The sequence below is a fragment of the Anolis sagrei genome, chromosome 4 (genome assembly GCF_037176765.1).
Source record: "Anolis sagrei isolate rAnoSag1 chromosome 4, rAnoSag1.mat, whole genome shotgun sequence".
Classification (NCBI taxonomy): domain Eukaryota; kingdom Metazoa; phylum Chordata; class Lepidosauria; order Squamata; family Dactyloidae; genus Anolis; species Anolis sagrei.
In genome coordinates this window covers 171,517,910-172,094,625 of record NC_090024.1, presented here as the reverse complement: position 1 = coordinate 172,094,625, position 576,716 = coordinate 171,517,910, and the positions used below count along the sequence as shown (strand labels likewise).

At 41.1% G+C, this 576,716-nt stretch overlaps 14 protein-coding genes across 20 annotated transcripts; 7 read left to right on the top strand and 7 right to left on the bottom strand.

Moving 5' to 3' along the window:
- The first annotated feature begins 56,719 nt into the window (after positions 1 to 56,719).
- Positions 56,720 to 149,735, top strand: ACOT11 (acyl-CoA thioesterase 11). Of its 3 annotated transcripts, XM_060772651.2 has the most exons (16): positions 56,720 to 56,727; positions 103,706 to 103,913; positions 110,947 to 111,016; positions 119,801 to 119,861; positions 122,087 to 122,188; positions 124,165 to 124,300; positions 125,407 to 125,563; positions 129,871 to 129,990; positions 131,316 to 131,460; positions 131,937 to 131,992; positions 138,625 to 138,691; positions 140,171 to 140,254; positions 141,628 to 141,761; positions 145,056 to 145,187; positions 145,472 to 145,598; positions 148,516 to 149,735. In XM_060772651.2, the coding sequence occupies exons 2-16, from the start codon at positions 103,784 to 103,786 to the stop codon at positions 148,669 to 148,671; spliced, it is 1,677 nt and encodes a 558-aa protein (XP_060628634.2). In that variant the 5' UTR covers positions 56,720 to 56,727; positions 103,706 to 103,783; the 3' UTR covers positions 148,672 to 149,735. The 3 variants fall into 3 exon arrangements, with proteins under 3 accessions (XP_060628634.2, XP_067323975.1, XP_067323974.1); XM_067467873.1 differs by lacking the exons at positions 56,720 to 56,727; positions 103,706 to 103,913; positions 110,947 to 111,016 and adding an exon at positions 115,606 to 115,654; XM_067467874.1 differs by lacking the exons at positions 141,628 to 141,761; positions 145,472 to 145,598; positions 148,516 to 149,735 and having other exon boundaries at positions 145,056 to 145,116.
- FAM151A (family with sequence similarity 151 member A) lies at positions 143,829 to 175,278 on the bottom strand. 3 transcript variants are annotated; one of them, XM_067467875.1, is made up of 7 exons: positions 167,929 to 175,278; positions 163,438 to 163,584; positions 159,443 to 159,595; positions 157,594 to 157,753; positions 155,418 to 155,642; positions 153,777 to 153,916; positions 143,829 to 144,061 (listed from the first exon to the last, which is right to left on the bottom strand). In XM_067467875.1, coding segments are annotated over exons 1-7 (981 nt in total). In that variant the 5' UTR covers positions 168,083 to 175,278; the 3' UTR covers positions 143,829 to 144,059. The 3 variants fall into 3 exon arrangements, 2 of the variants coding, with proteins under 2 accessions (XP_067323976.1, XP_060629543.2); XM_060773560.2 differs by lacking the exon at positions 143,829 to 144,061 and adding an exon at positions 151,671 to 152,424; XR_010909866.1 differs by lacking the exons at positions 143,829 to 144,061; positions 153,777 to 153,916 and adding an exon at positions 157,219 to 157,410 and having other exon boundaries at positions 155,556 to 155,642.
- An 88-nt stretch (positions 175,279 to 175,366) lies between these two features.
- On the bottom strand, positions 175,367 to 187,861 carry TTC4 (tetratricopeptide repeat domain 4). The gene is made up of 10 exons (XM_060773559.2): positions 187,706 to 187,861; positions 185,435 to 185,552; positions 183,490 to 183,651; positions 182,184 to 182,261; positions 180,653 to 180,777; positions 180,345 to 180,431; positions 180,027 to 180,241; positions 178,035 to 178,116; positions 176,433 to 176,515; positions 175,367 to 175,665 (listed from the first exon to the last, which is right to left on the bottom strand). The coding sequence occupies exons 1-10, from the start codon at positions 187,820 to 187,822 to the stop codon at positions 175,563 to 175,565; spliced, it is 1,170 nt and encodes a 389-aa protein (XP_060629542.2). The 5' UTR covers positions 187,823 to 187,861; the 3' UTR covers positions 175,367 to 175,562.
- Positions 187,862 to 191,743: 3,882 nt separating this feature from the next.
- On the bottom strand, positions 191,744 to 215,082 carry MROH7 (maestro heat like repeat family member 7). The gene is made up of 22 exons (XM_067467099.1): positions 214,981 to 215,082; positions 213,729 to 213,921; positions 213,071 to 213,177; positions 211,305 to 211,400; positions 209,880 to 209,968; positions 208,468 to 208,588; positions 207,745 to 207,840; positions 207,373 to 207,477; positions 206,280 to 206,415; positions 205,438 to 205,535; positions 203,786 to 203,938; positions 202,656 to 202,810; positions 200,809 to 200,941; positions 199,397 to 199,560; positions 198,291 to 198,428; positions 198,068 to 198,185; positions 197,201 to 197,341; positions 195,787 to 195,948; positions 194,072 to 194,227; positions 193,512 to 193,634; positions 192,552 to 192,717; positions 191,744 to 192,167 (listed from the first exon to the last, which is right to left on the bottom strand). Exons 1-22 carry the CDS (start codon positions 215,080 to 215,082, stop codon positions 191,923 to 191,925), a joined length of 2,997 nt encoding a protein of 998 aa, XP_067323200.1. The 3' UTR covers positions 191,744 to 191,922.
- A 3,514-nt stretch (positions 215,083 to 218,596) lies between these two features.
- Positions 218,597 to 222,308, bottom strand: PARS2 (prolyl-tRNA synthetase 2, mitochondrial). The gene is made up of 2 exons (XM_060773564.2): positions 222,224 to 222,308; positions 218,597 to 220,390 (listed from the first exon to the last, which is right to left on the bottom strand). The coding sequence occupies exon 2, from the start codon at positions 220,362 to 220,364 to the stop codon at positions 218,940 to 218,942; it is 1,425 nt and encodes a 474-aa protein (XP_060629547.2). The 5' UTR covers positions 220,365 to 220,390; positions 222,224 to 222,308; the 3' UTR covers positions 218,597 to 218,939.
- Positions 222,309 to 224,012: 1,704 nt separating this feature from the next.
- CETN3 (centrin 3) lies at positions 224,013 to 232,111 on the top strand. The gene is made up of 5 exons (XM_060773574.2): positions 224,013 to 224,294; positions 226,879 to 227,014; positions 229,331 to 229,445; positions 230,223 to 230,414; positions 231,698 to 232,111. The coding sequence occupies exons 1-5, from the start codon at positions 224,278 to 224,280 to the stop codon at positions 231,739 to 231,741; spliced, it is 504 nt and encodes a 167-aa protein (XP_060629557.1). The 5' UTR covers positions 224,013 to 224,277; the 3' UTR covers positions 231,742 to 232,111.
- A 1,656-nt stretch (positions 232,112 to 233,767) lies between these two features.
- TTC22 (tetratricopeptide repeat domain 22) lies at positions 233,768 to 255,265 on the bottom strand. Its single transcript, XM_060773570.2, has 7 exons — positions 254,585 to 255,265; positions 245,350 to 245,405; positions 243,362 to 243,477; positions 241,820 to 241,938; positions 238,803 to 238,964; positions 236,354 to 236,506; positions 233,768 to 234,492 (listed from the first exon to the last, which is right to left on the bottom strand). The coding sequence occupies exons 1-7, from the start codon at positions 255,140 to 255,142 to the stop codon at positions 233,962 to 233,964; spliced, it is 1,695 nt and encodes a 564-aa protein (XP_060629553.2). The 5' UTR covers positions 255,143 to 255,265; the 3' UTR covers positions 233,768 to 233,961.
- Positions 255,266 to 257,468: 2,203 nt separating this feature from the next.
- CIMAP2 (ciliary microtubule associated protein 2) lies at positions 257,469 to 280,988 on the top strand. Its single transcript, XM_060773565.2, has 10 exons — positions 257,469 to 257,592; positions 259,007 to 259,094; positions 260,861 to 261,034; positions 263,203 to 263,325; positions 265,914 to 266,036; positions 266,124 to 266,267; positions 268,589 to 268,753; positions 271,579 to 271,707; positions 277,919 to 278,049; positions 279,702 to 280,988. The coding sequence occupies exons 1-10, from the start codon at positions 257,543 to 257,545 to the stop codon at positions 279,748 to 279,750; spliced, it is 1,176 nt and encodes a 391-aa protein (XP_060629548.2). The 5' UTR covers positions 257,469 to 257,542; the 3' UTR covers positions 279,751 to 280,988.
- Positions 280,989 to 285,617: 4,629 nt separating this feature from the next.
- Positions 285,618 to 301,870, bottom strand: DHCR24 (24-dehydrocholesterol reductase). Its single transcript, XM_060773567.2, has 9 exons — positions 301,343 to 301,870; positions 297,711 to 297,866; positions 295,339 to 295,444; positions 295,002 to 295,120; positions 294,653 to 294,916; positions 292,248 to 292,391; positions 291,191 to 291,388; positions 290,850 to 291,028; positions 285,618 to 289,233 (listed from the first exon to the last, which is right to left on the bottom strand). The coding sequence occupies exons 1-9, from the start codon at positions 301,571 to 301,573 to the stop codon at positions 289,080 to 289,082; spliced, it is 1,551 nt and encodes a 516-aa protein (XP_060629550.2). The 5' UTR covers positions 301,574 to 301,870; the 3' UTR covers positions 285,618 to 289,079.
- A 30,692-nt stretch (positions 301,871 to 332,562) lies between these two features.
- TMEM61 (transmembrane protein 61) lies at positions 332,563 to 512,174 on the top strand. 3 transcript variants are annotated; one of them, XR_010909865.1, is made up of 4 exons: positions 332,563 to 332,698; positions 353,703 to 354,119; positions 358,706 to 359,323; positions 512,158 to 512,174. XR_010909865.1 is itself a non-coding variant. In XM_060773571.2 (3 exons), the coding sequence occupies exons 2-3, from the start codon at positions 353,770 to 353,772 to the stop codon at positions 358,995 to 358,997; spliced, it is 642 nt and encodes a 213-aa protein (XP_060629554.2). In that variant the 5' UTR covers positions 332,563 to 332,698; positions 353,703 to 353,769; the 3' UTR covers positions 358,998 to 363,192. The 3 variants fall into 3 exon arrangements, 2 of the variants coding, with proteins under 2 accessions (XP_060629554.2, XP_060629555.2); XM_060773571.2 differs by lacking the exon at positions 512,158 to 512,174 and having other exon boundaries at positions 358,706 to 363,192; XM_060773572.2 differs by lacking the exons at positions 332,563 to 332,698; positions 512,158 to 512,174 and adding an exon at positions 347,866 to 348,090 and having other exon boundaries at positions 358,706 to 363,192.
- Positions 374,334 to 384,108, top strand: BSND (barttin CLCNK type accessory subunit beta). Its single transcript, XM_060771562.2, has 4 exons — positions 374,334 to 375,546; positions 377,508 to 377,602; positions 380,383 to 380,640; positions 383,334 to 384,108. The coding sequence occupies exons 1-4, from the start codon at positions 375,370 to 375,372 to the stop codon at positions 383,764 to 383,766; spliced, it is 963 nt and encodes a 320-aa protein (XP_060627545.2). The 5' UTR covers positions 374,334 to 375,369; the 3' UTR covers positions 383,767 to 384,108.
- On the top strand, positions 410,507 to 446,360 carry PCSK9 (proprotein convertase subtilisin/kexin type 9). The gene is made up of 12 exons (XM_060773569.2): positions 410,507 to 410,992; positions 418,774 to 418,965; positions 422,313 to 422,436; positions 425,653 to 425,786; positions 426,941 to 427,082; positions 428,538 to 428,734; positions 431,695 to 431,878; positions 436,933 to 437,103; positions 439,378 to 439,526; positions 439,653 to 439,833; positions 441,830 to 442,011; positions 443,551 to 446,360. Exons 1-12 carry the CDS (start codon positions 410,786 to 410,788, stop codon positions 443,749 to 443,751), a joined length of 2,064 nt encoding a protein of 687 aa, XP_060629552.2. The 5' UTR covers positions 410,507 to 410,785; the 3' UTR covers positions 443,752 to 446,360.
- Positions 447,716 to 554,297, bottom strand: USP24 (ubiquitin specific peptidase 24). Its single transcript, XM_060773568.2, has 67 exons — positions 553,799 to 554,297; positions 531,822 to 531,987; positions 529,023 to 529,090; positions 528,222 to 528,365; positions 526,957 to 527,079; positions 526,095 to 526,130; positions 525,563 to 525,628; positions 525,138 to 525,203; positions 524,168 to 524,242; positions 520,190 to 520,348; positions 518,619 to 518,733; positions 517,611 to 517,714; positions 510,776 to 510,883; positions 509,740 to 509,835; positions 509,487 to 509,648; positions 505,161 to 505,268; positions 503,766 to 503,915; positions 503,476 to 503,607; positions 502,303 to 502,414; positions 501,220 to 501,296; positions 499,682 to 499,822; positions 498,932 to 498,985; positions 498,537 to 498,652; positions 496,308 to 496,374; positions 495,896 to 496,006; positions 495,575 to 495,673; positions 495,328 to 495,498; positions 490,452 to 490,537; positions 490,243 to 490,336; positions 489,225 to 489,380; positions 487,834 to 487,931; positions 485,997 to 486,092; positions 485,652 to 485,880; positions 484,920 to 485,079; positions 484,225 to 484,380; positions 483,393 to 483,463; positions 482,707 to 482,867; positions 481,187 to 481,248; positions 480,745 to 480,936; positions 479,439 to 479,556; positions 478,270 to 478,414; positions 477,974 to 478,093; positions 476,837 to 476,962; positions 476,383 to 476,481; positions 476,208 to 476,290; positions 474,821 to 474,962; positions 473,004 to 473,123; positions 472,688 to 472,908; positions 471,565 to 471,689; positions 470,372 to 470,513; positions 469,067 to 469,217; positions 468,393 to 468,488; positions 467,381 to 467,484; positions 467,183 to 467,296; positions 465,384 to 465,480; positions 463,986 to 464,102; positions 462,273 to 462,365; positions 461,432 to 461,534; positions 459,968 to 460,089; positions 459,719 to 459,832; positions 459,040 to 459,105; positions 457,225 to 457,291; positions 456,448 to 456,526; positions 452,237 to 452,312; positions 451,768 to 451,854; positions 450,540 to 450,650; positions 447,716 to 449,989 (listed from the first exon to the last, which is right to left on the bottom strand). Exons 1-67 carry the CDS (start codon positions 554,147 to 554,149, stop codon positions 449,927 to 449,929), a joined length of 7,839 nt encoding a protein of 2,612 aa, XP_060629551.2. The 5' UTR covers positions 554,150 to 554,297; the 3' UTR covers positions 447,716 to 449,926.
- On the top strand, positions 534,907 to 535,536 carry LOC132772654 (zinc finger MYM-type protein 5-like). The gene is given in 3 exon segments (XM_067466990.1): positions 534,907 to 535,158; positions 535,248 to 535,403; positions 535,405 to 535,536. Coding segments are annotated over 3 exon segments (540 nt in total).
- Positions 554,298 to 576,716: the final 22,419 nt, after the last annotated feature.

The following is a 576,716-nucleotide window of genomic DNA, read 5'->3' as shown; positions in this document are numbered from 1 at the left end:
GGACTTGACCACAGTGGTCCATGCTCTGGTTACATCCCGAATGGATTACTGCAACACACTCTACGTGGGGTTGCCTCTGAAGACTGCTCGGAAGAGCCAGCTAGTCCAACACTCGGCAGTCAGGTTTCTCATGAGAGTGGGGTACAGGGGGCATACAACCCCCTTGTTATGTCAGCTCCACTAGCTGACATATTAGTTTCCGAGCACAATTCAAAGTCCTAGCTTCAGCCTATAAAGCCCTAAATGGTTCTGACCCAGTTTACCTGTCCAAACGTATCTCCCTATACAAACCACTAAGGACCTTAAGATTATCTGGGGAGGCTCTGCTTTCAGTCCCACCACAATCACAGTCGCGTTTGGTGGGGATGAGAGACAGGGCCTTCTCCGTGGCAGCCCCTTGGCTGTGGAACTCTCTCCCTAACAAGAGCAGATCTGCCCCCTTACTACTGACCTTCTGGAAGAAAGTAAAATCATGGATGTGGGATCAGGCGTTTGCAAAATACACTGACTTGATGGGAAAGACAATGCTTTTATTGGAATACAATGGAATGAGGATGACGATTTAAACCAGAGTATTGTTTTAATGTATATTTATTGTTTTACTTGTGTTAATCATATTTTATGCTATGCTTTATTCTGTGTTGGCACTGAATAGTGCCGGTTGGTAGCCACCCTGAGTCCTTCTTCGGAGGTTGAGAAGGATACAAATGGCTCAAATAAATACATAAATATCTACCTCAGTAAAAGATTCAGGGATCAAAAGGTCATGATATTTTCCATACAGTTTAGCCTGCTATAGAATCTACTGCCTATTTGACTCTCAGTCAAGTAAGAGGGATCTTAAGTATGGTTGCTTGGTTACTATTAGTTTACTGGGAACTCAGGCTATGTACATCTGGCAAAAGACAGTCTAGCATTTGGGAAAGGGAAACTTCAACCCCAGGAGGTTTGCCACCCACAAGTAGAGCTGTATCTGCCCTTATCTCTCATCAGTGATCAGAGCTTAGGATTTATTTAAAGTCTGGGAAGATTTTACAGATAAAATGTGGTCTAGCCTGCAGCCCTGGTAAGTTCTGGCTGGCACATGAACTCTTATTCGAACCTGGTAAGGTTTTGAACAACATGGACACTCAGGTTGGCAAACTGGCAAGGTTTTGTATGTCTGATGTTGTGCTAGAGTAGCATATTGTCAAGATGTACGTCTGGCCTCAAGCCTTTTCACTTTGTCTCCGTACATGTTCTCTGCAACCCAGAAACCCTTTCGCTATTTGGGAAGTATTCACTACTTGTAGTCCAAAATGTAGAAAGCAGTCTTATACTGACAGGTTTCTACTTTGGGTAGATCCAACCATTGGGTCATCTCACTAAATCTTGTCCTGATAGACTGCAAGATCTTCCCAGCATTTAAAAAATGGTTCTGTCTTGCCCAGAGATGCTAGGGAGTGAATGTGGAGCTTCCTGCATACAGAATATATGATCTACCACTAAACTACAGCCTTTCTTATAGTCTACTAGTTGCTGACCGAGGACCACCGCTGTGCAGCAAATGCATGGTGTGAACCCTGACCAAATTGCCACTCAGTTCTGCAGGGCTAATAACGTTTCCAAGTGTTCATATTAGAGCCTGGGTGTGTGTCAGTGGGCTGTGTATTGCCCAGCTGTGGTGATAATCTCTCTGTTAAAAAGGAGTAAAGAGCTCTTGAGTTTGTTGTGAAGATAAATGTGGCAGAAGGATCCTTGAGACTGGAAGCCTGAGAGGCACTGGTGATGTATCGCTTCTGTTTTTAGCTTGAGGTGATGGAAAAGATCAGTGCGATCCTGCCAACCAGAGCCTCTCTGTGTATCTCTCCTTTCTGCCGCCCCCACCCCCTGGCTGGAGAAAAAGGAATGAGAAAAAGGATTCTAATAGATTAAATGTGCTGCTATGAGGCAAGCTTGTGTCTCTTGGTTCCAGAAACCTTGTGTTGCTGAGTAATAATGCAGCATCAAGCTGGAAAATGTTTAAATCCGGGAGAGACCATCTTTATGCATATCAGCCACTGCAGAATAGCATTCTTTTGCCTGATTAGATACCAGTGCCGTTGAGTTGGGTGCTCCATCTTGCATTAGTCAGATAGCAGTCAATCACTCCTCCTTACCACTTGCTTATGTGTGTGTTGTTTGTTTTTGTCATCTCCAAATTCCTACTTCCACTAACTTCTTTTTCATTAAATAAGCTTGTTAGGATTAATTCACAAATACAAGTTGTGTTGGAAGCTAGCTCCAAGTCAGGGTTTAAGAAGAAGGAGAATGAGGAGGAGGAGGAGGAGATGATGATGATGATGATGATAATGATGATTATTATTATTATTGGTTGTGATCATCCAGAATTCCCCAGGCAATAAACTCAGGATCATCATAGTCCATACAGTAACATTTCCAAACTTACAGGTTAAATTATATCATAGCTTGGTGGAGGAGACTAGCAACCTCCAGTAATTTGGACAAGTAAGCAGCAGACTCAGTCAGTGATCCTTGGCATGGGAAATACAGGTGATATTAAGTGCGCAAGTATGCCCCTCAAAAAATCAGTAGTAAAAATGTTATTGGGGATGCCCAACTCCTATTCCTTGGCTGAAAGTCCTTAAGAAAGCTTTTAATCTTGAATTGTGTGTATAAGGAGCAAAGACACACAAGGCATATTTTAGTGTTTTCTTATAAGACCAATACTTTGTCTTTTCACAGGGCAGGCAAAGCAGCTCACGATGAGCTGGTTCACATGTAACACAAAGCTATGGTTTCCCATCTGGTGAATAAACCACGTGTTTCGGCCTCTATATTTCCATCTGCTCTTTCACTTTTAAGCATGCAAAAAGCATGCTTGAAGGTTTTCCTCCAACCTATTAAAGAAAACATAACTCATTGTGATATCTGAATGGTGTTTTGTGCACCCCATGGTTAGTCAGAATAAGCTCTAGTTTCAGATCATGGCTTGTTCTGAAAACATTGTTTTTAAACTCCAATTTCCAGAGTTCAGATATCACTGGGATCAGTGATTAATTCAAAACTGATGTGCAAAAGTGGAGAAGAGATGAAATTCCTAAAACTGAAACAAGAGCTTCATTCTTATAGTGGGAAACCAAAGTGGGCATATGCAAATAGCATTACAAAAATACATTAAGATTAATAGCAAAGAAACATACCAGAGAAAGAACCAGTATAACCTGAACATGAAAATAATTAAACAGAAGGCAAGCAAGAAACTTATTAAACAGAAAGCTTAGAACTTGACATTGGACCATGTATAGAAGTGGGGCAAAGAAGGTCCATAGTTTGGATACTATCACAAAAGAGTGAAAATGGCCTTGCCACCAGAACAAGAAGGCGTTATCAGGTCTTTAATGAACAAGCCTGAATCAAAACATAAGGCTACACCTAACAGGACCTTAATGAGAAGCATCCTATATAATTTTGGATGGATTCATTAACAGTTTATGTTAATTGCTAGGTAGTCACACAAGTTCTCACTGCCCTTTTTACTGGGCTCTGTCTCAGCTTGAGAGCAAGGCATGATCTTGAACCCTGTCCCCGAGGAAGATTAGTCAAAATGCTGAGCATCACTGTATTACTGGTTATGCAAATATAAATTCATGGCAGTATTTCCTGTAGCTATTTTCTTCACGCCTTAGGAATGTAAGAAGAGTTCTTCTCTGAACAAAAGAATATCTAATAAATGAGCCTGCATTGGCCAAACAGATGTCTCGGGGACACCCATAACTTGGACATAGAGGCAGAAATGGGACAACTGATATTCAGGCCACTTCTGAACAAGAACTAGGAAATGCGGCCTCTTCTTACTATAGTTCCCAGAACTACAGTGGCATACTGTGGAGCCCTGCAAGTAGCTATGGAAGTATAGTTGATTTGAAGATACATCCAAAGTTGAAATAATTGTTAGGACAAAGTAGCAGCTCGGTAAATAATTAAGACATAATTATCTGTGGCCGGAATTGAGCACAACCTCCAGGATGCCAAAGTTGGAAAAAATGCTGATATATACTTCTATATATTGTCTGTCCTGTCTGTTTAAAATGGCATTGAATGTTTGCTGTGTATGTGTTCCATGATCTGCCCTTTGGGGTGAGAAGGGCAGAATATAAATGTTGTAAATAAACAAATAGCTATATAGAATAGAATTTCTATGGTGCAAAATGGCTGCCCCTTTGAAAAAGGTTTTGGAGTATAATCCAATGCCATAATCCAATGCCATAGTTTGGCACAATTATTTATTTATTTATTTATTTATTTATTATTTACTTTGCTTATATACCGCTGTTCTCAGCCCGGGGGCGACCCACAGTGGTGTACAACATAGAAAAAACAAGGTTCAAAATTCAAGACACAATCTAAAATATCAATCTAGCAATAACAATTATTGCTTTGGACTATAGCTCCCAGAATACCTCCAGGAAAGAATGGAAAGTTTTCGTCAATTTTTTTTCTCCAAGCTCTAACATTAAAGTATACTCCAGAAACATTTTCAACAGGTAGTTGAGTGATTCTCTTGAAATTCCACTTTATACAGCTAAATGAGGCCAACCACATGCATCCTAGACCCCTGCCCATCCTGGCTTCTAAAGGAGGCCAGAGGGGGGTTGGCTGAGTGTGTTAAGGTGGTGGTTAATGCTTCCCTTTGGGAAGGCAAGATTCCAGCGAGCTTAAAACAAGCTATAATAAAACCGCTGTTGAAAAAACCATCACTGGACCCCACTAAATTCGACAACTATCGGCCAGTTTCCAATCTCCCCTTTTTGGGCAAAGTCCTGGAACGTGTGGTGGCCTCACAACTCCAGGTATTCTTGGTAGACACGGATTATCTAGACCCGGCATAGTCTGGCTTTAGGCCGGGACATGGTACCGAGACAGCCTTGGTCGCGTTAGTGGATGATCTGCGTCGGGAGCTCGACAGGGGGAGTGTGTCCCTGTTGGTGCTGCTGGACCTCTCAGCGGCCTTCGATACCGTCGACCACGGTATCCTTCTGGGACGCCTCGCGGGGATGGGTTCTTGGAGGTACTGTTTTGCAGTGGCTCCGGTCATTCCTAGAGGGTCGATCTCAGAAGGTGTTACTGGGAGACGCCTGTTCAACACCACAACCTTTGTCTTGTGGGGTTCCTCAGGGCTCAATATTGTCTCCCATGTTGTTTAACATCTACATAAAGCCGGAGATCATCCGGAGTTTCGGGGTACGGTGTTATCTGTACGCGGATGATGTCCAACTCTGTCACTCCTTTCCACCTGCTACTAAGGAGGCTGTCCAGGTCCTGAACCGGTGCTTGGCCGCTGTGACGGTCTGGATGAGGGCGAACAAATTGAAATTGAATCCAGACAAGACAGAGGTATTCCTGGTCAGTCGCAAGGCCGAATAGGGCATAGGGTTACAGCCTGTATTGGATGGGGCCGCACTCCCCCTGAAGACGCAGGTTCGCAGCTTGGGTGTGATCCTGGACTCATCGCTGAGCCTGGAACCCCAGGTTTCGGTGGTGACCAGGGGAGCATTTGCACAGCTAAAGCTTGTGCGCCAGCTGCGCCCGTACCTTGGGAAGTCTGACTTGGCCACGGTAGTCCACGCTCTGGTTACATCCCGTTTAGACTACTGCAACGCTCTCTATGTGGGGTTGCCTATGAAGACTGCCCAAAAGCTTCAACTAGTCCAACGTTTGGCAGCCATGATTCTAACAGGAGCAGAATGCAGGGAGCATACAACCCCCCTGTTGCGCCAACTCCACTGACTACCGATTTGCTACCGGGCTCAATTCAAAGTGCTGGCGTTGACCTTTAAAGCCCTAAACAGTTCCGGCCCAAGCTACCTATCCAACCGCATCTCTGCCTATGAACCCACCAGGACTTTGAGATCTCCCGGGGAGGCCCTGCGCTCGATCCCGCCTGCCTCACAGGCACGGCTGGCGGGGACGAGAGATAGGGCCTTCTCGGTGGAGGCCCCTCGGCTGTGGAACGCCCTTCCCATGGATATTAGACTAGCTCCATCATTAATGGTATTCTGCAAAAAAGTGAAGACCTGGTTGTTTGAGCAGGCGTTCGAATAGTCAGTGCAATGAGTGTAATGAACATAGGAATGGAACAATGGATGACGGATCTGGATCATGTTTTTAGTGATGAGATGCTAGTGAATGGCTATTGTTGTTAATTGTATATTATTGTATAATGTGTTATGATGTTAACTGTTTTTATACCATGTTATTGTAGCATTGAATTTTTGCTGTTCTGTTGTTAACCACTGTGAGTGGCCTAAGGGCTGAGAACAGCGATATACAAATAAAGTAAATAAATAAATAAATAAATAAATAAATCTGGTGCCTTCCATTGTCTACTCAGAACCCTGTTAGCTGTCATGGTCAATGACAACAGTGGTTGGAGGATTCTGGAAGTTGTAGCTTTTGCTCTGAATATAGATGTGCCGTTTAACATATAAATATATAACCACTGTTAAATGGAACTAGCTTAAAGGTATCTAACTTAGTGATGTAAGTACATCTTGTAGTATTAGATTCCCTGTGTTTATAATGCACTTTGTGGAAAAAGTACTTGTGTTCAGAGTTTTCTACAAAGGGTTTTATTAAATTTCACTGAAAACTAACATTATATGAAAGGATAAATTATTTCCACTCTTCACTCCTGCACCCTATACATAGCAAAGGTAAAAGTTTCCCCTTGACATTTAGTCTAGTTGAGTCCAACTCTGGGGGGTAGTGCTCATCTGGCTGAAGAGCCAGCATTATCCGTATATGCCTCCCTAGGTCATGTGGCAGGCATGACTGCATGGAGCACTGTTATTTTCCCACGGAAACGGTACCTATTGATCTCAAATTTACATTTTTTCGAACTGCTATGTTGGCAGAAGCTGGTACTAACAGCGGGAGCTCATCCCATCCTGCAGATTCGAACCACTTAGCTTCTGGTCAGCAAATTCTGTAGCTTAGCGATTTAACCCACTGCGCCGCCACGGCCCCTACCCTATATATAGCAGATATAAATTCATGATTCTTAGAAACCAGTGAAATAACTCTGCTCATTTCCCCCTTCAAATCTCCAGATGTTTAAGCTTTTCTTCCAGTCTTATGAGTATGGTTGTCTTTTCTAGTTTCTTGGTATTTCTGTATCTATTTGATTTATCTTTTAAAGGATAGCATTGCCATACTGTACATGTTTTCTCAAGTGTGTCCAAGCATTGAGAGCATGATGATAATGGTACTCAGATTTTCTGTCCATTGACAATTGCATCTTTCCATGATGCTTCTTCAACTTGTTCTTGAACAATGTCTTACAATGATCTTAGCTCAATTCCTTGTTTTCGTGTTTCAGAATTGAAATGTTTTATGTGAATTAAATTCATGCAGTGGTAGGTGACATCCTACTTCCATCCCATTTTTCTCCATTTAGCTGTTCACATGGTAAGAGTAAATATTGAACAATACAGGTGAGGTCAATCTCTTGTTAAGTGATATGTATACATAAAATGCAGTATGATCAGATCTAACTCTGGAAGGCAACTAATGTGAATTAAAAAATCAATGAGTTTAGCACATGGTGAAGGCTATTGGAACTACATTGTCTATAGGCAAATAGACTGGTGTTCCATGATTTTGTATTAGAAGCAGTGCTTAATTTCTGAAAATTTCAGGGTTCAAGCTACTAAGTAGCCATATTATTTGGTCCACAAAGCCTCAATCTTTCCAAAGAGATAACCTTGTTGGCCTGTCCCAGTATAAAAAGGAAAATGATAGTGATGGAAAGGCAGCATCTAGTAGCACCTTTTAGACTAACTGGTTTATTTTGGCATGATATTGGGGATATAAACCACTTTGGTGCATCTAAAAGAGTTGATCAATATATATAAAAGCTCATGATGAAATGAAACATTTAGTTTCAAAGATTCTACTAGATTCCTCCTTTCTACCACCACCATTTTTAAAGTTTATTCCTTAACCTTTGTGAGGCTCTGTTTGTGTAACTGTCTTGGTCCTGGAAGACCGGTTATGGAACTAAGGCTTGACAAAGCCTCATACCAGGCTTCTCGAACCAGGTGTTTCCTAGCTGTGTCAGACTACACTTCCCACAATTGCATGCAACATGGCCCCAGGGTGGCACAGGGGTTTAAACCGCTGAGCTGCCGAATTTGCTGATTGAAAGGTTGGTGGTTTGAATCTGGGGAGTGGGGTGAGCTCCCACTTTTAGGCCCAGCTTCTGCCAACCTAGCTGTTCGAAAACATGCAAGTATGAGTAGATTAATACGTACTGCTTCTGCGGGAAGGTAACGGTGCTCCATGCAATCATACTAGCCACATGACCTTGGAGGCATTTACAGACAACGACGACTCTTTGGCTTCGAAATGGAGATGAGCAGCACCATGCAGAGTCCGACACGACTAGACTTAATGTCAAGGGGAAACCTTTACCTTTAGCTGGCAGTGCTGGCTGTGTGTAATAGGAACTGTAGTTCAATAGATTTGAAAGGTGTCTGGTTGGGGAAATCTGGCTTAAATAAATTAAGCCCCATATAAGGAGTACAACCATTGGTATTCTTCTTAATATTAAGTAGAATTATATACGATGTCATAAGTTTACATTTTAAAATAATCTTTCCCCCCCAACCCTCATGGAAATGCACTGGACTTTAAAAAAACCCCCACAAAACCTTTGTCTGTGTCATCTGTCAGTATTTCCACTGCTTTTTGGTAAGGATTTACTTGGAGCATTTACAAAGCGCATAACTCTCGCTTTCTGTGAGACTTCCACACCTCAGTGGCAGTGGGAAATGCTGAGCGCAGATTGCATTTAAATGAAGTCTTGCAAAGGAGTTGTTCCAGACGCTGTCTGGAGAGGCTAAAATCTTTACCTGATTCCCTAAATGTCTGCAACTATTCAAACAGGGGCTGTTCTTCATTTGGCCAGTCTGGATCTTTGTCAGGGCAAGAGGTGCAGGGGAGGAAAAGGGGGAGGGGAGAGGCTGGTGGCGTGTGATTTATGACTTTGGGGGAACTGCTCCCAAGAGGGCTGGATGAGTAGTGGAGGCAGCTCAGGAGAATAACATCCAGCATTAGCAGAATCCTCCCAGTGTGCAACCCCAGTGCCGCTTATGTTCCTAACACTGAAGCAAAGGGATTTCTTGCTTGGAGCTTCACTGAGAAACTCAGTTCATGTCCTGCAGACTAAGGACAGCACCCCATTTTCTATAGTCAGCTGGCAAATCAATCCTCCCTCCCCCCATTCCCCCGTGGGGTGCCTCTGTATCATTTTTTCTATTACGCCATCTTGCCACTTACAGGATAGCAGGCTTATTGGCATCAAAGCTATATTGTTTTTGGTCAAAACCCAATTTGGCATTAAAGTGCCCTTTGAAACACGAATGCATCGTGACTGACACATCAAGGGGTTCAACATCACCATGACTGTTAGAAATAAGTCTAGGACATGGGAAAACCTTTGGCAGATCTATCCAAGCCTGTATGACACATTTCCTTTTCGGGAGAGAGAGAAGGGGCTGCTGGGAAGCAGCATGGCAGCATTCCAGGACTGCTTTTATAAAGTGTATGGGGTTGGTGGGACTATAGAGAGAACAGCTCAATGTAGACTTTTGTTACACCACAATTTGACAATTTGTGACCACCAGTCCACACATCTTGGAAAAATATTCACTTATTTTGGGTCATTATTCATGACTGGCAGAGCTTGGAAGAAGTTTTCTATTCTGCAGGTTACCTAATTCTCCTGTGCTCTGCCCAAAATAAAGGTCCGTTTGGCATGGAAATAAGAATATTATTAAGTAGTTATAGTTATATGCTACAAGACTGGAGTTAAAATTGCTGGAAGAAACATTAACATCCTTAGATATGCAGATGATACCAATTTGATGGCTGAAAGTGAGGAGGAACTGAAGAACCTTCTAACCAAGGTGAAAGAAGAAAGTGCAAAAGCTGGGTTGCAGCTAAACATTAAAAAAAAACCCCAAAATTATGGTAACTAGACTGATTGATAACTGGCAAATAGAGGGAGAAAATGTGGAGGTGGTGACAGACTTTGTATTTCTAGGAGTGAAGATTACTTCAGATGCAGACTGCAGCCAGGAAATCAGAAGACATTTACTTCTTGGGAGGAGAGCAATGACCAATCTCAATATAATAGTGAAGAATACAGACATCACACTGGCAATGAAGATCCGCGTAGTTAAAGCAATGGTATTCTCCATAGTAAGAAAGAGCTGGACCATAAGGAAGACTGACCGAAGGAAGATAGATGCTTTTGAACTGTGATGCTGGAGGAAAATTCTGAGGGTGCCTTGGACTGCGAGAAGATCAAACCAGTCCATACCCAAGGAAATAAAGCCCGACTGCTCATTGGAGGGAAGGATATTAGAGGCAAAGATGAAGTACTTTGGTCACATGATGAGAAGACAGGAAAGCTTGGAGAAGACAATGATGCTGGGGAAAATGGAAGGAAAAAGGAAGAGGGGCCAACTAAGGGCCAGATGGATGAATTGTCCTTGAAGTGACTGGCTTGACCTTGAAGGAGCTGTGGGTGGCCATGGACAACAGGGAGCTCTGGCGTGGGCTGGTCATGAGGTCACGAACAGTCAGAAGCGACTGAACGAATAAATAACAACAAACACTTTGCCCAATAAGATAATGTACATGGCTCTCTTTTTCCCAACTTGGTCCTCACAATCACTAGAAACAATAGTGTGGGGTAGGTGGGCTACATGAGAGACCACCTGGCCTAGGGCCATCCAGTGAGTTTCTTGACTGAGTGGGAAATTAACCTGGATTTCCCAGCTACCAATCTGTCACTAGTCTGGAGAAGGATGGTGGATCAATGTGTTCTCTTTGGTGTACCCCTCTTAACAAAACCAGCTCTTAACCATAACTGTGAGTGGGTAGCTGCTCAGTAATCTGTGAGCCGCCACCATGATTGACTGGAAAAAAAATGGAAGAATACGGTGTCATACCTGAACAGCCCCCTGTAGTGCTTCCTGCTGGGTATGTTTGCCCAGCCCAGTGTGAGCTGCTGTCTTTGAAAATAGTATGTGTTACAGTGTGGGGGAAGGAAGGTCTGGATTCACTGCGCCAATGGTGCTTCCCTTCCCTTCCATGCCAAATAACACACTGAGCCTCCCCACTTCGCTCTCCCTTCCTTGCACTTTTTGTCCTGACAAAGATCCAGCCTGGCTCAATGAAGAACAGTCCCTCTTTGGCTTGGTTGAATGGTGGCAGACATCTGTTGGTACCATGGCACAGGAGGAAAGGGTTTGCTCACCCCCTCTCCTTCCACCCTTCCCTGTGCACAGTGGCTCTTATCTGGATTTGGTCCCTCAGCAGCCTGGCTGGGAGGTTTTTAAATTAAATGCATTTTGAAATAGAGTGCAATATATTTATTTATTTACCCTATTTATATCCCGCCTTTCTCTACTCCAAAGAGGACTTTACATATAGACAATTATTCAATACCTTTGTTCAACATGGCAGCCAGTGGAGCTGATGTAGCAGGAGAGTTGTATGCTCCATGTACGCCACTCTGGTGAGCAACCTGGCTGCTGTCCATTGGACCATTTGCAGCTTCCGAACAGTCTTCAAAGGCAACCCCACGTACAGCGCATTGCAGTAGTCTACTCGGAGTGTAACCAAAGTGTGGACTACCGTGGCCAAGTCTGACTTCCCAAAAGTTCAGGAAGTCAACATATGTGGTGTTGCATTTTAATGTCACATAACCTTGACGTTCTTGATGTGTCAGTAACGGATGCATAAACTGTGATTTTGATAAGCATCCCAATCTCTCATGCCGGGTATTCCCGGCATTTATCTCCAGTCACTGGACTTTACTACATAATTTGAGCATAATGTACTTTTCTAGCTGTTGAATATTTTAAATTTAAACATTGTCTTTCCTAATAAAAATACGATGTCTTTCTTTGCTTGTGCCTTCTGCCTACCTAGAAACCTATGGGTTTCACCCAAGTAGGAGACAGATGTGAGTTCTGGCTGGCCTTTATATGTTCAGAAATGGGAGTCAGCTATCGCTCCTTTGTCCAAGCATCCTGTGTGTGTAATCTGATACTTATAGCACTTTCTTGTTGCTGCATTCCTGCAAGTTGTTTCCGACTGAACACTATCCTATCACAGGGTTTTCTTGGCAAGATGTGTTCAGAGAAGGTTTGCCTTTGCCTCCTGAGCTTGAGAATATGACTTGCCCAAGGTCACCCAGTGAGTTCCCATGGCTGAGCCTTTTTTCCCTGTTTCTTTTTCTCATCCCACACACTTCATTTTTTTTAAATGACCTTGGCTGATGGAAATTTCTCCAGACTTGCACACTCATTTGTGACATTATGATCCTAACAAAAGGATTGGCCAACAGTGGGCTTTAGCATGTCATTTTTGTTCATGAAAGCAGTCCTCAGTGTTCTGGAGTATACATTCATATGGTTAGTGGTTTTTGCACTGGGAGTCTTTGCCAGTCCCTTTTATGATTCCACAGTCTATGCATGATGCCTGGCCATTTGCTTGGCCTAACAGGAACATAAGCGGGGCAAGGCTGGATCGGAACAAAGGTCTCTTTACTCCAACTTCTGTTACCATAGTGGCCAATGAGGTGCCTATGAAAATGCCTAGAAGCAGGACAAAAAAGTACAATAAAACCTTCTCATTTGTGTTTCTTAGCAACTGGTATACACAGGCATATTGCAGGTAATATGTAGTCACCCTGACAGGTAGCCAGTGAGAACCTTATATTTCATAAATTTGTCTGATCTTCTTTTGAAATTGTCCAGGCAGGGCTTGCTTGTTACTGTTAGAGAGCTGTGTGACTTACCACATGGCTTGTTAGCTGGTGGGATTGGCCAGCAGAGTGCTGGGATTTCTGCTATAAGGAAGTCCAGTCATGGAAGTCCTCACTCCAGTCTGACATATGGATAGTTAAGGGGAAGCTCACACGTTTCCTGGTGCTTGGTGTCTGAGCATCATCCCACCTACTTCAATTTCAATGTTTTAAACAGAGGCTGATTGGCCATCTGTCAGGGGTGCTTTGAATGCAATTTTCCTGTTTCTTGGCAGGGTGTTGGACTGGATGGCCCACAAAATCTCTTCCAACTCTATAATTCTGTGATTCATGATGAATGCTGAATTTGTCTTTTTATAGCAGCTTTGCTTTGGGTTATTATCTAGCACAATCCCAAATCTTTCTTTTCTGAAATCTCTTTAATCACTGTCATTTTGAAATGGAAAAGCATGTGTGAGGTGAAGGAACCCAGGAGCACCTTTGAGACTAACTGGTTTACTTTAGCAAGAGCTTTTGCTGGTATCAATCCACTTCTTCATATGCTCACTGCTTCTGAAGAAGTGGGTTGATATCTACGAAAGCTCATGTGAAAATAAATCAGTTAGTCCCAAAGGTGCTCCTGAATTCCTTCACATGCACCCTTTTCCATTTAAGCTGAAATAGACTAATATGGCTGTCATTTTGAAAACTACTACTTGTTTATGGAGACTTTCCAGAAATTTGGAATGGTTAGGGAATCAGGATTTTGCAGCTAGTACATCATTTTGTCCCAGCAGAATCAGTGAAGTTTTCTTGCATGTAGAAATTGCTGTGTGCTTTTTCTTCGTTTGGAAACCCTATTGGAGCGGTAGGGTTTTTGGCAAATTGGTTCAGGGGTTTGTTTTTTCTTCTGTGGGCCTTTCCACACAACCATATAACTCAGAATATCAAGGCAGGAAATCCCACAATATCTGCTTTGAACTGGGTTATCTGAGTCCACACTGCCATATATTCCAGTACAAAGCAGATAATGTGGGATTTTATTCAGCTATGTGGAAGGGGCTGAGAGAGAATGATTTGCCCAAAGGCCACCCAGTGAATACCCTACTTACTTACTTAGGCGAGCCCTCATTGTCCAAGTAAGATTGTCCTCCAAGTGCGGTGTCCTGGTAGTGGGTACGTAGGTGACGGTGGAGCCCTATTCTTGACCCGCATGTTCTCCTGCAGTGAGGGCATCGGTTTCCAGGTGGAAGGTGGCTTGACGCGCCTTCCTCTTGGCACGTTTCTCTCTTTCGCCCTCCATTTGTGCTCTTCAAATTCTACAGCAATGCTGGTCACAGCTGACCCCCAGCTAGAGCACTCAAGGGCCAGGGCTTCCCAGTTCTCAATGTCTATGCCACAGTTTTTGAGGTTGGCTTTGAGCCCATCTTTAAATCTATTTTCCTGTCCTCCAACATTCTGTTTTCCATTCTTGAGTTCAGAGTAGAGCAACTGGTTTGGGAGATGGTGATCGGGCATTCGGACAGTGTGGCCGGTCCAACGGAGTTGATGGCAGAGGACCATTGCTTCTATGCTGGTGGTCATTGCTTCTCCCAGCACGCTGACATTTGTTCTTCTGTCTTCCCAAGAGATTTGCAGGATTTTTCTGAGACAACGCTGATGGAATGGTTCCAGGAATTGCATGTGACTGCCCATGTGAATACCCATGGCATATTTGAAACTTGGTCTCCAAAGTACAAACCACCACCATGCTGGCTCTCTTAAACCATGAGAGAGATTTTCAAGTTCACAAAAAGCTAGTTGTTGCAAATCAGTATGCTTTACAGAAATGCAGCCAACTTTTATTGAGGTTGGGCCTTAATTATATACAGTATGACCCCCACAGCCATAGGATATATGTTCCCAGACATTGCATTTATACACAGAACTGTAATAGCAAACTCTATTGAAATGAAGGCCTTCTAGCCCATGAATACCATAAGATATACAACAGAGGACCTAGGAAATGCCTGTAGATGACATATTTTGTCAGATATGAAAAAGGTGAAACTATGAATACTGGTCCCATGGATAACAGGGGTCATACTGTCCTATCCTTCATCTATTGCCCATAAGCAAGCAGATAGGAGCAGATTGATTTGAATTAGCTTGAGGACTGCAGTCTTATGTAGTGACAGTGTTGACCCAGCCTTTCTCCTTTGCTGGGCAGCATGTGCTTGATGCAGCACGTAATGCACAAGACCACCCTGAGGAATGCATCTTGTTATCATGTTATGCAATAGAGCTGGCCTCAGTAAGAAACCTCAATGTTCATTTGAGACACTCTAACGTAAAGTGAACGTGAGATTACCTAAATAACAGATTAACTTTTCTGAACTGCTGGGTTCCAAAAGAAAACGCAGGAATTAACTCCAGCTGGACTTTGCAGTATTAAATATCAGTTGTTCGAATAAGCTGCTGGTTAGAAATAAGGGCTGATTTGCAAAACTGAGTCATTCTTTATGTTTTTACCAACCTACTTCTACCCATATTTACTATAAAAAAGAAAGAAAAGAAAGAGTGCTGTTGAGTTAGATGGGATTACTCGCCAAGTGGGCAAGTGTGCACAGAATTACATCCTTAATCTTGAGACTCGAGCTTGAAACATAGATCTGCACCCTGATTGCCTCACACGTAGCAATTACAAACTGAGTGGTAAAACAGGCTTTGTGTTGAACATCTCTCTAGCAATTCCTGAACATCATTACTGCACAGAACGTAATTACTGATGCACTTGTCTGAAGAAGATCTTGACGCCACTTAATACTACAGTACAAGCCCGACTTACTTTAAAGTCTTGGTCTGCCAGCAGTAACCCTAATGGGTGGGGAGCTGTAGATGTAGAGATACTTTAAACTATGCCTACACTTGCATATTTTGAGTAACTCCCTTCTGCTCAGTACAGTTGTTAGCAGGTACAGTGAAGTGGTATAATTGCCCATCTCAACTTTGTGGATCCTTTCCCAAGGAACCGAAGGAGCCAGGAGGAGAAAAGAGCATTGTGTAGCTCCTGAAGGCGGAGTGCACACCTATCTGGGTGTGATCCTATAGACAGTCTGATATGCAATTCCAAGGCATTTCTTCCCAGGATCTCATTTCAGCACTTTCACAATTAACCAGTGGGACTTGCAACAACCTACTGCAGTGATTTCTTACTTTTTAACGACGTTCTCTGCCCATATTGGTTTCTTCATTTCTAGAAGGCACACAACATTTTATGGTTCCTGAGCATGTTTGGCTTTGAGTGGGTTATACATAAAGAGCTCACTCTTGTTTCTCTATGGAGCACATTTTGGACCAAAATGTATTAGTATGCAACCACCTGAATAGGGATAGAAATGAAAATTTGTAATCTTTCATTCCCAAATTGAAAGATGGGTTTCTGGGTAGCTTGGAAACCCTGTTGAGTTACATGATAGACCAGTTCGAATTGGTATAATTTTCTTCTGATACTTAAATGTCTTGAGGTTTTTATGGATAGTACTTGTGAGAAGATTCCTCCCCGCCCAAGAAAAATCTGTTTTTGGCACAGAAAACACTGCTGCCTGTACAAGAAACTGTTTTGCATAAAACAGATAATTTATTCCTAAAAAGCACATGTCTTTTTCTCAGAGGAATAATACCACTAGAACCCTGAGATGCTTGAATTTGATGAGTATCCTGTGGAGGAATATTTATTTTCTCCTACAATGGATCATAATGATTTGTCCTTGCATGTGAAGATGAAATAGTTGAAGATTTACATCTGTACACTGTTGTTGTTAGTCCCTTCAAGTCTCTTTTGACTTATGGAGATGCTAAGATCCTATCATGAGGTTTCCTTGACAGGATTTGTTTGGAGGAGGTTTGACTTTGCTTTGCTGACAGCCTCATCATAAAGGCCAGGTGAAGCATCCAGGAGGAAAGAGGGAGCAGCGAGGCGAATCTGTCACCCCGCGCATTGCTCCATTTCCATGATGCCTTCCTCATCACATTGAGAAAGCGGTGTCCTCATGGAGAGGCCTTGTGCTGGCTCCATGGAAGCCAACACAACACAGGAAGCCTCCCATGTTGGGGAAAGTATCTGGTGATGCTTTCACCCCAGTTGCGGGGGAGACGGGACTCCATTGGAACTTACACAAGCTCATGTGATGTCTAGTATGTGATGTCTAGTATGGGGCTCCACCCTCTTGATGAGATGAAAGAATCCTAGGATGCTGAATTTACCCTGTCTGATGAGCTCCTGAGAGATGATGAGCTGCTCAGGTTATCCAGAAGATGTCTATGGTTGAGTGAGGGTTCCAACCCTGGTCTTCCAGAGTAGAGCTTACATTTAGGTATAAATGTGTGAGAATACTTGTGGAAACACTTGGTGTTCATTTCCAAATCAAATTCCACTTTTTTGCCAGGGGTAGGGTGAGGGTAGTGATTGCATGTACAGCATAGATAGGTAGGTGTGCTCTGATCACAATTGTTGTGTGTCTTGCTTATATCTCCTCTTGTCCCATTCTGGGCACCACAATTCAAGAAGGATATTGATAAGATGGAACATGTCCAGCGGAGGGCAACTAAATGATCAAAGGTCTGGAAGCCAAGCCCTGTGAGGACCAGCTTAAAGAGCTGGGTATGTTTAGCCTGCAGAAAGGAAGACTGAAAGAGGGCATGGTAGCCATGTTTAAATATTTGAGATGATGCCACATTGTGCTCTGGAGACAATGGAGAAAAGAATTCAAATGGCGGGGGGGGGGGGGGGGAATTCCACCTAAATATTAGGACAAACCTCCTGATGATCAAGGACTTCTTCAGCAATGGAATATCCTGGCTTGGAATGTGGTGGAATCTTCTTCTCTGGAGAGTTTCAAGCAGAGACTGGATGGTCATTTATTGGAAGTGCTTTGATTGGGTATTTCTGCATGGCAGGGGGTTGGGCTGGATGACTCTTGTGGTCTCTTCTAAATCTGATGCTAATCCCTTAAAAACCCAGACCATTGATGCCATTCGACAATACATAGATGCCATTCTTTATCTGCTGGCTCCCTGCAACAGCATTCCATCTCCTATAGTCATCCGTATGCCTCTTTGCCAAAAGAAGAATCAAGAAAAAGTCCATCCAAACCTACTCAGTGTCCTATACATGCTGTTTCTTCTTGGCTGATTCCGAAATTCCAGCTCTCTATGAAATTCCATTTTGTGTTGTCGTTTTCAAAAGAATATGCAAGTTGGACCATATTACTGTTATAACACACACTCACAAATGCAGATCTCTGCACAATGGAATTTTTGGTCATCTGGAAGGGCATGTGTGTGTGTGTTTGTACATGTGTATTTCAGTAAAAAATGGGATCATACAAAAAAGCCATAGTGTTGCTTGCTCCAGTTACTATTAGTTTCCTGTTTACTGGAGCAGCTGCATGGAGCATTTTATGAACCTGTATGTGTGAATGTGTAAGAAGAAGGCGGGAGGGAGGGACGGCGGGTGGAAGGAAGGAAGGAAGGAAGGAAGGAAGGAAGGAAGGAAGGAAGGAAGGAAGGAAGGAAGGAAGAGGGGAGCTAAGCCACTGAATAGTAAACACAAGGCAAGCACCTAGTAAGTTTTGATCTTTTCCCTCCCTCCTCCCTCCCTCCTCTTTCCGCCTGCAGCCCTCCTTTGCTTGAGCCATTTTCCAATGTGGGTGAAAAGATCCTATAAATGTTTGTTCCTTCCCTTTGGAAAATACCAGGCCCTTGAAGTTTTTTTGGTTGCTAGCAGGGGGAAAAAAAGAGAGAGTCTAAGCTCTTTAAGAGCATGAATGGTCTGTTTGCTCTTTTTTAAAAAAAATCAAGTACTTAGAGATGAAGAAAGTAGCAATCTGCTTGCAGCTACTGTATATGCATAATTAACGCAATCTTGTTATTCATAAAGAGTAGGAGAATTGGGATGTTCCTTTTAAAAATAATGAACTACTGGGTACCGACTGGAGAGTGGAGCTATTTTGATTTTAATATTTTGATTGGAAGGCATATGCTGTGGCAATTTGGAATCATAGCTCGAGAGGGAGATCCATTCTGGGTAGTTAGACCCACATTGATATATATACACTAGCTTGGGTACCTGGCATTGCCTGGGTTATTTGAAAAAGTCATTTTTTTTATTTTACAAAATGCATACATTGTGGCTAAACTACAACTGACACCATGCCAGGTTAACCCCCTGAAGCTCCATCAGTAGTGAACGTTTGTCATGTTGGGCAAGTTTGCCCTAGATTCATCATTGATAGAGTTCAGTGTGATCTCTGTCTGCAGGATAAACTACAGCTCTCGCCATGGTGACTCAGTCCCCTCAAATCCCTCCAGTAACTCCTGTTGGTCATAGGGGTTCTGTGTGCCAAGTTTGGTCCAGATCCATCATTGGTGGTGGTCACAGTGTCTCTGGATGTAAGTGAACGACAACTTCCAGAAACGAAAGTCACCCCCCCCCCCAAGCCCTCCAGTATTTTCAGTTGGTCATGGTGATTCTATGTGCCAACTTCCAAGTTAGGTCCAGGGCCATCGTTGGTGCGGTCCAGTGTGCTTTTTGATTGCAGGTGAACTATAAATCCCAGGACCTAGAATGGCTATAAATCAAGGTTAATTCCCCCTAAACCTCTCCACTATTTTTCCTTGGTCATGGGGGTTGTGTGTGCCAAATGTGGTCCAGATCCATTGTCAATGGGAGTCACAGTGCTCTGATTTGATGCAGGGTGAACTACAGCTTTTATTATGTGGAGTCAATCCCCAAACTCCTCCAGTATGTTTTGTTGCTGATATTTCCGCTCCATTTGTTGTGCAGACAGAGTTGAAAAGAGTAGGAAAGGGTTAAGGGAGAGGCAGTGGGTGGGATCATGCAAATTCCACACCAATGGAGAGAGAAAGTAACACTGGGATGTCTGTACAATTCTTCCCTTAATGAAAGCATTCCTTGGGTGGTGGGCAGTATGCTGTTTGGAAAGGGCATTGCCAAGGTTTGTGCTACATGTTCATGGCACTCGCTATAACCTGAAGTGCCATTGGAGGGAGGGCTTTTGATGGCTCCTCAGCACTGTGGGTTAAAGCTGTTTGTGGAAGTGGGAACCTGTCTGAGGAAGTGGGCATCCCAGCCACATACATACATATTTTTACTTTTATTATGTGCAGTAGAGTCTCGCTTATCCAACCTTCACTTATCCAACATTTTGTCTTATCCGATGCTCTTATCCGACACTCCCATTTCCCTCCAGCATTTCCTCTTCAATTAATGGAGCGTCCCCAAATCTGCCCGCAGGCCCCTTTTGCAGCTATTGGTTCAGAAAGTATCTCTTTGGGTTTAGAGACCACCCTTTTTCCTGGGTTGAGATCTCCATTTTGGAAATCTCCCCTGCCTCCTTCAGTAGGAAAGAAAGCTTTAGATGTGCTATTGGTCAGGCAGGTAACTCTGAAAAAAACATTATAAGAACGATTGAGAACTAGGTAGGAAGATTGAGATACTATAGATTGATTTATATAGATAAAGAAGCTAATTGAGATAGATAGATAGATAGAATAGCAATTGAGTAATTGAGCAATTGAGTTATAGATAGATATTGAGTCATTGGGTATTATTGAGCATTACTTCATCTCCAAAGCTAACCTTGAGCTATAGATAGGGAAAAAACCTGCTTTTTTCTAACCATAGCAGCTCAGGGTTAGGGTGAAAAGATCCCAGGATTTTCTTCTGCCATTTGGGGAAAAGTTACCTCAGTAACTGAAGAAAAGGAAAGAAAGATCATCTCTATTGTTTCACCAATTGTCTGTTTTGTTTGTAACTTTAACAAGCTGTGCCAAGTCTGCAAGGACTTTGAGAAATAAATACTCTGTTTTGATGTTCAAAGCCTGTAGTAGCCTCATTTGCTGGGAATGTCAAGCTTCTAAAGAAAGACCCCCGCGGTCCGCCCAGACAAAGAGAGAAGCACATCTTAGTTTATTTTTATAGGGTCTGGGTGTGACGGCACATTTTCCCACTACTATCTCATCCAGAATTTTATCATTTTTATCCTGTGCATTTGGCCCGCTCGTTGTATTCTATTTTTTCATTATGTTACTTTGTAACTGTGTATTTTATTTTGTTACTTCATGTATTTTATTTTGCTTCTTTGTATTTTATTTTGCTGTATTGTATTTTTGGGCTTGGCCTCATGTTAGCCGCCCCGAGTCCCCTTTGGGAGATGGTGGCGAGGTATAAATAAAGATTATTATTATTATTATTATTATTATTATTAAACTGTGTTAGTATGTTGGCTTCAGTGTATTGAGTGAACATAATTTCTCAGTCTATGTGAAATAAGCAATAAATCATGTTTGTCAAAATATAAATGGAAGCTTTTCATGAGATATGTTGCATCTGCACCTCCATACAATTCGTTATGACAATTTGTGTATGTGTCTGTATCTCTCACAAGGTACAAGGTACCTTTGGTTTGTGAATAAGTTGAGTGACTGTGTTGCAACATGATGCCTGTCCCCAACATGAAAGATTTGAAGAGCTCCGTCCCTGCTGTTTCCTGACACTCTGGATGTTTTTAATACTATAATTTCTCTCCAAAGAGTCAAGAGTATGATGCAGCAGCTCAAAAGGCCACTGTGGTTCTCCCAAGTTGGTGCCATTGCAGATTACACACTGTACATCAATGAACATCACTACGCAACACACATTGCTTGGCATTTTTTAAATTCATGCTTATTGAGGTATAATGCATATTTCATTTCACAATACACTGGAAGCTCGACTTAAGAGCGTTTTGAGTTAAGAGCTGTCACTCAGCCTTGGTTTCTCTTTGACATACAAGCAACATTTTGAGTTAAGAGTGAGTGCCAGAGAATAGGATTTTAGGGCTTCAAGGAAGCAGTCTCTGTGCCTCGTGCTTTTGTCCGCTTTGGGAAATTGCTGTCTGTCCACTTTGTTCTTGTCTACTTTGAGGAACTTTGGGTTAGTTGATTTTGTGTGGTTTTTCTTCCCGGTACATATGTCTTCATGAAGGGAGGGAGGGAGGGAGAGCAAGAGAGGGAGGCTGGAATGAGTACAGTATGAAGAAAAGGGGCTTCAAGGAAGCAGCCTCCGTGCCTCGTGCTTTTGTCCGCTTTGGGAGATTGCTGTCTGTCCACTTTGTTCTTGTTTACTTTGAGGAACATCGGGTTAGTTGATTTTGTGTAGTTTTTCTTCCTGGTACGTTTGTCTTAATGAAGGGAGAGAGGGAAAGAGAGCAAGAGAAGGAGACTGGAATGAGTACAGTATGAAGAAAAGGATGTTTCTGCCTCCTTGCTATCTGCTTCCTTTCCACAAATAAAAATGGGGGTGGGTGGGTTAATATTTATATCATTTTAATATAAATTAATATTTATATTGGTTGGTATGGTTTTTATATTATATGCTAAATGTTTTAAATTGTATGTTTGTTGGGGCATTGAATTGTTGCCGACTGTAAACCGCCTTGAGTCGCCTTCGGCCTGAGAAAGGTGGTATACAAATATGGTAAATAAATAAATAAATGCAAGGGGTTGTTGTAGGTTTTTTTGGGCTATATGGCCATGGTCTAGAGGCATTCTCTCCTGACATTTCGCCTGCATCTATGGCAAGCATCCTCAGAGGTAGTGAGGTTTGTTGGAAGTAGGAAAAAGGGTTTATATATCTGTGGAATGACCAGGGTGAGACAAAGGACTCTTGTCTGCTGGAGCTAGGTGTGAATGTTTCAACTGACCACCTTGATTAGCATATAATGGCCTGACAGTGCCTAGAGCAAACTTTTGTTGAGAGGTGATTAGATGTCCTTGTTTGTTTCCTCTCTGAGGAAACAAACCTCTGAGGATGCTTGCCATAGATGCAGGCGAAATGTCAGGAGAGAATGCCTCTAGACCATGGCCATATAGCCCGAAAAAACCTACAACAACCCAGTGATTCCGGCCACGAAAGCCTTCAACGATACAAATAAATGCAATTCAACCTTTTGCTCTGAAAGCATGCATCTCGCCATCTCTAAGCACAGAAGCTGAAGTAGTGGGATCTCCCTTTTTAAAAAAATACATTGCATCTTGTACTTTTTCCCTCCTCCCTTTTGTCCTTGGATTTAGCAAAGTCATCCACAAGAGTGGCACCTTGGCCAAGTCTGGACAATAGGAACAACAGGACTTTTTGTTCTATCCCTTAACCCTTAGGAAAGGAAGTTTCCCTTTGGGGAAAATTCCTTTTTTTGCTTTTAGAAGGAAAGCCAAATTGATTTTTATGATTTTTTAAAATATATATTTTTTATTTTGGTAATGATTCCTGCTGGTCCAGCTGGGGAATGTGGGGATTGTATATGTGTGTGTGTGTGTGTGTGTGTGTGTGTGTGATGCTCCTTCCTCGCTGCAGCACTGTGAGGGTTACAGAGACGTGTGTAGAGAAACGTCTCAGCAATTCTTCTCCTAGCGCGGAGCCCGGGAAAGGAGAAGAGAGAGAGAGAGAGAGAGAGAAATAAAATAAAAGGGAAAGGGAGGGCGAGGTGCGCGGAGGGAGGGGGAGACGGAGCGAGAAGAGCGCAGGGGCATTTTGAAACTGCTGCCTGCCGGGCGCTGATTGGCGGAGACGCGCGCCTCGGCGTTCCAGCCATGGCGCACCCCTCCCTCCACTCTGTCCATCCCGGAAGGAATTTCCTTGGCGGCTTGATCTATTGTTGTTGTCGCTGCTGCTGCTGCTGCGCTCGCGCTCTCCCTCTCTCTCTCTCTCTCTCCCTGCGCCGCGCGTTTGGGTCACAGCAAGTCACAGCCCTATCCCGGGGCCTAAAGGGGTTTAGGCCCGCTTTGCACACACACACACACACACACGCTCTCTCTCTCACAGAGCCTTCTTTCCTCTCCCCACATTGATTATGCTTTCATAGGGCTCAGGAGAGAAAAGGAGGAGGCTTCTCCCTCTCCCCCTCTCCCCACCCCCCTTTCCAACCATTGCAGAGATGGTTTCAATTAAAGGCGCCCCACTCTCTTCCTTTCTCTTGCTTTTCCTGATCAAGAGGGAAAAAGTTTCCTCCCGAGCTTCCTCTCTCCCCGGATTTCGATCTGTGTCCTCCTGGGGAATAAATATTTTGGAGGGAGGGGGGAGAAAAGAGAGACGGCGGCATTCCCTCCCGATGCTCTTCCCTCCTCCTCCTCCCTTCTTCCCGTTTCCCCCAAACCCAGGGGTGACTAAACACTGGGTGCCTCTGCTGCACCGTGGAGCAGAGGCACCCAATGAGTGGCTGCGGGACTCATTTGGCAAGGAGGAACCCCTCTGGTTGCCTCCCTCCTAGGTGTTTCTCACCCATTTCTTGCAAATGTGTCTCTTTTGGACAACCTGGGGCTCTTTTTGGACAAGGATGTGTGAGAAGCTGGGGGCAGCTCTCCGGCTGAGATTGCCTCCTTTACAGGAGATATTTGATCCTTTCACCTTCTCTTCCTCCTCCTCTCTCTTCTTCCTACTTTCCTCTTCTCTGTCTCCTCCTTTCCTCCTTCCCCCTCTTCTTTCTTGGCTTCTCCTTCCACCTTCTCTTCCTCCTCCCTTCTCTTCTTCTCCTTCCTACATTCCCCTTCTCCTCTTCTTCTCTGCATTCTGTCATTCTTCCCCCTCTTCTTTCTTTGCTTCTCCTTCTGCCTTCTCTTCCTCCTCTCTTCTTCCTACTTTCCTCTTTGCTGCCTCCTCCTCTCCTCTTTCCTCCTCTTCTTTCTTGGCTTCTCCTTCCACCTTCTCTTCCTCCTCCCTTCTCTTCTTCTTCTCCTTCCTACATTCCCCTTCTCCTCTTCGTCTCTGCATTCTGTCATTCTTTCCCCTCTTCTTTCTTTGCTTCTCCTTCTAACTTTTCTTTCTCCTCCTTCCCCCTTTTCTTCTTCTTTTGCTTCTCCTTCCACCTCCTCTTCCTCCTCCTCCCCACTCTTCTTACTTTCCCCTTCTCCTCCCCCTTCTTCTTTCTTTGCTTCTTCCACCTTCTCCCTCCTTCCCGTCCTTCTACTTCCTACTATCCCTTTCTCTTTTCTGCCTCCTCTCCTCCTTCCTCCTCTTCTTCCTTTGCTTCTCCTTCCCCCTTCTCTGCCTCTGCCTTCCCTCTCTTCTTCTCCTTTCTACTTTCCCGTTCACCTCTTCTTCCTTCACTTCTCTGCCTCCTCTTCTACTACCCCTCATCTTTCTTTGCTTCTCCTTCCATTTTCTCTTCCTCCTCCTTCCCTCTCTTCACCTTCCTTCTTCCTCTCCACCTTCTCTCCTCCTCCTCTTTCTCTTCTCCCTCCTCTGCCTCCTCCATCTCTCCTTCTCATCTTCTTCCTCTTTTTCTTCTCCTCCTCCTTCCTCCTTCCTCTTCTTCCCTTCCCCACTGCCTCAAGTTCTAGACACGAGGAGGAAAATATGCTGGGGAGGGAGGAGAAGCAGTCTTTCCCCTTCTTTCCGGCTGCCTTTCTTCTCCCTCTCTCTCCCCCACAAAGAGGGGGTGCTGCAGGTTTGCATCAGAGGTGGGGGTGTGTGTGTGATAAGACCCCTGGCCTCTTCTTCTGCTCTGGGCTGGGGCTTCCTTCTCCTCCCGAGGGCCTTGGCGAGGAGGGCTAATTCCTCCTGAGGCTGACATTTGGCACTGAGGGAAGGAGAGAGGGAGGGAAGGAGGATGCAGATCTGGGGAGAAAAGGCAGGAGGAGGAGGACATTTCTGAGAACAGGAATATTCACCCTGAGAGCAGGACTCTCCACACTGAAAAAGGAGCAGAAGGGGGAAAGAACAGCAGCTCAGCACAACATTGCCCCCTACAGACCTTTCCCTTTCCCTGCACTTCTGGCCCTTTGGTCTCTTCTCTATCCCCCCCCCCCCTAAATAAATCCTTTTCATTTCCCAATTTGGGGGAGCAGGGGAGATTAATTTGGGTGGCTGGAGGGGAGATAAAGCCAGCTAATCCTGCCCGTGGTGTGGCTTCCTCGTCCACGCAGGGCCACGCTCCTTTGGCTTTCTCAGTCCTCTTTCTCTCTCTGATCCCCAGAGATTTGGGGAGGGAGAAAGGAAGGCACTGTTCTGTGTGAGGGAGACACAGACACAAAACACATCTTTTGTAGCCAGGCTCCCTGGGAGCCCTCCTTTGTCTTGCGCCGACAGTGGCTGCGTGGGTCAGGCAACGGATCTGAGCTTACATCTGTCCTTTTGCAAAGGGGGAGGCGAAAGATTAGTCCATGCCATAATCGTCATAATTTTAAATCAACCTGGCAACAAAAGGCACTCGGAGTAGTCAAGGGACGGGGACCACAGTCGCTGGGAGATCTCTCCCCACAGATGCACAGAAGTTGGGCCTGGCAACACCAGGGTCTGAAACCAGAAAGGACGTGATTGGCCTTCGGGGATGCGAAATTTCCAAACATGTTGGGCTTTCTGAAATTGAGGCCTCGGCTCACTTGTTCTTTTTTAGGGAGCCAGACTTCACACATATATTGCTGTATGAGTGGGCTTAATAACAAAAGACCCTCCTCATAAAGATATAGCAGAGTAACTTAGCAGCAGCAGTGCGACCCAGGGCCAGTAGCTCAAAGTGAGAAAAAGAACAAAACACACAGACCAATGTGATCTCTTCCATAGGAGACTTTTCTTGGTAGTAAAATAATATAGTTGCACTATTTACAATAACAAGGTTTCCACAACATGAATACACAAATACAAAGTAGCTTTACATGCAGCAGTTTTATACTGGAGCTCCCTCACAGCCGTATGTGTGAAAAAGATCTTGAAGTCCTCGTGGACAACAAGTTAAACATGAGCCAACAATGCGATGCGGCAGCTTTAAAAGCCAATGGAATGTTGGCCTACATAAATAGGAGTCTAGCATCTAGATCCAGGGAAGTCATGCTACCCCTCTATTCTGCCTTGGTCAGACCACACCTGGGGCTGTAAACTCTGTGGTAAAGGTCATGTTTCAATTTCTTTCCAAGTCTTACAACCAGCATGAACTTGGAGGTGGGGGCCATAGTTTGAGAAAATCCTTTACTGATCAAATGTTTACTCCTCAGTATCTCCAGGTTGAGATAAGAAAAAAAAACATTACACCTGGCACTTCAAATCTCTGGATTTTGCATCTGCAGACTCAACTACCCACAATTTCAAAATACTCAAAAGTATTTCCAAAAGTAAACCTTAATTTTGCCATTTTATATATATGGGCCATCATTTGACTATATATATAATAGGACTTGAGCATCAATTATTTATTATTTATTTTATTTACAGCATTTCTCACTCGAAAGGGGACTCAGGGCGGATCACAGAACACATACACGAAAAACATAATCATAGAATCATAGAATCAAAGAATTGGAAGAGACCTCATGGGCCATCCAGTCCAACCCCCTGCCAAGAAGCAGGAATATTGCATTCAAATCACCCCTGACAAATGGCCATCCAGCCTCTGCTTAAAAGCTTCCAAAGAAGGAGCCTCCACCACACTCCGGGGCAGAGAGTTCCACTGCTGAACGGCTCTCACAGTCAGGAAGTTCTTCCTAATGTTCAGATGGAATCTCCTCTCTTGTAGTTTGAAGCCATTGTTCCGTGTCCTAGTCTCCAAGAAAGCAGAAAACAAGCTTGCTCCCTCCTCCCTGTGGCTTCCTCTCACATATTTATACATGGCTATCATATATTTCTGAAATTACTATACCACACTGCATCACAAGTTTTTGGGCTATAATTCCCAGATCTCTCAGGTGGTAGAGTTGCAGACCATGGTTGATGAGGAATTCTTGGAGCTGTGGTGTGTGCATAGGAGCATAGGTCTGTACTATTGCATATATACAGTGGAAAAACACCAAGCTCATTCTGCTTTGTGTTGTTGAAAGCTTTTTATGGCCAGAATCACTGGGTTGCTGTGAGTTTTCCAGACTATATGGCCATGTTCCAGAGGCATTCTCTCCTGACGTTTTGCCTGCATCTATGGCAGGCACCCTCAGAGATTGTGAGGTCTGTTGGAAACTAGGCAAGTGAGGTTTATATATTTGTGGAATGTCTAAGGTGGGAGAAAGAACTCTTGCCTATTTGAGACAAGTGTGAATGTTGCACCTTGATTAGTAAGCTAGTGGACAATTTCAACAGAAAGTAGGAAACCATAAAAATGAACAAGATCTAGCTACCAGTTTTTAAATAATTCTAAAATCAGGACAGTAAATAAAGAGAACAACTCAATAAGCAGGGGAATTCCAGACAAGCATCAATAAGAGCCAGTTAACACCTCTCAACAAAGTATTCCCCCGGGCAGCAACCAGCCAGGCTTTGAAGCTCCAAGGCCATGAAATGCTAATCAAGGTGGCCATTTGCAACATTCACAGTTGTAAAAGGCAAGAGTTCTTTCTCCCACCCTGGACATTCCACAGATATATAAACCTCACTTGCCTAGTTTCCAACAGACTCTTCCAACGTCCGAGGATGCCTGTCATAAATGTGGATGAAACATCAGGAGAGAATGCTTCTGGAACATGGCCAAACAGCCTGGAAAACAGCAGCCCAGTAATTCTGCTTTATTTGGTTGAATTGACTGAACATGTTGCTGCATTCAGACAATTATATTTTAGTGTACACCCACCTAGAAAATGGATAAAGGAAGCCAATGGGAACACTGGGTCTCGACATATAAATACCAGGGAAGAAAATATGCCCCATGGAATAGTGCAGATGCATCAGTAAATGCTTTCCTTGTGTCAGTCCTTTGTATATATATGTGTGTGTGTGGTGTGCATTCTGATATAGATTGAACTCACCAGAAGGGATTCCAAATAGAGACACAGGAGCTCGAAGGAACCAAAATGTGCATAATTTACCCAAGCAGTTTGTGGTGTAACTGGGTGTTCAGACTGGATTGATTATCTTCTAATCATATCCTGCCATTTTTGTTGGTTTTGTTGGTTGCAAATCTATTGCATCTTGTGCTATTAAAATTTTGTCACTTTTTTAAAAAGCACAATTTCCCAGATGAGCTAATTTTATTTGTGAATAAATAGGTAGACCATTACTAATCATGAGGACATTTTATTCTAACCTAAAGGATATTCCTTCCCCATCTTTCTTCCTTTTTGGTGGCTTGATGGATTAATCCTATCATTACCCTAATCGTTCACTTCCCCTTCCCTGCTGTGTGTTTTTGCACCTTAGTGAAGTAATACCTGTGAAAGGAATCTGATTTGCAAACCCGGGAGCACAAACTGAACTGCCCTTATCATTGTGGCCAGAAATTATAACCTTTTGCTCTTTCTGGGCTGTCACTACCTCCCTTCCCAGTCTGGGGAGGGGAAAATAAGTAGAAATAGTTGAGAAATGATAGGTCTTGGGGAAAACTTTTATTCCCAGGGAAATCTTTAAGGTTTACATTTTAAACATATCCAGCAGCCATATCTACACGTTTAACTTTGTCTCCATTAGAGTAGAGAACCTGCTTACTGCAAACAAGTTAAGCATCCAAGAATCTGTGCAATATTGGAATTCCAGACAAGAAACAATCAGGGCCAGCAAATCATCTCCCAACAAAGGATTCCCCCAGGCAGAAAGCAGCCAGACCTTGAAGCTGCAAGGGCATTAAATGCTAATCAAGGTGGATAAGTGCAACATTCACATGTGCCTCAAACAGACAAGAGTTCTTTCTCCCACCCTGGACATTCCACAGATATATAAACCTCGCTTGCCTGGTTTCCAACAGGCCTCACAACCTCTGAGGGTACCTGCCATAGAAGCAGGCAAAATGTCAGGAGAGAATGCTTCTGGAACATGACCAGAAAGTCCAGAATACTCACAGCAACCCAGTGATTCCTGCCACGAAAGCCTTTGACAATACACTGCAGGATAAATTGCAGCAAAGACCTTCAGGAGCCTCCTCTTTGAGATTGTTGCCTGTTCAGCTATCCAAGAGGGTATCCTAGCTTTGTTGCTCTTGTATGCCCACAACTCATTTCTGACTTATTGCAATCCTAGGGTGAACCTGTAATGGGGCTTGTTTACAGGACGGATGCTGTTGCCTACAACTGAGGCTCAGTATGTGTGACTTTCCCAAGGTCATTCAGTAAGGAGGAGGAAGAGTGTGTAAAAACTTACTATAGACCTAATTATAATATCGTGTTCAGAGTGCTCATTTCCATAAAACGTGAAATGGGCATTCAATGTATGTCTGAATTAGTGTGTCTAGGTTCCAGGGCACTGAGTGAAGTTTCAGAGGTACTTCCCTGTGTGTCTACGTAGGAAGAGAAATTGTGGGGTCAGCAGCCCTGTAGGGGGAGAATATTTATTTGTTATTTGTAAAAAGTGACCTCCATCTCCATGCATTCCCAGCTGGCATTCTGTTTTACCAACTCAGCATTGAAGTTGCTATATTTTCAGACAATCCTCTCTGTTGCTTTGCCAGCTCAGGATTGCTTGGTACATGATGTGAGGCAGGCCTGCATAAAAAAAATATTGAATCTTGCAATAGAAGAGCTTTTTGAAAGAGTTCAAGGTCTTGTGGAAGCCCTGAATTCTTATGAAAGACCCTCTTGTGAGATTTGAGCCAAGCTTTATATAGGCTTGCCTCACAAACTGCTGTTGTTGCGGGTAGAGATGACCGCAGAAACAGCAAGTGCTGTCTACTTTTTCATGGACCCTCATTTTAGGCCGTTTTGCTGTGTATCATATGTTCTGGGGTCAGTCTGTTGCAGCTGTGCCTTGTTCCCATTCTTCCAACTCCCTGTAGGTTAGAAGAGCACGCATCAGCCCTGCTCACAACAGAACTATCCTGGAGTATTTGGTGTGTCACAAATGGCTTCAGACAGGAATATGTCTGTTGTGAGTGCAGTTGAGGTCTGTTCTACCTGCTGTTAGTGTTTCGGATACTAGCTGACATGAGGCAAGTGGCACAGAGGCACAATTTGGGTTTACTCAACTTTGCTAGCCAAAGAAATGAAAAAAAAGAAACCAAAGAAGCTTTGATTCTAGACATACACCCAGCATTTGGTTCACAAGGCGTGCTTACTGAATACCAAATGCTCAGGTGCTGGACTTTTGGAACTACAACTGATGCTCATTCTCAAGAAGATAAAGAATATAGATTTTGAGGCATCCCTTCTAGCCCACATGCAGAGGGCACCTTTCAAGCTCCCAGTTGTGGTCATTGTGGACAAAGTGGGATGCCTGGGAAGCCTGCTCAGTATTAAAGTGGATGTTGTTTGGTTTGTGCAGTGTATATTCAGCCAAGGACCAAAAATGGGGACACAACCAGCGTGGACACATCACTTGAGCCATTATGCCATTTAGAACAAGGCAGAGAAAAAAGAGCCACATTCACAATGCAGGAGGTTTTTGTCGCAGATGTGGCAGAAATAGCATGGCACCTTGTGAGTAAAACCTCCCCGCAGACACACCTTTCCAATGAGTCATTTAAAGCAATGTAGGACCTCCGGGTACCTCCTTAATGTATGTTCTTCAGGCAAAGGAACAGCAGCATTAGCTGGGTGCATTTTCTTGTCTGCTTGGTAATCTTACCTGGTTAGCTGTATTTTACTTGGATTCTGGGCTTATTTGCCCACATCTCTTTTGTGTCTTTTTCTAGAAGCTGTCTTGCCCTACAATTCTTTGTCTGCTGTACTTCTATGACCTTACAGGGCTCAGGTTTCTGCCCTGAACTTTCCGAAAACAGGATTCTCATGATTCTCAAACAGGAGACTATCTATAAACATATCTGTGACTACCAGATTTTCAGCCAAGCTGTACAGGAAAGTGGTGGACACCTGTCTTAAGATTTGTGATCCAAACAGCAGAAAGAGGACACCATTTAGAATAAGGGAAATCTGATAACATTGGGCAAGCTGTTTGTATGTTATTCTTATTTAGGCTGAGTACCTAGCATGACGATATCACAGAAACATTACAAGATGGAGTCCCATTGTTTTAACACATGATCTTTAGGTTTTGACATAAATGCAAAAGAAAGAATCTTTGAAACTGTTTTCATGCAAATGATTGTAAAGAAAAACTATGCTTTTCTGGGATCTGTTCATTGAAATAACAAGGTGTATGAAATAAGTCACCCTGTCTAGATAACCACCGTTTTTCCTCTTTGTGAGTGTCTCATGCCATTGCTTGTTCTTCGGTAGTGCTAAACATGGTGGAAGCCTTCTTGGAATGAGGTGCTAGACATCCAATTCAGTACCTTTCAATTCTTTCCAGGAGAGGGCAGAGCTACATGCACAAGCTTGTAATTACACTGTTTTCATCAGTTTCTTTCCTTTTCCCTTTTGAGGTTTTTCCAACTCTCTGGAATCCTGCCCAGTACTTTAGATGATCAGTGCGGCATTTGGAGCAGTGACTTGAAAGCCCTAACACTATTTTTCCATAGCTGTTAGGTCTAAACTGTACTCCAAATCGCCAGAAGCATGGAAAAAAATATAGTAGTTCATTTCGTTCAAAGGTATGAAAAATACAGAAATTAAACCACAGGTGGCCCTGAAGGTCTGTAGGATCCTTGGACCTCCCTTTTTTGTTCAATAAGTATATGTCTGTCTGTAAATTTCTTCTCCTAGATCCTTCCAGGAGAAACAATTCAATTAAAATATATGTTATTTTCAGTTGTAGTAACAATGCGAACAGGTTATGTATGAAGGCTTATGAAGATCAGCTTTTGAAGAATTGTAAAATGTGTTGGCCTTTAATACATTTAGTTGTCCTCTTTTTCTTCTCTTTTATCCCATTATGTATTCACTATAGTTTGATGTATTTGGGTTGTCTCTAAAGTCAAAATCTGCATGGCCTGTAGAAAGGATTTGTCTAAAATTTCAGCTGATTTTGTTATAAACACCATGGAGATTTTAAACACGTGCTCCCTACACTTTTGAAACACCAAAAAGACATGTTTCCCAAAAGCAAAGTAGATTTCCAGCCATTTGTAGTGGTTCTTTTTCTCTTATTGCCCGGGAGGGAGTGGGGTTAGGGAAACCCTTGCATCCTTGGTAGGTCTTAACCAAAGACAGTTGGGCTGTGGACTATCTGTTAAATGTCCCTCCTGTTTTAGTTCTTTCTCCTTTGTCACAGTATAGATTTCTTTGCCTCCTGAAAGGACTGACTGTATGATGACCATTATACATTAGGAATTAGTGGATGCAAGGTCTACCCCAAAGCTGATATCTGAACAGGGTTCCAAAGCCAAGAGGGTAAGTGGAATGGACAAGAGAAAATATGACAGAAAAAGAATTGGTACAGAGTAGACACCATCTACTCTGTGAGGGTGTCATCAACATAGGGTGTGGTGCGTCCCATGAGGACTCTCACTGTTTACCTCTAGTTAAGTCCTTTTTAGTTAGAGGGATCAATATTTTAGTTTCAGTTTCTGGGGGTTGGGGGTCATTCTAGACAGCCTCTTTGCATTTGAAGCCTCTATTGTCCTGCCTCTTTAAAAATCCCCTCAGGGGCCAAGCCTCAGGCAAAGCACTTCTGGTTCTTAACTTCCAGTCTTTGACAAGAGAGGAAGTTGACAAGAGAGGATGGCTGGAGGGTCTATAAAATAACAAGTCCAGTTGGAGCTGTATGAGTTGTATTCAAATCCAGATGGAGCTGTATTCAAGTCCAGTCAGAGTTAAATATTGAGACTATCTTAGACACAGTTGAACACCATACAAGAAAGAGACAATAAGATGAAATAAAGATTCAAGAGCCTCAGTTCAGCCAGAACTGTGTCTATCTCTCAAAGATTATACCTCTCCCCATAAAGGAGATTTTACCTCTCCTTCAGCAGGAGAGAAAGTCTAAACTTCTTGATAGTGAATACATTCTTGTTTGATTCAATTATATAGTCTCCGATCTGTTCCCTCCGCAGCCAGTTCACCTTCCAAGTAGTTAAGATAGCATGGGGGCAGAACGGGGTGAGTTGCAAATTATATGTGTCCTGAATCATTCACAAGACTGACTTATTAGATTTGTTTCTGTTCTACTGTTTAATACTGTTGATTTTAGCAAATGAATGATCCTTACTCTTAAAATATCACTAGTAACCATATACTTATAAGATAATATAATATTATTTTGATTAGGTTCAAACATTGTTTCCTTCCTAAAGTGCCACCCTTAATCATAGAGTTAAAATTGGTTGCTACTGAAATATACTTGTAGTATAATTTATTGTATTCAAAGATATGTTAAAGGGACTTGGCTAATATTTGGAAGCAGGTTAGTTCTCTGTTCTGGCTTTAAGTTGGACCATTTTGATGTGACATATTCCTGACTTGTAGGTATATGTGTGTATATATGCTATACTCCACATCTCTCCTTCCAGTCTTTCCAGATTGCTCCTGTTGTTTCTGCTATCAATTGAATTCAAATGCCATATACTGATTTCTAGTAAGAACAGTGCTGCCCTTTCTTATTTGAAAGCTGGTTCTTGCAATTCGACTGAATTCTGAAATCACTACTATTTTTATTATTAACTTTTGACTAAATTGTCGAGTTATATAAAGTTCCAGATTTTAAAAGTGGTGATTTGGGGATTTTAATGTAATAATTCATGAATCCTCTGGTGGAAGAGGCTTAATCAGACCTCATTAAAATCGCTACCTCACTATCATATTGTGAATCCCTTTATCAGGAAAGTATGTGGTCTGCACTCAAATGGTGCAACATCTGAGCCAAGCAAATTGCAATCTGTGTAAATCCTGCAAATGAAGCACACTATGGTTTTGGGGTTTTTTTTTTTTTGCTTTGATTTACAATCTATTAATCACGGAAAGAGGCAAATATTGGGCATGACAATGAAGTATTGTCCTCTTCTGTGCTGAATACTGTGCTCAGATCCACTTTAGCTGATGAGGTTTTTAGACATCACATAGATAAACTTCAAATCATCCTCGGACATAAGAGATGCTTGTGGTTTGTTTGTTTTCAAATGCAAGCAAATATGCTACATTCAGTACTGACAACTCTGTAGTTATAAGTGCTAGATGCAGAATTTCCAGATCTATGGGAATCAGGATTGGCTGCAGTGGCTAAAGCATTGGACTATGACTCTGTGGACTAGGGTTCAAATCCTCCTCAATCATCGAATGGGCTGATGTCAACAACTTGGATAAGTCACACTCTTTCAGCCTTGAAGAAAGGCAAAAACAAACCTCTATGAATAAATCTTGCTCAGAAAACCTCCACGATAGGCATACTTTAGGCCCTAAGGCTTAGGTTCTCCATAAATTGGAAACGATTTGAAGGCACAGAACAAAAAAAAATTGAAGGAGACTGCAGGATATGCACTTTTGTCAAATATTAGAGTAATGGTTGTTTGCGCTAATTGTGATATGGGTCTCTGTTTTATAAAGAATGCAAACTGATAGGTATTTACTAGGCAAAGTATACGCTTCTTATGCATTTCCTTACTCTTATAGAATTCAGCATAACTGCAGGAATTCATTACACGGAGGCTGGGATCACTTATGAGCCAAGACAATGGAAGCATCCTCGTTTGGCTGTCCTTCCAAAACAAACTTTGGAAGCCTAGAATTAATTATAAAACCTGGAATGTTTAAATTCCACTCTGGATTTGATTTATTGCTTTCTTTGCAGCAAATGTATAGCTCAGCTAGTGATGGGTTCTCACGATAGATATATTTTTGGTTTTCATTTGGTGCAGTTGTTAAGTGTGTTCAGAATTCAGGACTGTAACTGTGGGAAAGGGAATGACCCAAATTGCTGACCCAAATAAGAATTCTTCCTCCTAAATTAAATTTGGGCTCAGATTTATAGAATTGTCAAAAGAGATATTGACCTTTTTGGCAAATCTGTGTTTCAGATTTCATCTAGATAGCCTTTCATAAGGCAATCTCACTCAACCTCAGTCTATCTGGTCTGCAATATGAGGGACAGTAATACTTAATTTCCTTGGTTGCAGGATTGTTGTAAAAATTAACAAACTGATAAGATAGAAGAAGTTGGAATTGCATAGTCTTCCAGTTGTGTTTGGATCACAACTGACTGGATTTTTAGGTTGAGTTTTGGACACATTTATGATTATGGCAGTGGCACCTCAATTGTAAATGTGAGCTCACAACTGCTGATCTGGATGCCATCGGTAAAGTACAACTTCTAGGCTAAATATGGTTCTATTTTTCTGAAAAATGGTCCTGGGCAACTCCACATAATTCAGAACATTCTAACATCTTCATTTGTAAAACATAGGATTTACTATTTCCCAATTGCTTCTGGAAACCTGTATGATATAGCTGAGGCATGGGCAAACTTCAGCCCTCCAGGTGTTTTGGGCTTCAACTCCCACAATTCCTAACAGCCTATCGGCAGTTAGGAATTGTGAGAGTTGAAGACCAATATACTTGGAGGGCCAAAGTTTGCCCATGTCTGATACAGCTAGAGTCTCACTTGAATAACCTTCTTTCATCATTCATATAAGGTATCGTGCAGACCCCATTTCTTCGGCCTCGTCCAGCACCCTTTTGTATAGCATCTTGGTTGCATAAGAGATTTGTATGCTTTTTATATGCTTTTGGTGGTTCTGATAAAGGTAGTGTGTTAATACAGCTGTTTTCTCCTCTCACCCAAAGATGGCCAATCTTTACTATTTATTTCCTTCTAAGCACAGTACAAGCAACAGAACAGACTGTGAAGTGGGGTATCTTTATTGAACAATAGAAAAGTGCCTGCATGACAGGCACTTTTGGGAAAAACACAACAGCATGTACATGAATCAACTAGTTAATGAAGTAGATGTGTTTTATTTTTACTTTAGCAGAAAATTTGGTAACAAAAGTATAAGTTACATAGAAAGAACAGGAGGAAGTACCTATACAACAGAAAAAGGAAGAGTGGATCAACATGTTTGGGCAATTTTTAATTTAAGATTAAAATTATGCTGATGTGAAATGAAGCAACTAGATAAGATGTAAAGAAAAACATTATGAACCTTCTAAAGGTTTAAAGTTCCCTCTTTTACTTATGATAATATTGAAAGCCCTTCTTTCTTGAGACTCCTTCACCATCTCTTAAAGGCAATATTTTGTTCGAGAACCAAAAGTGTGGGTCTGATTAGATGATTGCATGGTACCCCATCTATCATAAGGGTGCAAGAAATCCCCACTAGGAGTCCTGCCTATACCTCCTTCATCACAACAATAGCAGCCTTCTCATGTGGGGTGCCAGACATTCTAGATAAGACAATAGCCAAATTTCTGATTGGAAGTCAAGTATTTGGCAAGTGCCATAATCCCATTTTGGAGAGATTGGGAATCCCATCAACTAGGAGCAACTCTCCATTGTCCTGTTGAGAGGAGACAGGAAAATGCCATCACCTAAAGGGTGACCTACACTTCCTAATCCGGATGACCCATCATCACCCACCATCAACCATTGCCCACCCCCACCCCCCAAATCCTTTGACTTCTCTGGAAGTGGGATGGGACATGAGTGGCCAGCAACAACTTGATATCACCAATAAAACTTTATTAAATTTCCAACCAAACATGATCAGCCAATCCCAGTTATCAAAATTCCAGAATATATGTCCATAAAACCAAGGAGAAACAAATTGTATACTTTGAGCTAAGCTAATAAGATAAAGGGCCCCCTGGTGGTGCAGCGGGCTAAACCACTGAGCTGCTGAACTTGCTAACTGAAAAGTTAGTGGTTCGAATCTGGGGAGCAGGGTGAACTTCCGCTGTTAGCCACAGCTTCTTTAAAGCTAGCAGTTTAAAACATGCAAATTTGAGTAGATCAATTGGTACTGCCTTGGCAGGAATGTATCAACGCTCCATGCACTCATGCTGGACACATGACCTTGGAGGTGTCTATGTACAACACCAGCTCTTTGGCTTAGAAATGGAGATAAGCACCACCCTCAGAGTCGGACATGACTAGACTTAATGTCAGGGGAAACCTTTACTTTACCTAATAAGAGAAAACTACTTTTTGGTGACATGGGCAGGCTCTGCAATGAGGGCATGTCAGATTTGGGAAGCTTCCTCTGGCGTCCTTTTCTAATCATTGAAAAATCAAAATCTTTGACCTGGAATCCACCTCTCCATGTCTTCAATTTGGAACATCGGACCTCTCGTATACCTGACCTACCTGTTCTTGGGACAACAAATGCTACCATAAACAAACAAGCATACAGGCAAACTAAACAAGAGAAGAAGGGCTGGGCTCAGCTCCTGCAAAAAGACTGTGAAAAGTAACTTCTTTGTCAGAAACCTTATTGAGATATGCCTGTATATAGTTTATAGCTTTTCCAACCAGAGTCTGTGGAATTCTAGGGGTATTAGAAGAAAGATTGTAACTGAAAAAAGATTTGGACTGTAAATGTATTAACTTTTTATGCAGGGTTTCGCAGAGACCTGACATCTATTTCAAGGATTCCTCCAGGTTGAGAAAGGGTGCCTTATACTTTAGTGTGCTTTTTTGTGAGCTCTTGGAATGCATTCAGAATAAAGACAGAGCCTTTTAAACTTGCAGTCTCTGTGCCTAGGCGTGTCTGCTTCTTTTAAACAGTTAATTTACTGGCTGTGTCCCTGAATTTGCCAGGCAGTCTTGAGCTTCCAAGGATTTGAAAGGATGCTCAGTTGCAAAAGTTGTAGCTGAAAATGGATGGGGGTAGAGGGGTGGGGAGGGATGGTTTGCTAGCATAGCTGCAAAAGTTTAATACTGTGGTTAGGATTCCCATCTCGCTGCCAGAAACTCAAGCTGTCCCAAAGGCTAGGCTAGCTAATGCAAAAGAATCCACAAGGTTTTGATTTATTAGTCTAATGTGCCAGCTAGTGCCTCTTCTCCCTTTCATAATGAGCTTTTTCCACTAGAGATGTCTGCAAAACTGCGTTTATTATCCACTTTGCAGATGGAAGTACTAAGTTTCCAGGTTGTAGAACACTCTCTGCAGAGCGCTGTGTGTATGTGTGTGTGTACATGCACACACATCACATGCTTCTGTAAATGAGAATTTTCACATTCTGAGATGGTTTGGCTACCCTTTTTATGGTAAAAAAAAAAAGATAACCATTTATATCCAGGTTTTAGAGTCTGCAATAGCCAATATGATAGCCTTAAAGTGAGAACATACGGAATGGTCAGAGCTTGGAAATTTTACAATTTTGGACTAGAATTCCCAGAATTTTGCAAGTTGTCAAAAATAACTATCCCAAACTCCGTAAACAAGCAATGCGAATACCTTAAAATATTGATATGGAGCATCCCATCCTCATTGTTAACTTTTGGGCCCCATGGTGGCACAGAGGGTTAAACTCCTGAACTTGCTGACCGAAAGGTCAGAGGTTCGAATCCAGGGAGTGGGATGAGCTCCTGCTGTTAAGCCCAGCTTCTGCCAACTTAGCAGTTCAAAAACATGCAAATGTGAGTAGATCAATAGGTACTGCTCCAGCAGGAAGGTAACAGCATTCCATAAAGTCATGCTGACCACTTGACCTAGGAGATGTCTATGGACAATGCTGACTCTTCGGCTTAGAAATGGAGATGAGCACCACCCCCCCAGAGTCGGACACAACTAGACTCCATGCCGAGGGAAACTTTATCTTTACTATGGAACAGAAGTAATAAGCCGTTGAAGGGGGGGGGGGGAAGGAAAAGGAAAAAAAAGGCGGGGTTCTAGTTCCAGTATGCAGTCAGACTTAAACTTCATGGATGACCATGCAAACCCTTTCACACTGCACAATTATAACACCATAATTCCAATGCAACTGTCACGCTGACTCCAATGGAATCCTGACATTTTGTAGTTTGTTGAGGGATTTGTGCTCCCTGGTAAAGACTGTAAATGGTACTTCCTAAATTTTGTATTACAGGACTTAATAGGATGTTGTCATAGCAGTAAAAGTGGAACCAAGGCATTTAATTGTGTAGTGTGAAAGGGTCCCAGCACTCTTACTTTCTTTATTCCCTTCCTCCAAATAGAAAAACGGAGAGCAAAGCTAGATCCTGCTACTTGGAAGAAGCTTTCAAAGAGTCTCTAGAAAGTTCAAAATATTTTAATGCAAGGCTTACCTGACTTGCTTGTTATATTTTATATATATATGTTAAAAGTTTGTCCAAAGATCGTGAACTGCACTTCTTTTTTGTAATGTAAGAACCTGCTCCTATTTCTTTCAGTTTAATTCCACTACTGGTACTAAATTTAATACCCAAGAACACATTTTCTTAATTAACTGGTGTTTTAACTTTTCTTGTTAGTATCATTTTATTCTTTTTTGAGGAAGGAAAACCTGTTCACAGTGTTTTGAGCCCTAATTGCCTCATATGTTGGTTAGTCAAATACTGGTCTTCTTAAACATTTTCCATTCACAACCCCTTTCTGCCTGACTAATGTTTATGTGATCCCAAGTATATTATTATATAAAATAGGTATAGAATCAAATATCTACTGATAATAAATCAGCATTGGCAAGGCTGATGGAACAAGTTTATTTTCCCTTTTGTGGAGTATAGCTGAAGCATTTTCTGAATACTCCTCTGTAAACACTGCACATGATTGCTAACAGATTCATGTAAATGGGTGGCATTCAGAAACCTTGTTGCCAAATTTTTCATGACCCCAACATTGAGCTAAGGGGATTCTGTTTGGGATCGGGACCCACAGTTTAAGAAGCAGTGTTCTAATACGCTGTATATGTAGAAAATTGATTAAAAATTGCAGCTAGTACAAACTGTATCCAGTGTTTGTGTTGAATACCTTTTTCTCTCTCTAACTGTTGAAATTTATCACTCACTAGGTCATAAATAAAACTATGTTTTATGTTTTAAAAATGGCTGAATTGCGTACTCAATTGAAGTATTGCTTTTTTGACCCCTGTGTTAAATGGGACAGAACACAACCGAAGATGCATATGTACAGAGTAGCATATTGCAGAACTCTGATGAATTTATTCTGAATCAGTAGAAGAGCAGTAATAGTATTTTTGGAGCCATCAGCCTAAAATCACAAATGGCTTTTCTTCTGTTGCAGAGCGACAGTGCAAACATTCATTAACGTTCATCGGCTCACACTTGGAGTAAATGAAACTTGCAGTTACATGTCTGCTAAAGAGAACAAATGTGTTAAAATCAATTGTTTGATGATTCCCACTTTGGCAAGGATTGTACTTTCCTTATCTTGTGTTCCTCTCTTTGTCTTAGAACCAAATATAGTCAGCGCTCTTCCATTCAACACACAACATTTCTTGCGTGCATCCTTTAAAAATATTTGGTTTTCCTCATCATTAAATTTAGGAGAAGCTCTGATAATCTTTCTCTCGCACTGTTTACTTGTAGTGATTTCTCAAGAGGACTTGCTAAATTCGATGTAACGTGTGTTCATTCTTGAAAGGAGCAAGCTGCTTGGGACCTCTTGAATGTTTGCCCTAAGATGAAGCCTCCAAACCGAATTGTATTGTTGTTCCAGTATCCTTCCAGTGCTGTGATGTTTTGATATCGTTCAGTCACAATTAGCATAATGCTGTAATTATGGCTTATAAAGGCTGTATTCCCTAAGCTGACAGCATCTTTTCATCTTGGGTGTGCTGATGTGCTAACTTAATACACATGTGTGTCCCCTACAACCCTTCGTCTGCTGAATGAATCCACACCAACATGCTATATTCTGTTCCAATCTATTACCATATGCCTGTCTTTTTACAGTTCTTTGGTGCATGATGCTCATGGAGTGGATAATTAGCTAAGTGAATTAATTGACATTCATACGTGCAATTAGCAAATGGTTACAAGCAAGCTATTCTCTTTGGGATGACTAAAATTTCTAGGGAACTAGTGTAAAAATACTGTAAAATCATTAAGAGTAAATAATGAGGGTTGATTACTATGCATGATTATAGAGGCTGTTTTCTTTCCCCGGCCATAAAAAGTGTACACACTGTAAACAAGGCTGTGTGTGGGGAAGGAAAGCAATGCTATAAAATGTTCTGGAAAATGCCACCTCCAGGGAGATGCGCTGGATATGTATTCCAGATAAAAATCTGAGCCAGATGGATGGTATGCCATAAACTGTGTGATGATCGCTGCTTCAAGCTCTTCATCTTTAATGGGCAATGGCAGTTTTTCCTTAACAGGTTTTTTGTTCAATATTTACTACAGAACAATGGGAAACGTGCAGCTCTTTCTAAATAGAATGATGCTGAAACTGTAATTGGGTCTGTGCTTTGTAGTAAAGGATAGAATTGCATGGTGGCCAAAGAAATTAAGGATGTAATATAATCAGAGCATGAGCTGATGTGGTATTTTGTTTGGAGTGTTGAACTAGGACTCAGAGGGACTAAGTTTTGAACTCTACCATGCAATGATTTTGGGTGACCTTATCTACTCTCAGCCAAACTGTCTGAAATCCTCGGCCAAGATCAATGTCATACAAAGTTTTGATGGCACATAGCAACAACATCTTCAGCTAATGTCATCATATTTGAAAGGCATGGCATTGTAATGAGACCACCCACCTTAAGATACATAGATTACTCCTTTTAAAGTACATAATTTCATTTACAGTTCCAACCTTGTTTCCATAGTTATTGTTGGGAGATTGGACTTTTTAACAAAAGACTCTCCTCATAAATGCACAGCAGAGTAACTTATTAGCAGCAGTGTGACCCAGCACCAATAGCCAAAAGTGATAAAAAGAACAAAAACACACAGACCAATGTTATCTCTTCCTTAGGAGGCTTTTCTATAGAGCAAAATAATATGGTTGCACTATTTACAAGAATAAGGTTTCCATAACACAAATAAAGTTCTTTGTACTTCCTTCTTTCCTTCCACTCTGGACTTTCTCATGCAGCTTCACTCTCACAGAGTTTCTTCTCACACTAAACTTACACAGGAGCTTCACACAGTAGCCCTTTTCACTCAGTAGCCTTTTTCACACAGCAGCCTTCACACTGGAGCTTTACACACGAGGTCTTCAACCTTGGGCTTCTCTCACTGAAGCTTCTCACACCAGGCCTCTCATACACTGAGGCCTACTAACTCTGACTTTTCTACTAACTCTAACTTTTCTATTTAGAAAGAGCTGCACGTTTCCCATTGTTCTGTAGTAAATATTGAACAAAAAACCTGTTAAGGAAAAACTGCCATTGCCCATTGAAGACGAAGAGCTTGAAGCAGCGATCATCACACAGTTTATGGCATACCATCCATCTGGCTCAGATTTTTATCTAGAATACACTGAGGTTGACCTCACACTGAGGCTCTCTCAAACTGAGGCCTTCCTCCCACTGAGGTCTACTCATACACTGAGGCCTCTTTAACACTGAGGTGTTCTTATTCCAAGGCAAGCTAACACCAAGACCTACTAAGCTACAGGCATACCTGCTGCTTTTATTGAACTGCAGCTTTTTCTGAGTCATTGCATCCATTTAACCCTTTCAGTGCTTGACTCACATTTTTGTAAAAACACCGGGTTATTTTTAAAATATTTCTGGCAGTTATAACTGGAATTTTACATGATTAACATACAACTTTGTTATAATTTTTTTGGTTCTTTAAAACTCACCTGATTGCTACACGTGTTGTTATGGTCCAAAACATACACTTCTCCTGCCCACTCAATTTTCATATCAATATCCACAAGAGCACATAAAGGAGCAATAAAAGGCACAGCATAATCCAACACTGGGACCATGTGATTTTCATCCTCCACTATTTAATAAGGGCACAGCACCATAACTGTGAAGGAAACTAGGTATTTCTGGTTACGCTACCAAGGGAGTGAAAACGTCTCTCATTATACTGAGTTATAATTCAATAATTTTATGTACAGTTTGACTCCATCCCCTTATCTGTGAATTCAGTATCCATGGTTTCACTTACTCATGCTCCAAAAACTAAAAGTGTAATTGGGCCTCTCTAGATCTACGCAATGTGTGTGTGTGTGTGTGTGTGTGTCAGGAGCGACTTGAGAAACTGCAAGTCACTTCTGGTGTGAGAGAATTGGCCATCTGTAAGGACGTTGCCTAGGGGATGCCCGAATGTTTGAAGTTTTACCATCCTTGTGGGAGGTTTCGCTCATATCCCTGCATGGGGAGCTGGGGCTAACCCATTGCACCATCCTACAGTGTGAATCTATGATATAGAGTTCGCGGTGACCTATGGTTCCAAGTATCCATTGGGTTTTTGGAATGTATCTCCTGTGGATGTGGGGTGTAATATATTAGTACCTTCATTCTAAGAGAAATCTAATGAATTCCACACACCTTTTTTGTAATTAGGCAACTTCAGGCCCTGGCAGTATGAATCCTTAGTGCAGTAAGGAGGAACAGCTAGCCCTTTAGACATTGTTGAACTGCAACTCTTGCCATTCCTCAGCTTTGGCCATTCTAGCTGATTGGAGCAGCCATTCATCAGCACCCAAATTTCCACACATTACCAGGCCTTGCCAGGGAGTTACAAAGAGACAAGGCTCTGCTGTTAGAGTTTCAGAAAGTAAAAAAGGGTGGAAAGACTGCTCTGTACCTGGCAGCCCCATTCTTTCTTCCCCTTGCTCTACAATATGGTCTGAATTAGTGCTGCCTCCATTCCGCCTGAGTTCTGGATCTCCACTTGCATTAGAAAGAAAAATCCATCCTTGGCCTCTGTCCCATGATACAGCAATGTGTATTTTGAGATGTTGCCAGGAAGGCAAAGCCTGCACATTACAACCCTTGTTGGTCTCTGTTAAAGCTTTGCTATTTTTTCTAACCGCATGTGTTGTGCTGTTGCCAATGCTGCAGGCATGGTCTGTGTGTCATTGCAGCTGCATGGAAGCCACTTGAAACACTTCTCACATCTAAAGATTTATACATTGCTGGTGCAGTGGTGGCCCAAGCTCCCCTGCCATTGCTTCTTCATCTTGATAACTGTGTGCGTACAATCATCTGCCTCCTCTTCTTCCTCCCCCTCTTGTAGCACCAACCTGGTCTTGGTAATTCATATAAAGATTAGTTTGACAATCCTTCACATTGAGCAGCTGTGCACATGAGTGAAAAAGGAGCGCAAGGCAGAGAAAAGGTGTAATGGGATCAAGTGGCATTGAATCTCTTTGGGATAAGATGAAGCACATCCATACACAACTAGTTATATTTAACTGCCCGTATTTACTCAAGTCTACTGCGCCATTGAGTCTAATGCCCACATAAATTTTCATATAAGTATTTGTTGCCGAATGTAATGCACAGCAGCAAAAAGTGACAAAAAAGTGTGCATTACAGGGGCTACATGTTTATAATTCCTTATTAAAAATGAAAGTGTTAGAACGCCAAAGCTTTCAGCAATTGAAAAGAAAACCTTGGGGTGCATCAATGTTATAGAATGAATCCACTTTAGCTGCCCTGGCTCAATGCTATGAGGTCATGGGGCCTATAGTTTGGGATCATGGGGGCTGCTGCCAAAGAATGCTGTTGCCTCAACAAACTACAAATCACAGCATTGCATTGCATTTCCCTTTAATTGGAGGTGACATCCCTCAAAGAGGTGCAGTTTCTGAAGCACCTTCCCCTTTTGCTTTGGCTCAGCACTAAGGACCTCTTCACACAGGATGCCAGATTTGCCATGAATCAGGGCAAATCTGGCAGTGCCCGGCAGGGGGCATGGGGACCCCATCGACCCCATGCCCCGCATTGCCTGACTCAACCGCCCAACTTCCCCTCATTGTCTCAAAGGCAACATGGAAAGCCTCCCATGTTGTGGCGGTGGCATGCACTGGATCTTCTATAGTTTTACAATGGAGCTCTGCCAGAAGTAGTTCAATGTTGTCTGATGGGAGTTGGTGAGCTCTGGAACTCATTACCTGGAGAGATGAGGAAAGCCCCTTCACTAGAAACGTTAAAAAAGAACCTTAAAACCTGGCTCTTCCGCTGTGCCTTTGGCGAGTAGGTGCACAACATATTATTACACTATTGCTCAATGTTTCTGTCACTGGAGTACAGGCCCTCCAAATGGGAAGTTAAGTTTCACAACCTTGTGTCTTTTTATGAGCTCCCTGCAAATAACCTGCTCCTATTTTTATCTCATTAGAGTCTTTTAATCATATTATCCTGTACATGTGGCCTGCCCACTGTTATCGTGATTGTGTTTATTGGAATGTTATTTTGTTACTGTGTTTCTATTTTTTTCTATGTAATTTTGATTATGTTGCTTGTTGTTTATGTTTTGGTTTTATTTTGCTGTAACATGTTGTTCAGGCTTGGCCCCATGTAAGCTGCTCTGAGTCCCCATTGGGGAGATGGTGGTGGGGTATAAAAAAAGATTATTATTATTATTATTATTATTATTGTGAAATTATAGAAGATGTGGTGCATGCCACCAAAACATCTTCTATAATTTCTGATGAGGTCGCAACATTACTGTATGACACAAATGTAATGTACATCCCAATGTTGGTAAGGTAATTTAGCCAAAAAAGGTGAGCATTAAATTCGAGTAAATGCAGTAGTTTTCACTGTTGACTAACTGGTTTAGTGAGTTAATTACCGTAGATATTCCCAAGTTCTGCTAGTGAGTGCTTTCAACCAATAGATTACAATATTAAGTCTCATTGGGAAATTGGTATGCGTAACTAATGAGCACATTACTCGTTATTGCCAGAACAAGTGTAGTGCACTGAACTACAATCCTGGAGGCCAGGGTTCCATTTTCCCCTTGGCCATTGAAACTAACCAGATTATTTTGGGTGTGTCACACACTCTAGAAAACTCTCTGATAGTTTCACCTTTGACTTGCAGTAAGTCAGAAAGACTTGAAAGCACACAATAGCAACAATGTTATTTCCAATTTCCAGTCATATGTATTGTGTGCTAGCTAAGTTAGGATAAAATGTAATGTGGTTGGTGATCTACTAAATAATTTTTCTAGTCTTTAATCTGTCATATCTTTGGTTTCCAGAACTGTGTTTAGAACCCAGTTGCTTTGAGCAAGGCTATTGGAAATTGCATATAATAGGACCTGTGATTAATAAGGCTGACAGTGTTGAACCTGCATTACATTTTGTTTTTAGTCTTCTTGTTTTGAATCTTGTAAGAAAGCAGAAGTTTTAATGGCCAAACAATAGGGAATAAAACTAATCATTTGCAGATTTTTCAGATCTGGACATCGTTTTCTTTTGAATCTATATTCCTGATTATGTAACCCTCTGTTTTATTCTTCTTTAGAACCCAAGCCAAATATGTGCAGTCAGGCAACACCCAACAGAAATTCCCCAGGGCTTGAAAGTAAATATTCAAGTGTACCGGAAAGAGAAGCTCTAAAGATATGTAAGCACATTGATAATAAAAACAAGTGGGAAAGGTTTTGAAGTCAAGACCTTCCCCTCCTGTGGATTGCAACAAAGGGGTGTTACTGCCTTGTTCAATTCCTTTTAACCTTTCCAGTGTTTGAAATATGCATTAATAAAATTCCTCACAAGTATTTGGATTTCTAAGGGCAAAAGGGGCTATTCCGATTGGCTTTAGGGTGTCACCCAGGAATTACTGCCTCCAACAGTTACATCTGGTCTGAGCTAAATTATGACTTGATTCAAACAGATCCCTTGTCTGAGTTTCCAAATTCCTTAGGAATTGTGCATCTACCATATCTGTTCCTGATCTGTGCTGATGGTTGAACCTTCCATTTAGTTAAAAAGCCTCTAGTTTTGCTTCTAAAGTTTGGTTGTACAATGTAAAGGATGTGTGATTTATGTGTTTCTCTAGGAGTTTCATGCAGAGAAAGTACTGTATATACCCGAGTATAAGCTGACCTGAATATAAGCCAAGGCCCCTAATTTTACCACAAAACACTTGGAAAACATATTTGGATTTCTCAAGTATAAGCCAAGGGTGGGAAATGCAGCAGCTGCTGGTAAATTTCAAAAATAAAAATAGATACCAATAAAATTACATTAATTGAGGCATCAGTAGGTTAAATGTTTTTGAATATTTACATAAAACTGTAATTGAAGTTAAGACTGTCCAACTCTGATTAACTATTATTCTAACCTTCTTCAATGTAAATGTGCTTTTAAGTATCCTTCCAATAATCACCATAGTTTATTTTAACTATACATTTGGGGGAAATTCTGTGTGTATATGAATAGGGAAAAGTGGGAAAGACTAGTGCCGAGAGGAAGGCGTACACTGAACCGAGAGAGGAGGAGAGGAAGGTGCATGCTGTGTGAGAAAGGAGGAGAGGAAGGAGAGCTGGGTTGCTATGCGGAGAGGTGAGGCTTCTGGCAGGAAAGCGTGAGGCTGCCAATGTTCAGCTACTGCCAATGTTCAGCTTTTCATCATAATTAATTTGATGTGTTGAATTTTTATTGTAAATCTAATATTGCAGCACTTTCCACATAAGCGTTCCTATCTTTGTTGTGGAATAAGAACCAGGGTTGCTAAGTCCCATATGCCTTCTAGACTTCAGGCAGCCCTGTGGATATTTGGTGTCCTGTGTACAGACTATATCATGAGTTCTGAAGAACGTATCAGGGGTTTTCGTCTCCTTCTTGTCTGCTTGGAAAGCATGTTCTTTTGGTACCCTGACAACATAGCAACTTACTTTGTCATCTCTTGAAGGGGAGAGGCATTCCTAGCAGAATCACAAGCAGAACCGGAAAGGCACAATAGTAAAAAAAAAAAAAAAAAGTGGAAAAGCAAGATTGAACAGATACTTGCATTTATTTCCATGCTCCAATAGCATCCAGGGCTAACAATTTAGTTTGAATAGAAACCTCCATTTGGAAAAACATGACCAGCCATGTTCCATCACATACACAAAATGTCTGGCAGGACCAGATTATTATTATTATTATTTTTATTATTATTAATAATAATAATAATAATAATAATAATAATAATAATTTTTATTTATACCCCATCACCATCTCCTTGAAGGGGACTCGGGGCAGCTAACATGAGGCCAAGCCCAAAATACAATACAGCAAAATAAAGTGCAAAATACAACAACAAAAATTGCATCACAATAAAGTATATAAAGTAGCAAAATAAAATAAACAAAGCAAAATAGCATAATAGAAAATCGAACACAATGGGCAGGCCAAATGGACAAGATAAAACGATAAAACCCTGGATGAGGTAGGAGTAGAAAAAGTGTATTTGAGAGGAGCCCCAAAAGGATGAACAGTATGGTTAGGCCTTCAATTTAGCCTTTCTTCAATCACTTTCCACCTATTTAAGATAATTTTCGGCACCAATTGTTCTTTTCCTTGGGATTTATGTGCATGTGAGTCATTTCCAATTTTAAATTCGGTTTAGTTATTTGGGGATACTGATTCAGAAAATTGCTTTCGCTTGAGTTGCATCCAGATTGCAACTCAAGAGATCGGATCAGTACCATTCTTGTTCCTTTCAGGAAGAGGGTGCAAGGACATTTCTCTTCAGTCTGGTCTTTAAACCAAGGGAGTGCAAGCTGCTGTTGCTCTTTGAGCCTGGTTTGCATCAATTGAAGTATGCTGAGGACAAAGAAAGAGGTGGGAGGAGGAGAGAGAATCTGGGGCATTTTGAGAAGAGGGGTGGCAGAGGATTAATTGGAACTATCCTGGCCACATCATGACATTTGGAGGTATGTGATTGCAGTGAGTTTATTATTTAATTGTTCTTTGTGTAGGATATTTGCTAGCTATCTTTAGCACTGTTCGTGGAAAGACAGGTTTACATGCAATATGTAAAAGTGGCTTTTCACAAAGAGACATCTTGATGTTGCCAAGCTGATTAACATGTTTGTCCCTTTTCAAGTTAAAGGAGACAGAGCTGCACTGCTTGATTACTTCTTCTTCATTGATTTCTTGTTGAAATCTGTCCTTGAAGTTTCCTTGTTCAACAGTTCTTATGCTGAGGTCAATGACAGTGTTCAAGTGTATTTCATTGGGAACTGTAGATAGCAATAAATGGTATTCTGATGCTTTTCCTCCAATTTGTAGCAGGTACTAGTCTGGCCTTGTTGAGGTGTGTATGCGTGTTCACTTTATGGGTGGATATTGGTGTCAGATTTAAATCTTGAATAGGTCTGACTGATCTCAACAGAAGTGGTTATATTATAGGACTTGGCAACAGATGATGGATGTTGCCATATGTTCTAGGTGGAAACCAATAACACATAAGTACATGCACTGATCTGTTTGCTTCTGCTAGACTTACTTAGGCAATCCCTCATTGCCCGAGTATGATGGCTATCTAAGTGTAGTGTCTTGGATACGTAGGTGACTGTGAGGCCCTATTCTTGATCTGCATACTTTTCCACAGTGAGGGTACTGGTTTCCAGGTGAAAGGCAATCCTGATCAGGGTTGCTTGATGCATCTTCCTCTTGGCACATTGCTCCCTTTTACCCTCCATTCATGCCTCTTTGAATTCCACAGCACTGCTGGTCACAGCTGACCTCCAGTTAAAGTGCTCAAGGGCCAGGGCTTCCCAGTTCATGGTGTCTATGCAACGTTTTTTAAGGTTGGCTTTAAGCACATCTTTAAGTCTCTTTTCCTGTCCACCAACATTCTGTTTTTTATTCTTGAGTTGGGAGTATATTAACTGCTTTGGGAGAGGGTGATCGGGCATTCAGACAATGTGGCTAATCCAGCAGAGTTGATGGCATAGGAGTATGGCTTCAATGCTGGTGGTCTTTGCTTCTTCCAGCACGCTGATATTTGTCTGCCTGTCTTCCAAGGAGATTTGCAGGATCTTTCAGAGGCAACACTGATGGAATCATAGGATCATAGAATCATAGAGTTGGAAGAGACCTCAAGGGCCATCCAGTCCAACCCCTTGCCAAGAAGCAGGAAAATTACATTCAAAGCACCCCCAATAGATGGCCATTCAGCCTTTGTTTAAAAGCTTCCAAAGAAGGAGCCTCCACCACACTCCTGGGCAGAGAGTTCCACTGCTGAACGGCTCTCACAGTCAGGAAGTTCTTCCTAATGTTCAGATAGAATCTCCTTTCTTGTAGTTTGAAGCCATTGTTCCACGCCCTAGTCTCCAGGGCAGCAGAAAACAAGCTTGCACCCTAGTTCCTGGAGTTGAATGTGAGCTTCTGACAGAAAGAGGAGCTGAACAGTAGTTTCCAAAACGTTTTTTTGGCCAGTCTAGGATGGGATTAAAGTTAGTGAAGTCTTGAAAGAACTTCAACAGGGCACCTTATCTATAAGTCCAGATTTATACCTATGGCAGGGGATAAGGTTATTGCCCTCCCAAGAAGATTTTGCTTCTCAAATGACATTTTCATTCAGTCTCCAAATTTCTATCATCGTAGGAAACTGCAATATCAGTTGACTGTTCAGAAAAAGAGTTTAAATATCCAAAGAAAAGGAGGCAGGGAAAGTTACCAAGGGACTACGAATATTGTAAATAGAAGAATTTAATGTGTTGTCAAAGGCTTTCATGGCCAGGATCACTGGGTTGCTGTGAGTTTTCTGGGCTGTATGACCATGTTCCAGAAGAATTCTCTCCTGACGTTTTATTCACATCTATGGCAGGCATCCTCAGAGGTTATGAGGTCTGTTGGAAACTAGGCAAGTGGAGTTGAAATGCCCTGTGAAATGTCCAGGGTGGGAGAAAGAACTCTTGTCTGCTTGAGGCAAATGTGAATGTGGCAATTGAATTTTAGGTACAAGAGGTTACTTATAGAAATGCAGGGATTGAAGAAAAAAAAATATTTGAGGGGTCAGCATTCATCCTTGTGGGGAGCAAGTAATTTCACACAAACACTGTAGCTAGATCCTAACCCCGCTAAAGATGAGGCTTTTAAGGACAGAGGTTGAGATAGCATTCTTCTATATTGGTTGTGAAGATACTGACATATATACTCGTATATATATTTATCCCTCAGACTAGAATGAGGTTGTACTTATACACAAAGCACGTACATGTACGTCTTGTGATCTCTTTTTCTTTCTGGGACAGAGTGGAGACTATTCATCCCACATTATTTCCAAAAGCAGAAAGAGCAACCTCTTTTGGGGTTTTTTGAGGGGGGTGGGAAGTGATCCTCAAATAGAGGACACTTTTTCTTCCAGCAGCAGAAAGAGCATTCTGTATGAAACAAAAGGGAAATTGGCAGGGAATTCACTGCTGGTGGTGGATCAGAGCATTTATGGGGGATTGCACTTAACCTTAAATGTCCTATCCTTTCTATTCATAAGGTGAACCCAATTTTTTTCCCTGCCTGGAGTGATTCTGCTTTTTCTTCCTTCCAAGGCCAGCTGGGGACATCAGTGACTGATTGACAGTTGCATTCCCTTCTTTTCTTCCTCTACCCTCCTCCAAAACCCACGAGAGCCACTGCCAGTCAGTGCAGAGAATGTCCTGCACAATGGCGGAATAAAGGAGAGACAAGCAAATCCATGTTTGTGTTGACAGCACTGTCATGAATTCACAGTCCTTCTGTAGGCACCACAGCTGAGATCTCCAAGCCTCTCTTTGTCACTCACTGATGCTGTGAGCTTGTAATATGCTCCAGGGCTCATTCACGCGATATAATTATAGCACAAGGATTCCACTTTAACTGCTATGGTTCTGTCCTATGGAATCTTGGGGTTTGTACTTTGGTGAAACCAAAGTGCTCTTTCAGCAGGCACCAGCCAATCCCTCTGCAATGCCAGAAATAGAGTGCTTGAGGACATCCGTAGGGAGACCAAGGTGCTTCTTTATAAAGCTATTGTTTTCCCAACCCTGTTATACACCTGCAAAATGTGGACTGTCTACAGATGTCACACTCAACTCCTGGAACAATTCCATCAGCGTTGCCTCCGAAAAATCCTGCAAATCTCTTGGGAAAACAGGCGGACAAACGTCAGTATGCTGGAAGAAGCAAAGACCACCAGCATTGAAGCGATGATTCCCTGCCACCAACTCTGCTGGACTGGCCATGTTGTCTGAATGCCAGATCACCATCTCCCAAAGCAGTTACTATACTTCCAACTCAAGAATGGGAAACATAACATTAGTGGAAAGGAAAAGAGATTTAATGATGGGCTTAAAGGCAACCTTAAAAATGGTGGCATAGATACTGAAAACTGGGAAGCCCTAGCCCTTGAGCACTCTAACTGGATGTCAGCTGTGGCCAGCAGTACTGTGGAATTTGAAGAGGCACAAATGGAGGTCGAAAGGGAGAAATGTGCCAAGAGGAAGGCACATTAAGCCAAACCTGACCAGGACCACCTTCCACCCAGAAACTGATGCCCTCACTGTGAAAGAACATGAGGGCCAAGTATAGGGCTTCACAGTAACCTACAGACCCACTGCCAAGACACTACATTTGGAAGGCCATCATACTTGGATAAGGAGGGATTGCCTAAGTTAGTAAGTACTTAGATGAAGAAGTAGAACTCTTTGGCTGAGAATTCTATACTGCAAATCCCAAAATTCAATGGAATTAAAATGCTATACGTTCACTGGTCAGAGTGGTCCCTGATCAAAAAAAGGTTGGGAACCACTGGTCTAGACACTCCACTGGGTGACCTTGAGCAAATCACACTCTGAGCCTCACAGGAAGAAAAAGGCAAACCTCCTCTGACCAAACAGCCTGTGCTGGATGGGGTCGCACTCCCCTTGAAGGCGCAGGTTCGCAGCTTGGGTGTGATCCTGGATTCATCGTTGAGCCTGGGTCCCCAGGTTTCAGCGGTGACCAGGGGAGCATTTGCACAGCTTAGGCTCGTGCGCCAGCTGCGCCCGTACCTTGGGAAGTCTGACTTGGCTACGGTGGTACACGCTCTGGTCACATCCCGCCTTGACTACTGCAACGCTCTCTACGTGGGGCTGCCCTTGAAGACGGCCCGGAAGCTTCAGCTAGTCCAGCGCGCGGCAGCCATGTTACTAACAGGAGCAGGACGCAGGGAGCATACAACGCCCTTGTTGTTCCAGCTCCACTGGCTGCCGATCTGCTACCGGGCCCAATTTAAGGTGCTGGTGTGATCCTACAAAGCCCTAAACGGTTCCGGCCCAAAATACCTTTCGGACTGCATCTCGGCCTATGAGCCCACGAGGACCTTGAGATCTTCTGGGGAGGCCCTTCTCTCGATCCCGCCTGCTTCACAGGCACGTCTGGCGGGGACGAGGGATAGGGCCTTCTCGGTGGTGGGTGGCCCCCCGGCTGTGGAACGCCCTCCCTGTAGACATCAGACAGGCGCCCTCCCTTATGTCCTTCCGTAAAAGCCTGAAGACATGGCTGTTCGAGAGGGCATTTAACTGAATGCTACAGTAACTGGAAATGACAACTGGAACGGAATATGGACTACGAGCTTGGTTATGATTCTATGATAAGACAGAGCGGATTATTTTAGTGTAATTAGATGATTGTGTATTAGTGATATGTTGGTTTTTTGTTGTTGTAGTTTATTGTAAAATGTGGTTTTATATGTTGTACACCGCCTCGAGTCGCTCTAGGGCTGAGAGCGGCGGTTAACAAATGCAGCAAATAAATAAATAAATAAATAAACCTGGCCAAGGAATCTCCCTCATGGGCTCATTTTATGTTCACTATAACTTGGAAATGGCTTGAAGTCGGACGAGGAACAGTTTGTGGAGGCAGTGGAGATCTCCCTGTACTGCAAATCCCAGCATTCAGTAGAATATTACCAAGGTTGAATTTTGAGCAGGAATTTGAGCTGTACTTTAGGAACTCAGAAAGTAAAAGCTTCGGGTGTTTTTGCAGGTGGATTTATGGGAAGTCTTATAGGGAGAGGACTCCTGCCTCTAAAGTCCCAAAGCCCTGGATGAATGGTTTATTATACCAGCCATAGGACATGACATCCAATAATATACAAACTTTAAAAGTACAATAAGCACTTGCCAATATAAATATTTAAACTTATCCCATATAGTAAAGGTAAAACTTTTCCTCTGACATTAAGTCTAGTTGTGTCTGACTCTGCAGGGTGTTGCTCATCTCCATTTCTAAACTGAAGAGCTGGCACTGTCCGTAGACACCTCCAAGGTCATGTGGCTGGCATGACTGAATGGAGCGCTGCTATCTTCCTGCTGGAGCGGTACCTATTGATCTCCTCACATTTGCATGTTTTCAAACTGCTACGTTGGAAGAAGCTGGGCCTAGCAGTGGGAGCTCACTGCTATCAAACCGCCGATACGCCAACCTTTCAGTCAGAAAGTTCAGCAGCTCAGTGGTTTAACACGCTGCACCACCAGGGGCTACTCCTTATTCCATATACTGGCTCTTTAAAATCACAATGACATGATAACAATAACAAATGTCTGATTTGTATCATCCCAAAGAGCCAGTGGATGTGGCTCTTAATGAGACATGCCACATTATCCAGGGGTGTCTGCGACCTACACTACTGGAGAAATTACACTGTTTAGCTGGTATTGCACCACCTGACATCCGCTGGGAAGTAACAACCAAGGACCAAGGAAGTGACATCTCCGGCCCACCTCCTATTTGGATATCAGCCAGCACGCCAAGGACTTAAATCAAGAAATAGTCTTCTAAGATCTACATAGCCACTTGCTGGAACACCTCAGCAAATGAGAGTCCAAAAGTGGCAAGTTAAAACCTAGAAACTTAATCCATGGCTGATATCAAATGAGAGACTCCCCTCTGGGCACACAAAAGACAGGGCAACTTGGAAGGCGCTGAACAAATTGAAATACCAAGGTGCTTGTTTATAAAGCTATTGCCCTCCCAACCCTGCTATATGCTTGAAAAACGTGGACTGTCTACAGACGTCACATGCAACTTCTGGATCGATTCCATCAGTGCTGCCTCCAGAAAATCCTGCAAATCTCTTGGGAAGACAAGTGAACAAATGTCAGTGTGCTGGAATAAGCAAAGACTACCAGGATTAAAGCGATGGTCTTCTGCCATCAACTCTGCTGGACCGGCCACATTGTCCGAATGCCCGACCACCGTCTCCCAAAGCAGTTGCTCTACTCTGAACTCAAGAATGGAAAATAGAATGTTGGCAGTCAGGAAAAGAGATTTAAAGATGGGCTCAAACTCTGCTCCTCCAGATGTTTTGGGCTTCTGCTTAAGAACTCTGACATAGACACTGAGAAATGCCTTGGCCTGTGAGTTCTCCATCTGGAGATCAGCTGTGACCAGCAGTGCTTCAGAATTTGAAGAGACATGAATGGAGGACAAAAGAGAAACGTGCCAAGAGGGAGGCGTGTCAAGCCAACCCCAGCCAGGACGCCTTCCACCTGGAAACCAATACCCTCACTGCGGGACCCACAAGAATACTGATCCTGGAAGACTATCCTACTCGGACAATGAGGGATCACCTAAGTAAGTTAACAGACTGAGTTCAGGCACCAGGAGATGCAGAGCCAACCTTAAGCAATGGGGCTACAAAGTGGTGTCCATGGCATGTGAGTGTGGAGAAGAGCAAACCACACAGACCACCTGCTGCAATACAACTTGAGCCCTGCCACATGCACAATGGAGGACCTTCTTATAGCAACACCAGAGGCACTCCAAGTGGTCAGCTACTGGTCAAAGGACATTTAATAGAATGCCAAGTTTTCAAACTTAAAAATAAAATAAAATACAACTGTTTGGTTCGCTCCTGACACAATAAATAAATAAACCATCCCAAAGTATCTCCATTTCTATTTCTAGCCTTTGCTGTGGACTTTACTAATTTAGTTCGGATGTTGTGGGCTGAGGCTGCAAATGTGGCCACCTTTAATGTTATATTTTTTGGAAAGATCCGCTAAGAAGTCACCGATAACTGCTGCCTGTTGCCATGCTGCCCCTTCTTCCAAAAGGGCCCCCAGAACCACAGCCCTGGAGATTTGGCAATAGGATCCCCTTGAGCTGCTGCGGGAGTGCCTGGGCGCTGTCGGTTCCTGTGCAAGGACTGGGGAGCAGCTCAGGACGAGATCCGCTCAGTTCCACCTTAAGAAAAGTTTGCTGGACTGTTTCTTTTGGTACGGAAGTTGGAGCTCTACCACTCCCCAGGGATCCCCGGCACGGCGGGCGCTGACCACGGTGGATCTCCCCGGAGAGAGAGAGAGAGAAGAAAGGAGGGTATGGCAAAGAGGGGGGCTCTCATTTCCCTTCCTGGCCCCCCAGCCATGGCCTGAGCGGGGCGCCCCTTCCCAGCCAGCCCTTCCTTCCCTGCTTGCATAAGAGGAATCCCAGCCAGGGCTAGTCTGCATCTAGGTGGCAGGGTCCAGTTTCCTCTGGTGCAGAAAGTGAGGTGGCAGGGAGGAGAAGCAGCCTCCACCGGGTGCTTCTACACTGTGGAATGAATGCGGTTTCACACCACTTTAACAGCCATGGCTGAGTCCTGGGGTTTGTAGTTTGGTGAGGCACCAGAACTCTTAGACAGGAAAGCTAAAGAACATTCAAAGTATCACTACCAGGATTTAATGGCAGTTTGTCACACTAGAGAATAAATCCACTTAAAATCCGATTTCTGCTTCCTGCAGAATCCAGGAGTGTGTAGTTTAGGGAAGGGCCTTTAAGAACCACACTACAAGCTCCAGAATTGTGCAGGAGGCAGAAACCGGATTTTAAGTGGATTTTTTTCCCTTTAGTGTGAAGAAGAAATAAGTGGTGTCTAACTGTATTCATTCTATAATGTAGATCAGGCATGGGCAAACTTCTGCCTCCCAATTTGCTACCGGGCACAATTCAAAGTGCTGGCTTTAGCCTATAAAGCCCTAAACAGTTCTCATTTCCGTCTCAACTTAGCTATCTGAATGTATCTCCCCTTACGAACCTTCCAGGAATTTAAGATCATTTGGGGAGGCCGTCTCTCGATCCCGCCTTCCTCACAAGCATGCTTGGCGGGGACGAGGGTCAGGGCCTTTTCAGTGGTGGCCCCTTGGCTGTGGAACTCCCTTCCTGTGGATATTAGATTGGCACCCTTCCTCCTGACCTTTAGGAAAAGAGTAAAAACCTGGCTCTTCGAGCAAGCTTTTGGAACCTCATTGTAACCAGATAAACTCAGTATTGTGAAAGAAATATGGTTTAACGATGCAAATGCACATGAATTTAAACCCAGAAATCATTGATTTTTATAGTTTTAAATTGCTTTTATATGAATTTTATTATGTGATGTAACCTGTTTTAAACTATATATTTATGTGTTTTTGGCCTCTAATTGTTGCCAGTCTGTACACCACTCTGAGTTGCCTTTGGGCTGAAAAGGGCGGGATAAAAGTGTGGCTGGTAAATAAATAAATAAGTGTTTTGGACTTCAACTCCTACAATTCCTAACAGCCTCAGGCCCTTTCCTTAAGTGGGAGAAAAGAGGGAAAAGGAAGGACCCTGAGGCTGTTAGGAATTTTTGGAGTTGAAGTCCAAAACACCAGGAGGCCCAAGTTTGCCCATATCATGTAGATGCACTTTCATAGCATTGCTGGGTTGCAAGGAATCAGTGTTTGGGGGGAAAATTGCCCTGAAGTACAGCACACCTTGCTGGCTGGGAAAATTTAGAAGCTCTAGATCAGGAACTACCAAACTTTGCGCTTTCAGAGATTTTGGACTTCAGCCTCTTCCTGAATTCCTGATTATTGCTTCAGTTGGAGGGGGCTTTGGGGAGTTGAAGTCTGCAGGGCCATTGCTTTAGACCAGTGTTTCTCAAACTCTGCTCCTCCAGATGTTTTGGGCTTCTGCTTCTGGAAATCCCAGCCAGATTACCAGCTGTTAGGAATTGTGCGAGCTCAAGTCCAAAACGGCACCCCATGCAGTCATGCTGGCCACATGACCTTGGAGGTGTCTATGGACAACGGTAGCTCTTTGGCTTAGAAATGGAGGTGAGCACCAACCCCCAGAGTCGGACACGATTATTAGACTTAATGTAAGGGGAAAACATTTACCTTTACCTAAGTCCAAAACATCTGGAACATAGTTTGAGATCCACTACTTTAGACAGACTCAATCAGAGAAGCCACTGTTGATTTTGCAAGACCTGAGCAGAATGGTTGATAAGATCATAAGTCAAAGTCCGTTTAAAAGGAACCCTTTGTGATAAGGAAAGGTTTAGAATGAGATTGAATGCCATTTGGCACCAATAATTGTCACAACTCAGTGCTCTGAATCCCAAGAGCTATAGTTTTATAAAATCTGTAGCCTTCTTTATGCCATCGCAGTTAAAGTCATGGCAAATAGTGGTGTGAGGTTTGACAAAGCAGCTTATTTCAATGTAGTGACAATACTTTTGCACTGATGGGAGATGCCTTTCAGGCAGAACTTGAGAAAAGTTTGGGTTGTTTTAGGTTTTTCGGGCTATATGGCCATGTTCTAGAAGCATTCTCTCCTGACGTTTCACCTGCATCTATGGCAGGCATCCTCAGAGATTGTGAGGTCTGTTGGAAACTAGGAAAATGGGATTTATGTATCTGTGGAATATCCAGGGTGGGAGAAAGAACTCTTGTCTGTTGGAGCTAGGTGTGAATGTTGCAATTGGCCACCGTGATTAGCATTTGATGGCCTGGCAGTTTTTAGGTGTAGTAGCTTGTTCAGAGGTGGCCCTAGGAAATTTTCAACGGTAAGCAAGCAGTATCCCCCCCCCCCCCCCCCGCAACCAATCACTGATACATATTTTCTGTTCGTCGTGCCGTATTTGGTACAATTTCATCATTGGTCGAGTTCAGAATGCTCTTTGATTGTAGGTGAACTATACATCCCAGTAACTACAACTCGCATATGCCAAGGTCTATTTTCCCCCAAGAGCGCCCCTGGGCAAAATCAACTATACTGCAAATGCTTACTTTGCCTAATGGGTTGAGCCGTCCCTGAGCTTGTTACTGCCTGGGGGAATCCTTTGTTGAGGAGTAATTAGCCGTCCCTGATTGTTTCTTGTCTGGAGTTCCCCTGTGTTTGAGTGTTGTTCTTTATTTGCTGTTATAATTTTAGAGTTTTTTTTAAAAAATACTGGTAGCCAGATTTTGTTCATTTTCATGGTGTCTTCCTTTCTGTTGAAATTGTCCACATGCTTGTGGATTTCAATGGCTTTTCTGTGTGGTCTGACATGATAGTTGTTAGAGTGGTCCAGCATTTCTGTGTCCTCAGATAATACCACAACCCAGTGATTCCGGCCATGAAAGCCTTCGACAATACAATGAGAAAAGTTTTTTCCGTTGGCTTTCAATATTGGTGTTTTGTGTATGTGCGTATTTGGAAGTCCACTTCTGTAGTTAAGGAGGAAATGCACACTTCACATCCCAAAGCAAAGTTTCTGGTCGAGTGTGAATGAACCTGCTAGATTCTGTTCATTCCCATGCTCCCCTTTTTCTGACTGAAAGAAATTTAACCAAATTCCTACCTTTGTGAGAACCCCTCAAGTAGATAGTTATATTTCACTATCCCTTTGTGCTCCTGCTTTTGCAAATCTGCCACTCTTATTCTGAATTTTAGAATTCTAGAAGGATGGTTATTGGAGAGCTGGACTTAAAAATCATTTCAAAATACTTTTAGATAATTGTCTGTATGAACCATGCTAGGAGCCTTTTTGAAACTGGATTACCGTTGTTGTGTGATAAGAAGTGTTGCCAAGTTAATTCTGGAGCCCTGAACTCAAAAGGTTTGTCATTAATTTCAAAGATATCTGAGCATGTTTGAATAACAATACAAACCGTTGGTTGCTGGGAAAGGTCTGGTACCTGACCCTTGTCTTTGATAGATCCAACTCTGTCCCTGGTTAGTTTCTCATTCACTGGGATCAAGGTAATCCTGAGATAAATTTTCCTAGCATTCAAATAGTAGCATTTTTCCTCTAGTAGTCTATTGTGATTGCTGTCAATGTATTTTTCTGAGTTCAATGAATAGCGTTGCCAGCTTCTGTCCTGTTCTCTGCTGTAACTGGGTTTTAAAGCATCTGTCCGAAAAGGTTATGTATGGTCAAATGCTCTTCTTTGATGCTCCTTAAATTGGTAGAATCATAGAATCTTAGATTTATTTATTTATTTATTTAGTGGCAAAAACATTGAATAAATAAGTATAAAACTGATAAAATAAAGGGAGTACAAGCAGGTAAATAATGTTAGACCAAAAACAGGTAACAATTACTGCACTGTCTTTAGCTTTGAGTATGAAGCAGAGCATTGTGGGCAAGCATACAGAAGCAGAGTTGTTTGTTCTGGAGGCAGACCCTCATTTGGGGGGGGGGGGGGGCAGGGCATCCATTTGGTATTTCATGGTTTAGCTGCCTAGAAGGACACTTGCTGTTGCTGGGGGAACATTTAGAGGAGTGGGGGTTCTCATGAAGCTTTTCCTTGATTTAAGTCTTCTGGGAGGAGGCTGATAGCCATGCAGTGGGTGGCTTTCACCGTGTTCATCCTTATTTCTCTCACAGTTAACAGCAACTTCCTGTCAGAATCTCAGATTAGAAGGGATCAGAGGGGTCATTCAGTGCAAACCCGTGAATCAAAGCACTCCAGGCAGATGGCCATCCAATTTTGGTTTAAAGTTCTCTCCCCAAAAAGAGAGTTCAGCACTCTCTGAGACAGTTAATTTCAGTGAAATAACTCTTAGAATAATATGTTATTGGTTCTATTATTATTATTATACATGATAACATATAATATAATTATAATAAATGAATTATTATAATATTGATCCACTAGTGTGTGTTCTAATCTTCAGAGCAACAGAAAGCAAACTTGTTCCATTTTCTCCATTTAATTAATTAATTATTGATTTATTCAAGTTGTTGATATCTTTCTTGGAGTGTACTGACTTAACTGGACAAAGTAATCCAAGTGTGGTCTGACCAAAGCAGAATAGATTGGTGCTTCTGCTGGAGCTGGAACCTATTCTCCTGTTGATGCATTGGGTTTTTGTCTGCTGACTCACACTGTTGATTCATGGCTGTAGGGATATACCTGGTTTATTTGAATGCACAGTTTCAGTGATGTGATCTGCAGCTGCCAAACTGGCAGGTCGGAACGGAGGGCTATATAAAAGCTCTGTTTTCAATATAAATGTAAAGCTCCTGTGGTGAACATATTCAACGACATAAAACCTAATGCCATGCTACATTGTACCTTCTCTAGAAGGTTCTGGTTCCCATCTGTTTTACTATTCACTAAATACATTTTTTTCAGAGATTAACCTATCTTGGGATATTACACATCAGCCAAAGAAGATGTTGCAAATTTTTCCACTTTTTTTCTGCTCTTTTTTGGGCCATTTGTGTAAATTGAGGTTACAGAGATTGAAAGGAGCACCTGAAGGGGCAGAAATGTGGAAGGAGTCCATTGAAGCCAATTTACCTTTGAGTCCCCAAAATCTGACCATGGCATGGGATCCTTTCATCTCCATTCTTTACCGTTCAATCCACATGGTGTTTTGAGACTACAGACTCCTTCACATTACACAGTGCTATAATTCTGTTTTAACTGTCCTGTCAACATCCTGTGGAATCCTGGGATATTCAATATGCATTACAACAGAATTGCTTTGTGTTGCATTTAGAAAGCCTCACCATTTGAGGTCCTAAGCTGTGGCCCACTTAGTTTGTGCGTAAATCTGGCACTGGATGCGTGACAAAGTGACTCATTATGAGGGCAACAGTGGGATGCATTTCTCCCAGGCTTTGGCCAGAGAATAAACTTCCCCTTCCATCCTGCTGATGTCGCAAACTCTTTGATCTCTTAAGCAAGAATCTGTCCTGGATCTTGAGCCACACTTTTATATGCACAGTAGGGACTTTGAACCTCCTTGACAGAGATAACTTTTGTGTTTACTTTCTCAAGAACGCAATTGCCTGAGTCACTGAGGAACAGATACCCTGATATTATTTGGAAAAGCAAAAAGGAACTGGGGAAGCAGTGCAGGGAGGTGGACATAAGAGGATGAATACTGATGGCCTTTGAGTGATTTAGCAACAATGCTGTATAATATCAGCACAATGATTTCAAACCAGACAAGAAAACAATATAGGAAGGGATTTGTTATTAGAGAAAACAATAGGTGGCTACTATATAATATTTTTTGTTGTATTTTTTTTACAAATCCATATTTTGTAATAGTTCAGGGTGGCATAGAGCATGGAATTAAAAGTAAGGAGTTCCCTTAATCTTAATTATTTTGATAGATCATGGTTTTTTTTAATTCATTTGTAATTGGGAACAGAATGCCATACACAGGTTCACAGTCTGGGAGTTCTCTTAGACTCATCACTGAGCCTGGAATCCCAGGTTTCCAGGGGAGCTTTCGCACGATTAAAACTGGTGCACGAACCGAGCCTGTACCTTGGGAAGTCAGACATGGCCACGGTGGTCCATGCTCTTGTCACATCTCGAATAGACTACTGCAATACACTCTACATGCGGTTGCCTTTGAAGACTGCTCAGAAGCTTCAAGTTGTCCAATGGGCGGCAGCCAGGTTGCTTAACGGAGCAGCATAAGGGGAGCACACAACCACCCCTGTTATGTTTGTTCCATTGACTGCCAGTCTCCTACCAAGCACAATTCAAAGTTCTGGTTTTAGCCTATAAAACCCTAAACGGCTCCAGTCCAGCTTACCTATCTGAATGTATCTCCCTCTATGAACCAGTTCAAGTGCTAAGATCTGCCGGGGAGGTCCTGCTCTCGGTCCCACTGCTTTTGCAAGTACAATTGATGGGAACAAGAGACAAAGCCTTCTCAGTGGTGGCGCTTGGCTCTGGAGCTCCCTTTCTAGCAAGATCAGATTGCCCCCCCCTCCCCCTTGGCATTTAGGAAACAAGTTAAGACTTGGCTATTCAAACAGGCTTTTGGAGAATGACAGAAATACAATCTAACATCCTGTCACAGTATGGTCAGAAATGAAGCTTCTCAATGGGTGCTGGATGGGTGCAATGTGGTGTTTGTGTATTGGATTTATCATGCTTAATTTGTTACCGGTTTTAAATTGTATCTTATGTTTACTGTTTTAATGATTTTGTGTTATGTTTTAACAGTTTGTATAATTGACGCGTTGAATGTTTGCCTGAATATATGATATGCGCAGCTCTGAGTCCCCTGCGGGATGAGAAGAGCGGGATATAAATGAAGTAAATCAATAACACAAACTTGGTATATTGTTTGGGGTCTCTTCCACGGGGCCTCTGGTTCTATGTCTTTTACCACTTCTTAGTTGAAAAAAATCAACTGCACTGTCCTTGTTGTGCTTTCAAAGTGTGTGTGTGGGGGGACGGGGGGACGGGACTATGGCAGAGACTATGTCGTTGCCCAACAAGCTGATGGAATTTTTCAAAGTAGGTCAGGTTAGTACAGATTTGCTTGGTTACTATGGATATTGCTTAATTATACACCAATAATCCCCCATGAGAATGTCTTGATTGCTGCTCATTTTTTCCTGTTTTTAAACATTCCCAGAAAGTGCAAAATACGCTCCCGTGGTTTTAAAACTGGGAATAAATGAGCAAAGGAGAATATAGGTTACAATCCAAGGTGGGAACGTAACCATCTCCCAAGCGATGGGAAGGAGATGCACTGTTTTGAACCTGCTGCGGTCTCCACATTTCTGCTAGTTTTCTGTAATGATGGAAAGAAATGGCAGAAAGCAATCCAGGCTAATCGCATGCTGTGATGTATGGGACCATCAACCCAACTGCCTTCCATTCCTGCTAAACAACTCAGGTCCTTATGGCTCACAAGCAGAGATTGTTAGCTATGCCACAAAGGTGCTTAGAGTAAATAAAGATATTTTTATAAGGAAGATGAAACCCAGGCTGCATGGGAAGATTGTTTTGAAAGGGACTTTTACAACCTTGGATCAGGACTATGTACTCACCCACAAATTATTATTATTATTATTATTATTATTATTAACTTTATTTGTACCCCGCTAGCATCTCCCGAAGGACTCGATGCGGCTTACAAAGGCCAAGGCCACGAAACACAACACAAACAATGTAACACCAAAAGCAAATTAAAAACAGTTAAAGCAATATTAACGACATGCAATAGACAGTATATCAAGACAAATAAAAACTGGGCCGGGCCAGAGTAGTGGGTACAGGATTAAAAGTGCTCAAATCCCCTTTGAGTCCCCTTCGGGGTGAGAAGGGTGGCATATAAATGCCGTAAATAAATAAATAAATAAATAAATAAACCCCGCACAAAAGATTTCCATTCTTGGAATCTTCATCTCTTCTGGTGTAAGATAGATGAAGATGTGGACCTTTTCAGTACTGGGGTACTGTTCCAGGAATGCCTTCCTTAGATACTGTTGGATGGTGCATGCTTTCTTGTTCTGATGCTAGACAAAAACATTTGTTAATTCCACAAGCTTTCTATCTGTTGGGGTTTAGTTCCAAACCTCTACCAGCCATGGATACCAAAATCTGTGAGTACTCAAGTCCTATTATATACAACAGCATAGTAAAATGATACGGTAAGTAAAACAAACAAGTTCAGTAGAATCTCACTTATCCAACATTCACTCATTCAACGTTCTATATTATCCAACGCAGTCCACAGCTGGATCCACAGCTGTTTCAATACATTGTGAAGTTTTGGTGCTAAATTCGTAAATACAGTCATTACTACATAACATTAACATGTATTGAACTGCTTTTTCTGTCGATTTGTTGTAAAACATGATGTTTTGGTGCTTAACTGGTGAAATCATAACGTTATTTGACATTTAATAGACTTTCCCTTTATCCCTCCTTATTATCCAACATTTTCACTTATCCAACGTTCTGCCAGCCTGTTTATGTTTGATAAGTGAGACTCTACTGTACCTCTACACACACACACACACACACACACATAAATAAATAAGAGTATAACCCTTATTTATTTTCTAACTGGAATAAATGCAAAAATATTGTGCAGACTTTCTAATGGCTGTTTTACTCTGCTGTATTTATTCTGTCTCTACCTCCACTGAAATTCTCTGTTGCTTTGAGAGGGTATGAACTACTATATAACTGAGAAACTGAATGTCTTTGTCTAATGCCATGGTGGAAAATGGAGTAAATGTTTACATCTCTAGACTCCAGGTCTTTCTGAGTACTAAAGATTCAGCTTCTGCAAAGAAAACCTGTCTTGGAATGGTTAGGCTAATTAAGCTAATAGTTGCTGATTCTCTTTCTGCATTATTCTTCTCCTGCCCAGGTTTACTGATCATTCACAATATTTGAACATTTTCATGCATTTTTTCCAAGATGATTCATGCTTTAGGTGTCTTTATTTATATTTTTTTCTACATGCTTTTGTAGGATGATGAAATGCAATTGCTGTCCATAGCTAGTTGATTCCATTTATCTGCTTTTATTGTCTAGATAATCTAGTGATATGAACTAGTTTACTATGTGAATTCAAGTACAAGATAATTTTCTTCTGAGAACTGGCCGATTTAACCTTGAAGTTTGCTCCACTTATACAATAGTATTGGCGAATAGAATACTGTATTTCATAGCATAATAGTCGCAATCACTTAACTGTCACACTCCTATTTTGGGGAAGGCAAAAATATAAATGACTAGCTGTGCCCTGCCACGCGTTGCTGTGGTCTATAGTAAAACTTATCAAAGTTGAGGTAGATATCTGGACTATTATGAAAGAGAGGTACCTACCTATTCCTTCCCCCTTTTCCTCCCCCTTTCTCTCCTTTCTTCCTTCTCTACTTCTTTCTTTCTTTCCTTCTTTCGCTCCTTGGTTTCATCCTTCTCTCTTTCCTTCATTCCCTCCCCCTTTCTTCCCTCCCTGTTTGCTTCCTTCTTTCTCTTTTTATTTCCTTTTATTTCACCACCATCATAACAATAACAATAATGCAATGCATTGCCTCTGGGACCTGACACCTCTCCCATTCCCCCTAAAAGGGTCTCATAGGAATCATAGCATCATCATAATAATAGAAATAACAACCTTTACCCGCCACGTGTTGCTCTGGCCAACCTTGCCTCTTTCTCTCCTTCTTTCCCTCCTTCCTTCCTTCCCTCCCATCTTTCCTTCTCCTTTTCCTTCTCTATCTCTTTCCTTCCTTCCCCCTTTTTCTTTCTCTTCTGGTCTCTTTTCTTCCTTCTCTCTTTCCTTCTTTCCTTCCCTCCCTCTTTCTCTACATCTTCCCCCTTCCTTCACTCCCTCTTTCCTTCCTTTCCCCTTTTTCTTTCTCTTCTGGTCTCTTTTCTTCCTTCTCTCTTTCCTTCTTTCCTTCCCTCCCTCTTTCTCTACATCTTCCCCCTTCCTTCACTCCCTCTTTCTTTCTTTCATTCCCTTTTTTCTTTCCTTTTCTCCTTCTTTCCTTCCCACTTTTTCTTTCTCTTCTGGTCTCTTTTCTTCCTTCTCTTTCCTTCTTTCATTCCCTCCTTCTTTCTCTACATCTTCGCCCTTCCTTCACTCCCTCTTTCCTTCCTTTATTACCTTTTTCCTTTCCTTCTCTCCTTCCTTCCTTCCCCCTTTTTCTTTCCCTCCCTCTGTCTCTCATTTCCTTCCTTCTCTACCTCTTTCCTTCCTTCCCCCTTTTTCTTTCTCTTCTGCTGTCTCTCTTTCCTTTCCTTCCATCTTTCCTTTTCTTTCCTTTTCTTCCTCCTTCTTTCTCTAACTTTCCTTCCTCCCCCCTTTTCTTTATCTCCCTTTCTCTTTCTTCCTTCTTTCCTTCCTTCCTGTCTTTCCTGGATTTTGACAGGGCGGGAAGGGGCGGGGTGGGGTTTGGAGGTGGTGTGAAGTAAAAGGAGGTAAGATTGGGGCAGGGGAGTGATGGAGCGTGGGGTTGTGTGTGTGTGTGTGTGTGCGGCGGCGGGGGGAGTGATGGAGCGTGGGGTTGCGTGTGTGTGTGCGGCAGCGGGGGGAGTGGGGTTGCGCATGTGTGGCGGTGGGGGGAGTGATGGAGCGTGGGGTTGCGTGTGTGTGTGCGGCGGGGGGAGTGATGGAGCGTGGGGTTGTTGTGTGCGTGCGGCAGGGGGTGTGTGTGCGGGAAGCGGCGCGGTGGGGCTTGGAGTGGGCATGGCTTCCGCAGAGGGAACGTTGGCCGGAAGACTGTGTGCGCGCGCCAGGGAACCTGCGGCTGGGCAACAATGCGCATGCTCAGTTGTTTTGTCGTTTTGTGAGTGTGTTGTTGTGTTGTTTTTCATTTTGAGTAGATATGTTTGTACCTTGTGGGTTGTGTTATGGGCATGGGAATTTTGGTTAAGTTTCGTTGGTTTTTTTGAGTTTCGTTGTTTTGCCGTTTTGTGAGTGCATTGTTGTGTTGTTTTTCATTTTGATTAGATATGTTTGTACCTTGTGGGTTGTGTTATGGGCATGGGAATTTTGGTTAAGTTTCGTTGGTTTTTTTGAGTTTTGTTGTTTTGCCGTTTTGTGAGTGTGTTGTTGTGTTGTTTTTCATTTTGAGTAGATATGTTTGTACCTTGTGGGTTGTGTTATGGGCATGGCAATTTTGGTTAAGTTTCGTTGGGGTTTTTTGAGTTTTGTTGTTTTGCCGTTTTGTGAGTGTGTTGTTGTGTTGTTTTTCATTTTGAGTAGATATGTTTGTACCTTGTGGGTTGTGTTATGGGCATGGCAATTTTGGTACAGTTTCGTTGGGGGGTTGTGGAGTTTTGCTGTCCGGTTGAACCAACCTAACAGATTTATATATATAGATTTACTCTGATTTGTTAATCTTTGGAGGTCATTATCCAGACATCTTTACTGTGTAGAGATATTTTGAGAGAACTCAATTTTCCTGCTTCCCATGCCACAGTGGGCTTTTAAAAAAATTAAGTAAAATTATTTTAAGGCATCCAATGGAGCAGGAGCCCCTGGTGACACAGCGTGTTAAACTGCTGAGCTGGTGAATTTGCTGCCCAAAATCTGAGGAGCGGGGTGAGCTTCTACTGTTAACCCCAGCTTCTGCCAGTCCGAAAACATGCAAACGTGAGTAGATCAATAGGTACCGCCTTGATGGGAAGGTAACTGCACTCCATGCTGGCCACATGACCTTGGAGGTGTCTACGGACAACGCCAGCTCTTCGGCTTAGAAATGGAGATGAGCACCAAACCACATGACTAGACTTAATGTCAGAGGAAACCTTTATCTTTTTTAAAGCTGTAATAATACTGCCATTACAGTTTATTACAGTTTTAAAAAAAAGAAAGTGAAGAGAAACCTGGGTTGCTATGAGTTTTCTGGGCTGTATGGCCATGTTCCAGAAGCATTCTCTCCTGACGTTACTCCCACATCTATGGCAGGCATCCTCTGAGGTTGTGAGGTCTGCTGGAAACTGGGAAAGTGGGGTTTTATATATCATTCACACTTGCCTCAAACAGACAAGAGTTCTTTCTTCCACCCCAACATTCCACAGATATATAAACCCCACTTTCCCAGTTTCCAACAGACTTCACAACCTCTGAGGATGCCTGCCATAGATGTGGGAGTAACGTCAGGAGAGAATGCTTCTGGAACATGGCCATACAGCCTGGAAAACTCACAGCAACCCAGTGATTCTGGCCATGAAAGGCTTTGACAACACATCAAAGGGAAACCAATTATGATGCAGAAGGTAGAGCAAACATGGTGATCTGAATTGCACTATTGGCACTGAGCAACATATAGTGTAAAAAATGAATAAAAAATAGTGGCCATTAGGTTATTAAAATATAAATGTGATGAGTATATGATATTCAGCATTCAACTATCTTTGTGAATACGAGTGAAATTATTTTTGCACTGGACAACCCAAAATGTCTGAATGGTGTGATGTGTATGTAAATGGAAAACAAAAAAGTGCAAGAATGCCAGGTGGTCAAGATTTGGCAGCTTAATGACCTGTGTGGTGTCCACCTTCTCTTTCTACATATTTCCAGTAGTGTAAATATCTCCCAGCCAGTGTACTTTATATAAGCTTATGCTGCTAATGGGTCTTTTGGGAAAATGAGTTGCTGTTGGAGATGGAGAGCAAAGCTGGATGGACAATCAGTCTGAACAAGTGTGACCTGAAACAAAATATCATAATATATCCATCTTTACCTGTTAAAAGGCATTGCCAGATGTAGAGAGCATCAGTTATGCTTTCCTGTGGAAGATTTTAAAGTGTAAGGAATATAAGCAGGGTATCTACCCTTTCTCATTTTCATATCCTCCTGCAATATCCCATGGGGGTGTTTAAGCTATTTGTGGTGGCAGTGCTCCATTTATGCGGTCTCATTTAGGATATCTCAGACATCTGTGGACTTTAAGAAAGTCTTAGATATCTCAGCCATCTGCAGACTAATAAAACTGATTTCTGTAAGTTTAGAGAAATAACTGGGTGAGATCACGTGGTCAGAATGCTGAAAGAAAGGAGAGTTCACAATGTATGTGAGTTTTTTAAAAAAAAGATACAATATGGAAGACACAATATGGAAAAGTGAGATGTGTCCAAAGAGAGCAGGATAAGATGAACAAAGAGCTGTCCAATGTCCTGAGATTTAAAAGAAGCATATATAGGCAGTCCCCGAGTTATGAATGCCTCATAGTTAAGAACAGGGGTGAGACAACAGGAAGCAAGAGAAATCTTCCAGGAAGGGAAATTCACTATTGAAAGAGTCATCATGGGGAAAAGGTGTCTCTGCAGAAGTTTTCTCACCAATCCTTGTTTCTACAAGAAGCGAAATGTTTCAAAACCCAATGATCACAGGGACAGAAAGTGAGGTGGAATCTGCTGAATGGGGGCACAGGCAACAAAACAAACACCACCCTATCCAAAGCTTTAAAAACTATTTATTTTTGGCTGGAGGTACACTTAAAACAAGTGCCTGTTCCGACTTATATGCCTACAGAACCTATTTTGTTCATAACTTGGGGACTGTTTGTATAAGGAATGAAAAAAGGGGGAAATCACCAAAGAGGAATACAAATAAATAGCCAGTTTTTATAAAGAGGAAATCAGAAAAGGGAAAGCTCAAAATGAGCTCAGGTTTGCTAGAAAGGTTAGAAATAATTAACATGGGAATGGGTTGGGGACGCAGTGTTCAGTAAAAAGAATAAGGAAAAGTAAGGTCATTGCAAAGGAAAAATGGTGAAATGCTAAGAGGTGATAGAGAGGTGGAAGAACTGTTCAATGCCTTCTTTGCCTCAGTCTTCTAGCAAGAGGAAAACAATCCTATACCTGGTGAAGATATGCATGCAGTAGGTGGAGTATAGCACAGAATAGTAAAGAAATATCTAGTTGCAACAATGGATTAATGTCTCTGAATTGTATGAATTGCATCTGAGAGCACTAAAAACATTTAAGATACAATCTCAGAGACTGGTGAATATCTTTGAAAAATACTGGAAAACAGGATGCAATTTACAAGCAAAGAAACTCCACCTAAACAGCAGGAAGGACTTCTTGACTGTAAGATTTGTTTTTTGGAGGTTGTGAACATTTGGAAGTTTTTAAATAGAGGGAGCATGGCCATCTCATGTTCCAGCATAGCAGGAGGTTGGACTAGATGGCTCTGATAATCTCTTCGAACATTATGATTTAAACTACAAGTTTTGTAGGTTTACAACCTCAAGTTTCTTAGTGTATACAGATGCCTTCTGCTTGTTTTTCAGTGGCTCCATTGGATTCAGTTTGTGGCAGCATCCTGAGTCTTCTACTGATAGAAGCAAGTCTTCAACTTCTTGCTTTCAGTCATTGCATTTCAAAAAAGGCAGTGTTAAACCAATTGATGCAGTCTTGCTGACAACACTACCATGTGATAGCTGTATAAAAATGCAATTTCTGTTCTAGTCCATGTGACTGTTGGTTCACCCATTTCACGTCATATCCTTGTCATACTGATGTCAGGGGGCGGGACAGAAAGTGACTGATATTTCTTAGGAAATCTGGAGCATGACTTCATGATGCTTTTGCAACATTTTGTCCTCTATAGACTTCAAATTGTTTGTCAGTCATCAGATTCTTTTAAACTAAGAGTGGGCAACTTCTTTTCTGCGACGGGTTACTACATCCATCAGTCTTAGATCACAGGTGAGTTGGACAAAAGCTAACACAAGAGAAGGATCTGAGATGGAAAAAAGTATTTTTGGACTACAGCTCCCATATACTAGCCAAAGTAGGGATTGTAGGAGAGATAGTCCAAAATACCTTTCCTATGACTACCAGGTCTGAAGCCAGTGAATGGGTCACCCCTTTTGTCTTTATGCCACCATTCCTTCTCCATTTCCTTTCTATTTTCTGTTTGTGTTATCAAAGGCTTTCATGGCCAGAATCACTTGGTTGCTGTTTTCCGGGCCATACATCCTGGAAAACTCACAGCAACTCAGTATTTTCTATTTATTCCTTCCTTCCAGGTGAGCTACCAGAGAGGGAAGAATGTATCCCACTTTCAGCGGGTTTTTTTAAAAAATCGGACTCATGGTTTTGATAAGTTATGTTGAGAGTCACAGATTCTCCATCATTGTGTGAACAGTATATAGGATGAGTGATAGTAAATGGAATTTCATAGTTGTTTTGTAATACCATCCTCCGATTTTCAAGAAGCACTGCTTGACTATCAAGCAAAAAGTGGTGCCAGAAATAATATCATAAAAAAGCTGACTGGCACAACCTGGGGATCACAACCAGACACAGTGAAGACATCTGCCCTTGTGCTTTGCTACCCTGCTGCTGAATATGCATGCTCAGTGTGGAATACATTTCACCACGTTAAAATAGTGAATGTGGCTCTTAATGAGGCATGCCACATTATCACAGGATATCTACACCTCACACCACTAGAGAAATTACAGTGTTCCCTCACTTATCATGGGTGTTACATTCTAGGACCACCTGTGATCCACCTGTGAAAATCCGTGAAGTAGGAATACGCACAGTATTTACAATCCTATTTACTGTAAATTGTATTTTTTATGGTTTATAATATTCTTTTAGTGTTAGAATTAATATTTTAATATATTTTTATACATTTTGTGGTTTTAAAATCAGAAATGCCTTGCCCGACTAACCGGGCAAGGACTATTGTGGCGGTGGGCACCTTACTGCCCACCATTCTACTTACAGGGGGCTTCTTCTTCCCAGAAGCCCTTTTGCACGGCGGGAAGTTTCCTGCTGCTTGGCTGGCTGGCCAACCAGCAGCAGTATCCGCCAGGGCTGGCTTCCCCATCTTGCCCCAGCAGCCTTTGTAGGGCTGCCCTCAGCCTTTGCAGGCCCTGGGAAGAAGAAGCCACCTGCAAGCAGCATGGCCGGTGAGAGGGTTTAGAATTAATATTTTTATTTTTATACGTTTTGTAGCTTTAAAATCATAAATGTCTTGCCCGACTTACCGGCCCTTGTCCGGTAAGTCCGGCAAGACATTTCCGATTTTAAAACCACAAAATGTATAAAAAATTAATTCTAAACCCTAACCACAAAACAGCGAGTCCGTGGAAAGTGAATCGCGAAACAGCTAGGGAACACTATACTATTTAGTTGGTATTGCACCACCTGACATCCATCGGGAAGTAGCAGCCTGTAAAGAAAGGACCAAGGCATTGACATCTCCAGTCCATTCTCTGCTCAAATATCAGCTAGCATGCCAGAGCCTTAGATAAAGAAATAGCTTCCTAAGATCTAAATAGATATTTGCAAGAACACCTAAGCAACTGAGAATTGAAAAGTGGCAGGTGAAAACCCGGAATCTCAATCCGTGGCTGATACCAGATGAGAAACTCTCTCCTGGGCACACAAAAGACTGGGCAACTTGGAAGGAGTTGAACAGACTGTGCTCTGGCATCACGAGATGCAGAGCTCATCTTAAGAAATGGGGCCACAAAGTGGAGTCCATGACATGCAAGTGCGGAGAAGAGCAAACCACAGACCGCTTAATACAATGCAACCTGAGCCCTGCCACATGCACAATGGAGGACCTTCTCACAGCGACACCAGAGGCACTCCAAGTGGCCAGCTTCTGGTCAAAGGAAATCTAGTATAATGCTAAGTTTTTTACTTTGTGTTCTTTTAAATACATTATAACTGTACCCTTGATTTGCTTTTGTGATGCTGGGCTTTGGCTTGAAAAAGTATGACTTGAACAGGCGAGTCTCCCCCGCCCCTTCTTTCTTTTTAATCCTATTTCCATATACTTGCTTTTGAATACCTATAGAAAAAAATGAACATGACAGTGATGGGTGGATTGCGGGGAAAGACAGATCCTGCTTTTGAAGGCTGATATACAAAATAAAATGCAAACACCTTTTTGGGATAGAACTAGGTCACCCAAGGGGTGACAATATAAGAGCTCCATCACCTAGGTAATGTATCTGGTTGCCATGGTGACCTTAAAGGCTACATCAGTCAACAGCTTTCAAAATTTTGACAGCTGACTGAGACTTAAGGTTTTAATGAGTGTAGACACTTGGTTCGTTTTAATAGCCAAGTACTCTAAAAATATTCTTCCACCTTGTTAATGTTTCTAGAATGTGAGTTAATAATTTAGGTTCCCTCTATATGGTTTCTGACTCTCCAAAGCAAGATTGCTGAAGGGTAATCGTGTTGGGCTAGTTCTATATTTGATAAAGTCTCCACTGGTCATGAAGCCCCTGAGGTCATAATGTGTATTTGCTGGTCCCTTTGTCATATTCCTGGAGTAACTATTAGCTTCTGCAGGAAGGACTGGATCTACTTTCTGAAGTATATAATGTAGATATATACATGCTGTCCTCCAGGCAAGGCATGTCATTTCATTGTTCTCTGTCTGGTGTTGTTAATTTTTGTCATTTTTAGTCTTTTTTTTATACTCCCACCTTTTCTTCATATTAATATCTGTTGCTCAGGGCTGGGAAAACTGTAGTTTTCCAGATATTGTTGGATCTAATTTGCATCAACTTCAATTTTTATTAAGGAACTGTTGTAATATCCTAATATTAATCATTTTTGAGGCTATGTAATCACAGAAGCAGTATTTCTCTTTGCTAATCAGTTTGTTTTGCCTCTGTCTGCTTTCTCCAACCAGATGTTTTGGACTTCAGGGGTGCATCCACATGGTTGAAGTAACACAGATTGACATTTCTGAAATTGCCATGAATCAATGTTTTGTCAGCTAAGGCTAAACACCTTGTAAAACTACAACTCACAGTATTCTATAGCATTGAGCCATGGCAGTTAAAGTGGTGTCATACTGCATTAATTCTACAGTGCAGAGGCTCCCCAGGTTCCATCAAATACAGCTAGGATGACTAGCCAAAACTATTGGGAACTGTACTCCCAACATCTTAACGTACCAAATTGGAGAAGGTTTGTCTGAGTGAATCAGTGAGAAATTACAGTAATAACAATAACAAAATTGGCATTACTTTGTCATGAAGATCTGCTTGGGTTTAGAGTTGATTTAAAATCCACGATTGCATAAAACATTTAAAAAAATTAAAGGAACTTTTCAGTCCCAGTATTCACTTCTCAACTTTTTTGGTGTTTTCAAAAAATCACCACACGTTGTTTTTTGTCTGTACCAGAATCGGTTTGTGCTATTCTGAACCTATAGGTCTAGTACTCTTAACTGTAACAGTTGCCTTTGAGTATTTCTCAAGGATTATATTGCAGCAAGTCTGCATTGTTAACATTACCTTTGGCCTCTGTCAACCTCTTGTATGTCCTTGTGCATTTCGGCTGAACCTCAAACCGTTTCTGCTGGCCGGATTCCGGTAGACTCCTGTATTCGTTTTAGCTCTCCTCCCGAAAACAGGCGGGTAGCCGGATTGCCAGACATCTGAAAACCAGCCAGATCCCTCTTCTCTTACGCAAGCTAACTCAGGTTCCAGAGAAGAGGACAACGAACCCTCCAACCCTTGAGAAAGACATGAGCAGAAATGTCTGGTGAAACAGGCCCTTCCCATGTAATACAGATCTTCATGAGAATGGCCATTTTGGGAGCTGTATAAATAAATACAATTGTGAAAATGTGTGGGGCTGGGGGTCTGCAACCTTATAATTCACTGGAGAGCACATGCTGATGTTGGAAAAGAAAAAAAAACTTATCTGGCCAGTTTCAGATAACAGTCATCTGTTCTACTTTTGGGGCTCCTGATTTGGTTTGTGTTCATGTACCTTTATGTGACCATATGTATTTCAAATGGTTTTCTTAGGCAAGAAATTCTCAGAGGTTGTTTTGCCACTTCATTCCTCTGAAATATAGCTTACATCACCTGGTTTCTGTTGGCAGTCTCCCATCCAGGTACTAATCAGAACTACCTTGCTTAGTTTCCAAAATGAGACATCATTAAAATATAGACTGTGTTGAATTGGGTTAAAGGTCTTAAATTGTTTTACTGCTAGGTTTGCAATTAAATGTTGCCGATTAGCAAGCTAGATGTTGACCTAGGATCATTATCAGCTCATGCTATACTATCTTCTCCTGATCATCTAGTAATGAACTTTGTTACATGTCCACAGTTCATGCACTTCAGCTCACTGAGAGTCTGACCACCTAAATTCCATAATACATAACATAAAAGCAGGGTAGAGTGGTTATTAAGATAACCACTTCACCCCCTTGATCATCTTGAACATTCATTTGTTGTTGTTTATGCCTTCACTCGCTTCCGACTCTTTGTGACCTCCCTGACCACCCCCAGTTCCTACAAAGCCAAGCCAGTCACTTCAAGGATTCCACCCATCTATCTTGCCCTTGGTTGGCCCCTCTTCCTTTTTCCTTCCATTTTCCCCAGCATCATTATCTTCTCCAAGCTTTCCAGTCTTCTCATCATGTGGCCAAAGTACTTCAACTTTGCCGCTAATATTCTTCCCTCCAGTGAGCAGTCGGCCATTATTTCCTGGAGTACAGATTGGTTCTCAGGATCTTTCTCCAGCACCACAGTTCAAAAGCATCTATCTTTCTTTGCTCAGCCTTCCTTATGGTCCAGCTCTCGCATCCATGGGTTACTACGGGGAATACCATTGCTTTAACTACATGAAGACAATTGATACATACTTTTTCCTTTCCAAAAATTAGCAGATTATTAATTTTGTGTAAGAGCTTTTGTAATTCCTCAATCAGTCTAGGAAATCAACTTTGTAATATTTCTACATTTCTAAACATATTGAAATGAAAGAACATTAAACTTAATATTGCTTGGAATGTGATTACTAAGTTTTATGCAGCATGTAGTTGCATATAGAATGCTATCGAATGCTGTGCAACCTTTATATGTAAAGCTGTCTTTAACTAACATGCTTTCCATAGTACACAGATAAATATTATTCAGAGGGTGTATACCTAGCCAGTAATGTTGCTTCCATTATGTCCCAAGATTATACGCTGAGATCCCCCTCCTCCTTGGTGGAAAAGCAAAAGGGTTAGAAATGATAACTCTGGCTATCATTGTTATTTATTGTCTACTGTTGGCTTATGGGGAGAAAAGCTTAAAAGGCCCCGTGAAAAGCAGCACACAGAGCAGAGGATTTTAATGAGGCATGTTTAGTAAGAAATCTTTGAAAAGCACAGTGGGTGTAGCTTGAAATTGTGTTGTGCACATTTGCACACACATGCTCAGCATTTAGACTACCAGCAAGCTGCACACACAATGCAGGCTGTTCAACAAGTCCCTGAAATAGAAACACTCTCCTTTGTAGAATTACTTATATATGTTCCTTGGAGCACAACTTTGTTTATTTTGCAACCAGGGCAAAAAGCTGCCAGCCTAGAGCTAGGAATGGAGGAAAAGCAAACGTTTTTGGCAGCTGAGTATGACTGTGACTCCTGTTTCCCTTTCCTGTCTGATTTCTTCTGAATGTTGTTGTGAAACCTTGTATTTAGATTCTCCAAAATTGACAGCCATGAGGTTGTTTCTCTGATGGCTCAGTTACAAAAAAGAGTGAAATCTTAGTGCTTTCCCATATGGTAGATGTCTTTGGTATATATTTCTCATATTTTATTTTCAATCCATATATCCATTCTCGAGGCTATATGTTTATTGTGGATATGTTGTTTTTTTCTTCTTCTTAGCATTGAAAGTTTGTATTTTGGACTCAGGAAACATGCCATTCTTTACCTGAGTACACTGCTATTGTGATAGCTACAAACTCTGTGGCTGCCTGAATGTCAAGACCACCAACTGATAAAGCTATTTTTGCAACACAATTAGAGATGAATGACCCAAATCCACCAACAAGATACCTATTTTTATATTTCCAGTGCTCTCCCCCTGCAGCCTCAATGCTGAATGTCAACACAACAAATATTAAACTGGGAAACATCAATAGCATCTCCCCCTTTCCACCAACACTTGCTGTTTTATAAACATTTCTAGTTCGATTTTTAAATATCAGATTTATTGAAATTTAATGTCTGCAGACCCTAGCAGTGCCTGCCTCAGAATACTAGGAGATTACACAGTATACAACATTCTGATCATCTATATGAAAAGCTTGAGGAGGCAGCCCAATCAAATGAAGCCTTGTTGGTGTGGTTCCTGAGTTGCCCAATGTCGCAGGTACTCATGGCGGTCTGTTGTTGACTTTTCAGATCGGGTTGTCATTGACATTGCTGTACCTACTGCCTTCAAGATGTAGTGTAGCTTCCACATTTATTTAGTTATTTATTTCGAACATTTATATTCCGTCCTCTCTCGACCTCTGCATATGGATTTACGGCGGCTGACAACAAAGCATAAATATACATCTTAGATAAGAACAGTATAAAAAATTATAAAAACATCATAAAACAGTAAAACATTAGAACAATTGCCAGAGTCTGCTGGGCTTGCTGTGAAGGGGCAATAAAGATCTCCAGCCTGCTCCCAGGACTCCTTGTGAATAGCCAGCAGCCCAGGCCTCCTCCAGTGGGGTGTGACTCAGCAATCTTCAAGGAGGCCTCTACATCGCCCACTAGACCGCAGACATCGCCAGCAAGGCCGCACCTGCCACCAGGCCGGACCATTGCCGTCACCGCAGCTGCTGCGGCCGCTATCACCACCAGCTTGCTGCTTATCTGCGGCCGCCATCGCCCAGCCGAAACCACCACAGCCGCCATCGCTGGGAGCCGCATAGGCCACACCACCGCCTAGACCATCTGAACGGCCGTCCCACTCTTCCATCTGGACGCAGCGACGAGACTGCGGAGGGTCTGACTGTCCCTGTGCGGACCCCTGGGTAGACATTTTGTGCCGACCTTTTTGTGTAGACCTTATATTGTGTAGACCTTATATTGTGTTGGCCTTCTCTGTGTAGACCTCGGTGCAGACCTTTTGGGTAGACCTCTGTGTAGACCTTTAGCGCTGGCCTTGTGTAGACCTTGGGCCGGCCCTCTCTGTGTTAGTACAGAGTGTGTAATTACTGTAACTACTGTAATCGACCAACAGTGCTGTCCCACTGCCGAGTTGCCACCCCCGGAAGCCCCCATCCGCTTCATTCCAACCGTCTAGAGACTCCATCTGGGTCACAACAGCTTTGAGCTAACTTGCCATCTCTCAGCCCCATAGGAGGGTGATTATATACCATCAGCTTGCACATTCCTGGGCTTATATCGGTTGATAATGTGATATAAATACGAAATATAGCACTTTACGTAAGAAAGCACTTTAAGGCGCCTGCCTTGCCGCCAACTGCACTAGCACTTTCGCCCCTTCCCTGTCCCTCCGTGCCGCATTTTAGCTACTGTAGCTACCGTCCAATCAATATAGGGCACTTATTGCACTTTAGACCTAGCACTTTACTTGTGCACTTTATGAACTATTCGATTGGTGTGGCCAGAACATCGAACACCACCTGTATAGCTGTTATCCATGTGGTCCCCCATCCCCCTTTGTGTATTATCCTTGTTACTATTGTATAGTGTAAGGGACAAGAGAGGAGGTGGGTTGGACCCTGTAAATAAAAATGAGGTGGGGAGGGGGGTAGAGGGGAAGAAAGGATATGGCCAAGGACCGAAAAATCAAACAACGAACAAAGCAGAAAGCAAGATCTTGTCTTTAGATTGCGGCATGGAGGGGGGGAGGTGTTCCATTAGCCGAGGGGCCCCCATAGAGGTCGTGGTGGGAAGGAGGAGATGCGGGAAAAGGAGACCTCGAATTCGGCCTAATTGGGACCGCTTATCCACATTAACAACCCCCAACCGGTCTCCTAAGGTAAATTGGTGTAACCAGGTGAGCGGGCCCTCCGGTTTGAAGGTGGTGTTGTTGAACGCCAGATCTGTCAATGGAAAAACGACCTGGATCCAGGATTTAATCCTGGAGGAGCGGGCAGATCTGGCGTGCATCACGGAGACCTGGCTGGATGAAGCGGGGGGCGTAAATCTCTCCCAGCTTTGTCCTCCAGGTTTCTCCGTGCAACACCAACCAAGAGCCGGAGGACGGGGAGGCGGGGTCGCAGTGGTCTATAGAGATTCCATCCATCTGACCAGGAGTCCCATCCCGCAGACCACAAATTTCGAATGCGTCCACCTGAGGGTGGGTGACCGGGACAGAATAGGGATTCTTGTAGTGTACCGTCCACCTCGCTGCACTACAGTCTCCCTGCCTGAGCTAGCGGGGGTGGTCTCGAGCCTGGTGGTGGAGTCCCAACGGCTTCTTGTGCTGGGGGACTTCAACATCCATGCCGAGGCAACCCTCACAGGAGCGGCTCAGGACTTCATGTCTGCCATGGCAACCATGGGGCTGTCCCAACAAATAACTGGCCCCACCCACTGTGCTGGACACACATTGGACTTGGTCTTCTGCCAGGGATGGGAGCAAGGTGGCGGTGTGGAGGAGCTGTCTATCTCTCCGTTGCCATGGACCGACCACTTCCTGATCAGATTTAGGCTCACTGCGCCCCCTAACCTCCGCAAAGGTGGAGGACCCATTAAGATGGTCCGCCCCAGGAGGCTTATGGATCCGAACGGATTCCTGATGGCTCTTGGGGAGTTCCCCGCTACCTCGGTAGGTGACCATGTCGAGGCCTTGGTCGCTCTCTGGAATGGGGAGATGACCAGGGCAATTGACAGGATCGCTCCGGAACGTCCCCTCTCAAGTAACCGAGCTAAACCAGCTCCTTGGTTCACTGAGGAGCTGGCAGCGATGAAGCGAAGGAAGAGGGAACTAGAGAGCGTGTGGCGCTCGGACCCAAGCGAGCCAAATCGAGCACGGTTTGTGTCCTTTCTAAGGGCATATGCCGCGGCAATAAAAGCCGCAAAGAAAACTTTCTTTGCGGCCACTATTGCGTCTGCAAAAAACCGTCCGGCGGAGTTGTTTCGGATTGTCAGAGGTCTTTTAACTCCCCCTACCTCAGGTGGGAGCCCTGACAACTCGGCCACGCGCTGTGAAGCATTTGCTCGGTTCTTCGCAGACAAAGTCGCTTTGATCCGTTCTGGGCTGGACGCCACATTAAATGCAGTCTCGGTGGATGTGACACAAGCACCTGCTTGTCCTATTTTGATGGATTCTTTTCAGTTTGTGAAACCCGAGGATGTGGACAAGATACTTGGAGGAATGAGGCCTACCACGTCCATCCTAGACCCCTGCCCATCCTGGCTTCTGAAAGAGGCCAGAGGGGGATTGGCCGAGTGGGTAACGGTGGTGGTTAATGCCTCCCTTCGGGAAGGCACGATTCCAGCGAGCCTAAAACAGGCTATTATAAAGCCGCTGTTGAAGAAACCATCACTGGACCCCACCAAATTTGACAACTTTCGGCCTGTTTCCAATCTTCCCTTCTTGGGCAAAGTCATGGAAAGCGTGGTGGCCTCACAACTCCAGGTATTCTTGAGAGACACGGATTATCTGGATCCGGCACAGTCTGGCTTCAGACCGGGACATGGTACCGAGACGGTCTTGGTCGCCTTAGTGGATGATCTCCGCCGGGAGCTAGACAGGGGGAGTGTGTCCCTGTTGGTGCTCCTGGACCTCTCAGCGGCCTTCGATACCGTCGACCACGGTATTCTTCTGGGACGCCTTGCAGAGATGGGCCTTGGAGGCACCACTTTGCGGTGGCTCCAGTCATTTCTGGAGGGTCGTACCCAGAAGGTGTTATTGGGGGACTCCTGTTCAACACCACAGCCGTTGACCTGTGGTGTTCCTCAGGGCTCCATACTGTCCCCCATGCTGTTTAACATCTACATGAAGCCGCTGGGTGAGATCATCCGGAGTTTCGGGGTGCGGTGTCATCTGTACGCAGATGATGTCCAACTCTGTCACTCCTTTCCACCTGCTACTAAGGAGGCTGTCGAAGTCCTGAACCGGTGCCTGGCCGCTGTGACGGTCTGGATGAGGGCGAACAAACTGAAATTAAATCCAGACAAGACAGAGGTACTCCTGGTCAGTCGCAAGGCCGAACAGGGTATAGGGTTACAGCCCGTGCTGGACGGGGTCGCACTCCCCTTGAAGGCACAGGTTCGCAGCTTGGGTGTGACCCTGGACTCATCACTGAGCCTAGATCCCCAGGTTTCGGCGGTGACCAGGGGAGCATTTGCACAGCTTCGGCTCGTGCGCCAGCTGCGCCCGTATCTTGGGAAGTCTGACTTGGCCACGGTGGTACACGCTTTGGTCACATCCCGCCTCAACTACTGCAACGCTCTCTACGTGGGGCTGCCCTTGAAGACGGCCCGGAAGCTCCAGCTAGTCCAGCGTGCGGCAGCCATGTTGTTAACCGGAGCGGGACGCAGGGAGCACACAACGCCCTTGCTGTCCCAGCTCCACTGGCTGCCAATTAGCTACCGGGCCCAATTTAAGGTGCTGGTGTTATCCTACAAAGCCCTAAACGGTTCCGGCCCAAAATACCTTGAGAACCGCATCTCGGCCTACGAGCCCACGAGGACCTTAAGATCATCCGGGGAGGCCCTTCTCTCGGTCCCGCCTGCCTCACAGGCACGCCTGGCGGGGACAAGAGAGCGGGCCTTCTCGGTGGTGGCCCCCCGGCTGTGGAACTCCCTCCCTGCTGAAATCAGACAGGCGCCTTCCCTCATGGCCTTCCGCAAGGGCCTGAAAACCTGGCTCTTTGAGAAGGCCTTCAACTAAGTGCTATGTTTTTGGAATGACCACCGGAATGGACCATGACTACGAGATTGATTATGACCCTAAACAAGACGAAGCGGATTTTTAGTTAAGTAGCTGTGTATTAGTAAGATGTGTGTTGTGGTCCTGATTTATTGTAACCTGTTGTCCTTTGTGTTCTATGTTCTGTACACCGCCACGAGTCGCCTTCGGGCTTGAGAGTGGCGGTTAACAAGTGCAAATAATAAATAAATAAATAAATAAGAATTAAATCGTCATCCTACACACAGTCCATTCAAGTCTATCAGAGTCCATTAAACCATAGCTCTACCATTGCGTCAGTCTAGTCCGCAAAGGCCGGATCCCACAGCCAGGTTTTCACCTTTTTCTGGAAGGTCAGGAGGGAACGAGCAGATCTGATTTCACTTGGGAGGGAACTTACCTAACAGCAGTACTTTCTCCACTCTGTGCTATGATCAGCACTTCAGAATGGGAGCCAGACTGAGCTCATGGTTGCCTTGCTATGTACAAGTCATCTGCCATGGAAGATTCTTTGAAATGCAATGCCTAATATTAGATTGGGCATTGGATAATCTAACATGGCAGCAGAGAATAGTTACAGCATGGTGCTCTATTCAGATGAGTTTAAAAAAAACTTACAGAAGTATGGTGCAAAAGCTGAAATGCAGCTTCCCTGGGCATTGCAAGCAACAAACAACCCCTCCTCCCTCCCTGTCTCCCTTCCTCCTCTTGTCTCTCTCTGGCTTTTTTTGTGTTCTAAGCAGTATTAGCTATTCCAACAGCCAAGAATGTCTTAGTTTCTGTAGTTCTGAATTCATGTTAGTGATTCATGTCTGTGTCTCTGTATGTGTGGACCACCTCCACCACCTTGCTCAGTTTATATTGACAGGCAGTAATCCTTCAGGATTTCAGACCAAAGTCTTTCTGCAGGAGGCAGCAACCGGATTTAAAGTGGACTCATTCTCTAGTGCAGTGGTTCTTAACCTGTGGTCTGTGGACCACCAGTAGGCTGCGAGGATGAAAATATGTTCTATGAGCCTCCTTCCTTTTTATTTATTTTATATCCGCTACTTTCACGCCGCCCGCCACTCCTTCCCTGTCACTGTCCATGGCATATGTTTTGTATCAGAAACTAGAGCTGATGTGGTTTATCCGATATAATTTTCTGAATCAGCACATCAAACCAAATCTAAAGTTGACCAAAAACTGATTTGTAACCCTTTTGGTACTAATGTTGGAGAGTGATCCCTGGTCAAAGTGGTCCCTGGTCAAAGTGGTCCCTGGTCCATGGGGTCCCTAGTGAAAGGGGTCTGTGGTCAAGTGATCCCTGGTCAAAAAAAGGTTGGGAACTACTGCTCTAGAATGATGAGGTAGAGGGATTGAATGTGAGACGTTACATAGAAAACATATGTTCTACTGCTTGAATTACGTGAATATTATTTATATTCCAAATTTCATGAAAAAGAGTCTGTGGTGTCAGTCTGCTCATTCTCTGGCAAGTGGAACAGTGGTCGTGGCAGACACTGGCTACCCACTGCTTTCACTGTGGAGGTAGCTACTAATGCACTATTTTCAAAAGCTAGATCTATGTCAAGATGGCTATTTCTTCAAAGCCCAGCTCTGTGGGGTCTTTGGAACCAAGGTGTATGGAAGGCATGGCTTTGAAAACTGCCTATAACTTGGCATGTCATTCAAGAGCAAGTTTCACCCTACTTTGGTACACCGACAGATCATACACACAAAAGAACCTTCTATATAATGATTACATTAGAAGCTAATGCATGCTGAAGCTTTGTGTTCACATTGTTCATGTGCATCCCCTGGATGTGCAGATCTGCCTGTTTTTCACACATTGCTGCACCACCTTCCCTACCCTTTATAATTTTCTTTGTATGAATCAGCCCTCTAGAGCTTTTCATCTTGCCTGCTACTAGCTCAACTCAGTGTACTAGGATTTCTAATCCAGATAGGCTGGTTCTGCCAGGGTTGCTTTTCATGGTATTCTTTGCCTCCTGTCACTCCCTCCTCCCCCCTGCAAACATCTGCATGCTACCTCTGCTGGGCCTGGGAAGAATGGGAACTAGCTGAGAGCAAAGCAAGCCCACCCACCCTCCTTCACAACAATACTTAGGGGGCGATGCATAAATATCCAATCTCTGCAGTGACAAGGACGTGCTGTGACTTCATATGAATGTTGCAGCGTGAATATTAAGTTGCATTCCTGCACATTTACAAGCGGTAGCCCTGATCCTGCACATACTTGAAATCAAGAGATGGAAAAACGCCCATTCGGATGCCTAATTTCTGTCAGGAACATAAAGTTCTCCCCTGTAGTGTGTTCTCTGGCATTTTTGTCCATTGGTTTTTTATGCCTTCTTTGCAGAGACTTCAAAAATGACTGACTGACTCCTGCTTGGTTAGACCAGATTTCAATGGATTGTCGATCAAAGGCTTTCTGTCCTTTCTAATCACACCGGTGTTAACACCAGATCCCATTCTCTGAAGAGGATTTGTTAACTTCAGGGGAAGGTAACTGATGAATGGCAGAGATCCTGTCTAACACAACCTCTCTTTAAAAAGAAAAGAAGAGAAATTTCTTGTAAAAGACTGCAGCAATTAGAACCTGTCCCTTAATTCCTTTTTATGTCACTAAATGCAGTCAGGAGAGGGCAATTTCATATGACAACAAAGGTGATGTCAAGTTTTTTCTCTTCATTACCTTAAATGTTCCTTCATTTTAAAGCCTAATTTCCAGAAGACATTTTTTTTTGCGTGTAGCTCCAGATTCCTTGCTCTCTGAAGAGGGAAAATCAGCCGCCACCACCAGCTTGGCCTTAATTATACAGCTTGTCTAGTTAACAGCTTGTCACTTTCCCTTTCTCCCATTGTTCATATTGAAAAGTCATTTATTAGTGTCATTAGCTTTTTCTTTCCTGAAGGGCAAGTAAACAAAAGCCTATCTTCTGAGAACTGATCAAAACCTCTGTTAGAATTAATCTTCAGGCAGGGGGAAAATTAGTATCTTGTACCTCTTCCATTCTTATTCCTAGGTGTGCATTTCTTACATGTTTAGCTGGCATGATAGAAATGTCTAGTCAGTGGTTTGAGGATATTTGTCCAATAGGTTTTAGGGTCATCTTGTTGTCTGCTTAAATTTTACCTAGTTTCAGATTTGCAGGACTAATTAATGTCAAAGCATCTTAGGCACATTATCGCATGGAAATTTCATCTGTTGTCACTGCTGGTGCTATTTTGGTGTTTTGACCCTAAAACAAACATGGTATTGATAAACACTGTCTTGACAACATCTCTTTATTTGCCTTTGCTTATTTATGAAGACTTTCCAATTTGTAGAGGATGCTCAGATGCAAGTTCTTCGCAAGTTTTTGCAGAGTAATGGCTCCAAGATAAACATAAAAGTCCCTCAAGGGAACTTACAGGGAAGTGATTAATCAAAAATGTAGCAAAGTGTAAATAAATGGCTCCAAAATCACCTCAAATCACCCCAAATATGGTAATCCCCACCATATTTGAATGCCTCCTACATTCTAGATCAGTGTTCTCAACCTGTGTGTCCCCAGGTGTTCTGGTCTACAACTCCCAAAAATCCCAGCCAATTTACCAGCTGTTATTATTATTTCTGGGAGTTGAAGGTCAAAACATCTGGGAACCCATAGGTTGAGAACCACCGAGATAGTTGGCCAAAGCCACATTTTGCTTGGCTTCTTTGAGAGATTCTTTGAAGGAAAAGTGTAAACAGGAACTGAGAATTTTCTCCATAATGATATTTTCCAAAAGAAAGTGACAGTGGGATTTTAATTTCCTAGATATTGAAGTACAGTTGACCCCACCCCCACTCCAGTTTCATGGATTTCACACTCAATGTTTTGATTATTCATGAATTTGAAAACTGTTGCCTTCCAAAACTGGTGAGCAATTGAGCTATTTATGAGGCATGTATGCCATGGTCCTTCCCTGGGAGAATAGAGACCTGTGGCACACAGATAATTTGAGGCATGTACCTGGCAGATCCAGCTTCCCTTCCCCTCTTCCTGTGTGCCATTAATTTCTGTTCTGCCCAGACAAAGAAAGAGAAGTCCTGGAGGAACAGAGTCTTACACCCCTAAACTTTACAAAAGTGAAAGGCTGACTGTATTATCTTATATGAAGAAAAATGCTTTTTTTTTTCTTTTGATAGTTTCCAAAAAGACAGTATTTTAAAAAGCCAACCATGTGGCATGAATGAGATTATGTAACCAAAAATACACAAGTATTTATCTTATAAATAACAACAACAACACTTTATTTATATTTCACCCTATCTCCCCAAGGGGACTCAGGGTGGATCACAGTACAATACATGGCAAACATTCAATGCAGTTTTGGATAGACAGGGCAGAGACAAGACAGAACAGAAAGGAGGTCTGTTGTGTTGACAACCAGCTTTTTTCTTTCTTTTTTTGACGCCTTGGAGGTTTGCTTGAATCCACCCACAGGAGAGTGCTCCATCCTCTATGCCAAAAAGCCATCAGGACTTCCTCCTTCCTTTTGGTTGCCGGGCATTTTCTGATCTTTGTCTTTTATGGTGTTGCAAAATTCCTCTCCCACTTGTTCTAAGCTGTTTTTGAACTGCTTAGGTAAATACTGACAGTGAGCTGGGCTGACAGTTGGGAGCTCACACCAACCCAGGGCTTCGAACTGGCAACCTTTCGGTTGGTAGAGCTTATCATTGCTGGTGATTTATCAGCTATGCTAAAGCCTGGCCTTTTGTATTTTTAATTGTATTTAAATGGAAGAAACATTTAAATGTGTAAGGATAATGTGTAAAGACTACCTCCAAATGGACATGGTTAGGGAGAAGATGTGACTATGAGACATACAAAATGCGAATACCATGAATGTTCACTCTTCCAAATGGCATAAATAAATAAAATAGAAACCCAGGTTATCAAGGGAGCACATCCAAATCATCACGTCTACCATTGGGTTCAGTTACAAGAGAATGATGAATTGCAGAAGCATTTTGTAATGTATCATTGAGTTATAAACTAGTTTAGCATAGGCTTTTGGTAAGCAAGATTTGAAGACTACTTTAGAACCAACTGTCATGTTCTGAAGTCATGAAAACTTGACATAACTGAGTATGGTTTTTGCTGCTTGTGGTAAAGCTGCCACATGACTCCTTTGCAGACACGACTTGCAAGCCAGTCAGTGGTTACCAAGTCACTGTAAAACTGGCAAAAGTTGGTAAATGAATTATACTGCAATTTCTGTTAAAGCAGAAGTTTAGCTCTGCATTTGCTGAAGACGTGCCATAATCCTCTCTCACAATTAATATCTCTCTTTCTCTCTGTGCATAAAGGGAGGATCATTCACAGAAGTCCAGATCTACGACCAGTTTTAGGAGCTGCGTGTTATCCCCAGTCATCAGCAGTTACCTACAATCAGAGAATTTCAAATCTATTGTTAGTCCCTTCTCTGCCTTTTTAAGTAAGCCTAAGTGGCTCTACAGCTAGGAAATTGATTAAATAATTATGATTGCTCATGCACAAATGGAAATGTTCTTTCGACTGGCTGTTACCTTTTCTTAATGTGAGTGAGAGGTATTCAGTTCTTTGAAGTTACAACTTAAGCCACACAACTATTCCCTGTAGCTGACCTGGTTCCAGGAAGCTTGCCTTATGGGATAGGTTTAATTTGTACAGTAGTCCCTCCACTTTTGCAGTAGCCTTGTGGCCCTAATTCCTTGCCAAAGTAGAGACCCTTCTGTGAAAATTCAATTTATCCCACAATGAAATTATGCCATCACTATGCTGATACCTCTTATATTCAGGAATATTTACTGCTCATTGATTACAAAGTTCATATAGCTAATATCAAATGGTCTATACATTAAGTTCCACTGAAATCAAGTGTAACCTTCCAGTGAACGTGATGTGGAGCCCGTACCTAACACCTGAATGTACATTTCAGTTCTTCAGAAATGTTTCTCATGCTGAATGGTTTCAGGATGTGATGACCTTTTCTGGAAAAATATTTCCTAATAAAGTCTTGAGTTGGAAATACATTTAAAATTACTAATAGCCTTCATTATGAGGATGATCAGGTTCTGTTTTTCTGGCCAGTAGGTAATGGGAAGTGAAAAAAACTTGATGGTATCCGTTTTAATCCTGGGCTGCTGTGAGTTTTTTGGGCTGTATGGCCATGTTCCCGTAGCATTTTGTCCTGGCGTTTTGCCTGCATCTATGGCAGGCAGCCCCAGAGGTTTGTTCAGAGGTCTGAGGATGTCTGTCATAAGCACAGCGAAATGTCAGGAGTGGATTCTACTGGAGCATGGCCATATAGTCAAAAAACTCACAGCAACCTAGTTATTCCTGCCATGAAAGCCTTCAACAACACATGTAAATCCTATTTGTTGATGCTTTTCTTGAACTGTGTATAGAGCAGAGGATCACCTGATATATAGATCAGGAGATGATGAACTGCAAACCTGGAGGAACCTATTCTATCTCTATGTCAAGTGCAATTGTTCTGGCAGCACCATATGGAATCATACTGGTGCTACCAGTATGAATCCACATCCTTTAGGAGCTTTGATATGCTACTTTCATCTCACTCCACTTCTTATTGTTCTGAACCCGTAGCAGTGAAAGATGGGCACCATAAAATACATTTTGATTAAATGTTCTGGCTGTCCCAATATATGTCTGCATATTTCTCCATTTTCTTGTGTTGGTTTTGATTATGCTTTTATAAAAGTCAGTGGTTCTCAACCTGTGGGTCCCCCTGTGTTTTGGTCTACAACTCCCAGAAATCCCAGCCACTTTACCAGTTGTTAGGTTTCTGGGAGTTGAGGACAAAACATCTGGGGACCCATAGGTTGAGAACCACTGCTATAAGTCTTCACCAAGCTGATCCCTTCCAGAGATTATGAGCTATGATGCCAAATATTTCTGTTTGTTCCTATGCCACCTGGAGCAAATGGGAGCTGCAGTCTAGAATAGTGGTGGGCACCTGAGATTCAGTGTGGTCTGAGTATAGGATGATAATTCTAGATTACAGAGTTTGATTCCCTCTTGGCCATGGAAATCTGCTGGGTAACTTTGGGTGACAGCACTCCATGTAGACATGCCGGCCACATGACCTTGGAGGTGTCTACGGACAATGCAGGCACTTCGGATTAGAAATGGAGATGAGCACCAACCCCCAGAGTTGGACATGACTGGACTTAATGTCAGGGGACAACTTTTACCTACTAACTTGGGGTGAATCATATATTCTCAGCTTTAAAAAAAAACCTGTGATAGGTTTGCCTTAGGCCTGCCTTACGTTAAAAGTGCCTTGAAGGCACATTACAGCAACAACAAAACGGATTTGGAAAGGCTGCATTAGTGTACATCCAATTTGACCTAATGAAGTGCGAGTCCTTGTAATATAGGTCCTTGGATTTCATTCAGTGTTATGACTTTTGGATAGTTGTACCATTTTGAGGGTGGGGTTGTTTGTAGTAATTTAGTAGATTTGCACTAGAGTTATGTTCTTCCTATCAATCTCATACCATTAAATAGCAAGTAGTTGCTTTCTTATTATTATGTACTTTTTAAAATTCTTGGCTCTGTTTATACATTGCTACTCATAATTGACAAAAAAGTGGAAATGTTTGTTAGTATCTTACAAATCATATAGAAATATAAATGAAAGGATTTTGTGAGACATGTTGCATCCCCATACATTTCATTATTACAGTTTATCTTCTTAGGCGATCCCCCACTGTCCGAATATGATGGCCTTCCAAATTTAATGTCTTTAAGGTTGGCTTTAAACCCATCATTAAATCTCTTTTCCTTTCCACCAAAGTTATGTTTCCCGTTCTTGAGTTGGGAGTATAGCAACTTTGGGTGATCGGGCATTCAGACAACGTGGCCAGTCCAGCGGAGTTTATGGCAGAGAATCATCGCTTTAATGCTGGTGGTCTTTGCTTCTTCCAGCACGCTGACATTTGTCCGCCTGTCTTCCCAAGAGATTTGCAGGATTTTTCGGAGGCAACACTGATGGAATTATTGCAGGAGTTGAGTGTGACGTCTGTAGAAAGTCCATGTTTCCCAGGCGTATAGTAGGGTTGGGAGATCAATAGTTTTATAAACAAGCACCTTGGTCTCCCTACGGATGTCCTGATCCTCAAACTCTGCTTCATTCAGAAAAACATTGCACTTGCAGAGTTCAGGCAGTTTATGTATGCATCTGTATCTCTTCTAAGGGGTCAGTTTAACCTCTGGTTTGCAATAAGACTGAATTACTGTGTCACAAAATGATGCATGTCTGAAAAGTGTGTCACCAACATAAAATGTTTAGAATTTTCTGGTCTGGAACAACATAAATGTTGTTTAAATATTTAAAACAGACAGACAAATAGGATTTCAGTAACAAATACCACAGCCTTCCAACAGTTTTGCCCCATCTGGAAGAACTCTTAGACCTCTATCATTTTATTATAGGGCTGTTGTGAAATGAATGATAACTAGAAAATGTGTTTCACAGGCAGTTTACAAATAAAGGCAAAGGGAAAGCATACCTTTGTATAGCATTAATTTCTAGACTCTTTCCAGTTCTCTTCTTTACTTAATAGTTTTTCAGTCTTGCTTTTTAAAAACTAAATCTGCCATTTCTAAGAGTGTGAACAGCTGTGTTATCACTGGTAGACTAAATTCAGCAAAAATTCAGGTTACTTTGATACCCAGGAGGGTCAGATGAGAAATAAATTTGGCTTTTCTTCCTCTTGGGTGTGTTATTGCATCTTATGCCTCTGGCAATGGCTGGCCTGTTTCAAAAAGCCTGGTCTAAGGGAGGAAGGGAGGATAGTTGGTGGAAAATCTGATTGTGAATAATTTGGGCTAAAATATGGGCTTCGAGTTTCTGTTTTGGTCCAGATCGCTTTTTCTATTTTTAAATGCTTCCCGCATGTTTCATTTCAGAAGAACAATGCCCTTGATTATCGGCAGTTGCTGTTGCAAGGACATCCAGCTATCCCTTTTTCATTATGATTTATTTAGTGCTGTAAAATCTTGCTTTGATTCACTGCTTCCTTGAGCATCTTTGGTATAACCCAGCCTTCCACAACCTGGTGCCCTCCAGATGTTTTGAACTGCAAGCACCACCATCCCCAGACATTGATTGGATTAGCTAGGGTGATGAAACTTGTAGTCAGAGATGTATGGAAAGTGGAAATATTGAGATGGGCTCTATATATGTTATATAGAGGATACCTTTATTCCTATAAGGTGGTAATATATACAGTGAAGAAAACTTCCATCTCTGCATGTATTGGGTCTGTAGATTCATGCCCACCTGAGCTATTAAGATCTATCTTTAATGCCAAGTCTACCAAATCAATTATATACTTTGAATTTTAAATTTATGTTCTAGTAGCATTGTATTTTCAGCTTTGTACTATGTATTTACCGACCAGAAGGTTGGCGGTTCAAATCTGCGGGACAGGGTGAGCTCCCATTGTTAGCTCCAGCTTCTGTTAACCTAGCGGTTCGAAAACATGCAAATATGAGTAAATCAATAGGTACCACTTTGGTGGGAAGGTAACGGTGCTCCATGCAATCATGCCGACAACATGACCTTGGAGGCGTCTACGGACAACACAGGCTCTTCAGATTAGAAATTGAGATGAGCACAGTCAGACTTCATGTCAAGGGAAAACCTTTACCTTTACCTTAACTATGTATTTATATATAGATATAGATATAGTTTTTTTCTGGGTGTATTAGTTGTGTTGAACCCTGTCTTGCATCTTGAGGAGAGGCAGGTAATAAATAACATTTTTTCATTATTATCATTATTGTTATTATTATTAACAACTTAGCCCTTGGGTTATTGTAGGTTTTTCAGGCTGTATGGCCCTGTTCTAGAAGTATTTTCTCCTGACATTTCACCTGCATCTATGGCAAGCATCCTCAGAGGTAGTGAGACCTCACAACCTCTGAAGATGCTTGCCATAGATGCAGGTGAAACGCAGGCCTGTAGTGAGAGGTTCAGATTTTTTAAAAAACCTGGTTTACTCATGAATTTTAACTGGTTAACCAAATCCCCATGCTAAGTCTATGTTATGCAAAAAATTAAGAGTCCCTCCAGAACTGCAAGCACCATCTCAAGCAAATATTGACAATTTATTCACACTGTCATTACTTGCAGCAATAGCCAATGTAGTGAAGCAACCAAGTTGGGGCGGGGGTGTTGAATGCTCTCATTAAGGAGGCCAGACTTGGTGGAGGTGGTTGACAGGGGCGGAGCTGCAGGCTATTGAAGGCTGCTCTGCCCCCTGCTGTGCTCTTTGCTTCAGTGTGAGCTAGGAGGCAGGTTTCAACCCCCCCCCCCCCTGAAATTTTCAACCCCTCCCGAAAAATTTTTCTGGCTATGGCCCTGGTGAAACGTCAGGAGAGAATGCTTCTAGAACATGGCCATATAGTCTGAAAAACCTACAACAACTCAGTGATTCCAGCCATGAAATCCTTTGACAAAACTTAGCTGGTCTTTGCTGGGTTCAAGATGTTTGGTTCCTGCTGCTGTGTCCATGTGATGTTAGAGTCTTGCTGAAGAAAGCATGAAACAAATTTACTGGTATTTGTCACAGAAATCAGGTAGCCATTGATCCTTGCTCTATGTCTGCTTCTGCCTGTGGACCATTCTTCTGCAATTCAGGGTATTCCCACTATACACACAGCAGAGTCTCGCTTATCCAACATAAACAGGCCAGCTCACAAAAGCACTCCAGTACATATGCATAAAAACAGTACAAAAATTTACAACAGCAAACACAGCAAATGCACATAAAACATCACATAATAACTTTTTAAAATTCATGTTCCGAAAATGCATTGGATTTGTACTGGCCCCATTAATGTCGCATACATTGTGATGAGATTGCTATAACCAGCCACACAAGTCCTTCTGCCAAACTCATCTCACTATTAGGAGGTGGTCCACATTTCCAAACCTTCACATTATTTCTGGCCACATCGCCATGGATACACTGCTTTTTCGTATTTCCATCATGCATGTGAATATACTTATTTTTTGTAAAAATGATGTGTGCTACTAAAGTCAATATACTGATATCCAGGTATCTGCACACATTAACTTTCTTATTTTTTTCACTTGAAAATAAAATCAACCTGAGGACAAAAATCTCTTATCACCAGGAAAGCTCACCTCGTACCAGCCGGTTCTGCCTACAACTTATAGAATCATAGAATCATAGAGTTGGAAGAGACCTCATGGGCCATCCAGTCCAACCCTCTGCCAAGAAGCAGGACAATCACATTCAAAGCATTCCCAACAGATGGCCATCTGGCCTCTCCTTAAAAGCCTCCAAAGAAGGAACCTCCACCACACTCAGGAGCGGAGAGTCCCACTGCTGATCAGCTGTCACCGTTACAAAGTTCTTCCTAATGTTCAGGTGGAATCTCCTTTCCTGTAGTTTGAAGCCATTGTTCCACATCCTAGACTCCAGGGCAGCAGGAAAAAAAAAGCCTGCTCCCTCCTCCCTATGACTTCCCCTCACATATTTATACATGGCCCTCATCATGTCTCCTCTCAGCCGTCTCTTCTGCAGGCTAAACATGCCCAGCTCTTTAAGCCACTCCTCATGGGGCTTGTTCTCCAGACCCTTGATCATTTTAGTCACATTCCAGCTTGTCAATATCTCTCTTCAGCTGCGGTGCCCAGAATTGGACACAGTATTCCAGGTGTGGTCTAACCAAGGCAGAATAGAGAAGTAGCACGACTTCCCTAGGTCTAGACACTATACTCCAATTTATGCAGGCCAAAATCCTATTTGGCTTTTTTAGCTGCAGCATCACATTGGTGGCTCATGTTTAATTTGTTGTCCACAAGGACTCCAAGATCTTTTTCACATGTACTGCAGTTGAGCCATGCGTCTCCCATTCTGTATCTTTGCCTTTCATTTTTTCTGCCTAAGTGGAGTATCTTGCATTTGTCCCTCTTGAACTTCGTTTTGTTAGTTTTGGCCCATCTTCTCTCTAATCTGTTTAGATTGTTTTGAATTCTACTCCTGTCTTCTGGAGTATTGGCTATCCCTCCCAATTTGGTGTCGTCTGCAAACTTGATGATCATGCATTCTAACCTTTCATCTAAGCCATTAATAAAGATGTTGAACGTATTTATCTTCCCCCAATGACACAGGTATTTTTCCTCCTGTTTCCTGGTTTTAAGTGGCAAAGTCTGAGGAGTGATAACCCTTAGCCATATAGTCGGAAGCTATCTTTCTTTCCCCTCTAAGTAGAATCAATGGGGCGAGTGACTTTGTGGCTTGTAGTATCCACTCCATGATTCAGGAAGGTTAAGTAGAGGTTCTCTCGGTAGAAAGGTGCATCACTTGAATGTCTGACCCCCTTTTCTCTCCTAATAAAACCTCGCACCGTGCCTATTATATTTGTCCATACAGGAATACAGCAAAATTCATAAAAATCATATTGCTTATGTATGATAAAAATGTTGGAAGACGAAAGATAGCTGTCATGTATATGTAAGTGGTGAAGCAGCTGCTAAATATAAATCTACGGTGCTTGGCTTATCACTTGTACAAAGACCTAGGAAATGACTCAAAATTGGAGAGTGGGTTTGAGCAAAGAAAATGCCAGTTAGCAAGTAGTTGAAAGTGACAAGGTTCATTCAGCTCTCTGGAATTCCTCTGGCGTGTTTCTGTTGCTAAACAGCAGCTAAAGCATATTGACTTTCCTTCATTGATCAATGGCTGGCAGAGGGACTGGAAGTGATTTAGCTGCAGGATGGTGAGAGCTGTCTAACAGCGAAAACAAAACAAAGCCAACCAAACAGTGCAACATATTTCCAAATGCAGCCAAATACACAGACAAAGAAAATATGGAAGGGCTCAGTATTGTCCTCAATGTTATTTAACATCTACATGAAACCACTGGGAGAGATCATCCAGAGTTTTGGAATTCGGTGCCATTTGTATGCAGATGACACCCAACTCTACAACTCTTTTCTACCAAACGCCAAGGATTCTGTACTGACTCTGAACCAATCTCTGTAAGCTGCCTGGATGAGGATGAACAAATTGAAATTGAATGCTGACAAGACAGAGGTACTCCTGGTCAGTCATAGGACCGACTGACCAGAGGTACTTTTGGTTAGGCATAGAGGGGAGTGTGACCCTATCTTCTGCTAGATGGGGACACACTCCCCCTGAAGTCAGAGTTTCGCAGTTTGGAAGTCCTCATGAACTCAGCAGTGACCCTGGAGGCCCGGTGTCAGCGGTGGCTGGGAGGACCTTTGCACAGTTAAAACTGGTGCACCAACTGCATCTGTACTTTGAGAAACCTGATCTGGCCATGGTGATACATGCCTTAGTCACATCCAGATTAGACTACTGTAACACACTTTACGTGGGGCTGCTCTAGAAGAGCATTTGGAAACTTCAACTGGTTAAGGATCAGCTGCCAGATTGCTCACAGGAGCTGGGTACAGGGAAAGAACCACCCCTCTCCTAAAACAACTGCACTAGATACCAGTCTGTTTCCGGGCGCAATTCAGTGTGCTGGCTTTAGCATATAAAGCCCTAAATGGTTTGAGCCCAGCATACTTAGTGGGCCACATCTCCTCCTACGAGCCGACACAAGCCCTGAGATCATCAGGAGAAGCCCTATTCTCGGTCCCACGACCATCACAAGTGCAGCTGATGGGAATGAGAGACAGGACCTTTTCGGTGGTGGCCCTGCAGTTTTGGAACTCCCTCCCTAAAGGGAGTTAGAATGACCCTCTCCCTGCTCTCATTTTGGAATCAGGTTAAAACCTTCATTTGGAAACAGGCTCTCGCTGAAGAACAGCAGGGAAATAGCTACTGGCAATGTGGACCTTTGGCAGTGGCATTGTTTATGGTCTAAAGGAGTGGATTTTATTATGTTTTGTATTAGTTGTTTTGGGGTTTAATGGGTCTGGTTTTTTTTATAATATTATAAGCTGCTATTTTATAAATATCGTGGCTTATGGTTGTATTGTTATGTTATGTAACTGTTGCTGGTGGAGTCCCCGGTGGCGCAGTGGGTTAAACCGCTGAGCTGCTGAACTTGCTTATCGAAAGATCGCAGGTTCGAATCCGGGGAGCGGGGTGAGCTCCCGCTGTTAGCACCAGCTTCTGCCAACCTAGCAGTTCGAAAACATGCAGATGTGTGTTGATCAATAAGTACTGCTCCGGCTGGAAGGTAACAGTGCTCCATGTAGTAATGCCGGCCACATGACCTTGGAGGACACCGCCGGCTCTTTGGCTTAGAAATGGAAATGAGCACCAATTCCCAGAGTTGAACACAACTGGACTTAACCCATTGGACCACTGGGGGTTCCTAATCATGTGCTTATGCATCTCTTAAGAGTGCTCTGCAAACAAAAGTTTCACTTTAGTTCTCCTTCCATATCATGTAATATATACCAAATCAAATTTTCATTTGATGTAGCTTGTGTTTTTGATCTCTTGGGGTCTTGAAGGCTGTTCAACAACTCCAGAAAAAGTCATGCCATATGTCGGATAACTGTTCTAATACAATATTAGTGCACAATGACCTTGTTATTTGCTGTTTGGGGTCCCTATTTATAAGCAGTTACATTTTATGGTTCCTATCCAGATTTCTAGGTCAATCAAATCCAGGGCTTTGAGAGAGACTAGGAATGATAAATGAATCATCCCTATTGGAGTCTTTGCAGATTGGGAAATGATATAGAAATACTTCAAGCAAACAAATAAAGGATCCCTCCCCTTGATACTCTTCATTAGAAATACTTCATCCCTCTGAAAATCTTACCTTTCTGACTGTCAAAACTCAGTGAGATCTTCAGCTTACATCTATGAGGGACCTTTAGTTGCCACAGATAGTGTGGGATGGTCCATATATTATGGTTCTTCCTTAATCTTGGCACATTTCTCTGCTTGAGAGGAGAAAAGTGGAGCAGGAAGATACTTCAGTAAAGTTTCCGTCATGCTCCTAATTTGTTTACTGACAGTGAACCTCTTTTCTGAAGGAAAGTAAGTAATTATTCTGAAAAAAGTCTAAAGCAGATGTTATGCAGTGGCCTTAAGGGAAGACCTAATCAGGGAGCTCCCCTAAGCCAAGGTCCCCCCTTTTTTGTGTTTCTGGCTTAGGAGATTCATTGAACCTTAGTTGCTGTTGAGCGCTTAACCCTCCCAGCAAAGCCTAGCTTTTGTGTTTCAGCTAAGCAAATAATTGCTTCTCATGTCAAAGCTGACATCAAAGGGGAAACACTTTGTTTAAGAGAGGAGAGTAAGATAATAATAATAATAATAATAATAATAATAATAATATAACAGTAATGAAATTAGGACTGCTTATATTTAGGAGAGATGTAAAAGAGAAGAGTTATGTTTCACTGCCAAAAAGCCCCCCTCCCATCAATTTCTCCAGTGGCAAACCATAACTTGTCCTTGATATTAAAAATAGTTCTCAGCCTCTAATAAGGGTATGTATAGCAATACATCGCACAAGGTAAAATGCATTTTTTATCCTGAAATCACTGTATGTAGTGGACTTTCAGGAATATACAGGAAGCACAATGAGTGCCTGTACTAGTACCAAACATATTCCTTTTTTAATTTTGCTATTAATATTCACGTGGAGAAATAGTAACCCTATTAAGATACCTTCAGCCTTGCGCAAATCAGACCCTGACTGTTTGCCTTCATCTTCTCCAACTCTGGATAAATCAAGTGCAAGAGAGAAGAGTGTTAGTAGTTTTCCCCATTGTGTGGCTGGATGATATGGTTATATTGTTGTTGTTATTATTATTGTTGATGATGATGTTATTACTGTTGTTATTTGAAAGAGACTTAAAATGGCAAAAGAGGTAAATGTATTCTACAACATGCATGATTTAGTATGCATGTACTGGATACATGTATGTATGCTTGTGTGTGTGTGTGTGGGTCAGAGAAATAAATATTTACAGTCGAAAAATATGTTTCCCAACACTCAAGAAAATCTGTCAGGAAGATTGTTGGTAAGATGAGATTTTTGTAGAGTTTTCCCTGGTCTCTCTCATGTCCAAAGTGTTGCAGAGGAATTATTCTGCATTTATTCATTTATCATATTGGAAGCAAACTGAGGGTACAATTGTAATTATTTAAGAACACAAGCAAAGTTTAAAAACTTGGCGTTATATTAAATGTCCTTTGACCAGTAGCTGGCCATTTGGAGTGCCCCTGGTGTTGCTATGAAAAGGTCCTCCATTGTGCATGTTGTAGTAGAGCCTGTTAGCAACACTGCAAGTGGTAGTATGGGTGGCAGAAGAAGGAAAAGGAGTGCTCAAGAGTTAGATGAGGAACAACAAAGGAAAAGGATCCGGGATATATTTATGTCACCTACTGACGAAGATTCCTTCGAAGGGTTTTCTGACAGCGAAGGGTCAATGAGTGAGGAGGAGGAAGGAGATGTAATGGATGTGAATAGGGGAACTAAGAGGGTTACTCGGGAGCAGGAATCGGATGAGGAGCGACAGAGGAAGAAGATCACGGATATACTTACTGCTCCCACAGACGAAGAGTCTTTCATGGGTTTCTCTGGGAGTGATGGGTCTGGGAATGATGGGGAAGGGGTTGACACACAGGATTGGACCAAGGTGCAAAAGGTTCGAGATGCTTGTACTCAACCAACGTCTAGTGACACGTTTGTGGAGTTTTCTGGTGGTGGGGATTGGCAATCGGGAGATACTGTGGAGTCTTGGGGAGAGCTATGTCACTGACTCTCCACTTAGATATACCATGGGCAACTTCCACTTTTCCATAAAGTCATTACTTTTGTTCCTCCTGATATTAGTTAATCTGGTCATTAGCATATATTTCCGCATTCTTTCCCTCCAATCCTTTTTAGTTAAACTTTTTTCCCCTTTCCAGTCTTTGCCTATGATTAATCTTTCAGCAGCAAAACTATATTGGTATATTTTTTTGTCCTTTTGGACCTCCTAGCTGGCACATAAAGGGAGATATGCCTGAATCCTATCAGTTCTCCCAGTTGAGTAGATCCACTATATCACTGAGATTTACATATAGTGGAGTCACCATTTATTAATTGATTCATCTGTTTTAATTGGAATTATCAGTAAGATTTATGCCAGGATGTACAGTAAGGGAGAAAGAGAGGCATACGAAAACTCCTAGTTAAACCCAGACATATAACATCTGTTTGAATTATGATTAGACTTGGTGATGTTTATTTCACTTCACTGGAAGAGACGATTCTTAAAAGAAACAGAAAGTATTAATTAGAAGGGATAGTGCCAATCACTCATACTTTACCTTCTTTTTCCCTGACATACATACATCCAAAATTATTAAATAGCAATACCTTTACTGGGCAAACCAAAAATTCACAGACTACTCCTCCCAAGCTTTTGAAGCTCCACTGGCCACTCCATCAGTCAAAAGTGTTAAGAGTCATACAGAAGAAGAAGAAGAAAACAATGATGTTAGAGCAGTGGTCCTCAATCCTAACAGCTGGTAAACTGGCTGGGATTTCTGGGAGTTGTAGGCCAAAACATCTGGGGACCTACAGGTTGAGAACCACTGTGTTAGAGTAACAGATCTGCATTCAAAGTGCTGGCTTTAGCCTATAAAGCCCTAAACGGTTTTGGCCCAACTTACCTGTCTGAACGTATCTCTCCTTATGAACCATCTAGGAATCTAAGACCGTCTGGGGAGGCCCTGCTCTCGATCCCACTTTCCTTGCAAGTGCGTCTGGCAAGGACGAGAGACAGGACCTTATCAGTGGTGGCCCCTCGGCTGTGGAATTCCCTCCCTAGGGATATTAGATTGGCCCCTCCCTCCTGACCTCCAGAAAGCGAGTAAAATCTTGGCTCTTTGAACAAGCATTTGAAAACGCAGTAGAATAAATAATTATTAAATATGAAGAATGAACATGGAATGACTAGACGATGCTGTTGGACAATGTTTTTAATAAGACGACACTGGCAGTGATATGTTTTAACGATATGTTTTAATGGTTTATATGGTTTTTATAATATTGGGTTGAATGTTGTTAACTGTACTTTATGAATGTATGGCATCGAATTTTGCCAATTTCTGTAAGCCACCTTGAGTCTCTGTAAGGCTGAGGAAGACTTGCTACAAATGCCGCAAATAAATAAATAAATAAATAAATAAATAAATATGGTGGAGATGTTTTTATAGTCAGTTAAGATGGTCTGGAAGAATCTATCCATGTAGGTCAGGAGCATTCCTCTTTTGGGTCGGGTGGGCTCTGGAAGACAAAGATTCATAAGATCCAGGTAATAAATTTGTTTCCATTAGCGACCAGAAAAATTATCTTCCCTTTAGAACCAGGATGTTTTTGTTCTGGGTAGCTTTTCTTAGGCAGAGCCTTGAATTTCTCAAGAAGCCTGTGTAATAACAGCATCTGGAAAAACCTTTAGGTGCTGCATAGATAAAGCCTGCCAATTGTAGTCCCAATACAAAAAGCCCTTTTACCTCTGTTTGATGTAGAAATCTCAATGAACTAAGGCCCCGTTCTTTAGGATTCCCCTGTTGCACCTAAAATGCAGTATCTTCAGATTCATAAAAAATATATCCAAAGTTTGTTGGTCTATACAGCAAAAGAAAGTGATGCACCCAAATCCACAAAATAGCGATACTTTTATTGGGTCAACCAGAAATGCGCAATATACTTCATGTGAGCTTTTGAAGCTTCACTGCCTTTTGTCATCTGGTGAGATTTACTCATAGAGCACCAACAGGTTTTCACAACAGTTAAAATAAAATCACAGTGTTCTGAATTATGTAATGTGAATAGACCCAGCTGAGGCTTGCAGATTAATCTGTGGGGTGTGTGTGGTTTAGTTAGCAGTTCATTCAACCCTTGGATTTATCAGGGTTTAGATCACTTTCTGAGAGCCATGTAGCGCCATAGCTTGAATGTTGGGACTTCAGGGCCTGAATCTTAGCTCATCCTACTGGGTGACCTTGAGCAAAGCAAACACTTTTGGGCTCAAATGTAGCATTGGCAAATCTCCTCTGAATAAATCGCGGCAAGAGAATCCCAAAGACAAGGGCTAAGCATAAAGACACTTAAAGTGGTTCACTGTCATCCCAAAAATTGAATTTGAGGGGAGGTGGGAAGGAAGAGAAGCTGTGCATGGGATATTAATGCTTTTGATTGCTGCTAATGAAACTTTTCAGAAGGGAATCATTAAGTAAGTGTTTCCAAATTATTTTTGATAAGAAAAATATAGAGAGGGTGTTTGTATGCATATGCATGTTGTAGATGCATTTTTTAACTTGGAAGTGGGGGAATCCAAAATACAATTTTGATGGCAGGTGGTACCTCTCAACACTGTAGAATCAATGTGGTTTGACACCACTTTAACTGTCATGGCTCAATGTTGTGGAATCCCGGGAATTGTAGTTTGATGTATAAAACTACAACTTTCAGGATTACACTGCTTTGAGCCATGGCAGTTAAAGTTATGCCAAGCTGCATTAATTCTACCATGAAGGTGCACCCAGGTCCCATGAAATGCAGCTAGGATGGCTAATAGGCAAGGATACTGGCACCTGTAGTCCCAAACATCTTAATGGTCCCAAATTGGGGAAGGTTGGTCAGAATGCCTCAGAGAGAAAATGTAGAGATCAGTTGAAATTGCCACTGCTTTGGTTGTGCTTTTCCTGCATGGCAGGGGGTTGGACTAGATGGCCCATGTGGTCTCTTCCAACTCTGTTATTCTATGATGCTATGATTAAGAACTGCTTGGATTTAGAGTTGATTTTAAAATGCCACCACCCTGGTGGTGCAGCGGGTCAAACCGCTGAGCTGCTGAGCTGGCTGACCGAAAGGTTAGCGGTTTGAATCTGGGGAACGGGGTGAGCTCCCACTGTTAGAACCAATGCAGTTTGACACCACTCTTAACTGCCATGGGATCTGTGCTAGGGAATCCTAGGATGCTGTTTGGTGAGACATCACTACTGTCCAGAGAATGGATGGTTGCCTTCTTCCCCTTTCTGAAAGAACTATAGAATTCTCGCTGCCTTAAGAAAGCTCAAAATACTCTTAAGGATTCATCTCACCCTGGATATTATTATTTTAATTGTTACCATCTGGCAGACAGTAAAAGATGATAAAAACAAGGACAAATAGGTTGAGAGAGGGCTTTTCTCCTAGAGCTGTGGCTATATAGTACTTGGTTTGACACTGATGTGGCATGAGTGCAATAGTGATTGGAATGTGGAAGGATGGGTGTTTTGTTTTATCATTTGTACATATGGTGGCATTTAATTTCATTGTATGATGTACACAATGATCATAAAGTTATTCTATTCTATAGTATACCAGTCCTCTTTAGCAGATATAAATTAGCACTTTAGTGGAAATGAATTGGAAAAACAATTCACATGAGGATGCGATTCTATTTGGTAACAAATGTTTTTATATTGTTTAATTAATGGCTTATGTATTTCATGTATTTATGCATTTTATGTATTTTAATGGTTGGATGGTTTGTTTAATGGTTATTGCATTAATTGTTCTTGTAACGGCATCGAATTGCTGCCTATGTTAGCCGTCCTGAGTCCCCCTTTCAGGGTAGAGAAGAAACTGGATATAAATATCATATCATATCATATCATATATATATATATATATATATATATATATATATATATATATTGGGGTGGCATTTAATTTCATTGTACGATGTACAAAATGACCATAAAGTTATTCTATTCTATTGTATACCAGTCCCCTTTAGCAGAGAAGGCTCAAGACCAGGCATGGGCAAATTTCAGTCCTCCCTCCAGGTGTTTTGGACTTCAACTCCCACAATTCCTAACAGCCTACCGGCTGTTGGGAATTATGGGAGTTGAAGGTCAAAACACCTGGAGAGCCAAAGTTTTCCCATACCTGGTTAAGACCTTGTAAAACTACACAACTCCCAGGATCCCATAGCACTGGCCATGGCCATTGAGAAACTGTATTAATGCTACAGTGTAGTTTATGCATCCTTAGATAGCATTTGGGGAAGTGGGGATTCTGAAAACCAACATTTGAGCAGCAGGCAGAGAAGGCCGGATTTGCAGACAGGGGCTCCTGTTGCGCCCAGGCCTCCCATGGGAAGGCTTGACTGACTGCTTTGTTCCATTCTCTTCCTCAGGATCCCAGGGCTGCTGCATCCTCCAAGGGGGAGCTTAGCGAGGGGAGCTCCTTGCTGCGGCTCCTGCACTGGGGCACCATGCAGAGCCCCCGCAATGCCACCGAGGTCCAGATGAGCCAGATGGTCCAGCCCAGCCATGCCAACCACCGTGGAGAGCTCAGCATTGGACAGCTCCTCAAGTGGATCGACACTGCTGCCTGCCTCTCCGGTGAGCCCCTCACTTCTGCTGATGCTGATGCTGCTGTCTGCTCTGGGAAAGCAGAGAGAGGGCAGGGAGGCAGACGGGAGGGAGGCTGGTTTCTTGGCAACCTTCCCTTGGGGGATAAATCCAGTGGCAGGCTCCAGCATGTGGCCTCAGCCAGTGCAAGCCTTGCTCTTAAGGTGGATCCAGGCAGTTCCTTCCCAGGCAGAGAAGCACAGAGAGAGAGAAAGAGAAGAGAGCCCTTTTGCATCTCAATCACTGAGATAATACAAATTTTATTATATAAATATTTGTTTATATTTTTACATTTATATTATAAACTATATATTATATTTTTTTCCTTCATGGCAGGACATTGGACTAGATGTTATTTATTTATAATATAAATATTTATATTACAAATAACATAAATATTATTATTGTATATACAATAATATATATTGTATAAAGGAACTTTGTATTTTTTCTGCATGTCGGGGGTTGGACCAAATGTCCCATGTGGTCTATGCCAACTCTGTATAAATATGTGAGAGGAAGCCACAGGGAGGAGGGAGCAAGCTTGTTTTCTGCTTCCTTGGGGACTAGGACGTGGAACAATGGCTTCAAACTACAAGAGAGGAGATTCCATCTGAACATGAGGAAGAACTTCCTGACTGTGAGGGCCGTTCAGCAGTGGAACTCTCTGCCCCGGAGTGTGGTGGAGGCTCCTTCTTTGGAAGCTTTTAAACAGAGGCTGGATGGCCATCTGTCAGGGGTGATTTGAATGCAATATTCCTGTTTCTTGGCAGGGGGTTGGACTGGATGGCCCATGAGGTCTCTTCCAACTCTATGATTCTATGATTCTATGATTCTATGATTCTTATTCTATTATTATTCTTAATGCTTTTTTGTTATTAATGATGCATCTAGACCAGGGGTCCCCAAAGTAAGGCCCACGGGCCAGATGAGGCCCTCCATAATCATTTACGCTCCCCCTGAACTTTAGATCTAGGGTCACCCTAAATCTGAAATGACTTGAAGGCACACAAAAACAGCCATAATCCTAATTAACTTGACTCTCTCATCAGCCTAAAGCAGACAAACATTGAAATTCTTGTAAGTTTATGTGAGTTAAAGTTGTTGATCATTGTAAACATTGTATTGCATTGTCATCTCTCTCTCTCTCTCTCTCTCACACACACACACACACACGCACAATAATAATAATAATAATAATAATAATAATAATAATAATAACTTTATTTTTATACCCCGCCAACCATCTCCCCAAGGGGACTTGGAGCGGCTTACAAGGGACAAGCCCAAAAAATTACAGCTAGAAACACAAGCAATTAAAACATCAGATAAATAAAAACAATCACAATCATAAACAGCAACAAAACAACATGGCTGAGAAGGGAACATAACTGAGGATACAAGTGGTGTGCATAGGCATTCATGTTTTTTTAGTTCAAACTGTTGTCCCCAACAGTTTGTGGGACTGCAAACTGGCCCATGGTTTAAAATGTTTGAGGACCCCTGCTATAGAATGAATGCAGTTTGACCCCACTTGAATTGCCCTGGCTCAATGCTATGGAATCATTAGGGTTGTAGTTTGGTGAGGCGCCAGCGCTCTTTGGCAGAGAAGGCTAAAGACTAGGTAAAGCTACACAAATCCCAGCATACCATGACATTAAGCCACGGTATAGGAGCACCCTAAGTTTTCCCTGTCCTCAGTTCCTGGCCGATTTCTATGTAGAAGAGCAATCATGGGATCTGAACTTCTTTCTTATATGATCTGGCTGAACACAGTATACTATATTCTAAATACAGCTGTACCATAGACTATATAGAATATTAAGATACATGTGGCTTCTTCTTCCATCCTGTTGTTAATATTGTCAAATTGCACTTGGCATGTTCATTGCTACTGCACAATGACAATATATTTTACTTGAGTTACCTACCACGACAAGATTTCAGTTTTTCCGGGAGTCAGTTGGCTTAAATCCCAATGGCTTCTATACAGAATTGGGAGCTGTTGTCCCAAAGTGTTCTTTGTGCTTTCATTCTACCACATTTGCCATTTCCTTGCATGTTCAACCAAGTTTGGTGAGAGTAATGTGTAACCCTTCGAAGTTTGAACCCTTTGAGTTTTCACCATTCTGAAGTATTTAGTGTATAGATCATCATGCTTGTAGTAGGTTTTTTAAACTTGATTTCCCTCCTATATTTTTCTTACACAATAGCTCCACAATGGCTTTAGATTGATGAGCCATCCTCATAGCCATTGGCAAACGTAGAACTGCCCCACTCCTTTCTGATGACTCCAGATTGTTTTATGAACAAGTTGCATAGTATTAGTCACAAAATGAATCAACATTTATGAGGCTGTCGGTAGATGTTTTGTGAAATATCTTATTTCACTCTGAAATTATTTTTAGAAGCACTCTTTGTAGAGAGCCATAGTGATTCATCTTCAGCAAAGCTTTTGTTTTTCTCTTAGAGGTAGGAAAAATGAGGCCCTCCAGACACTGTTGAACTGCAGTTCCCTCAACACCTCTAGCTACCATAATATATGGTAAAAATGCTGGGAACTGTGTCACACTGGCCTGCCTGTGGTCCTCTGGTAAGGAGACTGTATTTCAGAATAATAATAGAATCATAGATATAGCATTGAAGAGACCACAACAGCCATGCAGATCTACGTCTTGCCATAGAAGAATACACAATCCAAGCACTCCAAACAGCTGGCCATTGAGCCTCTCTTTAAAGATAAAGGTAAAGGTTTTCCTCTAATGTTAAGTCAAGTTGTGTCCAACTCTGGGTTGGTGTTCGTCTCCATTTCTAGACCGAAGAGCTGGCATTATTGATAGACACCTCCAAGGTCATGTGGCCTGCATGACTGCATGGAGCGTCGGTACCTTCCTGCCGAGGTAGTACCTATTGATCTACTCACATTTACATGTTTTCGAACAGCTAGGTTGGCAGAAGCTGGGGCTAATAGTGGGAGCTCACCCCGCTCCCAGGATTCAAACCACCGACCTTTCGGTCAGCAAGTTCTGCAGCTCAGTGGTTTAACTCACTGCGCCACTGGGGCTCTATTTAAAAACTTCCCAAAAAAGAAGATCACCATGCACTGAGATAGTTTAGTCCACAGTCAAACAGTTCAAATATTACGGTCAGGAACTTCTTCTAATATTCAAGTGGAATTTCTTCTATAGTTTCATTCCCTTGCTCTGTGTCCTAGCCTCTGGAGAAGAAGAAAACAAGCCTGCTTCATTTTCAATAGGACATCCTTTTAGTAATTTAAACATAGCTGTTCTGTTATCTCTTGACCTTCTCTTCTCCAGGCTAAACACTACCAGCTCCCTAAGCTTCTCATCATCGGATTGGTTTCCATACATGAGATCACTTTCCTCATTTTGTCAACATTGTTCTTGAACTGAGGTGGCCAGAATTGGATAGGGTGTGAGGTCTAACTACTATGACTTTCCTTGATCTAGACATGATGTGTCTTTTAATGCAGTCTAAAATCACATTTGCTTTTCAGCTGTCACATCACACTGTTGACTCATGTTCAGCTTGTGATATCCTAAGACTTCTAGATCCATTTCACTTGTACTGTTTTCAAGCCAGTTGTCACTCACTTTCTGCTTAAGTGTAGTACTGTACATTTCTCCCTCTTAAAATTCATATTTCTAATTGGTAAGGTTTTTTGTGTCAGGAGCAACTTGGGAAACTGCAAGTCGCTTCTGTTGTGAGAGAATTGGCTGTCTGCAAGGACGTTGCACAGGACATGCCTGGATGTTTGATGTTTTATTATCCTATGGGAGGCTTCTCTCATGTCCTCACATGGGGAGCTAGAGCTCGACAGACGGGAGTTTACCCCGCTCCCTGGATTCGAACTGTCAACCTTTTGGTTGACCAGTTCAGCCGGCATAAGGGTTTAACCCATTGTGCCACCAGAAGTTTGTTAAGGTCATCTGGGGGCATTAACTAACTTTTCTAATTTGGTGTCATCTATGAATCTCATAACTGTGCCCTCTGTTCCAATATCGAGGAATTCACTTCTCTCCAGGATGAAGATGAGCCATTGGAGAGCTCCCTTTGAATTTAATTGATCAACCAACTACAAATCTGCCCGACAGTCACATTGTTTGCAAGAATACCATGTGGGACCTTGTCAAATCCTTTCCTGAAATCAAGAGATGCTCAAGATCTCAACATATTTAGTTAGAAATGTATTCCATTTCGCACTTGAAGGTTTTGTTTTTTAAAGAAAGGCTATCTCATATGGGTGCCATCTGTCTCGATTTCACCTAGCTCTTCAGATGCTCTCACAACAGTGCTTCAGTTATGGGTGCCTGTGGGTTTCTCTTAAACATCATTCATATCAAAGACAGGCACAACAAATTCAACCTGATTCTCTTCTTTCTCCCTGTATTCTTGTCATACCATTTGTCTTTCCAGGATCCTGTCAGCTTCTTGGCTGTGCTTTCCTATAAAGATGTCATTGTAGTTTTGTGTTTATACATTTAGCAACATGTTTCTTATATCTTTACTTTGTTCCCCATGCTAATGCTCATTTGTTTTTCTGGAACGTGTGTTTATTTTTATTCCTCAGATTTGAGCTTAGTTTGAGCCTCTTAAAAAATGATGCCTTGCCTGTTGTTTCCTCAACTCTGCTGTCAAGGGCAGTGTTTGCCCTTGACACCACTGTTCAACCACACCAGCACATTTTTGGACTTGTTAATATTCTTTCTGCTTTGAGCTATACTCTGAAATTCTGTCTCTCTGCTTTATTAATTAACCGTCAAACTTCTGGAAGGTATTTCCCACTGACATCCTCTGTTTCCTTCATTTTTCTCTAATCTTTCTAATTTCTTCTCCTCAAATTCAATTAGAATTTGTTTTGATTGTGTATTTCTGCATGGAAGTGGGTTAGACTGGATGGATCTGGTGGTATCTTCCAATTCTATAATACCATGGTTCTGTGATATTGAGAGTAGCAGGATGTCCCCAACTATTAAAAGTTCTCGTGCATTGGCAGCATTAACCAAAGTCCTGGTAAATTTAAAATGTTGCATTACTTTATTAAAATGGTAAAGGTTTCCCCTGACATTAAGTCTAGCCATGTCTGACTCTGCGGGATGGTGCTCATTTCCATGTCTAAGCCAAAGAGCTGGCGTTGTCCGTAGACGCCTTCAAGCTCATGTGGCCAGCATGGCTGCTTGGAGCAGCATTACCTTCCCACAGAAGTGGAACCTAGTGAGCTACTCACATTTGCATGTTTTTGAATTGCTACATTGGCAGAAGCTGGGCCTAACAGTGGGAGATCACCCTGCTCCCTGAATTCAAACCACGAACCTTTTGGTCAGCAAGTTCAGCAGCTCAGTGATGTAACCTGCTGTGCTACCGGAGAGCCTATTACTTTAACACATTTTAATTCCTAAATTGGTTGGATTTGGTAAATTAAAACAAAAAGTATATAAAAATTGAGGTACTCAAAGCAACTTGGGTGTGAAAGGGAATATTTGAGTTGTAGCAGAAGTTAAGAAGTAGTTCTTTTCCTATGTTATCTAAATTTTACTTACAGATTACTCTCATGAATAGAATAAATGTCTAAAAGTCAGTTTGGTCACACATTTAATTCCACCATTTTAATTTGCTTTGCCATTGTTGCATTCCTCATAGCATTTGCATTAGAGATGCTCCTCTATCTGTGGAAGATCCTCATAGTCCCACTGGTTTATGTTAGGAGTACAGTTAACATGGGCTTCCACTATTTGGCCAAGAACATTTTAGTTGATTGAATCTGTCACTTAAGATGATTATATTTTACTACCATGATGTAATCAATACCTGATTTGATGTAAAGTATTGACGGAAAGGAAAACTATTGATAAGGGCGGCGGCAGCACAGGGAGAGGAGTAGACATGTAATTTGTTGCAGCAACAAAGGATCTTGTGATTCATCAGTGGCCAACAATCTGATGAAGTGGCCTGGAGTCCTAAGATGCTTTATATTGTAATAAGGTCATATCCTTACCATGCCTCAATAACCTAAAGCTACCAGATTCTATGTCATTGTGGAAGCTAAGCAAGGTTGGCTTTGGCTAATTCTTGTATGGGAGGCCACCAACAAATGGTAGGTGCTGTAGATCAGGCATGGACAAACTTCAGCCCTGAGGATGTTTTGGACTTCAACTCCCACAGTTCCTAATAGCCTACTGTAGGTTTGTTGGGTTATATGACCATGTTCTAGAAGCATTCTCTCCTGACATTTTGCCTGCATCCCCAGACGTTGTGAGGTTGAAATGTCAGGAGAGAATTCTTCTAGAACATGGCAATATAACCCAAAAAACCTATAACAACCCAGTGATTCCGGCCATGGAAGCCTTTGACAACAGCCTACCAGCTGTTAGGAATTGTGGGAGTTGAAGTTCAAAACACATTGAGGGTCAAAGTTTGCCCATGCCTGCTGCAGACTGTATTTTGGAGGAGAGAACTCTAAAACTCCTTCTGAGTCTTCATTGCTTAGCAAAACCCAACCTGACATTACACGCAGTTATCCCCATGTGACGTTTTTCTGCTCTGTTATGACCCTGTTTGTACAGTTTCTATAATGAAAGATCAAATCATTGATAAAATGAGGATTAGCAAGTTAGGAAAAAATTAATAGAGGCAGACAAGTAATCACCATGTTGGAAGAGATGCCTAACCATTAGACCAAGGATAATATTTATTCGTAGGCTAAGGAGATAGCATCAATCATTAGGCGACAGCTTTGCAAAGAGTGGGAAAATATTTCTATTAATTCCTACCTTCTTGCATAATCACATGTCTGGGAATTTTTCCCAACCGTCCATACTGGGATAATTTTGATAGTACTGCTCCTGCTAGCAGGCTCATCTGTTAGATTCAGTATTGTATATACATTCTTCTGTGGTACAGATTTTGTTCCATTCTAAGCCTGTGATAGTAATTACTGCAAATAGAAAGAACCCTGTTTAGTGCATTGAAGTACACAACTAATGTGGTTTGTTTGCCTTTTCAGCCGAGAGGCATGCTGGCTGCCCCTGCGTCACAGCTTCAGTGGATGATATCTATTTTGAGCACACAATTAGGTAACTGCTTCCCATCCTTGCCTTTTGCAGTTTAACTGGATTTCTAACTGGATTTTCAAAAGGGAGCCTTTAGTAAATGCATGCAAGGAAAAAAAAAAAGAATCTGTGCTGTATTAATTAGATTTGGAATAAAGATCCCCAGTTCTCAGCCAGGATTGTTAGTGAAAAAATATCGGGGAGAGTCGATGGGTCTGACCTCTGTTTCAACTATGCAATGTCAACGCAAGTTCACAAACTGTGACAATTTGGGTTGGTGTTTTGTGTAGACACTTAACAAGGAAAGCAGAGTGAGTGGCTGGGGGGGGGGGGGGGGGACAGGAGTGTTTTTCCACTTTCCTTGCCATCGTGTTGCATGTGGATACAAGACTTAATAAGAGTTAATGACCCATCTCTGGAGGACCTTTGAGTCCCAAGAACCAGCTTTGAAGCAGGTTGCATGTACTTCCAGAATGAAAGTACCTGGGAGCATTTGCAGAATGCTGCCTTCGCTGCTCAGCACATCTGGTATTAAGGGAGGGTGGTTTCAGTTCATAGGATTATGGCTTCTAAATGGTATTCAGCCCTGCTGGTACATCTCTAATTTGAAATGAGCCTGCCCCTGAATATGTGGCTTTAATATCTCATCAAGCGACAGAGTAATGTGTGTGTCACTGCAAGACTAAATATCTCTTTCTATTAACTGCTCTTACTCTGCATGTAGGAAGCTGGTTTATGAAAGCTACTGATTTCAACTGTTTTCTACGCAGAACTGCTTTTTTAAAAATACAAAAAATGGTTGTCTTGCTCTTCTGCTCAGGGATGCTCTGAGAAATTAAATGAAATGCTCTAAAACAGCAAACCAGAATATAAACAGATAGATTATGTCAACATAAATCTGATATAAAACATTAGCCTAGAAGTCTCCAGTCTAGCCTCTTAGGGCAGGTTTTGGTGTGGTCACTGAAAAGACCCACCTCAACTTGACCCCCTCCAGATTTCCCTGGACACCAGTTCCCATGATCTGTCATCACTGACTATGCTGGGTAAGGCTGATGGAAGATGGTGCTATTGTGTCTTTTCTTGGCATTTCTGACTTACAGGTACTCTAAGGTGAAGCTATTTCGGGCTTTTCTTGGCAATATTTATAGGTGATGGTGGCCACAGTGGCCATTGCCTTTCTCTAAGGTTGAGAGAGTGTGACTTGCTCAAGGTCACACTCTCTCAACCTACTTGCTGTAGGTTTCCATGGCTGTAGGAATTTGAATCTTGGTGTCCAGAGTTTGCTACACTCAAATCACTATGACTTGCTGGTCTTCTGAAATGTAGTCTATCATAAATACAATATAATGATGGTGATGATGATGATGATGATTGGCACACAGGGTGCAATACCAAAAGACCTTGGTCTGCACTTAAAAACAATTGGCGCTGACTAAATTACCATCTGTCAACTGCAAAAGGCCACCCTACTGGGATCTGCATGCATTATTTGCCGATACATCATGCAGTCCCTAGACACCTGGGAGTGTCCAATGTGTGATCGAATACAAAAGCCAGCATAGGGATCTTATTTGCTGTATACTAATCTTATTGTGTATCAAATAATAATAAAATAATACAATATAATAATATAATAATAATAGTGTAATATAATAATATTAATACATTAAATATAATACTTCTGATAATATATAATAATACATAATGATATACTGTTTTATTGTTGTGTATTTGTGTATTTTAGGTTGTAAGCTTTTTGATTGTGAGCCGCTTTGAGTCTCCATATGGAGAGATGAAGCAGGATACAAATAAATCAATAAAGCAATAAAGCAATGTGTTGAGATGAAATTTTTCTATTTACCATATAAAAAGCTGCCTTAGAATCACAGAGTCATAGTTTTAGAAGAGATCATATGGACCATCTAGTCCAACCCCCTGCCATGCAGAAAAAGCACAATTAAATCACACCAAACAGATGGCCATCCAGTCTCTGTTTAAAAGCCTCCAAAGAAGAAGTTTCTACAATACAGACACTGAAATACAAAATTAGGGTCCAGTCCACACCTGCTATTGTTGGTGACCTGACAATAGTTAGGAAAATCATGATCAAGAACCTTGAGAAAATTTGTCATAGGCTTAAGAGCAGAATTAGATGACAGAATTCATCCAGGAGACATGACTAAGAAAATCCTATCCAAACCTGAAATCATGATATGGAATAGATTCACAACAATAATAATCAGATCAGTCTGGAGATTTTGTACCGAGGTTTGATCATTATCCAAGAAAATTCCAGATAATGTGACCTCTCAGCAATGTCATGTCATGAAATATGAAGGTGCTAAGATTCAGATATGCCAGGATCTCTCTCCAGAAATGTTTGCTTCCATGATGCTTGATATTTGATATCACTAAAACTTGCCCTTCAGCTTTTATCACACAGTAGCAAACTACTTCTAACAGCTTCCAAGATGCAGTTGTATGAGCTAGAAACATGTTTTCAGTGTCTTCAGAAATGAGGCACTTGATCTTCTTGTCCCCAAACTCTCAAAGGAAAAAAATGACAACTAACTTCTTCATTGGCATGATTTGAATGGGAAACAACTTCAGGGGAAAAAGAGCCCCTGCAAGTTGATACTTATTCAGATTAGCACAAATGAAGGCTCTTCAGTTAGGTTCTTCAGCTAGGATTGTTTATCACTGTTGCCCATTTTGATTCATAACAGAAGATACTAAATATATTCTCTGAGTTGGTTTCATGCATATTTCACTTGTACAACTCTATAAAGCTAGCTCTTTCTTGCTCTTAATTATTTATGAATAGGGCATAGAAGATTTTAATGTGTTTCTATCACTAGGTTTAGCCCTCGGATATTTTCCAGGGAGAGAAGGTAGATTTCTGAAGCCCTCCTGTGTTCAGAGAGTATGAAGTCATGCTGAAATCTTCCAGTAATACTTCTAGAATAACTGTATGCCTGTGTCCCTGAACATCAGTCTGGAGTCTGAAGGCAGTTTTCAACCACTGCTTAGTTTTTGTCCTAGAAAAAGTAATTCATCAGGGAGGGAAAGATTGTTTCACTATTAAACACATATACACTCAGACTGAGCTAGATCTAGGTAATCTAGTTTGTCCAAAAACAGAATTCAGTTCCTTCAACACTCCACTCATAAGGTTTCCAAAATATTACTAGAAGGACTAGATGGCCCATGTGGTCTTTTCCAACTCTATCATTGTATGATTCTGTGAAAAGATTTTAAAAAACCAAATGGATCCATAACCTTGGAACAATATCCCTCTTGAAGAGAGACTGAAATTCCTATGGTCTGAAGTTGACCAAAAACCGATTTGTAACCCTTTTGGTACTAATGTTGGAGAGTGATCCCTGGTCAAAGTTGTTCCTGTTCAAGTGGTCCCTGGTCAAAAATAAGTTGGGAACCACTGATCTAGAATATAGGAGGAAGCTACCTTAAGTCCCTGAAAGGTGATTTGAGGTAATTTTGGAACCATTTATTTACCCATTTGCTACATTTTAAAATGATTTAACCACTCTCCCCTGTAAGTTCCTTTGAGAGACTTTATAGAGTAGAATGGTGGAATTTGAGGAATTCCACCATTTGCTGCACATTGTTCCGGAGACACTTTGAATAATAGTTAGAATAGTGAAAGACAGTTCAGCACTGATGCTTATGTGGACGTTGTCGTTGTTGCTATTGCTGCTGCTGCTGATGCTGTAAACCTTGCCATCATTTCCAACCTATGGCCACCTTATTCTCTCATACCGAGGAGGAGCTGCTCAAACTGCAGTTAGATGTAATGTAGATGTGTATTTTCCATTGTCTAATGGTGGGTTATACAAAAGTCACTCTATTTCTTTTAAATTTGACAGTATTATTATGCTGACCAAGAGATTGGTAAATAAGTATTTACAGGGGGTCAATATCGGTAGGTTCCTGAAAGCTAGTGTGATAGCTAAAGTACTAAACTAGCCTTTGGATTATTTTGTTTCTGTCTGTCTACCGGTCAACAACACTTGCAAGTATTTTTTCTGTTTTGTCTTAACTTTGGTTCTTAACCCATTCCCCACAGATGTTAAATTTTGACTATTTCTGTAACTGTTAGGATATTACTCTATTGTGTCGCCCTGGGAAATAGGACAATGTAAATAATTGGGGAGGGGGATCCGAGGATAAGGAAGGATTTAATTGCACGGACTATAAAATAAAGTGCTTCTGAGGTCAATTTGTGCAAAGTTTGGTCAGGGAGTATCTTACATCCAATCATTGAAGGCACATTGGAATAACCAGGTTTTCAGATTCCTCCTGAAGAATCTCAGTGCTTAATAGACACTGGATGGATTGGGAGAGGGTTTCCATTGCAGAAGGGCCTCTGATAATAATTTCAGGGCTTGGGATAATAATATACCATATTTACTTCTTGGTAGCTTAGACACTGAGCCCTGAAGATCTCAACATATAATAATTGTTAGTATAACAGGATTTCTGTAGGATTCAAATGTATGTTTTGTATGTGATGGGTGATTCTTTCTGTTTTCACATCCTTTTTTTTTTTTTTTTTTGCTTTCTTTCCTTGCTATCCCTGTGTGTTAGAGAGATGCATATAGAGTCACCCTGGTACCAATGCAGGAAGAACAATGCCTGGTATGAGCCTTTGTAGTAGAAATATGTACTGCAGTAGAGTAGATTGCTGATCTCCTAACCCATTGATATCCTAAGATCCAAGTGTTAATTAACCTAGCTGACACATTGCTCATAATATACCTACTGTCTCTGCTTTTTTCCCCTATTCACATAGTCTAGTCTTAAAGCATTAGTAGTCTCACATACAGGAATGCTCTCTTGGTTCTAGATTCTGGGCTCTGAAATTAAAGGAAACTTCTGGGGAATGAAGATGTGACTGTGAAATTGCTGAGTGAAAAATGAGGAGCTTAGTCCACCTGCTGTCCTGGGCTGAATATGCAATTGCAAGATGAAGGGATCATTTTATAGGAAATTGAATGGAAAGAGAGCAGATTACATTTTGTAAGCTTGGGGCGAAAATATCGGGAGGATACATTAGTTGGACTGTATGCCCTGTTTCTGCAGTAGTGATTTAATTTTGTGTTCTAAGTGTGAAAAGGTTGGAGGACACAGTCTCTGCATTTGTGTAGCACTGGAATACAGAGTGGCTTTCCACACCATAGGAATTCAAATTAATGGCTACATTTAGATTTCCAGTTGCCAAGGTGGGCATTTAAGAAGTTATGTGTGGTCAGATCATCTGGAAAATGTGACTCAGCTTGACACAACTGGAGCTCCCTTGCTGGAAAGTTAAGTTTTCTGTTTAGTATCTGCTGTCATATGAATGCCTTCCCCAAGTGTCAGCTGATAGTAATGTAACCTTGTCCTGTTGCGTCATTCAAAGATATTAGTAGTGCTCTAATAATGTACAAGGAATCTAAAAATAGCATCCTCCAAATGATAAATAATAAAACTGTATTTGTATCCCGCCCCATCTCCTTGAGGGAACTCGGAGCGGCTTACAACAAAATAACAGTGCAAATCATAAACAATAATTATTAAGATATACAACAAATAATTTAAATTGACAAAATAGAACACAAGCTAATATAAAAATAAAACAACATGTTAAATTGACACAGACAACCATTGTCAAATGTGCAAGTAATAGAAGCGTGTCAAACTGTGAATTAAAAAGGAGTGTATGCTTACTGCAAAGTTTAGTAGAAGCATGTTTAGTGGAAACAAGGCCCAAGGTAAGAACACTAATCCCCTTTGGCCCTTCAAATGCTCTGGATGTCATCTGCCTCATTCAACAGCAAGCATGGACAATGATAGCTGAAGTTCAGAACATCTAGAGAGCCCAATCACTAGATTATATTATTTGTTAAATAAATTCCATCAATATTAGAGAGGAAAGTATCATCCTGAAATCGTTTTTTGCAATTTCTTGGGAGTGAGTCCTGCTAATCATGATGGGACTTCCATCTGAGTTAGCATGCACTTATGTGTCACATACAGACCTTACAGGAAAAATAATTTTGTGTTAGTTAAAGTGAAATTCTTGAGACTGGAAGATAGCTCTCCTCCATAGTTGGGAAAAGGACTGATACACACCCATAGTGTGTCATAATACATCTATCAGTCATACTCTTTAAGGATATATTGATTACCTTGGTCAGTGGTTCTCGACCTGTGGGTCCTCACAACTCCCAGAAATCCCAGCCAGTTTACCAGTTATTAGGATTTCTGGGAGTTGAAGGCCAAAACATCTGAGAATCCACAAGTTGAGAACCACTGGCCTAGGTAGTTTATTCTGCCACTGTTTGAGTCTAATTCCTAGCTATTAACCGTTTTGAGATTTCTCAAACCAGAAGGTAGCTGATCCAAGAAATTCTTCAAATGTTTTTTTTTAATATAGTAACACCTCACTTTGAAACAAGTTGATTTGGATTAAGACTAATAAATTGCTTGCTACATCATTAAAACAATGCATGTGTCTGACATGGATAGAAACTGACAAACCAGTGATAAAATATCATCTTATTTTTGCATGTCCACATGCAAATATGGAGTTTCTGGGCATCTATTTCATGAATTTCAGTCAATGAAAGGAGGATGATTGTTTTTAAAGTGAATGAGAATTGGTGAAGTTTTGATTACTGTATACTGTTATATAGAGTCACCCTGGTGCCAATGCAGGAAGAACAAGAAGGGCCATGGCTTCGCAGTCTGGGCCCTGTGGCCTCCACAAGACCCAGATCCTTTTTTTAATTTGGGGGGGGGGGGTCTCTCAAATCCTTCAGGGAACATCAGGCAAACTCTCCATCTTTGTTCCCAGGCTCCCTCCTCTTACTGATGGGCATTGAATCAAAACTAGAAGTAACTTTTGGGCACATCAGGTTTCGGTGAAAGAGAAAAATGTGGCACAGTTTTCCCCTTCATTATCCTTAGAAAGCCTAAGAGACCTTTAGTGGGGAGAGTATGTGGCCCTCCAAGGTCAAGAAGGATGCTTGTGTGCCTCTCACAAATCTCAAAAGTTGTTTAGTCTTCAGAACTGAATGTCGCTTTGTAAGTATTTGGACTATAAAACATTTATATAGTAACAGGTCATTTCCAGCTCAAAGTGTGTGATTCTAAATAGAATTATTTTGATGCATATCTGACCTTTTACTCTGAATGTTAAACTACAATTTAAAATCATCCCTTCGGGTTTAATTACCAGTTGTACTGGGGGTTTTTTTAACATATATTTTATCTTGCTCTTAATCCTAGTTAGGGTTTTGGGACAGTTGGTAATAAAAGGCTATGTAGCACAGGCAAAGTCCTAAATAAATGCCACACAAAGATCCTTCAGTTGTAATCCTTTGGACCATGCAAGGTTGGAGCTGCACTAATAGTGTCTCATATCTATCATGTGTATGGACATCCACAGCTTGAATCTGTGTTAATCTGCCAGTATCAGCTCATGGAAGATCTAATTTTTGTTCATGTCAGGAGCAACTTGAGAAACTGCAAGTTGCTTCTGGTGTGAGAGAATTGGCCGTCTGCAGAGACACTGCCCACGGGACGCCCAGATGTGTTACCATCCTGTGGGAAGCTTCTCTCATGTCCCTGCATGAGAAGCTGGAACTGACAGACGGGAACTCAACCTGCTTCCCAAATTTGAACCACCGGCCTTTCAGTCAGTAGTCCTGCCGGCACAAAGGTTTAACTCATTGCACCACTGGAGGCTCCTGTAGATCTAACGCAGAGACAGGTCCTGAGACTCCACTGTGGGCGACTTCCCATGAAAACCATGGCCAGAAGTTCACTTCGGGATTCACAAAAACTTTGGGGAGAGTAGTTAATACAGGAATATCATCTGCAAAGAGAACTCACAGCTTTTACAGGTTTTCAAGAACAGTTTTTACAATATTTCATTTTTTTTTTGTGGTGGTGAGATTCTGGAGGGATGCAAGAACAAATGTGTGTGTGTGGAAGGGTCAGTGGTTTCATGGGAAATCTATTTTGGCAATCTCACAGTTTCGATGCAGGTTTTGAATATCTTCCACAATCGCATTCATGATATGTGCCCCTACATTGGATTTCTGTGCTAGGAAATTGAACTGCAGGAGGGCTTCACCATTGTTCAGAAAACAAAGGACACTGTGGTAGTTCATGAGGAGTAAAACAAAACTCACAGTTGGAGCTTATCTTTTTAAAGGATCATTCCAGTAAGGAATACACACAGCTTTCAAATTTCCAAGGATTCTTAAGGTGGTACCAAAAATAAAATAGTACTGTCTGGATCATCTTGAACCCAAAGATATAATTGAAAATTCCTTTCTTTACTGAGGAGGAGATATAACTAAATGTGTATTTAGTCAAGGGTGAAATCTTATCTGTGTGCCCTATCTGACGAACCAGAAAACTACATGAGTTCTGGGCCCTCTAAATCTTCCACTCAGGACCTGGGGGACATAATAATGATGTGCATCCCATAAATCTCTGGGTCAATCCAGAGAAGCCTCCACCTTCCCTACAACCCAACCTTTCCATGAACTGTCCAGGTGACCTAGCAAACAGGGCGCAGGAATTAATCCGAGTGTGACTGTGTAGCTTTTCAGGGAGTCAGTGGGAGTGGTCTGAGCAGCAAGCTGTTCTGTCAAATGGACCATGACAGGACTCTTGTAGAGCAGGACCTACCAGAAAAGTAGTTCTCATACATATTGGAACCACAGGATTTTTTTGCCAATTGCATTTTAACATTTTTACCATCTCTGTTTTTCTCTCTCCCTTCCTTAGTGTTGGGCAGGTTGTCAACATCAAAGCCAAAGTGAACCGGGCATTTAACTCTAGCATGGAGGTTTGTATGCTTTATCTCGTTGCCTTGATAGACGTGGTGGTGATGGTAGTTGTAAGAGTAGTAATAAAACATTTAATGTCTTTTTCAGTGGCTGGAATAAAATACAGCTGGATTTCTCTATACAAAATGTATATGCTCTTAACAATGTATAATTCAAGTGTATCGCTTTTGGGGGATTCTTTGCCCAACTGGTTCTATACCTGCAGATCCTTGGATGCAGCATTAGAAATAATCCCGTTGTATGTTAATACTATGCTAAATATTGTATTGAATTGTAGTTTAGAGAGTGTCTGATAGTGGGGAGAAATAAACACGTAGAAGCTTATAAAAGCTTTTCCAAGATTTTTTTGAATCCAGGCAATCTCTGTGTTACAAACATCCAACTTACATCCAACTCATAGTTAAGAACGGGGTGGGAAAACAGGAAGAGAGGGAAATCTACCCCTATAAAAGGGGAAATTTACTCCTGAAAGAGTTATCATGGAAAAAAAGGTGTCTCTGCTGAAGCTTTATCACCAATCCTTGTTTTTGTTATAAGTTTACGGTTATTATTTTGCATTATTTTGAGATGTTTCTATTTGCTTATGGGCTTTGAATGTTTGCCTTTTGTGTGTAAACCACCCTGAGACCCCTTGGAGAGAGAGGGGAGTCTATAAATAAAGTATTATTATTATTATCCACAACAAACCAAATTTTTTCAAAATCCAATTCTCACAGGGACAGAAAGTGTGGTGAAATCTTCTGAACAGGGGCACAGACAGCATGACAAACACCATAGGGATGTTGACCCTTCCCTATGCTATCTGAAGCTTTTGTGTGTGTGTGTTTATATATAAATGTATGTGTGTGTATAAGTGTGTGTGTGTGTATACATACACACACTTATACACACACATACATTTATATATAAACACACACTCAAAAGCTTTGGATAGCATAGGGAAGAGTATACACACACACACATACACATACGTATATGGTCTTACACTTAAAAATGTACCTGTTCCCTATTAACTTACAAATTCCACTGAACCTTTATCACCAATCCTTGTTTTTGTTATAAGTTGCGGTTATTATTTTGCATTATTTTGAGATGTTTCTATTTGCTTGGAGAGAGAGAGCGGTCTATAAATAAAGATTATTATTATTATTATTATTATTATTATTATTATTATTATTCCATAAGCCGATTTTTTCAAAATCCAATTATCAAAGGGACAGAAAGTGTGGTGAAATCTTCTGAACAGGGGCACAGACAGCATGACAAACACCACAGGGATGTTGACCCTTTCCTATGCTATCCGAAGCTTTTGTGTGTGTGTTTATATATAAATGTGTGTGTGTGTGTATAAGTGTGTGTGTGCGTGCATGACAAACACCACAGGGATGTTGACCCTTCCCTATGCTATCCAAAGCTTGTGTGTGTGTGTGTGTGTGTGTATGTACCTGTTCCCTACTTACTTTCTAATTCCACTTAAGAACAAATCTACAGAATCTATCTTGTTCATAACCTGGGGACTGCCTATAATCGTTCCATCTGCATCATCCCGTGTCCTGCAGGTAACGTGGCTTCCAAGTTGTCAAACTATCCTCCACAGTCCTAAGGGCTAGAAACTTTGCTGCTGTTGTTTTTGAAAAGCAAAAGCATTAAAAGCAGCTGTTTGGAAAGCCGGGGCCCCATTATGCAGGGTGCAGAATATACATAGGCCTGGTTCAGGCAGTATTCAAGCACCCCCTGCCACTTTAATTGTGATTGCTTTTTTGTAATAACCCACAGAGCAAGAGTCTCTCCAGGCCTAAAGGCACCCTGATTCCCACTCCTTTTGTTTGTAACGTGGCTTCCTTTGTTAGAGGAGGGAACAGTTTGATTCAAGGGATGCCTGGTTCTTATTTTGCTGCCCCGGGGAACAAAGTTCCGTGATTCATTTGCTTAGGAAAGCAGCGGTACATAGAATGCAATAATTGCACCGCCTGTTCATCTTTAAATATTCAAAAGTATTGAATTGCCAGACCTCGGCTAAGAACTAGAATACAGACTTCTTGTACAATACAACTTCATCAGGTGCCGCAAAGTATTCTTTTGAGGAAGGGAACATATGCGGTTTTCTTTCTTTTTAAATTTTTTTTCCTGAATGATTTACTAATGATTTAAAAAAAATAAGAACACTTTTTTTCATTCAATATCTCTCCCCCCCCCCCCCTTTGCCTCTGGTTATTATTTCTAGGTTGGTGTACAGGTCAGCTATGAAGATCTGTGTAATGGGGAGCAATGGAATGTGTGCAAGGCATACGCAACGTTTGTGGCACAAGGCAAACCAGCTGCTAAGGTAGGTTTAGACCCCTGACATTTAAATACACGCAGTTTCCATTTGGGGACTGAGAACAAAAACCGTATTGTTGTCCATCCCTCCCTTCCTCCTAAGCAATTTTTTCTGGAGAATGTACAAAGGACTCTCGTTGATTGCTCTGACTATTCTATCATGGCTCTTAACTTCGGTGCATAAAAATAACCTCCACTGTTCATTCTTTCAGGTTTTTTACATGGCATACGCTTGGCGTAGTACTGCCAGTATTTAATCAGAAAAATTAAATCTAGTTTTAAAGTAAAATATCTTAACTCCTCTGTGGCTAGGGTAGGCTAAAGTTCTGCACTGATGAATGGGACATCATTTTCAATTTTTTGAAATGATAGTGCCACAGGCTAAGAGAAGTATTGTTTGAGCTTATTGGCTTTGCAGAATTTGGGCTTTTTGTACAGCAGCTGGGAGTCATAGAAAGATTACTATTTTTCACTTTGAAGAGGGACATGCTCAGGTTTAACATGCTGGGACTGGTTTTAAATAAGATGTATAAGGTTAGAGTCTAAATTAGAGGTAGTTGACCATACAGCTTTATTCTTCACAATGGGTGAGCTTCAATTAAACCATTGGTTCCCAACCTGTAGGTCCCCAGGTGTTTTGGCTGACAACTCCCAGAAATCCTAGCCGGTTTACCAGCTCTTAGGATTTCTGGGAGTTGAAAGCCAAAACATCTGGGGACCTACAGGTTGAGAACCATTGACTTAAACACTTGGCCAAAAACTAAGAGTTATGACATCAGACCCTTAGTCTTTGGCCTAGTGTTTAAGTGAAAGTAAGAGTTATATCATCAGATATAGAAGGCGCATTCTATATCTGGTGCAACAGGTTAAACTGCTAAGCTGCAGAACTTGTTGACCAGAAGGTCAGCGGTTCGAATCTGCGGGACAGGGTGAGCTCCCATCGTTAGCCCCAGCTTCTGCCAACCTAGCAGTTTGAAAACATGCAAATGTGAGTAGATCAATAGGTACTACTTCGGTAGGAAGGTAACAGCGCTCCATGCAGTCATGCTGGCCACATGACCTAGGAGACATCTACGGATAACGCCAGCTCTTCGGCTTAGAAATGGAGGTGAGCACCACCTCCCAGAGTTGGACATGACTAGACTTAATGTCAAGGGAAAACCTTTACCTTTTAGCTGGCCACACTAGGCTTATTTTCTTGCTTTCAGGGACCCCAGTTACTGTTTTTTTCTGAAATAGTAAGTGAACATAAAGTTACTTTGCTTTCCAGACATGGCATAACACTCAAATAGAGAATCACAGCCTCTGATGGCTGTGAAGTAAAGGTTTCCCCTCAACATTAAGTCTAGTCGAGTCTGACTCTGGGGGCTGGTGCTCATCTCCATTTCTAAACCGAAGAGCTAGCGCTATCCATAGACACCTTCAAGGTCATGTAGCCAGCATAACTGCATGGAGCGCTGTTACCTTCCCGTCTAAAGTGGTACCAATTGATCTACTCACATTTGCATGTTTTAAAACTGCTAAGTTGGCAGAACCTGGGACTAACAACGGGAGCTTACCCTATCCTGGGGATTCTAACCACCAACCTTCCGGTCAGCAAGTTCTGCAGCTTAGCGTTTTAACTTGCTGCACCACCACAACCCCTTCTTATGGCATAACTCTTAGTTTCACTTAAACACTTGGCCAAAAACTTAAGAGTCTGATGGCATAACTCTTAGTTTTTGGCCAAGTGTTTAAGTGAAGTTCCCCCATTGTGTGTAAATTGCCTCCCAAACTCTGCCCTATGTTTGGGCATGTAAAGTGGGCTTCACACAAACACACTGACACCCAAAGCACCGAATCTTTCATTTTCATACAGGTCTGCTGTTATAGTTTGATGTTTTGCCCATATACAAAGTTTTAATGTAGTGCATTAAAATTTGCCCTACGAATTGAAATGTATCTTGAATGTACTATTTATTCTTTTCTTCTTCTTCTACTTAGATAAAGTTGAAACCATTTGTTCCTCAAACAGAAGAAGAGAAGATGGAATACAGCATTGCTGCTGAACGCCGTCGTATGCGACTGGCACATGCAGATACAATCAAAGGCCTTGTCTCTAACAATCCTGTGCAGTCAGGTAGAATAACCCACAGAGTCCTCTATGGTGCTTTTGTTGAATGACAGCAGTTGTCTCCTATATCACTCTTGGCAGTGTTCATGAACAGTATAGCAATCTGTAGCTAAGAGCACTGGAAATAGTCACTTTCAGCTTAATAATAATAATAATAATAATAATAATAATAATAATAAACTTTATTTATATTCCACTCTCCCCAAGGTAACTCAGAGTGGATTCCTGTATACACACACATAGACAAACATTCAATGCCTTTTATGCAGTGAACATCAAATACGTGCAATACACAAACAAAGGCAAAGGTTTCCCTTTCCATCTTCAGTGTCTGGAGGCGATGCTCAACTCTGGCCATGGGGAGGTGCTCTTGTTCCATTTTCCATGCCAAGGAGTCTGTTGGTTGCTGTCACAGGATGTCCAACTCTCTGTTTGTTATTCAAGTCGGGTGTTCCCATCTCAACATCTTTAAACTTACTTGCCCAACAACGCATAGTACTCACATCAACACAATCATCATAAACAGCTTGCATTCTCTGATGAATCTCCTTTGGAGTGGCCCCTTCTGCTGTCAATAATTCAATGACTGCATGTTGCTTAAGTCTCATTGACTGACCATCTGTGCAGGGTTCCATACTTCACACTTTAACAACACAACCATTCAATGCTAAGGCTTCCTGCCAAAATGGAACTGTAGAGGAGAGTCTACTGAACAAGCCAGTACCTGCCGCATACCAGTACTGCCATCTGTTGAGGAGTTACGAAGGTGGAAGCATTACTTTTCATTCAACCCTCGCAAATGAGTATGTGCCATGAAGCTGCATGGTATGGGAAGGAGAAGCATTGCATTGGGGAGTACTGAATGCATATTTCCATAGTTAACTTAGAAACATATAGATCTACACAACTCCTTATTATGTGAATGTATTTCGTCAACAGGATTCTAACCTCAGTGTGTTTCTTATAAGCCTATATCAGTTCCTGTTCCCACCTCTGCCATGCCATGACTTCTGGAGACAAATAGTTTGGGTCAGATGTCAAATAGTCTGGTTTGAGGAATCTATTTCTCCATAGGTGACTCCCTTATAAAATCCATCCTTATTTCCTAACAGAGCTTGAGATCAGAGACTGCAACATGGCCGTACCTGCAGAAAAGACACGAGTGGAGAGTGTGGAACTCATTCTGCCCCCACATGGCAACCATCAAGGAAACACCTTTGGAGGGCAGATCATGGCTTGGATGGAGAATGTGGCCACAATAGCAGCGAGGTTGTATGCTTATTTATCTTCTTTATCTTTTGGAATAAAATTATTCATGATGATGGTGGTGGTTTGCTGCTGGATTTTCTGCTGTGATTCTCATTGTCTTATTGCAAAACTCCCAGCTGTTCTTTGAATGATATCGTATCTGCGACATCTATCATATGGCACAATGTGTGATCCTACTTCAAGACATGTTGAAAACACTATTTGTCTGCACTTATTCAATATTTACTTAACAGCAGAATTTAGGGATGTAAATCCATAGAGAAAGAGAGAGAGCAGCTAGCAAAGGACCATCAAAATTCAAGGCTTTTACATTGAATATTGAGCTATTGCTATTGTTTAATATTGCTTAGCTGTATTACTTAAGGCAATAACAAACTATTACTATTGTTCTAAATGTTGAACTATTGCTATTTCTTACTATAAAACAAATAGCAAAAAGCTGAAAGCACGTTGGCTTCTTCTGGCTGAGAATAAAGAAAAGGCTACCCTTCCAACTAGTTGTGTTCCATCTCTATGTGGATTGGGAGAGAAAATGATGGAACGATCTGAAGTGTTTCCATGCCTGTCCTTGGGTAGTTTTCATTTCATCCCAGGTATAGGAATTAAATCGAGGAGAACCTTTTAAACTCCATTAAACTTTGATAAGTTGAGCAGTAAGTGGCATTGTGAAGCCCATATATGCATGACCAATATAGCTCATTTCCCTTTGGGCTACAAGTTGTTTAAAACAGCCATGCTGATGAAGCTGTAGGTGGCTGCAGGAAAGGCTGTGTTGAGCCAGGCAAGTTGGACTGAACTCAGTCTGAATTGTAGTCATTCAGGGCTGTTTCATGTGGCTATATTTTGTGTGTATTCTATGTCCTCAGCATATTTAACAGTGGGTGTTGCTGGAGGTATATACCATAAAGTCAGCTGCCATTATAACTCTTATCCCTTTGAGTTACACCTTTAGTATTTTACTGAATTGAGACATAAATGCACATGGAAATGCTTGGATTTTTTTTTCACATCACAGCTACATTTTATCAAGAAGCACGGGAGTAGAAAAAGAAAAATTGGCTCATAGCAGGCCATTGACTGTGCTTTTTAACACTTACCTTGAAAGTAACCTACCCTCTGTACCCCAACAATAGTAAACTTCTTTCCTGAGGGTCCATTGTCCTTGAAATTCTGACACATGTTCATAATTCTTATTATTCCATATTTTGAGTTGCTGTGGGTTTTCTGGGTTCTATGGCCATGTTCCAGAACCATTCTCTCCTGATGTTTTGCCCACATCTTTTGGCAGAGATTGTGGGGTCTATTGGAAACTAGGCAAGTGGGATTTATATATCTGTGGAATGTCCAGGGTGGGAGAAAGAACTCTTGTCTGTTTGAGGCAGGTGTATTCAATTTTAAAGCAAAACAAAATATAGGATGTGTTGTCGAAGGCTTTCATGGCCAGAATGCTGCAATTGATCACCTTGATTAGCATTGAATAGCCTTGCAGCTTCGAGGTTTGGCTGCTTCCTGCCTTGGGGAATCCTTTGTTGGGAGGTGATTAGCTGATCCTGATTGTTTCTTTTCTGCAATTCCCCTGTGTTGTTCTTTCTTTACCATCCTGATTTCAGACAGATATATAAATTCACAGATCTATAAACCCCACATGCCTTGTTTCCAACAAACCTCACAACCTCTAAGGATGCCTGTGGGTGAAACGTCAGGAGAGAATGTTTCTGTAACATGGCCATACAGCCTGGAAAATCACAGCAACCCAGTGATTCTGGCCATGAAAGCCTTCGTCAACACATCCCATATTTTGTTTTGTTTTTAAATTGGCTTTACTCTTTCTTTCTTTCTTTCTTTCTTTCTTTCTTTCTTTCTTTCTTTCTTTCCCTTTCTGTTACTCGTGTATTTTATTGAACATCACTTTGGGGGACAGAAAAATTGGCCCAGATATCTCACTGCTTTGTTGCATAGGCTCTCTCTGATTGGCGCACCTCTCACATAATGCGGCTTTTGAACATGCCACTCAAGTCTCGGAAGCACAAAACCTAGGCAAAAAGATTAACTGGATGAAGTAGCATTAACACAAACACATATACATACATACATACATACATAATTGTGAGACTATCTATCTATCTACCCAGACATATAGATGATCCACAAGTATATAAGTACGAGTATTAAAGGGGGGGGGGGAGAGAGATGTAATGGGGGAGAACATTTTAGCAACAGTTCTAGCTGTGTGATACCTAATAGAAGTAGAATTAGGTTTGAGTGCTTCTACAACTTTTATATTAATCTTTCTCCAGGTTTTGCAGCTAGTTTTTTCTACTGTTTAACTAAATTTACATTTTAGGCCCGTCTTGCTGTGAAATGTCACATGGGTTTAGATTCAGGTATGGTTGGAACAAAGGGAGCCTCCGGCAACGCACTGGATTAAACCGTTGAGCTCCTGAACTTGCTAACCGAAAGGTCACAGGTTCGAATCCATGGAGCAGGGTGAGCCCCAACTTCTACCAACTTAGCATTTAACGGCGTTCCAAGCAGTCATGCCAGCCACATGACCTTGGAGGTGTCTACAGACAACACTGGCACTTCAGCTTAAAAATGGAGATGATCACCACTCCCCAGAGTCAGACATGACTGGACTTAATGTCAGGGGGAAACTGCCTTTACCTATGGTTGGAACTGATCAGACTTAACTCCTACTGCAGAACTTGGAGACTACAAGTTGTTACACATCTGCCTCCATAAGCGGTTCAAACTTAAATATGCTATGATTCTAGTATAGCATCTAATTAATTCACGTGCTTTACCTATCTTCATCTGGCTTGCAGACCTGGTCTCCTTTGGGCATGGTGCTTCTGTCTAGCCTCAGCCCTGTTTCCCTCACAGTTCTTGATATAATCAGTGGCAAATCAATGGTTTGGCCATCATTATTCCTTTGAAAGCAAAGCAGTGGTCCTTTTCACTGGTCATTACGTGAGCAGATATCTTCAATTTAAACAAGCTCCAGTTGCAAGAGATGGGTAGAAAAGTTGCTGACCTTTCGGTTGCCCAAAGCTTGAAAAAGTTACTCCAGGGCCAACAATTTCCAGAATTTCTTAGCCAACATATGGCAGAAACATGCCTCCCTTATACATGTTACCTCCTCTTTCTGGAAAGTTGATTGTGCATAATCCTCGCCTTCTAACTAGCAGGATTCCAGGATCTTGAAAGTATTAATCCAAAATTATTCACTTCAATTGGAGACAAGTTAGATGCGCTCCTTTAGGTGGCGCTGTGTCTTCATGAAATCTGGGAATGAAAAGAAAGAAAGGAGGAGAGAAAGATTGCCCCTCAATGATGAGAACTCCCAAGGTATTTGCCGATGGAGGCAGAGACATTCTCAGTCACAAGTGGTCTGAGGAAATCTAGCTGGTCTTATCATCTAGACTTGAGCCTTGCTGTTTCACACACACACAATTTGGGTTGCTTGGGGAAATGACAACTGAACTACATCTACAAGAGTATGACCTGTTACTAATGGTGTTTTCAGACAAAGCTTTCACTCTGTAGTTCCACTGCCTGGTTCAAGAAGTTCACCAGGGGTCAATTTGTATCTCCCCTGTGTCTTCCTGCTGGTTGTTCTGTCACTTTTCATAACCACATCCAACCTGATAAAGAAGGAGGACAAAATAGCTGCTTCAACTCTTTGTATTACTAACACTAGAAACTAATAAAATTACTGAAATTTCGAGAACCCCTCAGCCATTCTGGGTTTCATAGCCCCAAAAGTAATGTTTCCAAGCTCTGATAGAAGTCCTTCATGTAGAAACACCGTTATTCATGATAATATTTGAGCAATCTGGCTACCAATACTTAAAAAACTCTAACATTATAACAGTAAATAAAAAACAAAACTCAAACGCAGGGAAACTTCAGCCAGGAAACAATCAGGAACACCTGGTCACCACTCAACAAGGAAATTTCCCAGGTAGTAACAAGCTACACCTAAAAACTGTCAGGCCATCAAATGCTAATCAAGGTGGCCAATTGAAACATTCGCACCTAGCTGCAAAAGACAAGATTTCTTTCTCCCACCCTGGACCTTCCACAGATCTATAAACCCAATATTCCAGTTTCCAATAAACCTCACAACCTCTGAGGATGCTTGCCACAGATGCAGGCAAAATGTCAGGAGGGAATGCTTCTAGATTCCAGCCATGAAAGCCTTTGACAATACATATTCTATAAAAGTAGATGGATAATGTATACCAGTCTGGATTTAAAAAAAAATATTGGCATATTCTCAAATCTGTTTCTCTTTTCTCCTCTAGCCGATTGTGCCATTCACATCCTACCCTGAAGACAATAGAAATGTTCCATTTTCGGGGACCATCTCAAGTAGGGGACCGCCTTCTCTTCAAGGCTATAGTCAACAATACATTCAAGTACAGGTCTGTCTTTTCCTCCCCGACAACAGTCTTCCCAAATATGGTGGACTTCAGATGATGCTAAGGATGAACTCCTATCATCCTTAGCCATTGTAACACATGGTCAGGGAAGATGGGAATTGTAGTTTAAATCAACTGGTGGGCATCGTGCTGTGGAAGGGACCTTCAGAGTTCAGAAGTAATCTTACTTCATGAAATTATTCTATGATTCTCAGTAGAACAGATGCAAAATCATTTAAGCAGAAACTTGGGTTAACTTGGGATAACATTATTAAAATGGGACATGGAAATGATTTCATAAGTGAGAGACCTCTAAAAGTTATCACGGTTGCGAGTATTTTCAGAATTAGTCAAGAGATAGAACTCAAGTCTGTGAAGAAGCAAGTCAGCATATGTCCTTTCAAAATTATACACCAATGAATTCAGATAGTTCCACAAGAAGCAGAGATAACAAAATGGCCCTTGTATGTTAGTTATCATTTGTTACTGCTGTTCACAGAGTAATGTACTAAGATGTTTACCAGGTATTATCTGTGTTGGTGTTGTTGATTTCACTGTTATTGTGATACCATTGCAATTACTCTTAACACAAGATAGTCATTAAGGTAATATTTAACTAGTAGCATCTATAATCCATAAAATGTGTTTCACACCAAGTTGCATGCAAAATGGACCCCCAAAACACATCAGATTTGATCACAGTCGATTCATAGATTTTTAAATACACTTTAGAGTATAAAATATAAAAATTCCAAGTGTTTGTTTAGGAGGTACTCAAAGTAGCTATCTACTACTCTACCAAGTAGTCTTTGGTTTAGTACAGTGGTTCCCAACCTGTGGACGATGGACAACCAGTGGTCCACAAGAACTAAAATATGGTCTGTGGCCTCACTGTTGCTACACCATTGCAATGAGAGCGACTGGTCTTGTGAAACCCTCTTATAGTGCCGAGGTTTATTAAATATGGTTTTCTGTGGGCAAGCAGATTGTGACTACTGGATGGCATATGTTCTGCATCAGACCTGATGTGGTCTATCCAATGCAATTTTCTGAATCAGCACACTAAATAACCAAACAAAATTTAAAGTTGACCAAAAACTGATTCGTAACCCTTTTGGTACAAATGTTGGAGAGTGGTCCCTGGTCAAAAAAAGGTTGAGAACCACTGGTTTAGTACCATTCAGTAAAGCATCCACTTTGGCAACTCTGTGATCAAGCATGTGGATCTGTACAGCATAACAGGCAAGGCAAATAGTTTAAGCAATTATATAGATGTACATATTTCAAATTCTGTTACAGTAGTTTCAAAAAGTTGTTCTTCATTCCAGCATGGAGGTCGGAGTGTGTGTGGAGGCCTATGGACATGAAATGGAAGTCAGTCGAAGACACATAAACAGTGCTTTCATGACCTTTGTAGTTTTGAATGAAGAGGGCCAACCACGAACTCTCCCTTTGCTGAAACCAGAACCAGGGGTAAGAAGCAGGAAATGGTACTGGGTTGAGCCAAATGCAATTATCAGTGGTCTTGAATCAAATGTGTTTCTTCCCCTTGAAGAACAGAGGTATGCAAAATCTGGTTTCTTCTTGGGACCATCTTGAGAATTTGATTCATGTACTCTTGAAAGACAGAAAAATTGCTTTAAGAAGTTTCATAGACATATGAGAATCATGATTTAAAGGCCTGGCTTCATACTTGACAGATAATCACAGCTCAGCAAGTTTATTTCCTGCTACAGTGCATTGTACAGTGCACAAACATGAGTGTCATCCTTGTCAGATGAAAAACTTTTAAGGTTCAAATTAAATATGACCAGCAGTCACGGGCATTTCCTAGCTCCCTTTTTAAAGTTACTTCTGAACTCTGGCATGTCACCTAGGACTCTCTATACACTGTAAAAGGATGTCCTATGCATGTCTTATGAGCATTTTTTCTTATTTCTCTTTAACAGGATGGAGAAAGGCGGTTTAAAGAAGCTAGCGCTAGGCAAAAAATTAGACTTGACAGGTAGGTGGCAAAAAATTATTATTGTCCTGACACCTTACTTACAATTATTTCTCCCCCTTCCTGCAAAGTACCCTCTAGGCTTGAGCTTTTGTAAAGGTTTTGATGACTGTATAGTTTTTACTACATGATTTTTAATATGGTTTTACTACATTATTTTCCCCCATGGGGCATTCCTAGGATAGAATTATATTCATACATAGGTAATGGATTGTGTTTCCACTCTTTTGCCTGGCTCTGCAAAAGGACTAGAGCAACATTCTTGAATACAGTGAGCACATCCCAATGCGGTCAGAAGACTAGACATTCTTGAGAAATACTAAAGTCTCTGTCTACCTTTGGATCCAACCCAGGCAACAACACACATGGGACACAGAGGGAAAAGTTATGCTTATCCATAATTACTAAACACTGACTTTACACCACTAGTTACTCTCCTTGTATTATATATAACATATGTATGCATAACTGGGTGGTCCCCTGGGCAAGTCAGATTTTGTCAGCCTTGGAGGAAGGCAGTGGTAAACCTCTTTTGTATAAATCTTACTTTCTTGTTATAAAGTCTCTTCAAGTCAATTCTGGCAGAAGACGGAGTTGATTTAAAGGCACATGACAACAAGAAAGCTGCTATTGAGAGTGTTGAACAGCTTTGACTGACTGGGAGATCTTGTTGGCCATCAAAGTGCCTTATCATTAGAAGGCAGACATTTCCACATCTTGGGAAGAAGGGATTCTCAAGATCATGAAATACTGGAAGCTGCATGATTTATTAGCTGAAACATGAGGTCTATGTATGTGTGTGACTTTACTTATGCAATCCCATTTTATGCCCATTTTCTCTTGCCTATGTGCCAAATGTTCAAAATGTTGAAATCAGCAAAGATTAGGGGATAAACACTGAGATGTTTGGCTCAGGAAAATACATTTAATCAACCCCAAAGGATTTTGGGACTCAAACCTAGCTTGAAGCAGTGCTTTTAGACAATCCAGATCTAGTAGCAGATAATTTGAAGCAAGTACTAAATATTTATATTTATTTATTATTAATTACTGTACTTCTATCCCACCCTTCTCACCTCTGAAGGTGGACTCAGGGCAGCTTACAAGCTGTGGCAATATTTCAATGCCAGATTCAGACAATAACAATATCAGTAAAACACAATATTATACAGTAAAACTGTAAAAACCTATACATATCATAGCATTTCAAACAATTAAAACATATCAAACATATCAAAAGTTTAGCACCAACATTGAACCCATTATATATTACAGTTCTATATTATTCCATTCACGAGGAGCTTGATTAAAATAGCGTAAAGGATTCGTTCTTTCCTGCATACCTTGTTTGCTTAGTAATTGTGAATAGGTGCTTGGCACATCCTCCAAAAGACATTTTCTTTTCTTATTCACATTCTGAAGCTGATTTGTAACATTGCAAACTGACTAACTTTAAACTTTGGAATAGGAATGTGAAAAGAAGTATGAACAGACATCTTGAATGGACTCCTGACAGTCAGTATCTGAAAACTTTATGAGCTATATTAAGTTCAGTCTTTCAGTTCTGGAGATTTTTGTTTTGTGCAGATTTGTGACATGCTTGTCAACATTTCCTCAGTGAAGTGAAAGGGAAGCTCTCTCTCTCTTTTAAAAAGATTGCTAAGATATTAGAAAGACATATCCTACACTATAATCACAAAATAATATCATAAAATGTGTCAAGATTGTTGGAAGGAGGCAGGATGGAGCAAAGAGTATTACAGCAAAAAAAAAAAAATGATACTGTCTAATCTATAGTGTTTAATTTAGTTCAGCCAAATCAGTGGTTCTCAACCTTCGTAATGTCATGATCCCTTAATACAGTTTCTCGTGTTGTGGTGACTCCCAACCATAAAATTATTTTCATTGCTACTTCATAAATGTAATTTTGCTACTGTTATGAATCATAATGTAGATATCTGATATGCAGGATGTATTTTCATTCACTGGACCAAATTTGGCACAAATACACAATATGCCCAAATTTGAATACTGGTGGAGTTGGGGGGGGGGGTTGATTTTGTCATTTGGGACTTGTAGTTGCTGGGATTTATAGTCCTCCAATGATGGCATTGAACCAAACTTGTCACACAGAACTCCCATGACCAACAGAAAATACTGGAAGGGTTTGGTGGACATTGACCTTGAGTTTTGGAGTTGTAGTTCACCTGCATCCAGAGAGCACTGTGGACTCTGAACCAAACTTGGCATGAATCCTCAGTATGCCCAAATGTGGACACTGGTGGAGTTTGGGGGAAATAGACCTTGACATTGGGGAGTTGTAGTTGCTGGGATTTACAGTTCACCTATAACCAAAGAGCATTCTGAACCCCACCAATGATAGAATTTGGCCAAATTTCCCACATAGAACCCACATGACCAACAGAAAATACTGTGTTTTCTGATGGTCTTTGGCAACCCCTCTGACACCCTCCTTACAACCCGCTCAGGGGTCCCGACCCCCAGGTTGAGAAATGCTGAGCAAAATTATATTATACAGCTGCCAAATTTCTTAAGTCAGTTTGCCCAGTTACGGTGCTACCTAGGGGATTCTGGGAGCTAGAGTCCAAAAAGGTAACTTTTCCAAGTTCTTGTTTCTAATAGCAGGACTTATGAAAAAGGTAAAACTCAAGGGACGAAAACATTTTCATGGAAGAAATGAAAAGCAAAAGGCAAGCAAAGATGGTGTAAAAATGAAATAAGGTTTTCTCCTTTCCTGCTGTATGCCTCTCTGGTCTGTTTCTTTGTTCGTCTTTTTAAAGCCAGTCTTTTCAGCATGGTGCAACATTTTCCTTCCATTTCTGCCTTGCGGTGACATCAGAGCCCCCTTCAGTTTGCCTCCTGTTATGTCACTAAAACCTCATAGCGTATTTATAGCCTTGTTGTTCGGTTGTCTCTAATTCATAATTTATTATAGAACACAGACAGAGACCGCATGCATTATCCTTAAGGCCACGGTTCTCGGGGCATTAATGCCAGATCAATGCACTCTCTTGAGAGCAGGGAGAGAGGGCAGGCTTGGGGAGGAAAGAAGAACAATGAAACACGGTGAGATAGAGTATCATAAACATGGTAAAAAGAGTGCTCTGTCTTAGGAGTTCGTGGCACCTTCTTTTTAGGAGATTTCCCCCACTACTTTGACATCTATGTTGCTTTGCAGTTTCTCTGTTGCTATCATGTATCTGCTTGTAAACCACAGCTATATCATTCTATCTGAAGAATGTGGCAGATGGAGCAGTAAACTGAGCAGTTTAATTTATCCTAATGGTGTTGGGACTTCTGTAGTGAAGAGGAGAGTGAGACCAGACATCGGAGATCTGAACAAAAATGGGAAAAGTTACATTTTGGACTCTTAACTTCCAGAATCACACAGCCATTGTGTTTTCTGACACCACAAGGCTTTTTCATATTGGTCCAAAGCAGTGGTCCCCAGATTTTTTGGGTTCTCAAGCTATGGGTCCCAGAAATCCTAACAACTGTTAAACTGGCTGGGATTTCTGGGAGTTGTAGTCCAAAACACCTGGGGACCCACATGTTAAGAACCACCGGTCTAAAGAATACTTGCAATGTAGGTTTTGCCATTGTTGTCACATGTGTGTCCATTTGTTTCATTCTTCTAGGACTCAACTAAATGTTTTTAAAAATCAGGAAGCAGTTCACTGAAGTGATCTGTAGATTCAACAGACAATTTTTCTCCTCTGAATCCTTACCAAAACTTCTTTTAGAGTTGTAGTGCGAAAGTGCCATTTCACTGATGAACTCCAGCATTACATCACAATAGTTTTAAACAAAAGATTTTAAAGGGAAAGTGGAAAAGTGAATACTATCTTATTATGTCTTAGAATTGACTGCTATATTGGAATTGGGTGCTTGGGGTGATTTAAAAGAGGCTGTTAAAATGTGTGCCTTAAAGTTATTCTTTGAGTTTGTTTTGTGTTAGGACTGGTTTTGTAGGATGCAAATGCAAGAAACCTGTTCATATTTATTTCTGAAGTGCTTCAAAAATAAAATAGAAGTACTGCATTATACCCCATAAAACACAGAACAGAAATAGAATAGAGCTATGTTTGCTGACTTGCAATCTAAATAATACATGTAACTCAGCATTAATATCTGCCTGGGTGCACCATTTATAACTCTGGGACTCTATGATGTTCAGGCCTGTCTTAATACATGAGCACCTTCTGTTATGGAGAGGAATGCGGGGACATTCTGTTCCTGGAGAAAGAGATATGTGGGTGGATGTGTTATCTCTGAATCTTCTTGTTCAGCTTATTTGTGAACGTTGTCCTGCCTGATCATTGTGCTACCCAGATTCTCTGTTTCAAATAATTCTAGTCTTGTGGCTTGGGTGAGACCTACAATAAAAGAGCATATTAGTACTTTGGATCTTTCTTGGCCTTGTTATCTTGAAGATCTTAGATAGTTGCTATCATTGAAATCTCTATGCCTTTCCTTATCTTAAGCCATGAGAATGAGATTGTCAAGGAGTGAGAACAGCTGAACAAAGGCCAAGAGAGCTTTTGGTTCTCTGTGCAAGTTTGTGCCTCTTGGGTCTAAGACTAGTACTGGCCATGCATGTCACCCGGTTGAACGAGATACCAGGCCATTTCTTTGTTTTTGTTTCAGGACATTATATTGACCTATTTGGGGGACGAATGCATAAAGTTAACATTTGTAGTTTCTGAGAAGCAGTTTTCTTGATTTTCTTGATTCCTATGGACTGTAGATCAGGAGTCAAATTGAACTGAGCCTGATACCTGCTAGTCTTATTCATGGCACATGCAGACTGGCAAAAAACTAGAAGGAACAAGTGCATGCTGATGACATGTTAGCTGGCAAAAGACTCTACTTAAAGAAAAATAACAGCCATATCATGACACTTGATTTGTACATGTTGTGCTCCATGCTAAATTAAAAGGGTTTATGAGCTCTGGTATCCTAGGTCTTAAGCTAGCCCACTGCTGCTTCAAACTGGGATCTATGGACTCCCAGTTATTTTCAATTCAATGGCACTTTGACCCTTAGCTTTCTTAAAATGTAACTACCCTATATATTCGAGTATAAGCCAACCCGAATATAAGCCGAGGCACCTAATTTTACCACAAAAAAACTGGGGAAATGTATTGACTTGAGTATAAGCCAAGGGTGGGAAATTCAGCAGCTACTGGTAAACTTCAAAATAAAAATAGATACCAATAAAATTACATTAATTGAGGCATCAGTAGGTTAAATGTTTTTGAATATTTGCATAAAATTGTAATTTAAGATAAGACTGCCCAGCTATAATTAAACCATTATTCTAATTTTCTTCAATGTAAATGTGATGATTATGTATCCTTACAATAATAATAAAGAGAATAAAATAATAAATGTAATAATAACAATAAATAGAATAAAATGTAATAAAAATGTGGGGAGAAGGGTGGGATAGAAGCGTAAGAAATAATATAAATAAATAATAATAGAGTAAAATAAAGTAAATGTAATAATAATAAATAGAGTAAAATAATAAATGTAACAACACCAACAAAATAAAATAATAAGAGAAATCAATTATTTTATTGACTCAATTGACCCAATTGACTCAAGTATAAGCTGAGGACATAATTTTCAGCCTTAAAAAGGGGCTGAAAAACTTGGTTTATACTCGAGTATATAGGATAAGTTCTTTTTAGGCCCTTTGCTTCTTTACCCTTGGAATTTTTGTGAAAACAATTATTAAAGACCAAAGAGAAAGATCTTCCGTCCTCTTTCCCAGTTTGTAATTTGTCTCAGGGTTTTTGCACTCTACTCATACAACACATTATCCTGTCTTATAAAAACAGGCTGTTACTTTTTTAATCACTTCCTTGTTCAATTGAGTATGTGAATTTTCACTTTTTCCTTCCACATTGGCCATGTGAAATTTTACCTCCAAATAGGCTTGATTTGATTTCTTTTCACTAATGGCTCTTTGTTATTGTTATGTACCTTCAAACAGACTCTGATTTATGGCAACACTATCACAGAGTTTTGTCAGTAAAAGGATTTATTCAGAGGAGACTTGCCATTGCCACCCTCTTTGGTTGGGATGTGCTGAAAGTTACCAATTAGGTTTCCATGGCTAAGAAGAGATTAAAATTCAGACAATATTCAATTCTGCATATAAAAAGAAAAATTGAAGTGACTATCCAAGTTATCACACATGACTTAATTATGTTGACTTCACAATCTTAAACCAATATGTTTCTTGTGAAAATGGTGACTCTCATTATCAATGCATTGACTATGGAACCTAAACCTGTGTAGACTTCCCAAATCACATTTAAATGGTGGTGCTCATTGTACTATTGCCCTGTCTGATGTGCCATCACTGCTGATCTGAAATTTTTCCTGTGTTTTTATTGCTGATATTTGGTTCAAATCTACCCAGGTGGCTATTTCTAAAGTAAATCTAAAAATAAGACATGTTATTTCATGTAGTTTCTGGGGAAAGTCATGTTCAGAACACATCAGTGGTTTTCTTTTTCAAAGATATTTAAAAGAAGCCTTTTCAGAATTACCTCCTGTTGACAGTCAACTTTATGATGAATGCATTCTTTTGCTTTCTACAGAAAATATGTCATTTCCTGTAAGCACACAGAAGTACCTTTGTCTGTACCTTGGGATGAAAGTAACAAGGTAAAGTAAATTTTGAACTATCCTGTTGCCACATGAATTGCAAATGTTTGCCTGATGTGGTTTTAGATTTAGGTGGTCTGTGTTCTGGACAGGTCCCCCAAATGCAATTTACCTTCACGTGTCTTTTTCCAATGCTGTATTTCATAAGACTTCAAATCCTTTGCAGCAATATCTGGAAGAAGGTGCATGGCTATTCTGCTACCCATAGGGTGGGAATCCTGTGCCAAAGCTTTTTCATGTGGCAGGGTCTGAACCTGGGCTTATGGAAAGTAACTAGAAACACTATTGATGAATAGCCATCCATTGTGGATTCTGTGGCTGAAAATGTGCCCTCCCACTCAAACCAAATTTGCCCACCCTGGATCTAGTAGATGTATAGTGGCGCAATGGGTTAAACCTTCGTGCTGCTGAACTGCTGACCTGAAGGCTGGCAGTTTGAATCAGCTGGATGGGGTAAGCTCCTGCTGTTAGTCTTCACTCCTGCCAACCTAGCACTTCGAAAACATGCAAATGTGAGTAGATAAATAGGTACCGCTTCAGTGAGAAAGGCATAAGATGCTCTAAGCAGTCATGCCAGTTACACAACCAGGAGATAACAACACAGGCTCCTTGTCTTGGAAATGGAGAACAGCACCTCCCTCAGAGCCAGAGGAGAGCACCGACTCCAAAGCCAGAAATGAAAAGAGAAGCCTTTGCCTTTGTTTGTGTTTGTGTGTCTCACTGTATTGTAACAAGGCATTGAATGTTTGCTAGTATCTGTTTATACTGTAATCTGCTCTGAGTTCCCGTGAGGAGAAGGGCAGAATATAAATAAAGATTATTATTATTATTATTATTATTATTATTATTATTATTATATGTATTTAGTCAGTAAAATTTTGGCAGAAAGAGAAAGCACTGGAAGCAGGAATGGAAGAAGAGGGCCATTTATATCCTGCTTACTTTGCTTGTGAGTAGAGGTGGAAATTGTGCAAGCTTCTGTAGGTTGCTGAACTGTAGCTCCCATAAGCCCTAGCCAGGATGGTCTATGGCAAGGAATGATGGGAATGGCTGTTCAGTCACATTTACAGGGGTTTAGAAGTCTCATCCTCACTCCAAGTAGTTCTCACTAATCCCTTGCACTTGCCTGTCTGTAATATCTAGAGAAATGTGATGAAAACATTACATGTTCTGCTAAAATCCTCAAAGCTAAAAAAAATCTGACTCCACAAACATTCAATGAAATTCAACACCAATGCCAAATTTTAGGGGCCATTCATGCCCTCCCATCACCCACAATGGTTGTGTTTATCGACATGTCCTAGGTGTATTGATGAGTCTTTCTGCCCACAGACATGTAATTTAAAGAAGGTAAAGGTAAGAGGACAGGGTAGGGAATGGAATAAGAAAAACTCACATTGTTGCTGGATGCACTGATAAATTCAAAAAGGAATAATAAGTTGTCATTGTACACTGTATTTTCTTGTGTTTCTGATGCAGGTTTACCTGAGTTACAACAATGTTACTGCACTGAAGACATTAGTAGCTAAAGCCAACTGGGTGCTTGCATCTGAAAGAGACAAGGTAGCTACCAGTCCCATCTAAAAGCCTACCAAATTTATCCAAGTGCCAATGCCATCTCAGCTGCTTCAGTCATTGCATAAGGAGAAGACTTTTCACAATTTACAAATGCAAAGGGTATTTTGGCTGGGACATTCTGAGGGCTGTAGGTCAGAAAGGTTAAAATTTACAAGTTCTGCAGACATGGTTTCCAACACTCCATTGTGTCAAATTTGAGATGTTGGAATGCTGCATTTGTTTCCATATTTGAACAAAACAAAACACATCATACATAAAACATGGTAAACTCTGCATGAGATGTGTGCGTGTGCATATTAGCATTTGTGCTCATCTCCAAAGATGCTCTTATATAACATTATCGTGTATCTCACAAGTTCTTCTGTCTACCCCTAAATTTTGCAATGCTGTCCTAATCCAGAAATTTGCATCTTCCTCTCCACCAGCTGAGATTTGTTCTGCTTCTTTGCATATCACCCACAATATGAGGATAACCCTGTTATCTCTTGTATGTTATCTCTGCTGGTCTTACCTTTTCAGGGATATTGCTTGATATCTCTGCTGTATATAAAGGTATAAGTCTAGTTACTAGTTGTTGTGCTATAGTAGGCCCATTTATAGAACTATCCACTTAACCATTTAGCAGGGTTTTTTGTGTCAAGAGCAACTTGAGAAACTGCAAGTTGCTTCTGGTGTGAGAGTTGGCCCTCTGCAAGGACGTTGCCCAAGGGTTGCCCAGATGTTTTGATGTTTTATCATCCTTCTGGGAGGCTTCTCTCATGTCCCTGCATGGGGAGCTGGAGCTGATAAAGGGAACTCATCCACGCTCTCCCCAGATTCGAACCTGCGACCTATCGGGCTTCAGTCCTGCACAAGGGTTCAGTGGCACAAGGGTTTACCCCATTGCGCTACAAGGGGCTCAGTTTAGCAGTTGATTCAACAAGTCAACTCCAGTAGAGCCCAAGCACTGGAGTGCTGAGACAGAAGGTCTCTTCCTGTTGAGAGAAAGGTACCATCTTCAAAGATTCCAAAAAGAGTTCATTCAATTATTTAATTCCTATCAAAATCCAGTTGTATAGCCACCAGCAATCATCTAAACTCTGCAAACACTGCTGCATTTCTAAGGTTGACTGAATCTAAGTTGACTGGACATCAGATACTAGTTGGGGGGTAAAACTAGATTAGTTTTTTAGCCCATCCACCGCACTCTCTTGTTTACTTCCAGCAGACACTCCTTTTTCCCTTTGTCTCGTGCATGAACAGTGGTATGTTGCACTTTGAACGCATTTAGGTGGAACAGTGATCAAGAGCACCTCTGTGGGAAGTTCCTGCTTAGTTTTAACCAGCTCTTTCTTCCTTTCTGTCCTGGTTATCCTAAGGTCAAGATGTACACACTGGAGGAGGACAAATTCCTCTCAATCCGGATAGAGATGACCATCTCCATCAATGCTAAGCAGGCCTGCCTCTTGTTGTCAGACCTGCGACACAGACATGAATGGGATAAGCATTTTGCGTAAGTGCCTGGATCAGAGAGGGATTGCTACCAGTGTTGTTTACTTAAAAACAAAGATAATAATAATAATAATAATAATAATAATAATAATAAATACAGTGTTCCCTGGCTACTTCGCAACTTCACAGTTCGCTTTTCGCAGACTCGCTGTTTTGCAGGTTTTTGCCTCCTGGCAACGATGGAGTGTGGAAGGGGCAACGATGGCAACTATGGAGTGTATGGCCTTATAGCCCCATCTTATACCTATTTTTTAAAAGGTGCATAGTGCCTTTAAATCTCTCTTCACTTCTGCCTCACCCTTGGAATGAGACATATATTCGAGGGATTTTCATTTTTCGTGGGTGGTCCTGGAACGTAACACCCATGATAACTAAGGGAACACTGTAAACTTTATTTGGATCCCGCCTCCATTTCCCAAAAAGGGACTTGGGGCGACTAACAAGGCACTGCAAGTGCAGTATAAACATCAACAGTACATGAAAATAAAACAATATCACATAAAAGTTATAAACAACCACTATCAACATGTAAAATAAAATAAAACACACAACTTAAAAATATTTTCCATCAATGGTTAAAACTAGCTGTCATCAATACACAACTAAAGTGCCAAAGTGTTAACCTAATATAACCTCATTTCAGCCTACTTGAGGCCAAAGATCTGTTTAAAATTCTATGTTTTTAGGCTAGAATTGAAGGATTCAAGGATAGGGGCTAAACTAATCTCTTTTAGGAGGGCATTCCAGAGCTGGGGAGCCACTACAGAGAAGGCTCCTTCTCTCGTTCCGACCAACCACATTTGAGCTGGTGGTGGGACTGAGAGAAGGGCCCCCCTACCGATATCAAAGCCTGCGCCGATTCATAGAAAGAGATGTGATCTTATTTATTTATTTATTTATTTACTTTGCATATATACCACTGTATCTCAAGCCCGAAGGCGACTCACGGCGGTTCACAAACAGTAAAAACAGTAGAAACAGCAGTGGTTTCATACAACATATAACAATTGACTTAACACATTATCCATAAATTACCAATAAGCAATTACAATGCACAATTATTACAAAAAACAATGGTACCCAATCTTCTCATCATCCAAGCGTAGTCCAGGTTCGTCGTCCATTGTTCCATTCCTATGTTCCATTACCAGATTGCACTAAATTACTCAAACGCCTGCACAAACATCCAGGTCTTCACCTTTTTGTGGAATACCATTAGAGATGGTGCTAGTCTAATGTCCGTAGGAAGGGCGTTCCACAGCCGAGGAGCCACCACCGAGAAGGCCCTATCTCTTGTCCCCGCCAGCCGAGCTTGAGAAGCAGGCGGGATCGAGAGCAGGGTCTCCCCGGAAGATCTCAAACTCCTGGTGGGTTCATAGGCAGAGATGCGGTCGGATAGGTAGCTTGGGCCAGAACCGTTTAGGGCTTTAAAGGCCAACGCCAGCACTTTGAATTCAGCCCAGTAGCCAGGGGAGTTGGAGCAACAGGGGGGTTGTATGCTCCCTGCGCTCCGCTCCTGTTAAAATCATGGCTGCCGAGCGTTGGACTAGTTGGAGCTTCCGAGCCGTCTTCAAAGGCAACCCCACGTAGAGATCTTGAAGATAGGTTGGACCTGAAGCGTATAGGGATCCCCTGGTTCCCTGTCTTATGGCATGAAGAGTGTTTATGTCCCAAGAGTGAATATTCTGATCAAATTGGATTGTGTTTGCAACTTCATATTTGAGGCCTTTTCTGTGTTCCTACAGAGAGCATATCATAACACAGATGTGAAAAAGGGCAGGCAAATGGCAACACAGACCTAAGGCTGTCCTTTTTTCTTACTTGTATGTATGTATGTATTTTCTACCTTTCTCACAGCATGGGATACAAGGAGGCATAAGCTTTTTCTAAAAAAAAAAAATACATTTCAAAATTTGTAGTACAAAAGTTAAAACAGAATTAAACCAAAATTGTATTTAAAAAGCATAAGTTAAAAATCCAAGTTAAAAGCAAGTTAAAAGCAATTTTAAAAGTGTATGTAAAACATAATGGGAACAACATCTCCTATTAAAGACTCAAAAGGCTACAACACATTAAGAAGGAGCCCCTGGTGGTGCAGTGGGTTAAATCCTTGTGCTGACAGGACCGCTGACCGAATCTGGGGAATGGGGTGAGCTCCTGCCTGTCAGCTCCCACTTCTCATGCGGGGACATGAGAGAAGCCTCGCACAGGATGGTAAAACATCTGGGCATCCTGGGCAGTGTCCTTGCAGATGGCTGATTCTCTCAAACCAGAAGTGACTTGCAGTTTCTCAGGTCGCTCCTGATATACAGAAAGAAAACACATTAAGAATCAAATGCTTCCTTAAATAAAAAGGTTTTTCCTGCTCTAATATGAAGACAGCTGGGAGGGGACCAACCAGACCTCTAGAGCTTCTGAGCTTCAGTGCAGCTACCAATAAGGCTTTCTCCTGTCTGCTTGCCAAATGTGCCTGTGATAGCAATAGGAAGAAGAGAAAGATCTTTCTTCCTTGAAGGCCACCAGGCTCAGGCAGGCCTACACAGAAAGATACGGCTTACAATTTTAAACTCACATGATTTTAATAATTGTTTCTATTATAATAATTGACCTCACTACCTCTGAGGATGCTTGCCATAGGTGCAGGTGAAACGTCAGGAGAGAATGCCTCTAACACGTGGCCATATAGCCCTACAACAACCCATAATTGTTTCTGTGATGTATGTTTTAATTGATTTGTTTTAATGGGTTTTTATTTGTATGCGTTGTTTGGCATCGACTGAATGCCTGTTGTGAAGCCGCCCTGAGTCCCCCTTCTAGGGTGAGAAGGATGGGGTACAAATATGTGAAATAAATAAATAAAATTGTCTGGACCCAATCCATGTAGGGCTTTAAAGGTCACAGGAGACTCCTCCCTCCCCTTTCCCTCAAAAGAAGGCAGCTGTCCTTTATCTTTTGTCCATGGAAGTGCAGGTTACAGTCACATATGTCTTGATCACATACTGTTTGGATTATTATAATGTATCTACACAGGACTGCCTTTGGACAGTTCAAGGGGTCCAAAATGTTGCAGCTAGGTTACGAATTGGGGCAGGTTATAGAATACACATACCGTAGCTCCCTTGCTGAGATAGCTCCACTGGCTGAAAGTCCATCTCTGGGTAGAAATTCAAAGGGCTGGATATGATGGTTTGGGTCTACTTATGTGCCTATTTTTGTCAAGTGAGTGAACATCTTCATCGCCCCACTCTTACCCATTTCTCATTTTTGTCTTGCTAAAAATGCAATCCTTTTGCAGGAGTGCTGAACTTGTCCAGCAAGTAGACAAAGATGACATGATCTACTATGTAATTAGTCAAACTATGAGTGAAGAAAACAAGCCTCAAGACTTTGTCACCCTGGTCTCACGAAGGAAACCATGCAGCAAAGGGTAGGTCCCCATTCCAATGTTTAGCGTGTCAGTTCTTCACTGAATATGGTCCATCCATATCCATACAGGCCATGTTTATCTCAGTCAACCTTTTGAGGTTTCTCCTGGAGTTTTATTTTTGTAATGCCATAAAACAAATGTCAAGAAGGAAACTGAGTAGCTCACGGCATTTATATCATATTTTGGAAGTCAAACAAGGATGTGTTGTGAGTTGTAGTGAGTATGATGAGCTAAGATAGGACAGTTTGCTCTATTTGTCCTAAACAGGTTTCTTTCTTTTCCAGTGATCCATATGTTGTAGCATTCAGATCGGTCACATTGCCAACACTTCCAGCAAAGCCAAAGTACACTCGAGGAGAAACTCTTTGTTCTGGCTTCTGTATTTGGCAGGAAACGGATGAGCTCAGCAAAGTAAGCATTTATCTTTCTAAGAGGCTAGTAGAGCAATGTATAACAATGGTTCAGTTTGGACATATTTTGAAACCATGGTTTAGAAATGGCTTGTGCATTTCCTCCTTCCCAAATTTCTTTTCAATCATACCTTAGCTTTCATTTATTGTGATATCAACACAGGGGAAAAACACTTACCAACTTGGTTTCATATCATGGTTTGGAGAAAAAATGGTCATTGTAATGTGTCTAATCTGGACAAACTTGGAAATGGTGGAGAAATCGGAATGTAAGGGAAAGAAGAAAAAGGAAGGTGGTGTTGTCGAAGTTTTCATGACTGGGATCACCGGGTTGCTGTGAGTTTTCCAGGCTGTATGGCCATGTTCCAGAAGCCATGTTTCTGACTGCTCCCTGCCAGGGGGAGTTCTTTGTTGGGAGGTGTTAGCTGGCCCTGATTGTTTCATGTCTGGAATTCCCCAGTTTTCTGAGTGTTATTCTTTATATAGAACAACACTCAGAAAACTGGGGAATTCCAGCCAGGCTTTGAAGCTACAAGGCCATTAAATGTTAATCAAGGTGACCAATTGCAACATTCACACCTGCCTCAAACATACAAGAGTTCTTTCTCCCACCCTGGCCATTCCACAGATAAATAAACCCCACTTTCCTAGTTTCTAACAGACCTCACAACCTCTGAGGATACCTGCCATAGATGCAGGCGAAACATAAGGAGAGAATGCTTCTGGAACATGGCCATACAGCACGGAAAACTCAAAACAACCCAATACAGTGGATCCTTTTTGTTATTTGCTTTTGGAATCTGTGCTCTTCACAACCCTTTACAGGCCAGAGGTCACAGTAATGAAATACCGAGGTTCAGATCCCACCAGGATTTTCCTGGAACTCCCTTCTCCATTCCAGGAAGCTTTGCATGTGGAGAAAGTGTCACAATACAGCAATAAGTAGCAGCAGCAGCAGTCTCTGCCATTCTGGCAGAAACTCCCACAGCTACTGCAGATGTGAAAATTACTTGCTAAATGCATATGCAATAGCATTGATTAAGTTTGGAAAGTTACTTTTTAAAAAGTAATTAGTGGCATTTATAGTTCTGAGATGCTTATAATATGCACAGCTGACTTGAGATGTTTGGGTGCTTTAAAAAAAGATGGTAAAAATAAATGAACCCATGGATTTGTCGCCCTTTAATGAACAAAAAAGATGCCACTTATCTTCTTCATTTTGCTTATGAACAAATGAATGCTTGTTCAGACTAGGATTCCAAAACTAACTGCAGGCTTATCTGAAATGCTTGGGACCAGAAGTGTTTCATATTTTGGATTTTGGAATACTTGAATATATATAATCTTGGGAGATGGGACCCAAGCCTAAATACAACATTCATTTAGGCCTCATATGCATCTTATACATATAGCCTGAAGGTGATTTTATGTACACCATCTTCTAATAATATTATGCCTAAAACAACATTTGTGTCCATTCCACCACGAGAAAAAAAAAATCACTATCTCAGCAAACCATGTATCCAATTTTGGAATATTTCAGAATTTGGAAATCTGGACAAGGGAATTACTACCTGTATTATGAAACAAATGCTACTGCTATATTTGTTGACACCTATTTTGAAAAACAATGTTGATACTGTATTGTCGAAGGCTTTCATGGCTGGAATCACTGGGTTGCTGTGAGTTTTCAGGGCTGTATGGCCATGTTCCAGAAGCATTCTCTCCTGATGGTTCACCTGCATCTATGGCAGGCATCCTCAGAGGTTGTGAGATCTGTTAGAAACTAGGAAAATGAGTAGGTTCTTGTAGATTTTTTCGGGCTATAGGGCCATGTTCTAGAGGAATTTCTCCTGACGTCAGGAGAAATGCCTCTAGAACATGGCCCTATATCCCGAAAAAACCTACAAGAACCTAGTGATTCCAGCCATGAAAGCCTTCGACAATACATAGGAAAATGAGGTTTATATATCTGTGGAATGTCCAGTGTGGGAGAAAGAACTCTTGTCTGTCTGAGGTAGGTGTGAATGTTGCAATTGGCCACCTTGATTACCATTTAATGGCCTAGCTTTTTCAAGGTCTGGCTTCTTACTGTCTGGGAAATCCTTTGTTGGGAGGTGATTAGCTGGTCCTGATTATTTTCCCTGTTTTTGAGTGTTGTTCTTTATTTACTGTTATGATTTTAGAGTTTTTAATAGTGATAGCCAGATTTTGTTCATTTTCATGGTTTCTTCCTTTCTGTTGAAATTGTCCACTTGCTTGTGGATTTCAGTGGCTTCTCTGTGTGGTCTAACATGGTAGTTGATAGAGTGGTCCAGCTAATCACCTCCCAACAAAGGATTGTTTCATGTCTGGAATTCCCCAGTTTTCCGAGTGTTGTAAGAACAACACTCAGAAAATTGAGGAATTCCAGACATGAAACAACTAGGGCCAGCTAATGCCTCCCAACAAAGGATTCCCCCTGGCAAGAAGCAGCCAGGCTTTGAAGCTGCAAGGCCATTCAATGCTAATCAAGGAGGCCAGTTGCAACATTCACACCTACCCCAAATAGACACGAGTTCCACACCTACCCCAAATAGACACGAGTTCTTCCTCCCACCCTGGACATTTCACAGATATATAAACCTCATTTTCCTAGTTTCCAACAAACCTCACAACCTCTGAGGATGCCTGCCATAGAAGCAGGTGAAACGTCAGGAGAGAATACTTCTGAAACATGGCTATACAGCCCAGAAAACTCACAGCAACCCAGTGTTGATACTGAGACTTTCCAAGAACTAATTTAAACTTATCAAGCCTTGCACCTTCCAGCCTACAACTAAAGTCTCAGATGTGGCTTTTTCGGAGTTATAGTCACATCTGGAAAGCCTCAGATTGGGAAAATCTGAATGAAGTGATAACCGTACTTTTCTTTCTAGGTGTCTTATTACCACCAGGCTACTTCAGGTGTGTTGAACTACATTACAACCAATATTGCTGGCCTCTCTTCAAGCTTCCATTCTACTTTTCAAGCCTGTGAACAGTTTCTCGAGAAGAACAAAGACAATGGCTGTGTTGGACTTCAGGATCTTTAGTTGTACAAAGTTGTTGCTTTTTCCCATGATGTTTTGTGTCATGACAGACATTAGAATCTCACCAGATTAGCGCTGCTATAAATATCGAAGTGATTTGCCATCAATGTGGGGAAGAAAGAAACAGACATGTTTAAGTGCATACGTTGTGTGACACAAGCTTAAGCACAAAAGCTATTTTTATCCACTTGTGATTGGAATGAGAATTTTTTTATCTAGGACAATATAATGATCAAAGCTTTCCTGTTCATGGTGTGGGTATTTTTTTTATAGAAAGGAACATATGAAGATTCTTCCTGGATCTTTGAAATACTTCATCACCCCTTTATTGGCTTCTGTTGAAGTCTTGTATTTATTTGATTGACAGGAAAATCGGATGTAAACGAAAACTTGAAAATGTACACTTTTTCTGGTCATGCGTCACTTTTTTATCTTGTCCAGTACACTAATTACTAGAGTAAGGAATAAATTTTTGCATTGGTTTAAAAGTGTATAATAATGGCTTTTTAATATAGGAGAAATAGATGTTAAACTTATTTTTAACATGCCTTTTTACAAAGGATTAAAAGAGTCACACAAAATTTGAAGGAAAGTTCTTGGATCGTTCTTTGTTGGAAGGATCCACAGAACAACATGGGGGTTAGTGGAGGATATTTTGAGCGTTGAGTAACTGCCTTATTTCAGAGCTCACTACACAAATGCAACAAGGTAGTCAATGATGTCACATTTAAGAAGAAACTTTAAATATTATTTGTAAAAGTGTCTCTTTTTTACTCTTTCTTGAATGCTGGAATATGTCTGTTCTGTTTTGATCAGTTTGAGCATGAAAAGGATTAGGTTGTTTTGTCATAGAGGAACTATTTGTCCCATGTGAAGATAATCCAACCACTCTATTTGGGTCATAACACAATCATGTACAGCGTAACTGATCCTCTGCTGTGCCGATTGGGTCTTTCCTGATTTTGTGCAATTTTTGTCAGTCCAGACTTCCAATATATTGTATTGGTTCTCTGAGTTGTGGAAGCGTCTTGAAATAAATGGCAATAAAATCAAATGTAAAAAGGGAAGTAGTGAATTGTCATGTGTGAGGAAGAGTCTGTTTGCTTTCTGGGGAAGGTGAGAAATCGTCATCTCTTAATTACTATATATAATTGAGTATAAGTTGACCCGAATAAAAGCCAGTGCACCGAATTTTACCAGAAAAAACTGGGAAACTGTATTGACCCAAGTATAAGCCAAGGATGGGAAATGCAACAGCTACAGTTAAATTTCAAAAGGCATCAGTAGGTTAAATGTTTTCAAATATTTACCTAAAACTGTAATTTAAGATAGGACTTCCCACCACTTATTAAATCATTATTTGAATCTTCAGTGTAAATGTGCTTACATAGCCTTCCAATAATCACCATAGTTTATTTTAACTATACATTTTGGGGGGAAATGCTGTGTGTATATGAATAAGAAAAAATGGGAAAGACCGACACCAAGAAAGGAGGAGAGGAAGGTGCACGCTGCATGAGAGAGGGGGAGAGGAAGGGGAGATGGGTCGCTGTGCGGAGAGGAGAGGGTCCTGGCAGGAAGTTGTGGGGCTGACAGAAGCCCTTCTTTCATCCCCACGTCTTCCTGCCAGGACCTTAACCCGAGTATAAACCAAGTGGGGCTTTTTCAGCCTAAAAAAGGGCTAAAAAACTAGGCTTATACTTGAGTATATACAGTAATTCTCTGAGTTTGTGCCTGTTGTCACATCTCCCTTCTCTCTTCATGCTCTGGAGCAGAGGTAGAGAGCACATAAGCTGCCCAGATGTTGATTAACTGCAGCTCTCAGTATTTCTTATCACTGGATAGGCTGGTAGCGTTCATGAGGATTGGAGGGCCAAAAGCTCCCTGTTGCAATTCTAGATAGCATATTGTGTACAATGTTAATCCAAACTGAAAAGCTTTAGGGTGTATCTACACTACAGAATTCATGTAGGTTGGCATCACTTTAATTGCCACTCACTCAATGTTCTGGAATCATGGGATTTGTACTTGCATGAGGAACCAGCACTCTTGGCAAAAGGCTAAAAACCTTGTAAAACTACAACTCCCATTATTCCTTAGCATTGAGGCACGACAGTTAAAGTGGCATCAGACTGCATTGATTCTACACTATAGTTATACAGGTATTCCTCGAGTTACAAACATCCAACTTACACACAACCCATTGTAAAGAACAGGGGTGGGATAAGTGGAAGTGAGAGAAATCTATCCATAGGAAAGGAAATCCACTCCTGAAAGAGTTATCATGGGGAAAATGTGACTCCACTGAAGCTTTATCACCAACAACAAATTTTCCACAACGTTTTCCTCTTTCACTACTACTGTCATCTGTTGGCCATGTTGGCAGAGTTTGTCTGTTTCTGGATTGAAGCCATTCATTCCCCCTTGGTCTAATTTCTTATCCTTCTAATGTTGAAAGTGAATCTCTGCTCCACAGAAGACAGAGGACCAATTGTTTCTGCTAGCATCACTTGGCTTATAATACTTGTTTGATTTGCAGTTTTCCATGCTTTTGCCCTCACACTAGGTGGACAATGAGGACAGATAAATTAGTAAATGAGTGATATGCTGAGAAAGATCAGAGGTAAAAGTTCAGTTATTATAGTGTTAAGTTTACTGCTGGAAAGTTTATAGAACATGGTCAGGAAGCCAGATTAAGAACTTTAAATGGTTTCAAAAACTGAATTTGTTTTTTAATGGCTGCTGCATTTTACTCTACATTTTCTTTACTTAGAAGGAAAAACAAATTAATAGCATGTTTAAAAAGGGGTGGGCAAATTATGGACTTCCAAGTATTGAATGTTAAGTGTCTAGCATCCCTCACTATTAGTTCTTCTGGTTAGAGCTAATGAGAGATGCAGTCTGAAAACACTAGGAAGGCCAAAAATCATTTAAAATCCAAAAACAACCATTGTCTAAACAGGAAAGAGGTGAAACGTAAATAAAAAATTCCACAATTGTGGTGCTGTGTGCAAAATATTTTTTTTATTTGCCACATCTGCTAGTGGAACATAGAGATCAGTTTCGGAAGCAGATCTTAAACTAAGACAAAGTTCCTACAAGAGAACTTGGCTTTCCAGATAAGATAGTCACATACTGATTTATGAGTTCATAAAGTATGGGTCATCAGTTTGAATTTTTCTCAGAAACCAGTGGATTCAATGCTGAACTGTGTTCCAAAAAAACATGCAATAGAAGGCAATCTGGCCACCGCATTTTGCAATCAGGTCTTTTTCCCAACAGACTTCAAAGACAACCTTCCATATTAATCTTACCAGGAGATAACTAAGGCTGATGTGATTAACCATGTATATATTCGGCATCATTCAAAGCTGGGCAAAGCCGTTCTTGGTAAGAGCACACACCTGAATTGCTATGAGCAATTTAGAAATCTACTGATGGTGTTTCAGTAATATCTTCTCAACATTCAATTCCAAATGGGTTTAAATCTAATTTTCATGCTCACTTTGTCAAGTTCTTCAATACCATGGTCTGACATTGGTCACAACCAATGGAAAATTCTGGAAATAGCACATGAATCATTGACTTTCCCAATATGCTGCTGCTGGTAGTGCCAAGACTGTGTCTTCCTGCATGACATGGAGTTGGCCTGGATGGCCATTGTGGTCTCTTCCAACTCTGTGATTCCATGAAGATTACCCTAATTAGCACTCATCTCAGTCTGGTTGGCAAAAACACTATTTCTTGTAGAAGTGACTGTAGAAACAGATATGAATTAGATGCTTCTAATTGTGCTGCTGTTAGTTAAATTAGTACATAGCAAATAACTGCAGGTCCTCTGATGAAATCAGTAGAACCAGACATCATATACAAAGAAAGAACCAACATAACTAAGAATGGCCCAAATTGCAAATTGAAACTTGGTTTGGATTTGAATACATAGCATATCCATTAAACTGTTAAACCAGCTATCAAACAGGGATAAACAACCAAATTCTGGAATATACAATTATATCGCTAAGATTTATGTTGGAGGGCAAGAAGTTATCAAACTAGAACTTCTCCTATAGCATATATAGACCACTGCCAAGAACTGTACATGACTGAAAACTTGCATTTTTGCTGATTCAAGATATTCAGCATACGACACGAAAGAAAACTTAGTTCAAGTTTCCCTCTTTGTCCCTCTTGGGTGGTGGTTCCAGTATTGACAAATAAAAAGCATTGCATAGCCTTTCATCTTTTTCCCATTTAGAATTTATCTTTTGTGGAAGAGAAGAAACAATAGAAAAATTTGGAAGGGCTACAAATAGGCTTGTGTGCGGATCTGTTTTAGCCGTTTTTTTTCCAGCCAATCCGGCTTGTTCGGCTTGGTCAAATGGCTGCAAGGGCCCAGCTGTCACGTTTTTTCATCCGTTATGGGACCATGTGGCAGCCGATCATGGCTCCTCCTCCCCTATTTTGCAAAGAGGCTGCCACATGCTGCTCGAATGGGGTTTCCCTGTGCGGCCTGCCTCTTGGGCTAATCAGAGTAGAAGAATGCCATGACTGTCTTACACAAGCTGTGCCTGCTTCCTTAATCTCATGGCTGAAACCCAGGCTCCCCTGAAGGGAAAAAAGGAAAAGGTCCCAGAAAGGGTGCTTCCTTAACCTTATTGCTGAAACCCAGACACCCTTGAAGGGAAGAAAGTGAAGCGTCCCAATAAAGGGGAGCCTCGTAAGTTCCCCATTGCCATCAATGGACCTCATGTAGCTGTATTTTTCAGCTGTGAAATTCAAACGGTTATCCGGTCACCTGTCCATTTTCAGGAGGTGTGTGAAAACAGATATGGGTGTCTACTGGAATCTGGCCAGCAAAAATGGATTGAGGTTTACCCGAAATGCACAAGCCTATCTACAAACTGAAGATGGCATTGAATAGACCTTCCACACACTTTCATTAATTAACTAGCATGATCTGCACATTGTAACAGTCTATTTACATGTCTGTTGTATGGGTGACCTGGAAGAAGTGAGAGAGTGAACCTTGCGCCTCCTCTTGCATCACATAATATGCAAAAACAGTAGGATCATCCATTGACTTTTAAAGAATACATCTTAGTACTCACAGACTATGTCTTTGAATTGAGACAAAACAGGATCATAAAGGTCATAATAGATTTGCTCAGGTTGGCTATTATTTCGGATAAACAAGAGATCTTCCACTGTAACTGGATCAGTTTTCCCTTGCCATAAGGTAAGGCTGTACCTGGGGGAAGAGAGAAGAACCTAACCAGAAATTCTTAAAAGGCCGCAGAGATGTTCAGCAGGCCTGTCTGCTCAAAATGTGAAGGAGAGGAATGGGGTTAACCACTTTCTGTCTCCTACATTTCTATAGAACCCCCATGAAACATCATTTAGGCATCCTTTTATTTTATTAGATACTTGAACTTTTTTAAAGGAAGGGCTGGGAATCAGTGTTAGATCTCATGGGTAATGTATTTGGTATCTAACCTGTTGAAATGTTAAATTTCCTGACTGCAAATGTGATCATTAGTTCTGCATTAGTGAAATGTACCTGTACAGTACACCTGCCACATTTGTGAGTTCAACTTTTGTGGATTTGATTAATTGTGGATTTGATTAATATGGTCTCAGTTTGTATTAGGGATCCTCTAATACAACTTTATGGTCAGTAATCATCAGAGGTTGTGTATAGAGTTGTATTGAAAGATGTAGAGCTTCCTAAATATATGTTTTCTGGTAGAAATTGGCCATACAGTTACTCTGAAGGGTCTAGCAATTGTGGAGGACTGGAGATATGTTCTCTGAGATTTAAAAAACAAAACAAAAACACACCAATCCTTTTTTATTTAATGTTTTTTTCTATTTTGAAGAGGTTTGCACCCCCTAACACCAGTGAATTTGGAGAGTTGACTGTAATTTGCTAAATTCTACTTCCTATGTAAACGAAAAAAAAGTTGTTTCTGATGTTTGGTCAATTTTGCAACTATATCTTTTCTGCTTCATTTATTTCTTTTTCTTTCAAAGTAACTGAATAAAGGGGCATAATGTAGTTTCTTACCTACTACCCTCTTAAAAAAATAAGATTTGTATTAACACATAAAAATGTTGGAGCATGCAAGGAATCAGTGAGTGTGTGTGTGTGTCTACTGTAAAATAAGATGCATGAAGCTGGTTAGTTGGGCAATGCCTGGTGAGCAGGCTGAGCCTGGGACTTTGGGTTACTGTTACATTTTTGTTCAGGCTTGAACTATGCCAGTGCAGAGAGAGAAGAAGAAGAGAGAAGCAGAGAGAGACACAGAATTTGGTGTGTGCTCTCACTTCATGAGCTGCTGAAGGAGTTTATCCAAATGGACAAAGAAAGACTATTTTAAACTTCTCATAAAAGGACATTATGTGAGTTGACGCAACTGATCACACTGTACAGATGTTGCTCTGGATTTACAAAGAGTAAATTACTTGTTCTTTATTGTTCACCTGTGTGGCATATTTTCTTTCTCTGGCAGGGCAGTGTGTGGGCTGATCAAATGTGAACTACACATCGTTTATTTTACATTATGCCACAACACACATATATACATACACAACTAAGGGAAGACTTCATACATAAACTCTACACGTTACATAGCACAGTACAAACAACACTGCACACTTAGCACAATGCTACACACTACAGGAAGGAATAATATTACTTCCCTTAATTGGAGATTAAAATGGATATATATTTGAACTTCCCATCTTCTTACCTTTTGGACTGACTCAAAAGCCAGCTCAAATGAGACCAGGCCGGTCTTACCATGACAGCCCTTACAGGAAATGTGATTTGCTGAGGCAGCTTTCCTACAAGGCTATGCATTTTCTCAACCATGTTCTGCGTATAGGTGCTTTGTGGAAAAAAAGGCAAATAGAGGGTTGTCCAACCTGTGGAGACAGTACAGTTTGGGAACTTCTCCTGGATGAGTGAGAGAAACCTAGGGAACAAAAGTCAAAAATAATATAACTGCATCTGGGTAAGTCTTTTCAAAACTCCATTATGATTCATCTCCATTCTGGGACATGCTAGAATCAGTCCAAATACCCTGCTTTAGGTGGACGCTCTGGTACTCTGCTCTGCTTTAGGTGACAACTGGGTGGTCTGAAACAAAATCTGATACACTCTGCCCCCCTACACAATCTGTATCCCAGTATTCCCCATTCCCCATTTCAGATGCTCTCCTGTATCACACGTTTTCTTGAATGCTTTGCCAATATGTGCTAAGATGCTACCAGCTGGTCAATTTGTAGACTGAATTTTATACTGTATTTTTCAGGCTATATAGAAGGGAAACCCTGCTTGGCTGAGATGTGATTAATAGCAGGTCTCCAGGCACAAGCCAACTTGGCCATCTGACACAATCAAGTAGACACTTGGAATTTATCAAGAATCGTGTGTTTTCAGTCATTGCAAAATTGGCTCAGTGAAGCCCTATGTTAGCAGAAAAAAAATGAAGAATGTGGGATGATTTGAAGCCTTGTCACAAAGAAAACGTTAGCCTAACATGGTTCTGCTCCAAGAAGAATTTATGACACATACACCCAAAAATACTCAGGAAAAAATTGGCAGTTGCTATGGATGTTGGTTTCTCTAAGTTACGACAGCAGTTTTACCACATCTTGCTGATGTGTTTTGCCATGTGCTTTACTGCATCAAAGCCCTAACAACAATGCAAGTTGCACTATACTTATTTGCTTGGTATGGTCTTTGCACAGCTCTGGACAGTAGTGTAGTAGGGCAGAGTGAGGGTTTTCATGGCCAAAGAGGTAACAAAATATATCCAGAGATAGAATGGGTGCCACTATTCCCACTAGGACTCACATTCAAAGACACATGAGCATTTCTTTTCAAGTCTGCAGTGCTTAACACTACTCAATATAAAGGCCAGTTCTATGCAGTTGTAGTTGTTTTCTTCTGGGCTCTGTGACCTTGCTGCAGTAGGTTTGATCAAGGACATGACTTATGAGTGCATTTACATAAACTTCATGCATAAACTCTACACGTTACTCTACACATTGTCTTTCCTCGTAGGTCTCTACAGTCACCTACAGACCCACCGCCAAGACTCTACACTTGGAAGGCAATCATACAATGGCTTCAAACTACAAGAAAGGAGATTCCATTTGAACATTAGGAAGAACTTCATGACTATGAGAGCTGTTCAGAAGTGGAACTCTCTGCCTCGGAGTGTGGTGGAGACTCCTTCTTTGGAGGCTTTTAAACAGAGGCTGGGTGGCTATCTGTCGTGGGTGCTTTGAATGCGATTTTCCTGCTTCTGGGCAGGGGGTTGGACTGGATGGCCCACAAGATCTCTTCCAACTCTATGATTCTATGATTTTATACTCTGTCACGGCTGACATTGCCAACTTCTAATTTTAGTGCAACATTGCAGAAATGCAACATGCATATAAATACCAATTCTGTGTAAGGAAGTAGTCAGTACCTCTTTTCACAATGCTTTTATCAAGCTACTCAACTGGACACAAATGACTCCTAGGTGCAGCTTAACCCACCTCCAGCCACTTATTCTTTGTGGTGAGAACCCCAGGAGCCATTCAGCTGATGTTGTGAAGTTGGGGAAAAAGAAGTAGCCTTTGCTCTTCTAGGAAGATCAACATATGTTCCTTCCTTTGCTCTGCAACACAAACCAGATGGTGCCATTCAAGGGCTGTGGAGGGAAGCTGTGCCTGGGAGCCATCTGATTCCTGTTGTATGACCAAGGAAGAAGCATCAGTCTTTACCCCTGAGACTAAAAACATAACCGTTTAAAACCTAAGAAGCTTTATACTCCACTAATAGTCCAGTAGGATTTCCCATTTTAAAAAATAAAACATCAGGAATGCAAAAGAAATCCTGCTAGAAATATAAAGAACGTTGATTTTACTCACCGGGTTGCATTAACAGCAATGTTAATGGGTACATTTGGGCCATTTAGAATGTCTGCATTTAGCCACACAGGTCGGTTAATATTTAGCTCAGAGGAAGCTTTTACTAAGATATCCAGAGATGGGCCAACTGTCTTGATGTTTTTGAAATCCAGCTTAATAGCTATTTGGAGAAGAAGAAAAGAATGATTTCAAGATTTCTGCTTCCTTATTGCTGCCCCCATAGTAAAAGGATAACTTCACATTAAGTAATTTAACATGCTGTTATGTTTAAGCTCGAAAATAATGCTTTTCCTAAGATAGAGCAGTTTCCCTCTATTCCCTGTGTTTTGTTGCTTTTCATTACTTGCCTGAGCGTTCTTACCTCTTCCTCTGCATTTCCTACTAAACCTTTTAATTTTTCCTTGGACAACTGTTTGTCTTTACAACTTTAACCCTCAGCTGATTCCAACTCTGTCTCCTGAGCCTTTTGATTTCAATTGAGAGGGAATAGGTTCCGCTCAGAAAGCTGCATTTGTGTCTATATCTTCAAGTAGTTAACTGACTTTTGGCAACCCTATGAAATTGCCTTTCTTAGGCAAGGAAGACTCAAAGATCATTTGCCACTGAATATAGTCCACAACACACCTGCTGCGCTACATCACTGGTGGTGCAGCAAGTTAAACTGCTGAGCTGCTGAACTTGCTGACCAAAAGGTTGCTGGTTCTCATCCAGGGAGCAGGGTGAGTGCCCACTGTTAGGCTCAGCTTCTGCCAACCTAGCCGTTTGAAAACATGCAAGTGTGAGTAGATCAATAGGTACCACTTCTGCGAGAAGGTAACAGAACAATGCCAGCTCTTCGGCTTAGCAATGGAGATTAATACCACCCCCAAGTGTCAGACACGACTAGATTTAATGTCAAGGAAAACCTTTATCTTTTACACATTAGTTTTCCTTGGTGATTTCTGCATCCAGAAATCTGCATCTCACCAGGCTTAGAATCATAGAATCATAGAGTTGGAAGAGACCTCGTGGGCCATCCAGTCCAACTTCCTGCCAAGAAGCAGGAAAATTGCATTCAAAGCCCCTGCTTAGCTTCCAAGAACCAACGAGATCTGGTGTCTTCAAGTCATGGCCACTTATATCACCCCATATCCTGAGGGGCTATGTTCCAGGACTTTGTGTGGATACAAAAAAAAAACCCACAGGTCATAGGAAATCTATTGAATGAAGGCTTCCAGCAGAAGCATACCACAGAGTTGGGCTGGAGAAGTGCTAAAAGAGGACATCTTTCTAGGCATCACTAAGTCCTTCAGCATGTCTTTGTAGTCAACCCCTGGCACAAGTATACCATACAAATTGCCTTGAGGACCATGAAAGTGCTTAGGGAGGACATATTTTGTGACATGTTTGTAAATAAATCATGGGTATTTGTGTTTTTATGTCACAAAGTTCTACTCTGGAAGATGTTTTCAATACGTATGTTTTAAAAAAGAAAGAAAACGTGATGTAGAATCACAACCTCACAGAAGCACACAAATAGCCCATTAGGAAAATATCTGGCTATTTCTACCTATACCACAGATGTTTACTAATCTCCAAATGTGCCAGAAGCAAATCTGTCTAATAAATAAAACAATTCATCCCCTGCCTGCAAATCGGGGTGGGGGAACTTTTGGTTCTCCAAATGTTTTGGGCTTCAGCTATTAGAAGTCTGAACCAGCATAGCCACTGGAAATGGATTATGAGAGTTGCACTCTAAAACATGTGGAGTGTGAAATGTTTCTTACCCCTACTACAAATCATAAAGTATCATTCAGATAAAGCTAATATAGGCAATGCAGTATTAAAATACCTTAAGCAGCTACCTTACCCTTATCAGATGACTTAAGGACTGCCGTCAGCCACTCTTCAAGAGAATTGTCACTGTAGATGTCAGGAGGGTGGGCCATGATGGGTTTGCCCGTCTCGTAGGGTGTGTTGTAGCCTTCAACAGTGACATCAGATTCCAGTGCCATGACATCACCTGGAGTCATAAACAGAGACTTCATCCATAGTGAAAGAAGTCCTAGCTGGAGTTTGTGTGTCACCTTTCCCCATATTAATGAAATAATTTATTATGATCAACAGATCATATAACGTTCCCCACATTGACGACCTACAGATGCACTGTTTTGCAATCTCCATTTACTCCTACTCAAACTGCTTTAGGATGATAGAAGTTGTAGTCTGACACAAAAGACCATGAACGACTTTTCTAAGCATACATTGGAACTTTGGTGTGGGCAAAAGACACAATTTCAGATGACAGGTGGATATGAGATTGAAGTCTAAGGCTCCTTCTACATAGCTGAATAAAATCCCACAATATCTTCTTTGAACTGGGATATATGGCAGTGTGGACTCAGATAACCCAGTTCAAAGCAGATATTGTGGGTTATTCTGCCTTGATATTCTGGGTTATATGGCTGTGTGGAAGGGCCCTAAGGGGTCACTTCTAGATATATTAAAACTTCAGCATTTAATATGTTTCACATTGTTTTGATTACATTTACCTTGTTTTGCCTTTAATTTCACTTATAAATACTCCCAAATAATTGTAGCCAGGGATGGTGAACCATAAGAGAGGGCTGTATTGATCTCTGATGGCTGCACTCATCCAGAAAAAGGGTGCTGTGGGTGAACAGAATGTATCAGAAGGTAGATGCCTGCCTCAGATAACTTAGTCAAGGTGTGGATTTCAAACAGACAGGGTTTGAACTTGGAGCCAAGAAAGAGGTTTAAACTGGGAAAAAACAAGGTTTTGGGTTTGAGAAAGAAGAGAAACCTAAGATTTAGGGTGGTTGGGTGGGGGGTGGGGAGCTTAAAGAATGGAATGCAGTGGAATGACACTATAAGATATCACCGAAAATGGATCTGGAAGTACTATTCAGTCTATAAAGCAAGTTACTTAAGCCCCTTAAAATCTAACACATTCATTAGGACATAAACCTTTGTGAATTAACAACTTAATTGGACATGATGGACAAAATGGATTTCTAGTGTGAAGTTAAAACTTGTGCAATAACAAATGCATTGACCTCTAAGGCATTTCAATCTTTTGTTATTTTTGCTGCGACGGATACATGCATTTTTATGGTTGGTCAGCTGAACCATTGCTGCTTCAGTCCAGTCCTATAGGCCTTTGTTTCATAGAAAGCAATCACTAAGTTCTTTTGCCCATCAAAACAAAACTAGAAAATACAATTTGTGTGTGTGTGATGACAGCTTCCAGATTATTCTAGCCACTATATGGAATGCCCATGATGGTTGGGTTATTGTGAAAGATGTAGCAAACAAATAAATTAAAAAAAAGATTTCCAAACTCTGGGTCTACTAGAAAAACACTCCAAAAGCATCTTAGGAAATCGATATAAATTGGATTTTGAGCATCTAGAAAGTGCCTGCAGTATTCTTTTGATCCCTATGTACTGGTCAGCTCGGTAACCTTCCTTGCTGATCAGGGAAACTTCTTTATTCTGCTTTTCTGTGTTAGAGGGATTCCCTGGTGAAAGGCCTGATCTTACAGATAAAATGCCTGATGTAAGATTTGTTTGTGAAGGCAATCTCAGGCTGCTTGGCAAGTAGAAGGAGGCCTCCTACATCAGCCTAGAGCTTCCTGTCCATTTCTTTAGTTTCATTATCACAAAGCGATAAGGCCCTCCAGACAAAATGCTCCATGAAACCGAGTGGTCTGTGTTGACGGAGGTAACTTATCTTGAGCAACGATTCTCAGTCGCTCATTTCTTATCGCTGCTGTGTGCGCCATCCTTCTGAAGGCTTCCCTGTTTATTGTTACAGATTTTGGTAGCTTGATTAACTGTAACAAATGATGTTGCCTTTATGTAAAAGTTTGCACAATTTCTCTGTTGTGGTTGTTAATCCACTTCTTAATTTCTGTTAGGGTGGTATTCATGAGACCTCCAAGATGTTGTTAAGCACCAATACCCCTCATTTATTGTGTGTGTGTGTGGGGGGGGGGGGGGGGAGGCAACATGTATTTAAAATCCTTGTTTGAAATCTGGAATTACCTTGTTCAAATATTATTCTGGCCAGGACGGGGTGCAAACTAGAGTTGTGTGCAGATCCGTTTTCATTCGTTATATCCGTTCTTTCGTTACTTCCATAGGTAGCAGGTAACGGGAAGCCCACTCTCGGTACAAAAATCAGCTCGAGATGAAAGCAAGTAGGAGCCAATCATGGCTCCTTGCCTGCTTTTCAAGAGCAGCCTCCTTGACTTGGAAAGAGAGTGTGTGTGGTGTGCAGGCCGAGAAAGCGCACGTGCCTGCCTGCAGCCAAGCGCTTCCCCTAGAGTAAGAAACAAAACTTGCCTCCTTGCTTGGAAAGAGTGTGTGCAGCGTGTAGAACCAGAAAGTGTGTGTGCCTGCCTGCAGCAGAGAGCCTGTCCTCTAAAGTAGAGAAACAGGTAAGACGCCTCCTTAAAGCGCATGCCTGGCTGCAGCCAAGCACTTCCTCTAGAGTAAGAAACAGAACTTGCCTGCTTGCCTTGGGAAGAGCGCATGTGTGGTGTGCTGGCTCAGAATGTTTGTACCTGCCTGCAGCCAAGTGCCTCCTCTAGAGTAAGAAACAAAACTTGCCTCCTTGTCTTGGAAAGAGTGTGTGTGTGGCACTGGAGCCAAGTGTCTCTCCTCTAGAGTAGAGAAACAGGTAAGACGCCTCATTAAAGTGCATGCCTGGCCGCAGCCAAGCACCTAGTCTAGAGTAAGAAACAGAACTTGCCTGCTTGCCTTGGAAAGAGTGCGTGTGAGTATCATGCTAGCCCAGAATGTTTGTACCTGCCTGCAGCCAAGTGCCTCCTCTAGAGTAAGAAGCAAAATTTGCCTCCTTGTCTTGGAAAGAGTGCGTGTGTGGCATGCAGACCCAGAAAGCGCATGCACCAGCCTGCAGCCAAGTGTCTCTTCTCTAGAATAGAGAAACAGGTAAGAAGCCTCCTTAAAGCGCACTCCTGCCCGCAGATGAGCATCTCCCTCTAAAGTACAAACAGCTTAAATGTCTATGATGGGAAGGGAAGCTTGGGAAGCTCTCCCCCCCCCCCCACCCCCCAAATGGGCCAATAGAAAACGGTTCTTTCAGCACCCTAGAGCAAACAGATATCTGCCCTTCCAATTTTGGGAGGCTCCCAAAAAATAGAATGGGCCCCCCACCAAAAGCTGGGACACAAAACAAATCAAAGTTTACTGCAATTGCACAAGCCTAGTGAAAACACCCAGTATTCATTACTATTTGCTGAGCTGCGTAGAACTGATGAGAGTTGCAGTTTAACAGTATACGATTCATGTGAAATTCCCACCCTATTCTGCCCAGAATATAATTTTAAAAGACAAAAATACGGTAGTTGTACTATAATCTTTCATTGCCTAGAAGTAACCGAAGTGTTTATCTCCCATATTAGAGGAATATTAGAACCCTTCCACACTGCACATTTATAACACTATAAGTCTATTTTCACACCTGTGGCAACATCTTCTGGGATTTGCACATTGTAGAGGGGTCTGGAAAATATTTGAGACAAGACAATTCCCAAAAGGACCAAAGTACAACAGCACTCATGCTATAACTGTGGGACCAAAACTTCCTTCTCCTGTACTCTGTTGCTTGAGAGTATCTACCTTAGATGAGATATTCCAAAAGCTGCCATTCAAAAAGTACTTTTCCCAAAGATCTTGTGTTTTAGCCTTAAAAGCAGTAGATGTCATATAATGTCTGGGCAGGTTTTGCCCTGAAGCTTATGTACTGAGTTTTTTTTAATCACGCTGACACTGTACTTTTAGACAAATCAATCCAAACTAAAGGGAGAAAAGGGCTTACTCTTTAAGGCCTCTTCCATCTCACTCTTTTTATTTGCAGCATGGTACCAAGTGACCAGCAATCCATCTCTTCTGTCTATTCTCTTTAGACTGAGCAGATAATCCAACAGATCTCCACCTGTAGAGAAATCCGGCTGGACTCCTGGATCTAAAAAATCAAGATCCAAACAGGATGTTGAACAGAAACGAATACAATCTAGTCATAATAGAAATTAAATCAACACAAGAATGAAAGGGTTAGAAAAGAAGACAACCTAATTCTTAAAGTCTTTTTAAGCATTTGGACCTCACTAATGCATGTCTTCTAACTATGTAGAACAAATATATTATGTTTCCTTCTCTGGGAGAGGTTACAATAAACACATTCTTTCCAATCTATATATATAAATTTGTTAGGGGCATCCAACGGGGAAACAAAACTCAAAAACCCCCCAACGAAACTTAACCAAAATTCCCATGCCCATAACACAACCCACAAGGTACAAACATATCTACTCAAAATGAAAAACAACACAACAACACACTCACAAAACGGCAAAACAACAAAACTCAAAAATCCCCCAATGAAACTTAACCAAAATTCCCATGCCCATAACACAACCCACAAGGTACAAACATATCTACTCAAAATGAAAAACAACACAACAACACACTCACAAAATGGCAAAAAAACAAAACTCAAAAAAACCCCAACGAAACTTAACCAAAATTCCCATGCCCATAACACAACCCACAAGGTACAAACGTATCTACTCAAAATGAAAAACAACACAACAACACACTCACAAAACAGCAAAACAACTGAGCATGCGCATTGGCGCCCAGCCGCAAGTTCCCTGGCGCGCGCACATGCCCTTCCGGCCAACGTTCCCTCTGCGGAAACCATGCCCACTCCAAGCCCTGCCGCGCCGCTTCCCGCACACACACACACCCCTGCTGCACACACACACACACAACCCCACACTCCATCACTCCCCCCGCTGCTGCACACACACACGCAACCCCACACTCCATCACTTCCCCCGCTGCCGCACGCACACACGCAACCCCACTCCCCCCGCCGCTGCACACACACACGCAACCCCACGCTCCATCACTCCCCCCGCCGCCGCACACACACACACAACCCCACGCTCCATCACTCCCCCCCCGCCGCCGCACACACACACGCAACCCCACGCTCCATCACTCCCCCCACCGCTGCACACACACACACAGCCCCACGCTCCATCACTCCCCCACCCCAATCTTACCTCCTTTTACTTCACGCCCCCTCCAAACCCCACCCCGCCCCTTCCCGCCCTGTCAAAATCTAGGAAAGACAGGAAGGAAGGAAAGAAGGAAGAAAGAGAAAGGGAGGTAAAGAAAAAGGGGAAAGGAAGGAAAGTTAGAGAAAGAAGGAAGAAGAAAAGGAAAGAAAAGGAAAGATGGAAGGAAAGAAAAGAGAGACAGCAGAAAAGAAAGAAAAAGGGGGAAGGAAGGAAAGAGATAAAGAAGAGGAGAAGGAAATATGGGAGGGAAGGAAGGAAGGAAGGAGGGAAAGAAGGAGAGAAAGAGGGAAGATTGGCCACAGCAACACGTGGCGGGTAAAGGTTGTTATTTCTATTATTATTATTATTATTATTATTATTATTATTATTATGCTATTTGTGTGTATTATGCTATGAGACCCTGGAGGAATGGGAGAGGTGTCAGGTCCCAGAGGCAATGCATTGCATTATTGTTATTGTTATGATGGTGGTAAAATAAAAGGAAATAAAAAGTGAAAGAAGGAAGCAAACAGGGAGGGAAGAAAGGCAAAGGAAGAAAGGGGGAGGGAATGAAGGAAAGAGAGAAGGATGAAACCAAGTAGTGAAAGAAAGAAAGAGGTAGAGAAGGAAGAAAGGAAACAAAGGGGGAGGAAAAGGGCAAAGGAATAGGTAGGTACCTCTCTTTCATAATAGTCCAGATATCTACCTCAACTTTGATAAGTTTTACTATAGGCCACAGCAACGTGTGGAAGGGCACAGCTAGTTATGTTATATTTGGCTGATGATGAAGACACGCTATGCATCAGTTACCCTACTGTGGGCAAAGGTTATGGAGTTTTGCTAACAACAGGGATCTTATGGGGCTGAAATGGAAAAGTGTTTGGATTCAGTTCTTAGCTTTGCTTACAGTAGCTCATTAGCTTTTAATCTCATTTTTTGCCCTTTATAATTGCTTATACAAGTTAAGTATCTCTTGTTCAAAATACTTGGGGAGCAGAAGTGTTCAGGACTTCAATTTTCTTTTTGGATTTTAGAATACCTGTATTTGCATATATGTATGAGATATCTTGGAGATGGGACCCGAGTCTAAACATGAAATTCATTAATGTTTCATACATGCCTTATTCACATAGCCTGAAAGTATTTTTATAACCACTGTTTTAATATTTTTGTGCATAAAACTAAGTTTAGGTACACCGAACCATCAGAAAGCTGTCACTATCTCAGCCACTCATATGGGAAACTTTGGATTTTGGAGCATTTCAGATTTTGGAATTCTTCTAAAATGCCAAAATGTATCGTCTTTGTCTAAGAACAATGCCAATGATCAGATCTCTATAGCAGAAACTGACTCCATGCAACACGTATCATGAATCCAAAATCACCCTCCTTTTCTCTTCACTTGAGAAAAGGAGCAAGTGACCAGACTCCTGCTTCCCATTGCAGATCTGACACTTCCAAATACACACACCATCTCTTTCCATAGAGCATGGCGGGTGAACAGCACTGCTGTCTGTCACACTTGAGAATTATTAGATTGAGTCTTTTATAGGAATATTCTGATTATGTTGTTCCAAAGTTGTAAATGTATGATAGATATTTTCCAGCCTGAAACATCCTGGCTTCATCTTTTCCTGGACAGATGTTGACTCTTCTTAATTTGTGTTGGTAAAGTAAGCCTGGTGTTGACTTCCTTCTTAAACTTGTAAACATTTCCTTAACTTAAAGAGCCATTGTCTCTGATTAATGTAAACATGTTGTTTTCCCCCAAAAGTTCAACAGTTAATCATTGTCACCATTCTTATCAACAACTGTTACAGTCCATGAATTCTTCACCTCTGTCTTGTAGTTTTTCAGGCCTCATTCCTTAGGATGACATCTTCAGCCAAATTAGGCCCCATTCATACACCTTTCATACAATTCCATTCAAGCCATACTTCATATATTTCATCATGACATGCTAGATAGAAAAGCATGGAAGCATTCAAACAGAAGTCTCTGCTTGAGGAGCAGTTATGTGAAGCATAGAGTTGTTAACTTTTCTTAATTTATTATCAGTTGGTTTATAAAATAATCTATGCAACATACAAAACATGACAAAATGGTAAAATAGATCAATTAAGAGATAAATGTCATCGAGAGATAAATGTCAAATATAAGCATTAATAAAAGTTATAGAGTTGTATAAGAGCAAATACCAGCTCACTAAAGCCCAGATTCTGAAGTAGCTGTTACCAATGTAGCTACCCACAGTGGTGTATCTACTAGCATATTTGACAACTGGTGCAGATAAGTTTTCTCATATTCAGCAATAAACATGAAACAAAACAAATAATAATAACAATGGCCAGAAAGAAACACACACAATATGAATATTGAACTTTGCATTGACATTATGGTGAACTTTGTAATATAATCATGCCTCTCTCCATTTCTGTTATGAGACGCAGTCTAAAAGAACACAAAATGTTGTGTAACATAGTAAAAACATTAAGCATAATGGTACTGTTCAGTTATCCAGGTGGACCCCAAAAGGGGGTCTAAACAGAGAAGGGGAGCTCATTTTATTGGGGGGGAGAGTTTAAGGAGGAAAACAATTTTTTATTGGTTGTTCTGCCCATGTAATAACCAGTATGAATGCGAGGAGTAACAGGAAAATGGGGGGGGGGGGGGTTACCCCCCTCTCCCTGTAAAATAGACTATCCTTCTCTGTCTAGGGCCTCTTTTGGCCTCCATCCGGATAATGGGACAGTACCAAAATAATTTCATAAGCTATAACCATTTTTTGGACAATGTGAATGTCAACTATAAATTTTCTGCTTTCACAATTGATTAAACAGTGAGTAATTTTTCCAATATTACCAAAGAGGAAAGAGAGTGATAGTCAAGAGATTGATCATGAATCAATTGACAGAAAAATAATACATCAAATTAGATAAGGCCAATCAAAGATTGGCCTTATCTATGTTTTTAAAAATACAACATTTGGTAATTGCGAAGATCAGTGAAACAACTATTAGCTGTAAGGCCAACTTGCAATAAATTCATAACATGTAAACATTTACATTGCTAGTCCTCTGTGTGTGTAGTTACTGAAAAATTCACAGATTGTGCAAATAAAAGGACTTCTGTAATTGAATGAACACATCTGTATGTCTGTTTGTCTCCCTGCCCGCCTGCTACAAGATTTGGCTAAAACCACCAGCTACACATCCTAATTTCAACAAGCTTGGACTTAATACCTTGTTGTGCAGACTTCTTGTTGACCGTCAGCAACACGGCAAGAGCAATGCAAGCAGAAATCACTGCCAGAGCACAGAGCACAACTGCAAGGACTCCTTTTCTTCCCATGGAAGGGCACTTCATGCTGGAAGCCCTTACAGTGCTTCTGTGCATCAGCTTCAGCTACAAAACTACAGCTTCTTTCCAAAAATAGGATGAGAGCATAAATGGTGTTTATGATCTCATGACGTCTGAAGCCCCTGCCAGAAAATTTGGTGGTTGAAACTAGAGCTCAAATACGCCAGCAATCTTGATTTAGGAACTATCTTGCTTTCTTCGGGAGTCTCCAGCACAGCTTCAATGGGATGTCCTTCAGATACTTCGCTATCGGGTCAGAAGCAGTTATTTTGTTCAATTTCAGTAGTTTGAGTGTTGCAAGACTCTTATTACACCATGCTTCCTTGACAGAGTTTTCTTCCCAAAATATTTGTTGGGGTTTTTTTTACAGGTTTTGTTCTTACACAAGTTAGTACTCCTTCCAAAAATCTTCTTGTTCTTCTAACAAACTCTGCAGTTTTGTTGCCTTCTGATAATCTGTATATTTTGTTATGATCTCTCTTGTTTCCTGAAGGATTTAGCTCCTTATCTGGTCATACCATCATGCTGATATGGCAAGCAAACAATCCCAAATAGCCAAAACTAGTTTTCTTTCATGCATCTCTGTCCTAAACCTCCTCACTGGAGAATACCTTGGATCAGACTTTTCCTGGTTTATGTTTCTCTGAAATCTACCCTTCCTCCCCTTTACTGTCCGATAGGCATGATAACGTTTTGAGGCTAAAGTCCATCTCACTGACATCTTTAAAGAAGAAAGCATATGCACACACCCCCTTCACATCTGCAATATGTTATATTGATGCCACATGAGTGAAGGGAGCTTTTTCTGAGGGATGAGTTTTCAGAAATGCAGACAGACTCACATCAAAACCCACAAAAGAAAGACTCCTGTCATTTTTTTAAAAAATTAACAAGTTTGAAATAATGCTGACATTATCACTTCTAAGCTTTCCTGACCCTCTTAGATTAAAGAAAAGATGTTCATCTGAAAAGCTTCTGTTAAAATTACAGCATTAGCCACATACACGCCAGAGTTCAGGCTCTCATAACAATTCAACTCATCCCACTGTACATACCAGAGACCTGAGACATACCTCGGCAAATCCCCCTAAAGCCCTTAAGTACTGTGCTTGCTTTGCATATCCCAAGACAGGGCTGGGCTTACGATATATATGCCGGGCCAAATCCTCGGGGTGCTCTCATCCTTTCCTAGTAAAAACCATGGCAACCAGGTTCAAGCCGATCCCGATTGCAGTCATAGAAGATGGCCACAAAGGAAGTGATTCATAGCAAAACGCTTACAGTATGTGCTTCTTTTCTGCAAGCCTTAAGTAGCTCTGTTGATCCATTTATTTGCATGTGAACCAGAAGCAATGGAACACCAGATTCATTGCCTCCAGCTGACCTGTAAACAACTCAGATCAATAGGGCCTTCTAGAGGCACCGTTTGTGTTGCTCGGCCAACAGATTTCTGAGTGATAGGGGCCATTCTTTTTGTTTCTGGTATCCAAAAAGAAATAAACTATTATTTATTGATTCCAGAAAGAAATAAACTAAAATTTAAAACTCCCATGTATTTGCTAAGTCTCAGAAGAAATAGAAGCAGAATGTGACAATACAAATATGGCTGAAAACAAAAGCAAACTAAAGGAGGCAAAAGGATTGGACACACATATCTAATACCGTGGTGCATCCCACAGACAAAGGCATCCACATGTGAACCAACACATTCCCCTGATGAGCCACAGTAGCTGAATGGTACTTGTGTATCAGAACCCACCCCCAATAATTAAGAAGAACATTAGCATACTTTGGGAGGAAGAACAACAACAAGGATATTAGATGACAGAAAATATGGTAATAAAAATAGAATTTCTGAAAGAACACTCTAGGTTCTAGATTTTTGTTTTGTTTTTAATTCTAGGCACACTGATGAAGTTTATCACACCTAATTCATATGATGAAACAGTCCGCTCTGGGTATGCAAGGTGTTCAGTGCCCATCACTAAGCGTCTAAGTAGTCATTCACCTATCCAATTGGGTGGCCAGACTGGTCAACCCTCTATAATGGAGAGATGAAAAGTGTTCTCCCATTGATCCTAACCAGCATAACCAATAGTGAGAGCTGATGGAAGTTGTAGTCCAAGAACATCTAGATGGTCACATGCAGTGGCATGTGGTAGTTGTCCATGTTCGTAAGGTAGCAGTCCAGTTCTGTATTTAGTCTAGACTTTAGTAGGGCTGCAGTGGCGCAATGGGTTAAACTGTTGAGCTGCTGAACTTGCTGACCTGAAGGTTGGCAGTTCAAATCCATGGGATAGAGTGAGCTCCCGCTGTTAACCCCAGTTGTCAGCATTTGGAAGCTATTGCAATAAAAGCGCGCTCCCAAAGGCAAATCTTGGATACAGGTTTATTTCCGCCTTACCATAAATGATAGGAAGACAGTACTGTATATCACCCTAATAGTGTTATTATTATTTAGAGAAAGTAGCCAAAGTGCTTAACCTCATAATCAAAATGTAGCCCTCTACAGCCTACATTCCATTCCCAAGGCTAACCTACAGTTTCTATTCTCCCCAGTCCAGATGGCCCTTATCTCAGATGTGCTTCTCTCTATCTTCCCTCCTCCCCCTCTCAACCTCCATGTCACGGGGTGGACGGAGCAGCTCGTTCTAAGCTGGTAGGGACACCATCCTGACACAGCTCCTGCCAACCTAGCAGTTTGAAAATATACCAATGTGAGTAGATCAATAGGTACCGCCTCAGTAGGAAGGTAAACAGCGCTCCATGCAGTCGTGCCAGCCACATGACCTGGGAGGTGTCTACGGACAATGCAGGCTTCTCAGTTTGGAAATGGAGATGAGCACCTCACCCAGAGCCAGAACTGGGCACTACCTCCAGAGCTGGAGATAAAAGAAGAAACCTTTGCCTTTGTCTGTGTATTTGTGTTTCATTGTTTCAAGGCATTGAATATTTGCCTGTGTTTGTATATATGCTGGAATCCGCCCTGAATCCTCTCAGGGAGATAGGGTGGAATACAAACAGTGTTATTATTATTTAGAGAAAGTAGCCAAAGTGCTGAACCTCATCATCAAAATAGATTCAGTTGCCTTGGATGGCACCCTTAAAGTTCAGACCAAATCCTAGAACAGACTCATTGCCCCACTGATATATAAGCCACCAGCAATGACTGATCATTAGTTGTCTATCACATCTATAGCTCATCTTAGGGTAAAAACCAAGGCCAGACTAAAGAACCACTTGGCCTAACAACCTTAATGTAAAATACTAAATTTGTTGGTATTAGAAGGCTAATTTTCACTTTCATGGATCAACAAGTATTGGTACAAAAAGATAACGGTTATATTGCAATCGTACCAGTTTCCTTGGGGGGTGATCATTTAGCGTGGGCAAAGAACTAGTGCCTTAATATTCAATTAGCACTGAGTAAGGATTTAATGTTATTCTCCATTACAAATCCAGTAATTAGACCTTGTATTTGCATGACCTGATATTTTCTTTTCTTTCCAATATTGGATGTCATAATGATTGCACCATCTATAAATCAATGAATATACACAAACACACTCCCAGTGGGAGTGAGGCACAAGTTTAGTACAACACATCTTCATCAAAGCTGTTACCTAAACCCTCTCTTAATTTAATCCATAAGAGCACCTGTGTGCAGAATGGAAACACATCATCTCACACAAGCTGAATGAAAATAGAGCCTGTGCAAGAATGAATGGGCGAGAGCAGTCTCTTCTGAGCAGGTTGGGGTTTTTGTTTTTTTTATGAATTCCAGACTCCTTGAAGTTGCACAAAGAATCACTCTTCTCAAAAGTTCCCTTCTGCTGCCACCTTCTGGTTGATATGTTGTAATAAACTCCGGGTGGTTCTGTTTTGCAGCACTTTTGAAAAGTTTGTTCTCCAGTTCTCTGATTCAAAACTAACAAAATTAATTTCAAGAGGGATGAATATAAGGTAGGAAAAAGGAAATGTACTAATACAGGACAATTTATTTCATGTCAGGAGCAACTTGAGAAACTGCAAGTCGCTTCTGGTGTGAGTGAATTGGCTGTCTGCAAGGAAAATGCCCAGGGGACGCCCAGATGTTTTTGATGTTTTACCATCCTTGTGGGATGCTTCTCTCATGTCCCTGCATGGGGAGCTGAAGCTGACAGAGGGAGCTCATCCATGCTCTTCCCAGATTTGAACCTCCAACAAGAGTTTAACCCATTGTGCCACTAGGGGCTACAGGTCAGGTGACTGCTGGTTTGAAAGCAGTATGTGTGAAAAAGATGTATGGATCTTAGTAGAATGCAAGCTAAACATGAATTATCATTGGGAGGCAGTAGCTAAAAACACAATATAGAAGGGTTATCCAGAAAGTAAGGTTACAAGGCATATAGCTCTTGCAGAGAATATTCACGGGGAAGTTGATATCACTGCTGTGTAGCGGGAAGCCAGTGGAAGCAAATGAGCAGTGCCAGTCGTCAGTAGCTCATTGACTGACATTGTGGTGAAGGTTAGAGATAAGCGTCCTCATTCCGTTTCCTGTCAAGTGCAAAGTTCGCGCTGTAATACGCTACCTAAATGCTAAAGGCATGAAGGCTGCTGCGATTCATTGCGAGAAAAATTGTGATGTCAGTGTTCTGAGACAGAAAGGGGGTACTGCTCATTGATTTTTTGGAAATAGGTGAAACAATCAATGCTACAAAATATTGTCAGAGCACAAAAAAAAATTGCCGAGCCATCCAAAACAAACATCATGGATGCTGACGGTGGGAGTCCGTCTCTTTCATGACAATGCGTGTCTGCACACCGCTCTTGCAACACAAGAGTTGTTGATTTCATTTGGTTTGGATGTTTTAAGCCAGCCCTCTCGCAGTCCCAATCTCGCACCCAGTGACTATCATCTGCTCACTAAATTGAAGAAACACCTTGGTGGAAAACACTTTTCCAATGATGATGAGGTAGAAATCAAAGTGACGAACTGGCTGAAAAAGGTGGAGGGAAACTTCTATGACACAGGCATGAAAAAACTCAGCACGGATGACAAAGTGTATTGAACTGAATGGTGATTATGTGGAAAAATAATGTAATATCTATTCTATAATCCATGTAAGTTTTATTAAAATATATTGATTATTTGTATTTTAAACGAATTTTGTAACTTAACTTTCTAGATATTCCTCATAATTCCAGGAGTACAGTGTCCACCGCAAGGGAAGTAATAATGCCACTTCCAACATCACCTGGAATATTGTGCCCATTTCTGGACACCGCAGCTCATGAAGGACATTCACAAGCTGGAATATATCCAGAGGAGGACAACCAAGGTGATGGAAAATGTGGAAACCAAGCCCTATGAGGAGCAACTTAGTGAGCTAGGCACGTTTCTCTCAGGGAAAGGAAGACTGAGCAGTGATATGATAGCCATCTTTAAATATCTGAAGGGATATTATATAGAAGATGGAGCAAGCTTGTTTTCTGCTGCTGCAGAGACTAGGGATGTTATCACATGAGGCTTGTAAGTCATATTGGAAGTTCTCAAGCCACAAACGAAAAACTGAGCCTCACATGAGGTTGTAACCATAGTGCAAACTAACGGTCAAATTGTGTTGAACTAGTTGTTTTTGAAAATGGACAAAACCCATTTCGAGGCAGGTCAACACATATTCTAAGAGTCTTTCAAAGCATTTTCAGAAATGCAGTAATGTAGACTAGGCTCAGGAAGAGGGATGAGCCTCACATTGAAATGATCTGGTAAAATTGGACCACCAAGGCACAAGTTTAGTACAACACATCTTCATCAAAGCTGTTACCTAAACCCTCCACCACACTCCGGGGCAGAGAGTTCCACTGCTGAACAGCTCTCACAGTCAGGAAGTTCTTCCTCATGTTCAGATGGAATCTCCTTTCTTGTAGTTTGAAGCCATTTTTCCATGTCCTAGTCTCCTGAGAAGCAGAAAACAAGCTTGCTCCTTCCTCCGACTTCCTCTCGCATATTTATATATGCCCAGCTCTTTAAGCCGCTCTTCATAGGGCTTGTTCTCCAGACACTTGATCATTTTAGTCACCCTCCTCTGGACACATTCCAGTTTGTCAATATCTCTCTTCAATTGTGGTGCCCAGAATTGGACACAATATTCCAGGTGTGGTCTTACCAAAGCAGAATAGAAGGGAAGCATGACTTCCCTGGATCTAGACACTATGCTCCTATTGATGCAGGCCAAAATCCCACTGGCTTTTTTTGCTGCTACATGACATTGTTGGCTCATGTTTAACTTGTTGTCCACGAGGTCTTCAAGATCTTTTTCACACGTACTGCTCTCGAGCCAGGCATTGTCCCCCATTCTGTATCTTTGCATTTTGTTTTTTCTGCCTAAGTGGAGAATCTTGCATTTGTCACTGTTGTCATTTTGTTAGTTTTGGCCCATCTCTCTAATCTGTCAAGATCGTTTTGAATCCTGCTCCTGTCCTCTGGAGTATTGGCTATCCCTCCCAATTTGGTGTCATCTGCAAACTTGATGATCATGCCTTCTATTTCTCAGGCAGAATAAGCTTGCAGATAGAAAAAGTTTAAGAATTGCTCTAGAACATCCTGCAACATGCTTCATTTCTAATTCCAGGGAGGTAGAAATACTGTAGTCACAACACTAAGCAGTTGGGTGGGTATGAGAAATGCATTTCTTCTTAAAATTGCGTTTTAATTTAAAACCTCTACATGTGCTACACTCCCATTTTTTGAACTAATAGTTAGCTTCCCTCAGAATAGGTTAGTTTGATCCTAACACAGCAAAAAGCCAGTAAAACAGGAAGGTTCTCAACAATGAGCTCTCCACTCTCTTTGTTAAAGAACATGAGGTGGTGAATAAACCACAGCTGTGCTTTAATCTCTGCTGCTGTGAACAAGCACACAATCTGTCGGTCTGCAGGAATCTGCTGGACAGTAACAGCAGGAAAACCAGCCTCTGACGGGTCCCACACATTCCAAACCTCCATAAACCCAAACTGTTTTCTCTCCAGTTGCAGCACACAGTAGTACGACACGACACATCTTCCCCATACGCCATATGTCACAGAAAGTGAAAGCTCACCCCTGCATTTGGATCTATAAGTAGAAGCTCTGGGCTAATTAAGATGATTTATATTAGCTGGGGTATATGAGCTTCCTTTTCAGACCAATCAGCTTCTGTTGGGCGATTCAAAGACCAAGGTGAGCTATCTATGACCAGTTTTACTCCATTCCTTTGCTTGTAAAAAAATCTGAATAAGGAGGTATATTCACAATACAAGATTAAATTTAACTTAAATTTAAATTAAATTCCACTGCAGTTTTTGGCAGATATTCTAAGCCTTTTATTCCTCTGTAGAATACTTTTGCATAGGCCAGAGTTTCAGGAGGGTTGCTGCCTCAAACTGCAGTACAAAAGGCATCTGTAGAAGATTTTCTAGTCTTTCCAGTTTCAGTGTCTGAAGAAGATGGTTTCCTTAGATGTTGTCCTTTTTCTTTTGAAGCATTTGTCCTCATTCAGTTAAGTCGATGAACCTTTTTCCCAAGGAAGTAGTTCTCCGAGAAAGGAGCATGTTTTACCAAAATAAAAAAAGTTGGAGTCCCAGCTTTCACAAAGTATCTGCAAAGACATTATTTTAAAGAATCACATGATAGTTTTAGTTCCCCCACATTTTTTTTTAGTATTCCAGAACATTTGCTTGCACATTCTTTGTTTATGTATCATGTGTGCTGCCCTGTTAAACCCCCCCCCCCCCCCCCCGGCGCTTCTATTGGAAGGCTGTATTATCATGGAATAGATTTTCAGCTGCTCTACAATGCAAAAATGAGATGTGCTATAATATATAGAAAATACTCCAACTGGTGAAATAATTTAATCAGCTTGTACAACAGTGAGAGATGTCCTCCTTGAGAGGCTCCAATTCTGAACGCTTTATAGAAATTCAGGTAGAAATAAGTGCAGTATTTAAGTGTCTACTATGAAAGCCTAGACAGACTATGAATACAACCAATACAATGTCCATTGCACTGCCATGTTTTCAAATGCCTTGGCTAGTCTCACCATGAAAGGATTGCAGTGAAATGGATGAACTACAATGGCACTGGCATACCACCTCTACTCTGAGCCAATAACAACTGTGCAGTTTTGTTTTGTGTACTTACATTCAGAAGATGAATGCTTAAGATGACAACTGTATCCCTCCAATACCTTTATGAGCGCAGAGATCTCTCTGGATCTTAATGACAATAACCATGTTCACGTAATGTTGCACAAATAAATTATGATTTATTTTTGCAACATAAAGCTTCAGCATTACGTAGTTTCCAATTTAAGATGATTACATAAGAAAAAGCAAACAACTCGAAAACCCTTGTTTAGCATCTCACCTTTGATGTTGCAGTGCTTGTAACAATGTTGTTTTTGTGTCAATTTGGTATATCTCTCTTCTTTCTTCATCTTCAAAATAAAGCTGTGTAATTTAATGTGAGAAACATACAAGAAAAAGTAACATTATCTTAAACAGATATTTATGAAGATTAACAATTAATTATACACACAATGGGGAAAAGGTGCACATGTAATGTGGTAACCTGCCTCAAGCAGTGAGGAGAGGCGGGCAAGAATAAAAAAAAATATTATTATTATTATTTGATACACAACAAGATTAGTACACAGCAAACAAGATTGTTATGCTGGCCATTCTATTGGATAACAAATTAGACACTTCCTAAGTGCCTAGCACTATGTGATGTATTGGCGAATAATGCATGCAGATCCGAATAGGGTGTCCTTTTGCAGCTGACAGATAGTAATTTTGTTAGCACCTATTGTTTTTAAGTGCTGGCCAAGGTCTTTAGGCACTGCACCCAGTGTGCTGATCACCACTGGGACCACCTTTACTGGCTTGTGCCAAAGTCTTTGCAGTTCAATCTTTAAATTCTCATATCGTGTCAGCTTTTCCAGTTGCTTCTCATCAATTCTGCTGTTGCCTAGGATTGCAACATCAATGGTCCATACTTTGTTTTTTAACACAATTGTGAGGTCAGGAGTACTGTGCTCCAAAACTCTGTCAGTCTGAATTCTGAAGTCTCAGAGTAGTTTGACGTGTTCATTTTCTTGTGCTCTCACCAGTTCTTTGTCACAGGCAGATGGTATTTGTGGCACAAGTTTCACTGGATCATCTGAGCAACGATATTATGCCTCTGCTTGTAGTCAGTCTGCACGATCTTCTTGCAGCATCTGAGTATGTGATCCATCGTATCGTCTGTTTCCTTGCAGAGCCTACACTGGAATCTGTCATCGACTTTTCAGTTCTGGCTTTGATGGCATTTGTTCTAATTGCTTGTTTTTGGGCTTGTTTTTGGGTTGCAAGAATCAGGCCCTCAGTCTCCTTTTTCAAAGTTCCATTTGTGAGCCAGGTCCATGATTTTTCCTTGTCAATTTTGCCCTCAGTTTTTTTTTTCTGTGAACTGTCCACGGAGAGCCTTCTTTTGCCAGTTTTCTATTATTATTATTATTATTATTATTATTATTATTATTATTATTATTGGTTAGATCTGAGGGCCTTGAATGAAATGGTCAGAACAGTGGTAATTAAGGAGATCTTGGATTCAAGATCCTTTCATTATCTTGCTTCAGAGAGAAAAACTTGAGATGTGGTAGGTTTACACCATCGAAATATCTCTGCTATGAAGAACACTATTTTCCCAATAACAGGAGTTACACAAACATAATGCCATCACTACTCCAGGCCATACAATTTCAAACGCATCCCTACTCCAAAGACTTTTTGGTAGATGTGAGAGGAGGAGCCAGTCAAAAACGACAGCACGCAGACACACACTCTTGTTACAAATATGTATACATGCAAATTAACTTTAATCTTTGTGATAATAATGTGGTAAAATCTGAAATGTATGTGACCTCTCTTTACACAATTTATTATATACTCTAAAATAAGAACAAAACTACTAGATATAGTTTCTTACCTCTAGTTCATTGGGAGTATACTTTCTTTCTGAATCCCAGGGAGGTAGCTCTTCAAACATAACCATTAAATGGTCAATAAAGCTGAAATGCAAGATGCTTCAAGTTATTTAACTTAACACTAATACTGCAAAATAGCTGAGTGTCAGCAATCACTATACTTGAATTCCAGATAGGTCAACATCTTTGAGAGAAAGTTGAACACTGTGAAAGCATCCACTGCATGGCTACCAGCCTCCTCCCAGTAGACACAAATCAAGGAAAAGCTTCATGAGAACCACCACTCCTCTTGGTGTTCCCCCATCAACAGCAGGAGTATCCCTCTGGGCAGCTAAACCAGGACATCCCAATTGGATGGCCCCCCACGAGGGTCCTGCCTCCAGGAGCAAACCAAAAATGGGCAACTTGGAAGTCCCTGAACACACTCAAAAGTGGTGTGGATAGATCAAAAGACAACCTGGCAAAATGGCACTACCTCGAAGAATCTTCCACCTGGTGCGACTGTGGAGCAGAAGAAACAACTCCACATCTGTATGCTTGTTCATGTACAGAGGATGAATTGTTTAAAGCTACAGACAATCTGGTTGCCTAGTTTTGGTCAAAAATTATTTAGCCGCTTGTGCTCCTTCTATTTTTATCAGTTTGATACTTACTTATGCAATGCTTCTGACATGAAATAAATAAATTTTTGTAATGCAAGACATAGTATTCATAAAAGGCATTCATATTAGCTCTTAAAGTTTTGGAATAATTTGACACATTCAGGGGGAAAGCATAAATGACCTCCCTTTTAATGTTAGACAGAAGTGCATTCCTATTCCAAGAGTCAATTTGGTTTATAGCACTGCTGGAAAAACTGCCATGGGTTGTTTGCTACCCTTGTTGAGATTTGTAGTCCAATTTCTGGAGGACCTGTACTTCTATACACCATAAAAAAAGTAAAGGTTGTCCCCTGACATTAAGTCCAGTCATGTCTGACTCTGGGGTGTGGTGCTCATCTCAATTTCTAAGCTGAAGAGCCGGCGTTGTTCATAGACACCTCCAAGGTCATGTGGCCGGCATGACTGCATGGAGCACCTTTTATACACCATGATTTAACAAAATTCCTCCTTTTTGCCTATAGAGGATCTCCTTGGAAACAGCTTTGCTAAGTTGGCGGAATGATATATTAGTGTTACTTAGAAAGGAGAAAAAATATTTGGGAGACTATAGATCCACAGGACTTCAACCATTCCTGATTTCCTCCGGAATTTGGGGAAACTACTCCAGACTTGGAGCGGATACTGTTCTTATTAGTTCTTTTCCTAGGGAAAAGAAAGTTCAAAGAGACAGGGTGAAACTCTTACAAAAAAAATCCATCCCTTCCTTTAAAAATGTTCGTTGCTCCCATCAGGGAAGGCTTTAGAACTGGCAAACTTTCCAATAGAACCTCACCAAAAATGATAATACAATATGACCCACATCCACAGGGGATACATTCCTGGATTTACCATGGAAATTAAAAAAAATGTGGATACTGGAGAATCCTATTGAAATGAACCACTTCCAGTGGAAGCATATTATAGAATTGCACTGGAAGAACTAGAACACAACTCCAGCATTTCAAGGTTCTCCTGCCTGACTCTATGGTCAGATTCAGATGGGTGCATGCCACAGAACCAGGCTGGAGGACCTAAAAATGCTTAGAGAGAATATTTTCTTTTCTGGAAGTGGGTAAGTGATTCTATGGGTACCAATATGGTTGTACTGTACTGCACTGTCCCTTAGAATGACAAAAATCTTAGAATAGTTCCTAGAGGAGCACTCTGGGAAAGTGCAATGCATGATAGGGCAATAGACATGATCCTGCTTGCTAGACACATGCAAAGTAACTTCTCAAAAGTCCTACTAAAATACTGAAAACGTAACTAATTAATTATGTGAGTGGGACCCACAGACTCCCTCCTTTCAAGGGATCTTATTTTGTCTGCATACTAAGCTTTTAAAATATTAACCTGGATTCTTCACGAAAAGCAGAGATGAAGTCACTTTGCCCATGCTCTGGATACAGGAACAACACTGGCCAAGTAAGACTGCCATCCTCTTCTAGGTGGACTTTGGCACCAATTGTGTTTTCTGAACTAAGTCCATCTAAAGACATCTCAGCAAGGCCTGCGGATGTCTCAGTTTCATCTTCAGAGGATGCCACAGACAATTTGATATTACGATCCTACATTGGACAAAAAAAAATCTAATTGAGGCAAGGATCTAAAATGTCTCTTCATGTACTTAGCACTTTGCAGAACAATTTTTACTATAAAGGAAAGGCTAACCTTGATTGCTTTGAGTAAGGCTTCCTTCTGAGACTGTTCCTTTTTCTCCTGCAGTTTTGCTTTTCTGAAATCCCGCTCTTCAGTACGCTGAACGGACAGATAAAATGATGTCACAATTTTGAAAAGAAGGCTTTGTATTTTATATTTTGTATGGTACTATTGCATGCTTGTAAGCTGCCCTGAGTCCCTATGGAAGATGGAGGGATATAAATAAAAGATTGTTGCTGTTATTATTATTAGGCTATTTATCTGTCCATCCCATTATACTTTAATTAGGGACATGTTTTCATTTTCACACTCCATCTAACCTTTAGTCTGTCAGCTTTGGCTCTAGTTTCCAGGAGCTTTTTTTCCTTTGGGTCGATTTTCAGCCCCTCCTCACACCACACCATGGAGTCAGAGAAATGCTTGAGTTCCAAATGGCACAGTGCTCCTGTAGAAATGTTCAGTGTTGTTTATGAATATGCCCACGACAAAGATAAGAACATTTAACAAGGTTTAATAACTGTACAAATGGACAAAGCTAGGAAAATATACCTGATACTGGTCAATTTTGGGGGGGGGGGGGATCTCAATGTGATGCCAAGAAATCAAATGACCAGATCAAAATATACTTTAATGAAGTGCTGAGCTTTCCAAATGGCATGTTGTGACAGGTTAGTGCGTCAGTTGCAGTGTGCAGGTGTGTCGCACAAACCTAACAAGAAATCTCTGAGTCTATGTGAAATAAGCAATAAATCATATATTTTAAATATATATAAATGAAAGGTTTTTACAAAATGTATAGTGTCCCTATACATTTTGTTATTAGAATGTATGCATGTGTCCGTATCACCTATGAGGGATTAATTTAATCTTGGTTTACCAGTAAAACTGAATAATGCAAATAAATAAATAAACTTTATTTATATCCAGCCCCCTCTCCAAAAGGACTTGGGGCGGCTTACAACAAAATTAAATAATAAACTCTGCATAAAAGATTCTCAGAAGCACTTTATTCTCTGGTTTGTGCAATGAACTGCCATCTTATCCCCCGGATCCCCTTCCTGATATTTTACACTGCCCTATCTCCCAGTGTTTTAAAATTTTAATCTTTGAACTGGCCCTGCCCACTGTGATCATTTTTAGTGGTTTAATGTTTTGATTTTATATTGTTGTGCTGCTTATTTACATTTTTTTTGTATTTTATGTTATTTTATTGTGTTTTTTTTTTGTTATATTGTGTTTTCTGTATTGATGGGCATGGCCTCATGTAAGCTGCCCCAAGTCCCATTTGGGGAGATGGTGGTGGGGCAAAAATAAAGATTATTATTATTATTATTATTATTATTATTATTATCATCATCATCATCATCACACATACATAAGCCAAAGGAAAAAGACAGGACATAATATACTCAACAATCATACGCAGGTTAAATTAACATAACAGTATCACAATATATATATGGTGATTTACTGTGCTACAAAATTATGCATGTCTGCAAAGCATGTCACCAACATGGATTGTTTGGAAAACTCTGATCTAGTTTGCATTTACTGCTAACCTACAACAGCTTCATTTCAAGCTATAATTGCCTCTGCTCTACCTTCATTCTTTTTTAAGTTGAGGTAGCACAACCCTTTAAAATGGTATTAAATTACTACTTCATGACACTTTGAAAATCTGCCTTGCCAACAACTTGTTCTGCAAACTTTTTTTTTTAAAGGGTATAACATATTTCATACTCTTACTGTTTCTGGACGCTAATGCTGTCAATTCATTCCATTATCATTATTGGAATGCAGAAGCCACTCTGGTAATGCTGTTGTTCAATGTGAGACTAATGGTAGTCTTACCTCTTGTTATTGCTTTGAGATGGTTGGGCATCAGTTTTCTTGCTGTGATCGCATCATTGAGAGCAGAGCGGTAGTTGCCTAAACAAAATACGACACTGTAAATTTTGGTACATTATATTGGATCCAGATGTTTTGCCTATGAGGAAAGGCTTGTTCTTAAAGAAAAAACAGAGCTACATTGCTACAAAACAGCAGATAGATTCAAGTACAGTAGAGTCTTGCTCATCCAACATTCTGTATTATCCAATGCAGTCTGCCTCCTGCCTGGATCCACAGCAGTTTCAATACATTGCAATGTTTTGGTGCTAAATTAGTAAATACAGTAATTATTACATAACGTCACCATGTATTGAACTGCTTTTTCTGTCTATTTGTTGTAAAACATGATGTTTTGATGCTTAATTTATAAAATCATAATGTAATTTGACGTTTAATCCCTCCTTATTATCCAACGTTTTTGCTTATCTAATGTTCTGATGGCCCATTTATGTTGGATAAGCGGGACTCTACTGTAAGTGTATATGGAAAGTGAAGAGAGAAGATACTGGCTAAGATCTGACACTATCTGGGCTGAGCTCCACCTGCACAGTTCTGTGGTCCTGCCATTTTTGTCTATAAAGAAGATATGTCATAAATGGGATGTCAGACTGAATATGGGACTTCCAAAACTATCAATGTTTTCGCTGAGAAATGGGATGGTTAAAGCTTTTGCTGAAGAAATTCAATACAACCTATGATGATTTGTCCTTCGTTCCAGACTGAAGTTATAATGCCACCAAAACTCTGCATATAAAGCTTTTTCTCCTCCTGAAAAGCATCAGCAACACAGCTCACAAGAGAATGTTACTTGCTCAAATTCCTACCAGCACAGTGAACTAAATCTTATTCCTTGCAATACATTTTAGCAAAATAATCTCTAGTGCATTTTAAAATAATACACAGATTAATTAGCTATTTAATATAATTAACATGGAGTTTTTTTGATGCACATATAGGATCATGGAAGGCCCCTTGTGGCACAGGTTAAACCGCTGAGCTGCTGAACTTGCTGACTGAAATTCGAATCTGGGAAGCGGACTGAGCTCCGGCTGTTAGGCCCAGCTTCTCCCAACCTAGCAGTTCGAAAACATGCAAATGTGAGTAAATCGATATAGACCCCACAAAACCACTATACAGAGAACGATGTATTCACACAGTTCTACTCATTTTATGACTGCCTGAACCCATGGGGAAGCAAAATCCTATAGGTCTCAAAATTGTTTCACTATGCAGGATTTAAAGTTCAACATAGAAAACTGAATATTACCCAAATGAAACTGGGCAGCAGCTCTGTTTGTGTGAAGCACAGTATTCAGTTCCACATCGCTGCACTTCTTTTTCAGACCTTCTGTATAAGATAGGATTGCTTTCTTATAATCCTTTTCCTTGAAGTAAGCATTGCCCTCATTCTTATACGCCTTGGCTTGCTCTGGTGAAAAAAAACAACGCAACAACAGATGTCAGGAATTGAGGGAGACACTCATTGTATGGGTCCCCAGTCTATCTGTTTCAATGTGCCATTAAAGAGCAAAAGATATTTGCTGAAAAACTAGACTTTAAAACTCATCACTTTTGGTTTCTTACATTTACAATTAAGAGAAAGATAATAGCTAAGTCTCCATGAGGAATCTTGTCAATTTAACATATAGTAAGGCCCCCATAAGGGCCCCCTTGTGGTGCAGCGGGTTAAACCACTGAGCTGCTGAACTTGCTGAGCGAAAGGTTGGCAGTTCGAATTCAGGGAGAGATGTGAGCTCCTGCTGTTAGCCCCAGCTTCTGCCAACCTAGCAGTTTGAAAACATGCAAATGTGAATAGATCAGTAGGTACTGCTTCTGCGGGAAGGTAACAGTGCTCCATGCAATCATGCTGGCCACATGACCTTGGAGGTGTCTATGGACAGCACCGGCTCTTGGTCTTAGAAATGGAGATGAGGACCACCCTCCAGAATTGGACACGATTAGACTTAATGTTGGGGAAAAGTTTACCTTTTCAGACCCCCATAATTTACCTGTACTCTGGCAAAAATGGTTTCATTTAGAATTTGCTACGTCATCCCAGCAATTCTATGATATACGTCTCCTGGAAGTCACCCTGGAGAACTTCACTAATTCCTAGAGAATGCACCTCTTTAAAAATGTCTAGGTCCTTCAGCTAACCTCTATAGCAAGGATCCTCAAACTAAGGCCCGGGGGCTGAATACAGCCCTCCAAGGTCATTTACCTGACCCTTGCTCAAGGTCAACCTAAGTCTGAAATGACTTGAAAGCACACAACAACAACAACAACAACAACAACAACAACAATCCTATCTCATCAGCCAAAAGCAGGCCCACACTTCCCATTGAAATACTAATAAATTTATATGTGCTAAAATTGCTCTTCATTTTAATTATTGAATTGTTTTTAAGTGATTTTTGCACTACAAATAAGATATGTACAGTGTGCACTGGGATTCATTCTTTTTTTTTTTTCAAAATATAATCCGGCCCTCCAACAGTTTGAGGGACTGTGACCTGGCCCTCTGTTTAAAAAGTTTGAGGACCCCTGCTCTATAGTATGCTGGGACCAGAAGTCAGGGAATTTAATTGCATTCTTCAGTTTCAGGTACTTCCCGTGGATACATGGGGCTTACTCCAAAATCCAATGATATCCTTACTGTTTTAGCAAAAATAGTGAACAAAACTGCAAAATGAACAAAATCCATGAAAATGAACAAAATCTGGTTACCAGTATTTAAAAAAACCCTCTAAAATTAGGACTTAAATAAAAAATGAACATTCAAAAAACAGGGGAATTCCAGACATGAAACAATTAGGGCCAGCAATCACCTCCCAACAAAGGATTTCCCCAGGCAGGCAGGAAGCAGCCATGCTTTGAAGCTGCAAGGCCATTCAGTGATAATCAAGGTGGCCAATTGCAACGTTCACACTTGTCTCAAATGGGCAAGAGTTCTTTCTCCCACTCTGGACATTCCAGAGATATATAAACCTCACTTGTCTTGTTTCCAACAGACCTCACAACCTCTGAAGATGCCTTCCATAGATGTGGGTGAAATGTCAGGAGAGAATGCTTCTGGAACATGGCCATATAGCCCGGAAAACTCACAGCAATCCAGTGATTCCAGCCACGAAAGCCTTTAAAACACATTAAAACTGCAAATTCCAAGCCGTAACACTGACAATGCATATCATTTATTGTATTACAGAAGTTACCTTCAGGGGTCTGATCTTCATCAAAAATGAGAGACTGAAGGCAAGCCAGGTCAGGATTCTGCTTTGGGTCTATTTCAGAGGGGAGTTTCTTCATGAACATTGGAACCTCGTCAAATTCCTGTTAACAGATGCAGACAGTCCATTACCAAGATTGAAATAATAATAACAATAATAATAATAATAATAATAATAATATTTATTTATACCCCGCCACCACCTCCCCAAAGGGGACTCGGGGCGGCTTACATGAGGCCAAGCCCAGTAGTGCATTACAACAACAAAAACAAACAAACCCAAGAACACTGAACAAACATCTCAATAAAATAAATAAAACATAAGAATACAATAAAACAGTGTAAAAATACAATCACAATGACCGGGCAAGTACATTCCAAAACACCATACCTTTGGGGATACATTCTTAATACAGATAATTAAAAATATATTTCCTTGATCCCACCATACATTTAATTGGGCAGCTGATCCTCCTGAAAGCTTTACATTACATTTAGTTGTCAGAGTAAGCAATTTCTGAATTAGCATTATCCACATACTACGTCTTGGCAATTATAACAAATCAAACCAACTTCTTCCCTGGGAACAACCAAAACTGAGGAACAACCAAAACTGAGGAAAAGTTGACACTTCTGTTGCATATTTTTACCTAACTTTCCACCCATACCTGCCAGAATTCTTTCAAACTGACAGATGTAAACATACAAACATATATTCCACTCTTAAATTAGCAAAACACAGTGAAAACACACCACTAACTACTCTGGAGGAATAGTTGTCGAAATTGACATTTTTAGGAGAAAATGACAAATTGTCTGGTTTGATTAGAGAAAGATCACTAGGGGCATTTCCCAAAGTTTGGAAGTCACTTTTTGTGAAAAAATGAAAATGAGGAAATTATTTGGTTTCAATGACTGCAAAGAATAGGTCATCGAAAGAAAGGAATATTTTGTAATTTTGAAGAGAGAGGTACACATTCATATATAGAAGGGTTATCCAGAAAGTCAGGTTACAAGATTTTTTTAAAAATACAAAGAATGAATATATTTTAATAAAACTTACATGAATTGGACTTCAACTCCCACAATTCCTAACATTAAACTGAACTGCATTATATGAACCTACACAGTGATCATATAATGGCATTTCAAATGGCATTACTGGGCAGCGCAGAGCAGTGGTTGTCAACCTTCCTAATGCCGCAACCCCTTAACACAGTTCCTCATGTTGTGGTAACCCTCAACCATAACATTATTTTCGTTGCTACTTTCATAATGTAGCATAATGTTGCTACTTTTATGAATCGCAATGTAACTATCTGATATGTAGGATGTATTTTCATTCACTGGACCAAATTTAGCACAAATACCCAATGAGCCCAAATGTGAATGCTGGTGGGGTTGAGGAGGAGATTGATTTTGTCATTTGGGAATTGTAGTTGCTGGGATTTATAGTTCACCTACAATGAAAAAGCATTCTGAACTCCATGAATGATTGAATTGAAGCAAACTTGGCACACAGAACCCCCATGACCAACAAAAAATACTGGAAGGGTTTGGTGGGCATTGACCTTGCATTTTGGAGTTGTAGTTCACCTACATCCAGACAGTACTTTGGTCTGAAGCAATAATAGATCTGGGCCAAACTTGGTACGAATCCTCAATATGCCCAAATGTGAACTCTAGTGGAGTTTGGGGGGAAATAGACTTCACATTTGGGAGTTGTAGTTCCTGGGATTTATAGTTTACCTCCAATCAAAGAGCATTCTGAATTGGGTCAAACTTCCTACACAGAATACCCATGACCAACAGAAAATACTGTGTTTTCTGATCGTCTTTGGCAACCCCCCTAGGGCCCAACCCCCAGGTTGAGAAACGTAGGGGGAAGCCTAAGACAACATTTCCCATATTCTGGTATTCCGTGTGTTTTTGGACTTCAGTTCCCATAATCCCCGGCCATTGGCCACAGCAGCTGAGGCTCTTGGGAGCTGGAGTCCAAATCACTTGGAGTAAAGTTTGGGATACAGAGGTTTCCCAACAGTCAATTGATTAGAGATGGTTGGCAGGTGCATCGACTACTACACTGTAAAATCAATGCAATTTGGGCACCCCTTGAACTGCAGAGGCGCGTGGCAATGCAATCCCGGGCGCTGGGGTTTGATAAGATGCAACAGCAGAAGCAGCAGCGCTCTTGGGCAGAGAAGGCGGGAGGAAGGCAGCGACGCTTTCCTTTGGGATCCCACAGCACTGAACCCACCTTCTCCCAGGTCTCCGGGCAGAAAGCCCCCTCGTAGCGCTCCGGGCCCCGGAACCTGTCCATGAAGGCGTCCATGCCGCCCTCCTCCTCCTCCTCGTCGCTCCCTGTGCCCGCCATAAGGGAAAAGGAGAGGAGAGGAAGGAAGAGCCCGCCCCTCACTTCCGGGTTTTCTGCAGGCTCTCCAATCGGAAGCCCTTCCCACTTCTCTTGACACGTGCTGCACAGTCACTGCAGCAGAAAACTCTGAATTCATGCATGATCCCTTTCAGGGTGCATTATTCCCTTGCACTTTTGCTCACCCCTTGTCCCAATAGGAACTTTAAAAAGTCAATTCTTCTGATTACATGCCATTTGGTGCTTTTTTGAGGAAGGGAAACCTTTTTTGGGTTGCTGTGAGCGTTTTGTGCTCTGGAGCATTCTCTCCTGACGTTTCGCCCACATCTATGGCAAGCATCCTCAGAGGTTGTGAGGAAATTAGGCAACTGAGATTTATATGGAAAGCCCAGGGTGGGAGAAAGAATTCTAGTCAGCTTGAGGCAAGTGTGAATGTTGCAACTGGCCACCTTGATTAGCATTGAATAGCCTTTCAGCTTCAAAGCCTGGCTGGTTGCTGCCTGGGGGGATCATTTGTTGGGAGGTCTTAGCTGGCCCTGATTGATTCTTGCCGGGAAATATTTTTTTCCTTATTTCCATCTTATTTATAAAACTTTACATTTTTGGAAAAACACATTAGACCAGGGGTCCTCAAACTAAGACCCGGGGGCCAGATACAGCCCTCCAAGGTCATTTACCCGGCCCTCACTCATGGTTAACCTAAGTCTGAAACAACTTGAAAGCACATAACAATAACAACAATCCTATCTCATCAGTCAAAAGCAGGCCCACACTTTTCACTGAAATACTAATAAGTTTATATTTGTTAAAATTGTTCTTAATTTTAATTATTGTATTTTTAAGCGTTTTTTGCACTACAAATAAGATATGTGCAGTGTGCATAGGAATTCATTTTTATTATTTTTTTCAAATTATAATCCGGCCCTCCAACTGTTCGAGGGACTGTGACCTGGCCCTCTGTTTAAAAAGTTTGAGGATCTACCTTAAAATTGATTTTATTTAAAATGTTGGTGCCTTAAAATAAAATTGAAATCAAAGTTAGCTGAAAAATTGCATTAAGTTTATCTTTATATGTCTTTTAAGTACTGTATTTCAATATTAATATACTAATACATACTTTATGGTATGGTATGATATAGGGAGCCTCTGGTGGCACAGTGGGTTAAAGCGCTGAGCTGCTGAACTTGCTGACCAAAAGATTGCAGGTTCGAATCCGGGGAACGGCATGAGCTCCCACTGTTAGCTCCAGCTTCTGCCAATTTAGCAGTTTGAAAACATGCAAATGTAAGTAGATCAATGGGTACTGCTCCAACTGGAAGGTAATGCCGCTCCATGCAGTCATGCCAGCCACATGACCTTGGAGGTGTCTATGAACAATGCTGGCACTTTAGAAACGGAGGTGAATACTAACCCCCAGAGTAGGACACGACTGGACTTAATGTAATGGGAAAACCATGATATAGGGTATAGCAGGCATGGGCAAATTTGCCCCCCCCCAGGTGCTTTGGACTTCAACTCCCACAATTCCTAACAGCCCCAGGCCCCTTAAGTGGCTGAGGGGGAAAAAAAGGAAAGGGCCTGAGGCTGTTAGGAATTGTGGGCTTTGAAGTCCAAAACACCTGGGCGGGCCAAGTTTGCCCATACCTGGTTTACAGTAAATTCTTCAGGGTTTCTGCTTTTAATAGTTCCATAGTTCATTGAAATAGGGACATATTTTTAATTGTGACACATCACAGAAAGACGACTTGCTTCCAGTGACAGCTACTGTCTTATTGAGAGTTTTAAAAATATATCCTAAAAATTACTTTTAAAGTTTTGGTGACCACTTATCTGCCTTATCTCCTATGCTGAAATAGATACTATGCAGTTGTTGTTCTTGGAGATAGCAACTTTCTCAAGCCTTCTCTATTTAATAGGCATGGGCAATCCATGGTTCTAATAAAGTATTTACAAAACTAGGGGGTGCTGGTGCTTTGCTTCTAAAGTGTTGTTAAAGTTCTTGTGATAAAAAATACAGAACTCTAACAAAACTTTCAAAATGTCATTATAAATGGCAATTCCTAATTAGTTCTGTCATAAAAATTGCCAATAAGAAATAATAATGAATTTTTGAAAGTTTTGTTAGAGTTCTGAAATTTTCACCACCAGAACTTCTGCAACACTTTAGAAGCAAAGCACCAGCGCCCTCTAGTTTTTTAAGTACTTTAGAATCATGGATTTCCCATACCTACTATTTCATGTTTTGTCTGTTTATAATGTGTCGTTTTATTTCCTGAAGTGTATTCTTCTTTGGTTTGCAGTTTCCTTAGCTCTATATATTTGAAGCAGTGGGAGGGACTGCAGATCATTATGACAGTTTAAAAAGCATTCTAAATGGCTGCTAAGGTTTGAGTGAGTTAAGGCTTGGGTCAGTTATAATACAGAAGTCAGTGTTAAAAGTTAGAAGACAGTTAAGCCTTGAGTACAGAAGTCTGTTTTTCAGCTTGAGTACAGAAGTCTGTTTTTCAGTCAGATGCCAGTGTTAGAAGTTAGAAAACTGTTGATACTTGAATTCTTTGAAAGTAGACTCTTGTGAAAGAGAACTGTATATAGTTTTTGAAGAGACTGTTAAAGACTATAAGTCAAAGATACAAACTGAAATGTTTTAAAGTTCAACCTGACAAGAAATGTGCCTATGTATTTAAATACAAGAAGTTATGAGTAAAACAAACTTGTTATTTTAAAATATGTCTATTTGAATCTTTGTCTGCTGAGAGCATTGAATTTACGAGCCCAACGATCATCCATTACTCAACAAACTAAAGGAATGCCTCCATAACTCTGCTACCCAATAGGTTTTGATCCTAACAGGTCATAATCCATTATCCCAATAGTTGTTGCCAACTTGTGTGGACCCCTAACCTAACCTATTGTGCAGCAATTTTTTTTCCAGACGGGGTTTGCCTCTGCCTTCCTTTGAAGCTGAGAAAATGTGGCTTGCCCAAGGTCATCTAGAGGGGGATCATAGAATCATAGAGTTAGATGAGACTCCACGGGCCATCCAGTCCAACCCCTTTCCATGTAAGAAAACACAATCAAAGCACCCTTGACAGATGGTTACTCGACCTCTGCTTATCCAAGGAGGGTTTTGAGGCCTAGTCTGCTGGGGTCTTTGTCAAAACTAAACTTACTCTTTAGACCAGGGGTCCTCAAACTTTTTAAACAGAGGGCCAGGTCACAGTCCCTCAAACTGTTGGAGGGCCGGATCATAATTTGAAGGAAAAAAAACATGAATGAATTCCAATGCACATTGCACATATCTTTTTTGTAGTGCAAAAAACACCTAAAAACAATACAATTAAAATGAAGAACAATTTTGACAAATATAAACTTATTAGTATTTCAATGGGAAGTGTGGACCTGCTTTTGGCTCATGAGATAGGATTATTGTTGTTGTTGTTGTTGTTGAGTGCTTCCAAGTGATTTCTGACTTAGGCTGACCCTGAGCCAGGATGGGTAAATTACCTTGGAGGGCCATATCTGGCCCCCGGGCCTTAGTTTGAGGACCCCTGCTTTAGACAGTAAGCTAGATTTGGAGAAATAAAGAAGAAGAGCAGTAGCACATCTTCTCATCTGTAGCAAAAAAAATAGTGTTATTATTTAACACGAAAATAATAGCTGAGAAATGACTGTACCATACTTTAATTTTAAAAGTAACTTTTGCTAATATTGCCCTAGCAAGATGGGCTAATGAGCATCTTTGAGATGAACCAGTTCATTTCAGAATAAGATTTCATGGGCAACTGATATGTGCACATGAAAACGTATATGAAACTAAATGGGTTTGCCTTAACAGTTGCCACAAGTCCTCTCTACTTTGTTCATCTCTATTATAATGACATGGAGTAGCACGGCTATCTTTGAAAACTGATCCAAGATGCTGGATTGTGGAGGGAACCTGTGACATTTATTATTGAGGAAGACAATAAAGCAAAGATTCCTTTTTGTGGGCCTTCTTCATGTTATTCTTCCAGACGTTGACTGCAAGAAGAGTAATGTTTGCAGCCATTTTGTTGCAATGAAAAGGTGTGTGCCAAACTCCTTTCCCACCAACCAGCAAGAGCCTAATTCCTGTTGGCAGATTTCCAGAGGCCGATGACGCGAAACAGACTGGAACTGCTGTTGCGGAAAGAGTTCTGGGATCTGGAATTGCTGATCAGCTTTTCAGCCACAGAGTCACTGGCTGTGGTCATATTGTTTCCATCAAGTCTATTAATCTGTTTTGAGAGAACAGCAGAGATGCGGTCATGGGCATGGGCTGCGGTCATGCACACAGATACATCGGAGTCATGCATCAGGCGTTCGAGAGCTGAAAACAACATAGGAAGAATAATTATATCTGAAAACAATTGTTCAGCATTCTACTGATATTTAATGTGACAATATATTAATATAGGCTGAACAATGTAGAGAAATTTGCTTGAAGCATTCAAGGCAACATACAACACAACAACCATGTCAAGAATGACCTATATAATCACAGAAGTAGCAATTGCAAGAAAAACAGAATGGCAGTCTGTACAAGACAGAAGCATAAATTCTGCAGTCCTATTATTTGTTAGGCAGTAACTCACTATTAGCAATGCTGGCCTCAATCTTCCCATTCCTAGCCCGATTGTCTTCTGTTTTCATGATTTTTATCTAGTATTATGCATACTACTACAATTATTTTAGACTTTGTTTCTTTACTTACTTTGGGATACCAAATTTAAGTCTTCCTTTCCAACTGTGTTGTCCATATGTAGTATTAGGAAACTAAGGAGCATGATGGAAGCCCTTTTTATAGAAATAATGGGACTTTCTGTGTAGAAAATGCCCTGGTACAAGAATCTTTGAAGAGCTCCTTCTTGTTTTTCTATCTGAAAGTGCAAGAAATATAGAACTGGCTTCATCGAAAGGGTAAACTTAGATACTACTACATTATTAATATTTGAAGAGAGTAGCTTTTGAGCAAGGATAGGGTGGGGATCTTGTGGCCCTTTCCATGATGATGAAGACTATAATCTCCATCATCCCCACCAATGGCTATGCTGGGTGAGGTTGATGAGAATTGCAGTCCAACGTACTTCCAATGCTATGATTCTGTGAACATTTATGGGCCACCCTGTTCTCACCCCTGTGCTAGATTGTTTGAATCTTATCACAGTATTGTGTAGATAAAGGATATCCCAGACCTGGACTCCTGTAAGGACCACGTAAATCACTTTGCACATTGAGGGAAAATAAAATACATGTGCACTTCAGTTGTATTCAGAACTAAAGATATCCATATGTGATATGAAATAAATAGATGAGATAAGCATTGCATGAGTAAATGCAAATGTTAATGCAAATGGCTTTTCAAAAGTCTTCCAACATCTTTGCTATACGGTTTGCCCTCTGTATCCAGATTGTACATCCACAGATCCGCCACCTTTAAAGCATTTTGGTAACCAAAAAAGCAAATCCTGATTTTGCCATTTTGTATAAAGAACACCATTTATGACGCTGTATATAACTGAACTCAAGTATCCACAGATTTTGGTATCCACAGGGGGTACTAGAACCAAACTCCAGTGAATACCAAAGGAACACTGCAATCAGGTTTTACATCCTTCTTTTATTCTTGAAAAAAGAATAATTTGTGATAGCAAAAAACTTGTGAGTAACTTACAAGATATCTGCATGTTTCATCCAGAATGTCTTCATGCTCATGCCAAGCTTTCCAGCTGACAATCTGCTTTGGAGGTTTCCATCCCAGGAAGTGAAAGGATTCCTCTAAGGTGTATTTAGATTTCTACAAGAAGGTAATATACAACTTGAAACGTTCAGAATCTAATACTATCCCCCTACTGAATTCTTTAAAGGAAGAAATGACACTCTGATATTTGCACACAAGAGAGAAAATGACTGTGAGAAGCTGGGCATGCCTGGCTCATGCCAGTTATCACAGCCTTTCGAGTGGTCAAAAATTATTTAACCACTTGTGTTCCCTCTATTTTTATCAGTTTTATTCTTATTTATGCAATGCTTTTGACATGAAATAAAATAAAACAGAGTAGACAATGGAAGGGTCAACTTTGATAGGAGTTACATGACAGGGGTAACAAGCTTGAGAACACACATTCAAGAATGCACAGATAGATGCTAGGACTCTTGTTTATATGATCTGACTGATAAATATTTTGATGGTGCCTTGGAAATAAATACTAATCTATGTTAGTAAGAACTTGCCTTGCTGATGTCAGCATTCTCCTCCTGGAGATGCAAAAATAATGGAATCATGTTTTCTAGTATTTGTTGCCTTATCATTAGTTTGTTGCTCTTCTTGGACCTTTTCACCATTCTCCCAAAAAGATATATGGCAGAAGCACGCACACTGTCTCTCTTCTGTAAGCATCAAGACAAAGGGAGTTCATAAGACTGTCCAAATCAAGAACAATATGATTCTGATTGAAAGACACTGATTCACATATGGCAAAATCAGAAGAGTGTCTATTATTTAGTCCAACATCCACTGCTGTTCTTTCTTGGGGATCCCACTTCTTCTATCTACGGTTATCTCTCTTGCAACCCTATGAACCCTAAGTATCTTGCTTTGGAGACCAGAGAGAGGAGAAACCATCTGGAATACATATGGAATTCCTACAGCTGGAAGAAGTCCTAACTGTGGTAGTACTGGATGCTGAAGTATGGGGGTTATCCAGAAAGTAAGGTTGCAATATTTTTTAAAAACACAAAGAATGAATATATTTCAATAAAACTTACATGAATTTTAACATAGGTATTACTTTATTTTTCCACATAATCACCATTTTGTCATCCATAGGAGGGGTTTTGATGCTTGCGTCATAGAAGTTTCCCACTGCCTTTTTCAGCCAGTTTGTCACTTTGATTTTCACCTCTTCTTTGTCGGAAGAGTGTTTTCCACTAGAGTGTTCCTTCAATTTAGTGAACAGACGATAATCACTGGGTGTGAGATTGGGACTGTGAGAGGGGAGGCTTAAAATATCCCAACCAAATGAAGTCAACAGCTTTTACGTTGCATGAGCAGTGTGTGGATGCACATTGTCATGAAGGAGACAGACTCCCACCATTCGCATTCCACAATGTTTGTTTTGGATGGCTGTGCGAAATTTTTGTCACATGCAGTCTTGACATTACATCCTCTCTATAAACTGAAATGATTTCGCAATGAATCACAGCGCCATCCATTCCCTTAACATTTAGGTAGTGTATTACAGCATGAACTTCGTAGTTGGAGGGAAATGGAATGAGGACGCTCATCTCTCTCCACCACCACAACGCGAGTTGATGAACTACTGACGACTGGCACTGCTCGTTCATTTCTGCTGATTTCCCATTGCACGGCAGTGATACCAACTTCCCCTGAGAAAATTCCCTGCAAGAACTACGTGCCTTCTAACCCTACTTTCCGGATAACCTTGTACATTATTGGATCATGTTCTTCACTAATTACCGTATTTTGCACTACTTGGATTTTTAAATTATTTGTATTGTCTCTTATTTCTGAGTTATGGTGATCTCAATACAAACCTATCATTAGATTTACTTGGCAAGATTTGTTAGGGGAAGAGGTTGTTTTTGGCCTTCTCTGCCTAATGTCACTCAGTTTCCATGGCTGAACAGGGATTCAAACTCTAGTCATAGTGCAGCGCTGAAACTACTGCCTTATGTAGAGCTACATACAAGATGATTATTTATTGTGTGCTATCTTGCTTTTCCATTTTGCTCAGAGCAGCACCCCTGTTTTCCCCTCTTCAGTCATTTTATTTTTCTACCAACCTTTTGAGATAGTTTTAATTAATGCTCAACTCCACAAGCCAAATTCAACAATCCAGTTATTATACCACCATTGGATCTTAAGAGATGTTTTCTCTGTGAGGTGGTTTGCTATTACGTCAGCTAGTCATATACAATTTTCTTACATCACCGAAGAGGTCCTGAAGAGAATCCGTGATGTTGCAAATACAATCTGCTCCTTCTGGGCCACTGAGAAGTCCCTCTATTTCTGCCACACTTTCCACAAACAATCTCCCATCCATTCCAGACAGGCCTTTTGTCATGGCTGGCAGTAACAACTTTACTTCCTGAACAAGAGAAAGGCATTACAGTTGATGGGATCCAGCTGATGTAGTACACAAAGTATTGTCATGTTAAGTTTGATTTTTGACAGAACAGCTTAAATACAGCAAGTTTAAGGAGAAGACAACAAAACTTTAAGAAAAGTGCTGGAGATACAAGAACCTCTTGTAAGGTTTTAAATACAGCAAAAAAAAGCCCATCATCCACCTTCCCCTACTGAGAAAGTCCATGAAAAATGACACTGTATACATTCTTACTCAAGAATGAGTTCAGTGGGATGTATGTCTCGGGAAGAATGCACAGGATTGCAGCCTTAAAGTGATTTCAATCGGTTTGACTTCTGAGATGGCTTTGGCAAGTGCATTTTATTTTTATGTACCATGACCTTTTCCCTCACCTTATACTTTTCCTTTATATGGTAAAATGTTTGTGAATTGTATGATGGTGACTCTAAAGCTAAAGAAAAAGTTAAATAAGATTTGTAATTGGCTAGAAGCACATTAAATACACAGAGCAGGTAAGGAGGATACACACATTTCCATAGATAGTTAGAATATGACCTTTCCCCATACATCACTACAGGTCGTGCTAGTATTTGATTAAAGGTGCCATCCAAGGTGCTGAACCTATTTTGGACACACTGTTCAGCACCTTGAATAGTTCTTTACAGTCCAAATTGAAACTTAAAATGGATTCACTGTCCAACTGACTTTGAAGCCAATAGTTACCACTGGGAGAACAGAACAAACAAACACAGAACATAATATAATGTAAAATTATATTATTTATTTTTAATATTATAATAAAATTGTAATATCCATATACTGACTACATAATATATCACAGTGTAAGTAAATGCATCTCTAGAAAATTTGTAGATATATATTTTGCCTTCAAAGTCAATTCTGGCTTATGGCGAGCTTATCATAGGACTGTCTTGGAAGAATTTGTTTAGCAGAGGTTTGCCCTTGCCACCATCCAAGGCTGAAAGTGTGATGCCCGAGATCACACAGTAGATTTCCATGGCTGAACAGGGATTTCCATGACTGAGCTGGCTGCTATGCATAAACATCTCCATGCAGAGCACAATGTGATCACACTTTGCCATATGAGCTGAACTAGGTTCTAGATCTCCTTTGCAAGGCTGGAATCTAGAGCAACTTTGTTGCTTCCAGGGCTTTCTGATCCTCAATTAATGTTTCTAAAGTTACTCTAAAAAAAGCCCAGGAAGGTTACAGGATGGGACTTGTCACTTACCTTTCCTGGCCAGTCTATCATGTTAATAAGCCCTTTGATACTCAATGCCCTTATAACTGAGATTTCATGCATGAGGCCTCGCTTCAGGCGGCAAATGGAATACTGATCTGGAAGTCTTCTGGCTTCTGACATACAAAGAAGCTAAAAGATAAAGTACAGATAAAAAAGAAATTGGCTGACAAAGAATCTTCTCTACTATTTTTTTTCTTGTTCTAATGAAGCTGCATCTCAGGTATATCTCAATTAATTGAATACATATGTTCCTGGGCTTTACTGCTTAATAAAAAAAAATGGCAACAGAGGTAGAAATAACATGGAAAGCCTAGAGATAGGTTGCTATGCCATAAAAAAAGTGAGCAGGTCAATACATTTCAGCAAACGTTTCATTCAAAACAAATATTAGGTACACATGAAATGAAAGAACCAGGTCAGGTAAGCCTTGCATAAGTAACCAAAGGATGTTGAGTCTTCCAGGGTTTTGTTGCATGCTTCTTCCAAAGTGTATCATTTGTCATGTTTTCTCATGATAAGTCCAAAAAAATTAGACTCAATTTAGACAACCTCCACATTTGTGATGGTTTTCATTTTGGACATTGATTGTACTTTTCCTGCAGGGCAGGGGGTTGGACTAGATGGCCCATGTGGTCTTTTCCAACTCTATTATTCTATGATTCTATGAATGCTGTTCTTTATCCTGAATTCATTTATATTGTGCATCAGGACACAACTATATGTCCCAAAATGTTTTGGCCAGGCCTAACAAATCATCACTGACAATGTTTAACAGATTCATCAAAAAATCAGTTGCATAACCTTCCTTGCAGACATCAACAAGTTCTTCCAAGCCCTGCAGTTTTCAATCCTTACTTCAACAAAGAAAGCTGTGGCTGTGATCTGGTGCTCTTCATCCCCTCGCTCCAAGAAGGGAACCAGGAGGTACAAGATCCTCTGAAGGTCCAAATAATAGGTGCTTTGAAGCATGGCTCTGGTTGAGACACACATCACAAAGATAAAATGTTACTGTCAGCAATTCTGTGCTTGAGAGAAAGTTTGTGAACATTTTGGGCACTGTGACATTTTTAGCGCTCACCTGGCAAGAAGGCCTACTCCTCGATGGTGATCTTCACAGCTGGAGAGTAGATCCCAGCCCTGCTCCTTCTCCATAACAGCAAACTCACAATAGCACCTCACAGCTAGCAGAAGAGTCTTCAGTGCCATCACAACACAGCTGAATTCCAAAACCAAAACTGAGATCTATCAGTCTCCCTCAATAGCATGACCTGGGAAAACTCAAATTCAAATGATGTTGCTTTCTCCCACAAACTCATGATCCAATGGCCCCAATGCTTTGGGTTTTGGTTTTCCTCTATAAGCTCTAGTTTTTGAGATACAGAACATATGCCATATAGCAGTCACCACCTGCTCACTCATCGAAAATAATGATGACCATATTTTAGAAACTAGAGCTGATGCAATCTACCCAATGCTATTTTCTGAATAAGTGTCCCAGGGCCCTTCCGCAAAGCCCTATATCCCAGAATATCAAGGCAGAAAATCCCACAATATCTGCCTTGAATTGGATTATCTGAGTCCACACTCAGATAATGTGGGATTTTCTGCCTTGATATTCTGGGATATAGGGCTGTGTGGAAGGGCCTCCAAATAACCCCAAGAACAGGCCTAAAAACCAAGGTACCGATAATTTTTTCCTGTTGGTCTGTGTAATAATTTAGTTCCAAATTTTGAGGTCTGGCAAGTAGTACTTTGCTATGCTTCCTCCTACCCTGGTTTAGCCTGGTGAGAAAAGCTGCTGAGAATCAATACAATGTGACCCCAAATCATCAGTTTAAGCTGCAGAGCTCCAGCATCAAGGGCATTGTCAGTTGAATCAGGGGCTTCTACTACATTAGGGGGCATTGCCAATTAATTAATTTAATTTAATAAAAATACATGAGAAACTAAAATGACAGCACTCAGTCTTAGCCATTTTGAAGAAGTGTGAGAAGACTGGTGGGAAGGCCAGAGTGTAGGCACCACTGAGCTTATTTCTACCAACTATTTTTTTCCTGTGGGCAGATGTGCACACATGAGATATAACCATAATGCACAGAATTACATCATTATGGTATAGTATAGTAATCCTCCTAGGAAATGTCTGAAGCCTGTCATTCTCAATTTCATTTCTCTTATATTCACCTCACAGAATCATCTTTCTCCGGAGACATTATGCTCCCTGTAATGTTGTGCCTAATGTTATAGTGTAGTTGAACAAGAAGCGCCATCAGCAGTCGGGGATAGATGTAGAGTGCCACATCGGAACATTTGGGCACCGATAACAACTTGCAGAATGCACTGGCAGCCTGAGGAAAAGAAAGACGTATTGCAAAGAAATATTTTCTAAGTGGGCCTACATTTCAGCAAGAGAGGTCTCTTCTATACTGCCCTTATTCCAGAATCTGATCCCAGGTTATCAGCTTTGAACTACATTTTATGAGTCTCCGAGCCCTTCCAAGGCCCTTCCACACAGCCATATAATTCAGAATATCAAGGCAGAAAATCCCACAATATCTGCTTTGAACTGGGTTATCTGAGTCCACATTGCCATATATTCCAGTTCAAAGCAGAAAATATTCAGCTGTGTGGAAGGGACCCCTGACAGACCCTACATCCCAGACCCTTTCCCCAGGTTTTCTGCTTTGGATTATATTAGTCCGCACTGTCAGATAATCTGGGATAAACAGAAAAACCTGAGAACAGAGCATGTGATATAGAAGCTGTGCAGAAGGGATCTCCACTGCTATATAATCTGGGTTAGGATCCTGGGATATAGAACCAGTGTAAGAGGCCAGAGAAGGAGGAGGAGGAGGAGGAGGAGGATGATTATTACTACCCACTTCTCCTCGTGGCTCGAGGTGGGTTACAAAATAATTAAAATACAGCAAAACACAACAAAGTACCTCCAAAAGTTACACACCAAAATGTATCTCTACAGAATACATTCTAAAACACACAAAACAGAGATCAAAGGAGGACACTTAAAATTCATGTTTAAAGACTGTCTGGGTAGGCCTGCCAGAAGAGATAGGTCTATACATGGTTTTTAAATTCTGACAGCTCATTTAGCTGTCAGAGTTCTTCTGGCAGGTCATTCCACAGTTGTGGGGCGGCCGATGAAAAGGTCCTCTGGGTGGTGGTTGCCAGTTGGGTTCTGGTTGGTTGGAGCAGATGCCCCCCAGAAGACCAAAGTGTGTGGGGTGGATTGTATGGGAGAAGGTAATCCTTTAGGTAAACTGGATCCAAAGCATGTAGGACTTTAAAGGTCAAAACCAACACCTTGTTCTTTACTCGGAAATTAATTGGCAGCCAGTGGAGTTACTCCAATTGTACATGTCTGCTTTTCCTGAACTCATTTAATTAGAAATGTGAACTAAGACATTTCAATAGGACAATGTCTAGCCAATAACGTGCACACAAACACATCAGTTTTGGGACTGGACACTGAAGCTGGAGCCAACATACAATCCTTCTCTTAGGGAGCTTTTTTTTTTAAGTAACATTCCTACCCACTTTCTAACGTGAAAGAGAAAAAGGTTTCAACAATTCCTTACAGCCAGTGGTGTGGCATAGTCTCCAGTAGCCTTTGGACTCAATTGCAGCTTTTTCAGCAGTGTGTTTGCAATGATGGTTAGTTCATAGTCTGAGCATGCTTTTGTCAACACGTACCACATCTCAGCGGAAAATCTGCAAATTCAGAGCAGGTGGAGGAAACAAGGCACATTTCAGGGTGTGTACTCAAACTGTCATGCATGCTTGCTTACTCACTGGACTGCAAATAAATGGAGTCCCAATAGCCTCCTCAGAGAACAATAATAACAACAACTCTTGGCACCAGATGCTTACAATGGAAGCTGAGTGTAAGTAGCATGTTATGCTTAAGTAACCATACCATAATTCCATGATTAGGACCAATTAAGATTTTAAATTCATCTTAGTATAGAAACATCACAGACACACAATAGTCAGTAAATTTTCAAATTCAACTTTTCTTCAGACAGAATGCTAAGGGAGAAAAAAACAAACAAAAAAGCAAAATTGAGAAAGGGAAAAACAAATGTGTTATCCATGATAGAAAAAAAAACCCAAACGGGGAGCAAATATATTTGTGAAATACAATGAAGACTGTATTATATGAACCTTAGATTCCATGTAACTATGCCACAACAATGCAGTTGCATGAATGAACACCTCTCTTGACTCTATATCCCGTACAAGGAAGGATGTGAGTAAATGTGACCTGGATTGGGACCAACACAGACATGCTATATTTATGTTGTTAAAGTTAAGAGTGATGATCTCTTGAGATCGCATCCAATTATATTCTAGACAAGTTCAGCCTGCCAGGTTCCCTTATGGAAAGAGGGACTGTCTTGGCTTGCTCTGCGGGTTGCATTTGCTGCTGAAGTAGGAGGGCAGGACCAGCTGGCCTCTCTAGACCATCCATAATGATATCTCACTCAAGCAAGGTATTAGCAGAAGACTTCCCAGACTGTGGCAGGGGAGGCACAAAATGTGTGAGGTCTTTTGCACTGTCTAGGAAACTTATCTCAATCAATGTACCTCTTTCCAAACCAGGCCTGGAAAGGGGTGCATGATGCCTATTCATCGGTAGCACTTGGATGGTTAGATTGAGCATCTCTTATCCCAAAATCTGAAATACTCCAAAATCATTAATATGGATGACTGAGACAGTGATACCTTTGATTTCTGATGGTTCAGTGTACAAAACCTTTGTGTCATGCACAAAATTATTAAAAAATACTATGTATAAAATTATTATCAGGCTATATGTAGAGGATACATATGAAATAACTGAATTTGATGTGTAGATATGGGTCCCATCTCTAAGATGTATGGGTCCCATCTCCAAAGTCCAAACCACTTCTGGTCCCAAGCAATTTGGATAAGGGACACTCAATTTGTATAGGTCTAGAGCAGAGTTTCTCATATTGTGTCCCTTCCAAAATTTTGAACTTCAGGGCCCACAATTCTTAACAGCTGGTAAACTGGCTGGGATTTCTGAGAGCTGAAGTCCAAACACCTGGAAGAGTACAGTTTAAGAAACACTGGTCCAGAGTTATCCCAGGCTATTTGAGGAGGAAGGTTAAAATCATCAAAGTCCTCTTTGCAGAAATGCCAGGGTATAGATCAGTGGTTCTCAACCTGTGGATCCACAGGTGTTTTTGGCCTACAACTCCCAAAAATCCCAGCCAGTTTACCAGCAGTTAGGATTTCTGGGAGTTGAACACCAAAACATCTGGGGATCCACAGGCTGAGAACCACTGGTATAGATGAAAAAAATAGCAGCTTTTACTATGTTCTTCTGAGTAACTAAAGAGTGAATTTCAGACCAGGAGAGTTGAGCTTCTGACATGGTTTAGACCAGGGAGCTTTGTACCTGTCAATTGGAAAAGGGCATTGTAGAAGGGCATTGCATACTTCTTCCATGTAGGTGTGAGTTAGATGGGTCAAGACCCTCATCATTATTTGCCTGTCCCGTGGTTGATAGATGGAACCAAGCTGCTGATAAATCTTATCCACAATTTCTGGCACCTTGAAGAAAACAAGCAACAACAGCCATATTTAGATGTAAGACAGAGTTCACACTGCAAAAAAACAAAAAAACAAAAAACAAAACAAAAACAAAATAAATACTTAACTCTTTTTCCAGAAGGTAGCAATTGCTATGGAAAATAACAGTAAGGAAAAGATCTTTTTATGGCCAGGTAACTTATCTATTTTAGAGGATCTACTGAATATTTTGCAGACACAGCGAAGCACCTTACTCACTCAGCTGATTCCGACAGTCATGAAAAGGCAGTTTTTAAAGTTGTTTTTTTTAAAAAAAACAAAACTATTGTATTTTTGCTTCAAGGGAGAGGAAGAGGCACCTTTGAGATTGTCTTAGGTGTTAAAATAACTTGGAAGCCTTGGGCATTATATACCTTGACAGGTTGGGGCTATTTATGACAAAGTATTTTAGGTAAGCTCTGTTTCCAAGACTGACAATGTGTGAAATGTTCACTCTATGTTCAAACAATTGTGTTTTTTCCAACAGAGCTGGAAAAAACCTCAAGGGCCATCCAGTCCAACCCCATTCTGCCATGCAGGAACACATGATCAAAACACTCCTGCCAGAGGTGCTATCTGCCTCCTTTTTAAACAAATGCTCTAAGGGAGGAGATGCACCCAAGCTCCAAGGTAGCATATTCCACTGTAGAACAGCTCTTACCCTTAGGAAATTCTTCTTAATGTTTAGGTGTAATCTAATGTTCATTTTGCTTTTCGCCAGGATTGGTGCACAGCACACTGCTCAAATCAGGTAATCCAAGAATTACTGGCATAAAAAAGCATTTAGGGAGCCCTGACTGCATGTTGCCCTGGCAAGATCATACAGGATGTATAGTCCTTTCCTATAAGCAGGTTCGATATATGTCCAGGGATATAAAATGTTAGTGGTAACTTCTGAAAAACAGCCTTAGTCATTGCTTGATTTGTTTCTCTTGGCCTTCTCCCAATTTATCTTACTTGCTCATGTAATTTGTGCTTGTAGAACTCCATGATGACAGATGTGATGGCATGGGAGGCTGCAGTCGTGTGCCTGTTGGCTTCCTTTAGGCAGTCTATAGCCATCAATAAAAGCTCTGTCATCTGTTTTGAGCTGAGAAATGGTTCAAATTCCTAAAAGAGAGTAAACAGAGCAGCACCTTGTGGCCTTTTATGTGAAAGGCATTGCTTGAGAAAGCAGCAATTGCTACAGAAGACAATGGAGAGGAACGTCTCATGTGACAAGGACTCCTTATTTTAAGGAGGGAAATGAGCAACCTGTAGTAGTAGTAGGAATAATAATAATAATAATAATAATAATAATAATAATAATAATAAGGGTCCCAGTGGTAATTGGCACACTGAGTGCAGTGCCTAAAGACCTTGGCCAGCACTTAAAACAATTGACGCGGACAAAATTATCATTTGTCAGCTGCAAAAGGCACCCTACTCAGATCTGCTCACATTCTTGCCCATACATCACACAGTCCTAGACACTTGGGAAGTATCCGACATGTGATCTAATACAAAAGCCAGCATAGTGATCTTGTTTGCTGTGTACTAATTTTGTTGTGTATCAAATAATAATAATAATAATAATAATAATCATTGATAAAATCACGATCTGTCAACTGCAAAAGGCCACCTTACTTGGATCTGCACACATCATTCGAAAATACATCATACAGTCCTAGACACTTGGGAAGTGTTCAACTTGTGATTTTTGTGAAATGAAATCCAGCATATATATCTCATTTTCTGTGACATACTGTGTTTTTGTGTCAGAATAATAATAATTATCATCATCATCTTTATTTATACTCTGTCCCATTTCCCCAAGGGGACTCGGAGCAATTTACAATGAAAGTCAGTATACAACAAATAAGCACATAGCAAACAACAGGTGTAAATACATCAATTACATATAAAATAAATAACAGTAAATAAATTCAGTATAACTCACAAATATTATACATAGTCTATGGCCATTCAGAAAGTGCAATATCTATCCTATCACAACCCAGCTGGCTAAGGATGATTGGCATTAGGATCCAGCATCTCCTACACATCCCCCTCTGCATTCTAAGGAACTTTTGCAGGGAGGAATAAAGTAGGACTGGGGCTTCCATGGCTTCAAGACACTATCAAATTCCAATTCCCATACATTCTGGCCAATGATGAAATATGAAGGCAATAGTAATTCTCTATATCTGCAGAATCTATATTCTCTAGAATCAAGGTTCTATAATGTTCTACATTTTTCAGAGTCAATACACCAGTGGATTTATCTGACTTCTTTGGAAAATGATCCCCATTGAAAGTGTGTAGGATTGTTGTAAACTTAAATTAACATTTGGTTTATTTAAGAATAATCCAAAACTAGACATGACATCCACATGAAGCTTGATTCCATGGATTTGGAAGCACTGCTGAGGTCAAATGAGGCTCACCCATCTGAAAGGAATATAGATTGATGAACCATTTTCCACAGGAGATGACAGTTACAGCAGCAAAAATCACGACAAAAGATGGCGATGATATTCTTTGCTTCTCTTTACACCGTACACAATTAGGATTACCTATATATTTTTCAAGGTTTCGATACTGCATCACATACAGCATTGATTATTTACCTTAATAATGTGAATGATATTGCGATGAGACGTAGTAGAGTTGTAAGGACCCAAAATCTCTTTGCATATTTCGAATTGCCCTTGCTCCAATGAGTCAGCTTTCATTTCAGTATCCCATTGAAATGAGAGAGAGAGAGAGAACTGGTTTTTAAGATTTCACTTTTAATAGTTGCTTCCTTTTTAATATTTTATGCTGAAGTGAGAGTGTGTGCTATCTGATTTCTGTGAAGAAATCTATACTTTGGGGAAAAGAGGGCCAAAATTAGTGATTAATGTCAAATTTAGTAGTTAGTAAACAAGTTGCCCTTGCAACCCTTTGTTAGGAAAATTACAGGTAAATGCCTCAGAATGGCCAGAAGAGTTGTCAAAAACTGCCCTTGGTTTAGACAACTATTTGGAAGACCTGGCCATATCAGTGACTTAAGATGGGTTTTGAATTTGATGTATAATAGGAAAATTGAATAGAAATAGGACTCCAAGTGATACTGAAGGAATAGGACAAATATAGTTTTGACTCTTGAAAACATTCTGAAATCCTGCCAGGTTTGTCCTGGAAATTGGATGTAGGGAAATCAAATCTCTTCTCTTTCTAGCTTGATCACATATTGCATACCTGTAGTTGCACACAACTGATTACTTGTAAATAAATAAAGAGGAATATCCAACACTCTGAGACCAAAATCTTACTTTGTCCAGCATAGACCTTCACCATGGCTGCTTACTAGTCACTGACAGGGTTCCTGGTTTTCTTCCATTAGCCCTAAATGACCATTTGTTGACTGTGGTTTGAAAAATTCCCTCTTATATACATTCACATGGAGTCTTAAATGTTCCTTTCTTACCTGTTTGCTGTTGTACAAGCCAATACAGGAAATATATGCCTTGCATAGCCTTTCGGGCAATTTCCTTTTTGGGGTCATTGAGACGTAGGCATAACTGACCAATCAAAACCCCTAGCTTGTGACATTCAGGAGAGACCTGAATGGAGATAATGAAAATGCTGACATTTGAAAATGAAGGGAGCGGAGAAATGGACAAATACTGTTTGGGATTAAAATTGGCTTTGCCTCCGTTCCCCAATACATTTGATTTGTTTCCATGTTAGTCTGTCTATGTTGCAAAAAGCACCTCCTTTAGGACACCTCTTGCTTTCTTTGGCAAAATGAGCTTTTGGGGGATTTAAAATAATAAGAAGCCCTTTTTTTCCTATCACCTTAGAAAAAGGCTCACTTGTAAGCTTCTGGTTCCCTTCAGTTGCAAACCGTCATCCTTGTTTTGTGATGGCAAGTGGAAGCCAAGTGACAGACAAACAGTAAGCATCAGCCTCCACTGTTCTCCAAACTTGCTCAAATAGCAAACAGAATTATCATTTTCAAATTGTATGGCATTTATAGACTTTAAAGACCACAGTCATCTTTCTATAATGTTGCCACAGCCTCCCAGCCATACAGACAACCTGATTTTCTTCAGAGATCTCTGGAGCACTCAGTTAGTTCTCTTCGTAATAGTCATATGATGAAACTTCCCATTCTATCTACTCACATTATCTGTTTTAAATGTTTGTATGTGTCATACACCGGGGAGCGGTGTGAGCTCCCACTGTTAGCCCCAGCTTCTACCAACCTAGCAGTTTGAAAACATGCAAATATGAGTAGATCAATAGGTACCGCTTCAGTGGGAAGGTAGCAGTGCTCCATGCAGTCATGCCAGCCACATGGCCTTGGAGAAGTCTATGGACAACGCCAGCTCTTCGGCTTAGAAATCAAGATGAGCAACAACCTCCAGAGTCGGACACGACAGGACTTAATATCAGGGGAAAACCTTTACCTTTACCTTTTATGTGTCATACACTCTTTAATGGTCTTGAAGTCACCTGTATTGGAATACATCTTATTCTCTCAATGCCTGCTGCTGAACCACCTAGATCACACTCACATAAAACTTTGGGTAAGTGGCTGCAAATTTCAACAGGAATACATAGGTTTTCACTGCTCTTGCCCGTTCATGTGCTTGTGCCGATTTCATCCAGGGTGAGAATTGCTACGGAGATAATGGGGGCACACTGTTAACAATGCTCTTTTTAAAAAAACCATAAAATTGGGGGAGTATGTCTGTTTGTTTGAACAGGTGCTTCCAGATGAAAAGTTCATAGCCTGTAATATGAGGGTAAAAATCAGGCTTGGAAGAAAAGTAAGTTGTATACCTTTAATTTGGGAATAGAGGAACTCCACACACATAGACCAGGTTCCTTTTCCATATTACTTGCCCAAACAAGTGGATAGGTACTAATACATCACCATTGCTTACTTCTAAGAGTAGGAACAGTTCAGTTGTATTTGGGTTGCCTGATAAGAGGTGGCTCAGCATTGCTTCCATTGCTTTCACTGTCTGGTCATACAATGCCTGAAGAAGAAATGGAAATCGCAGAATGTCTCAAAACATTGCACACTGGCTACAATCAAATATCCCCTGCATAGTGTTCATATCCGTATGTGGAGATAGGTTGCATCAGCATTACACTATCTCTGTGCAGAATAATAATGCAGCACAACACATGTCAATGATTGCGTACTGTTGTACAATGTACAATAAGTAATGTGCAGTGCGTAACCACAATGCACGACATTGCAATATGCATCAGCAGGGTATGTCTGTTGGGTCATGGTGAATGAGTCACCTTGAGATGAGTAGCACACAATGTATGCATGTTTACTCACTAACAGAATGTCAGCCAGAAATTGACAGTTGAGCTAACTAGTAGATTATGGTTTTAAAATCAGCACAGATCTCTCTTAAAATGCCCAACAAGATATAGTCTCCATGTATTTTGCCATGTATTTTGCTCTAATGATGGAAGAAACCCCCTTTTAAATCCAGGTTTGGGTTAAGAACCCTTGTCACAGTATGTAAATTGAGCAGAACTGAGGTGCTATCATCAAATTCTGAACAATACTGATTTTAAAAAATAACTTTAAGTACCATTAAAAGACAATAACAGTAGACAATGTCTTCCCACAGCCAATATGTTACCTGTACATCAGCCTTTTCCCAATCTTGTCTTAGTAAGGTGTCAACTGAGGGCAAGGCAAAGATGCTGGCGATGCAGACGCTGAGCAGCTTCTCTTTATTCCAGAGAGATGAATCCACTTGGCTGAGTCAGTGGTAGGAAGACACAGAGAATCATCAACATACATTATAATTCCTACTAGGTATTGGAAATGGTGTATGTTACTCAACATCTAACAGTTTGTGATAACTAGGAAGAAAAGGAAGCTGTGTCTGATTTCAGAAAAGCTGTCTAAAAAGTTTTCCAGCTGTCATTGAACTGCAATTTTCTAGCAGAGATTGGAAGTCACTTTTTTGGGTTACAACCTCCAACAGCCATACTGAATAGAAGACTCTGGGGTCTGGAGTCCAAATCAAAGGCTACATTTCCAAGATTGCTCGAAAATAGCCCTGCCAATGGGGTGACCCTCTGTCCACTTTCCACAAAGACATGGATGTTCCACTGTGCTTTTGAGTAGTCAATTCCTTAGATAGCTGGCCCCATCTCAGACCCTAATCCTCTTATCCTCACATTTTACTATTGCTCCTATCTTTACTGCTGCCATATGACCCATGCACTTTACTATTTAGCCCTACCCTTTAAGTTATTGTTGCACCAGTCTGCCCACCCGTGACGATAAACTGAATTTTGTTAAGGGTGTTGATTTTGATGCCTCTTTTATATTGTTACAATATTGTTGTTTTACTTTGTTTTACACTGTTGTTATGTATTTTAATATGTTACATTTTAACTGTCTTGAACAGGCTTGGCCCCATGTAAGCAGCCCGACTCCCTTTGGAGAGATGGAGGCGGGGTGCAAAAATAAAGTTGTTGTTGTTGTTATTATTATTATTATTATTATTGTTATTAAAGAAACTTCAAGATAACAACTCTTGGAGGTACAGAGATTCTCTGCTCTACAAACTGTTGGTATACAGAAAGGGTGAAAAGTAATTGTCACTGATCAGAATACAGTAAGGTTGGGCAGAAAGAAATGTTGAAAGAAAATTTGGTTGCATGGCCTTCCCATGCAAAAGAGTGCTTCCTTGGTGGCTACTCTCAAATATCTCTATCTCTCTATCTATTCAGCTAGCCCTTAATTTGATTATTAGTAAGGAGATTAAAACTGTTCTAATCAAATTTGAGTTTTAACTAAACAAGTAGTTTAATACATATCAATTGCATTTAAGACTTGTGTCTTATTTATGACTGAAGCCATCTTTCACCCAAGTGATGGAAGAAAGACAGAATATAAATCAATGTCATCCTCCCTTTCTGTTCTTAGTTCAGAGGCCAAGCCTGCTTTCGAGACCTGCCTTTAATATTTGTATAATGGTATTAAGTTCTAGAATCATTGTCCTTTTCAAAACCAGATGCCTGTATAGATTTGAAATACCTTAGGTCTTGAATGAGGAGCAATCCCTGACAACGCAAAGCTGTGGCATGGGAATCTATGTGATCCAGCGGTAAGTCTGCAATCTGTCTCTGTGAATTCCAGATGCAAAGGATTGAAGTCTTAGTTTTTAGTATAGTTTAAATGCAGCTCAGGACTCATTAGACCAATATTTTTTACATAGGGGTTCTTTTAAAATAATGAATGATGTATGGGAACATAGTCCCTTGTACATTGCATTTATGAGTGAATATATGAGGGAGGTTGCATTTTTTTTACTGTAGAGATAGTTGTCTGCAGCCTTATCAGGTTCAGTGCTCCCTTTTAAGCCCAGTGTGCAACTTGGGACCCAATTTAAATTATGTACTCTCTTTTCTTATTCTCTGATGCAAGTGGACTCACTTCAACTGTTGTGCAGGTAAGGGGAGTTCTACAGGTATGGCTTGTCATGCAAAAGTGAGAAGAAAATGATGGCTGTTAAAATAATCTCTATTACACAGCTGCAAAGGCACAAAAACAGCACCTCCTCTGGGTTTTAGGAAACTCAATGCATATCTCTTTCACAGAGTCCCACAACTTGTGACAAGATGGAGAGGAAAACAAGCCGTTTAGCTTCCAATTCTGGCAGCATTGTGAAGAGTTTTAGATTGCATGCTTCAACTCATCAGCACTCCCATCTTGTTTTTAATTTTTTTTATTTGAACTTAACAACAGAGCAACATGTCTCCAACCTCTCCTACTCTTCATGTGTTTGAATAAGATGAACAATCATAGTAGATCCTCTCTCCCTTAAACAAAGATTATAAACAGCAGAAAGAATATGGTAGGTTTGCTACTGGAGTGACCTACTTAAGGTCAGAGCATAACATTTGTTTGGTTGGTTGGGTGGTTGCATACTTCAAGTCATTTCTGGTGTGAGAAAATCAGCCACCTACAAAGATGTTGCCCAGAAGACACCTGCACAGAGGCTTCTTTCATGTACAGTTAAATGTATTATAACTGTACCCTCAATTCGCTTCTGACACGATAAATAAATAAATAGAGCATAACGTAACTGGTGAAGACCATGAACCACAAGGACTCAGATAACAAAGATATATGCAATCTTAAGGGACCATAGTAAGCACATGTCTGGTAACAATTCATGTATTACAGTCAAGAGCGACTATAACTGCAGGAAGGTGTGGTGTGAGCTTTCTACACTAGTCATAACACATAAGTCAACTGTATTAATAAGAAACTGTGTTAATAGCTTTTAAGTTGAAGGAACTCATGGAGCTCAATTCTTTGTTGAGAAATATATACAATACTGAGCTATATATGTCTTGCTTTCACTGGCAATAGTTGTTTCACTCCATCAATATGTTTTTGTTTGTGCCAAGCTTCTTCTTCATAAAAATCAGGAGAGTAACATTACATCTTACTCACCATTATTTTCTGAACAAACGGTAATTTCCCATTGCAGTAATTCTGATTACCATTCCTACTCATTTTTGAGCTGGATTCCCGAGGATCTGTTGGATACTAGGGAGAAATGGAATATGTTTTTGACTGCTTTCATTTGTGACATTAGCCCATAATTGGTTTCCAGAGCCCATTCCATTTGGATGTGTAGAAATAGGAACTTGTGTGTTGAATGGTTGTACTCAATGTATTGCCACTCTTGTGAGCTTGCCTGGCTCAGAAAAATTTTGAGGCCCCTTCTACACTGCTTTGAACTGGAATATATGTCAGTGTGGACTCAGATAACCCAGTTCAAAGCAGATATTGTGGGATTTTCTGCTTTGGTATTCTGGGTTATATAGCTGTGTGGAAGGGCCCTCAGACAATAGTTGGCTCTCCATATTTAGTTTTGATTGTTTGCATATTTGAGCAATATGGTCTCTCTAAGAATCTCTAGGTTCTCTGTTGCAATTCTAGAGCCATTCTCTAGAACTGCAATGATCTAGAACCTAAACATCATAGAGCTGTATTATCTCAAGTTTTAAAAAAGTTATTTTATTTGCATTTTTCCATTTTGTGGGGGTCCTGTGCTTCTAATCCCAATGAATGTGGGGGACTGATTGTAGTATGATAATGAAAAGGTTTTTGTAGTATGTCAACGCAAACATCATCCCTCTGGTCCCAACTTTTCCCTAATCTACTTATGCTGTGAGAAAATGGTCGCCCTTAAGAGGAAGATCTAATAAGCCTGAATGGAGCAAAGAGGCCAAAGGTTTTAGACACCTTTCGTTACAGAAGTAGGATATACCTTTTGTTGTGAGCCAGTGTGGTGTGGGAGTTTAAGCATTGCGTCTAAGAGATGAGAGTTCAAATCTCCACTCTAGTTACAGAAACACAGAGGGCAACTTTGGGCAGGTCATCTTCTCGCAGGCCTTAGAGCAGTCCCAACCTGTGTTCTGTGGACTACTAGTGGTATGCAAGAATTAAAATATGGTCAGTGACCTGATTGTAACTACACTGTTGCAACAAGAGCAACCGGTCTCACAAAACCCTCTTATAATGCTGAGGCTTATTAAATATGGTTTTCTGTGGGTGATTAGATGGCGACTACTGGATGGCATATGTTCTGTATCAGAAACTAGAGCTGATGTTGTCTATCCAATGCAATTTTCCGAACCAGCACCCCAAATAACAAAACCAAATCTAAAGTTGACCAAAAACTGATTTGTAACTCTTTTCGAACTAATGTTGGAGAGTGGTCCCTGATCAAAAAAAGGTTGGGAACTACTGCCATAAAGGAAGACAATGGCAAAAGATCTCTGAGTAAAAAAATCCCCATGATAGGGTCATCATAAATCAGAGTTGACTTTGGTGTGTATAACAATTTGTGCGCACATGCATCCATGTGCAGGCAAAACTTAGAAGACAGGCAGGTCTTCTCGGGGAGTGGCATGGAAATCACGGAAGCCTTTTTGGAGAGAAAGAGGGTCTCATTTTAGAAAGAAAAAGCAAGACATAAAAAATATAATAAAGATGAGCTACCTATGCAAGTGAAGCCTCATACACATTAGTACTTTCTAATGTCTATCACCACTTTTCTCTGCATTGTTCAGAGCCAAAATATCCCGCTTCTCTGAGCTGAGGTTTAATTTCAAAAGGCATTCTGAAATAAACTAGTACTAGGGTTCAGGTATAGAACTGAATTAAAGTGGGTGAAGTTTAGCTTCTAGATGAGCAGGAACACGTTTTACCATTTCATTGCTGATGTGCCGTGCTGTTCTTTCAGAGGCTGGCTGAACATCTTCCACTTCTGAATCAGATATCATTATTATACGGAGTTTGCTGGAGGTGTCTGAAACTGCCAAAAAAGAAAGGTAAATGGAATAGGAAAACAGTGCCATTGCTGTGGAAATGTTTTCTGCTTTTTATGGTTGAACTACTCTAATTTAGGATGTGGGAACATTCGGCTATCTAGATGTTGGATGGCACCATACTTCACCACTATCTATAATGGCTGTTTCCTACTCCTGTTCTAACTGAAGCAGGTATATGAGAGAGAGAATTGGTGTGTACTCACCTGGTATGTAGTTCTGAAGTCTGGAAGTTCATAACAACAACAGGGGACAAACAAAATGTGAAATTGGGGTGGGGAGATTGGGCCCAAACCCCAGTGAAGCTGCTCACCCCTAATTTAAAGGCATGGCTAGCATTGTAAACCATCTTGAGCCCCACACTGAGAGAAAGACATAAATTAAATCAAAACATTAAAAAAGGCAAGCCTCTTCTGAGCAAAACTTGCCAAGAAAACCCTGTGATGGGGTCACCTTGAAGTTGCCATAAGTCAGAAAGGAATATTGTACTTAAATCTAAGCCATTCTCATTTTCCAAACTCTAGAGGTCACTCTTCACCTTCAGAAATGCTTCGTGACAAGCAGCCCTCCAAGTGTATGCCTGCTTGGTGGCTCTTGGATACTTCTTTCTTGGCAGTCACAGCACACTGCTCAGTTGTTAGAAATTCAGCTGACTCCTTTCTCACAAGATTTTTCCTTTTTTCCTCCATCTTGGAGTTAATAGGAGAGAAAATTGCCAGGAACCTCTGATTCTTCAACAGTTTGGGAATGATTGATAGTGTTCTCTTGTTCTAGCTCTCGTTCATAAGGCATGGCAAACTTTTTCCCAAAAATCCTGACCCATATCTTGACCTCCAGATTCAGATGTTCAAGACTTGCAGATAGATATTCATAATGTGAGCTGTGTTCCTACAAAAGGGTTAGGAATTTATCACATAAGTATTATTTTATTAGTGGACTTAAACATTATGTCATGCTACAATAAATTTAATGGTTTCCACAACTGCATTAACAAAACACAATAGGAATAAAGTAATTGTGGTGTATCAGTACTATTACAGGCTAATATAGCTACCTTGGTTCAAGTGATAATGTATCTGTTCCTTACATAACAGGTCAGAACTCAGCTGAGACTTTTGTATTTAAAGTATGATTGACTTTTTTTTTAGAACCAACATTAAAAATCTTTTCAGCAGTAGCATTCCTAATCAAGCCTTTTCATGGTATGCTGAATCATACAGTTCTGTTTTTAAGTTACAAGAGTCCAATTTGGATTTGGAAGATTCTTAGCATACTGAAAGTGAGGAGTTATGAATGTGGTAATATAATATTTTAAGGTGTGAGCTGTGCAACTGAGTCTTGCAACTGCATATATTGCTTTGACAGATAAAGTTTGCTTGTACAGAAGAAGCCTATTCATTTTTCAAATTGTCAGAGGTAATTTGTTTCATTTGTATCTTTGCAATCTAGGACTACTAATAGACCTGACCGTGAGTTAGCTGTATGGCTGTGAAGTACCTTCTGAGTGGGGATATGAAACTGGGCTGTTTTACCTTCAAACCAGCTCTGCAAGATAACAATGTTGGACAGCCTATCTCAGTTTTCTGTAACCAGGTATTTTTGAACTCTGACTTTTGTGATCCTTGACATAAATTTTAGCCCAAGACATGTGAAGGGCATTGTGTTGTGGCTGCTGAAGGCATGCTGTTTAAGGCGTAAAAGTATGCCTTGTTTGCACTTATTACGGTACAATACAGTTCCATGGGGTGTGAATAGGGCATAAGTACCCTTTATGGCCTATGAAGTCTTACATGTCTCAGGTAGAAGACTAACTGGCAAACCATCTCTTGCTTTATGAGTCTCCCCAGGGCACTGGGATCTATTGGGGTGGGGGGCATCAGTACCACTGGCATCGCAAGCATAGTTGGTGAGGATGCAGTGGCCCCTAGACTCTGGACCTCCTTTCCCAAGGAGGTCAAAATAACCCTCTTCCTGCTGTCCTTCCATCAGCAATCAAAAAACTTTTTCTCGTGACAGGCCTTGAATGCATAAATTTTTTAAAAGACTGGGCCAAGGGGTGTTGCATTTTTTCAGATGAAACTGTTTTTGCGGGTTGATTCTATGTTCCTGCATGGTAAGGAGTTGGGCTGGATGGGCTTTGTAGTCTCTTACAACTCTATGATTCTAATATTTGTAGATAAAGGAAATATAACTGAGACAGAAGATCAATTAAGTTAACCCTAGGGACAAAAAAATTACAAAAAAAAAAGATGTGCTCACTTGTTAGTGCAAGCCCACAGTTGCTCATGGTTTCTGATTCCCTTTTCTATGGGCAAAAAAACACATTAGAAGATGTCATAATTGAGTTGTTTGTCATCACTCCGAATGTTCAATGACATCACCACTCATCATAGGATGGACACAATGAATGAGACCCCAGAACATGGTTCTAGAATAGTACTATGCTGATGCTACCCACACAAAGTGGAATGTTATGTTCTCAGGTCCAGTTCAAAGCTTTGCCTCTTGCTTGGCCCTGTCTAGATCAGTGTTAGTTCCTCAGTTTTGGGGTAAGAAATCAATCTACATAACTGCGGGCTCTTAGTATCCATTGGGGTTTGATTCCAGGATCTCCCATGGATACCAAAATCTGTGGATGTTGAAGTTCCATTATATACAATGGCGTAGTGAAATTTATAAAATGGCAAAATCAAGGATTGCTTTTGGTTTTTTTCTTAAATTGTTGAAGAAAGAATTAGTCCCTCTGAGGGAGAGGGTTAGAAATAAAATTTTATTATTATTCTAAAAAGCTTGAAGTAAGTTTGTAAAATACTTCTTGGTTCTATTCTTGGTCCTGAAAATCCTGTAAGATCTCCATCATTATGGGATATATGAAAGAGAAGCAAGATACTTCAATTCCCTCTCTTTTATTTTTCTGTTACAGAAAGTAAGTGAAAACGGGAAGCAGTCTGACAACACTCTATTTCACTTTTGAATATTTATATCTTTAATCATTTTCTTATTCCATCACATCAGCAAAAAGGGAGTGTGAGAAATGGGAATAGTAATGTGCTTTTTTATATTACCAACGATCCTCAAAACAGTAGCTACAATCCTGGAGAGCACAAGTACTTTACAAAAGAGATACATGCTGTCAGGAAGCTGGGATATATTTTTATGATTGGATTTCTTGCTTTTGCTTGTTTGTCTTTGGCAACCTTGTTCATATTTACTTGGAAATAAGTAACTAAATTCAGTGGTCACAAAATTGCAACTCTGCGTTTAAACTATGTACAGACCCATACCCAGCATACCAGGTTTCTCAGCAAAAACACTCCAATCACTGGAGAAAGTGACCCACCTGAAGCTTGAATATCATCAACAGTGAGCAATGCTGTCCGTCCAAATACAGCAGCAGTTTGATTGCTGTATTGATACGATTAAATAGTTCTAGATTGCAGTGGTCCAAAACCTACACTGATTTTGTACAATGCTGAGCAATGGTTAAGTTTTATATGAATAATTCTTAAGATTTATATGCTCCTTCCTACATCTACTCCTTAGCACAGATGCAAAGTAGTAAGGTTTGGTTAACAGGAATTTGTTATTAGTCTGAAACTGTTATCGATCTTAACTATGGCGCAAGCAAACAAACCAAGTTCACAAAACAACTATTTAAGTTGGCCTGTTTTTCTAAACGACAGCTACAAGTAACCACAAAGTTTATGCCCCAACTCAAAGAACAACCAGTTAGTTACAAATATAAACAGAGTCTTTCAACCTCCTTTTCATGGCCATGTCAGGGGATGAGAAGGAACACAAGGGCCCTCTTCATATAACACAACACTGCTTACGTATTAAGTATTTTAAACCAAATCATTGTCTTATTATAATTCTTCCAAATAAACTGTTAAAGTAAGTCTATATCTCTCCATATTGCAGTTTGGAATACTGATGCTAAGAATGCCTTACCCAAGGTTACCCAAAAGTCCACAGAAGTCATGGGACTCTCTTCCCTCTCTTCAGGAGGAATTTGAAAACCTGGTTATTCCAATGTGCCTTCAGTAATTGAATGTAAGATTCTCCCTGACCACACTTTGCACAAAATGTCCTTAGAAGCACTTTATTTTATGGTTTGTGCAATGAAATCCTTTCTCATTCCCGGAGCCGCCTCCTTATAATTTACATTGTCCTATCTCCCAGTGTTTAATTTTTTTAAAAAAATTATCCTTGAATCTGGCCCTGCCTAGTGAATTTTTTGTGTTTTTAATGCTTGATTTTATATTATTGTGTCATATATTATTTTGATTTTGCATTTTATGTATTTTGCTTGGTTCTACTATGTTTTTGTGTTATATTGTTGTATTGTATTGATGGGCGTGGCCTCATGTAACTTGCACCGAGTCCCCCTGGGGGAGATGGAGCGGGGTATAAATAAAGTTTTTATTATTATTATTATTATTATTATTCTCTCAAAAATTCAGTTTCTTACCTACAGTCAAAACTCACCAGTGAAAAAAGAAAACAAGATCATGACAGGGCAAAGGCCACTTTATAACAAACTGATATTAAAGTAATTGCATGAATTTTAATAATATGCTTACAAATACTGATATTAGATTACAGTACATAATCTCACTCCAGCAAAGGATCACCACCTTGTCGTTGCACTGGAGCACCTCAATGATGTCATGAGCGAAATCGTGAAGGGTCACCCAAGACGGGACGGTCGTGGCAGAGAGGTCAGACCAAGCGTGATCCCTGGGGAAGGCAATGGCAAAACACCCCAGTATCCTTGCCAAGAAAACTAAATGGACCAGTACAACCAGAGATATGTCGGTATGCCACTGGCTGACCTTGAAGGAGCTGGGGGTGGTGACGGCCGACAGGGAGCTCTGGCGTGAGCTGGTCCATGAGGTCATGAAGAGTCGGAGACGACTGAATGAACGAACAACAACAACATAATCTCAAAGACAGAATAAGTACCAACAGAGACTTCCTAGTAATACTGCCAAGCTTTCAGACTAATGGTTGATTTAACTGGCTCACCTAGAAGACTGGTCCCCCAGATTGAAACATACCAGCTTTAACTCAATGTATGGCTCAAAGCATATTTACCTTAAAGCAACAACATGTGTTTTATTTACACACCATGAACATCAACTTCATACATTATTTGGAAATGTCCATCTCAATCATTCCAGGCAGTTTCTGACCAAAATTCAATATTTTCTCCCTACCTCACTCCTAGCAGATGATCACATAGGATTAGTCCTTTTCAGCACTTAAACCATCTCTCATCCCAAAGGACAGCACATTGAATAGGAGAAAAGCAAATGCTCTTTCATCTTTTCAACCTACTTTTCAAAACTTCTTTAAATAATAAGGGCTGGAAAATAAAAATGGGGCTGCTTCCACAAAGAAAGCTTAATTTGCAAATACTTTATTTTATTTAAAAGCTCAAATCAAAGTCAACTTTATCCTTTCCTGATAGGATGCTATTATTACACTGTGTTACCCAAAGACTCTCTTGATTCCAAAAACAGCCAGCATCCAAATAAAACATCCATCTTGTGCAGTAGGAGCTGGCTATGTCGCTGTAGTCAATGGACCAGCCCATTCAAATGATGCATTGGGATAGAAGGCAGCACTGTATTGATTTCGTTTTAATCCCCTGAAGTAAGGAATAATATCCCATGATCATGTGTTTAATATGGCAAGGAAAATGTTACAACTCCAGTACTCAAAAGTACTGGAGTTGTACACATATCTAGTATTTACAAGTTTGTACTTTACTTAGCAAGTCAATAATGGCCTCTTTGGTGAGGAATAATATTTCACCCGTGTTTTGATTCTGTATTTCAAATAAAGGAGGTTCATCAAAAACCTTTTTACCACCTATTATAACATAGGGGTATCCAAGTTTATTAGCATCTTTTAACCTTTTGCCAATGGTGAGCTGAGTCCGATCATCTAGCACCAACTCATCTTTAAGCTGAGGGACTGCTTCAGAAATAAAATCATGTAATTCCTCCAAGAGTATTGTTCCTTTCTCCTCTTTGCTGCCTCTCTTTGGAGGAATAAGGCAGACCTGATAAGGTGTGATGAGGTTTGGCCAACGGATAGCATCCTCTGTAGAAAGCACCTCGATGGAGGCTGCAAGGATCCGAGACACCCCCAACCCATAGCAGCCCATTTCAGCTGGAACAGGCTTATTTTGGGCAGTGTGGACAGTTGCATTAAAAACAGAAGAGTATTTGGTGCCCAAGAAAAAGGTATGGCCAACTTCAATCCCTTTGCTTTCAATTAGTTTTCCTTTGCAAACAGGACAACCCATTTCCCTGGAGTTCATTGTTTCAACATTGGCTGAAAAGTCACAGTTTGCACACATCATCAGTTGGTCCTCACCAATCTCAGCAGGGAGTTGGAACTCATGAGACATTGTTCCTCCAATGCTTCCTGTAGCAGCTTGAACCTTTACAAACTGAAGGTCCAATTTGTTGAAAATATTGCTGTAAGCGTCACACACACATTCATAGGTTTGGAGGGCAGCTTCCTTGGAGGCATCAAAGGTGTACATGTCCTTCATATAAAATTCTCGACCCCGCAGCAATCCAAAGCGTGGCTTTGGCTCATCCCGAAACTTTCTTGTTACCTGATATAACAAGAGGGGAAGCTGTTTGTAGGACAAGCAGCCTTGGGAAGCTAGGAGGTCTGTGATGGCCTCTTCATGGGTAGGTCCTAGACAATATTCCTGGCCGTGCCTGTCTTTCATTCGTAAAAGTTCCTTGCCCAGCAGCTCCCACCTCCCACTGGCTCTCCAGAGCTTTGCTGAGCACAATGTGGGCATGTTCATTTTTTGACCACCAATGGCCTGCATTTCTTGGTCTATCACCTTGATCAGCTTCTCCATTGCTCGGACTGCATATGGCATGTAATGGTAGCAACCAGGGCTGGCAGGACAAATCAGGCCTGCTAGTAACATCAGTCTCTGACTTTTGCATGTCATTTCCACAGGTTTGCTCTCCTTGGATTCCATGCTTTCCTCTCGCAAATTCATGGACCTAAAATGTTGGGATACATGCTTTCGTTTTGTCTGAAGATTGCAATAAAACCTGCAACATTGTTGCTGTTTTTGACACCAAACTGCCAAACTAGGAAGTAGCATATTCTTTGTTCTAAACAGCCCATCCATTCCAGAGAGGAAATTTCTATTTAAATCTGTAGACAGAGAGGGAAACATATAAAAAAAGACATTAGTTTCACATGAAGTTCACACAAATTTTATATCCAGTGGCTGGAGACCAGGGTTCAAATTGTTGCTTGGTCATGGAAACCAATTGGGTAACACTAGTCAGGTAACATTCTCTCGGCCTCAAAAAACTAAGCAAACCTCCCTCTAAACAAATCTGGCGAAGAAAACTTTGTCATAGGTTTGCTTTAGGGTTGCCACATTTAGAATTGGCTTGAATGTGCACAACAACAAATGTGTATTTACAAAGCATAGCTGAAACAAAAATAACACAAAACATTGCATTCTGCTTCTTTATAATCAAACTGCTCTATCTGATTTCATGTACTGATAAGCATGGAGCTTACCATGAGTTCATGAATTACGGCTCTGTTCCCTGAAACAGTATAAACAGACCTTAATCAGTTTTTCTGCCATCTTTGAAACATAGATACAATCAGGAAAAATAAATACATAGAGTACTCACAAGAATACATCCTTACACTACAACATATAAACTTTACACTGATACAGAAACATTAACATCAGCAGCTACTGGTTGTTCACATACCTACAGAAACAAAGCACAGTTACTGCATTTTTAATTTTCATTTTTCCCTATTGTTTTTCTATGTGTTCTTTAAATCATGTAATCCCTCTCTCTCTACACTCTGGGATTTGAAGAAAGAAAGAAAGCTGGATAGAGAAAAAGAATGTCCCCCTTTACATTGTCCAGTTACACTGCTATTACAACTTTAACCCAAACAGTAAACACATTATTTATTTATTTACTATATTTATATACCGTCCCTCTCAGCCTGCAGGCGACTCGGGGAGGTTCACAGTCGGTACCAAGACCATAAAATGCCATTTCAATATAATAAAACAGTTGAATAATAAAAACCATAACAGAATCAATAAAATCAATATCATTATACAGCTCAAAATAATAATACTGTATTTACTTGATTCTAATGCTCACCTTTTTTGACTAAATTACCTTCCCAAAATTGGGGTACATATTAGATTTGCGTAACATGGTAAATGCTTTTTTTGGGTTTCAAGGTTTTGAAAATTAAGATGCGCATTAGATTTTATGGCACATTAGACTCTAGTAAATAATATTGGTGTCTTCGTTTTTAGGTCTGTTCCTGGGTTATATGGGACGCTGATTTAGAAAATTGAATTGGATACACTACATCAGCTCTAGTTTCTTAGATATCATTGATTTTCTATGGGTGATGAAGACTGGTAGATGGCATATGTTCTGCATCTAAAAAACTAGAACTGAGAAGGGGAAACTGGTGTTATTTTTGGAATCAGCAGCTCAAAAATACCCAGAAACAGGGCTAACGTTTGGGGCACTAAAATGTGAGCATTGTGGGAGAATCTAGAACAGGCATGGGCAAACTTTGGCCCTCCAGGTGTTTTGAACTTCAACTCCCACCATTCCTAACAGCCTCAGGCCCTTTCCTTTTGCCCCTCAGGCGCTTAGGGGCTGAGGGGCAAAAGGAAGGGTCCTGAGGCTGTTAGGAATAGTGGGAGTTGACGTCCAAAACACCTGGAGGGCCCAAGTTTGCCTATGCCTATTGCAGAATCAATGCAAATTGAGCCCACTTGAATTACCACAGCTGATGAGGCACCAGCACTATTGAGAAGGCCAAAACGCCTTGTAAAACTAGAACTCCCACCACCCCATAGCATTGTGCCACGGGCAGTTAAAGTGGACTCAAAATGAATCAATTTGGCAGTTCAGATCCACCTCTGGCCTGAGCAAATCCCCAAAGCGTGGCGTCCAGCTAACTGAGCCACTACATACATACCAAACGCTAAGCAGGACTAAAGAGCGCGCTCTCAGCCCTGACGCCCCATACTGCGCATGAGCGCTGCTCTTCCGGGTTTGCCGCGAGATTTCGGTTCCCGAGTGCCCTCGGATCTCGCGAGACGTGAAACAGCCTTGTCTCATGTGTTACCACTCTCTACCTCTATAGATCCTGGCAGACGTTTAGCTTTTGCTTTCTAAAGGCCCTTCCACACAGCCATTTAACCCAGAATATCAAGGTGGAAAACCCCACAATATCTGCTTTGAACTGGGTTACCTGAGTCCACAATGACATATATGCCACACAAGTTCCATCTTGTCTCCTGTGCTATGCTAATAATATAATTTAACATAATATATTGTATATGCATTTAGTATTTATAATATAATGCAATATAATACTACTAATAATAATATGACATTATAATTATATATTTTATATTATATGTAATATTACTAGTAATATTACAATATAATGGTATAATTATTATTTATTTACGACATTTAAATGCCACCTTTCTCACCCCGAAGGGGACACACAGCGGCTTACAAGACATACAATATATTATAATATAATTATTAGCATAGTACAATATCAGTATTAAATATTACTATATCCTGGGCACACAGAAGACTGGGCGACTTGGAAGGCACTGAACAGACTGTGCTCTGGCACCACGAGATGCAGAGCCAACCTTCAGAAATGGGGCTACAAAGTGGAATCCTCAACATGCGAGTGTGGAGAAGAGCAAACCACTGACCACCTGCTGCAATGCAACCTGAGCCCTGCCACATGCACCATGGAGGACCTTCTTGCAGTAACACCAGAAGCACTCCAAGTGGCCAGATGCTGGTCAAAGGACATTTAACCAACTACCAAACTCACAAGTTTTGTATTTGTCTGTTTGTTTGCTTTGTTCTGTTAGAAATGTAATATAATGGACTGGTTGCTCTGACACGACAAATAAATAAATTACTATATTGTACTATATCATATTGTAATATTATTAGTAATATTACATGTAATATAAATATATAATTATAATATATTATTATTAGTGTTACATTGCATTACATTATAATATTATAAATATTATAAGTATATACAATATATTATTGTATATACATATAATATTTATAATATTATAATGTAATGCAAGTTCTCCCTAGGGGGTGAGAAGGGTGGGGTAGAAATGCCTGAAATAAATAAATAAATTATATTATTAGAATAGCACAGGAGACAAGGTGGAACAATATAATGGTATAGTACAATATAGTAATATATAATACTGATATTGTACTATACAAGATATATATATATATATACACACACAAGATATATATATATATATATACACACACACACACAATATATCATATTGTGTGTGTGTATATATATACATACATATATATGTTGTAGGCCGCTCTGAGTCCCCTTGGGGGTGAGAAGGGCGGCATATAAATGTCGTAAATAAATACAATAAATAAATATATTCCAGTTCAAAGCAGATAATGTGGGATTTTATTTAGCTGTGTGAAAGAGGCCTAAGATTCAAGAGTATTCATTCTCCAAGAAAACCCAATGAAATTAACTTGGTCTCTATAAGTCGACAAGGAAGTTAATAACACATCCATTCCTAAAAGTCCCAAAATTCGTTCTTCGCGCCAACCGAGCAGATTGGGCGAGTTCACGTTCTCTTGACGTCATCAACCCGCGCCGTACCATTTCTCCCCTCCCTTCGCTTCTCTGTGACGTCCCATGCCTTCTGGCAACCTCGCGAGGAAGGCGGGGAGGGAAATCCGATTGACAAGGGACTTCGCCTATCGAAGCGTTGCGATACAAGAAGAGGCGGGAGGGACGCTCCTCAGCGCCCAATCGCGACTGAGCTCTGAAGAGGGACGCCGCATTGTTGACCGAGAAGCCGTTTAGCTTAGGCGTCCGGCTTTTGAAAGGGAAGACGCGTGTTTTCCGGTGGTGGTCCAAAGTCGCCGGCGTTCCTCCGACTCGGCAGCCCACCCGGTGTCCGGTAGAAGGAGCAGGCCGAGGCGAGGAGAATGAATTTAGTGTCAAGGTTGGTTTACAGCGCGAGGGAACCGGGAAGGGAGGGAGGGAGCGAGTGCTCGCCCGCTTCTTGTTGCCATGGAAACTCAACGGCGCTTGTTCTCCGCCCCCTCCCTTTTTGCCTCGCGAGGCGCCTCAGGCGGGCGCGCGCTCCGTGTCCCTCAGCTGCCACCTGGCGAAAGGCTCACGCGCCGCCCCCGCCTCTCTCTCTTTTCCTCTAAGGCGCTTAAGAACACCCAGTCCCTGCCTGTTTCGCCCTTTTGGCCCTTGCCTTGGTTCAATCATGGGTTGAGGTTTTTGCTGGCGTTGTATTCCATTGTGAACACACGCAGACAGACCCACAGGATTTCTAGGAAACGGAGTAGAAGGAAATTGTTTTTTTTCTCTTTCTTTCATCTATATATAAATTGAAATATAATGTTTGTTTGTGGAATTAACAGAACTCAAAAACCACTGGACGAATTGACACCAAATTTGGGCAAAAGACACCTAACAACCCAGTGTATGTCCTTCACTAAAAAAAAAATGATTTTGTCATTTGGGAGTTGTAGTTGCTGGGATTTATAGTTCACCTACAATCAAAGCGCATTCGGAACCCCACCAACGATACAATTGAACCAGACTTGGCATACAGAACTCCCATGACCAACAGAAAATACTGGAAGGGTTGGTGGGCAGTGTTCTTTGGTTTTGGAGTTGTAGTTCACCTACATCCAGAGATCACTGTGGACTCAAACAATGATGGATCTGGACCAATTCTACACAAATACTCAATATGCCCAAATGTGAACACTGATAGAGTTGGGGGGGGGGGGGGAGAGAATCTTGACATTCGGGAGTTGTCGTAGCTGGGATTTATAGTTCACCTACAATCAAAGAGCATTCTGAATCCCACCAACAATAGAATTGGGCCAGACCTCTCACACAGAACCCCCATGTGGGCCACAGCAACACATGGCAGCGGACAGCTAGTCTATATATAAATTAAAATGTAATGTTCATTTGTGGGATTAACATAACTCAAAAACCACTGGCCACAATTTGGCTACAAGACACCTACTAACCCAAGGAGTGACTATCACTCTAAAAAATTGATTTTGTCATTTGGGAGTTGTAGTTGCTGGGATTTATAGTTTACCTACAATCAAAGAGCATTCTGAACTCCACCAATGATGGAATTGAACCAAACGTGGCACACAGGACTCCCATGACCAACATGGACATTGATGGGCATTGATCTTGAGTTTGGAAGTTGCAGTTCTCCTACATCCAGAGAGCACTGTGGACTCAAACAATGGTGGATCAGGACCAAACTTGGCACAAATATTCCATATGCTCAAATATGTACACAGATGGAGTTTGGGTTAAAAAGTAGACTTTGACATTTGGGAGTTGCATTTACTGGGATTTATATTTCACCTACAATCAAAGAGCATTGTGAACTCCATCAATGATGGAATTGAACCAAACGTGGCACACAGAACTCCCGTGACCAACAGAAAATACTTAAGGCCATCCAGTCCAACTCCCTTTACCAGGGCAAGAAAATGTAATAAAGCGCTCCTGACAAAGAGCCACAAAGCCATAGATGATTTCACACACACACAGATACAGTATCATAGATTTGAAAGAGACCCCTAAAGAAGGACAATTCCATGTTGCATGTTCTAGGGTAGGCAACCCAGACAATCTCGACATCAACATGGACAAAGACACAGCAAGAAATACTGTTTACCCACAAGACATTACATATATTAGAAACCAGCACTTTCTCATTACTTCATTTTCCAGATCACCAGCCTGTGGGATTAACATAACTCAAAAACCACTGGACAAACTGACACCAAAATTGGACACAATACACCTATTGTGTAAACCAACAGGTGACCATCACTCATCAAAACACTGAAAAACACAATGCAAGAGACTTAAAAAGCCAAAAAAATAAAAATACATTATAACGCATGTGCAAAACCACATACAGTGTTCCCTCACTTATTGTGGGGGTTACGTTCCAGGACCACCCGCAGTAAGTGAAAATCCGTAAAGTAGGGATGCTATATTAATTGTGAGGTTTATACATTATTGGATGTTATTGGGGTGGCATCGGGGCCTCCAACGGGCTGCATCCCAACCCGGAATGAGGAGGTGAACAAAGCATGTCCGCTCGCAGCCCGAGCCATCAACAAAATGGGCAAAAACAAGTGACAGGACACAAGGGGCCACACACCAGCCTCCCTTTCTGAGGCCCATTGTAATGTAAATATTTTAAATTCATTTTTTAAAAAATACCTGCAACAGCAAGTCCACAAAAAGCAAATACCGAAATATATACACACACATATACACAGACTGGGCCACACCAACGCATGGCAGAGGACAGCTCGTTTTAAATAGATGTCTTCCCCTTCTCCCTGTAGTCTTTTCTTCTACTTGGGGTCCCCAATTCTCCAGTGCACGCATGGGCAAACTTGGGCCCTCCAGGGATTTTGGACTTCAACTAACAAAATTCCTAACAGCCGGTATTGATAGTAATGGCATTACATCGTGCTCTCTATAAAATATTGTGCAAATTGTTTTTCTTCTTGTTGCAGAGCGGAGTTTTCTGTTGAAAAAAATAAGAGAAAGAAAAGAAGAGACTTGACTGAAGAACAGAAGCAAGAGATCAAAGATGCTTTTGAGCTCTTTGACACAGATAAAGACAAAGCTATAGATTACCATGAACTGAAGGCAATTAATTTTCATTTAAACTTTGATATAAAGATTTGTAGTGGTTGTGTTTTTGAAAAACATCAGTCACAGCAATTATTCAGTGTTTTCAAATGTACTTCCACTTGTACATCCACTTGATAATGGCTCTGTGAAGTTTCAGAAGTGACAAAAGTACAAGTGAAGTTGTTGATTTGTAACACATAGATGGATGAAGCTATAATTTGTAACTTTATGTGTAGTTCTGCTATTATTTGCCATCAAATTGGCTGCAGTCTATGGTAACTTCATGAATGAGAGAGCTCAAAGGGTCCCAGTCATCAACAGCCCTGCTCAGGTCTTGCAAGCCTAAAGGGTTGTAGCTTCCTTGATTGAGTCATCCTCCTCTGTCCCATTCCTTTGTACCTGGAATCAAGTGAATCTTGTCAACACATATGTCCAATCTTAGTAATTTTGACTTCTGGGAGAGTTTCACCTTGATTTCCCTCAGATCCATTTGCCTTTTTGGCGGTGTGCGATCTCTATAGAACTCTCTTCTCATGCTACATTTTACATGAGTTATTTTTCCCCAAATGGCATTTCTCACTGTCTAGGTTCCATAACCATACATAGAAATTAAAACAATTGTGATATTGGTGATCCTTATTTTGGTATGCAATTAAATATCTTTAAATATCTAGGGGCTGTGATGGCACAGTGGTTTAAACTGCTAAGCTGCAGAACTTGCTGACCAGTGAGTCATTTGAATCTGCAGGATGGGGTGAGCTCCCATTGCTAGCCCCAGCTTCTGCCAAAGTAGCAGTTTGAAAACATGCAAATGTGAGTAGATCAGTAGGTACTGCTTCGGCGAGAAGGTAATGGCACTCCATACAGTTATGCTGGCCACATGATCTAGGAGGCATTTACGGGCACCACCGGCTCTTCGATTTAGAAATTGAGATGAGCACCATCCCCCCGAGTCAGACTTGACAAGACTTCACGTCAAAGAGAAACCTTTACCAAAATATATTTACGCTTTAAGAATACTATCCAGTTCCCTTATAATTTCTCTTCCACTTCTTGGCTTTTTTCTGATTTCTTGATTGCTCTTTCCATTTTTATTGATAACGGCATGAAGATATAGCAGATCTTTAACCATTTCAATTGCATCCTTACTTGCATTAAAATTACATAAGTCTTCTGTGGACATTATTTTTCCCCTCAACGTTCCAGGTCTTTGCTATTTTCTGATACTAGTGGTATAATCTGTATATTTTAAATTCTTGATGCTCATTTCCCTAGTTTTCACACCTTCCTCTGAGTAATTTGGCTTTTCTTATGATCTGTTTATACATTAAATTAAACATAGAGATAAAAAGCAGCCTTATGTGACTCCTCTCCAATTAAAAACATTGTTTACAATTGAAAATTAAGAAAGCAAAAGTATTTATCACAAATGACTTCAGTAACTTTAAAATAACTTTAATGATCAAGACATTTAAATAATTCAAGATTGTCCATACCTTGGCTCAATTATTTAAAAAAATGTGATGTCAGTTAAGAATCCAGAAGAATACTACGACTCGGAAGGGCAGCTATAAAGAAAGTTGACAAGATTTGGAAATGTAAAGCACTAAAGTTAGGACTGTTTGTGCCATTGTGTGTCTCATTACTTTGTATGGTTAAGAAATTTTGACAGTGAGAAAAGTAGATAGAAAATCAAGTCATTTGAGATGTGGTGCTGAGCCTGGATTCTTCTTGGAAGCCATGATGACTAAGGTTGTCATACTTCGGCCATATCATGAAAAAACATAATTCACTATATAAGACAATACTTAGTAAGGTATAAAGCAGTATAAAAAGAGGACCACTTTCCAGATGAATAATCTCAATCAAGGAAGCTACAACTTTGAATCTGCAAGACCTCAGCAATATGTGGATAATAAGAAAACTTGGAGGTCTCTCATGCATAAGCTTGCCATAAGTTGAAGTTAACTAGATTACAATTAAAAACAGTTTTGCTTTTTAAAACCAGTGTACAATTTTCAGTCTTCATGACCATTTGTGCAAAAGTACAGATTTGCAAAAATCTATATATCTGAGTGATATTTTCTTTAATATCAAATAATCCTTGTGGACAGAAATATTACTTGTAACCAACTTGATATAAATGGATTTTTGTTAGAATATCTGGACTTAATCCTTCATTGAAACAATTGAGATGACTTTTTAAAGATAATCTTTTTTAGTTTATACTATAAATATTCACTGTTCAAAGACATTTTTACTTAAATGTAGTTTGTGTGAAAATCTCATGTGCTAATCCTGAAATATGGCATTTCTGTGTTTTCTTTAAAGGTGGCAATGAGAGCATTAGGTTTTGATGTTAAAAAAGCCGATGTACTAAAGATACTTAAAGATTATGATCGGGAAGGAACTGGAAAAATCACTTTTGAAGATTTTAATGAAGTTGGTGAGTATCAGATTTTAAACAATACAGACAGGAAAGTTTTAAATAAATAGTAAGTAATAGCGCAGCTGGTCTTCGCAATAACACAGATTCGCAATTCTGTGTTATTGCGAATCAGAATTTCATGAACAGCATCTAGAATTCAGGCTACATTTCCTACTGTTCTGCCCACCTGCATCTACCATTATAGGTACACAAATTCAGTGATAGAAATAAATTCTACAAATATTTTATAATTTTATGCCTTTTAAAAATAAACTTTTAGATATAATTTTATTTTCAATTCTTTTTTATATAAAAAATCCATACATGGAAATATAATTATGCCTCTGCCAGTTTGACATTTAATTTTTTCCCATCAGGATGCTGTAGTTTTTGTTGCTATGGAATGAGCAAAAGATAAAGCTTTTGCAGAAATAAGCAGCTCTTCTGTCATTTTTTTTTTGTTTATTTGTTTTGTTTTGCTAGTACGGTGTTTCATATATTTCTCATTGTTAGTAATATGAAGTATTCAGCTTTCCAGAGGTTGTTGAACTACATCTCCCAGCCTTTGTCACTATGCTGGGTTGCAACCCAACAGCCTCTAGAAGACTACATGATTCATATGTTGTTCTATGGGATATAAATCCATCCGTGTGGCCACACATTTCTTCAGGCATGTTGTGGTGACGAATTATAATAGTTAGAACAAAGTTACAGTCATTTTTATACAGAATAATATTTAAAGAACAAAACTGCTTGTCTAGAAGTTGATCATCTTTTCATATTTTTTCATTGTAGTGACAGATTGGATACTTGACAGAGATCCACATGAAGAGATCCTTAAAGCATTTAAATTGTTTGATGATGATGATTCAGGCAAAATAAGCTTAAGAAACCTGCGCCGTGTGGCCAGAGAACTTGGAGAAAACATGACTGATGAAGAACTTCGGGCGATGATTGAAGAATTTGATAAAGATGGGGATGGAGAGAGTAAGTCTTATAATGTCGTGTTTGTGTCTAAATCTTTAGTGTGCCAAAATGAATGTCTTTAATTTGCCATTTTTAAAATCTATATTTTTTTTCCAGCAATGTAAATATTATCATACAATTTATAAAGACAACAATTTCACTCTCTGACTTCTGTCACTATATACATCAATTTAAACTCACTTTCCCACCCTCCTCATTGCAAAACAATAATCAAAATAATTGTACAATATTAAAATAGTCTTCCTATATCCCACCTCAAAGACCCAAAGTGAAAAAAAATTGTTGGAATCCTGTCAGTCTCATTTTACATAGTTTCTTCACTCTAACACCTTATCTTATTTTTTCAATCTTCGAAACCCATCAGTATTTAAACATTTTCTTTTTCTTTATGAATAATATAAATAGTTCCCATTCATTTAAAATTATATCAGTTGACCTCTCCTTAATCAGGCAAGATAACTTTCTTCCAGTTCTAAAACTTTCTTTTTGGGGTAGTTCTTTAGTTTTCCATTTTTGTTCATAGAGTAGTCTTGCTGCAAAAACCATATAATGTACATACTAGAAATTCATGGGTTTTGTTTAGAAGATCCAGTAAAAATAATATTGTATCTATTTGTAATCTTATTATAAATACCTTTTGTACCCAATTTTGGTTCCATCTTCAATGTTCTTTTGTTTTGTTGTATAAATAAATTCGTGTATTTAATTTGGAATTCATTTGATGATTTCATGTCATAACAAACTTAAACAGATAACTTATTTGCCTTTCAGAAAACTGAATGGCACAAAAATGGAAAGGGAATCAAATTTCACCCTTTTTCAACGTGAAATTCCTATAGCATGTAACTGCTTTTCCTTCTTTTGTTTTTCTTTTAATGAACAGGGGCTAAATGAAATGCATTGTTGTAGTATCCATGCTATATTATTGCAAAAATAAGAAAGGACATTATTTCATAAATTGACTATATTGTGAAACAGCCAACAAAGTATATGTTCACAGGTTCAAAGGAACTGGATGTGTCGACTGTCATCTATACTAGTAATAAGATGTGAAATGAACACTTCTTTATAATTACCTATAAACAGTTACAAATTGCATGATTTTTGTATGGCTAAATTGTTTTAATTTCCTGTGACAATTGCTTACTTTGTTATTTCATCCTTCAAGAGAGTATATTTGTCAAGGGAACTTAATGGAGAGGAGCAAATTTGATCATTTTTATACAGTTTAAATATACTTACAAATATATTGCATACATACATACTTTTCTCTCTTTCTACAGTTAATCAGGAAGAGTTTATTGCTATCATGACTGGAGATGTTTAACATTACAAGCAAAGAAATGAACTTGGCACAAAAAGGAAGGAGTATTGGCTTTCATCACTGAAGCTGCCACCTTTCTGTTTCAGTTAATTTTTGTAGCAGGAGCCATGCAAATTATTTCCTCGAAAGGACCAAAATAAACACAATATATATGTACTAAGAGGTTGATATTTTATATCATTGAATTTTAGAAGAAGCAGTGTTATGTTTTGAGTACTCATTTGTAAAATAGCTTTGTATAAGAATTTTAAATTAAATCATAGTATAAAACCTTTTGAAGTTAACATTATTTTAGCATTAGCTGTGGCCTTAGTTTTATATAAGAGTTTAACAGACATCCATTTTAATAAAGACTTCTTTTTATATTCCACAAGTGTTGTTGTGATGTTTAATCAAAACTGAATTTCAGAATTTGGAATCTTACGCATTTTTGCTTTATTACTGCCACAATATTATGTAATACATTCTGTCATATCCTATATGTTTTCCAATAAGCCAAAGGCAGCACATTACTCCCATCTCCCCATTTTGTCCCCATAACAGCCTTGAATGATTGCGGCTTCCCCAGCGATATTGAGGATTCCATGTATATTTCACTGTGAATCTCTCTGAACTTCATCCTTTGCTCTTAACTACTTTTTCACATGGAATCTCTTTATGTTTTCCCTTAGAAAACTGATAAATAAGTTTAAGCTTAATTCTGTTAAAGAGTATGCAAATATTTTATGATCTCCTTTTTAAACATTTAATGGATTATGTGTGTGCTCTGCTATGTAACAGGAATGCCAGTTTGAAGAGCAACATATGCTGAATTCCAGCATGCTTAGATAATTTTTAATGTGAATATTTGCATTGAGGTCAGAAATTCTGGGAGTTGGAGGCCAAAACAGTTGGAGGGTCACAGTTTGAGAATGCCTGTAGCTGCTTCTCTAGATGGCAGATTCTTCATCGGTTTGTCAACTGATGACTAGGAAAGCAATTTCTGGCAACCCTTCCGTATCCAAGTTAATACACGCTGGCCCATGGAGCATTTTACTTCTCTAAAATAGTTCAAGGTGTAGAGAAGACATTCTGGTTGAATGGGATTTGCCAGGAACATGTTTTCGTAAGAATGCAGAGAGTGATGGCAAAAGTATACATTAGTTGAAAGCGAAACCTATTTCAAAATGCTGCAGGGAAACAAATATTTTGTGCTTTCGTATCTCAAAGCCAATTTTCCCATGGAAATGCCTCATGACACCCCCCCCCCCCCAAATATTTTAAAGAAAGATAAACTTTTAAATGGTAGAAGCACAAAGTTGTGGCAAGGAAGTACATATGAGGCAACTAAATATGTAGTGGCCAGTGTAACAGCAAGGCAAAAACTGCACATTCACGTGGAACAATAAAAAAGAACTTTAAAACGATAGAAGCACAAAGTTGTGGCACGGAAGCACAAAATGAAGAGGAAGAAACATCATTTTCTTTGTAGTGGACTCACCATCCCTCCCTCTCTTGTTCTCTCTCCCTCTTCATGTAGCCAAACGTACAAGGGATAAAAACCACACAGAATCAATTAACCCAATGTTCCTCAAAGTGGACAAGATCAAAATGGACAACAATCTTCCAAAGCGGACAAGAACACGGTCACGAGGCACAGAAGCTGCTCCCTTGAAGCCCTAAAGCATTGTACTCTAGCATAACAGCAAAGAGATGCTCCATCATTTCTTGTCACCATTTAAGAGGACTTTGAAGAACAATAGACTAATTTTGGTGTATGGAGGGGTGTGACCTATGAATGACTGGTCTTCCCTGCCTTACTTTGGTACTAAAATAAAGGAGCACCACATGAAATAATAGGTATCTAACCCAGGAGAATTTGGTACATGTAGGGCAAGCTGTAGGTGGCAGAAGTAAAAGTATAGGGGGAGAAAAAAAGAGAAATAGCACTCAGGGGAGGATGGATTAACAATTTTGAATCAAGTGACGCCAAGTATTTTACTTGTGAATAATAAACATGAAATGACATTTCTGAATGTTAGAGCTCACATCTCATCCATGAGTATAGAATAATATGTTCCTTGGTGTTCTAAAACAAATCAGATTGTATTATATAGCTATTATCATTTATTTATTTATTTAAAAATAGTCTCTTTATTCCAGTAATGGGCAGAACAGAATTATAGTAAAGTTCTGGGCGTGGTGGAAAACATGGTTGTGTGATATGACTACGAAATCAGCTGATCAAAAGGAGAGTGACCGTTCGCTCATTCTGCCTCTCTTAAAGTCACACTTCATGGTCTCAAAGAGCAGCTTCACCAGCTCAGTCTTCCCTCTAGCCACCATGGCTTTGGAAAGTTCAAGCACCTCTGCTGTGTGGTGGCGACAGACCAGCCTGAGTTCCTGTTGAACGCGCTGCTTGGGATATTTCTCCTCGGCCTTCTTCACCCACAACTCGACTTCCTTCATCAGCATCTCTGTATTTATCTTCTTCTGGCTGAACAACACAAGCAGCAATTCCATTAAGCACCGGAAACTTTCTGTATGCACTGAGCCCACATCATCCAGCTCTACTGCCTGCTTGAAACATTCAATGGCATTCAGTTCTTCATTTTTTAGCTGGAGGCATTTCCCCCTCAGCAGCTGGATTTCAGGCAAGACATTCCCCATGTCAAATTCCATGGCTTTTGCAAAAAACATGAGGGCATTATTCAGGGCATTTTCATCCACAAGGAAAAGTTCCTGGATGGCATCCACTCCCATGTAATAATACACCTAGACAGGAAGCAGAGAAAAAGAAGATGAAAAACACACACTAGGTTCTTGTGGGGTTTTTTGGGCTATAGAGCCATGTTCTAGAGGCATTTCTCCTGACGTTTCGCCTGCATCTATGGCAAGCATCCTCAGAGGTAGTGAGGTCTGTTGGAATTAGGACAATGGGTTTATATATCTGTGGAATGGCTGGGGTGGGGCAAAGAGCTTTTCTCTGCTGGAGCTAGGTGTGAATGTTTCAACTGACCACCTTCATTAGCATTTGAAGGCCTGGCTGAGCCTGGGAAAATCTCTTGCTGAGAGGTGTTAAGATGTGCCTGGTTGTTTCCTCTCTGTTGTTTTGCTGTTGTAATTTTAGAGTTTTTTAATACTGGTAGCCAGATTTTGTTCATTTTCATGGTCTCTTCCTTTCTGTTGAAATTGTCCACATGCTTGTGGATTTCAATGGCTTCTCTGTGTAGTCTGACATGGTGGTTGTTGGAGTGGTCTGTGTTCTCAAATAATATGCTGTGTCCAGGCTGGTTCATCAGGTGCTCTGCTATGGCTGACTTCTCTGGTTGAAGTAGTCTGCAGTGCCTTTCATGTTCCTTGATTCGTGTTTGGGCGCTGCGTTTGGTGGTCCCTATGTAGACTTGTCCACAGCTGCATGGTATACGGTAGACTCCTGCAGAAGTGGACAAGTCTACATAGGGACCACCAAACGCAGTGCTCTTCCAGCAGTCACCAGCCAATCCCTCTCCAATGCCATAAATAAAGCTTAATGGTGTAACATTATAAAATGTTGTTGATTTCTAATATTGACACCGAAATACAACACCACCACCTGAGCTCTGCAAGTGCAGCATTTTTCTGAATGAAGCAGGGAGTGTTTGAGGATCGGGACATCCGTAGGGAGACCAAGGTGCTTCTTTACAAAGCTATTGTTTTCCCAACCCTGTTATACACCTGTGAAACATGGACTGTCTGCAGACATCACACTCAACTCCTAGAACAATTCCATCAGCGCTTTCTCTGAAAAATCCTACAAATCTCTTGGGAAGACAGGTGGACAAATGTCAATGTGCTGGAAGAAGCAAAGACCACCAACACTGAAGCGATTCTCCTATGCTATCAACTCCGCTGGACTGGCCACATTGCCCGAATGCCCAATCACCATCTCCCAAAGCAGTTACTATACTTCCAACTCAAGAACAGGAAATGTAACATTGGTGGACAAGAAAAGAGATTTAAAGATGGGCTTAACGCCAACCATAAAATCTGTGGCATAGATACCGAGAACTGGGAAGCCCTGACCCTTGAGCGCTCTAACTGGAGGTCAGCTGTGACCAGCAGTGCTGCAGAATTCAAAGAGGTATAAATGGAGGGTGAAAGGGAGAAATGTGCCAAGAAGAAGGCACATCAAGCCAACACCTTCCACCTGGAAACCGATTTCTCACTGCAGGAGAACATGCAGATCAAGAATAGAGCTCCACAGCCACCTATGAACACACCACCAAGACACCAGATGGAGTACCATCATCCTCGGGCTATGAGGGATCGCCTAAGTAAGTAATATGGCAGTTTAGATGAGGCATAATGGAGAGATGAGAGAAGGGGCAAAATCTTATCCTTCCCAGTACACTGGGGCAGAAGGAAAATGGTTACATCTGCTTCAGCCTTTTCTAACTTGTGGATGCTTTCTTTTGTCACCTTGACCTCACAGATATACAAAGTAGCATTTTTTTTAAAAAAATGAACATTCACAAATTTTTAAAAGGCTAACTGAATGGCAACATTAATACAGTAGTAACCAGTAAAGCAGAAATAGTAACAAACAAAATGAAAACAGTGAAAATGTTTGGGCAAAGGGGATGTTTTCACTCACCTGGCCTAGGTTAAAGTAAGTCTTGAGGCATGGATGTACTTTCATTACTTTTTCAAGATCAGCTTTGGCATCTAGGAGGTTCTTCTGCTCTGGCATTCCTCCCAAGCCCATTTTAACACGTTCCAAGTCACGCAAATACAGCTTGATTAGCATCTAAACAGAGAGAAAGGTTGAGCTTTCTTTACTTCTTCCTATGAATACAACAGGCTATATTTCAGAGGAAGGAACAGGCAAAACCACTTCTGAGGCCTTCTGCTGCTGGCAATCAATATAGGTTTTTAAGGAATATAAGGCAGTGCTCCAGATTTGATTGATTAGATGTTGCTTGTTCTGGATTTACGTATGTACATAATTCAGTAGACAAACACAATTGTTTTATGGCTTCTTCCTCATGAATAGGTTTTGCACTTGCCTACACCTTTTCAGTCATGGCTTCATGTTGTTCAGCCACCCACTTTACCAATTCATATGGAAGTCCCTGTTTTCATCTGTGAAATGTTGGAGAGTATGTGCTTGTCCTATTTAGCCCTTTCTTTAAAACACAACTGTTGAGCAGGCAGGTTGAAGTAATGTAGCTTGAGGCATGAAAAAGTTTAGTGTGGCCCCAAATGTGGCCACATGACCAACAGTTTCTCTCCGAGAGGTTTGAGGAGAGGTTACTGGCCAACTGAGAGCAAAAGAATGCCTCTCCCAAAAATGGCATGGGAACCCTTGGTAATACCAAAATGGTCTTGAAGACTGCATGCCCACCCTGGTGTAAATGAAGTTCAAATGAGGGATGCAGACACATACCTTTTCCTTGTTTTTCTGACTACTGTGAGTAGCAAAGTGCTGGAATATTGGAGGTAATGGGAGCCAATACAGTGTCATCGTTTGAGTGTTGGACTAGGGGCCTCATCATACTAGAGAATGAATGTACTTAAAATCCGGTTTCTGCCTGCTGCAGAATTATGGGGTTTGTAGTTTTGGGAGGAGACTTTAATAGCCTCACTAAACTACAAACCCCAGAATTCTGCAGGAGGCAGAAACCGGATTTAAAGTGGATTTGTTCTCTAGTGTGATGAACGTTTAGAACAGTAAGAACGTGGTTTGAATCTACTGGGTGAACTGGGGAAAGTTATACTCTCAGTATCAGAGAAAGACAATGCCCTCTGAACAAATACTGCCTAAAACCCTCGATGATAGGATCGCCTTATGTCACAAAAAATTAATATGTAGATTTGAGAAATGTGAATTTAATATGATATAATGATGTGTGGGTATGAATAGAAGGATGAAAGGATGTATGGATTGTGTTAATAATTTTGGAGACACCAGTATAATATTAAGGCCTGCAATGACTAACTACCTGCTTGCTGGACTGTAATTAAAAGTTGCTAATAAGTACTGAAAAGTAAACTCTGGTAAGAACTGTGACAATGGTTCTTTCAATTGAGGAAATGTTTGCAGCATTCTTTATGTTAAGAAAGGAGTCAACACAAGCCTTGTGTTTGTCAACACCAATCAAGACTAGTAAACATCTGGCCAGGAAACTGAGATGGAGCCAGGATAGAAGACATCTATCATTAATTTACAACTTTGGGACTACATCAGCAGAATATTCCTGTAAAAGACTCAGTCTAATAATGCTCAAATTGTGACCGACCTGAGGAGTCTGGTTCACCCGCCATGCTCTGCTCCATGGGAAGGACAGAGATGGTGTATTGGGAGAGTGGCAGATTTGCAAGGGAGCAGTCTGGTCACTTTGGGGCTTCTTTCTCAAGGGAGAGGAAGAAGTGTGCTTTTGGAGTCTTAGATTTTGCGCAGGGAGTCGGGTTCTGCTATATGGAAACCAGATATCTGGTCTTTGGCATTGTTCTTAGGGAAAGAGAAGTTTTGAAGTTATGGGAGTTTTGGAACTGTGCGTTGGCAGGCTGCAGGAAAGCAGGGTTTGGCCTAATAGGTGTTTCTCCAAGGAGGGAGAAAAGGGTATAATAATATTTGGGTGCATGAGGATGAGTGCATGCATATGTGGTGTGAATGTTGAGTGAAAATGTAATTCTCCTTTGTTTGTTTGTTATCCATGTAATTGTGAATCCAATGTAGTTGTATAGAATCTGTATGTCTGTATGCCCAATGTCATTCTTTGTCTAAATGTTTTTCTGTAATCTGATATACCCTCTCACACTGGAAATTGTAATAAAAAGAACCTATGCTTTAAAGTTATTGAAAAGTCATTTGTGACATTTAAAGTTGCCATAACGAAAGACTGAATTGAATGGACACAACAACTGGAGACAATACAAAGTCACCATGCCTAGTCACCTGATAGTGTGATTGTCCGCAGTAAAACTGTCAGAAAATATGATGCTGATGCCACATCTCTTCACCAAATTTAAGATAATAATTCTACTTAAAGACATTCCCATAGAAAAGGATTTGCTTATTATAAGGATAGTGAAGTGCTTACCTTGGCATGCATGCAGTAGGCCTGCCAATTGAGTACTGGATCTGGCAGAACATCCAGGGCCATGTTGCAGACAGCCATTGCCATCTCTTGCTTGCCAAGGAAGTGGAAGATTTTTGCCAGGCGGTTTAGAACAGGTGGACTATCCTTTGCTATTTCTATGGCCTTAAAAAGCAAACAATCCAGAAGACATTTTTTTCCATTAGTGAATTTCCATCTCTAGATTCTTGGGCTAGAAACAGATGACATTTACTTGATTATATTCGTAATCTGGCCACTATCACAGGCTGAACTTGGGTTACCAAGTTGAAAACTGGAAAGCGTTTCTGCATTTTTAATGACTGCGTAGAAGAGGGAGATCCAGCAGGTGTCGCTTTTCACATGGTTCCATGAGAAGAATATTTATTGAATTTTCCTCTTTTAAATAACTATTCTGGGTGCAGGAGCTTTTAACACACATTTCAAAATTTACTTGTATTTACCTGCTTTTCTACTCTGCAAGCTTATTTCAGAACTCATGAATTACTAAGCTTTTTGAGAATCACACAGGCTAGATATTTTTGCAGAATGTAGTAGCAATACATGCAGTAAGTGATATGTCAATAAAATAAAGCTAGATATGTGGATAATGAATGAACAAATGCATAATAGAATCAGGGGAAAGATTCAAATAAATGAATAAATCAATAAAGGGAAAAGACACAGTTCTAACTTTTGGCCAAAAGCTTTAAGAAGAACAGAAACTGTCAATGAGGAACTGATAAGACAGAAACCATGCAACAGTTGGTCAATTGCTTTTTACTCTGTATATAAGCAGCAATATATTTATTTTGGAGATTAGAATGTTTGTAGAAAATGATTAACACATTGCATTAAACATTAGTGAGTTCAAGCAACTAACCAATGTACATTGACATTGCTCACTGGCTGTTCTGTTAATAATTCATATTTGCCTCTGAAACCACAGAACAGAGAAAATGCTTGCAAATCCAGCTGCTCCCCGAAGGTGGCGAGACTTGTAGCCCAACACATCTTGAAAGTGCCAGGTTGGGGAAGACTCTCCTAAAGCATGGTGTCTACAGCAATTGCAGATCATGTCAATATTCATGTCAAACCTGCAAGTCTACTGTCTAATGAATGTGTTTTAATGATTTTTGATGTTTTAATGGTTTCTAATGACTTGTTGACAGCATCATTTGGTGCTTGTGTGTGAGGCTGCCCTGAGTCCACCTTCAGAGGGAGAAGGGCGGGGTAAAAGTGCATGAAATAAATAAATAAATAAATAAATAAAGTCAATTTTTTTTAACAAAATCATTTTAAAAAGTTTAGAAGCATATGAATTAATATGATCACAAATTCGAATTCATTAGCAATGGTTTGAGACTATTTTCATGACACATACATATATTAAAACATTCGTTTTCATCACAGCTACACATGCAAAATGATTTCCCTCATTCTTGCTTTATGACAATAATTTACTGGCCTTATATCCATTCCAATGGACAAGACAAAGAGTTTCTATCACTGCCCATGTGCTCATCTGCTGATCTATGATTGTATGTAGACACTCTCTCACACTTTTTAATCTTTTACCTAGCTTTTGTAACCATTGAGTTGTTGTAGGTTTTTTCAGGCTCTATGGCCATGTTCTAGAGGCATTCTCTTTTGACGTTTCGCCTGCATCTATGGCAAGCATCCTCAGAGGTAGTGACCTCTGAGGATGCTTACCATAGATGCAGACGAAACGTCAGAAAAGAATGCGTCTAGAATATGGCCATATAGCCCGAAAAAACCTACAACAGCCCAGTGATTCTGGCCATGAAAGCCTTTGACAATATTTTGTAACCATTGTTTAACTGATTCTTATTATCACACTAGCATGTTTTGCATTTTCATTATATTGTACACTTATATGTCTTTCCATGCATCTCATGAAGTGGACTACAGTCCACAAAAAACTTATGCATGCAATTTCTCTCTCTCTTTTAGTCCCAAAGGCGCTAGTGCAGGCATGGGCAAACTTCGGCCCTCCAGGTGTTTTAGTCTCCAACTCCCACAATTCCTAACAGTCTCAGACTTTTTCCTTTTCCCCCTCAGCCGCTTAAGCTGCTATATTCTGCTATATCTTTTTATGATTAAATAGACTGGTACAACCATCTCTCTGAATATTACTAGAATACAATGGTTATTGCAACCAAACAGGCAACATCATATACCCACCCCTTACATTATTTAAAAAAATAAATCTTGTTGACAAAAAATATATACCCTCCACCAGATAAAAAAAAAATCTAACTTGCTATTTATTAATGTTATTAATATTATTAATATTATTTATTTATTTATATTCTGCCTTTCTTCCAATATAGCAACTTAAGACAGCCTACAATAAATATATAATAATGCTATTTAAAAACAATGTGAATGCGATAAAATATAAATATAAAATTGAAAAGCAATTTACATATTAGGTAAAGGTCTCCCCTGACATAAAGTCTAGTCATGTCTGACTCTGGAGGGTGGTGCTCATCTCCATTTTTAAGCTGCAGAGCCGACATTGTCCACAGATGCCTCCAAGGTCACATGGCCAGCATGACTGCATGGAATGCTGTTACCTATTGATCTACTCACATTTGCATGTTTTCAAACTGCTAGATTGGCAGAAGTTGGCCTAACAGTAGGAGCTCACCCCTCTCCCCGAATTCAAACTGCCAACTTTTTGGTCAGCAAGTTCAGCAGCTCAGCAGTTAAACCTGCTGTGCCACCCAGGAAGGCTAATTTACATAATATATTAAAACTTTAAACCTGCTTTAACATTTCCATCACACCACTTTTAAAAGCTCTACCCTCGTCATTTTACAAATGCCTGGTAGTAGAGAAATGTTTTTACCTGCCCACAAAACGCAAGCAGAGAAGATGCCAAGGAGGGAGTTCCAAAGTCTGGGAACGGCCACTGTGAAGCCCCTTCCCATCTATGATTTATTTAGCACATATTAATCCTGCTAATATAAGCCTACCTTTCCAAAGCAATCAAGAGGTTCTGTTCCAGAGTAACCACAATCATGAATGCCCATTGGGGTAGTTGAGAATGATTCTTTCCTTTCGAGGAGTATCCCAAGGTAACACCAGGCCAAAGCTACACAAAGAGAACAAATTAAATCAAAGCTGGTCAACAATAAAACTCCCTTCTTTGACTTACTCTCCTCTGTATATGTTGGACAATATTTTTTTATCATTTCCAGTCAGGTGATATTGTCTCAGGGATATGAAAGTTATAATTCAATGCATGTGAAAGGGTTGGGATGTCACACTAGAAATGACACTTCATTTCCAAATGCCCTTGGAAACAACTAGAGACAGCTAGCACAAATGAAGCATTCAGAGCTGTGTGCTACCCACAGCATCATCCAAGCTCCATTAGGCTACTCCTCTGATCATTCAATGTCTTTAAAGAGGCAGGTGAACTTGGTAACTGTGAGCTTGTGTACATAGTCATAAAAAATTGGAATCATCTCAGATCCAGCAGTGGCTGTCTATATGATCCACAGGGACATCAATTGGGGCATTTCTGCTCTTAAGTAATAGTCCTACTCTATTTTTGCTTGGGACAAACCTCATCTGGAATATTATGTCCAGTTCTGGGCATCACAAGTCAAGAAGGATATTGACAAAATGGAATGTGTCCAGAGAAGGGCAACCAAAAAGATCAAAGGTTTGGAAGCTGAGCTCTTTGAGGAGCACCTTAGGGAGCTGGGTATATTTAGCCTGGAGAAGAAAAGGCTGAGAGAGGAAATGATATCCATATTTAAATAGTTGAAAGGCTGTCACATTGAGGAGGGGACAGGCTTGTTTTCTGCTTTGGTTCTATATTCCTACATGGCAGGGGGTTGATCTGCATGGCCATTGGGATCTTTTCCATCTCTATGATTCTATTATGTTAACCTGAATTGGATTTGCTTTTGACAAAACTGCGAGGTAGTCTGAAGTTTGCATAAAACTCCAGGAAGAGGTGTCAAAATTGTGGCCCTCCTGATGTTTGAACCTCCAGCTCCCAGAAGTCCTAGTCAACTTGTCCAATGGCCAGGAATTCTGGGAGCTGAAGTCCAAAACACTTAGGAGAGCTACAGGTTTGACACCACTACTTCAGGGTATCTTACGGCTTTGCAGCCCTCTGGACAGCTGGATCAGCTTTGTTTTTGGCCTGATCCATTGTCTAGATGGACACGGTCACCGTCACCCCTTTTCCTTGCTGATCACTATGGGGAAAGGGGTGGCTTGTTCTATATTGCTACTGATGCTCCTTGCCAGCCATACAGCTCCCTGCAAGCTGGTCATCATGTGCACACCTACATGACCACCAAGAATAAGAGGGGTTGCTCAAACCTCTCCTTGCTGATGGTGTGAGTGCCCATTCTGGCGGCAGCAGTATTGATTATGATGGCCAGGATCTTTGGGAGCTAAGCCAAAAACTTGGACTGTTTGAGGGAGCATGCCAGATTTTATGTCATTTGTAGATCATGTAAATTATTGCTCCAATTTGCCTAAATTATTTTTCCTACCTTTGCAATGTAGATGAGAGGACTTCAGGACTTGCTGAACCAAAACCAGGGTTCTATTGAAGGCTGACACCCTTTTTTCCTCATCAATTCCTTTGTTCATCCTCATCCCATCTAATCTGAAACAAAGAAAGTAACCATTGTTGTTATTTACTGTATATGTACATGTATGTATGTGTATGTGGTGTGTGTGTATATATACACAGACTACCCTATTTATTCAAATCTAATGCTCTCTTTTTGGGCTAAATTACCTTGTCAAAATTAGGGTGTGCATTAAATTTGCATAATGTGTTAAATTCAGTGCTGAGCCAAATCAAAAGGGGCAGCTGCTTCAGGAGCACCTGGAGCTCCTGACTGAGGAATATCACCTGTAATTTAATTATCATAGCTCAATGTTATGCAGTCCTGGCATCAGCATACTTTGGCAGAGAAGCTTCAAGACCTTGTAAAACTACAGCCCCCATTACTCCATAGTCTTGTTTTTGCTTATAAAGAAGGAGTAATAAGCATGCAACCACTGTAATGTGAACCCTTTTTTTTTTGGCCAAATTACAAAAAGTACATTTTTTTGCCACTGCACATTACATTTGCCAGCAAATATTTTTTTCTTTTTTTTGTTTTGTTTCAGGGTTTTGAAATTTGAGATGCATGTTTTGATTGAACTAGGAACAAATGTTGGGAAGGTGATTCAACCATTAGTTGCCCTCCGGCTGAGAATGGCGGTATAGAAATATAGTAAATAAATAAATAAATAAATAAATAAATAAATTATAGGACAGTCACCAGAGGAGGGGGGAGGAAAGACAAATCGATGTAGTGCATATCATAATTTAACACCTTTATGATTACACACACTCTCCAACTTTTGCAGTTCTGCAGGGACAACCCCGATTCATTGTCTATCATCCCACTTTGTCAGCTGCTTTTCAAATAGCTCAGTTTTCTCTGCTTCAGCCACTTTGTCCTGAGCTGACTTTAGTTGCTGCAAACTGACTTCGAAATGCAAGATGTTGTTCAAACTAATTAACTCAGCAGGGGGAAGAGTGGGTAGACTCTTGGCCTTCGCAGTAGGCTTAGGCAAAATCAAACTTTTGCACATCTCCTAGCTTTTGGTGCTCCCCTGACTGATAACGCTTGTCATCTTGAGCATTCTATAATGCTGCTTGATCACATATGTAATCTGACAGGGGTCCTCAAACTTTTTAAATGCAGGGCCAGGTCACAGTCCCTCAAACTGTTGGAGGGCTGGATTATAATTTGAAAGAAACATGAATGAATTCCTATACACACTGCACATATCTTATTTGTAGTGCAAAAAACACATAAAACAATACAATAATTAAAATGAAGAACAATTTTATCAAATATAAACTTATTAATATTTCAGTGGGAAGTGTGGGCTTACTTTTGTCTGATGAGATAGGATTGTTGTTGTTGTGTGCTTTCAAATAGTTTCAGAGTTAGGTTGACCCTGGGCGAGGGCCATATCCAACCTCCGGGCCTTAGTTTGAGGGCCCGTGTCATTTGACATGTCGGAGGATATTCCCAACACCTCACCCTCTGTACTTATGTCACTATGTTCAATTTAGATCCCGAAGAGGACTCTTAAGAACAGGATGTGAAAGGAAGTAGCTACCAGATTTAAACAGAGGTTTTTAATGTCAAGTTATGTGATTTTAATGTTTTTGTATGTGTATAGTCTAGTATATTTCGGCATTGAATGTTTGCAGTTTCTATGTTGTGTTGTGCTCTGCCCTGAGTCTTCTTTGGGGCGAGAAGGGCAGGATACAAATGCTTTAAATAATTCTTTTTAAAAGTCAAATGGGCTGAAAATAGCACAGTCTACTCCAAATATGACAAAAATGCCCCTATGCTCTTCTAGGGCACATTTTGTGGCTATTGAAAAAAAAATTCCCTGGGGGCCACTTGCAGCTCTCATGCCTCACTTCACTCCCCTCTCCTCCCTCCCTCCTGCATTCCCTTTTTACCTGATATGCAGTGTGGTCATTGTAAAATACCAACTCCTTTTCTCCTCCAAAGGAATCTGAAATATTGCATGAAAATACAAGTAGTCATTGCATTCTTATAAATACCAGCACTTACAAATAGCTCCAGGAACCTGAATAGTCTAACACAGTTGTTCTCTATCTGTGGGTCCCCAGGTGTTTTGGCTTACAACTCCCAGAAATCCCAGCCAGTTTACCAGCTGTTAGGATTTCTGGGAGTTGAAGGCCAAAACATCTGGGAACCCACAGGCTGACAATCACTGATCTAGCACAAAGCCGCCTGAGCACAGGAAATGGCAGTGGGGGCAATTCCGCCTGTTTCCCAACTTTCCCCCAACTTTGGCTAACACAAGGCAAGGGTGAATTAAGGAGACCTTGTCCCACATGCAGTATCTGGCCATTGTGAAGTTGATCCACATCTACAATGACCTAAGTAGTCAGAGTGAAGTCAATACGGACTTTAGGAGGGTCTCTCCAGTAAGACCACACCAAAGAGGGTCCGCAACTTTGGCGAGGACAGAGAAGATGAATTTCAGCAATAAAAAATAATAAAATAATAATAATCTCACCAAAGTGGAAGAAGTAGGCGACCGAGGCTTTTAATTGAGCGATTTAGCTGAAGCGGATGCAATTGCAAGGATAGCTCACCCACAAGCATGCCGCTACAAAGTTTGCAAGAATTTTTATAGCAAAAACATGTACAGAGATTTCAAATTTCCCGCCCTCCCTTCCCCGCCCAGCTTGATGGTGATTGGCTGGTGGCCGAACAGCTGGGAGGAGGCTTGGCGGCCCACCCTCAGCCTGAGCCAATCACGAGGCTTCCCCGCTTCAGGGAAGCCTATCAGGACACTTTCCCCGCTTCGGGGAATTGGCGAATCAGGGAAGAGGAGGCAGGACGATCAGGGACAATGGAGAGTAATAGGATTATGACATTCCTGAAACTATGTGTCCCTGCATCCGGGAAGTCGGCCAGCTGGGGGACTGGCTTATTGTTTTGCTAAAGAAAAGTTGATTGACTTAAGAAGGGTTTTCCTGTCCCTAATCTGATAAGGAATGTTTGTGATGTGTTTTCGGGTCAGGCAAAACAGAGCTGGGCAGAAGACCCCCTGTGGGCAGTTTGGCCCGTATTGTTTCTATTAATCAAAACTTGACCAGAAGAAATGCCTATCAATCAGACTAACTCAGAGAATCAATAGGAACTTCCTTTGCTATTGTCCATGCAAGAGTTTGTGAAATGTTTGTTTTTGTGAGGGCAACAGCCCCCTCGGGCAGCTGAATGCTTTCTGTCCATCGCTCTAAGATTGGGGAAGGGGCCAGGAGCTGGGCAAAGCAAAAGGGCAAAGGATAGTTCATAAAAAGATATACATACATTCAAAACATAAACATTTTATAGCAATAAACCCCATCATTGTACCACATCCCAAGTATATTTAATAAAAGATTTAATTTTATTTGGAGGCTTTGAGTCCAGTGTCTCTGAAGAAAGTTCATGGGGAAATGGTGTTTTCTGAAGTTCCAAACAGGCAACAGAAAATCCTCGATTTTTGCAAAGGCTGGCAGATGGAACTCCAGCTGTGCTGCAATGGATTCACACTTTGGTCCTTAGAAAACGAGAATCTCTTCCCAAGGTCCGGGGCCCCTTGGCCAGGCTCTTCCCCGAAGTCCCATGGGGGAACCACATCAAGTCCCCGGGTCCAAAGCTTGGCAGAGGCGAGAGGCAGCGAGGAGCGATGAGGCAGCAGGCATGGAATCGGCATATTTGACTATCAGCTGTTTCTAATAAAATATATTCTCAAAACTTGAGAGGTTATTTCCTGAGTGTAGGGGTCCAAAATAAGAAAAGCGAGATGGCAGACAGGTTTAGAATTTAGTATAGAAAAATAAGACATTAAAATCCGCCATTTTGTGGATACGGAAATCTGAAAGGAAAAACTCTGTATCTGTGGTTTCAAACAATGCAGATCCGGCGTCCCTGGAACACCAGGGAGGCATTCCGGGCAGGCTCGCGGTCCCCCAGAGCCTGGAAAAGGTTAATTTCATGCAATTTGATAGTTCAGGCAAGAAGAGACACAAAGTATCAAGCTAGAGAGTTTTAAGTATCTTTATTAGGGGAATAGTTACAATGTTAGGGCTTGGGGGAAAGTGATAGAAAGGCATAGAGGCTTGGTACAGTCCCTGTTTGAGCCGTCTGTTGGGGCACATTTCATCAGTTTGTCCCAATTTGGCCTTCCAGGAACTGCGGAACTCTCCACTGCGGGTCAGACCAATTTGAAGGCGGGGGCCTCTGCTGCCCTCGATGACAACTGTAGATGTGGCCTAGATTGGCCCTTGATCTAATCCAGGACAGCTCATCTGAAGATTCTGTTGAGAACAAGCTGCACTGAAATTTGTGGATTTTTTTCTGGTTAATCTGATCTAGAAATTAAATTATTTTTTCTAGATTAATTGCAAATTATTCAATTGATCTTGTGAGTTTAATCAACTAAGAATTTAACTGGGTGATAGTGCAAGTCAAACAACCACCAGATAAAAAGTAGGTCTTTAATATGGAATGTTCTGAGCTTGAAAGACAAGATTTTTTATGATACTCAAAGTGATAATTATTATATTTCTTGTTCTTGAGAATACGGCTATTTCTTTCCCCCCACCTTTTTTTTTTACTGATTTCTTATGAGGTTTGGAGCCCTCCACGGTTGTTTGTCTATAGTCCAACCTCTCTGTGTATGGCAAACAGAGTTTGAGTCTTAGCCACCTGCCTTTTTATGTGGCTTGCTGCTGCAAGAGATTGTAAACTGAGTATAACAAAAGTTGCACCCTTGTTTGGACAGCATGAGCCAAAAAGACTGGGATACAAAACCACTATTATCAGAAAGCTGATAGAGTTTGGTGCATAGGGTCTGGGATCTGGGCTAGGGCTCTCTTTGCAGGGTTTTAGCGGGGAAAAGTAGTTGCACATCTCATTGTGAAAGAGGATAAGAGAGGATACCAAGTTGCATAAAAATGCCTTTATGTTAATAATTGTACATATGTATGTGACCTAAAATAATCTGCCAACCTATGGTGACCAATGGATTTCACGGGGAGTCGTTCAACAAGAAATACCCAGAGGTGGTTCTGCCAACACCTTTCTCTTAAATACAGGGTATAGTATCTGGTCTTTGTTGACAGCCTCCCATCCAAGTACTGATCAGGACTGATCAGATGAGATCTGCTTGAGGTTAATGTCAGTAGAGCTGGAAGCCAGTTGTGAGTTGTGTCTCTCCCTCCTGCCACTTATGCTGTCAAAATTCAGTAAAATGGCAGTAACCAGAATGAAACAAAATCTAGCTCTTGTGAGCAAAGATTTGAATTGATCTTCATAACCGGTTATACTAGTAGGCTTTGGCTCTAGGAATGTAGGGCCAACTTTCTGCCCTGGGCAGCACTGCAGATTGCAAAGACCATAAACCAAATACGTCCAGAAATCTCTTTCCAAGTGTGTAGAAAGCCTTCTTTGGTTTGTGGAAGGCAAATAGAGCAAAGAGATTGTGGTTTGTTTTAAAGGAAATTGGTTACTTCTCCCACAACAAAAACAAAAAGGTTTTGTTTCAGGAGGGTTTAAGAGGGGCCAGAGCTTTCAAAAATTGCCTTGGATGCTGCATCTGGACTACGTGATCTCCACATGTATGGGTCTTCCTACATCATAAAAGGATACTCAGAAAAGGTTTTGCTACTGCCTTCTTCGGAAATTTAGGCTATAGCACATGGTATTTGGTGGCCATCTTCCAAGACAAGATGGGATCTAGTGCCTTTAGGGTCCAAGATGAAATTGCTGTCTATCAAATTAAGTGCAAAACCATTTTTGAACAGTTTGCATAATTAGAAGCAATTTCATATATGCTAGACAGGTTATTATTATTATTATTATTATTATTATTATTATTATTATTAACTTTATTTGTACCCCGCTAGCATCTCCTGAAGGACTCGATGCGGCTTACACAGGCCGAAGCCTCAAAACACAATACAATAGAGAACATAACACAACAATAGCAAAGCAAATCAAAACAATAAGCAAAATAACGACAATGGCAATACATCAAGACATTATTAAAAACTGGTTCGGCCGGCGCACTGGGGTACAAGGGTTAAAAGTGCTGAAATGGCAGGAGGCACGTAGGATTAAAAGTGCGGTGTGCAGCGACGATTAGTTATGCTAAGGTGCTACTAGGACTTGGGGTGGGGATTCCTAGTCTGAGAAGGTACAACGGAACAGCCAAGTTTTTAAATTCCTTCTGAACACGGCTAGAGAAGGGGCCTGTCTGAGATCTTTTGGGAGGGCGTTCCAAAGTCGGGGGGCCGCCACAGAAAAGGCCCTGTCCCGTGTCCCCACCAAGCGCGCTTGCGACGTGGGTGGGATCACGAGCAGGGCCTCTCCAGATGACCGGAGCGAGCGTGTGGGTTCGTAGATGGTGATGCGGTCACGCAGGTAGGGTGGTCCCAAACCGTTTAGGGCTTTGTAGGTGAGCACCTGCACCTTGAATTGGGCTCGGAAAATAAATGGCAGCCAGTGGAGCTCCTTAAACAGAGGGGTAGACCTCTCTTGATAATGAGCCCCGGTTAGCATCCTGGCTGCTGCCCGCTGGACCAATTGAAGTTTCCGAGCCGTCTTCAAGGGCAGCCCCACGTAGAGCGCATTGCAGTAGTCCATTCTAGAGGTGACCAAGGCGTGGACCACCCCGGCCAGATCAGCCTTCACGAGGTATGGTCGCAGTTGGCGCACAAGTCTCAGTTGCGCAAAGGCCCTCCCGGATACCACCGACACCTGGGCCTCAAGTGTAAGCGAAGAATCCAAGAGGACGCCCAAACTGCGGACCTGTGGCTTTAGGGGGAGTGTAACCCCGTCCAACACAGGTGACCACCCTATACCCCGATCCGGTTTACGATCGACCAGGAGGACCTCTGTCTTATCGGAATTGATCTTCAGTTTGTTCTTCCTCATCCAGATCGACACAGCGGCCAGGCACTCGTCTAGCACCTGAGAAGCCTCCTTGGAATTAGGTGGAAAAGAGTAGTAGAGTTGTGTGTCATCCGCGTAGAGATGGCACCCAACTCCAAAACTCCGGATGACCTCTCCCAGCGGTTTCATGTAGATATTAAAAAGCATGGGCGACAAAATAGAGCCTTGCGGGATCCCACAGGTCAAAGGCCAGGGGTCAGAGCAGGCGTCTCCCAGCTTCACCATCTGAGTTCGTCCCTCCAGGAAGGACTGGAGCCACGACAAAACCGTGCCCCCAAGGCCCATCCCGGAGAGACGACCCAGAAGGATACCATGATCGATGGTATCGAAAGCCGCTGAGATGTCCAAGAGAACCAGCAGAGTCACACTCCCCCTGTCCAGCTCTCTGCGGAGGTCATCCACCAAGGCGACCAAGGCTGTCTCGGTGCCATGACCAGGCCTGAAACCAGACTGTGACTGATCTAGGTAGTTGGTGTCGTCTAGGAAACTCTGGAGCTGGGAGGCGACCACCCGCTCCAGCACCTTACCCAGAAAGGGGAGGTTGGAGATCGGTCTGTAGTTACTCAGCACCGTGGAGTCAAGGGAAGCTTTTTTGAGGAGTGGGCGAACCACAGCCTGCTTCAAATTAGATGGAAAAATTCCTTGCTCCAACGATGCATTGATAATCGGTACAAACCAGTCAAGCAACCCCCCTCTGGCTGATTTAATGAGCCAAGATGGGCATGGGTCCAGAGATGAGGTGGTCGCTCTCACAGCCCCAAGAGTCTCCTCTACGGTTTCAGGAAGAACAAGCCTAAAAGAATCCCACAAGGTTGGATAAGCAGGTGCCTCCGTCACCTCTCCTGGCACTGCGATGGAATTGGAGTCGAGCCCAAGACGTATCTGGGCGACTTTACCTGCAAAATGGTGTGCAAAATCGCGACACCGAGCTGCAGGGTCATCAGTGACCTCCTCCGCCACAGGTGGGTGGAGGAGTTCTCCCACGACCCGGAACAGCTCCGATGATCTATTTGCTGCAGATGCTATACGAGTGGTCGTGAATGATTTCCTGGCCACCCGTATAGCCACGGAGTATGCCTTAAGAGAGGCTTTAGCCCGTGCTCGATCAGATACATCCTGAGATTTCCTCCATTTGCGCTCTAGCCCCCTTCTCGTATGCTTCATCACAGCCAGCTCCTCGGTGAACCAAGGAGATGGCCTGTCACGACGCAACGAGATGGGGCGTTCAGGTGCGATCGTATCTAACGCCCTGGACATCTCCCCATTATAGAGAGCCACCAAGGCGTCGATAGAATCGCCAGGCTCCAAGGCAGGAAGAACTCCAAGATTCCTCAGGAATCCGTCCGGATCCATCAGTCTCCTAGGGCGGACCATCTTAATTTGTCCTCCACCCCTGCGGAGGTTTAGGGTCGCAGCAAGTCTAAAAGTGATCAGATGATGGTCAGACCATGACACTGGAAGGATGTTTTGATCTTCCACTCTGATCATTTCGTTGTCCGCCACAAAGACAAGGTCGAGAGTATGTCCAGCTTGATGAGTGGGGCCAGATATTATCTGTGACAGTCCTATGGTCGCCATGGTGTCCATAAAGTCCTGAGCTGCGCCAGATAGAGTGGTCTCAGCGTGGATGTTAAAGTCTCCCAGCACCACCAGGCGCTGGGAGACCAAGGCCGAATTAGAGACCACCTCCGCTAGCTCAGACAGGGAAGCTGCTGGGTCACGGGGTGGGCGATACACCAGCAGGAACCCCACACTGTCACGGCTCCCCACCTTCAAGGTAACCCTCCAATCACTCTGAAATTCTGTTATGGACTTCATTGGTATAATTCTGCATTACAATGCAGACACTTAAAACTACTGTGGTGTTACCAATGAACTATTTTTGTTTTGTTTTCCCTACCAAGATTAAACACCTGAATTTCAGTAGTTTACATCTGAAGGAACGTCTGGCAGAATATTTGTATTCATTCAGTGAGCTCCTCTTCCATGGAGGAAGAGTTAGAAAGAACAAGCTGTACTGGGATTTATATTACTAAATTTAATAAGAAATTACTATCTGGCCCAGTGTGGTGGAGTCTCCTTCTTTGGAAGCTTTTAAACAGAAGCTGGATGGCCATCTGTTGAGGGTATTTTGATTGTGTTCTTTCTGCATGGCAGAGGGTTGGACTACATGGCTCATGTGGTCTCATCCAACTCTGTGATACTAAGGACTTCATTACATGAGTCTTCGTAATTGTCCTAGGATGCTTGCAGCACATTTAATCTACAGAGTTCCATGCAGACTCACTTTCGGTGAGGCTACATAGATGAATTGTGTCACAAGCATCCTAGGGAGCTCTGCCCAGAACATGGGAGGCTGGCCCGTGTTCTGTAGACAGCAACTGGGCCAATGTGGGGAAAGACACGCGGCAACTCTTCCCACGTGTGATGGAGAAGCTTCCCTGTGGGCAATGCAGGGAGATGGGATTACCCCACTGTCCTGCGGATTTGCCACAGAGGCTGGTAAATCCCCCCACTGCCCCTCATCAATCTGATGAGGTCCTAAGAGGAAGGAAACTTGCCTTTTCACCAGATCACCTGGGCAGGGAATGCCTAACAATCAGCTCTCAGGTGCCTGAAGAGTTCTTCTTTCCTATTCTCATGATGAACTTTCCTTTCTCCAAGTTCTTTGGCCATTCTATGTGATTCAGCAGCTATGCTTAATTGGTGTGAAATAGTTGGCACTCACACAGCATATTCTTCAACTGCCTTGATTTGGAAGGGGCAATTGCAATGAATCTACTTTTTTTTCCAGTTACTTTTAAAATGTTCCTCTTTCTTACTCCCACTTTCCATTTTTCTTCTCAGTTGCTGCAAACTGAGTTCAAAGTACAAAATAGTCAAATAATGTGGAGGAGAAGAGGACGAGCATAGGGAGTGAAGTCTTGTTTTACCCAGTACAAGCAAACTGTTGCAGCCTCTCCTAGTTTGTGTGTACATAAATACAAAAAACATAAATACTGTTTGCCATGTTGACCACACTTTGATGTGGTTCTAGTTTTCATCTGTGAAATGTGGCAAGGCAGAATAATATTTCCAGGGTGAAGGCAGGCATAGTACACCCATAAAGAAGATATGAGGAGTTTGTGTGTGTTTGTAAACCTATTCTAGTATATTTGCTGCCTTTCTGTCTATTTGCTCCACCTTTGCGGGTTTAACTTTTGTCAATTTTATTTGAAGATTTGATTAAAAGTTCTCCCTAGGTCAGTGTTTCTCAACCTTCCTAATGCCACGACCCTCATGTCATGGTGACCTCCAACTATATAAAATTATTTTTGTTGCTACTTCACAACTGTCATTTTGTTACTGTTATGAATCGTAATATAAATGTCCGATATGCAGGATGTATTTTCATTCACTGGACCAAATTAGACACAAATATCCAATACGACCAAATTTGAATACTGGTGGGATTGGGGGGGGGGGGGGGTTGATTTTGTTATTTGGGAGTTGTAGTTGCTGCGATTTATAGTTCACCTACAATAAAAGAGCATTCTGAACTCCACCAATGATGGAATTGAACCAAACTTGGCACAAAGAACTCCCATGACCAACATAAAATACTGGAAGGGTTTGGTGGGCAGCGACCTTGAGTTTTGGAGTTGTAGTTCACCTACATCCAGAGAGCATTGTGGACTCAAATAATGATGGATTTGGACCAAACTTGGCACGAATACTCAATATGCCCAAATGTCAATACTGGTAAAGTTTGGGGGGAAACAGACCTTGATATTTGGGAGTTGTGGTTGCTGGGATTTACAGTTCACCTCCAATCAAAGAGCATTCCGAACCCCATCAATGACAGAATTGGGCCAAACGTCCCACTCAAAAAGCTATGACCAACAGAAAATACCGTGTTTTCTGATGGTCTTTGGTGACCCCTCTGACACCCCCCTCATGACCCTTCCAGGGATCCCAACCCCCAGGTTGAGAAATGGTGCTCCAGGTGTTTCTAGGTCTTTCAGTGCGACTTTGTGGTTAGATTCTGCTGGATGTTGATCACAATATCACATTGGAGACCTAGATTTCTGGGAAACCGTTCTCTCAGGTTAAAAAAGACACCTTTCCATTTTTACGGGGTCCATGTGCTCCTTACTCCAGCAATCATGGAGGGCTGATAGTATCTGACAGCATTTCCACCTCCCCTCCCCAAACAGTGAGTTATGATCACCTACCCACCTGATTCCCATAAGCAAGAGCTTTGCCATAAAGAGTGAGGCCTGCAGTCAGCTTCTCCATCTTCTCATCTTCGTTCACGAGCCCAACATCAAAGGCATATGCATAACCTTGCTCAGCCAAGCAACGGGCCGTTCTGAGTTGGGGATTGCCTTGAGCTCCATCTTCTGTATCTAAGCCCATTAAGTGGGAGAGGTTCTCTGTACATTTTGCCTCTTCATGCTCATCGTTCAGTCTGTCATAAACATAGGCCAGATTGGCCCAAGCATTCAGGTTCTCTGGCTCTTCCTGAATGATGTGAAGAAAAATCTCCTTGGCTTTCTCTACCTCCTCCAGATAGAAAGAAAAAACCCCAAGAAGGTTCCTGATGGCATACTGCTGGGTGCTGGTTTCAGACTCTAGCTCATAGATAAGACTTTCCCGTTTCAGCTTCACATCTCTTCCTTGGAAACTCATTGGGGAAGTCGACTCAAAATTCAAGTTCATATCAAGATGGAAGTGACCTGGAATATAATCCATTTCATCGATCAGAGTATCAATGTCCACCTCAGTTTCCTCCATTTTTCCCTCCAGAAAGGCTGTCTGGTGCTCCAAGATCCCTCAAATAACAACTTGCACGGCTTTCATTTTCCTGGCTTTCTTCTCCTTCTCTGCCCTTTGAGTTTGTTTGCCTTTCCTCCACCTCTTTCTTCACCTGTATTTCTGGTTTAGCTGATTCACACGGTGTCTGCCAAGGGAGGAGCACACAAAACACTTGTCATTCCTTCCACTGTCAACTCGCTGGTTCAGAATTATCATTTGGTTAGTGAAGCACAGAAAACAGACAGACAAAAGCATTATTAAAGAGCAGTTAGAAAACCTCTAATAACTACTGAGCTGATTTCTGAAATAAGTCCTGTGTTGCGGGGTGGGGGTATATGGCTTTGATAGATTATGTGCTGCAATTTTTATAGTATATGAAGTTAAGTTCTGTATAAATCTGCAAACTGTTTGATTCTTTGTATTTGTGTTTGCAATATTCAGTTATAGGAGGCCTCAAAGAGTACTAGGAACGGGTACAAGAGTATGGGCCCATTAGAACAAACCTCTGTGGAAACATATTAAAGTTAGAGCCCCCGTTAGCACAATGGGTTAAACTCTTGTGCCAACAGGTCAGAGGTTCAAATCCGAGGAGAGCGTGGATGAGCTCCCTCTGTCTGTTCCTGCTCCCCATGTGGGGACATGAGAGAAGCCTTCCACAAGGATAGTAAAACATCAAAACATCCAAACATCCGAGCGTCCCCAGGGCAACGTCCTTGCAGACGGCCAATTTTCTCACACTAGAAGCGACTTGCAGTTTCGCAAGTCGCTCCTGACATGAGAAAAAAAATTAAAGTTAAACCAGGAGTGTTCAAATTTTGTAACCTATAGGACTGCAGCCAGGGTCAGTGGGTGCACAATCACTCACACAAAAGTTAGTGAAATCCTACTAGCATTATGTCCCACACAAGATGTATCTGCATTAAACCCACCATGTGGAGAGTTCAAAATACATAGTTTAGAACTGGGAGAGTTGATTGCACTTTGTTGAACTATCCATAATCTCTCTATATATTACAATTAACACTCTAGAATTTCAAGTCTACACTAGATTATGCATTTGGTTTCCAGAAACAATATAATACAGGTTTTCATTCACAGTAATTTCTTGGATCTGCACTACAGATCTTCCAAGGTTTGCTGAGGTGGTCCTATGTTCTGAAGAATATGTATTCTTCTCATTTTAAAAAAATAGGTACAGAATCATAGTGCAAAAATGACATTTCACTGGTGCATTATAGTGCTATAGTGGAGATAAAATGGTCCAGTATTATTGGATGCATTTCTGAGCAACCTGAGAATGTGGACAGGATACTTGGGAAAGGTGACAGTCACCGCATGTAGAGTAGACCCACTACGATGGAATTCAGAGTCTCTGTTTTGCAGTGACTCTAGTCTTTCTTCGAAGGGTAGACTCAGAAGGTGGGGCTAGAGGATGACTATTTGACACCTTTGCCACTATCCAATGGTGCTTCTCAGTTGGTCCTTGGTTTCTGCAGTGATTTGGTTCCACGACCCTGCATAGATACCAAAATCCATGGATGCTCAAGTCCCATTTTATACAGGTAAAGGTTCCCCTTTGACATTAAGTCTAGTCGTGTCCGACTCTGGGGGGTGGTGCTCATCTCCATTTCTAAGCCGAAGAGCCAGCGTTGTATGTAGACACCTCAAAAGTCATGTGGCTAGCATGACTGCGTGGAGTGCCGTTACCTTCCTTCAGAAGTGGTACCTATTGATCTACTCACATTTGCATGCTTTCGAACTGCTAGGTTGGTAGAAGCTGGGGCTAACAGCAGGAGCTCACCCCACTTTCTGGATTGGAACCGCCAACCTTTTGGTCAGCAAGTTCAGCAGCTTAGTGGTTTAACCATCGGGGACTCCTATTTTATACAATATTATAGTAAAATCCTGTGCTTTATATGTGCCTGGGAGATAGGCAGTACAGCTTGGAGGAAAGAAGGAAGATCAGTGCAAGTGGTACAGTTTTAAAAATGAAAGAAAGAAAGAAAGAAAAAAAGAAAAGAAAAGAAAAGAAAAGAAAGGAGAATCAGCAACAACCAGTTAGAAATTTCTTCAGAACATATACTTGTGTGCTGCTGTGAAAGATGAACAGCAAATGAATTGAATCACTCGACTAGATCTGGAGTGGACCTTTCCTTCCATACAGACTTGACGACAGATCCAGTACAAGCCAGTCCTTGTGAGCAGAGGACTGATCTGAATGCTTGCCCCTCCCAGACACAAAGAAGCAGAAGTTCAGGCGTGTGGCATTGCCATGGCAGTAGGATTCCAGAACCCTTCTCAGCAGCAGTCTCCAATCAGGAAGGTGGCTGTGCTTCTCCTCCTCCTCTTCCTCCTTCTCCAGGCAGTAGGAGATGGAGCATGGAGCCAAAGGGCTTCTTAGGAGCCCCATTTGGGAGTCAAGCAGCCAGGTAAGGACAGTTTCAGCAATATGCAGATGTGTGAGGTTTTTTAAAAATTGTTATTATAAATATCCACACCCATAGCATAATTTGTGACAAGGCTAATCGAGAAACATTCCTGAAAGATTACAAACAAATTTCCAACCTGTAGTACACAAAAAGAACACAGGGATTGGAGGCAATGATTGTGTTCTGTAGCAAGGTCCCAAACGAATGGATTCTAAAATAAATAAACATGTATTAAATTGTGGGTCAATTCGAACTTGAAAACAGCTGCTTTGCTGCACTACAATTGGAGAGATATTGACAAGCTGGAATGTGTCCAGAGGAGAGTGACTAAAATGATCAAGGGTCTGGAGAACAAATCCTATGAGGAGTGGCTTAAAGAGCTGGACATGTTTAGCCTGCAGAAGAGAAGACTGAGAGGAGACATGATAGCCATGTATAAATATGCGATGGGAAGTCATGGGGAGGAGGGAGCAAGCTTGTTTTCTGCTGCCCTGGAGACTAGGACATGGAACAATGGCTTCAAACTACAAGAAAGGAGATTCCACCTGAACATTAGGAAGAACTTCCTGACTGTGAGAGCTGTTCAGAAGTGGAACTCTCTGCTCCAGTGTGTGGTGGAGGCTCCTTCTTTGGAGGGTTTTAAACAGAGGCCGGATGGCCATCTGTTGGGGGTGCTTTGAATGCAATTTTCCTGCTTCTTGGCAGGGGGTTAGACTGGATGGCCCATGAGGTCTCTTCCAATTCTAATCCTATGATTCTATCCAGAGCAGGGATGGGGAGCCTGCAGATATTGTGATATAACAAGTGCCATTATCATGGAACATTTGGGGCAGACTGGATCTGTAGCAAATATCATGAAAATTGGTGATGCTGGAAATTGTGATCCAACATATATAGGTTAGAGCAATGGTTCTTAACCTTTGGGCTGTGGACCACCAGTGGGCCACAAGGATGAAAATCTAGTCCACGAGCCTCCTTCCTCTTAATTTATTAATTTTATTTCCACATCTTTCGCATTGCCTGCCACTCCTTCCCTGTCACTGACCAGTCCTGCCCACTTGGATAGACCGCATCAACTCTGGATTAATAAATAAGGTTTTCTGTGGGCTAGCAGATGGTGATTACTGGAGGGCATATGTTCTGTATCAGAAGCTAGAGCTGATGTGGTCTATCCAATGCAACTTTCTGAATCAGCACCCCAAATAACCAAACCAAATCTAAAGTTGACCAAAAGCTGATTCGTAACCCTTTTGATACTAATCTTGGGGAGTGGTCACTGGTCAAGTGGTCCCTAGTCAAAAAAAGGTTGGAAATCACTGGGTTAAAGAGCCTGGGCTAATTGTTTTGTAAACATTTGGGCTGCTTAATTTGATTGAAATAACAGTACCTCTTTCATTTCTATTTCTTTAATTAGATTTGATGTGTCGGCAATTTATCCAAATTGCAAGAGGCCAAGTACTTTCCTGCAAGCTCCGTATTCCAGGATAGTCTGTTCAGACTTGGTAAGAGCTTGTTTCACTGTATCTTATCTACACAAAATATTTGTTGTGTACATTGGTGAACAAGAACAGGTAATTGAGTGCACACTAGCTTGGCACTTTGAACTTGGTTTGCAGCTATTGAGATAAGCTAAAGCCAAAGGGGGAAAATGCCAGGAGGAGAAAGAAACTGGGACATTTTAAAAGCAGTTGAAAAAATATGACAACAGAGGATTACTGTAATTGGTGCTGTCCCTGACAAATCAGGGCTTTTGGTGGGTATGCAATTGTGCTCTGGAGTATCAGCTCTTTTTGGAGATCTTTGGTGTTTGCTAATGATTTCCCAACCAAGTATAGATCAAATTTAGTTTTGCTGAGCTTTTAACATGAATATAAGGGTACTGTAGGATATGTTCAGGGTGGTATAATAGTAGCACTCACTATGCATGATATTGCTGCTGCATGGATCCAAGAGGGCACTCTAAAATTAGGTTTTAGGGATGTTATCCCACACAAGCCTCCCTCGTAATACAGAGAGGAAATGATGCAATAATGGAGCCCGTCAGATGCCGCTGAAGGACTTCCTCCCTGCGTCTGTCATGTCTCATTGGGGAAGTGTTACTGAAGTGTCTGGAAATGGTGGGGAGGAGGAGAAAATAGGTAGAGATTGTCTTCTGAGCTCAGGAATCTCTATACAATTGGACAAAATGGGGGGAAACATGTGGGATGGCATCCTTCAGATCTGCCCATGTTGAATTGCTTCGGTGCTATGCATGCCAATCACTATCATTTTCTCTCCCAGAATTCTGCTTCGTAAGCCTGGCACGGTAATTTTTTGTAACATTGACACCCCCTTTTAGGAGATAACATCCTACAGTGGGCACTCTCCCCATTTCCCAGATTCGAACTGCTGCCCTTTTGGTCAGCAAGTTCAGAAGCTTAGCAGTTTAACCCGCTGCGCCACCAAGGGGCATTTTAACCTGCATTTTGACCTTCAATATTCAATAGAAATACCGCAACATTGTGAACATAGCTAGAAACCAATTCTACATGAGTCCAGGTCTTCATGCCTGTGTAGATTCACCCTAAGATTAATCTGTGCATGTATGTGCTCCTGATTCTCCAGCCAACATTGAATTTGTTCCTTAGGCCTGAACAGGCTGTGCACTCCTGCTATAGATTGCAGGGTATTTTACCTAATGGTTCATTGTGACTTGTTCATCTTTTTAAAAAGATTGACAGCTACTCAAATAATAATAATAATAATAATAATAATAATAATAATAATCGTCAAGCTACTCTGGGACTTCCGAATTCAGACAGACACAATAGTTTTGGAGCACAATACTCCTGACCTCACGATCGTGTTAAAAAACAAAGTATGGATTGTCGATGTTGCAATCCTAGGTGACAGCAGGATTGAAGAGAAACAACTGGAAAAGCTGACACGATATGAGGATTTAAAGATCGAACTGCAAAGACTCTGTCACAAACCAGTCAAGGTGGTCCCAGTGGTGATCGGCACACTGGGTGCAGTGTCTAAAGACCATGGCCTGCACTTAAACATTATTGGCACTGACAAGATTACCATCAGCCAGCTGCAAAAGGCCACCTTACTGGGATCTGCACACATTATTCGCTGATACATCACACAGTCCTAGACACTTGGGAAGTGTTCAGCGTGTGATCCAATACAATTGCAAGCAGAGTGTCTGCTGTGGACTCATCTTGTTGTGTTTCAAATAATAGTAGTAGTAGTAGTAATAATAATTCTGCATGTTATTTTTTAGAACCGAAAGTTAGGACCAGGAACCTACAGTGTTGACTATGGAGACTTCAGTTCGCCTGCCTCGTTTCAGAAGAGGTTGTCCACCTCTAGCTGGGCCAAATCACTGGAGGCAGCAAGACTCACTCAAATGCCCCATTTTCATTTCAAAGAAATATGCCGCAGAGAAAAACTTCTGGTGAGTGTCTGGATTTGATCTATGGGCTGCATGGGTATGATCAAAGGCTGAAGTTATGAACTTCCTCCATTCAGCTGAAAACATGAGTTAACGTGTCTCCTTTGATTCGGGCAATATATTTTGGATTACTTTCCAAACATTGTTCTATTCCTTTGTATCGTTGGGTCACGGGCCTTATCCCTATTACATACCTAAGAAAGGCTCATAAGATTCAATAAGTCATATGTGTCAAGTTCAAAAGGTACTCTACTGACTCTTTCCTCTTTTTGGAAGAGGTGTGTAATCAGGTCCATGTTGGCATGTTTAATTCCAAGTATTGGTAGTTAGAATAGCTGTTTTACATCCCTTCATTTTAGGATTGTTCTCTTATAACTTGGTGAGTATGTTTCTCTAATTATCACTGCATGGGTGAAAGCACACATATTCAGTTCATCCAACCTATATGGTCATTTTTCCGATCTGTTCCACAGACTGCAGGAAACTTCAAGTTGAAAGAAAGAATTGCTTGAGTGAAGGCTCAGCTCGAGCATTATGTACAGTGAAGCAACTAACTCAGACAGTAGATTAGGAATGTTATGCATTGCCACTAAATTATTAGCTATTTCAGTTACTATGATTTTACTACTACCAGAAAAGGGGGGGGGGGTAAGTAAAGGTAAAAGTTTCCTCTTGACATTAAGTCTAGTTGTATCCGACTCTAGGGGGTGGTGCTCATCTCCATTTCTAAGTTGAAGAGCTGGCATTGTCTGTAGACGCCTCCATGGTCATGTGGCTGGCATGACAGCATGAAGGTACCTTCCTGCCAGAGTGGTACCTATTGATCTACTCATATTTGCATATTTTCAAACTGATAGGTTGGCAGAAGTTGGGGTTCATCCCACTCCCTTTCAGTCAGCAAGTTCACAGCTCAGTGGTTTAACCCACTGTGGGGGCGGGGGGAGACTTTTTGTAGCCTGAGATGCCAATTTAACTTCACTGACCTACAGTAGTATGTATGTTTTGGCTTAAGGCAGCACTTACTGTTCTGGCACAGGTTTCACTAGTCTTACCAAATCTCATTTAGCTTCTCTTCCAAAAATTATGCATGGAATCATATCCTTCACCATTTCACTGTTCAGATTGGAACACTTGTGGCCAAGTAACATCACAGTGTGGTCAAAGGGACAAAAGGAAGAACATATAAACTAGAAGAGGTGGTAGCAGGATGCTTTTGCCTGAGTCTATAGGAAAGAGCAATGGTCTGCCATCTCCTCTCCACTTTTCGCTGCTGAGTGCTAATGACTTTTGCGCTTTGAACTCAATTTGAAGTAACTGAAATTCTCAAAAGATAATGAGAGAATGTGGGTGGAGGAGAGAGAAACTGGGTCATTTTCAATTAGCTGGAAATGTGGGATTAAAGAGGATTAACTGGGACTGTCCTTGCCAAATTGGGAATGTTAGAGAAATATTGTTTCTCCAATCTGTTTTATTAAAGGTACGCTTATTAGGCTTGTGCAATCTGGGTAAACCTTGACCCGTTTCGTGTCCCGGCCCTGATCCATTTTTTTGGGAGCCTTCCAAAATCAGTTTTTGTTCTGGGGTTCCCAAAGATTACTTTTCTATCGACCCATTATTTGGAGGAGGAGGGGGGTCCCAGTTTCCCTTCCTGTCATTTTAGGCATTTAAGCTCTACTCCAGAGGAGAGGCGCTCAGCTGCAGGCAGGCTCACACACTTTCTGGGCCTGCATACCAAACACACTTTCAAAGGCAAGGAGGAAATTTTAATCCAGAGGAAGTGATCTGCTGCAGGTAGGTGTGCACACTTTTTGGGCCTGCATGCCACATGCACTTTCCAAGGCAAGGAGACAAGTTCTCTTACTCCAGAGGAAGCGCTTGACTGCAGGGAGACATGCATGCTTTCTGGGCCTGCACATTGCACACACACACTTTGCAAGGCAAGGAGGCTGCTCACGAAAAGCAGGAAAGGAGCCAGGACAAGCTCCCGCTTGCTTTCATTTCGATCTGATTTTCATACTGCAATGGGATTTCATGTTTTGTGCTCCCAAAGATAACGAAAGTAACGAAAGAATTGATATAATAAAGGGAAATGGATCCACGCACAACTCTAATGCATATGCACTGTGTCCTCCCCCCACCCAATATTTCTCAATCTGTCTCCTCTCGCCAAGAAACAAAAAATGGGCCCAGGAATTTACGACTTCAAAGATTTCCTGGAACTTCAGGAGAAGCGTCCTCACAGTATTAGAGGGATATGCAATACTGGAGAAGTGAGATTTAAAGACCGTATCAGGGTATGTACTGACTTCTTTTTTTGCTAAAACAAGTAATTTTAAATGTATTTTTAAAGAACAACAAGAACACACCCGTCTGCCACAACCCACGAGCCTTCCAGATGTACCAAACTTCAACCACCACCAGAAATTAGGAAATTTGTAATCTAATACATTTAGGAGGCACCTGGGTTGTGTATTAGACAATCCAATATTTTTCATAACACAGAAGTGTCAAATAGTGAAATATGGCTGGTGCACTAATGGCACTGCAAAATGTATGCTCATATACATAGTTAATAGAGCAGGCATGGGCAAACTTTGGCTCTCCAGGTGTTTTGGACTTCAAATCCCACAATTATGGGAGCTGAAGTTCAAAACACTTGGAGCGCCAAAGTTTGCCCATGCCTGTGATAGAGCCACAGTGGTAGGAGTATATATGATATGACATTGACATAGCTGTGCCTCTGACATAAAATATTACTCCTCAATTGCTATATGCATATTATAAGCAAAGAGAATGTTAAATGATCAAAAGATGCCTTCTGCATACATTCCTGTAACATTGTTCCTAATCTTGTCCCAGCAAGGAAAATATTATAGTAAAGTCAATTAGAGAGATACTTCAACATAGAAGGGTTACTTTTTGGTATATCAGCTGTACAATAACTTTACTATATAGTAACCAAATAATTATGCGAGTTGTGGTCCAAAAAAAGTACTTCTTCAAGATTTCAATCTTTAATCCTTTAAATAAGTACAGGTTGAGCATCCCTTAACTGGACCTCCAAAATCTGAAATACTCCACAACCCAAAATTGTCCACATGTGTGACTGAAATAGATTGCTTTCTGATGGTTCCATGTACACAAACTTTGTTCCATTAACAAAATTATTTTAGATCTGGAGCTCATCTTCAGGATATTTAATTCTGTATTCATATACAAACACAAATATTCCAAAATCTTGAAAAATACAAAACTGCAAACACTTCTTTTTCCAAGCATTTTGGATATCTAATTATCTTATGACCTGAATACTGGTTTTTGACAAATCAGCCTTCATTGTTCTACTTTCTACTGTTTCCCACCCAATCAGACCTGAGATTCATTAGGGCAGCAAATGGAAGAGATAAATTGTTGGACAATAACAGTATCAAAATATAAAAATCAGTCATTTGGTCTTTCTCCCTGCACCATAATTCAGAGATGGGGATCACACAGCTCTCCAGGCATTGCTAAACTACAACACCCAGCATTCCCGATCATTGCGTTTGTCAGATAGGAGTTCTGGGACTTGCAGTGCAACAGCATCTGGTGGGCATCATGTTTATTATTTCTTCCTTCGTCAATGTGAGCACTCATATAATTGGAGGGACCTTCTACACTGTCATATAATCCAGAATATCAAGGCAGATAATCCACGCTATCTGCTTTGAACTGGATTATCTGAATCTACATTGCCATATAATCCAGTTCAAAGCAGATAATCTGGATTTTGTGCAGCTGTGTAGAAGGGGCCTTAGGCAGTTTCTTTTGTAGAGAAGAGCAGGTTTATTGTGAGAAGACGTGAATTAGCAACAGGATTGGCTTGACCATCATAACCAGTGCAAAGGTGCATATCCCCTCCCATGATACTGAGAGGTAAAAATACAGAGAAGATATTGTGGTAACAATCTTAGTAAAAGAAATCACGTAAGTGACATTAGTATTTATGAAACAAGAGCGACTCATAGTGGAAATAATTTATTACTGCTATAGTTTGCTTTCTAGGAAGACAACCTCACTTCCAAAGTATGGTAAGATCCCTTTATCCGTGGAATATGTTTCCTGACCATACTACAGTTATGTGAAACTCTAGATATGACTGAATGCCATGTAATTACCTTACTTCTGATCCCGCTGTAACATAGAGTTGAATTAGAGCACCTAGAGATTCCTAAAGAGATATATTTCCTAGGAATTTGCAAGGTCCTCCAACACAACTCTAAGTAACTTCCAGAGGACATATGGAATCTTCTGAAAGATGTCACAAATTCATTGAGTGACCATTCCCTTTAGTTGACCTTGGATAAATCCACTGTCTCAGGCAATAGCAAATTCTCTCTGAACAAATCTTCCCAAGAAAACCCTAAGATAGATTTGTCATACGTCAGTGCTGACTTGAAGGCACACAACACCAACAAAGTCTTGCCTTGTAATGCTCTAAAGCAGTGGTTCTCAATCTGTGGGTCCCCAGGTGTTTTGGCCTACAACTCCCAGAAATCTCAACCAATTTACCAGCTGTTAGGGTTTCTAGGAGCTGAAGGTCAAAACACCTGGGACCCACAGATTGAGAACCACTGCTCTAAAGAATATCAGAGCATAAGCCCAAGATCTTCTTCAATATTTAGTGATCCAGTGGAGCTTCTGAAGTCTGAACATCAGAAAAGTATTTGTGTTGGACTTCTAGAATTCTGCACCTAATAAGGTTTCCCTACCTATAAGAAAATTACACTTTCTCAGTATTTCTATGACTCTGTGGCTCATCTGAAACTGGGGAACAGTTCTGCTGTATAATGGTGTTTTAGTGATTGTATCATTAAGGGTTCCTTTTTTCATCTCCCCTTAGGAATGTTACCCTGGTCCAGGGACATATGGGAATCCTTATGAAAGCCTGCAAGAAAAACGCCCTGTGTCTGCACTTGGAATCATGGACAGCCAAACTACAAAATATTTTTCCTTTCCTTGTACGGTAAGCTTGGGTTCCTATTTCTCCACTTGGTTGCTCTTGACTGCTTTTAGTTTCTTACTGTTTTCTAAATTCTTGATTGTTGTTTAGGGGAGTGGCTTGGGACCTGGCACCTACGATATCAAAAGCGGGATAGACGAAATGCTGAAACGCGTGGTCAGCAAGAAAGGCCCTTATGAAACATTCACAGGAGACAGGTCAAAGCCTATCAAGTGTGGGCATTATGCTACTGATGTATGTATGCTCGACTTCTTTGTTTTCATTATTTTCTTCATAGGGCCCACTCAAAACATTTTGATGGCATTCTTTCCCTTCCTTCTGTCTTTTGGATAACTAATAGGACTGGTTGGGTTCCTTCAACATTGGTGATAGGCACTGTTAAGCAGCGGTTTAGCATAGGGGTTAAATTACATGTTGCATGTACCTTGTCCATTGTCACGAGACTCTCCCCTCCAGCATCTGTCACCTAATGCAACTGCTTTATTTTCAGGGGGAAAGAGAGTTTGAGTTTCACAATTGTAAACAAATGCATTTTGTTCACTGAAATTGCCCACTGCATTTTTGCCAGCTGATAATAATATATGTCATCTTCTTCAAGGCAATAAATCAGCAGGGCCTACAGAGATCGCGGACAGCCCATTTCATCAAGAGGCATTAAGTGGTATCTGGGAAGGGATTGACAGAGAGATTTCTGTAGGCATTGATAATTCATTGCCCCCAAAGAAGATCATATACAATATAATTAACTGGCCTTCTCGGTGGTGCCCCCCTCCCCACCTGTGGAATTCATTCCCTGAGGAAATTAGGCCATCTTCATCCCTCCTCTCTTTTAGATGGATATGGGACCAGGCCTTTGGGTAATCTTGCAGACTGACAAGGACAATGATGACAATAGCTATGGAAATGGATTATGATAAACTGAATGGAATCACTAATCACAGAAGTTGGCGAGATGACGACCACCAGTCTGGCTTCTTTTTTACTAGATTTTATTGTATTAACTCAATGTTTTTAACTATTTATAATTACTGTTTTGTTGCGTATTGTATTGTGTTTAATTGTAGGCATCGAATATGTGCCGACTGGAAGCCACCCTGAGTCCCCCCTAGGGGGTTGAGAAGGGCGGGCTAAAAATACCCAAAATAAATAAAAAATAAATAAATTTCAGTGGACAAAATCAATTTTTAAATTTTGGAGGCACAGGCCAAAATCCAGTAGGACAAAGATGGAGCAGAAGTCATTTTACTCTGTTGTTTCTAATTTATGGATTGGGATTTAGGGGAGTGGAGGCTAGTCTTTAGTCCCAATTTCTTCTCCAGCAATTCAACAGGACTTCACTACTGCTTAGCTGCAGGAGTGTCCCCGGGTATCTTCTAGCTGCCTTACACTCCAGGGGAAATTGTGGACTTAATGACCACTTCCCATTGTGGATTTTAAAAGAAGATGAGGAAGAAAAGATAGGCACAGGCAAAAGCCCATTATTTTAGATGTCTTACATTGTAGCTGTGTAGCAATGTTTGTGTCTACTATTTTAAGAAGTTAGCCTAGGAACAATTAAGATTAGAGTGTACAAATGGGACTTTTTCAATTTTCTATTCATTTGATTGTATAAGAGTTGAAATGTACAAGCTGCAATATTGTTTCTAATGTTCCTCTCTAGCACTTAGGACCATGGGTAGCACTATAGGTTTGTGGAGATATTATGTGGCAACAGGAAATAGACCATTGTTCTTGGTCTCATGATGTTCAGCTCACAGAATTTGGATACTGTGGATTTTGGTAGTCACAGTGCCTCTTTTTTATTTACTGAATGGACACAATTTCACATTAAGTCTATAGCTCATCGATTATTAATGCAATAATATACAATGACGGTTCAAAAGTGATCCTGCTAATTTCATCAGACTTACTTTTTTATATGGGTATATATAATCCTAGTCCAAGTGGAGCAGCCACCAAAGGTTCAAAACCCCATGACAATGATTAATACTGAAGGACTTGCAGTGGGTTTGATCCACATTTGCTATTCCTTGAAAAAAAAAATCAATTCAGGAAAGTGTCAACATCCAGAAAAGGTATTTTTAAGGGTTTTTTTTCTGCAGTTATTTAAAATTTGTGTAATATTGAAATGTGAGTAATGTTTGAAAACTATAATATTCAAAGACTTTCTTGTAATGGGAAGAAAATTACTAAAATTGCTCACTACTCCCTTCAAGAAAATAAATGAATGGAGAATCACACCCATAGACTGTACTGACAATTGAACTTTACTTCAATACTGGCAATGAAATTAGATCGTTCAACCCATCTGAGGACTGAAGGGTGATTGAAGATAGGACACATAGAATAGGCAGTTCCAAAGATGGGAAAGGCTAGAGCTCTAAGGAGAAGGAGGTCCTGTCTTCTGGGGTTGATGCCTCTCTTTGCTTTAGGATGTGAAAGTGTCAAATGTGATTTGTAATTGTTGTTACTGATGTTACCCCATGCTTTTGCTAGGCAACTTTATGTTTCCTTCTTTTTCCATATGAGTTTCTTTCTTCATTTTATGCTGCTAGAAAAAATCCATTGAGCTGAGTCGCAGCAAAGTAAGGAGCTTCTTGGAAGAAATGAAGACCAAAGAAAAAAGGAAACATGGGGTTTTCAGCAATCTTGCTCGATTTCCAGAATATCCATCTGAACGGATCTTCTGGTCTACTATTGGCTTGGGTCCAATTGAAAAAGTAGGTGACTTGTAGTGCTCCTGTATGATTAGTCCAACGTCAATGTCTTCTTTAGGCAGTGAGGTCATTGGGAAGTGGTACCAGTGAAAAAGAAAATCTGACTCCTCAAATGCCCCCCTTCTTTCATTTTTGAAGTGTTAAAAAGGATTGCTAGTGGGAACCATGTGGTTGGTTTAATCATTGGACTACAACTGTGAGACAAAGCCCATGAAACTCATGGATGAACTTGGGCAAGAGGAAATCAGTGGCAAATACCTTCAAAACAAATCTTGCAAAGAAAAACTATGATACTCTTGCCTTAGGGTGTCCATAGGCTGGAAATGCCATGACCAGCAGTTTGGTGGTTGTAGTATAGCTGCTGACGGATGTTTCGAAGGGGTCAATCACCCTCCTGTTTGTAAGAGATCAGATTGACCTTCTCAGTAATGATTCACAGGCTATAGTTGATATGGATGTACTAAGAAATATATAAGCACATATATCTATTGTATGTAAGCTCATTGAAATACAGTGGAAGGCTAAAACCCAGAACCTCAACCCATGGCTGATATCAAATGAGAGACCCCCCCTGGGCACACAGAAGACTGGGCGACTTGGGAGGCACTGAACAAACTGTGCTCTGGTACCACGAGATGCAGAGCCAGTCTTAAGAAATGGGGCCACAAAGTGGAGTACATTACATGCAAATGTGGAGACCACTTATTACAACGAAGTCTGAGCCCTGGCACATGCAACACCAGAGGCGCTCCATGTGGCCAGCTACTGACCAAAGGACATTTAATAAAATGCCAAGTTTTTAAGCTTTCTGGATTTTTAAAATACATTACAACTCTACCCTTAGTTCATTCTGATGCAATAAATAAATATTGAAATATAGGAAATTAGATTTTTAGATGCAGTAGCTAGAAAACAAAGGAATGTTCAAGAGGTCAGTTAAATGTAAAGGCAAAGGGATGATCTGTTATCTGTAAATTCAAAGTACCAGGGTAAATTCAAGGCTGACACTGAGCCCCTTCTACACAGCTGAATAAAACCCCACATTTTCTGCTTTCATAGACTCATAGACTCATAGAATCAAAGAGTTGGAAGAGACCTCATGGGCCATCCAGTCCAACCCCCTGCCAAGAAGCAGGAATATTGCATTCAAATCACCCCTGACAGATGGCCATCCAGCCTCTGTTTAAAAGCTTCCAAAGAAGGAGCCTCCACCACACTGTGGGACAGAGAGTTCCACTGCTGAACGGCTCTCACAGTCAGGAAGTTCTTCCTCATATTCAGATGGAATCTCTTTTCTTGTAGTTTGAAGCCATTGTTCCGCGTCCTAGTCTCCAGGGAAGCAGAAAACAAGCTTGCTCCCTCCTCCCTGTGGCTTCCTCTCACATATTTATACATGGCTATCATATCTCCTCTCAGCCTTCTCTTCTTCAGGCTAAACATGCCCAGCTCCTTAAGCCGCTCCTCACAGGGCTTGTTCTCCAGACCCTTGATCATTTTAGTCGCCCTCCTCTGGACACATTCCAGCTTGTTAATATCTCTCTTGAATTGTGGTGTCCAGAATTGGACACAATATTCCAGGTGTGGTCTAACCAAAGCAGATAGAGGTGTAGCATTACTTCCCTAGATCTAGACACTATGCTCCTATTGATGCTTTGAACTGAAATATATGGCAATGTGGACTCAGATAACCCAGTTCAAAGCAGATATTATGGGATTTTCTTCCTTGATATTCTGGGTTATATGCCTGTGCGGAATGGCCCTCAGTCTAATGGAAAGTAAGTGGTAGGGCTTCTTGATGGATGGACTGAAAATATAATTTTTATCTGTAACTGTATTTTAAAAGGACTGATATATGTACCATATCTTGAGAGGGTCAAAGGTTATCTCTGTGACATAGAGCAGACTGTGCATGTAGCTTTGCCTGCTTGTAACAGAGGGATGTATGAAAGAAGAGAATTCCCTTTTTTCGTGGCTCTGATTTTTGGAACAGATTTCCAGCAGAGTCTTACCAGCTGGTAAATAAACTTGGTTTTTTTCTTCCAAGTCTCAGGAAAGGTCTCTCAGGGCCTTTCCACACAGCTCTATATCCAGGAATATCAAGACAGAAAAATCCACTTCACTATGATCATTCGGGAGTCCTGCTGAAATGGGACGTAGCTATGATCAGCTGCATAAAAGAGCTTTGCAGGGGACTGCTCTTTGGGAGAAAAGTATTAGTTGTATTAGGACATGAATTGTAGCTGTTTTCCCACAGGATGTGTGGGAAATTATTTTGGGAAGTTTGCTTGTTCCTTGTTTCTTTGGGAACCTTGGGACTTTGTGTTTATGTTTTGAAGTCAGACATTAAAGGGACTAAGTGTTTATGTGACTGTTTTCAGTAAAACATTTTTTACACAAATTGGGTGCTGTGTTGGCTAAACTCTGCCTGCATTATGCAACAGAGTCCTGGAACACAACAGAAAATAACACAAAGGCACATATCACCAAAGTACACTCCAACATAGATTTTAGTTTATTCAAGTATTTTCTTTCAGTCACTATGCTAAGGCAAATGTGTAGTTACACCTTAATAAACTGGACAGATATGATAACATCATAACTGCATGGAATCAAGAGGGTTCATGCTTTCACCACACTGAAATGATGCCACCTTTATGGCATTTTTAGATCCTTTGTGAGCTTGTGATAAGAAACACAAGAAAATGCTCAGGATGTTCTTGTAGAAAAGGAAAAAGTTACACTTATTGTTCATGAAATCCATCTTGGGATAGGAAAAGTGCTAGACAAAAGAAGATTACCTAACCATTACTTATGCCTTTCTTTTACAGCTCACAGCTGGTCCAGGCTCATATGACATAATGCCTATTAAGAGAAAAGAATTTGAAAACCAACCACCATTCTGGGTTGGTGCGAAGAGATTTGACAAGAAGGCGTGCCGTGTCTTCTTTGGAAGTGCTGTGAGTAAAAAGCAATATAGCAGGAAAAGACCAGGCCACACGCAAAGTTCCTTTTCTTGGACTCTCTTTTTGGACCTTTCTTTTTTTTATGCATCTGTTGAATAAAACTTACCTTAGTGTTGTGATTGTGTCTTAGGACTAACCAACCTAATAGGCTTGTTGTGAGAAAAAGGTGGAAAGGCAGAAAAAACCTTGTACATATTCCCCAGTCTCTTGGCAAAATAGGATTATCTAAACATGCTCCAGGGGCCCCTGGTGGTGCCGCAGGTTAAACCGCTGAGCTGCTGAGCTTTCTGACCGCAAGGTTGGCAGTTCAAATCCAGGGACTAGGGTGAGCTCCTGGTGTTAGGCCAAACTTCTGCAAACCTAGCAGTTAGAAAATATGTAAATGTGAGTAGATCAATAGGTATTTGGCGGGAAAATAACAGTTCTCCATGCAGACATGCTGGCCACATGACTTTTGAGGTGGCTCTTCGGCTTAGAAATGGCGATGAGCATCACCCCTCCAGAATTGGACACAACTACACTTAATGTCAAGGGGAAACCTTCACCTTTTTAAACGTGCTCCAGAAAATGTAGAGGACTTTCCGTTCTTTTTATACAAGCCTTTAGCTTTGGAATGGGGCCCAACTTTAATTCATGTTTCTATATTGACTTATTGTTAATAGGTCTCTTAACAACTCATTCAACAAGATTACAATGGAAGGACAATAATGAAAAAACTGTTTAAAATGAAGAAGCACAATAATACCCCAAACAGAACCACAGTATAAAACAGAAAGAAGTCAAACTGCTGGAAGCTATTAAAAGCATGAGGTCAGATTTAGTGCCAGAGAGAGAGAGAGAGAGAGAGAGAGAGAGAGAGAAGGGATGAATCCAAGAAGGGATGAATCCTAGGTCAGCTGAGGAAGACATTTCAGAATGTGAACGCTGCAAAAATCTTCACCTTAGCAGACTTTAGCAGACATCATCTCAATCTTGAAAGGAGGTGGTGCCTCTATAGTTGATTTCGGTTGGCAACCCTATTCAAGAGGAAGAATTTATTTATTTATTTACCTTATTTATATCCTACCTTTCTCTACCCCATGCAGGCCCATAGTCAGGATTTAGATTCGGGATGGGCTGAGCTTGATTCGGGGGGGGGGGGGGGACTGAGTCTGAGTGGAAGATGGTCTACCCTAGCAAACCTTTTGTATCATTACCCCAATACCCCCATGCATATAGGATATATTGAGCATGGTGATCAGATCATGATATGAATAAACATAACAGTTTAATAATGTAAGGCCTTCTCACGGACCACCATGAGAATTTCGGGGGGGGGGGGCTGAAGCCCCTCAAGCCCCCCCCCCTCCCGGCTATATGCCTGTCTGCATGGGGAACTCAGGTCGGCTTACATGTGGCACCTACATAGTGCCTTAAAACATACAATGTTAACTTAAAAATAAATTTGATTAATTTTAATACTTTCCAATGTTAATCCTATAGGAATTTCATAGGACTTCACAACTCGTTATTTAGAACTTAAAAGATATGGTTAATCCATTAATTAATTCTATGTCTGTCTCACCTTTCTCCAGTGAATGGGATTTGAACATCTTACACATGGTACAAATACAATAAATATGTAAAAGGAACGAATAATAATAATAATTTATTTGTAACCTGTCCTATCTCCCCGGAATTTGGGGAAACTCAAGGCAGTTTCCAATAAAAGATGGCAAACATTCAATGCCATAATAAACAATAGAAACAAAACAAATCAAATCAAAACAGTAAACAAACACATCATTGCAAACTTATAGTAACTGGCCAAAAAGGTAAGTAAGCTAAATAGATATGGTAGATCTAAATGAATCGCAAACTCAAATCCCTTTTTTAAAAAAGTATGCCTGATAAGAGGAAAACAACAACAACAAAAACCATCCACCAGACCCATATAGTTAAAAGTTCCTTCTGGTGCAACCACAGCCATTTCTCTAAGGGAATTATTTGAATAAAAAGACTTTTGATTCTACCTGCCCGGAGGCAGAAATAGCAACAAGGAAAAAGCCAGCTTAGCCTCCTGCAACAGGGAATTCCCGAACTTGCCAGAGGCCATGAAAAGAAGAAAGCCCTTTGAAACAAGGCAATTTTTAGCTCAGTCATCATATGTTCTCCACAGTCAGCCTGAGTCAGCAGTCCAGCTGCATTCTGTAGCCCAGGGCAGAGTCTGAACTATTTTCAAAGACAGCCTTACACACAATGTTTTGTTTGGTGAAGCAAAGGGCAACACAACATCCCCCTCACATTCCACATACAGAAGTGAACTTTCTAATTCTACTTCAGCACTGACAAAGAAAGCATTGAGTGCTACGCTTACTGTGAGGCCATTTCAGAGATAGAGGACAGGCCACGTGGCATACATCCATTCACAGCTCTATTCTTCCAGAATAACTGGGAACTTCTTTTCTCAGCATCTGCCTCCAGAGGTTGTTGCCTTGATATGGCTAATGGCAGGGCTGGCCTTCCGTACAATTCATTACAGGTATTTAGCCTGAATTCTACTGTTGATAGTTTGGAACAATCCAAATATTACACTTCTCTGCACAGGTTATGGCTTGGACATTAACAATGGTTTAAATTTATTGTCAAAGGCTTTTCACAACCTCTGAGGATGCTTGCCACAGATGCAGGCAAAACGTCAGGAGAGAATGCTTCTAGAATATGGACATACAACCCAAAAAACCTACCCAGTGGTTTAAATTGTTTTATTGCCTAATTGTTTAAATTGTTTATTGTTTTATTATAGTGGCTTATGTGCTGGTCTGTCTTGTGTTAATTTTGATTGTGGAATTGGTTATGTTATTAATTGGATGGTTTATTTGTTATTTTTATGTCTGTAATTTAGTATTATTATTTATTTATTTCAAGCATTTATACCCTGTCCTTCTCAACTCAGACCAGCTTACAATAGGCAATCATTAGATGCCAGACATTGAATTAGCAAACATAATTAAAACAATCATTAAAACAATTTAAACATTCAGAGATTTTAAATTCTAAAATATCGCCAGTTTAAAAACGTGATCCATGATCAGCCCATTTGCCAGTTGCAACAGTCAATTGCATCCAAATCACTGTATCTATTGCTCAAAGGCTTGACTCCAGAGCCAGGTCTTGAGTTTTCCCCCCAGAATATCAGGAGGGAAGGGGCAGATCTGATACCATTTGGGAAGGAGTTCAACAGCCGAGGAGCCACCACTGGGATGGCCCTCTCTCTCGTCCTCACCAGTTGCGCTTGTGAGGGTGGTGGTACCGAGAGCAGGGCCTCTCCCAATGGTCTTAGAGTCCTTGAAGCTTCATGGAGGGATATGTTTGGACAGGTAAACTGGGCTGGAGCCATTTAGGGCTTTATAGGCTAGTGCCAACACTTTGAATTGTGCTCGGTAGCAGATTGGCAGCTAGTGGAGCTGGCATAACGGGGGGGGGGGGGGGGGGGGGGTTGTTTACTCCCTGAACCCAGCTCCGGTGAGAAATCTGGCTGCTGTTCATTGGGCTTGTTGAAGCTTCCAACCAGTCTTCAGAGGCAACCTCACGCAGAGTGCATTTCAGTAGTCTAAACGGGATGTAACAAGAGCGTGGAGTACCTTGGTCAAGTCAGACTTCCCAAGGAACGGGTGCAGCCACTGCTGAAGCCTGGGTTATTTATTATTATTATTATTATTATTATTATTATTATTATTATTATTATGTGTGAGAGATATTTGCACCAATTCTTATTCATTTTGCCAAAAATGTTCAATGTATTTGTTCCACCTCACTACTATATAAATTTCACTTAGTCCATATTATTTTATTTTATTATTTTAGTTATTGTATACATTCCACTTTTAGATTTCAATTATTTTATTTTATTATTTTAGTTATTATATATGTTTTACTTTTAAATTTCAATTTGCTTCCTGTTTTCAATTTCATTTTAACTAAAATGTACTTGCCTAACCTCTATAATCAAAGTGGTGTGCACATCACACATCTGCCATCAATGATAACAAAAACAATTTAAAGCTGTCGTTTCTCCAGATTATTTCCTAAAGCATACACAAAAAGGATAGTCAAAAATATAGCAGTTCTGCACAGCTTACAATGGTTTCTTCCAAATAATGCTTGACTGGCTGCATCTTGTAATTGAATCCTTTAATACCTGCCCCCTAAATTAAGACCGGAGCCCCTGGTTGCACAGTGGGTTAAACCACTGAGCTGCTAAACTTGTTGACCAAAAGGTCATAGGTTCGAATCCGGGGAGCAGCATGAACTTCTGCTGTCAGCCTCAGCTTCTGCCAACCTAGCAGTTCGAAAACATGCAAATGTGAGTAGATCAATAGGTACCGCTCCGGCGGGAAGGTAATGGAGCTCCATGCAGTCATGCCGGCCCCATGACCTTGGAGGTATCTATGGGCAACACCAGCTCTTTGGCTTAGAAATGGAGATGAGCACCAACCTCCAGAGTCAGACACGACTGGACTTAATGTCAGGGGACAACCTTTACCTTTACTAAATTAAGACCACAATTGTCTTGGTGCTTGCTTGGTGTTAGGACATATTTTGAAATGCATGTGTATAGGCTCACATTGCATAATATGTAGAAGAAGGTAGAAGTGCACCTTACTTTATGTTGGAGGGAGGGGACCCTTTAAACTAGTTCTATAGTTTTCCATTCCTGAAACCTCTTTTAATAATGATGTACCAAAAGGGATGGTTCTGGCGCTGTTCCTACTTCTCCTTGTGGCCTTTCTTGTATTCATCTTTTTTGGGTTCCTGCGGTGAACTGGAACAAAGCTGGAAGAACTCAAACGGTTAGGGAAAGCTTTCCTTTGAAAGAGTTCACTTCTACTTAGGGAACAGGCAAGGACTCCCAGGTACTTTTCTTCCCTTGATGCTTGAGAGCAGGGGACTTAAAAGAGGTCAAGAATGGAGGCTGCTTTCTAATTGATGGGGAACTTCACTGGTGGTGATTAAGTGTCACAGATAATGGGGGTCAGCCTGAACTTCAGCTGGTTTGGGAGTATATTGCAATGGAGGAATGAATTGCTTTATATGCAGAGCAATGCATTAGCTACTTGCAGTAGATGTAAATGGGGCTATTTCAATAACAGGGGCATTGAGTTTAGTGTCCTTGGGCTCAAATGATGACCAGGCTCCAAATTGGAAGATTCCTTCTAAAATGATACCAAAAATACTATTAAGATTCATTGAACCATAGAATCATAGAGTTGGAAGAGACCTCGTGGGCCATCCATTCCAACCCCTTGCCAAGAAGCATAAAAATCACATTCAAAGCACCCCTGACAGATGGCCATCCAGCCTCTGTTTAAAAGCCTCCAAAGAAGGAGCATCTACCACACTCCAGGGCAGAGAGTTCCACTGCCGAACAGCTCTCACAGTTAGGAAGTTCTTCCTAATGTTCAGATGGAATCTCCCTTCTTGTAGTTTGAAGCCATTGTTTCGATTCTATGTTGGGAAGGAGAGATTAGTAAGCATGAGTGCCTGCTTTACAAATACAGGTGTTAGGTACAGAATTGTCACCCCATTCAAAATAGTGATCACAGTTGAATATTCATGAAGACTTTCAATTCCCCAAACTTGAATTGTGAGGAATCACAGCAGGTGACTAAGCAGGTGTTCTCTTCTGCATTTCCACAATAACATTAGAAACATCTATAAGGCGGAATGCACAAGTTCATGCATCTCTTTCCTAAGGATTACATTTTACATTCTGTCATGGCCGTGTAGTGGGTGTTTAAGGGCTTGGTAATCTGTTCACTGACACTTTTTATAGTATCTGTTAAAAGCTGTGGAGCCCCCGGTGGCACAGCGGGTTAAACCACTGAGCTGCTGAACTTACTGACTGAAAGATCAGTGGTTGGAATCTGGGAGTGGGGTGAGCTCTTGCTGTTAGCCCCAGCTTCTGCCAACCTAGCAGTTCGAAAACATACAAATGTGAATAGATCAATAGGTACTGCTCAGGCAGGAAGGTAACAGCGCTCCATGCAGTCATGCCGGCCACATAACTTTGGAGGTGTCTACGGACAATGCTGGCTCTTTGGCTTAGAAACGGAGATAAGCACCAGCCCCCAGAGTTGGACACGGCTGGACTTAATGTCAAGGGGAAACCTTTACCTTTTCCTTTTTATTAAAAGCTGTTGTTTGCCTACTTTTTTCCTTACAGAACCCAGTTGGAGTTGGTCGCTACAATACCATGAAACATGAGAAGTATCCAAAGAAGATCAGATATCGTTCACTTTATATGAATGAAACACAGCGTTACCTTAGTAATATGGAGAGGGACAAGTGCTTGCAGTAAGTTTAGACAAAAGTGAATATTTCAAAATAATCTGTAAGAAATTGAAATCCTGTTTGAGCATTTCACTAGATTTTTACTTTATATATTTGGTTTTATTTACATCCTTTTCTTCAGGATGCCAAATTTGGATTACAAGTTACCTTTAAATGTAAGAGGTTACCCAGTCAATTTTAAGTTGCGGATCTGAATCTGCATTTTATCAGTGTATTTTAACTCGGTGTATCTTGTTGTATACCTTTGATTAGTGTTTTATCTCATTTTAGTTATGTTGTATCCTGCAGGAAGAGGTGGGTATTATTATTATTACAGGCATTCCCCAAGTTATGAACAAGTTTGGTTCTGTAGGTTTGTTCTTAAGCTGAATTTATATCTAAGTTGGAATAGGTCCATTTTGCAAGTTTAATTCCAATCTCTCTCTCTCTATATATATCTTAGGAAAGGTTTAATACCCCTATGGGGTTTGTCCCCGTTCAGAAGATTTAACCTTGCTTTCTGTCCCTGTGGATTTTGAAAAAATTGGCTTGTTTTCAAAACAAGGATTGATGGGAAAGCTTCAGTGGAGATACCTTTTCCCCATGAAAACTCTTCCAGGAGGGAATTTCCCTTCCTAGGAGTAGATTTCTCTCACTTCCTGTTGTTTCACCCCCATTCTTAACTGTGGGTCGTTTGTAAGTTGGATGTTTGTAACTCAGGGACTGCCTGTGTATTACTATTGAGAAATTTTGGATCTCTTAATCAAATCTGTACGACTATCCATTAGCAAACATTGTCTAGGTTAGCTTATAAAACCAGTCTAATGCAGTGAAGAAAAATAAAAGTCGCAAGCTTTCAGGATTTTGAGGCAGATGCTTTGAATGAAGACATTTAATGTAAACATGGAGAATTTTGCTGATTTGTTCTTTTGCTATTTTACTCTAACAGACATTACAGTGCTCCTGAATTCCAATTTAATTAGAATCCTTAAAATTAATCCCAGAATTGGAAGATTTGGATTACATTTTGGGAATGTTGATTTACTATTGCAGGGCTGCAGCATTAGTTTCCTATCCAAATTACACTAGGAAGGAATTGACGAGAACCAGCCTGGTTCCTTTTTCTTTCATACCAGGGTGGTGCACTCCAACTAGGCAACATCTTACATTTATTTAGACGTGAAATGCAGATCAGCAATGGAAGGGTGGAACCAGGCCCGTAGCCAGGATTTCATTTCGGGGGGGGGGGGGGGCTGAGTTTCGGGGGCTGAGTCTGAGTGAAAGAGGGTCTAGCCTAGCAAACCTTTTGTTTTTTTTTAAATAATCTTTATTACTTTTCTTAAAATTACAGATATATAGATAGATAGTGCTAGAAACTTTCAGACTTATAAAGTTTCTTGCTGTGCAGAGGGAAAAACCAGAAAAACCTTTTGTATCATTACCCCAATACCCCCATGCATATGGGATAAATTGAGTATGGTGATCAGATCATGATATGAATAAACATAACAGTTTAAATAATGCACCAGTAAGGCCTTTTCGCGAACCCCCATGAGAATTTCGGGGGGGGGGGTGAAGCTCCTCAAGCCCCCCCCCCCCCCCCCCCCCGGCTACATGCCTGGGTGGAATATAAACCTTTTAATGACTTTGTCTTCTCATATCATCTGTTTTTCCAGGGAAAGGATCACTCCTCACACTAAAAGCCACTGGAACAATTCAGCTTAAGCAGCCATTGTTTCTTCTCAAACATTTCACCATTCAGATATCAGCTGCATTCCTAGTTGATTTCCATGGCATACTCTGCCAACATGACTGAGAAGAATCAAAAGAACACCTCAACATTTGTTGCACTGAGAAGCCTGTTCCATACGTATTTATGATAATCTCTTGGTAATTATGTTGTCCACTTATACCATTCCCTTCACTAAAAATAGAGCCATTTGGTGAAATTTGGTAGATGCATGTTTTGTCCACAACTGGAAGACTGTGTCCAATTCTGGGTACTGCAATTGAAGGGAGATGGTGACAAGCTGGAATGTGTCCAGAGTATGGCGACTAAAACAATCTGGAGAACAAACCCTATGAGGAATGACTTAAAGAGCTGGGCATGTTTAGTCTGCAGAAGAGAAGGCTGAGAGGAGACGTGATGGCCATGTATAAATATGTGGGGAAGAGGGAGCAAGCTTGTTTTCTGCTGCCTTGGAGACTAGGATGTGGAACAATGGCTTCAAACTAGAGGAAAGGAGATTCCACCTGAACATGAGGAAGAATGTCCTATGAGAGCTGTTCTGCAGTGGAACTCCCTGCCCCAGAGTGTGGTGGAGGCTCCTTCTTTGAAGGCTTCTAAACAGAGGCTATATGGCCCTCTGTCAGGGATGCTTTGAATGCAATTTTCCTGCATTGGTAAGGGGTTGGACTGGATGGCCCATAAGGTCTCTTCCAACTCAATGATTCTATGATTTCAATCTAAAGCAAGTCTACTACCCCTATGTGAATAATGAAACTGCTGACACAGAAACACTATCAATGTAAACTCTGCCCAAGGTTGCCGTTTGTAGTTTTTGAATCCCCCAAAAGAACTGAAAGACCTCTTCCCAGTTAAGAGACCTAAACACAACTAGAATAGACCCATTGAGTCAAGTAACAAATGAAATCTCAACAAGTATGTAAAGTGTTTCGGTTTAGTAGGCCTACTCTAGTTGGGACGAGCAACTGGATTTAGGATAGGAAAGAAAATCATGCAACCACCCACATATTGTTGGACTACAAATCTCAACATCACTCAATAGCATAGTTGGTGTCAATGAATGGTGGACAGTTCCCATCCTGGATGTAAGTCAAAAGAGATATTTTTAGAGTGCCCCTCCTTCCACATTTCAATCATCATTGATGTATAGTGGGTAGGTCAGCAGCTTGTTCTTTATTCTGTATATGTGCCTTCACATTGCCTATCAATTTATGGTGACGGGTTTTTAGGCAAGGAACATTCAGGTGTGTTTTTGCCATTGCCTTCTTCTGAAATACACTGGTGGTCTTCCATCTGATTATTAACCAGGATTGACCCTGTTTAGCTTCCATTTCTGAACATATTGGGAAAAGGGCTTTATGCAATACAGTACTCTTCACATTCCTGAAGGAAAAAGTTAGAATTCTCCTACACAATTGGATACTATTTAATACTCCAGGCGTGGGGGACAGCCATACTGTCTTAATTTGAAATTATGGGCAAAAATGATGGGGAAAAGGATGAATAAATGATATTCCATCCCTTTGTTGCTTGCAAGCCTGGCTTTTGAAGAAATGTGGCTAAGTCTGCAATTCTACGCTCGCAAGGGAGTAAGGCCTACCAAAGTCAATAAGGCCTCTGAGCTTTTTACAAACTTGTATACTGGCTAGGTCAGTAAATATTCTGAAGTTAGCACTGACATAAATAAACAGGCAGGCCAATATAGATGACAGTAACTTGAAAGACTATTGCATTGACCTTTCTCATACCTAAGTCACTGGCTAAACTGACCGTGACTGATGGAAGTAATCATACAGGAGTATTTGGAGAGGCATGGTTCATTTTTTTTTTAAAAAAACTTTAAAGCAGTAATTCTCAACCTGTGGGTCCCAGATGTTTTGACCTTCAACTCCCAGAAATCCAGCAGTTGATAAACTGGCTGGGATTTCTGGGAGGTGTCGACCAAAACATCTGGGGACCCACAGGTTGAGAACCACTGCTTTAAAGAAAAGAATCCATGGGTGTACGTGAACTCAAAAATAGAACACTAAGAACACACAAAGTAAACATCCCCCATACATGAAAATGTTTCATTTCTTCTGAATATGGGACAAGGTATGCTTTGGTGTCTTTTTGATACTTTATCTGTGACAATATAGTGAGAATTAAAACTTCAATTAAACATTTGCCTATTTTGGAATGGTTAAATCCCACTCAAAATATGCAGTATATCTAGAACACAACATACTTGGCAAGCAAACACTATACACTCCTCTAAACCTTAAAAAAAAAAAGCCCAAACCATTATCCCCATTAAATGTCACTTGCAAATTGTGGGTTAGAACAGTAGTAGCTAGGACCCTGCACAGGGACTTCTTGTATGGAAAACAACCATACAATTAGACATTCTGGGACTAATCAAAACTTAGGCTCATTTAAAAAAATATTAAAAGAACATTCTAAATATATGAGTGTCTAGGCATGGCTGTTTAAGTAGCCATGAGGAACTTACTGTCCCTTCAAAATGTTCATCATCCTAGACACTATGAAGCGGGTGGAGAATGGGAGTTAATGAACCCCGGGTGTCACTAATTTTCCAATATAGCTATAATCTAACGAGTTAGATGGAAGGGTATTTTTAATCCTTCAAAACAAATCTTTTTTGTTATAAGATGTATAGCAAATAATTTTCAAATATTTTTGAAAAATTAAACCACCACAATTTTATTCAGTCACATTAAAATAGCAGTTTAGGATAGTAGAATACATAGAATCATAGAATCATAGAATCATAGAATCAAAGAGTTGGAAGAGACCTCATGGGCCATCCAGTCCAACCCCCTGCCAAGAAGCAGGAATATTGCATTCAAATCACCCCTGACAGATGGCCATCCAGCCTCTGTTTAAAAGCTTCCAAAGAAGGAGCCTCCACCACACTCCGGGGCAGAGAGTTCCACTGCTGAACGGCTCTCACAGTCAGGAAGTTCTTCCTCATGTTCAGATGGAATCTCCTCTCTTGTAGTTTGAAGCCATTGTTCCGCGTCCTAGTCTCCAAGGAAGCAGAAAACAAGCTTGCTCCCTCCTCCCTGTGGCTTCCTCTCACATATTTATACATGGCTATCATATCTCCTCTCAGCCTTCTCTTCTTCAGGCTAAACATGCCCAGTTCCCTAAGCCGCTCCTCATAGGGCTTGTTCTCCAGACCCTTGATCATTTTAGTCGCCCTCCTCTGGACACATTCCAGCTTGTCAATATCTCTCTTGAATTGTGGTGCCCAGAATTGGACACAATATTCCAGGTGTGGTCTAACCAAAGCAGAATAGAGGGGTAGCATTACTTCCTTAGATCTAGACACTATGCTCCTCTTGATGCAGGCCAAAATCCCATTGGCTTTTTTTGCCGCCACGTCACATTGTTGGCTCATGTTTAACTTGTTGTCCACGAGGACTCCAAGATCTTTTTCACACGTACTGCTCTCGAGCCAGGCGTCACCCATTCTGTATCTTTGCATTTCGTTTTTTCTGCCAAAGTGGAGTATCTTGCATTTGTCACTGTTGAACTTCATTTTGTTAGTTTTGGCCCATCTCTCTAATCTGTCAAGATCGTTTTGAATTCTGCTCCTGTCCTCTGGACTATTGGCTATCCCTCCCAATTTGGTGTCGTCTGCAAACTTGATGATCATGCCTTCTAGCCCTTCATCTAAGTCATTAATAAAGATGTTGAACAGGACCGGGCCCAGGACGGAACCCTGCGGCACTCCACTTGTCACTTCTTTCCAAGATGAAGAGGAAGCATTAGTGAGCACTCTCTGTGTTCGTCCACTTAACCAATTCCAGATCCACCTCACCGTAGTTTTGCCTAGCCCACATTGGACTAGTTTCCTTGCCAGAAGGTCATGGGGGACCTTGTCAAAGGCCTTACTGAAATCCAGGTACGCTACATCCACGGCATTCCCTGCGTCTACCCAGCTTGTAGCTCTATCGAAGAAAGAGATCAGATTAGTCTGACATGACTTGTTTTTGATAAATCCATGTTGACTATTAGCGATGACCGCATTTGTTTCTAAGTGTTTGCAGACCACTTCCTTAACAATCTTTTCCAGAATCTTGCCCGGTATCGACGTGAGGCTGACCGGACGGTAGTTGTTTGGGTCATCCTTTTTTCCCTTCTTGAAGATTGGGACCACATTGGCCCTCCTCCAATCTGCTGGAACTTCTCCCGTTCTCCAAGAACTCTCAAAGATGGTTGCCAATGGTTCCGAAATGACTTCCGCTAGTTCCTTCAATACTCTGGGGTGTAGTTGATCTGGCCCTGGGGACTTGAACTCATTAAGAGCGGCCAGGTATTCCTGAACGACTTCTTTCCCAATTTGGGGTTGGATGTCCTCCAAACCCTCATCCACTCCATCTTGCTGAGGTTGAAGACTCTCTTTTTGTGAGAAGACCGAGGCAAAGAAGGCATTAAGTAGTTCTGCCTTTTCCCTATCCCCTGTCAGCATTGCCCCATCTTCTCCTCGAAGAGGTCCTATCGCCTCCTTGTTTTTCCTTTTTCTACTGACATAAGAATAGAAGCCCTTTTTATTGTTTTTAATGTCCCTGGCAAGTCTGAGCTCGTTTTTTGCTTTAGCCTTGCGGACCTTTTCCCTACAGGTGTTGGCTATTTGTTTGAATTCTTCTTTGGTGATTTCTCCCTTTTTCCACTTCTTGTGCATGTCTCTTTTGTGTCTTAGCACAGTTAGAAGTTCTTTGGACATCCATTCTGGCTTCTTTGCACTTGTCCTATTTTTTCTCTTTGTTGGCACAGTTTGCAATTGCGCCTTGAGTATTTCACTCTTGAGAAATTCCCATCCATCCGTAACTCCCTTGTCTTTTAGTATCTGTGTCCACGGAATGCTGCTCAGCGTTTCCTTCATTTTTTGGAAATCAGCTCTCCTAAAGTCCAAAATGCGGGTTTGACTTGTCTTAGTTTCGGCCTTCCTTTGTACCTCAAATTGCAGGAGCACATGGTCACTTGCCCCTAAGGATCCTACCACTTCGACCGCATCGATCAGGTCCTCCGCATTTGTTAAGATGAGATCAAGAGTAGTCAATCCCCTTGTTGCTTCTTCTACCTTCTGGACCATGAAATTGTCTGCAAGGCAAGCGAGGAATTTGTTGGACCTTGTACTCTTGGCCGAGTTTGTTTTCCAGCAAATATCGGGATAGTTGAAATCGCCCATGACTACTACATCTCTTCTCTGTGCCTGTTTGGTCAACTGTTGGCAGAAGACTTCATCAAGTTCTTCCTCTTGGCTTGGGGGTCTGTAGTAGACGCCTACAACGACATCTTTTTGAGTCCCAGTTCCCTTGATTCTTATCCAGATGATTTCAAGCTGGTTTCCCAGATTGCTGTCTTGAATCTCTTCTGTAGCATAAGAGTTTTTGACATATAAGGCTACTCCGCCTCCTCTCCCCTTTGTTCGGTTTCTGTGAAAGAGGTTATACCCCTCGATATCTACATTCCAGCGATAGGAGTCATCCCACCAGGTTTCAGTGATCCCTATGATATCATATTTGTGGTGTTGTGCTAAAAGTTGGAGTTCGTCTTGTTTATTTCCCATGCTCTGTGCATTAGTGTAAAGACATGTGAGCCCCTGAGATCTTCCCCTGAGCTGTTTAATTGGGATTATTGTGCTTTGGGTACTTGGTCCTTGTTGTGTTTGTGCAGCCCTCCGTTTAGCCTTCTGGCGATTCCCAGATATTGTGGGTAAAGTAGTGTTCGCAAGGCTGTTGTCCCCCTCCCCCGGTACATACATTCTGCTCAAGTGCACCGGTACAAAATAGCTGACAGTCGCAACACAAAGTACACTGTTGCTGCTGGCATTGGGTTAGAACATCTCAGTGGGCAGGATTTTTATTACGGCTGTAGCAACTGAGAACAATAAATGCACCTGCAGGTACAACCTGTGGTAAGAAATAATTCCATGTGTGACACAAAACCAAGACACATCCTGCACATACAACTCTTGCCTGCAGAACTAACCTCTGTACAAATGAATGGCAAGCACGGAGTATGTTGTAGCTGTTGGTCTCCTTTAAGATTCAACTTCTGTCTAACCAGCATCAGCTGCTAGGCAGAGTCCAGTCGACTTTGATGGCAGTTGCTACAAGAGAATGGTAGCAATATCACCTGGCCAGCAATTTTCCTCTCGGAGGAATTATGTGTATTGTACAGCTTGTTCATTGTTAGATTGTTCCCAGTGTGATGGACGATACTGCCCCACCATTTGTTTTCCAATAGGATTAGCAGCTTGTCCAGTTAGGTGCTGTTGTGGTGAACAAATAAGGAGGTTGTCAAAAGTCACCAGGCAGGCCTGGTGGGTCTATGCTGTTTTCATCAATTTCCTTTCATACAATCATTATGGAATGATTTTCAGATGTCTAAGTAGGCACTACAGAAGTGTAAGCAAGGTCTTTCCTCCTTTCCAACATAATGATCCTATGGATGGTAGCATGGACATGTATGTGTGACTGAAAGGATAAAACATCTTCTTATTGGTTCCCTCCCATCAGTCCCTATAGAGTAGCTTTTCAACATGATAAATAAAACGCAACAGTTTTCTCTCACCAAGCCAAACATTTTCTCAGAAGTTCAAAAATAAATACATCCAAGTAAAGATTTCTCCTTATGTCTAGTCTTTGGATCAAATTTTGGTTAAATCTGATAAATTAACATAAAGCCCAAGCCCACTCAACAAAACTTTCCACAGTCGATTACAGGTGCAAAGTGGAAGCTCACTTTCATTATATGAAAGTTCATAGCCTTAGCCAAATGTGACCTATTGCTATATTAAAATATTAGGAAGCATTGATACTGGCTGTTTGGCAGCTTGTTCCTTATTACTCGAGCAAAAAGGTTAACTGTCCCACAAAATAGAGTGCTGTTATACAGTAATAAGGGAAAAAAGATATCATGCTGCATGTAACATTTGAATTAATAGGCAGGAAATGACAGGGAAAGGATGAAAATGGCATCTCATCACTTTCTAGCTGCTTGTTTGGGAGAAAGAAATATGGCTCCCTAAGACTGCAATTCTATGTACCAAACTCCATAAACCTCTGAGTTTTGTAAACAGTATTGGGCTGTACAGGAAGAAATCTGAATTCCAGTTTTTAAGCATCTAATTTCAGATATTTGCTAAATTATTCTGGAGATATCCCATACACACAAATACGCACCAGTCATTTCTACCCATTGTTTTACTCTTAAAATCAGAATGGCCTGAAATCCTAATTTCTCCCATCTAATTTAAGGCACTAAAAAAATCTTAATAAGAACAGAAAAAAGCATATGAAGAAAAATAATCTCTGAAAGCTATTAATAAAATTTGACAATAGAAAAGGCAGCCTTTGAAATCACAGTTAATGTGTTACCACATAAAACTCCTCCACCATTTACTGCTCATTTCATGAACAAAGTAACCAAATGAAATAGGCACAAAAATGGACGAACTTTGCTGCTCCGTGTCAAACTAATGGCAACTCTTTTTAAAGATATCACTAAAAATGACAATAATGCTACGTTTCTAGAAAGCACTACTTTATAATGTGGAATCTGTAGACCAAGTTACAGATCATTCCATCTACTTCATTACACTAGAAAGTGAACCCACTTGAAATCCGGTTTCTGCTTCCTGCAGAATTCTGGAGTTTGTAGTTTAGTGAAGGCTCATTTCTAAACTAAAAACCCCAGAATTCTGCAGGAAGCAGCAACCAGATTTAAAGAGGTTTCATTCTCTATTGTGATGAGGTTGTCTTTCTAGTTACAGAAGCAATGGCACCATAAAGTAGTGCAGAAAAAAATAACAAGATCTTACCAGCATTCTGGCAAAGCAAACTAGGAAATGAAGGTACAGGGAAAACTTGTTTTCATATTGTACATAACTTTTTAAAGGAGCTTAGTGACCATCAGCTTAATAGACAAAAGGAAGAGAAATAAAAAAAGAGATGGAGAAAAAAATGGAGTAAAAAAGTGGGGAAGAAAAAAAATAGTAGCATGTACATTTTCACTAATATGAATAGTGAAATTAGTGGGGTGGTTCCTCCTGCAGCTGTGCTGGTGGTGAATGAAAACAAAGAGGGGTGAGGGACGCAGGAAAGAAATGACACAAGCAGGTCCCACACAGCTCTGGAAAGTGGTATGTGTGAGCCACACAGACAGTGAAGAATACAGTACAATTCCCACATCCACAAGAGAGTCATCTCCGGATGTCACAAAACCATGGATGACACTAAACCCAATTGAAATGAAATGGTTCTAGCATAAGCAATCAATAGAGCAGTGATTCTCAATCTTTGGTCTTTCACATGTTTGGTCTTCAAGTCCCAGAAATCCCAGACAGCTGACCAGCTGTTAGGAACTGTGGGAGCTGAAGTCAAAAACATCTGGAGGACCAAAGATTGAGAAGCACTGCCATAAAGTCATGTTGGAGGACCTACAAAATGCCAAAAGGATGCATTTTGTCAGATGTGGATGAATGAAACCAAGGATATTGGTGGCCTGTGGAAACAGGGTTGTACTGCAGCTACTGTTAATAATCTGAAAGGATAAATATATGGACTCTCTCCCCTCAGCAGTGCATATCTGGGATTACCTTTCTCTGTAACAACAAAAAAAAACCCATGATGGGAATCTCCATGGAAAATATTAACATAATTAAGGAGTGTGAAAGAGAATGAGGTTAAGACAAGTTCACACAACTGAAAACTTTCCCTAAGCTTTCCATTATGTTCAGACAGGTTTACAACAGTGAGTCTAATGTGTGCTTATTTTAGCTACGCAAATAGAAACCTTGGGCATGTTAGTGATATGGAAATAGGCAACTATGACATTTTAAAGGCAATCTGATTTGGCAGTCGTATTTGGCTTTACTCTTAGAGGCTGTTTCAGATACAGGATTCCACCCAATTATATTTATAGTAGTAGAGCTCCCACAGAACTCCTACTATATCACTTAGTTGGGTTGCAGTTCTATCTCTAAGAAGTCACATTACTCTACTTCAGCATAATGATATTTCCATTCCTCCTCTGCTGAATATCTCTAAATATACAGATCAATAGCTAATGTGTTATTAAATCACAGATGTTTCGATTGGAAAATCCTAATAAAAAGATATTCTTTTGAAAACGAACTACTAGCTCTATTTTTATATAAAGGCAGGAGCATGTACTCTCAAAACACAGGTACGCTTTATAGTCTTTGGAACAGCAACATGTTTTTGTTAAGGGCAGAGTAATTAGGAAATGTTAAGTCCCACTTTTCCTAAATCCTTGTTTAGGTCAATTGGACTTAATGTCTTGCAGCTTTAGAGATTTTGTCATACACTTCTGGAAAAGCATGAGTACACTGTAGCTCCTTCCTCAGCTTCTGGTAAAGGGAGCCATCAAACATTTCCCAGAATTCCTCACGAGTCATATAACAATCTGCATACAACATCTGAAAACTGAAGGAAATGAGAAAAGGTTCTTAGTAATGTTGCACTAAATTTGGCAGAAACTATGGGCTGTTTCATGGAACAAGCTGTTCTGTCAGTACAAATTTCACTTGAGCAGGTCTGGTCCTATTTGCTAAAACCACTCACTCACAGATGCACACAAGTGCAAGATGTTTTTAAAGATACATTTCAGATTGTTCAGGAGTCCAAATATAAAAAGATCTGGAGTGTTTATAAATAACAGGCTGAAATCCTGCACCAGAGGCATACAATTACCCTTCCTACATTTGCAATTTTGACTTTTGCAGACTTGATTGTTCACAGATTTGATTAACCATGTTCTAAGAATCTCTAGATCCTTTGGTATGACTTTGTGATCAATGTCCTCTAATCATGCTAAAGGACTGAGAGATTTCTGGAGAGAACACATCTCAAGGAATTTCTAACTATTCCAATGCAGTTCTATGTTTGTCCTCCAACAGAAGTCAACTACAAAGTCATGCTGGAAGATCTAGAAATTCTTAGAGAGGTGTTCTCTTGGATTAAAAAAAAGCAATTTCTTTATTTGCACTTTTTGAAATGGATGGTAATCCTGTGCCCCTAACTCCAGCAAATGCGGAGGGCTGAGTGTACATACAATGTCATCACTATATGGTATCTCCTGATCTGAACCCTGAATTTCACCTAAAAAACTAGGAGCGCCCAGTAGTATCAGTGGGTTCAACCCTTGTGCCAGCAGGCCTGCTGACTGAAAGGTTGGCGGTTCGAATCCGGGGAGCGGGAAGAACTCTTGTCTGTCAGCTACAGGGACATGAGAGAAGCCTCCCACATGGATGGTAAACAATCAAACATCCAGGGGTTCCCTGGGCAATGTCGTTGCAGATGGCCAATTCTCTCACACCACAAGCGACTCGCATTTCTCAACTCGCTCCTGACATGAAAAAAGAAGCCCTAAAAAACCAGTCAGAAATCCTGGATGACAAGTGTGCTAGAGAGCCTGAAACAACAAGATGATGTGAACAGCCCCCTATGAGCATGAAGGTTTCCCCTGACATTAAGTCTAGTTGTGTCCAACTCTGGGGGTTGGTGCTCATCTCCGTTTCTAAGCCAAAGAGCCGGCGTTGTCCAAAGACACCTCCTCCAAGCTCATGTAGCTGGCATGACTGAATTGAGCACCGTTATCTTCCCACTGGAGGGAAACCTACTGATTTATTCATATTTACATGTTTTCGAACTGCTAGGTTGGCAGAAGCTGGGGCAAACAGCGGGAGCTCACCCTGCTCCCCGGATTCGTTTCGCCAATCGTTCGGTCAGCAAGTTCAGCGGCTTAATTCACTGGCCACCAGAGGGCCTGCTGATGATACTATTTGACAATCAATTCAATAGATGCAGATATTGGGAATCCCTGGCCATATTGATAGGAAGATTTGGGAAGACATAGTTCAAAAAACTCACTTTTCAAAGCACTAACTCAATAAAATAAAAAAGTAAACTTAATGTAAGCTAATACCCACCTAAGTTAACAATCATGCAATATTATAATGTAATAAGGCTGAAAAAGCAACTACCAGAAAGTTTCTGTAATATGAGGGGGGAAACCCCCTTTTCAGGATTTAGATCCTTACCCATGAACATTCCTCACAAACTTTTCTAGTTGCCTGGTGGTAGCCATGGCTTCAAAATGTTTTGTTCTTGGCTCTCCATAGGCTCCAACGTCCACATAGAGCTCGGTTTCATTTCCTTTAGGATGAATCATGCCTGGGTTATTAGGTAATTTGAAGGGACACAGCCATAGCGGATAAACCTGGAGAAAACAGAAAAAGGGAAAAAAGTAATGCAGTATGAGTTTACAGCTACTACAAGAAAATGATTTCCCTTCCCTTCTGAATCCTCTAAGTTGGCATGCATTCCCCTTTAACAGGTATCTGCTATAAAGAACCAGCTCACATTCAGGAACAATTCTTACTTTAATGTCACTGTGAAAAGCTTCAATACACTGCTCAAGGCTTTTCATGGGGATCATCATATCTTGCACTACATGATGCTGTTCATAAAGCTTTCGAATTCCTTCTCCTTGAGTCAGTTTTAAAAGGGAGATTTTAGGAGGAACCATCCAGCCAAACAGGTAGCGGAAAAAAGGGTTATTGCCAAAAGGAATGATATCCTGCAAGAGAGAAATGCAAACACAGAGAAATGGTACATTTCCACTGATTTCAGAAAGACGTGAACTACCCATGCTATGCTGGTTGGGAGATTCTGCATTCTACAATAATTATTTTTAAGCAAATTTAGAATTAAGCTTTAAAAAAAACGTAAGGACTGAATTCATTGCTACTAACACTAGACCTTCGGAAATAAATAGAGTATTTGCTAGTGACAAATTGCTCAAAAAGAACTGGTGTTTGGACAACTGTGAGGTACCAAAGGGTGCATCCATATTCTAGAATTAATGTTGTTTGGCGTTACTGTAATGGCCATTTTTAAAAATAGTGTCAGAAGCAAATTAAGAACATACTGCAAGTTGCTTCTAGTGTGAGAGAATTGGCTGTCTGCAGAGACGTTGCCCAGGGGATGCCGGATGTGTTACCATCCCATGGAAGGCTTCTCTTTTGTCCCTGCATGGGAAGCTGGAGCTGACAGATGGAAGCTCACCCTGTCTCGTGGATTCGAACCGCCTACCTTCAGGTCAGCAGTTCAGACGGCACAAGGGTTTAACCCATTGCGCCACCACGTTTCCCCTGTAATGGCCATAGCTTAATGTTATGAAATCCTGGGGTCTGTAGTTTGCTGGGGTTCCAGCAAACTTTGGCACTGAAGGCTAAAGACAAAACTACAACTCCTAGGATTACATAGTATTGAGACATGGCAGTTAAGGGGGTGTTGAATGGCATTAATTCTTCAATGCAGAGACACCTTCAGAAACAGAGGGTGCCCTGCCAGAATTTGTGCAGTTATTTTTCCTTCACCTAAAGCAAGTAACAAATGTGCATACAAAAGTGCATTTGCATGAATTATAGCCTTACCTGGAGCTCCCAGAAAATGCTTCGTGTATGCCTGTGATAATAATGTCTGGCTGGGATATATTCCATTCCTGTTGTGTTGGTCTTCAGATAGTTCTCCACATGCTTAAAAAACCATGGCTTGTAGAAGTTTCCAATTTTATTAACCTTAACAGAGTGAAACGGGACTATAATAAAAATGAGCAAGAACACTGCTTGATGGTTTTTGTGGTTCTATGAGAGAGTTGCAATTATAGTTAAAATGAAAGAAACACTTCTAATGTTAGGTGTGGTCAAAGGCAGTATTGAGATGCAATTCCAGAAATGTACTACATGTACAGATATCTAATGCAGTTCATTCAGCAGCATATTTAGTACAGATGATTTGTCATGTATGATTAATGTCAGGAATCATTTCTGTGGGTTGTGACTATCCAGAATGCCAATATTGTGCATCTTTTCTAGCAAGGAGAAAAGGATTTCACTAGACACATCCCATTCCAAATGATCAGTACACATTTCACTTGATGAATTATTCAATTAGATTTTAATAAAAACGGATTGCAATAGCTTGCCACAGAAAGTTGTGTTCTCAAAAAACACTCAAAATTGCATGTTTTATCATAGTGAAAGATTCAACACACTGTATGTTGAAGATGCCAGCCACAGATGCAGGCAAAACATTAAGAGAAAATGCTGCTAGAACATGGCCATATATTCCGGAAACCACACAACACCCCATTCAACACACTGCCTCCTATTATTCCTATAAAAAGTATTTGGCTCCTTCTACACTGCCACACAACTGGATTATATGAGTCTACACTGCCAAATAATCCAGTTCAAAGCAGATAATCTAGATTTTATATGGCAGTGTAGAGGTGGCCTCTGAAACCTTCAAGTAGAAGATTGCTCATGGAACACGGAGCTCCAGGTTCCCGCAAATGCAAAATTTTCTTCACTCCAAAAATTAGTTCCAGAAAGTTGAGTCTCTCTGAATCAATACAAGAAAATAACATGACAAAAAGCAGGGGGAAACTGATGAAAGTCACCTCTCTTTCTGTTTGGAGAAATCCTCCTGGATTGGTGCATTTGTGGAATGACTGTAATGGCTCAAAAAAACAAAACAAAAAAAAAAACCCTCACAAGGAATTGGAAAGACTTTAATAAACTGGAATGGGAATTTTTTTGACCCAAGTGTTGCATTAAGGCTGGTAGATAAATCTGCGGTTGCAGCCTAGCAATTCTATCTTATTTACTGTCCTTATATACATGGCGCACATTCTTGTACACAAATATTCACAAGCTGTCTTTTACAGATTGTCATCAGGCTTTTCAAAAGCTTTCATGAGCATCAGTACAAAATTGGTAAGTCACATTTTAGCAGCCTCTAAAATTAGCCTTTTGAAATAAGCCTTTTGTGAAGGTGATGAAGGTTTTTTAAGAGCCTTAGTAGTGGTGCAGTGTGACAAGGTTAGCTAAGAAGGCCTGATAGTTACCACATGAAGGCCAAAGGTTCCCAATTTATTTATTTACTTACTTACTAACTTACTTATATACCGCTGTTCTCAGCCCGAAGGCGACTCACAGCGGTTCACAACAAATAAGAACAGCAAAAATTCAATGCTACAGTGTAAAAAACAGTTAACAACCTAACATATTACATAATTAATAAACAATTACTACAATAACCATTCATTATTCATTATCGTCTCATCATAATTCTTGCTTTAAAGTGAAGTGGGCAAATCCTGCCAAAGAGGTAGCTAATGTTATTGTGTCATTTTGGGATGAAATGGATTACTGGAAATTAGAATTTCCAGGTTATTCAAAGGGCAATTGACTCCTTCAAACAAGGTGAGCAGGGTTCCCTAAATTGACAGGTACAACTGAAACTCAGAAACCACAAATGCCACCCATTCCAAACCCCTGCCATGCAGGAATATACAATTCAGTGCTTTGATTGTTTGTTCCTGCATGGCAAGGGGTTGATCTGGATGGTCCCTTTGGTCTCTCCTGGTTTTATGATACTAACCATGGAGACTACTGCAAGTTAGGCTAAGATCCAGAGAATTCTCCCAACTTTTGCTAAATGACAATGGCAAAGATACTTTAGATTCACTTTTGATAAGATGCAGCTCTTCATATGTTTTTGAATTGTGACTTCCATCAGCTCTAGCTAGCATAACAAATGAGGAAAAAAGGATGGGACCTGAATTCCAACAGCATCTACAGGGCCACAAGTTCCTTATCTCTATTCAAACAGAATCCATTGTATATATCAAAATGACTAACCTAGAATGAATATAAGGATTTGTAGATATGATAAATATTCTAAGTATGTGAAGTTCTTTCCAAGTCTAATCTATTGGACTTTCTACCCTGCCTGCTTCATCATAACAAACAGAAGAACGGATATGGCATTTTACCTTGCGTGTGTCAGCATTATTCGTCAAAACTCCTGTCATTATGACAGCTTCATCCAAAGAATACACCAGACCCTCCACGAAATGATTCTCTTTATTCGCTGATTCTTCAGCAAATTTCTTGCAGATTGCCTTTAGTCCTCTTACAGGCTCATAAAATAATTTCACATAGTTCTTAGCTGGGATCATTTTTATTTCTGCTGCAACTAGGAAGCCTAAGGTTCCATATGACCACGGTACTGCATAAAATAAGTCAGAGTTCTCCTCCTACAGAAAAAACAAAAGTGAGTCAAAAGTTGGCCAAGAACAAGCAGGTCTTCATAAACCATTGCAATGTAACATCTTATCTTACCGGTGTACATCTCACATGGCTTCCGTCAGCAAGAACAAGTTCATAGGCCACACAGGTATGCTGAAACAGTCCATAGATGTGGGAAGAACTTTCAATGCCAGTCCCCATGATCAAGCCCCCTAAGTAAAAGATAACACATAATTATTAAAAGGAATTACGTTACAAATTTATGCAGAAATACATTAACTAACAATAGAATTCTGGGGCTGGTACAAGTCCTGCATTACCACCAAAAAGTTTGATTAGGGGTGATTTTTAAAATGAAGCATTATAAATAACTGTACCATTTTAAAAAAAAGAGAAACACAAAGTACAGTTAAGTGCCATGTATACCCACCTACTGTAAGATCATCAAGTTCTGGTACTACTGGAATAGTCCAGCCCATGGGATTAAGGTGTGCTGTTAACTGTCCCATTGAAACCAAGGGTTCCACACGAACAACCTATAGAAGAATACATTTTAGACATTACGCTACTAGAAAGCCACCAACGATTAAGACTCTGTGGCATGAACATGGGGATTTGTCAGGCTCGGCCATGGTAGTCCATGTTTTGGTTACATCCTGAATAATCTACTGCAACGTGCTCTATGTGGGACTGCCTTTGAAGACTGTTCAGGAACTACAAATGGTCCAATGGGTGGCAGCCAGATTGCTTACCAGAGTGGCGTACAGAGAACATACAACCCCACTGTTACGTCTGCTCCACTGGCTGCCAATCTGCTACAGAGTACAATTCGAAGTGCTGGCTTTAGCCTATAAAGCCTTAAAAGGTTCTGTCCCAGCTTATCTGTCCAAACATATCTCTCTCTATGAACCACTGCCGAGTCTAAGATCATCTGAGGAGGCCCTGCTATCGGCCCAGGATTCCTCGCAGGCGCAACTGGCGGAGACGAGAGACAGGGCCTTCTCAGTGGTGGCCCCTCCGCTGTGGAATTCCCTCCCCAGGGATATTAGATAAACCCCCTCCTTCCTGATCTTCTGCAAGGGAGTGAAAATGTGGATTCGTGATCAAGCCTTTAGAGAACTTATGCATGAGACAGATTGGGAACAATGTGCAATGACCATTGGAATGGCCTGGTTTACACTTGTGGGTTACGTGTTTAACTCTGAGTATATTGTTTTTAAATGTTTTAATTGTTTTTAATGTACTCTTCTATTTCAATATTTATTTAAGTGTACATTGTGTTTTAAGGCATCAAATCATTGCCTGTATGTAAAGCCACCTTGAGTCCCCTCCAGGGTGAGAAAGATGGGGTAGAAATGGCATAAACAAATAAATAAGTTGTGTAGTATTTCAGCTATGCATATATAAATTTCCCTCTCCAGTACTGGCTCTATCCCTATATCTTTTTTACTGGTCAGAAAATCTGAAACAGGGGCATGTTGTGCAAATTCCTGTACTCAATTGCAAGTTCTTATCATACAGTATTTCTAATCAATAAAAGGAACCTTTCTGCATTCAGATTATCAAACCCCATCCCCTTCATTGACCCCCCCTCCCAATACATGAAGATCCAGTGGTGCAGCTAATAGGGATTCTAAAGGTGGGGCAAAATCACCCAGGACTTAACACTATGAAAACTAAAGCAATATCTGTGCTCCCATCCTGGATAGTTTTCTTCTTCTTCTTTTTTTTCTGTACTGGAAATTTGCCACAGATTGGCAACCAATAGTTGGTGGACTGTTATTGATCCGTGGACTACCACTTTGAATAGTAACACCTGGCTCTCTAGAAAAGACTGGAACATAGAATATGTTACCTCCGCAAAATTCCAGATTGCCTCACAAAGTTAAGTGTGGCAACCCTACTGGTGTAGAGAAGAAATTCTGCTATAGAAGGGAAATTCAGGCCCTGGGGCCTGAAGTCTGTCATCCTAAGAGCCCCTGGATTTCTCTGGAGGGCTAAATTCCCTTCTCCATGCAATCATTTGCCAGAAGGGTTTGCTTGAATTGGGGGGGATAATGAAGGAAGACAGGAGGAACTTTTGATGCCAAATTGCAGCAGGAAGTTTGCAATACACAATGCAATAATTTTTGCCTTCTTAGCCACCCAGTTGTAGGGAAATGCTCCTGCTCAGTTGAAAGGCATGTTCATCTGCTTTTGACCTGTGAGAAAGTAGACCGGGAGCTGTTTTCACATGCTCTCAGGAAGGAGGATTGGGATTCAAAAGCAGACAGTAACTGGGAAATAGAGGTAGAGAGAATCCAGTTTTCTAGTCCTTGGAGCCAAATGAACTCATGTGTGTTTTGCTGAAAGTCTTGCTCCTTATCATGTTCTCAAGAAAGCAGTGTCACCTTTGATATGCTGAGTAAGGAGCTTATTATTTTAGGGTTTTTTTTAAAAAAAAATCAGCATTTGATTTGGGGCACAATGTATCAGCAACCCCAAACACTCATACCTCCCTGATACTGCTTTCTCTTTCCCAATGATGCCACGTATAAAACCCAGCTCCACGTAGCCGTTACAGTCAAACGTGACTCTTTTCTGTCTTTCTAACATGTGATTTCAGTTCTAAATGACTGAATGCTTAGTGACTGGCAGTAAGAGCTTTAAATTAAAATATATTGGTATTCTGGTCTCCTCCCTTTTGCCTTTGGTCTTACCTACCACATAAAAGCTGTACCTAAGATGTCCTCTGAAATTAAATTTGGTACTTGAGGTGAAATCAAAATCCATTTTCAAAGGAAGGCTAAACTTCAAACTTACCTGTCTTTCAGGGTCTACCTCTAATATATCCATCAAGTTGATTGTTATGTTTTTCAGAATTTTCTTGTACTTCCCAACACGAAGCGATATTGTGAGCCAGCCAGGGCGGCCTGTGCACATATATGTTTTCTGGCCTTCATTTTTCCATTCTTGAACCTGCAAGACAGGAAGATTAGTTCAATCCCCTCAGGTAATTCAATGTCTTTATGTCGAGAAGTCCAAATATTCTCTGGCTTAAAGCTGTTTCCAAATGAAAGATTAGTAAACATATTTTTTAAATGACTTTTATGTTCACATTTTTCTTGGAAATGAGTTCAACATTCCAAGGAAATGTATAAGATTGTCTTGTTAACGAATTAGGCCAACAGCTGATGAAACCACATAGTAAAGGGACTTCCAAAAACATATTGCTGAACTACAACATTAAGAACTGAGAGGCATACTCTAAAAAGAAACTTTTCCAAGCACTGGACATAATATAAACGTAAAGGTTTTCCCTTGACATTAAGTCTATATGATAAAATATAAAATAGCATATTGTCTTGTGATTTTGTATGACATTCAGATGGCTGAAAATGTGGAAGTCACTTTTATCAAAAGGCATCAGATTTATCTGAAGTCTTGCATTTAATTCATCTTGAGATTCTTTCTATGTATACAAAAGCAAAATTCAAAATTGTTTAGGATTACTAGAGAAAAGGACAGTAATCTGACTTTGCCTTACCTCTGCCAGTCCCAAACAAGATAGTATTTTTAAGATTTCAATATTTTTTAATATTTCAATATTTTAAAATATTTTTATTGTCCTTTTTTCAATTTATTATTTTGAATATAGCAATTCTAATGGGGTCACGTCTTTTTTACCAACCATCGCTAATACAAGCTGTACCAGGGTTCCACTATTGTGCTTACTTATCCCAGTTAACTGACAAATGGTATAAAGAAATAACTATTCAGTGTGGATGGTATTGTTTGACTCAGCAAGGACCATTCAGCTGGCATTGCTCTTGCATGGAGTTGCCAGCTGGCATTGCTCTTGCATTGTGTGCTTGGTGCTTTTGAATCTGCATCACTAGGATCTCTGTAAGTACAGAGAAGACTGGACAATCTCTAGTCTGGGGAAAAGGGAGGAACTGTAATCCTCTCAGTCTAACCAGATCCCAGCCTCCATCACTCCTTGCCATAAATTATGCTAACTAAACTACAGGAATCTCTTTCCCTGAAGTTTGAATCTGCTGCAGGAAAAGACCCATCCAAAGCTAAAGACTTTCTAAAACTAGATTAACATCTAGTGTCAACTGGTCTGACATCCAGTAACCGGGGCATGCCCTGCCTAGCTTCCAAGGTAAGAAAATATCTTAGCCTTCAGGGCAGGTCTGCACAATCTGTGGCCCTCCATAGAAGCAATAGACAGCTTGTCCAATGGTTAGGAATACTGGGAGCTAAAGTCCAAATCATCTGGAGCGCCAAAGCTTGTAGAGGTCTGCTTCTAGAAACCCCAAATATCTGTTGCCACTAAAGACAGACAATACTATGGCAGATGAACCCGTATTCTGACAAGCTCTGTGCTTTACTATTGTACTTGCTTATCCCAGCCATGGATGTGGTGTGAAACTGCACTAAATCACCAGTGTAGATGCACCTAAGGCTAGAGACGTATAAATGAATAATTGAAGTGGCATGAAACTGCAATAAGTCTCCAGTGTAGATGCACCAAAGGCGAAACTTAGAAAAGAATGAGCTGCGGCAGTTAAAGTGGCGTGAAACTGCACTTAAATCTCAAGCATAGATGCACCAAAGGCTAGAGGCTGATATAAGGATGAGCCATGGCAGTTAAAATGGTGTCAAACTGCACTAAATCTCCAGAGTAGATCCACCTAAGGCTAGAGATGTATAAAAGAATGAGCTGTGGCAGTTAAAGTGGTGTGAAACTGCAATAAGTCTCCAGTGTAGTTTTTTGGTTTTTTTTTGTTCGTGTCAGGAGTGACCTGAGAAACTGCAAGTCACTTCTGGTGTGAGAGAATTGGCCGTCTGCAAGGACGTTGCCCAGGGGATGCCCAGATGATTTGATGTTTTATCATCCTTGTGGGAGGCTTCTCTCATGTCCCCGCATGAGGAGCTGGAGCTGATAAAGGGAGCTCATCCGCCTCTCCCCGGATTCGAACCTGTGACCTGTCGGTCTTCAGTCCTGCTGGCACAGGGGTTTAACCATTCCAGTGTAGATGCACCCAAGACTAGAGATTGATAAAAAGAGTGAGCCATGGCAGTTAAAGCGGTGTCAAACTGCACTAAATCTCCAGTGTAGATGCACCTAAGGCAAGATACATATAAAACCGCTACGAGTCGCCTTAGGGCTGAGAATGGCAGTATGCAAATGAAGTAAGTAAATAAATAAATAAAACAATGAGCTGTGCAGTGAAAGTGGTGTCAAACTGCAATAATTCTCCAGTGTAGATGCACCCAAGGCTAGAGACTTAGAAAAAAAAATGAGCTGGCAGTTAAAGCGGCGTGAAACTGTACTTAAATATTGAGTGTAGATGCACCCATGGCTGGAGACATATAAAAGAATGATCTGTGGAATTTAAAGTGGTGTGAAACTGCAATAAGTATCTAGTGTAGATGCACCTAAGGCTAGAGATTTAGAAAAGAATAAGCTGTTGCAGTTAAAGTGGCGTGAAAATGTACTTAAATCTTGAGCATAGATGCACCAAAGGCTAAAGACTGATAAGGCATGGTAGTTAAAGTGGTGTCAAACTGCACTAAATCTCCAGTGTAAATGCATCTAAGGCTAGAGATGTATAAAAGAACAAGCGGTGGCAGTTAAAGTGGCATGAAAGTGCAATAAGTCTCCAGTGTAGATGCACATAAGGCTAGAGACAGGCCCGTAGCCAGGATTTTGTTTCGAGGGAGGGGGCTGAGTTTGGTTGGGGGGGGGGCTGAGTCCGAGTGAAAGAGGGTCTACCCTAGCAAACCTTTTGTATTGTTACCCCAATACCCCCATGCATATGGGATATATTGAGCATGGTGATCAGATCATGATATGAATAAACATAACAGTTTAAATTATGTACCAGTAAGGCCTTTTCGCGAACCACCATGAGAATTTCGGGGGGGGGGGGGGGCGAAGCCTCCCAAGTGTCCCCCCCCCCCCCCGCTACATGCCTGGCTAGAGACGTATAAAAGAACGAGCTGTAGCAGTTAAAGTGGTGCAAAACTGCAGTAAACCTACAGTACACTCAAGACTAGACACTTATAAGGCAGTAAAAGTGGTGTGAAACTGCACTAGACCTATAGTGCAGATGCAGCCAAAACTAGCGACTTATAAAAGAGTGTGCAAAGGCAGTAAAAGTGGTGTCAAAGTGCACTACATCTCCAGTGTAGATGCACCCAAGGCAAGAGACTGAGAAAAGAGTGAGCGGTGGCAGTTAAAGTGGTGTGAAGTTGCACTAAAGCTCCAGTGTTGATGCCCCCGAGGTTAGAGGCGTTTAAGTGGCTGTTAAAGTGGTGTCAAAGTGCACTAAAGCTCAAGTGTAGATGCACCCAAGGCTAGAGGCGAGGAGAAGAGTGAGCGGTGGCGGTGCAAGTGGCGTGTTAGAGCAGGAGACCTTTCCCTCCCTGCCTGCCTGTCTCACCTGCTCCTGGATGTGGCGGACCCGCTGGTGGTGGAGGCGGGGCGCGCTGTGCATCCTCTGCACGGCCCAGGCGCGGAGCTGGTAGTAGATGTCGAAGAGGACGGAGAGGGGCAGGAGGAAGAGGCAGACGAAGACCCAACGGTGGTGGACCAGGACGTAGCCCAGGCCCTTGTAGCGCGCCCACAGGAGGAGCAGCAGGAGCCCCGCGCCCAGAGACAGCAGCGGGCCCATGGCGGACGGCTCACAGGGCGCCCGACACCCGTCCTCCGCCCAGCCGGTCAGCCGCCTTCTCCGCCCAGCGCTTGGCTCTCTGGAGAGGGCCCCTCAGGAGCCCCGCGAAGCCCTCCTCCCGCTCGGCGCGCTCCACCACTTCCCTCTCCACGCGGAGCACCTCGCTGGGCCGGCCCGCCACGCACACGCACACGAACACCAGCGACAGCACGCGCTCCACCAGGCTGCCCATGCACCGGGCACCCTCCCCTCGCGAAAGCCCTCACAACTCTGGGCACCCGGCGACGCTGGAAAGGGAGACCCTCCAAAGGAGGCCGCCCACCTCTCTCCTCATTGGACGAGGCGCTCGCTCAGCGGTGAGGAGAGGGACGGCGTCCAACCAATGGCGGCGCTCCGTTTGGATCGGATCAGGCGCTCGCGCTACGGGATTGGCCCAAAGAGTCCAAATTGGGAAAAAAAAGGGCCGGCGAGGGGCGGGCCTACGAATGTGTTGCCCAGCCCGCGTGCCTGCGAGTGGCACGAGGCTGGCGCGCGGGGCTGGGGGGGTCTCCCGCTGTTCTCGCGCCGCGGCGGTTTTTTTGTTTTCCAGTCAGAATGTGAACAATAGTGGTCGCATCCTGGGAGCAGCCTCCCTGTTCGTGACCTAAGGGAACGCGTCTGCTGCAGTAATAATAATAATAATAATGCCAGTAAAGGTGATCAAATATTATAATACAATATAATACTAAGAATATAATAATAATAATGTATTTTATATTACACTAGGCGTCCCCTGCCACGCGCTGCTGTGGCTCAGTCTGTGTATATGTGTTTTGTGTGTTTATATATGCATATATGTGTGTATATATGTGTTTGTGTATATATATGGTTTTGCGCATGTGTTGCAATGCATTTTTTGTTTTTTGGCTTTTTAAGTCTCTTCTGCTATGTTTTTCAGTGTTTTTATGAGTGATCATAGAATCATAGAGTTGGAAGAGACCTCATGGGCCATCCAGTCCAACCCCCTGCCAAGAAGCAGGAATATTGCATTCAAATCACCCCTGACAGATGGCCATCCAGCCTCTGTTTAAAAGCTTCCAAAGAAGGAGCCTCCACCACACTCCGGGGCAGAGAGTTCCACTGCTGAACGGCTCTCACAGTCAGGAAGTTCTTCCTCGTGTTCAGATGGAATCTCTTCTCTTGTAGTTTGAAGCCATTGTTCCGCGTCCTAGTCTCCAAGGAAGCAGAAAACAAGCTTGCTCCCTCCTCCCTGTGGCTTCCTCTCACATATTTATACATGGCTATCATATCTTCTCTCAGCCTTCTCTTCTTCAGGCTAAACATGCCCAGCTCCTTAAGCCGCTCCTCATAGGGCTTGTTCTCCAGACCCTTGATCATTTTAGTCGCCCTCCTCTGGACACATTCCAGCTTGTCAATATCTCTCTTGAATTGTGGTGCCCAGAATTGGACACAATATTCCAGGTGTGGTCTAACCAAAGCAGAATAGAGGGGTAGCATTACTTCCCTGGACCTAGACACTATGCTCCTATTGATGCAGGCCAAAATCCCATTGGCTTTTTTTGCCACCACATCACATTGTTAGCTCATGTTTAACTTGTTGTCCACGATGGTCACTCTTTGGCCTGAGAAGTGTATTGTGTCCAAATTTGGTGTCAATTCGTCCAGTGGTTTTTGAGTTATGTTAATCCCACTAACGAACATTACATTTTTATTTATATAGATGTAATATTACTTACAAAATACCTGGGAATTACCCTGGATCGTGCTCTGACTTACAAGAAGCACTAATTGACTATCAAGCAACAAGTGAATGCTAGGAATAATGTCATACGAAAGCTGACTGGCACAACCTGTGGATCACAACTAGATACAGTGAAGACATGTGCCCTTGCGCTTTGCTACCCTGCTGCTGAATATGCATACCCAGTGTGGAATAAATCTCACTATGTGGATGTGACTCTTAATGAGACTTGCTGCATTATCACAGGATGTCTATACCCTACACCACTGAAGAAATTATACTGTTTTGCTGGTATTGCACCACCCAACATCCATTGGGAAGTATCAGCCAGTAATAAAAGGACCAAGGCATTGACATCTCCGGCCCATCCTCTGTTCGGATATCAACCAGCAAGCGAACATCTTAAATCAAGAAATAACTTCCTAAGATCTACAGAGATCCTTGCAGGAACACCTAAGCAAGCGAGAGTCCAAAAGTGGCAGGTTAAGACCCGGAATCTCAATCAGTGGCTGATACTGGTTGGGGGACTCCCTCCTGGGCACATGGAAGATTGGGCGACTTGGAAAGGACTGGACAGTCTGCGCTCTGGCACCACGAGATGCAGAGCCAACCTTAAGAAATGGGACTACAAAGTGACACGATAAATAAATAACTTTGTTTGTTATAATTGTATTCTCAATTCGTGTTCTGACACAATAAATACATAACTGATCGTTGTCGAAAGCCTGTTTGAACAATCAAGCCTTCAGATCTTTCTTGAGAGGGTGGTTGCTTGTCTGATCTCCCTGGGAAAAATGTTCCAGAGTCACAACTAAGATAAACAGTTGCTTTTCAGATAGTGTTGTGAAATGTTTTTCTTCATCAGGCTTTTTATCTGTTCACATCAGATCTTTTCCCCCCTGTCACAATATGACAACAAGAATGACTTCCCTTTCTGTGAGAATTGAGGCAGGGGAGGGATTAAAAGGACCAGCAGATTGGGAAAGCGAATGAGCATCAGTTGCCTAAAAGGGAGGAAAGGTGGCTCTGGTCCAGGCTTTGCTTGTTCCCCTCCCAGAATAAATACGACAACACATAAGAATTGTTTCACACACTTCCACCCCCAAAAACCAGCATAACCAAATATATAAGACATTTTATTTGTTTACCCACCTCTATAAAAAAAACATAAACAAGCATTTAAAACCAAATACATTATTGTAGAGACTCATCGGGTCATATTGCACTTTGCTTGGCTCAATAAAAGTTGGCTTTCCTATTCCATTTAGGCTATATCTCATCCCCGAAGGCTTGCTTAAACATGAATGTTTTAGCAGCTTTTTAAAGGATGACATGGAAGGGGCTGTTTTTAATCTGGCAGTGTGGACTTGTATAATCCAGTTTAAAGCAGAAAACCTAGGATCAGATCAAGGGATACAGGGCCTGTCTGGAAGGACCCATTGTCAATACTACTTCCTAATGTTTAGGTGGACTCTCCTTTCCTGCAATTTGAACCCGTCGCTCTGTGTCCCTAGTATCTAGAGCAGGTCTGCACAACTTGTCAGTAGAAAGGGGCTGAAATTAGATAGATCAAGCCTCTTGGGGCACAAATAGTTTTTTAGCACCTCATTCCCAAAGTAAGATATAATTCAGAATTAATTTGGTTTGTTGTTGTGTGTCTTCAAGTTGTTTCAGACTTAGGGAGACCCTATCAGAATTTTCTTGTCAAGATTTATTCCCTCTTTCTCTGAGGCTGAGAAAGTGTGACTTGCCTAAAGTCTACCAGTGGGTTCTCATCCATAGTTCCAGTTTCAGACTACTATACCACACTTTCTGAATTCTTTCCCTTCTCTTTTCTACCTCCCTTTCTTTCCCCCCTTTCTACCTCCCTCCCTCCCTCCCTTCATTCCTTCCTTCCTTCCTCCCCTCCTCCCTACTTCCCTCTTGACTTTGCCATTTTGCACGAGGGATATCATTTTGCTACATTGTAGGATAGAATGGAAGTAGACTAAATTTTGGAATGCCCAGTAGGATCCTGTCCAGGACACTATATCTGCTTTCATTGCATAATAGTAATTATTACATAATTTCTGCACCCACATTTTGGGGGTTCTGGTTTCAGTATTTTCAAATTCCTCACACAATAGTCACACCCTTGATTTACTGGTAGCCCCTTCTGTATTATGCAAAAAGAAAAGGCTGCATATGTTGGCAGAGTACTTGGTCTGTAACACTTCATGTTTCAATATGCTGCCTTGGAGTGTGCTGGAGTCTCCTCCTTTGGAGACTTTTAAGAAGAACCTGGATGGCTATTGTCTGGAAAGCTTTGTTGAATCACCAGTTGAAGCACCACAAAGTATGAAAGCTTTCAACCTTTTCAGAACCCTTCATTGATGGTGTGAGAATGGTATAGCTGTACTTGAGGCAATGGAAAAGTCACCATAAGTTCATTGAGTTGGAAGAGACCTCGTGGGCCATCCAGTCCAACCCCCTGCCAAGAAGCAGGAAAATCGCATTCAAAGCACCCCCGACAGATGGCCATCCATCTGCTTAAAAGCTTCCAAGGAAGGAGCCTCCACCACACTCTGGGGCAGAGAGGTCCGCTGCTGAACAGCTCTCACAGTTAGGAAGTTCTTCCTCATGTTCAGGTAGAATCTCCTCTCTTGTAGTTTGAAACCATTGTTCCGTCTCCTAGTCTCCAGGGCAGCAGAAAACAAGCTTGCTCTCTCCTCCCTATGACTTCCCCTCACATATTTATACATGGTCCTCTTCATGTCTTCTCTTAGCCTTATCTTCTGTAGGCTAAACACGCCCAGCTCTTTAAGCCTCTCCTCTTAGGGCTTGTTCTCCAGATTCTTGATCATTTTAGTTGCCCTCCTCTGGACACATTCCAGCTTGTCAACATCTTCCTTCAATTGTAGTACCCAGAATTGGACACAATATTCCAGAATAGAGGGGTAGCATAACTTCTCTGGATCTAGACACTATATTCCTATTTATGCAGGCCAAAATCCCATTGGCTTTTTGCCGCCGCATGGCATTGTTGTCTCATGTTTAACTTGTTGTCCACGAGCACTCCAAGGAAGGCCAAATGTATACTCATAAGTTCAGTAGTTTTAAAATGAAGACTGCAAACAGAAGAGCTGGTAGGTACCAGATTACAAAAAGCAATGATTACTATTAGCCAGAAGCACTGATAGGCCTGGTATTGGAAACATGTACTGAATGCAGTTCTAGAGCTCCATCCACTGCCATGGGCAAGAAACACCTTGCTGTGCAAGTTGGACAGAAGCACAAGAAAAGAGAGCAAAGAGCAAAGATGAAAAAATATGGCTTTGTGGTCAGAGGTCCTCTCTGGCTGATCAACAGAAGTAATCAGCCAGATACCATATATCATTGCATAATAGTAATCATTGCATAACAGCAAGACCCCTATTTTGAGGGTCCTGGTTTCAGCATTTTCAAATTCCTCACACAATAGTTGCACCCTTGATTTACCGGTAGGCAGCCTTCCCACTATGAACACTCTTCTGCTTGCCTGTCCAAAGACCTACCCACCATCTTCACTCACTTTTCCATCATCCATCCATCTACTTGCTTATCCTGTGCCCACCCACTCACCTGTCACCCACCCACTCATTCAGATGTCCATCCATCCGCTGCCCACCCACTTCCAGGAACTCCACATGGGCAATTGAGTGCCAGGGAGGTACTTGCGTTCAAAATTGTTTAGGGTTGATTTCCCTCCTTTTGCCCAATATGGTTCCAGCATAGCAACTGTGACCCTGAACCAGGCAAGGTTTGAGTCTGGTGTTCCTTGTCCCTTGAGCACCCCGCTGTTTCTTTGTCTCCCTTTTTGGCTCTCCTGCCACTGAACTGAAGTGGCAAATAAACAGAGCAGTCAGATCCCTCTGCCAGTTCAACTGTGAGATCGGGGTAGTGCTGGCATAAGAGCAGCTGGGCTGGCTGAGGACCAGTTTCAACCCGAAGCTAAGTTATTTTTCTTTTCACTAGTATGTAATAATTAAAACCACTTCGATCCCTGATGCAACACTGGAAACTGTGAGGAAGGCTTCCAGAATGGCTTGTGCCCTGTTAACCTCCTCTATTTAGAAAATAAGTGATGCGTTAAATCTGTTCCATAGACTCGGAAGTATAGCTGGCACACTAGAAGGAAACAGCAGCCAGGCTATTTGGCACACTGCTATGGAGGAGGGGGGCACTGTTTCAAGCCACGTGCTGGTTTATGGCACATTGCCTAGGACATTGTAATCCTGCCCCCTGTCCTATGGCATGATGTCATGGCACGAGGCAAACCATCTGCAAGCGCTGGGTGGCCGCCATGCTAGGAACAGGTTCATTGCTAGCACCATCTTGTGCAAAGCAAAGCCCCTTCTGTATTATGCAAAATGAAAAGGCTGCATATGTTGGCCTAGTACTTTGTCTGTAACACTTCATGTTTCAGTGGTGAATTGTCATTTTTTATGCTTTCTTTTTAGCCTGAGACTTGTACTGGTTGGAACGGGGAGGGGGGAGCAGAGGGAAATCAATACGTGGTCATAAGTCTGCCCAGAAATGTTTTCCTGTCTGAAGCACAGACCAAAATGATGTTTAATTTCTATTTTGCTTATAAAGTTTGAGGGCCCTTCCACACAGCTATATAACCCAGAATATCAAGACAGAAAATCCCACAATATCTGCTTTGAATTGGGTTTTCTGAGTCCACACTGCCATATATTCCAGATCAAAACAGAAAATGTGGGATTTCATTCAGCTGTGTGGAAAGGGCCTGAGGGGATTGGTAGAGGAGCAATAGATTCAAATTGCAGGAAAAGGAATTCCACCCAAACATTAAGGGGCACTTCCTGGTGGTAAGAGCTGTTCACCAGTGGAATATGCTGCTTTGGAGTGTGCTGGAGTCTCGTCCTTTGGAGCCTTTTAAGCAGAAGCTGGATGGCTATTTGGAGAGCTATGTTGAAGTACCAGTTGAAGCACCACAAAGTATGAAAGCTTTCAACCTTTTCAGAACCCTTCATCGGTGGCATGAAAATAGTATAGCTGTACTTGAAGCAATGGAAAAGCCACCACAGAATCATTGGCTGGAAGAGACCTCATGGGCCTTCCAGTCCAACTCCCTGACAAGAAGCAGGAAAATTGCGTTCAAAACACCTCAACAGATGGCCATCCAGCCTCTGTTTAAAAGCCTCCAAAGAAGGAGCCTCTACTACACTCTGGGACAGAAAGTTCCACTGCTGAACAGCTCTCACAGTTAGGAAGTTCTTCCTCATGTTCAGGTGGAATTTCCTTTCCTGTAGTTTGAAGCCATTGTTCCACGTCCTAGTCTCCAGGGCAGAAGAAAACAAGCTTGCTCCCTCCTTCCTGTGATTTCCCCTTACAACTTTATTCATAGCCCTCTTCATGTCTACCCTCAGTCTTCTCTTCTGTAGGCTAAACATTCCCAGCTCTTTAAGCCGCTCCTCATAGGGCTTGCTCTCCAGACTTGGTCATTTTATTCACCCTCCCCTGGACACATTCCAGCTTGTCAACATCTCCCTTCAAGTGTAGTGCCCAGAATTAGACAAAGTATTCCAGAATAGAGGGATTGCATGACTTCTCTGGATCTAGACACTATGCTCCTATTTATGCAGGTCAAAATCCCATTGCCTTTTTTTGCTGCCACATGGCATTCTTGACTCCAAGGAAGGCCAAATGTATACTCATGAGTTCAGTACAGTTTTAAAACTGAGATTGCAAACAGAAAAGCTGGTAGGTACCGGATTACAAATAGCAATGATTACTAGTAGCCAGAAGCACTGATAGGTCTGGTATTGGAAACATGTACTGAATGCAGTTCTCGAGCTCCATCCACTGCCATGGGCAAAAACACATACCTTGCTGTGCAGAAGTACAAGAAAAGAGAGCAAAGAGCAAAGATGAAAAATTATAGCTTTGTGGCCAGAGGTCCTCACTGACTGATCATCAGAACTGGATTACCGTACCACTTAAAAGCACTTTGATTGCTGATTCAAAGCAGTTTCAGCAGTCTAAAAATGAGAATTGCCTGTTTATTTGTTTTAAAGCATTTCTTCAACATCAGTGGAAGATTGGTTTGGAGCGACTCCACAATGATATGTGATGGTAAACCTTTTGGTTTGTGGCTAGGGAGGTTTAAACCTATGCCAGCAGCCACATGTGTTAATATCCAAAGTGAAATAAAGATCAGTTGAAATCAAATGTGAGGATGGATAGGCAATTAATGAAGAATCCTTCTTCTGATGGTAGAGTATTGTCTTCCTCTGGTGGTAAATTCTGCCCCAAATAACTGCAATATCAAAAGCAAATAAAAGTCGCTTCTTCTGGTTTTGGGTGGGATAGGCAATTCAAATCTATAGCATGGCAATTTTCAGTACTGTTTGCAAGCTTTTGAACTCTCCAGAAATTATCATCAAGCTTGGTGTTAGTTAAAAATGTAGTTTATTTATTTATTTACAGTATTTATATTCCACCCTTCTCACCCTGTAGGGGATTCAGGGCGGATTACAATGCACACATACATGGCAAAAATTTAATGCCATTTAGACATACAACATATATAGACAGACACAGGCAATTTAACATTCCAGCTTTCTGGCTTCATGTGGGCATGCTCGATTCTGGCAACAGGAGGGAGCTGCCACTTCACCGTCCACTTGTCCACCGAGTCCTTGATGGAGTACTTCCTCATTCCTAGTTCTATATATGAAGACACCAGAACCTCACATCAACAGGTGAGGTCCTACTCAGGCCCTTTCTACACAGCTGTATAAAATCCACATTATTTGCTTTGAACTGGATTATATGACAGTGTAGACTCAGATAATCCAGTTCAAAGCAGATGATGTGGATTTTCTGCCTTGATATTCTGTATTATATGACAGTGTATAATGGCCCTCCATGAACAAAAACATAGGGCACATTTATACTATAGAATTAATGTGGTTTGACATCATTCTAAGGGTATTGAAGGAACCAGCAGAAGTAATTTCGGAACCACTGGCAATCATCTTTGAGAGTTCTTGGAGAATGGGACAAGTCCCACAGATTGGAGGGCAAATGTGGTCCCTATCTTCAAGAAGGGAAAAAAAAGGACGACCCAAACAATTACCGTCTGGTCAGCCTCATGTTGCTACCAGGCAAGATTCTGGAAAAGATCATTAAGGAAGTGATCTGCAAACACTTAGAAAGGAATGCAATCATCACTAGTAGTCAACACATATTTATCAAAAACAAGTCATGCCAGACTAATCTGATCTCTTTTTAAATGGAGTTACAAATTGGGTAGATGCAGGGAATGCCTTGGATGTAGCGTATCTGGATTTCAGAAAGTTGTCTGACAAGGTCCCCCATGACTTTCTGGCAAACAAACTAGTCAAATGTGGGCTAGGCAAAACTATGATTAGGTGAATCTGTAACTGGTTAAGCAAACAAACCCAGAGGGTGCTCGCCAATGCTTCCTCTTCATCCTGGAAAGAAGTGACAAGCCGAATGCTGCAAGATTCCATCCTGGGCCCGGTCTTTTTCAACATCTTTATTAATGACTTAGATGAAGAGTTAGAAGGCATGATTATCAAATTTGCAGACAACACCAAATTGGGGGGGGATAGCTAATACCCCAGAAAACAGGAGAAGAAATCAAAATGATTTTTACAGATTAGAGAGATGGGCCAAAACTAACAAAATTAAATTCAAAGTGACAAATGCAAGATAGTCCACTTAGGCAGAAAAAATGAAATGCAAAGATACAGAATGGGGGACAATGCCTGGCTCAGCAGCAGTACATGTGAAAAAGATCTTGAAGTCCTTGTGGACAACAAGTTAAACATGAGCCAACAATATGATGCAGCAGCTTAAAAAGCCAATGGGATTTTGACCTGCTTTAATAGGAGTATAGTGTCTAGATCCAGGGAAGTCATGCTACTGCTCTATTCTGCCTTGGTTAGACCACATCTGGAATATTGTGTCCAATTCTGGGCATCGCAATTGCAGGGAGATGTTGACAAGCTGGAATGTATCCAGAGGAGGGCAAATAAAATGATCAAGGGTCTGGAGAACAAGCCCTGTGACAAGCAGCTCAAAGAGCTGGGCATGTTTAGCCCATAGAAGAGAAGGCTGAGAGGAGACATGATGGCCATTTATAAATATGTGAGGGGAAGTCATAGGGCCGAGACTAGGATGTGGAACAATGGCTTCAAACTGCAAGAAAGGAGGTTACACCTGAGCATTAGGAAGAACTTCCTAACTCTGAAAGCTGTTCAGCAGTGGAACTCTCTTCCCTGGAACGTGGTGGAGGTTCCTTCTTTGGAGGCTTTTGCACAGAGGCTGGATGGCCATCTGTCGGGGGTGCCTTGAATGTGATTTTCCTGCTTTTTGGCAGGAGGTTGGATTGGATGGCCCATGAGGTCTCTTCCAACTCTTAAGATTCTATGATTCTAAGTGCTATGGTTCATTGCTATGGACTCAAGAGAGTTGTAGTTTTACAAGGTCTTTAGTCTTTTCTGCCTAAGAATGCTGTTGCCTCATCAAACTACGGCTCCTGGGATTCCACAGTATTGAGCCATGGCAATTAAAATGGTGTCCGACTGCATTCATTTCAGAGTGTAGATTCACTCATAGTTTAAGATACCCCATTTTCAAGAAAGATCTGAGCATTGAGTGTTTTTTGTTCTTCCCACAAACAAAAAGAAAATGCATGGAGATTTCTTTGAATTGTGAGATCCTTAAGCATCATCTGATATTTAGGGAATGTGCTGTGCTGTCGCCAAGATGGAAGAACACCCAGGCATCTGCAGCAGTTTCCTTTCCATTGAGTCTATTGGAAAGAGCATGATTTCACCCACCCTTCTCCTCTGTTGAATTGAGTCCAAGCTCCTTTTAAACTTTTAATTCAGTTTTCAACAATTGTAAATTGAAGATAAAGACAGAAAATCAGAGTTTTTAAAAAAATCACAGGGATATTTTAAAGCATGGCAGTTGATGACTGGAACACTTTTGAGCAATTCGAGATAGTTGGAGATAGGTGGAGATGAACACAACCTCTGGAAAAAATTGCTTCCTCCCACCACTATGGTTACTCCACATGGGCATACTTTCTGACTGACACCAAGATATATTGGCTCAACATGAAGGGTTTTGGATGTGTTTTTTGCCTGTGCAACATTGGCACACCCCAAATCTAGAAGCAGGTGATGAGCGGTGAGAGGTCCTTCATAAACCCCTGAGCCCCATTGTGTCATCTTTTTGCAAGGCAGTCAACATACTGACAGCATCAGGCAATCCATCAAGCAGGCAACATTGGGGTAGGGTTTTGAGAAAAAACTCCCATTATTGGTAATGAGCCTTCTAGAAGCCCAAATAACAATGCAGAGTCTGCAGAATTCTTCTTCTTTTAGTTGCATGTGACACAATGAATATGTAAGACCTAGCAGGCATTGCATATTCCCCAACTTGAAATTTGTATTGGCACAAGTTTCAAGAATACCACAGTTTTCAATACTCCCCAACTGGGCTGTAGCTTGAGGTGAGGGTGGGGTGGGGGTTAGGGGTTCAAATCCCTTAGGTTGAAAAAGAAGCTGGCATATTAATGAATTTTAACTGATCAACCAAATCCCCATGCTAAGTCTATGAGAAGCAAACATTAAACTGGAAGCACAATCTCAAGCAAATGTTGACAGATTATTCACATTGTCATTACTTGCAACAATAGCCAATAAAGTGGAAGCAACCAAGTTGGACCACTCCTAACTAGCAGGCAAAGCCCACGGCACCGAGGGTGGGTGGGGATTTGAAGGCCCCATGAAGGAAATCAGACTTGGTGGGAGTGGTTGACAGGGGCAGAGCTTCAGGCGATTTAAGGCTGTGGCAGCCTGAGTCAGTTGGGGAGGGGGTGAGGCTATTGGAGGGTTGGCTTGGGGAAGAGGAGGAGAAGAAGGTAGGGAGGAGGAGGACCTGGGAGTGCAGGTAGCTGGACAGAGGAGGGGGCAGGTGGCTGGACAGGGATCAAAGGGGGAGGATGATAGGGAGGGGGACAAGCAAAAATGTCTAGGATATCTTTCTCCTGGGCAGGGAGGGGGTCTAGAGGGGGCTTTTGAGGGCTGGGGTAGGAATCCTTACATCTTTGCATGGTAAGAGTTGGGCCCCTTTCTCCCCTCCTTTCTCCCTCTAGCACAAGGTCATGAATCATGCAACATAAGTCAACTCCATCCACCGGGCTTCCTCATAACAGTGCGCCTGCAACTGGTCCAACCGCGAGGGATGTGCCTGGGTGGGCAACAAGGGTGCCCATTAAGATTAGTGGAGTCAACTTTCTTTGCCCAGAGATCCCTCATGGAACACTGGCCCCAAAACCCTAGGACCAAGCAGCAGCTAGTTTGTCCTAAAATTTAGCAAGACCTTAAACCTACAGGCCCCTTCGTGAAAGTCACCAAATGAAGCAGGACACGATTTTAGGGGGCCCTGCCTGAGCAGAGACCAGCGAAGACCCAAAAGGAGGGTCCACTATGGCTGACAAGATAATAAGCACTAATAAAAGTTTCCCTATTTCCTAATAAATCTCACCAGGATGAAACAGGGCCGCTGAAGTTTATTTTGTATTCCTGCTGGAAAGGATAATGAGCACAGTAATCTGCAAAGGAGCCAGTATAACTCCTGAGCAGAGAATTATACAAAATATACAGTTTTTCCCATTCAAATTCCCTGCGCCCATCCTCTGAGCTGGCTTTGCTGTGATTGGCTGTGATGTCAGCGAGCTGGGAGGAGCAACCTGGGGCTGATGCAGCTCATCCAATGAGAGCCTGAGCCCCACTTTGACTGTTCAGCCAACGGTGTGGAAGGAGGTGCGGCAGCAAAGAAAACAATGGAAAAGTGGCTTGATGATAGGATTATGAATGGCCCATCCCGGACTCAAACGTCAGGTGACCAAGACAATTGCTATAAGGCCTCAAGTCCCAACCTGGCTATTGATACAGAGGTCTGAAATAACATTTTGGTCTAGCCCCTCAGAAGCGGCTCATTGTCAAAAGTTCGGTGATATGGGTTTTCTTGATAGGATCTTCTGGATCCATTCTTCTGGGAAAGGGGATGGCTTTGTTGGAGAAAATGGTGACATCCCCTTCCCCTCGCAGTTGGGAAATGTCTTTTGTGAGAAGCGATTGGCATGTCCATGGGTCCCGATACTCAGGTGGCCTAGTCAAAAAACGCTCTGAAGCCCAAGGAAAGGGGCCATTTGTCTATTGTCCATGCTTGAGACTTTCTGCAAAGTCTATTGTTCAAGGATGAAGATCCAGGAAGATTTCCAATACCTGGATCATGAGATGCTGGTCATAGTTCACAGAGGTCACCTTGCTTATTTTATACAGACATACATATAATAACTGGGGATGTGGGGCATATACAGAGTTCAAAAGGGAAGGCATAAAGTTCATAAAGGTGCTGAACAACTGAAGTCCATTCATAAAAAGGAGGCTCATTCATAAAAAAAGGAACCCAATTCATAAAAATGATCAGAGTGGCCTGGTGCTGGCCTGTGTTTTAGGGGTGACACAAGAGTGGCACCATCAGGCACCACTCGAGATGACACACACAGGAAAAAGCAAACATAGACACCAATGTCATGCAGAACTATGGGACCATGAAAAAGATCTTAGGTTTCCACATGGGAATTTTGGGTGGAAAAGGTGGATCTGAGGATCCGTTCAGTGGAAAGCGAGATAGCAGTCTTATAATTAATCAAGGAAAAAAAGGGTGTTGGTTCGAGACGGATCGGTTAAGTCGCGAATACTGAAACTGGGTGGGTCTTGGTATCCACAGTTCAAAGGATTGCAGTTTTGTTCTCCCCGGGATGCCTTTTGAGTGTCCTGGCCGAGCCAGCAGAGATTCAAGGCTCAAAATGTGTATGGTAGAAGCAGGGTTAGAGTCAGTAAAGGACACAATGTATCAGGCAAGGAGCTGAAAGTCAAGAAAAAAGATAGTTAAGCAATGGGGTGATTGGCATATCAAACAAATCCCTATTCTATCCTGGCCACCCACTTTCAGAAGCATATATCCAAGTCCACCAAACTATGGGACAAGGCACTCAGATAGAGAGATCCCAATAGACCACTTCAATGCCCTTAGACATTGCCTGCTGCTGTGCAAAGAACCCAGCTTCATTCAGCCAGATGCACTGTCATAGTTGATCCAGTCCAGATCAGTCATAGATTATCCAGCAGGTTGAAGGAAGAAGCAAGAGATTGGTTGTCAACTGATCCAGAAGTCATTTACCAAGGCAGTGGTCCAGATAAGGAAAATCAGCAGGAAGTAAATCAGAGCTATAAATTGTGCCAGGCCAAGGTCAAGAAAACAGGAGGGATTTGTAGAAGTATTGTAAATCTTCAAAGAGGAGAGTTGAAACCAACAAGGCAATTGTGGAGTAGTTGTGGAATTAATCGTCATTACACAGGTGTCTAATTAGGCGGTTATCTCTTGCTTAAAAGGTTAAAATGTTCCTGCAAACAATGGGGTGTGTTTTCAGCATGTGCAAATTCCTGCTGGGGAGCTGGGCCCCTAACTGCTCTCCAAGTCTTTAGACACAGAGTTATCTCCTTTATCAGCACACTCTGTGAATCTGCTTACTTATCTTTGTTTCTGATTTTACAGGAGGAGTTATGAGAAAGTGTTGAATTAATGATATTTCATTTACTCGCCTTGAGGGGGACATGAGAGAAGCCTCCTCGCAGGATTGCAAGACATCCGGGCGTCCCCTGGGCAACGTCTTCGTAGACGGCTGATTCTCTCGCTCCAGAAGCAACCAGAAGTGACTTGCAACAAGCAAGCAAGCAAGCAAAACAACCAACGGATCTTTTCAGGACCAACCATGACAATAATCTCAATCAACATTGAAGGCATGTCAGCTGCCAAAGAACAACTGCTCTATGAACTGTGCCAAGATAAGAAATGCGATGTGCTGTGTGTCCAAGAAACACACAGGGATGAACAACAGAAATGACCAAAAGTTCCAGGAATGGTCTTAGTAGCGGAAAGACCATATGCGCAGTATGGAAGTGCTGACTTTATCAAACCAGGCCTCCAAGCCAGCAGTGCCCACAACACTGAAGGAAACAATATAGAGGTTATAACAGTAGCGCTTAATAACATCACCATTATTTTTTTATTTACTTCACTTGTATACCGCTCTTCTCAGCCCTCAGGAGACTCAGAGCGGTCAACAACCAGTATCAACAACACAATACAAAATCATCAGTCATTTAAAATAGTAATATCAATTAATTAACATCAAAATGTAAATACAACAATACAGCAAAATAACAATCCATCACATCTCATCAATAAAATCAGCATCCGATCTCGTTGTCCATTAATCCATATTCCAGTAATCAATCAATTGCACTGCTTAGTTGAAACCCTGTTCGAAGAGCCAGGTCTTCACTCTCTTCCGGAATGCCAATAAGGAGGGGACTGATCTGATGTCTGTAGGAAGGGCATTCCACAGCCGAGTGGCCACTACTGAGAAGGCCCTGTCTCTCGTCCCCGCCAGGCGTGCTTGTGAAGCCGGCGGGACTGAGAGCAGGGCTTCCCCAGACGATCTTAATGTCCTAACTGGTTCTCTGTGTACAAGCCCCCAAATGAAGAGTTCTGCTTCTCCTCCCCCGAGAACTTTGATAGGCACCAAAGGGCGGTAGTAATTGGTGACTTTAACAGCCATAGCCATGTATGGGGCTACTCAAGAGGACAGAAATGGAGAGGCTGTCCTCTCCTGGTCTGAATTGCACAAACTATCACTCATTCATGATAGTAAGCTCCCACCATCCTACAACAGTGGGAGATGGCACCAAGGTTATAACCCAGACCTCTTATTTGTGAGCGACAGCATTGTACAGCAATGCACTAAATCAGTGGGACCACCAATCCCAAACACACAGCACCGACCAATACTATGCCAACTGTTCCCAACAATAAGGCCTCAGGAAGTTAGATTTAAATGAAGATTCACCTTCAGAAAGGCAGATTGGGCTAAATTCTCAGACATGTTAGATGACATGATCACATCAGTCGCACCAATCCCTGAAAAATACGAGCACTTTATCGAAATAGTGAAAACCTGCTCACAGGCCTCCATACTGAGAGGCTGCAGAACCAACTACCTTCAGGGCATTACTCCTGAAACAGCTGCCTTGTTGGAAAACTACTACAGGCTCCACAACGAAGACCCATTTAGTGAGCAAACTCATCAGGCAGCGCAGAGCATTGTGTCCTCCATCTCTGAAGCCGAGAAAGAACAGTGGATAAAGCTGATAACAGAAGTCTACATGGGCAGGAGCAGCCAGAAGGCATGGAGGCTGCTAAGATGGTTGAGCAATGACCCCTCACAAACTAATACCCATGCCAACATAAAGGCAGATCAGAGAGCACACCAACTCTTGAAGAATGGGAAACCCAATCTTGCCACCAAAGTAGGAAAGAAACCAATAGCCAGGCAATCAGAGATTGAGAACAACAACCTCCATGAACCCTTTACACCTACTGAATTGGACATGGCTCTCAATAAATGTAAAAATGGCAAAGCAGCTGGCCTGGATGATCTACGGATGGAAGAAATCAAGAACTATGGGCCAAAAGCAAGGCGCTGGTTGCTGGAGTTGATGAACAACTGCACGGCATCCTGTCAGATCCCCAAAATCTGGAGGAAAGCAAGAGTCATCGCCATCTTGAAGCCAGGCAAAGACTGTAATGATCCAAAAAACTATAGACCAGTCTCCCTGTTGTGCCACCTCTACAAAGTTCTGGAGAGACTTATTTTGCATAGAATTAAGGAAAAAATAGACCCATGTCTGATTCCACAGCAAGCTGGCTTCAGGAAAGGCAAAAGCTGCACATCGCAAGTGCTGAACCTGACTCAGCACATAGATGGCTTTGAAAGGCAGCAGATCACAGGAGTTGTCTTCATAGACCTGTCAGCGGCTTATGATACTGTAAACCACCGCCTCCTCCTGAGAAAAATGTATAATATCACAAAGGACTACCATCTCACCTGCCTCATAGGAAACCTGCTACAAAACAGGAGCTTCTTTGTTGTGTTCCAGGGCCAGAGAAGCAGATGGCGGAAACAGAAGAACGGCCTGCCTCAGGGAAGCGTGCTTGCCCCATCCATGTTCAACATCTACACAAATGACCAGCCACTGCCAGAAGAGACAGAGAGTTATTTATTTATTTATTTATTTATTTATTTATTTATGTATTTAGCAGTTTTGTATATCGGTCTTCTCACCTCCGTTCGAGGGACTCAGGCCGGTTACCAACATCAATATTACAGACAGTCATTAAAACATAATATTCTAAATCACATTAAAACATTAAAATAGCTAAATACAATCATATAATTACAGTGGTCAGTCGTCATCAAAAATAATTATTTGTTGTCATCCATCCATATCACAGGATCATGGCTCATTCATCAAATGCCAATCCCCAAAGCCAAGTTTTCACCTGTTTCCTGAACGTTAAGATAGAAGGGGTAGTTCTGATCTCCAGTGGAAGGGAGTTCCAGAGTCGAGGGGCCACCACCGAGAAGGCCTTGTCTCTTGTCCCCACCAGCCGCACCTGTGAGGCCGGTAGGATCGAGAGCAGGGCCCCTCCAGATGATCTTAGCAATCTTGATGGTTCATAGGGGAGGATACGTTCGGACAGGTAAATTGGGCCGGAGTCGTTTAGGGCTTTATAGGTTAAGACCAGCACTTTGAATTGTGCTCGGAAGCTGACTGGCAGCCAGTGGAGCTGGCGCAACAGCGGAGTAATATGCTCCCTGTACCCTGCTCCTGTTAGTAATCTGGCTGCCGCACGTTGGACTAATTGAAGCTTCCGGGCAGTCTTCAGAGGCAACTCCACGTAGAGAGCGTTGCAGTAATCTAAACGGGATGTAACCAAAGCGTGGACCACCGTGGCCAAGTCAGACTTCCCAAGGTACGGGCGCAGCTGGCGCACAAGTTTTAATTGTGCAAAAGCTCCCCTGACCACCGCTGAAACCTGGGGCTCCAGGCTCAGCGATGAGTCCAGGATCACTCCCAGGCTGCAAACCTGCGCCTTCAGAGGGAATGTAACCCCGTCAAGCACAGGCTGCAACCCTATGCCCTGTTCGGCCTTTTGACTGACCAGGAGTACCTCTGTCTTGTCTGGATTATGTTTCAATCTGTTGTCCCTCATCCAGTCCGTTACAGCGGCCAAGCACCGGTTCAGGACTTGAACAGCCTCCTTAGTAGTAGGTGAGAAGGAGTAACAGAGTTGGACATCATCTGCGTACAGATGACACCGCACCCCAAACCTCCGGATGATCTCTCCCAACGGCTTCATGTAAATGTTAAATAACATAGGGGACAGTATTGAACCCTGCGGGACTCCACAGTACAATGGCCGTGGGGTCGAGCAGGAGTCCCCTAGCGACACCTTCTGGGATTGCCCCACGAGAAAGGACTGGAGCCACTGCAAAGCAGTACCCCCAAGGCCCATTCTTGCGTGGTGTCCCAGAAGGATACCGTGGTCGACAGTATCGAAGGCCGATGAGAGGTCCAGCAGAACCAACAGGGACACACTCCCCCTGTCCAGTTCCCAGCGAAGATCATCCACTAAGGCGACCAAGGCTGTCTCGGTACCATGCCCCGGCCTAAAGCCAGACTGCGCCGGTTCTAGATAATCCGTGTCTACCAGGAACTCCTGGAGTTGCGAGACCACCACACGTTCCAGGACTTTGCCCAAATAGGAGAGATTGGAAACTGGCCGAAAGTTGACAAATTGAGTGGAGTCCAGTGATGGTTTTTTCAACAGTGGTTTTATGACAGCTTGTTTTATGCTGGCTGGAATGTTGTCTTCCCGAAGGGAGGCATTAACCACCACCTTTACCAGTTCTGCCAAACTCCCTCTGGCTTCCTTGACCAGCCAAGATGGGCAGGGGTCTAGGATGCACGTGGTTGGCCTCGCCTCCCCAAGAATCCTGATGACATCCTCAAGTTGAACAGATCTAAACGAATCCATCAAAACTGGACAAGCAGATGCTGGTGTTACATCCTCAGAGACTGCCGTTAACGTGGTGTCAAAGCCCGAACGGATCAAAGCGACTATGTCCACAAAGTACTGAGCAAAGGCTTCACAGCGAGCTGCCGAGTTGTCAGGGGACCCATCCTTAGAGGTGGGATTCAACAGCCCTCTGACTACTCAAAACAGCTCTGCTGGACGGTTCCTTGCTGACGCAATATTGGCCGAGTAGAAGGAATTTTGTGCGGCCTCTATTGCCACGCCATATGCCCTTGAATAAAGGCGCAGATGTACTCGGTTTCATCTATGCTGATGATTGTGCCATTACTGCTCAAGCAGGGAGCTTTGAGATGGTTGAACAGAAGCTCTCCAAAGCTCTAGGTGCTCTTACTGCCTATTACAGGGAAAACCAGCTAATCCCTAATCCATTTAAAACACAGACATGTGCCTTTCACCTTAAGAACAGACAAGCATCCCGAGCTCTGAGGATCACCTAGGAAGGAATCCCACTGGAGCATTGCAGCACACCCAAATACCTGGGAGTCACTCTGGACCGTGCTCTGACCTACAAGAAGCACTGCCTGAACATCAAACAAAAAGTGGGTGCTAGAAACAATATGATATGAAAGCTGACTGGCACAACCTGGGGATCACAACCAGATATAGTGAAGACATCTGCCCTTGTGCTATGCTACTCTGCATGCCCGGTGTGGAACACATCTCACCACGCTAAAGCAGTGGATGTAGCTCTTAATGAGACATGCCGCATTATCACTGGCTGTCTGCGCCCTATACCACTGGAGAAATTACACTGTCTAGCCGGTATCGCACCACCTGACATCCGCCGGGAAGTAGCAGCCAATAGTGAAAGGACCAAGGCAGTGACATCTCCAGTCCATCCCTTGTTTGGGTATCAGCCATCACGTCAACGACTTAAATCAAGACATCGTGTTCTAAGATCTACAGACACTCACTGGAACACCCCAGCAAGTGAGAGTCCAAAAGTGGCATGCTTAAACCCAGAACCTCAATCAATGGCTTCTACCAAATGAGAGACTCCCCCCTGGGCACACAGAAAACTGGGCGACTTGAAAGGCGCTGAACAGACTGCGCTCTGGCACCACGAGATGCAGAGCCAATCTTAAGAAATGGGGCTACAAAATGGAATCCATGACATGCGAGTGTGGAGAGGAGCAAACTACAGACCACCTGCTGCAATGCAACCTGAGCCACGCTACATGGACAATGGAGGACCTTCTTGTGGCAACACCAAAAGCACTCCAAGTGGCCAGATACTGGTCAAAGGACATTTAATCAACTACCAAGCTTGTAAACTCTTTGTCTTTTGTATGTTTGTTTGTTTGTTCTGTCAAAAATGTAATACAGCTCTTCAGTTGCCTGACATGATAAATAAATAAAATCAGGCAGGGAGCTGAAAGTCAAGAAAAAAGATAGTTAAGCAATGGGGTGATTGGCATATCAAACAAATCCCTATTCTATCCTGGCCACCCACTTTCAGAAGCATATATCCAAGTCCACCAAACTATGGGACAAGGCACTCAGATAGAGAGATCCCAATAGACCACTTCAATGCCCTTAGACATTGCCTGCTGCTGTGCAAAGAACCCAGCTTCATTCAGCCAGATGCACTGTCATAGTTGATCCAGTCCAGATCAGTCATAGATTATCCAGCAGGTTGAAGGAAGAAGCAAGAGATTGGTTGTCAACTGATCCAGAAGTCATTTACCAAGGCAGTGGTCCAGATAAGGAAAATCAGCAGGAAGTAAATCAGAGCTATAAATTGTGCCAGGCCAAGGTCAAGAAAACAGGAGGGATTTGTAGAAGTATTGTAAATCTTCAAAGAGGAGAGTTGAAACCAACAAGGCAATTGTGGAGTAGTTGTGGAATTAATCGTCATTACACAGGTGTCTAATTAGGCGGTTAACTCTTGCTTAAAAGGTCAAAGTGTTCCTGCAAATAATGGGGTGTGTCTTCAGCATGTGCTGTTCTCCAAGTCTTTAGACACAGAGTTATCTCCTTTATCTGCACACTCTGTGAATCTGCTTACTTATCTTTGTTTCTGATTTTACAGGAGGAGTTATGAGAAAGTGTTGTATTAATGATATTTCATTTACCCGCCTCATATTGAGCAACATTGAGGGGGACATGAGAGAAGCCTCCTCGCAGGATTGCAAGACATCCGGGTGTCCCCTGGGCAACGTGTTCGTAGACGGCTGATTCTCTTGCTCCAGAAGCGACCAGAAGTGACTTGCAACATGCAAGCAAGCAAGCAAAACAACCCATGGACCTTTTCAGGACCAACCATGACAATGATCTCAATCAACATTGAAGGCATGTCAGCTGCCAAAGAACAACTGCTCTATGAACTGTGCCAAGATAAGAAATGCAATGTGCTGTGTGTCCAAGAAACACACAGGGATGAACGACAGAAACGACCAAAAGTTCCAGGAATGGTCTTAGTAGCGGAAAGACCATATGCGCAGTATGGAAGTGCTGACTTTATCAAACCAGGCCTCCAAGCCAGCAGTGCCCACAACACTGAAGGAAACAATATAGAGGTTATAACAGTAGCGCTTAATAACATCACCATTATTCTACACAGACACTATAATGCAGTTTTGAGCCAGCTCGAGAGCAGGTTGTTTACAAAATATACACAGGTCATAAAACTGCCAAGCCAGAAACAATGCTGGAGGGCATAGAAAGTCCAGAACAACCCAAATAATGTGTTGTAGCCAATCAGAGTACATCCCAGGCAGGGTTCAAAACCAGGATATACTCTAAACATCTGCAAAACATCTGTACCTTTCAGCATATTGCTTCAAAAAAACCTTGCATTTTCCAGAGGTTGTTAGCTACGGATCCTGTAGTTCTTGGGTCTGTTTCCAATCTGCAGTTAGTGTCTATTGTGTCCACCATCCCAGCTTGGAACAATTCCTGGGGTGCTGCAAAGCGAAATTGGGTTGTTTTAAGCCACTTCCCAACTGGACAATGGTGCCTGTGAGAACCGCTCTGTGTTTTTTTAAAATATATTTTTATTGAGAATATAATCCGCTCCTAGAGCGTAGGAGCTTAAAGAGAATGTCAAAGAAAGCTGATACACATCTTCACTTTTTCCATTGTTTTACATAAAAAGAGTGGGAACAATCCAAATAGGAAAGTTAAGAAGGAAGAAAAAAAATGGAGGGTACAACAAAAAAAAGGGGGAAAAAGAAAAAAAGTTACAAATAATAGTAAAGAATTAAAAATGAACAGATTGGAATATGAGTAAACTTCCAGGTCTCCCCAAGTTGAAGATCTTATCATTTACTAATGATCTAGTTATTTTACTTTATTTTACTTTTGTCTGTTTTCTTATTAATGCTTCCTTTGAGATTCTTTTATAATTCACTAATATAGATCTCTTTATTTTCTTTTTTAATAAAATCCAAAATTTTTGTCCAGTCCGTTTTTTTGGTAAACCCCATTATTTAGTGCGATTCTTTGAGTAAGTCTATCCATGTTTAAAATATCTAGAACTTTCAAGGTCTATTGTTCTATTGTGGGTATTTCTTTTGTCTTCCATACTCTGGCTAAAATAATCCTAGCCACAGTTGTCATGTAGAAGAAAAGCTTATCTGTGTTCTTATCCAATTTGAAGTCTGTGATTCCTAATAGGAAAGACTCAGGTTTTAAGTCAATGTTTATCTGTAAGATTGTCTTTATTTGTTTCCCTATTTGGTGCCAAAACTTTTTAAATTTTTTCTACATTTCCACCACATGTGGATAAAATTACCTGTATTTTTTTCTCACATTTCCAACATTTTTCTTTAATTTTTCCCTTACTGATTTTTGCCAATACTTCTGGTGATAGGTACCATCTGTAAAATAACTTATACCAATTCTTCTTCAATTCTACTGCGTAAGCATATTTTAGTTTCTTAAGCCATATTCCTTCCCACTCTGCCATGGATATTGATCGATTTATGTCTCTAGACCACTTTACCATATTTTCCTTTACCTGTTCCGTTTTCGTATCTACCTTTATTATCTTATCCCAGAATCTTTCGTTTCAAAACTAGTTTGCTATCTATATTAAAGTTCTCTCTAATTTGATAATAGTGAAATCATGAAAGCGTTGGATCCAATAGTCTTAGTTCCTCCTGCGACTTAAGCGTTGCTCCTTGTGTATTTATCTTTATCAATTGTTTATATAGTAGCCATTTTTCTCAGGGTACTTCTCTTAGATGATTAGCCTCATTGGGTGAAAACCATAACGGTGTCTTTATATATAGTCTTTCTTTGTATCTGTCCCAGATTTGGATGAGGCCGGCCCTTATAGAATGGTTTCTAAAATGTCTTTCCTTTTTTGCCTTTCCCCTCCAAAGATAGCCATGCCATCCCTGGACTAAATCAAAACCTTCCAGAGCCAATAGTTTCCTTTTCTCCAAAGTTGTCCAATCCCTTAACCAAACTAGGGCAGCCGCCTCATAATAAAGTTGGATATCTGGCAGGGCAAGCCTCCCTCTTTTTCTATCATCTGTCGGATTCCTGAAACTTATCCTATGTTTTTTACCTTTCCAAATAAATTTCCCTATGCCATTTCTTTATCATTGTTTTAGACTTCAATATTGGAAGGGTCTGGAATAAGAATAAGACTTCCGGCAATATACTCATTTTAACAACTGATATTCTCCCTAACAGGGAAAGATTCAAGTGTTCCCATGTCTTCATCCTTGCTTTAATTTCCGCCCATTTTTTCCATAGTGAACTGCTCTGTGTTAATAGGACTGTCTCCCCACTCCAGACTGGATGTGGAAGAACTGCTACAAGACAATAAACATAGATATGTAATAGTCCCACATTTAATGGGATTATTGTCAGGGCCCTAGGAAATTGGTATACCAAACCAGGACAGGGATGGGGTGTGCATAAAGGATGTATGGATATACAGATGTTTCATGTGTTCTCTTGGAAGGGTGTTCTGTTCCTCATCTAAAGTTTATGAAACTCTATGTCTTGGGCATTTCAGCATGAGTTATTCATTCCTGTCAGTGACTTGGAGCAACTCCTATCTCTTGGATATATTTAATGAATAAAGAACATTCATCTTTCTTGTTTGAAATAATAGTCTTTTATTTGAGACTTTACAAATCACAATAAAAACGTATTGAGTTAAATGTATTGTCGAAGGCTTTCTGGGTTGTTGTAGATTTTTCGGGCTGTATGGCCATGTTCTAAAAGCATTCTTTCTTAACATTTCACCTGCATCGTCAGAGGTTGTTAGGTCTGTTGGAAACTAGGAAAATTGGATTTATATATCTGTGGAAGGTCCAGGGTGGGATAAAGAATTCTTGTCTGTTGGAGCTAAGTGTGAATGTTTGAATTGGCCACCTTGATTAGCATTTGATGACCTGACAGTTTTTAGGTGTGGCTTGTTACTACCTAGGAAAATCCTTTGTTGAGAGGTAATTAGGTGTTCCTATCACCATGAATCCATGAAAATGAACAAAATCTGGCTGCCAGTATTAACAAAAAACCCTCTAAAATTATAACAGTAAATAAAGAACAAAACTCAAATACAGGAGAACTCCAGACAAGAAGCAATCAGGAAAGTTGAAAGATTTGGATATATGTCCCTGCAGCATAGTTTTCCAACCATGTTTTATTATATTAAAAATAACATTTATTTAATGATTCATTTCTTTTAAATAATTTTATTTAAATCCTGACTTCTCCTCCAAAATTGAGTTTCAAGGAATTTTTTGAAAAAAATAAATAAATACAATATGGCTAAACAAATACAAAAAGTTTAGTTTTATCAGATGCTTCCACTTCCTTTTCTCTCTCTCTCTCCCCCCCCCCCCCCCAAGCAGATTTAGTGAATATGGAAAATCATTTAGTTAGGGAAGTCTGACACTTATTGACTGAAGATGGTACTGCAGGATCCAGGCAGATTTTAATTAATCAAAGTTAATTAATCCATTTTGGCTGCACACACCTGCACACACCTAGGTTCTGCTTACTAATCAGGTCAAGTTCCAACTCTGCACAGTTTGAGAGCCATGTTCTCTTTCATGTATTAGTATATAGCAATTATTATGTATTTTACACACACACACACACATATGAGTAAAACGGAAGAAGAGAAGCAAAGCAGTCACATTGTTATGGCATTCTATTATAGGCCCCAAGCCAGTCTGAAGATTTGGATGATGTGCTCCTAGAACAAATGGCCAAATATTCAAAAAGGAGAAATAATAGTAGTAGTAATGGGAGGTTGCCAAGAGAGTAAAATCCCACAAAATCATTGCTGACAATTTCATTGTAGAGAAAGTAGAGGAATGAACAAGGGGATTGTTATAATAAATACACAATATTTTTGTAATAGTGGAAATGTTGGCCATTTCTGCTACCTTGGCAACCACTTCTCCACAAGAGTTAACATTGACACTGAAATACAACACCACCTGAGCTCTGCAAGTGCAGCATTTTTCAGAATGAAGCAGAGAGTGTTTGAGGACTGGGACATCCTTAGGGATACCAAGGTGCTTGTTTATAAAGCTATTGTCCTCCCAACCCTGCTATACGCCTGTGAAATATGGACTGTCACACGTCACACTCGACTCCTGGAACGGTTCCATCAACATTGCCTCTGGGAAATCCTGCAAATCTCTTGGGAAGACAGATGAACAAATGTCAGTGTGCTGGAAGAAACAAAGACCACCAGCACTGAAGCAATGCTCCTATACCATCAATTCCGATAGACTGGCCACTTTGTCTGAATGCCAGATCCCCATCTCCCAAAACAGCTACTCTACTCCCAACTCAAGAATGGAAAATGGAATGTTGGTAGACAGGAAAAGATGGGCTTAAAGCTAACCTTAAAAATGGTGGCATAGACACCGAGAACTGGAAAGCCCTGGCCTTTGAGAGCTCTAACTGGAGATCAGCTGTGACCAACAGTACTGTGGAGTTCAAAGAGGCATGAGTGCAGGGCAAAAGGGGAAAACAAGCCAAGAGGAAACCAACCCTGACCGGGACTGCCTTCCACCTGGAAACTGATGTCCTCACTGTGGAACAACATGTGGGTCAAGAATAGGGCTCCACAGTCACCTAAGGAACCAACGGCCAAGACACTACACTTGGAAGGCTATCATACTCGGACAACAAGGGATCACCTAAGTAAGTAAGTAAGTAAGTAAGTATTTTTTGTAATATTATATATTTTTCTGTATTTCACTTTAATCTTTGTTCTTTGGTGGACGTCCCTTTTTTAGAAAAGGGACACCACAAAGGTGCACTTGGCCTCTCACTGAATGTTGAGAAAACCAAAGTGCTCTACCAGCTTGCTTACTTACTTAGGTGATCCCTCATAGCTCGAGGAAGTTTTTCTTCCAGATGTGGTGTCTTGGGGGTGTGTCCGTAGGTGGCTGTAGAGTCCTATTCTTGATCTGCATGTTATCCCGAAGTGAGGACATCGGTTTCCAGATGGAAGGTGTTCCCAGTCAAGGTTGGCTTGACATGCCTTCTTCTTGGCACGTTTCTCCTTTTCGCCTTCCATTCATGCCTCTTTGAATTCTGCAGCACTGCTGGTCACAGCTGACCTCCATTTAGAGCGCTCAAGGGCCATGAACAAAATCTGACTGCTAGTATTAAACAACTCTAAAATTATAACAGCAAATAAAGAACAACACTCAAACACAAGGTAACTCCAGACAAGGAACAACCAGGGACAGCTAATCACTTCTCAACAAAGGATTCACGCAGGCACTAACGAGCCACAGCTAAAAACTGTCAGGCCATCAAATGCTAATTAAGGTGACCAGTTGAAACATTCACACCTAGCTCCAACAGACAAGAGTTCTTTCTCCCACCCTGGACATTCCACAGATATATAAACTCAATTTTCATAGTTTCCAACAAACCTCATAACCTTTGAGGATGCCTGCCATAGATGCAGGTGAAACATCAGGAGAGAATGCTTCTAGAACATGGCCATATAGACCAAAAAACATACAACAATCCAGTGATTCTGGCCATGAAAGCCTTCAACAATATATTTGCAGTCATTTATAATCTCCAGGATCTGTTTCCAGATTACACTATGTAACAAAATTTGAAAAACATTCTGTTCCTGGTTTGAAAGTGTTATTTCCTATTTAATTGCGCAGTACTTACTTTGAAAGTCATTGTTATACTCTAGAAACTTTGTTTTTGTGGCTGCCACAAACTATGTTGAGTCAGCTGAAACTCGATGAGAGATTCATTGAAAAACTATAGCAAAGTGTGCTGCAGGATGTCCTGTGGATACAAAGTTTTTGTAGTTTAATAAACTTTTCCCATGTTTTTATGATAGAACCAGTTAGGCAATGACATTTATAATCCAGGAACAGAAATCGTGTAACATAGGGCCCTTCCACACAGTCATATTGAGTGAGACGTAGTTTTAAAAGGGATTTTCATGAATGCTTCCAGTGATTGAAAATCCTACGTGCCTGCTTTCGAACTGGGATATGTGGCAGTGTGAACTTGATATTCTGGGTTATAAGACTGAGTGGAAGGGAAAGTTTAATCTGGGATCACATCCTGGGGTATAGGGCAGTATAGATCTATCCTCAGCCAAAAGTGATAGCCTATAATGATGATGATGATGTTGTTTATTTGTTCAGTTACTTTTGATTCTTCATGACCTCATGGACCAGCCCACGCCAGATCTCCCTGTCGGCCATGGCCACCCCCAGGTCCTTCAGAGTCAAGCCAGTCACTTCAAGGGTACCATCCAACCATCTTGTCCTTGGTTGGCCCCTCTTCCTTTTTCCTTCCATTTTCCCCAGCATCATTCTCTTCTCCAAGCTTTCCTGCCTTCTCATTATGTGACCAAAGTACTTCATCTTTGCCCCTAATCTCCCTCCCTCCAGTGAGCTGCTGAGCATTATTTCCTGGAGTATGGGCTGGTTAGATCTTCTTGCAGTTCAAGGCACTCTCAGAATTTTCCTCCCACCACACCACCACAGTTCAAAAGCATCTATCTTCCTTCGCTCAGCCTTCCCTATGGTCCAGTTATCACATCCATAGGTTACTATGGGGAGTACCATTGCTTTAACTGTGTGCATCTTTGTTGTCAGTGCAATGTCTCTACTCTTTACTATTTTACTATTTTATCGAAATTGGTCATTGCTCTCCTCCCAAGAAGTAAACATCTTCTGATTTCTTGTGATGATGATGAGATCCAGCCTTTGTTGTTTATTCGTCAGTCGCTTCCGACTCTTAATGACCTCATGGTCCAGCCCAGGCCAGAGCTCCCTATTGGCCATGGCCACCCTCAACTCTTTCAAGCTGAAGCCTGTCACTTCAAGGATATCATCCATCCATCTTGCCCTTGGTTGGGCCCTCTTCCTTTTTCCTTCCATTTTCCCTAACAAGCTTTCCTGTCTTCTCATGATGTGGCCAAAGTACTTCATCTTTGCCTCTAATATCCTTCCCTCCAGTGAGCATTCAGGCATTATTTCCTGGAATATGGACTGGTTTGATCTTCTTGCAGTCCAAGGCACTCTCAGAATTTTCCTCCAACACCACAGGTCAAATGCGTTTATCGTCCTTCACTCAGCCTTCCTTATGGTCCAGCTCTCGCATCCACTTTATACATAATTACAGATAATTACAGAAAATAAAGCAGACTTTTGATCTTTGGACAAAGGTCATCCTAGACAGTATGAGGCAGTTGCCTTACATCCTGGGGAGCAAGAATCTTATCTTAAGGCGTTGATGGATCATACGCCCTTCACTCTAATGTCCAGGTCTCAAATCCATAGGTTACTATAGGAAGTACCATTGCGTTAAATATGCAGATCTTCGTCGTCAGTGTGATGTCTCTACTTTCTACTATTTTATTGAGATTGGTCATTGCTGTCCTCCCAAGGAGTAAATGTCTTTCTGATTTCCTGTGATGGCGATGAGATCCAGCCTAAGCAGCAATTGGGCCACATAGTTTACAGAAAACCTACACACACAGATAGATACCAACATAAAAACTCTCACCATCACCCAAGTCAAAAAAAGAAGCAGCATTAAAGCCCTGGCAGACAGTGCAAAATGAATCTGCGAACTCCACCTCCTCCAAGATGAACTGAACCATCTAAACTACAGGGCAATGGATATTCCACCTCAAACATCAGAAGAGCTGCAAGACCAAGAACAAGCCACAAGAGTAAAGACAAAGATCCAGCCAGAGGAAAAGTGCTCTTGCCATACATCAAGGGAACCACTGACCGCATAGGGAAGCTGATGAAGAGACACAACCTACAAACTATCTACAGACCCTCCAAGAAAATTCAACACATGCTACATTCAGCAAAGGACAAGAGGGATCTTCTCACTTCTGCAGGAGTCTACAGTATACCATGCAGCTGTGGACAAGTCTACATAGGGACCACCAAACGCAGCGCCCAAACACGAATCAAGGAACATGAAAGGCACTGCAAACTACTTCAACTTGAGAAGCCAGCCATAGCAGAGCACCTGATGAACCAACCTGGACACAGCATTTTATTTGAGAACACAGAAATGCTGGACCACACCGACAACCACCATGTCAGACTACACAGAGAAGCCATTGAAATCCACAAGCATGTGGACAATTTCAACAGAAAGGAGGAAACCATAAAAAGGAACAAAATCTGGCTACCAGTATTTCAAAAAACTCTAAAATTATAACAGCAAAACAACACTCAAACACAGGCAACTCCAGAGAGGAAACAATCAGGGACAGCTAATCACCTCTTAACAAAAGATTCCCCCAGGCACTAACAAGCCACACCACAAAACTGCCAGGCCATCAAATACTAATCAAGGTGGCCAACTGAAACATTCACACCTGGCTCCAACAGACAAGAGTTCTTTCTCCCACCCTGGACATTCCACAGATATATAAACCCAAATTTCCTAGTTCCAACAGACCTCACAACCTCCGAGGATGCTTGCCACAGATGCAGGCAAAACGTCAGGAGAGAATGCTTCTAGAACATGGCCATATAACCCGTAAAAACCTACAACAACCTTTTTTCTTAGGCGATCCCTCGTTGTCTGAGTAGGATAATCTTCCAGGGTGGGTCTGTAGGTGACTGTGGAGCCCTATTCTTGATCTGCATCTTCTCTCGCAGTGAGGGCATCGTTTTCCAGGTGGAAGGCAGTCTTGGTCGGGGTTGGCTTGACGCGCCTTCCTCTTGGCACATTTCTCTCTTTCGCCTTCCATTTGTGCCTCTTCAAATTCTACAGCACTGCTGGTCACAGCTAACCTCCAGCTGGAGTGCTCAAGGGCCAGGGCTTCCCAGTTCTCAATGTATATGCCAGCGTTTTTAAGGTTGGCTTTAAACCCATCTTTAAATCTCTTTTCCTGTCCACCAACATTCCGTTTTCCATTCTTGAGTTCAGAGTAGAGAAACTGCTTTGGGAGACGGTGGTCAGGCATCCAGACAACATGGCCGGTCCAGTGGAGTTGATGGCGGATGGTGCTCTTTGCTTCTTCCAGCATGCTGACATTTGTCTGCTTGTCTTCCCAAGAGATTTGCAGGATTTTCCGGGGGCAGCGCTGATGGAATCAGCGCTGGAGTTGCATGTGACATCTGTAGGCAGTCCACGTCTCGCAGGCATATAGTAGGATTGGGAGGACAATAGCTTTATAAACAAGCACCTGGGTATCCCTACGGATGTCCTGGTCCTCAAATGCTCTCTGCTTCATTTGGAAAAAAAGCTGCACTCGCAGAGCTCAGGTGGTGTTGTATTTCAGTGTCAATGTTGACTTTTGTGGAGAGGTGGCTGCCAAGGTCAACATTTTCTAATGTAACACCATTTCTGGCATTGGAGAGGAATTGGCTGGTGACACTTTGGTTTTCTTGATGTTCAATGACAGGCTGAGCTTCTCGCATGCTTCTGTGAGGGTGTTTAGAGTGGCTTATAGGTCTTCTTCTGAATGTGCACAGACGACGCTGTAATCAGCATATTGGAGTTCTATAACAGTTGTTGTTGTGAGCTTGGTTTTGGCTTTCAGTCGGGTGAGGTTAAATAGCTTGTCATCTGTGTGATACATGATTTCCACTTCGATGGGAAGCTTCCAATCAACAATAATCTAAGCAGCATCAATTCTACAGGGGTGAAATCTGAGCGTGGTCCACTAGAGGTCGCTGTTGTAGAGGCCAAAGGAGGCGAGAAGGGGGACTGGCTTGGGACCGGCGCTTGGGGAGTCAGCCTGCCTCCCGTGGCTTTTGGCTCCTGCTCGCCTTCCTGGCGCACCTTTCTGCCTGGAAGCCGATGGGGAAGGCTCACCTGGGGGCACCGCGGGCCACGGCGTAAGTATCCTTCCAGATGCCTCGTTGTTTTTGGAGCCACGAGAGGAATAAGCAGCGGGTGGGTTGGAGACGAAGTGGCCAGAGTTGCGCCCGGACTTTTGCTCTAATTTGCACCACTTCGAGGCGCAGAGACAAAGAGAAGCCGGCAGACTTTTTGGAGCCAGCCCTTCCTTCTCCTTCTCCTTCTCCTTGGATTGAAGCACGGAGAGAAGAGGGATCTCTCTGGGAGAGCAACTGGCTGCCACCCTGGGAGCACTTCCCTGAGTGGGAGTTTCGTGAGTTTTACTTTGCCCACAGAATGAGCCAAGGTCTGAGAAGTGCCCAGGGTTTAGCCTTCCCTTTTGGCCAATTTGGATGAGGATTTCTTTCATTTTGCCCCATTTGGCTTCCAAGTTTACTTTCCAGACTAATCGCTGCTTTTCCTTTGCCCTTATTGTTTTCAGAGCCTTAAAAATACTAAGAGAGAAAGAGGGGGGTGGGGGTGCGTCTGCACTGTAGGATTAATTCAGTTTGGCCCCACTTTCAGCGCTTAAGCGGCTGAGGGCCAAAAGGAAGGGTCCTGAGGCTGTTAGGAATGGTGGGAGTTGAAGTCCCAAACATTTGGAGGGCCAAAGTTTGCCCAGGTGCCAGAAGCATTCTCTCCTGACATTTCGCCTACATCTATGATAAGGTTTATATATCTGTGGAATGTCCAGGGTGGGAGAAAGGACTCTGTTTGAGGCAAGTGTGAATGTTGCAATTGGCCACCTTGATTAGTATTGAATAGCCTTTCTGCTTCAAGGTCTGGCTGCTTCCTGCCTGAGAAAGAAGAAATGTTTTCCTCTCATTTAAAAAAAGCACCAACCTGTTTAATCATAGAGATAAGACTGGAAGCAGGACTGATCCTGCTTCGCTTCATAGGGCCCTTCCACATAGCCATATAATCCGGAATATCAAAGCAGAAAATCCCACAATATCTGCTTTGAACTGATTTGTGTGATTTTAATATTTATACTAGGATGATTTTAATGCTTTGTATGAATGTTTACATTTTATTTATGTCTTATGACTAATGGTTTAATGTTTTTAAGTCATAGTTATATGTATTAATTAGTTGTTATGATTTCTTTGTTTTCCTGTATGTTGGCATTGAATTTTTGCCCGTAGGATGTTGTAAACCACCTTGAGTCCCTCCAGGGGTGAGAAAGGCAGTATATAAATACAGTAAATAAACAAACAAATAAATGATCTGAGTCCACACTGCCATATAATCCAGTTCAGAGCAGATAATGTGGGATTGTCTTCAGCTGTGTGGAAGGGGCCTTAGATCAGACACAATCTGGCGCTTTTAGGGTATTTGGCAGTTCTATACATTCAAGAGGAGCCTGCAGTGGCGCAATGGGTTAAACCACTGTGCCGGCAGGACTGAAGACCGACAGGTTGGAGGTTCAAATCCGGTGAGAGCACAGATGAGTTCCCTCTGCCAAGCTCCAGCTCCCCATATGTGGACCTAAGAGAAGCCTCCCACAAGGATGGTAAAACATCAAACATCCGGGCATCCCCTGGATAACGTCCTTGCAGACGGCCAATTCTCTCACACCAGAAGCAACTTGCAGTTTCTCAAGTCGCTCCTGACATGGGGAAAACAAACAAACAAACAAACAAAACACAACTGGTGGCTCTGGTTCAGGCTGTTTGGTGGATTGTATCTCCTTGCCTGAGTTGAATATCATCTGAGAGTTTCTGCTTTTGTTTTATTTATATTTTTTGTTTACTTTATTTGTATCCTGGCTGTTCTCTTTGTTGATGGGAATGCAGAAAAGGGCATTCTTGGTGGCTGCTGCGAACTCTAGAAATCCCTTCCCAATACGCCAGGCTTAGCAACACCAGAGGCACTTGAAGTGGCCAGATTCTGGTCGAAGGAAATTTAGTGTAATGCCAAGTTTGAAACTTTGTTATACATATATAAACTTTATTACGGTCCATGGACCTGCAACTGTTAAATAGATAAAACATGTATGAGTTGTATACATTAACACTATATTCTCAATTTGCTTCTGACCCGATAAATACAGTTACTCAGATGGGTTTTTAAATCAGAAAGTTCTTAAAGAACAAGCCAGGAGGTCCTGCCTTGGGCTAGTGAATTGGTATTAAAGGTTTACTTATTTTTATTATGCAGGTTGTCCCGAGTTACAAACATTTGACTTACAAACAACTCATAGTTAAGAACGGAGGAAAGACAACAGGAAGTGAGAGAAATCTACCCCTTGGAAGGGAAATTCACTCCTGCGTTATCATGGGGAAAAGGCAATCTCTACTGAAGCTTTATTACCAATTGTTTCCATAACAAGCCAAATTTTACAAAATCCAATTCACATAGGAACAGAAAGTGAGGTAAAATCTGAACAGGGCCACAGACAGCAAAACAAACATGACAGGAGTGTTAACCCTTTCCTATGTGATCAAAACTTAATAAATATATACATTTGGCTGGAGTTACACTTAAAAATGTACCTGTTTTGATTTACGTACAAATTCAACTTAAGAACAAACCTGTATAATCTATCTTGTCCATAACTTGGGGACTGCTTGTATTTTAATTGATTTGTTTTAATACAATTATAAATTGAATCCCATTGTAATATTTATTGTTTGCATCTTTTTTAATGTATTGCTTTTTGAAGTGTGAGCTGGTTTTGGTCTCAGTTCTGAAAATGAACTGGACTAATAATAACAACAACAACAACAACAACATCTTATTTTATTCATATGTTGTTAGTAATCTCCCTTCATTCTGGACTCTTTGGTTCAGGTGATTTCCATAAATTAGCTGTTCTACTAAGATGTTTTGGAGCCCCCGGTGGCACAGCAGGTTAAACTGCTGAGCTGCTGAACTTGCTGACTGAAAAGTCGGCAGTTTTAATCCGGAGAGCGAGGTGAGCTCCTGCTGTTAGCCACAGCTTCTGCCAACATAGCAGTTCGAACACATGCAAAATGTGTGTAGATCAATAGGTACTGCTTTGGCTGGAAGGTAATGGCACTCCATGCAGTCATGGCAGCCACATGACCTTGGAGGTGACTATGGACAATGCCAGTTCTTTGGCATAGAAATGGAGATGAGCACCACCACCCGGAGTCGGATATGACTAGACTTAATGTCAAAGGGAAACCTTTACATTTTTACTAAGATCTTTTATTGTGCCATACAGAACTCTTATTTATAGAACCCAGAGCTAGGATTATTAGGGTATAACATTCAAGGGTATACGTGGCACACTTGAATGTATTCATGAACTTGAAATGGTAAAGATGGTATCTCCACAATAGCTTAGAAACTACCCATCTCTTTCCATATACACACAATTTTTTTGTCCCTAGGGTAGGATTGTTGGACTGTCTATGCAAAATCTGGAGAAATGTAAACAGTGGTGATTATGTGGCTTTTGATAGGACCCTCAGCATAACATACTACTGTATTACTCCTGTCTCTACTCAACCTTGTGTTACACATATGTGTTCATGATCTGGGGTAATACTTAGCAATTAAAACTTACTAAAACATCTCTATGAGAGAAAGCACATTTAAATTTCATATCAGCACAGCCCTTTTGTGAGTAAGTGATTAAAATGATAAGTAATAAAGATGAAGAAGTCATAAGCCATATTTAGACGTTCTGAATAGGTTCTCCTGGGACATTCTGCAGGAGGAAATTCTAAATTTGTATCAATTCATAATTTGTGCTGGGAAGAAGGGCATAAATATTAGAAAGGCTTTTCAGAAAAATAGTATCTGTTGGCTGAAACATTTTTGGTCCATGGGTATGAAACTTGTGGCCCTTGACTATAGTTTCCTGCAGTAGGTGAGGAATGCTGGGACTTGAAGTCTACCAAGAACTGCAGTCTACCAGGTTTGGGAAGAATGTCCTTTGATAGTCTACATTTGTCTGTTAAGGGTGGCCATGCTGTCAGTGTGGGCCTCTACATCTCCCATCATCCCAGATGGATACAATGGGGCTATTGGAGTTTGCAGTCCAACATGTTAGAGCAGTGACAGATTGGAAAAGGCTGAAACGTTGGTCAGTATGGGTTGTTGTAGGTTTTTTGGGCTATATGGCCATGTTCTAGAAGCATTCTCTCCTGATGCTTCACCTGCATTTGTGACAGGCATCCTCAGGGGTTGTGACCTCACAACCTCTGAGGATGCGTGCCATAGATTCCAGCCATGAAAGCCTTTGACATTAGTCAATATGCTTATGTACCTGAATGTTGCATCTCAAGCTATCAAGCTTACTTTCGAGCTATCAAGATAGCTTTCAAGCTATTGTTTTTACTTCCATGGGGGTGTTTTAATCATGCTTTGGATTTAACAAAGGTCCCACAAAATGTGGTGGAAATGAGTTCCTGGATATAAGCCAAAAGGTGTGGCACTGACTTGAAACTAGAACCAGTGAATCATTTAGCCTCATTTGCAGCAGCAGTCTACAATTATAATGTGTCCTGCTGATTTAGAATGGGATGGGTACGTGTGTATTATTACAACAAAGGTTATGAAAATTTCTGTAAATCCCAGGATCCACCATGGAATGACATTCACTTGGGAATTGGCAAACGTGAAGTAATTTTTCCATGTCTCTTTAGCACTTGGTTTCATCAGCTGTTATCCTGAGTCTTCAGTTCACTAAACCACTTTACTTGGGAATTATCTTATTGTGTTCCATGAGATGTACTCCCAGGAACATGTGTCTGCTTGAAAATCCGTTCACTAATCCATTACTTGTAAGCACCTTCAAGTCTATATATCTACTTATTGCCTATATAGGATTTAAATCACTGCCCGTTTCTTTTAGGGGTTCTGGAATTTTTAGTCCTAACATTTTCAAGGCAATGTGGGGCCAGGATGATACCAGATTTCATCAAAACAAACAATGCTAATCATTTCGTATATGGCTTTCCATGATGTGTAGAGGACAATTGTACAGGGTAATAATAATAATAATAATAATAATAATAATAATAGGATTAATAATAATAGGATTAACAATAATAATAATAATAATAATAATAACAATAATATGAGGAATCCCCCCCCCCCCCGGGCTATAGCCCTGGACGTGGGTAAAGTGCAGAAACAGGGCCCTAATTAATGGCCCTAACTATTCATTTCCCAGGCCTACTGAATAGCTGTAAGAGGGCTGGACCAGGGCTGGTATAATGAGATTGAACTGCAAAGAGTCTGGCACAAGCCAGTAAAAGTGGTCACAGTGGTGATCAGCATACTGGGTGCAGTGCCTGAAGACCTTGGCCTGCACTTAAACACAATTGGCTCTGACAAAATTACCATCTGCCAGCTGCAGAAGGCCACCTTATTGGGATCTGCACACATTATTCGCCAGTACATCACACAGTCCTAGACACTTGGGAAGTGTCCAACGTGTGATCCAATATCCAATCTGCTGTGGACTCAACTTGTTGAGTTTCTACTAATAGTAATAATAATAATAATAATAATAATAATAATAATAATAATGTGTGATCCAATTCAACAGCCAGCAGAGTGTCTGCTGTGGACTCATCTTGTTGTGTTTCAAATAATAATAATACTTTATTTATATACCACTCTATCTCCCTGAGGGGACCCAGGGTGTTTTCCAACATAGGTAAAACATTGCACTTACATACAGACATACCGAATAGTCATAAAAATCATTTAAAAAACAAGACAGCATACTATTTAATAGACACACCTATGTAAATTAAAATATTATAGGCACACCTATGTAAATTATGTGAGGATTGGACTTCCAGAACAAAGTAGACTAGGACCCAGGGAGTGGTAAGGTGCAAGCAAGGTCCTCCCTAATGGTCAGGATGTGACACCTGCCATTTTCCCAAGGCCTGCTGCACTTAAGTGGGTTGGGCCAATGGAAAAATGTAGGGTAGGGGACATGGGCAGGACTGTAGCCGGAGGGGGGGGGGTGTTTAAGGGCTCTAACCCCCCCCCCCCTGGGAAAGGTTCTAATTCCCCCCCCCCCAAAACCTGGTTTACTCAGTAATGTTAACTGGTTAATCAAGTTATGAGTAACCCAGATTTCTTTTTTAACCTGAGATATTCCAGGGACGGGTTAAACTTTTAACTTCCCTCCCCCCCTCTGGTTACAGCCCTGGATGTGGGTAAAGTGCAGAAACAGGGCCCTAATTAATGGCCCTAACTATTCATTTCCCAGGCCTGCTGAATAGTTTTAGAGGGCTGGACCAGGGATAGTATCATGAGGTAGCAGGGGGCCGGGGAAGTGGGTAGACCACAGAACGGGGACCTACCTAATGCCCATGACAGGATCTAGAGCAATTCATTTCCAAAAGCCTGCTGGAACCACCAGGTTCTTAGGTCCTTACAGAAAGAGGGTAGTGATGGGGCTAGTCTTAATTCCCTAGGGAGGGTATTCCAGAGGCGGGGGGCCACGACCGAGAAGGCCCTCTCCATTGTCCTCACCAACCACACTTGGGACGGTGGTGGAAGCGAAAGAAGGGCCTCCCTGGCAGAACTAAGCATTCACATTGGTTTGTAGATGGAGATGCGATTGCATTTTTGGTCAACTTTAGATTCAGTTTGGTTATTTGGGGTTCTGATTCAGAAAATAGCATTGGATAAACCACATCAGCTCTAGTTTCTGATGCAGAACATATGCCATCCAGTAGTCGTCATCTGCTTGCCCATAGAAAACCATCTTTAATACCCATAGAACTGATGTGGTAGTAGAAATTTTTCATGGGTAGTCAGCCTCTCCCCTCCCGACATATCTGTTGGCACTATAAGAGGGTTTTGCGAGGTAAGTTGCTCTCGTTGCTGTGTGGTTTCAAGGCAACGGTGTAGTAATGATGAGGCTGTGGACCATATTTTCATTCTTGTGGACTCCATGGACTAGAGGTTGGGAACCACTACTCTATCCCCAGTGAATATAAAGGAGTGACTATTGTGCTAACAACAGCAGCAGCAACAACAACAATTTATTTCTAGACCACCCTCTCTCCCCAGAGGGACTCAGGGCGGTTTACATACATATAAAAGGCAAACATTCAATACCATAATCAAACCCCACAATATCAAAAGATGAGAAATAAATATTAACAGACTTATTACAATAGAAGAATTCAGATTAAAATAAAACTAGATACAATACTAAGGACAGTTCTGTCCTGTGCATATTTTCTTCAGAAGCAAGCTGCATCATGTCCAGTGAGACTTCCTCCTTAACAAGCATGTGTTTTGCACTGAATCCTAGATATGGAGCTGGCCTTCCTGTTCGTTGAGATTTATATTACAGTTTGCATATGGCAGCATATGGCAGTGCACATATGACAGTTTGCAGTGGCAGCTTCCTATTTGTCCATCCTGGACACACTGTGTTGCCCTGGACACACTGAGCTTTGAGTGGACTTCAGCATGGCCGTGTTTCCCCATCCCACCATATGTCAGGGGCATTGGTGAACATAAAGTCAGCTTTAGTGGTCAGTCCAGCTGCCTTCTGTGTGTGAAATGAGAAGTGGGAACCATTTCATCTTTTGCCTCAGGTTGCAAAATGCATTGTGCCAACTTGGGCTAAATTATTGCTTTGTGCCTTCATGTCAACATGACTTATATGTGACACAATAATTTAATTACATATTTAATCACATGAGGTTTTCCATTATCCTCTTGTAAGACTGAGAGAGTATGACTTACCCAAAGTCACACAGTGAATTTCTGTGGCATTGTGGAGTCGAGATCGAACAATCAAACCCTTAAAAACACTATATTTCTACCTACTTAAATAAGTTATCCTAAGTTTAATATACTGTAGTTGTATTCAGAGCTTGAGAAGTTCCTCCCCCTCCTTTTCTTTTCTTTACTTTACTTTACTTTACTTTACTTTTCTTTTCTTTTCTTTTCTTTTCTTTTCTTTTCTTTTTTTTTCTTTTCCTTTCCTTTCCTTTCCTTTCCTTTCCTTTCCTGTTGGGTTGTAACTCCCAGAAAACCACATCTTAGCTTCAGTTCTACTGACTGAAGAGCTCTAGGTACCTTTTGCAAGGTGTCAAACTGGTTTTCACCAAGGGCCGCATCGGCCTTATGGTTGCCTTCAGAGGGCCGTTTGTAATGGTAAGATTGTAGAAATGTAGCAGTGTTGCCCTGGCATTGAAAGCCTTGTGGGCCACATAAGATGACATGGTGGGCCGGATTTGGGCTGTGAGCCTTGCATTTGACTTGTGTGGTCTAGAATATCTTCTGAAGTTCGTAAGTCAAACATAAGAAGTGTTGGAGTTCAGCCTGTGATTATGTTTAATGATCAGGATACTCTGGATGATGGGAGTGACGATGATATTCACGTGCCTAATGATGAGGATGCTCTAGATGCAGAGAAGGACAATGTGGTTCATGTTCAAAGTGACTCTTCTGATGGGAATGTTCCTGAAGGATTTGGGGATGCTGGTCTGTTCCCTGGTTTGCTACCAGAAGATTTCCAAGGCCTTGAGCCTGAGAAAGGCATGGCACCTGGTCCAGCTGCAGAAATCAATGAGCCAGTGAACAGGAGAAGTGTTTTCAGCCAGCAAAGAAAAACAAACCAGGCACTCAGTTCTCTGCCAGATTGCAGCAGAGACTGATAGGAAATTCAAGGCTGAGAAGAAATCCGTTCTTGGCCACTTGGGATATACAGTAGATTAGAGGGATAAAAGTGTCAAGTACAAAATCTGTAGCCAGACGAAGCAATGTTGGAATTAGGTCAAGATCTTGTCTCAGGTTCCTGGATGCCTTGCTTTGGATAGATTCATGAATTAAGTGCCTTGTTATTTCATGGTGAAGTGCTTTGTTTGATTAATGCTCAAGTACTTTGGAGTTTGTGCTTTGGAAGTTCCAGTATTTGTCTTCATGGACTATTTTCCTGGATTATCAGTTCCTATCTACCTTTTCTACCTATTTGGATTTACCTTTTACTGTGGATTGCTTTTTACGGCTACTGCTTGTAATTATCTGCAACAAACTGCTTGCATTTTACTCAGCTGTGTGGTGTTTGAAGTCAGGGGGTTTCCTGGCCTAAAGTGCAACAAATAGGACCTTGTGTTCTATTTTGAGTTTATTGCATAGCTTATATGATGGTCTTACTACATTTGAAATGGTGTTATGTTGTGTTGAATAGTGGATTTGGATTGAGATAGACAGGTGTGAATCACCACTAACCCACCAGTCTCCATGGGTCGTCACCCAAGCTGTAATGAAAAGCAGAAACCTCACCTGTCCTCAGTATTTCTCATGTCAAGTGCGTTGGTGAAATGAGACCTTTAATGTGCAGTCCTAAAAGCATTTCACTGGAGACCTACCTCTGAAATTTCTACACCTTGAGCTGCATAGGATTGCAATGTTTGGAATTTTCGATCCAGCATCCATTGGTGTGGGGCTCCACTCCTTCTTTCTCTGCTCCTCCCTTCCTGGCAGCGTGGGCTGGGGACTCTGAAATGTCATTGCTGCAGCTTTTATGGAGGGAAAGAGAGAACTTTTTCCCCCTATAAAACTGTCAATCTTTCTTAGTATTTTGTAAGCGACAAAAATTGTGTTAAGCTGTTAACCTCCCCCACAAAAATCATCCTAGAAGGCTGAGCTGGAAAGTGTGCTCTTCATTGTTTCAAAGGCAGAAAATCAAGTCAAATGGTTTCATATGAAACGGAGAGAAATACTTCCAGCTTCCAGCTTCTCATATTTGATTTGTAGTCTCCCGTCCAAGGACAGATTCCTGTTTGTTTTCCTCACAACATTGCCTTGGCAGAACTTGCCAGATCAACATCCCCAACAAGACTCAGCAGCACAGGATGAATATGATGTAAAGAAGCGCAGAACTTGAAATCTGCAAGCATGTGGACAATTTCAACAAAAAGGAGGAAACCATGAAAATGAACAAAATCTGGCTTCCAGTTTTTTTAAAAACTCAAAACTCAGGAGAGTAAAGAAAGATCAACACTCAAAAATAGGGGAATTCCAGACAAGAAACAATCAAGGCTAGCTAATCACTTCCCAACAAAGGATTCTCCCAGGCAGGAAGCAATCAAGCCTTGAAGCTACAAGGCTATTCAATGCTAATCAAGGTGATCAGTTGCAGCATTCACACTTGCCTCAAACAGGCAAGAGTTCTTTCTCCCACTTTGGACATTCCACAGATATATAAACCCCACTTGCTTTGTTTCCAACAGACCCCTCAACCCCTGAGGATGCCTGCCATAGATGTGGCTGAAATGTCAGGAGAGAATGCTTCTGGAACATGGCCATACAGCCCGGAAAACTCACAGCAATCCAAGTGCAGAACTCATGGCATTACTAATTGAAATGTACGGTGTCAAATGGGTTTTGAGGAAATAGATTATACACATCATTGAAACTGCTTATGCTTATGTATTTTTTTCCAAAAAGCAACACATTGAGCAAGTCACCTTTAGATAAAACCAAATGCATGCAACAATCAAGCCTATTTTGAAAAATAAAAATACCTAATGGTAGTCCATAATATGCTATTTCGATGGGATTTGTCAAATGGCCAAATTTCTTCTTCCTGCGTTAGAAAGATAAGAACATGTGTGCATATAGGTGTTCCAATAATTCACAAACAAGCGCCTGAAAAAGTTTGCTCTACAGAAAAGCTTTCTTCTCATTATCTTCAATTCCGAGACAATTTATATGTCAATCAATGTGAATGGTATGCACACGTCAATGTGAAAATTCACCACCAGCAGACTATCAACTGCCCAGAAGCCAAGCGCTTTTAAAAATATCTTAAATATTTCTGACAGTTTTCCAGGAACTATCACCCAGAAAAAGAGACACAAAGAAGTATTTTAAAATTCCTGTTTCTGCATCCCTGCAAATTACAAATCTTTACGTCATGGCAGAACTTGGAAGAGTTAGTTTTTTGACTGCTGGCTGAGGAACTTTAGAAAATGTAGTCGTTGTCCCCCCTTCCCCCCAAAAAAGAAGAAAAAGTAACTTCCAGAAATTTGTTTTTTTTCCCCAAACTTGAATTAGTTGGGTTGTTGTAGATTTTTTCGGGCTATATGGCCATGTTCTAGAGGCATTCTCTCCTGACATTTCGCCTGCATCTGTGGCAAGCATCCTCAGAGGTAGTGAGTAATAATAAGTGAATAAGTTGGTTCCTTTAAGGAAATGCTGGAGAAGGTGCTTTGCAAATGCTCAAACTATTATCCATTGCACTCAGTATTGTCTATTCGGCTTGGTGACAGTCACTCAGGGTCTCAGTATAGTATCCTTCCTCCTCCCCCCTCCCCCCCCCCCCCCCGCACTCTCCATACAGGACTTGCTGTCTGAACTTTCTGAAGACAGAAAGAAATCCATAAGCATGTGGACAATTTCAACAGAAAGGAGGAAATCATAAAAATGAAAAAAATCTGGCTACCAGTATTAAAAAAAATTCTAAAACCAGGACAGGAAATAAAGAGGAACACTCAAAAACCAGGCGAATTCCTGACAAGAGACAATCAGGGCCAGCTAACACCTCCCAACAAAGGATTCCCCAGGCAGCAACCAGTCAGGTTTTGAAGTTGCAAGGCCATTAAATGCTAATCAAGGTGGCAAATTGCAACATTCACCCTTGCCTCAAGCAGACAAGAGTTCTTTCCCCCACCCTGGACATCCAGAGATATATAAACCTCACTTGCCCAGTTTCCAACAGATCTCACAATCTCTGAGGATGCCTGCCATAGATGTGGGTGAAACATCAGGAGAGAATGCTTCTGGAACATGATCTTACAGCCCGGAAAACTCACAGCAACCCAGTTTCTGAAGACAGATTTGACTTACAAATTTCAGAGCATAAAATTTTTACCATTGAACCACCTCAATTCCCTCAAATGGTTTCTTGCTTGCAATATGGAACTGATGTTTCCAGCAATTAAGAATTGGTGTCTGAGTTTGCTATCCCCCTTTTCCATGCACAACCTCTTTATTCTTCTCTATCATTGTTTCTGTGTCTTTTGTAAGCCTGCAGGCAAGAGCAACCTTGGGTTTGTTTGTGACTTTTTTGAAGCAATCTGGTCTCAAAACCTTTTAGGCTGAAGAGCTGGACAACAATCTAATACAACCGCTTTATTTGTGGGGGGTATGTTCCCAGGTTTCTCATTGATAAGTAAGACATAGTTTTAGAAATGATGTGGAGCAATTATAGGAATGTTTGTTGTTTTTTGAATTCATTTTATTGTGCTTTGACAACTGTCAAATATCCATATCAATTGATTCTGTAATTTCTGCACTATCAATATGTATAAAACACAAACACACATTATTTATTTATTTATTTACAATATTTATATTCCACCCTTCTCACCCCACAGGGGACTCAGGGCAGATTACAATGCACATAAACATGGCAAACATTCAGTGCCATTTAGACATACAACATATATAGACAGACACAGAGGCAATTTAACATTCCAGCTTTTTCCGGCTTCATGAGGGTATGCTCAGTTCCAGCCACAGGGGGAGCTGCTGCTTCACCATCCACTTGTGACACTGGGTCCTTTGATGGAGTACTTCCTCATTCTTTTGCATGCTGCTGGAAGGTTTTATGGTGTCATAAATTAGTTAAATTAGCCTAAATTTCCTACTTGACAGATGCAACTGTTTTTTCAGGCTGCATAGGTCAACAGCAAGCTAGACTATTAATGGTCAGGAGCTTACTCCAACCTGTGCTGACTTTGAACTCATGACCTCTCAGTCAGTAGAGATTTAATACAGCTGGTTACAAACTAGCTGTGCCACATTACACCTATCACAATATACAGTTGATTCTCAATTACCTGGAGTTCAAGCAACAAGCAAAGAAACAAGACTACATTCTCAAAGCTGTTTTTATATTGCAGTACAATTGTGTTAACGTAAAGTCAAATTTATCTTCATTTGCTTTTTATTACTATACTAACTTGGATACCCGGCTACATTTATTTAGCATCTACCAATCCCCATGGATGCCAGTTAACTGAGAGTCTATTGTAATGTTTAACATATAATTACATTGACATTACATATAGTAATGTTAAACTAAACATATTGAATTTCCAGCTTTATCCGCATTGGCATCTATTGATTGTTTGCGTTCTTTATATTCCGAACTACACCCTGTTGCAATGTATGGTTTAAAATATATGTGTAAATCTAATTAATTCTTCAGACCTTTCAATATCATCTCTTAATCTCCCTCCAGCATAAATTGGAGGAGAGGCTCCCAATCTTTCAAGAAGTTGTCAACTGATTTTTCCCTCATTAACATAGATATCCATCACTACTAACAAACAATTTCAATGCCTAGTCCTCAATTGAAAGTGTTTCTTTACACTTCTATCTTTGGGGTGTAAACTAATCTGGCCACTGTTAACATGTATCAAATTGTCCTTTACGAGGATTATCTGGAAAGTAAGGTTACAAGGCACATAGCTCTCTCGGGGAATTTTCTCTGGAGAAGTTGGTATCACTGCCATTTAGCAGGAAGCCAGCAGAAGCAAATGAGCAGTGCCAATTGTCAGTAGCTCATTGACTGGTGTTGTGGTGAAGGTTAGAGATGAGCGTCCTCATTCCGTTTCCCTCCAAGTGCAAAGTTCGCACTGTAATATGCTACCTAAATGCTAAGGGCATGAATGCCACTGCAATTCATCATGAAATCATTTCAGTTTATGGAAAGGATGTAATGTCAAGACAACATGTGACGAAATGGGTATGGAATATATTGTGAGACCATGAAGAAACATCCAAAACAAACATTGTGGGATGCTGATGGCGGGAGTCTGTCTCCTTCATGACAATGCCCGTTTGCACACCGCTCGTGCAACACAAGAGTTGTTGCCTTCATTTGGTTGGGATGTTTTAAGCCACTCCTCTCACAGCTCCTATCTCGCACTCAGTGACTATAATCTGTTCACTAAATTGAAGGAACACCTTGGTGGAAAACACTTTTCCAACGATGACGAGGTGGAAATCAAAGTGACGAACTGGCGGAAAAAGGCGGAGGGAATTTTCAGTGAAACAGGCAACAAAAACTCATCTCATGGATGACAAAAAGGAATGAACTGAATGTTTATTTATTTTATTTATCATGTCAGGGGCAGACCAAACAGTTGCATTGCATTTTTATCAAACAAACAAAACGAACAAACAAAACACAAAATTTGCAAGCTTGGTAGTCGATTATATGTCCTTTGACCAGTAGCTGGCCACTTGGAGTGCCTCTGGTGTTGCTGCAAGAAGGTCCTCCATAGTGCATGTGGCAGGGCTCAGGTTGCATTGCAGCAGGTGGTCTGTAGTTTGCTCTTCTCCACACTCGCATGTTGTGGATTCCACTTTGTAGCCCCATTTCTTAAGGTTGGCTCTGCATCTCTTGGTGCCAGAGCGCAGTCTGTTCAGTGCCTTCCAAGTCGCCCAGTTTTCTGTGTGCCCAGTTTTCTGAATGTTGATTTTGTGGAAAAATAATGTAATACCTATGCTCCAATCCATTTAAGTTTTATTAAAATATATTCATTCTTTGTATTTTTTTTAAAAAAAATCCTGTAGGCTTACTTTCCCGATAACCCATATAATTTGCTCATCTATCATACTCAATAATAGCAGTTCTGGCTTAACATTTATTTTTGCCTTTATGATTTTCTGTATCATCTCAAGGGTTGATTTCAATATTTCTTTGCTTTTTTACATGATTGTTAGGAACCATTTTTCTACACCTATTTAGATGCATTGCCTTTTTTTGTTCCTTTTGGAATATGGACTATTGGTGAAGCTGGTTAGGGATGATAGGTGCTATTGCAAGCATGGGCAAATTTGGGCCCTCCTGGTGTTTTGGACTTCAACTCCCACAATTCCTAACAGTTTTAGTGGCTGAGGGGGGGAAAGAAGGGGCCTGAGGCTGTTAGGAATTGTGGGAGTTGAAGTCCAAAACATCTGGAGGGCCCAAGTTTGCCCATGTCTGTGCTATAGTCGAACATAACTGAAAGGCACCAGGCTGGAGGAGTCTGAACTCAAGCTTTGGTTCATACGTGGCCTGCAGCTTGGCATACAATATATTAGCAAATTTCCCTGCTCTGTGAGTGTGTGGTGTGCATTCACAAAGCAATGACAGAAGCACTTTAGCTAATGGAACAGCTCTCCGCTTTCGAGTTATAATTTTCAGCTTTGAAATTTTCATCTTGGCAAAACTGAGACAGATTCGACGGAGGATCTGATGCAGAAAGAGCTTGAGCCTGTAATCTAGTTTATTGTACACAGGCAATCTCCATGAGGATAATTAATTGGTATTGTTAATACCATCAGGGTACTATGGCTTAAGCCCATGGATAATTCAAATCTTTCAAGAGGATTTCAAATGGATTGAGGCACCCATATTTCTGTGGAGCAGGTAGGCATTCCTTTGAAATCTGTGTAAGTGGTTCTAATGGGTGTAATTCTAGATTTGAGAAAGAAATCGTGTTTCAGCATCTATTTATATTTGTATTACACCTAGGGTCTGCATTTAGATCTATTTAGATTATATGCTAAATAGCATATTTTATGAAACACCAAAGGGGAAAAATGCCGAGCTGCAAAAGATCAGTCACCCTGAGTGATATGGGATAATGTTATATATTGGCAATCCAGAATGCTGAAGTTTATTATGCTTATTAATACTGTTAGATTGGATGTGAAATATGGCTAGTGTGAACAAGCTTTGGAAAACAATTCTTTGGATTGAGGTCTTTTGACTTATGACTATCCAAATTCTAATCTTTTATCTTTTTCCCTTTCTGGTGATCGCCATCTGGTGATAATTATACCTGGTGCTTATGACTGTAATGCATTTATACCCCCATGTTATATGAAAACCCAATTTTGTTACTTTTGCTGCACCTTTTTTATTTTTTAGCTATTCAGATATTCTAGAAGCAGGGACACACTGGGAAATGACTTCTTGGTCCTTATTGTTCCTTTTCCCATAGGAAAACATTCTAATTTAAATGTTAGGAGATTGTGTCATGGTCTCCATGGAAGATATCTTCTCCAGTCCAGTATTAATTGATCACAATCTGAGGCCTTAAATTCAATAAACAGTGCTTCCTTGTTGATCAAGCAAGGATGAGGCCTAAGCTGAATCTACACTGTAAAATTAATGCAGTTTGACCCCACTTTAACTACCATGGCTCAATGTGATAGGATCATGGGAATTGTCATTTTACAAGGGCTTCAGCCTTCTCTGTTAAAGCGAACTGGTGCCATGTTTCTATATCATCGTGCCATGGTAACTAAAATGATGCCAAACTGCATTAATTGTACAGTATAGATTCACTCTTATATTTCCTGATAGTAGTAATCCTCATTATGCCTCCAAAGTAAAAAAAAAGTTAGAATTTTTTTCTGTGTCAGGAGTGACTTGAGAAACTGCAAGTTACTTCTGGTGTGAGAGAATTAGCTATCTGCAAGGACATTGCCCAGGGGATGCCTAGATGGTTTACCATCCTGTGGGAGGCTTCTCTCATGTCCTTGCATGAGAGGCTGGAGCTGACAGACAGGAACTCACGCTGCTCCCCAGATTCGAACAGCCAACCTTTTGGTCAGCAGCAGGGCCGTAGCCAGAAAAAAATTTCGGGGAGGGTTGACAATTTGGGGGGGGGGGTTGAAAATTTCGGGGAGGGTTGAAAATTTCGGGGGGGGGGGTTGAAACCTGTCTCCTAGCTCACGCTGAAGCAAAGAGCACAGCAGGGGGCAGAGCAACCTTCAATAGCCTGCAGTTCCACCCCTGCAACTTGGTTGCTTCGCTACATCGGCTATTGCTGCAAGTAATGACAGTGTGAATAAATAGTCAATATTTGCTTGAGATAGTGCTTGCAGTTCTGGAAGGACTTTTAATTTTTTGCATCTCATAGACTTAGCATGGGGATTTGGTTAACCAGTTAAAATTCATGAGTAAACCAGGTTTTTTTTAAAAAAAATCTGAAACATTTCGGGGGGGGGGGGTTGAACCCCTAAAACCACTCCCTCGCTACAGGCCTGGTCAGCAGTCCTGTTGGCCCAAGGGTTTAACCCATTGCGCCACCGGGGGCTCCTTAGGTTACCATTGATGATAGTCAAAAGTTTTAAAGAATGTGTGATAATTATGTCTTTCCAGATGTGCTTGGATATTTAAGCCCCAGTAATTGTAACCAGCACAGCATATCTTGCTCCATCCCAATTGGGCAGAGACAATCCTGATTAATTCTCTGCTATTCTACTTTTTCAACTGCTTTTCAAACATCCCAGATTCTTTTTCTTCCTCCCACTTTTCCCCTTTGTCTGCTGCTTCTTCCAAGGTGTGAAAATAGTTTGCACTCCTTCAATGCAACAGGGATAAAAAGAGAGAAGGGGACAGAATTTTCCTCTTCCCAAGAGGCTCAGACAAAAGCAAATGTCTGTCGCTTATCCTAGCTTGTATATCCCTTCCAATTAATAACTCTTGGCATTTGGACAAAATAATAATAATAATAATAATAATAATAATAATAACTACTACTACTGCTACTTTATTCTTATATCCTGCCACCGGGCCCTAATCACTCTGGGAAGAGAGTTCCAGAGCCGGGGGGGGGGGGGGGCACCACTGAGAAGGCCCTTTTTGTCGTTCCCGCCAACCATGCTTGTGATGGAGGCGGGAGTGAGAGAAGTGCTTCTCCAGGAGATCTTAAAGCCGGCACAGGTTCATAAGGGAAGATGCGATCGCGAAGATAGGCAGGACCCAAACCGTTTAGGCCTTTGTAGGTGATAACCAGCACCTTGACTTGAGGCCAGAAACTTATCTGAGGTCAATTCGCCACAAGTGTCCATGTTTTATATGTGACTAGCTGTGCCCTGCTACGCGTTGCTGTGGCCCAGTCTGTTGATCTGGAAAATAAAGTAATGAGAAAGTGTTAGTTTCTAATATATGTAATTTCTTTATGCTTGTGGGTAAACAGTATTCCTTGCTGTTTCTTTGTCAGTGTTGATGTGGAGAGTGTCTGGTTTGCCCACCCTTGAAGATGCAATATATCATTGTCTTTCTTGAAGGGTCCCTTTCAAAACTATGATACTATATCTTTGAGTGTGTGAATCATATCTATCTATCTATCATCTGTCTATCATCTATCTATCATCTATCTATCTATCTATCTATCTATCTATCTGGCTGGATGGCTCTTTGTCAGGAGGACTTTGATTACGTTTTCTTGCCTGATGAAAGGAGTTGGATTGAATGGCCTTAAGTATTTTCTGTTGGTCATGGGGGTTCTGTGTGGGAAGTTTGTCCCGATTCTGTTGTTCATGGGGTTCAGAATGCTTTTTGATTGTAGGTGAACTGTGAATCCCAGTGACTACAACTCCCAAATGTCAAGGTCTATTTTCCATAAACTCCGACTGTGTTCATATTTGGGCGTATTGAGTGCTTGTGCCAAGTTTGGTCCAGATCCATCATTGTTTGAGTCCATAGTGCTCTCTGGATGTAGGTGAACTACAACTCCCAAACCCACCAAACCCTTCCAGTATTTTCTGTTGGTCATGGAAGTTCTGTGTGCCAAGTTTGGTTCAATTCCATCGTTGATGAAGTTCAGAATGATCTTTGATTGTAGGTGAACTATAAATCCCACCAACTACAACTCCCAAATGACAAAATCACAATTTTTGAGTGATGGTCACTCCTTGAGTTGTGAGACGTTTTGTTGCCAAATTTGGTGTGATTTTGTGTATTGGTTCTTTTGTTTTTAAGGTACTCATTACGCACAGAACATATATATATATATATATATATATATATATATATATGTATGTATGTATGTATGTATGCTGGGAGATATGATGAAGCCAATGCTGAGATTTGCAGATTAAAACTGCAGGAGGGTAACGTGATTCCCACCTCTGTTTTAAGCAGTTCGGTGGCCATGAGTGTAACCGTATTTTCAAAATGTGTGTGTATGTTGTATGTCTTCAAGTTGTTTCCTTTAAGTTGACTCTATCACAAGGTTTTCTTGAAAAGATTTGTATGGGGGCAATTTCCCTTCACCTTCCTCTGAGGCTGAAAAACTCTGATTTCCTTAAGGTCTATGCCTGAGCAGGCATTCAAACCCTGGAGACCAGAATTGTAGTCCAGTGCTTATACTTCTACATCACACTGGTGTTCACTTGCAAAATATCAGAGCTAGCAAGTTTTTCTTAGAGACAAACTGAAAGGAAAGAAGAAATACTCAAGCATATTGGTGAGAAAAGGGTGGAAACAATTTCTGCAGCACCGTGATATCAATTCTGAATTTGTTCCGTGCAGGTGCTTTTGTTCACAGTCGCTGAAGGAAAATACTTGGACATTATGTATGGGTCTTCACTGACAACAAGAGCCCCATGTTAACCTGAATCAGTGATCACCGGGCTGTGTCAGAGAGGCAACCTTGATTCAAAAGATACATAAGATTCATTAATTTCAGAGTCATTCAGCCTGCCCCCAGTTTCTATAAATCTGATTTCATTACATTATTTATTAAAGTTGGATAAGATCAAGTAGGATCTCTTTCACCCCAACATGACTCTACTTTCCATGCAGATAACACAGCTTATGTCCAATATACAAGTTCAGTTGTGCTGGGTGCCAAGTCAATATTGTATTTCTGGAAAAAAAAACCAGATCTGAGATAAGAATAAATTACAGAATAAATGAATAGATGTGACTTTGCACTGTTGAAACATTTGTCAACCCCATTCCTGTGCATGCTTCTGTTACGTTTTAAATTGGGCCCTCGGGCTCAACCAGTTCTGAAGTTATTTTGTACAGTGCTTACTTACAGAATTATAGAATTGTTATAGATGTTTAATAATCATAGTTTAAAAATAGGATCAAAGCATTAAAGGCTCTCTTCTAGTACAGAACAAGCATTGTATCCACAGGGGATACCTTCCCGGATTAAATGTGGCTATACAGAATCTCAGAAAACAGTGAACCCTATTGAAATATTGTGCTAAACAAACTAGTTTTTGAAATGCATATAATTTCCTCTTTCCATTTCATTTGAAAAAAATCTATTTATGATTAATGCCTGATTCATATAAAGCATTGTTTATCATTATTGACTCAGACAAGCAACTGCAGTTATCACATCACACCATAAATCTGTGGGTACAGCCTTCATTCCAGAATCTAAATAGCATGAAATGTATTGCCCATGTCAGGATGTTCAAGATACAGGGGCATGGGATAATAGCTCTGAGTTTAACAGTTGTGGAGCTGAATTCATATGTGGTTGAATCATTATAAAGTCTATTCTACATGTAAATAATGTATCTAAAACTTTGAGCTGTAAATATCTGGATTCCAGTCCTTATTCACAATAGAGTGCGACAGAACAAAGTGGAACTCACAAATTGTATCTTATCTATAATAAGGAAGTGTATTAATATTTATAATCCAACTGGATTTGACATGAATTGTCAAATTAATGTGGTATTTTTTCCTCAAAAGAAACATCTCCCTGTTGGAACAAAATGTGAACATGTTACTTTACTTTGTTGCTATTAACAAGGATCCATGTTTGGGACACATGTGATTAAGATGGCAAAGCTATTCATGAAGAAGAAATTGTGAGAGAATTAGTCATCTGCAAGGACGTTACCCAGGGGACACCTGGATATTTTGATGTTTTACCATCCTTGTGGGAGGCTTCTCTTATGTTGCCATATGGGGAGCTGGAGCTGGCAGGGAGCTCAACCCGCTCTCCCCGAATTTGAACTGCTGACGTGTTGGTCAGCAATCCTGCCAGCACAAGAGTTTAACCCATTGTGCCACCGAGGGCTTAAATGAATTGTTTTAAAATGGAGCTGAAAAAGTAGGAGGATAGAGTATTCAACTGTTCTGCCAAATCAGAACAGTTCATGGATTAGCATAAAGGTTTTAAAAGCTGCATTGTGTGGACAATCTTTGTAATCAATATATCTGTTTTTATTTTGGCAAACTGTAGATGTTCATGATTTCTTCTCTTTCCTCCCCAGCATGGACCAGAGGATGAAACCTGTTTTGTTGTAAACCCTTTGTTCTCTATAGACTTTGGTTTTTACAATGGTAACAGCTTCATTGCGTCATGGAATGACCATTGCCGGTGCCATCCTCCTGGTGACAGGGACGCTTTGTTTTGCTTGGTGGAGTGATGGGGAGATGGAGGCTGCTGCATCTAGCAATGACCTGAAGGTCCTGCCTCTCGGAGAAGCTGAACCAGGGACAAGCTCCTCTTCCTCAAATTCAATGCTGAGGTCCATCAGCTTCTTTTGTTGTGGAATTGGAGGGCTCCTCCTTCTTTTTGGACTCCTGTGGTCAGCCAACGCTGGAATCGTTTCTCGCCACTATCAGTACCATTTTTCCAGGGACCTTCATTACTCTACTGTTGAGCCTCTTGAAAAACAGACCTGCAGGTTAGCAAGAACTTTTTGATCCTACTTGGTTGGGATAGTGGGTTGTCTGCAAAATTGGGCCAGTTAGTATTCTTGTGCTCAAGAGATGAAATGGTGAGAAGAGGGGTTTGTACAAAGACAATTTAGTCAGGAAGCAAGGTGACATGGGACCTCATCCCACCAGTAGGAGGGAAGTGGAGAGAATCCTCTTATCCCATACATCTTCTGGGATGGCCAGCCCTCCCACATCTGGAATCAGGTAATACCCGACTCCTCGCTTTAGGACTTTATTTCTATGGGCTAAGGAAACAAAGCCCCAGAGAATTCTACCAGAGGTGCCGTTATGTCATGTGATGGGCTCCAAGGGGCTCCCATGGGGCTCCGTTCCGAAGTGCATGGAAATGGAACCCTAAAGCTATGTGGCAAAATCCACAATGAAGCAATAAAAACTGGAATACCTTTCTTGGCGTGTACCTTTGAACTGTATAGGGACATCCAAGTGTAAACTCACACAGACCACCTTGCTCCAGGGGAAGCTCTTTTGGAAACCCATAATCTCCAAAACCTTTTGGAGAAAAGGGCATTAACAACCATTTGAAAATCATAACCATTTGTAAAAGTATGATCTTCCAGATAAGAGCCAAAAACTAATTTGAGTGGTATATAACCACATGTACTTATACAGGGCAGTTTTTTTCCAGTTGATAGACTGATAACCTAGTTGTCTGATTTGTTAGGAATAGAGATTATGCGAATGTACAAAATACAGTGGTTCTTCAGTAGTGTTCTTTTCAGTTGCCCCAAAATACATCTACTCTCCCATAAAATATCTTGTTTCTGTATCATGCTCTCAGGAGATAAAAATAAAGTAGACTTCGTTAAAAGTAACATATCGGATTTACTCACAAGTTATGTATCTGTATTCAGCATACAGGTACATAACTTGTCAATCCAGTTACAGATAGGTTTTGAAGTGGTTTCTCTGTGCAGATAACACAGGGCATCTTTCTTACAATCAAACAACAACATATTAACAATCAAGAGAGTCTAATGGAGTCTGTCCTCTAAAATGGAGTCTTAGCTCTGAGCAGTCTCAGATCTGATCATGTGGTCTTTAGCCCCTCCCACAATCTCAAGAAAACATAGAGTAAGGGGAAAGTTGCATACCAGGACATACATATACAATACAGTAAGCAAAACGGAATCACATGCAAGCAGATTACTAGTGGAGGCTTCAAGAAGGTTGCTGTTTCCACCACTAAACAGAGAAACTTGCTTGTTGAGGCACAATTGAGATAAATCTGCATTATACAGTTATTACAGTTTCAAATCACTTTGCCTGCTAAGGCTGCATCTCATGGGCTCCTTGGATTTGTAGTGAGAAAGGTAGAACTCCAAGAGGGAACTCTTGCCCACTCTTCTGAATTGCAATTCCAAGATACTCTTCATGAGTTATGTAAAGACAGTGAATGTACAATGGAAATTGAAGTTCTGTGTCCCTGGGCCTTTTGCCTTAAAAATAACATCATCAGATTTGTAAAGGCCCCCAAACAAGATGGTAAAAATCTGTATCTGAACTGTTGGATCCGGCCCTTTGGCCTCCACTATTACTAAGATTTGTATGATGATGCCTCTCAAAGATGCCTTTCATACCAGCAATGAAACCTATAGTTGTAACAATGTTTCAAGGTGAAATCTGTGGTCCTGGTATGTTATTCATTCCCACCTCTAAACACTTCTCCTTGAAAAAGAGGAAGTGAGATGATCAAAGGTTATGGGAGAGTTTTGCCTATACACAAATCATGTTTGCTTACTAGATACAATGGAAAAAAGGAACAGCAGTGTATGATCAGTGACCTGTGAAGTGTACACTTGACTAATGGGAACATAGTCATATTTGATGGTGTATCTTATTATTAAAGTTTAAGCATGCAAAGATCCATGTTGTTCAAATAATACAATAGACTTTGAGACATGCATATTTTAACTATTTCACCCTCTTTCATACATTCACTCTATCTAGTTCTAACATATTTAGAGTGCCCCAAAGCTACAAAGGACTTTCAAAAGGCATCTTGTTGCCTATTAACATAGGCTTAAGGGAGCACCAGAGATACAGCCTGTGCTTATCAACATAAAGATAAGCTTTGTGCATTCAATGGGAGTTACTCCCATGTATGTTTTTATTAGATTTCAACTTGAAAGGTGCCTCGTAACATCATATGTGGAATTATTCTTAGGGATCACATGTAGATTAATCCACAACAATTTTAGTGACCCTATGCTACTAAAAAGTATTTGCAAGCCTTACTTTATAATGAAATATTATTTTAACCTCTTTTCTCTTTGTGTGTTACAAGGCATGCTGTCAGAACACATGTATGAACTCATACATGCTCTGAGTATATATGCCCCTAAAGCAGTGGTTCTCAAGCTGTGGGTCCCTAGCTGTTTTGGCCTTCAGCTCCTAGAAATCCTAACAGCTGGTAAACTGGTTGGGATTTCTGGGAATTGTAGGCCAAAACACCTGGGGACCCACAGCTTGAGAACCACTGCCCTAAAGGATCTGGTGACCTTGGTAGTAGGGTGTCTTGGGTGAATTGGAGTCAATAAACCAGACTTACACAGAACTATCTGAAAAGGAAATTTGACTGAAAACATACAAATCACAGTGCATACAATAATCGTATTTTGGCATAACAAATACTATGGTAGCTCTTTGTCAGTGACAAACAGTGCATGCAAAATGCAGCTAATAGAGCACATTTAGGATGGGGAAAAGTGAAATAGATATTGGTTCAAAAGGTAAAGCTATGTACTGTCTAACTCTCTCTCACACACATCCATTGGAGAAAAGGGGGGACATTGAGTAGGCAAAGTACTCCTCAAAGTATAGATTTTAGGGATTACAAAACTTACTTGCTCTCAGTGGACTTTCATGGGCGGTAGCTATGAAGCATTGGACCCCTGGCTGCAGCAGTGAAAGAGGAAAACAGGCAAATCAAGTCAAACCAAGACTGTGATAGAGAGAATAAACAAACCAAATTCTGTGACCAAAATCCCAGTTTATGGGTGGAATCTGAAGGATTGTTTTTAGCTAGATAAGAGCAACATCAAGGCTAAGGCAGAAAGCCAGTAAGATGCTCCCAGAAGCCTTCTCCAAGGGACCATCCAGACAGGCCTCAAAACACAGGACCAGTCTCAGTTTTACTAGAGGTGTCCAAATGATGTCTCCTGTAAAAGCAAATTAATGCGGAATATACAAAGGTTTCCATGGTTTATTTTATATTAATTAAGCATCTCATTAGAGCCATATCTTTATGAGGTGCTGGGTCTGTGGGGACTGACTTCCAGGATGCATCATGCATTTCCCAGGGGTGAGTCTCCACAGCCATCCTGTTTTTTGGTTGTTTTTTTTTTTGAAAGGCCTGGACAAGTGGGATGGCGCCCACCCCCCCCAGCCCCCAATTTACCCACTAGAACTTACTGAAAAAGGTCCCTGGCCATCATAGAGTCTCTTGTGGTGTCCTCATGATGCAAGGAAATTATGTCTGAGGAGATCCTCATCTTGAGCCATGAGGATGCAAGGAGTGGTTCTATGGTAGCCAGGGACCATATTCAGTAAGTTTTAGGGGGTAAATCGGGGGCTTTGGGGTGGCTTCATGCCATCCCAATTTCAATAAGGCTAGCATGTAGCCACCCTGGGAGGGAAATCCCGGCATTGTGAGAGGAGTTGGGGACTAGAACCCATGCTGAAGCAGGTTACTTTAACCTGTTTCGATGTGGATTTTTGCACTGTCTGGAAATGCCCTAAAACTTCTTAACTGAGACTTCAGGTAGACTCCGTTCCATCCAAAGAAACTATCATTACATCTGGAATCTTTTAGAAAGATTTGAGGTGGGTAAATAGGCACCATATCCCACCTGATCCTGGAAACTAATCAGAGTTGTCCCTATTTAGTACTTGGAGGAGAGATCACCAGATGCTTAAAGCTATATATATCAGAAGAACTGGCAAAATCACCTCTGTGTATTGCTTGTGTAAAAAAATATGAAACTCATGGGGTCACCATAGCTTGACAATCAATTTGAAGGCAACACATGGGGTGCAGAAATAAGCCTAGGGTCCAGAGGTTCATCTATAATGGAAGAGACCTTTCACGCAAATGAGTATCTGGACTTCCTGAGAGAGTTTGCTTTGACAAAAGAGAATACAGTCTCAGAGAGGTAAATGCTTAAGAAAGACACCATAGAAATGTTAAATGGGTCACCTTTGCTCCAAAAAGACCGTTTGCAGCATAGCCATTTCCTGTCCAATAATAGTTTGTTTGCTCACTGCAAGAGCCTATCTTAGGAATATGCAGCATTTCAATTATTTAATCAGTAGGCTTTACAGCATACCTGATGGTGGTAGATAGCCACAATTCTTTCAGAAATGGGTGCTGTCTTCAGGATAAGAACTGAGAAAATCTCTGTCCCTAGTTAGATAGAGCAATTCATTATATGACATTCATATGTGCATGCACACTCATGTTTTTGCAGGCATTTTGTACAGATGCAGATGACAACAATTGATCATTGTTATTTTTGACTTGATTTTGTTCCAGCACCTGGGAAGCCAGCACTGTTCCCACCTATGAAGAAGCCTTGAATTGCCAGCCTGCTGAAAATGCTCTAAGATACACAGAATCTTTTATTTCGAAGGAAAGCAGCTCCTCATTGTATCAAGTGGTGGATGAAAACAGCACGTGGCATGGAAGCCACAGACACAGTTCCTCTGATAGTATATTGTTCCAGAATATTCTACCAAGGCAAGAGTCGGGATCCTGGGATGAAGCAGGAGTTGTCTGTGACACTCCACCTCCTAGCTATGAGAGTATTGGCTCAAGCGAGAAATGATCCAGAGACCTTATTCGCTACTTGTTAAGAATCTAAATTGCTTTAACCATGGCCTTTCCCCTCCAGTTAATTAACTGTAGTCAGCTGGTTTAGAAAGGGAGGAAATAACTATTACATTATTACATTTTCATTTTGTTGTTGTAGGAATTGGCTGACAGATTTTGAAAGAGCAGCCTCTACATTGCTTTGTCATGCATGGCTATTATGTATGCAGCATTCCTTATGTATTTGGATGCTTTAGAGGACCAATCAAGATAGATGGAAACTTAGATAATTAAAATCTAAGTCAGAACACTCCTTACACAGGTGATACAGAATGCATTAAGGTAACCGGCTTCTGGAAAACAGTGTTCTAAAACCTATTTAATAAAATAATTATCAACTGACAATCATATAGGTATTAAATATACAGGCAGTGCCCAGGTTACGAACAGGGGTCTGTAGGTTTGTTCTTAAGTTGAATGTGTATGTATGTTAAAACAGGTATGTTTAAAAGTTTAACTTCATCCATACACACAAATACACACACACACAAATAAAATTTTGGATATCATAGGGATGGGTTAACACCCCCAGGTGTTTGTCTTGCAGTCTGTGCCCCTGTTCAGAAGATTTCACCTCACTTTGTGTCCCTGTTACAATTGGATTTTGGCTTGTTGTGGGAATGAAGGATTGGTAAATCTTCAGTTGACACACCTTTTCCCCATGATAACACTTTCAGGAGTAAATTTCCCTTTCTAAAGGTGGAATTTTTTCACGTCCTGTTGTCTCACCCCTGTCCTTAACTATGAGTCATTTGTAAGTCGGCCCTCAACTAAAAACATGGAACGTGGAGCTTCATGGCTGCAAAATGGAACTACAGAAACATTTGAAGAACAGAGAATTTTGAAGCTGAAAGTGATTTTCCTTCTTAGTTCTGCCTGCTCAGATGGAGCTCTTTTATTCACTACGATCAAAACTTGGGAAAGCTAGTTTTTGGACTAGAATACAGCCATACTGATTGGGGAATTTTGGGAGCTGTAGTGAAAATAAACTTTCCAGGCATTGCCCTGTCAAGCAAATGGCTATTAGTAAGGACACTTTATTGTATTAGTTTAGACTTTGAATGAGAGAAGTCATTGCATTATTTTGAAAATATCTGATGCTCTTCCAGTACATATTAGCGTTCCTTTCACTGATCAAAACCGGGACACCTATTTACCTTATTTAGGCTAAAAACCTTATTTAGGCTAAAAACCATTAATGCTATTACTATATATATGGCTGATATCATGCTTAGTTTTATCTGCAATGCAATCTCCCAAATGGAGGCAGAATTACTCATCTATAGCAAGCAGATTAATCCATAAAGCAGGGTGAACAACTTGCGACCGTAGGGGTGTTGCTGAAATTCAATTCATGTTTTCTCTAACAACAGGAAGAGTTACAATCCAGCAAGTTTGTGTATTATAGTATGCACAAAAGCAGAATAGAGAAATAAGCAATCTTGCATCATGACATTGAATTACCAACACCTATCTAGGGATGGACATGAGAAGTGGAAAATCCAACAGATCCTGTGAAGTTTCCTGTCCATTGATTGTAAAGGAAAGGGTAGTATGTCAGTAGTTAATAGTTATTAGTAGTTGTTGATTTTATAGGCAAGGAGGGCAACACATTGCCATTACATGTGACAGCCAGCCCATCTGTGCATGTGGTATTGTAGCACAAGAGTTCCGCAATCCTGCTGATATTTCCCTACTAAAGATGAACATCTTATAAAACTGTCACAGTATATACTGAATCTGTAGCAGTAATGGGGGGGGGGGGGGGGAAATAAGAGCTGCAACAAAGAAAAAATTGATTACATTGTGACAGCACGTTGTTTGATATTGTAACCACCAAGCTACCATGGACATGTGTCACTTCATACCTAATTTATGAGTGTTTCTCTAGTAGATTGCTGACACTTGTTTCTGATTCACGAATCAAAGATAAATGGGACATCACAGTGAAGGGCATATGATCCATCAACACCTTAAAGATACCTCTTCTTGCTCCCCAGTATGTAAGGCAACTGCCTCATGCTCTCTAGCAAAAGGATGACCTTTGTCCAAAGATCAAAAGTTTCAATTTATTTTCTGTAGTTATGTATAAAGTAATGATGGAAAGTATTGAAAATACTGAAAAACAAGTAAAGGCACATTTCTTGAGTTTTAGGAAACCACGATGAAGAGAACCCTGGACTGACAAGAGTCTTCATGACTTGGACGTAATAATATTTTTTTGCAGACACCAGGAATTTATGTGCACAAAAACCATTTTATACACAAAAAATACACATTGGATTTTGTATACAATAAGTCCTCAACTACAATATTTTTGGGGGCAAAATCAGGATTTCCTGTCAGGATTTAATATTTCTGTATAGAGAATGCTCTTGGTATAGAAAATGCTGTTTTCTGCACCATTTTGTATGCTTTTATTTCATTGCTTATCACACTCTCCAATGTATAACTCATGGCTTTATCTTATGAAATCTTGAGATTTATAGTTTGGTGAGCTACTTAGAATTCTCTTTAGACAGCTCTTTTGCACATACCTGACTACAGCAGAGAATTTTAAGTGTGTCTCTAAACTACAAATCCCAGAATTTAATAGCATGGAGCTATGGTAGCTGAAGAAGCACAAAAGAGTTAAATACATATAGTTGGATGCATCTATCTATGGGTATAGAGCAGTGGTTCCCAACCTGTTGTCCATGGACCACCAGTGGTCCACAAGAACTAAAATATGGTCTGCGGCCTCACTGTTACTACTATGGATAATAACACAGCCCAACGGGGGAAAAATATTTTTCTTGGTGTTTTCGTTTTAGGACTGTTCCTGGGATTATTTGGGGTGTTGATTCAAAAAATTGCATTGGATAGACTGCATCAGCTCTAGATTATTAAATATGGTTTTCTGTTGGCAAGCAGATGGCAACTACTAGATGACATATGTTTTGTATTGAAACTAGAGCTGATGTGGTCTATCCAATGCAATTTTCTGAATCAGCCCCCCAAATACCCAAACTGAATCTAAAGTTGACCAAAAACTGATTTGTAACCCTTTTGGTGCTAATGTTGGAGAGTGGTCCCTGGCGAAAGTGGTCCCTGGTCAAAAAAAGGCTGGGAATCACTGGTGAAGAGAGAGTGTATGTTCAGAACACATGCCACATTGGAGAGGACAAGGCCAGCTCTTAGCTAAATGAAAAGCTGTGTTGCAAAAGCAAAGCCAAATACAACAGGAGTCTAATTCATTTTAGAGCATTGATTGTGTTTACGGAAGTAATTAATCCAGCCTCAAAGAGAGGAAAAGGAGCAGAGCTTTTATACAGTCAGCCTTCCCCATTTGCGGGGTTTAGGGGTGAAGGATCCCTGAAAAAAATGCAAAACCTACAAGTGACTCCAGGCCTACTGAACATGCATGCCACAGACGAAGATTCTCACATTCCCTTGTCCTCTTTTGCGCTGTTGTTCTTTTTAAGGATCAGAAAATGAAGGATGATGGCACTGGGGAAGTTTTTTTGCAGCAGCTATGGCAGGGTTTGGCTGGCAATGGCAGCAGCTCATCCTCTTTCCTTGTTTTCCAAGGAAATGGTAAAACAAGGTCAGCATATATGACATGAACAACCTGTCATGGAAGGGACGGTGTTAAGTACAATGTAAGTGCTGCTTAAACTAGCTAAGTAGCAGCTACATTGCAAACTAAGCAGCAGGTACACATTAGCAAGTACTGGTAATCAGATCCACAGAAGTTAGATCCATGAAATTCAGGGGCTGATGGTATTTGAATTTCTGTGACAACCTAAGAGATGAAAAGTACCATCGTATTCTCTTAGGTTTACATTTTGTTTTGTTTCTAGGATTGTTCTGTGGGAGTATTAGGGCTGAGTCAAATGTTTATTTTGAAGTGATAGGAGCCAGCAAGCAATGACTTCATTGCTTCATTTTTACTTGAGAAGTTATTTGTCTCAGGTTTTGCCCACTTGAATGTCTCATTACACATGAAAGGAAACCCTTTAGAATGAACATTTTCACTGACAACATGGTAACTTTGGAGATTTTCACGTGGGAGCAATTTTAGACAGATAGCTCCTCACGGGAAGATGAAATCGTCAAAGTCAGTCATGTGATGACTAAATCCCTTTCCAAACCAACTTATGATTTTTTTTTTAAAGAATGAATTGCTAAGGACATTTCTTTCATGGTGCCTGTAATCTCCAGTTCGTTTCCCACTATTCTCATTCCCTTTAAAAGGATTATCACCTCTAATCTGTTTGCATCTTTTGGGGACCTGGAACTGTCCATGTTTTTGTTCAGATGCTGGCTTAATTGATAGCGAGAGAAAATGGAAACAGGAGATGAACGATTAATACGAAAACCAGATTTGCACAACAAACTGGAAGGCATCCAAGATATGCACCAGTTTGTTGTGTAAATCTCGTTTTTGTATTAATCATTCATCTCTCTTTTTCTCTCTCTCTCTTATCACTTTAGCCAGTATCTGAATGAAAACATGGACTGTTCTGGGTCCTCAAAAGAATCAAACAGATTATCCCAAGGGGTTCTGATGGTGTTGCCTCTGTATCCAGACAAGGACTATCTCCTCCTGGTCCTTTTCACACTTGTTGAAGAAGTGGGTAGAATTTTTCTTGACCCATTCTGGGACACAGCAGAATAGAAATTTGTGCGCGTTGAGCACAAAATTTGTGGTTTCTCCCTAGAGTTCACAGGGAATTTTGTAGGATGCAAAAAATATCATTTCAGGCCCTTCCACACAGCTGTATAAAATCCACATTGAACTGGATTATAAGACAGTGTGGACTCCGATATTCCATTTCATAGCAGATATTGTGGATTAACCCTTGATATTTTGGGTTATATGGCTGTATGGAAGGGCTTTTAGTTCTTAAAAAAAAACCCCAAAAACTACAAGTACAAATATAACAAATGTTAGCAACATTTGCCCCACTTAGATATAGGGAGGCTATGGTGAACTGCCATTTTTTAAAATGGTAAGGATGTTGTGCTGTTTCCAGTGGTGTAACAGGCACAACCTCCAGATACTTCTAATCTGCATTTCTATAGCTCAGAAAAGAGGCAAGAGTTGAATTTCTGTTTTCATGCTTCCAGTATTCTCAGTTGTAATAGCTGATCTTCATCTATCTGCTTCATCAAATGTTGAGATTGTGCAGTCCCACATTACATGATCTTCTTCATTTCTCTTCTCCTCCTTTGACAATATATCTTGCTGTTTCAATACATCCAAAGCTTGCAATTGTTGATTCAGCTTATTTCCTCCTCTTCCTCCTCCTTGCTCCTCAAATCGCTGAAAACATATATGGTTTTTTATATTCCCATTCTCTTTTCTCTAACACTTTAACCAGGACTTGACATGGGAGTTTGAAGTAATGGTATCAGAATAATAGATAATGGGTGCGTCCCTTTGAATTTCCTTGCTCCAAGAAAATAATTGCTGACCAGTTTGTCTCCAGCTGGTAAAACATCCACTGTTGTTTCTTTCCCCTGTGGAGCATCACTAGCAGGAAAACATTAACTTGCAATTTTCCCTGGAAGTGTCCTTTTGGAACGAAACAAGACATATAATATAGCCCCCCCCCCCTTTCATTGCTGCATCTTCTCGGAGAGACATGAGTTGTTGTATTCTTTGTACATTGGTATTAAAGATAAATAATCACTGTCCATTATAAAATGGCTAGATTGCATTGTGTAGACCACCATTTGCTGTTGACTAAAGTGATGAATCAGACATCCTATTATACTTGCAGGAGTGTACATGGGTGCAGAAGAAGAAAAGCATGCACTCAATAGACATTTGTACTGCATAGATATATTTTGGCTGTAGGCATAGAGTTACTTCTGGCATCCCAGCATGCTATGGACATAAACAAAAAAAAAAATCACAAACCCTTGTTTCACAGGTTCTTCAGAGTTTGCAGAGAATGATGCCAGCATTATGCATCCAGATACAGCTATAGGAACATAGCTAGAAGTTTTCTACCCCGCTAAACTCTCCGCTGACCATGGCCATAAGGTCTGAGATCCATAGTGGTGGCAGAAGCATGGCAACCCTCAGCCACTGGCTTGAGGTGAGATGAAGACAACAACAGCAGGCATGACAATTAGGAGAGAAAGCAGTCTTGCTTGTTCGTGAACACTTTGAGAACTGGCAGAGCAACTTTCATTGGCAACTGGCCTCTTTCTCACTCTTGCTCCCAGCCCTCCAAAGAATGCCTTACACCAACAGGAACCTGCCCATTATTTGCAGGAATGATAGTAGCACTAAGCGGTAGAAATAAGATAAATAAGAATATGTGCAAAATGCCTTGGATAGTGGACTAAATATAAGTTTAAATGATTAGTGAAGTCACTAAAACAAAGGTGCAATAATAATAACTGCTTTATTTTTATATCCTGCCTCCATCTCCCCTAGGGGACTCGTGGCGGCTTACAAAGGGAGAAGCCCAAAGAACACAAAGTTAAAACCATCAATCAAAACAAAAATAAGAACATATCACAATAAAACATAACATCATGAAAACAGTACCATGCTGAGCAATAGAGTGATGAGAAAGTGCAAAATTCAAAAAGGCAGGGCTGGGAGAATAATGTTCTTGGGTGTTAAAATGTCAGAATTATAGATCAGAGGGCCATGCTAAAGTGTTGGAAACGTAGGTAACATTGGTCAATTCTTTGGAACTGCCTAATCAAAGGCACAGTGGAATATCCATGTTTTTAAGTTCTTGCAGAAGATGGACAGCGTAGGTGCCACTCTGATCTCTCTAGGTAGAGAGTTCCAGAGCCGGGGGGTCACCACCGAGAAGGTCCTCTCCCTCATCCCCATCAATCGTGCTTGAGACACGTGGAAGCAAGAGAAGGGCCTCCCTGGATGATCTTAGGGCTTGTGCTGGTTTGTAGAGGAAGATGCGATTGCAAAGGATAGGCAGGTCCTGAACTATTTAGGGTAATCACCTGCATCTTGAAATTGGGACCGGAAACTCGTTCACAACCAGCGGAGCTGTTTGAATAGGGGGGTTGACTGCTCCCTGTAGCTTGCTCCGGTTAGCAATCTCGTCTCCGACCTTTGCACCAACTGCAATTTCTGGGTGTCTTCAAGGGCACCCCCACGTAGAGTGCATTGCACTAATCCAATCTGGAGGTAACTAGGGTGTGGACCACTATGGCCAAGTCAGACTTCACGAGGTACGGGCACAGCTGGCGCACAAGATTTAATTGCTCAAAGGACCTCCCAGCCACTGCCAACACCTGAGCATCAAGCATCAGAGTGGAATCGAGAAGGACTAGGGGTCCGAGCAGGAGTCCCCCAGCTTCACCAACTGGGAACGACACTCCAGGAAGGATTGGAGCCACTGCAAAGCAGTACCCTCAAGACCCATTCCAGAGAGCCGTCCCAGAAGGATACCATGGTCAATGATATTGAAAGCTGCTGAGATGTCCAGGAGAACCAACAAGGACACACTCCCCCCTGTCAAGTTCTCCATGGAGGTCATCCACCAAGGCAACCAAAGCTGTCTCCATGCCACGACCAGGCCTGAAACCTAACTGTGATGCATCCAGAAAATCAATATCGGCCATGAATCCCTGGAGCTGAGTAGCAACCACTCGCTCCAGAACTTTGCCCAGAAAGGGAAGATTTGAAATTGGCTGATAGTTGCTCAACACTGGAGAGTCAAGGGTAGCCTTTTTCAGAACAAGTCTTACTATTGCTTATTTTAGGTAAGGTGGAATTTGTCCTTGACTTAAGGAGGCATTTATAATCCTCACAAACCACTCTGATTTAATAAGCCAGGATGGGCAAGGATCTAGATCACATGTAGTTGCTCTCACTGCTCCCAGGATCTTGTCCACGTTATCAGGCTGAACAAGCTGAAACGAATCCCATAATACTGGACAGACAGGAGCCCCGGTTACCTCCCCTAGAACTGCATTAAGGCTGGCGTCAAAGTTAGAGCGTATCTGAATGACTTTATCTGCAAAATGATGTGCAAACCCGCTACATCAAGTACTCAGATGGTTGGGGGGTCTCCTCTTCCCCATGGGGATGGAGGAGCTCCCTGACCACCTTGAACAACTCAGCTGGTCTATTTGTTGCAGATGCAGTGCGGGCAGTCGAGAAAGCCTTTCTGGCTGCCCGCAAAGCCACAGAGTAGGCCTTAAGTGAGGCTCTAGCCCCTGTTCGATCGGGTGCACTCCGAATTTTCCGCCAGTGGCACTCTAGTCTCCATCTCATCTGTTTCATCTGCTTCAGCTCCTCAGAGAACCAAGGAATTGGATTGACTGTACGAGGTGAGAGGGGATGTTCAGGGGTGATTGTGTCAACACCCCTGGCCATCTTGGTGCTATAAGACCAGAATATAGTTGTTTTATGTGCATTTGGAGATGCCTTTAACAACCCGAGCTCTGGCAAGAATTCTCAAACTCAGCTTCTCATAGCACAAGGACAAGCGGGATTGTGTGTGCAGTGGTACCTTTTTGTCACATGTTTGATCACTTCTTCCTTCAAACTAAAGAATAGGCTACGTGGGTGTTAGACAATGATTCTGGCAGCATCGGGAATGCAATTAAGTCTCTGGTATTTTTAGTAGGGTTGCAGCCTTTTACTGGTTACAGAGAAATATTCTGCTCTGAAGTTAACAGCATATTTCATTAGATTATCTTCTCAAAGTGAATCCTTTTTGGCAATATCTCCCCCATGCTGCTCAGCTGCCTAAACATGGTGCAATTGTAAGCATGTTTCCTTAGACGTAAATCCTACAGTATTCAGTGGGATTTACTCCCAGATAAGTGTGCAGGGCATAGCAGCCATAGCTGACAAATCAATATGATTAAGAACGTTAGGTTGCCACCTTTTAAGCGTCTCTGTTTCTGTGTCTCTTCGTATCCTATAATTTAATTGCATACTGGGAAAGTATGTTTCTGAGCAGGGCCGGTAGGTCGGGGAAGCTGGCAAGACTGCCTGAAATATATCAAGAAAAAGAAATAACTTCATCATATTTACCATCTCGGATTGTATTGAAAGGTTAATCTTACTGCCCTCAAATTATATTATTGCCTCAGAGACAGGCTACAATCTGTTTTTAAAGATGGAACAGGTGGAAGTGGGAGAGTTAATAACTTCAAAATGTTATAAAGAGAAATCCTGGGTTTTACCAGTGATCTTTTCAAAAGAAGCCAAAAGCCTTTACTGGGACTATGGAATTGCTCAAAGCATTCTCTGTTATCCTTACATTGATGCCTTTGTCATTAGGCATGTGAATACTGGATGAACCTCGATACATTTCTGCTATCCAAATTCAGGGGGGGGGGGGGGGGAGGGGGTTGATTCCATTTTCATGTGCCTCCCAAAAATGGCTGGCAAGTTGAACCACCACGAAAACTAAGATCTTCAGGGGAGGCCCTGCTCTCGGTCTCGCCACTGTCACAGGTGTGTTTGTTGGGGATGAGAAAGAGGGCCTTCTCAGTGATTTCCCCCTGGCTATGCAACTCCCTCCCTGGCAAGATTAGATCAGCCCCCTCCCTCCTGCCCTTCAGAAAAATGGTACAGTGTTCCCTTGCTACTTCACGGTTCACTTTTAGCAGACTCGCTGTTTTGCGGTTTTCAACAAATATTAATTTAAAATATATATCGCTGTATTCTGGCTGTTTCGTGGATTTTTGCTGCCGCCGCTCTCCAAACCACTTTCCCTCCTCAGTCCTCCCTCCATCCAGCCTTGAAGGGCCTTTCCTTCACTTTATTTTAAGTTTATAAAGACTTAAAAGAGTTTACAACTACTAAAATAATGTATAAATATTAAAATAAATATAGCGTCCCTGTATCATGGTGTTTCACTTATTGTGGGAGGTCCTGGAACGTAACCCCTGTGAGAAGTGAGGGAACACTGTAAAGACCTGGCTGTGGGACCAAGCCTTTGGGGCAGTGCAATAGGGCAATAATAGGAAAACTACTCCTTTGATCGGAGCCAGCATGGTGTTTTGAGACAGCTTTAAACTGCTGATTTTAAAGTAGATATAACTGATTTTAATGTTTGTGTATATTTATAGTTATCTATGTCCCAGCATGGAATGCTTGCCGTATACATGTTGTGCTCCGCCCCGAGTTCTCTGCAGGGTGAGAAGGATGGAATATAAATGTTTCAAATAAATAAATAATATTAACATAATTTATGATTTTGATTATTATTAATTGAAATTAAGAAGGCTGAGAGAAATATAAATAGAGAAAACCTTTTTGCAAAGGAATGAAGGAATTTGCGATAAGTTTAGGTAGCTTTCTGAAAATGAGGCTTTCCTGCTTGCTGGAATTATTATTATTATTATTATCAAAAGTGATATCTGAAGGAGGGGAGGGAGGAGAAAAAATATAAGGAGAGGAGAGAAGGAAAGAAGCTAAAGGGTGACTCAAGGCTCAGAGCCGCCCTAAAGAAAAGCACACCCACCCGCCCACCCAAGAGATAGTTTCTTTTCTCTCCCAAGTCCTGAAATGTGCGCACCCACCCACTCTCACTTTCCAACTCCCAGTCCCACTAAATATAAAGAATCAAGAAAATAAAGAAAAATCAAAAAGATTTAATTCCAGAAGCCAAGCAAAAGCAAAAGAAGTAGAGCTGCGAGCGAGCAAGCGGCAAGGCAAGGCAGCACCTCTCAGAGCCCACAGTGTTGTTCTACTCTGAGTGGCCCAACAGGCAGGGCTCTCAGAGAAACTCCGTGTGAGCATGTGGCAGCCTCTCTATGCATCACATACTCCCAAATAGAAGGGAAGAAGTCACGAATTGTGTTATTTGAGTCCACACTACCATATAATCCAGTTCAATGTGGATTTTATCCTGCTGTGTGGAAGGGTCCTTACTCAGTTACCCCCTGCATGTTTAAAAGGCATAAATCTCTGAATTTAGCCACAAAAGTGAAAATCATAAAGAAAACACAGGCTGGTGAAAGAAAAAGTAATGTGTAGAAGGTTTAAAATGTTTTTGTTTGCTTTTGTGAGACCGACGTGATCTGATGGTTTCATTTCATACATGTGCACTGTTAAATTTGAATAAATAACTTTGTGAGATAGGAATTGATCCTTGTTCTTTCCATGTTATTTCGATTGCTGGTACCAAATTTGCTGTTAAGAAACCAGTGTCCCAGGAACACATCTGCTTAGCTAACTGAGGTCTATCTACATTGCCAATTCACACACCAGCTCACTGAAACTGATTTAACAGTTTCTTCTTCTGTAAAAGCATGACTTCTAAATTACTTGTCGGGATCTATTGGCGTGATCAGGAAGGTGAGGTCCTGACTATGTTCTTGGACTGCAATTCCCAACAATCTTAAAGGGTTGCACGTTCCCTATTCTTGGTATACTGAATACTGATTTAAATAATGTTACAATGGCCCCTTCTACACTGGCATATAATCCAGATTATCAAATCATATAATCCACATTATTGGCTTTGAACTGGATTATATGAGTCTACACTGTCATATAATCCAGTTCAAAGCAGATAATCTGGATTTATATGGAAGTGGAGTAGGGGCCTAAGTTGGATCCAATATTGTCCTGAGTGTTCAGGCTGAAGGTAAGGGTCAGGAAAGTCATATTTGCAACAACCTGTTACAAACCCCTGAAGAATTGCTCTGGAGCTTTGAGGAACCCTCCAGAAATGCAGGAGGGATTACATGTATCTGCAGAGGGAATAATTTGAGTGAAGATGGTTCACTTCCTCCACTGGATCCAGTTCCTTCTACAAACAGAAGAAGCCTTTCCATCACAAAATGTCCCATCTGGATCCAAACCCTGCAGTTATGAATGATGGGCTTCAATACCTACTGCAGAAAGATTAATGCCTTGCCTATTGACAGTGTGTAAAGAATAACTATTGTTAGAGAAGGGCTACTTTCTGTGGAGTTTGTTGGAGCACGTAAGGAATCAGTGAGGTGTGTGTTTGTGTGTGTGTCAACTGTAAAATAAGATGCATGAAGCTGATTGGTCGGGCTATACCCAGGGACACGGCTGAGCCTGGGACTTTTGGTTACTGTTACATTTTTGTTCAGGCTTGAGTTATGCAGTTGCAGAGAAAGCAGAAGAGAGAAGAAGAGAGACAGAGTTTGGAATGTGCTCTTGCTGCTGAAAGAGTTTATCTACATGGACAAAGAAAAACCATTTAAATGTTTCATAAAAGGACATTATGTGAGTTGACGCAACTGACCACATTGTACATATGTTGTTCTGAACCCCGAAGAGTAAACTACTTGTTCTTGTTCATCTGAGTGGCATGTTTTCTTTCTCTGGCAAGGCAGTGTGTGGGCTGGTCAAATGTAAACTACACGTGGTTTATTTTTACATTATGCCACAGAGTTTAGCAATTACACCAATAGAATTTTAAAAGATACGAGATGGAGTAAATTAGCTGAAATTCTTCAGTCTTTGTAGATTATTTATCAGCTGAAATTAGGGTATCTGAATAGCTGATGTGGGAGAAGGAGAAAGAAAGAATATTTAGATTAATGAGCACAGTGAAAAAATCAATTTCTGAAAATATGTAGGTAATTTACAGTACCATGGCATTGTTTTTGTCATGTCAAGCATTGGTGTAGCTGTACAAGAACCCCACTAGATGGCAAACTATACCCAATTTCTGTAAAAGATAACATGAGAGAGGAATACACACACACACACACACACCCCAAGTAGCAAAATCAGCCAGAAATCTGGGAGTCTTGCGAATCTTTGAATCTTACCTTAAGCCACACAAAACATTTCTGATTTGAAAAATAGCTGAGAAAGACATACTGAATGACTACATGCAAACCTAATGGGAGGCAAATGGAGTGAAGCTCCTCGCTTTCATTCAAGTACATTTGGAGAAGGGACTGGTGATTAAAATCTTTCCATTAATTACTCTCAGAATGAACAGCGTGTCACCAGACTTCAGAATGCTCCTTAGAGATATATATTTCAAAGGATGGAAGAAAATGTCCTCCCAGGACACATAATTTAAAAGTTAGCGAATTGATTGGAGCTTGTTAAAACAAATGTATAACAGGTCAACATGTGCAAAGATCTTGACATGGTTCTCATGGAAATAATTTGATGCAAAGTGATACATATCATCCAACTGTCCTGATCTTAAAGGGGCAGCTACAGTTAGTCATCTGTCATCCCATTTTCTTCAGTAGCTTTTTAAAATGTCCTGGTTTTTTTTCTTCCTACCACTTTCCTTGGTTGTCTCTAGCTTAATTCAATTACTGAAAACTTAGGCTGGATCTAAACCTCCCTATAATGCAGTTTCAGAATGTGAATTAACTGCATTGAACTAGATTATAAAAGTCTACACTGCCCTATAATCCATATCAATGCAGTTAATCACTGGATTAGAGGGCAGGGTAAATCCAGCCTGTGTTTAATATACTAGGTAATTTGCACCCAATTAACTCTGTTTGGAGAGAGGACAGAAGGGAGCAGAGTTGTGTCCTTCCATGTAGACACAAGGACAGGCAGTCCGCAAGTTACAAATAAGAGAGCTTCTGTAGGTTTTTCTTAAATTGAGTTTGTATGTAAATCAGAACAGATACATTTTAAGTGAAACTCCAACCAAATGTATGTATTTTTTAAGCTTTTGATAGCTTAGGGAAGGCTTAACACCCCCATGGTGCTTGTTCCTTTTCTGTTGCATTACTCCTGGTTGTAATGATGAGTCACTTGTAAGTTGGATGTTTGTAACTAGGGGACTGCCTGTAGAGCAGTATTTCTCAGCCTTCCTAATGCCGTGACCCCTTAATACAGTTCGGCATGTTGTGGTGAACTCCAACCATAACATTATTTTCTTTGCTACTTCATAACTGTAATTTTGCTGCTGTTATGAATTGTAATGTAAATATCTGATATGCAGGATGCATTTTCATTCATTGGACCAAATTCAGAAAAAAATACCCAATATGCCCAAATTTGAATACTGGTGGGGTTGGGATTGATTTTGTCATTTGGGAGTTGTAGTTGCTTTATAGTTCACCTACAATCAAAGAGCATTCTGAACTCCATCAACAATGGAATTGAATCAAACTTGGCACACAGAATTCCCATGACCAACAGAAAATACTGGAAGGGTTTGGTGGGCATTGGCCTTGAATTTAGGAGTTCATTTATATCCAGAAAGCACTGTGGACTCAAACGATTATGGCTCTGGGCCAAACTTGGCACAAATACTCAATATGCCCAAATGTGAACTCTGGTGGAGATTGGGAAAATAGATCTTGACATTTGGGAGTTGTAGTTGCTGAGATTTATAGCTAACTTATTACAATCAAAGAGCATTCTGAACCCCACCAACAATAGAATTGGGCCAAACTTCTCACACAGAACCCCCATGACCAACAGAAAATATTGTGTTTTCTGATGGTCTTTGACAACATCTCTGACATCCCCCTGCAACCCCCCCCCCCCAGGACTCCCAACCCCCAGGTTGAGAAATACTGCTGTAGAGGAAATCTCCTGCAGGCTCTTCCAGCTGGTGTATTCTGCTTATTAATAAAGCTTGCCATCCTGCCCACACTCTGACATTGCTTGGCCACACATGTCTTGGTTTTCATCTATGAAATATTGGAGGGTATGGTGCTAATATCCATAATGGACTCTGTCTAGGTTGAGCATTCCTTATCTGGATCTCAAAATCCTTCAAAATTCATAAATGACTGCATAGGCGAAGATAGGGACATCTTTGCTTTCTGATGGTCCACTTTACACAAACTTTATGTCCTGCACAAATAATTAAAATATTGTATATCATTCCTTTCAGGTTATGTGTATAAGGGCCGCGGTGGTGCAGTGTGTTAAACTGCTAAACTGCAGAAATTGCTGAGTAGAAGGTTGACAGTTCAAATCCATGCAACAAGGTGAGCTCCCATTGTTTGCTCCTGCCAACCTAGCAGTTCGAAAACATGCAAACGTAAGTAGATCAATCAGTACTCCTTCAGTGAGAAGGTAACAGCACTCCATGCAGTCATGCTGGCCCTATGACCTTGGAGGTGTCTATGGACAACGCCAGCTCTTCATCTTAGAAATTGAGATGAGCACCATCCCCCAGAGTTGGACACGACTAGACTTAATGTCAAGGGGAAACCTTTACCTTTACCTGGCTGTGTATAAGGTACATATGAAATATAAAATGAATTTCATCTTTGAATTTGGGTCCCATCTCGTAGCTATCTCATTATGAACACACACACACATACACACACACACACACAAATACAGGTATTGCAAATCTGGGGGAAAAAACCCCACGAAGTCACAAAAACTTCTAATAGTAGGAATTTGGATACTCAACACATTCAGTTAAAGGTATTTGGTTGGAAATGTTACAGTTTGAATTACAGCTCCCAGTATACCCAAGCCAGAAGGTGTGATACAAAAGATAACTTTTCACACTGCTGTGAAAGTACTGCAGCTTTTGATAGACTGTTGAGTCAATGAGCAAAACATAGCTTTGTCCAACAAACCGAAATGGTTGTCACTGGTAACACATGTGAAAATAAGAAATGTTTGTCAAATTGTTTTCCCATTTGTCTTTATTTAGAAATGTGTTCCTTGCCTCTTGGAGGCCTTGCCTGTGCTTCCAGTGATTTATATGTTTGTGTGGAAAGGCCTTTTTATTGGTCTCACTTTTGTAAACTGATCTGGAATCCTCTGGTGCAGTTAAGATATATTTTGATAAAATAAAGGATAAACAATAAGTCAGAGCATTTAAAAACTGTATCATCTCTTTCAAGCCCAGGCAGGGAACCAGATTTACAGCAGTCGAGGCACTTTAAAGTTTATATCAAGGACCAAAATGTGGCCAGAGAGAATCCAGCTTGTCTTGCTGTGAAATCTGCCTGTTTCATCTATTCGCCAGTAACCCACCAGAGACCCCTAGGAATGGATTCAAACTAGAAAGATCCAAAACATGCCTAGGTTTTTTGGTCTTACTTATACTAAAGGTGCTATTTAAGCCTTCCCTGGAGGCAGTGTTATTCAAGAATGAATTTAAATATCTGGTTTGCATTCATTACAAACCCATTTGAAATGGGCTGGCTTAGACCTGGGCAGGACTGGTCTGAAGGTGCTGCTGACTTTCATCCTCTTGCAGCCTCCAGCACACCTCTTTGGAGCACACCTCTATGAGGGTTGTTGCCTGGTTCAGGGACAGGTGAAGGACTCTCCAGGATCTCTTCTCCTTAACCCTCTTGCACCCCAGTTTGCAGTGCAACTACTCATTGCATCAATTAGTTTGCTCAGAAATCAGCTTGGTTTTGATTCCTGCTTCTTGGGGCTGAGGAAGCCAATGGCTGAAAATAAAACCTTTCGCTATGGACTCATCGTCTTGGGCTTCTTCCTGGTGATGATCGGCATGTTCATCATGAGTGTGGAAAAGCCTCAGATCTACATCACCTTCTGCACTCTGGGGGTCCTGACCATATTAACCGGGGTTGTTTGGAGTATGTGCCAGTGCTATCCAAAGGTAAGAAATGAGCTTTGCTTTCTTTTCAAATGAGATGCCTTCAGCAACTGATTCTCTGTCCTCTCTCTGTCTCTCTCTCTCTCTTTTATACATGACAAATGTCTCTGGTGAGAATTTTTGGACTATAATTGGAAGTTTTAGGAAATTCTGAAGATATCAGCTAGCATCCTGTTGGTGCCCTGTACATGTTTATTATTATTATTATTATTATTATTATTATTCTGGTTTTTTTTCTTAAAGAGGCTCAAAGCAGTGTATATATCCTCTTATGTATGTATTTCTATTTTTGGCTGATGTATAACATTTACACTCATCTAGAGATTATGAAAGTGGAATTATGCACATGGTGCCTTTGGACAACTGTGCACATAGTATTGTGCATCATTGCACCTCAAACATTGATTTTGTGGTTGTGCACATTAACACACAATGAGCATTTGCTGGTGTAACATCTGTAACAAGGTGACACATTGTGATTGAGATATAATTCCATGAGCTTCAAGTGAGTCCTTGTTATTCACCAAGGTTTGGCTCCAGAACTGCACACTCACTCACTTTCCCTTGGATATGAAAATCCTCAAGTGCCATTATATGCAATGGTGTAGTAAAATGGTGTCCATATATAAAGTGGAAAATCAAGGTTTGCTTCTTGGAATTTACCGTGCCAGGAGAATGGCATAAAAATATTTGTGTCAAAATGACTTTTAAAAGTCCTCAAAGTCTCTTCAAAAAATTACTTCTATATGTTCCTAGAAAATGTTGCTTGTTCCACCAATAAAGTACTTTGTAATTCACACTTCCTAGGGCCTTGTTTTCAAAAAGAGGAAATGTCATTTCTAATGTGTTACTTCCACACTCTGATAGGTGCCTGGGTGCCAATTAGACTGGAACAGTAGCAGGAGAGATAATGCTCCAGACTTTTTTTCATATCGTTTTCCTAGTCAGGTTGGCTCTCACCAATTTCAGTGACCCTTCAGGGAAAATAGTAATCAGAGTGTATGTGTGTTGTGTGTAGGAAGTGTTGGGGGGAGGGCAGACACACTACTCAGAACAATTATTGCTGCCCCTCCACTTGCTTCCTCCTTCCAGTCATTATCCATGTTCCTGTCAAGAAAAGGACTATAAGTATATGGAGGATATTTCTTTCTTTACCAGGGTGGGCAAAGTGTGGACCTCCAGCTATGGTTGAACTGCAGATCCCAGCAGTCCTTACCATTGGCTACATCGTCTGGGAGTTGTGGAGTTGCTGCTCAGTAACATAAGGAAGGATGTTACTGAGCAATTACAATTGCTTGCATACACAAAGATAGCAAACCCACAAACTGCAAAAGCAATGAAAGACTCAGAGGGACAAGATATCATGGGGATTGGAAAGCCAGGATGGTGCAGTGATGAGAGTATTGGTTTGGAAGATCTAGCCTCAGGTTCTCACTAAGCTATGGATCTAATTGGATGACCTTGGGCTCATCAATCCTTGGGCTCTCTAGTAAACTCTCTCTAACAAATCTCACAAGTTTTTTTTGTAAGGATAAAGTGGGGAGGAGAAGCACCATGTAGACCAGTGGTTCTCAACCCGTGGGTCCCAAGATGTTTTGGCCTTCAACTCCTAGAAATCTAACAGCTGGTAAACTGCCTGGGATTTCTGGGAGTTGTAGGCCAAAACACCTGGGAGTCCACAGGTTGAGAACCACTGATGTAGACTGTCTTAAACTCGTCAGAAGTGAGTTACAGGTAACTAACAAATAAGATTGTCTGCAAGTGACTTGGATTTTGATATGTACCCATCAACATCACCCTCTGATATTAACCTTGGTGATTGAAGTGAAAACATGTCAAAGTATACAGCTACATTCATGTGGTATGGAAGGAGATATGCCAGGGCTGTAAAAGTACTCCAATAAATCAATGTTTACCCCCTTCTTTGTTCAATTCTCCCCTAAACTCTCCTCTTTTCCCACCAGGTCCAAATCGTATCTGCTTACTCAGAGTCAGAGAAGTTCCTTATTAAAAAGCCTGGTGTTTCATGTATGAAAAATGAGATTCCTGAGAAGAGCAGGTAAGGAAACGAAGCCTGTAAGCTTCAGCTCAACAGTTTGTAATCTTATTTTTAATTAGAATACTAATCAGCAGTACATAGTATAAACTATGTTCCTTAGGGAGACAAGGTCATTGTCTGGAAACTCTGGCACAAGAAAGAGAAATTCATGAAATGTTATGTCTATTTAAAGCTAAAGAAGCCCAGAGAAAAGCAACATCTTGCTCATTATTTTTGAAGATATGGAACATCACTGGAGATCACAGGTCAGGAAAGCTAAGGGGTGAACTTTTGTTTTCAATATGTAGCCTCATTTCAGTATCCGTTTCTGAGATATATATATCAGAAACAGATCACTCCATCTGGGAAATGCAGAAATCATTGTTTACACTTTCCCCAGAATGCCTCAGACCTCCGGTTGGAATTTTTGTTCATAAACTAGTGATTACAAGCTCAGAGAAAAACGTGCAAAATAAATATACACTGGCCTTGACCAACAGTGCATGATAATATTTCATGTCAACTAGAATTCAGGAATTGTAGTCCACCACATCTGGAGGATATCCAGTTGGAGAAGGCTGGTTTGTTTGTTTGTTTTATCTATATCTTGACTTTTCCCCAGATCTGCTATGTAAGGTGGACATATTAAAAATAAGTTGCATAAAAACAATAAATTAGAACTATTTAAAATTAAATTTGCAGTTTGCTTTTGCCTGAGTCTACTGGAAAGGACAAGATTCCTCTCTGTCTTCTTTTCCTGCTCCTAAGCCAATAGAGTGCACACTGCTTTGTACCAATGTTACTAAGCAAGGGCAAAGGAGGAAAGAGAAACAGATATTTTAAAACAGAGTTCCTCTAACTGTGCTCCTCCAGATGTTTTGGACTTCAGTTCCCACAATTCCTAACAGCTGGTAAGCTGGCTGGGATTTCTGGGAGGTTAGGTCCAAAACACCTGAAGGAGCACAGTTTGAGAAACACTGTTTTGAAAGAAACTGAGCAAGTAGAACAACTGAGAATTAATTAAGACCATCCATATAAATTGGGACATGTGGAGGACATGTTTCTTCTAAAGAAAAATAGAGATGACATATTTGTTATTACTAGATTCTTAGTATAATCTAGGCAGCCTGAATCTAAGCTGTTTAGAAGTTTTATATGTTTATCCTACACTTTGAATGGTGTCCAGAAACAGAATGGCAGCCAGCAAAGATGTTGACAGGGGAATTAGTTCCTTGTAACCAGCGTTGGCCAATAATCTGATTGTAGCATTTAGGACCAGCTATGGTTTTATTCAGGCCTTAAAAGGCAGCCCCATGAATATTATGCTACATACAGTATTCAAAACTGGATGCAACTAAGGCATGTATGTACCCCACCCTCCTATGATCATATTTGACATCTCAGGAATGTGTGCATCTGGTGCTTTAACTGGGGAAGTAGGAGCCCCCAGTGGTGCATTTTTTTTTGTTGAGTCAGGAGCAACCTGAGAAACTGCAAGTCGCTTCTGGTGTGAGAGAATGAGAGAATTGGCCATCTGCAAGGACGTTGCCCAGGGGACACCAGGATGATTTGATGTTTTATCATCCTTGTGGAAGGCTTCTCTCATGTCCCCATATGAGGAACTGGAGCTGATAGAGGGAGCTCGTTGACCTCTCCCTGGATTCGAACCTGTGACCTGTCGGTCTTCAGTCCTGCCAGCACAGAGGTTTAACCCACTGCACCACCAGGGGCAATGAGTTAAACCCTTTTGCTGGCAGGACGGAAGACCAACAGGTCGGAGGTTTGAAGTGCGAATGAACTCACTCTGTCAGCTCCAGCTCCCTATGTGGGAACATGAGAGAAGCCTCCTACAAGGATGGTAAACCATCAAAACATCTGGGTGCCCCCGGGGCAACATCCTTGCAGGTGGCCAATTCTCTCATACCAGAAGTGACTTGCAGTTTCTAAAATCGCTCTTGACACATGCACACAAAAAGCCGGGCAAGTGGACTCTCAGGTTTTTGAGATGCCTTGGCCACTAGGCTGAGGATTGAATCCAGTAGTAGATCCAAACTGCAAACCTTTATCTTCAGTGCACGTGCAAGCCCATGTGTTTGTGCCTTCAAGTTGCTCATCAACTTATGGTGATCTTATGGATTTCATAAGTTTTCTTAGGCAAGATTTTCTTAGAGGTGGTTTGGCCAGTTTCTTCCTCTGAAATGTAGCCTACAGCAACTGGGATGCATTGGTGGTCTCCCATCGAAGTACTAACCTGGCAACCAGAGATGAATTGTAGAATAAAAAAGTAGTTTTGATAGTTGAAGTTTACAAACAAGCTGCAAAACAGTTTTTGAAATCAATGTTTAGAGCTTTGAGAAGTTATCTTTTAGACCACAGATACCATAATCTCTATCCCTCCTTCTAGGCATGGTCATGTAGTTCCAAGCTCTGCATTAATCTGAAATCAAATTTATTCAAAAGATAGAGTGCCATGCAGATTTCTGAATCACCAGTGTATTAGATTCTTCTCCTCTGCGGAAAACGAACAAGAGTGCAACTAAGGACTCTTCTGTACTATGTAATTATATCATCACAATTTCCATTTTAACTGTCTTGGAAACATCCTATTGAATTCTAGGATCTGCATTAAGGGAGTGGTATTTAGAATTCTCTGATAGAGATTTAATGGATCATAAAAATACAAATTCCAGGGTTCCATTGGAGGTCATCATGACACTAAAAGCAGGATAAAGCATTACAACTGTGTATTGTGCAAATATCCCTGGAGGAGTGGTATTTCACTAATGTCTGTATTTCTGCAGTTCACAGACACCTTATACCAGCCTGAAAGAATCTGAAGTCTATGAGAAAAGCTTGCCATCATATGAACAGGTCCAGAAAACTGTAGCAGGCTCTGAAGAGCACTTGGGAGTCTTGCCTGCCCCAGTCCCACAAATCAGGACAGGAGCCGATGTCCAGCCTCTTGTTCAGGCCAAAGCAGAGGTCCATAGGAACTCTGAGAATGATCGAGATAAATATAAGTATCCAGAATCTCAGAAGGGAGCAACAACGCTGCACTCGTGAGTAGCTCTTGTTCTTTGTCCTGAGGTAGCTTTGCATCGTACACCACTTCCTTATGTTTATTTTTCCATCCAGTTATTTCCACTGTACACTCTGAAGACATCTGAAGATTCATAGTCATAGGGTTGGAAGTAAATAGCCAATGAACAGCTAGTTCACCAGACCATAGAATGACTGGCCAGCTGCTTGTTTTTGGTTGAATAGATAGTGTGGCTTTGGATCAAAATATAATTGTTCTCTAAAACATAATGCCCATTAACATATATGATGGATGAAATATTTTTATATATCACAATTTTAGAATGGGAGTAACACTCTCATTTCAATTCAAACTTTAGGTTGGATTACAGCATTGCCTTTACCAAAACATGTACTTGAATGTATGGAAAGGAGGGTAGTTAGATTTAGATAAGGAGATCGAGGAAGGAGTGTTAGCTGGCATCTCAATGTGCCTGGTATTTTGCTCCAAACGTATCTCAAAATTTAAATAAGTTGTTCAAAGTGCCAAACCTATTTTGACAATAGAGCCCATCACCTTGAATATTCTTCTTAAATATTTGGATTAAAACTGGGAAAAGATTCCTGGCTCCACTGGTAATAAAGCCACCAGCCACTATTGGATAGGTTTCCTGAAACACTAGGCTAAAAAGAATAGTTTATTAAGTTTTCATAGATTTAATGTGATACAATTAAATGCCATAAACATTCTGACTGTTGATGGCAAGGTTTATGAACAGATTACAAAAGTGCAGACAGCTTTAGGGAAATGTAAGATCAGTAGAGTTGAAAGAAAAAAAAATCACATCCTACATATAAATAGGAAGGGAGACATGATGGGAGTCTTTGTCCAGCTTATTTGGAAGTCATCAAGTTGAGGACATCTGTAATAAGGTAGAATGACTTTGATTGAATCCACGAAAGGACTATATCACAGTTGAAGTGCACAGTTTTCTGCCCTGATCTGACCCTGTTAATATCACATTACATTTCCCTGTAGTTCAGTGGTTCTCAACCTGGGGTCCCCAGATTTTTTTGGCCTACAACTCCCAGAAATCCTAACAGCTGGTAAACTGGTTGGGATTTCTGGGAGTTGTAGGCCAAAAAACATCTGGGGACCCCAGATTGAGAACCACTGCATTGTACAAGAACATCTTGTATGAGCCTCTATTAAGCTCAGACCCACTGAAGCCAGTGCTGCAAAGACAACAGGAAGGGGCTCTATCAGAATTTCTTCGGCTGTTTCCCTGGAGGATATGAGCTTAATCAGGTCCCATTGCACCCAAACAATTGAGGTTAATGCTGCAGGCAGACGGGAAGGAAGTCTAGCAGTTGCTCCTATGGTGGAGCTTCTCTCCTCCTCTCTCCATCCTGTTCCCTCTGCCCAGCCTGGAGGCCTGTGCATCAATCAACCTCTCCTGCTTTCACTATCCTATCTCCTTCTTCCTATCCCTAGTGAGTTAGTGTGAGCAAACCCAGCCACCATGTCAGTTTGATTGGTGTTATTGAAGTTAAAAATGGCATAGGCCAGCAGCCCTTAACCCCTAACCTCTGCAATTCTGGAAGGATTACTATATTGAATAACATTGAATCAAATAATATGTACAGTATTTAATAACATGTAACACAAACAGAGAATCTCAGATATTCTGATTCAAATATGCAAATATATACATATATACTCTGAATTCTTAAAAAAGTGACACCGCGAGGATGCCAAGGTCACCACTTACCAACTTGTCCCACCTTCCAACCAGCTGTCTCTCCAATTCAAGGTATAGGACACACTTTGTAAAAAACAAAAACCAAAAACCAAAAAAAAAAAAAAAAACCAAACATTTTCCTAGAAACTGTGGAATAAAAAGTGTTTTTAAAAAAATCACATTAAAGTTCTCAGGTGTAGAAAAAAAAGGGCTTTTACTTCAAAATCAGAGGAATGTTGGGGATACAAACAGGATCAGGATAAGGACAAATTACTTTGCAAGTGTGGATTGAGTATGTGAAGGGAAAAAAAGCGAATTCAGTGATTATCCCTTTTCAGACTTTCTGTAAAGGAGTATTTAAATATTCATGTTGTTTCCAGTTACTCCTGATTAGATAGATAGATAGATAGATAGATAGATAGATAGATGTTCACAAACTTTGCAGGAAGCACTGATTAATGTGTTTGGATACAAGTTCATTCCAGAAGTAATAGCAGCATTTCACAGTTGCAGAATTCTATTACTCCTCACCTCTAAAATTGAATATCCGAACTGGCATATCTAGCTGCAAACCAACTGGGGACCCGATGTTCTGAAATTCTCCTCTGATTTTTAGTGAATCTATTATATCTTTGAGAATGTGTTGCATTGAAGGCGCTGGCACATTGCAAAACCTAGGAGGGATGGTGGTAGAATTATGTGCCCTTCAGTAAAGTCTCACCTCTCTTTTGTGTGTGTATGTGTGGTTGGTGTGTGTGTGTGTAACAGATCAAATGTTAGTGTTGAATTGGCAAGGTCAACTTACCTCCAACTAGACCTAGAAACTAAGCTAATAAAAACAAAGCTGGTCATTCCTGAACTAAAGGTGCTCTGGTAAAAGTCTAACATCTACCTTGATTGGTTTACTGTAAACATGTCAGTCGAAACACAAAATAGCTGAGCAATCAGCATGGACAACCATGACCTTCAATGATTTTTTTGTATTATTCCAGCCAATCAAAGATGTCCAAAAGCCAAGCACCACTAGCTTCTCTCCAAGAAGAAATGGATACCTCTTCAATGGAATCTGCTTCAAACAGCCCGTTTTTACAGAGGTGGAAAAGTGCCCCCAATACTGTGTTTCCAACTGAAAGCCAGCTTAGATACCAACTTCCTTGCTATGAAGATTTTGCCTTAATTGATTCTGTGACGACGGAAGGTCAGGGTTGGAATAATGGTGAGGTGGTGGCACCAAACCCAAGCCACTTCTCTGCTCGGTCCACAGAAGGAGATGGCATATCAACTAAGGCAGCACCTGGGCTATTGGAGCAAAGAGTCATGCAGAAAGGGGCAGAGGATGACATGTACTATGGGATAAAAGAGGGTCCAGAAGATGTCCTCATATCTGTTGGTGGTGCCCTTGAACGGAAAGAAACTAAGAATTAAAAAACCAGAGGGGGATGAGGTAGGTAAAACTCCTAAGGGGTCAACATTTTTCAGAGAAGTCCAAATCTAGAGGTGACTGATGGGAGGAGGCAGCTCACCTAATCAAGTCAATGAAGGAAGCTGAATTTCAGGACAGAGAAAGAAAATGGATGATCAAACTTTTTCTTTTGTTTTTTGAAGATTTCAAGGGAGAGATGGAAATAATAAATGATGGAATAGAACCAACTAATAAAAAGAATATGCAAAAAAGAAAGGGATGTGGAGAGATGCACCTCTTCACAATCCAAGGACAACATACCAAGCAATCAAAAATACAATTAATAGCATGATTGCATACCATCAGGCTTCTATGGACATGCCTCGCCATCTCCCATTTTTGTGCTGTTAATCAGAGCCAAAGTGCTAGTCCCCTAGGGGAGAAGGACAGGACATAAATAAAGATTATTATTATTATTATTATTATTATTATTATTATTATTATTATCTCTTTTCCACAGGAATATACCCTAGCACTGGTTAGACAGCTGTGGTCTTGCAAATATTTTTGGACTTTAACTTCCATAATTTCTCACTATTGAATGTAGAGGGCTAAGAGTCATTGAGGTCAAGGCACCTGGAGGATAATAATTGCATATTTTAAATAATGTTGTTCATGTTGGCAAGGAAGGATGGCTGAGAACTCCTCTGGATGAAAAGGTTCATGCTTCACTGAGTGAAATGACACTGATAAGTGTAAAAAATAAAATTCTGTTTAATCAATTAATGCTCTTTAAAAGAGGCTTATCTCATTTCTTTAAGGAATATTTCTCTAGGTATCATGCTATTGTAGGATTGTGGGATTTGGACAGGACAATGCTAATGAAACAGGATTTACAGGTGAAGGCCCCTATTGCCACATGTGGCTGGCCACTGTGTGAACAGAATACTAAACAAAACTTTTCCAACTATTTCTTGTATTTTCAGGGGCAACAATGGGTAAAGTTCTACACTGAGTAAGCTAGTGTATATATTCACCTGCAACGTTTCCCTGTCCAAAATCAAAATTTGTGGATCAGTGGTCACTATGCTTGGTTGATAACCCACTTTGCAGTTGCAATGCACAATGTTCGGAGAAATGTATAGAGACAACGCAGATTGAATGGTTACTCCATTTATTTCAATGAACTACTATGTGTGCCACAGTTCTGCATGTGAAATTCTCTTCATGCCACTGACAGATGATTATGCATGTTTGAAGAAATAATTCCGCATCCGCAGCACAACCTACGCCCGTGTAAATCACTGACAGGATGCCTGCCAAAGCGTGTATCTCACAATACAGTAGTTCTTTTCCCACCCACTCTTTATATTTTGGGGCATGAATCCTAACAAGACACATACTTCTTTATAGCTCACAAAAACAGTGGTGCATCCATATTATTTGAACCAATGAGACTGGTTAGAAAGCTTTCAAAGTCCTTCTGGGTAAATGCCCAGATGGCTCACCACTCATGCTTCATTGACTGACGTGATCTCGAGCGAGCAGCTGACGTTTGCAAACAGCAGCCACACTGAAGGCGGATTGCATGCCCTCAGCACCTTTCCTTTTGAGGTCCTGGTTTCTGCTCCAATTCATGCCTTTTGGCTACTGGAGGTCAGTTTTCAGTGTTGGAAAGTCTGGAGTGATTTTTGTTGGCTTCCGGTGCCTGCCAACTGCTTGGCTTGTCAATTTACTTCTTCTGCATGGAGGGGAAGCCAAGCTCCCAGGCAGTCATGGGGCAGTGGTGATATGAAATTCACAATATGTGGCAAGAAGAATTGGCATCAGCTCTGTATTAACTGGGGCAATGAAGCATCACACTTTCACATGTTCTACTTGTGCCTCAGTCTTAAAAGTCAATTATTTGTAAATATATCCCGGTGATTTCAATAGGCTTTCCTTCCAAACTAATTGTATCTTAGAATCACAGCCTTGGGAATGGCATGCAGTGTCTGGCGTCCTGGTGAATTATCAAGGTGTAGGTCAAGCCTGGTCCGAAATACCCTATAATAGGCATCAGATCCTGTCTGATCTTGGAAGTTAAGCAGTGCCAGGTTTGTTTAGTACATGAATGAGAGACTGCCAATGAATACAAAGTGCTTTAAGCTATGTTTCAGATGAAGAAACTGGAAATACCACCTCTGAGTATTCCTTGAAGAAGGAATCCCTATAAAATTAATGGGGCTTACTCTTGAGCAGACATACATTACTCACGATCTTCAAACATTGTTTACCTGACTATTACCTCACAGCATGTAGATTTTTTTCATGTCAGGAGTGACTTGACAAACTGGAAGTTGCTTCTGGTGTGAGAGAATTGGCTGTCTGCAAGGATGTTGCCCAGGGAATGCCCGGATGTTTTGATATTTTACCATTCTTGTGGGAGGCTTCTCTCATGTCCCCGTATGGGGAACTGGAGCTGACAGAGGGAGCTCAACCTGCTCTCCCCGGATTCGAACTGCTAATCTCTTGGGCAGCAGTCCTGCCGGCACAAGGGTTTAATCCATTGCACCACCAGGGCAATCTGTAGATAAAATAAGTATATTAGTACACATTTGGAAATGTGTATTCCAATTCCTTAATATGTTGTATAATAGTTACTGTTCTTCCCCTTAATTCATTACAAAAGTCAAAGAATGGCAGAAAGGATAATTTCATGAACCTATCAGTGTTACTATTAAATAGGAGCTCATTATGAGACATGACAGTTGAACCTAGATTTAGTGCTTGGCTTGGCAAGGGTCAGGATATATTAGGTAAAGCCAGCAGGGAGTTCTTTTGACTGTATCACTAGGCTCTCCATAATAAATTATTTGCTTTGTTCATGAAGAAATAAAGTGAAGTGAAGTGAAGAAACAACCAGGAACACAGTGCAAATGGGTGGGGACACCTACAAGCCTGTACTACACATTTGCTTTGGGTTAAGTCAGCTAGCTAATTTCTTAATAGACATGTATATGATGCACTCTTAATTAAAGCTGCCAGGTCTCAAAGCACCAGCTGACATTTCAGACTCTGGGCAAGAAGTCAAATTTCAAGATAAAATCATGCTACAGGAGGAAAAGGGTTGATTTTTGTCTATAAAATGGATTTAAAACTGGGGTGGATAGAGTACAGCCATTTTTGTGGCCCCCAGAATCCCCTCTGGGGACCACTATCCAACCTTCCTATCACTGCTTCCCCCTGCGTTAAAGACTAGCCATTTATCTCAACCCATTCCTAGTGTTTCACCTTCTATTCCATTATATTACACTAACCTGACTGCTGTGCTCAAACAGTATGTACTTTGGTATAAACTGCATTGACAGAAGTAATCCTCCCTGTATACCATGTAAACAGCCTTTTCAAATACCTTGTTTACATGCAACAAAAAGCCCAGTTACTGACCCCCAAATGTCCTTCATAGCTTAATCTGAAGTTCACAGAGGGTGCAAAGCTAAATACTCAGAACTTTGATGTAGAGACTGGGGACCTTTTCATATAGTTCTTCTAAAGAAATAGAGTTTGTATCATCACTGTTAGGCAGAAGTCTGCCCACGTGAAGCAGGTGAACATAGCATTGAATGAAAAATGCAGAATAATCACAGGATGTCTTAAACCTACAATCTAGCTGGCATCCCCCCCCCACCCCACCCCCCACCCCCCCGGATGTGGAACGGGAAGTTGCTGCTAACTGTGAGAGAAATAAGGTTGAACACTGTGAAAGCCATCCACTGCATGGCTAACAGCCTCCTCCCAATAGACTCAAATCAAGGAAAAGCTTCATGAGAACCACCATTCCTCTTAATGTTCCCCCAGCAACAGCAAGACTATCCCCCCTGGGCAGCTAAATCAGGAAATCCCAAGTGGATTTCCCTTGGAGGAAATTCCCCATGAAGGTCTTCCTCCAGGGGCAAACCAAGATTGGGCAACTTGGAAGTCCTTGAATAGACTCAGAAAGGGAGTGGGCAGATCAAAAGGCAACCTGGCAAAATGGCGCTACCTAAAATAATTCCCCACTTTGTGTGAACAGACCACTCCACATCTGTATGTTTGTCCACTATGCCCTGCCTCATGTACAGAGGAAGAATTGTTGGAGGCTACAGACAATGCCTTTGCTGTTGCCTGTTTATGGTCAAAAGATATTTAGCTACTTGTGCTCCTTCTATTTTTATCTGTTTTATACTAATTTATGCAATGCTTTTGATATAAAATAAATTAAAAAATCACTAGCTACAATGATTGTAACATTGTCTTTTGCTGTTCAGCATTGGTCCTGGGATGATAATAATCACATGATAATAATACTGCAGCTTTCTTATGTAGGGAGCAGTTTCAGATGGGAATCCCATACCTCCCTCACAAATTTCCTCAGTTCTCATCTTTACTTGACCATTTCCTAGGAGTTTGTTGTCACTTTTTCCTACCTCATATCTCCTGCTGTTAATCCCAACTTCATTACTATTACTGCACTGGTGAAACATTCCTTCAACATGATCCAATGGACCTTTGATGATATACTACTTCATTGGCAGAGTGAAGCACACTTATTATTTTTTAAAAAGGGGAGAATATTGGAGAGCTAATGGAAACTCCCAGGAGATCTTTGCTACCCTGTTTTACTTTCCATCCATAAACAGTGCAAATGGGAAACTGGGGCAAAGTTTGGGTAAATTAGCTTTGTTTTCCCTTCTCATATAACCTACTGGATGTTGGAATACTTTCAAAAGGGATATTTTCACTAGTGGGGAATAAGCCTAAATGCCATGGCTTCAAGGAACAAATGGCTTATTTTTGGTAGTAGAACACCTGGGATATCAACCAGAAGGAAAAAGGAGCAGCAGTATTATCATTACCTAAAATGCCTGCCTGATTCCTGGTGCTAATTTACTTCCATTCAACTCTAAAAGCCTTGTGTGGAAATTACTTGCATCTATATTTGCTAATGTTTTGCACATCCTCCATTGATCTGGATGCTTTTGATCAAATTTTGCATTCTTTTTACGCTTCATTTTAATTGATCAAAAGATGTTGACTGGCATTCTGTTCAGTAGTTATGAGATCATATGATGGATTTCTGATTTTGTAACTTTAGGGATTTATATTTATGGTAATTGACAATCAAGCATGACCCCCACAATTTACCTTTTTAGCCAGGCAGTATGTTTTCTGCATGGCAGCAGCTTTGAGCATGGGGGAACTGACCACCGATATTTTACAATGGCTACTTAATAAAGTCTATTCTAAACCTTCTCAGCCCACCTTCAGATTCAGCAACAGATAAAAGAGGTTTGTTCAGCTTTTGATTAGGGCCCCTAAAGGATTGCATTTCCAATCCCTTCTTGCCAGTAAGTCTGGAAAAAAGGACTTGCCACAGGGGTCCGGCTTCTAGTTGTTGAAACTGTCATTTCAGTGTTGTCATTTCACAGCATTCGGATCTCCATTGCCTTAGAAACTCTTTGGTTGGAGTACTGCCTGCCAGAAAAGATATTTGGGGTGGGGAGGAGGTGTCATTGCCAGATGGAGATACAACAAAGGAGCCCTGTTGTCACAGTTGTATCTGATGATGTAGGGTCTTGGCCTATGAACGATGACCCCATCCCTGACAGTCTCCTTGGCCTTGACAATAATGTAAGGTTATTCAGTCTTGACCTTACTGGCTCTTGAGAATGCAACTTGCACAGTAAGTCAGACTGCATTATTATGCTTTCTGGCAGATATAGCTGGAGGAAAGTGGAATGCTTCCCTTACTGAGGACATTAAAAAACTATTTTTATTCAAAAATGCAGCAAATATCTTCCACACATCTTGATCTTTGGCTTCATCTTTAGAAAGGTTATATACACTCAGATGGGGAGAGAATAAGAGAGAGAGAAACATGGTGTGACAGATTTGATTGATTTACACTACTCACATGCTGTTTGTTAAGTTGTTTACAAAGTTTTTGCAACAAAAACAAAATATTAGAATGTATAGTGCAACTGTTCTATGTATACCTACTCAGAAGTCTACCTCATTATATTGAAAGGAATTTGTTCCTGGGTAGTTGTGGAGGATTATAGTCTAAAATCTGGACCTCATCACAAAGGCCCATAGATTCACCACACATCATCATGAATCTATGAGCTCCTGCCAGGGTGTGTGGAGTACCTGTCACTCCACACCCCACAGACCTTGCCTTATCATTATCCCCATCCCATGGGGGAAAGTGTTGCCGCTTGGCTTCCTTCCATTGCTGGTAAGGCAACATGGGAAGGCTCTCATGTTGCCGCCATGGTGGTGTGCTCTGTTTCCTCTCGTTTTTCAGCACTGAGCCCAGCCAGAAGTGCATCGTCTAATGGGCTTCATGCTGAAAGTGGAGAGGAAGCAGCATTAGATGGGCAAATCGGTCCATCTGATGACGTAGCAGAATGGTTTTTAAAAGAGTTAGATCAGAACCTTAAACTGAATAAGAACAATCTGTAGGAGATTTCCAAGTGGCCTCAATAACAACATAAAAAATGTAAGGTGGAAATCTACATCAGCTGAGTCTTGTGCCCCTCACCACCAGCAAACCAAACCTATTTTACCAGGCAGTGCTCTGTTATGCTGGAAATTGGACCGTGGAGGGGTTATTTTTTGTCTTTCTCCCATCAGCAAGTGGGACAAGGGACTTGTGATGGGGTCCTACTTATGGTCACCACAGGCTTGCCCTACCCATGCCCCAACCACCAACAGATTGGACTTTTTTCTCTTGGTGAAGTAGTTTTGGGGAGAGCTACAATCGTGACAATAGTGCCACAATCATGATGACAGTGCCATCATGATATGATCATGATATGACTGATATGAACTTCTAGGTTACACATTTGTGATGCTAAATGGTACCCATTTTTAAAATATATTTTTGGTCACCTACCCATGGTCTCTCTAAATGCACCTTCCACAACAGATTATTGCACATCATTCAAACAACAATCCAAAAGTTCTTGATCCCAATAGACATCAATCTGGTTTTAGTAAATGCTGGAATTCTGATCCAGCAAGTTAACAAGATTTTTCAAGTATAGGTTGAGCATCCGTTATCTACAGTAGAATTCCAAAATACTGCAAATTTCATTTTTTTCCAAATATGTGGTTGAGATAGCAACACCTTTGCTGTTTGATGGTTGTACTCAAACCATGTGTCATGCACAGCAATCTTAAAAATATTGTGTAAGGTGATCTTCAGGCTATGTGTATAAAGTTTATATCAATGAATTTCATGTTCAAATGTTGGGACCCATCCCCAAGATATCTCATTCTGGTATATAAGACTACTCTTTAACCCAGGAAAATCTTCTCAAAAGTCGGGGGTCATCTTATACACCGGGTGTCATCTTATAGGGGAGGTGCTGAAACTTCTGAGCCATACTGGAGAATCTGCAGTCACCGCATATGGTGGGGGGAGCTCAAAAATGGCCGTGGCTGCATCCCGGCTGTATGTGGTGACCGCATGAAAGCATCAAGGGTGGCGCTGTACAAGTATGGTAGAAGAAAATCCACTCACCAGGATTCATGGAAAGAGGTGACTTAACATGGTCCTGATGATGAAGTGAGGGGGGCATCTCACTGGGAAGGTGCAAGTGAAGGGCGGAGTGAGCTACAGGCGTCTGGGATGCCCGGGGTATGGAAAATAGAGATAGTGGCGCTGTTCCCAGAAAAATACGCCACTTTCACCTGTCTGGCCCACCCTTGTATCCTATCACAGTAACTCCTTTTCTGCCTCTCAGATCTCGCTCCTGAGGACTGCAGTGAAGCGGTGCAGGCACGCATGGGCAAGATTTGAGAGGCAGAGAAGGAGGTACGGTATTTATTTATTTATTGGGTCATCTGCAACCAGAACATTATATTACATTTCTAACAGAACAAAACAAACAAACAGATAAAAAACACAAATTTTGCAAACTTGGTAGCTGATTAAATGTCCTTTGACCAATATCTGGCCACTTGGAGTGCCTCTGGTGTTGCCACAAGATGGTCCTCCATTGTGCATGTGGCCGCAAGAAGGTCCTCCATCGTGCATACGGCAGGAGGTACGGTAACAGGAAAATTATCATATTGAACTCAAATCTGATTTTATTTTAATTTTTATTTGGTGTGTGTTGAAGGGGGGTAGTCTTTTACGGTGAGTATATACCAAATTCTATATTTTAACTGGAAAGGTTGGGGTTGTCTTACATGTCCAGTCATTTTATATGCCGGAAAATACAATAGTCTAAAATAGTCTGTGGCAGTAGGAATACAAAATATGAAAGACTCCTGGTCTCATGCATTCAAGATAAGGGATACTCTACCTGTATTCTGGGCCCACCTCTTTTTGGGTACATGGAAATATACTGGAAGTCAGTGCAGGCCTTTTGTTTGTTAGATAACAATGGTAATATTTTCCCTTCAGCATATAAACAGATGGATAGTATGGGTTTTTTTTCCAGAACTGTAGTACACTTCTATATTCCTTATTCACTGGCATTTTAAAAATAGTATTATGCTTTGTTTAAAGTTCTTATGCTTTGTTTAAAGCTAGAATATAAATACATTTTGAACAAGTGCTAGATCATCTATTCTACTCATAGTCTAGCACCAGAATGGGAATCATGTATTTTTCCAGATACATTGGATTGCAACTCCTAGTATTCCCCCATTTTATCAGCTCAGCTAATAAGGCTGATGGAAGTTGCAGTCAAACTACACTGGAAAGTTGCATGGTTTCTATCCTTTGCTTAGTACAACACCGGGTACTGCTTTCCATGCAAATGTTCTATCTTTTCCTCCCATCCATAGGTATGAGTGCTGGAAGGTGAACATAATGTCAAATGTGGGAGGATTGTTTACATATTTTCTAGGGACACATCAATACAGGGAACAAAAGCAAAGTGCAAAGTGAATATTTCCTAAACATGATACACAGAGAAGGTGAGCTCTCGTAACAAAACAACAAATGGTCTCAATTGGTTCACACCTGATTCATTTCTTTTCCAAAAGGCAGACTTTGGTCTTGCAAGAGTCCTGTCTGGGTTTTTTGTTTATTTGTTTTTGTTTTCTCATTGTAGGATATATTATATGTTTGTCAGTCCCTCTGATCAGAACTGCCCTATTCTTCAGGCTGACCTCTATGACGCTCCAAGGAAATTATTTGTCCGCCTTTTGTGTTACTGCTACTGTTGCCTCCAATGCATTGTCTTGAGCAAATGGGGTGGAAAAAGATAAACCAGGCTGCCTGCACTCATTCGCACTTCCCACCTACTTTAATTTCCGCAATGTCCCAGCCACCTTAAGGTGTGTCCACACTGCAGAATTATAACAGTTTGACGACCCGATGTTAACCCCGGCTTCTGTCAACCTAGCACTTTGAAAACATGCAAATGTGAGTAGATCAATAGGTACAACCTCACCAGGAAGGTAACGGTGCTACAAACAGTCATGCTGGCCACATGACCTAGGAGGTGTCTTTGGACTATGCTGGCTCTTTGGCTTAGAAATGGAGATGAGCACCATCCCCAGAGTAGGACACAACTAGTCTTAATGTCAAGGGATAACCTTTACCTTAAATACATTCCAGATTATCTGAATCCATGCTCCTTAGACTGCTTTATGTGTAGTCCAAGGAGGCATGAATGTGCATCTCCAAGGATCTGGAATCTCTCTTTTCTAATGGCTCTTTATTGTTAGATATGACTTGTACTGAGTGGCCTTCAAAGGACACCTTAAGAAATAAACCTGTGGTGACCCCAAGGGGGTTGTCACTATGCCTCAGGCAACCAAATACTTGGTCTAGCCCAGGGTTTCACACTCTTCCTAATGCCGGGAGCCCCTAATGCAGTTCCTCATGTGGTGGTGACCCCCAATCATAAAATTATTTTCGTTGCTTCTTAATTAATTTTGCGACTGTTATTAATTGTAATGTAAATATCCAATATGCAGGATGCATTTTCATTCACTGGACCAAATTTGGCAGAAATACCCGATACGCCCAAATTTGAATACTGGTGGGGTTGTGGGGGGGGGGGTCAATTTTGTCATTTGGGAGTTGTAGTTGCTGGAATTTATAGTTCACCTACAATCAAAGAGCATTCTGAACCACACCAACGATGGACTTGGGCCACACAGAACCCCCATGACCCATAAAAATGCTGTGTTTTCTGATGATTTTTGGTGACCCCTCCGACAGCCCCTCACGACTCCCCCAGGGGTCCCGAACCCCAGGATGAGAAATGCTGGAGTAGGTCCAAAGCATAATATTATTACCAAGGGTTAAATATTGTAGGAAAGGAAAGGGACATTCCTGCATGAAATTAAAACACGCGAGCAGAAATCTCTAAAGCCGCTGGCTGCCAATTTGTAGAAAATGCTCAAGCGACAATCCAAGTCCTAACAAATAACCTTGACATAGGGCGAGGGAGTCAAACGCCCTTTCCATGTTACTAGAAATAGCTCACCTGAGAGGAAATTAAAACGAGGCATATTTCAACCAAAGAACAACTCCTGGGCTCTCAGGTACTATAAAGCAGTTGGTGTGGAACAGGCATGAAACTGTTCGCTGGCATGAAATATTAGCTCTATAATTGTGGTGACGCTGATCTTTCTGTCATGGAAAGTTGGATGAGTGCAGGCAGCCAATTCCAAATGGTTATTATTTTTTTGAAGTCAATGAAAGGAAAATTCTTTGGAGTACATATTCCAAAATGAGAGACTAGGGGGATTCTGGGAGTTGCATCCCAACATTCTCATGCTTTTGTGGTGCTTCTATCATCTCCTACAGTGCAAGGGTGATTTAAGTTCTCTCCTGGGCAAATCAATGACTCTAAGATGTGATGCTGACTCTTGATAGCTAGTTTTAAGTAAGTTCTGAACTCCTTGTTGAGCATCACATTTTAGAAGTACCCATTTTCCAAACCAAAACATCATTTCTGTTTGTGCATTTCAGACATTCCATGCATAGAATCCTAGAGGCAAAAATAGCACCTGAGCATGCCTAGTTTGCCCATCCCACTGCAATCATTATGGCATTTCTCACTCCCAGAAGAGAATATTTTTAACTACTGGAAAAGGTCAGAAGTTACATTCTCTTTTGAAGCACCAAAATCAGCAATAATTGTCTCTGAGTTTCTTAGTGAGTGGGGGTGTCGGGGGCAATTATCCATTATGATAAAGATCCTGTCAGCTAGGGTGATTTGATCATATAATATTACTCTATATGTGAATGAAGCTTCACTGGATGTTTCCCAGTTCTATGAGACCTGCTTTCAAAAATGACATAGTAAAAAAAAAAGAAAGAAAAAAAAGAGCAGAACTGTGTACTTCCAAGCTGGAATGTGTTCAAAGGAGGACTATGAAAATGAATAAGGGTCCAGAGAACAAGCCCTAGGAGGAGAGGCTTAAAGAGCTGGGCATGTTTAGCCTGCAGAAGAGACGGCTGAGTGGAGACATGATGGCCATGTATAAATATGTGAGGGGAAGTCATAGGGAGGAGGGAGCAAGCTTGTTTTCTGCTGCCCTGGAGACTAGGACGCGGAACAATGGCTTCAAACTACTGGAAAGGAGATTCCACCTGAACATGAGGAAGAACTTCCTAATTGTGAGAGCTGTTCAGCAGTGGAACTCTCAACCCTGGAGTGTGGTGGAGCCTCCTTCTTTGGAGGCCTTTAAACAGAGGGCAACCTGGAAGTCCCAGACTCAGAAGCGGAGTGGGCAGATCAAAAGACAACTTGGCAAAATGGCACTACCTAAAAGAATCCCATACCTTGTGTGACTGTGGAGCAGAACAGGCAACTCTGCATCTGTATGCTTGTCCATTGTGCCCTGCCTCATGTACAGAGGAGGAATTGTTGGAGGATACAGACAATGCTGTTACTGTTGCTCATTTTGGCCAAAAAATATTTAGCCGCCTGCACACTTTTTATTTTTATCAGTATTATACTAATTTATGCAATGCTTTTGATACGAAATAAATAAAATAAACAGAGGCTGGATGGCCATCTGTCGGGGGTGCTTTGAATGCGTATTTCCTGCTTCTTGGCAGAGGGTTGGACTGGATGGCCCACAAGGTCTCCTCCAACTCTAGGATTCTATGATTCTATGTTTGGTGATGCAGAAGTGGTCTGTTTAAAGTTACATAGAAGAAACTGAGAATTAACGGTATGCAAACAGCTTTCCGTTGGGTGCCATTAACAATCCCAGTCATAGCATTTAAAGAATCAAGATATATTCAACAAATGTTGATGATCAGATTTTCAGCCCGTCAGCTGATAATGTGATCAAAACAGGATAAAAGAAAGCACTGAAAAGCACATTTTATTCATCCATGATTTCTATTTCAGAATTGGACTTGAAGGCCCTGAAGAATCACTGAACAATTGCATAACAATTTTTTTGCATCTGTGCCATGCTAATCTTCTTCTTTGTTTTGATGCCATTTGACTGCTAGTGCTCAGATTAAATGCAGAGGCAGTGCAATATAGTGCTTATAAAACACTGAATTGGGCTCAAGGATTTAAAATTCTGTTCAACAGTGAGGCTCACTGGGTGATGGGCCAGTAGCAAACTTTCATCCTAAGTTACTATTAACCCAGTCAAGACCAGAGTTCTGTGAAGACAGGATGAGCTGAAAATGTAAGAAATAAATCTCTAAAATCAATCAATGGAGCCAGTGTGGTGTAGTGTCTTGAGTGTTGGATTGGGAAACCAGGGTTCAAATCCCTTCTCAGGCCCCTCCCACACAGCTGAATAAAATCCCACATTATCTGCTTTGAACTGGAACATATGGCACTGTGGACTCGGATAGCCCAGTTCAAAGCAGATATTGTGGGATTTTCTTTACCTTGATATTTAAGGTTATATGGATGTGTGGAAGGGCCCCAAAACATGAAAACCCATTGGGTGACCTTGGGCACTTTCTCATCCTCAAAAGATAGCAATGCTAACCCCTTTCTGAATAAATCTTGACAAGAAAATGCCGTTATATATTCACCATATGATCACTATAAATTGGAAAGGAGCTGAAGGCACACAACAACAACAAGAAACAGAATTAATAGTGAACAGAATAGTATACAGAGCAGCACTTGCATCCAAGACAGCAGCAAAAACATTCATTCGCACACAGCATTTACACACACAATTCAAGCTGTATTGGATACCATTTATGAGCCAGGTACAGTAATTTTTATGGCAGTCTGCCCTCTACTGGTAACATTTAAACCGACATTACCATGCATGCTTTCTAAGGTATTATCCTGTATATGGGCATATGGCCACATGTTCTGCCTATACCATAAAGCAGGGGTCTCCAAACAAAGGCCAGCGGGCTGGATGTGGCTCTCCAAGGTCATTTCCCCAGCCCCACCCTAAACTGTAGATTTAGAATTGCCCTAAGTCTGAAACAACTTGAAGGCACACAACAACAACAGTTCTAATTAATCAACCAAAAACCAGCCCACGCTTCCATATTTTACTTCTCACTACAAAATGTTCCTCATTTTAAATATTGTATTGTTCTTTCATTGTTTTTTTTTTTTTGCACTACAAATAAGATATGTCTAGTATGCATAGGAATTCATTCATGTTAAATCAGACTTTGATTCGGCCAAATGATAATAATGTTTTAAATGTATTTTAATCTAATGTTTTATCTTTTGTATAATATTGTACATAATGTGTTGTATGTTGTCAGCATCAAATTGCTGCCATTGTAAGCTGGCCTGAGTCCCCCTTCAGGGGTTGAGAAGGTTGGGGTAGAAATGTTGGAAATATATATATATAAATAAATGGGTTTTTTCCCCCAAACTATAGTCTGTCCTGTCCCTCTGCCCCGCACCTCAGTCTGGGGGACTGTGAACTAGACCTCAGTTTAAAAGGTTTGTAGATGTCTGACACAAAATCCTGTCTAATCTTGAAAGCTCAGCAGGATGAGTCCTAGCTGGTATTTGGATGGGACACTGCCATTGAATTTCAAAGACACAAATCCACTACAAGCAGTAATACATAAATCACAGCAGTAAATGTTTTTTGCAACTTATATAATACAACATTGAACATATATACAACTTATATAATACAGCATAGAATGATATACAGAGAACATAAGATTGATATATACACAGTGATTTTTACATTTTGGGAATCCATTGTCTTTTGGGTACATTGCCATTGAATTCCAGGTGTCAAACCACCCCAGAGTCTACTTTGTCTAAGAAAATCTATGAAATTCATGAGGCTGCTATAAGTTAATAGGCAACTTGAATCAATGGTTTGTGTTATCTACCATATCTTTTGGGACTTCCTTCCTAGATATAGTGGGCCCTTGGTTTCCACTGCGGTTTGCTTCCAGGACCTCCCATGGATACCAACATCTATGGCATAGTTAAGTAGTGTCACTTATATTAAATTGCAAAGAACCCCTGCATAAAAATGACTATATCTACAACTCAAAAAAGTATTTTTCTTTTCCAGTCATGATCTCTTGCAAAACTCCTAGCAAACTCTTGCAAAACCTTAGATTTCAGGGAGGCCAGGCTGAGAAATCTTGCCTTAGATCAGTGGTTCCCAACCAGTGGTCCATAAGAACTAAAATATGGTCCGTGGCCTCATTGTTACTACATAGTTGTAGCAAGAGTGACTGGTCTCGCAAAACCCTCTTATAGTGCCAAAGCTTATTAAATATGGTTTTCTGTGAGCAAGCAGATGGCGACTACGGGATGGCATATGTCCTGTATCAGAAACTAGTCTATCAAATGCAGTTTTCTGAATCAGCACCCCAAATAACCAAACTGAATCTGAGGTTGACCAAAAACTGATTCGTAACCCCTTTGGTACTAATGTTGGAGAGTGGTCCCTGGTCAAAGTGGTCCCTGGTCAAAAAAAGGTTGGGAACCACTGCCTTAGATGGTTCTGCCATCTATTTTTCTTTGCCTATAAAACTGCTGATGTCTCTCTGTTTCTTGTTATTTGTTTGTAACTGTATCTTTATTTTTGTTTCCTTCCTTCAGATCAGGTATGGGGAGAAACATGACTCTCCACATGCTGTTAGATTGAAAATCCCACCAGCCCTAGGCAACACGACCAATTGTGAAAGATCATTGTCATCCCAATTTTCTCTATAAAAAATAGGGAAGGAAACCTACTTCAGTCTAGATTCTCTCTTTGTAAGTAACTGTCCCAGCCCTTGTTGTTAATAAAGCAGAAGGGCCTTTGATTGTAATGCCATTGTTTTTCCATGCATCAACTTAGTTTCAATATCATGTTAAACAGGAATTTCAAACAAGACACAAGCCTATGGCTCTGACACCATCACTTTTCTTCCATATCACTTTGGAAGACCAGCAGACTTCAAAAACGAGCAGATTTTTTGTTTAAGCTGTAACATTTATTTTGGATTATGTACTATTTTGATATAAGTCCAATACAGCTGTTTCTGAGGACAGTTGGCCCTCCATATTAATGGATTCTGTACTTACAAATGTAACCATCCATGGCTTGAAAATAAATTGGTCACCAAGATCAGACAGAATCTGGTTTCCTCAGGGTATAAATATGTGTGTAAAAATATGATACAAGGCAAAGGTTTCCCCTTGACATTACGTCTAGTTGTGTCCTACTCTGGGAGGTGGTGCTCATCTCCATTTCTAAACCAAAGAGTTGTTCATAGATGCCTCCAAGGTCATGTGGCTGGCATGACTGCACAGAGCACCGTTACCTTCCTGCTGGAGCAGTACCTATTATTTACTCACATTTACATGTTTTCCAACTGCTAGGTTGGCAGAAGCTGGGGCTAACATACCCGGATTAGAACCGCCAACCTTTTGGTCAGCAAGTTCAGCAGCTCTGTGGTTTAATCCACTTCAACACTGGGGGCTCCAAAAATATGATACATTATAACTATTTTGAGACCCCCAGTGCAGGACAGCATAAGACCCCAAAATACAGATTTTTTTTAGTTTTGATGCAGATCTGGGATCTGGAACATCTTGAATTGGGTTCAGATTAGAGAGAAACAGGCACCAAGATTAATTACTACTAGACTCAGTTCAAAACTGAATTGGAAAGGCTTTGCAAATGCCTTGTTTTTTTGTAATAAATTTATAACGAATTTTATATAAATTTATAAAGAAATTTTCAAAGCCCCAACCTGGGCTTTAGCACAGCAGGTTAACCACCAGCTGCAGTAAATCTTGCAAATTGGAAGGTTGACAGTTCAAAGTGTGGGTTGGGGTGAGCTCCTGGCCTTTAGCCCAGTTTCTGCCTATCTAGAACTTCAAAAACAGCAATGTGAGTAGATTAATAGGGACCACTTTAAAGCGGGGAGGTATTTAAGGCACTCATAAAGAAAAAATCCTGGCTATTCGATCAAGGTGGAAGTTTGCAAACAAAGCTCTTTGGCATGGAAGATGGAGCGACAGCACTCCCCCCCCCCCCGGGCCGTATCACAGCCTCCAAGATGCTGAAGATGGGAAAGCCTATATATACCTCTATCTATGTAATGTTGTCTGTCCTGTCAGTGTATATGGCATTGAATATTTGCCGCATATGTTCTGTGATCTCCTCTGAATCCCCTTTGGGGTGAGAAGGGCGGAATATAAATACTGTGCATAAATAGATACATGAATGAATAAATAAGTGTGATTAATAATCCATTTGATAAAGGAGACTCTTGTTTATAAAAGCGAATGTAATAATAATAATAATAATAATAATAATAATAATAATAATAATAATAAATGGGGCTGATTTAGAGGATGTCACAGGGGTCTGTTGCTGTTTCTCCCCTAATATAGTCTAACAAAGTTATACTTTTTAAATTTAGACAACTTGGTCCATCTTCAAGCATTTGCATACCAGCAACTTTTGCTTCATATGTCCAGTGAACCACAGTCTGCTTTATCACCAAACTACTGCTATATAACTAAAGCATTGGGGTTTTTTTCAGCCACTTTGTTAGAGCAACTATTGTTGATCTTTAAGGGAAAGCAAAGCAGCGTACTGCATCTCACTCATTCTTTTGACATAAGGATGCCCAGCAGGAGGTTTCATTTCATGAAATAAAGGGAGAACCTCCAGCTATTCAGTCTTCTTGCTGCTTCAATGTTGGTGGCTTAGAGGCCCCTGATGTCAATGAGGAGATGAGAGTAACTCTCAACCTCTGCCTTCTGCTACAGATTATCCATTGCTGGCTCTCTGCAATGAAAATCTGGAACAACTCAAAAGAATTTCAGGATTCTACCCAATTGCCAACTTCCTTGGCTTGCCAGTTTGCCTCTAGTACATGGAGAAGAAGCCAATATTTCAGGGAGGCTTCAAGCCAAGCACAGTGGCTTATGAAAATGACCAGGAATTTGCACAAAAACTATTATTATTTATTCCTATCTGCATCTTCCATAAGATACCCCGATTTCTAATGGAAATTCAGTTGCCCATTACTACTGTAGTGTTTATCTCTCTCTCCTCTAAGACAATATCCTTCAACAGGAAGGAATGATGAAATAACAACTTGTGTTTCAAGGTCCTTTAGCTTCCTACTCAGATCCTCATGGCCCATTGCAGAATCATAGAGTTGGAAGATACTATAAGGACCATCCAGTATGGTTAAAACTGTATCTTGCAGTCATTTTTTCCATGTGATCAGAAGGAAGGGAAAACAGTCAGTGGGCTTGATCAGACCTGTCAGTCTCTTTATTAATCATGGCTTTTTGCCCGAGGAGATAGTACACCTCCCAAGGCATAAGCCCCACACACCACTGTTTTTGTTCATCTCAGCAGGGAATCCACTACTACTTGGAGGTGGCACGAGTCCTTCCATCCACAGAGACTTCTAAGGTTACTTCAATGCTCTTTCAATCTTTATGTCTTGTATGGCGAGTATCTGCTGGAAGATGACCATAGACTAATTCAGGAGGACTTAAAGATTCCTATGGAGAACATATTAATGGAAACTGCAAATTCTAGAAAATTAAACCCACAAAGATGGAGAGACAATTATAATCCACATCATTTGTTCTTCCTCCTCCTTCCTTCTTAAGGCCCTTCCAGGCAGGCCCAAAAATGTGAGGTCTGTTGCGTTTTTACCTGAGGCATCTAAATGACATCTCAGGTAAAAGCAAATTAAATGGGGGCAAAGCAGGTGAACCCTACTTTGTCCTAAATTCATTAGATACCCTATTAGATTTGGGCCTTCCTGAAATGCCCAGTTTTAATGGGGTATTAGGCCTGTGGGGATTCACCTCACCCCCTCCTTTCTGCTGGCACATGATTTCTACATACCAGGAGGACTCCAGGACCACATTAATGGTGACCCGGTAATTTTTAAAAAGTTTTTAGGGCTCATTTTAGTGTATTTGGAGTGGCTGGGTGCCATCCTGAAAGTTACCGGGATGGCACATAGCCACACCACCTTTGTTTTGGAAGAGGTGTGGGGACTTAAATGTGCACTGAAGCAGGTTTTTAAAACTCGCTTTGGCTCATGTTTAACTGCAGTGTGGAAGTGCCCACAGTTTGCAATATTTGGGAGCTCTCCCCTCTCCAGAGAACATGCATTTCAGCCAGGTGACACACTGGTAAGCCCCAAGAGGCAGTTCAACACCCATAACACAGCAGGAACACTCACAATTACGAAAAACCCAGGCTTTAAAATCAAAATCACTAAAACATGTTAGTGTTGTGCTTTGTAATGGCTGATGAGGATTAACCAAAGACCACAAAGCATCTCAAGGATGAATTGCATCTCATATTTTCCAAGTAAGGCCTTGAGCTTAAATTAATTCCTGTAGTTGTTTTTCCCTACTAATTTTCTCCCTCACGCTTGCTGCTGTTTTACGATGGCATTCTTCTTGAAGTGTCCAAACTGTAAAAGCTTAAAATATTGTTAATTATTTCTGTCATTCTTTTTATTCTATTACTCTTTTAGAAATGGCTATAATTGCCTCACAATTTATCTAGTAGAGCAATTTGCCTTAGCATTATAGAATCACAAGAGCTGAACGACGACTGGCGAAGCATGTGGACCAACATCCTGCCTGATATGTTTTTTAAAGCCTGAAGGTGGAGCAATCCTCAGCCGATATCAGTTTCTTCTTGAGATATTCATAAAAAGCTGTCCCCTAATCTTCGGGATCTATTTACATTATGCAGCCAACTATTCTTCTGCTTTAACTGCCATGGTTTCATCTTATGAAATCATGAGGTTTGCAGTTTGGTGAGGCACCAATGCTCTTTGGCTGAAAAATCTAAACTCTTCTGTCTAAACAGCCAAGATTCTATAGGATATTGTTGTGACAGATAAAATAGAATCATAGTGTTATAATTATGTAGTTTGAATGGGCCCCTGGTCACAAAGCATTGCCTTAACAAGAATGTCCTCTTAACTTTCAAACTGAAATCCATCTGCCTAGAACCTATTTCAAACTGAGTTATGATGGCTCATTTGCAATGTTGCCTTTTCTATAACCAAGTCAATTTTATAGTGATTCATTATTATTATGTGTCCAGTTGATAGCTAGTCTCATTTTCAGGAGACTGTTGTAAGTATAAGCACGGCTATGGTATTCAACTGATTCCTGTTTCAATTCTTGAATGAACCTGGGGATCCCTGCTCCAGAGTTACTCAAATGATCCCTGGAAACAAGTGCCATGTAAAGTGCACATGGGTGGTACTATCACAGTGGTTCTCAACCTGTGGGTTCCCAGATGTTTTGGCCTTCAACTCCCAGAAATCCTAACAGCTGGTAAACTGGCTGGGATTTCTGGGAATTGTAGGCCAAAACACCTGGGGACCCACAGGTTGAGAACCACTGTACTCTCCGTGGACACCAGACTGGCTCCTTCCCTGATGATATTCCGCAGGAAATTAAAGACTTGGTTGTTCAAGAAGGCGTTCGAACAAGAAGTGCAATGATTGGTAATGACTATAGGAATGGAACAACGGAAAAGGATACTGGATTGTGGTTTGGACGATGAGACGACGCGGAATGGCTTTTGTAGTAATGATGATGTTTTTTGATGATGATGTTTTTGTTAATGCTGGATTGTGGATTATTTTATATTGTGTCTTGAATTTTGAACCTTGTTCTTTCTATGTTGTACACCGCTGTGAGTCGCCCCAGGGCTGAGAGCAGTGGTATATAAGCAAAGTAAATAAATAAATAAATAAATAAATAAATAAAAGTGTTCATTTACTACACAATCCCAACCCAGAAACAAAAAGAAAGAGAAAGCTGATCTAGAGATTCAGAATAGTGAAGTGTCTGAGCATTGGATGATGTTTCTGGAGACCAGAGCTTGAACCCCACTTAGCCTTGGAAAGTCACACTCTTTCAGGCGAGTCACACCCTCACAGCCTCCAAAGGAGACAAAGGCCAATCCCCCTCTGAACAAATCTTCCAAGTAAAACTCCATGATATGCTCACCCTAGTTTTGTCATAAGTCAGAAACCACCTAAAGACACACAACACAGAAGAGAAAGGGGTGGAGTAGGACAGGTTTTATGATGCTATCACTGTATATAAAACCCCTGTAAATCTCAATTATAGCATTTCAAAATAAGCATTTAGACTCCCCTGTATCTCTGACTGATGACGCCCTTAATTCTTATGGGCTTTGTTCCCACACCGAGTCTCTTGAAATATGTGCCAATAGGGCTCTCTCTCTTTCTCTGGCTGGAGTCCTGTGCACACTTTCCATGTGCTGAGCAGGACTTACCTTTGAGTCAACAAGAAGAGGACTGCAATTTTTATCCACGGGGCTGCTTGGCCTTTTGAAATAGGAAGAGGTCACTACACACATTCCTGCAGCACTGACTCCCATATCAAGCGATGGCATGCATGTGTGAAAGTACCATCTCAGATTCACTGCCTCAGAAATAACTTATAGTTTCCTTTGTCCCCCCCCCCCCCCCCCCCCCGCGCCTATTTTCTTTACTTTCTACCTTGGCAAAGCACCAAGGAATAATTTGTCCAGGCAAGTGCATATGTATGACCCCCATACATATGAATGCAGCACATGTGGTTTGAACTACTGGCAATCAACAAAATATCTCACCTCTGGGAATTTTATAGGTTCTCTAGGTCAGTGTTTCTTAACCTATGGGACCCGGATGTTTTGGTCTACAACTCCCAGAAATCCCAGCCATTTTACCAGCTGTTAGGATTTTATGGGAGTTGAAGGCCCAAACATCTGGGAACCCACAGGTTGAGTACCACTGCTTGGTGATTCTATGGTATGCTTCTTTCACAGAAGGATTCTAGGAACTGCATATAGGTCCTCCAATGCAATCTATGGTAACTTCTCATTTAAGTAATTCATTCAATGAGGTTTGCTATTATGCATGGTTTCCTAATTCCTCTGAAAGCTGCCCAATTTTTTGGGCATGTTGCTCACCTTTTGTAGAAAAGCGGCACAGTTTCCTATTATTGCAGGGACAAACATTTCAAGTGTGCTAAAGCTATAGGACAAAAAAACCAAAAAACCTTTTCATTGTTCTTGACATTGACCAGGAATCAGATTTTTTTTTACCATCCTTGCACCACACTCCAGTGGCTATATGGACCAGATGCATACAGACAAATGCTATGGAGGCCACTGGAGCTCTGAACCTGATAAAGTAGCCTTTCTGGGGATGCTGAAATCCACACCAAGCCCAGATTCAAACTCCACCCAAAACCACTCCAACTAGTCCAGAAAGAGTGTGGTCAGGATGGACAGCACATTAACAAAGTACCTGTTCTGTTCCAGGAAGAACTGATGCCCTTGAAAGAGTTCTTATTTTTCCTTGGATATGGTATACATATATATGCTGGCACTTGTTTAAAAGCATATTATAAATCCTCATGAAATGAAACAAACATCAGGGGCTTTATTGCTTTACTCTCTGTAATTCAGTCTATAGTCCATTTCACACCCAGTCTGATTTTTGTTTAATTTTTATTGTACATCATTGGCTGATTAATACTAACTTAGGCGATCCTTCGTTGTCTTCCAAGATCAGTGTGCTGGCGGTGGGTCCATAGGTGACTGTGGAGCTCAATTCTTGATCTGCATGTTCTCCCACAGTGAGGGCATTGGTTTCCAGGTGGAAGGTGGTCTCGGTCAGGGATGGCTTGACGCGTCTTCCTCTTGGCACGTTTCTCTCTTTCGCCCTCCATTCGTGCCTCTTCAAATTCTACAGCACTGCTGGTCACAGCTGACCTCCAGCTGGAGCACTCAAGGGCCAGGTCTTCCCAGTTCTCAGTGTCTATGCCAGAGTTTTTAAGGTTGGCGTTGACCCCATCTTTAAATCTCTTTTCCTGCCCACCAACATTTCGTTTTCTGTTCTTGAGTTTGGAGTAGAGCAACTGCTTTCAGAGATGGTGGTTGGGCATCCAGACAACATGGCCAGTCCAGCAGAGTTGATGGCGGAGGACCGTGTTGGAAGAAGCAAAGACCACTGGCTGATTAATGTTAATATGTTGAACACATGATGACTGCAACCTCAATTGGTGCCTTACCCTTAAAAATAAACTATCCCAGACAACATGCAACAGATGACATTTCTTCACAATACTGTATTTTTCTGGAAAAACTCTTCAGCTGCCAGTCATCCCTTGCATCTTATCTGTGCCCGCAGTCATGAAGAAACTTTTTCTGACATAGTTAATCCAGTGGAATTTGTTTTTCTATGGGGAAGTGAGGGGAGAAAATGCTGCACTATATGACCCCCATATTTGAAGGGGACAATGTCCCCAAATATATTGTAGAAAAAGGAAACCATGGATAATATGGAATGCCTTTTTCCTGCTTCTTGGCAAGGGGTTGGACTGGATGTCTCATGAGGTCTCTTATCTCAACTTATCTCAACTCTGAAATAATTGTACCAATTTGGGTGGCACAAGTTTTTGTCCCTTTCTCTTTCTTGGAAGACTGAACTAATTGTCCCATAGCCAAAAGAGACAGGCCCTTTGCCCCTCTAAACTGCCTTCAGGTGTTATGGAGCACCTCATTCATCACCAGTATTGAAGGGACAGCAAACAGTCTACCCTCCAACTATCCAGGTTTGGCAGTCCTAGTCTTGTTAACCCTTTGCAGTCCTGCTTTCAAATGTCCCAGTTTCTCTGTTCTCATTTCAGGTTACTCAGGCTGGAAACAGAGTCTGAAGCTCGCAAGTAATTTACACTCAGTTTACTCACTAAGAGGAGAGGAGGCAAGTTTATCAAATCTGCAGATGACACCAAATTGAGAGGGAGAGCTATTAACACACCTCAGAGGACAGGACTAGAATCCAAAATGACCTTAACAGATTGGAGAGGTGGGCCAAAACTAACAAGATGGATTTCGACAGGGAGAAATGTACTAGAGAAGGCGGAGAGGGGACATGGTAGTCCTGTTTAAATATTTGAAGAGTTGTCACATTGAGGAAAGGGGTGGGCTTTGTTGACGCTCAGGGAACTAGGACATGGAGCAATGGATCCAAATAGCAGGCAAAGAAATTCCACCTCAACCTTAGGAAGAACTTCCTGTTGGTAATTGCTGTTGGGCAATGGACTATCCTAGCTTGGAGGATTAGGCTTTTAGGTAGAGGCTGGACGGCCATCTGTTGGAGTGCTTTCGTTGTGTCTTCCTACATGACAGAACGGGTTGGACTGAATGGCCCTTGGGGTCTCTTCCTATTTTGATAATAGGAAAAGGCTCTATCCTGCCCTTCCTATGGAGCTTAGGCAAAGGCTAAACTGCTGCCTGTCCTAGCTCCTCATTAGTAACTATTTGTATCATATTGATACATGTTTTCCCCTTTTTTCATCAGTGAAATAGAGGCCCTGGTGGCACAGTGGGTTAAACCCTTGTGCCGGCGGGACTGAAGAGGTTTGATTCAGGGGTGAGTGCAGGTGACCTCCCCTGTCAGCTCCTCCTCCCCATGCAGGGACATGAGAGAAGCCTCGCACAAGGATGGTAAAAACATCAAAATATCCAGGGATCCCCAGGGCAACATCCTTGCAGATAGCCAGTTCTCTCACACCAGAAGCGACTTGCAGTTTCTCAAGTTGCTTCTGACACAAAAATCAGTGAAATGTCAAAGGGTATGCCAGTAGGTTGCTATGATTTTACTGGGCTGTATGGCCATGTTCCAGAAGCATTCTTTCCTGATGTTTCACCTGTATCTATGGCAGGTCTGTTGGAAACTAGACAAGTGAGGTTTATATATTTGTGGAAGGTCCAGGGTGGGACAAAGAACCCTTGTCTGCGAGAGGCAGATGTGAATGTTTCAATTGGCCACAATGATTAGTAGGGCTGGGCAACCACGGAAAAATTTGTTTCTAAACTCGATTTATTTTTTGGGTTTTTTTGCGTTTCGATATTTAAAAGAATTCCAAAATTTTTCTTTAAAAAAGTTCGATATTTACGAAATTTTGTAAAATTACGAAACAATACGAAATGAATACGAAACTATTCGTTAATGGCGGACACGACCGCGCAATACGCTAAAAAACCTCAATATGGGACAGGGGGAACTTTTGAAGCTTCCCTCTCCCTCTGTTGTTGACTGTTGGTGTGATATTTATAATTTTTTTTCACTGATTAAACAAACAACAGCTATAAAACTTGCCCCAGACATGCGGAAATAATAACGAAACGATTTTGAAACGATTTCAAAACGAATACGAAATGAATACGAAGCAATTACGAAACGAATTGAAAAATTCATTTCATTTTTAAGATGCTCCTGAATGGTTCAATATCGCTTCGTTATAAAAAAAAATAACGAATTTTTAACGAATTACGAAATTACGAAACGAAACCGCCCAGCCCTAATGATTAGCAATGAGTAGCCTTTCAGCTTCAAGGTCTGGCTGCTAACTGCCTGGGAGAATTCTTTGTTGGAAGGTTTTAGCTGACCCTGATTGATCCATGCCTGGAATCCCTTGTGGACAATTTCAACAGAAAGGAGGAAACCATGAAAATGGACAAAATCTGGCTACCAGTATTTTAAAAACTCTAAAATCAGAACAGTAAAGAATGAACAAAACTCAGAAACCAAGGGAATTCCAGACAGGAAACAATCAGGGCCAGCCAACACCTCCCAACAAAGGATTTCTTCATGCAGAAATCAACCAGGCTATTCAATGCTAATCAAGGTGGCCAGTTGCAATATTCAAACTTGCCTCAGGAAGACAAGAGTTCTTTCTTTCACCCTGGACACTCCACAGATATATAAACCTCACTTGCCTAGTTTCCAACCTCTGAGGATGCCTGCCATAGATGTGGGCAAAATGTCAGGAGAGATTGCTTCTGGAACATTGCCATACAGCCCAGAAAACTCACAGCAACCCTGGGATTCTGGCCATGAAAGCCTTCGACAACACAGTATGCCAGTAGCTGCCTGATGAGCATACCAGTATGCAAAAAAGGGGGTTGTCACTTTGCCTCAGGCAACCAAATACCTTGGTTTACCCCAGTGTTTCTCACCCTTCCTAATGCTGGGACCCCTTAATACAGTTCCTCATGTTGTGGTGACCGCCAACCATAAAATTATTTTCGTTGCTTCTTCATAACTCTAATTTTGCTACTGTTCTGATTCATAGTGCAAATATCTGCTAAGCAGGATGTATTTTCATTCACTGGACCAAATTTGACACAAATACCCGATATGCCCAAATTTGAATACTGGTGGGATTGGGCAGGGAGATTGATTTTGTCATTTGGGAGTTGTAGATGTTGGGATTTATAGTTCACCTACAGTCAAAGAGCATTCTGAACTTTACCAACAATAGAATTGAACCAAACTTGGCACAAAGAACTCCCATGCCCAACAGAAAATACTGGAAGGGTTTGGTGGGCGCTGACCTTGAGTTTTGGAGTTGTAGTTCACCTACATCCAGAGTGGTCTCAAACAATGATGGAACTGGACCAAACGTGGCACGGATACTCAATGTGCCCTAATGTGAACACTGGTGGAGTTTGGGGGATATTTGGGAGTTGTAGTTGCTGGGATTTACAGTTCACCTACAATGAAAGAGCATTCTGAACCCCACCAATGATAGAAATGGGCCAAACTTCCCACATAGAACCCATGATCAACTGAAAATACTATGCTTTCTGATGGACTTTGGCGACCCCTCTGATACCAATTCATGACCCCCCCCCCCCCGGGGTCCCTGAGCTGGTCTAGCCCCGCTCTGGATAATTCTCCTCAAATGTTAATTTTTGTCAGCATTGGTTGATTTCTGCTAGGAAAACCATGCTTCCCAGGAAGGGATCCTGCAGAAAAGTCGGCGCAGCCTTCCTCGCGCTCTTTGGGACGCTCCTGTTCCAACAAGCTCCCCAAGAAAGCTTCCCAAAAAGAGCCCTTGAGCCGAGAAGCCAGGGCGCCGGGCTCTCCAGTTTCCTCCTCGTCCTCCTCCTCGTCCCGCCTGGAGGCTCAAGTCCTCCAATCAAGTTCAGGCACGGAGCGAGGGAGGGAGAGACACCTTTGCTTTTGTCTGCAGGGGAATGCCTTACCCCCCTCCTGTTCGAAAACACCCCGAAAAGAAAAAAGAAGGAACCCAACCCCTTGTAACCTGAAACGCCTAAGCCTGGGCATCCACCCCACGCGCCCAAAGACTCCCAATTAATGTTTAACAAGCGCGGATGGTCCGATGGGGGAAGAGTGGCGTGATCGGGCCACATCCACGCCCCAAAAGATTGTGAGGAACACGAGAGGATGTAAAGGAAGAGGGAGGGAGGGAGGGAGGGAGGAAAGAAAGGGGAGAAAGTCAGCCAAAGAGAGAGAGAGAGAGAGAGAGAGAGAGGGAAGGAAGGAAGGGAGGAAGAAGGGAGGAGGGCGGGCGCGTGCGGTGCGCGTTCCCGGGGCGTCATTTTCGTGGGCTAATCCCTCGCCAAGCCGCCGCTTGCGAGGCTGAGCAAGGAGCAGCGCTTCGACGGGTTCTAGGTTGAGGCTTTGGGCGGGTTCTAGGTCCCGTCTGTCCACGAGGGCCTTCATTCAACAAGGTCTGGGACTTGGCAAGAGTGAGGACTCTGCTGATCCCCGCTCTCTCAAACATAAAAATGGGAAGGCGCCTCTCTTTGGCGGCTCCGCTGCTGCTGCTGCTTGGGCTTCTCCTGGTCCTCCGCCCGCCTCCCGCGGATTCCAGTGTCGTGGATGCTCCGGACGAAGAGGACGACCCCACGCCCTCCTTGGCTTTAGAGGAGGAGAACCAGGACGAGGTCGGGAAGGACCGGAGCGCCCCCGCCGCCTTCCATCGGAGCAAGAAGGTGACTCGAAAGGGGGGGGAGGGGGGGCGGCTTTCTGCCCACCGAATGCAGTTGGAGCCCACGCTCCCAGCCCTGGCCCGGTCCTAGAGGGTCCTAGAAGTTGTCCATCAACAGAGCCTTTCGCTTTCTGTGCCAGAGAGCGCTGGCTGTCTCGCCAAGCAACTCCTGTGCTTCCATAGCATTGAGCCAGGGCAGGCCCAGGGGGGTCCAAACTGCCTTAGCTCGACGGGTGACTTTGGGCTGGAGGAGCCCCTGGTGGCGCCGTAGGTTAAACCCTTGTGCCAGCAGGACTGCTGACCGAAAGGTCCGTGGTTCGAATCCCCGCATGGAAGCTCCAGCTCCCCATGTGGGGACATGAGAGAAGCCTCCCATAGGATGGTAAAACATCAAATATTCGGGTGTTTCCTGGGAAACGTCCTTGCAGACAGTCAATTCTCTCACACCAGAAGCGACTTGCAGTTTCTCAAGTCGCTCCCTGAAACGAAAAACAAACCTTGTGCTGGAGCCATGCACATGGGGGTGCCAGCTTCCAGTGCAGGGACATGAGAAAAGCCTCCCACAGGATGGTAATACATCAAACATCTGGGCATCCTCTGGGCTACATCCTTGCAAACGGCCAATTCTCTCACAGCAGAAGCAACTTGCAGTTTCACAAGTTGCTGCTGACACACACACACACACACACACCTTGGGCTGGAGCCATGTGCACGGGAGCTTCAGCTTCCAATGTAGGGACATGAGAGAAGCCTCCCATAGGATGATAAAACATCAAACATCTGGGCATCCCCTGGGCAACATCGTCATTGCAGACAGCCAATTCTCTCACAGCAGAAGTGACTTGGAGTTTCTCAAGTCGCTCCTGACACACACTAAAAAAAATCCAACAATAAACACCTTGGGCTGGAGCCATGCGCATGGGAGATCCAGCTTCCAATGCATGGACGTGAGAGAAGCCTCTTACAAGGATGGTAAAACATCAAACATCTGGGCATCCCCTGGGCAACGTCCTTGCAGACAGCTAATTCTTTCACAGCAGAAGTGATTTGCAGTTTCTCAGGTTGCTCCTGACACACACACACACACACACATACCTTGGGCTGGAGCCATGTGCATGGGAGCTTCAGCTTCCAAGGTAGGGACATGAGAGAAGCCTCCCACAAGGATGGTAAAACATCAAACATCTATGATTCATTCTGTTGTGCTCCAGAACTTTGCTGAAAGCCACACAAAGTGTGGTGATCCTCAAGGTACCAGATCCCATCTGATCTTGAAAAAGTTAAGCTGGGGCAGTCCTGGTTAGTACTCAGAAAGGGGATCGGTAACTGGCTGTATTTCAGAGGAAGGGCCTGGCAGAATCAGCTCTGAGGATTTCTTGCCCAAGAAAACCCTACAAAAATTACGGGGCCACCATGAATCTATAGCAGGCATGGGCAAACTTTGGCCCTCCAAGCTGTTAGGAATGGTGGGAGTTGAAGTCCAAAACACCTAGAGGGCTGAAGTTTGCCCATGTCTGATGTATAGGCAACTTGAAGGCACATGGGCAAAGATGCACAGTTCAGAGTGAGGATGAGCTTTGCCTGTTGACCCAGTGGCACATATGAAGTGGGACATTCTTGGCTCCATTGAGCGTTAAAGAAGCATCTTGGGTCTTCTCTGCATTCACTCCAACCACCCTTCCCATTGTTCTTGGTCCTAGCGGTCTGAAGAGTTTCTAGGGGAGGAGCTCCATCACAGAAGCCATGGGACACGGTTTCCCTGTGGGTTCTCCTGCCTCTCCTGCCACCTGTGTGCAGGGTTGGTTCGGCTGTATATAATCGTTGCTTTTGCTTCAGGTGGCAAAATATCTTGGGAGGGTAAGGGTTTAGAGCAGGCATGGGCAAGCTTGGGCTCTTCAGGTGTTTTGGAGTTCAATTCCCATCACTCCTAACAGCCTCAGGCTCTTAGGAATGGTGGGAATTGGAGTCAAAAACACCCGGAGGCCCAAAGTATGCCCATATCTTGTTTAGAGCATGCTAGTTATCTATGACAATGGTTCTCAACCTGTGGGTTCGCAGATATTTTGGGCTTCACCTCCCAGAAAACCTAACAGCTGGTTAACTGGCTAGGATTTCTGGGAGTTGTAGGCCACAACACCTGGGGACCCACAGGTTGAGAACCACTGATCTATGGGTAGATCAGTCCTTGGGAACTGTCATCATCATGGCAACTTTAAGAGTGTACCTTCAAGTTGCTTTTTGACGTATGGCACCCTCATTAATTTAATAGTGTTTTCTTCAGTAGTAGAGAATACTCGGAGGTAGTTTTTGCCAATTCCTTTCTCTGAAATATAGCCCACAGCACCTGGTATTCCATCCAATGGTAACAGGACTGACCATGCTTAGCTCCCACAATCAAACAGGACTTAATGTCATGACTTTAAACAGACGTGAAGTAGGACCTTAGCCTATTATTCCCCCAGTTGTATTAAAGTGGATTACAAAATCACACCATTCTGTTTTGGGTAAGGCAGCGTTTCTCATCCTGGGGGGTCGCAAAGGGTGTGTCAGAGGGGTCGCCAAAGACCACCAGGAAACACAATATTTTCTGTTGGTCTTGGGAGTTCTGTGTGCCAAATTTGGCTCAATTTCATTGTTGGTGGGGTTCAGAATGCTCTTTGATTGTAGTTGAACTCTAAATCCCAGAAACTACAACACAGAAATGTCAAGGTCTGTTTCCCCCAAAATCCACCAGTGTTCACATTTGGGCATATAGAGTATTTGTTCTATCATTGTTTGAGTCCACAGTGCTCTCTGGATGTAGGTGAACTACAACTCCCAAACTCAAGGTCAATGCCCACCAAACCCTTCTAGTGTTGCCTGTTGGTCATGGGAGTTCTGTGTGCCAAGTTTGGTTCAATTCCATCGTTGGTGGAGTTCAGAAAGCTCCTTGATTGTAGGTGAACTATAAATCCCAGCAACTACAACTCCCAAATGACGAAATCAATCCCCCTCACAACCCCACCAGTATTCAAATTTGGGTATTTGTACCAAATTTGGTCCAGCAAATGAAAATACATCTTGCCTATCGTATATTTACATCACAATTCATAACTGTAGCAAAATGACAGTTATGAAATAGCAATGATAATAATTTTATGGTTGGGGGTCACCACAACATGAAGAACTATATTAAGGGGTCGTGGCATTAGGAAGGTTGAGAACCACTGGGGTAAGGAATAAGGGTCCATAATGTTCAATTTTAGCTGCATTGTGCGGGAAAGGATTCCTAGCAGGAAATGAATATGCAGACCTGTCCCAGGTGTTTCTCTACTAGTCTGCACCTGTAGCATTTTGCCTTTACTCGCATCCCACTTGTCTGCTGAAAGGCAGAGCTGATTATTAAGCTCTTGTGATTTCAGAGATTAATGTGTTGTGATGGAGCCATTGGTTTAAAAAAACTGCTTGCTCTTTCTCTTTTTAACGGAGCTAGAAACCTGGTGTCCAGGGTTAGGGTTATGTAGAGGAGATGGATAGATAGAAGGGTCCCCAGGCATCTTGCATTATAGGAGCCCCTGGTGGCGCAATGGGTTAAACCCTTGCGCTGGTAGGACAAAATATCGACAGGTTGGAGGTTCAAATCCGGGGAGAGCACGGATGAGCTCTCTCTGTCAGCTCCAGCTCCCCATGCAGGGACATGAGAGAAGTCTCCCACAAGGATGGTGAAATATAAAAACATCCGGGCGTCCCCTGGGCAACATCTTTGCAGTTAACTAATTCTCTCACACCAGAAACGACTTGGAGTTTCTCAAGTTGCTCCTGACACAGATAAAAAATCTTGCGTATATTGTTTTATGTGATCTCTTGAACGTTGCCAATTGCTTATTTGAGTAAATGCATTCATTTCACACAGTGCATTTGAACCCCATCCTGTCCGTTTGTACTGAACGCCTAACAGAAAATGGTTGGCATCCTTGATGGTTAGTCCTGTTTAGAGTAAATCTATTTAATCAGTTGTTAGATAGAGAGTCAACATGTGGGTAAATCCTGCTGAATGACTGGGTCTACTCTAGTCAGGATTAATGACAGAATTTAGGTCATTGACTATCAAACTGCTATGTGCAGCAGGAGGTTGCATGGCTAGCCAGCTGCTGTCTCTGCAGGGAAATTCGAGCTGTCATTTCAAAGGATACTTCTCATGCTTCAAGGGGGTGTAGGACAGTCCTGAATCTGGGTGTCTGGGCAGCTTCCATTCAGCCAGATGACCAGCGCCTTCAGCGGTCTTTTGGCTGAAAGTGGCAGCCGAGCAAGATTTGTAGCTGAGCGTGCAGAATTCTTAAGGGGGAAAAAAGCCTCATTGTATATTGGTTTTAGCTTTTTTTCTAATGAGAAGAATGTAGGGCAGTGTCTTTGGCGCACATGTGGCCAAGTAGAGATTACTGAAAGATTGGTGTGTGGTTCAGAGATTGAAGTGTGGGAAATCTCTGACTGAAACCTCCGAAAAGCAGGGGAGGGGTGTGTGCAATGGCTAGAAATGTTTGTTATGGCTTTCGCACATCTGGAGGACTCCCAGATAAGAGGAGAGAGAGAAAGAGAGAGAGAGAAACTCTTTTATAATGGGAGATAGCAATGATTTTCTTTTTTCAGTTCTTAGTTTTTCTGCACATCCCTCATTGTCTTTCAGCTACATCCAGATTTGTGTTTTCACTGTCTCCTAATAGACGGGAAATATGTCTCAGGGCCCTTCCACACAGCCCTATATCCCAGAATATCAAGGCAGAAAATCCCACAATATCTGCTTTGAACTGGGTTATCTGAGTCCACACTCAGATGATGTGGGATTCTCTGCCTTGATACTCTGGGATATTGGGCTGTGTGGAAGGGCTCTCAATATCAAGGCACAAAATCCCACAATATCTGATTTGAGCTGGGTTTGGCAACATCTGGAGGGTTCCACGTTCCCTATTCTTGGTCTATTGAATATTGATTTCAGTAATGTTACAATGGCCCCTTCTACACTGCTATATAATCCAGGATATCAAAGCAGATAATCCACATTACCTGCTTTGAACTGGATTATATGAGTCTACACTCATGTGGGATTTTCTGCCTTGATATTCTGTGATATAGGGCTGTGTGGAAAGGTCCTAAGTTCACACTGCCATATATCCCAGTTTAAAGCAGAACATGTGGGATTTTATACAGCTGGGTGGAAGGGGCCTTACAAAGTCAAAAAATAAAAAGCGAAGCACAGATTTTGGCTAGATGTGTAAATACTGTGGGCTGTATTCCAATCCTAAAAAGCCCTAAAAATACCAAGTCAGAAAATCCCACAAGATCTGCTTTGAACTGGGTATCTGAGGGTCCTTCCTCACAACCCTATATCTCAGAATATTAAGATAGGAATTCTCACATTATCTGAGTGTGGATTCAGATAACCCAGTTCAAAGCAGATCTTGTGGGATTTTCTGACTTGATATTCTGGAATATAGGGCTGTGTGGAAGGGCCCTAAGTTGGATCCAATATAGTGCTGAACTGTCAGGCTGGAGGTAAAGGTCAAGAAAGTCATATTTGCAACAACCTGTTACAGGGCCCTTCCACACAGCCCTATATCCCAGAATATCAAGGCAGGAAATCCCACATTCTCTAAGTGTGGACTCAGGTAAGCCAGTTCAAAGAAGATATTGTGGGATTTTCTGCCTTGATATTCTGTGATATAGGGCTGTGTGGAAAGGTCCTAAGTTCACACTACCACATATCCCAGTTTAAAGCAGAAAATGTGGGATTTTATACAGCTGGGTGGAGGGGGCCTTACAAAGTCAAAAAATAAAAAGTGAAGGACAGATTTTGGTCAAACATGTGAATACTGCAGACTGTGTTCCAGTCCTTAAAAGTTCCTCTTCAGCTCCTTATTTCTCAGACACTGTGTATTTGTATTCCAATCATATCTGAATCCTTGAGCGAGAGAAGCTGACAGATAGGGCAAGCAATGTTTGGATATAAATGGCATTGTTTTGCCGCTATCCTGTTCTGCTCATTTGTCCCATGCTGATGCAAAGGTTTTCCTCCCACAAGAGGAATGCATTCAGACAGACACAACATGAAACTAGTGGATTGATTAAATGCGCTTGCTGTGCTTTCTGCTCCCTTTCCAGTGTGTGGTTAAATTCATATGCTCTTCAAAGAAAGCAGACAGTAGTATCATTTGCACAGTACACTTGTATTATTTCTTAACGAAATGTTTAAAATGTTTACGAGGGTGTCTGTGCCCGAGTTGTACCCAGTTCGAATCTGGGGAGAAAGGGTTGAGCTCCCTCTGTCAGCTCCAGCTCCCCATGCGGGGACATGAGAGAAGCTTCCCACAAGGATGGTAAAACATCAAACATTTGGGCATCCCCTGGGCATTTTCCTTGCAGACAGCCAATTCTCTCACACCAGAAGTGACTTGCAGTTTCTCAAGTTGCTCCTGACACGAAAATAAAAAACATACACACCCTAGAATGACCTTAAATTTAAGACTGGAGCAATATCAGGGTGAAATGCCAGGAGCTGTGGTGGCGAACTGGGTTAAACCTTTGTGCCAGCTGAGTGGTTCAAATCCGTGAGATGGGTTGAGCTCCCTTCTGTCAGCTCCAGCTTCCCATGCGAGGACATGAGAGAAGTAACACATCCGGACATCCCCTGGGCAACGTCTTTGCAGATGGCCAATTCTCTCACACCAGAAGCGACTTTCAGTTTCTCAAGTCGCTTCTGACACAATTTTTAAAAAGGGTGAAATGTATACATGTATACTTGTATGAATTGATAAAACAGTAGTCAGTGTATAGAAGACCCCGATTTTTATCTCTCTCTCTGTGTGTGTGTGTCTGTCTCAGGGCTTGAATTAGTTTTCTTTGCGGCTGGGTATTGGTTGTCAATGGCTAGGGAATTCTGGGAGTTTTAATTTGCAGAAGTACTTAAATCTCTGATTTATACACACACAGGCTTCAAGATTCCCCAGGAGTTTCTCCAATTAACTAAGCAGATTGCAGATAGGCTTGAAAGCAAAGCACAATTAGTGTTCTATATCTACAGATTCAACCATGGACTGTTTTGCAAGTATTCCAAACTCTGCCCCCATCCCCTCAGCAAACCTCAATTTTGCTGTTTTATATAAGGGGCATAATTTTACTATGCAATTACATATGATAGGACTTTAGCATCCATGCATTTTGACATCCATGGGGGTTCTTGAACCAAACCCAGTGGAGATCAAGTCCATCACAAGACCAAGAGTCCTTCCAAACGGCCCTTTATCCCAGGATCTGGTCCCAAGTTTTCTGTTTATCACAGATTATCTTGCAGTGCGGACTCACATAATCCGGTTTAAAGCAGAAAACCTGGGATCAGATCCTGGAATAAAGGGCCTGTCTGGATGAGCCCTGGAGCTGTTCATAGAATCATAAAGTTGGAAGAGACCTCATGGGCCATCCAGCCCAACCCCTTGCCAAGAAGCAGGAAAATTGCATTCAAAGCACCCCCAACAGATGGCCATCCAGACTCTGTTTAAAAGCCTACAAAGAAGGAGCCTCTACCACACTCTGGAGCAGAGAGTTCCGCTGCTGAACAGCTAGTTCCATAGTTGCACTCTGTTAAACTAAAACTTCCTTTGTGCTTGGGTCTACAGTGTCATCTGGATGTGATTGAGAGCCCAGCCTTTTCTTCATCAGTGTTTTATCTAGCTTCGGGCATCTGAATAATGACATCCCTATTAAGTGAGCAGAGCTAAAACACCCAATTTGCTGTTTCTGTTTCTTAAAATACAGGACATGTGGCGCTTACCTGGGAATTATATTGTGGTGCTTAAGGAGGAAACCCATAAATCTCAGACATCCCGGACGGCCAAGCGGCTGCAGGTCAGAGCAGCCAAGCATGGCTACTTGACAAAAATTCTCCATATCTTTGAGGACCTATTTCAGGGCTTCGTGGTGAAAATGAGCAGTGATGTGTTACACATGGTAAGTTTTTCTTTTTTGCAATGTTTATTGGTTGTTGCTTTTTTATTTGCACAAATGTAAATATTTCAACGATGTGATTGTTTCTGCATTTTAGACTGTATCTGGAAAAAGTTATGCGGTGGTTAGAGTACTAGATTGGGACCTGTGAGTTTCAGATCCAAGCTGCCACTCATCCATGAACTCTGGGCCCTTCCACACAGCCCTATGTCCCAGAATATCAAGGCAGAAAATCCCACATTATCTGAGTGTGGATTTAGATAACAGAGTTTAAAGCAGATATTGTGGGATTTTCCGCTTTGATATTCTGTGATGTAGGGCTGTGTTGAAGGGCCCATAGTTAAAAGGCTGTGTGGAAGGTCCCTAAGACACAAGCAGGGTAATAAAGCCCCAACCGACAACCACTTTAGGGCCCTTCAACACAGCCCTATATCCAGAATAGCAAGGCATAAAAACCCACAACATATGCTTTGAACTATGTTATCCGAGTCCACACTCAGTAGATGTGGGATTTCCTGCCTTGATATTCTGGGATATAGGGCTATGTGGAAGGGCCCCTAGATACAAGGATTGGAAATAGCTTTTTCATGTAGTTTGATTTTGATCGATTGGCCCAAATTGAGGCTTCAGAAGGCCCAGATGGTATATTGATATATTGAATGATTGTAAGTGGGAAGTTGTGCTTTCCTGAACTGTTTTGATAAGCATCTATGGGAGGATGAAATGGGAATGGAAAGGAAGAGAGCCTGGGAAAAAGAATTTTGTGTGAAATGCCCTTGGAAATCCTATAAAGCCCAACCGAGCTGCATCTCAGTGTGGCACTTCCTTTTCATGCTGCCTACAGATCTTTGTTTTGCAAAATAAAATCTGTTGTATCTTTCAACTCCTTGCCTCTGAAACCTCATTTCGGAAGCTGGCTTCGGAGGTTTAAAAGGGGCCAAGCCCAGACTATTGAGACAGAAAATCCCACAATATCTGCTTTGAACTGGTTTATCTGAGTCCACACTGCCATATAGTTCAAAGCAGATATTGTGGGATTTTCTGCCATGATATTATGGGTTATATGGCTGTATGGAGGGACCCTCAGCCTGACCCACCCTGCAGAATTGTAGTAAAGAGAAACTGGGGAAGAGGAAAGAGGCACGGAGGCTTGTCTTGAGCTCATTGAGAAAAAGGTAAGATGTCTAATGAATGAAAACATAGAAGAAAACTCCTTTTTGAAAATACAATTGAATCTGTCCAAACATTTCTAGAGTTTCAGATGAGGGAGATGTGATTTGTGAAATCCTAAAGTGATGCAAGACTCATCTTTGGGGAAAGAGATGTTTCATTCATTTCATTTTTTCCTGCCTGCAGTGTTAGACATCTTCCAGGCTGCTCATTTGGCAAAATTTCACTAATGGAAGAGTGTTTTCAAGAACATTGTTGGCTGATGTGTGACATTGAGAAGTAGCTCAGGATGGAGTTTGGATGCAATTTTGCAGACTTTGGGATCCCTAATGCCCTCCGCTATTTAAAAGAAAAAGAAAAAAAGCCTTTTTGTGCTTTGTGATTTTTACCTAAAACATGGTGGAAAGCCACCAACACCTGCAAAACTGGAAAATAAACAAAACCAGACATGGATTTCTAATCGCTTTCACTTATCTTTACTAACCAGTAGGACAGATGTTGAGGCATTAGAGATGAAAAATTGCCCCCTGGACTTCTGGATGTTGTCCAGCCCTGCTCTGGGAGAAGTGATCAAGTGAAAAAATGCGGCTGCATTGTTGCGCTCAAAAATGTGGACGAGAGGATTAGAAGAACAAACGGCTACAGACTGAAAGTTAGCAAATGCAAGGGAAAAAACAAGCAGTTCATGTGGTCATGGAATAGGTTTCATAATTAGCCAGAATTAAATATATGAAAGAAAGTGAAACGGAGGGAGATGTTTCATAAGTTCATGCCAGTGCCATAATAATTGAGTTTGCTCTATAGGAACAAGTGGAGAGCAAGAAGCAAACGAGCAGACCCTATAAATTCATGAGAATGCTAGGAAGACAATATGGGAACAAATGAAGCTTCTGGATTTCAGTCGTTATTGAAAATGTTTATGCAAAGCCTGCAGAATTTTCTATAGGGATGTGTAGTACAGTAAAAAAGATAGAAGTGAAGTCTTCTGTATTTCCTCCTGCTCCTCCTTGCCACTGGGCCCTTCCACAGAGCCCTATATCCCAGAATATCAAGGCAAAAAATCCCACATTATCTGAGTGTGGACTCAGATAACCCAGTTCAAAGCAGATATTGTGGGATTTTCTGCCTTGATATTCTGGGATTTAGGGTTGTATGGAAGGGCCCCCTGTCTCTTTCCTCCACTTCATGCTGCTGCCACTCACTTTCTTCCTATGATTAATTTTCTTCTTCCTTACCCTTCTTCCCAGGACAAGATTAAGACATGCGGAGGCCTCTTAACTATGACAGATTTAAGAGGCAGTGGAGCATGACCCTGACTCCCTCCCCAGTGTATTTTAGATTTTTATTTTATTTTGAGCACTGGATAAACTGAGGCCCTAAACCAGGCGTGGGCAAACTTGGGCCCTCCAGGTGTTTTGGACTTCAATTCCCACAATTCCTAAGAGCCTACTGGCTCTAAAATATCCCAGTATGCCAAAATTATTCAAAATATATCAGTGGACTACAACTGTCTGGAGCCCACTTTTATCCTGAGCATACATTGGGGGTCCTCTTTCTATCTTCCTCTCTATCTTTCTTTCTGTGGTGAAAATGTTTTCATTGTAATCAATTCAAGGTCAAACTGATCTAACTGTACTTCACCATCAGTTGGATGTAAATAGTACAGAATAGTCTTCAATCTTCTGATGTCTTATGTATGTGTTGACTCCAGTTCCCTTCATCTACACCAGTGGTTCTTAACCTGTGTGTCCCCAGATGTTTTGGCCATCAACTTCCAAATATCCTAATAGCTGGTAAACTGGCTGGGATTTCTAGGAGTTGTAGGCCAAAACACCTGGGGACCTACAGATTGAGAACCACTGATCTACACCAACATGAGATCTGGGGATGGTTTGAATTATAGGCCAACACATCTGGTCTATGATTTTGGGGAATGCTAGTATAGATGTTACTGAGCTAGCTGGGCCAAAGTTCTGACTTGAAGATGCTTCATTTATTTGTTCATTTGTTGTGCATTATATATTGTACACGACGAAGGCATTATGCTTGTGTTTGTGGTCATGATTATATGTGCAGGATACATGCTGTTAGCATGGCTTCCTGTGACTTATGAAAATGTTTTGTGTAAGTGTGTGCGTATGGCCAAATGCACAATCCCTTATATGGTTTCTTTTGTGCAGGCATTGAGGCTGCCACATGTGGATTACATTGAAGAAGACTCTTATGTGTTTGCTCAGAGCATTCCTTGGAACCTCGGCCGGATCGTCCCAGTGCAGGACAATTCAAATGAATACAATCCTCCCAGTAAGTGTTGTCCTCTTCTGCATTTCTTCATGGAGTGCTAAAGATTAGCAAAGCTACCCTTAAATCTAGCCTAAGAAAGGCTCAGTAATCAACAACTTCAATGACATATTGACAGGAACTTGAAGAGCAGTAGGTGTTCAAATACTGAGTTGCATCCTCTTGCTCATTAGAATGGGTTGCTGGATCCAACTTATTATTTGTAGATCTGTTTCAATAGACTCCTGGATTTAAATTGTCTTTGCCTGGTTATGTCTTGGTGATTTCAGTAGGCATGCTTTATGACTAAATCTGGATCCAACCTGGTGAATCCCCAAACATTCTCAGCATACCGCTTTACAAAAGCATTGTTGTCATCTGATGTGCTATTTTGAGACAGAGATCAAAAGTAACACAGGGGTTACCTCAGAATAACCACCAAATTGCTGGACTTTCTTTCTGTTGTAGATCAGTCAGTTGGAATCTCTTCTTCTCTCCTAAATACTTACATAGTGGAGTGTACAATTTACACTCCTGAAGTTTGTTATTCCAGCTGGTTGCTTAGTTTACTCTCTATACATGAGTTTGTCCTGCTGGTTTGTAAAGATATGGAATGGTCAGTCTTTACTTTCCAAATATTTTGTAGGGAAGCTCTACTCCCAAAGGGCTATGAATACATGACTACGATGGACACTGAAATATTCAAGAAACAGTTATTTTTTTAAAAAAAGAAAGAAAGGTGGAATGAGCGAGTGAGAATATTTCAGCTGCTTTCTGAATGATATGCTGCCCTTAGGTAGTGGAGCCTTGTCTTACTCAACTGCTGACTATGCCTGCCCTGTTTGGTACAAGTCTGCCCATGTGAAGCAGGTGAATATAGCACTGAACAAAACATGCAGAATCATTCCAGAATGTCTCAAATCTACACCTGTTGATAGACTGGCATTGCCTGGCTAGCTGGCATTGGCTAGCCAGGCAATAGACTGGCTAGCTGGCATTGCCCCTCTGATGTGCAATGGGAAGTTGCTGCCAACTGTGAGAGTAATAAGGTTGAACACTGTGAAAGCCATCCACTGCATGGCTACCAGCCTCTTTCCACTAGACTCAAATCATGGGAAAGCATCATGAGAACCACCATTCTTCTTAATGTTCCCCTGGCAACAGCAAGAGTATCCCTGTGGGCAGCTTAACCAAGAAATCCCAAATGGTTGCCCCCTCCCCCCAACATGAGGGTCCACCTCCAGGGGCAAACCAAGAATGGGCAACTTGGAAGTCCCTGAACAGACTCAGAAGTGGAGTGGGCAGATCAAAAGACAACCTGGCAAAATGGCACTACAATGTGGTAGCCCTTGCTCGTTTTTGGTCTAAAATTATTTAGCCGCTTGTGCTTCCTCTATTTTATCAGTTTTATACTTATTTATGCAATGCTTTTGCCACAAAATAAATAGGTAGTGGAGCCTGAATGGTGGTGCACCGTATTCCTCCACTTCTGCAGAGATCCTTAGTAACCAGAATGGATCAGGCTCCAAGGCTCTGGCTTTGTCCTTTGTGTTATGTGAGCTTGGTTGGCCCAGAGTAGAGGCAGAGGGTCGGGTGGATTTTGCCACTATAATACTGCCACCACAGATGTGACTTCTGGATAGATAGCAGGAGATTTTGTCCTAGCCTTAGTATAACTAAAAAATGTTGGAAGAGACCACAAAGGCCATGCAGCCCAATACACAATCAAAGCACCCTTGACAGATGGCCATCAAGCCTGTTTAAAAATTTATAGAGGAGACTCTGCTACATCCCGAGGCAACTATCCCCCTGTTGGACAGCTTTTGCCATCTTACTTTCAGGATAGAATGTTTGAGAAACATTGAAATATAAGCTATTTGAGAAGTAGTTTGGCTGGATTGTATTCCACTCATTGCTCTGATTGCATGGATGGTTGTCAGCAGGCAGACAGGACAAGAAATCTCTGCTCTTCCAAGGAATAGATTACTGCTTTGGGTATTCCCTCCTTCATTTCTTTGGCAAACCGAATGAGAAAGGAAAATAGGATTGACTAGAAGAGAGTGGAAATTCATGGTGATGGAAACACAATTAGTTCACACTAATTAATTTTGGTCCACCCATATACGCTTGTACAGTCTCACACCCTTGGGCTTGTTTTTTTCGCATGCCTTACAAATATTATAGCTTAGGTATCTCAGTACTCTTGCCCCTCGGCACCAAGAGTTTTTGCTCTCTGTCAGAGGAGGCATTGTATGCTATCTATCTTTGTGCAGTCTATTTCCTCACTGGGGTGAGAGAGCAACACTATGCTTTAGGCAGAGGGGAGGCTTCTGTTGAGATCCCAGGAAAATGCTCCCTTTGCAAATAGGAAGTGTGAGAGAGGCATTTTTTGAATCTGAAGCAAGGTCAAGGGATTAACAATGACAAAAATACCCCCTGCTTGGTATCTGGATTCTTGTCTCTACCTTCCCTTTGCTGGATAGATGATGATCAAATGTGTGCACACACAGCATATACATTCACATGAGCGAACAAGGAAAATATCAGTGGGTTTCAGACTAGTCGTTTAAATGTTTCAGACTTGGTTTCCAGCATTTTTGGCCATTGGTCACTCTAGCAGGAGCTTCTGGAAGTTGAAATCCAAAACATCTGGAAAACCACAAATTGGGAACCATTAATGACATACCATTTCCAGTTTGTCCCTAATTTGTTTTCTCTGTATTTCCGACCTTGAACATGAAGAGGTTCCTTATTTAGACCACAGTTTCCAGACTGCTACCCACATTAGCTGGGCGGAATCTGGGACTTGAAGTCTGGAAAACTATTTTTTCCAAGATCTTTTCTGGTTGGAGATAACTGTTAAAACAAGCTAATAGTTTTGAAAGAGTGGCAAAGGTTTCAGAATGTATCAAGTTGCATCTTGATTGAGGATGCCTAGTCTACATCTCACCTCCGAGAAACATTTTGACACAAGAAGGTGAGCTGATTTCCAACTTTTTTGCATCTTCAGCAAAGAAGAGAAACTCGTATTATGTCTGTTTTCTCTGTGTCCTTCATGGGCTACTGTTTGCTGGACAGTTTGCCAATAAAACTGGACCAGCTCCCATTGGAAATTGCTCATGTGAGATAAACATCCTCTGATATTGGCAAGAAGGTTGGGATGGTGAAATCTCCTAATGCTACAGCAGGAGGCATGTGTACACTTCCTCTTGGCACAACTGACTGGCTGTCTTTCCACAGATAGAGGTGACCTGGTTGAAGTTTATCTGCTAGATACTGGCATCCAAAGCAACCATCGGGAAATAGAAGGTAGAGTGTTTGTGACCGATTTTGAGAATGTCCCAGAAGAGGATGGCACTCGATTTCACCGTCAGGTATGCCAATGTTGGAGACTCAGTTGTCATGTACTGCCTTTTATAAGGTAAAAGAAAAAAAAAGAAAGACAAAGATAACATTATACTTCAGAGGTTGGGAAAACATCCCAACATTAGGCCATATGTTTATTAGGACCATCAAATATGCCGGAGAGCTATAGCTCTTAATTAGGTTAGTTGGTATCTTATAAAAGTAGGGATGAGAAAGAAACCCAAAAATTAAATCAGAAATTGTGGCTATAGGGTCTGTTGTTAGATTCACTGACAAACTTATTATTGTTAAAAGCGGACAACTCCCATGTTACGGCAGCTTAACTAGCTGCTAGTTCGCTTCCGGGCTAATTACAAGGTGCTGGTTATTACCTATAAAGTTCTAAACAGTTCGGGTCCAGGCTATTTAACTAACCGCATCTCTGCATACAAACCAACACGGGCACTGCAGTCATTGGGGGAGGCCCTGCTCTCAATCCCACTCTCGTCCCAAGTGTGGCTGGTGGGAATGAGAGAGGGGGCCTTCCCCATAATTGCTCCCTCCCTTTGGAACTCCCTCCCTAGGGATATTAGAACAGCACCCTCACTCCTCTCCTTCAAGAGGCAATTGAAAACATACTTTTGCACACTGTCCTTTGGAGAGGAAGATGACTAGTTTTCATTCTTTATCTTGTCTGACAATGTTTACAAGGATTATTTTACCTTAACTACCTGAGAGCCATGTTTTTATAGTTCTTTATTGTTAGATTTTTATAGATTTTACCAGCTTGTTATTTATGATGTTGATTACATGTTTTAGCTAAGGCCATTTTATTGGCTTGTTTTTTAATTGTTCATTTGAACTCTTTGTTTTTTTGGTATCATTTCTATTTTTATTATAGCATTGAAAGTTTGCCATGTTTGTTTTGGAAGCCATTCTGAGTCCCTTTGTGGGAGAGAGGGCGGGTTAGAATTATTATTATTATTATTATTATTATTATTATTATTATTATTATTATAAAAATATACAACCTTTCTGCAACCAGTTGGGGCTTAATGGGGCAATTCACTTCTGTGGACATAGTCTCGCAGGCAGAGGTGGGCATAGGAACACCAAGGAAGTATTATGTGGGCCTGTGGATTGGAAATGGCTGAAATATTAATATGTTTGTGCTCTCTGGCAGGCTAGTAAGTGTGACAGTCATGGGACCCACATGGCTGGTGTTGTGAGTGGGAGGGATGCTGGCGTGGCCAAAGGAGCCAGTGTTCGCAGCCTCCGGGTACTCAACTGCCAGGGAAAGGGTACTGTGAGTGGCACTCTCATTGGTAAGTAGCTCCTCCTGTAACAAAGCTTAGCTCTGGAACACAATATTTAGAAGATCACTAAGATCCTTAATGTTTACTTATTAATGTGTATTTAATCTCAATAATTTATATAGGGGTTAACCATCTCTTATCTGAAATGCTTGGGAAGTGTTTTGAATTTTGGATTGTTTTAGACTGTGGAATATTTGTATATGAGATATCTCCAAGATGGGACCCAAGTCTAAACATGAGATCTATGTTTCATATGCATCCTATACATGTAACCTGAAAGTAACTTAATACACACTATTTTGTGCACAAAACAAAATTGGTGTTCATTGAACCATCAGAAAGCAAATTTAAAAAAAAGAAAGAAAGCAAAGGTATCATTATCTCAGTCACACATGTGGATCATTTTGGAGCATTTAAAATTCCTTCATAATGGATACACAACCTGAATCTCCTTTCTGCAAATGTGGAGGTTTAAAAACATGTTTTAAAATAAGATATATGTAAAAAAAAAACCAATAATGATACATAATTACAAATGAAATAAACTACCATTAAGACAACAGTTTTTTAAAATGTAAAATAATATACAAAACACAAAAGTAACAATAAAACCATAGCGATTCCCCATTAAAAGATCTTTCTGCATAGACACTTAATACAGTAATTAAATGTCTGTCCAAATAAAAATGTTTTTGCATGTTAGTGGAAGGAGAATAGGGAGGGGACCAGCCTACTCTCCTATAAGAGTAAATCCATGGCTTGGGAACAGCCACCAAGAAAGTCCTTCCTGTGTCTTTCCCAAATGTAACTGTGTAGGTAAGAGGATCAAAGGAAAGCTGCCTCCTGAAGGTCTTAAAATTCATACAGGCTCAAATATGAAGATATAATCTTTCAAATAGTCTAGAACTATAGGTCACAACCAGTTCCTTGAATTGCAACCAGAAGAAACGGGGAACTAGTGAGACTGTTTTAGCAAGGATTCAGTAAATGAAACTAGGGTGTTCAGCCTGGTTCTCAACAACTTACCTTTTGATTTTGAATAGTTCTTAAAATTAAAAGAGTCCAAAATTTAATTTGTACTGAAACTTTGGAGATTTTGACCAATGTCACCTTTTGTCCCCTACATGCAATTTCTGGTCTTATTTATGGACAGAAAGGGCTTCTTGCATTTTATTGAAAATGTCCCAGGTATAACATTATAAGCAAAATTGCAAGTGATTAAATAACATATGAAAGTATAACTTTTGCTTGTAGTCTGGATATGACATTTCCTTTTGTCATTCATGTCTGTGTGATTCCTTTTAGTACAGATGAGTTTAGGAAAGCTCCTTCATTCGTTAAAAGCACATATGCTCTTGTTTTGCTTCGTCACTTTGGAGAATGCAAACTGTGAATGATGCATATTGCACTTCTCATTTGAAGGAGACATTCTCCATAATGTGTTATTGCCTCTTTTCATAACAGGATTGGAATTTATTAAAAAGACCTTGGCTGCCCAGCCCTACAGTCCTCTGGTGGTTTTGCTCCCCTTGGCTGGAGGCTATAGCCGCATTCTCAATGCAGCCTGTCGCCTCATGGTCCAGTCAGGAGTGGTGATCATTGCTGCAGCAGGCAACTACAAGGATGATGCTTGCTTATATTCACCAGCATCAGAATCAGAGGTATGTCATGGAGTATGGGTCCCTCAGCTTCCTCCACAGTTTAAGATGTGTCATCTCCAGTTTAGTTTATTGATGCCTACTAAATAGATGATTCGGAACATCCCAGATTGAGTTGCTGGACAATCAGGAGTTCATATAAATCCTTCTCCCACTACCATCTTGAAAGAAAATGTTGGAGAGCTTTGCAGGATTATTCAGGTGAATAAGGCTGCCATAGCTTGTGGTAGTTTATTTAGAGACATAGAATTGGAAGAGGCTACAAGGGATCCAGTCCAAATCCCTGCCATGCAGAAATACACAATCAAAACACTCATCTACCCTCTATCTAAAAATCTCCAGAGAAGAAGACTCCACCACATTCTCAGGCAGCACATTCCATTGTCAAACATCTTTTACCATCAGGAAATTCTTGCTAGCAAGCTTGTCCTTCCTCAATGTGACATCCTTTCAAATATTTAAACATGGCTATTATGTCATCCATCCACCTTCTTTTCTCCAGTTCCCTCAGCTGCTCCTCATAGGACTTTTGTTCCAGATCATTTTAGTCAAGGGTGACTAAAGGGTCTCTGTACACGTTCTGGCTTATCAATATCCATCTTGAATTGTGGTGCCCAGAACTGGATACAATATTCCAGGTGTGTCTGACCAAAGCAGAATAGAGTGGGACCTTGACTTCTCTTAATCTAGACACAATTTTCCTATTGATACAGCCTTGACTTTTTTAGCGGCCGCATCACACTGTTGACTCATGTGCAGCTTGTTGTCTACTAAGACCCCTAAATCCCTTTCACGGGTACTGTTTTCAAGTCATGTGTCACCCATCCTATATTTGTCCATTTCTTTCATACATTTGAAGATTTCCATATGAAGCAGTGTTCTGACAGCTCTTCAAGGGCACATTAGTGCAAATAGAAGAAAACTGTTACTATGACTATACTATACTGTCTGAAAGCTTAGTGGTTGGGAAACGTTCTTATTGTGGACATCGGTCGTGCAAACCTCAGTCTCTAGGGCAACAGATAGAAGAATCGGTCATGACCACTGCCTGAATCTTCACACCAAGGATTTGAAGGCTGCTTGGCAGAAATGGGTTCAATGCCAACAAGAGTCTGTTCTTACAGCATCAAAACAGGTTTGGTTATCTTGCACAGACCATACTGTCCATTTTCTGATGACATTGATCTTGGATATCTATGTATTTATAGCCTATGGATTAATCCTGAGGATTAGTTTAATCCTCAGACTTCTTGGAGAGATTCTTAGATTGAAGTTTGTGCTTTCATCATCTCGTGAAGCCAACTAAAGAGTAAAGTCAAGCCCAGTTATTGAGTTGAATGGAAGACATTTGAGTTAGAGGAAAGAAGACAGGGAATAACAGCCAACCAATATTTTCTAAGCCTTTTTTTCTTTCAAATATTTCAGTGTAGAGTTTTCCTGTCAGTGTTGCACCCCAGGCTTGAAGCCACCTATGACCATGGCATCACACAGAGTAGAAGCAAATAGTTTATTACAAAACCACACAAAAATATGTAGTAAAAAGTGGGAATAATGAAATAAGATGTAGAATTCAAAAAGCCAGCAATCAATTGTCTCTTATAAATCCAAAAGCAATCGAATCCAAAGATAGTCCCAGAATACAAAGGCAGCTTAAGTCCATAAACAAAACTTGAATAAGAATACAAAACAAGAACATGGAGAACTCCCAGAATACTTAAATTCAAAACCAAGACTTGAAACAAGAAGTAGAGAACCCAGGCTTAGCTGTACTTGAGAGCCACATTGCCTAAACTGAAATTAGCGTTTAGAATTAAATGAAAGCATGAATGAAAATGGGAAGCAGAAATGCCCTGGAATTTTTGCTTCCCATGAAGCTGTGTTGATCTACGAAGCTGGCTGTCTGCTCTAATCTGCAAGAGTGCTTCCTTGCTGAGGTCAGTATTGCCAGGTGTTTTCCCAGGAGAGTTTCTCATCAATTTGTCTTCGCTAGACTCCTTATCTTGAGAGGATGATTCCAACCCCTGTGACTGGCCTTGAGGTTCAGAGGCAATTACATTCTCAGCCCCTGCATTTGAATGAATCCCAGGAAAGTCCACAATCCCATCTGACTCTATCATCAGTGAACCCATCAGCCCCTGGCTGCTGTGACTGCTGCTGAGCTATCACAGTCAGCATCTCACCCTGTTCTTATGATAACTCCTGTTGACTCTGACTTATGGCAACCCTATCCTGTGTGGGTTTTTTTAAAGGCAAGATTTATTTAGAGATTTTGCATTCTCTCCCTTTTAGGCTGAGCAAGAGCTGGGTTTCCATGGCTGGATGAGGATTTGAGCCCTAGTCTCTTAGGCATAGCACTGAAATAACCACACCATTATAGCTTCCCTTTATATATATATAGTATGACCATCAGCTTGTGTGTGATGGAGGTCATATTGTATATTTGAAGGAAAGCCATGATCATGAGTGGTATTCCCAGACTGACTGTGGAAATGCAGAACTGTGGATAATAGTGTACCCTATTGAATGAATGACTTATCACAAGGGCATATTAGATAATTATTCTGACAGACCTATAAAATGCTGAGAAAGAGCACTTCTCTAGCATTTCTAGGGCCATCAGCATGACTCCATGGTCAACTTCACACTGGAGAACCTAGAAAATTTTGGGCAAAACATAGTTGCTTGGCTTTGGGTATATGGATCTTTTATTGTACCTTAGAATTTACATGTGCACTGTTGAGCAGTCTGACGATCGAAGTGATTGCCTGTGACAATGGTGACCTCTCCTTTGGTGGAAAAATTGTGGTTGGACAGCCATATTTTCAGAATACATTCGTTTTGGTTTTATTGTATCAAGCAGAGGACTATAAATGCTTCATACAAGCCTCTAATTCTATAATTATGTTAACAATTATTGAATACTTTATTCAGTTCTGATTGTGACAAAAGTTGTGTTATCATAGGTTATCACAGTTGGCGCCACCAATGTCCAAGACCAACCTGCTTCTATGGGAAGCCTGGGAACCAATTTTGGCCGTTGCGTAGATGTGTTTGCTCCTGGAGATGATATCATTGGTGCGTCCAGTGACTGCAGCACCTGCTTCACATCACAGAGTGGGACATCCCAGGCAGCTGCACATGTGGCAGGTAAAAAACAATATAGTAGGATTTTAAAGGGTGCAGCTGGACCAGTGCAATATGAGCTTATGGTGGAAACATGAAAAACTCCTCTGGATGCTCTTGTAAGGTTAAAAAAAACCCCTACACTTATGTTTATTGCTTCAAGAAATCTGCCTCCGGAATATTAAAGGTAAAAGAAAGTGACCTAAACTTCATTTGAAAAGTTGGTTCTCGTGTGTATGTGCCAGCAAGCATTCACTGTTGAGGTTGGATGGAACAAAAGGGGACAAAGAAGAATTCAATATTGAAGTTGGAGTGGAAGAGTAACAACAGGAACCGAAAGGGAAGGGGAGACGGGATATGATGGAAGCCAAAGGCTTGTGTGTATAAAGGAAAGAAAGATACAGAGGAGTGAAAACAAAGGGCAGGCATGTACACTCCCATCTCTTGCTAATCACTTTATAGACGTGTTGATGCCTCTTGGCTTCCAACTCTTTTGTGTGTGTGTGTGTATATATATATATATATATATATATAGAGAGAGAGAGAGAGAGAGAGAGAGAGAGAGAGGATGAAAGTGTTTTATTTGTACACCGCCCTGTCTCGCCACAGGGACTCAGGGCTGTTTCCAACATGTAAGGCAAAATATTCAATTGCTCAAAAGAAACCATACGATTATATCAAAATAAACACATTTGATAATATAACAAACCTAATTAAACTTAACAGACAAAGTAACAACAACATCATGAAATAAAAAACCCTGCTAAAACACATTCAAGATAAAAATATTAAAGACCTATTTCATTGTAACTCCTTCAGTAGAGGTTCAACAAAACCAATAGCCAGAGTTACTAAGTGGGTGTGGGCCAACTATAAAAGGCCTGGGCATGGGATAGTGCAAACAGCAAATCATAGGGCCGGGGAAGTGGATGAAGTGCAGGACAGAGTACTATCTGGTTACCTGGGAACTGGGTCTAGGGACTAATAATTCTTGAAAACATACTGGAACATCCAGGTTTTCAAGTCACTACAGAAGGAGGACAGTTTGGGGGCTTGCCTAATCTCCCTGGGGAGGGTGTTCCAAAGTCAGGGGCCGTCACCAAGCCGTGTTTGTGGCGGTGGTAGATGCGAGAGGAGGGTGTCCCCAGCGGATCTTCGAGCTCACGCTGGTTAATAGGGGGAGATGTGATCCCGAAGATAGGCAGAGCCCGAACCGTTTAGGGCTTTGCAGGTAATAACCTGCACCTTGAATTGGAAGTGGAGCTGCTTTAATAGAGGCGTCTTATGTTCCCACTGGGTTCCACATATATATTTTTAAGGCATTTTTTTCTTCATAGCAGTGGTAATACTGGTTTTCTGTACACAGAACTATTACAGGGGCAGTTGATGGCAAACTGCAATCTCAAATGAGGTTGCTAGGAAAAAGACACCTCTTAACATAAGTAAAATGGTGATGTGCAATGGGGAGGCAATCCTGGGGTCACACACTGAATGAAGGAATGTGTGACCTTGACTGATTTTGGTGCAACACTGCTGTTTGAGGTGACTTCCTGACCTTTATACCACAAAACATCCTTTCTACACACATGCATTCTTTTCCTTCCTCTATGAAAAACATTTGCCAGCTTCATGCAAATACATCGTTATGCCTCAATTAAGCAGCTGGGGATGACAGAGTTCATGTTATGGTCTGATAATGACATGCCTTGTAGGCTCTGAGGTCTAAGGCTAAGCGCAGCATGGAGTTAACTGCTGCCAACACATCTCCCTGTTAAGTGGTTATATGCATCCTGAAGGGTGCCTGTGGATTGAAAAATGTGAGTCTTTTAAATAATAATGCCATATGCAGCTTGAAGAGGCTGTGTGTGTGTGTAATTATTAAAATATACACAATAACCAACAAAATGAGGCAGCGCCACACACAGAGAAAGGAGGTCCCAGGTGGCAGAACAATTTGTATTTTAAATTATTTGTCGAATAATTAGAAACAGATTGTGTTCGGTTGCCTTGCTTTGAAGAGAAGTTGCCCTGTTATTTCCATGGAAGAAATGATCTTGCCATCCATTGAGGCAAAGAGGCTGATTGGAGTCCTTGCGTTCACACCAAATTTCAGATGGGCTGAATCCTGTACATATTATCCGGTAATCACCAGGGAGTAAACTCCATTGAACTAAGTGGAGCTTGCGTCTCAGTGTACACATGAATGTTTCATGGCAAGTTCCTTTTCATAGGGCTGAGTTGCTAAAAATGTTTTAAACTTGTGAACGAATTTTCTGTTGTCTTTTGTCTTCTGCAAGAGCATCGGACTCTATCAAGTCATTTTTGGCCTGGATATACAGACTATGAGGCACTTTTAGATCTCATTTATTTCAGTAGGACAGATTTCATCACTTGCCTAAATCTCTCCCATTCAGTTGCAGTGGACTTTGCAAACATCAAAGCAAATTGTTGTTGAAGGCTTTCATGGCTGGAATCACTGGGTTGTTGGTTTTTTGAGCTATATGGCCATGTTCTAGAAGCATTCTCTCATGACGTTTCGCCTGTATCTATGGCAAGCATCCTCAGGCAAAACATCAGGAGAGAATGCTTCTAGAACATGGCCATATAGCCTGAAAAACCTACAACAACCCATCAAAGCAAATTTTCTGGGTAGGATTTTGAGTTAGCTGAGTCCTGCTTGTACTGGAAAGAGGGGCTGTGATGGAGATCTCATTTGATTCCTTCATCTTTCTGTAGTTCTTAGGAAGATCCTCAGGAGGCCCAGGATTCCTATGGAAAACCAAGAATGGGTGCTGTCGGCATATTTTTGGGGTGTGTGTTATACTATTTGGGATGTATTCCTCACAGGTAGAGTGAGACAAGCAGGCAAACAGACCAGCATGCCCAACTGCTGGAAGCCTATTTGTTTTTAAAGTGGATTCTAAGTTTGTGTATTTTGCCTTCTTAATTTTTGATTAAATGAAAGAAGCTATTTTTTCCCCTCTGTGGAGTGATTTCTTGACTCTGTTTAGCAAGACTGAGTACATCAGAAAAAGAGGAAAGAGGAGAGAAATAGGCTTTAAATGCAAACATTCCAAACTAGCTTTATAAGATTTTTTAAGTGCTAAAGGGGACATTTATGTAGATTTTATTCAATATATATAATATAATAATAGTAATATTATTACATTAATATTATATTATTAATAATATTAATATAATAATATGAATACAATAATAGTAATATTATATATATAGAGAGAGAGAGAGAGAGAGACAGAGAGACAGAGAGAGAGAGACTCAATTCCTTTATTTCAAGGCTATCATATCAAACATAAAAAAGGACATATTAAGCTGAAGCTTGCTGCCTAGGAAGATACTAATTCTGCAGAATTACTCTTAGCCTTACATTCCCACTTTGACTACATGCAGGGCAATGGCTTCAGATTTGGTTTCAATGCCAGACAATCCAGCCTTGGCTTTAAGTTTGAATGTTATTGGCTTTGTCAGACATTTTGTGTCTGGTGTTGGATTTGCACTCTTTGGGGTTCATCTTTTCTCTGTCTCCAGGTGGAGATGGTGGTGACCCTCCTTGGAAGCTTTCTCCTTCTTTTGGTGGAAAGCCTCTGCTGAATACTGGTGTCTTCAATGAATATAAGAAGTCCATTCATGGCGTAGTCAATCTCAATTGAAGCCTGTACTTCGATAGGGTATACCCTCGATTTCACTTTTTCGTTCAATAGTCACTTCAAGATGAGATGGCTGCTTTACAGTAAGATTTCAGTGTTTCACATGAAGTAGTGGGACACTGAATGAGACAGATACCTTCTAACCATTCATCATAAAGCTAAGGTGGAACATTGAGAAGCAGAGAATACAAAGAAAGAATGGAGGAGAGAAGGTTATGGTCTTGTCCTCTGCTTTCAAATACTGTTTTGTTTATTAATTTATTATATGTGTTTATACCTGCTTTTCTCTGCCAAAGGAGATTCAAAGGGGCTAAATGTGTACATTTTAAATAACATTTATATCAATTCACTAAAAGTGATTGACACAGAAATGTCATGGGAGGGCTTTTGCACAATTGAGACTTGTGCGCCAGCTGCGACCGTACCTCGCGAAGGCTGATCTGGCCGGGGTAGTCCATGCCTTGGTCACCTCTAGATTGGATTACTGTAATGCACTCTACGTGGGGCTGCCCTTGAAAACGGCTCGGAAATTCCAACTGGTCCAACGGGCAGCAGCCAGGATGTTAACCGGGGCTCATTACAGAGAGAGGTCAACCCTCCTTTTCAAGGAGCTCCACTGGCTGCCGTTTATTTTTCGAGCCCAATTTAAGGTGCAGGTGCTTACCTACAAAGCCCTGAACGGTTTGGGTTCACCCTACCTGCGTGACCGCATCTCCGTTTACGAACCCACACGTTCACTTTGGTCATCTGGAGAGGCCCTGCTCGTGATCCCGCCTGTGTCGCAAGCACGCTTGGTGGGGACTCGAGACAGGGCCTTTTCTGTGGTGCCCCCCCGACTCTGGAACGCCCTCCCAAAAGATCTTAGACAGGCCCCTACACTGGCAGTCTTCAGAAAGAACTTGAAGACCTGGCTGTTCCGATGTGCCTTCTCAGATTAGGAACCTCCAATACCAAGTCCTAGAAGCACTTTAGTAGAACTAAGATACTGCACACTGCACATTGCACTTACTTATAATCCTACATACCTCCTGCCACATCAGCACTTTTAATATTGTACCCATTACTCTGGCCCGACCCAGTTTTATAGTGTCTCGATGTACTGTTTATTGTTGTTGTTTATTCTGCTTAACTGTTTTTAATTTGCTTTGGTATTGTATTTGTTGTATTGTGTTTTGAGGCCTTGGCCTATGTAAGCCGCATCGAGTCCTTCGGGAAATGCTAGCAGGGTACAAATAAAGTAATAATAATAATAATAATAATAATAATAATAATAATATTTTACAAGCTTATTCAATAAATTTACTTAACAATGTGTTTTATCATAAAATATTAAAGGAAGAGATTATTGTCTCATTTAGCCGCAGGTGTGTCCTTGCCAAATAATACAGAGAGGCATGTGTGTTGCCACAGGTATTGCAGCCATGATTCTGAACAGCAACCCCACTCTATCCATCTCTGAGCTGAGGCAGAGGTTGATCCACTTCTCCATCAAGAACCTTATGAATGAAGCTTGGTTTCCAGAAGAGCAGAGGCTTTTAACCCCCAACAGAGTGGCTGGGCTTCCCTCTAAACTTGTAGAAGGTGAGTGCCTCTTACTCATCATTAGTTGCTAGGTTTATGGTGTTAAGATATGTCCATGCTGCATTACAGTGCCTTGAAACCACTTGTCATAGTTACATCCTAGACAGTCCTGGGATTTTCAGTTTTGCAACAATTTGATTCAGAACACTTCCAAAGAGTTCTTGTGTCTCCCTTACCAAACTACAAATACTAGAATTTTATGGGAAGCAGCCATTGCAATTAAAGAGGAGTCAAGCGGCTATAATTGTGTTGATACACCCATAGAAAGGTTTGAAGTTTTAGATCCAGGCTGAAACTTTCTTCCAAGTAGATTGCTCACTTATCCTTGATGTCCTTCCTCTAGCAGGAGAAATGCAGATTTTTTTCAGAATCACTTGTAGACATCCCATTCAGCAATTATGATCCCTTGACTGCTGGAGACTCATATTTATGGTTGTGAATGACAGTGTAAAGATTGAAACCAAAGTGTTTCTGAGGTGCTTCAGAAAGGGCATTAGGAAATGTTTGCAGCATTCTTCCAGTTTTTAGGGCACATTGATACATTGATATAAGCTTTTGTGACAGAATTGAAGGGATATTTTTAACTCCCTATTCTTGATGTGCTCTGCAATTTGAAGAGTACTGTAGATACCATTACCTAGTCCAGTGGTTCCCAACCCCTCCCTTTTTTTTAAACCAAGGACCACTTTGACCAGGGACCGCTCCAACATAAGTACCAAAAGGGTTACGAATCAGTTTATATTTGGTTTGGTTATTTGGAGTGCTGATTCAGAAAACTGCATTGATAGACAACATATCAGCTCTGGTTTCTAATACAGAACATATGCCACTCAGTAGTCACCATTGGTGGTGATGAGAGAGAGGGCCTTTTCGGTGATTGCCCCCTAGCAATGGAACTCCCTTCCTGGTGAGATCAGATTGGCCCCCTCTCTCCTGTCTTTCAGAAAGATAAGAAACTTGGCTGTGAGACCAAGCTTTTGGGACAGCGCAATAAAACAGCGATAGAAAACCTTACCAGGCCAATTAGATTAGACACTGATAATCAAGATGGTTTTAAACAATGTATTATAATATGGAGACAAATGTTTTTAATGTTTATGTATTTAATTGTCGTGTCAGGGCAACCAGTCAATTGTATTACATTTCTAACAGAACAAAACAAAAACAAACAAACAAACAGACAGACAAAACACAAAATTTGCAAGTTTGGTAGTTGATTAAATGTCCTTTGACCAGTATCTGGCCACTTGGAGTGCTTCTGGTGTTGCTGTAAGAAGGTCCTCCATTGTGCATGTGGCAGGACTCAGGTTGCATTGCAGCAGGTGGTTAGTGGTTTGCTCTTCTCCACACTCACATGTCGTGGATTCCACTTTGTGGCTCCATTTCTTGAGGTTGGCTCTGCATCTTGTGCTGCCCGAGCACAGTCTGTTCAGCGCCTTCCAAGTCGCCCAGTCTTCTGTGTGCCCAGGGGGGAGTCTCTCATTTGGTATCAGCCATTTGTTGAGGTTCTGGGTTTGAGCCTGCCACTTTTGGACTCTCGCTTGCTGAGGTGTTCCAGCGAGTGTCTCTGTAGATCTTAGAAAACTATTTCTAGATTTAAGTCGTTGGCGTGCTGGCTGTTTATGTTTATGTATTTATATAATAAATTCATGTCCCAGCATTGAATGTTTGCCGCATATATGCTGTGCTCCGCGCTGAGTCCCCTTCGGGGTGAGAAGAGTGCAATATAAATGTTTTTAATAAATAAATAAACAATAAATCTGCTTGCCCACAGAAAACCATATTTAATAACCCTCGGCACTATAAAACAGTTTCGTGAGAACAGTTGCTCTCGTTGCAATGGTGTATAGTTCTTATGGGCCACTGGTGGTCCATGGACCACAGGTTGGGAACCACTGCCCTAGTCCCGTGATCTGCAACATGTCCAAAGTTCTTTGGTTGGTGTGATACCGCATGACATGGACACATTGTTGTGCAGTTACTTTACCAGATATAACTATGATAATGGAGCTCTCTCACTGTAGTTACTTTGAAGATGCAGGATCTTGTATGACGTGTTTTAATATTCCTTCTAATACAGCTATGTTTTAATATTAATTACTTGATTAGTTATTTTAACATTTTGCTTGAGTGTGTGTCTTATACCCGTTTCAATTGTGTTATAAACTAAATCACAACAACCAAACAAGTCCTGTGCAGATATAGCTTTTCTGTGTGGCTTTTCTTTTCTATAAGAAACTTTGTTAACTATAAAGGATGGCAACTCTTTTCCAGATGAAGAGCTATACTGTCGCTCTGTGTGGTCTTCCCTGTCTGGTTCGACTAGTTCAGCAATAGCTGTCGCCCGTTGCAATGGAAATGAAGAAATGTTCAGCTGCTCAAGTTTGTCAAAGAATGGCAAGCGTCGAGGAGAGCGCATTGAGGTGATGTTCCATGGTAGCAATGCTCCTTTTGTCATTAGAGTTTGTTCTACCTGTGTTTTGATGGGATTGGATTTTCAAGATTGCTAGCATTGCTTATGACTCACTGCTGTGTGTTTTGAATTCCAGGACTATGGAGGCAGGAAAGACTGTGTGGCACATAATAGATTTGGTGGCCAAGGTGTCTATGCCATAGCCAGGTGTTGCATTTGGCCTAAAGCGGACTGTCAGGTTTATGCACATGCGCCGGTTGCAGAGCGCACAGCTGTTCAAAATGTTGGCTGCACCAAGGATAGCCATGTTTTGACAGGTATGTGGTGGGGAAGCAATGGAAGGACAATCATTGTTTAATTTATGGGGCACCTTTGATTGTATTATGAAGATTTATTTATCGTGTCATCAGCAACCATTGTGTTACACTTCTAACAGAGCAAAACAAACACACAGATTAAAAAGAAAAAGGAAAAAAAACACACACACAGATTTTGCAAATTTGGTATTTGGTTAAATGTCCTTTGACCAGTATCTGGCCACTTGGAGTGCCTCTGGTGTTGCCGCAAGAAGGTCCTCCATTGTGCATGTGGCAGGGCTCAGGGTGCATTGCAGCAGGTGGTCAGTGGTTTGCTCTTCTCCGCACTCGCATGCCGAGGATTCCACCCTGTAGCCCCATTTCTTAAGGTTAAATTATGAAGATGCTTAACAGGAAATCAGCAAGAGCACCTTACCTGGTGTTCCACATTGTGTTGAGGGTTCTCAGTACAAACTGATGACTTTGATGCCTCCCCCACATAGTGTTATAACAACAGCCCCTTCAATTTTACATGGATATTGCAGAACTATCAATTCTAATTTTGACATGAGTCCACTTATGAAGATGTAACACCCATTCAGGATAACCGCCAGTGCTTTTGTGCTGCCTTTGAAAAGCTGAGGGCAACAGTGATGTATGGCAAGTTCCACTTGTCACCTGGATCCACTATCTGTTGCATCCGTCTCTGTACACAAAGGGAGCTTATAACACACTTCAGATTGAGAGAAAGAAGTTGGTAGCATAAGTTCTTTAATCATTTAACTCCTTTCTCAAATGTGTGAAATACCTAGGACTAGACCGATGTATATAAGTCTATATATAAGACTGATTGCATAAATAGTATAGTGTCTAAATCCAGGGAAGTCATGCTACCTCTCTATTCTGTCTTGGTCAGACCACACCTGGCAGAATAGTGTCCAATTCTGGGCACCACAATTGAAGGGAGATGTTGACAAGCTGGGATGTGTCCAGAGGAGGGTGACTAAAATGATAAAGGAGAACAAGTCCTATGAGGAGCAGCTTAAAGAGCTGGGAATGTTTAGCCTGCAGAAGAGAAGGCTGAGAGGAGACATGATTACAATGTATAAATTTGTGAGGAGAAGTCACAGGGAGCAGACTTGTTTTTTGCTGCCCTGTAGACTAGGATGCAGAGCAATGGCTTCAAACTACAAGAAAGGAGATTCCACCTGAACATTAGGAAGTGACAGCTTTTCAGCAGTGGAACTCTCTGCCCTAGAGTGTGGAGGAGGCTCCTTTTTTGGAGGCTATTAAACAGAGGCTGCATGGCCAACTTTCATGGGTACTTTGAATGCAATTTTCCTGCTTCTTGGCAGGGGGTTGGACTGGATGGCCCACAAGGTCTCTTCCAACTCTATGATTCTATATATGAATGAGTGGTTTATGTGTGAATAGCAATACAAATGTAAAACATATGATTATGTGTTGATAAGGTTCCAGGTTCAGCTTAATAATGATTTGTATTGTTGAAGGCTTTGATAATGATTGTTGATAATGATAATGATTGAAAGACAGGAGGAAATGAATTGCCTAAAGCCAAGGCATGTATTCATGGGTGCCCCTGCGACTGAAACACTGTGTTAAATTGCATTTAAAAAGTTCTTCATACCCACAGTGCTGCTTCATCTTCTCAAGAAGTCTTTGGCCATTTGAAGTGAAAGGGATTATGGAGGACTTGGGGGTGGGGTGTGTGTGTGTGAACTGGATTAAAACATGAACCAGTTCAGAATGTTTGACCCAGTTCCCAGAAGTCCTAGCCAGCAAAGTCAGTAGAGACTAAAGTTGGAAGTTACAGCCCACTATCATCTGAGGGGGTCACATTTTGTTGTTCACCCACCCATCCCACTCCACCCCAAAGTTACATTTAAAAAATACCTAGAGTCAAGTGTACTATTATCTAGTAAGAGAAAACACCAGTCTTGCTTTTTAAGCATTCTATTCATGTCCAGAATGTCACTAAAATAATGTACCTTGTCAGGTTGCAGTTCTCATTCTGTGGGTGAAGATTTCAGTGGCAACATCAGACCTGTACTCAAGACAGAAGGCAACTATGACCAATGCATTGGCCAGTCAGGTACAGCTGTTCATGCCTCCTGTTGCCATGCACCCAGCCTTGAGTGCAAGGTACAAGAATATTCTCCTTTGGAACACATAGCAAAGGTAAGTGGTTATCATTTTTAAAACTAGACCAACTAGTACCCAGTGAAGGAAATTGACCTGAGGCTTTCGTAATGCCTGTTATTCAGGCTAGAAGCACCCTAATAGTGCTAATATCTTAAGAGATCCTCTGCTGTGTGAGATGATCCTTCTGTCATTCTTGGTTTTATTTTTTTATTTATTTGCTATATTTATATCCCGCTCTTCTCAACCCCAAAGGGGACTCAGAGCAACTTACGATTTATGGCAAAATTCAGTGCCGCATTATACAACAAATAATAAATATAGCATATCAAATTATAAAACCATTAAAACATATAAATGCAATAAAAAGTTTAAAACATAGAGAACTAGAGCAGATGTTCCATCGGGGAGGAATGAGACACCAAACCAGGGTGGCAGTGTTCACTCAAGAGAGGGACCAGGAGAATCAAGGGCCACGGCTGGAAGAAACAAATGTTGACCCAAGGATGCTGAAATGGAGGCCAGTCAAGATAGAGTCCGGCAGCACCAAGTGGTCCCCAGAAGCTGAGTGAGTCCCTAGAAGCTGAGCCAGAGGCAGCAAAGGAAACAAACACTGCCCCTTCCCTCAAAGCCTCTGATTATGGTATCTTCATTTCTTGCTTAAGCCTGAGGCCCTGCAGGCATGGTCTTTTTTATGCCTCAGCCTCTGGGGCAAGCAAGAGGTGTTACTGGCCTCAAGTTGCAGAGTCACGGTCTCGATTCTGCAGGAGTGAGTCCCCAGGAGCTGAGCCAGGGCAGCAAGGGAAAAACACCCACTGCCCCTTCCCTCAAAGCCCTTGGTAATGGTACCTTCATTTTTGCTTAAGCCTGAGGTCCTGCAGGCATGGTCCTTTTTATGCCTCAGCCTCTGAGGCAAGGAGATATTGTTGTTGGCTTCAAGTTGTACAGTCAGGGCCTCAGTTCTGCCAGGAGTGAGTCCCCAGGAGCTGAGCAAGAAGCAGCAAAGGAAAAAAAAAAAACACTGCCCCTTCCCTCAAAGCCCTTGGTGATGGTACCTTCACTTTGTGGTCATAACTTCCTGTAATTTGCTCTGTTTCTGAGCTGAACCCAGATAAAAGTGATAATGAGGATGACAAAAATGGAAACAAACTATAGGATTTGCTTACTAAACTGAAACTCAGTGTTTTTCACTGCTATGGTACGTGAAGAAGAATGTGCAGTATATGTGGCTCGGTCAAGTATGATTGTTTTGGAGTAAGTCTCCCAGTAACGTTATAATACAGAATATGCACACACTCAAGTATTTTTAGCCAACCTCCTATTTTCAGATGAAAAAATTGATGTATTTGTATACTGAGGAAGGGTGCAAAACTTGCACTGAACTCTCCTTCCCATTTTGTGAACAGTGTTTTCCACTGTTGTGTGAGCGCACAGGAACAATGAAGATTTTTGGAGCTATTATTCTAAAAGGGCAATGTACTTAAAAATATGACTTCTTGCTAATTCTGATGAATCCTCTTTGGTTGTAGAACAGGGGAAATTCTTAATGTTGAATAATCCCTCTCGCTGTCTTCTCAGGTAACGGTGACTTGTGATGCGGGTTGGACACTGACAGGATGTAATGCCCAGTCTTATGGTTCTCACACACTTGGTGCATATTCAGTGGACAATACCTGTGTAGTCATGAGCAGTCCAGGGAGACACAGAACAGCAGCCATTGCCATTTGTTGCAGGAAAAGACTTTTGGAAACTGTGAAGCATCGTTCCAGTTACAAGTGACAGTTCCAACTCCTTCTCCCTCAGTTACCGGAGACTCTCAAATTATGACAGACACCCCATAAGGTGACATTGGTGATGTGATAGTCATATCTCTGTTTTGCTTGAAGAAAGCATTTTGAAAGCAGGCTCTAGTACAACTAGTAAGGGTTCTTGATTGGTCCTTGAGATATTTGTTCTCAATTTCACAGCTGATTGGCATGATGGGGTCTGCTTCAATATTATCAATTGAGCTACACCTATAAAATTCACCCTAAGCTATTGTATCTTCTGGTATACCATGACATGCATAGCCAGAGACTTCCAGCCCGTGATGGGATAAATGTGTTCTTTATGTGGATTACTTAACATTAAGACTCTTTCTAGATTTCCATGAAGGAGTTAATTCCTGTTGTCTTTTGGGCAGTACCTTGACCTTTTAGTTTTTTTCATTTTCTTGTCTGGTCCCCCATGTCTATTCTTCCGATATCAAGCAAAGTCTCAGACATTTAAAAAAGCAGAACAGGGCATGACCTACATATGCACCAATGCTATCACAAAAGTTGGTTTTGACATCTCTTGTTTTGAATGAACCTTCATGATCTAGAACTAGTCTCATTATCAGATGACAGAAAGAAACCATCCATGAATGGGATCTTTTTGAGCTGTGAACCAAATAATTTTGCATGGATGTGAGAATATGGTGGCAAAATATTCAAGGGAAAATCACTTGCTATACCACCTTTTCCCCTAAAGCACCTTCTGCAGAAATATATTTACTTATTTTATAATCCTTATGAAAGGAGGAGTAGAGCATGTTGTGGAACTACTCAATACTGTGTGTTGCAAGAGACATCCATGACCAGGTTAATGACTGTTGTCACCTAGACTAGTTAAGAGTCACATGGCTGAAAAGCTCTTGACTTCATACATAAACTACTGGGTTTTTTTCATGATGACAAAACTGTTGATGTAGCTGCAAGTATTGCCGATATAATATTGGAAGTTTTTGAAAGCCCAAAGAAGCATAGGCTGTGAAAATACACAATTTTAACCACTTGGCTAAAGTGAGAGTAGACACTTTGTTTCCTTAGGAGTCACTGAGAATTGGAACAAGAGAGGATTCTAACTTTGAAAGACAGTCTGGGATGGCGCCAAGTCTAAAATCTCTATTCTTGAAAATCCCCTGCGGAGCATGTGAATTTTGCGTGGTCTGGCCATGAAAGGTATCATGGATAGCGCCTTCTCTGGTCTTGAGAATAATACAAAATAAATAATGTTTATGCTCCTGATTTCCAAGGTAGGAATCTAGAAGGTAGGAATAAAAGAACAGGCTACAATGAGTGGGAAAGCGAAGACCCATCTAGTGCTTTAGTCTGGCCCCAATACTTTTTTGTGTGTGTGACTTCTGACAAAGTAGGTAATACAAATTCAATTGCCTGAAGACACCCTGCTGCATTAAGGCATAGATTTCAGATACTGTCATGGGCGAATACATACTGGAAGTGGTTTATAAGCCAGTGGAATACAGCACTTAGCTGGTTCAAAGGTATATCTATTCGTAGTTCAGTATTTGGTTCCAAAGTGCCTTATATACTCCATATTTAACAACACATATTAGACCACCATCCTTGTGAACTTAAAACTGTGTGAACCGAAGAGGATCAGCTACATTGAGTTGTACTGCTGTTTTCTAATGTAGAGAAGCCACATCTTTGGAGGGATGTTGTCCACATTCTGCTGTTGAATAGAAAAATTGCTCCTTTTTCTAGTTTCTATGCTCCTTTTAGTTGCCTACTGATTTCCTTGTCAAGGTATATTGCCAAAAACATATGTTCTTTTGTATACCTGGTTTTCAGGCCATGAGAGTATGTATGGTTGAACCACAGTAGCATTGGATTCTATAACTGCAAAAGTCTCCAGACATTCTGGGTAAACACAAAACTACCCACTTTGGTAAAGGTTTGATTGAGGGGCTCCAAGAATCCCAGTGAACTGAGGCACAGTGTTTATTCACAAGAGTAAACCCCAAACCTAAAAGCACTTGGACTCAGGAGGTGAAGTACTTCTGACCTTTAATCACATTTGAGATACTGTAAAAATCAAGCTCGCTGTCAGTATTTTGGACCAGTTAGTTTGGTTTACTGATATAAAACTCTTGGTAGCTATCATTTAAGTTTGTCAAGGTAGTGTATTTAGAATTACATATGAAATCTTTTGTTCAGATGTTTAACTGCTTGTATAATCAAGTATTTATCTGCAATTACTATGTTCCTATTTTAAAAGAGCAACCTTATGCATGCCTACTCAAAGGTAAGACATTTTGTTCCGTGGTGCCTCCTTGCAGGAAAATTTGCAGAGGACTGCGGCTTAAATGGCTTAGTCCTCTTCAGAAAGGCTAAGATGAATACTGAATATTGAACTATTTTGATAGCATGTAATATGTTTTATGTTGTTTTTGAGCTAAAATACAAATTTATCTACTGTAATTCATTGCTGATTGATGTAGAGAAAAGCCTTTGTGCTGTGGGTTTTGTGTCCCCCCCCTTCCCTTGTAACTATTTATTCTGTTTTATATAACATTTTATAAAACCTACTTTTTGAAATAAAAGTTTCATATGATTTTTCTTGGATATGTGTGTAAATGTACTTTACTCATTATCTAGATAAATTAGTGTAAAAAAGAGTTACAACATTAATATAATGTTCTTAGGATTCAACTTTCACACACATGGAAGATCAAAAGCAGCGTTTCTCAACCTAGGGGTTGGGATCCTGTGGGGGGGGGGGGGTCACAAGGAGGATGTGCGAGGGGTCGCCAAAGACCATCAGAAAACACAGTATTTTCTGTTGGTCATGGGGGTTCTGTGTGGGAAGTTTGGCCCAATTCTATCATTGGTGGGGTTCTTTGATTGTAGGGAAACTATAAATCCCAGCAACTACAATTCCCAAATGTCAAGATCTAGTTTCCCCAAACTCCACCAGTGTTCACATTTGGGCATACTGAGTATTTATGCCAAGTTTGGTCCAGATCCATCAGTGTTTGAGTCCACAGTGCACTCTAGATGTAGGTGAACTACAACTCCAAAACTCACAGTCAATGCCCACAAACCCTTCCAGTATTTTCTGTTGGTCATGGGAGTTCTGTGTGCCAAGTTTGATCAATTCCATCGTTGGTGGAGTTCAGAATGCTCCTTGATTGTAGATGAACTATAAATCCCAGCAACTACAACTCCCAAATGCTAAAATCAATCCCCCTTACAACCCCACCAGTATTCAAATTTGGGTCTTTGTGCCAAATTTGGTCTAGCAAATGAAAATACATCCTATCGGATATTTACATTATGATTCATGACAGTAGCAAAATTACAGTTATGAAATAGCAATGATAATAATTAAATGGTTGGGGGTCACCACAACATGAAGTCCTATATTAAGGGGTCATGGCTTTAGGAAGGTTGAGAAACACTGGGCTAAGGAATAAGGGTCCATAGTGTTCAATTTTCTGTTGGTCATGGGAGTTCTGTGTGCCAAGTTTGGTTCAATTCCAATGTTGATGGAGTTCAGAATGCTCTTTGACTGTAGGTTAACTATCAATCCCAGCAACTACAACTCCTAAATGACAAAATCCCCTCCCAACCTCATCAATATTCAAATTTGAGCATATCAGATATTTGTGTCAAATTTGGTCCAGTGAATGAAAATACACCCCGCATATCAGATATTTACATTATGATTCATAACTGTGGCAAAATTACAGTTATGAAGAAACAACGAAAATAATTTTATAGTTTGGGGTCTCCACAACATGAGCCACTGTATTAAGAAGTCGCAGCATTAGGAAGGTTGAGAACCACTGCTCAAAAGGATAAAATGCAAGACAACAAATTCTAAGCTTTGCTCCATAGCGCCACAGAACAGTTTACTGGGTGAAATGGACTAACAGAAGGTCCACTGGCTTCTTTTTTGGAAGTTAATGATTGCACTGTTTCTGGTGAGAGGAATAAACTTTATTCTGTTGACCAGGCCTTTCCCCCCCATGACAACAGCCTTTCTCGGTTCCAAGTGCCTTTTGAACTATTTGCACACAACCATACATGAAGAGAGTTATCCATCCGAACTGTGATTGCCCCACCTCAACAGAATATTCTGTTAATATGTATAAAATCCATTTTTTCATCCAAAAACTGGCAGTAAAAGTGACCACAACATATAAACATGTCACAATTTACACAGCAAACTAGATTTGTTGCATTAGAATTTTCTCTTAAAAAAAATATTCTTCAGAAGTTTCAGGTGATATAGCAGCTGGAAAACAAATCTCATACTTGAAAACCAAAAAACCATCAGCTTCATTCAAGCAAAAAAAGGACCAGGAAACAGCCTGCAATTGTTTTAGAATATCTGATGGCAAAGCAAACTAGCTTGGGATTTTGCAAGTTATGTTCTCTAGTAAGAGCCCACCTTTTCCATAGGAAATGATGGCAACTCCAGTCCTTTGGATTAAGAAGAACAAGGTGATCCAATAAGGGAAAGGGTGGGACATCAGACTGTATTCCAAATTTTAAAATTTCACATTTAAAAAGTCTCAGGCATTTTATAAAATACCCAAATGTTGCCACATTTCAGTGAAAATGTGCTGCCGCTGTTTTCACCCATGAGGTGTTGAAAAAACACTTTCTTTTGATTCATGCTTGTGGCAAAGAACTCCAACTGTACAGCTAGTTCCTTCTACAGTGAAATGACCTAATGTATTCACAACTAGTGCACCAGAGTAAAGAAAGCTATGTGCCTGATCAGGTTTCGCAACCATACACAGAAGTCAAAAGAAAATAAAAAAGGCACTTTTTGGCTATTTGTGCCTTTGACTTGGCAAATCTTTTCACAACAGAGGTAACCCAGGCACTCTCAATGATTTCCCCTCAATTCATCTGCATGGTGCATTTTGTTTAACTTAAGGCAAAATCCCTGAACAAAGGCAAAAGCAGTGAAGAAAAATGTGAAAAGTGAAGAAGAAACAACATTGGCACAGAAAAAAATCCCTTAATATCTACAGCTGCGAAAGAGATCACTTAATTGCATTTCACATGGGAAGTAAAATCATTCCCATGTTATGTTTGATTTCCAGTTATTAAAGAACTCATAAATCTCTTGGATTTTAAATGCTACCTAGCCAAGCTAAACAAAGTTCTACAATCCTTTGCCTGTGTTAAAAATTTGTTTAAAAATCCATATCCCTGCTTGAGGAATCCTGCATCCAATTCCAACCCTTTCAATTTGTAACTAAAAGCAAATGATTGCAGATCACATCATTAAGACTACAATTTATTCAATATGTCTCCCAAGTATTAGAATGATCATTTAAAGGAGGCAAACAGCAATAAAATTCTGTCTTAAAGTGCTTTTTGATAAACTTACCCAACATTTTTTTTAAAAAAATCAATTGATGTCACAACACATATGTATTCTTGGAATAAACAAAGCTCTTACTGTTCTCACCCATTTACTTATGACATTAGGAAAAGAATTGCCAATTCCAGGCTTCCTTGTACCTACACCATTCCATAAGGAATAACCATCCTTACAGAAAAGGGCCCTTTTAACAAACCCTTTCTGTAAAGCGCTATACAAATTACCTCGGAGACATATTAAATATAAAGGGCCTTGTGTAAACTGATTCTTAATATTTTACAGTGCCAAGTGTAAGTCACCACATTTTTTACACAATTTTGAATATTCCTATCCAATATTTCAGAAAGATTTAAAAATTTGCCCTTCATACCTAAAGGCAGTTTGATTTTTCTTCTTCTGTATATAAAAACCAAGGGTTTTTTTTTTTTTGCAGCATCACGGAAAAGCAATATTTTTACATTCACTCATTAAAGGTTCACCATAATAAAAATTTCAATCTCTTTATATTTCTTCCTTAAATGGGTAAAATCTTTTGACAGATTTTAATTGACTCCTGCCTTGACTAGCATCCCAAAAGAACTGCTGAGGATGGGAGCATCTTCATAGCGCACCGCTTAAACTTCTCAGGTGAAGAATAGCTCTTAGGAAGTAGCATGGCCACTGATTCTGTGAAAGCTTTCACTTCAGATCCCTCTAAAGCTGAAAGCGGCGGGATTCCTGCAATTTCAATGTGCCAGGTATCCAGTTCTTTAGTTAGAAGTTTTATTCTTCAGCATACAGCTCGCCACTAAGGGTCCACATCATCAAGGTCACTTTTAGGTTCACCAATCATCATGGGGGACACCGAACCCTTTGAAAACATGAACAAAACTTAAGATACACTGGGAAAAATAAAGTACTGTTGCACAGATAAGATTTAGAAGTTTTCATCGGTCGTCTGACTTGCAATATTGTAACAACCCATCTTATTAAAGAAATAGTTTTCACCATAGGTTATTGGGCGTTGTTCTGAGTTTTAAAATGTTGATTTATATGCTATATGTTTTACTTTATTGTATTGTACTGTGTGTTTCTTTTATGCTCTATTTTAGGCACTTTGTGCCAAATGTAAGCCACCCTGAGTCCCTTCGGGGAGATGGAGGTGATTTCAGTGGAATTCAATATATAAGAGAATTCAATTTTCAGCATGAGGATATGCAAATCAAAACCAACAAGCAGAGTTTCAACCAATTAGTATTCATTCAGTTTAGAAAATGTGATTGCTTTTATGCAGCCTGCCAGCTGATTGCGCAATGATCACAAACAACACAGTTTTCTGGGTTTTTTTGCATATTGATGAGAAAAACACTCGTAGCAAATATGAATGTAATAGGTTCAACCTGGATTATGATTGCATTTACCTGTTGTAGATGTCTGCCCCCATTCTCATTGGCTGGGCTGCTCTCAGATCCATTACTGCTTCCAGACTGATCTTTCTCATTTAGCAAGGCAGTGGCATATGCCAGTGTGTCCTAATAAAACAGCAGAGTGGTTATGAACCATGCTAACAACAACAACAACAACACTTTATTTATATTCTGACTCAGAGCGGATTACAGTAGACACAGGCAAACATTTAATACCTTATTACAATGACATACAATGAGACACAAACACACAAAGGCAAAGGCTTTTCCTTTCATCTCCGGTTCTGGGGGAGGTGCTCTTTCTCAATTTCCAAGCCAAGGAGCCTGCATCCATAGACACCTCCTGGTCATGTGGCCAGCATAACTGCTTGTAGTACATTTTTGCCTTTTCCTGCTGAAGTGGTACCTATTGATCTACTCACATTTGCATGTTTTCGAACTGCTATGTTGGAAGGAGCTAGGGCTAACACCGGGAGCTCATCCATCTGGTGGATTCAAACTGCCAACCTTCAGGTCAGCAGCACAAGGGTTTAACCCATTGTGTCACCATGGCCCCTCACCACTGCTAAGAGGTTCATATAATTGAAGAGTTTATCTGATAAATGCCCCCCCCCCACCACCAATAGTACATTTTTGAACTAATTCAAACATTTATAAATGAATCCTGTTATAATATAGGAGATTTTTAAATTTAAAAAAACGATTGTAAAACTTTGAATACTATTCACATCCACTGTTTAAGCAATGGATGACAAGCGATTTATGCATCAAATGAATTTCACATAGATTATCATGTTTTTCTGCATACGAGCCTATAGTTTGACTTGTATGTCCAGTGCTGAAAATACTAACCAATACTAGAGTAATTTATAGGCACAGTACTAGAAGTGAACAAAGACAGCAATTCACTTTTTCATTACATATGGATTTTTAAAATAAAGTAAACACCATACATTGAGTAAAAAGGTTCAAATACACCAACATAAGCCCTTAACATCTGCCAGGGTTTGGTTCTAAGACTCCCCATGGATATCAAAATCAATGGGTGGTCAAGTCCCGATATATACATTGGAGTAATAATATGGTGTCCTTCATATAAACAGCAAAATTGAGGTTTGCTTTTTGGATTTTGGAGGGAATATTTTCAAGCTGTGAATGACTGAATCTATGGATACAGAATCAGAGGATATGGAGGGTCAAGCAGTACCATGTTTAGACTGACCTGTGCAGAAATAGTGCGCTGAAAAGTTTTGGCAGTTGAGGTTTCATTGGATACATTGCTCTGCGGAGCCCAGTAATGTTCAGACATCTAGAAAAATGGGGAAACTTCCATTAATGGAAATGGCATGGAGAGTATAGCTTAAGTGCTAAGGCTACTGCTTTCAATTCCTAATGTAACGAGAGGAAGTACATGCAAGTAAGTCTCTGTCCCTTTCTCTTTCTCTCTCTACCTTGCTCAACTTGGAGGTGAACACTGAATAATATGAGGTAGGATATAGGGGGCTGCTGGGCCAGAAGAATCACCATAGGCTATTCTCTTGTTTATACTATTTGTTTCCTTATTTGATTTTGAATATGAGTTCTGTGTTTTGATTTAAAAACTTAATCAGCTGTTAATTTCAATCTACATTCATCTACATGAGTTTCCATTGCAGCAATGTGAGGGGGAAAAACATTTGTAAGAGAGCTACCTTTATTTGAAGCCACTGAACAGCCCAGCTCCAATGGTGTGAATTCTCCTTGAAATAATCTTTAGCAGAAGAGCACCTTGGAAATTCAAAGCAAAGTATTATTTATACATCTGGGGCTATTAAAGAGACACGCTCCTTTGTTGTATTTAAAACATTATTTGAGTATATAACATCACTGTTCTAACTTGAATGCTTGTCCTAATTTGAATACTGGCAGCACAGAGTAGAGAGGATGAAACATTTCAAATGTCTAATTAATCCAGATTCTGAATGTAACTTGCGCCAACAATTTCTAGTTGCCAAACCAAAACTTTTTTTAATCACTTTTTTAAATGGTCTTTTAAATTTAGAAATGGTCATTAGATTGTATTAGTCTTTACTTGTCATTATGATGATTTGTTACAAGGGGAAGGGGGGAAAAACTAGCATAATAATATCTTACAGGTAACTCAGGAAACTCTGCACTAAGACACTAAGACACTTTAATCTCGATCAATTGACATCTATTGGCAATATATCCCATAGGCATAATTTGCACATACTCCTGCACTTTACTGCATTCGGCACTTTAGTGATCCTTAAGAACTTGTAACCTATACCTATGCTGCTCCCTAGCCATCTGCACTTTGCACTTTTGTTTGCACTTTGTGGGGGTGGGGGAGGGCTAGAAGCGATTACAGAATGCAGGAGGGGGGAGGGTGATAAATGGGGAGAAATGCCTTTAATTCGGCCTAGGGAACGAGAGAATGTATTAGTAAAACTGAAGCGGTTTCCTGATAAGGTAAGTTTGGGTACCAAGGATGGCGTTTCCTCCGGGTTAAAGGTGGTGCTGTTGAACGCCAGGTCTGTAAATGGTAAAACAACTCTCATCCAGGACTTAATCTTGGAGAAACAGGCAGACCTGGCGTGCATTACGGAGACCTGGTTGGATGAGACTGGAGGAGTGAATCTAACCCAGCTGTGCCCACCAGGTTTTTCCGAGACCTGGAGGACGGGGAGGCGGGGTTGCAGTGGTCTATAGGGATTCCATCTCCCTGACCAGGTGCCCCATCCCGCAGTCAACCATTTGTGAATGTGTCTACCTGAGGGTAGGTGACCGGGACAGAACAGGGATTCTGTTAGCGTACCGTCCACCTCGCTGCGCTACAGACTCCTTATCTGAGCTAGCTGGGTTGGTCTCGAGGATTGGTCTCGAGCCTGGCGTTGGAGTCTCAATGGCTTATTGTGCTGGGGGACTTCAACGTCCACGCCGAGGCCACCCTATCAGGAGCGGCTCAGGACTTCATGTCTTCCATGGCAACCATGGGGCTGTCCCAAATGGTATCTGGCCCTACTCACAGTGCAGGACACACCTTGGATTTGGTTTTCTGCCAGGGATGGGAGGACAGTGGCGGTATTGAGGAGTTATCTATTACTCCGTTGCCATGGACCGACCATCTCCTGATCAGGTTTAGACTCATTGCACCCCATAACCTCTGCAGGGGTGGAGGACCCATTAAGAAGGTCCGCCCTAGGAGACTTATGGATCCGGATGGATTCCTGACGGCTCTTGGGGATTTTCCCGCCACCTCGGTTGGTGATCCTGTTGATGCCCTGGTGTCCCTCTGGAACGGGGAGATGACTAGGGCAATAGACACGATTGCTCCGGAACGTCCCCTCTCAAGTAGCCGAGCTAAACCAGCTCCTTGGTTCAACGAGAAGCTGGCAGCGATGAAGCGAAGGAAGAGGAGACTAGAGCGTGTGTGGCGTTCGGACCCGAGTGAGTCAAATCGAACATGGTTTGTTGCCCTTCTAAGGGCATATGCCGCGGCAATAAAGGCGGCAAAGAAATCTTTCTTTGCGGCCAATATTGCGTCCGCAAAGAACCGTCCGGCTGAGTTGTTTCGAGTTCTCAGAGGTCTATTAAATCCCACCATTCCGGATGGGAACCCTGACAACTCGACGGCCCGCTGTGAAGCATTTGCTCGGTTCTTTGCGGACGAAGTCGCTTTGATCCGTTCTGGCTTGGATACCATGTTAACGGCGGTCTCTGAGGATGTAACACGAGCACCTGCTTGTCCGATTTTGATGGATTCATTTCAATTGGTGAAACCCGAGGATGTGGACAAGATACTTGGAGGAATGAGGGCAACCACATGCATCCTAGACCCCTGCCCATCCTGGCTTCTAAAGGAGGCCAGAAGGGGATTGGCCGAGTGGGTGAAGGTGGTGGTTAATGCCTCCCTTCGGGAAGGCAAAATTCCAGCGAGCTTAAAACAAGCTGTAATAAAACCGCTGTTGAAAAAATCACTGGACCCCACTCAATTCGTCAACTATCGGCCTGTTTCCAATCTCCCCTTTTTGGGCAAAGTCCTGGAACGTGTGGTGGCCTCTCATCTCCAGGTATTCTTGGTAGACACGTTTTATCTGGATCCGGCACAGTCTGGCTTTAGGCCAGGACATGGTACCGAGACAGCCTTGGTCGCCTTAGTGGATGATCTGCGCCAGGAGCTAGACAGGGGGAGTGTGTCCCTGTTGGTTCTGCTGGACCTCTCAGCGGCCTTCGATACCGTCGGCCACGGTATCCTTCTGGGACGCCTCACGGGAATGGGCCTTGGTGGCACTGTTTTACAGTGGCTCAGGTCCTTCCTAGAGGATCATACCCAGAAGGTGTTGCTGGGGGACAACTGCTCGACCTCACAACCATTGTCTTGTGGGGTCTCGCAGGGTTCTATAATGTCCCCCATGTTGTTTAACATCTACATGAAGCCGCTGGGGGAGATCATCCGGAGTTTTGGGGTGCAGTGTTATCTGTACGCAGATGATGTCCAACTCTGTCACTCCTTTCCACCTACTACTAAGGAGGCTGTTCAGGTCCTGAACCGGTGCTTGGCCGCTATATCGGACTGGATGAGGGCTAACAAATTGAAACTGAATCCAGACAAGACAGAGGCACTCCTGGTCAGTCGAAAGGCCGAACAGGGCATAGGGCTACAGCCTGTGCTGGATGGGGTTACACTCCCCCTGAAGACGCAGGTTCGCAGCTTGGATGTGATCCTGGATTCATCGTTGAGCCTGGAACCCAAGGTTTCGGCGGTGACCAGGGGAGCATTTGCACAACTAAAACTTGTGCGCCAGCAGCGCCCATACCTTGGGAAGTCTGACTTGGCCACGGTAGTCCACGCTCTGGTTACATCCCGCATAGATTACTGCAGCGCGCTCTACGTGGGGTTGCCTTTGAAGACGGCCCGGAAGCTTCAAGTGGTCCAGTGTGCAGCAGCCAGGTTGCTAACAGGAGCGACGCTTAGGGAGCACACAACTCCTCTGCTGTGCCAGCTCCACTGGCTGCCAGTTTGCTACCGGGCCCAATTCAAAGTGCTGGCTTTAGCCTATAAAGCTCTAAACGGTTCTGGCCCAGCCTACCTATCCGAACGCATCTCTTCCTACGAACCCTCCAGGAAGTTAAGATCATCTGAGGAGGCCCTGCTCTCAATCCCATCTGCTTCGCAAGCACGCTTGGTGGGGACGAGAGACAGGGCCTTCTCTGTGGTGGCCCCTCGGCTGTGGAACTCCCTGCCTAGGGATATTAGATCAGCCCCCTCCCTCCTGACCTTTCGTAAGAGAGTGAAAACCTGGCTCTTCGAGCAGGCATTTGGAACCCCGGAATAGTCAAGCTTCAGATGGAGAATGACCCAGGAACGGCCAAGACGATGAAACGGATGAGGATTGGATTGAGAGGATATAGCTCTTTTTAAATTGTTATTGCACTGTCTTTTTTGTCTAAATGCACTTAATTGTTTTTGCTTTTGTATTGTATTGATGGAATCAAATTGTGCCGATATGTAGACCGCCCTGAGTCGCCTGCGGGCTGATATGGGCGGGATATAAATAAATAAATAAATAAATAAAATAAAAAAAATAAATATGATGTTCATTTTCTTGAGTTGCACTTCACATTGCTAACATTGGTCACTGTTTATTTTTATTTTGTACGACTGTTTATTGATCATGTTTCATCCTGTTAGCCAGGAAAAATGTTACTAAAAGAATAATTTATGCGAACCCATTATTAACGGTGGGTCAAAAGACTCCATATTCTGTTGTGGGTTGGAAAATATGAGAGAGAATTGCCAAAAAAACCAATCCTTGAATCAGTTTCTTTAAGCAACTTAGAAGTAACACAGTATGATCAAAGATCTCAATCTCCTACTTCCCTTGATGGCTAGACTTACTTCTGAGCAAGAGTGACTAAGAATTTGACACACTGATAGCAGCGACTGCTGTCCACATGGTTGCTATGATGCATGAGAGCTGTTGGAGAAAGAGCATTAAACAGTATTAGGGACTCTGCCGGAAAAATCAGTACAGATATTATGTCAAATCAGTTTACCATAATTAAGAATGAAGAACCTTAATAATAATTGAAAATCATTAATTCCTACTTCTGCTGACAATGGTGCTTACGAAGGTTCTTCAGTGGAGAACATTTAAAACAATATTGAAACCTCCTTAACACCAGTTGCTGTTGTATGTTTTCAATTGGTTTCCAATCAATGGTAAACCTTTCAGGGGGATTTCTTGGCAACATTTATTCAAAGAGTTTGCCTTTGCCTTCCTATGAGGCAGAGAGGGACTTGCCCGAAGTCTTCGAATGGGTTTTTAAGGCCAAGCAGAGATTCAAACCCTGACTTCCAGAACTGTAGCCCAACATCCAAATCATTGAACCATGCCTGCTTCCTTAACACTAGTTTAGCTAATAATACCTCATACCAAACTCAACAAAAGAGCTGGGATTATTTTAGCAAAGTTGAGTTCCCAAACAACTTGCCTCTGAAAAATGCAAGAAATTGGACAGGAAATACTACCCTATTTTTTCAGATAGTTGCTTATGCTACTTCAATTTCAAAGTGATTTACCAGGTATCTGAAGAGCTCAGAAGCTCCTTGTGTGCAGGGACTAGTTATATGATTAATTCTTGACACTTAACGCTTGACAGTAGGTATACTAACCTAGCAATCCATTTTCAGTCTCAAATGCAAATTTGATCCGTTCTATCTGTAAAGGATCTTCAATGGTCTGTATAAAAGAAGAAAAGGAATTAATTACAGTGCAGTGTGGGCTGGCATCCCTTCTTCTTTTCCTGCTTGTAGGAAGTAAGAATTCACATCTCCCTTGTAAGATAACTGATACCCCCTCAAAACTAGTTTTTGTCTGTGTACAGCTATTTAGTGAAAGGGTTGGCAAATAACAATTTCACTATGTTCTTATAGCAGAATGCATTACAGTGGCATTATGCTCCAAAGGACCTCTTAGATCCCTTTGTCAGTTGCAAGGACACAGCCCTTGGCCAATAAATAGCTATGTTGCAGAGACCCCCCTGGGCAATGTTGAGTCCTGTGTTAGGAGAGCTGGAGTGGAACATAATAATAATAATAATAATCATCATCATCATCATGGAAAAAAACAATGTATGGATCGTCGAAGTTACAATCCCAGGTGACAGCAGAATTGATTAGAAGCAACTGGAAAAGTTGACACGATATGAGGATTTAAAGATAGAACTGCAAAGGCTCTGGCACAAGCCAGTAAAGGTGGTCCCAGTGGTAATCAGCACATTGAGTGCAGTGCCTAAAGACCTTGGCCTGCACTTTAAAACAATCGGTGCTGACAAAATTACCATCTGTCAGCTACAAAAGGCTACCCTACTCAGATCTGCACGCATTGTTTGTTGATACATCACACAGTCCTAGACACTTGGGAAGTGTCCGACATGTGATCGAATACAAAAGCTAGCAATTTGATCGAATACAAAAGCTAGCAATATGATATACATTTTGTTGTGTATCAAATAATAATAATAAAATCAACAATATGAAAATATATATCAAAATCCAGCTTTATTAAGAGTAGAAAGATCAACCTATAGTGGCAACAGAATACAACCCAAAATTCACGATTCAGAGTTGACTGGGTAGGCCTGCTGGAAGAGATGGGTCTTCAGTTGTGTCTTAAATTGTGAAAGCTTATTTAGCTGTTGGATCTCTTCCAGCAGGTTGTACCACATTTCCACAGTTTCCATAGAAATGAAACAGAAAGGGATGATAGTATAAAACCCAAATATATAAAAGCCATCTCAGCAATCAGTCATATTTCAAAAGCTGCTGAAATAGGTCTTTGGATGCTGGTAGAAGGATGTGTGTGCATGTGTGAAATCTAGCTTCACTCTGGAAGGGTGTTCTACAATCTATCCAGCTGGCCGTTTTGTATTGCAGCCATTGGTTCTAGCTCTTGAGGTATTAGCACTATATGACTCAGCACCAAAATGATGTAAATAAGGTTAACACTACACTGTATTATTACTGGCATCAGATCCACATTTTTTTGCAGTTTTCTGTGTAAACAACCCCAAAGCACTCTACTAGAATGCTATAATGCAGCATCTGATTGAATTTTTTAATTCAATAATTTTTTAGCCAACCCAATGTAGGTTCCCAAATATATCAGGTACAAGAAGGTATAATAATTCAACACATTTTATAAGCTACACTGATGTTCACAGAAGAGTAATGTTGGGTCTTGTCTACTGAAAGGAATCTGAAAAATCTACTTTTGATATATTCTGCTAACATGACATTTACTTTACAAAAACAAGGACTATAAAAGGATAAGCTGCATAGTCCACAGAATAAATGAGATGTAGTAATTAGCTCCTAGAAACTAGAATTGTGTTCTTTGCACAAGCAAGCATAAATATGTATATACAATGAACAGAAAAGGGATAAAATCAAGAAAGGTACTTCGTATTAAGTGGTCTACTCACTCACCAATATTTCATGAAGAAGCTGGAACGTGTTCTTTAGCTCATGGGGTGCTGCTGTTTCCAGCTGGTTCTGTTCAAAGAAGGTGGAAGAAATGAAAAATGAACTATCAAGGTGGGAAATGTGTGATCCTTTAGATGTTGTTGGAAATTATGCAAGGAACTGAGAGGTATGGAAACTCTTGTGTAAGGAATGCAACTTTTTTTCTTCAATGCATGTTTTTATTCTACTTTAGCTATTTTGGTGTTTTAATTCGGAAATCGTTTTATGTTCTTATTGTATTTGCAGTCAGAACTGAAACTGTATAATGAAGAATGGGATATGAATGTTTTAAATGAACAAGCGGATCTTTTGCTTTCTGGAAATTCTACATCTTTCTTGTGGTGGTTGGGTGCATATTAGGTTTCAGAAGACACTGCTCAGGAGCCAAGACTACCAGGCAGATATTGCACAATAGTATAACAAAATAGCAAATGTGCAGGAGAGGCACACATCAGAAGTTTCGGTCATTCAAAAATCTCTGGAGTGATATCTCTTTATATGTGAATTAGCTTTCCCACTGCAGAGAAATAATGTGCCTACAGGACATTTACATTATATACTAGTGGAATTGCACACACACACATATAAACCAATGATCCAAGCCCCATGTTTTGAAAATTCACTCTGACTAGTTTCTCCTTACCTTGATCAAATGCAGCATGGTAAAGGAAAAGTGCTCATTACAAAAGCAGCAATACACCACCATTTCAATGAGGATGAACAACGATCCAGTTAGCTCCCTCAAAGCATGCATCACCTAATAAGGAAAGAGAAAAATCTAAGAAGAAGGGAGACTGACTTTCTTTTCCCCCCTTAAAGCTTGTTTAAAATTTGATTTGCATTAAGGCTCAACCAATAACTGAGAAGCAGAGAGTTAAAATAGCAGCATCACCTCCATCAAATAAGGCTTCCCCTCAGACAGGAACAGCAAAGCTTCTACTTCTTCATGGAGACTAAGAAGAGCCCCTGAGGTGGGACTACTATGGGGTGATCGTAGAACAAACAGACCAGGAGCTAAAAAGAAAATACAAATATACGAATACAGAAATATATTGTATTTATGACATATATACAGAGAGCTGTACACTAACAGTGAATGGTCACTGAAAACAAGGACTGAGTTTAAAGCGTGAATTGTTGCAGGTTGCTACTGTGGTGCTCTGGGCTGACGTAGAAAATGGTGTTATGAGATAAATTGAAGGAAAGTAGAGTTATGTATGCAATGTGACTATGAGTCATAAGGTCAGGATCTGTTGGGAAGAAAGGTGAGGATGGAATGCTGTGAGTGACTGGTGACTGGCTGCTGTTGTCAGCATTAGAGCTAATTACAATATGGTTGAGAGGTATGTCAGTCAGAATTTAGTTATACCCAATTAACAATTTGTGATGTTATGTTCATTTTCTACCTATTAAATAATTATGTTTATATTATCCACTTGAGCCTCTGGAGTGCTATCTAAGGAATACTGAGTTTGGATACAAGGTTTGTGTGATGGCAGCAGTTAATTCCAGGTGGTGTTGTCTGATAGGGAAGTTAAATTCAAAGTGCTGGCTTTAGCCTATAAAGCCCTAAACGGTTCCAGTCCAGCTTACCTGTCCAAATGCATCTCCCTTTATGAACCAGTTTGAGCATTAAGATCGGCCAAGGAGGTCCTGCTCTCGGTCCCGCTGCCTTCATAGACACAACTGGTGGGGACGAGAGACAGGGCCTTCTTGGTGGCGGCCCCTCAGCTGTGGAACTCCCTCTCCAGTGAGATCAGATCGACTCCCTCCCTCCTGGTGTTTAGGAAAGAGCTCAAAACCTGGCTGTGCAAGCAGGCATTCAACAATTGACAGCAATACACAAGCAGCTAAAGGAAACCATGGGACTGATGCAATTTCTAAATGTCTTAATGTTTTATGGTTATGTCTAATGGTTTGTATAGTTTTTAATTATTTTAATTTATAGTTATGTGTAACTGCTTTTAGATTTGTAATGTTTTTATAAGGATGTGATGCACTGAATCTTTGCCTTTTATTATTTCGTGAACCGCTTTGAGTTCCCTTAGGGGTGAGAAAAGCGGTACATAATTGAAATAAAGAAATAAAATTGTGCAATGAAACCAGAAGGAAACTAGACGGTCCCCCCACGTTTGAGATAGTGATAAGACAGGACAAGGTCATCATACACTGGCGGTAGACATGGGGATGAGTGGAAGCCCTCACAGTTGGTACCAGTGGTGGGATTTGTGAAAGTCCACATATTCAGTGGTAATGGTTCAGTTGTAGCCCTTATAAGAGAACTTTAATATGCTGTACTGCATTAGGATCAGCCACCAAGAAGAGAGGTCACTGAGGTGAAATCAACCATACCTACCTACATTTCTTTGCGAGGAGACATCTGAGTGCAGGACAAGGAGTGCAACAGTATTATGGAGAAATCCAAACTCCCGTGCTTGTGCTGAACTCCACCTGCGATTCTATTTTGGCAAACAAGATTTTAAAGAGAAAGTGTCAGGTATAAACATTCAACATTTACATATAATGCAGATCTATTCTCACTTCTGGGAACATCACTCACCAAACAGTGATTCCAAAAGTACAGTAAGTTTCAGAGAGGGAGGGAGGGGACAGGATGAAAGGACAGCTTTACACTACTCATTTTTGCTTGACTGAAACAAGTAACAGATGTGCTTCTGGAAACACATAAGTCACAAACATATACTGTTCTATATGGAGTCCATGTGCAGCACAATTCCCTAGTCTCAGAGTTATCAGCCCTGTTTTGAGACAGCTGATAGACACTTCACATGTTATGGTGATGCAAAATACAGTCCACAGTAAATCGCAAACTATATTATGTTTAGTGTTTTCTTTCAAATAAACAATCCATGAAATACAAGCCTTATCTAGGAGAGAGAAGTTCAGCAGTGTTCGTACTGAAGTCAGAACTGTCTACGTAATCCTGCTAAATGTGCCATGATTGGTACCTATAAAGCTTCTGGCTATTTATGGTGAAACTTACAAAAAGTAGCATTAGAGTTTTATCCTTGTTTTGGCCATCTTGCTGCAAAGGCAGGGCAAGGGGGTACATTTCTTTAAGATGGTTCTACATGGTTTTATTGCTGAACATGGTAAATTGATTTTAATGCTGAATGTAATAACTAGAATGTAATATATTCTACTGAGAGAACTAGACAGTAAACATAAATGGTTACCTGGTTATTCTGCCGATTGGGACCTAGAAGAAAGTTGATCATGTGCCTCAAGGCAGAATGCCTGAGAAGGAGATCACAAGCTTTTATACCCTGCTGCAAAAATACAGGAAAATGGTGGGTTACATTTCTCAGTGTGTAGGAAACATGTTTAAAGTCATTAAGTAATCTGAATATTTTAAAATGTGGTTCATTATCATTACTCAGACATTTGCCACAAAACACTTTATAAAATAATTATGATGAATTTTAATTGAAATGTATCGATCTGCGGGGTTTTGAATGCCTTTAATACCAGGCTGCCCTGTGATTAATAATCAAATGTAACTGGGTTACAAAGTGAGTTCTGCATACAATGTTGGTTGGAACAACTTCCAAAATTTAATTGCAAAATGCAACATATTGTTTGCTGTTCTGTGAATGACTTTGTAAGCATTAGTGGAAGATATGTCCAGTCAGGTATCTGGAGTAACATGAACTATGAGAAGGAACTATGCCACCACTTGTCTCTACATGGAGACACACCCAAATCACTTATGCAAATATATATAAACCTCTATGTACAGAAAGATCCATTTTATGTTTGGAAGGCCTAATTGCACTTTTTATAGACATTAACACCTGCTCAGGGCAAATTTAGCTTGTAATAGTAAACTATAAATTGTAGATACTAAATCCATACAGGGGAAAACCCATTTGTATACATTTTGAAATAATTATTTATTATTTATTTATTTATTATTTAAACTTATATGCCGCCACTCCCCTGGGGCTCGGAGCGGCTTACAAGAATAGCTAAAATCTAACGAAGTTTAAAAGCAATTTAAAACAATTTAAAAACAACAGTATCAAACATTAAAAGCCTGTCGGAACAGGTATGTCTTGCATGCCCTGCGGAAAGCTGGTAAGTCCCGCAGGGCACGAACCTCAGGTGGCAGAGCATTCCAGACTGATGGCGCCACTGCTGTGAAGGCTCTGCGTCTGGTTGCCGCTAGACGCAAGGTCTTGACACTGGGGACCACCAATAGATCTTGGTCCTCAGAACGGAGGGATCTCTGGGGTTGGTAGGGGGTGAGACGATCCCTCAGATACATTGCCCCAGACCATGCAAGGCCTTAAAGGTGAGTGCCATCACTTTGAAAGTGATCCGGTGCTCAATTGGTAACCAATGCAGCTGTAGTAAGATTGGTGTTGTGTGGCATCTCATCGGAATTCCCGCAAGAAGCCGAGCAGCTGCGTTTTGTACCAACTTGAGCTTCCGAATCACCGACAGAGGGAGGCCAATGTAGAGGGCGTTACAGTAGTCCAGTCTTTGTTTAAGGGGAAAAAAATAATACACACGCTTAAGAAAATTGTATCTAAATTATTTTAATAACAAGTGTGCATCTATGTATTACATGATTTAATGTTTTGATGTATTTACATATTTGTTGTTTTGTACATAAATATGGATGTATTTATGCATTAGGAAGTGTGTTGAAGTATCTGTAGAAATGAGTCATAAATCAAAAACTTATAAAACAGAAGAATTAATATTAAAGTTGGAAGCTACCATTACATGAGATACAGTGGCTTTTCATTCATAAAGGACACCAAGCCAAGTCCACATTGAACTGATTCAGAATATAAAACAGTATTATGTTATAATGGAATTTTTTCCATGGCATATAAATATTGCATTAGTGAAAAGTTAAAGAACAAGAAAAATCTTATTACCTTTTGTACAAAATTGTTGAACAAGAAGAAGTACTGGGCACAGTTTTTACAGTTCTCGGGGACATCTTTTTCCAACAGCCCAAGTAGTACCTCCACCAACTGATGAAGACCTTTCAACTGTCAAAAATTGAGTTAAGGAGTCCATGTAGGATCAGAATGGTAATTTCAATTAATGTACATTTAATGATGAGGCAGCCCAGTGCTCTATTTGCAAATGTGATGCAACTTGGTTCAGGTAACCATCTGTCTTTGTTTAATTATTAGCTCACAAAACACTTTTCATAGGACCTCTTAGATGCTCTAGGAAACACTCTCAGGAGAAATAAACTGGTTCACATATGTTCAACCATCACAAAGCCCATTAGAAGATTACTGGACATCATTCTGGGTCTCAACAATTAAGTAGGTTACTAACCAGATAAACTTAGAACTTGGTATCATTGCAGCACATGAAACAACATTTTGCTATGTGTGCATACAAGTAGCTATACTGAATATGGAAGCCCTTGGCCTCTTGCCCCTGACGTTTTAAACATTTTACAACTTAGCTCTGGAGTCATAATAACCAGAACCATTTTTATGAAGAATAAAAGCAGGAGCTTTTCACAATAACGGATACTGTTCTGATATATATAACAATCACATAGCCATATGAACTGCCTGAATAAGTAAGTCAAATGATTTTGATGGTTATAACCAGTAAGGTGACTTAAAACGACTAAGCGAGAAGGACAAGGGAGGGAAAGTAGTATGCATTACTTTTCAAAATAGCCTATTTTTTTTCAGCAATACAACACCAGCTTTCACATTTCAGCTTGTTAATTTCTTTACATTTTATAGCAGGCATGGGCAAACTAAGCCCAGGGGCCAGATGTGGTCCCCAGGGTGCTTACCTCAGGCCCTCCTCATTTTTCCTGTTCTCTTGGCAGAAGGACATGGTGGCCCATTGCATCCTTATGCCAAAAAGATGGGGGAGAAAGGCACGTAGCAGCTGAAAGCCCTCCGGAGAACTCTCAATTGCTGCCTGTCTCACTCTCCTTCGTACATAATGCCAAGAGGATTAGGGGAGGAGGATGGGGAGGGGGATCAAAAAGGGAGGGGAGGATCAGGGCAGTCCTGTGTGTCCCACCTTCCTCCCGGCATAAGGGTAGGGTGAGCAGCCCCATCCTTATGCTGGGAGAACAACCTGAGGAGGACCCAGGCCCTGCCCTCTCCTGGCCCCACTCTTTCCTGGCCCCTCCCCCTCCCCAGGCCCACTCCACCCGATTGTGTGCCCCCCCCCCTTACTCAGCCCTCCCAACTGGGCCCACAATGCAGCCCGAAGACAAAAAGTTTGCCCATACCTGTTATACAGTTATACATTAAATATTATTTACATATTAGTTACATATTACTGACCTTTTCCTGATAAAACAAGGCACTGTCTAGTGTTTTTTCAAGAATAGTGGCTACAGCAACTCGAACCTCTCTCACACTGCATTCTAGCAGATAAGTCCTGAAACACACACATGCAGTAAAAATGAAGATGCAAGAAGTTGTCCAATCTCTTTCATGTTACTAGCTTATGTCTTCAATCCCTGCTTGCTTTACTGTGAAATCAAATATTTCCACTCCTTTGACAGCGGCAAGACTGGATATGGTTACTTAAAGAGTCAAACTGCAAGTACCTTAGAGAATATAAATTGTATCTAAATTCTGGAAATCAGCTGGATTTAATACCATAACTAAACAGTTTGATTAAAAGGAAGCAATAATTGACTGCCTGAAGCAACATAGATAGCTTTCCACTTCGAAGTTATTCAGTGTTTCGGAAACTGTCATTGGGAGCAGACTTGCATGAGCCTGCATATATTTCCTCCCTCTCAATCTTTCTTCACTTAATGTATTTGGGTTTTTTTTCATATCCATGCCATATATTACATTTAATACTTCTTCTAGTTGGAGTATTAAATATAAATTCAAAAGCCTGTGCTACCACACCAGCCTCTCAAAACATGCATATATTTTGCTTGAACAATTCAAAGGAACACACAGTCTGAATATTGGCTCTCTATGAAGAGAAATGAAAAAATATGTTTGGTCATAAAAAGTTCACATATCTGTGAATACCCTGGGAAATAAAGCAACCAGTAATGCTGTATTTGCTAATATTTTGAGGTCTTACTACTAAGGTTTTTAAAAAACAAACAAACAAACAAACAAACAAACAAGCTATTAGCATTCAATGGCTGGAATCCTGTTGATGACATTTGATTGTGTAACTTGGGGCTGTATGAGGATGTGTCTTTTTGAAATTGGAGAAGGAAGTATTCGACACCCCCTTCCACAATATTTCTGCCTCCTTCACTATTCACTGGCTTGTGTTTGTGTGGGCAACACTTTGCTGCCTTTCTGCAGCAGGGAAAGGAAAGATGCCTTCACCTCTTGGATCTTCAGGTGCTAACCAGGCACCTCGTGTCTTTTACCAGCCAGTAAATGATTAGAGAACTGTGCTTCAAAACTCCCTTTTATGATGGTGCATAAGAAAATGAACTGCATAGCTGGATCATTATACTCCACTTAGGCAATGTAGGGTATTGGTCAATGTGTCACTTGGCAAAGGATTTTGCTAATTACAGATAAATGCTCTGAGAACAAGTAAACAGGGTTCTTTATATGCGCCTATATACATCTTTCCTCCTCCTAAATAGTTATTAAGTCAATATGTCTATGTAGACTTGTTGATACATGCCTCTAATACTGAAACTGTTGTACACATAAAACAAACAAGAAATGCTGAATTTAAGTTGAAACTGAACCATTACAAGTAAAACAGTATGTAATAATTCCACCTGCTCTAATTTCATCCTCCTTCACAGCTTTTTTTCTCAACAAAATAGCCGGTCAGTATTCATTGCCCAGTCTGCAAACTGACCTCTATTCTCTGGAATATCATTCAATTTATTGCCTTATCATCCACTTACAGTGGCTTTTAAAAACTTATCTCTCAATATTTTGTCTTATTTAGTCTATAGGGCTGTTTTTGGTGGCTTTTCCTCTAACCTAAAGATTTTGGCAACATCTGCAGATCTTGGAGTCACCCTAAATTTTGCTATGCAGCTGCACAAACACAGGAAGAACTGGACTGGAGATAAAGAGGGTGATGTAGCAGAATCTCATCTAACAGATACTGCCTTCTGTATTGCGCTGGCACTTACTTTATGAGCTCCCGTCCTTCTGCTTCCACTAAGTATTCAACTAGCCATTTACAAGCATCAAAGCTTTTAGATACCAGAGCATCAATAGTTGCAATCCATTCTTCTGTGTCAATCCTTAAAAAAGGCAAATAAAGCAATGTCAGAAATGCTATCATATAGCGTATTTCTTTAGCAAATGTTCTTAAAATGGCTTGTTACCTGAGTTTCTTCTTGGTTCGTAGATATGTTTGAAAGAGGAATTGAACTGCTAACTGTAAACTCACTCTTGCCATTGATGGATAATGGGGATGCTTCAGTTTTGTCTATGAGAAGATAAGGCCACAGTTACTGCTTTAGTATTCTTAAATATGGTTTCCAGATAAGAATTGAGACACTATTTAAGTCAGTCTTAGAATAGGGTAGACAACTGCAGCCTACTGATCACATGAATCCCCAAATGGGTTTTTGAGAAGCAGCTTGCCAACCTAGTACCACCATGAGAAAAAAAAAACTGCTCAAAAAGCTGTTCTGATATTTTGTTGGACTGGCAGTTTTACGGTTTTTGGTGTTTATTGGTCTCAGCCTTGCCAAACTCCCAAAATGCAAAAAAGCTATCAAGCAAGGAAGGAAGATAATATATTTCTGTTTGGATTTGTTTCTGCTTTTCAGCCTCTGGATCTGGTGCAGTTTCCAACCTTAGTGGCATGGTAACGTCTTTTGAGTTACCATTAAATGAGTCTGGTCTGATCCCACTCATTTTTCCACTGACCCCTTTGGTACTAATGAAAGAAGAAAACAATTTTAATTTATGGTACAAAAGGTGTATAATAATAATAATAATAATAATAATAATCCCTTTTGAACCTTATTTATTTATTGGATTTATATCAGCCTTTCTCCAAAGGAAAGGAAGGAGAATGGGCTCAAAAAAAGCATAAAAATTGTAGAAAAGGCAGGGACATAAGAACACCTCCCCCTTTTCTCCTAGGATTTCTTGGAAATCTATAGTTAGAGTTGTCCAGGTTTTTTTAATGCTAGCCCAATGACAGGCTTTGCTGATGTTTCATAATTAATAATGCCAAACAACACTGTATCAATAATGCGTAAGTTTTCCAAATACTGTATGCTTTTCTACTTAATAGAAATAATTATTTGTTTTTCGCTTGTTTCTTTTATCTAGGCTACAGAAATATTCACTTCAGTTCACCAAAACACGGAATCCACTGCTCACCGCATTTAATGAGGCCAATGACAAAACAAAACTAAAATAGTCACTGCTGTAGACATCTCTGTTTTTCATAAACTTCAGGTTTTCATCCCGCACCATCTGCAAAAAATATAAGGATGCTTTTAGTAATATGTCAAATTGTGTTCACAATCTCTTAAATATATTACATAAATACCACAATTATTTTAAAAAACACACAAAAAGCAGGATCCTTGAAGAGCAGGTTGCTGACAACCTAGTTGCTTGGTTGCACAAAAAGGCAGATTCTAAGCTAAATGTAATTACTATAAATATAATTTGTTCATACTGAAAGGGTCACTGAAAACATCAGCTAAGTGTTGTGCTATTGTGTGTGTGTTGGGGGGGGGGGGGGGAGAAGAATGATTCAATGTCTATATGGTACCCAGCAGTATATTTGCTTTCCTATACCTTTTGTTCATTCTGCAGCCTCAAAATATGAGACTATGGTGCATAAAATTTCTGTTGGCCCAAATGCCTCCAGAGTAGAACAATAACCATCTCATCTAGACAATGCATTCTTCCAAGTCTAACCCACCCATCCATGCTTTTGGCAACTAAAAGAACATCTTCATATTGTTTCAAAATTATGCTGACGGTAAACAACAAGTCTGTTCAAACCCAACCCTTTCACCATATAAGTAATTATTATTATTTACCTGATAGATTCGAACAGGCATTTTTTCTACAAATAAGCCCTTTTTCTCTCCTTTTTTGACTAATTTGGTCAAGATGGACAGACGGTCACTACTGGGTCTGTGGGGCCGTGGTGAAGATTGTGGTGAAATATCTGGTGAAGACGGAGCAGATCTGGAAACAAAATGCATAATGAATCCCAAAAAATTCAATCTGTTTGATGAGACAGTTTTCTCCTTTCTCAAGTACAGCATTCATCAGTGGACATTTGACTTAATTTATTTATATAATGGGCCCCTTAGTGGCGCAATGGGTTAAACCGCTGAGCTGCTGAACTTGGTGACCAAAAGGTCAACAGTTTGAATCTGGGGAGCAGGGTGAGTTCCCGCTGTTAGGTTCAGCTTCTGCTAACTAAGCAGTTGAAAAGCATGCAAATGTGAGTAGACCAATAGGTACTGCCTCTGTAGGAAGGTAATGGCACTCGATGCAGTCATGCTGGCCACATGACCTTGTAGGTGTCTACGGACAATGCTGGCTCTGCAGCTTAGAAATGGAGATGAGACCACCCCCCAAAGTCGGACACAACTAGACTTAATGTCAGGGGAAACCTTTACTTTACTACTTATTTATATAATGTCCTCTTTGTGGAGGGTATAAATTTACTGTGTGGTGGTGAACTGTTCATCATTTACAATATCTTTGTATTATGCTAATAGTAAGGAATTGTGTGGCTTCAATTAAGCTGATCTCCATGTGTCTAATATTCCTGAAATTCCCCTTTGAAAGTCTGTGTAAAAGAGCTGTATAATCAATGAGGACCAAACAATAACAGATTCATTGGCTGCCGGTCCATTTCTGAGCACAATTCAAACTGCCAATTATTACTTTAAAAACCCTTTACAATTCAAGTTCAGAGTATTTGGTAGGCCATGCCTCCTGGATGAGTCTGCCAAGGCCCTGAGAGTCTCCAAAGGGGATCTCTTCTTAATTTCACCACTTTCACAGGAGCATCTGGTAGGGATGCCTTTCCCCAGACTCTAGTGCTGCCTTGCAAGAATGCCTTCCTCTTTCTTTATTGTTTTCCTGCCTTTTGGAATAAAGGATCATTTTACCCAAAAACACCTCCTTGGAAGTACTCTGGATCTTAAGCCTAAGCAAATTACAGCCTAAGGAGTACTTTTCCAAACAGAAGATTAAAAATTCTACAGAACTCCCTCATGGAAGAAAGACTTTGGATTAAGTATCTAAGAAAAGAAGTGGGAAGAACACTGTTGATATTTTGTTTGTACGCAAAATAAATGCTTGGTACGAAAGGCATATGAACTTACAAAGAGAGATCCTCTGCTTCCTGACGCACAACACTGACTCGACTTTTCTTTGGTAACACTGGGGAGTTCTGGTCAGACACTCTTTGATAGAAGAGCATGTAGGCATTCCAGTAACGCCGTCGAACATCTGGATATGGGTTTGCTGTAAAGAAGAGGTACTGAAGGTGTACTCAAGACATTGTTTGTTGCTGAAATAACATTTTTGTCACTGCACAAATTCAAAATGTGCAGGTTATTTCGTACAATTTATTTTCCAGCTATACAAAAAGCAGTACAGGCCTGTGTTGGAAAATGGGCAGTGTGCATAGGAAACATCTGCACACATACATTATATATGGCTAGTGAACATCTTAACAAGTGAACACCTCTCCCAGTCTCTCTTTCACACAGTTTCAATGTTGTATGTAACATTTACTTTATCTACGCATCTCTCATAAATATGCTACTTGTAAGAAAGTAGTGCTACAAATAAAACAAGATTTATAAATGAGATAAAGAAAATAAATTTAAAAATCATTAGATACAGTCCAAGTCTAAAATACTATCCATCCCTGGAATAACAGATATTCTGCTGGGATAACTACATTGCAGTCTTCTGCCAGGGGCCAACTAAGCATATGAGATAGTGATTTCTGCAATGCCTGGGTCTGTAAGCTCCTTTTCCTACCAATCTATTCTATATTAACTTAGCTCTGAGTACTTCTCAGAAAAGTCTATACAGCGCCTGATCTGGTGAGAGGTGATATGCCACAAGGTTACCTTCTCTGTCATTGTGTGTGCAGTGGATGGCCGTATATACTAATGTACAAGTCTCCCTCATGCTCAAGTTGAGGGCAGGTTTGAGGGCCAAGATTGTGGATTTCGATTTGACCCTGTGGATGAGTCGAAGATTATTCTGCAGAGAAGAAAACAGTAATGCTGACCCCAGGGGGTCAGCTTCCTATCTGTTGCCGTAATTTTCCTTTCAAAAAGGCCAGAAGCAACACCATGGTGGAAAGAGTAGAGGGGATCGGTGCTTCTGAAAATAAGCTCTCACCTTTTGCCACTCTACTTACAGAAGGGAATGATGAGTTAAGGTACGGTACTTACACTGACCTGTGGCTAAGCCAACCCACTTATACATGAGTATTTGCCATAATTCATCCCTTTCTGTGGCTAAAAGCAACAGAAATGTATAACAGGAATATACTTACATTGATCATAAACTTTGGGTCTATATTCTCCACCAAAACATTCATACTCCAAGGTTTCATCATTCAGTTCAAATTCTTCAACCACTGTGTCATTAAATTTATACCACTTTCCTTTCCCACATCCCCTGTCGTAACAGAGAAAGAAAGACAATGCTCATTGCCAAATTCAAAGAATATGCCTAATAGCTTTACAGCATTTAACTACCAAAAAGACAAAGATATGTGACCACAAAGAAAAATGTATGCTATATAAAACATTGATCCAGAAATGAAGAAACACCTTCAAGACTGGCTTATATGTTTACTATGAATGAGCGCTGAAACTGAATACTCCTTGATTTGTACCTTTTGTTTCAATTTGTATTGTGTGCAAATTCTGTCACAAAGTTCCTGGTTGGTTTCAAGCCACAGTTCCATTTATGTCATATGCAGCATTAAGATAAGAGTTCCTGGACTCAGACCATTAAATCCTCATTGCACTGAACAAGATGTCAGTATGAACTCTTCCTGTCCAGAAACTCCATTCTACAGACTACAACATTTCTTGTTATTTTTCCTCTACCTGGTTATTTGGTGCTTCCGTTTCCCCAAATGAGGATATACCTCTCCTTTAAACATCCAAGACATAGTTCATGAAGAAATCAACTTATTTGGGTCATACTGTAGTTCACAAAGTTATATATGAGCCAGTATATCAGGACTAACATATATAAACCTACTTTTATATCTAGAGCAGCATGAGCAATCCCAACAATCTTAGCCTGTCAGTAATATGAGAGAGCTATCTATCTAATCTGACATTTAGTTATCCAGCTCCACAAACCAAACTTATGATGTCTGTTTTGTAAAACAGGGCCTTAAGATGTATTATATAACAATTTGATACTACAGACAAACTAATCCTTTAGTTAGTCCTGACAGATGTACATCCATTCAATTAATAAATAAATAGGAATGATATTTGAGATGATTCACCAGTCAATGACTAATAAGATAGGTCGAATCAAAAGGATGCACCTATGCACCTTCCAAACAGAAATTATGAGGTTAACATCTAATGACCTCTTTCAACTAGCAAATGATGACAATATGAATGCTTTTGTATATTTAAATGTTCCATTACCTTCTGTCTTTGATAAAGGAATAGTAGTGCCCTGCATGGGCCTGACCACTGTGCACAATCACACCAACCAACTCGTAGTTTTCTGTAGGGGCTACTTTCTTCCGTGGGGAGCCTGAGCCACCCTGATCTGTACTGCGTCCATTGTCACCAACTTCTGAAGAAGAATCCTGGCGAGCCATTCCAGAAACTGTATAGGGCTCCATATTCAGCATCCAAGGGAACTGTTTGATAGCAAACATTTCAGGTTAAACAAAAACCTGACCCATATCTGACATTCGTAAATCTTTTATAAGAAATAGACAACAGCTGCACTTGCCTTTATTTGTTCATCATATTTAATGGAGCGTCCACTTTCCCAGTCAAATCCGAATCTCATAAGATGGATCACCAACACACTGGGAAGAGCTTTAATGCATGTCCGTTTAACTGTAGTTCTCTTAAAAATAGAAGAGAGTCACCTGCAGCTATATATTTTATTTTCGTGCATTTCTAGCCACTGGCCAGAGGTATTCTAGAGTGCTCAGAACCAAGACTCATAAATGAAATTAGTTAAACTTAACAATAAGGACTCCCTGGTGGTGCAGCGGGTTAAACTGCTGAGCTCTGAACTTGCTGACCAAAAGGTCAGCGGTTCAAATCCAGGGAGTGGGGTGAACGTCTGCTGTTAGCCAACCTAGCAGTTTGAAAACATGCAAATCTGAGTAGATCAATAGGTTCCGCTTCGGTGGGAAGGTAACGGTGCTACATGCAGTCATGCTGGCCACATGACCTAGGAGGTGTCTATGGACAATGCTGGCTCTTCGGCTTAGAAGTGGAGAGTATATTTAAGTCTAGTTGAGTTGGACATGGCTAGACTTAATGTCAAGGAAAATATTTACCTTTACTAACAATACTATTTTTCCCCAAAAATTAAGATTATTTCATTAAAACAGTACACAATTATCTTTGAAAGATACAAAGTTAAAAACATAAATAAACAAAGCCCATAGTCCAATACAGAGCACCCCTGGGTGATTACATATTAATATTTGATCAAAAACCTCCTCAGGAAAGCAGCCTAGCCTCTGGTAGAAGACCTTCTTTATTGAACTTCGTTTCTACCATGGTTCTACTCTTCGTGATCAAGACCTTTTCCTGACAATAAATTAAGAATTTGATACCTAATTTCCCTAATCAGACTTAAAAAATTAGCAGGCAATTAAATTATACCAGAGATGGGGTGAGGTTTTAATCCCCATCTCCGTGAATGGATGAATTGAGCATGACATCCAGAAGCATCACAGACTTTTCTCATGCACCAACCTTCAAGGGTAAAGGGCTTGGGGAAAGCAGGTGGTGGGTGGCACAGATTTTAGAATCACTTCTACATTAAAATGTTATGTAGAAATTTAAAATCCATGTAGATATTCTTATTCTTCAGCAAAAAGAGTGCTTTTAGAGATCACGTAGTCCTAAAATGTGTGAACAATTACACATCATTAACTAATATGTAACCAGAAGCAATGGGGAATGGTCCTTTTTTAAAATTAGAGAAATAACATAAAAAACAAACTGAAAAGTTCTTGCCTATTTTACTTTTGCTCAATACCATGGGAAAACCAAGTTACAACCCAAACTGAAGAATCAGGAAAGGATAGTCCCTCTCATTTGTAGGTCAGTTCAGGCTTAATTATACATGTTACCTTTCCTGTGATTTCTGGCTGGTGTAGGCCAAATACACAAAAAACACTGGATACACAAGGATGGAAACTATAGATTGGACTCAGTTATATAGAATCATAGAGTTGGAAGAGATCTCGTGGGCCATCCAGTCCAATCCTCTGCCAAGAAGGAAAATCACATTCAAAGCACCCTGACATATGACTTAATTATATAGGGCATTGCAGCTAGGAATTTCACAGGTTGGCCTTGGGCATGCCACTATGTTACAGGATTATTTGAGAGGGCAAATCACATCATTACATTCTCAAGAAAGACAAAATACAAAGGTAATTACAGCAAGTATACCGGAACCTTCTGAAACTAAGTCTTCATTATCTGTTGCAGTCTTTTAGTATTACTTACATAACCCAGGGGGCCTTTTCCCATTGAAAAATCCAAGTGTTTACCTAACTCATAAGGAAAATGCAGTACCTTTTCTTTACACTTCTCACAGTAGTAGGCATTGCTTCCTTCTAGAATTTCTCCTCTTACAAACTGATCCAATGAAATTTCCAGGCTTTGACATGAAGTGACTCCTAGATTGAGAGCTACGAAGGCTTCCTCTCGCTCGTACCTACATGAAGGAGCAGAGTAAAAGAATACTGGGATACAAAACTGAATATTTTTATAGTTATTAAATTCAAGAGATACTCCTTATAAGCAGCACCTTTGGGCCTAAGGACATTAAAACACTGGGATCACATTAATCATACTGTGGCTAAAAATTAACTGAAGTTACTATTTGAGAATAGCTTGGAAGCAACTTGTAAGAGAGGAAGATTCAATCTCTCCTATGGCCCGTGGGATACTCTTTCCACAGACAGCAGAACTGAAGGATTGCCATGTTTGATGCTAACAAAAAATGAGAGTGATGATCGTTCAGGAGAGAGGAAGAAAAGCAGCCAAAAAAAGTCTAAATAAATTTTCCAATTAGACTTTTATCTCCTATGAATTATTTTTTAATTTTTTTCTGTATTTGTTAAAGGTCAATAAAGATCATGGCTAAATAGCAATTGGTTGCTGCATGTTTTCCCATCTGTAGGAGGCTGATGAAAAACTGTCTCTTGTTACTATTAAACAATAAGGAATGGTAAAAAATAAAAATGAAATATGTTTGTAATCCAATCTCTTTCAACTTTAAGCCTAATCCAGGGAGATGTAAACATACCCTGTTTCTAAAGCCCTGCAGGAACTGTGCTGCTTCAGAACAGGCAGGACTGAAACTAGGTGGCATCCTTTCATGGAAAGTATAGTTAAAGGACTGACAATTAAGAGAAAGGAGTAAAAATAACAACCTGTCTCATGAAACCTTCTCCTGACACATCTTATAAAAGATGTGAGGCAAAAATATGGCAAAAAGTTAGTAAATGGCACTACACAAGTAAGATGTCAATAAACCACTTTTCCCTGAAAGCTGGGCATTCAAGATTCTGAATTCTTTAACAAACTCTGTAATATACCACTGAAGCACAAAGATATCTTAATTCTATAGAGAAACTAATGGACATGTGTCTTGCTTGAAATCTGCCTGTATAAATATAAAAGGTTCCTGCCCCTTTCCAAAATCCCATACCTCCACTTTAATGTATCCTCTTAAAATAACACAAGAGAGACTGAATGTAAGGCCTTCTGTATGCAAGAAATGCGATCACCATGGTCTGTATTTGACAATAGCCAATTGCGGCCTGCTCAGTAAAGCCTAAATCCAAACACAGACCAATCAAATTAAAAAGAACTGATTTAAATTCTTTTAATTCGCCAATCTACTGTAACTGGGACTAACAACCTCAAACTAGAGCTTTCTTATGTAGCAACTCACCTGTGAGGGCAGTCCTTGCAGATCTTCTGATCAGAGTAGATGCCCTGAAAGGTGTTCTTAAATATTTGGTCTCGTCCTATTTTCTGTAAGAGATAAAAAGTGTTAATAGAAACAAGTTTGTATGTTAGGCGGCTGTCACTTGGAAATGAGACACGATAGAAAATATAACAATAACCTTGAGGTATTCATCCATTTGATCTATAAGACTGGTGAAAAACTCATAAGCATCTTGTTGCTCACGCACATAAAGCTCCTTGTTCCACATTTTGAAGATCTATAAAAGAAAAATGCATTAACTATTTCAAAATCTTGAGTGAAATACCCGGGAAAGAAGAACACAGGGAAGACTCTAGAGCTAAGTGGGAATTGTGTCCTAATCCCTAGTCTAATCCTTTCCCCTTTTTTTCTTAGAAAAAAGTGCCTGCCTGCAATAGTGGTTGTACTTTTTTGTTTATTTTGTGATGAATTGCTTTGGGCCCCAGTACTGGAAAATGTGTATAGACATCAAATAAACTGTACATTACTATTCAAATGATAAGATCTCATTATAGTTATTATTTAATACACTCAATCCCAAAACATCATGGTAAGTGATTACAAAAGGGTTTATGTTAAAAGGAAAGAATTACCTTCCAGAAATTTTCAGGTATGTAATATTGTAGTTTGCTTTCCATTAAATGACCAAAGAGAGACTGAACTTGATAGAATACACTGTCATCGGGATTGTCCATGTCATCATCAATTGAAAGCAATGCCTTTAAGAAAAAAATGTGTAAAATATTTTATTAAAAAGTGAACATAATGAAGAATTAACTGAAGAGGCAACATATGCTTGTACTGTTGGATAGACTAATAATGTGGGTCAAGAGAAAACACATCTAATCAGATACTAAGAAAAATCTATTAACAACCATTTAACAAAACTGAAGTATGAATATCATTCTTAATATTGGGTTATCCAAACTCATGTTAAGAAATGAAATCGTCTATTTTTCATCATGGCTTGGTAGTAACGATAACTCAGTGGTTCCCAACCTTTGGTCCTCCAGGTATTTTTGACTTAAACTCCCAGAAATCCCAGCCAGTTTACCAGTCATTAGAAATTGTGGGAGCTGAAGTCCAAAACACTTGGAGGATAAAAGTTTGGGAACCGCTGCGATAACTCAAGTTATTTGAATTATCCACATATTCAGTTTTCTAGGAGTTGTCTAGGTCAGGGTAAACTTTTCTATTTGTAACCCCTTTTGGTTGAATACATTTTTGCGTGACCCTGGGCATATAAAATTGGTATAAAAATCAAACATTTACTGCTAACAAGTCGGCACTGTTAAGCAGTCTTATTTTCCTTTTTATTAAATACAGCTGAAGGATCTTCTGCACTGTAATAAACACTGTACAACAGATTTGTGTAAATGTCTCAAACAGCCACTAGATGGTGTTCAGAAAACTTTGATTGTCACCAAAGTTTTGGGACTTCAACACTGGGCTAAAGGCACCCCACTTGGGGTCAGAATCCACAGTTTAAGAAGCAAGGGTTTATATGAATGAAGCCAACATCATTGAAACCAATGATTATGCAGAGTTCCATCATGTTTGATCTGTTAATTTCCTTTAATTTCCATGCTAGTTTACATTCGGTTCAATTCTAAGCTGTGGCTGATTTTCATCTGATCGATCTGCATGCATTAGCAATCCTTCCTCTGCACATCTCTTATTCCTATAAGAGATATTATAAACATATTTACTATAAGAACTGTGGATATTACCTCAGGAAGTCCTGGTTGCATATAAAGCTGCTGAAAGACTGCATTCATATAACACGTGGCTCCACCATTCTTGAGCCCCACAAATCCTGAAACAGAACGACCATCTACAGGTGGAAGATACTGGAAAGCAGAGGTAGAAAGAAAAATGTTATTTGTAGGACAGAAAACATGCAATAGTAGTTATCATTTATAAGATTGCTGTTCTTGGTTCTCTATATGGGACACTTTTCCATTTGGTAATTATTCCAAGTCTAAAGGTTCATATAGACCTTGCATTGAAGAACCTACTTACTTACATCAAATTCCTTGGAAAAGGCCGGATCAGTTTGGTGATGCATAGAAAGCAGTTCTTTTGTGATAAGCTGAAGATTTGATGGTGAACTATCAGCCAACATTACCAAGACTTCATATGCTGCTAATCGGCTATTTACTGTGCTGCACCTAGACAACAAGAAGAAGCAGAATTTGTTTTTGTTCCATCTTGCACTCTCATAGCAGCAACTGATAACAAATGACTGACTTCTAATAACACCCAAAGGGAATCAAAACTAAGTTCACTGCCCATCTGTGTAATCCAATTTTATAAATGAGGGATGGACGCCTGCTATTTTTAGCAGAACAAAGAACTCTATATTTTGGCTGTGATGTAATTATTACCATATAAATTGTAAGTTCCAAGTAAAGTAGTTCAGGTAAGTGGTTTAAATTATCAGTTAATAATGTGAATGATTTAACTGTTTTTAAACAGATTTTGAAACAATATAGTGTAAAAGTTTTATGAACCAGCTATAAGGGCAAGAGAGATTGATAAATATTTTCATGTTTCTTTATAGTATCCACAGATATCCCTTTTCTTCCTCTCCATTTCCATTTCTTCCTACTTCATTTCATAGCACATAGGTAACAACAAAATGTACTATATGCTGTTTAAAATGTTTGTATGTAGTTTTAAAGTAATTTTAATATTTTAATTTTATAATTTGTTAAATTGCTTTTTAAATTTTATATGTTTTACTTTTATTAAAGGTTTTAATCATTTTTAAGTTGTATTGTTTTAAAAATGTTTCAAGCTAACTTGAGTCCCATTATTGGGGGGTGGGGTGGGAAGTGGTATATAAATGGACATGATAATAAATGCTACTACTACTTAAAGCAGTGGTTCTCAACCTGTGGGTCCCCAGCCGCTCTGAGTCCCCTTCAGAGTGAGAAGGGCAGCATATAAATGACATAAATAAATAATAATATAAACAATATTTTGGCCTTCAACTCCCAGAAATCCTAACAGCTGGTAAACTGGATGGGATTTCTGGGAGTTATAGGCCAAAACACCTGGGACCCACAAGCTGAGAACCACTGACTTAAAGCCTAACATGAGATGCAATGAAATGGAGAAGGCCTCCTGCAATTTTCATACATGCTCTAACACACTTCTTTCTTACTACCAATATACCAATATATTCTTTACTTTGGGTGAAAGTCCTGCTGAGTGCTGGCAACACTCCCAACTGGAGAATGGCTGTTCAGGATAATCCTGGAGGCTCTGAAGAGAAAGTCATCCAGTAATGGTTTGATCAAAGATGAACCTATAAAAAGAGTAAAGCTGTGCTTGATATTAAGCACTGAAGCTTTTGCATACATTTAGACTGTGAAGTGCTTAATAAGATCATGACTCCAGCTCAGGGCATATACTTTTTACATAAATTCTGAGGTACACATGCTAGTTCCTCTACTTAAAAGGCTATCAGTAAACTGATCTGAGAAAAATTTCCCCAGAGTTCTGCTGTCAGTTAGAATAGATAATCCCACCTAGACACTCCGTATTATTTAAAGAGATGGCCACATTAAGACATTAAGAAGGTTCAGATCAGGTCAGAGATGGGTCCTGCAGACATTGTACTTCCAAGTCACAACAGCTCTAGTTATTATAGCTAATGTTGAGGAATAGTTGAACATCTGGAGTGCCATTTCCATCCCTCAACATGCCTTATTTTCATTATACCTTTTGTCTGGTTATCCTCTGTCAGCCACACAAGCAAAATTATCCCATTATTCTAGTACCTGTTCAGAAAATGTGTTCTAAAAACGTATAATCAAAAACAATGTCAATCCTAAAGACCTAAACAATGTATCTTTACAAGAAAAACACTGTATCCCACAAGAAAAATGTATATGTCCTAAACCAATGGATATTTGCAAGAAAAGTTATCAGTTATTGTATATTATAACAATTGTCCCCCACTCATAACTTCTTAAATTATTTCAGCTATTTCCTCCTCTATTCATACTTTAAGACTAGCTCTCTTCTGAAAACACAGTTCAAGCTCACTTTCACCTGCCAGCAGTTGAACAACTTGAGCACTCATTTTCACAGCTGAGGAGAATTGTTAACTTACATTGAATGTCGATTCATGTCTGCAGAAAAGGAGTCATCTAGGAATGGACTGACTCTCCCTGTATCCTATGGAAGTCAGGGATCGCCTAATCTACATCAATGGGAATACCTTCCTGAACGTACTATGGAAAGGTAATAATAGCGTGAATAATAGCCAACGCTATTGAAATGAATTACTTTCTCAGATTATTCAAAGGGAAGTGCCTTTCCTGTATGTTGATGGAAAGTGCTTGCATTTCAAATAGTCTTCTATCAGATTTCATGGTCACCACAAATTGGAATAAGCATTTCCGAGAAATTATCTGTCTGTATTTTCTAACAAACCTACATGGGATCTTTGTGGCAAGCAGCACTTCATTTCAAATATAAGGTTGTTTACCTAGCATTTCCTTCTCTGTCCCACAAAGTGAGAGAAGAGTCTTAATCAGTCGCAAATGGCCTGCCAGTAACACATTGTCAGCTTCACTGGTTTCACACTCAGCTGCACGAGTCGGCTCAAAATTATCCAACCATGTGATTTCATCTTCCAGCATGGCAGCTGGGCTAATCTTTAGTTGTTCCATTTCAGAAGCTAGGTGATCAAAATGGAGGGGGGAAAGAAGATAATTACAGATTACTAAAGAACATAGAAGTTAGGAAACAATTTTCACTGGAGAAGAGATTGTAACTTACATTAGAGATCAAAATAGCACATTTACTTTACAAATAATTAAGGAGAAATACACACATGCTGACATTTCATAATTACTCGCAATTTCTAAACTAAAAAAGGACATTATGTTACAGTTTACTTAATAGGTAGCATTGGATGTACTACTTACATGTAAGATCATCCAGCAACTGGCATCTAAGATCAAAGTACTCTGTACACTGGGACAGAAGTCTAAAAATGAGTTCAGGTAATTAATAGAAAAGCTCTCATAAGCAGTATAGTTTGCAGAATTTTTAAAATTAACATATAAAATTCATACACATAAAAGTTAGCCAGCATATCAATACTTGCACATTTTACACTATAAAGTAATATTATTTATATTTTATTTTTTAGCTTACAACAAAAAAATATTGTTTGTCAATTATCTCATAAATTGTGAGCTTTTGAAACATTCTATGTGGAAGCAGATTTGCATTGATATTTAATGTTGGCTTCTAACTATATATTGCGCAGAGTAATGGTAACAGAAAGGAGGCTGAAATTCAGAGACTGGTAATAAAGCATTCCAGCTTTATCTTGCGATAGGATGGGAAGGTGCTGGCATATCATCCTCTTCACAGTATCCTTGCCTAATGGTTTTAAGTGTTGAAGGTTCCCAAAATGATTATTCTAAAGCAGGCATGGGCAAACTTGGGCCCTCCGGGGTGTTTTAGACTCTAACTCCCACAATTCCTAACAGTCCAAAACACCCTGGAGGGCCCAAGTTTGCCCATGGTTATTCTAAAGGCATGAAACCTTCTTAACATAGCACTAACTATCACACAGATGAGACCATTATGGTGCTATGGTGCTGGCACAGCAGGCTGCTACAGAGCTACTTTCTAGGATAGTGGATTTACAGCATTGAGGATGGGCAAATTAATCTTCATTATCACAGAAGATGCCAACACAGCAGCTCTTTCCTGATCAAGATGACGTTCACTTCTATTACATTAGAGCACATGGCTGTTTCACCTCTGTCACCACTGACATGTATGTCTTTATGCCCACCAACTACATGCATCCTGATTAGCTATAAGGAAGATAAGAATAAAGAATTGGAAAAATCAGGATTTGAATCCATTGCCCTGTTATGGTAGAATTACTTCTTCTTGGGTGTTAGGTTGTCTGTGGTGTTACCACATTCTGCAAGAGAAAGAGACATCCTGTAATAGAGCTTCCTTAGAAGAAGTGGACAGAGTGCTAAATACAAGTGCACTGTTTTTAAAACTTGGTTCTCAGTCTTTCAATCTTTAAAATTAAATTTGGATCAGTTTATCCAGAAGAATTTTTCTCCCTTGAGATTTTCTTCAAAAATGCTATTCAATGCTCATCATGAAGAGAGAGGTCCTTTTCAATAGGGGCATCCTAGTTACAGAATCACTTTTTTGCGATGCTTTTGTATGGCACTATCTTTGTGGCTTTTTTTCCTGGCACCAGATGAAGAACTCTCCATTCAACCTGACCCTTCAAATAACTGATATGGTCTGGTGCTCTTGGCTGCAAAACCTGTTCTTTGTCTATCTGAAAGCACTTATGGGATCTCACTCTGTACAGTTCACTTACAGTGTACATTTTTCCTCTGCCCTTTGTTCTGAATATATTCGATCTTACATTATCTATAGAATGAGTATGTCTCCAACTTGCCTCTGGTTGATTCCTCTCATGATACTGGTGGGTGACCAAAGAGGCAGCTGAGCAGTAAGGATAACACTCAAGAGAAATTGATTTGGTTTCTGTACATCAGGATAAGCAGAGGTATCTGTCTGACTGAGGGTATAGAGCTGGTCACAGGCAACACGACGAATCTGAAACAGCAGAATATTAGATCAAAAAAAGTTTCAAACAGCAGAGTTTTAGAAATCGTTAAATACATTTAAGTTAGTATAGTATTCTGCTCAATCAAAAATCTGTAAAAAATATTCAGGTGTTGTTGTGTGTCTTTCAGACACCTCTGCTTAGGCTTGGAAAGATTTGTTTAGAAGGGGTTTGTCTTTGCCTTCCTCTGGGGATTTCTTAGTGGGTTTCCATGATCTCCAGAGTCATAATTCAGTGCTCAAACCACTATATCACACATTGACTCTCTTAAAAGAGTACACTTGGGCAAACATGCTAGCAGCTAATTTAATACTCAGAAATCAAAGTCATGAAATTGTCTTATCCTAGAAATCTATTTATTTGTTAAATTAATGACACAAGTCACTAACATTTAAAGCAAACTCTATTAGTAATTTTCTGTATAGGTATTTTTCATGTTAATGGTGGAACATATAAGACTGAAGTGGGACTTCCAAATAAGAAACCTGTTTTTAATTAAAAGGCAAACCACTCACCTCAGCACTTGGTGAACCAAGCAATATGTCTATGATAAAGTCAGCAACACAAGGTAAGTTGTAGAAAGAACCTAAAATAAAGACAAGATTGGGTGTTCAATATGTTGTTAGAAAATATTATAGGATATAATACTTCAATTACTGTATTTTTTTTCAATTCTAAGATGCGCTTTTTCCTATATAAACATTTCTAAAAATGAGGTGTATTTTATGTATTCTTGTGGTGATGGTACTGAAATTAGGGTGTGTCTTACAATTGATGATGTCTTACAACTGAAAAAAATTATTTCTTCAATTGAATTCATATCATGCTTTCCTATCACACGAGACGCAATATTCCATGCAGAGATGCTGACGCCATCCAAAAGCCTTCTATCAATAATATTAATATGGAGAACAGAAGTAAAGGTAAGAAGGGAGTTGAATGGTGAGAACAATATCTATGCAGAATGTTTAGTTCATAGCCAGGACCACACTGAAGCCGAATCATCACACAAATCAGCATTATGCAAGTGGATCAACATTTGCTCACATAAGGAAGCATCTCAGACGCCTTTGTGCATGTAATTCTTGGCAGCTGAAAAAGGCTGGATGAAACAATGCTTGTTGTTCTTGCCAGTCATCCCTACACAAGCTACAACCAAATGCCAATTCTGCCTTCTCAATAACCCAGCCATCTCTTCCTTCCCTCCCTAAAACCCTGAGTCTGTGCAAATATGCTAGTACAGAGTACAAGCTCTATTGAGTCTGTCTCAATCCAGTAGTATCAATATGTAGAAGTATAAAGAAACAACGGCAGAGAGAGACAATAACCAGTTTTGCTAAAACATACCAAGTTGCTGACTGCGCAGCTGCAGACAAGTAACTAAGAGAGACAAGGCCTCTCCAGCAATGAGTGCATCTTTGGTGGACACAGAATGCTGCCTCACACAGATCCCAGCATGCAGAGCTGTTGGTTCTCCTTCACTTCCTGAACTGCAGTTACTCCCTGAAATAGGTTAACAAGTGACAATTACAACAATTTTTAAGTTTTTCCATTTGCTATCTCTAGCCACCTTTTTCCCAAAATGGGAACCAAGGTGGCTGATAATATGAGCTAAAGCAACATGTAACTAAAACAATGGATATGAAAGTTAAACAAAAACATTTTAACAATCATATTACTAATTTAAAATAGTTTTAAAAGGCTGACAAAAATATAACATATCCCAATTAAAAGACATCTTACATCAGACAATGAACATTTTATTCCCCACAGGGCAGGGTCTTATGGGGAAACAACCTCTGAGGATGCTTGTCACAGATGCAGGTGAAACGCCTTGAGAGAATATTTCTGGAACATAACCATACAGCCCAACAAATTTACAGCAATCCAGTCTTTCAGATATTCTGAACCCAAGGACCAGATAGTTTTGGGCTTTCATAAGTTAGGACCAAATAGCTACAAACAAAGTAAAGACTTTTAAGCAGTGGTCACGTCAATAGAGAAAACTCTGATGGATCGGTTAAGTTAAGCTAGTGATGTACCTGAGCTGCTAAGCCGGTTACGGATTCCAGCAGGAAACAGCGTGTTACTTTCTTTTATTGGCTGACTACTCCCCACCAGGTCAAGCCGCCCTGCAGCAGCAGCCCACGACAACCGCATGAAGCAGGCGACTGTTGATGTGAAATCATTTGCTTCCATTGTCTGAAAGAAATCGTTCTACTTGTTCAAAACAGTTAAAGGCAAAGATATAATCCCAGATATACCCCAATATTTTAGAAAGCATTATCACTTGAAAATGATTACTTGGGAAAAGACTGCAAGTTAGCATATTGGCGTGAAGCCAGCTATAAAAACTTTTCCCTTTCTTTCTTTTTATAATATTTAGAAATGGTTCTCAATCTTTGATACAGTTTTTTGTGTTATTTCCTTTGTCCATCATAGCAATTTACCCATTTTTGCTATTCTGAAAGCTTTAACAATCAATTCTTCCACTGTCAGAAGGTCTAACTTTTTCCAATGCTGTGCACATAGGATCCATGTTGCAATTATCATGTAGTGCATTACTTTGTAGTGTACAGATATTGTTTATTTAGCATTCCCAATAAAAAGAATTCAGGCTCCAACTGTATCTTTAATTTAAAAAATCCTACAATGTTTTTGTACTTCACCCCATAATTCCTTTGCTTTCTTACAAGACCATCACATATTGTAGAAAGTTCCTTATTGTTCCTTACACTTCCAAGACTTATTGTTTCTTGCCTTGTACCACTTACCTGTATTGCAACCCGCGCAGCAGGGATGATCTCTTCTACTCTAATGGAGGACCGGTCTGAGACAGATAACTGACGATAGGAGGACTTCTCTGGGGTACCACAAATTGACATCTGTCTGCTACTTTGTCGGCTCACATTGCGGAATGGGCGTGAAGACAGTGTTTCCACTCCACACTTAGCAAGATCTTCATCAAGCAAGCTAGGCATTGTTTGGCCAACAAGCAAGAACCTAAACATATAAAGAGTTGTATTGGTATGAAGAATGAATGTCACAGCTAATATTTAAGAAAGATCAAAGTCCAATTAGTATCATAGGTCTCTACTTTGGGACAGTCAATCACACACCTTGCCAGCTGCAGACAGATTGAATACACTCCCTGTCGTGTTTCATAGTCGACTTCTGATGGGATGGAGTCTCTCTGCATGACGTTTACTACCAAGCTGGAAAATAATATTTATCAGTGATTTTTTTAAAAAGGCATATGAGTATATTCTTCTATGAAAACCTTGTGATAGGTTCATCTTACATTGCTGTAAGAAAGAAATGGTGAAATGGGTGAAACCCTTGTGCCGGCTGAATTGCTGACCGAAAGGTCAGCGGTTCAAATCTGGGGAACGGGGTGATCTCCCATCTGTCAGCTCCAGCTTCCCATGTGGGGACATGAGAGAAGCCTCCCACAGGATATAAAACATCTGGGCATACCCTGGGCAACGTCCTTGCAGACGGCCAATTCTCTCATCCCAGAAGCGACCTGCAGTTTCTCAAGTCGCTTCTGACACGAAAAAAAGTATTTAAACTGGAGACTGACATCTCAGACTGCACGGAAAGCTGTCAGTACTTAAAAGCTGCTACTTGTGAAATCCAGGCTCTCATGCTGCTAATCTGAATAACACAGTTAATTTCATTTCAGACCCCCCCCCCCTCCAAATTGTTTACTCCCATTGAAATGTAAGCAAAAATTCAGGGAACAACAGCACTATTTATCATTCCATTGGGAAAAGCTCCAGTTTAGTGGTACCTGAATTTGCAAGCAAAAATATGAAATAGCTGCAATGCTTCCATTGTAGCCGCTCTGAATTTGATCTAATTTGAGAACTGAGCTGGCAAAAAAAAAAGTCTTTCTTATCTTCCTGTGGCCCCAAATGAATTTATGGGGAATACAAGTCTCAATCCCACTCTGTCAATGATTTGGATAGCTGATAAAAGAGGGAGGAATCAACACTAAAGAGCTCAAGATCATATGACACCTGCTTCTAGACTCCAACAAGGCAAGATAACCCATACAATTACAGACTGCTTCTCTGAACCACTGAGAGAATGTATTAACTGAAGCAAGTCATTTGGCAAATGAGTGAGAAGAATTACAGTACAATTACTGGGAGGGCAGGATCAATCGCTGAAGAGCATTGCTAAAAAGCCAGGAAGCCAGAATTCACAGAGCACACTGCAACACTGGTACCTCTGTAGCTAAGGCATCGCATGAAGTGAGATTTGGGAAAGAAAATAAAATATAAATACTTCCTCTCAAATTAACTAAGATATATAATATATAGAAGCTGATAAAATGAGAACTGAGTAAAATGTCAGGTAAAGTTAAAATAATTAATATCTTCACAACATACAAAACATTTGCTCAAAAGTCACTGGTGGTGACTTTTCCAGTACAGGCAGTCCCCAAGTTACAAACAAGATATGTTCTGGAGGTTTGTTCTTAAGTTGAATTTGTATGCAAGTTGGAACAGGTATATTTTAAAGTGTAACTCCAGCCAGTGTGTGTATGTGTGTGTGTCTACACACACACACACACACTTCAAATAATATAGGGAAGGGTTAACACCTCTGTAGTGTTTGTCTTGCTTCCTGTGCCCCTGTTCAGAAGATTTCACTTCACTTTCTGTCGCTGTGATTATTGGATTTTGAAAAATTTAGCTTGTTGTGGAAACAAGGATTGCTGATAAAGCTGCAGATGAGACACTTTTCCCCTATGATAACTCTTTCAGGAGTGAATTTACCTTCCTAAGGTTGATTTCTCTTACTTCCTATTGTCTCAGCCCCATTCTTAACTATTAGTTGTTTGTAAGTCCAGTGTTTGTAACTCAAGGACTGCCTGTCTTGGGAAAGCTCAACATAAACTATTGTAAAATTCTAGATAATGGTTAATCTGATATCTTTTGAACTAACCTCAATCCACCAGCTTTGAGGAAATTTTCACAAAAAGATTTGGCACAGTTTCTTGCCATTTCATCATCTGCTGTAGGCATCAGCTTGGAACTCAGGACCTGAAAAATAGTACACAGATTTCACAGAAGAGGAGCTGATTCTCAATGGAACTATGAGCTAAGGGTTTCTCATCCAAGGACAGAGAACAATATTCTGTTCAAATGGACAAAAGTTTATACTTTGTATAATACTGCAATTCAGGATTAAATCACTTTTCAGTGGCATTTTGTTTCCTTATAGATGGAATTAAATATCAAATTAAATGAGGCTATTGAAGCCACTCAAAAGTACAACTATCGAATTACTGTATTTTGCTGTATTAGGAACATGTTTAAAAGCTTCCTTCTTTGGAAACTTTTAAACAGAGGCTGGATAGCCATCTGTCAGGGGTGCTTTGAATGCAATATTCCTGCTTCTTGGCAGGGGGTTGGACTGGATGGCTCATGAGGTCTCTTCCAACTCTATGATTCTATGACTGGATGGACCATTGACCCTAGATCAGGTATGGGTTAACCCAGGCCCGGGGGCCAGATGTGGTCCCTTGGGCTCTTTTCTCAGGCCTTCCTCTCTCTCGCCATCTAATCCTTCCCTCTTTCCTCCCTCCTGCCTTCTATCTATTTTCTCCTTTGTTCCTTCCTTCCCTTTCGTCTTCCCTCCCTCCCATTCTTCTCTTTTTCCTTCCTCATTTCCTCCTGACGGATGTTTAGCTGGAAGAAGAAAAGGTTGAGAGGGAATATGAGAACCATGTTTCAAGATTTCAAAGGGTGTCCCATTGAGGAGAAGGGGAAAAACTGATGTTCTGCTACTCTAGAGATCAGGCCACAAGGGAGCCAGTTTCAAATGACAAGGAAAGCCATTTGACTGAAAAAAATAGGAAGAACTTCCTGAGAGTAAGGGCGGTAGGACAGTGGTGTAGGCTGCTTGGAGTATGGTGGAGTCTCCTTCTCTGGAGACTTTTCTGCAAAGGCTGTCTGTTGGGTATGCTTTGCTTGTGTCTTCTTGCATGAAAGGGGGGTGGACTGTATGGCCCTTGGGCGGGGGGGGGGCTCTTCCAGCTCTAGGATTCTATATCAGTAGGCAATACGGAGGCCTAATGGATACACCTTTTCTCTCCCGTCCATCATCTCATCCTGACCAAGGCCAACCCTTTTGGGACCCAAACATTTCCCGTCTTTGCTTCACTTGCTGCCTCCAAAAGAGAAGTGGAAGGGGAGGAAAGGGCAGGGAGGGGACTTGGGGAGAACCTCCTCTCCTGGCCCATCCACCCCATTCTGGTCTGCCATGTGGCCCACAAGTTAGAAAGTTTTCCCATGACTGGCCTAGATCATTTCCCACCCCGAAATTTATTTTACCTCAAGGTTGTAAAGCACTCGAAATGTAGACATTCCTGGAGCAAAAGACCTGAAAAGACTTTCAAGTATTGAAGTAGCACTCGGCTGGTGCTGATGCTTTGTAGACAATGATGGAGATTTTGAAGACTGAGAGTTTGATTCCGGCAGTAGTGTTTTCTGAGAAAAAAGTAAATATAGAGAAACATGAGCTACTCTGATACAGCCTCCTATAATAACTTCAACTAGTTCTTAACAGTATTGGCATTTTGACATCAAAATGCTCAGGCACAGCATTTTTCTGGTTAGTCTTTCAAATATGAGCCCAACACATTTGTAAACAATTTGACACCATTTATTCCCTCCCCTAAGACAAAGAAGTATGTTTTAGGCAATTCCTCTCTCTCCTCAAATAGTATTCATTTGTAATCTGCTTATCATTCTGACCCTCAAAATTATGTTCTAACTATATGAAAACCTTTTTTACTGCAGATTTAATTGTTCTGATATTGACACCGTCTAACTTCCAATGTATGTGAAGCATCCAGTCTCTGTTTGCTACTTTCTCAAATAGGCAGCTAGACTAGCAGTTTTAAGATGAGAGTTAAATAAACCTGTGGCTCAAATGGAACCACATTAACTGATTTTGCTGCATCTTCAAGAGATGTGGAAAGCAGGCTAATATACAAATGTGCTAACACGACATTATTTCCCTGTCCTAGTGAGAGTAAGCACATTAGACATGCTATGTCAAGTGCTATAAGCAAAGCACATAAGTAGAGCAAGAGATTTCAAAAATCAATAAACAGTTTTTATTCATATAAAATGAGTGTAACCTTGCCAATTATTGCTCTAGTTTATTCCATTAAAGCCAATGATTGTACAGATTTTCTATTGTTTAGTTTGGCATTAATTCAATGCTAGTGGTAAGGGCTTTACCTAATTTTCTTTGTGTTTATTTCAACCATAATAGGAAGATATGAATAGAACTAAACAATTACTAAACAACAAAAGAACCAGAAGCACCCCCCCCCCCCGATACCTTTCGTCCCAGAGAATCCAGCTGATCAAGAGCTTCTTGAATAGCAGGATCAGTAGGAATCAGAAGAAGTAGCCTCCGCACTCTCAAAGTAATCCTACAGAGCATAGAAAATACCAAGAATTTTTTAAGTACCTGTAAACACTTTATAATCATATAGCCATTTCATCTTGCAATCACAGCATTTTTAGTGTGCCAACAATGTTACTTACCTTGGCTCCTCGAGGTTAGCAAGTTGGTAAAGCATGTCAAATACATTACACACAAGAGCCATCACCACTCCAGGGAGGGATTTTTCCTGAGGATTAAGAATATACAATTAGTTCCTCTACCCCTTCAAAGCAATTTGGCAGAATTCTCAAGTTTTGTACTGTTTTTTTTTTTCTTCTAAAGCAACACATCTAAAACCTGGCCTTGGGATGTCAACTGCTTCCTAACGTAAGTCATTATTAGAAACTCTTACTCCTGAGGAGCTCCTAAGTATAAAATACTATCAAAGATGTCAGATTCACTCAGTCAATGCTGCATTTTAATACATTTCAAAGAAAGGGAAAGTGTCAAAAATATATTATATCTTGAAAACTATATGATCCAACTATGGCTAAAATATAATTAAACAACAGTGAAAGCAGAATTAACATGCTTGTTCTAAACTGTTTTAGTAAAGGTAAAGGTTTCCCCTGATATTAAGTCTAGTTGTGTCCAACTCTGTAGGTGGTGCTCATCTCCATTTCTAAGCCGAAGAGTTGGCGTTGTCCGTAGACACCTCCAAGGTTATGTGACCAGCATGAGTGCATGGAGCGTCGTTACCTTCCCGTCAAGGTGGCACCTATTGACCTACTCACATTTGCACGCTTTCTAACTGCTAAGTTGGAAGAAGCTGGGCATAACAGTAAGAGCCACCCCACTCCCTGGATTCGAACCATCAACTTTTCAGTCAGCAAGTTCAGCAGTTTAACCTGCTGTGCCACCTGTTTTAGGAGATGAAAATACTCTCTACTTTTTTGTTTGCACCTGAATAATTTCAAGTATGTTGATGGTTTCACTTTTGCGATGATTACTTATTTATTTTATTTATTTATTTATTTATTATTTGCACTTGTTAACCGCCACTCTCAGCCCGAGGGCGACTCGTGGAGGTGTACAGAACATAGAAAGACAACAATTTACAATAGATCAAGACCATAACACGACATCTTACTAATACAACAACTAATTAAACTAAAAATCCGCTTCGTCTAGTTTGGGTCATAATCAATCTCATAGTCATAGTCCATTCCGGTGGTCATTCCAAAATCATAGCACTTAGTTGAAGGCCTTTTCGAAGAGCCAGGTTTTCAGGCCCTTGCGGAAGGCCATGAGGGAAGGCGCCTGTCTGATTTCAGCAGGGAGGGAGTTCCATAGCCGGGGGGCCACCACCGAGAAGGCCCGCTCTCTCGTCCCCGCCAGGCGTGCCTGTGAGGCAGGCGGGACCGAGAGAAGGGCCTCCCCAGATGATCTCAAGGTCCTCGTGGGCTCGTAGGCCGAGATGCGGTTAGCAAGGTATTTTGGGCCGGAACCGTTTAGGGCTTTGTAGGATAACACCAGCACCTTAAATTGGGCCCGGTAGCAAATCGGCAGCCAGTGGAGCTGGGACAGCAAGGGCGTTGTGTGCTCCCTGCGTCCCGCTCCGGTTAACAACATGGCTGCCGCGCGCTGGACTAGCTGGAGCTTCCGGGCCGTCTTCAAGGGCAGCCCCACGTAGAGAGCGTTGCAGTAGTCGAGGCGGGATGTGACCAAAGCGTGTACCACCGTGGCCAAGTCAGACTTCCCAAGATACGGGCGCAGCTGGCGCACGAGCCGAAGCTGTGCAAATGCTCCCCTGGTCACCGCTGAAACCTGGGGGTCCAGGCTCAACGATGAATCCAGGGTCACACCCAAGCTGCGAACCTGCGCCTTCAAGGGGAGTGCGACCCCGTCCAGCACAGGCTGTAACCCTATACCCTGCTCGGCCTTGCGACTGACCAGGAGTACCTCTGTCTTGTCTGGATTTAATTTCAGTTTGTTCGCCCTCATCCAGACCGTTACAGCGGCCAGGCACCGGTTCAGGACTTCGACAGCCTCCTTAGTAGCAGGTGGGAAGGAGTGACAGAGTTGGACGTCATCTGCGTACAGGTGATGACACCGCACCCCGAAACTCCGGATGATCTCACCCAGCGGCTTCATGTAGATGTTAAACAGCATGGGGGACAGTATGGAACCCTGAGGAACACCACAGGTCAAAGGCTGTGGTGTTGAACAGGAGTCCCCCAGTAACACCTTCTGGGTACGACCCTCCAGAAATGACTGGAGCCACCGCAAAGCGGTGCCCCCAAGGCCCATCTCTGCAAGGCGTCCCAGAAGAATACCGTGGTCGACGGTATCGAAGGCCGCTGAGAGGTCCAGGAGCACCAACAGGGACACACTCCCCCTGTCTAGCTCCCGGCGGAGATCATCCACTAAGGCGACCAAGACCGTCTCAGTACCATGTCCCGGTCTGAAACCAGACTGCGCCGGATCCAGATAATCCGTGTCTCTCAAGAATACCTGGAGTTGTGAGGCCACCACGCTTTCCATGACTTTGCCCAAGAAGGGAAGATTGGAAACAGGCCGAAAGTTGTCAAATTTAGTGGGGTCCAATGATGGTTTCTTCAACAGCGGCTTTATAATAGCCTGTTTTAGGCTCGCTGGAATCTTGCCTTCCCGAAGGGAGGCATTAACCACCACCGTTACCCACTCAGCCAATCCCCCTCTGGCCTCTTTCAGAAGCCAGGATGGGCAGGGGTCTAGGATGGACGTGGTAGGCCTCATTCCTCCAAGTATCTTGTCCACATCCTCGGGCTTCACAAGCTGAAAAGAATCCATCAAAATAGGACAAGCAGGTGCTTGTGTCACATCCACGGAGACTGCATTTAATGCCACATTAAATTTAACGCCACGTATATTTAACGCCACGTAAATTTAATGCCACGTCCAGCCCAGAACGGATCAAAGCGACTTTGTCTGCAAAGAACCGAGCAAATGCTTCACAGCGCGTGGCCGAGTTGTCAGGGCTCCCACCTGAGGTAGGGGGAGTTAAAAGACCTCTGACAATCCGAAACAACTCCGCCGGACGGTTTTTTGCAGACGCAATAGTGGCCGCAAAGAAAGTTTTCTTTGCGGCTTTTATTGCCGCGGCATATGCCCTTAGAAAGGACACAAACCGTGCTCGATTTGGCTCGCTTGGGTCCGAGCGCCACACGCTCTCTAGTTCCCTCTTCCTTCGCTTCATCGCTGCCAGCTCCTCAGTGAACCAAGGAGCTGGTTTAGCTCGGTTACTTGAGAGGGGACGTTCCGGAGCGATCCTGTCAATTGCCCTGGTCATCTCCCCATTCCAGAGAGCGACCAAGGCCTCGACATGGTCACCTACCGAGGTAGCGGGGAAATCCCCAAGAGCCGTCAGGAATCCATTCGGATCCATAAGCCTCCTGGGGCGGACCATCTTAATGGGTCCTCCACCTTTGCGGAGGTTAGGGGGCGCAGTGAGCCTAAATCTGATCAGGAAGTGGTCGGTCCATGGCAACGGAGAGATGAACAACTCCTCCACACCGCCACCCTGCTCCCATCCCTGGCAGAAAACCAAATCCAATGTGTGTCCAGCACAGTGGGTGGGGCCAGTTATTTGTTGGGACAGCCCCATGGTTGCCATGGCAGACATGAAGTCCTGAGCCGCTCCTGTGAGGGTTGCCTCGGCGTGGATGTTGAAGTCCCTCAGCACAAGAAGCCGTTGGGACTCCACCACCAGGCTCGAGAACACCCCCGCTAGCTCAGGCAGGGAGACTGTAGTGCAGCGAGGTGGACGGTACACTACAAGAATCCCTATTCTGTCCCGGTCACCCACCCTCAGGTGGACGCATTCGAAATTTGTGGTCTGCGGGATGGGACTCCTGGTCAGATGGATGGAATCTCTATAGACCACTGCGACCCCGCCTCCCCGTCCTCCGGTTCTTGGTTGGTGTTGCACGGAGAAGCCTGGAGGACAAAGCTGGGAGAGGTTTACGCCCCCCGCTTCATCCAGCCAGGTCTCCGTGATGCACGCCAGATCTGCCCGCTCCTCCAGGATTAGATCCTGAATCCAGGTCGTTTTTCCGTTGACAGATCTGGCGTTCAACAACACCACCTTCAAACCAGAGGGCCCGCTCACCTGGTTACACCAATTTACCTTAGGAGACCGGTTGGGAATTGTTAATATGGATAAGCGGTCCGAATTAGGCCGAATTCGAGGTCTCCTTGAATTCCAGTTTAGAAGAAAAAACATGATGAGAATAGGAAGGGGCTAACTTTTGTTACAAGGATGGCGAGCGGGTGGGCTTGATGCGAGTGCATTTCAGTTTCTGCCCTTCACATGATCATTTTTTTCTTTTCTTCTCTTCTCTTTTTTATGTACAACCTTGACTTTCTCACAGTACAGGGCCCAAAGCAGCATACAATAATTTAAAATGCAATTCATTTAAAATAATTACAAATGTTAAGAAACTATTAGACAAGCAAATCTATTAAAAATGATGTAGTTAAAACTATTTAAAACACATTTAAAACATGATTACAAAGTTAATAGATTAATAGCAAGGCACAACATTTTCAAATAGCCTTCGACCACATTATCTGGTTTCAGTCTTTCTTCCTTGTTTTCAAGGTTCATAAGGTATTTGTGGTTTATCAACTAACGTAATTCTCGTATTAGTTAGGAGTGACATAAGCAAAAGGTGTGTTTTAACAATCACGTCTGTAAAATAGCTTGCATATGGAGAAATACAAATGTGAAGAACTTTGAAAGGTGAATTTATTTATTTACTACATTTATATACCACCCCTCTCAGCCCAAGAGTGACTCGGAGAGGACCATATAGTTCATGTCTCAAAGATCCTGATCTGGAGAAATCAGTTTTGAGAAGGTTTTGAATAGTTGTTGATGACCAATGCAGGGCAGAAGAAGGAAAAAAAAACTCCCTGAGTATAATTTTGAATGAGAGTAAGAGCTAAACTCTGGAGGACAGTACCATGGCAATGTTTCAGCCCTTCATATTGTACCTGTTCCATTGCATACGATGAACTGAAGACATTACTACTGTTGCTGGAGCTTGTGGAGGAATCTGCAGAACTTGCTGATGGAGTTCCACTTCCCAATGTCTTTACGGTAAGAGCTTGGTCATCAGAGAAGCCTAGCTGGTGAAGGAGCTTTTGATCTTTATGCACTGTTAACTGAAACATAATATTTTTTTTAGCTTCAGCAAATGATACTGGTTTGGAAAAAAAGCTGAAACTGTCCATAACATACCAAATTCTCATTCGCAAATATCTGTATGTTATCCACAGGAGCACTTAACAGCTTTGCTATCTTCCATCTGACACTTCCTATTGTTTCATTGCTATGAGCCTATAAAAAACAAATGAACATAAATTCAGTTCACCCACACTCCAGTTCTGGGAATTGATACTTCCCCAAAACCAATGGATCTTACAGCACTAAAAAGTATGCTGGCTCACCTTCTAAAATATTTTCATTCAGAATATACTAATTCTACTAGTTACACATACAGCTCATTTCCTACAGAGAATTCTACCTTTCTGAGAGACACTCAGAATTATGTAAACCTACCTCTACTGTAAAGGTATCTTTGGTAGATTCATATGTGACATTAAGTGTTAACAGATGTCCATGAAAGGAAGCACCATGAGGTAGAATAGTACGGGGAACAGAATAAAGATCCTGCAGAGAAAAAGAAGTAAAAGTGATTATTTTACCATGTATATTACAAGAACTGCTTCAATTGACCTACACTATACAACTAATATCTTTGTTGGAAATATCATCATAAGACATATCATTTGAACAATACATGTAGTATACAATGGGTTTCCTTCACAATCTTTCTGAAAGAAGCAAAACGGAACCAGGCTTTTATCTAATGGAATTTTATTCATATAGGAGACAAGACTTTTTCCCACTCTTTTCTTGCACTGGGTCAAAATAAAAGGGTTCAGAAATCAACACGACATTTCCCCCTTACCTCTATAGTGATGACATAGCGCTCTGCCAACAGTAGCAGTCTTTCAATTATTACAAGTTTTGTTGACCTAAAGATTGCAATTAAGATAAGTGTTAGAGATTTGGGTGAGCTCTCAGTTCGGTTCTTTAACACCTACCAGTTTGACAAGCCACAAACACAATTGCTGTATGTTTCATCTGTTGGGTGGTGTAAACTTGTTACCTAATAAAATATTTAAAGGTACTGAGATCAGTACTAAGATAGAACTACACAAGGATAACAACACCTTTAGCTGTTTGCATAAAAAACTGAGACATAATCAATTTGTTTGAAAGATGGCTGCTGGTAAATGCAACAGTTACATGGCTTCTTTCTTCTTCAGCAACATGTATCTTGAAGGGAAATTAAGGCTTCCCTGATCCTATGTACTTTAGCAAACTTGTAAGGAACCTCTGAGCTTGATTATGCTATGCATTGTAGCTAATCACATAGTAGGAATGAACTAAATTGGATGAGGAAGAAGAGGAAGTGGTGTACAACCTCCACCTCTAGCAGCAGCCACATCTTCCCCACCAGGGGCTTTCAACCTAGTCTTGCTGAGTAAAAAAATAACTCGCAAGGTATAAACAATTTTTTTCCTAGATTTTTGGTATCCCTGCTCACTTCATTTAAGATCAGAATTGCAAATACAGTGTTATCACCTTGAAAAAGTATGAGAGTGAGGTACAACATAATATATAATTCAGAGAAGGGCTGCATCACAAAGGAAAAAGTTAACATTACAAAGGTCCAAGAAGAAGGTAACATTTCAAAATCCTGCTACTCTTTAGGCAAAACTGTTTGGCCTCTTTCTTAGGACATATGAGAAGAGGGTGGGGATGAACAATCAAGAAAATTTTGATCTTGCACTTATCTCTACACTTAGCTGTACCTGCACTGTGTCATTTCTTTATTTATTGTTTGGTATTACCGTATCTACTCAAGTCTAATGCCCACCTTTTTTTTTTTTGCTAAATTAAGTCTCCAAAATTAGTGTGCACATTAGAATTGAGTTTCTGTGTGAGCTCCCCTCCTTGCCTTCAATGCTGCCAGAAAGGAATTGACCATTTAAGGCACTGCCAGAGAGACACCACTCATTTAAGGTGTCCGTTTAGTGCTGAGAAAGGAGCTAATCAATGAAGGCAGCAGGAGGTGGAGGTGAAGTCAGATTTGGTTTATGAAAAGAGAAGAGGGGAAGGCAAAGGCTTGGCCAAAGGTGGCTGATGAATGGAAACCCACATTACATTTGCCAGTAAATACTTTTTTAATGAAAATTAGAGTATTGCAAATTAGGTGCACATTACATTCAATGGTGCACTAGAGTCAAGTAAATACAGTTAAAATTCTACCTCTATGATGAAAATAAGACAAGGTGGCTTTGCAAGCCATGCACGTATAAATCACACACAAAATATAAATATGAACAAAGCAAACCAAGCACCATTTTCTTAAAAAAAGATTTCTTGCAACATTGTTCTGGATACTCTGTAGAAGCTCTGCTGTAAATATCTGCCATATACAAAACGCACTACCATGCTTCAATATACCTACAGCTAGCTATTGCTATTATCACTTTTTATCTTATGTAATCAAATAAAACAAGCAATTATCACATGTTTAAGATGGTCGAGCATGAATGCTGCATGATTAAGGACTGATGTCTTTTGGTACTTCAAAAGCAACTATTACTTCTATTTTGCTCAATTCTTTTAAACCAAAAGCTATGTTTATTCAGCTCATCTTCCTGTAACCAGAAAGATCTCCCCTTTAAGAGTGTGGAATGTATTTCTACCACATTTGGATACTTCCTGAGCCTAGCAAGAAATATCTGACAGTGGAATATACTGACTCAAAGTGTGGTGAAATCTTATTTTTGGAATTTTTTAAACAGAGACTGGATGGCTATCTCTTGGGACTGCTTTGATTGTGTATTCCTGAATGGTATGATGTTGGATGGTCCTTGTGCTCTCTTTCAACTATGATTCTATTCCCTTTTATGAAAAACAAGTGTCTTCTGTGCATAGAATGTGATTTGGGAGGAAGTCTGTCCCTCCAAGGTCTCCTGTGGAACTAACCTGGTCTCCTAGCCTTCGATAGTTGCCCACCTCTGACTAAGAGGAAGGCTGAAAAAGGAGAAGCAAGTGCATATGCTCTTGACAATTCCAAATGATCTAAAATCTTTGTTTAGGTATCTATTTAGTTCAAGCTTACCTGTAGGGAGATTGTACAGATGTTGCCACAGTAGGCATGGCAGTTGCTGTTAGCATTTTGGTAGCTCTGGTAACAGCATGTGTCAGTGTGGGACCACCAAGTGCTGAACTGGCTGCCTGGAATGAAAGATTTCATATTATTTCTCAGACCAATCTATTCAGCTCTAAGAGCCACAAAGGAAATATACTGTATACACGCAGATATAAAGCTGCATCTGCACTTGTTTTGTTATTGACAAAACTAAAGTTCTATCAACATGGCAAAAGGAAGATGGCTTTATTTTAAAGTCTATGAATATCCAGGAAAGTGGGTTTTGCACAATATAAAATCCAAAGGACTTTTGGAAATCAATTAATAATTATACAAGAAAGAACACAAATAATAGCAACACTTACCTCTAATCGTGTGTAACAGTCAGCAATAAACTTCTTATGGAGTGACACAGAATCCTGAAAGGAAATCAAATTACCAAGTTATATCAAAACATTTTGAAATTAACATATTTTGGGTTGGACAATTTGTTCCCCTCCACATATTGGGAACTAGCACCCATAATCCAACTGTCAGTCAGGTTAGATAGAGATTATCTTATCTCTATTTAACTTGACTGACAGTTGGATTATTGGCACTCTAGCATCTCAAAGGCATCAGGTTCCCTACTGCTAACATACAGAAGACATACAGCCCAGCATTGTACGATAGACATTACTAAAGTAAGAATAAAAGAACATGATTGCTTAATTAATCTTATGACTTGACTCATTTCTCACAGAACCCCCCCCCCCCCCCTTGCGCACAGTTTACTAGTATGAGAATAAACAGCATTAGTCCAGGAACACATCTACATTTTTATCTGAGCTATAAATGTAGTTTTATGTAGCTTATACTTTTATAGTTTGTAATTGCTAGAGAAGTACAAATGAAAGAGGTCAGACACTCATCTCCTGTCAGAGACAAGTGAGAGCTTCCTTTGTCAAAATCTAGCTTGTCAATAACTATATTCACAGGAAGGAAGAATGGTAAGTAGGAAAATTAGAACCTGATGCCTACCTTAGTTTTGATAATTATCTGATTTTGGTCCATATTTAAACTCTAGGACCAGAATGGCCATCATCAGTTTAAACAAAATAATTACAAAGGCTTACCTTTTTCAATCTAGGATTTAGATTAATGTAACTGTAGTTTATTATTAACTGGATAGCTTCATTAGCTATTTCTTCATCAGGTGATTCCATCGCAATTTTCCAAATAAAATCCATTCCAATCAGTTCCAGTTTTTCTACATGCTAACCCACAAAAAGAATGGGTCAATACAATTCAGGACGCTATTTCAAACAGTCCTAATTGCTAGATAGTTACTCCTTTTTCACAGACTAGTAGCTTGATTTACTGAACGCCCCGCTTTAACAAGGAAGAAGAATTATGACTAAAATACCACCTCCTTGACAAAGGGTTTTCTTGATCATGCATTCACTTTTACTCTATCATCTATCTCAATACACCATTCCTCTCATATCAGCAATATAGATTTTCTGCTTTCACGTTAGGAGAATGTCTCATAAAGCAGTATGTCTGCAATTACAATATAATATCAGGACAACATAATTATTTGACCAGTTGTGATAATCTATCATTAGAAGTGAAGGTATTCTTGTAATAGCTCACTTGACCTGTATAGATGTCTCAACACAACTGAGAATTTAAGAAATGACTCTGCTAGAGTGAGATTCCTTTGGCTAATCCTTGATAGGTGCCATCATTTACCATGCATTGCCTTAGCACATGCAAGCAGGAGTCTAGCCAATGCAACAGGCACATAGTAAATGTAGGTATCACAGTGTACATTTTACTTTGAAACACACCAATAGAACAGTCCAGTCAAAAACCTGTAAGGGATGTCAGTTACAAGCCCCTCTGCCTGAATAAAAAGGCATTTTCTTACTCAGATGGTAATAGGCAAACATTTATCTGATTTGAAAACAGTGGTGCAAAATCTGTGGCCCTCCAATCCCCAGAAGGCCTAGCCAGCTTGTCCAATTATCAGGAATTCTGGGAGCTGAAGCCCAAGACACCTGCAGGAACACAGGTTGTGAACTCTGCTTTAAAATAAATAAATTCAGAGTACACTGTCTTCAAAAAGTCAACAATGGAACATAAAAAAATTCATGTATTAAGCAGTGAAATAAAACAATACAATGTTAAATAAACTTTTGTATGCTATATAAGACCAAATGAACATTGTGCACCCAACCCTTATATTTACTTGGGATAAATTCATATGCTATATTGTAGATCCATGTTTTGCAACTGTGAAGAGTTGTTGGACAACAACCGACTCCTAAGATGACTAAGAGGACGACACCATCCACTACTACGATTATTACTATGGCTTAAAATGACTTCCACTCCACTGGGGGGATTCAACAGTTTTTTGCCATAAGTCAGTTCTTTCTTAAATTGGAATCTAACCTCAGGAGCATGAGGAGGTATTTGGAGGAAAAATTGAGGGCTGCATGCATGTGATGCTGAATGCAGCCCATAAACCACACTTTTCTTGCCCCACTTCAGAAGATTCAGCATTTGGTAAATATTTTCAGACAATCATTATTCATTTAATATATTCCTTTGCCAAATAAACATTTGAATGTGAATTGCATGTTGATTTAAGATTATAGTTACTCACCAACTGGGTTCCTTGTCGCTTCAACCGATGATCACAGAGATTCACATTTTCAAAAAAGGTCTTAAACAAACCAAAACCTGTTTTTAAAAATTAACATTTTAAGGGGATTTTGCTATTTTCATTTAAGTGAAATCAAAAACATTGTTCATACAAAACAAATTGTTTCAAGCCAATGGAGAGCCCCGCTAAACTTGAAACTAAACTTATGATGGGTTGCATCCTAAATCAAGAAATAGTTTTCTAAGATCTACAGAGATACTCGCTGGAACACCCCAGCAAGCGAGAGTCCAAAAGTGGCAGGCTCAAACCCAGAGCCTCAATCAGTGGTTGATACCCAATGAGAGACTCCCCCTTGGGCACACAGAAAACTGGGCGACTTGGAAGGCGCCGAACAGACTGCGCTCTGGCACCACGAGATGCAGAGCCAACCTTCAGAAATGGGGCTACAAAGTGGAATTCGCAACATGCCAGTGTGGAGAAGAGCAAACTACAGACCACCTGCTGCAATGCACCCTGAGCCTTGCTACATGCACAATGGAGGACCTTCTTGCGGCAACACCCGAAGCACTCCAAGTGGCCAGATACTGGTCAAAGGACATTTAATCAACTACCAAGCTTGCAAACTCTGTGTCTTTTGTATGTTTGCTTGTTCTGTCAAAAATGTAATACAACTGTTCGGTTGCCTGACACGAAAGAAAAAATCCTAATACAACCCATCATAAGAAAAAGGTGACTTCCTTGCCTCTACCTTTTCAACCCACCAAACCCCCTTGCTTGAGTGACTAGGAACCTATGAGAGGAGTGGGCTGTAGCATGCGGGCCTGAAGAGGAGGAAGAAAACACACACACACAAATCCATTTGAGTTTTTCCTCCTCCCCACTCAGCCCACCTCATTCAGCAAGGTCTCCCAGGAAAGATGCTTATCTAGACTTGTGTAAGGTGGGGTCACAAAGTCACAAGCCCCCTTCTGAGCATTTTAATCTCTTCCCAACTTCAGTAGCTGCGAGCTCCCTAGTTCTCTTCTAAAATCTAACATACAGAAATAAAAAATTATATATTAAGAAAATGAACAAAATAAATACCATTCATAGTGATTTCATAAGACTCCAATTTAAGAATTTTTTCTTTAAAAAGTTGCTGCTGCACATCACTCTCAAGATCATGCTGTCCTTTTGTAAACCATTCAAAACACATCTGTGGATGAAATGTACAGTATCGTTCAATTCTATAAAAACTGGAAGTACCGTATTTCATTGAATCTAAGGCACACTTATTCCCATTGAAATGGGTGTGCTTTAGGTTTGATGGTGCCTTACATTTGCTGGTTTGGTTTTCTTTTCTTTTCTTTTCCTTTTTTTTTGAAAAAAACCCCCAACCAACTATCTTACCTCCAAGAGAAGACGAGGAGGACTCTCCCCAGCCCCAACGGTTTTGCCAGGACCCACCACTTTGCCCTCAGCCTTTGCCAGACATCTGTTTACCATCTGGTTGAGCTAAATGCTACTTCCTGCCTCTCCAACAGACTCACACACTTAGTAAAAGTGATGCATGCAAACTTCCAAGCTTCTTTGCACTCTCTCTTTACCTCACAGGAAAGATTTTACTACAAAGTTTCATTAAAAATATTTTGCACAAAGAGGAAATTCTAAAGGTATTCTTAAAAAAGTGCTTTTCTCTAAAACTGAAGCTTCAAAAATAAGACTTCTATTCAATAGCGCCTTAGATTCGGTGAAAAACGGCCATTCAAGAGGAGTTTAAAACCAGTACAGATGTCAGTTAGGATAATGTATTGTTTATTCGTAAGGCACTAAACAAAATATTATAGTGAATAGAATGTTGCTGTACACATTTTGTGTGTGCATGCACACATACTTCCAAATTTCAACTCTCTTTCATTTGAGCACATAATTAACTTAATGATGGGACTTCACATTTAGGGATGAAGACAGCCTCATGAATACATACTTCTAAAGAAGTAAGTGTATCTGTTTTTAAGAGCTTTAATAATAACAATAATAATAAATAAGCTTCATTTATACCCCGCCACCATTCCCAGAGGGACTCAGGGTGGCTTACAAAGCGCTCAAAGGTGCAAATACATTTAATACAAAAATTGCAGAAAAAATAACATAAAACAATAACACCCAACATAAATATCTCACTTCACAAAACCTCCTGCAAGTATACCTCTTGTTTTATAGCTGCAAGTATAAAACAACAATAATCAATTAAAACTCATGTTGTCAAGTTCTCACCTCTCGATCCAGCTCACAAACATCTTGACCTGTTACAAGGCATTCCCAGATTTCTCGAGCACGATTCCATCCTAAATAAAGTGTGGCTTCTTGAAGAAAAAATGCCAGAAATTTGAGGTGTGCCTCCAAGTACTGGGAAAAGAGCAAATTTAATTGATTTTAGTTGATTGTTTCTGATGGGGTAAATTCACTATGAAATTCAAAGCCTTCCCATTTCACCACTGCCATTGACTCAGTAAAAATATATTTGTATTCCAGGCTTTAGCAGCTGTAAGTATAATTTTGCTCACCTCCCTATATGTGTATCGGCCATCCACTAATGTTGCTCCACAGAGGCCTCCGGGACCTGCCACTGAGGCAGCCAATCTGTGACATGCTATCAAGCTTCCTGTCACCAATTTCACTATCTCAAAGTTTTTCTTCAAATCTTGAATAATGCTCTTGACAAAAAGAATGGTAAAGAAGTGTTATGCACAACATTATGTTTTGCCACAAAATTACTTTCACACTTTGAATATGCAATTGGAAGGCGCCTGTTTGCATTGCACAGGAATGTATCCAATGGAGGCCCACAGGTTTTTGATTTGTAGTTTACCCCAATGTCTAGTCACATTACCACAGTATGAAGCATTTCAAATATATATCCAATAACCTCTCTTTAGATGGCTTGACATAGATGTATACTTGCGTCTATTTCCAAAATTAGATAGGTTTATTATGAAGATTTAACATTAAAATGTCCCAAGCATTTCATTAAATAATTCTCAATTTATTGTATCCATTAAAAAAAGAATGTCTTATAGCAAATACAAAATCAGACATATGTATATTCTTTAACATCAGAAATAATCAGAAATAATTAGGACACTACACTGAGCCCCCTCCCTGTTATTCCGCTGCTGCCAAAAATGATAAACTCCTTTATTTAGATATTACTAATTATAATCCTTTTATTGTTCAATCTGTTTTTAAATTTGGCAGTTTCATATTTAAATTGTTTTATTGGTTTTTTGAGTGATTTTATTATTTCTATCCTGTTTTCATCCTGTTTATATTTGTGCTGTTATTATGCTGTGTGCTATAAACAGAAAGCTATGGCTCGAAGTTCAATAATCACAACATAAATTCATTTGTGAAAACAAAATTGCAAGTTAAAAGAAATAAATATAAGACAGCAATGTCTTTCCACAGCAACAAATAAGCCTAGCAGAATAAAAATGGCTGCCTGCAGAAGGAAGGATAAAAGGAATGGTGCAGACTACCTTCTATCAGGAAGGATTGAACATCCTGGTTTAGCAGACCCTAACGACTTCAGCCCAAATGCAGGTTATAAGAAATATATCAGAGTTTGAAGACACCACACTGACCAATCCAATCCAACCCCCTGCCATGTGTACAGAACATATCTATTCCTCTTTCCATTAAAAAAATACCAAAGTGGATATCACACTTTTGGATACAACATCAGCTAAAAAGAATAAAGCAATAAAACCACCAAAAGCCATTGATTAAAAATAAGGGGGTATTGGTAATAAAAATTATGAAAGATTTTGAATAGGCAGCTGTATCTTCAGTTAACAATGAACCAGATTCCTCAATGTTCATTACTTTCTTTTTCCAACCTCTTCCCCTTCTTAATCATATCAGCACACACAAAATGCAATTTTGTTTTGAAATAGTCTTACCTTATCTTGTTTTTGGTAGGTTTGTTTAATAAACGAACGTGTGATTTCATGGAGCTGACGTAAAGCTGGCACCACCCATACAAACTGAGGGTTATGATGTTGAGATGACTGATTAAAAGAAGTTGAAATATCTTTCAGTAATAATGCCTCCTGTGAATAAACTTTCATTGTTTTCTTTTTTGTTCTAGATTATTTATGCTATTAGTATTATTATTACTGCTATTACTATTATTATTATATTTCAGATCCCCACATCAAATCTTCAATCTCTCATCAAAAATATAGAATTCAGTTAAACTGATAAAGACAATGTTGGCAAAATAAAGGTAATAATGGCTATTGATTTAATATAATAAATAATATATAACAAATATTATATTTAATAGGTGGTTCGCTCACAAATAAATGACATGGAGTGTAGATTTGGTCTCAGGGCCAAATTATCAAATATATTTGTGGAGCACCAATTTTCTTTTTCCTGACAAAATACAGTGTATAATACTATCCAAGTCAGGGAAACTGTAGCAACCACTAAGAAATCAGAACTGAACAGGAAATAGCCAGGACTATCAAGCACCCAGGTAATTCTGATCAGCCATCCATGCACATTTTTATAAAAAGAAACAAAAAGCATTCAAATCACCAAGATAATCTGAGTTCACCAGCATCTAAAACCATGTGCTTGGTTTTTATCATGAAGGATCATTCTTGGATGACTTTAAATACAAAAAAATGACATGTGGTTTACATCCTCTTAGCAATTGATTCATTTGTTAGGAATGTTGACCCTATAACCTCTTCTCATCCATTTATATTAGATAGCATTGCCCACTGTACTGAAAGACAGAGTTTGGCATGTTTTATTTTATTTTTTAATCCCGCAATAAATGAATATGGATTGCTCCTACAGTCATTCAAGAATGATCCTTCAAAGGAAGTATCAACTAGCCATTCTCTGGATGACTGCACAAGAAATCAATTCACATGCAGAATGTACCCATCCCATTCTTCAGAAGGTATGGTTGCTTCGATCCTGCACTACTCCCTATAGTACTGTCTTTCCAAATAATGACTGAACTGGGCTCTTATCTGTCAATTTACAGTAAGGTAAAGGTTTCCCTTGACATTAAATCTAGTCGTGTCCAACTCAGGGGGGTGGCGCTCACTTCCATTTCTAAGCTGAAGAGCCGCTGTTGTCCGTAGACATCTCCAAGGTCACGTGGCCATTGCCTTCCCGCAGAAGCAGTACCTGTTGATCTACTCACATTTGCTTGCTTTTGAACTGCTAGGTTGGCAGAAGCTGGGCCTAACAGAGGAAGCTCACCCCACTTCCCAGACTCAAATTGCCAACCTTTTGGTCAGCAAATTCAGAGGTTTAACCAGCTGTGCCAGAACAATTTACAGTGCTTTAAGAATATTATAGGTTCCTTCTAGACTACTGCTCTACATATCTCCTCCAATGAAGAGGACACCTAGTAGGCTCTTGACCTCGATTGTAGATAATGTGATTTTTAGCTGTAAGTGGTAATGTCTATGTTTTAATTGCTTTTAATCTTGTTTAGATTTTTAACTGGATGTTTATTTATTTGTTGAATTGTTTTAAGACATTGAATTATTGCCTCTGCTGTAAGCTGCCTTGAGTCCCCTTCAGGATCAAGAAAGGTGGGATATAAATGTATTAAGTAAGTAAATAAATAGACTACAATCAAAGCAGTGGAGCTAGCATAATCTAAGTATTTAGACATGCAAGTCATAGTACATATGAATGCATGCTCTAAACCCAATGGGAAATGAATGCTTTACTGACTCCATGCGTCATGGTTTTTTGGATGGAATTATACAAATAAAACTGAATGGCTGAAATGCTTGGTTCCATTTATATAAGTGATAAAAGATTCTTTTAACATGAAAGCATGGTACATACACTGCCTTGATGGAGTTCATTGGCCTCTTTGCCTGCTTGAGGAGTATAGTAAGCTTCCTAACATAGGTAAGCTGGAACCACCCTGGTTGTGAAAGTATCTGTATGATGGCATTACACTGCAACATTCTTCCTTTTCATTACTAGTTCAAATTGTGGCAGTAGTAGACTTATTGCTTCTAAGAAATGTATATTTGGGATCTCTATTACTGACCATTCACAAATAATAATAATAATAATAATAATAATAATAATAATAATCCTTTATTTGTCCCCCGCTACCATCTCCTGAAGACTCGGTGCAGCTTACAAGAGGCCGAGCCCAAATACAACAATAGAAACAACAGCAACAACAACAATGCAATAACTCAAAAAACAAAGCAATATTAAAACACCCAATGACGCAATTAAAACAATGGCCGGGCCAAATGTAATAATTAAAAATTAAAAGTGCTGGGCATAGCAAGGTGGGGAGTTTGGAGGGGGATGGGCACTGAGAATCCAATGCAATGCCCCCTACACCGTATGAGACTTGCATCTTTGGTCACTACTATCCTCTGTCAGGATTGAAATGGTATTCTTTTGTTCAAATTATTATTCACCCACCACCAAAGATCTCCTTTCAGAGATAATGGTAATAGTACTTCAAAGCTTCTCTTCCTTGCTACTGGTAGTAATGCTGCCTCAAAGATAACCGAAGCATTCTGGTGTGGAAAAAAGCCCAAAGTATTAATTGAACTGCAGATATTAGTAGCCCCCAAAATTTTGCTAAATGCATCCATTCTGCTTTAGCTCAATGACCTCTGTTCTATTAGGATAGATTTCTCTTCTTTTTTTGCTGTGAGTTTGGTAGCCTGAATTGGAAATGGGATGTATTTCATTGTGGCCCAAAGCTTTGGAAATCTAGCTGTCTTCTACTTTCTATTCCCTCACAAAAGGAGAAGGATTTTCTGCTGTTTCTTTTTCTGCCAAGTTGGTAGAACTTGCTTCTTGTCTTTATTTTCTACCAGCATTTTTTTTAATTCCCCTATAATTCATGCACTTAAATTATCAGTAGTGTACCTAGAATTTCCTGAATCCATAGGACAGCTGCTCTTGTAAATATTGATATTATGTATTTTCTTTAAACAGCCCTTGTGTATTTTATTTAAATGATTTGAGTTGTTAAGCATTTTTCAGGGTTCTTATTGCCAATGCTAATGTTAATACATTCCGTATACTAAGAATTAACTGCATCTTCATATACATCAGTGATTTCATTTTGTAACTATGTATTTAATGTATACTTTTCTTTTCTAGATGACTGGAAATAATTTATCCATTTAAATCAATTGAAGGTAACTTCACTGGCTTGTATTAAATTCGCTGAGTTGATTAAGTTCACTATAAAGGACTCAGATGTGAAGTGTTTAAATTGATTTGATTTAAACTGCATATATGTCGTTGCTTGAGTGCCTGTTGTGAGTTGTGTTTTATTAAGCTGTGAACCTGTGGGGATTGTAAAGCTGTTGTTTAATACTCTGTTTGCTGCTTTGTCTATTAAGCTGTTAATTGATGTTTTGACTAAGTACTGACACTCTGTGGTGGTTTTGTAATAACAAAATACCGTTACTGTGTCAGCATTGCATTCTGTGAAGCTTCTAACATTTGTGCTTCCAAATAAGATAGAAAACCTTACTGTGTTCCAAATGGCAGTTTGAAGTAGCTGTGAGAGATTTCACTGCATCTCCAATGCACAGTACAGGTTTTTTTTCCTAGACATTTAACTTTATTCCTTTTCAAGACTTCTACTTTCCTCAGACACATTATCCTTCCATTTTACCATATATTCCTCTACTTTTCCAGTCTTTTTATTGGTATCTCTCCTATTTATTTATTTGGGATGGAGACTATTCTGTCATTGTTTCACTTTCAATTGAGGATATGAAGATTCATTGTAAAGTTGTCTCAGATGCTGTTTAATGGGCTCATTGGTTAATGACCAAATGAACAGCTACATTCTTATTTATTTCTTGCTCTGGTAATTGTTTTTTGTTTATTGCTCAGAGCAGAGCCAAGGGCTTGATCTTCTCCCATTTCTTTCCTTTTTGAAATATATTTTTCTCCTTCTCTTTAAAAGACTGTCCTACAATTTTTGTTATTTTATACTGTTAGGAATTTAATTAATTCAATGTCTGCATTAGTATGGAGTGACAGGAAAATCTCAACCAACAAGCAAAACACAAAAAAATGAAACTGATGAGAGGAGATTGGGGGTCAAAGATCCTAACCAAAAAAGAGTTTTGAAGTCCTGCCTTGACTAGCTGGCAGGATGTAGCCCATATGTGAAGTGGGTTGCTTATGCAGTTGTCCAGAGAAAGTTTTGCCCTTCAATGTAAATGTTTTTGAAGACAATACAAACTAACCCTTTTGATATCTTCTATGCATTTAATGATGTAGCTTCGTTTTATAGCTTCCTTCACTGCATATGCATCACTAAGGATTGTCAAATGCTCCTCCAAAGCCTGCTGAATCAAACTGCTGGGTAATGTTGGAAGATGAGCTAAGTCCCAGAGAACCTCAAGAACCTAGAAGATTATAAACACAAATAAAATCAACACAATTCTTCAAAGAACTCAGTATCTGCATGCAATTAACAATTATACTTATTGCTCATGCCTTTCCGGTGGTTGAATCCACTCGTGCTTCCCGGCCAATGCGCCCTATCAAGCTTAAGAGCTTCTGCCTCACTCTATCACTCTCAGACTCCCAACTCTGTAACAGAAAAACACTCGATAAATGCAACCAATACAAAACAATATCAAAAGAAATAATTATATTTGCTATAAGTGAAAAAGGCAAACTGCAGATTTCAGTTTAATTCCAAAATTCTCATCTGACTTGTATTTTTTAATTAATTATGTTGGAAACAGATCTTTACTACAGGAGACATTGTGTCTGGGTGTATCAAAAAATTAAGAACTGGATTTCAAATAAGCACAGGAAAACCTAGTTGGAACTAGAAATTTCAACTACTCAAACTAAGTTTGATAGCAATAGTGAAATTGATAGTGAAATTTTAATTCAAGAGCATTATTTGCAACTAATAGGAAGCCAGCATACGTATAGTGGCTTGAGCATTAGCCTATGATTAATAGGATTAGGTTTTTCTCTCGCCCATGGAAACACAATGGGTCACCTTGGATAAGTCACACTCTCTATGGAAGGCAAGGCTAACCCTTCTCTGGGCAAATCGTGATGAGAAAATCCCATAAGTTGGCTTCAGAATCACCATAAATTGGAAGTGACCAAAAGATACTCAACAAGGAAGCTGAATTATCTGTATATTTTTTCCAACAAATTAATCAGATAACAAACGGCCCTTCACACATTCAATGTAACTTAAGATGGGCTTGTTATTAAATCTAATTTAAGGCATTGCGTACTATTTGCAGCACTATTATTTTCAAAAATATCTTCCATTTTAAAGATTGAAAGACTGGCAGATGATGGTGCCTCCTTTGGCCAGCATACCCTTGAAGTTTGAATGTTATTTTGAAACTTTTTAAGCTCATGTTGCAGAAATCAACTTAACATTTGATTGTAATGGAATGGAGTTTTCCAAATTATCTTCACAAGGTTTGAATGCTTCAAAATAAGAACAAACCAACATTGATTAATGGTGTAGCTGAAGATTGAGAAGTAAATGCCTCACCTTCTGAATAAGAACAAAAAGATGGCTGAGCTGTTCTGAACTGAATTTTACTGCAGCTGCTGCAATAATACTATGGATGTTCTCTATCACCGTTGATGGTTGTCCTGACTTTGAAAGGATGGGGGAGGGTGAGGGAAAAACACAAAGTTATGAAGAAATATATTAAACAGACAAACTGGAGAGAGAAATACAGACTCTCACTACACAGAAATCCACAATTTTATCTTGATGCACATTCCACTGACCACAAATGACAACATCAAAAGTTATGTGAACTGGTTTCTACTTGTCAGAAAGGGAATATCTTCTCCCCCCACTTAGGCCTGAACTAATTATATGGTCAGTGTAGACTTAATTGTATTGCATTGATTATACGATCATATAATACATTTCAATGATTTGTTTAAGGCTCGATACTCTTTACAGGCATACTATTAAAGTAGGCCCTCCACATTCACCAGGGTCAGGGATGCAGAACCCCAAAGTTGGAAAACTGTGAATAAAAAAGCACAATTTTTTAACACGAGAGCACACCTCTCTAGGAATTACTGTGTTGTAAAATGATGCACATCTTAAAATGGATCTATTAGATTACGACTTATCCTCTGTCCATCCTTGGTCTAAAGAATGAATTTTAAACTTGTGTCCTATGTTTTAATCTCCGTTCTGTGTATTTTAATATACATTTTATAGAAATATGTTTTAATATGTGACTTTATAGAAACACATTTAATATGTGTATTTATAGAATTTTTACAATGTTGATGTGTTTTAACTATGCTGTGACCCACCTTGAGCCATGGAGAGAGGCGAGTAAGAAATAAATAAATAATTTTAAAAAGAAAAGGGATAGACTGTGAGGACATTCTTTGAGCAGTGAAACTAAAAATCACAGATAGCCCTAGATGACATCTTCTTTTTAGAGCATCCCCCAGCTTTGCTAGCAGGATGGCTTGCTCGAAATAAATATTGAAAGGTGTTAAGTGATTAAAACCATGGCAGGAAAAAAGGGCTTTGTAATCAGACTGCAAAATACTGCATATTTATAATCTTTTTGCCTGCAGAAATTTTAAGGAGTCCATAAGGCAGCTATTTTAAAAAAGGCATATTTGAGGTCACTGCAATTCCTTCCAACAAAAATGTACACAACACTTTATCTTGCATACTAAGTAACAGAGAAAGGAATGAATTATCATCTTCAAGTTATTCAATGTGTAGGAGGACTTGACTTAGCCACTTGATGTACAGACACTGAAGTAAAGTTGTGGTTGTGAGAAGGAGAAGAGAGAGTATACAGTCTTAATATACCTATATGGAATGAGAACAAAACTGTTTTCTCAAGAAACAATGTGAGAAGCTCCAGTAAGGTTTAATGCACTAAGGCAGGGGTCCTCAAACTTTTTCAACGGGGGGCCAGATTACTGTCCCCCAGACCGTTGGAGGGCCGGACTATAGGTTTTTTTTTAAAAAAAAACAACCAATGACCAAATTCCTATGCACACTGCACATGTCTTATTTTGCTACTGTTACGAATCGTAATGGAAATATCTGATATGCAGGATGTATTTTTATTGTTACAATCTGAACATAAAGCATAGTTTTAGCATTTCTGAAGATAAAATAGTTCCAATTAAAATTAGGAAAACATTCTATTTTCTGTCTTTTTGAAAGTGGTTTTTGGAATATGTAAGCAAGAGTCCCCTTTCAGGGGGAGAAGGGCAGGGTATAAATATAGGAAATAAATCTATATAAATAAAAATGTAATGTTCGTTTGTGGGATTAACAGAACTCAAAAAGCACTGGACACCTAACAACCCAATGTATGTCCTTCACTAAAAAAAATGATTTTGTCATTTGGGAGTTGTAGTTGCTGGGATTTATAGTTTACCTATAATCAAAGAACATTCTGAACCCCATCAACGATGAAATTGAACCAAACTTGACCCAGAGTTCTCCCATGACCAACAGAAAATACTGGAAGGGTTTGGTAGGCAGTGTCCTTTGGTTTTAGAGTTGTAGTTCACCTACATCCAGAGATCACTGTGGACTCAAACAATGATGGATCTGGACCAAACATGGCACTGATACTCAATATGCCCAAATGTGAACACTGGTGGCGTTTGGGGTTGTATTTGCTGGGATTTATAGTTTACCTATAATCAAAGAATTGTGGAGCGGGGTGGCCCCTCCCGCGCGCTCTCAATGGCGCCCCCCCCCCTCCGAGAAGCAGCAGCAGCCGAAGGCGAGGGAGGCGGGGAGCCAGGCGCACGCAGCGAGAGGGAGGGGGTAGGAAGGGAGGGGGAGGAGGAGGCATGCGCGGCGGCGGCGGCACAGACGGGACCCAGGCTGCGGAAGCCAGATGTTTCCTCCCCTCCCCTTCTTCTCTCTCTCTCTCTCTTACCCTCTTTCTCTTCCTTCCTTGGCATTGTCCTGGCTGTCAGTCAGGAGGGAAACGGGCCAGGGAAAGAAGAGAAAGAGGCTCTTCCGCGGGAGAGCAGAGAGTGCTTCTCCCTCCACAGGCTTCCCCGGAGGGAGAAGCCTGTGGAGGGAGAAGCGCAGCAGAGCGGATGCCATTGCTCTGCAGAGCGCAGCAGAGCGGATGCCATTGATGACGGCGAGGAAGGTGTCCGTGAATGGTGGAGGCGCCGCCGGGTGGGCGTGGCCAAGCGATGCTTGCTTCCCACCCGGCGCCGCCTCCCACATTCGCAGACACCTTCCTCACCATTAGGGATCTTCTGTTGCAGAGCAATGGCCTCTGCTCTGCCGCTCCGGAGGGAGGGAGAGAGAAACGCTGCTGATGGAAGTGGCGAGGGGCTTTGTGCGCGGCCAGGACAGGCCGCGCGGGCCGGAAAAAGGCCCTTGGCGGGCCGCATGTAGCCCGTGGGCTGTAATTTGGGGACCCCTGCACTAAGGGATAAAATATCAAGAGTTCTGGTTCCCACAAAAGTTTTCAAGGCCTCAATCACTGTAGCTACGAGTATAATGTTTATTATTTTGCTTGGACTTTATCACAAAATTGATTTACAATAAGCTAAAAATGCCATGCATGTTGCCAGTTTGCTTATCAAATTAGTAAAGAAGTAACAGGCACGATCTTAAGAGGCTGAACAAAGAGACAATCCCATGTAAAGACATTTTAACAATAATATGACAGCAGATAAAAAACAAAATATTGGGCAGCAAATCCACTCTTTGCGTGTGGCATACTTATGAAATTGTAGTCTTTTTTCTTTCCTTTGGGCACACATTTTAATTAAATAACCCACTTGGCTCTTTCAGCAGTATGATAAATGTGACCTATGTTAACATAATGAAATCCAGTGTGGGATAGTGCCTTGAAGTTGGGTTACAACTACGGAGGCCAGAATCTGAATCCCCACTAGGCCATAAGGTTAAAGGTAAAGGCTTTCCCTTGACATTAAGTCTAGTTGTGTCCGACTCTGGGGTGTGGTGCTCATCTCCATTTCTAAGCCGAAGAGCCGGCGTTGTCCATAGACACCTCCAAAGTCATGTGGCCTGCATGACTGCATGGAGCGCCGATACCTTCCCGCCAGAGCGGTACCTACTGATCTACTCATATTTGCATGTTTTCAAACTGCTAGACTGGCAGAAGCTGGAGCTGACAGCGGTAGCTCACGCCGCTCCCTGGATTCGAACCTGCGACCTTTCGGTCAACAAGCTCAGCAGCTCACTAGGCCAAAGGAAGCACAATTTCCCCAATGATAACTGACTTAAAATGTGTATTTATAAGCATTATCAAGGTATCACTATGACTGGCACATTATCTATTTACCACAAAATCCCATTTTATATGCAAAAGGGAGACACAGATTGGGTTATATGATCGCATGACCTTTACACAGCCTTGGCAGCAACAGGAAATAATCCAATCCAGAGTATCTCCTTCTCTACACATAGAGACCATATTGCTTTAAGGAGGTTTCTCAAATCCTTAAAACATGAATTCCATGGAAAATGAACCAGGAACAATATTTTATACAAGATAATGGAAAACAAACAAATACAAGCTACATCAGCTGGAAAGTGCAATATTATTCCTGAGTCACCATTGGTTTTTTGTTTGTTTGTTTTACTCTTTGTTTTATACAGTACAAACATTTCCATTCTCATGAATGACGTTTTTATTTTCATTCTCTCTTAAACATAAAAACATGTCTTTTATCTTCATCCTAGATAAAGGGGTGAGCCATCTGCTGAAAGATGCACTGTGTTAGGGCAATGGACTGCAGCTTAATGCTGGTGATAAGTGAGGTGTAAGTTAGAGGTGGGTGAAATTCCCTCATCTCTTTCTCTAGCATCCTTTGATGTTGTTGTTTATTCATTCAGTCACTTCCGACACGTCGTGACCTCATGGACCAGCCCATGCCAGAGCTCCCTGTCAGCCATGGCCACCCCCAGTTCCTTCAAAGTCAAGCCAGTCACTTCATCCATCCATCTGGCCCTTGGGCAGCCCCCCTTCCTTTTTCCTTTCATTTTTCCCAGCATCACTGTCTTCTCCAAGATTTCCTGTCTTCTCATTATGTGGCCAAATTACTTCATCTTTGCCTCTAATATCCTTCCCTCCAGTGAGCACTCGGGCTTTATTTCCTGGAGTATAGACTGGCTTGATCTTCTTGCAGTCCAAGGCACTCTCAGAATTTTCCTCCAGCACCACAGCTCAAAAGCATCTAGCTTCCTTCGGTCAGTCTTCCTTATGGTCCAGCTCTCACATCCATAGATTACTGTGGGGAATACCATTGCTTTAACTATGCGGATCTGCATTGCCAGTGTGATGTCTCTACACTATTTTATCAAGATTGATCATTGCTCTCCTCCCAAGAAGTAAACATATTCTGATTTCCTGTCTACAGTCTGTGTCTGCAGTCATCTTGGCGCCTAGAAATACAAGTCTGTGACTGCCTCAACATTTTCTCCCTCAATTTGCCAGTTATGGTTGCCATAATCTTGGGTTTTTTATGTTTAACTGCAACCCTGCTTTTGGACTTCTTTCACCTTAGTTGGAAGGCTCCTAAGCCCATCCTTGCTTTCGGCCATCAAAGTGGTATCATCTGCATATCTAAGGTTGTTAATGTTTCTTCCAACCATTTTAACTCCAGCCTTGGATTTGTCAAGCCTCGCATGTTGCATGATGTGTTCTGCATACAAGCTGAATAAATCGGGTGAGAGTATACAGCCCTGCCGTACTCCTTTTCCAATCTTGAACCTTTCGGTTGATCCATGGTCTGTTCTTACTGTTGCTACTTGGTCATTATACACAATCCTCAGGAGACAGACAAGGTGACTTGGTATCCCCATACCACCAAGAACTTGGCACAATTTATCATGATCCACACATCAAAGGCTTTAAAATAGTCAATAAAACAGAAATAGATGTTTTTCTGAAACTTCCTGCCATTTTCCATTGTCCAGTGGATATTAGTAATTTGGTCTCTCATTTCTCTAACTTTTCTAAACCCAGCTTATACATCTGGCAACTCTTTCTCCATTTACTGCTGGTATCTACCTTGCAGAATCTTGAGCATTACCTTACTAACATGTGAAATATGGCAACTGTATGAAAGTTTGAGCATTCTTTAGCATTTCCCTTTTTTGGAATGGGGACATAAGTTGATTTTTCCCCAATCTGATTGCCATTCTTGTGTTTTCCATATTTGCCCTTTGATATCTCTCTGTATCTTCACTCCACTTTTCTCCTACGAGTCGCAATGCCCCACTTCTCTCATCCCTTGTTCAACCCTGCTCCTTGCTCTGCTTGGCTGCTGAAAAAATGACTGCTCTTGCCAAAGATATTTATTTACTTCATTTATATTCCGTCCTTCTCAACTCAGAAGAAGACTCAGGTCAGCATACAAAAAAGGCACAATTTAATACCATGGTTACGTAAGATATATATATATATTTTGCCGTGTCAGGAGCAACTTGAGAAACTGCAAGTTGCTTCTGATGTGAGAGAATTGGCCGTCTGCAAGGACGTTGCCCAGGAGACGCCTGGATGATTTGATGTTTTTATCATCCTTGTGGGAGGCTTATCTCATGTCCCGCATGAGGAGCTGGAGCTGATAGAGGGAGCTCATCCGCCTCTCCCCAGATTTGAAACAGCGACCTGTCGGTCTTCAGTCCTGCCGGCACAGAGGTTTAACCCACTGCGCCACCGGGGGCTCCATGTTATATAAGATAACACAAAACCTTTACATTTAAATCAATAATTGAAAACACATAATCTTAAAAACAGTTATATTTTAAAAACCACACAGTCAAAAGGCATATACCAGGAGCCGTTCCCTAAATTGCAATATTCCATAGTCACTTGTCATATGAACAAATAACTTGCTGAGGATATGTAAAATTAGGCTGGAGGCAATCGCTTGCCCACTGCTCCATTAAGTGCTTTAATTGATATATCTCACATGCTTCTTCAGCAATATTCTGTTCTCAAAAAGACTCTCTCCTCCTTAGCTCAGAATTTTGTCCTTCAAACATCTCTTCTCTTATTCAGTCACATTGAACAACACATTTAAGGAGAAAGTACATTTATGGGTTGTTGTAGGTTTTTCCGGGCTATATGGCCATGTTCTGGAGGCAATTTTTCTCCTGACGTTTCGCCTGCATCTATGGCAAGCATCCTCAGGATGCTTGCCATAGATGTACACGAAACGTCAGGAGAAAAATTGCCTCCAGAACATGGCCATATAGCTCGGAAAAACCTACAACAACCCATGGATTCCGGCCATGAAAGCCTTCGACAATACAAAGTACATTTAAATATACTTGCTATTAAAAGTTTAATTAGAGGAAAACTGCTAAGCATCCTTACCTGTATTCGCCAAATTTTTGTCAATTCATCTAACGATAGTTTGCTGCCCAACAACTCAATAATTCCTTTTATACGATCGCAATATTGTGCTTGGTCAATGTTACCTAATAGAGAAACAGATAACAAAAATCCAAGCCAGGAGGAATATATTACCAAGTTCTGATATTGTGGTAATAATACACAAATGCTTTTTTAAAAAAACCCACAAAAAGTATATGAGAAACTCTTTTTTTAAAATGACATTCAGTTCACAATTAAAACTATTAGATTTGTTCCCTTCTCAAGGTATGGGCTTCTGTTAGAATCATCCACTTCAAATATTTAAATAATAGTTCAATATTACAAGAAAAAGCAATAGCAAAGTCTTGACACAACCACAAAGAAGGGTGTGGAAGCACTCATTTCACTGTAGAATAGAAGGCTTTTGTGTCACCTAAACACAGATAAACAAAGATTACTTTCAACTATGGCTGGATAAAATAAGCCAATTTCAAATGACTATCGAGCTGGTTTGTTCAAGTAATCATCTTTAAAACATTCACAGCTTAACATTCAGATACAAAACACTCAAGCAGAAGCTTTCAATCTCTCCAGTCTCTTTGTCACAATAGCTCTACAGAAGGAAAGAGAGGGGGCATGCATAAGACCAATGCTTATTGAAATTCATTCTTAAGTCCCTAAATCATGGTTTAGCATTATATCTGAACACAACAACTGTCGCTTCTCACTTCTGGTGTGAGAGAATTGGCCGTCTGCAGGGACATTGCCCGGGGGATGCCCTGGAGGTGTTAACATCCTATGGAGAGGCTTCTTTGGTGTATCTGCATGGGAAGGTGGAGCTGACAGACAGGAGCTCATCCACTCCCTGGATTTGAACTGCTGCTCGGCGGTTCAGCCAGCACAAAGGTTTAATCCATTGTGCCACCAGGGACATGATAAAAAAACAACTACTATCAATCCGTTCTTTGGTTTAAGAGGTTCAGAAGTACACAGAGGACAAATACCTACCTTCTAATGCAATTGATAAGACAGAATTTTCTACCAGCCAATTTAGTAATCGGTCTGGATCTATTGCATTCTTTACTGATTTGGATACAGTGCTGTCTTCAATAAGTTTTGTCACCTAAAAATAAATGTCAACACTATCAAAAACATATATATAAGTAAAATAAATTGCAACAAGGTAAAACAAAAGTTTAAGATCTCCTAATTTTGAAGGAAATACAAAATCCAAACATGTAAATAACTGAAAATTTGAAAAATGAGGAAATGTTATCTTGTTTTCCCTTACATGAGAAGAGCTATCTACAGTGATTCCCAGTTAAATTTTCCTTAATTCAGAATAACATTTTATAGTCATCACTTGTCACATTATTATATTCCTTTAAGCCATTTCCATCTTACAGTAACTCCTAAAGTGAGGCTGGGAATAGCTGAAGCTCTCACTTCTCTGATTAAAGCTTTCAATTCTCCCTCTCTTGAAGAGATGACAGAGGATTCCTCAACCCAGTGCTCTTCCCCAGAGTGCATGGTGTATGCTGTGCTTTTCATTGCAGAAGTGTGTTAGCATTATATATTTTAATGTGCTTTATTAGCTGGTAGGCATCTTTTCGCCCATATAGCCAAGGTGCAATCCTCAAGGCCAGAAGAGATTATTCCCAATCTCTTTTCACATGGCACACAGGAATGGAATCTGTTTGGCACAGTCTGATATGTTTAAACAGTACACTCCCCAGGCCACAAAACAGACCACTATGAATGTCTAAGAGCTGTGCACTGTTCAGCTTGGGGAAGGAGAGGGGGCCCATTTGCGCACCCATACCAACCTCAACAAGTCCAACTCCCCAGACTGTTCCATGCTCCAAGAGAATGAGGGAGATAGGAAGAAGTGGGGAAGGAAAGACATTGGAAGGATTGAGTCAAGGCAGAAATAATAATAACTTTATTTTTATACCCTGCCTCCATCTCCCCAAAGGGACTCGGGGCAACTTACATGGGGACAAGCCTAAACAACAGAATAACATAAAATAGCACATTAAAATATATAATGGCAACATAAAACAAAATAAAACAACATTATAAAAAATAGAATTAGAAATTGGAATGGCTTATTTTTCTTTAAAGGGGCATTTTTTAAGAAAGAGAGAGATGAAAAAGAGATGAAGAAAAACTAAAGGAAGCCAAAAATGTGGAAAGGATTGAAACAACTGAAAGTAAAGCCATCCTACTGGAGCAAAAGCAGAAAAAAATAACAGATCTTCTGGGGCAGTGGTTATCAACCTGTGGGTCCCCGGACGTTTTGGCCTTCAGTTCCCAGAAATCCTAACAGCTGGTAAACTAGCTGCGATTTCTGGGAGTTGTAGGCCAAAACACCTGGGGACCCACAGGTTGAGAACCACTGATTTAGGGATTGCTCTCCTCCCCTAGCGGGGGTAACAGAAGATCTTTCTTCCTATCAGGGTAAATGGGAGGAGCACCCCAATCAGAGGATGTTATTCCCTTCTCTTCTGGGGAAGCTATATAAAATCACATAAAAATTTAGCAATTACCCAGATCACATATTATCATATAAAACTTACTTCCTTGAGAGAGTTCATTTTTGCACTAAAATGTGGCGATTTCAACATGCGCAGTAAGATGTCTAATCGCAAGTCATCCACTACCGTTACTAAATCAGGTTGAAAACGCATACACAGGAGCTTGATGGCAGACAAGAGTTCAGGGATACTGACCAACCTCTGTTGAAAACAGGAATTATGAATATTTTGTAGATATATCAATCACGAGTTCTAAAAGTACTGAGGTCAGCACATAATGCAATGCAACCACATCTTTCAGACTATTTATTATTATTTTATTTATTATTTGCATTTGTTGACCGCCACTCTCAGCCCGAAGGCGACTCGTGGCGGTGTACAAAACACAGAACACAAAGACAACAATTACAGCAAATCAGAGTTAAACGCACATCTTACTAACAACAACTAATTAAACTAAAAATCCGCTTCGTCTTGTTTGGGTCGTAATCCGTCTCGTCGTCTTAGTACATTCCGGTGGTCATTCCAAAACACAGCATTTAATTAAAGGCCTTTTCAAAGAGCCAGGTTTTCAGGCCCTTACGAAAGGCCAAGAGGGAGGGCGCCTGTCTAATTTCCGCAGGGAGGGAGTTCCACAGCCGGGGGGCCACCACCGAGAAGGCCCGCTCTCTAGTCCCCGCCAGGCGTGCCTGTGAGGCAGGCGGGATCGAGAGAAGGGCCTCCCCGGATGATCTCAAGGTCCTCGTGGGCTGATAGGCCGAGATGCGGTACTCAAGGTATTTTGGGCCGGAACCGTTTAGGGCTTTGTAGGTTAGCACCAGCACCTTGAATTGGGCCCGGTAGCTGATCGGCAGCCAGTGGAGCTGGGACAGCAAGGGCGTTGTGCGCTCCCTGCGTCCCGCTCCGGTTAACAACATGGCTGCCGCGCGCTGGACTAGCTGGAGCTTCCGGGCCGTCTTCAAGGGCAGCCCCACGTAGAGAGCGTTGCAGTAGTCGAGGCGGGATGTGACCAAAGCGTGTACCACCGTGGCCAAGTCAGACTTCCCAAGGTACGGGCGCAGCTGGCGCACGAGCCGAAGCTGTGCAAATGCTCCCCTGGTCACCGCCGAAACCTGGGGATCCAGGCTCAGCGATGAGTCCAGGGTCACACCCAAGCTGCGAACCTGCGCCTTCAAGGGGAGTGCGACCCCGTCCAGCACAGGCTGTAACCCTATACCCTGTTCGGCCTTACGACTGACCAGGAGTACCTCTGTCTTGTCTGGATTTAATTTCAGCTTGTTCGCCCTCATCCAGACCGTCACAGCGGCCAGGCACCGGTTCAGGACTTCGACAGCCTCCTTAGTAGCAGGTGGGAAGGAGTGACAGAGTTGGACGTCATCTGCGTACAGGTGACACCGCACCCCGAAACTCCGGATGATCTCACCCAGCGGCTTCATGTAGATGTTAAACAGCATGGGGGACAGTATGGAGCCCTGAGGAACACCACAGGTCAAAGGCTGTGGCGTTGAACAGGAGTCCCCCAATAACACCTTCTGGGTGCGACCCTCCAGAAATGACCGGAGCCACCGCAGAGCGGTGCCCCCAAGACCCATCTCTGCAAGGCGTCCCAGAAGAATACCGTGGTCGACGGTATCGAAGGCCGCTGAGAGGTCCAGAAGCACCAACAGGGACACACTCCCCCTGTCTAGCTCCCGGCGGAGATCATCCACTAAGGCGACCAAGACCGTCTCGGTACCATGTCCCGGTCTGAAGCCAGACTGTGCCGGATCCAGATAATCCGTGTCTCTCAAGAATACCTGGAGTTGTGAGGCCACCACGCTTTCCATGACTTTGCCCAAGAAGGGAAGATTGGAAACAGGCCGAAAGTTGTCAAATTTAGTGGGGTCCAGTGATGGTTTCTTCAACAGCGGCTTTATAATAGCCTGTTTTAGGCTCGCTGGAATCGTGCCTTCCCGAAGGGAGGCATTAACCACCACCGTTACCCACTCAGCCAATCCCCCTCTGGCCTCTTTCAGAAGCCAGGATGGGCAGGGGTCTAGGATGGACGTGGTGGGCCTCATTCCTCCAAGTACCTTGTCCACATCCTCGGGTTTCACAAGCTGAAAAGAATCCATCAAAATAGGACAAGCAGGTGCTTGTGTCACATCCACAGAGACTGCATTTAATGTGGCGTCCAGCCCAGAACGGATCAAAGCGACTTTGTCTGCGAAGAACCGAGCAAATGCTTCACAGCGCGTGTCCGAGTTGTCAGGGCTCCCCCCTGAGTAGGGGGAGTTAAAAGACCTCTGACAATCCGAAACAACTCCGCCGGACGGTTTTTTGCAGACGCAATAGTGGCCGCAAAGAAAGTTTTCTTTGCGGCTTTTATTGCCGCGGCATATGCCCTTAAAAAGGACACAAACCGTGCTCGGTTTGACTCGCTTGGATCCGAGCGCCACACGCTCTCTAGTTCCCTCTTCCTTCGCTTCATCGCTGCCAGCTCCTCAGTAAACCAAGGCGCTGGTTTAGCTCGGTTACTTGAGAGGGGACGTTCCGGAGCGATCCTGTCAATTGCCCTGGTCATCTCCCCATTCCAGAGAGCGACCAAGGCCTCGACATGGTCACCTACCGAGGTGGCGGGAAACTCCCCAAGAGCCGTCAGGAATCCGTTCGGATCCATAAGCCTCCTGGGGCGGACCATCTTAATGGGTCCTCCACCTTTGCGGAGGTTAGGAGGCGCAGCGAGCCTAAATCTGATCAGGAAGTGGTCGGTCCATGGCAACGGAGAGACGGACAACTCCTCCACACCGCCACCTTGCTCCCATCCCTGACAGAAAACCAAGTCCAATGTGTGTCCAGCACAGTGGGTGGGGCCAGTTATTTGTTGGGACAGCCCCATGGTTGCCATGGCAGACATGAAGTCCTGAGCCGCTCCTGAGAGGGCCGTCTCGGCATGGATGTTGAAGTCCCCCAGCACAAGAAGCCGTTGGGACTCCACCACCAGGCTCGAGACCATCCCCGCTAGCTCAGGCAGGGAGACTGTAGTGCAGCGAGGTGGACGGTACACTACAAGAATCCCTATTCTGTCCCGGTCACCCACCCTCAGGTGGACGCATTCGAAATTTGTGGTCTGCGGGATGGTGCTCCTGGTCAGATGGACGGAATCTCTATAGACCACTGCGACCCCGCCTCCCCGTCCTCCGGCTCTTGGTTGGTGTTGCACGGAGAAACCTGGAGGACAGAGCTGGGAGAGGTTTACGCCCCCCGCTTCATCCAGCCAGGTCTCCGTGATGCACGCCAGATCTGCCCGCTCCTCCAGGATTAAATCCTGGATCCAAGTTGTTTTTCCGTTGACAGACCTGGCGTTCAACAACACCACCTTCAAACCAGAGGGCCCGCTCACCTGGTTACACCAATTTACCTTAGGAGACCGATTGGGGGTTATTAAAATGGATGAGCGGTCCGAATTAGGCCGAATTCGAGGTCTCCTTTTCCCGCATCTCTAATAGTGTAATCCTACACATATCCAATCTGAATTAAACCCCATTAAATTCTATAGGACTATGTCCTAGGTATGTGAAGGGAGGATTACAGACTGCAGTCGTATACACAGTTGCTTTGAAGTCAATCCCACTAAAAATAGCACAGGATTGGGGTTAAAATTACCTCTTGCAGCAAATAAGAATACTTGTTGAGATACTAAACTTAATGTATTTATCTGTCACTTTATAAAATTTTAAAATAAACCCAATTTACTGTCAATCCAGGTAAGAAAGAGGGAGAGTGCCATTGTAATCATGTGCTGTTAGTAGGCTTCCCATCTGTCTCAGGCTGCAAACTGTGAGGACAGAATGCAAGCCTGAATGGGACTTTGATCTGCTTCACACAACTATTGCTACATTCATTAAACATTTCCTACGTTTCAGCAAAAACAATTTACCATGCATCACTGAAGTACATGCATTAGTAACATTGAGGAAAAATCAATTAGTCAATGTTAGCATAAACATTATTGATCGTTGCTAGTAAATAAAGTTATACCTTGTCTTTCAGGTCTTTCTCTTCAACATTCTGTACATACTTAATCATATTGTGAATTACTGGATCCAACATGGGCTATAAAACAAGAAGACCATCATTTCATGTTAGAGAAAAAGAAGTATATTTGCCAAGATCTTCACTCTCACAGATAGCTGTAATTCTTGTATCCTTTTTGAAGATGGGGGGAATTCAGTCACAAAACTTAACACATTTCTGCCCAGTTTTTGGGCAATTCTCCACCATCCTTTGAATGAGAAAGTCATTCAAAAATACTTTTCCAGGAACTAAATGGGATGGGGAATTGGTTGTGCAAGCAGTCTTTGATGATGCAAATTTTGCATATCATCCATTATATAACAGATTTTTGTTGTTTATTCGTTCAGTCGCTTCCAACTCTTCGTGACCTCACGGACCAGCCCATGCCAGAGCTCCCTGTCGGCCGTCGCGACCCCCAGCTCCTTTAGAGTCAAGCAGTCACTTCAAGGACACCATTAACAGATACATGTCACAATTATATGCCATATATAATCTCAAATTATTGTAATAATAAAATAATAATAAAACTTTATTTATACCCCACTACCATCTCCCCAAAGGATGGCTCATAAAACACACACACACAATACTGCCGCAACAACATAAAATAATTTTTATCCCCATAAAAATTAAGCAATCCATTTTTGTCCCACAACAATGTGTAAAGTAGAATACTACTAGTTTGACATGAACCTGGGGAGTGGGGTGACCTCCTGTCTATCAGCTCCAGCTTCCCATGTGGGGACATGAGAGAAGCCTCCCACAGGATGGCAACACATCCAGGCATCCCCTGGGCAACGTCTCTGCAGACAGCCAATTCTCTCACACCAGAAATGACTTACAGTTTCTCAAATCACTTCTGACACAATAAAAAATCTTTTTAAAAATCTACATAAGTTGATTATATCTGTATGTCTACAAGGAAGCTCATTACCTGTACTACTGAAGAGTTGAGATATTCTGCACAAACTCCTAAAGGCTGAACCAATGAAGAGACTGCCTATAAGAAAGAGGAAATGTTCAAGGTAATACACAACAAGCCCAGAATAGTTCAAATATATGAATACGTAACAAGCATGTTAGAGGACAAGGCATCTGCTAAGACAACCTAATGCAAAATCACTGAGACCGATATAAATTCCTTTGACTATCAAAATGGCAGATACAATTCATGGGTAACTGAACAGAACTTTTCACATTTTTAAAGAAAGGCTCAAATTACGGATAAAGCAAAGCAATGTTTAAAAATAATACTCAACCTTCATATATAAAGACAAAAATACTACAGAAAGCTCAAAAATTCAAGTATGGCAGTCAATCAAATCAACTGATTGACAATTCATTTTTTTAAAAACTTACCCCAAGTTCAATATCTTCTGCATGAAGTTTTGACTGAATTGCAGAAAACCCACCTAATTCTGCAAACTAAATGAAGACAAAAATGATCATAAAACATAAATGTTTAAACCAGTAACTAATTTGATGTAATGGGTTTGTCATCTTCCCACCCCACATGACTTTAGGAGATGGAGCTAGACACAGCTCCAGTATCACTGACTTCAAAGTCAGAGTGAAACATGAAATCTCTTTAACTGGTAGGGGATCCAGCTTCATGTGCACATGTGTGTATCAAGGCCATGGGTGTGCATGTGAAGCAGACATGCTTAAGCAAGAATTAGCTAAATCATGCAGAAAAGATCAACGGAATAGCTAGTAAAGTCATATTTATCATTTTAATTCACTGCTCCCAAATCTCACCTCCCCTGCTATAACATATCATTCACACTAGATTGCACATTCTTCATAATTATAAACCTCTTTAAAAAGAATTAAAGTCTGCAACATGCCAAAGAAATGTAAAATATGCTTTAAAAAATTCTTCATTACTTACTCTGTTCACTAAGTCTACTAGCCATCCATGTGGTTCCTGGTCAATTGAGAAATTAATAAATTAGTGTTTTGAAGATAACTTAATGAAATATTGATATCCAAAATGCATATCATGTTAAGGCGCTGCAGTGGTCATTGTTAATTCAAAGTAACTGCTAGTGCTGTTCAGAAAGGATATCTAAACTTTGGTAAATCACACTATTTCAGTCTCAGAGAAAGGCAACAGCAGACCTGTTCAGATCAAATCTTGTTTAACTCAGTGACAGGCTTTGCCTTAAGGTCACAATAACTCAGAAATTATTTGAAGACACACAATAAGAAAGTTACTACACACTTATCAGTATTTTCCAATGCATACTATAAATGCCTTATGGCAATATTAAGCTCTAGTATTGCTGACTCTGAAGATACCTAAATGAGAATATTGTTGTTAAAAAACACTCTTGCTCTCATATTCTGAAGCAGTTTTCTAGAATAAAGTGTGAAAGTTACATGACCATAACTCAATTTAGCAAAAAGAAAGAAAAGGAAATTATATCACTTCCTTTGAGCCATTACTGAAAGCTAAACATAGTGACATTTATCAAATTGACTGTGTAACCGAAACCGCAAGGATCTCATTAGGATGCCCTTGCTAGGGTATAGTCATCACTGACAAACTTCTTATCTGTGAACATCAGAGTTTTGGATGTGCTGAATGAACCACTATGATATCCAAATCAGCAGAGCCTGTTGGCCATAAGACAACTCGAAAGCTCTGTTGGATAATTAGAGGGGGAAACACCCATTTTTATCTCAAATGACACAGTCTATTAAGCATACATTCTACATAATTTCTAGTTTTGAAGTATGCACAAATTTACCTTTTGGAAAGTGGAAATGGGTGAGGCAGCATACATATTCCCTTCCCCAAACACTTCTGCCCAGTTCCTTTGGCATACTTTCATTCGATTCTTGAAATGGTACTCATTATCAGGATTAAGAGCCTTGGTTTAAAAAGGTATAATAACAAAACAAAAACAAGTAGTTGTATTTCATATCCACTAGTTGTCACTTTTTTACTTTCCATGTAAAGAAATAAAAGGGTTTTGATACACAGAAATATGCAAACAGTGGTACTATATAGCTAGCTCCACATTTCAGAATGAAGAAAACTCAAGTTTTAGGACTCATGTTTTTAGTATGTTGAAGTCTGTATTCCTCAATTCCATCTATACAGAAATATGTTTGGGGAGTTTGGCCCAATTCTATTGTTGGTGGAGTTCAGAGTGCTTTTGATTACAGGTTAACTATAAATCCCAGAAACTACAACTCCCAAATGAAAAAAAAATCAATCTCCCCTAACTGCAGCAGTATTCAAATTTTGGCATATTGGATATTTGTGCCAAATTTGGTCCAGTGAATGAAAACACATCCTGCATATCAGGTATTTAAATGATGATTCATAACAGTAGCAACATTAGTTATGAAGCAGCAACGAAAATAATTTTGTGGTTGAGGGTCACCACAACACGAGGAACTGTATTAAGGGGTCGCAGCATTAGGAATAATGAAAAACACTGCCTTAGGTGAATATAATACCATTAAAAGAAATTAAACCAATACTTTTGCAACAGCAAGTACATTGTACCACTATGCATTTGTTCACTGAAATACTGTATTACAAAATTCAGCAACTCCAATCATTTCTCACTATTATGTTTTGAAATATTTGACACATGTTGAATATAATGTTTTTAAAAATTCAACACATGCAGCAGTGGACTATGCGGCATGAATACATTACCTCAGGCATCTTGCCCAAGATCATTCATGCTTAGAATTCAAAGCAAATTGTGATATAAAGTTACTTGTCAAAACACTTCTAGAAATGGAAAACTACCTCAATTATACCTTCTCAATTCAATGCAAGACAAAGTTTAAAAATCTATGTAAATGCAGCTAAACATTTTCTTAACTATGGTTAAGGAACTACTCACTTGCTATGCGATCCCCAAAAAGTAATTATGTAGATGGAATGGGGCTGATTTAATTTCTAGATTTTACATTTTAATTAAAGATATGCAGTTATATCAAGTCCTAACATATTCATACAAAAGAGTCCAGAGAATTAAAGCAGTTACAATACCATTGTAAGCACAGCTAGAAGACCAACAGGAATAGGATCCTGCTTTATTCGCTCTGCAGCCAGATCTACTAGCAGCATCAACATGTTGTAGATTCCCTCATGGATTTCAGTACCCCATTTATGAACAGCACTTGATGTCAACAGCTGTTAAAAAGAACACAATAAAAGTGTAAATGCTCGCATGAATCAACAGATACCTTTTCTTAAACTATGGCATTGAGTTTTTATAGCTTTCTATTTAACCACAGTTGTTTTCAAAACTATATGTGAACTTTCTTAAGAATAACTGGCCAGAAATTTTGGTGTTTCTTAAGAAGACTGCATCCTTAAGTCACCATATTTTATAGAAGTATTTCAACAAATACCAGGAGATCAGAAGATATGATCGTTTTTCCAGTGATCATAAAACCATTATCACTTACGTTTCACTGCCCCAGTTCCTATTGTTCTTCTTACCAACTTTATTAATGTCCCAATTCTTTTCCACTGAATATTTCAAAAAATAACCGCCAAATTTACAAAATACAAAGTCCATGTAAATATGCATCTTACAAGAATAAAATTTAACTTTGCTCCTACTACACATATAAAAAAAGGAACAGCAGAGAAGGATTTAACACATGCCATGTCCAACACATTGTTTGTATAATTTCCGATGGACCATTAGTTCCTTTCACCCAAATACTTAATTGACCTGAATGCTGAAATTTTCTGAGACAACTTTTAAAATGAAGCAAACACCATTTTAATTCACACACTATATCTACAAGAGTTTACACTGTGATACTCTCTTGTACCTACCTTTTTAAAAGCTTCAGGCATGCATCTGTCCATAAACCTCCTGCAGTTTTCATCAGAATCAGAAAGACCTTATTTAAAAGAGGAAAGGAAATAATTAAGATCCTACATGCTTTTGGTTGCAAAGATCTGAATCTCATAGGGTCACCTATGAAGACAGATCCAGAAAACACTAGGGAGCTATATGGATTCTTGAATTGGATGCCCAAGACCACAGCTTAGACCCACACCATTCTGTATGGGTTTGTTTGAAAACACTTTAATACTTGCATCTCAACCATAATTACATATGCACCACTCTAAACACTTCTACAGCTAGCTATAATCCAGAAACATACTGCCATTTTTATTAGTAGTGATACAGAAGATTTGATGTTTGACCGTAGTAACAAAATGCATGTGTGTAAAGTATGGGCTGGGATTTGATAGGGACACAATGCTCATGTAACAGACTGAGTGGTTGCCTTATCTCCATGAGTGAGAAGAAGGCGGTAAACAAAGGCAGCTGCAAGTATAAAGCTTCCAGGGAGACTGGTGGTCCACAGAGGAAAGGCAGGATGGGACAGATAGGTCCAAACTTCACCTATGAATGAGGGCAGAAGGGAAAAAGTATGGCATGTCAGCTGCTATTGGACTATAACTTTCACCACCTCCTGCCAACATAGTTAAAAGTGAAGTCGAAGGGGAGCTTGCACCCAACAATAATGAAAAAATACTCAGTAAATTGTAACAAACTGGATACTTGACACTCTTCATAATGGAGAAAGGTAAGCCAGTGCATCATGCTAAATAACTGCCAGGGTGCTATCAGTTCATATTTTCAAGCAGGTTTTTGACAATCCAAGCAGCCGACCAAAGCCAAAATATTGCAGTATCAACTGAAGGGATCATTTCATAAAGCACAATGCTATACAACCCAGAATAATACAAAAGTAAGGGACAACATGGGTCATCTGTATTTATAGAAATCAATTTTGATGGTGTAAACATTGTTGTATAAACAATAAGTGGTACACTCAGCTTGCTTCTAAAGAATTTCTTTCCAAATGGAAACTCAGTGAATACTACGTGCTTCACTGATCTCACACAGCATATGAAAATCAAATAAAAGAGCAAATGTGTGTGCAGGCAGGCATGATCTGTATATTTATCTATAAGACTTGATGTAATGCAATTCAGAGTGGCACGTGATATAATACACTAACATTTTTCAGCTGCCATGAGGCACAAACACTAAACAAAGAAAAGCTTAACAACTGTAAAAACAAGAAGACTAATGTGGAGCATATCTGCACTGAACTTAAAAGCGCTGCTTTGCTCTTGTATTGTTAGGACTGTCATTCTAAGAGTTTTTATTCCCCTACTCCTCATTCTATATTCTAGGTCTCCACTACATAGGAAACATAACAATTTGTTTATACCAGTAAGTTCTACATTCTGGTGAAATGCTTCTTGAATATGCAAGTTTGTTTTCCTTGTTTGTCCTTTAGTAATCACAGCCTGTGCCAACATCCAGGAGATTAATAGTGTATTTGCAAGTATCAGTTGTGTTGGACACTATAGCAGAGATGTAACTCCCATCAGGCCTAAATCTCAACAATCCTTTATAATTGAGAAATGATAATTTTCTGTGTGGTTGGCGCAATGATCCTTCACTGTCATATAAATGTGCTGTCATTTTCTTTCCCTGCCCTCTTTCATTATTATTCTAGACTGACCTCAGCGTTTTTTTTTTGCATGTTTATTCTCTTGTAAATAAAGAAACAAACACAAAAAATGGGAAATGAGCATTTCCTTTGTCTTCTAGCACTATTCACTTCACGAAGACAAGAAAAAAGGTGTTTAAGGTAGCATGAGTTGGAAGTAGTTTGAATCTATCCGGCTCCCTTGCATTATAGCAGGTTAAAATGTTTTTATGTCATTAAGGGGTGCTAATATAGCTGTAAAGATGGCTGAAACAAGACACTCTTGTTTACAATTGTATTAGTGCTTCAAGGATGCATCCTGAAGCACTTTTAGGCATCTTCAAACTGAACCAGAGAGGAAATATATGCCCTATGTAACTGTTTGTGGTTTAAAAACCCTAAATATCAATATTAGCTTTTCAGGAATGGGAATGAAGGGACCAGCTACAGCACATAGACAACAGCAGTTTCCAAGTTCAGAGATGTAATTTAGACTTGAGATCCAAAGAAGTTGCCCAACTTGTCCACCTTGTATAAAAGAACAGACAGTGGAAATGCTGTCTGAGAATAAAATTCAGAACAACAAGTGATGGTTTCTACCACAATAAACAGTAACTTTATTAACAATAGAATTATTATATCAAGGTTAATGACATTAAGCATGTAACTTCCAAACTCTGCTATAGTTATATGTTTACCTGATACCATAAATACTTTCATATCAAATATTCTACAAGCCTTTTATCATTTAGCAAATCTCATTTCTATTGCAGAAAAATACACAGCTAATTCTCTCTGTGGCACACAACTAGAAATGATTTTATAGATCACTATGATTTTATAATGATTTTATAGAGGGCTAAAACATGAAAAAAAATCACCAGAAAAATGCAAAGCGATTTATACAATGTAAATGTAAATTACGTATCAAGAAATTTGTGATTTTTAAAAGTTTAAACTCTGCTACCAACATACAAAGAATGAGAAAAACAGCTAGCAGCTATTTTAGTGGATTTGTTGTTTAAAAAACTTTTGTTAGCAGTATGTCAAGTCAATGTTATCATTTGCAGAAAACAGCATTTTTATGGTTCTACTTGAAATGCTTTTGCCAACTTACCTAGTCTTGCAAGATAGGTAGATGCAATTAAACATTTGCCAAGAGACTCTTCTCTTTTATATGGGATGGACCAATGGTCTGTTAATACTCTGCTCTCCAGTTCATAAAGATTGGTTGTAGGAAATTCAATACCTTCTCCAGAGCAGTTCCCATTTTCATCATTTTTCTGTTGAAAAAAATTACATGTGAAGTCTTCTTTAGTTGTTTTAGTTTTCAGCTACTATAAGAGACAATATATCACACACATAACTGAAAAGGATACATTCCAAGTACAAATCAGTTCTTAACCCCCCCCCCCCCCCCCCACAGCTCATCTCTGCTCCCTTTTCCCATCATTTTCACACTCAAAAGGGGGGGGGGGGGAAAGAATGCCAAAAACCTCAGGGACAACTGGTGTTGAATCCAGTACTGTGATAATTCATATATACTGCTGGAGGAAAAACAAATTACCACAATTATTTACTCAGGATTTTCACAGATTACAGAAAAAAACCCTGGTAAATGTACTTTATCGCAACCAAAAATTATAATTAAGTTGTACTAAATACAGATATAGCTTGCCATAATCTCATGACTTTGTTCTGCAATAACTCAATTTCTTCTATGGTAGTTTACCTTTGATTTCTGGCATAAGGAGAGATGGAAAAGGCAGTTCTGAATCACAGTGAATGAGTGTGAAGTACATCTAGTTGTTTGGAAACTATAATCAAGTACATTATAGTTTTAGTTTTTTCATCTCTTAGGCAAGAAGAGTTTTGAATAAGTAACAACTGAGAAATCTGAAACTGACTTCAAGGAGGAGACCCACCAGTTACCAGGAAGAGCAGAATGGCATCATACCAAGTCCCCACTAATATAACTTGGGCAGAGCCAGTGTACACACTTTTCACTTGTTTATAATACAGTAGTGAGGTCATCTGTGCCATTTCCTCACAAGGGTCCCCCCCCCCCCCATAAACAGCAAAACACAAACACAACTCACAAACCCACCAGATCTGTCTACTTCTGTGCAGGATGAATATTAACCTTGGTAATTCAAATGCTTTGTTATAACTCAGGTAAGAAGGCTTCAACTATCCTCCTGCCCCAATTATCAAAAGGTTTGATCACCCTAGGTCTAAGGGCATTCAATTCCGCTCAGAGTAAAAAAAAATGAAATATACTATTATGTCCAATGATGGGTGATAAGTGTATGCCATTGTTTAGCTTAAGATTTAACCTTCCTAAGAAGTGCCAACAGGATGCAAAGTGATGCCAAGCATGGAGTCAACAATAAAACTCCCATAGACACAGCCACTAGAAAAAGACCCAGACCATGACTCATTGCACACCAGCTAGTCAGTCATTGAACAGGCTATTTTTGATTGCTGTGTACTTGGATAAGATTCAAAATCTCCAAGCTAACCGTCACAGGTTGTTTTTTTATGTACTGTCTCATTTATTTCACGGTCTAAAAGTATCAGCTCTGTATTTTAAAAATGCACATAAATTAATGTTTCCTATCTCTGAGCAATATCTTAAGAGCAATAAAACAGGAAACTATTATCTAGCAAAGGAACAATAAAAATGACAAATGCTATAATTAAATAACTAATGCAGTCGTCTCATTACATGGAAGTACTAAAAACATCACTATAATTGCAGCACTTCATTTGAGAGTGCTAAACAAAACGGAAAGAGAAACAGGACTATATGAACACTGTAAGGAACAGAGTAGCTAAATAATACAATATAGTTTTAGTGTTTTGAAAACATCAAGAGTCCTTTAATGAGTAAATTTCACTACTTCCTGACATGTTTATAACATACTAGATTAGGGTTTAGTGCATGTTGTCTAAATATGTATCTTTATTTTATTTACACTGCACTTTTCTTCTAATATTAAACCAAATGCAGCTAAAACAATATATATAGCACAATTGTAAAAAGGGTCTATTCAAAATAATTCAAAAGCATCTTACAACATATTTGAGACATAAAAGATAGAAGTCCAGCACACTCAAAAAAATCTTCTGCACAACCAAGTAAAAGCCAAAATCTTGTCTATATAGGAAGTCTTTTCCTATTGGAGAAAAGGGAGTGGGAGGAGACAAGGTTGAAGGCACCTGCCATATAATACTTTCTTCCTTACCCACCTCATGTGCACTTGTGTTGATAGCAGGGCTGGAAAGCCCTTTGGTGAAGATTTTACAAATTGGATAGGCTCAGGTAGGGATCTATGATTTTTTAAGATCCAACCCATACAGAGCTCATTGGGTTATAACCAGCATTTTGAACTGTGCCTAGAAATGGACTGGTAGTCAATGATGCTGTTTCAATAAAGGAGCTATATGTTCCCAATAACCTATCTATATCATAGAATCAGAGTGCCAAGGGGCCCCATTGGCCTTCAGGTCCCAGCTAGAACATTTCCAACAGTAACTCTCTAAACTCTTTCTGACAATTTCCAGAGAAAGAGCCCCCCCCCCCCCACCTCTCTAGGCAATGGATTTGGTTGTTAAACTGCTCTCACTGTCAAGTTCCTTCTAATGTTCAATCAAAAGTTATTGTCCTTTGCTTTAAAACCATTAGGCATAGTTCTACCCTCGGAGCCAGCACAGGGCAAGCACGCTCTCTCATATTTGTGGCAGCTGTTGAGTGTATCATGTCACCCTTCAATCTTTTCAACAAGCTGAACATGCCTAACTTCTATAAACTTGCCTGTTTTTTCTCTATATACTTATTATCTCCACTGTCCTGCTCGAGGTTTGTCCCTCCTTCACCTCACCAGCAGCGGCGACATTTAGCCTGGGACTAGATTGAGTTAGAGCTGAGGCAGCCTCAGAGGAGCTGCTTCTGCTGCCAAGGAGCTGGCGTGTGGAGCCATTACGCGAATTAACAACACCTCCTCATCCTCCTCTTTTCCCCCCAGGCCAGTTTGGTACAGCCTTGGCAAAGCCCAGCCCGGAGAAAGTTGTATTGATCTAGATTTTTACCACTGAGAAGGCACTGAAGCAGCTTAAGTTTGACATATTGCTCCATGTTCTTGAATGTCTGAAAACTGGTGCTGTCTGAACATTCATCTGGTTTGCTGGGGTCTACCACAATGGCAACTGGCCTTACCAATGTAGGAGGCCCTTTAGGAGGTCCATTTAATTCTCTGGTTTCTAGACCGAAGTTCCAGTGTACTTCAGGAGAAGATGATGTTGTGTTTGTTGAACCTGTACAGCCTCCACAGATTTCTACACCATTAGTAACAGAACATAGAAATGTCATTTTTAATTCATCCAGTAAAGAACAACATGGGAATGACCCCAAAGTAGTGGCTCCATCAAAAGACCACGGCAACGAAAGGGAGGTATAACTGAGACAATTATTATTATTATTAGTGATGAAGAAGATACTGAAGCAAATCAGGTGCAAGAAAGAAATTATTCCAGTTTCCAGAGTGTAAACAGAGTCAGTGCAATGGAATTCTCAATGCCCAGTTTTTTAAGTAATAAGACCAAGACTGGTGTAGGACCTTTCAATCCTGGTAGAATGAACTTAGATGGAGATGTCTTTTAGAATGGAGAATCTGCAACTCGTCATAATCCTGATTCCCTGGATATCCCAGTCAGCTTCATTTCCAAGGAATCAGAAACAACCAGGTATGAATTCTCTGTCACCAGTGGCATCCCTTCCCAAACAAGTCTTCCAGTTTCCTTGCATAACAGCAACCTTCCAAGGAAGTTAGTCACTGTCCTTCTCTGAACCTGCTCCAGTGTTTCTATGTCCTTTAAAAATGTCTTACCAAGAACTGAACATGGTCTGCTGAATACTGAGCATTCATTCCGATATCACTTTTCAAAATTGTATAATATTAGTGTAACACTTAATACAGAGTAAAAGAAGGAAAGCTTGCTATGACACAGTACAAAGAATACTAGTTAGACTTTTTGTTCAAGCACTAGCATTCAGCTGAAGATGTGTCTACTGATGGAATGCATATTTATACATTTGTATCTTCTGGATAAAGGTTTTCAACTTTATGAGTGTAATACAGTAACATATTTACATAATGACTCAAAATTAACTCTAGATCTATTGTATATTTCCTTGAATACAAATCATTTCCACCTTCTGAACATTAATCAGTGAACATTGAGTCTGCTGAATTTCTCTAGTCAGTTTTGCTGATTGAGTAAACAAAAGGAAGTAACTGTGGCTTCGACAGGCAAAAGAAGAAAGGCAGAGTTTACATCTAAATGAGGAATTGAAATTTGATGTTCAACATCACTCTTAGACTTACCCCCTCCAGCCTTTGGTACAAATAAGTACAAATAAAAGCTAGAAGGATGAAGATCTTCCCAGGCTTTTTCTTATAAAAGACTACTGTTCTTGATCCAAAGGCATTTAAAATGCTTTATCTGGAATTAACTTCTAACACTGACATTTTTTGTTTAGCCCAATTCTCCTCCAGAATTTCACTTCCTTATTAAGCAGCTGTCTCTGAATAGAACTTCTGACTGGGAAGATGACCAGAAAATGTCCCCACTGAACATTATCTGAAAGAAACTTCCTGCCCAGCTGAGCCGCTGCTTGTTCCATGTATAATGGCCTTCCACTATCACCAATGATAAACATTTCTATCGCACCAAGTGTTAATCTTCATGTGGAGCTCAGTTCAGTGAACAGAAACCTACTTCATGGGATTTAGAAATCCTTTAGAACTAATGAAAGCAGTAAGCAAGCCACAAAAGACAATATATTCCTAGTATAGCACTTTCTACCAGAGGTAATACTACTTGTTATAATTTCCAAAAGATTACAGTTAAGGTTCAGAGTCTAAAAACAGCTCCCAATTCAAAACAAATGAAGTAATTGAGAGCTAAGCAACTACAAGAGTCTAAATTCAATTTTGGCCAAAACTACAAGAACAGAACATATGACCCTAACTCATTGCACAGCCACATTTTTATTGTCCATTTTAATGTTAGTTTTATTAATTTACTGTATTTTAATGAATTTTAATTGCTTGTTTTAATTGTTCTTTTACTGCTGTTTATCACTATTTAATTTTTGTCTTTGTAAAGTGCTCTGAGTCCCTTTGGGGAGAGAGGGCAGGTTATAAATAAAGTTGATCTTATTATTATTATTAACCCCCCCCCCCAAAAAAAACCAAAACAAACAGAAGCCAGAAGGAACCTCTGCCAAAATGCTAATGTAACTATTCCATGCACAAACCTCCTATGGATGCCATATTATTATTAATACTTTACATAAAACACACCGCCCTTTCACAAGAAATATCTGAAAAACATTTCCTTAGAAGATCAATTGAACATGGGTATGGTAAAATCCAAAATTCAATTGAACATGGGTAATACAGGTAACATGTAACTCAATGAGATATTTGAAGACATGATTTTCAAACCTGAGGCCCCCAAAATTAAAGTTATGAGAGTAGCAAAAATATAAAAATATCATAAAACACTTTTGTGTAAACACCTTGAATGGAATGGGGGAAAAAAAACATCCGATGGACACAAAACAGTATCTGTGATTGTTAAACCTTACATTTTCCCAGTACAGTTGGTGAGTTGGTGGCTTTCAATTTAATAGGTGATTAAAAAAGCTCAAGATTTATTTTGAAATTTGAATAAACTATTCAAAGAGCTGAACCTATTTGTAAGGGACGGAGTCCAGCACCTTGGATAGTTTCTTTAAAGTTCAGACTCTTCTAACTCACAGCCCATTTATCATCCCATTAGCCACTAGCTTGTGCTGATTTGGTACACATGTACTGCCATTTTTTCATGGTACAGAAAGTACCACATAAATGTATACATCTTACAAAAAAACATTAAATATACATTAGGCATTTTACCATGTAATTGATTTTTGTTTTAAAACAATCTTGTCTGCATATATTCATTCTACATTGCCTTTTGACATTTTTTTCTACATTAACCTATTTGGGTATTTTTTTTTTAGTATGAAACACTAAACTATGAGAACTAAATACAGACAACTATTACCATGAGTAACAACACTGAAAGTGAAGTGTTCCAGGGGGATTCCTGTTCGACTCTTTGGCTGCTGGCCTATGGAGTACCATGGCACTCTGTTTTGCCGCCATGCTATTTAACATATGCATGAAACTTCTGGGAGAGGTTTCTGCAGTTCTGGAATCAGGCATTCCCAATAAGCTGATGATGCCCAGTTCTATTACTCCAAGGAAGCTGTTTATGTGCTAAACCAGTTCTCTGGCTGCTGGGGATTAATTCAGACAACATAGCAATGCTTCTGGTCAGTGAAAAAACAGATATGGGAATGGGGATTTAGCCTGTGTACTGGGTTACACTCCCTTGAAGATGAAGGTCCACAACTTGAGTGGGTTCAGACCTTGCCCTGGATGTTCTGGTTTCTGCAGTAGCCAAGAGTGCATTAAAGCTAGTGTGCCAATTGCACCCATTCCTTAGAATGGGCGTCATGACACATGCTTTACTTACATTTTGAATGGATTACTGTCATGCACTCTATGTGGGGCAGCCTTTGAAGAGTGTTTAGAAACTTCAACTGATCTAAAGAGCTGCAGCTGGGTTGTTAACAGATGGTTAATGCAGACAGCATACATCAACCTTGTTGCCACAGCTCCACTGGTAGATAGTCTACTTCCTGGTCCTGTCTTTGACCTATAAAGCCTATATGGTTCAAATCTGGGCTATCTGAAAGACCGTATCTTCCCATATAAGGCTGCCCAAGATTTTAAAACTACAGGGGATCCACTTATCTCGATCTCTCTGCCTTCAGAAGCATGATTGGTGGGAACGTGGAAGATGGTTGTGCCAACATTTTGGAACTCCTCTATAAAAATAAGGAAGTGCCTTCTTTCTTTCCTCTGGCAGCAGTAACATTTTGGAACCTGATTTCAACCACAGAGGCTTATCTGTAAAAGGCCACTCAAAAATAGGGTTAGGGCTAATTTGAATTTGGGGTGCTGAGAGTGTTGAAGAAGTTACGGGACTTTATTATTTAAATGATTATTTAACAAAGAATTATTTTATTTCCTACATCTCTGTTTGAATGTTTTTACTGGTAAGGAGGATTTGTTATTCCTTATCAGACATGCACAACCTCACTCAATCTAATTAACACATTCACATGCCCAGTTTAGTAGTCACCTTAAGGTCCAAGAGCAGATCCAGGTTGCGATCTTTAGGATATAAGAGGAAGGGGAGTGATAGGAGGCCAAATTGAGTAGAGGTTCTGTAACACTCTTAGTAGGAGCCCCGGTGGTGCAGTGGGTTAAACCCCTGTGCCGGCAGGACTGAAGACCGACAAGTTGCAGGTTCAAATCTGGGGAGAGGCAGATGAGCTCCCTCTATCAGCTCCAGCTCCTCATGCAGGGATATGAGAGAAGCCTTCCACAAGGATGATAAAAACATCAAATCATCCAGGCGTTCCCTGGGCAACATCCTTGCAGACGGTGAATTCTCTCACACCAGAAGTGACTTGCAGTTTCTCAAGTCGCTACTGACATGACAAAAAACAAACAAACAAAACACTCTTAGTAGTCCAACTGAAGAGTCAATGGACCAAGTAATCAATTACGTGGCTTTAACAATCCAGTCTAAAACCTAGAGATGGCAATGAAATTCTTGTGACCTTAGGGTCAGAAATAAGTTTAAGGCACACGTTCATGGCTGTCTCAAAACAATAGACAACAGGAGCTCCCAAACCTTTTCCCAGCTCAAATTAAAACATTGGTTTCAAAGATATTTGGCAGGTTACCCTGCATTGATCCATGCAAAGACATTTTGTGGGAGGGGGAATGAAAGCTCACACTCAACAAGGATATTCTTGCTCCAAAGGCACCTGTTCTGCTCATCCCTGTTTTCCAATGAAGAAACCTCCAGCTCTTCTAATTTTGAAGATATAGAAAAAGGCAAGAAGAGAAGCTTACTTATCACTAACTTAAACACCCAGGCTCTTTATTTCAAAAGCAGGATGATAACCTCTTATTTGACACAGGTATTCTGAAGACATTAAAAAGCATTCTAAAGCACAATGTCTTAAATTATTAATAGCTCTACAAGGATTAAGCATTAATAACGCAATTTAGAAAGCACTGTGAATGATGCAATGCTTTTAAATAAAAAGCATGCATGAGCAGTTCTCCAGAGCAAATGCATTTAAGTGAATACACAAATACGTAATATAGTACAGGCAGTCCCCAAGTTATGATAAGATAGCTTAGGAAGTTTGCTCTTAAGTTGAATTTGTATATAAGTCAGAACAGGTACTAAAGTGTAACTCCAGCCACACACACTTTGGATAGCATAGGGATGGTTTAACACCATACTCTGGCGTTTGTTTTGCTATGTGTTCAGAAGATTCCATCCGTCTTTCTGTCCCTGTGGTAACTGGATTTTGAAAAATTTGGCTTGTTGTGGAAACAAGAATTGGTGAGAAAGTTTATGCTGAGACACCTTTTCCCCATGATAACTCTTTCAGGAGTGAATTTCCCTTCCTAGGTGTAGAATTTCCTCACTTCCTGGTGTCTTAACCATTCTTAACTATGTGTCGGTTGTAAGTTAGATGTCTGTAACTCAGGGACTGCATGCCCATTATTTGAGTCGGGGATACAGTAATATGAAGTATTTTGTTTTCTAGGTAGTGAAAATCGGAAGTATCAAATGCAAAATATTCAGGTTACAGAAGGCAGTCTGTGGAGGATAAGTGTGGAATACATAAACACCTATAGTGGAATCTGTAAGAAACACCTATATGTTTCTTACAACAGGGAAAGTAGTTTATTTTTAATGTAGGGTATGTCATAGTATTATTGTTCATATATATAGAAACATGCATATCTACATGCCTGTTCAATAAAATATAGTAAACATTTCCAGAGATATGTCATAATCACAACCACTCATGCACATAAGGGGAAAATATTAACAATACAACAGCTTTGTTTGAACAGATGTGTTTTCAAACTAATTTTATTAAGTGTAACTCTCCACTAGCATGATACTAACAGAGTTGTTTCACTATCGGTAACAGAAACCGAGGAAGAGAATTAGAAAGTTAAAAGGATACTAGGGAAAGCTCTGAGGCAAGGTGTCAGAAGATATATGCAACGGGAGTTTTGAGTTCTGAAGCAAAAGGTGGGTTGCACTAGGGAAAGAACAGATAGATCTGAGTGATTTCACTAATAGTGTTTATTTATGTTTTCAGAGAAAGGTGAATATAAAAGAGCTCCTGATCACAAATTATCACTCACTGTGGACATTAGGCTGCCTTCTTGCGAACAGGCTTTTGATTAGCTCAACAGGATAATCGCACATCCTGATCTAATATATCCAAAGGGAGGTTAATCTGATTAGATTCTTGGTCACAGAAGCATAGCTGATGACAAGGAGGCCAAATAGAAAGCCCAAAAACAAGGCAAGAAGACTGGCAATCTAAAAGCATGACACTTAAAATCAAGGCCTTGAAAAATCTAGCACAACACTCTGTCTCCCAACTTGTCCAACAAAAGAAAGTCACCAAGCTTAGAGTTCATAACACATATGTGACACAGCTTTCCCCTGCAATACAGCAGAGATCTAATTCTCCACTACTTTTGTTCTTGAAGAAAGAAAGAAATGATTTTAACAAATGTTTGTTCTGCTGCATTAAAGTCATTGAAATCAACAGCTTTCAAATCCTTTTCACTTTATTGTACAGCATTTTCAGAGCAGGAAACTGCATTTATAAACTTAGAATATTTCTGCAAACAAATTAAAAACCAAACCTATTTCCTGCACAAGAAACAGGATTTTGTTAGAATTTTGTGCAGAATTTATCCAGAACTACAAAGATTCTGAACAAGTTATTTATTCTTTTCATGTGGCTTAATGACACCTGAGAAACACATTTCCAACAATTTTTCAAATACTTCTTTTCTCTCAAAAACACATTCACAGCTAGCTCCCTGAGAGTCTAAGAGCACCTCAATGAAGTCAGCAACTTCAAGATTAAGTCCATGTACAAAGAATAATGAGACCAATGCATGTCAACACTGTTGATTTATTGATCGTACACACGGTGAAATATAGGAGAATGGAATGTTGGAAGGGAATGCTGATTGGTAGAATCATTGACAAGACTTGCATAAGGCTGGTGAATTCCGTTTGCCCTGGGTATGAGAGGAAAAGAGTTAGAGAGAAGTTCACATTAGGTAAAGGTTGGAATGAGAGATGGGAGTTTGAGATGAGGAGCTGATAAGGGCATAATCTAATCTGAGGGGAATGTGAGTGCCAGAGTTTTTAAATGTAATTACATTTTAAATGTAATAAATCCTATGCTGTGTTATATAAAACTTTTTTGTTTATTTGTTCAGTTGCTTCCAATTCTTCGTGACCTCATGGACCAGCCCACACCAGAGCTCCCTGTCCGCCGTGGCCACCCCCAGCTCCTTCAAGGTTAAGCCAGTCACTTCAAGGATACTATCCATCCACCTTGCCCTTGGTCGGCCTCTCTTCCTTTTTCCTTCCATTTTCCCCAGCATTATTGTCTTCTCTAAGTTTTCCTGTCTTCTCATTATGTGGCCAAAGTACTTCATCTTTGCCTCTAATACCCTTCCCTCCAGTGAGCAGTCGGGCATTATTTCCTGGATTATGGACTGGTTTGATCTTCTTGCAGTCCAAGGCACTCTCAGTATTTTCCTCCAGCACCATAGTTCAAAAGCGTCTATCTTCCTTTGCTCAGCCTTCTTTATGGTCCAGCTCTTGCATCCATAGGTTACTATGGGAAATACCATTGCTTTAACTATGCAGATCTTCATTGCAAGCGTGATGTCCCTACTCTTAACTATTTTATCAAGATTGGTCATTGCTCTCATCCTAAGAAGTAAATGTCTTCTGAACTTTTTAAAATAAAGTTTATTTTTATACAGTTTGGGTTTCCAGAACTGGTAATCTGAGAACTTTAACTGAGATAAGGTGTCTGTGATGGGAGCACTGAATACTGGGTTATGGGCATAATCCACTGAGGACAGAAGTTGCATAAATCCTCATGGCACCCAAGTCTGGTGTCATATCAGGTGGGGCAGGACATCCTTGCACTACGGCAGAGGTGAGGATGAAAGAAAGTCCTCACTCTTATTAACGGCAGTGAGCACTATGGAAGTCTTCACATTTGGTGGGTCTTCACATTTGGTGGATTCAAGAGTAGAAATCCTATTTGGAGGCCACAGTGGTGAGAATGCTTGAGAGGAATCCTCATAGGTGGTAGCACTGGTGAATCTCCTGAGTGGAAAACCTCAGTCAGATAAAGAATGGATTCCTCACATAAAGGGTTGAACCCCATACAGACAAAGTAACGACAAGGGATTAAGAGCTTCAGAGGTTCCTGGCTAGATGACTGAATATTTCAAAGACCATATTTATGAGACACATAAGAGATATCACGGGAGTGCTAAAATTTCTTATTTAAAGAAAATAGAACAGATGAAGACTAGTGTAATACAGTAGGCTGGAATTATGGTTTCATTCTTGTTTGTACAAGTATCAGTTGATGCAAAGCATTTATGCTTACTTAGTAACTTTCCAAGGGCTATATCTTTGATCTAGTATATCCCAGATTACTGGAAAAAATGTAAAAATATAAATTATCACATTCTGAAGTGTTACAAATGCTAATGAAAGAAATGACATTGGAACAGATTTACAATGCATACTGTATCACCTTTCAGCTGACAGGCACTTTTCATGTTTAGCAAATTATCTGCTCTTCTCCCAAACAAAGGACCAACCTTTTGTGGAGGCAACTCTACAGCTGAAAAGATTACCCGATGATACACATAAAATTAAAGACACAGACCCTGCACACAAGCATACAATGGAAAGTAGCGGTGAGTGACCAAAGTATACACTTCAACTGCTTTTGTTGCCTGCATCCAAATTTCCCGAGGCTCCTTTTTCTGGCAAATAAAAAAGAATGACTGTCCAATCTTGGGAGTCTCCAGAAGAGGTGGTCTGCTTTTGAAATTGGATTTTTCAAATCCAAGGTAGACTTTTACTCAGTTCCTATCTTTTTGGTTATCTGTGAAGCAACTAGTTCCCAAACCCACAGAAATAGTTTACCCTGGATTTAAGGTATGGCAACATGGGGACAAGATAAAAAGGAAGAGAAAAGTAAACTGTATCAAGGGGTTGAGTACAAAAAGGATGAACTGGGTCAAACCACTGCACAGAGACTTGGCAGTGTAGCTTTTCTGAAACTTTGCTTCCTATTTAAGAGAAGAGAAAATATATTTTTTTAAATGATAACATCCAAATTCTATTTTTTATTACAAATGAGAATCTGATTAACATACTTTAAACATACTTTATGCCGATGACACTCAGCGGGTGCTGAGATGGAAGGCCGACCGGACTCTGTACATGATTGTTTCCATCAGTGCCTCGAGGCCGTTACTGGATGGCTGCGTGCCAGCAGATTGAGGGTGAATCCAGCAAAGACGGAGATCCTATGGCTGGTTGGACCGGGCAGTGGGGACATCCATCTGCCCACCCTGGATGGCGAGGCGTTACGCCCGTCATCGTTGGTAAAGAGTCTGGGAGTCCTTTTGAACCCTCTGCTGACAATGGAAGCCCAGGTCTCCGCCGTGAGCAAAACCGCCTTCTTTCAGCTGCGCTGGATCACCTAGCTACGGTGATCCAGGCCACGGTCATCTCAAGACTGGACTACTGTAGCGCCCTCTACATTGGCCTCCCTCTGTCGGTGATTCGGAAGCTCAAGTTGGTACAAAACGCAGCTGCTCGGCTTCTTGCGGGAATTCCGATGAGATGCCACATAACACCAATCTTACTACAGCTGCATTGGTTACCAATTGAGCACCGGATCACTTTCAAAGTGATGGTACTCACCTTTAAGGCCTTGCATGGTCTGGGGCCAATGTATCTGAGGGATCGTCTCACCCCCTATCAACCCCAGAGATCCCTCCGTTCTGAGGACCAAGATCTATTGGAAGTCCCCAGTGTCAAGACCTTGCGTCTAACGGCAACCAGGCGCAGAGCCTTCACAGCAGTGGCGCCATCAGTCTGGAATGCTCTGCCACCTGAAGTTCGTGCCCTGCGGGACTTACCAGCTTTCCGCAGGGCATGTAAGACATACCTGTTCCGACAGGCTTTTAATGTTTGATACTGTTGTTTTTAAACTGTTTTAAATTGCTTTTAAACTTTGTTAGATTTTAGCTATTCTTGTAAGCCGCTCCGAGCCCCAGGGGAGTGGCGGCATATAAGTTTAAATAATAAATAAATAAATAAAAGACATGGTGCTCAACAAAAGCTTAAACTGCCTCAATTACCTCAGTTCATGTTGTGTACATAACACACATTTCTATTGTTAAAAATGTCATCCCTCTATTAACTGTCTGTGTTATTGAAAGCCAGTTTGATTGGCTCCCACTTTCTTATGCGTAAAGAATGCAGTAACCCCTCCCCACCCCGTGTACAAGTGAAAAAGGCAAGAATATCTCGTGCTGGGGTAAATGAAGCTTGACTACTGCAGTTCTGGAATGGGCTACCCACACTGATAGAGCAGGCCTTATGTGCCACTGTCATTTCATTGACCCTGTAGATCCGGCTCTTTTTCCTCTTCCTGCATGCTGTGGACATGTGTTTTGCCAGGGCAAGGGAGAGGAGGTATGGTGGAAAACAGATGGAGTAGGAGCAGGCCCTACATGGTAGCACCACTTCACTTACCCTGTGGCACTTCCTTTTCCACTTTCTGTGTGCCACATGTTTGTTTTTCCCAGGAACTCCCCTTCTTTGTCCAGATAAAAGACACACACCATACAGGAAAAGACGCCAGGACCTGCAGGGTCAGTGAAGTTCTACATGGGCCTTCTCCTTATGTGCCATGTGTAAAAAAAGGGAGGTACTCGCTGAAAGAAACACACATGGCATGCCCAGATCCCAAAGATGTAGCTGCCCTACAAACACTGACTGCCTGCATTCTGAACCTAAACAGCTCCCCCACTCACTTCCTAAGGAAGGAATTGCCATTTAAATATTGGCAACCCCAACTTCAGAAATGAAGTGCAGTACAGAGTGTGTGTGATCATTTCCCACCCATCACCTCCAGAAGATGGGGCTGCCACATGAATAAACCTTGGGGAGCTGGACATGGTGCAGGTGGAGATCCCCCTCCTACCCATACTTCTTGAGGAGGCAGGTATGATTGTACTTATTAAGACTGAACAGAATCATAATTAATCAATGTCATTTTTCTGGCACTGCATCAGCTGGGAATATGTCTTAAAACAATAATTAAATTTCATTAGTGTTTATAGAGGTATCAGTGCAGTCATGCCAGCCACATGACCTTGGATGTGTCTATGGACAACACCAGCTCTTCAGCTTAGACATGGAGATGAACACCAACCCCTAGAGTCGGACACGACTGGACTTAATGTCAGCGGAAAACCTTTACTTTTACCTTTATGAGTTTACTATATATGTACACTAAGAAAAGATGCCTACTGATGAAATTCCAGCTAAAACACTAGCAAAATCTCTTGATGGAGCCATGCGTTCTATGGGGTTTTGTTTTTTCATTACTCTTCTTACAGAATGAGGAAACAAACAATAATACATCTATTCTAAAAGATTACATAAACAAATAAAGTTAATCTAGGACAATGGCAAACAAACAATCTACACTCACATATTCCATGAAATAATCCAGTATACTTCACAGTGTAAGAGGAATGCTACATGTGAGAAAAGCATAGTACAATACCTGTCTGTTCAGGCATAGGCTAGGCTGAATTTTCTTCTAGCAACAAAAAGCTTCTGAATATTTGTATCATTGTAGTATAATTAGTAAATTACTGTAATTACTAACTGACTGAACTGTTTGCCAGTTTTAGCAAAGATTGTCAAGTAGCCTTTAGTTATTTTATTTGAAATATACAATTTGCTGTAAATATAGCATATTTTAAAATGTTTTAATAACTTTTACTTAACTTTAATAACTTTGAATATATTAAATATATCAAATATTTAATAGACAGCATGGCTAATATCCTCAAAAGTCTTGACAAAGGAGAAAGAGATTGACTTTGAAACAATTCATTCAAAGAGAAAATGTGTTATTCTATTATGGACAGCAGCAGTTAATTTATTCTTGCTACGTGTCAACTGACCTATAGCAGCCCTATCATAGTGTATTCTTGGAAAGATTTATTGAGGGAAGGTTTGTCATTGCCTTTCTCTTAGTCTGTAACTTGCACAAGATCACCTAAAGCAGTGGTTCTCAACCTGGGATTCCCAGATGTTTTTGGCCTACAACTCCCAGAAATCCCAGCCAGTTTATCAGCTGTTAGGATTTCTGGGAGTTGAAGGCCAAAAATATCTGGGGACCCCAGGTTGAGAACCACTGAAAGGGTTTTCATACTTGAGCAGGACATTTTTACCCCGAGTGAAACTCTGACATTCAAACCACTAGCCATTGAACTCACTATCTTTCACACCAGGGCATTAAAAATACCTAAAGGAATAAAAGGTACTACTCTGTAGAAACTTCTGCCTCTGTTGACAATCCATTGTTTTTTCACATGGTGATCACCAAAAGTATAAGACCAACTGGAAATTCTCTTTCAAGAATGGAACCCAAGTACTCTTTGCTCCCCCAACCATCTGTCCCCTCACCTGTCCAATGTAAATGGGAAATGGTAGACATGGTGTGGATGGAGCAGTGGGAGCTCTTGATCCACAGGATAATAATAATAATAATAATAATAATAATAATAATAATAATAATAATAATATAATAATAAACCTTTATTTATACCCCGCTACCATCTCCCGAAGGACTCGGTGCGACTTACAAGAGGCCGAGCCCAAATACATCAGTAAAAACAACAACAGCAATACAGACAATAAATAAACTCATAAACAAAGCAATAAACAATAACAATAACACCACGACGCATTAAAAAAATCTATGGGAGGGCCAAATGTAATAATTAAAATTTTAAAAAATGCTGGGCATGACAAGGTGACATATAACTAGGATAGGTGTTTGGAGAGAGATAGGGCGAGCAGACAATCCTAGATCATTAGTAAAGTGCGATTAGGGACATGTTGCTTAGGGTTTCCTTATTCTGGGAACAACCATGTTTTCAGGCTCCTCTTAAAGACCGCCAGAGTTGGGGCATGCCTAATGTCCTTGGGGAGCGAGTTCCAGAGTCTAGGGGCCACCACCGAGAAGGCCCTGTCCCTCATCCCCACCAGTCGTGCTTGCGGTGAAGGTGGGATTGTGGGTATGGCCTCTCCAGATGAACGAAGAGATCGTGTGGGTTCGTACACAGAGATGCGGTCACACAGGTAGGCGGATCCCAAACCGTTTAGGGATCCAAAGTTCTCCCTGCCCCTTACTTCTACCCCCTGACCGTGCTAAACATTTATGTATTTACTTTATTTTTATCCCACCTTTCTCCCCATGGGGACTCAAGGTGGCTAAACAATTAAACTAGCCCTGTACCAGTGCGATTTTAATCTCTCCCAGTTACAGCAGAATGTACACTGCTTTTTAAGAATCAGGGGGAAAGAAAGGAAAGGCTCCTTTTCTTCTATCAAGACTACAGCTGGGCACAATATACATCTGACACTATGATCCATAGGGCTGCCTTGTTGATGGTCCAAATGATCTTATTTCCAAGTACCGTATATTCCGGCATATAAGGCGACTGGGCGTATAAGACGACCCCCAACTTTTCCAGTTAAAATATAGAGTTAAGACGACTCCCATGCATAAGACTACACCCGTGTATAAGACGACCCCTGACTTTTGAGAAGATTTTCTTGGGTTTAAAAGTAGTCTTATACGCCAGAATATACTGTACTTTCAGAAGCTACGCTCCCTGGATGGATCTGGCCAACTGTGTGTGGAGTCTCTTCTCCAAATACCTCAACCACTGACAGTAAATCAGGATGGTAAAAAGTACACTTCCTCAGATGTGCTTAGAAGCAGTGTTCCATGAGGTGCACTTGGTCCAATTACTAGTCCATCTTACTTGTATATAAACAATGACAGTTCTGAGTAAGTTTTAAAACAGTCACTTTTGGAATATTCAAACAAATAAGTAGGTTCATTTTTAATTTTGGCTGTAGTTTCTGTTCTCACCAAGATTACTTTTTAAAAATAAATGAAACAAATAATACTTTTGTGAATGAATTCATCCAGGTTAATGCAAGTGGCTACTTTCTTTTTCTTTTTTAACCTGCTTCATTTGTGAGACAGGCCAAACTAGACAAAATGCTACTGAACTTATATATGCAAGTTCACTCACTCACACACACACACAAAATAAAGCATAGCAACAATAAACAAAAAGTGGAAACTTGAGAAGCAGTGACATGCTTGATAAAACTGCGCAAACTTTCTGGGCACATTATAAGAAACAAATACTTTCTGATACAGAATTCAAAGAATGTGATGATGATTCCAAAATCACCCACCCCCCAATAAACACATGTATACTGAGAACATGTGGTGTAGGGCTTTAGTAACATAAAGTACCAAGAACACCTTGGGCCTGCTATCCTCTTTGTGATGAGGTAATCCAACTATTAACCAAAAAAGTATGAATTTACCAAAACCAAAATTTCATCTGAACGATTTGATTTTGCCATTGGCACAAAATGATAAGAAAGCTTTCAAAATAAATGCAAGAAAATCTGAATGAAGTGTAGGCACAAAGAATAAAAAACACATATTAGTCACATTAGACACACAAAGAAATAACCTGGTGTATAACACCTCCCAAATGCAGCCTAGTCAAGACACAGGGATGAAGTAGCTATTTCTCATCTTGAAGCTATCTTGCTACTGTCAAGCCAGGACAAATATAGGAGATTGAGGGCCCTTGCACACAGCCATATAACTCACAAAGCAGATAATCTACAATATGTGCTTTGAACTGGATTATCTGAGTTCACACAGCCATATAATCCAGTTCAGTATGGATTTTATAAAGCTGTGAGGAAGGGGACTAACAGTCCAATTCTAGTGCTTTGAGAAATCACTGGACAGGTCTTACCAAGACCAAAACCTGTCTGCTTCTTTGTAAAGTCATGTCCTCATGGATGAGAAAAATGTTCTATCTCAAATGAGTGTTGAAATTTTTTTGTTCATTCTAGGGGCCCTTCCAGACAGGCCCTATATCCCAGGATCTGATCCCAGGTTTTCTGTTTATTCCAGATTATAAGGTGCCCCCGGTGGCGCAGTGGGTTAAACCCCTATGCCAGCAGGACTGAAGACCGACAGGTCACAGGTTCAAATCTGGGGAGAGGCGGATGAGCTCCCTCTATCAGCTCCAGCTCCTCATGCGGGGACATGAGAGAAGCCTCCCACAAGGATGATAAAAACATCAAATCATTCAGGCGTCCCTTGGGCAATGTCCTTGCAGACAGCCAATTCTCTCACACCAGAAGCAACTTGCAGTTTCTCAAGTCGCTCCTGACATGACAAAAAATAAATAAATCTGGAAGTGTGGACATATATAATCCACTTCAAAGCAAAAAGCCTGGGATAAGATCTTAGAATATAGGGCCTGTCTGGAAGGGGCCAAAGACCCCTAGTTATTTGTGGAATATCCAAGATGTGGAGGATGTGTGGAAATGGGCACTGGAAATTCTTGTAATTTATAGGTCTATGAGGAAAACTTTTTTTCAGCACCTATTGTAGGTGTTCTTAACGTATTTGGGGGTGCTGAATTTGAAAAAAATAAAATAAAAACCTCATACCACAATAAGCTCTTTCATAAATACCGTTAGAAACCCTTCATATCCACAGATTCTCTATACATATAGTCAACCATCAACGGCTTGAAAATATTTTTAAAAATCCAAAAAGTAAATATTTATGTTGACATTTTAATATATGAAACACCACTTTACAGTGTCATTGCATATAACTGAACTTGAGCAACCTAGAATATTGACATTAGGGTGGAACCAAACCCTATGTATAGCAAGGACCCACAGATTAAATTCAATGCTAATCTCATTCAGGCCCCATCTACACTGACCATTACTGCAATTTCAAACTAGTATAAAAGAAAGTGGTTTTACTGTACAGATGATTCTATAGGAAATCCTGGAACCAGTTTAAGGCCTGGGTAGCGATTACACAAAACACAGAGCACTAAGGCGCATTATGGGTTTTCTTTTGCATACTTTTGAAGGAGTTTGTTGTTTGGCCACCCCAGTTTGAAGCTACCTTCGTACAGTTGCAAATGGGGCCAATATGAAACACTTGCAAGAGAAACATAAACAATGAATTAACCTATCACGAACTTGAGGAAGGTAGTATATTTAAGTCTTGGTTTATTGTTGGGCACCTTCAAGTTATTTCCAACTTATGACAATGGGGTTTTCTTGACAGGATTTGTTCAGGGGGCTGAAGCCCCATCTATACTGCCATATAATGTAAGTTCATAGCGCAGTTGAACTGCATTATATGGCAGTGTAGACTCACTTAATGCAGTTCAATGCAGCATTATATGGCAGTGAAGATGGGACCTGAGAGACTGATTTGCACAAGCAGGGATCTGAACCTTTCTCTCCAAAGTCTGAGGGCCCTTCCAGACAGGACCTATATTCCAGGATCTGATCCCAGGTTTTCTGCTTTAAACTGGATTATACTGCAAGATAATCTGGAATACACAGAAAATATGAGATCGGATCCTGAGATATAGGGCCTGTCTGGAAGGGCCTCGAGTCCTTGAAAATGGAGAACACTTCCCCCAGAGCCACAGCTAAGCCGGAAATGAAAAAGGAGAAGCCTTTGCCTTGTCTGTGTGTCTCAATGTATGTGACTGTAAGGCACTGAATGTTTCTCTATGTCTACTGTAAATACTGTAATCTTCCCAGAGTCCCCTAGGGGAGAAGGGCAGAATACTAGCCATTATAATGCAGTTCAAACTGAAGTTCCTGTCACACAGCCATATAACCCCAAAAGCCCCACTAGATCCAGGGAAGTCATGCTACCCCTCTATTCTGCCTTGGTCAAACCACACCTGGAATACTATGTCCAATTCTGGGCACCACAACTGAAGGGAGATATTGACAAGCTGGAATGTGTCCAGAGGAAGGCGACTAAAATGATTAAGGGTCTGGAGAACAAGCCCTATGAGGAGCAGCTTAAAGAGCTGGGCATGTTTAGGCTGCAGAAGAGAAGGCTGAGAGGAGACATGATGAGAGCCATGTATAAATATGTGATAGGAAGTCATAGGGAGGAGGGAGCAAGCTCGCTTTCTGCTGCCCTGGAGACTAGGACGCAATGGAACAATGGCTTCAAACTACAAGAAAGGAGATTCCATCTAAACATTAGGAAGAACTTCCTAACTGTGACAGCTGTTCAGCTGTGGAACTCTCTGCCCTAGAGTGTGGTGGAGGCTTCTTCTTTGGAGGCTTTTAAATGGAAGATGGATGCCCATCTGTTGGGGATGATTTGAATGCAATATTCTTGCTTCTTGGCAGGGGGTCGAACTGGATCGACTACGAGGTCTCTTCCAACTCAATGATTCTATTTGCTTTGAACTGAGTTATCTGACTCCACACTGCCATATATTCCAGTTCAAAGTGGATTATGTGGGATTTTATTCAGCTGTGTGGAAAGGGTCTGAATTAAATGGCAGTGCAGGTGGGGACTCAAGTCAACTCTATTGCCCAGGCATGGGCAAACTTCACCCCTCTGGGTGTTTTGGACTTGAACTCCCACAGTTCCTAAAAGCCTACTGGCTGTTAGGAACTATGGAAATTGAAGCCCAAAACACCTGGAGGGGCGAAGTTTGCCCATGCCTGCTACAGTCAACCAAGTATGTAGCCTTTGCTCATATCACATTAGTATTATGCATACAAATCTCAAAGCAAGAATGTGGATGTGTGGGAGGAAGTCCATATGTAATGGAGCAACTCTTGGGGTCCTTGTGGAGTTGAGAAGACCAAACCCCTATAAAACCAGCATACATTTTAACAAACGTGTTTACAACAGGCATGGGGAAACTTCAGCCCTCCAGGTGCTTTGGACTTCAACTCCCACAATTCCTAACAGCCTAACAGCTTTGAAGCTGCAAGGCCATTAAATGCTAATCAGGATGGGCAATTGCAACATTCACACCTGCCTCCAACAGACAAGAGTTCTTTCTCCCACTCTGGACATGCAGAGAATCATACAGTTGGAAGAGACCTTGTGAGCCATCCAGTCCAACCACCTGCTATGAAACAGGAAAATCGCATTCAAAACACCCTGGACAGATGGCCATCCAGCCTCTGCTTAAAAGTTTCAAAGAAGGAGCCTCCACTACACCCTGGGGCAGAAAGTTCCACTTCTAAACAGCTCTCACAGTTAGCAAGTTCTAACTCAGTAGTTCTCAACCTGTGGGTCCCCAGGTGTTTTGGCCTACAACTCCCAGAAATCCCAGCCAGTTTACCAGCTATTGAGATTTCTGGGAGCTGAAGGCCAAAAAATCTGGGGACTCACAGGTTGAGAACCACTAATGTTCATGTGAAATCTCCTTTCCACAGATATATAACCTTCACTTGCTGATATTGCAACAGACCTCACAACCTCTGAGGATGCCTGCCATAGATGTGGGCAAAACGTCAGGAGACAATGCTTCTGGAACATGGCAATACTGCCTGGAAAACTTAAAACAACTGTTAGGAACTGTGGGAGTTGAAGTCCAAAACATCTGGAGGGCCAGAGTTTGCCCATGCCTGGTTTACAACCTTCGATTGTGTAGGCCTGGCTTGCCTTCATTCAGGAAGCAAGGCAGGGAACCCAAGGGCAAAATCCCCACAGGCATACACTGAATGCTAGGCCAGATCACAAGCATGCTTTCTGTGGTTGGTGCAATGGCCACCCTGGCCTCAAACGGGATTTCCTATGTACAGGGAAAGTACTTCTTTCTTTTAAGAGCGGTTTGAAAGGAGCAGAGGTGAAAAGGGTACCTCGTTCTCCACCACCTCATGGTAAGCGGGGGGCGGGTCGAAGCCCGTGGTGCTGGTGCCACCTCCTCCTCCACCTCCACCTCCTCCTCCGTCGCCGTCCCCTGCTGGCCCGCTATTCCCGCCCGGGGTGGGGGTTGTGGTGCTGTTGGTGCCGCCGCTCCCTCCTCCGCCGCTCCCTCCTCCCCCGCTGTCCATGGGCTCGTAGTGCAGGCCGGGCCGCTCGTTGGTGAGCAGCGCCACGGCCTCGTTGATGTCGTTCTTGGCCAGGCGCAGCGCCCTGCGGATGGCGGCCGCGTCCGAGAAGCCCATGCAGAGCAGCGTCGTCGTGTGCTGCTCCTCCTCGCTCTCCATGGCGGCGGCGGCGGCCCAGGCTCCGGCTCCGGCTCCTCCCGGCTTTCCCTCAAGCGCGGCTCCCGGTCGAGAAGGCGCTGCTTCTGCCAGCGCCACAGCCACCACCCGCTCTGCGCGCCGCCATGTTGATTGGAGGAAGAAACGCCCCCGCCTCCTCCTCCTCCTCCTCCGCGACTCCCCCCTCCCCTTTTTAGTCCCCGCCTCCTCTACAGACACACGACTCACGCCGTCGCCTCAGGGCGGCAGGACCAGAACAGCCCCACACCCACCCGGAAGTGGATGACGGCGGAGGGGAGGGGGGAAAGGAGGGGGTCACGTGACGGGGAAAGCGCTGCGTGAGCATGAATGGAACGCGAAAGGAATGGAAGCCGTTGTCATGGCAACCCCTGAGGCGGTCGTGGGTTGGGAGTTGTAGGCCCCATCTTACTTACTCTCTTGCTTAGGCCATCCCTCGTTGTCCGAGTAGGATTGTCCCCCAAGGTCGGTCCGTAGGTGTCTGTGGAGCCCAGTTCTTGATCTCTGCATCTTCTCCCTCAGTGAGAGCATTGGTTTCCAGGTGGAAGGCGGTCCCGGTGGGGGTTGGCTTGAGGCGCCTTCCTCTTGGCACGTTTCTCTCTTTCACTCGTTTTTCTCTTTCTCACGTTTCTCTCTTTCTCTTTCATTGTGCCTCTTCAAATTCTTCAGCACTGCTGGTCACAGCTGACCTCCAGCTGGAGCGCTCAAGGGCCAGGGCTTCCCAGTTCTGTGTCTATGCCAGAGTTTTTAAGGTTGGCTTTGAGCCCATCTTTAAATCTCTGGTGATAGTATGAAAGCTGGGTCCGGAAGCTCAGAGCCTTATGCTCTTTCCGCTTCGCTCCTTCAGGAGCGCTATTTGCGCAACGCAGAATGAAACACAGATATTATAGAAGGCATTAGGCCTGGGTAACAACGGAAAAATTTGTTTCTAAAATCAATTTGTATTTGGGGGGGTTTTTTGTTTCGATATTTAAAATAATTACAAAATTTTCCTTTTAAAAAGTTCGATATTTACGAAATTTCGTAAATGGTAAAAAATTAACGAATCGATTTCCGAAACAATAACGAATCGATTCGTTAATGGCGGACGCGACCGCGAAATACGCTAAAAAACCTCCAAAACCTTCTGAAGCTTCCCTCTCCCTCTGTTGTTGACTGTTGGTGTGATATTATAATTTTTTTTCACTAATTAAACCATAAAACTGGCCCAGACATGCGGAAATAATAACGAAACGACCTCAAAACAATAACGAAACGAATACAATATCGAAATACGAAGCATTTACAAAACGTTTTTGAAAATTCGTTTTTTTAATAATTGCTCCAGAATGGTTCGTTATCGTTTTGTAATTGAAAAAATTAACGAATTATTAACGAATTACGAATTAACGAAACGAAACCGCCCAGCCCTAGAAGGCATGTAAGAATTCTTTAATGGTAAAACCTTTACCCGAACCCTAAGCCTTACCCTAACCCTTAACCCTATTCTAACCCAAACCCTTAACCCTAATCCTTTCCCAAACCCTAAAACTTATCCTAACCCGAAACCTAACCTCTAAGCCTAATTCTAATCCTAAACCTTACCCTAACCCTTAGCCCTAATCCTAACCCTGAACCTAACCTCTAAGCCTAATTCTAACCCTAATCCTAACGCTTACCCCCACCCCAAACCCTAAACATTACCCTAAACGTTATCCTAACCCTCCCCTCCTTTCTATCCTGCCACCAAATTGCAGTATATTTCCCTGCCCTCAGTGTGCCGCTCTTCCCTTCTCTTATTCACAACCACCGTTGCGGAATGTGCGTAACACGCTCAGAGCTTCTGGACCCAGCTGTCATACTATCATCAAATCTCTTTTCCTGCCCACCAACATTCCATTTTTTGTTCTTGAGTTCGGAGTAGAGCAACTGCTTTGGGGGACAGTGGTCAGGCATCCAGACAACATGGCCAGTCCAGCGGAGTTGATGGCGGAGGACCATTGCTTCAGTGCTGGTGGTCTTTACTTCTTCCAGCACGCTGACATTTGTCTGCTTGTCTACCCAAGAGATTTGCAGGATTTTTCGGAGGCAATACTGATGAAATTGTTCTAGGAGTTACATGTGAGGTCTGTAGATAGTCTACGTCTCACAGGCGTATTGCAGGGTTGGGAAGACAATAGCTTTATGAACAAGCACCTTGGTATCCCTATGGATGTCCTGGTCCTCAAACACTCTCTGCTTCATTCGGTAAAATGCTGCACTCACAGAGCTCAGGTGGTGTTGTATTTCAGTGTCAATGTTGACTTTTGTGGAGAGGTGGCTGCCAAGGTAGCAGAAATGGCCAACATTTTCTAATGTTACATCATTAAGCCGTATTTCTGGCATTGGCCCCATCTATCAGGCTATAAAATAGTGAAGAGTAGAGACATCACACTGGCAATGAAGATCCGCATAGTAAAAGCAATAGTATTCCCCGTAGTAACGTATGGATGTGAGACCTGGACCATAAGGAAGGCTCAGAGAATGAAAATAGATGCTCAGTTTATTGTTGAAGGCTTTCATGGCCGGAATCACTGGGTTGTTTTAGGTTTTGGATTCATGGTCTCCATTTTAGTCACTCTCTTCTGAATATGTTCCAACTTGTCAATGTCTCTCTTGAATTGTGGCGCCCAAAACTAGGCACAGTTTTCCAGGTGAGTTTCAAACTGCATTATATGGCAGTGTAGATGGGGCTCTAGGTTGCATTGTAGAGGTTAAATATCCTTTAGCCAGAAATCCAGAATCTGAAATGGTCCACATTCACCTTTGTGGTGTAATAGACACTTTGTTTCATGCACAAGTTAAACAGTGTGATATATAGCGTTTTCTTCAGTCTGTGTGTCTTTGGCAGAGCTTTCCAAACATTTCCCGTTGGGGACACACTTTTAAGACATGCATTATTTGGCTACATAGTAATTCAGTTTTTCTAGCCAACCAGCGATATGGACACATATATAAATTGTAATAACGAAATATATGGAGATGCAACATATCTCATGAAAACTTTTCATTTATATTTTTAACAATATGATTTGTAAGATAATATACATGTCCAAGATTTCTGTCATTTCTCATTAATTTTGCACAACACATCAACAGAAATATTTAAGCACTTTTATTTGCCTTCTTACCAAGCAAAGCTCTTTGATTCTATAAATACTAAGGTGTCCACAAGAATCAAAGCAAGTCCTATCTATAGTTACCTGGAAGTAATTCATGTTGAACTGGAATACGATTGCTTTCATCAAATGTGGTTTGTACCCATTGCATTCTTTCTTTAAACAAATCAAGATTTCTATGGACAGAGTAAGGAAGTGCTTCTGAAATCCTTGAAGAGTTTGGCAGTAGATATGTTAAACTTAAAAGGAAATGTTAAGAAGATGACAGGAAGCAGGCTCTTGTTTCTAATTTCTGTACTGTACCTCATCCCTCTTGATCCCTCTTCAATATTAAATGCATTTCTTTTAAACCCAGCATGAAAAAACCCATTGTCTCTTCTAATTCAAGCAATTAGAGATTGCATTGTTTTTTCACTCCAGGGATCATATAATGCTGACATGTAAGGACATATTCCTAGACCTTCTTATGATGAATTAGATTTCTGAATTCTTGTGCATTATATTCATTGCACCAATGAAACATAGTTGACCAGTCAGCAGTCCATGAAATTCGGCTTTCAGAAGCTGTTACAGCTCTTAACTACATAAAATGCCTAGAGCTTAAGACAAATTACAGCTTTATAAAGTGTGGATGTGTGTAACAAGTTCCTGGATTAATTATACTACCTAGAGCAGTGAAGTACACTTTATGCAACCTAGAGCAATATATATACAGCTTGATCATGGTTTGGCTGTGGTGTTCATCATATTTATCAAGTTTCCTGATCTGACAGTTTGATTCTTTAGAGTCAGCAATTTTACCCTTTTTGAACCCCCCCCCCCCCATTATCGTATAGTCCAGATAAACAAAGATTAAAGAGCTCAAGCCAATTATATATAGTACCATAATTTATATACAGGCAGTGCCCAAGTTACAAACATCCAATTTACATCTGACTCCTAGTTACAAATGAGGATGAAACAACAGAAAGTGAGAGGAAATTTACCCCCTCCCCGTCCTCCCGGAAGGGAAATTCATTCCTTTAAGTGTCATCATGGAGAAAAAATGTCTCCACAGAAGCTTTATCATCAGTCCTTGTTTCCATGATTCCATAACATTGAGCCATGGCAGGTAAACTGGTATCAAACTGAATTAATTGTACAGTGTAGATGCATCCTAGGTATTGTTTGAGGAGGTTGTCCCTATATGTTGTTTGCAAGTATTGATTTCCTGAATTTCGGTGGCCTATATATATTATGTATTGTATTTTTTTCAATTTTACAACACACACACACATCATATAAACATCTCTAAAAATGGGGTACACCTTATAATCACGGGTGTTTTTTAAATATATAAAGAAAACTCTTTCCTGGTGGTGGTAGTGAATTTTATGTGTGTCTTACAATTTAAGTTGCCTTAGAATCAAAGAAATATGGTATTAAAGAAAAAGTCCCTATATTTAATTTCCCTACTAGGTAAACTTAGGATGCATTTGCACACATTCCTTTTGTACAGATATCAGTTTTGCTTTCATCATATCCCATGCTGTGATCAGTTGTTTTTTTTATTTTCAGTGTCTCTAGTTTATGAGAACAACAATACTTCATGATTCAGTGCAAAGGTCAGAAACTGTCCTCAAAAATGTGTTCAGCAATCTGGAATTGTTCCTTGCTAGGGTATCTATTCATAAGAAAGTTTGGATGCATCTGCTCGGAACCCACTCCATACTTTTGTTCTGTATTTCCAGATAACTGGTGCCCCATCTACACTGTCATTATAATGCAGATTGAAGTGGATTATATGGCAGCATAGACTCATATAATCCACTTTAATCTGCATTATATGAATCTACACTGACCATATAATGCAGTTCAAATTGCATTATATGGCAGTGTAGATGGGGCCTCGGACTCCTTACATGGGTTGGAGATATGGGAGGCAGAATATCCCCCTCCCCTGACACCTTTTGAACACTTTTTATGTAGTTCTTGTAGAGATGTTGTTGTAGAAGACTACTGTCTATTATGTGTTTTCATCTAGTACTTGTAGGGAGATGGTTTCTAATGTAAATAATGCAAGGCTTTTTCAGAGGACTCCATTACATGTTATTTACTGATAAGTTAGAGATCTGTAAGGGGTGCATCTACACTGTAGAATTAATGAAATGTGACACCATTTTAATTGATTTGGCTCTATGGTGTGGAATCCTGGGAGTTTTAGTTTGCTGAGGTGCCAGCACCCTTTGGCAGAGAAGTCTGAAGATGTTGTAAAACAACTCCCAGAACAGAACAGTCCAAACCTCTGCTATGCAAGTAAATACAAAGTTCTAATTCATAGTTCTAATTCATCACGATTAAGGTAGTATCGAACTGTATTAATTCTATAGTATGGATGCTCCCTAAGAGTCCTTTAAATGGCTGAGACGTCTTTTATGGAAATTCATCGGTGATGTCATCTCCCCCCCCCCTTTTTTTTTACTCACCTCCACTTTACTGAACATTATGTCATTTCCAATAAGGCATGACATCTCAAGACATATTTAAAATATGAGAACCTCAGTTTAGTCATTTTGGTTTTAAGTGAGAGTTCAAGTACTATTTCCACCATATGAATTCATTTATCTTTTTGGTGTCTAGATGGGTCTTAGTGCAAATCAAATCTGAATGTCAATGGCTGCATCTGAAATATTTATCAGGTACATTTATATAAAATGTTTAAAATGCACCAGAGTTGGATCAGCTCAGATGTGTAATCCACAGTCACTTGTGGACACAAGAAAAGTACGCAAACAGACACAGAACTGAAATATTAAACATGGCAGTAAAATGAAGTGAAATCAAAAAGGGTGCTCACACATCCTCCACCTACATCATTTAGTGTTATTGCTCCATTCTATGGAATTTTGAGATTTGTAGTTTGGAATTCTCTGCCAGAGAGCAGTAGCCCACTGCACCAAACTATGATTTCAGGGAGCGGTCAACCCTCCTGTTTAAGGAGCTCAAAGTCCAAACACATTATGTCTATAGGTGCAAAGGCAGGCATTCCAAATCTCTCCAAAATCTGAAATCACAAATGCTTCTGGTTCTTAGCATTTAGTATAAGTTATACTCAGCCTGTAATGAACTGCTATCATTATGATTGTGAATTCTACTTTCCAAACCACTGTATTGCTCCCAGCATTACCAAAAATTAGACCCCAAAATTATGACTTATGAGACATGGCTCCATTGGGTTATATAGTGAGCTTGCATAACTCTTTCCATTTGTCCTGTACTAACTGTTCATGAATTTCCCTAGAATCTTGCCCCACCACATCTCGGACTTTAGAATATAATCACATAAATTATCATAATCTCACAATGCAGTGGGAAGACACAGGGGACACACAATGGGTTTATCAAAGAGCCTTGGGGTTTTTTTCCCCATCTCCCCTAATATGATTTGATTTATCCCTCAGAATACTTCCTGATCCATGTCACCCAACCAGACCCATTCCTGGGGTTCCCATTGAAATGTTCAACACCTTAAGCACCCCATTGATGTTATAGACAGACACCAATTGTATTAACCAGAGTTGAGATATCAAGACCCATTTCAGCCTGTTAACACTTGCCCCACCACATTCCTTTCCAATTGCACCCCTTTTATGGGTGGATCAATAAACAGACACAATCCTCAAAATAAACCAATGACAGTTTATTGAATATTCCCATCACAGTGGAAACCAACCAAGGATGACATTGGATGGAGTCCCAGATCAACCAGAGAGCAGATCCTAACCAGACACTTTCTAAATCAATCAGGAACCAAAATGGTAGACTTGAAAACAATAAATATGCTATGTATGTGCAATTGTGGTGTTTCAGCTGTCTTCACTGTCATCCTCTTTGGCCACTGAGAATAAAACTGCTGATTTTGCCTTTAACCCATCTGTGTCTCATCTGGCCTTCTGGAAAGCTAGACAGGCCAGGCTCCAAACCCGCAGTACTTGTGGAAGCTGAAATTCACAAAAACCTGGTTCTTAACAAACTCTTGCCTCAACTAAAATAGAATAAATAAACAAGTAGCTGTGTGATAGTCAGGCATACTGCTATCACCATATTGCAAGCAAGTTTTGCCAGTACGTCAGGAGATGGGAGAGTATTCTGTTCCCTGGCCTATTGCCTGCCTCTGCCTTGGGCAGCCTTCTTAAAAAACCAAAACAAACTCTTAGAAACTTAACATTTGGAGTCACTGTTGTATATAATTAAACCCATGGGAAGCATGCATAAAGGTCTCACAAACGTGGTGTTGTAATCCTTGTGTATTTTTGTCACCTCACCCCTAATCATCTGAGTATATCTGTCAGATCTGGAAAGCCTAACCATATGAAGTCAGTGAAAAACATAATGCTAGCCGGTGAGTCACTCACTCGTAGCCCCAGAAAACCCCATGTTAAGGTCACCTTCAGGTCATTGTAAGTTGGAAAGGACTTAAAGGCATGTAAGAGCAACAACAAGAATGTGTGCTTACTGCTGCTAGTTATCCTTTGGAGCACCGACTAATAATTTTGCTGAGTAGGAGAATAAGGGAAAGTATCTTATATGTGAGAAACATTTGCAAAAATCCCTCCCTTGTTCGCCTGAAACTTATGAACTGAAGATTCATATATAAAACAAATAGAGCTATTATTCATACTTTATGGCCCTTTCGGGCTTGGTGTATATAGCTAAACAAAGCATATTGGTTAATTTGCTTTCTGGACCTATTTGGGGAAAAACTGCATCTGTATCAAAATGCTGCATTGTTATTTTTCACAGGGAAACATTGTGAAACCTTCCTCTTTCTGGAACCAGACTTTGGAAAAGTTACTTTTATGATTGTGGCTCTCAGAATCCCCAGCCAATATGGTCACTGAGCTTTTCTCATCAGAGTGCTGGAAAGCTGAATCCATGAAATTTCTATCGCTATTGGATTATCAAAGGAACAGGACTTATTAAATAAAATTAATTAATTAAATAAATAAATGAATGAATGAATAAATAAATGTAAACTATCTGACCTTAAGTAACTAGTTGGTTAAGTCCCCGTCCCACCCCCCCCCCCAATAGCAAAGGTTTGGCATTACAGTACGTTTTAACAAAGAACAGCTTCAGGTTTTCTATGGTATAAATGTCACTGTTAGTTATTTTTATAGGCATTCCTATTTTATAGAGGTGGGATATCACTAAATTGTGGAGCAGAATCATGGTTTCAGAGCTGGCATGTGCTGTGCCTTTTATTTAGCAAGTTGGACAGAAGAATGTGTTCTACATCACAGACTAGCTGTTCATAGCAATCAGACACTTAATTTAAAAAAAATTCAAAGTATCTATTGTATTTTCATTACTTTTTAGAATTAAAAAAATGAACAGTTGCCTTTTAAAAATATAATTTATATAACAACAAATCACGTTTCTGGGTTTGTTTGAACTATGGCAGTAAAAAATTACTTTGCAAATTAACGTTCTCAGCTCTCTAAATTGTCAATACATGAAGGTCATGGAGATCACTGATCTTCCAGACTATCTTTGTAAACGCTGTAAGAACTTAAAGAATTTGAAAACTAGCCAGGCTTAAAATAGTCTGTGACTGGGTCAAATATAATGTCTTTTGCAACACTAGAGATTTGCTGAATGTTATAACTGTAAATTGCGAGATGGGTCAAATATTTCCCTAATCCACTATAAATTGCTATGAATTGGAAAGGATGTTAAGATACCAACAACAACAACAACAAATTGTTAAATCTGCCCTTGTTTAAATGAATTACACATAATCCATGATCGTCAAACTACAAGACTGAGCTGTTTCTCTGGCAAGCTATATATATATATACTAGCTGTGCCCTGCCACGCGTTGCTGTGGCCTATAGTAAAACTTATCAAAGTTGAGGTAGATATCTGGACTATTATGAAAGACAGGTCCCTACCTATTCCTTCCCCCTTTTCCTCCCCCTTTCTCTCCTTTCTTCCTTCTCTACCCCTTTCTTTCTTTCACTACTTGGTTTCATCCTTCTCTCTTTCCTTCATTCCCTCCCCCTTTCTTCCTTTGCCTTTCTTCCCTCCCTGTTTGCTTCCTTCTTTCACTTTTTATTTCCTTTTATTTCACCACCATTATAACAATAACAATAATGCAATGCATTGCCTCTGGGACCTGACACCTCTCCCATTCCCCCTGAAAGGGTCTCATAGGAACAACAGCATAATAATAACAATAGAAATAACAACCTTTACCCGCCACGTGTTGCTGTGGCCAATCTTCCCTCTTTCCCTCCTTTTTTCTCTCCCTCCCTCCCTCCCTCCTTCCTTCCTTCCTTCCTTCCTTCCTTCCTTCCTTCCTTCCTTCCCATCTTTCCTTCTCCTCTTCCTTCTCTACCTCTTTCCTTCCTTCCCCCTTTTTCGTTCTCTTCTGCTGTCTCTTTTTTCTTTCCTTCCATCTTTCCTTTTCTTTCCTTTTCTTCTTCCTCTAACTTTCCTTCCTTCCCCCTTTTTCTTTACCTCCCTTTCTCTTTCTTCCTTCTTTCCTTCCTTCCTGTCTTTCCTAGATTTTGACAGGGCGGGAAGGGGCGGGGTGGGGTTTGGAGGTGGCGTGAAGTAAAAGGAGGTAAGATTGGGGCAGGGGAGTGATGGAGTGTGGGGTTGCGTGTGTGTGTGCGGCGGCGGGGGGAGTGATGGAGCGTGGGGTTGCGTGTGTGTGTGCGGCAGAGGGGGGAGTGGGGTTGCGTGTGTGTGTGCGGCAGCGGGGGGAGTGGGGTTGCGTGTGTGTGCGGCGGTGGGGGGAGTGATGGAGCGTGGGGTTGCGTGTGTGTGTGTGGCGGCGGGGGGAGTGGGGTTGCGTGTGTGCATGTGGCGGCGGGGGGAGTGATGGAGCGTGGGGTTGCGTGTGTGTGTGCGGCAGGGGGTGTGTGTGTGCGGGAAGCGGCGCAGCGGGGCTTGGAGTGGGCATGGTTTCCGCAGAGGGAACGTTGGCCGGAAGGCCATGTGCGCGTGCCAGGGAACTTGCGGCTGGGCGCCAATGCGCATGCTCGGTTGTTTTGCCGTTTTGTGAGTGTGTTGTTGTGTTGTTTTTCATTTTGAGTAGATATGTTTGTACCTTGTGGGTTGTGTTATGGGCATGGGAATTTTGGTTAAGTTTCGTTGGGGTTTTTTTGAGTTTTGTTCTTTTGCCGTTTTGTGAGTGTGTTGCTGTGTTGTTTTTCATTTTGAGTAGATATGTTTGTACCTTGTGGGTTGTGTTATGGGCATGGGGATTTTAGTTAAGTTTCGTTGGGGGATTTTTGACTTTTGTTGTTTTGCCGTTTTGTGAGTGTGTTGTTGTGTTGTTTTTCATTTTGAGTAGATATGTTTGTACCTTGTGGGTTGTGTTATGGGCACGGGGATTTTGGTTAAGTTTCATTGGGGGATTTTTGAGTTTTGTTGTTTTGCCGTTTTGTGAGTGTGTTGTTGTGTTGTTTTTCATTTTGAGTAGATATGTTTGTACCTTGTGGGTTGTGTTATGGGCACGGGGATTTTAGTGAAGTTTCGTTGGGGGATTTTTTAGTTTTGTTGTTTTGCCGTTTTGTGAGTGTGTTGTTGTGTTGTTATTCATTTTGAGTAGGTATGTTTGTACCTTGTGGGTTGTGTTATGGGCACGGGGATTTTGGTTAAGTTTCGTTGGGGGATTTTTGAGTTTTGTTGTTTTGCCGTTTTGTGAGTGTGTTGTTGTGTTGTTTTTCATTTTGAGTAGATATGTTTGTACCTTGTGGGTTGTGTTATGGGCACGGGGATTTTAGTGAAGTTTCGTTGGGGGATTTTTGAGTTTTGTTGTTTTGCCGTTTTGTGAGTGTGTTGTTGTGTTGTTTTTCATTTTGAGTAGGTATGTTTGTACCTTGTGGGTTGTGTTATGTGCATGGGAATTTTGGTTAAGTTTCGTTGGGGGTTTTTTGAGTTTTGTTTCCTCGTTGGATGCCCCTAACAAATTTATATATATAGATAGAGCCATTTGCAGAAGGTACAGTACACTGGGAAAAGTTAATTTCTAACCATCCCTGAGATTCTTGTTTCTTTCCTTACAACATTTCACTTATCTGAACATTGCTAATAACTTTAGTTTAATTGTCTTTTTAATTTGAACCTTCTTTTTTAACTGTATCATATTTAAAATGGTTACCCACTTTGCATACTAACCTAGGGGGGAAAGTGGGTACAAATAAATATAATTCCAACTTTTGGAGGCATTGTAAAAGGTAACAAGGGACTTTCTTTCTTTTTTTTTACTTTAGTAGTAAGAGCTTCATGATATCATACATGATAATGGAATTGTGTAGTTTCTTTTAAATTCCTTTTCTCTGAACAATAAATAAATGAAAGGGTAGACATGAATTAAAATGTTCTATACTGATTTTTGTTTTACCTACAATATTTTATTTGAATGTTTGATCAACTAGACCCAAACAAATGTGACAGAAAAGGCATCAAGTCCTCCCTGATAATTGGCAAACTGGTTTTTATAACATTTTCTAAGAGAAAGAGACCAGGAGCTCTACAATCCTTACAAATATTTTTGTGTTCCACACAAACACACACACAAACAATATAAACATATTTGGTGCTCCATGATAACCTTTTGCTTCAAAAAGGGCTCCGTGGCTGAAATGGTTTGAAAACCCTGGGCTAGATAATTGGATTTCCTACCTGTGTTTTCTCCTGAAATCATTGACAAACTGATTAGTCCCCAATTCTTTACTGCAACAAAGGATACATCTACACTGTAGGATTAATGCTGGTTGACACTGCTTTAACTGCTCTGGCTCAATTCTATGGAATCCTGGGAGTTACAGTTTGTTGGACCACTAGTGGTCTTTGGCAGATAAGGTGAAAGACATTGAAAAACAATAACTCCCATGATTTCATAAGTGAGCCATAGCATTTCAAATGGTGTCAAATTGCATTAATTTTACAATACAGATGCATCCTATGGCTACATATCTTACAAGGGGGCGGTCTCACTGAAGTCAGCAGTTCTTGTAGGCATGATCAGGATTAACTAAGTGCATGGACCTGAATCTGACACACATGTTAATTGGGAACATCAAGAGCTTGAACATTGTTTCCATCCTAAATATCTCGGTGTCACCTCAGATCGAACACTAGCATATAGGAAACACTGCTTGAACACCAAAGTAGCTACACACAATAATATCCTGCGGAAACTTACTGGCAGCACATGGGGTGCAGACTCAAAATTAATAAGAAAATCAGCCCTAGTCTTGTCTTACTCAACTGACTAGTATGCCTGCCCTGTTTGGCATAGCTCATGCAAAGCAGGTGAACAGCATTGAACGAAACATGCAGAATAATCACAGGATGTCTTAAACCTACACCTGTTTGCACCCCCCCTCCCGATGTGTGACGGGAAGTTGCTGCTAAATGTGAGAGAAATAAGGTTGAACACTGTGAAAGCCATCCACTACATGGCTACCAGCCTCCTCCCAGTAGACTCAAATCAAGAAAAAGCTTTATGAGAACTACCACTCCTCTTGGCGTCCCCCTAGCAACAACAAGGGTATCTCTCTGGGCAGCTAAACCAGGAAATCCCAATTGGATGCCCCCATGAGGGTTTTCCTCCAGGGGCAAACCAAGAATGGGCAACTTGGAAGTCCCTGAACAGACTCAGAAGTTGGGTGGGCAGATCAAAAGACTACCTGGCAAAATGGCGCTACCTAAAAGAATCCCACACCTTGTGTGTCTGTGGAGCAGAACAGAGAACTCCGCATCTCTATGCCTGTCCACTATGCCCTGCCTCATGTACAGAGGAAGAATTCTTGGAGGCTATAGACAATGCCATTGCTGTTGCCCGTTTGTGGTCAAAAGATATTTAGCTGCCTGTACTCCTTCTATTTTTATCAGTTTTATACTAATTTATGCAATGCTTTTGATAAGAAATAAAAAATAAATAAATAACATGTTAGCTAATTTGTCTAGCCCTGTTTTGATCATTTTTACATTGTTCTCTCAATACTTCTTTATTGCCCCTTTTACTTGAAAATAGGAAAGTACTTTATTCTGAATCAGATTACTGGTCTGTCTCGCCCAGTATTGTTGCCATTGAGTAGTAATGGCTTTCCAGCACTTCAGGGAGGATACTGTCCTAGCTGTATCAAGGATTTCTAGGATTGAATCTGAAATCTCTTGAATGCCAAGCATGTGCTCTGCCTCTGAACTATATTACTTGTAAAGCTGAATACACAATGCTCCTGATGTATGTGAAAGCTTTTGTATCACATTTTTGATGGAACTAGACAAATAATGCATGAAAGCAGTCTTAAGCCTGGTGCTTTGCAGGTCACGTTTGTTTCATAGGGCTTGCCTTCCTTGTTCCTGTTTTCCATTCAGAATCTTTTCCAAATTATTTGTAGTGCTATGTAGTGCAACCAAATTTATCAATGTGATCATGTCAATAACATTCTTGATTTAATTATCTTGAAAGAAAGCAATCCAGTAAGCAGGAAGCTGGGGAAAACTATTCAGTTTGTGATTTTCAGGATTGAAAATCTTTTGATTTTAGAAAAAAAAATGGAACAAACTGGAAGAGGGAGGTGTCTGTGGCAAGCAGAGAGCAGGCCAGATAAAAGATTGTGCAACTTTTTCAGACTTTATATAACATGTCACCCTTTATTTGATAAACAAGTTAATAAGGTTATAAGCACAAGCATACAATTCTGTTATCTATGGCAGTATATCACAACTATCTGACATGGGGGAGTGACAACTGATGGTCTCTAGACCATTGCTGGTACATAGACCAGCATTTTGTGTGGCACTGATCTCTGATATAAATATGTTATGATATTGGGTCCTTGGTATCCACTGGTTTTGGTTCCAGTATCTCCCATAGATAGCAACATTTATAGAAGCTCAATTCCCATTATATACAATGATGTAGTAAAAAGAGGCCCCTTATATAAAATGGCAAAATCATTTTTATTGTGTGTGTGTGTGTGTATACACACACACACTTTTAAGAAATTGATAGTTGGATCTGTGAATATTGTATCTATTGATCTGGATTTATTAAATAATGAATTTAAGTGTGCAGTCTGTAGCACCTATATTAGAAAATTATACATTACCTTAACAGCTGGAATTCTATCTCACTGTGAGATTACATGGCTGGCCTTCTCCCCTGATTTTCCTGAGCAGGCACTTCAATGGTGCCTTTTAAAAAATTGGGACTGATAAAACCTTTAGCTTCCTAGATCTTTTGAATGATAACTCCCATACTGGAAGGGGCTTTCTTGATGAGAAATCCAAACCAGCTGGAGAGCCAAAGGTCTTTGTCCTAGGTGCTAGCATGTGAATGTGGCTATCTGAGAGCAAATGTACAAAAGTTACACATAAAGAAAACTTGGCACAAATACTGCAATGAAATTGGCAGGACTTTATCACCGGCACAAGGCAATCCATCAACTTGCAAACAGCAGGGGTAGGTAAGGCCAGCGTTGAAGCGAGTAAAACTGCAATTTGTATCAATGGTGCTTATCCTACTTTCAAGCACAGGGATTACTTCTGTGTGTGGTAATCCTAATTACATAGCCATAAGATTATGCTGCTCTTAATCCATGGGTCAGGAAACACGTGGAGAGAGGATAGTATTGCTGGCCTTGTCATTTCCCTGTGTTGTGTGGTCATTTAGAATCGAATTTTTGAGGCTGTGTTTGTGATCCCAGTGGGCTTGGGAGGTAATACTGATCTGCATAAGCTGGCCACCCCTAATTTAGGGACTGCGCTATGAATCAATAAGTCTCATTTTCTAATTTTGTACTTGCAGTCTCTCCACCCATTCCCATCCCAGTCTCTACCTTATCTCTGAGATAATAATGTTGACATGCCACACAGGTTTGCTGTCAGGACTTAATAACATAAAATGGGCTACGATTTGTTTTCCATATAGTCTCTCCTAATTGAAATGAACAGTTTTATTTCATTCACATATACTCTCAATAATGCTTCGTAAATCTGTGTAGTTTTTTTTAAAGACACTGACATTACAGGGGAAATATATGGTAAATTGTTTCTGCGTATCTAAGGGTCTCATCACACATGAACATTTCCACACTTCAATCCACTTTAAATGATGTGACTGCCTCCTAAAGAATTCTGGGGCTTGTAGTATAGGGAGGTCCAGGACTTCTCTTGAGGAGCAGTTTAAAGGCTCCCCTGTAACCTACAAACCCAGAATTCTTCAGGAGGCAGTCACAGCATTTAAAGTAGATTGAAGTAGGAAATTTCTCAAGTATGATGAGGTACCCATGACTTTTCTTACTGGGTACATCACTGCCCTCTTCTGGGCCTTGGCAGATCTTTGGGATAGACTAATGGATTAGTGATGGACTTTTGTCCTTTTAAGAGTTTCTTCTTTTGCTGAAAAGTGGCATATACACTAAGTTATCAAAATAAATGACTTTAAAAAAGGAGATATGTCAAGGCTAAGCCACACAATGCAGGAAATTTCTGATTAGATCTGTGAACTTAAGCAATTTGTTTCTGTCAAATGTCATTTTTTTTAAAAAAGGACACTGATGTTAACTGTAGTAGCAACATGGTGATACTTGTCATTTTTCTACACTCAGAATTGCTTATGAGAATGCTGTCAACCCTAAACAGAGAAGGGTTAATACAAATACAACATTTCTATGCATATCAGCTAAGGAGAGGACCATTAGCAGCTTAAGCAAGGGAGCAACACAATTCTTGCTTGCTTTGGTTTCGAAGAGATTCAATTTTTTTTTAAAATAATAATGTTTCTGTCCCACTTTTTCACCAGATATGGCATAAATTAAAGGAAGGTTAAGTTTTTCTATGTGTTTTTGTATATCTTTCTATATGCATCTGTCTTACTGATAAAGTTTCTGGGTCACTATCAGAACTGAAATAAGAGTCAGCCCTCATCCCAGTTACTTTAAAGTCATGGAAGACTAGATTACAGTCATCTCCTCCCAAGATCCTAGTCCTTCCAAAGGAGCCAACAAGATTTTAAATTTCTTTTTGATTCATTGATATATTCTCCCAATACTTCTTCCTCCCAGTCCTCTCAAGCCAATTGATCTCTTTGCCCTGAATGGCACAGTTAGAAGGACAGAACAGAAGAAGACTGGACGAAAAAAGGTGTGATCAAAGAGACTAATAGGTTGGAAAATGATTTCAAATCTGGATATCTATTTTTAGAAAGACAAGAGATTGAGATAGGAGGCTTGGAACAAAGAAGCATAAGACTTGATGGGCTGGGAACATGCTAAAATTGGGATGGAATGGTTGGAAAGGCATGAGATTCAGAGGAGAAAGTGGCGCTGGTTATAAGACAGCTATAAACCAGCCCAGGCATGGTTTTGGGATATTTTAGGCAGCCCCTTCACCCCTGTCTTCTGAATTCTACAAAGCTCTTCAGTAAGGACAGATGTCTAGAACTGGCTTCATATACTCTGGAACTGATTTTGCAGTGCAATATGGTTTATCTTTGGGATTTGCTGATGCTTAACTTGGACTTTCCCCCCAACTTTGCTTAATGTGATTTAAATTTCTTGATTTATGCTGCTTTGTATCCACTGTAGTTTGAAGTTACCTGCAAGTGGTCAAAGTACATGGGACCAGACACTGAATGGCCATCTGTCAGTGATGCTTTGATTGTGTGTGGCAGTGGGAGGAACAGGAGGACTCTTGTGAACTATTCCAACTCTATGATTTTATGAATTGTCTGGGGGTATCAAGTAAAAATTTTTGGAGTAGCCCTCCTCTATTTTTATATGTGACCACAAGGATCAAACTCATCCTTCCAGTTCTCTTCTATCTGTTGCTGCAGCACTGGAGGAACTTTTGGTAAGTTTTCTCTTCTACTTTTTGGGCCTGTCTTTGTGACTTTTCTCTGACAGCATTTTGGTTTGATTTTCAGACTTTGATTTATGACTTGATTTTTTGGAACATGATTTGGCCTTGTTTTAGGCTAGGCATGGGCAAACTTCAGCCCTCCAGGTGTTTTGGACTGCGGCCTACTGTTAGGAATTGTGGTAGCTGAAGTCCAAAACACATAGAGGGCTGAAGTTTGCCCATGCCTGTAATGATGATGATGATGATGATGATGATGCCAGAGGTGGCCCTAGGTAATTTTCAATGGTAAGCAAACAGTATTTTGCCCCCCCCCCCCCCCAACGAATCATTGATATATATTTTCTGTTCGTCCTGGAAGTTCTGTGGGCCATATTTGGTTCAATTCCATCATTGGTGGAGTTCAGAATGCTCTTTGATTTTAGGTGAACTATACATCCCAGTAACTACAACTCGCATATGTCAAGGTGTATTTTCCCCCAAGAGTGCCTCAAGAGCGCCCCTGGGCAAAATCAACTGTACTTCGAATGCTTACTTTGCATAATGGGTTGAGACGCCCCTGAATGCTGCATCTTTTCTTGTTTGCCTCTCCTCATGGCTCGAGGTGTGTTACAACATTGTAAAACACACATTCACTTAAAAACATTGTTTAAGGTAAACATATTAAAACATATTTCCAGAAGTTACATATTAAAATACACAACACAGAGATTAAACATAAGTTGCAGGTTTCAAATTTGTCGTTACGACTGTCTAGACTGTGATCTTCAACTTAAATCCCTGATTTGGGTAACAGAATGTATTTGCCTTGCTGCTTCATTTGGCCTAGCTTTTCCATAAATCTGTGGCTTCTGACTTTAGTAGTAGTGTCTTGTTTGCATTGTATTCTGGGTCCTCTTCTTGCTTCTCAGTGCAAATTTAATAAAGAACAACATAAAGGGATTAGAACCCTGTTGGTAGGGATGCCTGAGGCTTAACAGCAGTAGGAGCATTGCTGACTGTGCCACTGGGCTTGATGGAGTGGATTTTGTACCCTCTTGCATGCGGATTTTGATGCAAGTTTTTGTGCTGGGTATTTGTCCTCCCACTGTGATATCATTTACTTCATCTAAATAGAAGTGATATGTGAGTGTTATTGCTGGTATAGCCCTTGTTTGCTTTTCTGGCGGAGTTCCCATGGATGCTGTGTGGGTGTGTGCATAATGCATGCAAGCATGTGTTGTTAGTGGAAAAAATATTTTCAAAAATTATGGTTTGGCCCAGGTTTCCTGTCTGAATGTATCTACGTACCACCAAGGACCTTAAGAAAATCCGGTAAGGCCCTGGTCTCGGTCCCACTGCCATCGCAGCCACGTTTGGTGGGGATGAGAGACAGGGCCTTCTCTGTGGTGGCCCCTCGGCTGTGGATCTCCCACCCTTATGAGATTAAATCTGCCCCATCCCTTCTGATCTTCTGGCAAAAACTCAAATCCTGGCTGTGGGATCAAGCGTTCACAGAAGAGACTGATTTACTGGTGAAGATAAGGTTTTAGAGGACTGCAATGGACTGATTTGGATAACAATTTGAACCAGCCAACTGTTTTAATGTATATTTATAACTGTTTTAAATGTATGCTAATTGTATTTTATGTTATGTTATTATATTGTGTTGGCATTGAATAGTTGTCTTTTGGAAGCCATCCTGAGTCCCACTTTGGAGGTTGAGAAGGGCAGGGTATAAATGTTCTAAATAAATACATAAAAATCAACAATTTATTTTAAGTTTTTGTAGACCATGATGAAAAGGAGTCTAGACTGATGAGATTAGTTGCAGTTGGAGAATTATTCTGTACAAACATCCCTTGTAATAGTCTTAGAGCAATAAACAGGTTTTCTGCATGAAACATTAATGTACAATAGTATTAATTTGGAGACAGAAAATGACATTTTCTCCACAATACACTCATGTGTGATTTTTGTGCAGACTTAGTTCACAGGTGCACTATGCTTTGGTACAGCTAACACTTTTCTGTGCAGAAAATGCTGTTTTCTGTGCAGGGAAAGCTGTTTTCTGTGGGGAAAGCTGCTTTCTGTGTGCTCCAGAGCCTCCAAGAGAAGTAGGTCTATGCATGGGGATTCCTACGATCTCTGGGAGGGGGAGGTACGATGGTAGGTGCAGGCCGAATACTAGAGGGAGGTTGAGTCGGCGGGAGACTCGGCCCCCCTATAACCTGCGGCCTATCCCCAGGTACATCTGTGACAGGCAACCAGTTTCCTCCCCTCCTACTCTGGTGTTAGTGAATGCTAGGTCCATAAGGAACAAAACTGCTACCATCAGGAACTTTCTTAATGATCAGGGAGCTGACCTAGTGTGTATTACAGAAACTTGGATCCAAGAGGGGGATGAGATCCTACTCCAGGAAATAACATCTCCAGGTTATGCAATCACTCACCAGATGAGGACTGGGAGGCGGGGGTGGGGTGGGGTGGCTATGCTCGCCCGAGAAAGTTTTTCTCTTAGGGCAGTTCCTGTGCTGAGCATCTCTGGCATTGAAAGTGTTGGCCTGGTGTGGGATTCCTGTGAGAGCATAGCCTTTCTGCTGGTGTACCGTGCGCCCAGCACACCAGCGGACAGCCTATCCCAGCTGCTTAAGACTGTGTCGGAGTGGTCCCTGAGGTTCCCCAGACTTATCGTCTTGGGGGATTTCAATATCCACGCTGATGCTGACTCTTGTTCATTAGCGGCTGTGGACCTAGTGTCTACCATGGAGACACTAGGACTCTCCCTCTGTACTACTGGGCCCACGCATCGGTCGGGGCACACGTTAGATTGCCCCGTTAGATTTGATTTTCAGCGCAGGAATTCAAGTGACCCAAGCCTCCACAATAGAGGTTCCATGGTCGGATCACTGCGCCCTGAGAGTTCGGCTGGATCATGCCTACCCACGCTGCCAGGGCGCCGAGCCAATTTGGGCTCGCCCAAGGAGACTTATGGAACCCAGTAGGTTCCGGAATGCTCTGAGGGATCTGGAGCCTGCCAGCGACTCGATCGATGTGCAGGTGGACACATGGAACATCAGGTTATCCAATGCACTCGACGAGATCGTCCCTAGACGCCCTCTCAGACCCTGCCGAAATCGGTCTCCTTGGTTCACCGAGGAACTTCGACTGATGAAGCGGGAAAAGAGACAGCTGGAGGGCGTGTGGCGAGAACTCCGTGACAGAGCATCGAGATCAGCTTATGAGGCATTCAGGGAATCCTATGAGCATGCTATCACTGAGGCAAAGCGAGTATATTATGCTTCTTTGATAACGTCTGCTAGCTCACGTCCGGCAAAATTGTTCAAAATAATTCGATCTCTAACGACGGTTCCTACCGTCCCAAAAAGTGGTAATCAGGCCCCTCCAGCCGAGGTTTTTCAGAGCTATTTTGCAGACAAGATCTCGCTACTTCGCCGGGACCTCCCTGCCACAATTGATACAGTGAGAGAACTTGAGACCCCGTGGCCACTTGTTGGGCCCATCCTCGACTGGTTCATCCCGCTGGATGCAGGGGCTGTCGATAGGCTCATAGCTGCAGCTAGACCGACCACTTGCTCCCTCGATCTGTGTCCCTCTTGGTTGGTGAAATCCTGCTTGGAGGGATTACGTGACCCTCTGTTGAAGATCATAAACAGCTCCCTTGAGCAAGGAGTCTTTCCAGAGGGTTTAAAAGAGGCGGTGGTCTCTCCTTTGCTGAAGAAACCAGATTTAGATCCCTCGGTTCCCTCCAGTTACCGCCCAGTTTCAAATCTCTCGTTCCTGGGCAAGGTGATTGAGAGGGCAGCAGCGGAGCAGTTGCAGCAATTCCTAGACAACACAGCCAGACTAGATCCCTTCCAATCTGGCTTCCGTGCAGGGCACGGGACAGAGACTGTGCTGGTCTCCATCACGGATCACCTTCAATGCCAGCTTGACCAGGGCGGGTCAGCGCTGCTCGTGCTATTGGATCTCACAGCAGCATTTGACACAGTCGACCACAATCTCTTGACCCACCGCCTTGCTGTTGCTGGAATCAGGGGGACAGCTTTAAACTGGCTGTCCTCCTTTCTTCACAACCGTGGACAGCGAGTGGAGAGGGGAGGCCTGGTCTCTGAGAGGTACCCTCTATCTTGTGGGGTTCCTCAGGGGGCCATTCTCTCCCCTCTGTTGTTTAACATCTATATGCAACCACTTGCTCAGCTGGCTCGAGGTTTTGGGCTTGAGTGTTATCAGTATGCCGACCCTCTGCTGACAATGGAGGCCCAGGTCTCCGCCGTGAGCAAAACCGCCTTCTTTCACCTGCGGCAGGCTAGACGGCTGGCCCCCTACCTGTCCAGGGACGACCTAGCTACGGTGATCCAGGCCACGGTCATCTCAAGGCTGGACTACTGTAACGCCCTCTACATTGGCCTCCCTCTGTCGGTGATTCGGAAGCTCAAGTTGGTACAAAACGCAGCTGCTCGGCTTCTTGCGGGAATTCCGATGAGATGCCACATAACACCAATCTTACTACAGCTGCATTGGTTACCAATTGAGCACCGGATCACTTTCAAAGTGATGGTACTCACCTTTAAGGTCTTGCATGATCTGGGACCAATGTATCTGAGGGATCGTCCAACCCTACCAACCCCAGAGATCCCTCCGCTCTGAGGACCAAGATCTATTGGAAGTCCCCAGTGTCAAGACCTTGTGTCTAACGGCAACCAGACGCAGAGCCTTCACAGCAGTGGCGCCATCAGTCTGGAATGCTCTGCCACCTGAAGTTCGTGCCCTGCGGGACTTACCAGCTTTCCGCAGGGCATGTAAGACATACTTGTTCTGACAGGCTTTTAATGTTTGATACTGTTGTTTTTAAACTGTTTTAAATTGCTTTTAAACTTTGTTAGATTTTAGCTATTCTTGTAAGCCGCTCCGAGCCCCAGGGGAATGGCGGCATATAAGTTTAAATAATAAATAAATAAATAAATAATTCTGCACATAATAGTTATCAAACAGTGAGTACATTACACTGTGAATAAACAGCACAGTGTTAGGACTTTCTTGCAGTGGAAAGAAAATAGCTAAAATAACCATTGCTTCCTTCAAGAACAAAACTAAAGGGAGGATTACAGCCCCTTTTATATTTTCTACGGGTGTTGATGTTTTGGTTATTTCCTGGGCTAAGCATGCACTGGATATGGCAATATATCCCTAGCTGAATGTGAATTGCTCTACCTGTGTTTGAATATTTAAATCTGTTCTCCTAAACAAATGCAAATGGTGATGTCAGGTTTAGTCTAGGAAAACAAGTTAAAAAGAGTAACTTATTAGGATGCAGTTGATATGGCCATCCAGTTAGCTGAACTATGTAATCATTAATTCTAAGTGGCTTGGGTGATATAGTTCAGGGGAAAATGTTTTACCTTCTTCATTCTCATCTAGTTCCAGCAGATGGCACTGAAGGATAACATTTTAAAAAGCCATTTTCTCTCTCTCTCTCTCTCTCTCTCACACACACACACACTTTGAACAACTCAAAACTTTCTCTTTTTATAAAGAGTATTTATTTATTT

Bases quoted from the DNA above. Each gene is read 5' to 3' on its own strand.
- ACOT11 (XM_060772651.2), top strand. From the start codon at position 103,784: ATGCAGAGCCCCCGCAATGCCACCGAGGTCCAGATGAGCCAGATGGTC. The intron at 111,017-119,800 runs GTAACTGCTTCC...TCCCTTCCTTAG, and splicing joins TATTTTGAGCACACAATTAG to TGTTGGGCAGGTTGTCAACA. The intron at 140,255-141,627 runs GTAGCTACCAGT...GGTTATCCTAAG, and splicing joins TTGCATCTGAAAGAGACAAG to GTCAAGATGTACACACTGGA.
- FAM151A (XM_060773560.2), bottom strand. From the start codon at position 168,082: ATGCACAGAAGCACTGTAAGGGCTTCCAGCATGAAGTGCCCTTCCATG. The intron at 155,643-157,593 runs GTGAGTAAAATC...TTTGTTCCCTAG, and splicing joins ATTGCTGTTAATGCAACCCG to GTTTCTCTCACTCATCCAGG. The intron at 153,917-155,417 runs GTAAGAAGATGG...CTCTTCCCCCAG, and splicing joins CTTTTGAGTCAGTCCAAAAG to GTACAGCCTTACCTTATGGC.
- TTC4 (XM_060773559.2), bottom strand. From the start codon at position 187,822: ATGGCGGGCACAGGGAGCGACGAGGAGGAGGAGGAGGGCGGCATGGAC. The intron at 183,652-185,434 runs GTAACTTCTGTA...TTTTTTCACCAG, and splicing joins TGAAGATCAGACCCCTGAAG to AGCAAGCCAAGGCGTATAAG. The intron at 182,262-183,489 runs GTAATATTCAGT...TATTTTGTTTAG, and splicing joins TGCTGCCCAGTTTCATTTGG to GCAACTACCGCTCTGCTCTC.
- MROH7 (XM_067467099.1), bottom strand. From the start codon at position 215,082: ATGCCAGTGGTACTGATGCCCCCCACCCCAATAGATCCCAGTGCCCTG. The intron at 194,228-195,786 runs GTAAGAAAATTG...TGATGCTTACAG, and splicing joins TTCAGGACCTCTTCGGTGAT to AAGAGAGACAGTGTGCGTGC. The intron at 192,168-192,551 runs GTAAGTAAAGAA...TGTTGTTTTCAG, and splicing joins CTTAAATTTGGTATCCCAAA to CTCTCGAACGCCTGATGCAT.
- PARS2 (XM_060773564.2), bottom strand. From the start codon at position 220,364: ATGGATGGGCTGTTTAGAACAAAGAATATGCTACTTCCTAGTTTGGCA.
- CETN3 (XM_060773574.2), top strand. The intron at 229,446-230,222 runs GTGAGTATCAGA...TTTTCATTGTAG, and splicing joins TGAAGATTTTAATGAAGTTG to TGACAGATTGGATACTTGAC. The intron at 230,415-231,697 runs GTAAGTCTTATA...CTCTTTCTACAG, and splicing joins TAAAGATGGGGATGGAGAGA to TTAATCAGGAAGAGTTTATT.
- TTC22 (XM_060773570.2), bottom strand. From the start codon at position 255,142: ATGGAGGAAACTGAGGTGGACATTGATACTCTGATCGATGAAATGGAT. The intron at 241,939-243,361 runs GTAGGAAAAATA...CTCTTTGTGTAG, and splicing joins CTCTCATCTACATTGCAAAG to CTTTGGCCTGGTGTTACCTT. The intron at 234,493-236,353 runs GTGAGTGAAAAC...CTTCCTGTCTAG, and splicing joins CTTACTTTAACCTAGGCCAG to GTGTATTATTACATGGGAGT.
- CIMAP2 (XM_060773565.2), top strand. From the start codon at position 257,543: ATGGAGCCAAAGGGCTTCTTAGGAGCCCCATTTGGGAGTCAAGCAGCC. The intron at 266,268-268,588 runs GTATGTATGCTC...TTATGCTGCTAG, and splicing joins GTGGGCATTATGCTACTGAT to AAAAAATCCATTGAGCTGAG. The intron at 271,708-277,918 runs GTGAGTAAAAAG...TTTTCCTTACAG, and splicing joins GTGTCTTCTTTGGAAGTGCT to AACCCAGTTGGAGTTGGTCG.
- DHCR24 (XM_060773567.2), bottom strand. From the start codon at position 301,573: ATGGGCCCGCTGCTGTCTCTGGGCGCGGGGCTCCTGCTGCTCCTCCTG. The intron at 295,121-295,338 runs GTGGGTATACAT...TCTTTTACTTAG, and splicing joins ACTTGATGATCTTACAGTAG to GGGGCTTGATCATGGGGACT. The intron at 291,389-292,247 runs GTAAGGCTATAA...TCTCTCTTGCAG, and splicing joins GCATTTTCTGGGAGCTCCAG to GATATCATTCCTTTTGGCAA.
- TMEM61 (XM_060773571.2), top strand. From the start codon at position 353,770: ATGGTAACAGCTTCATTGCGTCATGGAATGACCATTGCCGGTGCCATC. The intron at 354,120-358,705 runs GTTAGCAAGAAC...ATTTTGTTCCAG, and splicing joins CTTGAAAAACAGACCTGCAG to CACCTGGGAAGCCAGCACTG.
- BSND (XM_060771562.2), top strand. From the start codon at position 375,370: ATGGCTGAAAATAAAACCTTTCGCTATGGACTCATCGTCTTGGGCTTC. The intron at 377,603-380,382 runs GTAAGGAAACGA...GTATTTCTGCAG, and splicing joins GAGATTCCTGAGAAGAGCAG to TTCACAGACACCTTATACCA. The intron at 380,641-383,333 runs GTGAGTAGCTCT...GTATTATTCCAG, and splicing joins GGAGCAACAACGCTGCACTC to CCAATCAAAGATGTCCAAAA.
- PCSK9 (XM_060773569.2), top strand. From the start codon at position 410,786: ATGGGAAGGCGCCTCTCTTTGGCGGCTCCGCTGCTGCTGCTGCTTGGG. The intron at 428,735-431,694 runs GTATGTCATGGA...GTGTTATCATAG, and splicing joins CACCAGCATCAGAATCAGAG to GTTATCACAGTTGGCGCCAC. The intron at 439,834-441,829 runs GTATGTGGTGGG...GTACCTTGTCAG, and splicing joins GGATAGCCATGTTTTGACAG to GTTGCAGTTCTCATTCTGTG.
- USP24 (XM_060773568.2), bottom strand. From the start codon at position 554,149: ATGGAGAGCGAGGAGGAGCAGCACACGACGACGCTGCTCTGCATGGGC. The intron at 509,836-510,775 runs GTGAGGCATTTA...TTTCTGTTACAG, and splicing joins TTTTTGTTCTTATTCAGAAG to AGTTGGGAGTCTGAGAGTGA. The intron at 479,557-480,744 runs GTAAACAACCTT...CTCTTTTTATAG, and splicing joins GACAGAGAAGGAAATGCTAG to GTTCATCTTTGATCAAACCA.